Source organism: Muscardinus avellanarius (genome assembly GCF_963383645.1).
Source record: "Muscardinus avellanarius genome assembly, chromosome: 12".
NCBI lineage: Eukaryota > Metazoa > Chordata > Mammalia > Rodentia > Gliridae > Muscardinus > Muscardinus avellanarius.
In genome coordinates this window covers 12975311-13526589 of record NC_137798.1, presented here as the reverse complement: position 1 = coordinate 13526589, position 551279 = coordinate 12975311, and the positions used below count along the sequence as shown (strand labels likewise).

The 551279-nt window shown below is 45.6% G+C and overlaps 9 protein-coding genes across 20 annotated transcripts; 5 read left to right on the top strand and 4 right to left on the bottom strand.

Annotated features, from left to right (window-relative positions):
* Window positions 1-666: 666 nt before the first annotated feature.
* PDIA3 (protein disulfide isomerase family A member 3) lies at window positions 667-29960 on the top strand (the record flags this gene model as incomplete). Its single annotated transcript, XM_080707973.1, has 13 exons — window positions 667-833; window positions 6998-7076; window positions 11419-11536; window positions 17207-17314; window positions 20648-20777; window positions 25173-25289; window positions 25569-25694; window positions 26276-26458; window positions 27369-27477; window positions 28437-28565; window positions 29181-29260; window positions 29587-29644; window positions 29847-29960. The coding sequence occupies 13 exons, from the start codon at window positions 667-669 to the stop codon at window positions 29958-29960; spliced, it is 1518 nt and encodes a 505-aa protein (XP_080564099.1).
* A 2813-nt stretch (window positions 29961-32773) lies between these two features.
* ELL3 (elongation factor for RNA polymerase II 3) lies at window positions 32774-35855 on the bottom strand (the record flags this gene model as incomplete). Its single annotated transcript, XM_080707869.1, has 11 exons — window positions 32774-32884; window positions 32962-33006; window positions 33221-33392; window positions 33490-33532; window positions 33797-33977; window positions 34511-34586; window positions 34697-34776; window positions 34863-35061; window positions 35156-35268; window positions 35460-35495; window positions 35724-35855. The coding sequence occupies 11 exons, from the start codon at window positions 35853-35855 to the stop codon at window positions 32774-32776; spliced, it is 1188 nt and encodes a 395-aa protein (XP_080563995.1).
* Window positions 35856-44706: 8851 nt separating this feature from the next.
* Window positions 44707-46068, top strand: SERF2 (small EDRK-rich factor 2). The gene is made up of 3 exons (XM_080707475.1): window positions 44707-44755; window positions 45164-45272; window positions 45853-46068. Exons 1-3 carry the CDS (start codon window positions 44749-44751, stop codon window positions 45914-45916), a joined length of 180 nt encoding a protein of 59 aa, XP_080563601.1. The 5' UTR covers window positions 44707-44748; the 3' UTR covers window positions 45917-46068.
* Window positions 46069-47107: 1039 nt separating this feature from the next.
* SERINC4 (serine incorporator 4) lies at window positions 47108-51818 on the bottom strand (the record flags this gene model as incomplete). Its single annotated transcript, XM_080707033.1, has 13 exons — window positions 47108-47330; window positions 47497-47641; window positions 47777-47825; window positions 48253-48325; window positions 48680-48806; window positions 48893-48988; window positions 49175-49386; window positions 49659-49752; window positions 49857-49936; window positions 50813-50991; window positions 51146-51301; window positions 51524-51592; window positions 51732-51818. 13 exons carry the CDS (start codon window positions 51816-51818, stop codon window positions 47108-47110), a joined length of 1590 nt encoding a protein of 529 aa, XP_080563159.1.
* A 474-nt stretch (window positions 51819-52292) lies between these two features.
* On the top strand, window positions 52293-54200 carry HYPK (huntingtin interacting protein K; the record flags this gene model as incomplete). 2 transcript variants are annotated; one of them, XM_080707386.1, is made up of 4 exons in its annotated part: window positions 52293-52454; window positions 52575-52630; window positions 53499-53550; window positions 54105-54200. In XM_080707386.1, the coding sequence occupies 4 exons, from the start codon at window positions 52293-52295 to the stop codon at window positions 54198-54200; spliced, it is 366 nt and encodes a 121-aa protein (XP_080563512.1). The 2 variants fall into 2 exon arrangements, with proteins under 2 accessions (XP_080563512.1, XP_080563513.1); XM_080707387.1 differs by lacking the exons at window positions 52575-52630; window positions 54105-54200 and having other exon boundaries at window positions 53499-53689.
* A 1072-nt stretch (window positions 54201-55272) lies between these two features.
* On the bottom strand, window positions 55273-67277 carry MFAP1 (microfibril associated protein 1; the record flags this gene model as incomplete). Its single annotated transcript, XM_080706943.1, has 9 exons — window positions 55273-55455; window positions 55555-55644; window positions 58038-58197; window positions 58918-59078; window positions 59151-59259; window positions 60362-60549; window positions 61297-61426; window positions 63106-63325; window positions 67199-67277. 9 exons carry the CDS (start codon window positions 67275-67277, stop codon window positions 55273-55275), a joined length of 1320 nt encoding a protein of 439 aa, XP_080563069.1.
* WDR76 (WD repeat domain 76) lies at window positions 67276-109365 on the top strand (the record flags this gene model as incomplete). The annotated part of the gene is made up of 16 exons (XM_080707031.1): window positions 67276-67293; window positions 67367-67594; window positions 70975-71034; window positions 71167-71316; window positions 72047-72436; window positions 75715-75807; window positions 79246-79301; window positions 81459-81585; window positions 86982-87083; window positions 87174-87217; window positions 89633-89786; window positions 94223-94381; window positions 98682-98899; window positions 100149-100301; window positions 102943-102996; window positions 109104-109365. 16 exons carry the CDS (start codon window positions 67276-67278, stop codon window positions 109363-109365), a joined length of 2268 nt encoding a protein of 755 aa, XP_080563157.1.
* A 6149-nt stretch (window positions 109366-115514) lies between these two features.
* FRMD5 (FERM domain containing 5) lies at window positions 115515-427079 on the bottom strand (the record flags this gene model as incomplete). 6 transcript variants are annotated; one of them, XM_080708057.1, is made up of 15 exons in its annotated part: window positions 115515-115723; window positions 116599-116939; window positions 123703-123809; window positions 124352-124420; window positions 124985-125059; window positions 133159-133250; window positions 133741-133804; window positions 136595-136683; window positions 146821-146908; window positions 148576-148699; window positions 151997-152094; window positions 160972-161050; window positions 161259-161301; window positions 165316-165420; window positions 426978-427079. In XM_080708057.1, 15 exons carry the CDS (start codon window positions 427077-427079, stop codon window positions 115649-115651), a joined length of 1551 nt encoding a protein of 516 aa, XP_080564183.1. The 6 variants fall into 6 exon arrangements, with proteins under 6 accessions (XP_080564183.1, XP_080564185.1, XP_080564181.1 ...); XM_080708055.1 differs by lacking the exon at window positions 115515-115723 and adding an exon at window positions 134358-134441 and having other exon boundaries at window positions 116365-116939; XM_080708058.1 differs by lacking the exon at window positions 115515-115723 and adding an exon at window positions 116372-116419.
* A 57329-nt stretch (window positions 427080-484408) lies between these two features.
* On the top strand, window positions 484409-541974 carry GOLM2 (golgi membrane protein 2; the record flags this gene model as incomplete). Of its 6 annotated transcripts, none has more annotated exons than XM_080706814.1 (10): window positions 484409-484735; window positions 499851-499905; window positions 503191-503293; window positions 505613-505703; window positions 509435-509576; window positions 511115-511195; window positions 517119-517211; window positions 522730-522900; window positions 533262-533429; window positions 541904-541974. In XM_080706814.1, 10 exons carry the CDS (start codon window positions 484409-484411, stop codon window positions 541972-541974), a joined length of 1302 nt encoding a protein of 433 aa, XP_080562940.1. The 6 variants fall into 6 exon arrangements, with proteins under 6 accessions (XP_080562940.1, XP_080562939.1, XP_080562941.1 ...); XM_080706813.1 differs by having other exon boundaries at window positions 509432-509576; XM_080706815.1 differs by lacking the exon at window positions 517119-517211.
* Between the last annotated feature and the right edge of the window lie 9305 nt (window positions 541975-551279).

Below are 551279 nucleotides of genomic sequence, written 5' to 3'. Positions count from 1 at the left end.
AGATTGGGTATTTAACAACAACAAAAAAAGCAGCAGCCACCAGGGCAGGGGCCCTAAGGGTGGACAAAGTACCCAGGCCCCATCTGGGCCTGAGGGAGTCAGGCAATGAGGTCGGGCGTGGGTGGCGGTCCTCGAAAGACAACCCAACCGAAGGGGAATCGGGAGAAGGGGCAATGGCCTGACATTTTGAAAACGTGTTCAGTCCCAAGAGCGTCCGCTCCACGCTCCCGCGGGGGCCAGGGCTCCTCTGGGTCCCCGCGTCGGGGCCTCACCTCACCCCGCTGCCTTCCGCCCACTCAGCCCTGTCTCCGGCCCGGCCCCGCGCCCCACGCCGCGCAGGGTCCCCACGCAGGGCCAGCTCGGCCCGCCGGCTTTCCCGCCGACCCCCAGGCAGCCGGCTCGCCCCGCCCCCGGCTCGCCCCGCCCCGCAGCGCCCCGCCCCCGCAGCGCCCGGCCACTCGGCGGTTAGCAGCCTGCCCCGCCCACTGACGCAGGCGCCGCGCAGCCAATCGGCGGCTGCCACACTGCGGCCCGAGCCGGGAGGGGGTTGGGACCTCCGGTTGCGGGTCCGCCAGGGCCAGACGAGCGCAGCAGCGGGCGAGTGGCAGCCGGCCCGTCCTCCGCAGCCCGCCGAGCCCAGCCCCGAGCCCCCGCTCACTCGCCGCCATGCGCCCCCGCCGCCTAGCGTCGCTCCCGGGCGTGGCGCTGCTGCTCGCCGCGGCCCGCCTCGCCGCCGCCTCCGACGTGCTGGAGCTCACCGACGACAACTTCGAGAGTCGCGTCTCGGACACGGGCTCCGCGGGCCTCATGCTCGTCGAGTTCTTCGCTCCCTGGTGAGGCCGCGCTGCCGGGGCGGGCGGGCGGGCGGGCGGGAGCGGGGGCCTACGCGGCGCGCCGCCGCCTCCATCCCCGCGGGCCCGGGTGCCCCTCCACCCCCGCGGGCCCGGCTGCCCCTCCACCCCCGCGGGCCCGGCTGCCCCTCCATCCTCCGGGAGCTGGAGCCGAGGGGTCGGCGCTGACCGCCCGGGAGCGAGGGCGCAGAAGGAAAAGCGCAGGCTGCTCGCGCGGGCCACATCCATCGTCCGCGCTCTGGCGGCACTTCCTATTTGCAGAGGGCTCCGCACCCCTCCCCCCACCCCGGAGCTGTGTCTTCAGTGTCCAGGCGAGTCTGTTGGAAGGTTCTCCAGCCTGCAGACAGGCATCCCAAAGCCTGGTAGAGGCGGCGAACGTCGCAGCGAGTGCGGAGGCTCCGGACCCTCGGGGTGATTCCTTTCTTCCTGCGCCCCCCCCCCGCCCGCCCCACAGCCAGCCTTGGTTTCTAGCCAAGGTCACTCAGTGGCTGCACAGTGACCCTAGTTGCTTTCTTGAGGCAAGCATTTATTTTGTCTATTGTATGGCTACAGTTTCTACATTAAGCCTATCACTTCTCAGCACCAGCAGAGGCCTCTGTCCAAAAGAAAGGCTGGGTGAACATGAATGCTCTGCATCTGAGACTCTCCAAATTGTCAGTTTTAATTAGGGTATCTGGGAGGGGAGTAATAACAAAAGCAGGCTTCTAGTGAGAAATTAATTAATGTTGAGAAATTGATTAATGTTGGAGAAATACTCCAGGGCGATTCAACCTATCAAGAGTGTAAATTTCTTAGGGTAGAACCTAAAATTCTGTCTTGAGTGGAGGGAGAGGAGAACAAATAGAGGATTCTGGCCCTGTCAACCTTAGTAGGGATGGTGGTACTAACTTCAAATCATTACCAGAGAAATAATTATTTTAATGCTTGGGACAGCTCAGCAGATCCATCCTAATTACAGTACTTGATGTTTACCCACCTGGCACAATGATTACCCTTAGTTAAAAACTATCTGTATTCAAAAGTAAAGCAAAATTAGTGTATAACTCTTCTGACTTAGGACTTTATCCTTCCAGCTCAGCTGACTTGTTGAGTCACACACAAAGTCCTGTGGTAAAGACCACCTGAATCAGAAGAATGTGTGTGCTAGAGGTGGCCAAGTATATTTTCAGTTTATGACAGATCTTGTGTCCAGGGTATTCCCCAACTGCCAGTACTGATTACACAGTATAGTCTATACATCTGAAGAATTTGTTTTCACTTAGAAACAGCTCTTCTCAATTATATAACCATGCTGTTAACTTTGAGGAGGTGTTAGTGGGTGATGTTTCTTTGACTATAGGAGTCAGATACAGCTTAAAGTAGGAATTACGCCGGGCGTGGTGGCGCACGCTTGTAATCCCCGCACTTGGGAGGCAGAGGCAGGAGGATCGCACAGGTTCGAAGCCATCCGCGTGTGCTGGCTTAGGAGACCCTGTTTCCAAATAATTAAAAAAATGTAAAAATAGGTCTGGGAGTGTAGCCCGGAGGTAGAAGGACTTCCAGGAACCCCAGTACCATAAAAAAAAAAAAAAAGTAGGAATTACTGGGGAATTGTGGCCCATTAGACTATTGATTTAAAGCAGTTTTGGGTTTTTTTGCGGGTCTGGGGATGGAACCCAGGGGCATTCAACCTCTGAGCTACAGCCCCTGCCCTATTTTTTATTCTTTATTTTGAAACTGGGTCTCACTGAGTTGCAAAAGACCTCACTAAGTAGCTGAGGCTGTCCGTGAACCGTGATCCTCCAGTCTCAGCATCCCAAATGCTGGGATTACAAGCGTGTGTCACCATGCCCGGTTAAAGCAGAATTTTAAATTTTAGTTTTTCAGTACTAGTGATGGAACCTGGGGCATTCTATCTTTGAGCTACCCCTCAGCCCTATTTTTTATTTAGTTTGAAACAGGGTCTCACTGAGTTGCAAAGGACCTCATTAAGAAGTGGCTGAGGCTGGCCATGAACTAATATCCTCCTGTCTCAACCTCCCAAACACTGGGATTACAAGTGTGCGCCACCACTTCCAGCTCTTAAAATTTTTTTTTTTTTTTCTGGTATTGGGGATGGAACCAGGAGCGTTTTACCTCCGAGTTACACTCACAGCCCTAATTTTTAGTCTCTTTATTTTGAACCAGGGTCTCACTGAGTTGCAAAGGGCCCTACTAAGTAGCCGAGGCTGTGAACCGTGATCCTCCCATCTCTGCTACCCGAATGCTGGGATTGCAAGTGTGCACCACCACGCCTGGCCCTGGCTCTTAAATTTTTTACTTAAGGGTATTTTCATCTTGAAGTTGTGCATTTGTTTCCTTTAAAACTACATATCCCAGCCGGGCGTGGTGGCGCACACTTGTAATCCCTGCGCTTGGGAGGCGGAGACAGGAGAATCACGCAGGTTTGAAGCCAGCCTCTCTGGCTTTAGAGACCCTGTTTCCAAATAAAAAATATAAAAAAATAGGTCTGGAAGTGTAGCCCGGAGGTAGAAGGGTTTCCAGGAACCCCAGTACCAACAGAAAAAACTACATATCCTATCATGCACTGAACTATCCCAAGTATTGAGTGAATTTCTGCTGTAGTGTCTGCTTTTCATTGGTCCAGAAGATAAGGCATCCTCCACATGCCGGCAAGGAAAAACAGTTTTTTGAATGAGCAATTTGGAGTCAAGAAGTCTCTTGTAGATAATGTCCTTATTTCTTCACATTTATCCTCATTTGGGGGTGGTAATAGGGATTGAACCAAGGAGTGTTCTACCTCTGAGCTCTTCCTCCAGCCCTATTTTATTTTGAAATGGGGTTTTGCTAATTTGCAGGGGTTGGCCATGAACCTTAGATCCTCCTGTCTTGGTTTCCCAAGTACTAGGATTACAGGCATGTGGCACCACTCCCTGCATCGCTCATATTTATTAACATAGCTAGACGTGTTTTTGACTTTGGCTTTGCACAGGAGTACCATTTCCTGTTCGGGAACAATTAAAGAACCCTTACTAAGAGTAAAATGGAGCCAGGCGTGGTGGCGCATGCTTGGAATCCCAGCATTCTGGAGGCTGAGACCGGAGGATTGCATTTCGCGGACAGCCTCAGCTACTTAGTGAAGTCCTCTGCAACTCAGTGAGACCCTGTTTCAAAATAAAGAATAAAAAATAGGGCTAGGGGTGTAGCTCGCAGGTCGAATGCCCCTGGGTTCCGTCCCCAGACCCACAAAAAAGAGTAAAATGGGCCTATTTGAGCAAGTCCTTCTTATCCTTTTGGTTTTTTCCACTTTCATTTTACAAGTGAAAGTGAAAGATTATTTTGCAATTGACTTCATAGACTACTGTTTCCATAATGAAATCAATCATGTTTATAGTTGTAAGAATAGAAGTATCTTATTTCTTTGGGTGAAATAAAGAGCACTGCTTTAGTTTTATAATTTCTGAAAATCAAGCTGAGTATGGGGGCGCACATTTATAATCCCAGTACTTGGGAAGCTAAGACAGGAGGATTGCAGGTTCGCAGCCAGCCTCAGCTATTTAGTGAGGCCCTCTGCAACTCAGTAAGACCTGTTTCAAAATAAAGAATAAAAAGTAGGGCTGGGGTTGTGGCTCGGAAGATAGAATGCTCCTGGGTTCAATCCCTGACACTGCAAAAAAACAACAAAAAAAATAGTTTCTGAAAATCTATTGCTCAGTCTTAATTTTATGCCTCTACATTTACTTATGTCGTAGATTTCTGTGTTACCTTCTAGATTGCTTTTCTCCCCTTAGGGTGCTAGCGATGGAGCCTAGGGCCTTCTCATAGGAGGCAAGTACTCTACCTCTGAGCCACATCCCCAGCTAGCGTGGGCCTGGCAGCTCACACCTGTGGTCCCAGTACTTGGAGGAGCCTGATTTCAGGCCACCCTCAGCAATTTAGCAAGACCTTGTTTCAAAATTAAAAAAAGCTGGGGGTATAGCTCAGAGATAGAATGCCCCTGGGTTCAATGGCCAGTAACAAAACAAAACAGAACAATGATACTTGATATACAATGTTTCCCCAGTATAAGACTCTGTGGGACTGGGGACATGGTTCTGTGGTAAAGCATTGCCTGGAATGTGCAAGGCCCTGGTTGGATCCCCAGCAGAGCAGGAAAGAAAGATCATGTGAATAGTATAAAATGAAGTATTTAATTTTTTGTACTGGGATTGAACCCAGAGCCTCGTGTATGTTAAGTCCTCTACCATTGACTACATCTCCAGTCCTTTTTATTTTGAGATGAGGTCTCACTAAGTTGCCTGGACGGTCTTCCAGCTTACAATCCTCCTGTCTCAACTTCCTGGGTAGCTGGGATTCCAGGTGTGCACCACCATACCTGGCTCCAGACCCAATTATTACACCATTTATTTGTTTATTTATTTATTTTTGCGGGTCTGGGAATGGATCTTGGGGCATTTGACCTCCAAGCTATACCCCCTGCCCTATTTTTTATTCTTTATTTTGAAAGAGGGTCTCACTAAGTTGCAGAGGGCCTCACTAAGTAGTAGCTGAGGCTGTCCGCAAACCGTGATCCTCCAGTCTTAGCCTCCCGAATGCTGTGATCACAAGTGTGCGCCACCACGCCCGGCTTATTGCACCCTTTCAAATGCATTCTTGGTCAGGTGTGCTGGTGCACACTTGTAATCCCAGTACTTGAGAGGCTGAAGCAGGAGGGTCGCAGGTTCAAAGCCAGCCTCAGCTACTTAGTGAGGCCCTCCACAACTTAGTGAGACCCTCTTTCAAAATAAAGAATAAGCCGGGTGTGGTGGCACACACTTGTAATCCTAGTAGGCTGAGACAAGAGGGTCACACAGGTTTGAAGCCAGCCTCAGCTACTTAGTGAGGCTCTCAGCAACTTAGACCCTGTTTCCAAGTAAAATATAAAAATAGGTCTGAGAGTATAGCCCGGAGGTAGAAAGCCCCTGGGTTCCACCCCCAGTACCACCAGGGGGGGGGGCGCTAGAGGTGTAGCTTGAAGGTAAAATGACCCTGGGTTCCATCCCCAGCACCACAAATAAATAAATAAAATGCATTCTTTTTCTTTGTTGTACTGGGGATTAAAACCAGGAACATTCCACCTCTGAACTACCCTCCTCCCCACTGCCCTATTTTTTTTTTTTTTTTTTTTTTAATTTTGAAACAGGATCTCACTAAGTTACTGAGGCTATCCTCAAACCAGCAATTCTCCTTTTTCAGCCTCCCAAGTATTGAGATTACAGGTGTGTACCACCATGCCTGGCTGAAAACCACCCTTTTTAAAATCTTAGAATCTACCAAACATGGTTCTGATTTTGTGTGTGTGTGTGTGGGGGGGTATACTTAGCATGGAACCCAGGGACCTTGTACCTCCAGGCCCTATTTTATTTTTTTATTTAGAAACAGGTTTAAGTTGCTACGGCTGGCTTCAAACCTGCAATCCTACTGTGTCAGCCTCCCAAGTACTGACACGGGAATATAGGAGTGTGAACTACCACGCCCAGCCTGATAATTTTTTTGGAGGGGACACTGGGGATGGAACCCAGGGGCATTCTACCTCCAAGCTACATCCCCAGCCCTTTTTTTTTTTTCTCAGTACTGGGGATGGAACCCATGGATGGAACTCTGAGCTATACCCCCAGCCCTATTTTTTTTATTCTTTATCTTGAAACAGTCTCACTGAGTTGCAAAGGTGGCGCATGCTTATAATCCCCGCACTTGGGAGGCGGAGACACGAGGATTGCACAGGTTAAGAGACAGTTTCCAAATAAAAATATAAAAAAATAGGTCAGGGAGTGTAGCCCAGAGGTAGAAGGGCTTCCAGGAACCCCAGTAACACACACACACACACACACACACACACTAAAGAAATAGGGCAGGGGGTATAGCTCGGAGGTCAAAAGTAGTAGTATTTAAGCCGGCAGCACTGGCACAAGCCTATAATGCCCGTACTCGAGGCTGGGACGGGAGAATCACTTCGCAAATCCGGTTTCAAAGTAAAGAATTAAAAGGGCTGCAGGTGTTGCTTGGAGGTTGATGACCCTGGGTTCATTCCCAGTACCAAAAAAATATAGCTTGAGATTCTTCTATAGAGACAACATTAACAAATGTGTAGGATTAAACAGAAAATTGGCTTTTTTGTATTTTTGTAGGTGTGGACACTGCAAGAGGCTTGCCCCAGAGTATGAAGCTGCAGCTACCAGATTAAAAGGAATAGTCCCACTAGCAAAGGTGAGTACAGGTTGATCCCCCCCCATTTCGATACTGGGGATGGAACCCAGGTCATTCTACCTCTGAGCTACACTCCCAGCACTATTTTATTTTTTATTCTTTATTTTGAAATGGTCTCACTAAGTAGTAAAGGCTGGCTGAGAACCTGAGATCCTCCTGTCTCATCCTCCCAAATACTGGGATGAAAAAACACACCCAACAAGGTTGGTTTATTTTGTTTTTGTTTTTGTTTTTGTTTTTTTTGCCGCTTGGGATTGAATTTAGGGGGCATTCTACCTTCGAGCTACACCCCCAACCTGATTTTTAAATCTTCTTTCATTCTTTATTTATTTATTTTTTTTTTTTGTGTGTGTGTGTGGTACTGGGGGTGGAACCCAGGGGCTTTTCTACCTCTGGAGTATACTCCCAGACCTATTGGAGTCAGGGGTTTTCACTAAATTGCTGAGAGCCTCACTAAGTAGCTGAGGTTGGCTTCGAACCTGTGAGTTCCTCCTGTCTCAGCCTCCCAAGTGCTGGGATTACAGGTATGCACCACCACACCCAGCTTAATCTTTATTTTTGAAACAGGATCTCACTAAGTTGCAGAGGGCTTCACTATGTAGCTGAGGCTGGCCATGAACAGATCCTCCTATCTCAGTCTCCCAAGTACTGAAATTATAAGCATGCACCACCACACCCAGCTCTAGGTTGATTCTTCTTTAAAGGATATTAAGTATTTTAAGAGCCGAGCATGGTGGCACACGCTTGTAATCCCAATACTTGGGATGCTGAGACAGGAGGATTGCACAGGTTCAAAGCCAACCTCAGCTACTTCAGGAGGCTTGGCTCTCAGCAACTTAGACCCTGTTTCTTATATATATATATATATATATATATATATATATATATATAGAGAGAGAGAGAGAGAGAGAGAGAGAGAGAGGGAGCGTGCGAGAGCGAGAGAGCGCGAGCGAGAGAGAGTGTGTGTGTGTGTGTGTGTGTGTGTGTGTGTGTGTGTGTGTAAAATAAGTTTGGGAATATAGCCTGCAGATAGAAAGCCCCTGGGTTCCATCACCAGTATCACCAAAAAAAAAAATATTATTTTATATGCGCATATATATATATATATATATACACACACACACACACACACACACACACACACACACACACACAATTAGCATTCATTTTCACTACTCTTACGGTGATAAGAAAAATGAATCCTAGTTTTTGGGCAAATACACACCTGACTATTGGATTATAGTTTGAAATGAATAAAAGACTAAGGAAATTATTGGCATAAGAAATAAACTGTGGTAGCTGGGCACTGTAATTCCATCTATTCAGGAGGCTGAGGCAGGAGAATATCAAGGTGTGTGTGTGTGTGTGTGTGTGTGTGTGTGTGTGTGTCTGTCTGGGGATGGAACCCAGGGGCATTCGACCTCCGAGCTACACACCCTGCCCTATTTTTTATCCTTTATTTTGAAACCAAGTCTCACTGAGTTGCAGAGGGCCTCACTAAGTAGCTGAGGCTGTCCACGAACCGTGATCCTCCGGTCAGTCTCCCGAATGCTGGGATTACAAGCATACGCCACCACGCCCGGCCTGAGCCTGTGCAATTTAGGGAGAACCTGTCTCAAAAAATAAAAAGGGCTGCTGGTTGTGGTGACATATGTCTGTAATCCCAGTACTTGGGAGGCTTAGACAGGAGGAACATGAGTTTGAGGCCAGCCTCAGAAACTTAGCGAAAGCATTTTAAAATGAAAAGGGCTGGGAGTGTATCTTGGGAAGTAGAATGTCCCAGGGTTTTTTGTCTCAGTACCAAAGAAATTAATATGTAAAAACAAAATAAAAAGTGCTGGAACATAGAAAAGAGGAAAATTACTGAGTAAACTAGCTCCTTAAATTCCCACATGATATTGAAGTGACTGAGTAGAACCATGATGAGAGAAATTGATGAGTCTGTAACCAACTGGTCAGCTATAAGCTTAGTATTTGTAAAACGAAGCCGTGCTTGGTGTCATGCGGCTTGCCGTAGGTGAGAAAGTTTATTTTCTTGTACTGGGGATGGAACCCTGGGGCATTCTACCTCAGTGCTATAATACTCCCAGACCACTTTTCTATTTTATTTGGAAACGGTCTCGCTAAGTTGCTGAGAGCCTCACTCAGTAGCCGAGGCTGGCTTCAAACCTGTGCGATCCTCCTGTCTCAGCCTCCCCAGCGCGGGGATGACAAGCATGCCCACCACGCCCGGCTAGGTGAGAAAGTTTTAATCATTGCGATACTGGGGATTGAACCCATGGGTGCTCAATCTCCAGGCTACACCTCCAGCCTGTTTTACTTTGAAACATGGTCTCACTAGTTTGCTGAGAATCTCACTAATATTCTGAGACTGGTCTTGAAACTGTGATCTTCCTACTCCACCTCCCGAGTACTTGGATTACAGGCATGCAACACCATGCCCAGCTTTGAACCAGTTAATTTCTGTTTTGTGTCTAGAAAGATTAATTTGAAGTTTTAGTTTACCACCTTAGAGCATATGGACTACAGCTCAGAATTTCCTTAAACGTTAAATGATGATATACGCAGAGTGCCTGTCGCACAGCCTGGTTCAGAATAAGTAGCTACGTAGATGGAAATAGTTTGAAAATAGTTTTCCTCTGTGTGTGTGTGTGTGGGGGGTACTGGGGATTAGACTCAGGGCCTTTCTACCGTGGAGCTCTACCCTCAGCCCTGTCTTATCTCTTATTTCGAAGGCCAGCCACAAACCTGTCTCCTCCCAAGCGCTGGGATTACAAGCACGTGCCACCATTCCTGGCTTGTTTTTCCTTCATGATAGTTCATAAACTTACTGTGCTACATTTTATACTAGCCCAGATTTATACTAGCTCAGGTAGCATGAATAAGTATTTATACCTTTGCTAATAACTTTAGATGATTTGTAAAATCAAATTATTACTCAGTTCAGGGGTATGTGTATCCATTCATATATCCCTTTGATGATCTTAAGTCACTGCTCACCCTGTTTCCAGAGCACTTTTCCTAGCATTGCGAGACCCATTATGAGTTAGACTCACCCTAGGTTCAGTCTCTAGTACCAGAAAAAATGTAGTAAGCCAGTAAGTACTAAACATTTAAGTAAGCCAGGCGTGGTGGCACACGCTTGTAATCCCAGCATTTGAGAGGCTGAGACAGGAGGATCTTGGTTTGCAGAGAACTTCAGCTCCTACTTAGTGAGGCCCTTTGCAGCTCAGTGAGACCCTGTTTCAAAATAAAGAATAACAAATAGCGCTAGGAAGCCGGGCGTGGTGGCGCACGCTTACAATCCCAGTACTTGGGAGGCTGAGACTGGAGAATCATGCGGGTTCAAAGCCAACCTCAGCTACTTAGTTTCTCAGCAACTTAGTGAGACCCTGTTTCCAAATAAAATATAAAATAGGTCTGGGAGTGTAGCTTAGAGGTAGAAAGCCCCTGGGTTCTATCCCTAGTACCACAGATAAATAAAAAAACAAACAAACAAGGAAGGCTGGGGGTGTAGCTCAGAGTTAGAATGCCTCTGGGTTCCACTCCCAGTACTGCAAAAAATAAAAATAAAAAGAATGCAGTGAAATTTTTTTTCTGCCGGGAGTGGTGGAACACACTTGTAATCCCAGCAGTTGGGAGGCTGAGACAGGAGGATCGTGGTTTGCGGACAACCTCAGCTACCTAGGCCCTCTGCAACTTAGTGAGACCCTGTTTCAAACTAAAGAATAGAAAATTGGGCAGGGGGTGTGGCTTAGAGGTCAGATGCCCCTGCGTTGCATCCCCAGACCCACCAAAAAAAAAAAAAAAAAAAAAATTCCCCTCATAGGTTCTGAGACAGAAAAAAGAGACAATAAAGACTCCGAGGGCAGAATTTAAATAGTAATTTTAGCATTTTGTATTAAACCTAGTAAACTCTTTTTTTTTTTTTTTTGCAGTGCTGGGGATGGAACCCAGGGGCATTCTACCTCTGAGTGACACTTTCCACCCTCTTTTTTATTCTTTATTTTGAAACAGGGTCTCATTCAGTTGTAAAGGGCCTCATTAAATAGCTGAGGCTGTCCACAAACCGCGATCCTCTGGTCTCTGCCTCCCAAATGCTGGGATTACTAGGGTGCACCACCACGCCAGCCCATGCCTAGAAAACTTTAAGGAATCCTTTAGGCAGTTCTGATATAGTTAGACAAGCACCAGTCTGCATTAAAGATCAAATGTTTTGTGGTTTATAGCAACAATTACTGATTCTTCTTATGTTTTAACCAATCTTAACATATTTGGACTATAGGAAAAACTTATAGCAGGTATTTGAGGAAAAAAATAATTGATGTGTTTTAATCTTTAGGTTGATTGCACTGCTAACACAAATACATGTAATAAGTATGGAGTTAGTGGGTATCCAACCCTGAAGATATTCAGAGATGGTGAAGAAGCAGGTGCTTATGATGGACCTAGAACTGCTGGTAAGGATCCTGGGTTACATTCTGGAAACTGATTGCTTAAGTCCCTTATTTTTGTTAGTAGAAACGTGAAAATGTGTTTTCTACACAGCATACTTTCCTCATCTAGAGGTCACTTTTGTAGGTAACAAAAAGCCCCTAAATGAATAGAGTATGTAAATAATATAGAAAATGCTTGGCTTTGAGATAGAAGGCAGCTAGGCCTTTTTTCATTTGATAAATGTTTATTAAATACTCGCTTTGCCACACATTCTAGATATACTAGGTGCCAGGTATTTATTAGGAAAACAGACTTGTGTGCTGCTTACATTTTGGGTTAATTTATTAGGAAAACAGACTTGTGTGCTGCTTACATTTTGGGTTATTAAGGTTTGAAGGCAACAAACAAGTTATAAAAAATATATGAATAATCACATCACACCTATTAAAATGGCTCCTTATTTTACCTTATTTGGTACTGGGGACATTTTGTTGTTGTACTGGGGATGGAACCCAGGGGCTTTCTACCTCGGGCTACACTCCCAGACCAATTTTATATTTTATTTGGAAACAGGGTCTCACTAAGTAGCCGAGGCTGGCTTTGAGCCTGTGCGATCCTCCTGTCTCAGCCTCCCAGTGCTGGGATCACAAGCGTGCGCCACCACGCCCTGCCTGGTACTGGGGGTTTAATTCAGGGTCATTCTACTTTTGAACTATACCCCCAGTCCTTTTATTTTTAATTTTGAAACATGGTCTTGCTCAGTTGCTGAGACTGGGCCATGCGTGATGGAGTACATTTGTAATCCCAGTACTTGGAGACTGAAAAGCAGGAGGACCGTAGGTCTACACCAGCCTCAGCAACTTAGGCCCTCTGCAACTTAGACCCTATTTCAAAATTTAAAAAAAGAAAGAGCTAGGGGCATAGCTAAGAGGGAGAACGTGCTTCGGTTCAATCCCCAGTACCACACACACAAAAATGTGCATGCACCATTGCACCTGAATTAGATGGCTACTGTTTTTTTTTTTATTTTTTATTTTTTGTGGGTCTGGGGGTGGAACCCAGGGCCATTCGACCTCCAAGCTACACCTCCTGCCCTATTTTAATTTTTTTATTTTTGGTGGTACTGGGATTCCTGGAAACCCTTCTACTTCCGAGCTACACTCCCAGACCTATTTTATAGTTTTTTATTTGGAGACGGGGTCTCTTAAGCCAGGGAGGCTGACTTCGAACCTGCGCGATCCTCCCATCTCCGCCTCCCAAGCTTGGGGGTTACATTGCATGCATCACCACGCCCCGGCCTTATTTCTTATTTTGAAACAGGGTCTTTCTCTAAGTTGCAGAGGGCCTCACCTAGTAGCTGAGGCTCTCCATGAACCACAGTCCTCCAGTCTCAGCCTCCCGAATGCTGGGATTACAATCGTGTGCCACCACGCCCGTCTAGATGGGTATTATTTTTTTAAATGGGCAGGGGTCACTGGGCATGGTGACACATGCCTAAAATCCCAGTACTTGGGAGTCTGAGACAGGAGGATCGCAAGCTCAAAGTCAGGCTCAGAACTTAGGCTCTCAGCGATTTAACAAGATCCTGTTTCCAAATAAAAAATAGTAAGATAGGGCTACCCAGAGGTAGACGGTCCCTGGGTCCCACCCCTAGTACCACACACCCAAAAAAAGGCAGGAGTGTAGCTCAGTGGCAGAGCACCTGCTTAGCATAATGAGGCCCTGGATTTGATCCCTAGCAAACACATAAAGAAAAATTCACAAGAATTATTGGCAAGAGTGTAGAGAAGTTGTAACCTTTGTGCACAGTTGGTAAGAGTGTTTAATGATGCAGCTGTTGTGGAAAAAAGTATGGTGATTTCCAAAAACGTTAAAAATAGAATTCCTATATGATCCAGTCATTCTTCTGGGTGTATATCTGTAAGACTTGAAGGCTTTAATATGTGGAAGGAACAGACAGACCATGTGTTTAGCAGGAATGAGAGGTGAAGTTTGAGAGGCAAGTGGGAGCTAGATTCTGTAGGGCTCACAATTGATGAGAAAATATTTTTTTGTGTGTGGTCAAGGGAGGAAACATCCTAACGTTCTTACATAGTCACATACAGGTTTATCTTCCATTTATCACATAATCTGGTGTGGGTTTTTTTCCCCCCCCTTGGGGCTTAAACCTAGGGGTGTTCCACCTTTGAGCCATTCCTGCTTAGTGAAACTCTTTAGTCTAATTTTTTGTGGTGCAGGGGCTGGAACCCAGGGTACTCTACCTCTGAACTGTACCTCTGAGCTCCACTCCTGGCCTGATTTTTCTTTTTCTGTTTTTTTCTTTCTTTCTTTCTTTTCTTTTTTTTCAATGCTGGGGATTGAACCCAAGGTCATTCTACCTCTGAACTGCACCTTCAGCCCTATTTTTTATTCTTTGAAACCGGGTCTCACTGAGTTACAATAAGTAGCTGAGGCTGTTGGAGAACCGCAATCCTCCGGTCTCAGCCTTCCAAATGCTGGGATAACAAGTGTGGACCATCACACCTGGCTCTGGCCTGATTTTTTTATTCTTTACTTTGAAACAGGGTCTCACTAAGTTAAGGAGAGCTTCACAAGTTGCTATGGCTGGCCACGAACCTATGATCCTTCTGTCTCAGCCTCCAGAGTACTAGGATTACAGGTGTGTGGCCCCATGCCCGGCTCCCTTTTTATTTTTTGTCTTGAAACAGGGTCTCACTGTTGGTGAAAGTTTCGCTTTGTTGCTGCAACTGGGCTCCAATGTGCAATCCTCCTATCTCAGCCTAAGTATTGGGTTACAGGCATGAATCACTACACCACTGGTGGAGAATCTTATTCACATACAAACACTGCAAATGGGCTGTTCCCTAACTGATGCCCTCTCAGGACTGTTTTACCTGAGGCCCTTTGCCGTGGCTGTGTTCATAGCCAAAAATGGTGTTTCCTCATGCTTGTATAACTTGCTGCCTTGTGCTGTTCACATCATGGCTTAAATTCGACCTCAGAGGAGCCGTCCCAGGCACTAGGCCTAAAGTAGCCACCCAGTCATTTCTTACCTCATTATCCTCTTTATTCTCTGCATTGCACTGGTTATCATGTTTTAAGATAGCTTATTTATGTGGAGACTTAGTGTATTGGAGCAAAACCTCTATCCCCTCACCTAGACTCTCCACATACAGTCAGTATCTCTCTGCTGACTCTGAATAAATATTTTGGCAAAACTGCGGTTATTTATTCAATACTCAAAATTCAGTACTTCTTAGCTTAAAATGATGGATGAAGAGCATGTGTTAACAAAGTCTTGAGCCAGGAAGGGTTTTGTTAATGTGTACCTCTAAGAACTATGATCCTTGCCTTTCTGCTTAGACAGTATTCAGCACTCGCATTGAACGTTCCACAGAATTTTAAATAGACTTCTTTAGAATTTATGTTGTCATATAAGCTAAACAATATTTATCTAATTTCAACCGATCATTAATAAAACCTCTCCCTATTTTATCATTAATTTATCATTAATAAAATATTAATTTTATATAAAATTTTATATAAAATATTTATCATTAATAAAATCCTCCCTAAGTGGGAGGAGCTTTTTAAATTCATAAATGGAGAAAAGAAAGTAACTTAGAAGTATAGACCAGCCTCAATCATGTTGAGTTAAACTGTTTACTTAGTTAGCAAATCCTAAGGTACTTGGAAAAGAAAGGAATATTACCGATTTGAGGACAGCCTCAACAATTTAGTGAGGCTCTCAACAACCTTATTTCCAAATAAAAAATAAAATTGATCTGGGGGTGTAGCTCAGAGGTAGAATGCCTCTGGGTTCAACTCCCTGTAAAACACACACACACACACACACACACACACACACACACACACACACACAGATATAAGGCTAGTCAGGTATGATGGATTTTAGTGAAACCCTGTTCCAAAATAAAAAAATAGGGCTGTGGGTGTATCTCAGAGGTAGAATGCCCCTCCATTTAAACCCTAGAATCTTAAATAAGGGGGGTTGGGAGGGAAGGGACGAGAAAAATAGGTAAATTTTATTGGAGGGCAGTTTGATCATTATAACTGCATATACTCTTTGACCCAGTAAATCCATTCTAGGAATTTGCCCTACAGATACACTCTACTTACATTAATACAAGGTTGTTTATAACAGTCATTTCTAATAGCAAGAGATTAGGAACAAATGTCTTACAGTTGTGCTGGGTTAAAATCATGGTTCATCCGTACACTGAGACACTATGCAGCTGTCATAAAAGGCGGAGATAGCTTTTTATGTGTTGATAAAAATTGCCTCTAGCCGGGCGCGGTAGTGCTCACTTTATGATCCCAGCATTCTGGAGGCTGAGACAAGGGGGATCCCGGTTCCCGTACAGCCTCAGCTACTTAGTGAGGCCCTCTGCAACTCAGTGAGACCCTGTTTCAAAATAAAGAATAACAACTAGGGCTGCGGGTGTAGCTCAGAGGTAAAATGCTCCTGAGTTCCATCCCCAATACCGTAAAAAAAAATTACCTCTAAACTATGTTAAACAACAAAAACAAAAGCTGGGCATGGTGGTGCCCTCCTGTAATCCCGGTACTTGGGAGGGAGGCTCAGATTTACAGCACATTTATAGCCAGCCTCAGCAACTTAGTGAGGCCCTCTGCAACAAAACAAAAAATAAAATAGGGCTAGGGTATAGCTCAGAGGTGAATGCCCCTGAGTTCAATCCCCAGGACCTCAAAAAGAAAAACAGCAGCAGTAATAAGGGTAGTAACATAATAGGGCAGGGGGCATAGCTCAGAGGTAAAATGCCTCTGGATTCACCCTTAGTACCACACATACAAAATGAACACTATGTATAAGCCACCATTTTAGAAAGTAAACATAAATGCTTATTATTGTATTTTTTTGTTTTGTTTTTTGGGGGGTTTTTTGCTACTATTTTTTATTCTTTATTTTGAAACAGGGTCTCACTGAGTTGCAGAGGGCCTCACCAAGTAGCTGAGGCTGGCTGTGAACTGCGATCCTCCTGTCTCAGCCTCCTGAGTGCTGGGATTACAAGCGTGCACCACCATGCCTGGCTTGCATAAGGTGTTTGCAAAGATAAACAAGAATCAGTTTTTTTGTTTGTTGTTTGTGGTACTTGGAATTGAGCTAAGTTGTACCTTTGAGCTACACTCCCCGCTCTATTTTATTTTATTTTTATTTATTTATTTTTTGGTGGTACTGGCAGTGGAACCCAGGGGCTTTCTACCTCTGGGCTCTACTCCCAGACCTATTTTATACCTTATTTGGAAACAGGGTCTCACTAAGTTGCTGAGAGCTTTACTCAGTAGCTGAGGCTGGCTTGGAACCTGTGCGATCCTCCTGTCTCAGTCTCCCAAGCGCTAGGATTACAAACGTGCGCCACCATGCCCTGTTCCTATTTTATTTTTTATTTTGAAGCCATTTCTTACTAAGTTGCTGGGGCTGGCCCTGCATCTGCACTTCTCCTTTCTCAGCCTCCCAAGTACTGGGATTATAGGCATATACCACCATGCCAGGCTGAAACTAAAACCTCACCCTGTAGGGGAGAAGCAGGGTAACTGGGGACAAGGGTGGGAGAGAGCTACACCCTTCTAACCTTTTGAATTTTGAATCATGGGGAAAATGCCTTCTCAGAATTTTAAATTGTGCTGTTGTAATTTTCATGTCTTCTAAGATGGAATTGTCAGCCACCTGAAGAAGCAGGCAGGACCAGCTTCAGTTCCTCTCAGGACTGAGGAAGAGTTCAAGAAGTTCATTAGTGATAAAGACGCCTCAGTGGTGGGTAAGTAACGGGCATGTAATTATGCCACAGAATCGTCAGCTTGATTTAAAAAACCCTCTGTGTCTGGAAGAAGCACAAACTTAAAAGCAGTTTAGAAAACTTCGGGGCAGTATAAGCGAGAGCTGATGAGATTGGGTCAGCATTACATTACTCTAATAGTAGGTTTCTGTTCTTAGTGTTAAAATGGTTTAATTTCAGTTAAAGGAGTAGACAAGGAATATTTTCAGCCCCCTTTTTTCTTTGAGAGTTGGGGGCTTGCTGAATTGCCCAGGCTTGCCATGAACCCATGATCCTCCTGTCTTCACCTCCAGAGTAGGTATTCATCACCAGATCTCACTCTATCACTCATTAACCTCTGAGTCTTGGCTTTTAGGCAACAGGATACAAATAAGTAAATAATAAACTCATGTCCGTTATTTTTACAGTAATTTAAAATTTAAGTGCTGATTGCTTTGAAGCCGTGTGTGGTGGCACATGCTTGTAATCGCAGTGCTTGGGAGGCTAAGATTGGAGGATTGTAGGTTTGCCACCAGCCTCAGCTACTTAGTGATATCCTGTTTCAAAATAAAGAATAAAAAATCGGACTAGGGGTGTAGCTTAGAGGTAGAACGCCCCTGGGTTCAGTCCTCAGTTTCAGGGGGTGGGGGAAACATTGCTTTGGTGCCGGCCCCCTTGGCTGCGTCCAATACCCAGTGGCGGAAGTGCATGTAAGGGGAGCCTGAGCAACTTAACAAGACCCAGGCTCAAAGCCGAGGATGGTGCTCGGTGGAAGAGCCACCCCGGGTTCAGTCTCCAGCACTGCCTACAGGGGAAAACGTTCCTTTACAGAGTGGAGGAAGAATTCTCATCCTAAATATATTTGTTTTTGTGGTATTGGGGATTGAACCCAGGGGTGTTCTACCTCTGAGCTATACCCCCAGCCCTTTTTTACTTTTTTTTTTTTTTTTTACTTTTTTTTTTTTTTTTGGTGGTACTGGGGTTCCTGGAAGCCCTTCTACCTCCGGGCTACACTCCCAGACCTATTTTATACTTTTTTTTATTTGGAAACAGGGTCTCCTAAGCCAGCGCGCGGGGCTAGCTTCGAACCTGCGCGATCCTCCTGTCTCTGCCTCCCAAGCGCGGGGATGACAAGCGTGCGCCACCACGCCCGGCTTACTTTTTTTTTTTTAAACAGAATCTCACTATGCTGCTGAGAGTCTTGCTATGTTTCTGAGGCTGTCCTCAAACCTGTGATCCTCCTATCTAAACCTCCTAAATAGTGGGATTACAAGTGTGTACCATCATGCCCCAGCTCATCCAAAATACAGTATCAAGCCGGGCGTGATGGCACACGCTTGTCATCCCAGCATTCGGGAGGCTGAGACAGGAGGATCGTGGTTCACAGACAGCCTCAGCTACTTAGGGCCTCTGCAACTCAGTGAGAACCTGTTTCAAAATAAAGAATAAAAAACAAGGCAGGTGGTGTAGCTCGGAGGTCAAATGCCCCTGGGTTCCATCCCCAGACCCACCAAAAAAAAAAAAATACAGTATCAAATGTCCAAGGTGGTTGTGGCAAAGCAGACCTACTCCTCCCACTGTCTCACTTTGCTCATCCATAATAGGATGAAAAATAGAACAATTTAAAATTCTTGGCCTAGAGCCAGGTATGGTAGTGTACATTCATAATCCCAGTGCTTGGGAGGCCAAGACCAGAGGATCACAGGCTTGAAGCCAACCTCAGCAACTTATTCAGACCCTTTATCCAAATAAAAAATAAAATAGAGCTGGGTATAGTGGTGCACGCTTTTAATCCCAGCATTTGGGAGACTGGACAGGAGGATTGTGGTCCGTGGATAGCCTCAGCTACTTAATGAGGCCCTTTGCAACTCAGTGAGACCCTCTTTCAGGAAAAAAAAAATAGAGCTGAGGGTGTAGCTCTAAGGTAGAATGCCCCTAGGTTACATCCTCAATATTGCAATAAATAAATAAATAAAATAGATCTGAGGGTATAGCCTGGAGGTAGAAAATCCCTGGGTTACATCCCAAGTATCACCAAAAAAATTAAAAAATATAGCTGGAGCTGGACGTGGTAATCTCAGCACTTGGGAGGCTGAGACGGGAAGATTACACAGGTTTAAAGGCAGCCTCAGCTACTTAGGCTCTCAGCAACTTAGTGAGACTCTGTTTCCAAATAAAATAGAGCCGGGTGTGGTGGATGCACACTTGTAATCCCAGCATTTGGGAGGCTAAGACCAGAGGATCGCGGTTTGCAGACAGCCTCAGCTACTTAGTGAGGCCCTTTGCAACTCAGTGAGACCCGGTTTCAAAATAAAGAATAAAAAATAGCACAGGGGGTGTAGCTGGGAGGCTGAATGCCTCTGGGTTCCATCCCCAGACCTGCAAAAACACACACACACACACACACACACACACACACACACACCCGGTCTATTAGTATAGCCCGGACAAAACACACACACACACACACACACACACACACACACGTCTGTTAGTATAACCCAGAGGTAGAAAAGCCCAATACCACAAATAAATAAAACAAGCTGGGCTGGGGATGCGTAGCTCAGTGGTAGAGTGCTTGCCTATCAGTGTGCAAGGCTCTGGGTTCAGTTCCTAGCATCATTAATAAGTGTTGGCCATGCATGGTGGTACACACTTAAAATCCCAGTACTTGGGAGGCTGAGATAGGAGGATTGTAGGTTTGAAGCCAGTCTCAGCAACTTACCCTGTTTCAAAATAAAAAGTAGTTCTTGTGAGGCAGAGGCAGGAAAAATCATAGGTTCTAGAATTTGTAATCCTAGCCGGGCATGGTGGCACACACTTGTAATCCCAGCACTTGGGAGGCTGAGACAGGAGGATTGCACAGGTTCAATGCCAGCCTCAGTTACTTAGTGAGGCTCTCAGCAAGTTCGTGAGACCTTTTTTTCATATAAAATATAAAATTGGTCTGGAAGTGTGGCCTAGAGGTAGAAAATCCCTGGGTTCCACCCCCAGTACCACAAAAAAAGAAAAGAAAAGAAAAATCTGTAATCCTAGTACTTGAGAGGCTGACACAGGAAGATCGTAAGTTCGCAGACAGCCTTAGCAAGTAGTGAGACTCAGCAACTGGCAAGACCCTGTTTCAAGATAAAAGTAAAATAGGACTGGAGGTGTAACTCAGAGGTAGAGTACCCCTGGGTTCAATCCCCAGTGCCACACAAAAAAATGAAATAACATAGTGGGAGTGTGGCTTGGAGGTAGAATGCCCAGGGCTCAGTCCTCAGTACCAAAAATAAGCAAATGTCTTGAGTATCTCGCAGCACTTACTGCCTCTTGTGTTTGCCATTTTTCATGTAGGTTTTTTCAAGGATTTATTCAGTGATGCGCACTCTGAGTTCCTAAAAGCAGCCAACAACTTGAGGGATAACTTCCGGTTTGCGCACACCAACGTTGAATCTCTGGTGAAGGAGTACGACGACAATGGAGAGTAAGTGCCGGATCGGACGTCCTGGTGAATCAGTGACTGCGTGAGCTGCTGTTTCTATGTCTGTTGTTTTCAAAGTGTCTTGAGTGCTTGCTAGGCATTAAGCTAAGTGCTAGAGACCGCCGCTGCCTGTGAAGTGGGAGCCAGTAGGAAGAGCTACACTGCAGAAGTGAGTCTGTGTAATAATAAGTGCAGGGCTAGGAGGTAGCTCAGTGCTGCAGTGCTTGCCCAGCACACACAAGGCCCCGGATTCTATCCATAGCACCACAGAAATAGTGTTAAAAGTGAATGTGAGCCGGGCGTGGTGGCGCACGCTTGTAATCCCAGCATTTGGGAGGCTGAGACTGGAGGATCACGGTTGGAGGACAGCCTTACCTACTATTTAGTGAGGCCCTTTGCAACTCAGTGAGACCCTGTTTCAAAATAAAGAATAAAAAATAGGGCTGGAGGTGTAGCTCAAACGTAGAATTCCCCTGGGTTTCATCTCCTGTACTGCAAAAAAAAGAAAGAAAATAGGGCTGGGAGTGGTGTAGCTCGAAGGAAGATGCCTCTGGGTTGAGTCCTCAATAAAGGCGAAACATGTTAAAGGATTGTAGCCATGCGGTCACTCAGGGCGGGCGTGTAAAGCTGTCAAGGAATAGTGTGAACTCGTATTTAACAGAGTATGTGGGCTGCTTTGTGCCACTGAGTGCTGTCACTATTTGACCCTCTAGCAACCCAGGGAGTTGGTGATGCTATTTCTATGTTATAGAATACAAAAAAAAAAAAAAATAATAACAGTAATTTGCCTAGCTTCTCTTAACTAGTAGGGAGCGGCACTCAACTGGAATGCAGAACGTCTGGCAGCAGATTGATAGGCTGATCTCCAGGCTCCTCCACTTTGATTGCGAGCCACCAGGTTAGGAATTGTGGTGGGGCCACCTGTGGCTCATTAGCAAGCACATTGCGCGTCAGCCACTAACCCTTGCTTTGCTGTCGTGGCTGCCTCTTAGCCTGCCACCAGCTGCAGACTTCTGAGATCTTCTGTAAAGAATGTCTTGAGGTCTTCATGTGTGCACCAATATAGTATCATTGTTAAAAGATAGTTTGGAAGCTGGGTGTGGTGGCACACACTTGTAATCCCAGCGCTTGGGAAGCTGAGACAGGAAGATCGCACAGGTTCCAAGCCAGCCTCAGCTACTGAGTGAGGCTCTCAGAACTTAGTGAGACCCTGTTTCCAAATAAAGTATAAAATAGGTCTGGGAGTGTACCCCGGAGGTAGAAGGGCTTCCAGGAACTCCAGTACCACCAAAAATAATTAATAATAATAATAATTTGGAGCTGGGCATGGTAGTATAGGCTTTTTTTTTTTTTTTTTGGCATGTTTGCAGATGGAACCCAGAGGCATTGACCTCCAAGCTACACCCCCTGCCCTATTTTTTATTCTTTATTTTGAAACAGGGTGTCACTGAGTTGCAGAGGGCCTCACTAAGTAGCTGAGGCTGTCCGCGAACTGCAGTCCTCCAGTCTCAGCCTCCCAAATGCGGGAATTACAAGCGTGCGTCCCCATGCCGAGCTTGGTATAAGCTTCTAGTCCCAGTACTTTGGAGGCTGAAAGGCAAGGATCTCAGGTTCATGGCCAGCCTCAGATACTTAGTGAGGCCCTCCACAATTTAATGAGACCCTGTTTTGTGTTTGTTTGTTCTTGTTTTTGTTTGTGGTACTAGGGGTGGAACCCAGTGGCTTTTCTAACTCCCAGACCTATTTTATACTTTATTTGGAAACAAGGTCTCACCAAGATCTGAGAGCCTCGCTAAGTAGCTGGGGCTGGCTTTGAACCTGTGCGATCCTCCCGTCTCAGCCTCCCAAGCACGGGGATTACAAGTGTGTACCACCACGCCCGGCAAGACCCTGTTTTGTTTTGTTTTGGTGGTACTGGGGTTCCTGGAAACCCTTCTACCTCTGGGCTACTCTCCCAGACCTATTTTTTATACTTTTTTATTTGGAAACAGGGTCTCTTAAGCCAGCGCTCGCGGCTGGCTTTGAACCTGGGCGATCCTCCTGTGTCCGCCTCCCAAGCGCCGGGATTACAAGTGTGCGCCACCACACCCGACGAAGACCCTGTTTTAAATAAAGAATAAAAAATCGGGGTAGGGGTGTTATTTGGAGGTAGACTCCCCCTGGGTTCAATCCTCAGTATTAAAAAGAAAGAAGATAGTTTGGAACTGTCTGGTTTCTGTTTTGAGTATGATTGTTCTGAAATTAGTTATCTGCCTGCCTTCCTTTATCTCTCTCTTGAATTTTTATGTTTGCTATGGAGTTTCTCTGTGTTTTTTGAAATTCTATTGTTCTGATTGAAATAAATGTTAGGTTTGGCGCAGTTAGGTAATGGTTAATATTGGAAGAATTAAAAAAAGGGTATAAGGACTTAACCAGTACTAAAATATAGCCAAAAACAAGTGATGAGATTGTGGGTGGTTTGGGGAAGAAGGAAGGAAGGAAGGAGAGGCTGGAGACATGATATTGATAGAACAGTGGTGTTTCCATGAGACGCTAGTGCCAGAAATAACCCTGTGATTGATTGATTTTTTTGTGGTACTGGGGGTGGAACCCAGAGGCTCTTTACCTCCGGGCTACACTCCCAGACCTATTTTATACTTTATTTGGAAACAGGGTCTCACTAAGTTGCTGAGAGCCTCACTCAGTAGCTGAGGCTGGCTTCGAACCCGTGCGATCCTCCTGTCTCAGCCTCCCAAGCGCTGGGATGACAAGTGTGCGCCACCACGTCAGGCATTAAGTCTGTGCTTTAGACCCAAACCTAAAGCACAGTTTTAGCTCAACTAAGACTGGAAATTAATGGAAATCACTTTCTCATATGTCCCAGTGGGTTGAGGAAAGCTTGGCTGCTTGTGTAAGGCAAAGGAGTACCAGCAAATCTTGGTTTTTTGAAATGGAGAAATCTAGAACAAAGGAACTTTAAGTGAACTTAAGCCAAATATTGTCTTTAGCTATATACCTGCCTAGAACATTTTATACTGGAAGGACTCTTAGAGGTCTTAAGGTGTTTCCTCTAATGAAGTGCTTCTTTTTTGTTACTGGACACTGAACTCGCATTCTGCCTCTGAGCTATACCCCACCCATTCTCTGTGTGTGTGTGTGTGTGTGTGTGTGTGTGTGTGTGTGTGTGTGTGTGTGTGTTTGTTTATGCAGCACTCTGGATTGAATCCAGGGGCATTCTACCTCCAAGCTACACCCCCAGCCCTATTTTGTTTTTACTTGGAAACAAGGTCTCACTAAGTTGGTGAGCGTCTCAATATTTGTTGAGGCTGTCCTTGAACCTTCAATCCTCCTGTCTGACTCCTACATACAGAAATTATAGGCATGCTGTACCACACCTGGCTTTATTTTTTTATTTTGAAACAGTATCTCACTAAGTTGCAAAGGGGCTCACTAAGTTTCTGAGGCTGGCCATGATCCTGCAATCCTTCTGTCTCAGCTTAAAAGCCAATGTCTTTTTAACACTAGAATTCAAGGTTTATTAAGCCCTTATACCAAATTAATTACAATTGAGATGAAGGTTATTAGCCATCTTTGTGTGTGTGTGTGTGTGTGTGTGTGTGTGTGTGTGTGTGTCACTGGAGGTGGAGCCTGGGGGTTTTCTACCTTCAAGCTATACTCCCAGTCCTATTTTATAGTTTATTTGGAAACAGGGTCTCACTAAGTTGCTGAGAGCCTCACTAAGTAGCTGAGGCTGGCTTTGAACCCGTGTGATCCTCCTGTCTCAGCCTCCCAAGCACTGGGATTACAAGTGTGCGCCACCATGCCTGGCCTTTTTTTTTTTTTTTTGGTGGTACTGGGGGTAGAACCCAGAGGCTTTCTACCCCTGGGATATACTCCCAGACCTATTTTATATTTTATTTGGAAGCAGGGTCTCACTAAGTTGCTGAGAGCCTCACTAAGTAGCTGAGGCTGGCTTCAAACCCGTGCAATCCTCCTGTCTCAGCCTCCCAAGCGCGGGGATTAAAAGCGTGCGCCACCAAGTGCCCACCACGCCCGGCTTAGCCATCTTAATACTGATAAGAAGATCATGTTGCCAAGTCTGTGGTTCCAGAAAGAGTTGTTTTATGCTTAGTGACTCCAGAAATGTCCTTTTATGCTTAGTGACAGCAAAAGCAGCAAAATAAAGGATCAGAAAGCAGAGTGTGATGGGTGGTGACGCCTGTAATCCAAGTACTTGGGAGACTGAGAGAGTGAGGATCACAGGTTCAAGGACAGCCTCCGCAAGTAATGAGACTCTGCTTCAAAATAAAAAATTAAAAGGCTAAGGGTGTAGCTTGAAGATGGAACACCACAGGGTAAATAAAGGAATGAAGAGAGTTCCTCTGCTATCTATCCACCTTTTGTTTGTTATTTTTTAAGGGGTATCATCTTATTTCGTCCTTCACATCTTACTAACAAGTTTGAGGACAAAACTGTAGCATACACGGAACAGAAATTGACAAGTGGCAAGATTAAAAAGTTTATCCAGGAAAACATGTGAGTACCTCTTTACACCTCGTCCGGGAGTCCTGTGCTTCGCTTTAGTTTGTGTCCCTCAGTTATTCATGTCTTTCTTGGCTTACCTATTCAGAGGAGTCTAACGGAAATGATTGAAGCAGTATGTGTGTGGGCCCTAGGACTTCTTTTATGGTCCAGTGTGCGATGCCTCTCAATGTTGGAAATGTCTCTCCTTTATAAATGCTACTGGTTACTTGGCGATCATTCCATAATATAGCTGTAGATCGCCAAAGTGAATAATGGGTCATTTTCTTTCAGTTTTGGTATCTGCCCTCACATGACAGAAGACAATAAAGATCTGATACAGGGCAAGGACTTACTTCTGGCTTACTACGATGTGGATTATGAAAAGAATGCTAAAGGTTCCAACTACTGGAGAAACAGGTAATGAGAAGATGTTTCCCTTAGTAAACAGGTTTACCTAGTGTATTAGTGGCTCCTTCTACTGATCTCATTACCTGTGTGATGTAAGAGCAGATAAGAACAGGAATCTTCAGATTCAGAAGCTGCATGTAAAGCCATTAAGGACAAATAACAAACTTTTTTTAAAATGTTGGACATGTTTTCCGTTTTCTCTTTACTTCGTGACACTCTCTAAATCTTACAGATTTCGTGTAAAATGTATCTAAAACTTTATGCCCAGTTGCCCACTGCCTCTGGTGTAAGAGTGTAAGGCACTCTTGCCTTACAAATTTTCTTTTCAGCTCAGTCATTATGCCTGCAATAGACATTATTGTCAGTTGTATAATACAGCAAGATTCAGTGGGAAGGTGCTGTGTAAGGCCGCCAATTTGGTGGTGGGGTTCAGTAAGACACTGAAGTGTACCATAATCCTGTGTTAGTGCCCAGGAACACAATTTCAGACTGATTCCAGAGGGCTGCACGGACTGTAGAACTGCATCTTTATTTTCTAATGTCAAAAATGCTGGTATAGTCTTGGTACAAATATCTCTTATTTTTCACAGAGTGATGATGGTGGCAAAGAAATTTCTGGATGCTGGACACAAACTCAACTTTGCTGTAGCCAGCCGCAAAACCTTTAGCCACGAACTGTCTGATTTTGGCTTGGAAAGCACTACTGGAGAAGTTCCTGTTGTCGCCATCAGAACTGCTAAAGGAGAGAAGTTTGTCATGCAGGAGGAGTTCTCGTGAGTTGCTAGTTAGCATGGGTTCAGAATTTGATCCTGCAAGGAAATTACAAAACCTTCTTCACTTTTGAGAATTCATAAAGAACAACATTGGAATATGAAGATAGGTCTTAGCCTGGCATGGTGGTACATGCCTGTGTAATTCCAGTAACTGGGAGGATCACAGGTTCAAAGCCAGCTCAGCACTTAAGCAAGGCTCTCAGTGACCTGACAAGACTCTGTTTCCAAATAAGAAAAATTGGGAGCCGGGCGTGGTGGCTCACGCTTATAATCCCCACACTTGGGAGGCTGAGACAGGAGGATCGCATGTGTTCGAAGCCAGCCTCAGCTACTTAGTGAGGCTCTCAGCAACTTAGTGAGACCCTGTTTCCAAATAAAATATAAAATAGGTCTGGGAGTATAGCTCGGAGGTAGAAAGCCTCTGGGTTCCACCCACAGTACCACCAAAAGAAAAAGAAAAGAAAAATTGGGCTGAGCATGTAACTTAGAGGCAGAATGCCTCTGAATTTAATCCCCAGTACCAAAAATGGGGGTGGGGGGTATTATACTCAAAACTTATGATGGTCAGTTTTCTTACCTTAATTACTGGCTAGACCAGTATTTATAATCCTCAAAGAATATATTAGAGCTTGGGCCCAGTGGCCTACACCGGTAATCGCAGTACTTGGGAGGCGGAAACAGGATGATCTCAGGTTTGAAGCTAGCCTTGGCAACTTTGTGAGGCTCCTGGTACCCTTCCCTAGTACCACACACACACAAATGAATATATTTGAAATGGAAGGAGGTGAGGCTTTGCCCCTTTATTTAGCCATGAAATAGAAGCTAACATCGGTAGAAACTATTCAGAGATGTTGCTTTATTCCTGTGGTGGGAGTGAATTAGCACACCTGACCTTGTCTTCCAATTTTAGGCGTGATGGCAAGGCTCTCGAGAGGTTTCTGCAAGACTACTTTGATGGCAGTTTGAAGAGATACCTGAAATCCGAGCCCATCCCAGAGAGCAACGATGGGCCTGTGAAGGTGCGTGGCTCCCTCACCCCACGGCAGAGACGCTGCTGAGTCACATGCTTACAAGGGGCGGGAGTGGAAAGCCATGGGATTTTCTGATGGGATTTATATTTAGGCTAGGTTACTCTTTAGATAGAGCAAGCTGACCTCTAAGGATAGGTTTGTTGCTTTGAAATTATTTTAAGGAATGGTTAGTGCCTGTCTGAACTTAGTTTGACAGGTGATAGGAAAATGAGTTGGTTAGTGGGGAATGGCAGTATCTTTTTGTTGTGGTGGTGGTCCTGGGGGTGGAACCCAGGGGCTTTCTACCTCTGGGCTGTATTCCCAGACCTATTTTATACTTTATTTGGAAACAGGGTCTCACTAAGTTGCTGAAAGCCTCACTAAGTAGCTGAGACTGGCTTCGAACCTGTGCGATCCTCCTGTCTCGGCCTCCTAAATGCTAGGATTACAAGCATGTGCCACCACGCCAGGCTGATAGTATCTTTAATAGTCTGTAAATTGCTTAGACTGGCCTCTAACCTTCAATCCTTGTATTTCAGCTTCCCAAGTACTGGGATTACAGGCATACACACCATATCTAGCTATAATACAGTCTGTAAATTTGATTTTGGCTTTTATGACTTATTTTTAGTAATAATTTATCAAATTTGGCTGGGTGTGGTGGCACATGCGCATAATCCCAGTACTTGGGAGGCTGAGACAGTAGGATCACAAGTTCTCAGCCAGCCTCAGGTACTTAGGCCCTCTGCAACTTAGTGAGAAATAAAGAATTTTAAAATAGGGCTGGGAATGTAGCTCGGGGTAGAATGCCCCTGGGTTCCATCCCTAGTACTGCACAAAAAAATGTGTGTGTGTATATATATAAATATATATCATATTTGAAAAGGATTGGCTTTAGAAACAAATGTAACTTGTAAATTTATTCTTCTTCATTTCGCCTTATTACTAGAGAACCTTGTGTTTTCCAGGTAGTAGTAGCAGAGAATTTCGATGAAATAGTGAATAATGAAAATAAAGATGTGCTGATTGAATTTTATGCCCCTTGGTGTGGTCACTGTAAGAATCTGGAACCCAAGTATAAAGAACTAGGAGAGAAGGTAAGTTTGAACCTTATTTTAAAGGTAAAATTTGATCAGGAAGTTTGTGTGTATATTCATCATTGACTAATTAATTATCCTAATTTGGTTCTTGCATATTGAGTTTTTCCCATCTGTTAGGTATTTGTTTCTGTCTCAGATGCCCACTTGAACTCAGCCACTCTTCAGACTAGATCTAGATTATGATTTAAAATATCCAGGTGCTTCTGAATTTTGGTAATGGCTTGTATCAGTCTCTATTTCTTTATCTTAAAATATGTGGATTAGCCTCGTAATATCTTACACAGGCCAGGTAAATAGGAAGGTCTTATGTAGTTGGGATTGGAGGAGTGTGCCGCCATGCCTGGAACCATTAGAAAAGAGAGAAGCTAGCAGGTTGGGTAGTATTTGTAAGCATCCCCACTCTTCCCAGCTCAGCAGCAGTGTACTTGGGTGTTTGTTTTAACTCCTTAATTGACTAAGTGTGCCTCAGTCTCTGAAAACTTGAAATTTTTAAAGATCTAACCTTTGCTAGGTTGAGGGTGTGGCTCATTCGTAGAGCCTAGTGTGTATGGGGTCCTGGGTTCAATCCTTAGCACTGAGAAACTAAAAAAAGTCTAACCCTTTTATTAACAGCTCAGCAAAGACCCAAATATTGTCATAGCCAAGATGGATGCCACAGCCAATGATGTGCCTTCTCCATATGAAGTCAGAGGGTAAGTAGATTAAAAACTTTAAAATTAACAGAACTGTCTACAATTGGCAGGAAAAATAAGCCTGTACACCATTTCTTTATATGATTTGGGGGTATTCAAATTGAGGATAGAATTATTTGTTGGCTTAGTGTAGGGCCATAGCCAGAAATTTTGTGAGTTCATAACTCTGAGCTTTTTTAGAATGTAATTTAGCCACTGAAGGTGCATAGTATCTGATTAGATTGGAAACCCATAAAGGTAATTCCCAGAAGTTGGTACTGAAGGAATATATGAGAAAGCTACTCTGGGACCTGAACTTCATAAAGTCTTCTCTTTTTTGTCTCCAGTTTTCCTACCATCTACTTCTCTCCAGCCAACAAGAAGCTAAATCCAAAGAAATATGAGGTAAGTGCATCGTCCCGTCTCCCCACAGATAGACACGCGATGCACACATCAAGTGCTTTGAATGGGTTTATTTAACGTTCAGCATTCATGGTCAGTATACGTGCTCCCTAATGTGCTTTTACGCAGAAGTCGTCCTGTGGAGGGGAGGAGGATCCAGAGTTCCTTAAGCCTTGGATTTTCAAAATGACCTTTCTGTTTTTAGGGTGGCCGTGAATTAAATGACTTTATTAGCTATCTACAACGAGAAGCTACAAACCCCCCTATAATTCAAGAAGAAAAGCCTAAGAAAAAGAAGAAGGCCCAGGAGGATCTCTGAAGCAGCATCCAAGCAGACCACGTTTAAAAGGACTCTTCTGCCAGAGATGGGAGAGACACTGGGGAGACTGGGATCATTACCTCTAACCTGAAAGGACACAGTGGATATAATCTGAATCCTGTTAAATTTTCTCTAAACTGTTTCTTAGCTGCACTGTTTATGGAAATACCAGGACCAGTTTATGTTTGGTTTTGGGAAAAATTGTCTTGGGAAGAATGTCATGGGGGGGGGGGGTTGAGTTGGGGGTTATTTTCTAATTTTTTTTGTACATTTGGAACAGTGACAATAAATAAGCCCCCTTGAAACTCTTTTTTTCCATGTTATGAAGAATCAAAGGTTCTCTAGATTTATCACTGTCCATTCAGGTATCGCTGAACATTGTCCGGTGATGGAAAGTGCTGTAATCTTCACTGTCCAATACTTGAAGCTGTGGAACATCTGAAATGTGGCTAGGAAACTATCTTTTCTGTTTCATTAATTTAGGGAGCCATGTAGTTAGGACTGCTAACCTGGTGGCCGTGGCTGCAGACTGACCGACTGGCCCATAGTTTTCACCGCCACATCCTTTAGTCTTTCTATTCCTACTAGCTTTTTCTGCAGGGCTGCTGGCTGCCTGCCCTGAGGGTGTGTGGGTGGGTGGGTGGCCCTGTCCTTGCTAGGCCATGCAGCTGAGTATTCTGCATGTTTCTTCCTCCAAGGACTGTCCTCTGCCAGAAAGGCCCTGCTTGGGTGTGGCCACGTTGGGTTCCAGCCAACTTGTTTCAAGAATTGCTGACTGACACTGCTGGGTGCAGCACTCCCCCAAAGTAGGGTGTGTCTCATTAAGTTCCCTCCAGGAGTATTGGGGGAGAAAGTATCACTCCTAGTTGTGAGTAAAACCTCTGCAACAGTGAGAGACAAAATGGATCGTGGCTGGAGTGATCGGCCCCCCCCCCTTTTTTTTTTTTTTCCCTACCTCTGGCCTACACTCCCAGGCCTATTTTACTTGAAAACGGTCTCACTAAGTTGCTGAGAGCCTCACTAAGTAGCTCACTAAGTAGCTGAGGCTGGTTTCGAACCTGTGCGATCCTCCTGTCTCAGCCTCCCAACAACTAGGATTGCAAGTGTGTGCCGCCACCCCAGCCTTTTTTTTTATTTTTATACTGGAGATTGAGCCCAGAGACATTCTACCTGCAAACTCTATCTATAGCCCTATCTTGATTTGTTTGTTTGTTTTTGTGAGTCTGGGGGTGGAACCCAGGGGCATTCGACCTCCGAGCTACACCCCCTGCCCTATTTTTTTTTCTTTATTTTGAAACCGGGTCTCACTGAGTTGCAGAGGGCCTCACTAAGTAGCTGAGGCTGTCCACCAACTGTGATACTCTGGTCTCAGCCTCCCGAATGCTGGGATTACAAGCGTGTGCCACCACACCTGGCCCCTGCCCTATTTTTTTAATTCTTTATTTAAAGCTAAGTTGCAGAGGGCCTTACTAAGTAGCTGAAGCTGGCCATGAACCTGCAATCCTCTGGTCTCCCGAGTACTGGGATTACAAGAGTACTGGGATTATAAGCGTGCATCACCGGTTTATTTTATTGTTTTGACATAGGGTTTCATTGGTTGCTCAGAGTCACAAAGATAGCTGAAGCTATCTTTGAACCGCGATCCTTCTGTCTCACCCCCAAGTACTGGGATTAATTGCAGGCATGTGCCACTACCACTCTACTTGGAGTGAAATAAATTAAGCTCTTTTACTCTAACTAAATCAAATCCTAAAAGCGCAGTGCAGTGGCACATGCCTATAATTCCAGTACTTGGGAGGCTGAGACAGGAGCAACTAATGCTCTCCACAACTTAGATTCTGATTCAAAAAAAGTAAAATAAGGCTGGATGTTTAGCTCAGAGATAGAATGCCCTTGGGTCCAATCCCTAGTACCACACACATAAAACTTGTCCAGTTACTGTTTCAGCACAGAGTAATTTCAGACAGGAACTCCAATTTTAGGTGATTCTCAGTCCCTAGGTTCAGAAAAAGAACTTTTCTTCCTACTGTAATCTCTAGTTGTCTATTACTAAATAGATTTGGTAGCACCTGATAATGATCATACATACTATAAAGAGTAAGATACTGGGGTTTAGATCAGTAGGAAAGCACTTGCCTAACATGTGTTGTACGGCCCTGCATTCGATCCCCAGCACCGCAAAAAATAATCTCTCAACCATAATGTAATTCATAATAACATTTGAGTGGGGCCCTAGGGATCTAATTTTTCAGAGCCCAGAAGCAGTTCAGATGTGCAACCAACGGTAAGAGGCGCTCACAGCCTCGGAAGATTTAAGAAAAACAAAAATGTGCACAACAGACACAGAAGCGATCAGTCACGTTTTCAGGCTTGTTCATAAAGAATTCCCTGTTTGTACCTGGGTGTCCCCCAAGCTCATTTCCATTATATCCAAAGCGTGTTATATGTACCTTTAGCTCTGTTACCAAAAGCTTTGTTTTCCCTTTAGGAGGCTGCTATAATTCATTTCTTTAGTTTGTCTAATAACTTCAAGATATCTTGTCCTGGAAATGTCATTTCTCAGGACTTGAAAAAGACTTAGCTGAACTGAAGAAGCCGAGCCTCTGCTACCCCGGGCACAGTGGAGGCGTATTGGCAGTGTGTCCACACCCTAAAAAGTTAAAATACAGCAACAATGAAAAGCCTCAAGAACCTAGAGCCTCGATCCGGCCGCCATGGACTCAAGTGGTCAGCAGGAAAAGCGGAGAGTTGCACACTAATGTATAGCTGCTTTGTTCAGACCCCCGACAGAGTCAGCAGCCCTCTTGATAGCTTCAGCTGCCCCTGTTCTTCTCCTCAAACTCCAGGATGAGACCTTTAATGTGGGACAGTTTTTGGTGCAAGTACTCACAGCGACGCTTCTCTTCCCTGTAACCTGGGTATCGCTGCAGAGAAAAGAGCATCCGTCAGGAAGTAAAAACATTTTTTACCTTCTTGTTTCTGTTCTCAGAACTCGTCTTACCTTTCTGAATTTCTTATACTCCTGGACTATCTTCTCTTCTAGCACCTGGAACAGAATATACTAGCATTGAGTTCAACATCAAAGAAATGAGGAGGGCAGCGACTTCCTTTCTCATCCTGTCAAATGATGCAGACTCATTTTTCTGCCGGAACAGGTTTGCTTGTCGCTTTGCTCAGTCACTGAGCAAACAGGCCTATGGGTGGTGAGCAGGCGGATGAAGGGCGCTGGGGCTGGAAAGCCAGCCCCGGCCAGACCTCACCTTGTGTTCCGGAGTCCCTCGCTGAACTCTCTCCATCTCTGCTCCCAACTCCGTGAACCTCTGGCTCGCGGCCCCCACACGCGCATGGAGGATGCGGTACTCGGCGTAGTCCCTGTCAAAGTCCTGCTCATAGGCCTCTTGCTGCTCTGCACTGTCGATGGCCCTGTATCGCCTGCCACGAGAGTTCAGCACCTTCACTTTCATCGCCCTGGCTTCCAGGGAGCTCATATGTACAAGGCTTGATGCCATGGCAAATGCAGGGAACTCACAGGAGATAATCTGGCACCTCTTCCTGGCTCGGAGAGTCAGCGTCTGCAAAGGAAGCAAGAAAACAAGAGGGATTCTGGGTCTTTACACTGTAGCTCCCCCACCCCGCACTGGGGATGGAGCCCAGGGGCATTCTACCTCCGAGCTACAGCCCCAGCCCTATTTATTATAATTTATTTTGAAACAGGGTCTCACTGATTGCAAAGGGCCTCACTAAGTGGCCTCCTGTCTCAGCCTCCTGAATGCTGGGATTCTAAGCGTGCACCACCACGCCCGGCGCCGCGGTAGCATTTTCACCCTCTGACTCACCTGCTTGAGCTAAGGGACTGTGCTCCAGCCTAGAGTCTGTGTCGTCATCTTGATCTTGTTCCCAGTCTTCTCCCTCTTGTGAGGCTTGGCTAGACGGACCTTGGAGGGGGCTTGGAGCGAGCGCTGAACCTCTGAGCCTCTTTTCTTGTAATTCATTAGTAATTTCTGGTGCGGAACGTTTCTGTTGAGGAAAACATCTGTGGCATGGACAGCAAACCACGACCTTCCTATTCTGCCATTCTCTCAAAAATTCCTGCTATATAATGGGCTCCCAATATTTATTTATTTGCAGTACTTGGGCATTCTACCTCAGAGCTATACCCCCCATTTTTATATTTATTTTTGAGGTACTAGGGATGGAACCCAGGACATTTCTACCCCCGAGCTACACCCCCAGCCCTAGTTTTTATTCTTTACTTTGAAACAGGGTCTCACTGAGTTGCAGAGGGCCTCACTAAGTAGCTGAGGCTGTCCCCCAACACAATCCTGTCTCAGCCTCCTGAATACTGGGATTGCAAGCATGCACCACCACGCCCAGCTTAATCTTTATTTTGAAGCAGGGGGTCCTCACAAAGTTGCTGAGGCTGTCCACCAATCTGATCCTCCTCCTCAGCCTCCCAAGTATTGGGATTACAAGTGTGCACCACCAAGCCCGAGCAGTTTTTAAACCCTAGTCTTGCAGTGCTCTCTTACGCCCTCTCCATCACACCAGACCTTATCCAGACGCTTCTGGCTGGCAGAGGAAGGCAGTGCCTGGTCAGGCTCTCCGGCTGGTTGATGGATCTGCTTCCTGGGACATAGGAAGAAGAGATGGAGGGGTGAAGGCCAGAGTGGGGAGTGGGCCGAGATTGCCTAGGGCGCCAGTGGGTGTACATGGTCAGTTCCTCCCTGCGCCAGTACCTCACTTCCCACTGGGCCCCGCGCTCCCCCGAGGGTCCTGGGAGTGACTGCGGTGGGTTGCTTGCCAGCGGCTCTGACACCTGGCGGGGAGAGTGGCAGGAGGACTTGGCTCCCGGCTTCAGGCTTGGCCCCACCTTACCGCAAGGCCCGGAGCTTCTGGCCTCACCTCTGCTAGCGCCCGCTGCACTGCCGCCACATCTCCTTCAAAGTAGGCTCCTGTGCTCTGCCAACTCTCAGCATCTGTGGCCTCGTGGGTCAAGCCCTGTCCCTGTACTGACAACGGGGCTGGGATAGAATCCATGGCTGCCCAAATAGTGAGGCGCTCCCTGAGTGGGCCCAGGCAGTCCAGGCAGTCAGGTCCAGATCTGGAAAAACATGGAGCAAAACACAAGGAGGGGAGAGCGTGGAAGCCCCTCATGTCGCTTCCCAGCCCTGCTTCCGGGCTGACCGGTCCCTTACCTGCCCAGGTGTTGGCACACCAGGTCCAAGCCTCCGCCATCGCCCTCCTGTCCACACTGGGACACTATGAAGGAGAAGAGGCAGGACCAGCCGGGGCCGGGGAGCCTCAGGTACTGGGGGAAAGAGACAGCAGCCCCGTGGAGCCCGAGCCGGCACCGCAGCCAGGCTGGAGGCGGGTCCCTCGGGGCTCGTTAGGCGCCTGGCGCTGCCCACCGGGACCTGCCCGCTTGGGATCCTTTTCCGAGCGTCCTCCACCAGGCAGGGCCCCCTCCAGCCCACCCCGCCTTGCCGGAGCCCCACTTACCCCTCGGTGGCCTTGGAAGGCGATCACTGGCCGCACCTGTGGGGAGCGGGGACTGAGCGGTGGACGGCAGGTTGGGGAGGGCGGGCGGCCCCGGGGTGGGCAGCAGGGCGGGCAGCAGGGCGGGCGGCAGGACGGCCCCGGGGTGGGCAGCAGGGCGGGCAGCAGGACGGCCCCGGGGTGGGCGGCAGGGTGGGCGGCAGGGCGGGCAGCAGGGCGGGCAGGAGGGAGGGCAGCGCGGCCAGGGCGGTCCGTCCCGGGGCGCACCTGCAGGCGCCGGCTCTCTTGCAGCGCTCGCAGCGCCACGTCGCTGAGCCTGAGCAGCAGGCGGCTGGTCCGCGCGGCCGGGGGGAAGCGGAGCCGCAGCCGGCCGCACAGGCCGTCCGGGGGCCCCTCCATGGCGGCGGCCGCACGGCTGGCGCTCGCTCGCAGGGCACCTGCCGCGCTGCCGGCCCGGGAGCAGGTGGCGCCGCCCGCCCCGCCCGCCCCGCCCCGCCGGCTCCCAGGGCTCCCCGAGGGCTCCCCGGGGAGGTGGGGGAGAGGCGGCCATCGGCCTGCTCGTCGGACGCCCAGGCTGCCTCAGTTTCCCCAGCCGCCCTACACTCAGAGCTGCGGTCTCTTTTTTTCTTTTTCTTTTTGTGGTCCTGGGGGTGGAACCCAGGGGCTTTTCTACCTCTGGGCTACATGCCCAGACCCATTTTATACTCTGTTTGGAAACGGGGTCTCGCTAGGTTGCCGAGAGCCTCACTAATAGCTGAGGCTGGCCTCGACCCTGCGCCAGCCTCCTGTCTGGCCTCCCAGCGCAGGGATGACACGCGCGCGCCCCACGCCGCCCACAGTCGCGGTCCTGAGCGGAGCGAGCTCGCACGCTGCAGGCTGCGGCGCAGTGGCCCCGGGACCCCGGGCAGGGAATGGCGGGCCTGAGGGCCTGGGGCAGCTGCTGTCCCGCCGCGGAGCTCCCAAGAGCGAGTGCTGAGGCCGCGGGCGGCGGGCGGGGTGGGCGGGGGGGGGGGCTGCGGCCGAGGGGCCAGGACTCAGCCCAGGGCCACCGCGGGAAGCAGGACAGGGGGAGGCCGCCTGGCTCAAAAATGATTTTTAAATTTTGTGCAATAGAGCCGGGCGTGGTGGCACATGCTTGTAATCCCTGCATTAGGGAGGCTGAGACAGGAGGATCTCAGGTTTGCAGCCAGCCTCAGCTACTTAGAGAGGCCCTTTGCAACTCAGTGCGAACCTGTTTCAAAATAAAGAATAACAAATAGGGCTGGGAGTGCAGCTCGGAGGTAGAATGCCCCTGGGATCCATCCCAGGTACCACAAAATAAATAGATAAATAAACAAATAAATAAAATAAGTGCAACTCGAAGGTAGAATGCCCTGGGTTCCATCCCCAGTACCAGGAAATAAATAAATAATAAATAAAATAATAAAGTACTTGCAATAAAGTACCATCTCCAACCACACATACACACAAAACCTTCCCATCAGGCCTGTTTCTCTGGAGGACAATTTGCTAATTCGATGAACAGTGTGGCGATGGTAAACCTGGTCTCTGGGGCTTCCTTTACTTCTCAGATGACATCTGTGGCCTATTGTGTGTTTTTTCTAGACTTAAAGAAAAGATTAGAGGCCAGGCATGGTGGCGCGAGCTTGTAATCCCAGCATTCGGGAGGCTGAGACCAGAGAATTGTGTTCGCAGACAGCCTCAGCTACTTAGTGAGGTCCTCTGCAACTCAGTGAGACCCTGTTTCAAAATAAAATAAAAAAATTGGGCACGGGGGTGTAGCTCAGAGGTAGAATGCCCCAGGGGTCCATTCCCAGACCCACAAAAGAAAAAAAAAAAAGATTAGAATGGTGAAAATTTCAGGAGAAGCTGGGCACAGTTGTGCATGTGTGGAGTCCTAGCAATAGGGAGGCTGATGAACCAGATGAACCAGGATCACTTGAACCCAAGACTTCAGAGGCAACACAGTAAGACCATCTCAAAAGCCGGGTGTAGAGCTGGGTGTGGTGGCACACACTTGTAATCCCCGCGCTTGGGAGGCTAAGACAGGAGGATCGCACAGGTTCGAAGTCAGCCTCAGCTACTGAGTGAGGCTCTCAGCAACTTAGTGAGACCCTGTTTCCAAATAAAATATAAAATAGGTCTGGGAGCATAGCCCGGAGGTAGAAAGCCTCTGGGTTCCACCCCCAGTACCACCAAAAAAAAAAAAAAAAAAAAAAAAAAGCCGGGTGTGGTGGTGCACACCTCTAAGCCAGTACTTGGAAGGCTGAGACATGAGCATCACAGGTTCAAGGAATGAACCCAGGAACATTTTACCTCCAAGCTACACCCCCAGCCCTATTTTTTAGTCTTTATTTTGAAAGAGGGTCTCTGAGTTGCAAAGGGCCTCACTAAGTAGCTGAGGCTGGTGGGGAACTGCGATCCTCCTGTCTCAGCCTCCTGAATGCTGGGGTTACCCCTGGCTGAACATCTTTTATCTAATATCCTCCTTTTTGTGATGCTGGGGATTGAACCCAAGAGCATTCTACCTTCCCTTCAAGCTATACTCCAGGCCCCCACCTTTTGGTGGTTGTGGGAATTGAACCCAGGGACATCCTATTTCTGAGCTGTACCCCCAGCCCTATTTTACTTTTTGGGTCAATGAGAGTCTCACTTTACACTTCACTACTTGATAAGGCTGCCGCTGAACTTGTAATACTCCTGTCTCATCCTGAAAGTACTGGGATTCCAGGCAGATGCCACCAGCTCTGTGTGTGTGTGTGTGTGTGTGTGTGTGTGTGTGTGTGTGTGTGTGTGTTGGTACTGGGGATTTTTAAGACCAAGATGTTTGCTGGGCATGGTGGTACAGGCTTGTATTCCCAGCATTCGGGAGGCTGAGACAGGAGGATCATGGTTTGCAGACAGCCTCAGCTACTTAGTGAGGCTCTTTGCAACTCAGAGACACCCTGTTTCAAAATAAAGAATAAAAAGTAGGGCTGGGGGTGTAGCTCAGAGGTAGAATGACCCTGGGTTCCACCCCCAGTACTGCAAAAAAAAAAAAAAAAAAAAAAAAAAACTAAAAAAAGCAACAACAAAAAACAAGGTGTTTTACTTCAGTGTTAAATCCCCAAGTCCTTTTTATTGTATTTTATTGGTACTTGGGGATAAACTGAGGGGGGAGGGGGGTTCTTACCACTGAGCTACACCCCAGCCATTTTCATTTTAGTTTGAGATAGGATCTTGCTAAATTGCCCAGGCTGGCCTCAAACCTGCAATCCTCCTGTCTCAACCTCCCAAGTGCTGGGATTACAGGTGTGTGCCACCAAGACCAATAAGTCTTCATTCAAATTACAATGACATCTGTTTTTATGGGTCAGTAATTGTGCTGTACACGCTGTGAACTATTTTGAATATCATCCTTGTATAGAATGTTTTTTTCCTTTAAAGCAATTATCATAATCAGTTTGCATGCACACAGAAATACATATATATGCATATGAGCCCAAAAAGGGGAAGCGAGAAAGCCTGTGAGAGAGCTTTTCAAAATCTCTGTAACAAGCCGGGCGTGGTGGTGCACGCTTGTGATCCCCGGGCTTGGGAGGCTGAGACAGGAGGATCGCAGGTTCGAAGCCAGACTCAGCTACTTAATGAGGCTCTCAGCAACTTAGTGAGACCCCATTTCAAAATAAAATATAAAATAGGTCTGGGAGTATAGCCCAGAGGTAGAAAGGCTCTGGGTTCCACCCCCAATACCACCAAAAAAGAAAAAACAAAATAAAGAATAAAAAATAGGGCTGGGGGTGTAGCTCAGAGGTAGAATGCCCTTGGGTTCTACCCCCAGTACTGAAAAAAAAATCTTTATAACATATGGTGCATGTGCACAGATATATACCTTTTGTATGTGGGGGGGGGACTGGGGATGGAACCCAGGGGCATTCTACCTCTGAGCTGCACCCCCAGCCCTATTTTTCATTCTTTATTTTGAAACAGGGTCTCACTGAGTTGCAGAGGGCCTCACTAAGTAGCTGAGGCTGGCCACATACCATAATCCTCCTGTCTCAGCCTCCCAAATGCTGGGATTACAAGCATGTGCCACCATGTTGGGCTCCCTATTTTATTTTTTATTTTAAATAGGGTCTCACTAAGTTGCGGGGGACCTCACAAGATTGCTGACGCTGCCTGGAAACCTGGCATCCTCCTGTTTCAGTCTCCCAAGTACTGGGAATACAGGCGTAGTCGCCTTGTACTCATCATCGTATATTTAATATTTAATGCAAAATTAACACACAGTTGGTGCTCAATTAATATTTGTTGAAAGAAAGAATGAATTTCTAAAGGCACCTCCTGGAAAACTTACACTGATAAGAACAGATACTGCACTTGGCCTTAGCCAAAAGGCCGAGAAGCAATCCTGGAAAACTTAGATGAGGCTACCAGGCCGAGTTCCGGCAGGATGTAGAGAATCTTGGGCGCAAGTGGCTGACCCACTTCCACCCACCTGGGCAGCTGCAGGTGCTGAGGGGTAGCGGGTACCAAAAAAAACCCTTTCCTCAGCCCGCACAGTTTCACTCAGCCCTCTGGCTGGCTTGGTTTCCCCATGGAACAGGTTCTATGGTCTCTCAACTGTGAGGGCACATGCTGCTTGGCGTCACTTCCAACTATGTACTGGAAATTGAAGCCAATGGCAGTTTACTATTTTACCTCTGAGCCACACCCCCAGCCTGACCTTTTCTTTTACAATAGGGCCTCTCGCTAATTTACTTCTTTATTTTGGGAGGTCTGGGGATGGAACTCAGGGGCATTTAACCTCCAAGCTGCACCCCCAACCCTATTTTTTATTCTTTATCTTGAAACAGGGTCTCACTGAGTTGCAAAGGGCCTCACTAAATAACTAACGCTGTCTGCGAACCACAATCCTCCTGTCTCAGCCTCCTGAATGCTGGGATTACAAGCGTGCGCCACCACGCCCGGCTAATTGGGATCCTCTTATCTCAGCTTTCCAAGCACTAGGATTAAAAGCATGCACCAACAGGCCCAGCCCTAATTCTTCTTATTTATTATTTATTTATTATTTATATTTGGGGTACTAGCAATGGAACCCAGGGGCATTCTACCTCCTACACCCTCAGCCCTGTTTTTTATTCTTTATTTTGAAACAGGGTCAAACTGAGTTGCAAAGGGCCTAAGTAGCTGAGGCTGTCCGCGAACACAATCCTCTGGTCTCAGCCTCCCGAATGCTGGGATTACAAGCTCGCGCCACCATGCCTGGCCTCTAATCTTTTCTTTAAGTCTAGAAAAAACACACAATAGGCCACAGATGTCATCTGAGAAGTAAAGGAAGCCCCAGAGACCAGGTTTACCATCGCCACACTGTTCATCGAATTAGCAAATTGTCCTCCAGAGAAACAGGCCTAATGGGAAGGTTTTGTGTGTATGTGTGGTTGGAGATGGTACTTTATTGCAAGTACTTTATTATTTTATTTATTATTTATTTATTTCGTGGTAGCTGCTGGTATATACTCAGCAGGCTGGTATCCTCCTGTCTCAGCCTCCTAAATGCTGGGATTACAAGCGTGAGCCACCATGCCTGGCTCCCAGCCTAGTTTTTATTTTTTATTTTGAAACAGGGTCTCACTAAGTAGCAGAGGGCCTAAGTAAGTAGCTGAGGCTGGCCTGAAACCTGAATTCTCCTGTCTCAGCCTCTCAAGTACTGGGGTTATAAGCGTATGCCACCACGCCTGGCCTAAATACTGGGATTTTAGGCATGTACCGTATTAGCCAGCCTTTTTATATTTTTTTGTCACGTCAAGAGAAAGCTTCAAAGCCGGGCGTGGTGGCGCACGCTTGTAATCCCAGCATTCGGGAGGCTGAGACCTGGAGGATCGCGGTTCGCGGACAGCCTCAGCTACTTAGTGAGGCCCTCTGCAACTCAGTGAGACCCGGTTTCAAAATAAAGAATAAAAAATAGGGCAGGAGGTGTAGCCCGGAGGTCAAATGCCCCTGGGTTCCATCCCCAGACCCGCAAAAAAAAAAAAAAAAAAAAAAAAGAGAAAGCTTCAGTTCTGTTAGACTTACATCTTATTACTTCTCCAACACTTGTTAATTTCTCTCTTTTTTTCTGGTATTGAGGATTGAACTCAGGCATACAGGGGTGTTTTACCACTGTGCTATACCCCCAGCCCTCTTTAACTTTTTTTGTGTGTGTTTGTGTGGTACTGGGGGTGGAACTCAGGGGCTTTCTACCTCTGGGCTATACTCCCAGACATAATTTGGAAACAGGGTCTCACTAAGTTGCTGAGAGCCTAAGTAGCTGAGGCTGGCTTCAAACCTGTGTCATCCTCCTGTCTCAGCCTTCCAAATATGGGGACCACCATGCCCAGCTTTTAACTTCTTATTTTGAAACAGTCTTGCTAAATTGCTGAGGACCTTGCTAAATTCCTAAGGCTGGCTTTAAACCTGCAATCCTGTCTCAGTCTCCCAAATATGGGGGTTACAGGTGTGCACCACCATAGCTTTTTTTTTTTTTCTTCTTCTGGTGCTGGGGATGGAACCCAGGGGCATTCTACCTCTGAGCTACATCCCCAGTCATATATATATACATATATATATATATATGTATATATATATATATATATATATTTTTTTTTTTTTTTAAGTAGCTGAGGCTGGCTGTGAACCCGGATCCTCCTGCCTCAGCCTCCCAAGTACTGGTATTATAAAGCAGTCCATGAACTGCGATCATGCCACCATACCTGGCTTTATTCTTTATTTTGAGACAAAGTCTCACTAAGTTGCTGCAAGCCCTCACTAAGTAGCTGAGGCTGGCCACCAACCATGATCTTCCTGTCTCAGCCTCCAGTACTATAATTAGCATCACCACACCTGGCTTGGCTTTTTTTTTTTGGTGGTACTGGGGATTGAACCCAATGGTAGTTTTCCTCTGAGCCACACCCCCAGACCTATTTTTTCGTTGTATTTTGAACCAAGGTCTTACTTGGTAATTGCTAAAGCTTTTTTTATTTTATTTTTTGGTGGTACTGGGGGTGGAACCCAGAAGCTTTCTACCTCCGGGCTATACTCCCAGACCTTTTTTATATTTTATTTGGAAACAGGGTCTCAAGAAGTTGCTAAGAGCCTCACTAAGTAGCTGAGGCTGGCTTCGAACCCGTAAGATCCTCCTGTCTCAGCCTCCCAAGAGCAGGAATTACAAGCGTGCGCCACCATGCCCGGCTAAAGCCTTTTTTTTTTTTTCTTTTTTCACAGTACTGGGAGTTGAACTCAGGGGCATTCTACCTCCGAGCTACACCTCTGACACTATTTTTATTTTTTATTTATTTATTTTTATTTTATTTTTTTGCAGGTCTGGGGATGGAACCCAGGGGCATTTGACCTCCGAGCTATACCTCCTGCCCTATTTTTTCTTTTATTTTGAAACCGGGTCTCACTGAGTTGCAGAAGGCCTCACTAAGTATCTGAGGCTGTCCGCGAACCACGATCCTCCAGGTCTCAGCCTCCCGAAAGCTGGGATTACAAGCGTGCACCACCACGCCCGGCTATTTTTATTTTTTAATTTGAAACAGGATCTAAATTGCAGAAGGCCTCATGAAGTAGCTGAGGCTAGCAGCAAACCTGTGATCCTGTCTCAGCCTCTCAAGTACTAGAATTACAAGTGTTCACCACCCACTCCACCCAGGTGTTGAGATGGTGCATGCTTGTAATCCCAGCATTCGGGAGGCAGAGACTGGAGGATTGTGATTTTCTGACAGCCTCAGCTCCTTAGTGAGGCCCTCTGCAAACAGTGAGATCCTGTTTCAAAAATAAAAAGACTAAACCGGGCGTGGTGGCACAGGCTTGTAATCCCAGCGCTTGGGAGGCTGAGACAGGATAATCGCACAGGTTCAAAACCAGCCTCAGCTACTTAGTGAGGCTCTGAGCAACTTAGACCTGTTTCCAAATAAAGTATAAAATAGGTCTGGGAGTATAGCCTGGAGGTAGAAAGGCCTTGTCCACCCCCAGTACCAAAAAATAAAAAAATAAATAAAAAATAAAAAAATAAAAAGGGCTGTGGATGTTCCTTAGATGGAAATGCCCCTGGGTTCAATCTTCAGGACCAAAACAAATAAATACAACATGAGAAACTGAGGTTTAATGCCTCCCATCAGTTCTATATTGAGGGAGAAGCCAATTTGAAGTTCCAGTCTGAACTCAGGTCTGCTATGAGCACTAGTTGGAGAGAATCAAGTCAAAATTTACAACCACAATGGGCATGGTGGCACATGCCTGCAATCCCAGTATTTGGGAAGCTGAGATAAGAGGATCACAGATTCAAGGACAACCTCAGCAAGTAGTGAGATTCTCATTAATCTAGTGAGACCCTGTCTTCACATAAAAAATAAAAAATTGGGCTGGCAGTGTAGTGTGTGTGTGTGTGTGTGTGTGTGTGTGTGTGTGTGGTACTGGGGACGGAACCCAGGGGCCTTCTACCTCTGAGCTACACCTCCAGACCTATTTTTATATTTTATTTGGAAATAGGGTCTCACTAAGTTGCTGATAGCGGTGGCTTCAAATCTGCGATCCTCCAGTCTCAGCCTCCCAAATACTGGGATTACAAGCTGCACCACCACGCCCGGCTCTGGCAGTGTAGTTTGAAGGTAGATTGTCTCGGAGTTCAACCCCCAGTGCCACGCAAGCTGCTAGGCTGGCTGCAAGCCCGTGATCCTCGGGTCTCAGTCTCCCAACCGCTGGGATTACAAACGGCGCCACCCGCCGGCACGCGGCTGAGGCTCTGCCGGGGAAGGAGAAGGTTCCGGGCCGACGCTGGAAGCTGCGTTCAAGTACAACAGCGGTGACCCCAAGTGTCCCAGTAAGTGGCGGGCGGGGTCTTAAGTAACAGGACGGAGTTTAGTCCCAGAGCTCCGACGCCGCGGGGAGGAGGCACCGAGGACGGGCGAGGCCCGCCCCGGCCCCGCGCGAGCCGCGGCGCGCGTGTCTGGACCCGTGTCCCGCGTGAGGTCACTCCGCGCGGTCACGTGCTCGCCGGCGGGAGCGCCACATCGCCGGCCGCGCCCTCCACCCCGCCCACGTGACCGGCCTAGTTTCCCCAGGCCCCGCCCCGCCCCGCCCCCCGCCGCGCTCCTCGCGCGTGGCCCTGGCGTCCACGTGTTTCTCCTCGCCCAATGGGAGCCGGCGCCCGGGTGTGAAGGGGCGGGGCCTGGGGGACGACTTGCTTACGTTGCGAGGAGGGGGCGGGGCCTGCGACGTCGGCCGGAGCGAGGGGACGCAACGGAGGCAGGCCGGAGCCGCTGCCGTCGCCATGACCCGTGAGCGCTGAGCCCCTTCCCTTGCCCCTTTTTCTGCCGTTCGCTCCCTCCCCGGCCGCGGGATTGCGGTCTTTGACCTCCCCGCAGCGCCCCCAGCGCCCCCCGTCTCCGGGGGCGCGCTCAGCTGCCCCCTCGCCGGGAGCCCGGAAATCGAGCCCCCTGCCCATCCTTCCCGAGACCCCCAGCCGGCGTAGGCCGGGGCGGGCCCGGGCCCCTACTGCGGGCTGCAGCCCACCCCGCGGAGACCCCGACGGACCCCGCGCACCCCACCAGCTCCCCCGGCCGCAGCGTCCCCCGGGCAGCCTCGCCCCCAGCCCCGCGGCGAGGCCGGGGCGCCGATCCCGGCCTGCGAGTGCCGCTGGCGCGGAGGAGCGGCCCCGCAGCTCACTTTCTACCCTGTTTGCTTAGGCGGTAACCAGCGAGAACTCGCCCGCCAGAAGAATATGAAAAAGCAGAGCGACTCGGTTAAAGGAAAGCGCCGGGATGACGGGCTTTCAGCTGCCGCCCGCAAGCAGAGGTAGCCCCAGGGAGGGGAGGGGGCGAGGCACCCGGGCTAGACGAGGGTTTGACCGGCGAAGAGCTAGCGCAGGGCTTGGATCTGGACCAGGCGTGAGGGCAGAGTGCTGTTTCCTCTAGGTTGTATTTCCTCCCCACCCTTCACTTTGTCAGGTCACAGCCTTACGGGAAGGACGGGGCAGGCTCTTGCCCTCAGTGTGGTTTCTGAGCGCCCTGAAGGGTATGGCAGGGAGGTCACGTTTCACTACCGTTGTGACTGGCAGCCCGGTACTTTTGGCCCTCCTGGCCTCTCTCCTCCCTCTCCCAACTTTCTCACTGGTGTTGCTGGGTGTGGTACTCAACACAGAATAGAGCGCCTTGGGCCTGCTTGGCCAGACTTCTGACCCCTTGGGCAACAGCCACGTGGAGACTGCTGCCTTTGAGCCTCAGCTCTACTCCTCTAGTGCTCCTAGGGTGGGAATCAGCAGCCACAGCTGAACTTTGTCCCATCCACTTCCATCTTATCCTCTGTGCCCTTCATCCCCTGCATCGTCCTTTTTGCCCTCTGGTACCTCCCAGTGCCCCATCATCTCTACCCCCAGGGACTCGGAGATCATGCAGCAGAAGCAGAAAAAGGCAAACGAGAAGAAGGAGGAACCCAAGTAGCTTTGTGGCTTCGTGTCCAACCCTTGCCCTTCGCCTGTGTGCCTGGAGCCAGTCCCACCATGCTCGCGTTTCCTCCTGTAGTGCTCACAGGTCCCAGCACCGATGGCTTCCCCTTTGCCCCGAGTCTGCAGCGGGTCCCTTTTGTGCTTCCTCACCCTCAGGTAGCCCCTCTCCCCCTGGGCCGCCCCCAGGGGTGAGGGGCTTACCCCTTCCCAGTGTTTTTTATTCCTGTGGGGCACACCCCAAAGTATTAAAAGTAGCTTTGTAATTCCTTGAGCGCCTGGTTTGACTGGGGACCGGGGGGATGGGGATGGAAGAGTGACTGCCCTTTCCCACCAAAAGGGGAGAGCTCTTTAGACTTCTGAGTAGAATTATGGGTGTATAGACTTAACAAGTAAAGCATCACAGAAGAAGCCTTTATTTTTACCATGACAGCCAGACAAGCACTCTGATTATGTGGTAGAGAAATCTTCTAAAAACTATAGAGACGACTTTTCTGTGATGTGTCCCCCTCCTAAGGATGGAGTTGAGGGTCTGAGTGGGAAGGTTCTAAGACCTAAGTTTATGCCTCTCTTCCTCATTCTTCCTCAGTTCGTCTGCTTGAAAGTTGGCCCCCAAATCCTGCTGCTCACCGGCTTCCGTGGTCAGCTGCTGTCAAGTGCTCATTCTCTTCCGTTCTGTCATTCCTCATGGAATGAGGGTGGTTTTTGTCTTCCGCTTCCCCCCCGGCCTCCAGATTGGGATTGGAGTCAGGGTAGCCTGCGGGCCTTTTCATCCTGTGCCCTGGCTTGCTCTGTGGTTCTGGGCGTACATTCACGTGCCCAGGGCTGAAGTGCTTGTTTTCCTTTTTCTCTCCAAAGGCAGATCCAACTCTTGAGTCCCTGTTGGTCTTCCCCTGCCTCCACCTCCAGCTCAGGAGCCTGGACAGGGGCTCGTGCTGCGCTCTGCTGGGATCAGCAGTGGGTCCTGAGCTGCTGATTTGGGATTTGGCATCTTGAGCTGGGGTGGAGACCTAACGGTAGCTCCAATGAGTCAGAAACTGCCCAGAGTGTTGGGTGTGTATGACCACACCTGTTCCAATTCAGACGAATGGGGGAAGACTTCCCCATCGTATTCTTGAGGTACTGAGCTGGGCTGGACCATTCCCCTTAGATAAGACTAAGGGTACAACCTTAAGGGAACCCCAGGTTGTTAATAACCTGGAGCAGGGGCTATTTGTCTTCGGGCAATACTGATGTGGCATGGCAGCGCTGCCTCAGGAGGGGGCTGAGGGTCCTGGGTGGGAGAGCAGCAGAGTGGTGCCATCAGCAGCCCCAGAGAGAGCAGGACACAGGCCCAGCACGAGACAACCTTCACCCAGAAGGTGGCCCAGCTACCTTTGGCGAAAGTATTTTCCAGCTCGGCTCCCTCATAGCTGTGGAACCAAAAACTGGTTAGAGAATACATGCAGGCCCTATCCTTTGACTGTTCACCTCCCCTTAGTCATGGGAGACCCATTTGTGCTTCCTGAGAACTGGACTGGCCTTGAATTGTTCTTTCCCTAAACTAGCTAGGTTTTCAGGACAGGAACTCCATCCTACCTGAACCAGTTGGTCAGGGTCACCATTACGTAGAGCGAGGCAAGGAAGAAGACAAAGTGGAAGGCAGAATAGCTGTAGGGCAGCTGGCGCGCTCGCAGCGGGGCGGCTCCAGGGGCCTCCGGGTGGACTGGCCCGCTCCCTTGCCCTGGGCAGAGGGGAGGGCTGTGGGAAGCAGTACTGTTGGGGCACCCCCCCTCCCCCCAGCTGCCTCATGAGGCTCCTGAGGGCTCTTTGGCACTTTACAGAACTAGACCGTTTCTCAGGATTTTCACTGACTCACCATCCTCGGGCTCCACTGTTTGGGGGCAGCAGAAACAGAACGAAGGCTTCTGCAAAACAGAAGGCAGCTTGTTGTGGAATGACTTTAATATAAAAAGTGTACGAGGGTGTTGATCAGGGGACTCCCCTCTGAAAAGATTGGTCTAGTGTAAGAAGTGGAGGCATACCTGGGTTCAAAGTCTATCTAGCTCTAGCATATTAACTGGCTATGCAAACTTTGCTAAGATGTTTAATCTTTTGTGCCTCGATTTCTCCATTTGTAAAATGGAGCATATACCTACCTCACAGGGTTGTTGTGAGGATTAAATTAAATGAGATGATGTATGTAAAGTATCTAGCACAGTGCCTAGCATATTGTGGGTACTCAATAAAAGGCAATAGCAGATAGAATCTGAGCATTCTGGGTAGAGGTCGTTAGGATGTGTGTGTGTCTGTGTTTTGGGGAAAGGTTGGGGATATTGAGTTCCTGATTCTCACCTGGAACTCATAGCTGTAAACCTTGATGATCCACAAGGGTCCAAATACCTCAGCCAGGTAGGAAGCCTCATTGCTGAGAAAGAACAGAGTTCTCAGGCTGGTCCAGCCAAATAGAAGGGATTGTTCAGGGTATTACTGTCAACTAGCTGATGTTGGTTGCCTTTGAGGTACTCCGAGTCCCTTTTTAACAGGTTTAGGAAACTATGTGTGAGCCCTAAACCTGGCTTATACTTGTTATTCTCCCCTCCCCCCTTCGTCTCATACAGATGTCTGACAAAGTGCTATTCTTAGAGCTGTCCCCGCTCTTGGGGTGCATTTCTCATTCTAGTCTTGTTCTAATAAATAAACCACAGTCCTAGGTAATCGTCCTGATGATTCCTCCCTGTGCCGGGCACCCACCCTCCTTTGTACCTTGTCCCTTACGCACCAAGCGAAAAGCACACAAGCATACATGATGCCCGCACTCAGCACTGCTAGAGAGGTGTCTGGTGTTTGGGGGTCCACTTTACTCAGGCTAGGCAGGCACAGGGTGTGATTCTGTCCTTGAAGGATTACTGGGAGGGGCAACAAGAGAAAGGTGTTAGAGCTGGGGTTTGGCAGGAGCAGAGACCTGAGCCCTGGCAGTCCAGGCTGGCCTTACCCCGCTCTGGAGGACGGCTGGACAGTGCAGAGAAGGTGAGGTACATGATATAGCAGCTGATGATGGAGGCTTGCAGGAGGCCAGAGCGGGGCTGCTCTGTGGAAACAGGTGTCATTTCTTGTCTACTGGGTTATGGTTTTCTGGTCTCACACCCCCACCCACACTTCTGTCCACCCCATGGGAGAAGCAGATTCTGTTGTCAGGAATGGGCAGTAAGGCTAATGAAATTTGCTCTAATGGAAAAGGCCCCCAAATCCAGAGTGTTGTGGGGCCTATACCCACTGAGGCGGATGCAAGGCGCGATGGACAGGAGGGAGAGGAGGCCACAGAAGCAAAGGTGCACGCCGAGCAGTGTCTTGTTGAGCAGGCAGCCAGCCGGGTGTGTGTAGTGGTAGAACAGGAGCACGGCGCCCACGCCTCCCATGCCGTAGAATCCCAGGGTGGCCAGCAGCACCGCCAGGAACCACTTGCAGTCTTGGGCTGCACCTGTCTGCCTGATGAGGGGAGGAGGTGACAGAGCCTGGAGCGCCAACTCTGCTTTTACTCTTTACTGATCACGCCCCTCTCAGGCCTGGTGTGATGGGTCATCCCACCAGGCCACCGTCATCATGCTCTTGAGCTTTTGATACTGCACACAACATGGTTACTGTCCACTGTCTGATCCTGCCCCTCCCTCCTTCCCTAGAGGTCTGACCTTCCTTTCCGAATCCAATAATGCTAGACAGCCTTCCCAGGAAAAAAAAAAACAAGAGTTAGGAGCCCTTACCAGTTCTTGTTCCAGGAGTGAGCAAAGGCCGTGATAAGCACCAGCTGCAGGAGGATGAATGTGAAGCCTCCACAGATGCCAATGTAATGCCAGGCTGCAAGGTGGGCACCAGAGGGAAGGTTCTATGTCACTTATCCTCTTCCGACCTACTTGCATGTTAGAAAGCTTCTTAGTTTACCGATCAGGGTGTGAGAGTACCTGGAAAGAGATGCTCATCGGGGATGCAGAAGGCAACGGCACAGAGACCCAACAGGAACAGGAGTTTGAGGAGCCAGAAGCTGGTTAGGAGGGAGAGAGAGAAAACCAGACTTAGGAAAGGCAAAGGAGAGCAGGGCGTGGTGGTGCATGCTTGGAATGCCAGCATTTGGGAGGCTGAGACAGGAGGATTTGGGTTCACAGCCAGCCTCAGCTACTTAGGCCCCATGTAATTGAGACCCTGTTTCAAAATAAAGAATAAAAACTAGGGTTGGGCGTGTAGCTTGGAGATAAAATGCCCCTGGGTTTCACACACCCCCCCAAAAAAAAAAAAAAAAAAAAGCAAAGGAGGGTGGGAGTGCCCACTGGGGAGAACAGAGAAAGAAATGTGGGAATGAAGCAGGGCGTAGCTGTGTGTGCCTGTAACTCCTGTGACTGGGGACACGCAGGCAGGTGCACCACAAGTCTGAGGCCTGTCTGGGCAACTTAGTGAAATCCTGTCTCGAAAATCAAGCCTGGTGTGGTGGCATATTCCTGTAATCCCAGTAGTTAGGAGGCTAACACAGGAGGATTGCAGGTTCAAGGCCAGCCCCAGCAACTTAGCAAGATTTTGTTTCAGAATAAAAAAAAAAAGGGCAGGGGTAGAGCTCAGAGGTAGGACATTCAGTTTCTAGTAGCAGAAAGTAAAAAAAAAAAAAAAAAAAAAAAACAGGCCCAGTGGGAGGTTTTGGGAATGGGCCATTGTACACTCAGTCACCTAAATGTCACCTGGGCAAAGTTTTACACTTTGTAAAGGGTATGCATATAATGATCCCGTTGTTATTCCCATGGCAGAGACTAGAAGCTGAAAGGACAAGTGTCTGGCTCGTGGTCCCATGGCAAGAGCAGCGGAAGCAGGGACTTCCCCAACTCCCTACTTTCCTTCTCTGCCCCTCCCCACCCAGGGAGTATACACAAACCTGTGGTGCAGCTGTGCCCTGGGGCTGGCAGGGGAGTGGAGGTGGGCCAGGAGCACAGCGTGCAGCAGGTGGAAGGTGGCAGTTCCTGCACACACTCGGTACACAGCCCCAGAGCCACTGAGTACCGGGCAGTCAGAGTGGCCAAACAGGTGGGCACACAACCCCCAGGGCATCTGGATCTGGAGGGAGTTGTGCATGAGAAGTGGCAGGGCTGGTCAGAGTTTGTGGGTGAGTGCTGCTAACTGGGTGACCGCTGCTCTGTCCCCTTCCCCACTCTCGGTCTTGTCTCTCAGGGTTTCTCACTCCCCCGGGGACCCCACCCTTCCCACTTACCCCAGGCACCTTTCCCCAGACCCCCTCTACCACTGTCCTTGACATGAACAGGCAGCACACAGCCGAGGTGCCCGCGTGGAGGAGGATGTAGAGCAGGCGGCTGCGAGTGGGCTCCGGCACAGAGGGCCACCTACAGTGACAGCAGCCGGCACACACCTGGGGCGCAGATGCAGGGTGGCAAAAGGTAGACAATACGTCAGTGCTGAGACAAGACCGCAGGTTCAAGTAGTGAGACATCAGCCTAGCGATACCGTTTCCAAATAAATGAACTCGGGCTGGGGGTGTAGCTCGAAGGTAGAGTTGCTACGTTCAAGTAGCACCAAGCAAGATGTTTTCAGAATGCCTGGTTGTGAGCTGATTAAGACTGCCCACCCCTACCAGTAGGGCTTTGTCACAGCTTGAGCAGGCTTGAGCTGTCGACTTTTCTCTAGACCTGAACATCCGGGGCTGGGAACACGGGAGGCGAGGTTTACACACCACTGAGGGAAAAGGCCAAAGGACCAGACAGAAGACCAAAAGACCTGCCGGCTGGGCTTGCCTGCAGTCCTCCAGCCAGCCCTGGCCGGGAGCCCCAGCGCCCGCTCACCTCGCAGCAGGGGGCTCCCACTAAGCCCGCGCGGCCCCCACCGCGCCGCGGCCTGGCGGGGCCCCCGACGGCCTCGGCGCCCGCCATCTGCCCCGGGGATTGGATTGAGGCCTCGGCCGGCCCGCAGACAGAGGCAACGGCAGGTCCTTCAGCGGCAGCCCATTAGACTGCGGCTTCCCGGGCCCAGGCGGAGCTGCGGTGGGGCGGGAGGAAGAGCCGTGCAGGGTGGGCAGTGCAGACGCCCTGGATTAGGGCGGCCGCCCGGCCTCCCGGCTTAGCGCCGTGATTGGTTTAGGATTAGCGGGCATCCGTCGGGGGCCCGCCTGGCCCTGTGCGTGTCCTGGGGGACGGGGGCGCCCCCTGGGGCGGACTGCGGTCCTGGCCGCTGGGGCTAGGGGAAGGCCTTGCAGAAAAGACGCCGAGCCCGAAGCCGGCGTGAGCGGGCACTGCCGGCCCCGCCGAAGCTTCGAGAACCCCACGCCGAGGGGTGTGGCCGGCGCTGGCCCCGCCCCGCGGAAGTGCGGCCGGCGCCGGAAGTGCGGCTCGGCGGCGCGCACCGGCATGGCGACCGAGGGGGACGTGGAGCTGGAGCTGGAGACCGAGACCAGCGGCCCCGAGCGGCCTCCCGAGAAGCCGCGCAAGCATGACAGCGGCGCGGCGGACCTGGAGCGCGTCACCGACTACGCGGAGGAGAAGGAGATCCAGAGCTCCAACCTGGAGACGGTGGGTGTGGGCGCCCCGGGCTCGCCGCGGGCGGGGGAGCGCGGCGCCCACTGGGTACCGGCCCTAAGGCTCAGGGGCAGTGGCGGGCAGCGGAGCTAACTAGACCTGCCTGTCCTACAGGCCATGTCGGTCATTGGAGACAGACGGTCCCGGGAGCAGAAAGCCAAACAGGAGCGGTAAGTCTCCCGCCTACTCCGAGTTGCCAGTTCCTCCCCCGACAAAGAGACCCTTCATACCTCTTTCCACCCCTGCATCAGTGCCTGAAGATGGGAGAGTTTACAACTTTTATTTCCCCGGTACTGGGGTTGGAACCCAGGGGCATTCTACCCCCAAGCTACACTTCCCCGCCCAATATTTTATTCTTGATTTTGAAATAGGGGCTCGCTAAGTTGCGTAGGGCCTCACTAAATAGCTGAGGCTGTCCGCGAACGACGATCCTGGCTCAGCCTCCCGAATGCTGGGATTACAAGCGTCTCGAGTTTGCAACTTTTTTGTTACTGGAAGGAAAGGTGGCTGCTAACACCTGTTGACTGTTGTGAATCTCCAGGAGAAAGGGATGGGGATGTTGGTTGGAACCATTTTTGTATATTTTTTCCTTTGGTGATACCGGGGATTGAATCTAGGGGCATTCTACCTCCAAGCAACACCCCAGCACGGTTCCGCTAGGTTGGGAAGCATCTCTCTTGTGTTGCTGAGGCTGTCAAACCTCTGCTCTTCCTGCTTCAACCCACCATGCCAGGCTAACCTCTTTTTCTTTTTGGTAATGGGATTGAACCCATGAGCATTCTACCTCTGGGCTACATACTCCTAGGAGTTATTTTTCAGTTTGAAACAGGTTCTTCCTAAGTAGCTGGCTTCCAAGCAGCCTCCCAAGTACTGGGATTATAGGCCTGTGCTGTTGTGCTTGGGCACTCATTTTTCTCTCTACTCAGTGTTTATCAAGATTCATTTGGCTGCAAGGCAGGGATGGGAGTGATCCTTCTTGGGACGTGTATTATGGTGAGAGTAGAGAGTGAGGACTAATGTACATGAATATTTTTGCAGGGAGAAGGAACTGGCAAAGGTCACAATCAAGAAGGAAGATCTGGAGTTGATAGTGAGTAGTAAGGCCTACTAACTACTGCATGTAACAGGGGCTCAGTTTAATTTGGCTTTTTTTTTTTTCTTTCTGGGGATGGAACCCAGGGGCATTTTACCTCTGAGCGACATCCCCAGCCCAATTTCTTATTTTCTATTTTGAAATAGGGTCTCACTGAGTTGCAAAGAGCTACTGAGTAGCTGAGGCTGTCCTCAACCCATGATCCCCTGTCTCAGTCTCCCAAATGCTGGGATTACAAGTGTTTACCACCACACCTGGTGACTCATTTCTTGAAACAAGTAGAGTTAGAAGTTTGGTGGTTAGCCAGGTGTGGTGGCGCACGCTTGTCATCCCAGCATTCAGGAGGCTGAGACTGGAGGATCACGGTTTGCGGACAGCCTCAGCTACTTAGTGAGGCCCTCTGCAACTCAGTGAGACCCTGTTTCAAAATAAAAATAGGGCAGGGGGTGTAGCCCGGAGGTCGAACGCCCCTGGCTGGGTTTCATCCCCACACTCCCAAAAAAAAAAAAAAAGTTTGGTTGCCTCGGTAACGTGACTCATCCTTCCCACAGATGTCTGAGATGGAGATCTCTCGAGCAGCAGCAGAAAGGAGCTTGCGGGAACACATGGGCAACGTCGTCGAGGCTCTTATTGCCTTAACCAACTGATAATGTTTTCTCAACTGGATTAACTTATTGCAATAAAGGTTTCTTTTTGGTAGTTTTATCTTGGATCAAGGACATTATATATCCTGTTTTGTTGTAGGGAATTTATATACTGGGGTATAACAGACTTTAAGTGATCCCTTCTCCCATAACCTATGTGAATGATAGTATACAAAAATACCCTGTGTTCAGAGGCAAACTCAAGGTGGCAGGCTGGTCTGAATTCATAAGACTACCTTCTTTCCCCCCCCCCCCCCCAGTACTGGGGATGGAAGCCAGGGACATTCTACCTCTGAGCTACACCCCAGCCTGATTTTATTATTATTATAATTTTTTTTTTTTTTTTTTGGTGGTACTGGGGGGGTCCCAGACCTATTTTATATTTAGAAACAGGGTCTCACTGAGTTGCAGAGCCTAAGTAGCTGAGGCTGTCCTCGAACCGCAATCCTCCTGTCTCAGCCTCCCAAATTCTGGGATTACAAGCATGCGCCACACCTGGCTCCCTGCTATCTTTAATTTTAGTTAGTAGATAGTTAATACTTTATCAGCTTGCAAATATTACCCAGTATTATACTAAAAATTCTGCTATGTGATTCTTTTATTTCTTGACACGCACTTAAGTGGATTAAAAGGTGTGTTCACTTAGAAAAAGTTGGCTTCAACCAGAGATTCAAAACAGGTTTCAATGAGCTTAGATTTCCTGGCATATTACTACTCCCCAAGGTCGAAGTAATGCATTAGCCATTTACAAGTCCACATTTTTGATCCAAGCTAAAGAGCTGGATCAAGAAACTCAGAATAGTCCCAAGAAAACATGGGAAGCCATAGCAGAGAAACCCAAGGTTTCTCAAGAGTTGGAAGGAGGAGTCTCTAGCCTACTGGAGAGTGCTTTCCCGTGGGTTTCTCAGCATGAGTCCAGACCTCACAGAGCACCTCTGAAGACTGGCCTCCCCACCGACACAGGTAAACGCAAGTCCAGGAGGGCGGGTACGGGGCCGTGTAAATGACGACGATGGAATTCAAGGACCAGATGCTGAGACTCCCCTTGTGTCCACAGGTGGATGAGTAGTTGAGCCTAGGTAGTTTTCCGCTTTTTGGCAGATGGCCGCTCAAATACATCTCGTACTCCAGCTGCCTTTTGTTTGAAGAATTTTGTGTTTTGGGCGCTCTCTTGGCCCCATGCCGAGTCGAAGGAGGTGGTGTCCTGATCCACAAGGTGGGTGTATTTGGTGCGACCAGAACGTCCGAAGTTCTTGACCTGAGGGAAGGAGGGACGATGAGCTACAGCAAGGGAACCAACCCCGCCAACTCCTTGCTACGGGGCCTTTCCCTCTCTTGCTGTGAGGGGTTCTCATACCTGCATGACTTTAGGAAGAATGGTTTTGTTGAAGTGATCCTCCAGGGTAGGTGCGCTGAAGTCCCTCTTGTATACTTCTTCATCCTCATCCTGCAGCACAGAATCTTAATCAGTCTGGTGATTTTATTTCCCATATATTCAAGCCCCTACAACAGCACACTAAGGAGCAGCAGGTGCGGAGCGCTGGGTGGTGGCCTGCTCTGCCTGTGCCTGCTCACGTGGGCTCAGCTGCACGGGACTCACGTCTTCAATTCTAAATTATCTGCTCTTTATAATTTTTTTTGGCAATACTGGGGATCAAGCCCAGGGCTTTGTGCATGCTAGGCAAGCACTCTACCACTGAGTAACATCTCTAGCACTCTTTCAATTTTGAGATAGTTTCACTAGTTGCCCAAGTTGGCCTGGAACTTGTGATCTTCCTGCCTCAGCTTCCCAAGTAGCTGGTATTACAGCTGTGTGCCACAGACCTGACCTCATATATATGTGGGTGTGTGCACAAACACCAGGGTTTCCTATATAGTAGGCACAAGCATTTTTTCTTTTGGTGGTACTGAAGATTGAACCCTGGGACATTCTACCCCTGACTATGCTCCCAACCCTTTTTAGTTTTTAAAATTTGAAACAGAGGGTCTCACTACACTGCTGAGTCTGGTCTTGAACCTGCTAACCACCTGTCTGAGCCTGCAAAGTACTGTTGTTACAGGCATGCACTCTTTTATTTTTATTTTTATTTTTTTTTTGCGGGTCTGGAGATGGAACCCAGAGGCAGTCGACCTTTGAGCTACACCCGCTGCCCTACTTTTTATTCTTTATTTTGAAACCAGGTCTCACTGAGTTGCAGAGGGCCTCACTAAGTAGCTGAGGCTTTCCGTGAACCGCGATCCTCCGGTCTCAGCCACCCAAATGCTGGGATTACAAGCTTGTGCCACCACACCCGGCGACCCTTTTATTTTTTATTTTATTTTGTGGTACTGGGGATGGAACCCAGGGGCATTCTACCTCTGAGCTACACCACTGGTGCTATTTTTTAGTTTGTATTTTGAAACAGGGTCTAAGTTGCAGAGAGCCTCACTAAGTAGCTGAAGCTGGCTGAGAATCTACAATCCCGTCTCAGCTTCCAAAGTACTTAGATTACAAGCATGCACCACCACGTCTGGCTAAGCATGTGCCCTTTTAAAACTCTGTGTGTGTGTGTGTGTGTGTGTGTGTGTGTGTGTGTGTGTGTGTGTGTGTATGGTGCTGGGAATTGAACCCAGTGCCTCGTGTGTGCTAGGCAAGTGCTGCACCACTGAGCTATGCCTCCAGCCCTTTTTATTTTGTGATAAGGTGTCCATATATTGCCCAGGCTGGCCTGGGATTTGTGAGCCTCCTGTCTCAGCCTCCTGAGAAGCTGAGATTGTAAGTATGCACCAGCAGAGCCAGCTGAACAGTGACTTCTATAGTAAATTTACAAGGACTGCTCAATGAAATAACTATAGAGAATACTTTTTGTTTTTGTTTTTGTGGTAGTGGGAATGGAACCCAGGGGTATTCTACCTCCGAGCTACATCCCAGTCCTATTTTTTCTTTATTTTGAAACAGGGCCTCACTAAGTAGCTGAGGCTGTCCGTGAACCTTGATCCTCCTGTCTCAGCCTCCAGAATGCTGGGATTACAAGTATGTGCCACCATGCCCGGCTTATAGAGAATTTTTTTTTTTTTAATTTTTTACCCCCAGGCCTATTTTTCATTCTTTATTTTGAAACAGGGTCTCACTGAATTGCAAAGGGCCTATCTAGTAGCTGAGGCTGTCTTTGAACTGCGGTCCTCCTGTCTCAGTCTCCCAAATGCTGGGATTACAAGAGTGTGCCAGCACACCTGGCTTAAAGAGAATATTTTCAAACCAACATGCTAGTAAGACTACATTGTTGTGATACAGATTACAAACATACATCCTGAAGGAATACAAACTAGCATTGTCTGGTTAAGCCAGGCATAGTGATGCACGCCTGTAATCTCAGTACATGGGAGGCTGGAACAGAAGAAGCAGGTTTGAGGCCACCCTCAAACTTAGACTGTGTTTCAAAATAAAAAAATTATGGAGGAAAGGAACAGGGCAGTGGAATTTTTTTGTGTGTGTGGTACTGGGGGTGGAACCCAGGGGCTTTCTACCTCTGGGCTACACTCCCAGACCTAAAATTATACTGTATTTGGAAACAGGATCTCACTAAGTTGCTGAGAGCCTCACTAAGTAGCTGAGGCTGGCTTCAAACCTGTGTGATCCTCCTGTCTCAGCCTCCCAAGTGCAGGGATGACAAGCGTGCCCACCACGCCCGGCTATTTTAAATATTTTAATGGTTTATGTTCTGAGGCAGAACACCCATGAGAAGGCCGACTGCTGGCATGCAGAATGAGCCAGGGCGGTGTGATCTCACTCTAGGGGAAAAGGATGCGCAGCTTGCAAGTTGTTTCTGCTCTCAACTCTCTGGCTCCCTTTTGACTTACCATGAAGAAGGCGCCCCGGTGATAATACTTCTGCAGAAACTTGTATTTGCCCTTGACGGCTTTGTTGGTGATGACTTTGCCGTTTGCCCGAAGCTCAGCTCGCCTCTCTTCCTCAGTCAGGTTTCGCATGCGTTCGATTTCTGCTTTCTCCTTTTCAAGCCTGTCCAAGGAGCAACACTATTAGTATTTTCCCATCAGCAAGAAGGCCCTTACCGAACTAGGCTCCTCGAGCTTACACTTCCTAGACTCAAGAAATGAAAGGAATATCTTTCTTTCATTCATTTTTTAATTTTTTTTTTTAGTATCAAACCCAGGGATGGCATACTTTTGAGCTACACCCCCAGCCCTTTTTGTAATATTTTTGTATTTTTTTGGTGGTACTCAAATTGAGCCCAGGAGCATTCTATCTCTAAGCTACACCTCCAGCTCTATTTTTATTCTATTATTTTGAAATGGGGTCTCACTAAGTTGTAGAGGGCCTAAATAGCTGAGGCTGGCCACAAACCCGCAATCCTCCTGTCTTAGCCTCCCAAATGCTGGGATTACGAGCATGCGCTACCACACCTGGTCTGTGTTTTTTTTTTTTTAATTTTGAAACAGGGTCTCACTAAGTAGCTGAGGCTGGCTGTAAACCTGAATCCTCCTGTCTTAGCTTCCCAAGTACTGGGATTACAAGCATGCGCCACCATGCTTGGCCCTTCCTTAATTTCACTGTAAAAAGTGAAACAGCCCAATTATGGGACACTCAACCAGCTGCAGGAACGCTAAAGAGACCACGACAGGGGCTGAGGATGTGACTCAGTGGCAAAGCATGTGCCTAGCATGCTGCTCCACGAGAAACACGTCCCCGGCACGCCAGCGGCGGCCCGCCCCTACTCACGCTTCTCGGTCTTCTCTGTCCCTCTTAATTCTTTTCAGCTCTCGAACTTTCCAGGCCTCATATTCCTCCTCGTCATTCTCGTCGTCGGTATTGAGCGCGTCCAGTGCCGCCAGGGAGCGCTTGTTCTCCTCCAGCTCCTTCTTGGTCTCCTCCTCTACAATCTGGACAAGAGCAATTCAGCTGCGGCCAGGCGTCCTCGTGCCCGGCCCGCATGCTCCTCGCCACGCCCATACCTTGAGTGTGTACTTGCGCCTCTCCTCCGCCATGCGCTTCGCTTCCTGCTCCAGCTCTTTCTGCTTCAGAGCTTCAGCCTCACGTTCCTGAACTGTCACCCTGTCCTTCCTGCGGCACAGAGGGCCTGTTAATTGCCCGAAGTCCTGAGAGCGGATTCTTTCTAGATCTTGTCTGACCCACTCAGTCTGACAAAGCCAAATAATCTTGGCTCTTTTATTTTCTTTCAGTAGTTCCAGGGACTTTTCTACCTCTGGGCTATACTCCCCCCCAGACCTATTTTATATTTTATTTGCAAACAGGGTCTCACTGAGTTGCCGAGAGCCTCACTATGTAGCTGAGGCTGGGTTTGAACTCGTGCGATCCTCCTGTCTCAGCCTCCCAAGCGTGGGGATTACAAACGTGTGCCACCACGCCCGGCTCCAGGGACTTTTCTGCCTCTGGGCTATACTCCCCCCAGACCTATTTTATATGGAAACAGGGTCTCACTAAGTTGCCGAGAGCCTCACTCAGTAGCCGAGGCCGGGTCCCAACCTGCGGATCCTCCTGCCTCCACCTCCCCAGCACGGGGATGACAAGCGTGCCCACCACACCCAGCTTGGCTCTATTATTTTCAAACAGAAAAGCGGAAGTCATGTCTTTCAAGCACCAAAACTCCATTCTTTTCTGAGATTTGCCCAAATAGCAAGGAACCTGCTGGGATTCTAAGTAACAGGATTCCTAGCCATTAGGGAAGAGAAAGGAATTTGTTCCTCAGGTTTAACTTCATGTGTGGAATATACGACGGGTAGATGAGTACTCTTTATCGGGAAAGGGAGATGTGAAAACAGAGTTGAACTTTCTGCTACACCAGACTACTGCGCATCTGCAGCCGCGCTGGGCCCCGGCGAGGCTTCCACGCAGCGCTGAGATTCAGAAGAACGAGGCCAGCCGGGCGTGGGGGCGCACGCTCGGAATCCCAGCATTCAGGAGAGAGAGGAGGATCGCAGTTCAGGGCCAGCCTCAGCTGCTTAGTGAGGCCCTTTGCAACTCAGGGAGACCCTGTTTCAAAATAAAGAGTAAAAAATAGGGCAGGGGGTGCAGCTCAGAGGTAGAATGCCCCTGCGTTCCATCCTCAGACCCGCAAAAAAAGAAAAAAAAAAAAAAAAGAGGCTTTTATTGTAGGCGAGGTGAGCTGCAAACGCAGCGCTGACCTGGTCTGTGCAGTGCTTACTTGCGGATGAAGACGGGCTTGAGGCGAGGCTCCATCTCGTCTTCACTGTCCGTGTACTCCTCGTACTCAGACTCAGATTCCGACTCCTCCCCAGAGCGGCCCTCGTCTTCCAGCTCCATGACCTCCAGCTCCTCGTTTTTCCTCTCCTGCGCGCGCTGGCGCATCAGGCCGCGGCGCCGCTCTATTTCCTGTCAGGGCACACAGCTAGGCCCGTTACCCAAAGGCCTCTGCTCCAACATGACATCTTTTTTTGGTAGCGTTGCGGATGGAGCCTACAGGCATCCTGCCCAAAGCTACACCCCTCGCCCTTTGGAGCAGGGTCTGAAAGAGTCCAAGTTGCTGAGCCTGTTACCAAACCTTGGTCCTCCTGTACACTGATTACGGGTGTGTGCCACTGCACCTGGCTTAGGACGCTTTTTGATGCTGGGCATTGAGCCCAGGACCTCGTACATGCTAAGCACACCCTCCACTACTGAGCTGGATGCCCACCCCTAAGACGGCCTTTTATTTTTGCCTCATCAAACTCAACAATAACAAAAGAATATTCTTTTGCGGTCCTAGGGATGGAGCCCAGGGGCATTCGACCTCCGAGCTACACACCCCCAGCCCTATTTTTTATTCTTTACTTTGAAACAGGGTCTCACTGCGTTTCAGGGGGCCTCACTAAGTAGTTGAGGCTGTCCCTGAACCGCGATCCTCCTCTCTCAGCCTCCCAAGTACTGGGACTACAAGTGTGTGCCAAATTTTGATAGAAGAAAATTAAATTTAGCATTCCTTTACCTTAAATCCTGTCCCTAACAAACAGGAAACTCAATCAGACTTCTACCAAAAGCAGGGGTCTTGTGCCTTTATGGCTTCAAAGCCTCGGCCTTCAACCAGGGAGTGAGCGAGCACAACTCTCCCGAGCCCAGGGAACCCCTCTTCCTTGCCCACACCTCGTCATCGATTTCTTCTTCCTCCTCTTCACTGCTGTCTTCTCGCTCCATGCGCCAAGCATCTCCTTCTACTTCGGAATCACTCTCTCCTACCACTTCGGGCTCCACTATTTTCCGATGTCGAGCCAGTCTGAAAAACAGGATATCTTAAGTGGAGCACTAAATCACCAAAACGAAGGAACAGCAACCGGCTTTCCTAGTTGCAGAGTGCTCTGACATTTGTCTTCACTAAATTGATGTTTCTGAGACGGAGAGGCTGAGGTAGAGATGGAGGTTTTTTTTGCAGTACTGGGGATGGACCGAGGGGTATTGTACCTCCAAGCTATACCCCCAGCCCTATTTTTTATTCTGTATTTCATTTTTATTTTTTATTTTTTTAAACAAATGAATTCAAATTGCACTTTATTTATTTTTTTCTTTTTTTGCAGTACTAGGGATGGAACCCAGGGGCATTCTACCTCTGAGCTATACCCCCAGCCCCATTTTATTTGTTATTTTGAAACAGGGTCTTACTTTTATTTGGAAACAGGGTCTCTTAAGCCAGCAAGGCTGGCTTCGAACCTGCGTGATCCTCCTGTCTTAGCCTCCCAAGCGCGGGGATTACAAGGGTGCGCCACCACGCCTGGCATTATTCTTTATTTTGAAACAGGGTCTCACTGAGTTGCAAAGGGCCTCACTAAGTAGCTGAGGCTGTCTGTGAACCGCAGTCCTCCTGTCTCAGCCTCCCGAATGCTGGGATTAGTGTAAACCACCATGGCTGGCTTGAGACGATATAAATTTTTTTGGGTGACATGGTATCCTAGTGAAACAGGGCTTTTGGTGGCCCCTGTGATGAAAAGCAGGTATGCTGGGCGTGGTGACACACAGCTGTAATCCTAGTACTTTGGAGGCTGAGACAGGAGGACCGCAAGTTCAAGACCAGCCTCAGCAACCTATGGAGACCCTGTTTCAAAACATTAAAAAAGCTGGATGTGGTGGCGCACACTTGCAATCCCAGTATTTGGGAGGCTGAGACAGAGGATCGCAGGTTTGTGGCCAGCCTCAGGTACTTAGTGAGGCCCTCTCCAACTTAGTGAGACCCTGTTTCAAAATAAAGACTAAAAGCCTGGTGTGGTGGCACACACTTGTAATCCTCGCACTGATCACTGAGGCCGAGACAGGAGGATCACCCAGGTTCAAAGCCAGTCTCAGCAACCTGGTGACACCCTGTTTCCAAATAAAATATAAAATAGGTCTGGGAGTATAGCATGGAGGTAGAAAGCCTCTGGGTTTCACCCCAGTACCAAAAAAAAAAAAAAAAAAAAAAAAAAAAATTTCATGGGCATTTTATTTATTAAGAGGCTGGGCTGTTAGGACATAAATACTTACTTGGATTTAACTGTTTAATAAAACTAAATACAACTCTTTTTGCAAAGGAGGTCTGTGTAAAAACTCCTGAGAGAGCTGGGCGTGGTGGCGCACACCTGTAGTCCCAGGGAGGCTGACACAGGAGGATCACAGGTTCACAGCCAGTCCCAGCTACTTAGTGATGCCCTCTGCGACTCAGTGAGACCCTTATTTAAAATAAAAGAATAAAATAGGGTTGGGTTGCAGCTTGGAGGTAGAATGCCCCTGGATTCAATCCCCAGCAGCACATACAAACCAGAAAGGGGCAGTGCTGCATCTCCCAGAAGGCTACTGCGTGGACTATAGGAACGGGTCCCGGCACCCTACCTGGACCAGCGTCGCTGGCCTGGTTCGCGCTGTTCAAGCTCTAGCTACTGCTCCCACTGGCTAACCTGAGGGCCCGGTCCAGGGGACGAGCCTTACCTCTCTTCCACGTCTTCACTGATCCGGTTCTGCAAGCGCCGCAGCCTGGGGTCGCTGGCTGAATCCTCCTCCTGCTCCTCAGGCTCCGCTTCTTGCTCCTTGGCTTTTTTAATGAACTGAAATTCTTCGTCCTCCTCATCCGAGGACTCCATGGGGGCATAGTCTGGCCTCTTTCCGGACACATAACGTTTCACCTTCACTTTCTCCATTGAAATCTCCCCTGGGAAAAAGACAAGTTATGTTTCAGTGGCCTTTCTCAATATCCTTCGACCCTTGCTCTTTGCAGGTACAGTCCTTTATTTCTGGTAGACTAAGCAAGAAGTCTACCAGACTTCTTAGTCTGGTAGTCTAAGCAAGAAGAGCGCCATGACCAACCACTTACTCACTTATGAGCGCTTTCCAACAAAGGTCAAACCGTGGGAAGGCACACTTGCTTTTTTCTGTTGGTTTGTTTTCTTTTTGCGAGTCTGGGGATAGGGCCCAGGGGCATTCGACCTCCGAGCTACACCCCCAGTTCTATTTGGAAACAGGGTCTCACTAAGTTGCTGAGAGCCTCTCTTAGTAGCTGAAACTGGCTTCAAACCTGTGTGATCCTCCTGTCTCAGCCTCCCAAGCGCGGGGATTACAAGTGTGTGACACTATGCCCGGCTTCATTCTCTATTTTTATTTATTTATTTATTTATTTATTTATTTATTATTTTTTGTGGTACTGGGGATGGAACCCAGGGGCTTTCTACCTCCGGGCTACACTCTCAGACCTATTTTATATTTCATTTGGAAACGGTCTAAGTTGCCGAGAGCCTCTCTTACTAGTGGAGGCTGGCTTCGAACCTGTGCGATCCTCCTGTCTCAGGCTCCCAAGTGCGGGGATTACAAGCGTGCACCACCACGCCTGGCTTCATTCTTTATTTTAAAACAGGGCCTCACTGAGTTGCAAAGGGTCTCCCTAAGTAGCTGAGGCTGGCCATGAATCCTGATCCTCCTATCTTGGCCTCCCAGATGCTGGGATTAAAAGTGTACGCCACCACCCCCGGTTTAATATTGTCTATTTCTACTTTCTTTTCTTGGCTTTCGTGCTATCAAAACTTCATGAGTAGCTGGGCATGGTGGCGTATGCTTATAATCCTAGTACTTGGGAGGCTGAGACAGGAGGATCATACAGGTTCAAAGCCAGCCTCAGCTACTTAGTGAGGCTCTCAGCAACTTAGTGAGACACTGTTTCCAAATAAAAATATAAAAAAATAGGTCTGGGAGTATAGCCCAGAGGTAGAGGGCCCTTGGGTTCCACCCCCCAAAAAAGAAAAACAAAACAAAATAAAACTAAAAGCATGGTGGCCCATGCTTGTAATAAGTACTTGGGAGGCTGAGACAGGAGGGTCACAGGTTCAAGGCTAGTCTTTCTTAGCTACTTAGTGAGGGCCTCTGCAACTTAGTGAGACCCTGTTTCAAAATAAAGAATAAAGCCAGGCGTGGTGGCGCATACTTGTAATCGCAGCGTTTGGGAGGCTGAGACAGGAGGATCGCAGTTCGTGGACATCTTCAGCTACTTAGTGAGGCTCTTTGCAACTCAGTGAGACCCTGTTTCAAAATAATGAATGAAAAACAGGGCTGGGGGAGTAGCTCGGAGGTAGAATGCCCCTGGGTTCCATCCCCTGTACTGCCAACAAAAAGAAAGAAAGAAAGAAAAAAGCATAAAAAATTGGGCTGTAGTTGTAACTTGGAGATAGAATGTCCCGGAGTTAATTTAGTTAATTTCCCAGTTCCCCATGGGGAAAAAAAAGACACGTCAAAAAAAAAAAAAAAAAAAACAACAACAACAAAACAAAGGAGTGTGTGTGTGTGTGTGTGTGTGTGTGTGTGTGTGTGTGAGAGAGAGAGAGAGAGAGAGAGAGAGAGAGAGAGAGACACAGACAGACAGACAAACAGACAGACAGGGGATTTCTACCTTTAAGCTACACTTTTTTCCCTTTAAAAAGTTTTTTTTGTTTTGAAACAGGGTTTTGCTAGGTTGCTGGGGTTGCTAGGCTGCCATGTTGCTGAGGCTGGCCTCGAACCCAAGGATCTTCCTATCTCAGTCTCCCAAGTACTAGGATTATAGATGTGCGTCACATGCCCAGCAGAGGGAAAGATCTAATAGATTTGAAATATATTAAAATACAGCAAAGTAGGAAATTGGAATGGTCCCTTCATAAAAAAGAAAACTGAGGCTAGCTGGGCATAACAGTACACACAGGCCAAGAATACTGGCTACTTGGGAGGCTGAGGCTGGTAAATCGAAAGTTCCAGGCTATCCTGGGCAATTTAGCAAGGCCTTATCTCAAAATAGAAGGGGCTGGAGATGTAGCTCAGTGATAAAGAGGGCTTGCCTAGCATGTGCAAGGCCCTGGGTTCAATCCTTAATCATACACACACCACAGAGCCTGGGGAGCGGATGGACAACACATGAAGAAGATGCCCATTGTCACTAATAATATGGGAAAGGCAAATTCATGAGATACATCTCATACCTGTTAGATTGTATGAAAAATGAAAAGTCGGACACAACCAAGTACAGGGCAGGCTTGAGGACAGCTCAGCAAGTAGTGAGACTCTCACCAGCCTAGCGAGACCCTGACTCAAAATAAAAGTAAAACGAGGCTGTGTACCTGGGAGGTAGAATGCCCAGGGTTCCATCCCCAGCACCACAAAAAAAAAAAAAAAGACAAAAAGACAAAAAGACAAAAAACACAGCAACCGCTAATTCCCATCGGCAGGAAAAAACTGCGGTTTAATTATACAGTGGAATTTATAAGCGGTTAAAATGAATAAACTAAAGTCAGGTGTGGTGGTGCACGCGTGTAATCCCTGTAACTTGGGAGGCTGAGACTGGAGGATCATGGGTTCATGGCCAGTCTTAGCTACTTAGTGAGGCCCTCGGCAACTTAAGTGAGACCTTTTTCATTAGAAATAAAGAATAAAAATAGGGCTGGGGGTGGAGGTTGGAGGTAGAATGCCCCTGGTTCAATCTCCAGTCCCGCAAAAAACCCAAAAACAATCACAACAACAACAAAAACAACAACAACAACAACAACAAAAAAACCCAACTAGATCCATATATACTAATTCTCCAAAGTCATGTTGAGTTAAAAATGAAAAAAAAAAAAAAAGTAGAGTCTGCGGGATGGGGTGTAGCTCAGTGGCAGTGAGCTTGACTGGGTGTCAGAAGGCCCTTGGTTCAATTCTCAGCATCAGAAGGGGGAAAAAGGCGAGTTACAAGGGGCAGAAACAATATAAAGAACTAGAAGAAACTGATATTCTTTTCCAAGTCCTTTACGGAGGAAACTTTTTGGTTTGACCTCCTAAATAAGCACGATGTTTCTTCGTTCATTTGCACTCACTGAAGTCCTACCTGCCCTTCAGGGACCAAGATAAACGTCACTTTCCTTGAGGCGATTGGCGCTTCTTTGATTGAAATATTCCCTTTCTGCATGTCTTACATACACTAGCATAGGAATCCCTTAGAGTCAGGGGCACTGTCTTACACAACTCTGTATTCACGGCTGAAAAGGATAACAAGTTGGAAGACAATATCCCCTCCTCAAAGAAGTTATGAGCTTATGATGCAGAAAAAGACACATACTACAATATAAGACTTTTTTTCATTGTGGTACTGGGGGTGGAACCCAGGGGCTTTCCACCTCCGGGCTATACTCCCAGACCTATTTTATGCTTTATTTGGAAACAGGGTCTCACTAAGTTGCTGAGAGCCTCACTAAGTAGCTGAGGCTGGCTTCGAACCCGTGCGATCCTCCTGTCTCAGCCTCCCCAGCGCTGGGATTACAAGCGTGCACCAACACACCCGGCTACAACTTAAAACAGATTCTAAGAGCAGCACGACCGCTATTTCTAAGGAATCGTGGGGGCCAGGGGAGAGCCGGGAGGCGGTGTCTGAGAGCAGACAGGCCCAGATCAAGAAGAGATGCTAGCGGACCCCCTCCTCCGCGGGCAGGCAGGCGGGGTGCAAACGCCGAGGGAGGCGGAGGGGTCTCCAGGGCGTGGCGGAGGCCGAGGCCGGGCGAGCTGGGATGGACTGCGCGAGGGGCGAGCATAGTACCTTTCTCATTGCGGACCGGGACGGCCCCCGCCGTGGACTGAATGGGCGGCTGCTTCATCAGGGCGCTTGGGACCGACATGTTGACAGCAGCAGTGGTGACTCCCGAACCCTTGACTGATTCCAAACCGCGGACGCCGACGCCGAACAGGAAAACTGTTTTCCGCCTAGGTCTGCCGGACACCGCGGCACGACGTACAGAAACGACTTACGGCCGAGCTAGAGAAACCGGAAGTGGGCGGCGCGAGCATTGTGGGATACTGGAGGACCCCGAGCTCCGCCCCCAGGAGCGCGCGTCTGTTGCCGCGCATGCGCAGACAGCCCCGCCTCGCGGCGGCCCTCCGCGTCCCAGCGTTGGGGAGCCCGGTGTCTCGGGCTGTGCTAAGATCCTGCCGCGAGGTAGGCTCCACTGAGAGGTTTCACATGTTTTGATTTGAAGCCCAGAACGACGTAGTAATGGATACGAAACCGAGGGGATAGCAAGGGGCTGCTTGTCTAGACCGTTGGAAGCTCACAAGAATTAATTTAATGCACTAAAAGCTTCGCTAAAGGCCCCCGATTGGCTCAGTTGAGTGGGGCTGGGGTGGGCTTGGGTGCAGTATTTGGTGGTCTCATAAGAGCAGGTGGTGTGATTTAGGATAGGGATTAAAAAAAAAAATCCCCCAAGGGGCCTGGGAATTTTTTTTGAAATTCTAGTACCCCACTGTCAGCTTAATTTTTTCAGTTTCTGGAAACTGCCTATTAAAATCAATTCCTGGCCGAAAGCGTATTTAATTTCCTAAATAATTGTCGAGTACTTGTGTTTACTGGGCTGACAGATCTGAAAAGGGTAGAGAATATTGTTAAAGGACCATGTCCTCAAGAAGCATGAATTTTATTTAGGAACTCTTCAAGAATTAAAATAACAGAGGCTTTTCCAGTTGACAGCTGGGGTGTGTGTGTTGTTTTTTTTTTAAATGGGCTAATTGGGGCCGGGCGTGGTGGTGCACGCTTGTAATCCCAGCATTTGGGAGGCTGAGACTGGAGGATCTTAGTTCCCGGACAACTCAGCTACTTACGCCCTTTGCAACTCAGTGAGACCCTGTTTCAAAATAAAAAATAGGGCTGGGCGTGTAGCTTGGATGTTGAATGCCCCTGGGTTCCACCCCCAGTACTGCAAAAACAAACAAACAAAAACTGGCTTATCAGAAGTCAGAACACGTTTTATTTTAGGGTTTTGCTTTCGTCTTTTGGTGTTGGTACTGGGGATTGAACCCAGAGGCATCCCACTACCCAGCTTTACCTGCAACTCACCCCCCCCCTTTTATTTTTTTTGTAGTACAGGGGATGTAACCCAGGACATTTTACCTTCAAGTATTACAGGCATGCACCACCACGCCCAGCTCCAACCCTCCCCCCTTTTAAAAGTTTTTTATTTTGTTTTGAAACAGGATCTTGCTAGGTTGGTGAATCTTTGGCAAAATGCCAAGGCTGTTTTCTTTCTTTCTTTCTTTCTTTCTTTCTTTCTTTCTTTCTTTCTTTCTTTCTTTCTTTTTGCAGTACCGGGGATGGAACCCAGGGGCATTCTACCTCCAAGCTACACCCCCAACCCTATTTTTTATTCTTTATTTTGAAACAGGGTCTCGCTAAGATGCTGAGGCTGTCCTCGAACCGTGATCCTTCTGTGTCAGACTCCCAAATGCTGGGATTATAAGCATGTGCTACCACGCCTGGCTGAACCTGCTATCCTTCTGTTTTAGCCTCCCAAGTATTTGGGATTACAGGTGTGCGCCACCATGCCTATTAGAGACTTCAATTTAGAAGGATTTTATAACCACTATGGTGGGAAAGACAAGCGATAGAATGAGCACAGTCTTGAAGTTCAGAAATAGTATAGTTTACAAGGGACACGCTGAAAAGTTTGGCTTAGCAAACTTTGAGTGAAGGAACAGTGAAAATTCCCAGGGTACCAGGTCACTTCGGAACTTGAAGTTATGTGATTAACTATCAAATTAATCAAATAACTTCACCTCAGCTGGGCCTGTTGATGCATGCTTGTAGTTCCAGTACTTGGGAGGCTAAGACAGGAGTATGGCAGGTTTGAAACCAGCCTAAGCAACTTAGCCTTTCAGCATCCTAGCAAGACCTTGTTTAAAACAAAAAACAAAGCCGGGTGTGTGGTGGTGCACGCTTGTAATTCCTGTACGTGGGAGGCTGAGACAGGAGGGTCACAAGTTTGTGGCCAATCTCAGCAAGTTCGTGAGGCCTTCTGCAACTTAGACCCTGTTTCAAAATAATAGGGCTGGGGTGTAGCTCAGAAGTAGATTGCCCCTGGGTTCCATCCCCAGTACCATGCACACATACACTAAATATGCATTATATGTAAAAACATAGAGCTGGAGGTGTAGTTCAGAGGTAGGATGTCCCTGGGTTCAATCCTCAGTATTGGGGGGAAAAAAAAATCCAGCATAGGTGGCACATACCTATAATCCCAGAACTTGGGAGGCTAAGACAAAAAGCTCAGGTTGAAGGCTAGCCTCAGCAATTCAGGGGGACCCTCAGCGATTTAGCAAGACCCTTTTTTCAAAATAAAATAAAAGAGGCCAGGGGTTTATCTCAGAGGAGAAATGGCCCTGGGTTCAATCCCCAGTACCAAAAACAAAACAGGCTGGATTTGTAGTTCAGTGGTTGAGCGCCTCAGAGCTTGCTCCCCAGTATTTAACAGTTGACAACAGCAGAATGCTGAGACACCATCTCACTAGGTTGCCCGAGTAGTTTTCCAACTCCTGGGCCCCTAAGCCATCCTCCTGCCTCGGCCTTGCCCCAGCTTAGAATTTTGTCGAGAATTTATCAGCTCAAAAATGATGTTATTAGCCGGGCGTGGTGGCACACGCTTGTAATCCCCCGCACTTAAGAGGCGGAGACAGGAGGATCGCGCTGGTTCGAAGCTGGCTGCGCTGGCTTAAGAGACCCTGTTTCAAAAATATAAAATAGGTCTGGGAGTGTAGCCCGGAGGCAGAAGGGCTTCCAGGAACCCCAGTACCACCAAAAAAAAAAAAAAAAAAATGTTATTGAGCAGGGCACAGTGGCTCGTACCTGGAATCCTGTATTTGGAAGTCTGGATAGGAGGATTATAGGTTAGAGGCTAGCTAGCTTCAGCAATTTAGCAAGACCTTGTTTCAAGTTAAAAAAATAAAAAAACCCAGCGTGGCAGCGCAAACTTGTAATCCAAGCATTTGGGAGGGTGAGATGGGGGATGACACTTCCCTGACAGCCTCGGCTACTTAGGCCCTATAGGCAGCGCAGTGAGAACCTGCTTCAAAATAAAGAATACAAAATCCATCCGGCAGAGGTAGAATGCCCCTGGGTTCCATCCCCAGTAACACACACACACACACACACACACACACACACACACACACACACACACACACACACGAAGAGCTTGGAGTTTAGCTTGGAGGTAGGAAGCCCCTGGGTTCAATCTCTAGTTGAAAAAATTATGTTTTAGAATTGGGGTTGTAGCTCCGTGGTAGTTTGCCCAGCACGTGGAAGGTCCTGGGCTCCATCCCCAGAACTAAGAGGGAAAAAAGAGAAGAAGAAGAAGAAAAAAATTGTCCAGAGGGAGGAAATGGAATGGGAAGATAATCGTTTTGGCTAATGGCAACCTAGCATCCTAAAGAATAGAGAGAGAAAAGAAAGAATTTGGTGGTGACTGTGCGCAGAAGGGCACGGCGATCTTGCTCTGTGATACCCGCAGGACCCGCTCCTGGCCTCGGGGCGTGACCTTCACTCTACAGGTGGCCGTGGCCGGTGGCGAGGACCAGCTGGTTAGCGGCGGGCCTGGCGGGCGGGCCCAAGTGCGGAGGAGACCCTGGCAGCCCAGGGGCATCCTTCCCTGACCACAGTTCTGAGGGGGCCGCGGCCGCGGTGAAGGCTGAACTTTGGTTTTGGTTGCAGGCGCGCCGGGTCTCTCCTCCGCGCCATCGCAGGCCGCGGCTCCGCCGGCCCCACCCCCGCTCCGCCTCCCGGCCAGCCCGCGCCGCCTTGGCGGGAAGGAGCCGCCGCGCTGCAAGATGTCCTGGCCCGGCCCCGGCGCGGAGCCCGACGAGAGGGGCGCCCGGCAGCGCCCGCAGGTGAAGGTGAGACCCCGCCGCCCGCCAGGCCCAGCCGGGGCCTGGGCCGAGCCCTGGGCCCAGCACGGAGGGAGCTTGGCAGACCCAGCAGTGGGGGCAGAATCCGACCTGCCGCCGGCTGCTTTTGTGGGCTTTAAACAATCCGGTTAATCCGAAGGTGAAACTTGGGGTAGTCACTCCAGTTGCAAATGCTGGTTCATTATTGGTCCGGCTAGATGATATGGGCCAGAAGTCTGTCCAGTAGAATCGATGATTCTTTTCAGCTTAATCAGTTATGCAACAAGATTCTTTTTTGGGGGGGTGGTTCCTTACAGGTTAGCAATTTGAATTATGTTGTTATTATGAAATAGGAATTTTATTTGTTTGTGTAGATCTGTTGGGACCTTGTTTGAAAAGGCACTGGAGCCAGGCGTGGTGGTGCAAGCCTGTAATCCCAGCATTTCGGAGGCTGAGAGAGGAGGATCATGGTTCAAGGACAGCCTCAGCTACTACTTAGGACCACTGTAACTCAGTGAGACCCTATTTCAAAATAAAGAATAAAAAATAGGGCTGAGGTTGTAGTTCGGAGGTAGAACGCTTCTGGGTTCCATCCCCAGTATCGTAAAAAAAATATATATATATAGCGTTGGGAGTATAGCTTGGAGGTAGATAGAATGCCCCTGGGTTCTTCCACCAATACCAAAAAAGGCACTGGAACTGGATTCTAATACTTTTCTTCTTTTGCTGATCTGAATAGGTGAATGAATATAAAGAAAACCAGGACACTGAGTATGCTTCTCTGAGACCAGTACAGACTACAGTTTTTGGAAAAACAGCTAAGGTTTATCTGGCCCCCTTTTCACTCACTAATTACAAACTGGGCCAGTTTAAGTGCCCCAAGTCCCTATTAGAAAAGAATTCTAATACTGCAGTGGTGTGCAAGAAGTTTAAGACTGAAGCAAAGCAAGCCTGCAGGAAGATCTTGACTCCGAAGGTGAAGGCCAGGTCTTCCCAGGCAGAAGCCACGCCACAGAAACCGTCCTTGGACGTCCACACTGAAAGTCACACCCAAGCACCCCAGAGCGGTGCGGACGCCCCCCTCAGCATGGATGTGGAAAGCAGTGACGACGATTCCACACCTGGCCCGGTAAAAATAAGGGTTTAATTAAGCAGTCGGTTTTATGTTTTCTAATTGTTTTGAAATTTGAAGTTTATGGTCTCTAGCACAATCAAATTATTTTATCATCTAGTGTAAGATTTAATTGAAGCCTGGCCTGGTGGTGGCGGCTCCTGTAATCTCAGTAGGATCACAGGCTTATGGCCGCTTAGGCTCTCAACAACCTAGCGAGACCCTGTTTCCAAATAAGAAATAAAATGGCGGCGCACGCTTGTAATCCCAGTATTTGGTTTGCGGACAGCTCCAGCTACTTAGTGGGACCCTTTTTCAAAGTAAAGAATAAAAAATCGGGCTGGAGTGTAGCTCTTACGTAGACTATCTTTGTGTTAATTTGACTCTTGGGTTTCTTTTATTTGTTTGTCTTTTTATGGTACCCTCGACTGTTTCCAGGGGCATTCTGCCTCTGAGCTACACCCCCAGCCCTATTTTTCATTTGGAAACAGGGTCTCACTGAGTTGCAAAGGGCCTCACTTAGTAGCTGAGGCTGTCCTTGAACTATGATCCTCGATCAGCAGCGGGTGTGTGCCACCACACCCAGTGGCTCTTGGATTTGCTGTGTGGAGGACAGGGTTGGCTTATCTTCCCCTGTCTGCCTGTCCCCTCCCAGTCCAGTGCTTGTCTTTGGCTTCCTCCTACTTCTCAGTGCCTCGCTCACCTTTACATATTTATGCAGTTTACCAGTTTGTGGGACATACGGTATTTGACTTTGGTGTCAGGATAGGAAAACCATCCTAAGAAGCAATTATTGGTTCTTTTAAGTGGTTGGAATCAGTATAAGACACTAGACAGACAATTCTTTTGGCTTCTGCCGAGCAGGAGTGTTGTGTACCACTTAGCCTATATGCAGGATAAGATAAAACTACACAGCAGGAAGTTGCTATAACTGGGGGAATAGAAAATTAAGCCAGGGAAAGGGAGATCACTGAAAGTTTTTTTGTGTGAAATCAGCATTGAATTTATGCTTTATTGCCCCAAAGGGAAGAACCAGTACCCGCAGTAGGGCAACACAGGCTAAGTGTGTTAAACTAAGAGTTGGGAGCCTTGCTTATAGGCCTGGTGACTTCTAAGAGACCTTATTCCTCTGAGCAGATCACTTCCCTAGCCAGAGGATTGGGTAAATTCTGTGGTTCTCAGAATTTAGCCTATATCAGAATTACCTGGAGGGCTGGGTGTGGTGTAATTTGGGCTAACTCAGGGGGGTGTGGCAGGAAGGTTGCTAGTTGGAGGCCAGTGTGGGCAATTTAGGGAGACTATCTCAGAATTAAAAAAAGACCCAGGCATGCTGATGCCTGCCTGTAATCCCAGTATGTGGGAGGCTGAGACGGGAGGATTGGAGTTTCAAGGCCAGCTTCAACGGGGCTTAGCAAGACCCTGTCTCAGAACAAAAAAAATTAAAAGGACTAGTGGTGTGGCTTGGAGGTAGAATGCCCCTGGGTTGAATTCCTGGCGCACACACACACACACACACACACACACAAAGGCTGTGCATGGTGGTGCACACCTGTAATCCCAGTATTTAGGAGGCTGAGACAGAAGGATTGAAGGTTTGTGGCCAGCCTCAGCAACTTAGTGACTCCATGTGCAATTTACTGAGACCCTGTTTCAAAATAAATGAACTAGGGCTCAGAGGTAGAATGCCATTGGGTTCAATCCCTAGAGCCCACACAACAAAAAGTACAAAGAACCTGGTGTGGTGGTGCATGCGTGTAATCCCAGATATTTGGGAGGCTGAGATAGGAGGAGCTCAGGTTGTCAGCCAGTGAGGCTCTCTGCAACTTAGTGAGACCCTGTTTCCAAATAAAATGTTAAAAAGGTCTGGGAGTATAGGCCGGGGGTAGAAACCCTCTAGGTTCCACCCCCAGTACTACCAAAAAATAATAATAATAAATAAACAAAATAAAGAATACATAAGAGTTGGGGTGTAGCTCGGAGGTCGAATGCCCCTGGGTTCCATTCCCAGTACCGCCAAAAAAAAAAAAAAGTGAGTAGAATATGATATTTTCTTTTTTTTGTGGTACCAGGGATGGAACCCAGGGGTATTTTACCTCTGAGTTACACCCCCCGCCCTATTTTTTTAGTCTTTTTTTTTTTTTTTTAAATTTTGAAACAGGGTCTCACTGAATTGTGAAGTGTCTTGCTAAGTAGCTAGGATGATTTTTTTTTTTTTTTTTTTGCGGGTCTGGGGATGGAATCCAGAGGCATTTGACCTCCGAGCTACACCCCCTGCCCAATTTTTTATTCTTTATTTTTGAAACAGGGTCTCACTGAGTTGCAGAGGGCCTCACTAAGTAGCTGAGGCTGTCCGTGAACCACGATCCTCCGGTCTCAGCCTCCCGAATGCTGGGATTACAAGCGTGCGCCACCACGCCTGGCTAGTATGATATTTTTAAGAGAGATATTTTACCTAATTCATGTAAATCATTAGAGTATATTGTTGTAATTTATTTATTATTAGTTTTTGTTATAACCTTCTTACTGTGTTTTATTTATGTCTTACTTATGTATTTATTTATTGAGATGCTAAGGATTGAACCTAGGCCTCCCAAATACTGGGATTGTAGACATGCACCACCACGCCCCATTTAAAATGAACTCTCAGCCTGGCAGGTGGCGGCGCACGCTTGTAGTCCCAGCATACGGGAGGCTGAGACAGGAGGATCGCGGTTTGCGGACAGTGTTAGCTACTTAGGCCCTCTGCAACTCAGATCCAGTTTCAAAATAAAGAATAAAAAATTTGGGCAGGGGGTGTAGTTCGGAGGTAGAATGCCCCTGGGTTCCATCCCCAGACCCGCAAAAAAAAAAAAGAATAAAAAATCGGGCTGAGGGTGTAGCTCGGAGGTTGAATGCCCCTGAGTTTCATCCCCAGTACTGCAAAATAAAGTAAATAAAATGGGGGCTGGAGGTGTAGCTTGGAGACAGAATGGCCCTTAGTTCAGTCCCTAGTACCACAAACAACAACAAATCTAACGTTTGATCAGGGCTTTTGAACTTTAGTAATGACTAGGAAATAATTTGCTTTAAGGTTACACCACTTGACTCCGTACTCAGTTGGGAAGCCATACAAATATCTTGTGATTATCCCAAATTCTATTTTCACTCAACATCCAATACAGCAGAGATTATGTATTATTTGGTAAGAGTGTGGAATGAGTACAGGGGTGCAGGTTGCAGGAGGAAATCCCTGGTTTTATGAGATACTTTTGTTATTGATTATGTAAAGTAACAATCTTTTTGGTGTAATTTTATAGGATGACTTTTCAGGATTGTCAGCATATGAAAGGAAGAGACTGAAGAACATATCGGAAAATGCAAACTTCTTTGCTTCTCTTCAGTTGTCTGAGGTTTGTGTGAGTTCCTAATTAAAACCAAGATGTCAGCCCTCCTGCCAGTAGGGCAATACAATATTTACAGTATCACTTTTCATAGTACCAAATGAGAGAAGGCAAAATTCAGAGTTGGTTTTGCACGAGGCCTGTACGTGCCTTGCTGAACCTTTATACAGCACTGTGGTGACCACACTACCAGAAGGTTCCCAGCAGGTAGAACAGTGGTCCGCTCATGAAAGATCATGGAGAAGAATGAGTCTTTGAGAAATCATATTCATAGAAATATTTGAGGGTGCATGTCAGTAGAAAGAGATAGCCATATTTAATTGACTCAGGCATATTTTTCACATTTAATTTTTTGTGATTGGCATCTTAAAATTATAATTATCAGCTTTCTCTCCTTTTTAAGTGGCACCTAAAATAATGGTGGCTTATGATGGGTTGTCTTGAATTCAGAAGAACAAGGTATGTTAAAAATATATATATTTTTTGCAGGTCTGGGGGTGGAACCCAGGGGCATTTGACCTGTCCTATTTTTGATTTTTTATTTTGAAACCTGGTCTCACTGAGTTGCAGAGGGCCTCACTAAGTAGCTGAGGCTGTCCGCGAACTGCGATCCTCCAGTCTCAGCCTCCCAAATGCTGGGATTACAACCATGCGCCACCATGCCCGGCCAAAATGTTTAACTAAAGATAAAGGTATAAGAGAGAGGGGACAATTTTGATTGTTTTTATTTTATTTCTATTTTGGTGCAGTGTTGAGAATTGAGAGAGAGCTTTGCCCTGTGGTTCGGTGGGGCTGCATCCTCAGTCCTGTTTTTTTTTTTTGGTGGTACTGGGGTTCCTGGAAGCCTTTCTACCTCTGGGCTACACTCCCAGACCTATTTTATACTTTTTTTATTTTTTGGAAACAGGGTCTCTTAGGCCAGCACGGCTGGCTTCAAACCTGCGTGATCCTTCTGTATCCACCTTCCAAGCGTGGGAATTACAAGTGTGTGCCACCATGCCCGGCAGTCCTGTTTGTTTTTAAATCTTAAAAGAAAATAGATGGAACGCTGGTGTGGTGGTGCACGCTTATAATCCCAGCATTGGGAGGCTAAGACTGGAGGATTGCAGTTTGTGGACAGCCTCAGCTACTTAGTGAGGCCCTTTGCAAACTCAGTGAGACCCAATGCCCCTGGGTTCTATCCCCAGTACATGTGAAACAAAACAAAACAAAACAAAACAAGATAGATGGGAAGCTGGGTGTTGTTTGTGGTCCATGTTTATAATCCCAGTATTTGGGAGGCCGAGACAGGAGGATCACAGGTTTGTAGCCAGCCTCAGCTATTTAGTAAGGGCTTTGCAACTTAGTGAGATCCTGTTTCAAAGTAAAGAATAAAACATAGGGCTGGGGGTGTGGCTCAGAGGTAGAATGCCCCTGGGTTCTATCCCCAGTCCTGTAAAATAATAAATAACATAAATTAAATAAAAAATAAACTGGGGATATAGCTTGGAGGTAGAATGCCCCTTGGTTCAACCCCCAGTTCTGGGGTGGGGGGGGAGGAGATGGGGATATGGTTTATATAGAGAGCTTTAAGGATAAAAGGCCAGATGCATGCCAGTATTTTATAATTCTTTTTTTTAAGATTTAAAGAAATTTATTAAAAAGATAGAAATACAGAAAATAGAAATACAGAAAATAGTTACAGCCCCATGCCAAAATAGCATGAGGGAGGCGGGTGGCCCTGGCCAACTCACCACTCCCCAATATTTTATAATTCTTAGCTAAAGGTATAATTTATATTGGTGACTTCATACTGGGTGTAAAGCTTAAATTTTTTTTTCTTGTGGTACTAGAGGTTGAACCTAAGGGCATTCCACTTCTGAGCTATATCCCCAGCTCTATTTTATTTTTTACTTTGAAACGCAGAGGGGCTCACTAAATCGCTGAGGCTGGCTGTGAACCTGTGATCCTCTTGTCTTAGCCTCCCAAGTACTGGGATTGCCAGTGTGTGCCACTGTGCCTGTCTTGTGGTAAAAATTTATATGTGTGAGAGAATAATTGCTTTCTCTGAATAGCAGATTCCTATATATTCAGTGTGTGTTTGCATCCTGGGGGGAGGGAGGAAAAGTTAATTTAAATATTATATTGTTAGCCAGATGTGGCGGCACACACGTGTAATCCTAGCACTCGGGAGGCTGAGACAGGAGGATCGTGGTTCACAGCCAGCCTCAGCTACTCAGTGAGGCTCTCTGCAACTCATGGAGACCCTGTTTAAAAATGAAGAATAGCCGGGCGTGGTGGCGCACGCTTGTAATCCCCGCGCTTGGGAGGCAGAGACAGGAGGATCGTGCAGGTTCGAAGCCAGCTGCGCGCGCTGGCTTAGGAGACCCTGTTTCCAAATATAAAATGTAAAAATAGGTCTGGGAGTGTAGCCCGGAGGTAGAAGGGCTTCCAGGAACCCCAGTACCACCAAATAAAATAAAATAAAATAAAAATGAAGAATAAAAAATCAGGATAAGGGTGTAGCTCAGAGGTAGAATGCCCCTGGTTCCAGCCCCAGAACTAAACACACACACACACATACACACACACACACACACACACACACACACACACACACTACATTGTTAAATCACTAACAGTTGAAAATCCATCAGAAATATGCACATTCTCTAATTATGATTTTTAATTAACAGAAAATATGACTCGACTACAAAAATGCAACCTATCACTATTTTGGAAAACAGCAAAGTGGTTTTGCAAGTAGAAGGTTGGATCTTGTTATTTGTAATGATGTATTTGACTCATGTAAACTCATTAGCAACTTGATCCAAAGTTTCTGAATACTAGTATATTAGTAAAATAGACTTACCTTTATTAATGTTAGTACACTTGTTTCATGTCTGCTACCAAGAATAGGTATCCTAGAGTAAGGGTCTTTTTTTGTGTGTGATACTGGGGATGGAACCCAGGGGCATTTCTCTCTCCAGGCTGTACCCCCAGCCCTATTTTATACTTTATTTGGAAACAGGGTCTCACTAAGTTGCTGAGAGCCTCACTAAGTAGCTGAGGCTGGCTTCGAACCTGCACGATCCTCCTGTCTCAGCCTCCCAAGCGCGGGGATGACAAGCCTGTGCCACTATGCCTGGCATGAAGGGTCTTTTATTTCCTGAATGGACCTTAATATTTTATTTTTTTTTTATTTATTTTTTTTGGTGGTACTGGGGTTCCTGGAAGCCCTTCTACCTCCGGGCTACACTCCCAGACCTATTTTATATTTTTGAAACAGGGTCTCTTACGCCAGCGCGGCTGGCTTCGAACCTGCGCGATCCTCCTGTCTCTGCCTCCCAAGCGCGGGGATTACAAGCGTGCGCCACCACGCCCGGCATGGACCTTAATATTTTAAATGATAAGCTATAAAGTCACAAGGTAGCAGTTTTATGTGTGTGTGTTTTGTGTACTTTTCAGTCAGCTGCAAGGCTCCGTGAAATGATAAAGAAGAGTCAGCCTCCTGAGTCCAAGAGGTAAAGGTTTGGCTTATGATGACTAGCTGGGCTATGGCGTTTTGCTGCTGTTGTTCTTGTGGTACTATAGATTGCATCTGGTGACATTCTACCTCTGAGCTATGCACACAGCTGTTTTTATTTTATTTTATTTTTTAAATTTTTTGTAGTACTGGGGATAGAATCCAGGGGCATTCTACCTCCAAGTTACACCCCCAGCCCTATTTTTATTCTTTATTTTATTTATTTTTTGTGGTACTGGGGGGTGGAACCCAGGGGCCTATTTTATATTTTATTTGGATACAGGGTCTCACTAAGCTGCTGAGAGCCTCACTAAGTAGCCAAAGCTCGCTTTGAACCTGTGCGATCCTCGTGACTCAGCCTCCCAAGTCCTGGGATTACAAGTATGTGCCACCACACCTGGCTATTTTTTTGAAATAGGGTCGCACTGAGTTGCGAAGGGCCTCACTAAGTAGATGAGGCTGGCCACGAAACAAGATCCTCCTGTCTCAGCCTCCCAAATGCTGGGATTACACATGTAAGCCATTGCACCCGGCTTTTATTTATTTATTTTTTGTGGTGCTATAGATTGAACCCAGGAGTATTCCACCTCTGAGCTATACTTCAGCCCTGTTTTATTTTTATTTTGAAATAGTCTTGCTAGGTTGATGAGTCTTTTTTTTTTTTTTTGCAGGTCTGGGGATGGAACCCAGGGGCATTCGACCTCAGAGCTACACCGCTTGTCCTATTTTTTTATTCTTTATTTTCATTTATTTATTTATTTTTTTTTTTGCAAGTTTGGGGATGGAGCCCAGGGGCATTCGACCTCCAAGCTGCATCCCCTGCCCTAGGTTTTATTATTTATTTTGAAACAGGGTCTCACTGAGTTGCAGAGGGCCTCACTAAGTAGCTGAGGCTGTCCGTGAATCTGTGATTGTCCTGTCTCAGTTTCCCAAGCACCATATTTCATTCTTTTTTTCGTGACTACATATATCATTCATTTAGATATATGTGCCAAAATTTATTTAGTATATCTCATTTATTTATTTTATTTTTTATTTTAATCTTTTGCAGTACTGGGGATTGAACCCAGGGGCATTTGACCTCCGAGCTACACCCCCAGCCCTATTTTTTTATTCTTCATTTTGAAGCAGGGTCTCATTAAGTTGCTAAGAGCCTGAGTAGTTGAGGCTGGCCACGAACCTGCGATCCTCCTGTCTTAGCTTCCCAAGTACTGGGATTATAAGAGCGCGCCATCACACCCAGCTCTAATATCTCTCATTTAAGTTTATTTTTTTCCCCTAGACTTTGAATTAAAGTTATTGTGGCCTCTGGGCATAGTAGTGCATGCCTATAATCCCAGTATTTGGGAGACTGAGACAAGAGAATCATAGGTTAGAGGCTAGCCTCAGCAATTTAGAGTGCCCCCCCCCCCAGCAGCTTAGTGAGACCCTGTTTCCAAAAACAAAAAAGTGAAAAAAGGCTGTACATGTTGGCACATGCCTATAATATCAGTACTTGGGATGTTTGAGACTACAGGATCACAGGTTCAAGGACAGCCTCAGCTAGTAATGAGACTCTCATCACCCTAATGAGATCCTGTTTCAAAATAAAAATGAAGCCAGGCATGGTGGTGCAAGCTTGTAATCCTAAGGTTCAAGGACAGCCTCAGCTACTAGTGAGGCCCTTTGCAACTCAGTGAGACCCTGTTTCAGAATAAAGAATAAAAAATAGGGCTGGGGGTGTAGCTCAGAGGTAGAATGCCCCTGGGTTCCATCAGCAGTACCAAAATAAATAAATAAATAAAATAAAAATGAAAAGGGCTGGGTGTGTAGTTCCAGGATAGAATGCCCTTGGGTTCATTCCCTAGTAAAAACAGACACAATAAATATATACATACATATACATACATATACATACATACATATATATATATATATGTATATATATATATATATATATATATATATATATATATATATATATATATATATATATATGTAGGGCTAGGGGTGAGGCTCAGAGGTAGAATGCTTCTAGGTTCAACCCTCAGTACCAAAAATCAGTCAATCCCTGTGGCCATGTATAATGTGTCTGTGCAGTGTGTGACTGTAGCTATGGTGCCCATTCCTAGACATTATTTCAATATCACTATTCACATTTCTTTTGCTCCTTTAGAAAGAAGCCTAAGAAGAGAGAAAATGAGATTGGATGTCGAAGGTCGATGCGATTGCTAAAAGTAGATCCTTCAGGAATTTCATTGCCAGTGACTCCAACTCAGCCCCCCATAGTAGAAGATGAAAATGTAAGAAAAACTCAAATCAGTATCTTAATATAGTACTGAAAAGTTTAAAGTGTTTAAGAGTAAAGGTTAAATTATATTGTCTTTGTAGTTCATCAGTATCTGAATTTTTATGGCTTAATGTGTGAGATTTCAATATCATAGACTGGGTTGGATTCTGTATTTTTGCAAGACTTAACCTGTGGGGCAGTTGTGGGCAATTTATTTAACTTCTCTGAGCCGAAGTTTCTCCACTATTTTTTTTTTTTTTTTGTACTGGGGATGGAACCCAGGGGCATTCTACCTCCGAGCTACACCCCCAGCTCTATTTTTTATTTATTTTGAAACAGGGTCTCACTGAGTTGCAAAGGGCCTCACTAAGAGTCTGCCAACCATGATCCTCCTAAGCCTCTCAAATGCTGGGATTACAAATTTGTGTCACCACGCCCAGCTTAAATTTCTCCATTAAAAAAGTGGCAACAGCTGGGTGTGGTGGGCAAGTTTGTAATCCCCGCGCTTAGGAGGCGGAGACAGGAGGATCGCACAGGTTTGAAGCCACCCTCAGCTATTTAGTGAGGCTCTCAGCAACTTAATGAGACCCTGTTTCCAAATAAAATACAAAATATGTCTGGGAATATAGTCCAAAGGTAGAAAGCCTCTGGGTTCTATCCCTAACACCTAAATAAATAAATAAATAAATAAAACCCCAGCATTTGGGAGGCTGAGACCAGAGGATTACGGTTTGCGGATAGCCTCAGTTGCTATTTAGTGAGGCCCTCCACGACTCAGACCCTGTTTCAAAATAAAGAATTAAAAATAGGGCAGGGTGTGTAGCTTGGAAGTTGAATGCCCCTGGGTTCCATCCCCAGACCTGCAAAAAAAAAAAGTAGCAACAGTAGCAACAGTAATGGAAATGTTAAAGGTCTGTCCCAGATTTATTTATTCATTTTTTTTAATGGTACTGGGAATTGAACCCAGGGCATTGTACCTGTAGGCTACACCTCAGCCCTATTTCATTTTAATTTTGAAATAGTTCTTGCTAGGTTGATGTAATTCCAGTACCTGGGAGGCTGAGACAGGAGGATCACAGGCTCTTGGCCAGCCTCAGCTACTCAGTGAGGCCCTCCACAATTTAGTGAGACCATTTCAAAATAAAGAATAAAAAATTGGAGCTGGATGTGGTGGCCACGCTTGTAATCCCAGCATTCGGAGGCTGAGGCCGAGACCCGAGGCTCGCGGTTCACGGACAGCCTCAGCTACTTAGTGAGGCCCTCTGCAACTCAGTGAGACCTGGTTTCAAAATAAAGAATAAAAAAAATTGGGCGGGGGTGTAGCTCGGAGGTCGAATGCCCCTGGGTTCCATCCCCAGACCCCCCCCCACACACACACAAAATTGGGCTAGGGGTAGAGCTCAGTGGTAGATGCGTCTGGGTCAATCCCCAGCACCAAAAAAGCTAGTTATTACTACTCAGTAAGGGTAAGTGATGCCAGTGATGAGCGTTTGGCTCCAGCTCAGTTTTATATTCCAAGTGGGAGCAGCTTTACTTACCAGATATATTCTGTAAATAAGGTGATAATTATGCCTTTCAAGTGCACCCATCTTTTAATACGTTATATTTAAATGCTTAATTACAAATTCAAAAATAGTACTCATTAGATGGTGCTTTGGGAGCTAATTGCAAATTAAGGTTCTGGGAAGCGGAGTAGAAGAGTAGCTTCGTGTGTGTGTGTGTGTGTGTGTGTGTGTGTGTGTGTGTGTGTGTGGTGTGTGTGCGCCTGGGGCTTGGACTCCAGTGTACTGCCGCAGAGCCGTACCCCAGCCTTTGTTTTTTGTTTCAGACAGGCTCTTTCTGGATTGCTGAGAGTCTGTCCTTGAACCTAATCTTCCTGTTTCAGCCTCTCAAGTACTTGGATTTCAGGTGTGGGCCTGACTTCAAATTTTTTTGAAGCTTTAACCTAGAATAAATGATAATTTTACATTACAACTCATTGCACACATACATACTTCTAAAACAATGGCCTTATGAAATAGTATTTATTCTTAATACATGAGATGCACTTGGTATTTTTCTTTTTTCTTTTGGTATTACTGGAGATTGAACCCAGAGGCATTCTACCTCTGAGCTTTACCCAACCCTTTATTTATTTATTTGTTTTGGTGGTGGTACTGGGGTTCCTGGAAACCCTTCTACCTCCGGGCTACACTCCCAGACCTATTTTATATTTTTATTTGGAAACAGGGTCTCTTAAGCCAGCGAGGCTGGCTTTGAATTTGCGCGATCCTCCTGTCTCCCCACCTGTCTCCACCTCCCAAGCGGGGGAATTACAAGTGTGTACCACCACGCCTGGCTTATTTTTTGTCTTTGAAACAGGGTCTTGCTAGGTTGCTGAGGCTGCCCCTTAATCTGCAGTTCTCCTGACTCAGCCTCTCAAGTATTCGGATTACAGGTATGCACCACCACACAGGGCTGCTTTGGCATTTTCTGCTCTGTGTGTGTTACTCAGGATAGAACCTAGGCGTGTACTACCTCTGAGACACACCTCCAGCCCTTTTCATTTTTTTGTTTCGAAACAGGGACTCTCTAGGTTGTTGAGAGTCTTGCTAAGTTGGTGAGGTTGGTCTCAAACCTGTGATCCTCCTGTTTCAGCCTCCCAAGTACTGGGATTACGGTTGTACACCATCACGCCCAGCTCTATTTTATTTTCATTCACTAAAACAAAGTGCTAGTTGTGACATAATAAAGTGATTTCCTGGCCCACTGATGAGTTACAACATGTACTTTATAAAACATTGGCACAGAACAACAATACTGAGTGATGAAGTTGAGCTAATCAGTCAGTTGCCAGCTTCTGCCACTCGGGGCTAGTTAACTCTCTTAAGTCTCATGCCAGGGGCTTCAAAATGTGGTACCTCATTCAGAGGACTAAATAAGACAGTACAAGCTATAATAACATTACACGATGCCTTGCATTTATTCATTCTTTTTTTTTTTTTTTTTTTTTTTGCAGTACTGGGGATGGAACCCAGGGACATTCTACCTCCGAGCTGCACCCCCTGCCCTATTGTTTATTCTTTATTTTGAAACAGGGTCTCACTGAGTTGCAAAGGGCCCAAGTAGCTGAGGCTGGCCGAGAACCTTGATCCTCCTGTCTCAGCCTCCCAAATGCTGGATTTACAAGTGTGCGCCACCACGCCCAGCTAGTGTGCACGAGCACGCTCTCTCTCTCTCACACACACACACACACACACACACACACACACACACACATTTTTTTTAAATCGGCATAGTTAATATTACATATTTATGTGGTGTTTTGATACATATATACAATATGCAATGATTAGATTGATTAAGACAATATCTATCACCTCAGACACATATTATTTCTTTGTTTTGGGAAAATTAAAAAGCTGCTGAAGCTGGGTGTGATGTGCATTCCTGTAATCTCAGTACTTGGAAAGCTGAGACAGTAGGATTGCAGGTCTGAGGCCAGCCTCAGCATCTTAGAAAAGCCCTTAGTAACTTAGTGAGACCTCCGTGTTTTATTTATTTATTTATTTATTTATTTTTGTGGTACTGGGGGTGGAACCCAGAGGCTTTCTACCCCCGGGCTGTACTCCCAGACCTATTTTATATTTTATTTGGAAACAGGGTCTCACTAAGTTGCTGAGAGCCTCACTGAGTAGCTGAGGCTGGCTTCGAACCCGTGCGATCCTCCTGTCTCAGCCTCCCAAGCGCGGGGATTACAAGCGGTGCGCCACCACACCCGGCTGACTTCCTCCTTTTAAAATACAAAAATAGCCGGGCGTGGTGGCGCAAGGTTGTAATCCCCGCACTTGGGAGGCTGAGACAGGAGGATCGCACAGGTTCGAATCCAGCCTCAGCTACTCAGTGAGGCTTCCAGCAACTTAGTGAGACCCTGTTTCCAAATAAAATATAAAAAAGGTCTGGGAGTATAGGCCAGGGGTAGAAAGCTTCTGGGTTCCACCCCCAGTACCACCAAAAAAAAAAATACAAAAATAAAATACAAAAATAAAAAGGGCCGGGGTGTAGCTCAGAGACAGGATGCCCCTTGGTTTGATTTCTAGTATAAAAAATATCTTCTCTATTAAATATTTCAAATATTCAATTTATTATTGTTAAACAGTTGACTTACTGTGCTAGAGAACATTAGAAGTTACTGGTCTGATCCAGCTGTACCCTTATTTTCAGTAACAATCCTCTCTCCTTTCTTCTTCTACATCTTTCCCAGGTTTTGGCAACCACTAATCTACCCCCAATTTGAGTTCAAATTTATATTTCAAGCCAGGTGTGGTGGCACAGGCTTGTAATCTCAGTACTTAGGAGGCTGAGAGAGAAGGATCCAGGTTTGTGGCCAACCTCAGCTACTTATTGAGGCCCTCCGCAATTTATTGAGATCCTGTTTCAAAATAAAAAATAAAGCTGGGCATGGTGATGCACACTTGTAATCCCAGCATTTGGGAGGCTGAGACAGGAGGATTGCAGTTCGTGGACAGCCTCAGCTACTTAGTGAGGTCATTTGCAACTCAGTGAGACCTTGTTTCAAAAAAAGGATAAAAATAGGGCTGGAGGTATAGCTCAGAGGTAGAATGCCCCTGGGTTTCATTCCCAGTACTGCAAAAAAAAAAAAAAAAAAAAAAAAGAAGAAAAAGAAAAGAAAAAGAGAATAAAAAATAGGGTTGAGGGTATAGCTCGGAGGTAGAAAGCCCCTGGGTTGAAACCGTAGTACTGCAAAAAAAAAAAAGTCTGAATTTGGGGGTTGATTGTGATTTTGGGTATTTTGAATAAAGAGACAATAAGTATGGGCATGCAGGTATCTTTCCAACACACTGATTTCTTTTCCTTTTTTGGGGGGGACGGATACTTGGGATGGAACTGTGGGGCATTCTACCTCCAGGCTACACCCCCTGCCCTATTTTTATACTTTATTTTGGAACAGGGTCTCACTAAATTGTGGAGGGCCTCACTAAGTCGCTGAGGCTGGCCACAAACCTGCGAACCTCCTGTCTCAGCTCCCGAGTGCTGGATTCCAAGCGCGGGCCACCACGCCTGGCTACTGATTTCCTTTCCTTTGGATCTCTATCTAGTAGCAGGATCATTGTATCATATGGTAGTTCTGTTTCTAGTTTTTTGTGTGGCTTTTCATAATGGTGGTAATAATCCACATTCACACCAGCAGGGTATGAGAGTTTCCCTTTTTCTGTGTCTTCCCAGCATCTGTTATTTTTTGTCAGCATTCATTCATTGAACAATTACTTTTAAATGCCTGTGATGTGCTACCACTGTTGCAGGTATTGAAAGTAAAGTCGTGAAAAAGACCCAACAAATTCCTTTGCCTTGAGTTTATAGTCTAGCACAAGACAGGCAGTGACTTTTAATTTTTGTCTTTGATTACAGCTCCTGGTGCCTCCTGGGCCTTTAGAAATGATTCCCAAGACTCAAGACGACCACAATGAAGTACTGAAGGGATTTCTGCAGATCTGGGCAGAAACGAGCGAGGTATCCCCTGGAAGAGCTTATGGCCTTTAGAACCATCTACTAAGAACATTGTATGTAGATATTAACAATACTTTGATTTCCATGTTTCAGACAAGTGGTAAGAACACGGAGAAGGAGTTACCTAGCATTAAGAGGTAATTGAATTCCTTATCTTTGTTTTACATCTTTTGAGATGTTTGAGTTGTGGAAGCTGTATATTATTATAGGAAATCTTGGTTGCCCGGTGAATTTATACCCTATCAACTGTGAGAGTGTGTGTGTGTGTGTGTGTGTGTGTGTGTGTGTGTGTTTCCTTTTAGGTGTTGCCATATGCAATGCTACTATGATATGTTTCAATGATATAAGGGCAAGGATTTTGTCTCAGTAACTAGAACAGTATCTGGCACATAGTGTGTATGTATATGTCTATGTACTATATAGATATTTGTTTTTGTGGTACCCAGAGGCATCCTACCTCTAAGCTGCACCCTCAGTCCCATTTTTATTCTTTTTTTTTTTTTTTGGTGGTACTGGGGGTGGAACCCAGAGGCTTTCTACCTCCGGGCTATACTTCCAGACCTTCTTTATATTTTATTTGGAAACAGGGTCTCACTAAGTTGCTGAAAGCCTTAGTAAGTAGCTGAGAGCCTCACTAAGGAGCTGAGGCTGGCTTCGAGACTGTGCGATCCTCCTGTCTCGGCCTCCCAAGTGCGGGGATTACAAGCGTGTGCCACCACGCCCGGCTCCCATTTTTATTCTTTATTTGGAAACAGGGTCTCACTAAGTTGCAAAGAGCCTCACTGTGTTACTGAGGCTGGCCTTGAACCTGTAACCCTCCTGTCTCAGCCTCCCAAGTATTGGGATTACAAGTTTGCACCACCCAGCCTGGCTAGCACATAGTATATATTTATTCAATGTTGAAAAAAATGAATTCACATTTTTACTGTTATGTTTTATTGTATATACAATTTTTTTTCTGTTTTTCTTTTTCTTTTGGTACTGCAGATTGGATTTAGAGGCATTCTACCTTCAAGCTATGCCCCCAGCCCAATTTAATTTCTTTATTTGGAAACAGCGTCTCACTAGGTTTCTAAGAGCCTTGCTACGCTGCCGAGGCTGGTTTTGAACCCACAATCCTGTCTCAGCCTCCCAAATACTGGGATTACAAGTGTTTGCCACCACACCTGGCCAAAGTTTTTTTATTTTTATTTTTATTTTTTTAATACAGTACTGGGGATGGAACCCAGGGACATTCTACCTTTGAGCTACACCCCAGTCCTATTTTTACTTTTTATTTTATTTTATTTTTTATTTTTTATTTTTTGGTGGTACTGGGGTTCCTGGAAGCCCTTCTACCTCTGGGCTACACTCCCAGACCTATTTTATACTTTTTATTTGGAAACGGGGTCCCTTAAATCAGCGCAGCTGACTTCGAACCTGCGGGATCCTCCTGTCTCTGCCTCCCAAGCGCGGGGATTATAAGCGTGCGCCACCATGTCTGGCACTTTTATTCTTTATTTTGAAACAGGGTCTCACTGAGTTGCAGAGGCCCTTACTAAGTAGTGCTGAGACTGTCCTTGAAACACGATCCTTCTGTCTCAGCCTCCCAAATGCTGGGATTACGGGATTACAAGTATGTGCCACCATGCTAGGTTTGGATTTTATTTTGAAACAGGGTCTCACTAAGTTATGGCAGGTCTCACTAAATTTTTTTTTTTTTTTTTTTTTTTTTTTTTGTGGGTCTGGGGATCGAACCCAGAGGTGTTTGACCTCCAAGCTACAACCCCTGCCCAGTTTTTTATTCTTTATTTTGAAACTGGGTCTCACTGAGTTGTGGAGGCCCTCACTAAGTCCCTGAGGCTGTCCGTGAAGGAACTGTGATCCTCTGATCTCTGCCTCCGAATGCTGGGATTACAAGCATGTGCCATCCTGCCTGGTTTATTGTGAGCATTTTTATGGCCTTTAGTGCACACTATGAAATTGTTTTTCAAAAATCTTTTTGTTTTCCTTCTGAAAATCTTACATGAACTTGTTCTGATACTAGCAATATATGTGAGTTTTTATGTTTGTAGTTTTATAAATTTTAGAACCGGGCGTGGTGGCTCATGCTTGTAATCCCAGTACTTGGGAGGAGACAGGATTGCACAGGTTCAAAGCCAGCCTCAGTTACTTAGTGAGGCTCTCAGCAATTTAATGAGACCCTGTTTCCAAATAAAATATTAAATAGGTCTGGGAATATAGCCCAGAGGTAGAAAAGGCCCTGGGTTCCATCCCCAGGACCACACACACACAAAATTGCATTACTGGGAATCAAACCCAGGTATCATATGTCAGCCAAGTGCCCCCAATGAGCTACACCCTGGCCTGAGTACATAGTTAACTGTAGACTCCTAGTTTTTGAATTATCAAAGATAATTTTATAATTGAAAAACAGTACCTCACCGTTTAATTTTATTTTCTTGGTCATCCGGAGGTTGACTGTTTTAGTAAGTAAATGTTAGAATTGTGTTTTTTTTCCTTTTAAATCATCTAATAATTATCTTTTAAAATTTAACTTTTTAACTTTTTAGCTACAAAAGCAACTTGAACAGCATGGTCATTAGTGAAGACACTGTTCATAAAGTTACCAAAGGCTCAATATCCTCTGTGGCTTTCCACCCATCACACACTAGGACTTTGGTTGCGGCTGGGGCTAAATCTGGGCAAATTGGACTCTGGGATTTGGTAAGTTATTATTAACTTTTTTTGAAATTATTAAAGTTTGATTGAAGCGAATAGCCTTAGGGAGAATAGCCCCAAGTAATTTATTTATAAATGTAACTTGAGATTTGTGGTTTTGTGCTTTCTGATTCCAAATTTTAAAAATCTAGAGGAATTTAAATTTGCTCTGGAGAATTTTAAACATTTTTAGCTTGAATATCATTAGCCATCTGGGCATAAGTTAACTACCAGGAGACTTTAAATACATATAATGTGAAAAACATATATATTATATATATATATATACATATATATATATATATATATGTAGTCTTCAAATTATTTTAAAAAATATGGTCTGCTAGAATGTGCTAGGATCCAAACTCATGTTGAATTCCTTACCCAAAAGGTGATGGCCTCACCTGGTGTGGTACCTCGGGCGGGCTTTAGGTCATGAATTGGAGGAGTTCTTATCAAAGAGGCCCCAAGAGACCTCTTGCCCCTTTTAACATGTGAGGCGCCATCCATCACCCAGAAAGTGGATCAGACCTTGATTTTGGACTGCGCAGTCACAGAAACTGAGAAATAACTACCTCCTGTTTGTAATTCCCCAGTTTATGGTATTTTGTTTTAGCAACCAAGGACCATCACAGTTCAAAAGCTGAATTGAAATACCTTCCCAGGAATCTGCTTAGGAAGATCCAATCTTTTTTATGTTTTTAATGTTTTTTAGGTTTAAGACATTGAATCCAGGGCCTCCCACATGCTAAGCAAAGGCTCTGCCACTGAACTCTACCTCCAACCCCTTTTATTTTTTATTTCGAGATAATCTTGTTATTGACAGACCGGCCTTGAACTTTTGATACTCACGCCTCAGCCTCGTGAACAGCTGTTCCTCCAGTGGTGGTGCTCACCTAGCATGTGGGAGGCCCTGGTTTTGATCTTCTGTACTACAAAGATGAATTATCAATTTAGTAATGGGAAAGCGTTGCAGAGTCAGTGATGAGCAATGAGTGTGTGTGTGTGTGTGTGTGTGTGTGTGTGTGTGTGTGTGTGTGTTTTACTGGTGATTAAAACCCAGGGCATTAAGCCGGGCATGGTGGCGCATGCTTGTAATCCCAGCAATTGGGAGGCTGAGACCGGAGGATCGCGGTTCATGGACAGCCTCAGCTACTTAGTGAGGCCTTCTGCAACTCAGTGAGACCCTGTTTCAAAATAAAGAATGAAAAATAGGGCAGGGCATGAGGCAAGGCCAGTGCTGGGGCCTCCGGGGCCAGGATTGGAGCCTGCTGAGGGGTTAGACTGGTGCTGGGGATAGCGGGCCGGGGATCGGAGCCTGCCATGAGGCAAGGCTGTTGCTGGAGCCTTTGAGGCCGGGACTGGGGCCTGCTGAGGGGTTAGGCCGGTGACAGGGCCAGCGAGGCCGGGACTGGAGCCTGCCATGAGGCAAGGCCAGTGCTGGGGGCTCTGAGGCCGGGATCAGAGCCTGCCGAGGGGTGAGGCCAGAGCCGGGGTCAGCGAGGCCAGGATCGGGGCCTGCCGTGAGGCAAGGCCGGTGCTTGGGCCACCAAGGCCAGGATCAGAGTCTGCAGGGGTGCCATGCCAGCGGGGGCCTTCAGGAGTGGGATCAAAAATTTGCAATGTGGCATACACAGAGAAACATATGTAGGTAAAAGAATTCCCCTGGGCTCAATCCTCAGTACCTAAAAACAAAAAAAGAAAAGAAAATTGCTCTATTGCAGAGTAGACTGAGTGAGATTTGGAGGTGATAGTTGCTCTGGTTCACTTTATGTCTGGCATAGGAATCCAAATCTCAAAAGTGACTTCTTAGGGGTTGGTAATCTAACTGCCGTAAAGCTAACCCTTAGAAGTAGCAGTATTTGGAGCTGGGCATGGCAGCACACACTTGTAATCCAGTACTTGGAAGTCTGAGACAGGAGAATCACAGGTTCGAGGTCAGCTTCAACAACTTAGTGAGATCCAGTTTTCAAATTAAAATAAAATAGGGCTGGGGTGTAGCTCAGAGGTAGAATGTTCCTGGGTTCAATCCCCGGAACCATTACTTAAAAAAAAATTGATATGGAAATTTATTTATTTATTTATTTATTTATTTATTTATTTATTTATTTATTTATTTTTGGTACTGGGGTTCCTGGAAGCCCTTCTACCTCTGGGCTACACTCCCAGACCTATTTTTATATTTTTTTTAATTTGGAAACAGGGTCTCCTAAGCCAGCGTGCGCGGCTGGCTTTGAACCTGCGCGATCCTCCTGTCTCTGCCTCCCAAGCGCGGGGATTACAAGCGTGCGCCACCACGCCCGGCGATATGGAAATTTAAATACGTGACTTTTCATGGTATATTTAGAGGACAAAATATTCTTCTAAGAACTATGATTTTTTGAGCTGGGCATGATGGTTTACACTTGTAATCCCAGCACTTGGGGGAATTGTAGGTTCACAGCCAGTCTCAGCTACTTAGTGAGGCCCTTCACAACTCAGTGAGACCCTGTTTCAAAATAAGGAATAAAAACTAGGGCTGGTGGTGTGGTATAGCTTGGAATGTCCCTGGGTTCCATCCCGAGTACTGCCCCCCCAAAAAAAAGAAAAGGAAAAGTCTCCTTCTGAAGCAAAGTGATGATGACATCAGCACTTTGTTAGCAAGGAATTATGCCATATGTGAAATGAGATTTCTCATTTCTTGGCAAGTTGATCATGTAAAGTCAGTGATTAAAAAAAATTTGTGTGTGAGTTACTGAAGATTGAACCCAGGAGCATCCTACCTCTCAGCTACACCCCTAGCTCTATTTTATTATTTATTTATTTATTTATTATTTTTGCCAGGATTCGAGCCTAGGGGCATTCTACCTCTGAGCTACACCCTCAGCCAGATTTTTATTATTTATTTTGAAACAGGTTCTTACTAAGTTACAGAGGGCCTCGCTAAGTAGCTGAGGCTGGCTGCAAACCTGGATCCTCCTGTCTGAGACTCCCAAGTACTAGGATTACAAGCCTGCGCCACTGTGCCCATCTTATTCCTTATAACAGAGTCTCACTACGTTGTGGAGAGCCTCGCTAAGCTGCTGAGGCTGGCCATGAACCTGCAATTCTCTCTCAGCCTCCTAAGTACTGGGATTACATGGACGTACCACCACGCCTGGCAAAAGGAGTGATTTCTAAAACTTTTTTTTTTTTTTTTTTTTGGGTGGTACTGGGGGTGGAACTCAGGGGCTTTTCTATCTCTGGGCTATGCCCAGACTTACTTTATACTTTGTTTTTTTTTTTTTTTTTTTTTTTTTTTTGGTGGTACTGGGGTTCCTGGAAGCCTTTCTACCTCTGGGCTACACTTCCAGACCTATTTTATACTTTTTTATTTTTGGAAACAGTCTCTTAAGCCAGCATGGCCGGCTTCGAACCTGTGCGATCCTCCTGTCTCCGCCTCCCAAGCGTGGGGATTACAAGCGTGCGCCACCACGCCCGGCGTCTTTATACTTTATTTGGAAACAGGCTCTCACTAAGTTGCTGAGAGCCTCACTCAGTAGCCAAGGCTGCTTGGAACCTGTGCGATCCTCCTGTCTCAGCCTCCCAAGCACAGGGATTACAGGCGTGTGCCACCACACCTGGCTTAAAATTTATTTTTTGAGACAGGATCGTGCTGTGTTGGTCAGGCCGCTCTCCACCTCTTGGCTCCAGTGGTCCTCCTGCCTCACTGCCTGTGTGTAGGAGCTACTGTGTGTGCCTCCTCACCTGGCAAAAGCAATGATTTTCTTTCTTTCTTTATTTTTTGTTTTGTTACAAAGAAACTAGTATGCTAGTTGCAAAAAGCTGAACACATAAAATTGATGTGACTGGGTATTGTTGGACTTAAAATTAGAAAAAAATTAACATCAATCTAAAGTTCCTAGTTCTGACTCTCAAAGTAAGAGTGGTTATAGTTATAGTCTAAGAAAATACAGAGCCAGTTGTGGTGGTGCACACTTGTAATCCCAGCACTCGGGAGGCTGAGACAGGAGGATCGCAGTTCGTGGCCAGCCTCAGCTACTCAGCAAGGCCCTTCACAACTCAGTGAGACCCTTTTTCAAAATAAAGAATAAAAAATAGGGCTGGGGCTGGGCGTGGTGGTGAACACTTGTAATCCCTGCACTTGGAAAGTGGAGACAAGGAGGATCGCGCAGGTTCGAAGCCAGCCTCACTGGCTTAAGAGACCTTGTTTCCAAATAAAAAAAATATAAAATAGGTCTGGGATTGTAGCCCGAAGTAGAAGGGTTTCCAGGAACCCCAGTACCACCAAAAAAAAAAAAAAAATAGGGCTGGGGGTGGAGCTCGGAGGTTGAATGACCCTGGGTTCCATCCCTAGTATCAGAAAAAAAAAAAGAAAATACTGAATATAATCCAGGTACCAATTAAAATAAGTTTGATGACTTTTCCCTAATCGTTTTCTTCCTCCACCTTGACTCTTCCAGACCAAGCAACATAAAGAAGATGGGACGTTTGCCTTTCATCCGCACAGCCAGCCCATTAGCTGCCTGTACTTCTCCCCCACCAACCCAGCCCAGCTGCTGTCCCTGAGCTACGACGGCTCCCTGCGCTGTGGGGACTTTTCCAGGGCGGTTTTTGATGAGGTCAGTGTTAATGTGCTTACGTGCTGACATCGTGACGTTGTGGATTCTCAGTGAAATGTCACGAGTGATTATTCTACCAGTCAGATTGCCAGTGGTTGTACCTTTGAACTAGGACTGAGTTTCATCCTTGGACCATCTATTACTCGTTTGTAATCTCGACAAGGTATTTAACTTCTTTGTGTCTGAATTTCCTTAATTGTGAAATGGGGATAGTCATAGTATCTATTTTCTGAGGTTCTCATAAAGATTACATGAGTTAATACAGTATTAGGATAGTGCATGGCACTTTTTTTTTTTTTTTTTTACTTTTGCAGAAAGTTTTTTTTTTTTTTGGACTTGAAATGGAACCCAGGGGCATTCTACCTCTGACCTACCCCTCAGCCCAATTTATTATTCTTTACTTTGAAACAGAGTCTCACTGAGTTTGCAAAGAGCTTCACTAAGTAGTAACTGAGGCTTTCCACGAACCACAATCCTCCTGTCTCAGCCTCTCAAATGCTAGAATTATAAGCATGTGCCACTATGCACGGCAGCCGCGAAACGTTTTTTTTTTTTTTTTTTTTTTGCAGGTCTGGGGATGGAATCCAGGAGCATTCAACCCCCGAGCTACGCTCCCAGCCCTATTTTTTATTTTTTATTTTGAAACAGGGTCTCACTGAGTTACAAAGGGCCTCACTAAGTAGCTGAGGCTGTCCTCGAACCTTGATCCTCCTGTCTCAGTCTCCCAATGCTGGGATTACACGTGTGCGCCACCACGCCTGGCTTAACAAAAAGTTTTTAAATAAAATAATTTCTTCTAGCTTCTCCATTTGGGAAAAAATACTGGAATATCATTATATTTTATTCATCATTCCTGCCCTTTGCAAACATAAATTGTGGGGATGAGTGTTACATATGATAAAAAAGTTAACAGAGAAATTCATCTTATACTGTTACTATATTATGTGCACCCAAAACTTTTGGTCTGTAAGATAACATAAACACTATAAAATTTGGTTTTCCATTGTCTTCTAGTGAACCCAAGTCCTGGAGCCTGGTGGAATACCGATACACGTGTTCTACCATTAACCCCCAGCCCAGATTCAGCGTGCTTTAGATGTAATGTATGTGGTGGTGAAGAGATTAGCATAGCGTTTTGATCTGTGAAGGTAGAATTAAAAACTGACATCGGCTGTCATGCAGTTATACTCTGGTAAATAGCAGACACCAGGGCGTTTTATTCAAAACCTCTTGAGACAAATTTGTTTGTAGCCACTTCTTGAGGATAGGACCTTTTCACGGACTGTCTTAACCTGGGCTAGTCAGATGAAGTTGATTTAAGAGTAGTCGAGCCGGGTATGGTGGCACTCACCTGTAATCCTAATACTTGGGAGGCTGACACAGGAGGATGGCAGGTTTGAGGACAGCCTCGGCAACTTAGTGAGACCCTGTTTTGCAATTTAAAATAAAAAGTGCTGGGAGTGGAGCCCTGGATTCAATTCCCAGTACCAGGGAAAAAAAGGATGATGTAGTTGGAAGATCTTGGGATCTTGGGCATCCATTCCCATGATGACTCTTCTTCCCTGAGACCTGCCTAGTTCACCAGACACTGCTTGGGGATTTTCTAATGAACTTGATTCCTGGTGGGACAGGCAAGAGGCTCCCGAGAGTCCTCCTGGAGCTCGTTGCTTAAGTTTTAATCTCCTATTTAATGGTATTATTGAGGTGAGTTTTTAGATTGCCTTAATAACATCAGATTTCCTCAATAAGAGAATTCTTACAAATTGTACTTTAAAAAAATAATGGATTTTACTCTGAAACTTAGGACAGTTTATTTTATTTTTATTTTTATTTTTTTGGTGGTACTAGGGGTGGAACCCAGAGGCTTTCTACCTCCGGGCTATACTCCCAGACCCATTTTCTATTTTATTTGGAAACAGGGTCTCACTAAGTTGCTGAGAGCCTCACTAAGTAGCTGAGGCTGGCTTCGAACCTGCGCGATCCTCCTGTCTCAGCCTCCCAAGCGCGGGATTGCAAGCGTGCGCCACCACGCCCAGCTTAGGACAGTTTAGATGTAGGTTTCCATCCTTTATCTTATTTGGGGTGAGATTTTCAAAGGTGTAGAAGTCCTCAGTGTAGAGCGGTTTGTGTGGCGTACAATAATGAGAACAGTGCACTCATCACTGAAGCTGTGTTACAAACCCTAATTGATGCTATGGCTTGTGTGTGTGTGTGTGTGTGTGTGTGTGTGTGTGTGTGTGTGTGTTAGTAGGAATTGAACTCTGGGGCATTATACCTCTGAGCCACACCCCAGCTCTATTTGACTTTTATTTTGAAATAGGTCTCATTAGATTGATGAGAGTCTCACTACTTGCTGAGGCTGTCCTTGAACCTGTGACCCTCTGTCAGCCTCCCAAGGACTGGGATTACAAACCTGTGTCACCGTGCTTGTCTCACAGTCCATTTATTTAGAGTGTAAAATCATTGCTTTTTTCACAGAATTGTGCAGCCGTTACCTCAGTCTGTTGAAAAATTATAACAGTAATACATGCTCATGATAAAATGTTTATGGTAAACATAACATGCAAAGTAAGTCTGCCTTCATGCCGTGCCCATCCTTCAGAAGTAACCATTGTGTATCTTGAGTGTGCATGGAGTGTGCGTGCACACACAAAGCTTTTCTTCGCCTTTTGTATTTCCCACCTTGCCCAGCCGGCCGGCCTCAGGCCTCCTTGCCTCCCTCCGTTCCTTCTCTTTACTTATTGTTTTGTGGTACTGAGGATTGAACCAGGGCACTCTGCCTCTGAGCCATACCCCTAGCCCTGTTATTTTATTTTATTTTATTTTATTTTATTTTATTTTATTTTATTTTATTTTTTGTGGTACTAGCAATTGAACCTAGGCACATTCTACCGCCAAGATACACTCCCAGCTCTATTTTTTATTCTTATTATTTGTTGTTGTTGTTTTTGGTACTAAGGATTGAACCCAGAGACAGTCTACCTCGTGTGTGTGTGTGTGTGTGTGTGTGTGTGTGTGTGTGTGTGTGTGAGGGGGGGAGGGGTACTGGGGATGGAACCTTCTACCTCTGAGCTATACCTCCAGCCCCCTTTTCTTTTTGTATTGGGGATTGAAGCTAGGGGCATTCTCTCCGACCTGATTTCTTTCTTTCTTTGGAAACAGTGTCACTAGTTTTCTGAGAGCCTCACTACATTGTGGAGGCTGGTTTTGAACGTGTGTACCTCCTGTCTCCGCCTCCCAAGTACTGGGATTACAAGTGTGTGCACTACCATACTTTTTCCTTTCGTAAGTTGTAGATGGCCTCACTGAGTTGCTGAGGCCGGCTGTGATCCTCCTGTCTCAGCCTCCCTAGTACTAGGATTACAGCGGTGCGCCACCACACTTGGCTCTCTTCTTTCTTTATGAAACAGGGTCTCACTAAGCAGTGGCAGGTCTTACTTAGTGGCTGAAGCCGGCCACGAACCTGCAATCCTCCTGTCTCAGCCTCCTGAGTGCTGGAATTACAAGCATGCCCAGCTATTTTTTTTTATTGAAATGGTCTTACTGAGCTGTGGGGGCCTTGCTCTGGTGCTGAGCTGGCTGGGAAGCTGCTCTCCTGTCTCAGCCTCCCAAGTACTAGTGGTGTGCGGCCACGCACCCTGCTCTTTTCCCTTTTTTTTTTTTTTTTTTTTTTTTGCAATACTGGCGATGGAACCCAGGGGCATTCTACCTCCAAGCTATACCCTCAGCCCTATTTTTTATTCTTTTTTTTTTTTTTTTTTTTTGCGGGTCTGGGGATGGAACCCAGGGGCATTTGACCTCCGGGCTACACCCCCTGCCCTATTTTTTATTCTTTATTTTGAAACCGGGTCTCACTGAGTTGCAGAGGGCCTCGCTAAGTAGCTGAGGCTGTCCTTGAACCGTGATCCTCCAGGTCTCAGCCTCCCGAATCCTGGGATTACAAGTGTGCGCCACCACGCCCGGCTTATTCTTTATTTTGATACAGAGTCTCGCTGAGTTGCAAAGGGCCTAAGTAGTAGCTGAGGCTGTCTGTGAACCATGATCCTCCTGTTTCAGCCTATAATCCAAATTCTGGGATTAGAAACGTGCACTACCATGCCTGGCTTGTTTTTTATTTTGAAACAGGGTTTCACCAAGTTGCTGAGGGTGGCCTGCAATCCTCCTGCGTCAGCCCCCCAAGTACTGGGATTACAGGTGTGCACCAGCACCGCACCCAGCTTGTAACTCTCACCAAGAATTTATGCATTGGCTTCTTTAAAAGAAGAATGGTCTGTAAGCCCGTTGTTTTCTGTGTTCTCAGGTGTACAGAGATGAGAACAGTAGCTTTTCCTCCTTTGACTTCTTGACAGAAGATGCTTCTACTTTGCTGGTTGGACACTGGAATGGGAATATGGCACTGGTGGATAGACGGACACCTGGAACTTCTTCTGAGAAACTGATTAGTTCTTCTTTGAGGAAAATAAGAACGGTCCACGTCCACCCAGTACATAGACAGTATTTCATCACCGCAGGACTGAAGTATGTCCCTCTGGAAGTGCTGTGATTCGGTCCTTTTCATGACTGTGGTGCATGGTTTGGTTTGGTTTGGTTTGGTTGTCAAAGACTTTTGTGATACACAAAGCCCAAGTAATTTTCCATCTACACTGATGAGGAAAACTTCTTGAGCTTAGGCTTTTTTTTTTTTTTTTTTTTTTTTTGTGGTACTGGGGTTCCTGGAAGCCTTTCTACCTCTGGGCTACACTCCCAGACCTATTTTTTATATTTTTTAAATTTGGAAACAGGGTCTCTTAAGCCAGTGCAGCTGGCTTCGAACCTGCGCGATCCTCCTGTCTCTGCCTCCCAAGCGCGGGGATTACAAGCGTGCGCCACCACGCCCGGCTTTGGCTTTTTCTTTTTTAAATGAGAAAAATGCTTTAGATTTAACATAGAGTGAGTGTATTGGGAGAAATACACATTTTTGTTTTCCTTGGCATTATATGCATTTACCTCTCATCTTAACGAGAAGAAAATGAAAAATTGTAATAAAGAGAAAAACATTTTGTGTGACCTATATAACCTGGCCTGTGTTAACGTTTTTTCTTGCAGAGACTAGAAAACCAACTAGAAACCTGTCTCTTTCTACATTTTGGTTTCATATGTGTGCTATAGGTTTGGAAGTTTTCTTTTTTTTTTTTTTTTTTTTTTTGGTGGTACTGGGGTTCCTGGAAGCCCTTCTACCTCCGGGCTACACTCCCAGACCTATTTTTACATTTTTATTTGGAAACAGGGTCTCCTAAGCCAGCGCTGCTGGCTTCGAACCTGCGCGATCCTCCTGTTTCTGCCTCCCAAGCACGGGGATTACAAGCGTGCGCCACCACGCCCGGCTCTTTTTTTTTTTTTTTTTTTTTTTGCGGGTCTGGGGATGGAACACAGGGGCATTCGACCTCCGAGCTACACCCCCTGCCCTAGTTTTTAATTCTTTATTTTGAAACTGGGTCTCACTGAGTTGCAGAGGGCCTCACTGAGTAGCTGAGGCTGTCCGCGAACCGTGATCCTCCAGGTTTCAGCCTCCCGAATGCTGGGATTACAAGCGTGCGCCACCACGCCCGGCGGTTTGGAAGTTTTCTAACACTTAACCAGTATCCGTAAAATTAATACAGAAAAATAGAGGGTTCTGTCTCCTGTGTTCTTCGGGTAGCAAGTATTTGAGGGCCTGGTTTCCATTTCGCCCTCTTCTAGGCTGACTGCGAGTACCGCGGCAGCACTGATAGCGATTCTCCTCTTCCAGGGACGTGCACATTTATGATGCCAGGCACCTGAGGGCCAGGAGAAGCCCGCCTCTGGTCGCTCTGACTGAGCACACGAAGAGCATTGCTTCCGCCTACTTCTCACCTGTCACTGGGAACAGAGTGCTGACCACGTGCGGTGACTGTAAGCTGAGGTAGGCGAGGAAGTGTGAGTGTGTGTCTAGGGGCCTAAGTACCTGTCGCCACGTGGCACGGGCAGGCCGTCTGCTCACGGCGTCTCCACGGAGTCGCTGTCGCTGTCGCTCCATAGCCACGTCCAGGTTCCCAGGACCAGTGCACAGAATGGCTTCTCGGCAGGTTTGGGTGTTGGACACTTTGTCGAGGTTGGTCAGTTGATGGTCAGGCTTTCCCTTCAGCACACAGAAAACCCAGAAATCCCAAATAAACCAGGATGCATGATCTCTTGGGAAGGAGATCATTTCAGCAGAGGGAGATTTCTTACTCTGGGACAGTGGGTTCAACCCTTCGAGTCAAGTGCTGAATGACAGTTGTAGAACCCAGAGCACGGGCAGGCAGAAAGCATAAGGAAACGGGCTTCTCTGCAGGCTAGTGGGTGCGGTTCTAGGGCTTTTAGCTTCGATACTTTTCTATAGCCACTTTCTAAAAATCATTGAACAAAACCCAGAAAATAATGTCAGAAAAATTTTCTTTTGATACTGGGGATGGAACCCAGGGGCGCCTAATCACTGAGTTACATTCCCAAGCCCTCCTTTTAAAAATTGTATTTCAGCCGGGTGTGGTGGCACACGCTTGTAATCCCAGCATTCAGGAGGCTGAGACAGGAGGATCGGGGTTCGCGGACAGCCTCAGCTACTTAGTGAGGCTTTGCAACTCAGTAAGACCTGTTTTCAAAATAAAGAATAAAAGAATAGGGAAGAGGATGTAGCTCAGAGGTAGAATTCCCCTGGGTTCCATCCCCAGACTCGCAAAAAAAAAAAAAAATTGTATTTTTTTTTGAGACAGTGCCTTGTTAAGTTGCTGAGGTGGGTCTTGAACTTGGTATTCTCTTGCTTTGTCCCCTGAGTAGCTGGAGTTGCAGGCATGTGCCACCACACCTGGCAATAATGTTAATTTAAAAAGATGTACAAGCCAGGCTTGGTGGCACACTCTTGTAATCCTAGTACTTGGGAGGCTGAGACAGGATGATCGAGGTTCGCGGCCAGCCTCAGTTACTTAGTGAGGCCCTCCTCAACTTTGTGAGACCCTGTTTCAAAATAAATAAAATGGGGCTGGGGTTGTAGCTCAGAGGTAGAATGCCTCTGGGTTCAATTCCCAGTTCCACAAAATAAAATAAAATAAAATAAATATAAAATAGGGCTGAGGGTGTAACTTAGAGGTAGAATGCTGTTGGGTTCAATCTCCAATACCCTAAAAAGAAAAAGAAAGAAAAAAAAAAAAAGATGTGTGGAAGCCAGGCTTGGTGGTGCACACCTGTAGTCCCAGCATTCCGGAGGCTGACACAGGAGGATTGCCACAGGAGGATTGCAGGTCCAAGGCCAGCCTCAGCAACTTAGCCAGATCCTTGGCAACTTAGTGAGATTCTCTTTAAAAAGTAAAATGAGGCCAGGCGTGGCGGAGCAGGCATGCAATCCCAGCATTCAGGAGGTGGAACCGGAGGATTGTGAGTCGAGGACAGCCTCAGCTTCTCAGCGAGGCCCTTTGCAACTTAGTGAGACCCTGTTTCAAAAAATAAAAAGACTAAGCCGGGCGTGGTGGGCACGCTTGTAATCCCAGCATTCAAGAGGCTGAGACCAGAGGATCGGGGTTCCCACACAACCTCAACTACTTAGGCCCTTCACAGCTCAGTTGCGAATTAAAGAATAAATTAAAGAATAAAACTAGGGCAAATTAAAGAATAAAAATTAAAGAATAAAATTAAAGAATAAAAGCTAGGGCAGGGGGTGTAGCTCGGAGTTTGAATGCCCCTGGGTTCCATCCCCAGACCTGCCAAAAAAAAAAAAGACTAAAAAATAGGGCTGGGGGTGTAGCTCAGAGGTAGAATGCCCCTGGGCTCCATCCCCAGTACCGCAAAAGATAAAAGAAAATGAAATAAAATAAATAAGGGCTGGGGTATAGTGTAGAGATCGAATGCCTGCGGTTCAATTCCTAGTACTGAAAAACAAATTGCCTACTTGGGGCTTAGGCGAGGGGATCATGAGTTCAAGTCAGCCTGTCTCAAACAATAAAAAGGGCTGGGGAGAGCCGGGCATGGTGGGCATGCCCGTAATCCCCACGCTGGGGAGGCTGATACAGGAGGATCACACAGATTCGAAGCCAGCCTCAGCTACTTAGTGAAGCTCTCAGCAACTTAGTGAGACCCTGTTTCCAAATAAAATATGAAATAGGTCTGGGAATATAGCCCGGAGGTAGAAAAGCCCCTGGGTTTTACCCCCAGCACCACAAAAACAAAACAAAAAAACCAAAAAACAGGGGTGGGGAGGAGGAAAGGGGTGCTTGCCTATTTTTTATTTATCTTGAAACAGGGTCTCACTGAGTTGTAGAGGGCTCATTCAGTAGCTGAGGCTGTTCTCAAACTGCGATCCTCCTGTTTCAGCCTCCTGAATGCTGGGATTACAAGTGTGCCCACCACGCCCAGCTTCTTCATAGCTTTTACTGTATCAGCTGAGGTTAGAATTTGATCTTATATATTTTAAAGGAACAACTGTATTTCATATCATGAACCAATGGGTGTCTTGTTAAATACGCTGATGTTATTTCAGGAAAATTTCAAGAACTACCAAGAGTGTTACTCTATTCTTGTTCTTTATTTTGCAGACTCTTCGACAGTAGCTGTATATCTTCCCAGATTCCTCTCCTCACCACCATCAGGTAGGTTCCCATGTGCCAGGTAATGTAACCTTGGACTCCTATGAACTATTTGCTAGAAGGAATTTATTAAGGCATCTGGTGGTTGTCCAAAGAAATGGCAATAGGCTTGATTTTTTTTTTTTTTTTTTTCCGGTACTGGGGATGGAACCCAGGGGCATTCTACCTCCAAGCTACACTCCAGCCCTATTTTTTATTCTTTATTTTGAAACAGGGTCTCGCTGAGTTGCAAAGGGCCTCACTAAGTAAGCTGAAGCTGGCCAGAAACTGGGATCCTCCTCTCAGCCTCCCGAATGCTGGGATTACAAGTGTGTGCCGCCGCCTGGTTTAGGCTCCATATTTGTATTACGTTGTATAAGTGTTCTAGTTTTCTCAGGAGGGCGGGTCCAGAAGAGCTCTTACTCCCAGGTTGCTTGTGTCTATAAAGGGCTCAGCCACTTTGGTCAGGAGCTCTTCTCTGCAGGTAGAGGTTATTTCTGGGTAAGGTTAATGACTTTATTCTGCCCTGAACTGCTCCTGTTACCTTACTAAAGAAGACCGGAACTGCTCGCCTGCTGGTGAGGCCGTCGAAGCTCTGGCCACCTGTCTGTCGGTTCTGGCTTAGATGTTTCCTAGTTACTTCATTTCTTTGGTCACCCTCTTTCTGCATCTGCTACTTTGAATGTGTGTTTTAGTGTAACTAAAATTTACCCCATACCTTCTCTCTAGATCAATTTGTGTGTGTGGTACTGGGGATGGAACCCGAGGCATTCCATCCCTGAGCTACGTGCCCGGCCCTATTTGATTTTGAAAAAGGTTCTCACTAAATTGCTGAGTTGCTCAGGCGATCCTGTCTCAGCTTCCCAGTACTGGGCTTACAGGTGCGCGCCACCACACCTAGCTTAGAAATCCCTCTTTAGCAGCATCTATGACGTCGACAGGTGTTGTTGCTTCATGAGTTTTATTGTCATTACAGGTTATATTTCAGTGTATCCTTTTCTGAAGTTTTTTCTACTTAATATCTTTTTTAGTTATTATTATTAATTATTATTATTATTATTATTATTATTATTATTATTATTTATTTTTTGTAGTACTGGTGATTGAATCCAGGGGCATTCTGCCTCCAAGCTACAACCCCAGCCCTATTCTTTCTTCTTTCTTCTTTCTTTCCTTCTTTCCTTCCATCTTTCTTTTTATTTATTTATGGTACTGGGGGTGGAACCCAGGGGCTTTTCTACCTCCGGGCTATCCTCCCAGACCTCTTTTATACTTTATTTGGAAACAGGGTTTCACTAAGTTGCTGAGAGCCTCACTAAGTAGCTGAGGCTGGCTTCTAACTCCTGCAATCCTCCTGTCTCAGCCGCCCAAGTGCTGGGTTTACAAGTGTGTGCCACCACACCTGACTATTCTCTATTTTGAAACAGTGTCTCACTAAATTGCAAAGGGCCTCACAAGTAGCTGAGGCTGGCTGCAAACCATAATCCTCCTGTCTCAGCCTCCCAAGTACTGGGATTACAAGCATGCGCTGCCACATCCAGCCTTAATTTCCTTTTTAAATTATTTTCTATCTCAGCAGTTTTCTTTTTTTTATATTCACAATGTATTTACTTAATTGAGAAATATTGTCTATACTTATTGTATACAGCATGTTCTGAGATGCCTACATTGTGGAATGGCTAAATTGAGCTGATTACCATATGTATAACCTACATACAGTTGTTTTTTTTGATGTGAACACTCAAAATCTCTTAGTGTCTTTGAAGAATCCAGTACATCAGCATTAACTACAGCTGTCAAGTGTATGGTGGATTTTTTTTTTTGGTGGTACTGGGGCTCCTGGAAGCCCTTCTACCTCCGGTATACACTCCCACGGGCTACACTCCCAGACCTATTTTTTAACATTTTTATGTGGAAACAGAGTCTCTTAAGCCAGCGCGGCTGGCTCAGAACCAGCGCGATCCTCCTGTCTCCGCCTCCCACGCGCGGGGATTACAAGCGTGCGCCGCCACGCCCGGCAGGGTGGATCTTTTGAACTTACTCCTCTGTCTAACTAGAATTTGGCAGTCTGTGGTAGCCATCATTCCATGAGCTCGGGTTTTCTGCTGCTGCTGGTGGATTGAACCCAGGGGCATCCTACTCCAGTTGTACCCACACACCAATTCTCTTTCTTACTGGAAATAGGTCCGCTAAATTGCTGGTTGCTGAGGCTGGCACGAACCTGCCATCTTGTCTCAGCTTCCCAGCTACTGGGATCACAAGCGTGCACCACCATGCCCGGCTAAGTTTGAGTTCTGAATTTTTTTTTTAGATTCTTACATAAGTGAGATCATGTGGTATTTATCTTTCTGTGCCTGGCTTACTTTACTTAATGTCCTCCAGATTCATTCATGTTGTCGAAAATGACAGAATTTTCTTCTGGCTGAAATAGTATATCAGAGAGAGAGAGAGAGAGAGAGAGAGGGAGAGGGAGGGAGGGAGGGAGGGAGCGCGAGCACGCACACTCGTGTGCGCCACTTACTGTGTCGTCGTCCACTGATGGACACTTCAGTGAGGTGGCTGTTCTGAAGAATGCCGCAGGCAGCTCTCTGTCTGGCATGCTGACTTAATTTTCTTTGGATCTTCGGTAGTGAGATTTCTGAATCATATGGTAGTTCTATTTTTAATACTTTGAGGAACCTTCATACTATTTTCTACAGTGGCTACCCAGTGTACATTCCCATCAACAGTGTATAAAAGTTCCCTTTTTCCTACATTCTCTCTAACATTAATGTTCATTTATTATTTTCTTGCTGGGATCACACCCAGGGCCTGGAACATACAGGGCCAGTGCTTTACACTGAGCTACCCCAGCCCTATGTCCTATTTTTCGATAATAACCATTTTAACACGTATGAGGTGACAAGTCATTGAATTTTTTTCCAGTACTGGGGATGGAACCCAGGGGCATTCTACCTCTGAGTTACACCCACACACCTATTTTTTATTCATCATTTTGAAGCAGTATCTGGCTGATTTGCAAAGGGCCTCACTCAGCTGAGGCTGTCCACTAACCGCGATCCTCCTGTCTCAGCCTCCCAAATGCTGGGATTACAATCCTGAGCCACCACTCCCGGCTTTCATAGTTTTTACATTTTTCTGATAATTAGGCATATATAACATTTTAAAAATATATCTGTTGGCCATGTAGATGCCTTTATTTTGTGTGTGTGGGTGTGGGGATGGAACCCAGAGGCATTCGACCTCTGAGCTACACCCCCTGCCCTGTTTTTTTTTTTTTTTTTTTTTTTTGTGGTCTGGGGGTGGAACCCAGAGGCTTTCTACCTCCGGGCTATCCTCCCAGACCTATTTTATACTTTATTTGGAAACAGGTCTCACTAAGTTGCTGAGAGCCTCACTAAGAATCTGGGGCTGGCTTCAAACCTGTGCGATCCTCCTGTCTCAGCCATCCGAGCGCTGGGATTACAAGTGTGTGCCACCCACCCGGCTTATTCTTTATTTTTAAACAGGGTCTCACTGAGTTGCAGAGGGCCTCACTAAGTAGCTGAGGCTGTCCGCGAACCGCGATCCTCCGGTCTCAGCCTCCTGAGTGCTGGGATGACGAGCATGCCCACCGCGCCCGGCTAGATGCCTTCTTTTAACAAATCTATTCAGATCCTTTGCCCATTTTCTAATTGGGTCATTTATTTCCTTAATATTGAGTTGAGTCTCATGTGTGTGTGTGTGTGTGTTACTAAGGACTGAACCCTGGAGTATTCTACCTCCGAACTACAATCCCAGCCCTATTTAATTTTTATTTTGAAACAGGGTCTCACTAAGTTGTGGAGGGCTTCACAAGTCTCTGAGACTGTCCTTGAATCTGCGATCCTCCTGTCTCAATCTCCCAAGTACTGGGATTACAAGTGTGTGCCACCACACCTGCTGTGTTTTGGATATTAACTCCTTATTAGGTATATGATTTGCAAATATTTTCTTCCATTCCAGTTTGTCTCTTCACTCTTGATTTCTTTGGCTATAAAGTAACTTTTTAGTTTGATATAATACCATTTTTCTGTTTTTGCTTTTGTTAACGTGTGCTTTGGGGTTTATATCCAAAAATTAATTGCCCAGACTAATGTTATGGAACTTTCCCCTTGTTTTATTTTAGTAGCTCTCCAGGTCTTGCATGTAAGTCTCTACTTCGTTTTGAATTGATTTCTGTGTATGGTGTGAGGTAGAGGTCCAGCCTCGTTCTTCTGCATGTGACTATCCCGTCTTCCCAACACCATGTATTGAAGACTGTCCTTTTCCATTGTGTGTTCTTGGCACCTTGGTCGAAACCCAGTTGGGAGCCGGGCGTGGTGGCTCACGCTTGTAATCCCCGCGCTTGGGAGGCTGAGACAGGAGGATCGCACAGGTTCGAAGCCAGCCTCAGCTACTTAGTGAGGCTCTCAGCAACTTAGTGAGACCCTGTTTCCAAATAAAATATAAAAAGGGTCTGGGAGTATAGCCCGGAGGTAGAAAGCCTCTGGGTTCCACCCCCAGTACCACCAAAAAAAAAAAAAAACAAAACAAAACAAAACCCAGTTGGGGTTAGTGTGTGAGTTTGCTCCTGGGCTCTCTGGGCCATCGCGTGTCTCTCATGCTGTTGATCGCAGAACCTTGGCGGCATGTTTTGAAATCAGGCAGTGCACTGCCTTTCTGTTATTCTTTTTTGCACAAGATTGGTTTGGTTATTTAGGGTCTTTTGTGTTCACGTATGAATTTGAGTGGGTTTTTTTTTTTTTTTTTCATTAAAAAATGTCTTTGAGCCGGGCATGGTGGCGCACGCTTGTAATCCCAGCATTCGGGAGGCTGAGACCAGAGGATCGTGGTTTCCGGACACCCTCAGCTACTTAGGGAGGCCCTATGCAACTCAGTGAGACCCCGTTTCAAAATAAAGAATGAAAAATAGGGTAGGGGGTGTAGCTTGGAGGTGGAATGCCCTAGGTTCCATCCCCAGACCCCCCCCACCCCACAAATGTCTTTGGAGCTGGGCATGGTGGGACACACTTGTAATCCCAGTACCTGGGAGGCTGAGACAGGAGGATCACAGGTTCGCAGCCAGCCTCAGCTACTTATGAGGCCCTCTGCAACTCAGTGAGACCCTGTTTCAAAATACAGAATGAAAAGCAGAGCTGTGAGTGTAGCTCAGAAGTGGGATGCCCTGTACCGAGTCCTCAGTACTGACAAAAAATGTCTTTGGAATTTTGATAGAGATTACATTGAATCTCTAGATTGCTTTGGATAGTATGGACATTTTAACAGTATTAATTCTTCCAGTCTATGAACACTACTCGATATCTTTGGGTTTGTCTTGTTTGTGTCTTGTTCAAGTTCTTTCTTCAGTATTTTATAATTTTCATTGTCCCCTCTGTCTTAATCTATTTTCTTATTGCAATAATAGAATCCTGGAGACTGCAAAACTTATAAAGAAAAAAGGTTTATTTCAGATTATTTTTTCGTGGTCCTAGGGGCATTCGCCTCTGAGCTACAACCCCAGCCCTACTATATTTTTATTTTGACACAGGGTGTTTTTAAGTTGCCAAGGCTGACTTCAAACCCGTTAATCCTCCTGTCTCAGCCTCCCAAGTACTGGAATTACAGGCATGTGCCACCATGCTGGGCTAAAAGGGTACATTTTTTCTTTTTTTTTGGTGGGACTGGGGATTGAACCCAGAGGCGTTGTACCTCCGAGCTACATCCCCAGCCTTACTTTTTAGTCATTTTTATTTTTGAAACAGGGTCTCACTGAGTTGCAAAGAGTCTCTATTAATTGAGGCTGTGTGCGACCATGATCCTCCTGTCTCAGCCTCCCGAATGCTGGGAATACAAGGCTGCGCCACCAGGCCTGGCTTAAAAGGGTACCATTTTGATAGGTAACTTCACGACCATCCTCTGAGCATGAACCTCTGTGCTTAACACTGAAGGGCCAGCATTAGGGAGGACCTTGTCTCAGGATCCCGAGTGTTGGAGGAGGATGCGCTAAGTCGGTGGTAACCGCGTAAGTGATGCGGGACCAGCATTTGGAGCCATGCCGTCTTCACTCTACCCAGTGGTGCCGTGAGCACTCAACGTTACTTTTAAAAGAATACTATTTTTTTCCCCACTAGGCACAACACCATCACTGGACGATGGCTGACCAGGTTCCAGGCTGTGTGGGACCCTAAACAAGAGGATTGTATTCTGGTTGGCAGCATGGCCCACCCTCGGCGGGTAGAGGTCTTCCACGAGACGGGAAGGAGCGTGCATTCTTTTCTTGGCGAATGCCTTGCGTCTGTGTGTTCCATCAATGTCATGCACCCAACTCGGTACATCCTGGCTGGAGGCAATTCCAGCGGGAGGGTGCATGTTTTTATGAATGAGGGTTGCTGAGTTTCTGGGGTAGGTACACCTGTTTGTTCAGGTTCATTGCTGTCTGCTGTCTAAGGAGTCTCCTGGTACATGTGGCTTAGTATGTTTACTTGGTGATATATTTTGCAAATGTAAAGTTGCTTTATAGATAACTATGAACAGAATGTATTTGTGTGTGGTGGGGCACTGGGGATTGAACCAGGGACATTCTGCCTCTGAGCTACACCCAGCCCTATTTTAATTTGTGGAGGGCCTCTTAAAGTTGCCGAGGTTGTCTTTGAACCTGTGATCCTTCTGTCTCAGCCTCCAAGTACTAGAATTACAGGTGTGCACCTCCACGCCCAGCTCAGAGTGTATTTTAATACGGGAGGCGCCTTGGAGGTTGTTTCTAGTATGAGGAGGGAGTTTGAGCAGCAGCTAAGAGATGCTCTAGGCACTTTTAATCATACAGTATGTTGAGAAATTCTAACCAATTATAAAGCTTTGATCAGTGTTAACTTTTTGTTCTCTAATGATAGTCTTATTTTATAGTGATAGATTGATGGTTTATTTTTTAGTCTGTAGTTAATATTTATTTTTAGGTGTATACACTGGAAGGGGTTCTGAAAGGTCATCTAACTCCATGATTTTGAAACTTTGATTTTTAACGGAGAATCTTTTTTTGCACTCTGTTGAGCAGCTTCTGTCCCTGGGGCAGAGCCAGAGTCTGCCTGTGTGGACCTCCTCCCCGTCCTCTGATGGCTCCTGGTGCAGCCAGGGAATTCTGAGGAAGAGGGTTTGGATTTGCTGCTCCCTGTGTGCCAGGGTAAGACCTCTGGCCAGTGTTTTCCAGAGTAAGGGTTGTAGCTCTTTATGTAAAATCAGCTTCATGGCCAGAACTAGTGTTTTAAGAAAATGAAAAGAACTAGCAAAGAATAGAAAACATAATTGAAGTGAGTATTGTTTTGTAAAACTTAGTTTCATATGCATATATGTGTAGGCATATATTTATGTATATACTGATATAAAGTGTATATTTTTATTAGAAGTGAAAGCTACTGCCTTAGAGTGTCCCAGAAGCCCTTATCTGTCTTATCTGCCCCCTGTCTTTAAATTCTCCAGAGGAGATTTAGTAGCCTGTTAAGTGAATACTTTCAGTCCTACTCATATTTTGGGGAGATGTTATAAAATACTCACCACTTTTGATATTTCTTTATGAAATTGTTTTCTACAGTAACTTCAGTGTGTCTGTTGTTTTTAAAGGGAGCTGCTAAATCAGTGACTGATAATACTGTGTGACATTTATCCAGCTTTCTCATTGTTCTCCATTGCCAAAGTGCTACTGACAGGCTTGTAAGTCACCTGGGCAATATGTTTGGATTGTAAGAATATTATTATCTTCTTATAACTGTATATCAGAAATAAAGTGATGAGTATTTTCATTGAACAGTTTTTTCCTGAGTAATTTTTTTCTCTGCAGTTAAAATCTGAGTGTTTTGAGGCTGAGTTTATTAATCGTGAGGAGTGGGAGTCGTTTTCTAGGTTACGATAGCGGGATTGTTAAGTGCGGTGGGAACAGAAAGCCCAGCCGAGCGAGGTGGGGCTGTGCGTGGACTGTCCGGGGAGCGGCAGCGGGGGCTCCAGGCTCCCGTCTGCGGCAGTTGGCCCCCGGCGGGAGAGTGCTGCGATCTTGGGAATCGTTCTCCTCCGAGCAGTGCTCTCGGTCCACCTCGCACCATCACGCGAGCTCTGAGTCGCACAGCAGGTTCTGGTGTGTGGCGCTTTCGCGGGCTCGCTCTCCACTGGTGTCACAGGGCTCCGCTCGGCCAGCTCCACTTACAACGCCGTCTTGGGGCAATGCAGGAAGGACGGGGGAGGAGTTGGGCCAAACTTTATAACAGAATAACTATAAATCTAGACGGCGCACAGCGGAGAACTGCCTCCCTTAGGGCGTCGTTCAAGCTGTAACGCGTAATGAGTGGCAGTTCTAGAAACTTGCCCGCAGCCTGTGGCTTCTGTAATTATGCATGATTTGCTTCCCTCGGGGGTAAACCTGGCCTTTGTGGTACTTCTCAAGCACCTAATCCCTGAGTTCCACTGGGATATTTTTGTGTAGTGCTGGGTGTTAACCCAGCAGCATTCCACCTCCCAGCTACACCCCAGCTACCCCCATCTCACGTTTTGTTTTGAAACAGGGTCTCACTCGGTCGCTAAGAATCTTGCTATGTTGCTGGGTTGCTGAGGCTGTCCTCAAACCTCTAGTCCTCCTGTCTCAGCCTCCCAAGTACTAAGATTACAGGTGCTGCCACCACACCTGGTTGGAGTTATTTTTTTTAGATGCTTCAGCTTTGGTTATGTGACTTTAAGGAAGAGACAGTAATTACTGAGGGGCAGATAGAGACTTGGCCAGACGAGAGTGACCACGAGCCAGGTGCGGGAGCGCGCACTAGTCATCCCCGCGCTTGGGAGGCTGAGACAGGAAGATCACAGGTTCAAAGCCAGCCTCGGCAACTCAGTGAGGCTCTCAGCAACGAGTGAGACCCTGTTTCCAAATAAGGAATCAAATCAGGCTGAGGGTGTAGCTTGGAGGTAGAATGTCTCTGGATCCAGTCCCCAGCACCAAAAATAAGTGAGTGAATGAATGAATGAATGAATGAATGACTGTAGCTAGAAGTAGAATGCGCCTGGGTCCATTCCACAATTAAAAGAGTGACCACACGCCGGGCGTGGTGGTGCACGCTTGTAATCCCCGCGCTTGGGAGGCTGAGACAGGATTGCGCAGGTTCGAAGCCAGCCTCAGCTGTATAGGTCTGGGAGTGTAGCCCAGAGGTAGAAGGCCCCTGTGTTCCATCCCCAGTACCACCAAAAAAAAAAAAAAAGAGTGACCACACATGATCAGGAATAAACAGAACGAGGTGCTTCAGTCCTGGTGTAGTATCTCGGCCTCTGAATTTCCTTTTCACAGAGAAGATTTTGTGAAAGGAGCGCTCCAGGAAGGCGGGGAGCCTTGGGCCGTGGATGCTAAGACTTCGGTCCTGCAGCCAGCAGTTTACTAATCTTGGGGAATCCCTTATCCTTCTTGGTCTTCCTCATCAGAAAAATGAGATCTAATTCATCTCTAAAGCGATTCGGCATGTCTGGCTGCCCCGTGTCCAGTAGTAGTTCTTTTGGTGAGGGTCAGTGCTAAGAGATGGACATACGTCACCTTACAGGGTCCCAGTCTGAGCAGCAGCGAGCCCGGCGCGTCCCGCCGGCACCCTTGATCAAGTGAGACAGGCTGCAAGTTGAAAAGAAAGAGCCCGCTCTTTCATGGTATTTAAATATTTATTTAACTTTAAAAATAATCTTCATGGCACCAATGATTTTATGCTAACTACATACTGGATATGTAGAAAAAAGTACATTGCTTTAAAGGAAAATGTAACTCAGAGTTTTTGGCACACGAAAGGTTAACGAGTATATATTTTTAAACGAAACTAAGAAATTCACATTTGCAGGTAATTTACCCTCTACTGCTTAAAGATGCAGCCCACTATTCTTCAGGAAGAGTTATTTCCTCTGATAGATGACGCCGTGGAGACCGTGAGGGAGGGGAGAGACAGTACAGCACAAGGAACCCAGATTAAAAACGTCAACAGCGCTTAATGGTGGCGAGATATCAGAAAGACTAGTCACTGACAACGGAGGCTGGTTACCCACACGTCTGGAAAGGAAATGGAAGGAAACATTTCTACCCATGTTTTCTGGGATAAGCCCTGGGGGTGCGGTGGGGGAACCAAATACCCCGAGAAGTTAGTGCTGAGCTGCTGGGAGTGGTGTGGACTACGGCACTGTTAGACTAGACACAGGGACGTGCCAGGCGGGCGCCGCGTCCCCAGTGTGGGGTGAAAGGTCAGGCGAGGTGCCACTCATGCGCAGAGACGCGTATGCTACACGCTGAGGTAGGAGCGCTACGCTAGAAGGTGATCTATGTTGCATAAGACAGATGACCCAGGCCGACATCGCCCTCTCCTGGCCCCTGCCCCTCCTGGGTCTGCTTTTCTCTGTGGTGCTGTGTTAAGTAAGCCTTTGCTTGGCGATGGAGAGTGGCAGTGGCTAGTTGGTGTGAAGTGATCTCCAGTCTTTACCATGGTCTCCCTCGGTAAAACCATGCTGCGATTCTGCCCAGCTTGCTGCTGGTACGGAGGCGGCCAGAAAGGCCTGCCGCTCTGCTTATGTCTTTCTAAGGTTCCGTTCTTGACGTCGCTCCTCTGACTCCACACATCCCTGGGGACCGGCTGTCCGAGCACCCTGTAAGCAAGCACCCCAGTCTGCGCTGGGGAGTGGCCCTGGGTCTTAAACGCAGCCTGCTAAGCAGGGCGTGGTGGCGCACGCTTGTAATCCCAGCATTCGCGAGGCTGAGACTGGAGGATCGCAGTTCGCGGACAGCCTCAGCTACTTAGCGAGGCCCTCTGCAACTCAGTGAGACCCGCTTTCAAAATAAAGAATAAAAAATAGGGCTGGGGGTATAGCTCGGAGGTCAAGTGCCCCTGGGTTCCATCCCCAGACCCGCAAAAAAATAAATAAATAAACGCAGCCTGCTAACACAGCGGCCAGTTCTGTTGTCCAGTTCAGGGTCTGTCGGCCCAGTGCAGTGTGCTGTTTGGTTTGGTACCAGGGATTGAACCATCAGCCCTTTTGTTTTTTATTTTGAAACAGGGTCTCGCTAAGTTGCCGAAGCTGGCCTCACACCCATGATCCTCTTGTCTCGGCCCCCAAATCCTAGGGTTATAGGCATGTGTCACCATGCCGTTTTGCTGGTGTGTGTGTGTGTATGGCACTGAGGGTTGAACCCAGGGGCATTCTACCTCCGAGCTACACCCCCAGCCCCCCCTCCCTTTTTTGTGGTACTGGGGATGAAACCCAGGGGAATTTTACTTTGGGGATAGAACCCAGGGGCAACCTCTGACCTATACCCCCTGCCCTATTTTTGTATTTTTTTATTTGGAAACAGGGTCTCACTAAGTTGCAGAGGTCCTCTCTAAGTAGCTGAGGCTGTCAATGAATCACAATCCTCCAGTCTCAGCCTCCTGAATCCTGGGATTACAAGCATGCGCCACCATGCCCAGCTCCAACCCGACTTTTTATTCTTTGTTTTGAAACAGGGTCTCAGTGAGTTGCAGAGGGCCTCACCAAGTAGCTGAGGCTGGCCATGAACCTTGATCCTCCTGTCTCAGCCTCCTGAATGCTGGGATCACGAGCGTGCCCACCACGCCCGGCTACTGTCTGTTTTTATAGTTGTATTGGAACCCAACTGTGGATCTTCTGAGCTATGACAGCGGAATTGGAACAGAATAGAACTACTGCCGGGCACATTTCAGACGTTTGCTCACCTCTGGTCTAGATGAAAAGGGCATCTTTCTTTAAAATTATACAAATGCTCTGTCTCCCCATACCCATAAACCGTGATTTTTTTTCATGGCTGTTATATATGATCAGGGTTCTATCGTCTTAGGGGACTAAATAGGGGAGATCAAATCTCTAAGCGACTCATTCCGTTCTGTATTGCAGGGTGCCCGCAGCCTGCTGTGCGGGCCCAGGAGTACGTCCACTCGCTGCCCCTCCATGAGGCCTCAGGCCCCGGCTGACTTAGAAATCTCTCCCTGAGATGAAATCGCGATCTCGAGCGATGAGCGCAGGAGCCACAGGCTGTGGCGTGCGGGCCCCGGCTCCCCGGCAGGGATGGCAGGGCTCGCCTAGGACTGACTTGTGGGTGTGAGGACGGCCCTAGGGGCGTCATTTCTACATCTAAGTGTTGGTCTCTGCCAAGTTCACTTTCTGCGTGTTGTAGGCATCTCTTAGACATCTATTTAGAGAGTTTCTTTTCCTGGTCCCTTCCAAGGCTGGCTGTTGGTCTTGGAATTCTATTTTCTGATGCTTTTCATTCTCGAGATCAGTTTCTTGCACCGTTTAGTTCATCAGGTTCTCTTAATCCGTAAAGTAAGAACAAAAGATGAATAGATAAGAAAATAACATTTTGCTGTTAAAATATAAATTGCAGTAGTCTTTGGGGGACACGTTGTGTACAAAATAAGCTCTCTGAATCTCAGCAGTCTCTCAGGTAACTTAGCTCCGGTGTCTGGTGACTATACTCTCCAACATTTCTGACAGTACTCTCCCCTTCTCCCTCTCTCTCTCTCTCTCTTTCTCTCTCTCTCTCTGGCACCACTGAATTTATTAAATGCCCCCGGAGCACTAGAAAAGTCTTGAGGTTCTTCCGAAAAAAAAAAAAAATCAGAGAAGTCTTAGTTCATTATACAAAACTCGTGGTGATGCCTGCTACACTCTAGTCTAAGGGGACAGACTTACCCCACCCCTGCCGCTGCTGCCGCTGGAGCGGTGGTCCCTCCTCATGCCCACTCTGCTCAGATTTGAAAAAACAAAAGGAAAAAGAAAATCCAACTCAGACCATCATAAGAAGCAACTTTCTATTTAATCATTCTACATGGATGTTTGTTCATTTTTTTAAAAAAAGTTCTGTTTGGCAAGAAAACCTAAACCGTCCCATTGTCCAGACCCCTGAGGCTGCGGGCGAGTCTCCCGGGACCCAGTGGTACCAGTAGAAAAACTCCTGCAGAGGACAGAGGACAGCAGCTCTAGTCTCCAACTAGTGTCCTGCCTGCTTAGGCGACACTACTGCGAGAATCGGTAATAGTAAAATAAATTATTTTTATTCGATACTTTTCAAAATAACGCACATCTATGAAAAAATCAAAATCTGAAACAAAAAATTATCCTGCAAATCGAAGGATGAGAAAGAGTCGCTGCGGAGCCTTCCTTGCAAGACCCTCTGAAGAAAATGAGTTTTCCCCGTTTGTTTAGACAGGGCGTGAGCCCATCCCTCTCCTCTTTGGGGAAAACAACCCTCCCAGGCTGCAGTGGGCTTTGAGTCGTGAGAGGAGGACTTGGGATGTGTGCCGATGGTTCCGCGTGGGTCCCATTGCTGGGAAGGGTAGCCGGGCTCCTTGGTCCGCCTGGCTAGTTATGGAGGAGTCCTGCTTCTCAGGTGTCAATGAGCAGGCTCAGCACGGAGCGGACTTTGCAGGCAAACCATCGCCTGAGGGGACAAAAGTATTGATAGTGGAACTGTTCAAACTCGGGGGTCTGGCGGATATCGCGGAAAAAGGCAACGTCAAGGTCAGACTCGGTAAGGACGATCAGGAGGAGGAGCAACGCAAAGAGGAGGCCCATGGTCACCAGGAGCAAACGGAGGACACTGAAAACAAACTTATTCACCTGTTCCTCCTCCGGCCCGCCGCGCCCCGGGCACAGGGCCCGCAGCTCGCCCCCCGGCGCCTCGGCCTCCGCCGCGGGCGTGCTGGCCTCCGACTCCTTCTCTTCCTCGATGCTGCAGGTGGCTCCGTTGAGCTGCCGGGACAGCAGCAGCAGCTCCAGGCTGTGCTCGGCCACGGGCGTGGGCAGCACGCTGTCGGCAGGGCTGTAGGCCTCGTCCGCGATCACCGCCACCCGCTCGCTGCTGTCGGCCCGGCTGCTTCGCACGTGCGGCAGGAAGGTGTCCCCGTGGGAGGAGGTGCGCACCGGTGTGGAGTGGGCACTGTCGCGCAGGGACTCGAGGCCTGCGGAGCCGGGGGAGCGTGAGTGGGCTGCGGTCCCAGGGCCCGCTTTGCTGCCCAGCGGCACCCAGGTTTTGTCTCGTCAGCTGCCCCCTGCCCACCCCCATGGCCAGCAGCAGTGGCCACTGCACTCCATTTTGCTACATGGAGGAGAACAGGCAAGGAAGCCGGGTGCACACTGTCATCCCAGCACTTGGGAGGCTGAGACAGGAGGGTCACGGTTCAAGGCCAGCCTCAGCTACTTAGTGAGGCCCTTGGCAACTCAGTGAGACCCAGTTTCAAAATAAAGAATCAAAAATGGGGCTGGGGGTGTAGCTTGGAGATAGAATGCCCCTGGGTTCCAGCCCCAGTACTGCAAAATAAATAAATAAATAAATACCCTGGAAATCAGGGTGCCTGTTTAGGAAGTTTGTTCTCCTCATCATCTTTTCCCTCCTCCTCTCCCTCCTCCCCCTTTGTTTCTTCTATGGTTTTGGCCTAGTTTGTTAAAGGTTCTGCCTTCCCTGCCTTTGGTTGCTTGGGCCTGGTTTTAGCTTTGGTTTGAAAGGCAGGAAGGTGTCCCCATGGGGATCTGGATCACAGGTGGTCCTTGATGCGGAGCTGGGGCGGGGACTCAGGGATCTGAAGTCTGTCTCCTGGGCGGAGGGCCGAGGAAGGAGAACGTATTGTGCTAATCGGGCTTTATCAGACACTGAGTTGCCCTTGTACTGGCCCAGCATGCAAGGTCTTGAGGCCACGAGGTATTTTTTAGGAGGGCCGGTCTGTGCCCCTGGAACTCATTACCTGCTTCCTCCCTCTCCCCAGCCTTCTCTTTCCTGATACTGGGGGTAGAACCCAGGGGCAGCCTACCTCTGGACTACGTCCTCAGCCCTTTTTTAATTTTTTATTTATTTATATTTACTTATTTATTATTTATATATTTATTTGTTGCGGTACTGGGGATGGAACCCAGGGGCAGTCCATCTCCGAGCACACCTCCCAGCCGTATTTTTTTGTTCTTTATTTTGAAACAGGGTCTCACTGAGTTGCAAAGGGCTTACTAGGTAGCTGAGGCTGTCTGCGAACCGCAGTCCTCTTGTCTCAGCCTCCCAAATGCTGGGATTACAAGCGCATGCCACCACGCCCGGCTATTATTACTATTTTTTGTGGTACTGGGGATGGAACCCAGGGGATTTCTATCTCTGGGCTACACACCTAGACCTATTTTATATTTTATTTGGAAACAGGGCCTCACTAAGTAGCTGAGGCTGGCTTCGAACTTACACGATCCTCCTGTCTCAGCCTCCCAAGTACTGAGATTACCACCACGCCCGGCTTCCCTTTTTTATTTTGAAATAGGGCCTCGCTAAGTTGCTGAGGCTGGCCTCAAACCCACAACTGTCTTGTCTTTGCTTCTGAAGTATTAGGAGTTGCAGACACAAAGCCACTGTGTCTATGTCTGCCTTTTTTTGCAGATGGAACATTTCTTTTTCCAAGGCTCCCACACAGATCAAGCTCTAGCTGGGAAAAACCAAACCAAACCAAGCTGGTTATACTCTCAGCCAGACAGCAGCCACCCAGCCAGATCCTTTGGATCCAGCATCTGCCTTCCCCTCCTGGCCATCTCGGCTTCCCCCAGTGGCTCCTGGCCTTGGGGGTCATGACGAGAAAAGCCAGCCCTTTTGTGTTGCCGTGAGTAGACCCTCACGGTCCCAGGCTGCACCAGGTAGGCCCCGGCTCAGGGAGGCTTGACCCAACCTGGCTGATGAGGGGGCTGTCCTGAGGCCCAGAGGTCTCCAGAAAGGTGTCGCTGACCTTCCGGCTGGCCGCTCCCAGGCTGTGAATGAGCAGGGGAAAGCAGGGTGGGGCCTGCTCTCCGCCTTTCCTCCCAGCCCCTCACCCCTGGCACCTCGCCATCGCTACCTCTGTGAGGCTCTCCACTGCTTTCAGAAGCACCTCGTATTTCTAGCTGAGCTGTTTCTCCTGTATTCTTAATTTGTATAAAGTGTTTTAAACTTATTAGAGCACTTTGAATTTTATCTTTCAACAACTCCATAAAACAGAGAGGACGAGAAGTTGCAGAATTCCCGGGAAGTCCTGTGATTGGTGCTTAGCCGCAAAGCCAAGGGTACATTCGCCTTTTTTTATTTCCTGGCGACCGATCACGGGTTCTGGGGAATGAAGCACAGCCAGGACCTGCAACTGTACCTGCCTAAGCGTAGGGCTCCACTGCCCAAGAGACCTGTGACGTGAGGAGCCCCGCCCCCTCGTCCGGAACTCTCCAGGCACCTTTGGCCTCTCTCGAGTCGCCTCGTATTTTCCTCGATGCCTCCAGACAGGTGTGTGCCAGGGAGAGTGTTGTGGGTCACTGGCAAACACCAAGGCCCTGCAGCATGTTGCCAGCTTTGCTTCTTTCCCAAGCACTCCTCTGCCCCCTTTCTCTGGAACCTCAGCGCCGGGCAGCTGACACTCTCCCCTCACAAGGACAGCTCGAACTGCCAGGTCTTCCAAAGTATGGCTGGCGCTGCTGCCAGCAGGCACCTGGCCGCAAACTCAGCTTGGCCCGCAGTTCCGCCCTGGCCGCAAACTCAGCTTGGCCCGCAGTTCCGCCCTGAGCTGGCTGGGAAGGAGAGGCAGACGCTGAGACTTCAGAGGAGAACAGGGTACAGAGGTCGCCAGAAGCCATATCAGACTGCGCTGTGGGCGCTCTCAATAAAGAACTAACGGATAGGTGTGCGTTCCTAGTACCACGCTTGACCACTACGCTGAGGAGACGTTAGTCTTCCCGTGAAGGAAGACCTCACCGGGAAGGTCCTCATTCAGATTAGCCCCGGACAAGAGCTTCTGTTGCACCACTGTAGAAACGCCCCCGCCTGCCCTTCGTCACGCCGGTTAGTCTGGGTGCCGTGGGAAGGATCTGGTCTAAGTGGCATCAAGACAGAGTCTCTTTTACCTGGGAGGTGCTGCCGCTGCCTCCCCTGCCCAGCGGCGGCTCCCAGGGGGCAGGGAGTCACGGTCGTCAGGATCCTGCCCTGCAGCCGGGGCCCCATCTTCAGGATGCGCACACTTAGGGGCCGGAGGCAGTGATTAGTCAGCCGGAGCTGAACGCTGACTCGGGTGTGAATCCTGATCACAGTCTTCCCCATGGCGGCCCAGGAAGGCAGGTCCTCCTCGGGTGGAAACCAGCCCGGAGGGGAGAGGCCACGAGGAAATGGCTGGAAAGCCACGGAAGGACCAGGGGCTCCCACCAATCCCGCACAGGGCGGCCCCTTAGCGTGTTCCCAGCTGGAGGGAGAAGTCGCTCCCCAGCCTCACAGCAGGCCAGGCTTTGAGGAAGGGGCAGCTGCAGAGGCTGGCTCTAGCTATCGGGGCGCTGGAATTAGTCTGAAGTGCTTAGAGCCATAAAAAGTAATGCTTCTCCAGCCTGGAGCGTGTTCCCTGAGGCCCATATTAGGGCCCAGCCTCTCATGGGGTGAGGCAGAGGGAGGGCAGGACCAATGCCAGAGGCCAGGGCATCTTGGCCTGGGAAGCCTAGGATATAGTCAACAGTAGCTCTAGGCTGCGTGGCTTTTTTTTTTGTGTGTGTGTGTGGTACTGGGGGTGGAGCCCAGGGACTTTTCTACCTCCAGACTACACTCCCAAACCTATTGTATATTTTATTTGGAAACAGGGTCTCACTGAGTAGCTGAGGCTGGCTTCGAACCTGCGCGATCCTCCTGCCTCAGCCTCCCAACCGTGGGGATTACAGGCGTGTGCCACCATGCCCAGCTGGCTGCGTGACTTTGAAGCGTGAGGAGGGCATGGAACATGTCCCATCTTCTGCTGAGGCCCCCACTGCTACCACTGCCAGTGGTGCGGGCCACAGGGCACCTCTCAGGGCGGGCCTGTGCCAATTACATGTTATCTTGGTATTCCCAAGAGCAGAGAGTAGTAGGTAACCAATTAAGTCTTTTTTAAAAGTTTTATGTCCCTCCCCCCCTTTTTGTGGAACTAGGGATGGAACCCAGGGGCAGTCTATCTCTGAGCTACACCCCCAGCCCTATTTTTCATTCTTTATTTTGATTTTTTTAAATTTTATTTATTTATTTATTTATTTATTTATTTATTTATTTATTTATTGCAGGTCTGGGGATGGAACCCAGCATTCGACCTCCAAGCTACACCCCCTGCCCTATTTTTTATTCTTTATTTTGAAACCTGGTCTCACTGAGTTGCAGAGGGCCTAAGTAGCTGAGGCTGTCTGCGAATTGCAATCCTCCAGGTCTCAGTCTCCCAAATGCTGGGATTACAAGCGTGCGCCACCACGCCCGGCTTCATTCTTTATTTTGAAACACGTTCTTACTAAGTAGCTAAGGCTGGCCAGGAACCGCAATCCTCCTGCCTCAGCTTCCTGGATGCTGGGATTCCAAGTGTGTGCCACCACAGAGGCAAAGGTCTTCTGTTTTGCAGCAGGGCCTTACGAGGTTGCTGAGGCTGTCCTTGAGCCTGATACCCTCCCGTCTTAGCCCTGCTCTCTCTCGTCTCTGGAGATAGCATGTGAAGCTCCTCTGGAAAAGTCCAGTGAGTTCTGCAAAACTAATTTCTATGCTGTATGGACTCTAGGAAAGACAGTCTTTGATGGAGCGTGTACCAGATTCATGTGTCCAAAAGTGAGTTCCTTGCAGTTTGAGTGGTTTGGTCCTTCTGAGGGCTTCCTGGCATCCATTACAGCCTCTCCCTGCCTGAGAAGCGTGGACAGTTGGGGTTAGCTGTGTTGGGTAGGACTTTAAAGCAAAACCCCTCCTGAGAGATGGAGCATAGGAACTCTTGCCTGATGGAAATTATTTCCCATTTCCCCAGGCAAGCTTGGTAGCCCTGCATTGCCAAAGCCATTTTATTGCTAAAGCCTGCTTTCTTTCTTTCTTTCTTTCTTTCTTTCTTTCTTTCTTTCTTTCTTTCTTTCTTTCCTTCCTTCCTTCCTTCCTTCCTTCCTTCTTTCTTTTTCTTTCTTTTGTGATACTGGAGATTGAACTCAGAGGCACTATATCTCCAAGCTATCTCCCCAGCCCTATTTCATTTTTTATTTGGAAACAAGGTTTCAGTAGGTTGCTGAGAATCTCACTAAACTGCTGAGGCTGGCTTTCAACCTGTAATTCTCCTTGTGTCAGCCTGCCAAGTACTGGATACCGGCCTGCACCACCAAGTCCAGCTTACACTTTTTCATGTCCAAACAAAAAGCCTGTGTGCCTGTCCCGAGCCCGTGAGGCTCAGTCCTGCCCCAGCTCACTCTCCCTCACCCTCTGAGCCATGCTGCTGGGAACACAGCTGTGAGCGGCTGGCTTGGGGAGTGTGTGGAGGCCGCTGAACCTTTTCTGCAGACGCTGTCCCACCTCTGTTGAGGCCTCGGGAGCCACCTGCTGGCTTCAGCCCCAGGACAGAAGGGCCACAGAGGGGATTAGTTGGGTTTCCTCAAAAGAGAATAGATTCACTTCCCTGAGATGGATACTCCCAAGAAGGGAGACAGCTTGGCCCAAGATGGGAGGAGACCCAGGAGGCCGTGCCCGAAGCCGGTCAGACCTCCAAACTCTACCCCTGCACAGCGGTTGTCCCCAGAGGCCCATGGGGCACTGCCCCCACCCACTCTCTCCCAGACTGTGGGCAGCAGGCTGGGGGTGGCCACCGCCTCAGGGTGTGCACAGCAGAGCAGCTTGTGGCCGACTCCCTGCCCCGGGCCCTCAGCGCCCGCCTGCTGCTGGCCTCCTAAGTGCTTGGGAGTGCTTGTTAAAGTGTTTCACATAGATTAGCCTCTTGCTACCCATGGGATAGGCAAGGAAGAAAGCCCCGTTCTACAAATGAAGCGACTGAGGTACTGAAGTTGTTAACCGGGCAGGGGCGGTCTAGCTAGGTTCCCCAACCTCTGGCTGGTTTGGAGTTCCGTGTACACAGGCAGCCTTCACAGGGACACAGCCTATGAATAGGAAACAGATCACAGCCCCCCAGGGGAACAACAGAGAGGCCTCCTTTCTACCCTGAGCGGTTCTTCACTAACAAGCTGCATTCCCACAGAAAGGGCAAAGGGCCTCCCTGCCCAGCCTGCGCTCTGTCCACCCCAGGAGAGAGGTGTGACGCAGTCCTGCTGTTTCCTGCTATTTGAGATCTTTTGAGGTCTTAAAAAACATCGTCTTGGAGAAAGAAAATAGCCGGCTTTGCCTGGGGAGCCGGCCTGTGTGCCCTTGGGTGGATGACACAGCTCAGGGCGGTATTGTGAGGGCAGCTCCCCACAGTCCTGGCCACCCAGAGCACAGAGCTCGACCTCGGCCGCTGGGTCTAATTCAGTGAAGACAGAATCCCTCTTCCACCTCCGCCTCCTGCAAGTGCAGCGAAAGGTGGAGGGAGAAGGAGCACCTGGACTTCCTGGGAATGCCTAAGGAGTTCAGGTAGCAACGGTACATTTCTTCACCTGAGCGACAAGTGGAGCCGGATGCTGGAAAACAAGTTTTCACTTCCTGGCTAATGACCTTAGCCGTCCTGATCATACAAGCTGTGGACACTGGTCAGACCTAGAAAGCCTGGAAAGCCTCGCGGGAAAGCCACTTTCAGAACTGTAAGGGACCCAGCACACCCCGCACTCAAGGCTCCCCAAGCACGAAGAGCCTGGGCTGCACACAGCGGGCCGATGGCACGCCCTCGCCCACCTCGCCGCTGCCCCGTCCTCTGGGTACAGGCTTCTGCTTGCTGCCGTCTTTACTGCAAATGAGCTCCTCACGGTCCCGAGGAGGAACCTGGCTGCCCAGGAGCCCCGGCTCACCTTCCATGATGGATATGTGAACGGCTCTTCTGCGGGTCCGAGGGACACTGCTCAGCCGGGGGCCGTGGGTGATGGAGGGACAGCTCCGGCTGGGAACCATGCCCGCCCTGAGGTTAAAAGAAAAGAGAGCGCTGTTCGCGTCGGGCACAGATGTGGTAGGGGCCACTAGAATTGCCTGTCTGTATTAAGTTTGGGGATTTTGGGGTGGCGTTTTTTGTTATCTTTAGCATCTTCTCTTTGCTTTGGGCTCCTGGATTCCACTCTTCTTCCTACTCCAAACTCCACCACCTCCTTATATCCCAGACTCACCCAAACCTTTCTTTCTTTGTTTTTATTTTTTATTTTTCTTGGTCCCAGGGACTGAACCCAGGGTTATCCTACCTCCAAGTTACACCCCCAGTCTTTTCTATTTTTTTAAAAATTTTTTGAGTGTCTGGGAATGGAACCTAGGAACATTCGACCTCTGAGCTATACCCCCTGCCCTATTTTTTATTCTTTATTTTGAAACGGTCTCACTAAGTTGCTGAGAGCCTCACTATGTAGCTGAGGCTGGCTTTGAACCTGTGCGATCCTCCTGTCTCAGCCTCCCAAGTACTGCGATTCCAAGCGTGACCCCACGCCGGCCTCGGAGGCCGCCCCTGCAGCCTACCTGTGTATCTCTGGTGGCTCCCGCTTGATCTTGGCGCTTGACTCCATCACTTCCTTCGCAACTCGGCCGCTATACGCAGTATAATAAAGACAGGGAGAAAGAAATGAGACCGTGCCGGGGACTGGGCTCCTTTCCAAGGCCTCGGACACTCTGGCCGAGCCAGGAAATGGCCTCTTGGTCTAGCCCTGCCCAGCGCCTGCTCACTGGGAAAGCCCTCGTGGGGTAGAGAGTTCTAAAAGGCTGTGCTAAGCCTGGCTTGGCCCGCTCCATATCGGGATCTCTGGGACCGTCCGCTCTCACTTAGGAATGATGCCTATCCCAGTACATCGCCAGAAGCAGTAACAAAAATGGCTTCAGACAGTGAAACGGTTCAAGAATCGCTGTTATACTTATTTTGCTGCTGTTCTAAGGAAGGAGGGAAAGAAACCTTTAAAACCATGCAGAAAAGCAGCTTTATAGGGGAGGAAAGAAGTCCTAAGAGAGTTCATAGAAGGGAGGATTGGACAGAAACCTCAGGCTTTCCTGGTGCGCCCCACTTCTTTGTGTTCAAGGACAGAGGCCCTTGAGTGACTGACCGCTCTCCAGAGGAGGTGCTAACGATGAGCACGAGGGCTTCTTACTGTCACTGTTTACCTGTATCGGAACCGGCTCCCTTTAAAGAACAGGTTGCTGCTGGACACCGTTCGGACTTGGCTCGACTTCTCCAGCCTGCAGCAAGGCAAAGTCTGGTGTGACAGACGGCCCGAGCTGGCTCCCCGGGCCGCTTCCAAGGGTTACTCGAGGAAATTGTATTCAAGAAAAACTCTGACTTTTCCTTAGGATCTGAGGCCGCGCGCACGCCGACCGCCCTGCTACCCGGGATGGTCCTGGGAAACTAACTTTAATTTGAGGCTCCCCTGGGTGGTTCGTGGGATTGGACCGGGGGTGAGCATAAATGTTAGGGTGAGGTCTGGGGGTAAGAGAATCCCACCCACCCAGCCCCAGATCCCAGCCACGCTGTTCCCTCGCAGTGTGATCTCGCTCAGATTGTTTTTTTTTTTTTTTTGCACTAAGGATTAGACCCAGGATTTCATGCATGCTAGTCAAGTACTCTACCACTGAGTCACACCCCTGGCCCTTTAAAAACCTCCTCCTCCTCCTCCTCCTCCTCCTCCTCCTCCTCCTCCTCCTCCTCCTCTTCTACTGGGGATTGAACGCAGGGTATTCTATTTCTGAGCTCTACTCCAAGACCTTTTTATCTTTTTCTTTTATTTTGAAATGGGGTCTTGCCTAAGTTGCTCAGGCTGTCCTCAAACTTGGGCTCCCCTGCCCCAGTCTCCTGAGTAGCTGAGACTGCAGGTGTGCGCCCCGTGTCCAGCCTCCGTCTTTTACCTATGAGATGATGGCACAGGGCTGCTCGACCCTAGAGGACTTCCTAGTCCTGGTGTTTGATGCTTCCTGCCCATGTCCGGGGAACTGTGAGTGGAGAAGAGGGCAGGGGGTGTCCATCCATCCCATTCCTGCATGTGGGAGAGTCCTGACGGACACTCTGAGAGGCAGGTAAAACTCTGAGAAGTCCTTTAGTGAGGATGCCAGCTCCACTTCAGTTAAAGTCCCACCATTTATTTGAATTTGGAACTACCTTACCTTCCCCACTAAATGTGTGTGTGTGTGTGTGTGTGTGTGTGTGTGTGTGTGTGTGTATTCTATTTTTTGGTGGTAGTGGAGATTGAAACCAGCTATGACCTCCCAGCTCTTTTTTTTTTTTTTTTGTGGTACTAGGGGTGGAACCCAGGGGTTTTTCTACCTCCGGGCTATACTCCCAGACCTATTTTATATTCTATTTGGAAACAGGGTCTCACTGAGTTGCTGAGAGCCTCACTAAGTAGCTGAGGCTGGCTTCGAACCTGTGAGATCCTTCTGTCTCAGCCTCCTAAGCGAGGGGATTACAAGCGTGAGTCACCACGCCTGGCCTCCTAGGTCTTTGTATTTAATTATTTTCAATTCTAAACAGAGTCTTGCTGAGTTGCTGAGGGTCTCACTAAGTTACTGAGGCTGGCCTTTAACCTACGATCCTCCTGTCTCCGCCTCCCAAGTACTGAGATTATGGGTGTGTAATAATAAATTACAATAATATAAATTAATAATATAATATAAATTATAATATATTGTAATATAAATTATATAAAATTATAATTTATATAAATTATAATTTATAATATAAATTATAATAAGTTATAATATAAATTATAATAAATTATAAATACAATATAAATTATAATAATTTATGCAATATAAATTATAATAAATTATAGGTATAACTGACTGGAATAACTATATAACATCATTTTTGAGGCTCCGAAGAGCTGATGTGATTCTGAAGACGCTGGGCTCTGTGGCATCTCCTCCTGGGTGACTTTGCTGCTGCCCTGAGCGTTCTCACACTTAGAAATGGAAGCTTGGTGAGGGGTTAGGCCGGTGCTGGGGCCAGCGAGGCCGGCATCAGAGCCTGCCATGAGGCAAGGCCGGTACTGGGGCCTCCGAGGTCAGGATAAGAGCCTGCCGAGGAGTTAGGCCGGTGCTGGGGCCAGTGAGGCCAGCATCGGAGCCTGCCGTGAGGCAAGGCTGGTGCTGGGGCCTCCGAGGCCGGGATAAGAGACTGCCGAGGGGTTAGGCCGGTGCTGGGGCCAGCGTGGCCGGCATCGGAGCCTGCCATGAGGCAAGGCCGGTGCTGGGGCCTCCGAGGCCGGGATAAGAGCCTGCCGAGGGGTTAGGCCGGTGCTGGGGCCAGCGTGGCCGGCATCGGAGCCTGCCATGAGGCAAGGCCGGTGCTGGGGCCTCCGAGGCCGGGATAAGAGCCTGCCGAGGGGTTAGGCCGGTGCTGGGGCCAGCAAGGCCAGCATCGGAGCCTGCCGTGAGGCAAGGCCGGTGCTGGGGCCTCCGAGGCCGGGATAAGAGCCTGCCGAGGGGTTAGGCCGGTGCTGGGGCCAGCGAGGCCGGCATCAGAGCCTGCCGTGAGGCAAGGCCGGTACTGGGGCATCCGAGGCCGGGATAAGAGCCTGCCGAGGGGTTAGGCCGGTGCTGGGGCCAGCGAGGCCGGCATTGGAGCCTGCCGTGAGGCAAGGCCAGTGTTGGGGCCAGCGAGGCCGGCATTGGAGCCTGCCTTGAGGCAAGGCCGGTACTGGGGCCTCTGAGGCCAGGATAAGAGCCTGCTGAGGGGTTAGGCCGGTGCTGGGGCCAGCGAGGCCAGCATCGGAGCCTGCTGTGAGGCATGACCAGTGCTGGGGCCTCCGAGGCCGGGATCGGAGCCTGCCGAGGGGTTAGGCCAGTGCTGGGGCCAGCGAGGCTGGCATCGGAGCCTGCCTTGAGGCAAGGCCGGTACTGGGGCCTCCGAGGCCAGGATAAGAGCCTGCCGAGGGGTTAGGCCGGTGCTGGGGCCAGCGAGGCTGGCATCGGAGCCTGCCGTGAGGCATGACCAGTGCTGGGGCCTCCGAGGCCGGGATCGGAGCCTGCCGTGAGGCATGACCAGTGCTGGGGCCTCCGAGGCCGGGATCGGAGCCTGCCGAGGGGTTAGGCCGGTGCTGGGGCCAGCGAGGCCGGCATCGGAGCCTGCCTTGAGGCAAGGCCGGTACTGGGGCCTCAAGGCCAGGATAAGAGCCTGTCGAGGGGTTAGGCCGGTGCTGGGTCCAGCGAGGCCGGCATCGGAGCCTGCCGTGAGGCATGACCAGTGCTGGGGCCTCCGAGGCCGGGATCGGAGCCTGCCGAGGGGTTAGGCCGGTGCTGGGGCCAGCGAGGCCGGCATCGGAGCCTGCCTTGAGGCAAGGCCGGTACTGGGGCCTCAAGGCCAGGATAAGAGCCTGTCGAGGGGTTAGGCCGGTGCTGGGTCCAGCGAGGCCGGCATCGGAGCCTGCCGTGAGGCATGACCAGTGCTGGGGCCTCCGAGGCCGGGATCGGAGCCTGCCGAGGGGTTAGGCCGGTGCTGGGGCCAGCGAGGCCGGCATCGCAGCCTGCCGTGAGGCATGGCCGGTGCTGGGACCTACGAGGCCAGTATCGGAGCCAGCCAAGGGGTTAGGCTGGTGCTGGGGCCAGCGAGGCCGGCACCGGAGCCTGCCATGAGGCAAGGCCGGTACTGGGGCCTCCGAGGCCGGGATTGGAGCCTGCTGAGGGGTGAGGCCGATGCTGGGGCCAGCGAGGCCGGCATTGGAGCCTGCTGTGAGGCAAGGCCGATACTGGGGCCTCCGAGGCCGGGATTGGAGCCTGCCTTGAGGCAAGGCCGGTACTGGGGCATCTGAGGCCAGGATAAGAGCCTGCCGAGGGGTTAGGCTGGTGCTGGGGCCAGTGAGGCCGGCATCGGAGCCTGCCGTGAGGCAAGGCCGGTACTGGGACCTCCGAGGCCGGGATAAGAGCCTGTTGAGGGGTTAGGCCGGTGCTGGGGCCAGCGAGGCTGGCATCGGAGCCTGCCATGAGGCAAGGCCGGTACTGGGGCCTCCGAGGCCAGGATAACAACCTGCCGAAGGGCTAGACCAGTGCTGGGGCCAGCAAGGCTGGCATCGGAGCCTGCCATGAGGCGAGGCCAGCATCGGAGCCTGCCGTGAGATATGGCCAGTGCTGGGGCCTCCTAACCCGGAACGGAACCTGCCGAGGGGTTAGGCCGGTGCTGGGGCCAACGAGGCCGGCATTGGAGCCTGCCGTGAGTCTAGGCCGGTGCTGGGGCCTCCGAGGCTGGGATTGGAATCCTGCCAAGGGGTTAGGCCGGTGCAGGGGCCAATGGCCAGCATCGGAGCCTGGCGTGAGGCAAGTTCACTCCTGCGGCCTCCAAGGCCGGGACCAAAGCCAGCTTAGGGGTTAGACCGGTGCAGGGGCCAGCGAGACCAGAACTGGGGCCTCCCATGAGGCAAGACCGCTGCTTGAGCCAGCGAGGTCTGGATCAGTCCACTGAGTAGCCAGGCCACTACTGGGACCATCAAGAGTGGGATCGGTACTTGCAACGCAGCATGCACAGAGAAATATCGCAGAAAATATAAATCAGACGCTTCTCTTAATCAGCAATAACTAGGAGGAAAAGGGCAACAGGAAGAGGTTGAGCTATAGAAAGGGCCCTATAGTGAAGCAACTAATGTGACCAATCAGAGGGTATGTAATACTGGAGGACGGAGCCTCTTTAAAACGCAGGAGGTACATAAACAAATGTATCAAAGTAAATCACCAAAGAAGCGGGATGGAGGGAGGGGGAGGGAATGGGATGGGGGCTGGAGGAGGGCTAATTGGATGATGTGTGCTTGTATATCCTCTCAAGTCTTGTACTCCAATGTGATTGATATATGACTACAATGCACCAATTTAAAAAATAAATTAATAAAAAAATAAATAAATTAATTAATTTAAAAAAAAGAAATGGAAGCTTGGGCACAGCTTCCCAGAGAATCCTCCACAGCCGATTCCCTGCATATACCCAGAGTATCGGTGAGGCCAGGAGCCTGCCTGGGTCTGCAGCCTCCACTACGTGCACACAGGGAGCCCTTGGGGACCCATCCCCACAGTCGTGAACAGTCCCCTCCAGCTCAGGGCCCGCCTGCCCTCCTGCCTTGGCATGTTCTCGAGCCTGACCAGCTCCCTGGAAGGCTCTAGGTGATCGGCAAGGGCAGGATGGGGCCCGGTGTGAGGTGTGACAGCAAGATCCACCTGGCTGCTGCAGAGACTTGATGTGACTGGGGCTCCAACTCAGGCTAGAAGCTTTTGACACTTAATCAGAATATCAAGGAGGCAATGGAAAAAAAAAGGCCTGTTTCCAGCGGGGCGTGGGCAGGCCTGGGTACCAGTGGGAGGACTCGGGGCTGAGTCTGCTCACAGGTTTGGAAGCAAACTTCTGAGCCCGTGAGGCCGCGAAGGCGCAGGCTGCTTTTGTTCCTGGTAGACCACTTACTGAGCAGAGGAGGACACTCCAAATGGTCCATCCCAGGCCAGGGAAGCCCCGTGGAGGGCAGGCTCCCATCTGCCAGGGCCTGCGTGCTGTCGGGGGGACCCCGGGAGCCCGTCCTGCCTGGGCTGTGCCTCAGCTCCACAAGGAGGATTTGAATCTCAGGTTGCATCTCTCCCCATTCCTCTAACTGGCGAAACCCGTGCCCGTCCTCACAGGCAAGGGCAAGGGGGAGCAATCAAACAACAAAATAGTTTTTTCCCTTGGCTTTCTCTGGACAGCAGGGACTGGGCAGGAAGGAAATCTGACCATGCGAAAGTCTTCTGAGCATCCTCTTGAGGGGAAAGAATCCCGCTCGGGTTAGAATCCAGGCCGCCTGCTCAGCTCATCTCTGGTGCCAATATCAAATGCATAGGCACTGTTATTAAGCAGTTCAGAAAGCCTGTTCCAGAAAGGCCTCTGGGCTGTGGCCCTGCGCCTGGGAGGAAGCTGTTCAGCCAGCCAGCTGCAATCCCACAGCAGCCGGCAGGCGGCAGAGTCTGCTCACGGGGCAAGTCTGGTCTCCAGGACCCGTCTCGTCAGGGAGCGTTTGGTAATTGCCGGGCTATCTTGACATCTTGCCCCATCCTGACTAGGAGACATTAACACACAAACCATCGCCTGAGTTTGTGTGTTTCTGGGAATTGAGCAGGGTTAGGGGTGCTCTGCCACTGGGCCACGTCCCCAGTCCTTTTTATTTTTTTTATTTTTTGGTGGTACTTGGGTTCCTGGAAGCCCGAAGCCCTTCTACCTCCGGTATACACTCCCACGGGCTACACTCCCAGACCTATTTTTTAACATTTTTATGTGGAAACAGAGTCTCTTAAGCCAGAAAGGCTGGCTCCGAACCAGCGCGATCCTCCTGTCTCCGCCTCCCAAGCGCGGGAATTACAAGCGTGCGCCACCACACCCGGCTTTTTATTTCTTTTAAAATAAAGACAAAGCCTTACTAAGTTGCCTAGGCACCTGGAACCTGCCATCTTCCTGCCTCAGCCTCCAGGTAGCTGGGATTATAGGAGTGTGCTGTGTCTGGCTCCCTAGTGCTTTTATTTTATTATTTATTTGTTTATTTATTTTTGTGAACGGAAGCCAGAGCTTCACATGCCAAGCAAGTGCTCTGCCAATAAGCTACCATCCAGCCCACCAGTTTCTTTCTTTCTTTCTTTCTTTCTTTCTTTCTTTCTTTCTTTCTTTCTTTCTTTCTTCTTTCCTTCTCTCTTTTCTTTCTTTTTTCTCTTGAGGTGCTGGGGATGGAACTCAGGTGCCTTCTACCTTTGAGCTACATCCCCAGCCCCATTTTTTTTTTTTTTTTTTTTTGCGGGTCTGGGGATAGAACCCAGAGGCATTTGATCTCCAAGCTACACCCCCTGCCCAATTTTTTATTCTTTATTTTGAAACAGGGTCTCACTCAATTGCAGAGGGTGTCACTAAGCTATATTTTTTAATTCTTTATTTTGTAACAGGGTCTCACTAAGTTGCGGAGGGCCTCACTAAGTAGCTGAGGATGGCTGTGAACCTGGATCCTCCTGTCTCAGCCTCCCAAATGCTGGGATTACAAGTGTGCGACACTGCGCCCAGCTCCACCAGTTTCTTAATGAAAGAAAATTAACTAATGAAAACAGTACAAAAACCTCCTAAGCTGAGAGTGCTGGTACACACTTGTAATCTCAGTACTTGGGAGGCTAAGGACTGCAGGTTCACAGCCAGCCTCAGCTGCTTAGTGAGGCCCTCTACAACTTAGTGAGACCTGGCTGGGCGTGGTGGCTCACACTCGTAATCCCCGCACTTGGGAGGCTGAGACAGGAAGATTGTGCAGGTTCAAAGCCAGCCTCAGCTACTTAGTGAGGCTGTCAGCAACTTAGCGAGACCCTGTTTCCAAATAAAATATAAAATAGGGTTGGGAGTATAGCCCAAGGGTAGAAGGCCCCTGGGTTCCATCCCCAGTACCACCAAAATTTTTTAAAAATAAATAAATAAATAAATAAATAAATAAATAAATAAATAAGATCCGGGCGTGGTGGCGTACGCTTGTAATCCCAGCATGTGGGAGGCTGAGACAGGAGGATCATGGTTCGAGGACAGCCTCAAATTAAGAATAAAAAATGGATCTGGGGGTGTAGCTTGGAAGTAGGATGCCCCTGGGTTTTATCCCTAGTACTGCAAAAAAAAATTAAGAATAAAAAATAGGGCTGGGGGCATAGCTCAGGAGTAGAATGCCCCTGGGTTCAACCCCCAGAACCCCCAGTTTCACACACACACACACACACACACACCCCTTTTATACTTCACAAAATTCCTTGGTAAGCAAAGTTGGAGTCTGGCCCAAGCTTGGCTTCTCTATCAGCCAAGCCTTGCCGCCTCCAGTCAGCCCACCCTGGGCTCCTGGGCACTTGGCCTTTCATTGGCAATACCTGGGTGCATGGCACACAGGAGGGTTGGCATCAACCCTAGCTCAGCACTGGGCCACCCACCAGGTCACAGACCCCAGAGTCTAAAGCTTCAGGCCTGGGGCCAGGGAACTTCATTGGGCACCTGGTCCTTATAAACTGTATTCTCGACCTTCCGGCTCTGAATGGCTCCGCAGGGAACAGCTTGATTTAAATTAAACACCCGCTGGATTTTTTCTGGCCCTGACGGTATCCCCCAAAGCCCAGAATTACTCTGCTACTGGGAGCTGTCCAAGGACATTTGGAGCAGACCTTTGGGCAATGCAGCAGAAACACACCAGCCCTGGCTGGGCCTCCTGGGGGTGCGCAGACCCAGACTTCACTAGGAAGCCAGCCTGGTCCTCTCCGGGCACCTGCACACTTCCGCTAAGCAGCCTTTGTGACTGGCTCTGGGAAGGACAGTCCCCATCACACTGTCCACTCACTTGTAGAAGGCTTGGTTCTCGATTCCACACTTCCAGAGGTGCTTGCAGGCTTCTGGAGTTGGAGCAAAATACGTGAGAATAATTTTCTTTTCCTGCAAGAAATCCCACATAGCCACGGCTGAGTGTGGATGGAGGAGGGCGAAGTAGCCCAGGATGCTGAGCCCTGCGCTCCTGGGGGCCCAGCCTCAGCTAGCTGGAAAGAAACCTCCAAAGGACCTGCTGGGGCGGGACTCAGTTCAGTGCCTGGAGTAACACCTGGCAAGTCCAGTCTGAGCAAGCGTCAGCCAGCACAAAGGTTATCAGGACGGCCTTGGTGACAAGTGGCGGTTCCCACCTGCTGGTGCTAGAGGAGGAGGAGTCTCTGAGGCTACATTTGCTGGGTGGGGGTCTCGGTGGAATCTGCGGGTGGCCAGCATCCCGAGGCAGTCTAAGCTCCAGGCCTTCCCACCCCGCCTCACCTCCAGTCTTGGCTGAGCCTGCAGGTGGCTTAGGTCTACCTGGGCCCCCAGGTTGGGTCTAGACACAGGAACCATCGCGATGCCCCCCCACCCCAACCCCAGAGAGGAGGAAGCTGGCACTCACCTCTTTCTGACTTACGTATAAATAGAAAGTCTTTCCTTCGAATTTCAGCTTGGTCACCTCATTCCTAGAAGCACAAAGAGAACGCCCGTCACCTCACTGCGGGATGCTGGCTGACGGCTAAGTCTCCTAGATGCACAGCCCACCCCAGCTGGAAGGGGCTCCAGGCACAGACACAGTTTTAGCCCAAAATTAGAACCGAAACAAGACAGCAGCGCAGTGGCCTTAGAGAACAGTGTGGGAACAGTTCGGTCCACAGTTTGCTGGTGATGGGAGGATTTTGAGCTCATCAGCAGTGGCTGCAAAGGGAAACACTGGCACGGGGGAGTCTAGGTGGAGTCTGGGTCATTTCAGGATTTGGTTCATGACACGGGTGCATTATCTGGACGGGACTGTCCAGTGGACGATGCCACAGGTAGCTATGAGAGGCCTAAGATCAAGATACAGCAAATAATGGGTGCGATGCAGCCGGGTCGGAGGGACTTGTCTTTCAGGTGACTGTGCCACTGGATGGAAAACGCAGCTGAATGCAGACAGATGTCAAACAATCTCAGGGCAGGGGCGGGGCAACATACCAAGGAGAGGACAGAGTACACGGAGTAGTCATGCAGCGTACTGACCAGGAAAGGGGCTTAGGGGTTATTGTAGAAAAATCCTTGAAGCCACCAGCCCAGTGAATGTTGCGGTTAAAGAGGCAAACGATGCTGGGTACGGCGCCCGCGGGCAGACACAAATCAGAAGAAGTGACATGGTTACTGTGCACGGTACAGCCTGGACCGCATCTCCACAGGCCGCTGTCAGCCTCGGGTACATTTACAAAGTGGGCAGAGTACCGGGGCCTGAGATGGATGTCCCTGAGAGCCTCAGCTCGTCCGCCCATGGGCGCTCGCTTCTACCTGCCCGACACACTCCCTTCCCGAGCGGCAGCCGCACCCCCCGCACATAGTTTTCTGCCTGCCTGACACCCCCCAAGGAGGTCTGACCATGCACATCTGCCTCCACTTGGCTTCTTGGTAATCTCTAAGATTTCCTCCATATCCTGGTAAGTAGCAGAAAAGCAGGTAAGAACTGGGTACCCAATTCACAGCTGGATGGAATTCAGGGCACAGAGGAAAATCCACTTGTTCTCTGAGGTCCCAGAAACCCTGGCTGGCTCAGGATGACAGTGTACATCTGCTGACCACCAGCTCTGAGCTAGGACAATCCCTGCCGCATTTTTGGCCCCCTCTCAATCTCCCTCAGTAATGAGCCATCAGTCTCGTCCTCTCGAGGACCACCAGGCACACGCCCAGCGGTTTAATACAAAGGCGGGCACACAGATCGGTTGGGCTTCAGCAAGCAAGAGAGAAAAGCGAGGAGTTGCTTTTTTTTTTTTTTTTCAAGGTCTGGGGATGGAACCCAGGGGTGTTCTACCTCAGAGCTACACCCAGCCCATTTTTTATTCTTTATTTTAAAACAGGGTCTCACTGAGTTGCAAAGGGCCTTACTAAGTAGACGTTGAGGCTGTCTGCGAACCACGACCCTCCTGTCTCAGCCTCCCGAATGCTGGGATGACAAACGTGCGCCACCACGCCTGGCTGAGTTGTGTTTTGAAAGTGAGGTTGGGTTGACACCTATGATCATAAAGTTGAGAGATGGCCAAGGAGGAGATTTCCTGAAGAAGTGGTACGTAAAAAAGGGGGCCTTGGAGAACGAGGGGCGCCTGGGGCGTCTGGAGGGCTGGGCTGACTTAGTGACCACTCTCTGTAACAGGTGTGTCTTACTGGTTCCTAGCTAATCGTGCCCCGGGCTATCCTGGTCAGAACGTAACCCTCTAAGGAACATCGAATAGCCCAGGTGTATCCAGGCAACAAAACGATCCACCCTAGGAGAAACTGCAGCCTGATCCTGCTCTGTCTTTCTCTGGAAAATTTCTGTTGGACAGGAGATGTCCCAGGCCCACACCTTCACCCAGAGGGAGGAGGCTGCCTCGTGAACAGGCCTGGCTCTGCATGTCTGAGCGGCAGCTTCTCTACTGAGTGCTGCCGGACCAAGAGGAGCCCTTTATCCAAGCCATTTGGAGGAGCTGGCCAGCTTAGACATGCAGGCTAAGGCCCCAGGCAGCACAGAGACCTCGGGGCTTAGTGGAATACGCAAAACGTCCCTGTGAGGCTGACAGATGCTTGCTGGGGCCAGCCATGAAAAGGGTCTCCAGGATACCCAAACGTCAACCAAATGGCAGCGTGCGCCTGGCCACGCAGCAGAGCAGACCCCAGACGAAACAAAGATGGGGCTGCTCTGGCTGCCAGCGTGGAAGTAGAGAGGGGAGAGGTGGAGGGAGGAGTGCGGTGTGACACCTGGAGGCCAGGACGCCAGCCCTGGAGAGGAGCAGGAGGGGCGCAGCTCTCCCAGATCGGGTGCCCCAGTGGGCTCCGTCCCAGAAGGGTGTTTTGCAGAGTAGTGGGAACTTCTATCTGCCCAGGGACCACTGTCTGTGAGCCTTTCCTCGTCAGCAGGGGATGCTCTTATACGGCCTTCTTGATCGGGCTGGCAGTGGTCCTCTGCAGGTCCCGGTACTCAGTGCTCTTGGCAGCACTGCTTCCCTAATATAGGCTGCAGCCCTAGGCTTCCCCGGAAATAAAAACTCTATACTCCGGAAATAAAAACTCTGGAGAGGCTATTGGCTCTCAGGGACACCCCTTTGGAAGAAATGGATCCCGAGGAAGAGACCACTGCCTTCGCCAGTTGCCATTCTCAACACAAGGCTCTGGAAAGGGCTCCGGACCATCATCACCCAGTCACAGACAAGGACACGGGAACCACGGCCCCTCCCCGGGAGTGACTGTGAGCGGCCTGTTGGGGAAATGGAGGCACTCACCACTTGATGAAGTGGACTCTCTTGTTTCCTTGAAGAACAACAAACCCAAAAGGAGTGAAGGCCAGAAACGCAGCGTTTCCTGACACATCCTGCAACACAGAAAGACTGCTTGCGGGGAGGCAGGAGCACTAGTCTGCGGGCCAGTGACTGAGCCCTCATCGTCGATCACAAAGACACGAGCCTTACAAGGTCCTCACGAGCATCCCAAGAGAAACTCATGTGCTGCCAGTGGGACTGTACAATGATACAGTCACTCTGAAAAACAATTTGGAAGCCGGGCGTGGTGGGCACGCTTGTAATCCCAGTACTTGGGAAGCTGAGACACGAGGATTGCAGGTTCGAAGCCAGCCTCAGCAGCTTAGTGAGGTTCTCAGCAACTTAGTGAGACCCTGTTTCCAAATAAAATATAAAATAGGTCTGAGAGTGTAGCCTGGAGGTAGAAGGCCCCTGGGTTCCATCCCCATTACTACATAAATAAATAAATAAATAATAAGCAGGTGTTGAATTATTCTATTAATATGTTATGTCCAGAATAGACAAATCCATAGAGACAAAAAGATTAATAGTTGCCAGGGGCTGGGAAAAGGGAGATGGGGCATTGACTGCTATTAGGTATGGGGCTTCTTTTGGGGGGTGGACATGGAGATGTTCTAAAATTAGATAGTGCTGATGGTCGCCTAAGTCTGTGAATATACTAAAAATTGCTGGATTATAAACTTTGAAGGGTGGATTTTATGATACATGAACTATATTTCAAAGAGCTGTTATTAAGCTGGTGTGGTGGCACATGCCTGTGATTCCAGTACTTGCAAGGCTGAGACAGGAGGATTGCAGGTTTGAGACCAGACTCAGCCACTTAGTAAGGCTCTCAGCAACCTAGTTTCCAAATTAAGAAATAAAATTTTAAAAAGGGCTGGGAGGGTATAGTTTGGAGGAAGAATGCCCTGGGTTCAATCCCCAAGACCCCCATGCAAAAAAAAGCTGTTATTATTTTTTTATTTTTTACTTTTTTTTAAGTACAGGGCCACTGTACCTCTGAGCTACATCCCCGGCCCTATTTTTTTAGTCTTTTAAATTATGAAACAGGGTCTCACTGAGTTGCAAAGGGCCTCGCTAAGTAGCTGAGGCTGTCCATGAATGGCGATCCCTGTGTCTCAGCCTCCTGAATGCTGTGATTACAAGTGTGACCATCATGCCCAGCAGAAATGCCATTATTAAAGAGAGGCCGTCATCATTATCATAATGTCCCATAACACTGGGCTCCCTCAGGAAAGTGAGCAGAGGGAAGAGGAGCAGCAGCTGGGGGACTAGACTGTCGCCACCTGCCCCGAGGAGCCTGGGCCAGGGCCTCTGTCTGCGTCTGCAAACATACCTGGCTTGGGGCTCCGCTGAGCAAAGGGGGAGGTGTGTGGAAGGCGGGGACAAGGTCCCTAAAGTGGGAGCGGGCTGACCGGAGGATGTTATCAGGCTTCCTCTGCGATGGGGTGTCAGGTGGGACTCTGCTATCAGGCCGCAATGACAGAGGTGGCCAAACGGCTAAGCCGTGGCGTTGGCTGAAGGTGGCTGCTGGTGCGTCCTCTGGGCTACAGCCCAGGTGGTGCCTGCAGCCCAGCGAGGGCAGGAGGGTCCGAGCGGGCTGTGGCTGTGGGGCCGGGGAAGCCTGCAGTCGGCTCTCCTGGTCTCTCTCGCCTTCAGGGCTCGCCACCCTGGCACAGATTTTCAGCCTGACTAGCTTAAGAACAAGTGGGGCCTCCTCAGGGCCATGTGCGGTGCCTTCAGGCAAAGTGCAGGTCGGCCTCGGCGGCCTCTCAAGTCACGGTCGCAGGCGTGAGCTCCTGGGCCTGGGGAACAGGCTGCTTATATGTTTGGCCAATACTGTGCCGTTAGAATTGTCCTCTGTGTAGGGTCTGCGGAGACCCAGGCACCTGGCTGTAAGCACTGTGTCATTTACAGCAAAAAGCTTTTAAAAATAACCGGCATAGACACTGAGGCCAGGGCCGGGCTCCTCCCGCCTGTCACCAGCAATGAGGTGGTTGTTAACATCCACAGACACCTCACCAGGAGCCAGGGCTGGGCCCAGCTGGGGTCAGGGCGGGCGGTCTTGGTGGGAGAGTGCCCCAGTGGGGCAGGCATGGGAGGCAGCTTGCCTCGATGGAGGATGGAGGGTGGGCCCTCATTGTGCCGGTGGAAAGGAAGTCTCCAAACTGTGGACAGCTTAGAAAGACCGGGGATTCCAGGGTGGAGAGCTCGCTGTAGCCTCCTGGTGCAGTTTATCAGAGGCAGAGACGGCTGGGGGTATGGGGGGCAGACCTGCCAGGTCCAGGTCTGGCTCTGCCACTCACGGTGTGACCCAGGCCAGGCCCCTTCCGCCAAGTTTCAGAGTCCTGATGACAAGATCAGGGTTATTACCTAATTTATAAGTTATGCTTAGTAGGTACTCAATTATGCTAATAGCCGTGTTGTTCATGTCATATCTGCTGAGTTTACTGAACTTAATACAGATCCTTTTTTTTTTTTTTGGTACTGGAGATTGACCTTGTTTCCAAATAAAATATAAAAATAGGTCTGGGAGTATAGCCCGGAGGTAGAAAGCCTTTGGGTTCCGCCCCCAGTACCACAAAAATAAATAAATAAATAAATAAGAATATAAAAGAAGCCACTGGTGAGGGGCCTTGGAGGAGGAGCCGGGTGCTTGTGAACGTGAAGTTGGCGTAAGGAGAAGAAGGCAGAGACCGGGCACAGCTGGAGACCTATGGCTGGCATCTCTCTGGCCAGTCAAAGGGAACAGACGTTTGTCTCAAGAAGTAGAGGGTGCCCACCAAACCAGGCTGCACCCTTCAGCCCCCTCGGGGCGGCCTCGGGGGAGGCTGGGTTGGGGCAGTGGGGAACAGTCTTTCCCTATTGGACTGGCCGATCTGGAATCGGGGGCCAACTGGAAATAGAATCCACTGAGAAGCCACGTTGCTCCAGTAAATAAGCATGGTACCCTGAGCGATCCCAGCCCAGGCTCAGAGGAAGAAAGCCCTTCTCCAAAGGACGTGGTGTGCAAAGACGAAGGCCGCAGCTGACTCCCGCGCACCGCGGCGTCTGCGGAGGTGGAGCGCAGGTGGGGCTGGGAACGGGATCTCACCTCTGCACTGGCACAAAAACAGCAGCTGGGGCCACAGCGACACCTTTTTCTGGAACTCTCCCAGTCTCTTCTGTCTGACATCTTATCTCACTGTGAGCCTGCTCTTGGGGCTTGTGTGCAAAATAACAAGTTGTGTGCCATAGAGACAAGGGGAGAAGGGCAGAGAGAAGTGGCCCTGGTTTCCTTCCTCGAGCCTCAGCCCTTCCCAAGTAGGAGGCTCTCCCCTCCCTCCCTCCCATCCTTCCTTCCTTCCTTTTTCTTTCTTTTCTTTCACTAGAGATTGAACTCAGGGGCATTCTACCTCTGAGCTACACCCCCAGCCTGACTTTTTATTCTTTATTTTGAAACAGGGTCTCACTAAGTTGCAGAGAGCCTCACTAAGTAGCTGAGGCTGGCCTCAAACCTCAATCCTCCTGTCTCAGCCTCCCCAATGCTGGGATTACAAGTGTGCGCCACCACGCCCGGCTCCCCTTTTTAAAAAATTTTTAATCAGGGTATCGCTACGTTGCTGAGGGTTTCTTGCTAATTTTCGGAGGTGGGCCTCCAACTTGCAAAGCTCTTCTCAGACTACCAAGTCCTGGGATTCCAGGCGCCGCCATTGTGCCTGGCTCTCTATTACTTTTTGCAAACCACAGGGAAGACGAGTCCACGCACTTTTTCAGACATTTATGCTTATTTCAGAAAGAGCGTACGGTTGGGAACCTCGAGCCAGTCATGCAAATTCACCGTTTCAAAGTACTTAAACTTGACCACAAGAAACTAGAACGCAAGGGAAGGGGAGGAGGTGGCACCTGTAAGAGGCTGTGGCACCTACGACAGCTCAGAAATAGACAATTCTGGTGGAAACTTGCCATCCAAGTGGCTTCCGCCGAGCTCTTCGTTTCAGAAGGGAATCTATGGCCTCCCCGCAGACTGCCACGGGGCCGCCTGCGGGGACAGTCAGGCCTCCTCCCGCCCTGCTTCTGAAGTCAAGTGGAGGAAGGGCTCCTTATTTAGAGAGGAGCTGGGTGCTGGATGATTGAAGCTACGATCTCATTTTAAGGGCAGAGGAAGAAACAGTGCCATTTTGTTTTTGCAGTCTAGCCTAGGTCCCGCTGCAATCCATTTTCTCCTGGTCTCCACAGAGCAGGTGAACTGGCATTAAATCGTGGTAGAATGACTCTAGAGGGCTTACGGGTCTGCCGAGAATCGGCAGGAGCCACACCTGCTTCCTGAACTAATGCATCTCTACCCTGAGCGGTCGTGAGGCAACACAGCCTTGGGGCCGCGCACCTCTGGGGCTGAGTCTCAGGACTGGCCCGGCCAGTGGCTTCGGGCCGTTGGTCCCTCAGAGGGGACGTCGTATCCCCCTCTTATCCCTTATTATCGATACCTTCAAAGGCTCAACGTTCTTAATTTAAAAGGAGGACAAAAATATGTTGTTGCAGCTGGACATGGTGGTAATCTGTAACAATCCCGGTACTGGAGAAGCTGAGAGAGGAGATCACAGGTTCAAGACCAACCTCAGCAACGTAGCAAGACTCTTAGCAACCTATCGAGACCCTGTCTCAAAATAAAAAAATAAAAAGGGCCGAGGTACAATGCCCTGAGGGTCAGTCCCCAGTGCTGAGAAAAAAAGAATCTGTTCTTGGACATGATGTTGTGAAGTCTGAGATACTTACTGCCTGGCATTGCAGGCTCCCAGCAAGTGGCACCTCTGAGACTTGTAAGGAGAGGGCTGGGCGTAGGCTGGTGTCCACGATGGCCTAGCCACTCCGCAGACCTTAACAGAGCAGCCCCATCAATAAGCCACAGTCTGGGCTGCGGGAAAACAGTCAGGGCCAGCTGCGGTGGAGCAAGATGTTGGCTCCAGAGCCTGCAGAGGGCCCAGGGCAGGGAGCAGATGGCACAAGGACTCCACCTTCCTCTCCAGCAGTGTAGGCTTGGGCTGCTGGGGGCTCCCGCCAGGACTCAGGGAGCGAAGGTCAAGGCAGAGGGCTCAGAACAGCTTTTTGCCAGTGTGGGGTCTGGGCAGGCTGGCCAATGGAGTGGTCTGGCTGCCCTGGCTCTCCTCTTGGCCCCGGGGCCAGGCAAAGACACTGCGGGCAGAAGGAAACCATCCGTGTGCGCAGGACACACAGCGCCTTCTTAATCAGTCCAGGAGAACAGAGCCCAGCCGGAGCGTGGCTCTGCTCTCATTTAATTATCGAAACGATTCCTCTTCTTCTGTCCTCCCCAGGGCCGCGTGCCCCAGATTCCCTGGGCCCAGTAATTGCCTCTCTGTTAATAGAAATCATCAGTATTTATCACATTGAGAGCCCAGTTTATTTCAGCTCTCCTTGTAGCAACATTAAGGGCAGGGCTTGGAAGCTCGTCACCAAAGTGACTGCTTAGTGGTAAGAGTGAGGGCGCCCGCTCCGCTCTCTCTGGCGGTGGGAACCGTGGCCAGAGCCCATGCGAGGAGCCGAGGGGCCACGCTGGGGTCTGCAGCGGGGACTGCCGGGCCCGGGGAGGGGAGGCACAGGAAGCCCAGTGGGACGGCCACGTCTAGCCCTCGCCCCACAGCAAGTCTCCTGGGCTTCTGTCCTATGTAAGGGACATAAATGGGAAGAGACTTGAGGTCAGTTTAGTTGTTGTTGGTATTGGGAATTGAACCCAGGGTGTTTTACATCTGAGCTATATCCCAGTCCTTCATTTATTTATTTATTTATTTATTTATTTATTTATTTATTTATGGTACTGGGGGTGGAACCCAGGGGCTTTCTACCTCTGGGTTATACTCCCAGACCTATTTTATACTTTATTTGGAAACAGAGTCTCACTAAGTTGCTGAGAACCTCACTAAGTAGCTGAGGCTGGTTTCAAACCTGTGCGATCCTCCTGTCTCAGCCTCCCGAGCGCGGGGATTACAAGCCTGTGCCACCATGCCCGGCTATTTTATTTTTATTTTGAAATTATTTTGCTGTGTTACACCATGCTGGCCTCTAACCCGTGAGCCCCAAGTACTCAGACTCCCAAGTACTGGGGTCACAGGTGTGTGCCACCACACTTGGCAAGTTCAAATTTCTTGCTCCACCATTCAGGGCCTTGTGAGCTGTGGCTCCCAGAAGTTCCGCCTTCTCAGCTATAAAACAGGGAGAACTACTCCCAGAGCTGGCCGAGGACCCAGGGAGAGCCCACACAAAGGACTCCGTGGGCTGCTGGGAAGGCTGCCACCACGTCTCTCTTTCCCTCTTTCCCTCTTTCCCTCTTTCCCTCTTTCCCTCCTCCCTTCTTTTCAGGAATCGATGCTGTGGGGTTGAGACAGTATGATACACGGGACTGGGCCGCACACTGGGTCTGGGTGCTGGCTCCTTCCTGGAGCCTCTCTAGCCTGTCTGTGCCCCCAAAATGGACAACTCATCAAAGCCAAGGCTGAAAGCCTGGCACCGTGACATTCAACTGTAATCCTGGTACTGGGGAGGCTGAGACAAGTTCAAGGCCAGCCCTGGCAATTGAGCGACACCCTGCTTCAAAATAAAAAGGGTTGGGGTGTAGCTTAGAAGTAGAATGCCCCTGTGTTCAACTCTCAGTACCAAAAAAAAAAAAAAAAAAAAAAAAATCAAGGCTGATCCAGGACACCGTAGCTGTCGGGTGCACGTGGTTTGGGGCTGAACGCCATGTTGGCTGCTGCTCTGCGTGGCTTCCGGACCCCTACGGAACAGTGGAGAATCCAGCCACCTTAGAGGCCAGGCTTGGGGTCACTGCCTGTCACCTCTCTGTGCTGTCAGCACTGCTCAACCCCTGGCCCCTTTTAAATACGTGGCCTCCAAGGGACTGGGCAGGTTTTTGCTCAGATGCAGAGGTGGTGACCTAGCACCCTCTAATAAGCATACCTATCTTTTATTTATTTTCTTTCGCGGTACTGGAGATGGAACCCAGGGGCACTGTACCTCCGAGTTACACCCCCGGTCCTATTTTTAGTTTTTTTTTTTTTTTTTTTGGTGGTACTGGGGGTTCAACCCAGAGGCTTTCTACCTCTGGGCTATACTCCCAGACCTTTTTTATATTTTATTTGGAAACAGGGTCTCACTAAGTTGCTGAGAGCCTCACTAAGTAGCTGAGGCTGGCTTCGAACCCGTGTGATCCTCCTGTCTCAGCCTCCCAAGCGCAGGGATTACAAGCGTGCGCCACCACGCCCAGCTGTCTTTTGTTTTTTTGAAAGAGGGTCTCACTAAGTTGCCGAGGGCCTTGCTAAGTAGCTGAGGCTGTTTGCGAACTGTGATCTTCTGGTCCCCGCCTCCCAAATGCTGGGATTACAAGCGTGTGACACCATGCCCATCTTATAGCTATCTTTAGGCAGCTGTGTTTTTTAAGGTCCTGGAGTGACTCAGCAGTTCAGAGAGCAGTTATTAAACACCTACTGTACACTTAATCACAGATGAGGAAGGCGAGCGCAGAAGCCCCCAGTGGCCCAGTTAGCAGGAACCCAGGACGAGAGCCCAGAGCCAGCTACCCCCAAGTTCTCTCCACTCTGTGGGTCCTCTGGTTAGCATGTCTAGCACTGATGGGAGGGTTTGAAACACCTCTGCTACACAGGGGGCATTCTAGAGGAAGCGTTGCTAATCTGTAAACATTTACACGCCGATTCTTTGGTGTAAACAGGCATGGATTTCTTTTCTGATGCTGCTGGCCTCAAAAGCAGGGGGTTATCAGGCAGGAGGCTGTGCTGGTGGAGAGAGGTGTGTGGAGGATGATAAGCAGGGATTCCGAGTGCCAGAATGTTCTTGAGGTTTATATTTGTTCTTTCTGGGCAAGAACAAATCACTAGCACTCATCATGGGGCCAGGGAAACGCTGCTGCGTCCCCACGTCAGTGCCCTCCCCGTGTGTTCAAGTCCTCACCCCCAGTGTCTCCGAGGGTGACCTTATCTGGAGACAGGATCTGTGTAACCAGGTTACACCCACGTCCTGGGGTGGGCCCTGCATATAATTGGTGACACCCTAAGAGGGGAAAATTTGGGCAGAGATGTGGAGACTTGGGGAGAAGCTGGCCATCTGAAAGGCAAGGAGGAGGCCCAGGTCGGATCCTTCCCTCCAGACCCTCAGAGGAGCCGACTCCGAGCGTCTCCTCGCCTGGCAGGAAGAAAAGGTCGAGGTGCAGCTCCCAGCCGCTACTGCTGCCTTTGAGTCAGCTGGAAAGCTTGGGGCTCGGGCTCTGTCTGTCTGTCTGTCTGTCTCTCCTCCTTCATCTCTCTCCCTTGCAGCACTGAGGATTGAACCTAGGGGTGCAACATCCCGCTGAGCTATATACCACCTTCTTTTAATTTTTTTATTTTTGGTGGTACTGGGGGTGGAACCCAGAGGCTTTCTATCTCCAGGCTATACTCCCAGACCTTTTTTATATTTTATTTGGAAACAGGGTCTCACTAAGTTGCTGAGAGCCTCACTAAGTAGCTGAGGCTGGCTTCGAACCTGTGTGATCCTCCTGCCTCAGCCTCCCAAGCGCGGGGATTACAAGGGTGCGCCACCACGCCCGGCTCTTCTTTTAATTTTTATTGTGGTGCTGAGGATAGATCCCAGGAGCATTCTACTTTTGAGCTACACCCAGCCCCATTATTTATTTATTTATTTATTTATTTATTTATTTATTTATTTATTTATTTTTGAGGCACTGGGGATGGAGCCCAGGGGCATTCTATCTCTGAGCCACACTCCCAGCCCTATTTTTTTTTTATTCTTTTTTTTTTTTTTTGGTGGTACTGGGGTTCCTGGAAGCCCTTCTTCCTCCGGGCTACACTCCCAGACCTATTTTATATTTTTGAAACAGGGTCTCTTACGCCAGCACAGCTGGCTTTGAACCTGCGCGATCCTCCTGTCTCCGCCTCCCAAGCGCGGGGATTACAAGAGTGCGCCACCACGCCCGGCGGTATTTTTTATTCTTGAAATAGGGTCTCACTGATTTGCAAAGGGTCTTACAAAGTAGTAGCTGAGGCTGGCCGCGAACTGCGATCCTCCAGTCTCAGCCTCCTGAATGCTGGGATTACAAGCGTTCGCCACCATGCTCGACCATTCTGTTTTTTATTTGGAAAGAGGGTCTTGCTAAGTTGTTGAGAGCTTTGCTAAATTGCTGAGGCTGGCCTCTAATCTATGATCCTCCTGTCTCAGCTTCCCAAGTACTGAAATTACAGGCATGTATTACAATGCCTAAAATCCCAGCTGTATATAATTTTTTTTCTGCACTGGGGATGAACCCAGGGGCATTCTACTTCTGAGCTACACCCCCAGCCCGATATTTTATTCATCATTTTGAAACAGGGTCTCAGTGAGTTGCAAAGGGCCTCACTAAGTAGCTGAGGCTGTCTGTGGAACAGGATCCTCCTGTCTCAGCCTCCTGGATGCTGGGGTTACACCATGGATGCGTGGGCCACCATGCCTGGCTTAATAATTTTTATTTTGAGACAGGGTCTCACTAAATTGCCCAGTCTGCCCTCAAACGTGCCATCCTCCTGTCTTGGCCTCCCAAGTCACTGGGGTTACTATGGATAGGCAGAAATGTAAAGAAACAGAGACCAAGGCACCAGGGAGCTGCAGGGGAGGGATGTGGCCGCGGGGAAAGGGGGCAGGAAGGGGCTGTGCTCTGTCTCCGCTGTTCTCAGAAGTGATGGGCTCCGAGAGGCCAGGCTGGCAGTAATTCCCCTTCCAGGCGCATCATGGAATTAAAGGTGACTCCACTGCAGTTCTGAGTGGTGACTTACGCCACTGCAGTCAATAAAACCTGCTCTTGGAAAGAAACTAGATTATGGGTCAGCTTGCCAAGTGGCCGCTGACCATGGCTGCAGGGCACCGTCCTTATTCCTCGTCTTCATTTCTACCACATTGCCCGCGGTGCCCAAGCCGGGCTCCACTTTCTGATTTGTTATGGAGATTGACTTCGCCCTGACGTTGCCGTGGCACCAAAAAATCACACGGTGCGGAATGCAGAGGAGTTTTCAACATGAGGCATTTTCTCTGGGCTCTGTCCCTGGAGAAGCCTCTTCTGCACACACTAAGGGGCCTGTGGGCTCGAGCACGTGGTCCTTTGCTCCTGTGCTTGGGGAGGAGGCAGGGCGGTGCGGCCTCTCCCTGGGGAGGCTTACCTTACATGGGTGGGGATCTACCCCGTACGTCTCCAGCGTCTGCGCTTTTCTTAAGAAATTCAGCTCCGATGTTGCTGGTGTTTGGCCACTGGAATAAAGAAAATGAGATGAGTTCAGGGGTTCACAGGTTCCCCTGAGCTAAAGTCTCCATTAAGAAATGCTCCGGTGCCGGGCGTGGTGGCGCACGCTTGTAATCCCAGCACTGGGAGGCTGAGACAAGAGGATCTGGGTTCGCGGACAGCCTCAGCTACATAGTGAGGCCCTTTACAACTCAGTGAGACCCTCTTTCAAAATAAAGAATAAAAAATAGGGCTGGGGCCGGGCGTGGTGACACACGCTTGTAATCCCCGCGCTTGGGAGGCGGAGACAAGGAGGATTGCACAGGTTCGAAGCCAGCCTCACTGGCTTAAGAGACCTTGTTTCCAAATAAATATATAAAATAGGTCTGGGAGTGTAGCCCGGAGGTAGAAGGGTTTCCAGGAACCCCAGTACCACACACACACACACACACACACACACACACACACACACACACACGGCACAGGGTTGGGGATGCAGCTTGGAGGTAGAATGCCCCTGGGCTCCACCCCCAGTACCGTCACAGTTTTACACCTGGGTCAATAGGTATTGGTGTGAAGGTAGCCTTCTGTATCTACCAGCAAGCCCAAGACAGGAAAGGTGTTCGGGAAATACTTTAACGGTAGGCAAAGGGCGGAGTCTCTGAGGTGGCTTGCACGCTGCTATACCTCAGGGGCCGTCCTCATCCCTTGAGTGGAGGGTAGTAGCCACCCTGGGCTCCATTTCCCTGAGAAGTTGGCCCACATCTCTGGGGTCCTCAAAGCAGGCATCATTTCTTGGGGGACCCCCTGCCTTGGACTGCGTTTCCTGAGGACAGTCTTCATTACTCTGACTGACGTCTCATGCCCTCCAGGCAGACCCAGGGCCTCCCTGATCTTTCTTCTTTGAAGGGACCACAAGAGCACGCAGAGGGCCGTGTTTAATCTCATCTTTACCACAAGGGGTCACTGCTTCCCAAAGACAGCTGTAGACGGAGCCTCCGAGGAGCTGGGAGAGGGTGGAAACACTGGGATCACACTCTGATAGGTGTCTCCATTCCCCTGGAGAGGCAAGGCCCTGTCGTGTCGCCCACGATGGTCGGGGGCTCTGTTCACAATGGCTAAGGAGGCTTGGAACTATATTTGTTGGTAAAACTGAGTGAGGGCAAAGGGTTTTTGGGGGGCGGGGAAGGGTATGTATGGCCAGGGTAGGAACTAGTTTACATTTACTATGACCACTAGAAACAGCCCTTCCCCAGCACAGAGCTTCCTCAGAACAGTAAAAATGCAAGCATTTATAAAGATTTTTTTTTTTCAGTACCGAGGATGGAACCCAGGGGCATTCTACCTCCGAGTTACACCCCCAGGCCTATTTTTTATTCTTTATTTTGAAACAGGGTCTCACTAAGTTGCGGAGGGCTTCACTAAGTACCTGAGGCTGGCCACAAACCTGCGATCCTCCTGTCTCAGCCTCCCAAATACCGGGATTACAAGCGTGTGCCACCATGCTGGGCCCTAAAACACTCTTGGAGTGTGAGTCCACCGGGCTTGTGTGGTCGGAGAATCTCCCCGCGTGGTACCCCAGGGTCAGGAGGGCCAGGCCGTCACTCTGTGCCACCAACCGTCTTCGAGACCAGAGAACACAGCACACAGCTCCGCGCTCAGCATCCTGGGCCGGAAGTGAGTAGGTCCCACGTACCTGAGTTCTGTCTTGTGAATCTCAGCAATTTTCCTTTCCAGCTTCTCTGAATGCTTTGGGAAAAACTGGAACTTGGAGCTGTAGCCTTCAGGGTGCTTCCCAGGGTCATAATCCCCGATCTCCGCTTTCAAATGCAAGGGAGAGGGAGACAAGGGGCAGACAGGTAAGTCACCATCGCGGGGCAGCAAGAGGTCAAGCTCAGCATCAGCCAAATCGCCACTGGCAAAGCGCAGGGACGCGCCTCTGCGCCGGGCGGCAGCAGGCGCCTCGGAGCGCGCCCACCTGCGTCTCCAGGGGCGCGCGCTGGGCTAACGTGCAGGGTGAAGCCGAGAGACAGCGGGCCCTGTGTTCTGGGGTCACCCACAAGCGAACGCGCGATAAAAGAGCGGAGGCCCGGGCTGCGGTCCTCGATCGCTCAGCCTCCAGCCAGGCCCGAGAGCTTGAGCGGGAAGGCAGGACCCCCGCGCCCAACCGGATCGGAAGTGCAAATCTCATTTTGAGGACTTTCTGCAGGGACAAATCTAGTGGATAAATGAGCCACGATCCAAAGTCGAACGTGGGTCCTCTGTGCAAATCAAAATAAGAAATCCTGAAGATGAGAAGTCTAGGTTAACCTCAGAGTTCTCAGAGGAGAACCTGAGTTCTCCTCCTCTCCATCGCGGTCTCTCTCTTTGGTACTGGGGATTGAACCCGGGGGAATGCTGCCTCTGAGCCATGCCTCCAGCCCTTTAAAAGGTTTCTTTATTATGAAACAGGGTCTCGCTAAGTTATCATACTCTCGCCTCAAATCTGTACTCCTCCTGCCTTAACCTTCCAGGTACTGGGATTACAGGAGTATGCTGCCGTGCCCGATCTGGAAACACCGAGTTCTAAGGCTATCTTTCTTTTCTTTTCCTTTCCTTTCCTTTCCTTTCCTTTCCTTTCCTTTCCTTTCCTTTCCTTTCCTTTCCTTTCTTTCTTTCTTTCGTTCTTCCTTTCTTCCTTTCTTTTCTTTCTTTTCTTTCTTTCTTTTCTTTCTCATACTGGGGATTGAACCCAGAGGCATTCTACCTTTAAACTACACCCCCAGTGAAATTTTATTTCTTATTTAGATACAGCATCTCGATAGGTTGATGAGAGTCTCACTACTTGCTGGGGCTGGAACCTTCAATCCTCCTGTCTCAGCCTCCAAGTACTAGGATTACAGGCGTGTGCCACCACCTGTGCCACGCCTGGTTAAGGCTGATTTCTTCATGCCCTGACTGTTTTTTTTTTTTAATCCCCCCCTCTGGTCATGCAGAGAGTTTATCGCTAACACTGCTGAAATTGCAGGTCAGCAACTGTGGGAGGTGGTGGGTCCATGGTGCTCCCGACTCTGTGCTCCAGGATGCTCCCGACTCTGTGCTCCAGGGCAGAGCCTGCTTCCTCCAGCCGACTGCAGGCAGCATTCTGGGTTTGGAGGGAAGGAGGTTCCAGGGCTCTGTGGCTGCCCTTTCCTTCCTTGGGAGAGCCACACACTAGGTGAGGGAGAGGAAAGTATGCTCTCTTCTCTGGCTAAATACCATATTGTGGCGTGTGATTTCTCATTAGAAATCTGCTCACGGTGCCTTCCGAATTCCTTGAGAATTTCTATGGTTTAGCAAGAGACTAAAGGCTTCTCCTGAAGTCTGTGACGACCTTGAACGTTAATTTATTTTGATTGCATTCAGAAAGCACCAAGTAGAAACATCAAGTATTTCTTTAAATAATAAAAAAGGAGAATAATTCAATATGACTATTAGAGTAAAATTGTAGAAAAGAGTAGAGCTTAAGAGTGCATTTAGATTCATCCAGGCTTTCTCTTTGAAAAGAAAAGGGGACCAGGCATGATGGTGCACGCTTGTAATCCCAGCATTCGGGAGGCTGAGACAGGAGGATCTGGGTTTTCGGACACCCTCAGCTACTTAGGTCCTTTGCAACTCAGTGAGAGCCTGTTTCAAAATAAGGAATAAAAAATAGGGCTGAGGGTGTAGTTTGGAGGTAGAATGTCTTCAGGTTCCATCCCCAGTACTGGGAAAAAAAAAAAAAAGGAAAGGGGGCCAGGTGTGGGGGCATGCACCTGTAATCCTAGTACTTGGGAGACTGAGGCAGGAAGGTTGCAGTTTTGAGGCCTGAGTGGCAACTTACTGACACCCTGTTTCAAAAAATTTGAAAAGGGCTGAGATACAGTTCAGTGGTAGAGCACTCCTGGGTTCAGTCTCTCCAGTTACATGTACATACGACCTCCCCCGAAAAGGAAAGGGTGCCCTTCAGGGTGCCTTAAAATTAGAAGCACCTGCAGGCTTCCCACTGAGCTGCTTTCTAACAGTAGTTTCTAAAAGCAAAGTAGCAAGGGGTGGCTTTTACATTCTTTTTATTTATTTGTTTTTCTTTTTTTGTGGCACTGGGGATGGGATCTAGGGGCCTTCTACCTCTGGGCTACACTCCTAGACCTATTTTTATACTTTATTTGGAAACAAGGTCTCACTAAGTTGCCGAGAGCCTCACTCAGTAGCTAAGGCTGGCTTCGAACCTGCGTGATCCTCCTGTCTCCACCTCCCGAGCTTGGGGATTACAAGTGTGCGCCACCACGCCCGGCTTGGCTTTTACATTCTTAACACAGTTTTGCCGTTTCTCCTGGCACAAAGACTCTAATTTCCAATTGGTAAGCACGTTCCACTTGCTTTACACAAAGTCGCTCTGGGAGCTCACGGATTCCCAATTAAGAGTTTGGATTCCTTGGTGGAAACGTCATGAGTTAGTGCTGTGGTCCCCAAATGGTCCAGTGGTAACGAGAGCTTCACTGAGGACTAAGAAGTCTAGCATGAGCATCCTTAGCATGTCCCCGAGAGGACAGGGACATAGGTGAAGAGTATGTCTCTCCCACTGTTCTGAGAAAGAAAGAAAGAAAGAAAGAAAGAAAGAAAGAAAGAAAGAAAGAAGGAAGGAAGGAAGGAAGAAAGAAAGAAAAATCCAGGGCGGGCACAAGCCCTGCGAGGCTCAATTCTTACGTCTTAGCATCCTAGCAAACGTCCTGGCAAACGTGCATGTTACCTGGGCACGCTTTCACCGTTGAGCAGTCTGAAAGGTCTCTGAAATGGATACCAGAGTGCCCAGCTGCCTCAGAGATTCAAGGGGGAGGAGAGGAAGAAATTGATTTCGATTGTTCTCCAAAGTCTCAGTCACGTACATTATCAACCAAGGGCACAGAGCAAAGCCCATGGTGGAGTCAGAACGACTTTGGGGCCGCAGCGAGGCCCCGGGCGTGGTGAGGACCGCGCCCAGCACTTGCCAAAACCCTCTAGTGTGGATGCTGCCCCAAGTCAGGGCAGCCTAGATCCAAGAAGTAGTCATCTGTAGAAAGCAAACTCATGTGATCAGGACTTAGCACGAAAAGCAAATTTATCCTGTCAACAGTCATTACCTTGAAGGATATAAGCCGCTAACAAGGCGGCGTCAGAAGTCTTACAGAGGAGGCGGCCGTGGTAGAGATCCCTTTTGATCTGGAGGAAGACTAAATACCTGGAGAGAAAAACAGAGTGAAGGAGAAAGGATCACTTTGATTGCTTTAAAGACATAAATATGCAGTATAAGCCTATCAAAATCTTTGTCAGGATACTTTTACTACATTCAAAAAAAGTCTCAAACCGTAGAACAAATACATTTTGCATTTCCCGGAGACTTTCTTCTGTCGCTCACAACAGAAATGGCACTTCTGGGACCCCTTCACCGCACAGGGTGGGGATTTGGAAGGAGTCAGCCCCAGCCAACCCAGGGCTGCAAAAGACACTGGGCCTCCTTCCTCGGACTTCAGGGACCAGCAGGCGGAGGAGCTAGCCCAGGAAGAGCTGGGCCTCGCTTCTCAATGGAATCTGTCCATCCGTGGCCGGGCACACAAGCACATCTGGAATCCCAGGACTTGAGAGGCTGAGACAGGAGGATCGCAGGTTCAAGAAGAGCCTCTGGAAACTTAGGTCCTCAGCAACTATTGAGACCCTGTTTCAAAACCAAATTAAATGGGGGTAATCATTCTTGGAGACAGAATGCCCCAGGTCCAGTCCTCACTACCCTAAGCAAACAACAGAGAATCTGCCCGTGTGTGGCAGGAGCCTGCGGCAACCGGCAGAGGCCACCAGACCTCTCTAGATGGGAGGAGAGTCTAAGAGGCACCAGTGAAGGGAACACCAAAACCAAGCAGAAATCTGTGGCCAGCACCTCTTCCAATGCTGATGCCCGCTGCAGGGAGAGGTCGATGTCAAGGGCAAGAGCCAGTGGGCGCAGAGAAGCATGGAGGCCTTCCCATCTGCCGTCCAGGTGCTGTGTACTCGCGCTCACTGTTTCATTTAATTCTTTTATTTATTTATTTTGGTGGCACTGGGGGTGGAACCCGGGGCTTTCTACCTCTGGGCTATACTCCCAGGCCTATTTTATACTTTATTTTGAAACAGGGTCTCACTGAGTTGCTGAGAGCCTCACTAAGTAGCTGAGGCTGGCTTGGAACCTGTGTGATCCTCCTGTCTCAGCCTCCCAAGCGCGGGGATTACAAGCGTGTGTCACCTCACCCGGCTTAATTCTTTTTTTTTTTTTTTTTTGCAGTACTGATGGGGCATTCTACCTTTGAGCTATAGCCCTATTTTTTAATCTTCATTTTGAAATGGTCTTACTGAGTTGTGGAGGACCTCTCTAAGTAGGCTGAGAACCGGAACCCTCATGCCTCAGCCTCCCGAATGCTACTGGGATTACAGGCATAAGCCACCATGCCAGTCTTCATTTAATTCTTATATAATGTTTTCCCTCCTCCTCCTCCTCCTTCTCCTCTTCTTCTCTCTGTCTCTCTCTGTCTTTCTCTCTGTTTCTGCCTCTCTCTCTCTCTCTCTCTCTCTCTGTACTGGGGATTGAATTCAGGGATTGAATCCAGGGGCATTCTATCTCTGAGATACATCCCCAGACCTTTTTTCTTTTTTTTTTTTTTTAAATAGGGTCTTGATAAATTGCTGAGGCTGGCCTCAAGCCTGTGATTCTTCCTATTTCAGCCTCCCAAGTACTGGGATTACATAGCCCTTGAGCTAGGCATGACAAATACCCCTGTTTTTTGAGGCAAAGCTGAAGCTTTAGTGCTTTTTTTCTCATGGACACAAAGCTAAGTGGCAGAGGTGGACTCGGATTCAGGACTGTGTGACTCGTGAACACGGCTCTTGATTTCTGTGTTACACGCCGCCTCGTGCCATAACTGCTTTGTGATTTCACAGGTAGCTGGATGGATCCTGTCCCGGTGGAATGGAACTGAAGACTTTCCATGCTGAAATGTCTGCAGAAGGAATGTGATCTTTGACAACCATAACTGCACAGGTCTCCTGCGCAAACCTGCGAGACCAAGGTGCACAGCAAAGATGGCCAGGGAGCCTCTACAAGGGCTTCAAAATATGTCTACAAGCCGGGCGTGATGGCGCACGCTTGGAATCCCAGTATTTGGGAGGCTGAGACAGGAGGATCGTAGGTTCAAAATCAGTGTAGTAACTTATTGAGATCATTTTGTTGTTGTTGTTGTTGTTGTTGTTGTTGTTGTTGTTGTTGGTTTTTGTTTTTGCGGGTCTGGGGATGGAACCCAGGAGCATTCAACCTCCGAGCTACACCCCCTGACCTATTTTTTTAATCTTTATTTGGAAACCGGTCTCACTGAGTTGCAGAGGGCCTCATTAAGTAGCTGAGGCTGTCCGTGAACCGTGATCCTCCAGTCTCAGCCTCCCGAATGCTGGGATTACAAGCGTGTGCCACCACGCCCTGCCTGAGATCGTGTTTTGAAATATTTATTTATTTGTTTGTTTGTTTGTTTGTTTGTTTTGTGGTAGTGGGGATGGAACCCAGGGGCATTCTACCTCCAAGCTCCACCCCAGCCCTATTTTTTTTATTCTTTATTTTGAAACAGGGTCTCGCTGAGTTGCAAAGGGCCTCACTAAGTAGCCGAGGCTGGCTGTGAACTGAGATCCTCTTGTCTCAGCCTCCTCAGTTCTGGGATTACAAGCGTGCGCCACCACGCCTGGCATATTTTGAACAATTTTAAAAGGGGCTGGGGTACAGTTCAGTGGTAGAGGATCCTTGGGTTCAATACCCAGTTAAAAATGTGTGTGTGTGTGTGTGTGTGTGTGTGTGTGTGTGTTTGTGTGTGTGTGTGTGTGATGGAAGGCAATCCCCCTGTTGAGTGTGGGCTGCACTTGGTGACTTGCTTCTCACAACGGACTGAAAGGGAAGCGAGGGACCGGCCACAGAGCCGCTGCGGCTTCCTTTTTGCTCTTTTTCCTGGGTCTCTGCCTCTGCTTGATGATGGCGAGCTGCTCTGGAGAAAGGTCTCTGTGGTGAAGAGCCCAAGCCTTTGGCCAGCAGCCGGGAATCTTGGCAATCAGGGCCCTGGTCAGGCCTCAGATGGCCACGGTCCTGGCCAGCCTCGTTACTGACCCCACGCCGGAGGCACCGGCTCCGCCGCTCCGGAGTCCCCCGACCCATGGGAACTCTGAGACGTAAATGCTTGTTACTTTAAGCTATGTTTTGTGGCACTCTGTCAGACAGATAATAGATCACTACAGCGTCCCTGGGGCAGTGATGGAAATGGACTGAAATTCCTTTAAGTTCTACCAGTCTCAACCAAAAGAAAGTGGGCCCTCCTTACGCAGCGGGAAGCTTCATTGCTTCTGTTTTCAGACTGGAGAATTAAACAGAGGATGCCCTGTGTCCTCCCCTCCCTCCTCCCCCTCTTCCTCTTCCTTCCCCTCCTCCTCTCCCTCCACCCCCTCCTCTTTCTCCTTCTTCAGCTTTTTTTTTTTATTACTAGAGATTAAACATAGGGGCATGCTACACCCCCAGCCCTACTTTTTATTCTTTATTTTGAAACAGGATATCACTGAGTTGCGGAGGGCCTCACTAAGTAGTTGAGGCTGTCCGCGAACCGCGATCCTCTGGTCTCAGCCTCCCAAGTATTGGGAATACAAGTGTGCACCACACTCATCTCATGTCTTCTTTTAAAAATATATATACTCTTTGATACTGGGGATTGAACCCAGGGGCATTCTACCTCTGAGTTACACCCTCAGACCTTTTGATTTTTTGTTTTGTTTTGTTTTTTTTTTTGGTGGTACTGGGGTTCCTGGGAATCCTTCTACCTCCGGGCTACACTCCCAGACCTATTTTATATTTTTATTTGGAAACAGGGTCTCTTAAGCCAGCGCAGCTGGCTTCAAATCTGCACGATCCTCCTGTCTCTGCCTCCCAAGCGCGGGGATTACAAGCGTGCGCCACCACGCCCAGCTTGATTTTTTGTTTTAAAACAGGGTCTTGTCGGGTGGCTGGGCGTTTTATCATATTGCTAAGGCTGCCCTCAAACCTGTGATCCTCCTGTCTCATCCTCCCAAGTAGAAAGATTTCAGGTGTGTGCCACCATACCCGGCTTAAGCCCAATATATATATATTGGGTCCTAGTTCCTAAACAATTTTTGTGTGTGTGTGTGGTACTAGGGATGGGACCCAGGGACATTCAATCTCCGAGCTACACCCCTTGCCCTGTTTTTTATTCTTTTTATTTATTTTTAAAGGAGTTTATTAAAAAGATAGAAATATAGAAGATAGTTACAGCCCCATGCTGAAGCATGTGGGGGTGCTTCCAACGAAATCACCTTTATTCTTTATTTTGACACAGGGTCTCACTAAGTAGCCGAGGCTGTCTGTGAACCACGACCCTCTGGTTTCAGCCTCCCGAACCGCATCTGATCACTTGGCCAGTTTAAAATTTTTTTTTTTTTTTTTTTTTTTTGTGGTACTGGGGTTCCTGGAAGCCCTTGTACCTCCAGGCTACACTCCCAGACCTATTTTTTACATTTTCATTTTGGAAACAGGGTCTCCTAAGCCAGCGCGCGCGGCTGGCTTCGAACCTCCGCGATCCTCCTGTCTCTGCCTCCCAAGCGCGGGGATTACAAGCGTGCGCCACCACGCCCGGCTCAGTTTAAAAATTTTTAAAAATTGTTTTGGCACTGGGGATTGAACCCAGGGGCATTTTATCTCTGAACTACATCTCTCGCCCTTTTTATTTTGAAACGGGTCTTGCTAAGCTCCTGAGTTGCTTAGCCTGGCCTGAAAAGTGAAATCCTCCTGCCTCAGCCTCCCAAGCACTAGGATTTTAGGTGTGGGCCACCAGGCCGTCTCCACATCTTTATCCTGTAAAATGTCCAAAGAGAAATAGGACGGCTGAGAGGGCAACTTTAGGCAGGTGGAAAGGGCCTCTAGCAGCCGTCCACCAGAGCTCTGGGCTTATTCAAGAAATCATCACGCAGAACGGAAAGAGCAAGCCACCTCCTTCTGTCCTCAGGCTTGGTACTCAAAGCGTCGCCCGCACACCAGCATTACCTGGTGCTTACTGGAGCGGCAGAGCAGCATCAGGCCCCTTCCCTACCTGCACCTTTTAACTAGACCCTCAGTGATGGTATGTAGATTATAGTTTATGAGGATTGTTCTAAGAAAATCCCAAAGCATCTTCTAACCACATGGGGGTTGACTACCTTTTTTTTTTTTTTTTTTTTTTGCAGTACTAGGGATGGAACCCAGGGTCATTCTACCTCCAGGCTACACCCCCTGCCCTATTTTTATTCTTTATTTTGAAACAGGGTCTCACTGAGTTGCAAAGGGCCTCACTAAGCAGCCGAGGCTGTCTGCGATCCGTGATCCTCCTGTCTCAGCCTCCCGAATGCTCAGATTACAAGTGTGTGCCCCCACGCCTGGCTTCTGTTCGCTTTTAACACCTGCTCTGTGCCATGGGCTGGGCGTCCGCGTCGGGGGGCTCCACCCGCACCCCATTTCCTTCTGCCATTTGATCTTTCCAAAGAGTTCATACACCTGCAGTTCCTGATAAAAGCTAAATCTGGTGCCTAAACCCTCATTTTCTCAGCTTTGTCTCCAGCCTAGACAAGAAAACCTATTTATTACTTTTAAAAATGATGAGAGAAATTAACCAGTATTTGAAACTAAATTTATCCTCTGGGAAGAATCCAAGAGATAGACTGAAGCGCAGTTCTCTCCTGCCCGCTTGATCCCCTTTCTCAATCTGGCTTTATAGGGCAAGCTGAGATGGCAGTGGAATTTAGGACCCACAGTGCCAGGAAAACAAAAACCCACTGACAGCTAAACTAGTTTGGCAGCAAGGTGGGATGAAGGGCTGGAGGCCAGGGATGAGCTGTGAGTATCCAGTGAGGCTGCGGCAGGTGCCTGCTCCCTTGACATCAGCAGGGAGGGGGATGGGAGAGATGGAGCTGATTCCATGGCTTCCCAGAATGCCTCGGGGAGGGCAAGGCACAGGAACCACGGGGACCCCGTGGTTCACACCACAGGCAAGGCTGGCAGGCTGCGGGCTAGGGAGAGAAGGTTGGAAGGTGAGCGGGGGGCGGCATCTGTCCAAGGGGGTTGGCATGAAGGCAGCAGATGGGAGAGGAGCTGGTGGGCGTATCCGGGAGGTCTGATGGCTTGGTGAGAGGCCCGGCCAAGGTCCCGAGTGCGGCACTGGCACGGACCAGGCGGTCCATCTGGCAGGACACACGTGGAGCCCTGGCTAGCACGAGGCTCCTGGGGGTGCTGGGAAGCACGGAACCTCACAGAGCAGTTACTCCTCAACAGTAACTGGATATCATTTTACAAGTGAGGTGTCCAAAGGTCAAAGAGGTTGAATATATTATGTGCACGCCCAACAGTGAAGAAGTAGCATAGCCGCTTCCTGGGTAAGAGGGTCTCAACAGAAATAAAAGAATGACCTTTGATTTAGGAGACTGTATTAAGAAGCCGGGCACAAAAATGGGCGTGGTGGTGCACGCTTGTAATCCTTAGTGAGGCCTTTTGCAACTCAGTGAGACCCTGTTTCAAAGATAAAGAATAAAAAATTAGGGCTGGGGGTGTGGCTCAGAGGTAGGTAGAATGCCCCTGGGTTCCATTCCCAGTACCAAAAAAAAAAAAAAAAAAAAGCTGGGCACAGTGGTGCACACCTATAATCCTGGTACTCAGGAGGCCAAGACAGGAGGTTTGCAGATTTGAGGCCAGTCTCAGCAATTTAGCAAGAGTCTCCACAAGTTAGCAAGACCCCATTTCAATAAAAAAATAATTAAAACAAAGACTGAGGGTGTAGCTCAGAGGTAGAACACATGTGGGTTCAATCCCCATTACCAAAAATAAGAGAAAAGAAAATTGTATGAAGAGCTATTCCTAAAGCCAAGATGACCACAGACGTTCTCCATCTATGGAATCGGCAAGCGGCATGACCCCGGCGCGCTCTGCATTCACAGAGTTGTTCGCTGGATCCCTTTCAGACCCCGCTGGTCCAGGGAGGCGGGGAGCAGGGAGTTGCTGGTGGGTGACGGGAGTCAAGCTGCAAGGCTTTCCACAAGAGCCTGTCAAGTGGGCTCCGCTGCGTGGACAGGCACACAGGCTGTGGCTGGCCTGGCACCGGCACCTTCGGCGGGTGGGGGGCTCAGAGCCGAGACAGGCCCTGAGGTGGAGGAGGGCGGCTGTGCTCTGGAAGCTCTGCTGTGTAAGTTGTTAGCACAGGGGCTCTGCCCCGCGTTGGCCCCAGTGCGGAGCTGCAGGGCCGCGCGTTAGCCAGGATGCGCCGCTCTGCAGACCGCCCCACTTGCCGGCCGTGAGCAGAGCCCTCGACTCTGTGCCCTGCGGCGGGTTCGGTCCGGCTGCCTCGCCGCGCTCAGAGTTGGTGGGCGCTCCCTGCCCGGGCACATGTGGGATCTTCTGACGTCCTCAGGAGGCTGCTGCGGCCCTGCTGGGCCCTGCGGGGGCGCTTTCCCCTCTTAGAAACTTCTGCTCCTTCCTTTTTTTTTTTTTTTTTTTTTTAAATTTTCAGTACTGTATATGGGGGATTGAACCCAGGACACCGCACATGCTAGTCAAGTGCTCCTCCACTGAGCTACAGCCCAGCCCTTTTTATTTTATTTTGAGACAGGATCTCCCTAAGTTGCCCAGGCTGGCCTTGAACCCGGGATCCTCCTGCCTCGGCCTCCCGTGCACCTGGGGTCACAGGCATGGGCTGCTGCACCTGTCGCCTGATGGAAAGCATGCTCTTCGGAAGGAAAATAAAAAGCGCTCCATTCTCTTCCTTCCTGCTTTCTTTTTCCTTCCTTGCCGTGGGGTTTTCCTGAGCAGCAGTGTCCTGAAGCCGACCTCATCATTGTCGCCACACAGGACAAGCAGTCTAAGTGACAGACGCATTCCCAGATTGCCACCCCGCAGCTGCAGGAGGGGTGCGCTGCCGTCCTTCAGCCTGGGACTCCCTGGCCTCAGCTCCTCCCTACGGCCCCGCTTCGTACATCTGAACCAACGTCACCTCGTCACCTCGAAGATCAGGCGCTCTCTTTTTTTTTTTTTTTTTTGCGGGTCTGGGGATGGAACCCAGGGGCATTTGACCTCCGGGCTACACCCCCTGCCCTATTTTTTATTCTTTATTTTGAAACCGGGTCTCACTGAGTTGCAGAGGGCCTCACTAAGTAGCTGAGGCTGTCCGCGAACCGCGATCCTCCAGGTCTCAGCCTCCCGAATGCTGGGATTACAAGCGTGCGCCACCACGCCCGGCAGGCGCTCTCTTTAATTTGCTCTATAGACATAGCCAGGACGGCTCGGGCGGGCGCGGAGGGTCCTTCTCATCCTCGAGTGGCGCTGGATGAGATAGGATTCCTGCGGTGCAGCTGCTGCCTGCCACGGAGGATGAGCCTCCGATAAAGAGTTCATCACGGACCCGACCCAGCAGCACGCCAGAGTCTACCGTGTGGATTTAGACACCTCATTATTTCCTGGTTGTCTTACGACGTCAAGGCCTGGCATTTTCCAGGAGTCTGTCTTTAACCCCCAAATAAGCAAGGAACACGGTCCTCTCTCAAAGCGTCTGTGGCAGCCACATCATAGGGAGAGAAAAATTGCTTCGGATTAATTAGATACTCCAGAGTCCCTGCAGGGAGCGGTTAGAGGTGAAGTGTCGGCTCCCGGATGGAGGACGCGCCCGCCGTCTCGGCTCCACTGAGGGGGAGCAACGTGCAAACCAAGTAGAGGAGTAGCCGGGCCCGGTGGCGCGGCCCGCGATCCCAGTCCTTGGGAGGCCGAGACCGGAGGATCCGGGTTCGCAGCCAGCAAGACTCTGATTCAAAATACAGAGTGCTGGGGGTGTAGCTCGAAGGTAGAATGCCCCTGGGTACACACACACACACACACACACACACACACACACACACACACACGTACGTAGGTTCTATTTAGGAAGAGTTCCTTCCTAAAAGAGTTAGGAGCATCCACACGAGAGGATCTAGAGGTCCCAGTCCCCGCTCCTGCCTCTCCCACAGGTGTCAGTGGCGGGGGGCAGTGGGGTGGCCTCACCTGGTTATTTCTTCTTTCAGGGCGGCAGGGTCTGCAGGGTAAAATTTCACACGGAAGCACATGGTGAATGGAGGCTGGGCTGCAAAGAGAAAGCGATGCCCGTCAGGGGAGACCCCGGCCCAGAGAGACCTGGGGACCTCCCCCTGCATGCTCGCAGCCGCAGGCGGTCCTCACGCCGGGGGGCGGCTGGCGATCAGAAGCGTGGAGAGGGCATTTGTAGAATTACTACCCCGCGCCTCAGCCCGCCCTCCCAGGCTCTATTCTTTTTGTGGAGAAGGACTACTTACATCTCAGTTGCTTCACGACGGACTTTGTGAACTCCAACCAGTGCTGAAACAGAGAACAGGACGCGGAGACGCTAATGAGACGCAGAGTCGCGAATAAATTGTTTTACCCGACGGCAATAACCAGACAGGTTTTCGCCTAGGGTAAGAGCCGCCCAAAGCTTGTGAAATACAGATTTGTGAAAGGTTCGGAGAGAACAGAGTGCTATGGCTTTCTGAAATAAGCTCCCCGCGGAGCTAGCCGTGGAGGGGCAGTTCCAGTTTCAGATGCCATTTCTGGGCTTCCTGGAAGGGCTGCCTTCCAAAGCGGGTGCCAGAGTTCTGAGCCATGGCTCTGGCGTGCCGGCAGGCGAGCGCGGCTGTGTGCGTGTGCGTGCGCATGTGCGTGTGTATGTGGGTGTGCGTGTGCGCGTGCGGGGGCAAATGGCCACAGGCTTGAGTTGGCGTGCTGAGTTTAATGCACGGTGTATTGTATAATGCGCCAAGAATTTTTTTTTTTTTTTTTGGCAAAGAAGTAGAATGGAGACCATTGGTAGCCACTCTAGAAATTACTGACGAGAGAAAATTTCATCAGTGGAGAGAAGGCAGAGACGGCTGGCGTATATTTACTTCCACTTTTGTTGAAGTAACATGGGTTGCCAACCCCCGTGTTAGAGAACACAGACTCAGGATTCCTTGCCATACGAGAATGTTTAAAGTCTAAGTTTCCTAAGATAATTAACAGCCGGGCGTGGTGGCGCACGCTTGTAATCCCAGCAGGCGTCTCAGTCTCAGTCCTCCTGTCTCCGTCTCCCAAGTACTACGATTACACACATGTGCCGCTTCGCCCAACGTTCCCTGGGTTTTTACGGAGGGGGGACACACTGGCATGCTTTTCCCCATGGCACTTATATTTGGGGGAAGAAAACAATGAGACCATGCTATATCTGCTTCTCAATTCTATATGGCTCCTTTATAAAATCTGTTATTGATGCGTGTTGCTTGGATTGAACCCAGGGGCATTCTACCTCTGAGCTACACTCCCAGCCCTTTAAAAAAATTATTTATTTATTTATTTATTTATTTTGGTGGTACTGGGGTTCCTGGAAACCCTTCTACCTTCGGGCTACACTCCCAGACCTACTATATATATATATATATATATATATATATATATATACATATATATACACACACACATATATATACACACACACACACATATATATGTATATATGTATATATGTATATATGTGTGTGTGTATATATATTTTTTTTATTTTTTATTTTTGGTAAATTTGGAAACAGGGTCTCCTAAGCCAGCACGGATGGCTTTGAACCTGTGCAAAACTCCTGTCTCCGCCTCCCAAGCGCGGGGATGACAAGCGCGCGCCACCACGCCCGGCTTTTTTTTTTTTTAATTTGAAACGGTACTCACTAGGTTGTTGAGAGTCTTGCTAAGTTGCTGAGGTTGGTCTCAAACCTGCGATCCTCCTGTCTCAGCCTCCAGGTGAGCATCACCATACCCGGCTATTTGGACTACGCAGGCACCTTGCCAATTTGCAGAGGGCTAACACCGTCATAATTTGATCATTGCTTGGAAGCAGCGCAAGCCGCTGGATGTGAGCGCCGCGAGGGCGGGAGGTGGTCTCGTTTACCACGGCGTCCTGGGCCTGCAGTGTTCGACTGGGAGCTGCTGGGTGGACGAAGGGGCCAGGTCCACGCTTCCCGCCTTTCTGGCTACTCCCACTTAGTGTAATGCCTTGGCAGAGGCCTCCCTTTAGCAGGAAAGTATCCAAGGCCACGCAGAGGCCTCCTGGCCTCCCTCCATCCCCAGCTCGCACCTTCTGGGCTGGCCGCGGGCCGCGTGCTTAATGGACCACTAAGAGTCAGTTGGTCCGTCAGCCCCACGTGGGTAATCCGGGCTGACATTCCGCTCTCTCGATTCCTCTGATCTCGGTTCCCACGAGGCTGGCAACTCATTAGAGCCACTCAGTGTGGCCAAGAGGTCCGTCTCACATTACACAGCCCACCGCGGCTCGGCTTCGCGGGGAGCAAGGGCAGCGATGAAACTGCCCAGAAACCACTGGGTTCCAGGCTGGGCCTGCGGAGGGGAGCGGGCACACACACACCAGGCTGCGTCCAGGCGGGAGGCAGAGCACGTGGCAGGGATTCAGTAAACAGGGTGCCCCAGCCATCAGGTGGGGAGATGATTAAAGAAATGAGCAAAAAAGATAGAAATGAAAGGGCTTGGAGATGGCCTTAGCAGCAGAGGGCCGGGGAGCTGGCGAGGGCAATAGGTGGAGTGGGAGAGAGAGTTCAAGAAAGAACGAGGCTGGAGGAGACCAGGAAGGGGCTGGAAGGGAGTGGAGCACTGTGTGTGCGTGTGTGTGCGTGTGTGTGTGCGTGTGTGTGCGTGTGCGTGTGTGTGTGTGCGTGTGTGTGTGGTGCTGGGCACTGAGCCCAGGGGCATTCTACCACCAAGCTACACCTCCAGCCCCCCCCTTTTAAAGCTACACCTCCAGCCCCCCCTTTTTAAAGCTACACCTCCGGCCCTTTTTTTAAAAAATTTTTGAAATAGTGCATCACGCAATTGCTCAGGGTCTTGCTAAGTACCTGAGGCTGGCTTCAAACCTGCAATCCTCCCGTTTCAGCATCCCAAGTCCTGGGATTATAGACATGTGCCACCATGCCCGGCTTCCATAGTGTTTATTTCTTTTCTTCATTTCTCCTTTTTCCCATTTATTCTTTATTGTGAAACCGGGTCTCACTGAGTTGTAAAGAGCCTCACTCACTGAGTAGCTGAGGCTGTCCCAGAACCGCAATCCCCCTGTCTCAGCCTCCCGAATGCTGGGATCACAAGTGCGCGCCCCCGCGCCCGCCTCCCGAATGCTGGGATCACAAGTGCGCGCCCCCGCGCCCGCTCGATCTTCCCCCTTCTGATCTTTATCACCTCTGCATTCACTCTTATTTTTCTCAGACACATTCTGTCCTCACTAAAAATTAACCAACAGGACACCCTTTGTCCTTTTTCTTCAAACACTGGGAGACGAAGAGGCCTTGGGGTAACCGACCTGACTTTTTGGTATTTTTTTATTTTATTGGTGCACTATAGTCTCACGTCATACTGTGGGTCATATCAACAAAGGCGTACACATTCACACAGTCTTGGTGCCTCCCCCCAACAATGTGTGTCCAGATGACCGTGCTACAGTCACACTTATGCACATATTCGGATGTAGCTCCTCCATTAATCAACCTCAGCCTTCTTCCTCTCCATCCTTCCTTTCTAGCTGTGCTGAGGTTTCCCCTCCATTATCTGGAGTCCCTCTGGTATCCCAATGCTCCCTAGTTTGGGCGTATTAGAGGAGACACACGTCCCTTCTCTTTCTGTGGCTGGCTGACCTCACTAAGCATAATGTTCTCGGTTCTTTCCATCTTCTTGCGAATCTTCTGAAGGAGAGAAGCCTGGATCAGACAACAAACTGCATGTGTGAAAACACAATTTGCTAGTGAACTGGACAAGCAGCTTCCTGTCCTGGGTGCTGTCTGTGGCCGGGCACCAAGGCCCAGGGCTCAGGAGGACACTGGTGTCCGCAGAGTGGAGCCTTTACGGAGTGCAGGGCTGACCCCGCCACCGCTTCCCCAGCACGGGTGCTGCTCACGGCTCTGTGGGGTGAGGAGGAGGAGGACACCAGTGAAGATGGGAGAGGGCGGAGCAAAGGAAAGGGATGCGGTCCTTCGGATTCCTACGGAAGCTCCTGTGTTCAGGGCACAGCCCTAGATGTAACCTGGCCCCAGGTACCAAGAACTCTCATTTGGCTCTGCAGAGAGGGGCATGTCTCCAGGACCCAGGAAGAAGGACCTCCTGGGATTTGAGATGATAATGATCTTGGAAAGTGGCTCCTCAAAGGTGCAGGCAGCCGGCTCGTGGGGTGCACGCCTGCGAACCCAGTCTTGGGAGGCTGAGACAGGAGGGAGGCCAGCCTCAGCAGCTTAGCAAGACCCTGTTTCAAAAAATAGAAATTAAAAGGGCCACTGAATGACCCTGTGCTCTCTTTGGGCTTGGAGGTTGACTCACCCGCTGCTTATCTGGGTCCACAAAGCGTATCCCAAAGTAGTCTTTCTCAAGTAGGTTCAGGTGGTGGCAAAGGAGGTCGAACAGGTACTGGCCTTTGGCATCTCTCTGCAAAGGAAGCAGACTTCAGTGAGAAATGAGCGGCCCTCTGCTAACGCTAAAAATTGTAACCGCTGCAGATGGAGATCAAGGGGCCGTGTTCACAGCTGTGCGCTACGTGCTCTGAGAAACCAGACTCCTCTGGAATGCGGCGGCTTTGAGCACCTGGAAGCAGTCCAACAACCCTTCCCATCACAAAGGCGCCAGAGAATTCAGACAGGGTCAGGTAAGCCCAGTTGCAACCATTAATGCACAAAGCTAGCTTCCCTCCCTCTTCTCTTTTCTTTTTAAAATTTTTTCCCCTGTGGTACTATTGGGGATGGAATCCAGGAGCACTCTGCCTACAAGCTACACCCCCAGCCCTATTTTTTATTCTTTATTTTGAAACAGGGTCTCACTGAGTTGCAGAGGGCCTAAGTAGCTGATTCTGGCTGTGAACCATGATCCTCCTGTCTCAGCCTCCAGAATGCTGGAATTACAAGTGTGCGCCACCACGACCGGCTTTTATTTGCTTTCCTTTCCTTCCCTCTCCTTTCTCCTCTTCTCTTCTCTTCTTTCTTTCTCTTATTACCGAGGATTAGACCCTAGGCTTGTTCTCCCTCCAAACTACACCCTCAGCCTCCTTTTTATATTGTTATTATTTTTGTTTTGAAATAGAGCCTCGCTAGGTTGCTAAGGGTCTTCCTGCGTTTCTGAGGCTGTCCTTGAACCTGCGATCCTCCTGTCTCAGCCTCCCAAGCGCGGGGATGACAAGCGTGCGCCACCACGCCCGGCTAGTCTTTTACATTTTTGAAACAGGATCTCACTGAGTTGTGAAGGGTCTCACTAAGTAGTTGAGGCTGTCTACGAACTGCAATCTTCCTGTCTCAGCCTCTCAAATGCTGGGATTACAAGCGTGCGCCACCAACACCCAGCGCCATCACGCCCAGCTTTAAAAATACATTCTTAACACTTTATTTCTTTCCAGTGCCGGGAGCTGGACCCAGAGTTGCGCACATGCTAGGCAAGCACCCTGCCACGGATCTACCTACACCCCTAGTTCCTGTGCACCTCACATTTTTTACACTCTGTTCTGTTTCTTATCTTTTTCCTCCTCTTCCACTTAGGACATCTCACAGATCCTTCTATAGCAGGACATGCGGGTCAGCCTCAGAGCTTTTATGTTGCATACCTCTGTAGAGAGGCTGAAGTTGTTCACCCAAGGTCCGAATGGAATTTGTTTCTCATCTGTCACAACGCGGTACTGAACACACAGTGATCTTTAACCACCCCGCGCCTCTGATTAACACCGTCTTCTCACTGCCCTCAGAATGGTCCTAACTCTGGTCTTGTCCTGCATGGCCCGGCTCCGGCCTCTCAGCACATCCGAGGTCATTCTCCTCTCTGCTCCAGCAGCGACCTGCTCCTGGGCACACCAAGGTCCCTCGGCATGGAAGGTTCCTCCTGCAGCGCTCTCAGACACTCTTGACCTTGGGTGTCAGCTCCAGTGACCCCTCTGACAGAGAGGTCCTTCCCTACAGAACGGCCCTTTCTGTAACTTTCCAGCAACTATCCTGTTCATGCCCTTCATAACAACCTGCAGTTACTTCTTGTTTACTGATTTATTTATCACATGCTCCTTTTTATTTATTTATTTATTTTTGCGGTACTGGGAATAGAACCCAGGGGCATTCTACCTCTGAGCTATACCCCCAGCCCTATTTTATTTTTTTATTTTGAAACAGGGTCTCACTGAGTTGCAGAGGGCCTCATAAGTTGCTGAGGCTGGCCGCGAACCGCGATCCCCCGGTCTCAGCCTCCCGAGCTCTGGGGTTTCGAGCGTGCGCCACTGCGCCGGGCTCATCTGTTCCTTTTGAAACTGTAATTTCATGAGGAGGGGGTTCATCCCCCGGGACTGAGCACAGGGTCTGGTACAAGGCAGGCAGCTCCTCAACAGTTCCTTGTCGAACAAATTATTGAATGGTGAGAATATGGAGGTTTGGCTAAAAGGTTTTACCAAACGTCAAGACAGCAGGCTTTTTATAACCCATAGCCTCTACTCAGTGACCTAAGATGTGCTGGCAAGACCTGCAGAGAACTGTCGGAACTTCCAAGGCACCATCTCTGCCTGTCCCAGGGGCCTCTGCAGCTCCGCTCACGTGACCAGCTCTGGCCTATCTGTGCCTAACTTTGCGTCCAATTTGAAGCTGTCCTCTAAGATCCGAAGAACTCACCTGTGCCAAGACCCACGCACAGGGGAAATTGCCAAAGAACCTGCTCCAAGAACAGATATATTTTAAAGACCCACCTGTAACTATGTGCCTGTTCATGAAAGGTGTATACCTCACCTCGGCCGCTTCCGCTGGCCCCATCTACATTAATGGCAGAGATGGGGCAGGACACCAGTCTCTCAGAAAACATTTTATTTATTTATTTTTTGGCACTGGGGAATTGAACCCAGGGGCATTCTGCCTCCAAGCTATACCCTAAGCCCTATTTCTTTTGTATTTTGAGACAGGGTCTCACTCAGCCGTGGAGGGCCTAAGTTGCTGAGGCTGGCTGCGAACCTGTGAACCTCCTGTCTCAGCAGTTCACTGTTTTTAAGATATAAAGAAGAAAATTAGGCATGGTGGTTGCTACAACTCTGTGATCCTTCGGCCTTAGCCTCCCAAGTATTGGGATTACAGCAGCGCCACTTTGCCCATTTTTTTTCTTTCTTTCTTTTTAAATGGGGTCTTGCTAAATTCAAGGCTGGTCTGGAGCCTTCCGTCCTCCCGTGCTCCTTCTTACAGCATACTCCTGCGGCCCCACTCCCATACCCTTTGGTCCCCCACCTTAAAGAGCTACTTTCAGGACAGAGACAAGGAATCACACTGGAACTTCTGGGTGGCAGGCCACGATTTGGGTCTTCTAGAGGATTCCATGGGCTGTTGTCTCTTTGGGCCAGGCCTATCACCACTTCCTTACCCAGTTCTCAGAGTGTAAACAGTACTTAAGGTTCTCTAAGCGTGCACAAAATATGCCCCACTGTCCCACGCAGCTTGGCCTAAGCTCATCTCTCTTGGAGAAACCCACAGAACGGTATGAGACTGAAGCAGGTTAGGTCACTTCCCTCTATAAATTTTACTTTGCACAAAGCTGGCTACCACATTGCAATCAGCTGGCATGAGACGGAGTGGCTGAAGAAGCTTTTTTCAGTACCAACAGCAGCCATATTAGCAGGAGTCTGGGGTAGAGACAGACACTGGGAACATGCTTCTCTTATGGAAATCATAAGGACTTTTTTTTTTTTTTTTTTTTTGCGGTACTGAGGATGGAACCAGGGGCATACTACCTCCAAGCTACACCCCAGCCCTACTTTTCATTCTTTATTTGAAAACAGGGTCTCACTGAGTTGCAAAGGGCCTAAGTATCTGAGGCTGTCCTCGAACTGCGATCCTCCTGTCTCAGCCTCCCAAGTGCCGGGATGACAAGTGTGCGCCATCATGCTTGACATTCATAAGGACTTTTAATAGGAATTCTGCCCTACATAAAAACTACTCATTCTTGCCAGGTATTGGTGGCAAGACACATCCCGTTAGCATATTTCCGATAGCTATACAAAAGGAACTTCCTGCAGCGGTTTCTCGGTTTCTCGGCACCTGGGGAGTGCCCTGCTCCGCTGGGAAGGCATGGCTCCTCGGGTCTCACCAGACAAGCCTGTGAGCGGAGGCCCTTGAGTAGACTTGTGGAAGGAAACACCCTCCTTCGCTGTTTCTGCAAGTCTAGGGCTGGGGCGAGGGGAGCTCCCCGAGAGCAGAGTCCATGAGGCTTAAGGGGCTTTGCCAGAGGCTGCCACGCGTCCTCTCCGGGCTCCTCAGGGCTCTGCCCCCCGCAGGAGTCCCGCAGGACTGTCATCGGCGAGGCTAGCATCCAGGAATCCTACAGCTCCTGGCCTTGGCATCCCCATGCGGCTGTGTTCCAGAACACTCACCCCATGGTCTCCTATCCCCAACTCCAAAGTCTTCTGGATTATTCTGCTCAGCCAGGTGGCCACACCGTGTGCTGGGTTCGAATGTGGTGTCAGGGTTCCGAGCCTGAGGACCCGTTTGCTGAGAGAGCCCCGCTGCCGCGCTTCAGAGGCCACGCTCCTCCCAGGGCATTGTGGGGTCAGAGTAACGAATTAGGCACTCGTGTTCAAAATAAACGTGTATCGTATGAGCCACAAGAGTATCTACATGTATTTGAAAAGAACAGTGCATGTAAGTAAACCCATTTAGTCTCTCTATATGGTACACAGAATAATCCAGGAACCCCTTAGAATCATTCTGCAGCCGAGGCTGGGAGAATTCCTATTCTCCCCCCTCCCCCTTGGTACTGGGGATGGAAGTCAGGAGAATACTACCTCTGAGATATACCTCCAGGCCATTTTATTTTATTATTTTATTTTATTTTATTTTATAGGGTCTCGCTGAGTTGTCAAGGGTCTTACTAAGTTAGTTAAGACTGGCCTTGAACCTGCGATTGTCCCGTCTCAGCCTCTCAAATACCGGGCTCGCAGGGTGTGCAGCACCCTGGCCGAGGATTCCTATTCTTGCTCTTCCTTGGAATCTTCGGGTCTAGTTCTCTGTGTTCTGCCTGTTCTTTACCAAAGGGACGGAGGCAGCAGCAGGCAGCGAGCAAGCCTGGCCAGCGGCCTGAGCTCTTCGAGGTTAATGGCATTCTCTGCCTCAAAATGAACGCCCTTGGGTAGGGGAGGAGCTGGACTTTAACCCATCATGGATTCAGTCAGGATGTCACTGGCTGATGTGTCCTGAGGAGGAGAGCTGGGCTGCAGAAAGCCTCTCCCCTGAGGCTGTCCTCAAACCTGCGATCCTCCTGTCTCAGCCTCCCAAGTACTGGAGTTATAGGTGAGTGCCACCATGCAAACAAGTGAGGCTTCCTGAGGAAGGAAGCGCCTACTTCCTGCAGCCTGGGCCGCATGCTGGGATATGGGAGCTGTCCCTGGCTTCAGGGATGCTTAGAGAAGGCAGAGGTCAAAGGGAGGGCTTCCAGAAAGTAGGCCCTGTGGACCCAAAGTGCAAGAGTCCGGGGATGAAAGAAACCCACACCAAGACGAGGGTGCCTGGAGAAGGAATGGCCTCAGAGCTGGGGAAGGAGCAGGCGCTCAGCCTTCATTCCAGCGTAAATGCCTACCATCCACCATCTGTCCGTCATCTCTCTATAGGTATTGAGGATTGAATCCAGGGGCATGCCACTGATAAGCTATACCCACAGCCCTATTTTATATTTTATTTTGTAATGGCTGAGGCTGGCCATGAGCCAGTGATCCTCCTGTCTCAGCTTCCCAAGTACTGGGATTACAGGTGTGCACCACCGCGCCTGGTTTTATTTTATTTATTTATTTTTCTGTGTGGTACTGGCGGTGGAACCCAGGGGCCTTCTACTTCCGGGCTATACCCCCAGCCCTATTTTATATTTTATTTGGAAACAGGGTCTCACTAAGTTGCTGAGAGCCTAAGTAGCCGAGGCTGGCTTTGGACCTGCACGATCCTCCTGTCTCAGCCTCCCAGGTACTGGGATTACAAGCGAGCACCACCACGTCTGACCCGGCCCGCCAGATTTTAAATTTACATTTACATCTCTCCTAGGCTGAAGGCACCCTTGTTCTCCTCCTCGGTAGCCTCCGTGAGCGTGCACGGTGTCTGCCAGGCCAAACAACAGATGCTGTGTAAAAGCTCTTTAATGTCACAGAGGAGCAGACACATTAGCTCATCTTCCCAGGGCAGTGGCAAGAGTGAGTGGAGCAGAAAAGTGTGAATCAATTACTGGGGTGCTGCTCCTCCCCATGGCCCCACACTAGACCCAGCCCAGCTTCCTGAGGTGGCGGGTGCGAGAGGGGCACAGCTGTAATGGCAGGGCCCCACCTTCCACGCTGATTTCCATTTTCCTTAAGGGGAGGGACCCCGCTGAGCTCCTGGCCCAGGAGTTGCTTTTCTTGCTTAGTCTTAAGCCAGCAAAATCTGTCCAGGAGCTGCTGAGACTGCAGCTAGGACAGCCAGCTTGCTCTGCGGGAGATGAGACGCTCATCCCGGGGAGCACAGGGACGCCCACTGCAGGCCGTCCCGCCTTGTGTCACAGGCTGCCAGGGCTCTGCTGTCCCCTCCAGCAGCCAGGTGGGGGAGGATGGGGCTCCAGAGGCACTTGGTACCCAGGCCGCTGCACCAGGAGGGCTGCTGTGGGGACCGGTGACCATGGCTTCTGGGGGAAAATCAGAGCTGAGACGAAGAGATTATGGGCGTGCCTTAGTCTGTGCTCACTGAATCCTCAAAAAGCGCAGGGACTCCTTTGTCCCAACAACACACATACAGATCGGGAGGTCGGGTGGTTTTCATGATGCCACATTGATGTCTGCGGGTCCAGAGCCAGGTGCGGTGCTGCAGGAGCGCTGTTGGCCGTGCTCACTCGGGTCAGAGAACTGGCTGAGGTCACGGCCATGCGTGGCGTGCCGGGCAGGGGATGTGCTGTGGGGTGGGAGGCCGCATCCAACCTGGGAAGTCATCGTTTGAACATCAAAGGAAGAGGGCTGAGAATCCTGTCAGCGAAGACGGTCCCAAATAGACTCATGAGGGCCATCACCGCGCTCAAACGCGTCTGTGCCCAGCTGGCGAGCCAGGGCTAACGGGAGGGCCGGACTTGCTGAGAGACCAGTACTGGAGCTCTGGAGCAACGGCATCTCATTCCTCTGTGGATTTCTGGTACCCAGAGGAGTTTCTGGGGGAAAAAAAAAATCGAACAGAGCTGGGGCTGAAGAAGACCCGCTTGCCCGTCTTGCCCACGGTGAGGCCGCTTTCGTCACGAGTGAGGTGATCCTTGGGGGTCGCCTCATCTTGCTGTTGAGTAAGTCCCAGTCGTGCTTTGCAGACAGCGCGCACCTCGGCGGACTGCCGTATCATGGCGGCGGGACGACGGGAGGCGCGGCCAGGCTTGGTGGGAAAACCCACTGCTCTGTATGCGGCCTGTAAGTTTCCACACTGCTTCAGAAAACTTGTAGAGAAAGTCCAGGACTTAGGGCAAGTAAACGTCCCCTTGTCCTCATCCATAAGGGCAGTGTGACAACTAATCTTTATTGCCTTTTTTTTCTTTTTTGCAAAGGGCAAATGCACGCGCTATTAGGCAAAATCTGGGACTCTCTGGGGAGGTAGGGAGAGGTCTGAGTGGCCAGGGTCAAGAGAAATATAAGCCTCTGTAGCTTTTGCCTCAGTTTCTTTTTCCCTCACAAAAAAGTACTTTTTGACCCACACCAGCTGATGTGAAGAATCCTAGATCCTGAGGCAGACACGTCCCACAAGTGAAAGAGGTCGGGATTTGTGAATCCAGTGCCGGCGGCGTCTCTGCACAACTCGACTCCCAGGTCAGTCACATTTGTGAGGACCTGGGGAGTGCGGGGAGCTAAGGGGGGGCGCGCTCTGAGGGCGACGTAGAGTCAGGCCCTGGGCTCCTCCAGTGCGGTCCTGTCCCCTGCTCCGTCTTTGGTTTCCTTAGTTACAAAACAGGGCTCATGCCGCATCTGCCCAAGGATTCTACTCAGGCCGAAAGCAAGCGGCACCTATACACGGGGACTCTACGGCTCTTCCCTCTTCCTTTAGGAAGGATTTGAACGTTATGAGGCTCAGCAACGAGATGTGTGCACAGGGACAGGGCCGCTCTCCCTGGGAAGGCCGCTCCCTGGGCAGATCCTGGCCCTCAGTCACCTTGGAATACCCCTACCTTGTGGGACTCCAGCACCATTTTGGATATCTGCCCCAGCTGGCTCTCAAATGGCAGAGCTTTGCATCTTCTCCATATCCCAAGGCTATTTTCTCCCGGAGTTGGTCAGAAGAAGAGTAGAATATATCAAAATATACACAATCAACCCAAACCCTACAGACAGCTGGCAGCTGCCACTCCTGCTGTGGGCTCCAAGGCGGAGCTTGGAGGACGTGCTCCCGACGTGCTCTGGGAGGAGGGCCGGGCGATCCAGAGGAGACGCTGCACCTTATAATGGTTTGGCTTTGATTAGAACAAAAAGGAAAAAAAAAAAAGGTACCTGGCAAAGGTATATCAATAAATGAGCTCAGCGCCTCCATCTCTAATCTTAAGGAGGATACCAGATTCTCCTCTGGAGCTGTAGCTGCGGGAGCTCAAGGGAGCACGGGTAGATCCCCTGCAGGAGGGAGCATGGGTGGATCCCCTGCATCCCCAGGTGAAAGCACTTACAGTGGGATGGCGGCAGGGAGACGGGAGAGGAAGGGCGAGCTTAGGCCAGGGCTCCGACCAGGCTCCCGGCCCCGACGTGCCCAGGCACACGCTGCGGTGTCCTCCGGGGGCCAGGTGGGTCACTCTTCCTCTCCCGCCTCTCTAGAGGATGCCCAGGGCCACCCTCGGCAGCCCCGCATCTCAGCAGAGAGAACTCGGAAGTAGGACTCCAGGGCTGGTTTATGTGGCTCAAAACCAGGCTTATGAACGCCTCCCTTCCCAGTACTAAGTGGGAACAACCCTACTGGACTAACGGTATGGAGAAGCCCAGGAGAAAAGTGAGACAGCTGGGGTCCCAAGCCAAGCAGGTGGGTGGAGAGACGGTTCACTTTACAAATGCCAGAGCCTGGCAAAGTAGCGGGAGAGTCCAAATCTCCCAACGCTGTCTGTCCAGTGGCAGAGAACGGGAGGGGAGGCCAGACAGGCGGGCAGCTCGCTCAGAAGGCAGGGTTCCTAACTCTCCTGCGGAGCATCCATTTATCCGGGATGTCAGGGAGTATGTCTCGGAGGCCACAGTTAGCCCCATAGCTTTAACTCCAGAGACAATCGGATGTGTGTGTGTGTGCACGCGCGCGCGCGCGCATGCGTTACTGGGGATTGAACTCGGGCATTCTACCTCTGAGCTACACCCCCAGCCCTATTTTATTTTTTATTTTGAAACAGTCTAAGTTGTGGAGAGCAAACCCGCGGTTCTCCTGTCTCCGCCTCCCAAGTACTGGGATCACAGGCGAATGCCATCATGCCTGGCTTGTGATCTTTAAGAGAGACGAGGGGCTCTGAGTTAATGTACTGAATTAAATGTTTCCAGATACTTTTTCTTTTTATTCTACTCAAAGTCAAGCCGTAAAAGGTACAGCATTTACCGAGATGCGTCACAATGTCAAAGTGCGTCCACTCCCACTTCCTGGGTCTCTCTTTTCTTTTTTCAGTAGTAGGGATAGATCGCGGGGTCACTCTATCTCCAAGATACACCCTACCCCTATATTTATTTATTTATTTATTTATTTATTTATTTATTTATTTATTTATTTATTTTTGCAGTAGTGGGGATGGAACCCAGAGGCATTCTGCCTCTGAGTGACACCTCCAGCCCTAGTTTTTATTCTTTATTTTGAAACAGGGTCTCACTGAGTTGCAAAGGGCCTCACTGAGTAACTGAGACTGTCCGTGAACCGCGATCCTCCAGTCTCATCTTCCCAAATGCTGAGATTACAAGTGTGCGCCACCACGCCTGGCCCACTTTCATTTCTCTAGTAAACAGAACCATACCACACTCAAAACCAGTGGCTCACAGACATAAGCCCACATCAGAATGACCTGGAGGGTTTCTCTCTTTCCCTTTCTCTCTTTCTCTCTTTCTTTTTTCTTTCTCTTTCTTTCTTTCTTTTCTTCCTTCTTCCTTCCTTCCTTCCTTTCTTTCTCCTCCTCCTCCTCCTCCTCTTCCTCCTCCTCCTCCTCTTCTTCTTCCTCCTCCTCCTCCTCCTCCTCCTCCTTCTTTTTGGTGGTTCTGGAGGTAGAATCCAGATGCTTTTCTACTCCAGACTATACTCCCAGATCTATTTTATACTTTATTTGGAAACAGGGTCTCACTAAATTGCTGAGAGCCTCACTAAGTAGCTGAGGCTGGCTTTGAACCTGTGCGATCTCCTGTCTCAGTCTCCCAAGTGCTGGGATTACATGTGTGCACCACCACACCTGGCAACCTGGAGGGTTTCTTAAAGCACAGGCTGCTGCTGGACGTGGTGGCACATACCTGTGGTCCCAGCATTTGGGAGGCTGAGACAAGAGAATCACGGTTCATGGACAGCCTCAGCTACTATTTAGTGAGGCCCTTTGCAACTCAGTGAGACCCTGTTTCAAAATAGGGCTGGGGGCATAGCTCAGAGGTAGAATGCCCCTGGCTTCTATCCCCAGTGCCATAATAATAATAATAATAATAATAATAATAATAATAATAAAAAAATAGAGCTGGGGGGTGTAACTCAGAGGCAGAATGCCCCAGGTTCGTTCTCTCTCTTTCTCTCTCTCTCTCTCTCTCTCTCTCTCTCTCTCTCTCTCTCTCTCTCTCACACACACACACACACACACACACACACACACACACTCACTACTGCTGGGCCCCACTCCCAGGTTCAGCAGGTCCAGGGTGGAGCCTGAGAGCCTGCATTTCTAACCCTTGCACAGGGGATCCTGCTGTTACTGGGGACCAGAGGACTAGGTGCGGGGTGGAGAGGTGAGTGTGTGAATTCTCCGGCCAGCAGCCCCGTCAGCACGCCTTGCATTCGCTCAGCTGCACCCAGAGCACAGACTTCAGAGAACGAGGCTTGTGAGTTTGATACTACAGAGAAACCCTGTTCCTTCCTCCAGGGTTTCAAATGCCGCCTTCCCCAACAGCTGGCGGCTGCCCAATCCTGGATGCAAGGTTCAAGTCCCCAATTACCATTTACTCTGGACGGCTAACGAGCTCGGGACTCACCACGTACTGGCTAAGAACCGGCTCATCGGAGAGTAAAGGCAAACGGGTTCAGGAATGAGCGCCCCTTCTCACTCCATCAGTGGCAGAGCCTGTCCAGGACATCTCCTCTCCTGGCCTCTGGCGCCTTGGAGGTGACGCAGGGGCTGCCCCGGCCCTGCTCCTCCCACAGGCAGCTGTGCTTCTGACCATGGTGTCTGACCAGCCGTGCCCTCTCCTGAGGGTCCGGCCGCCCCCGCCCTGGAGGGATGGGGGCAGACATAGGTCACAGCTCTCAGAATGTAGGTCCAGGGAGACAGGAGACCGGTCTTCCATATTCAGCACTGAGCAGGGAGTTTGGGACAGGAGGGAAGGGTGGCGAGCAGGAAAGCCAATCTCTTGGGGGAGCCATATTCCCTCCCTGGCCTCAATTCCCCACCTCTGAAATAGTCTCATGTCCCCTTGTATACTCAAATACTCTGATTCTGTTATTATTGACAAAAGTAATGATATCCCAGGTCCATCTTCTCCTAAACAAGATTTAAACAGAAGTGTGTGTGTGTGTGTGTGTGTGTGTGTGTGTGTGTGTGTGTGTGTGTTTTCCAAAAAGATAATCAGGTAGTTTTTTGTTTTGGTCCTGGGGATGGAACCCAGGGGCCTCTCCCTCCGGGCTACACCCCCGACCTATTTTATATTTCATTTGGAAACAGGGTCTCACTAAGTTGCTGAGAGCCTCACTAAGTAGCTAAGGCTGGCTTCGAACCCGTGCGATCCTCCTGTCTCAGCCTCCCAAGCGCGGGGATTATTACAAGCGTGCCCACCACGCCCAGCTAATTGGATAGTTTTAACAAGATGGATGTTTAAGACATATATCACTAGTTTAATTAAAAGAAAGAAAGAAAGAAAGAAAGAAAGAAAGAAAGAAAAGAAAAGAAAGAGCCCAGGGTCATTGCTCGAAGTGGAGAGAGTAACTAGAGGGAATCCATCCAATTCCAGAGACGCCTCTGGTGGCCCAAGGCAGCGTATGCAAAGCTACTGCTGCTAAGGCGGGTCCCGTCTTTTCACCTTGCTCTGAGAGTGATGGGAAAATCCCATTAGGTCATCCAGCGCAGGCCTCCAGGCCAGCCAGGGTCAGTGCAGGGCCTCCTCGAGTGGGTCCTGAGGCTAGTACCACCCTCTGTACCCCACCACTGCTCCCGAGACTACGACCCAGCTGGCAGTGGGGCCATGAATTGCTAATACAGGAGGAAGTTAGGGGGAAATGTGGCTGGGGCGAGGCTAGGGAATAAAGTTTGATTTTTTTGGTCTTGTATAAAAGATTGGGAGCTAGCTGGGTGCGGTGACTTTCACTTAATCCAAGTGCTTAGGAGGCAGGGACAGGAATATCGCAGATTTAAGGCCAGTTTCTGCAACTTAGTGAGACCCCGTTTCAAAATAAAAAGTAAAAAATATGGTAGGAGCCAGGCGTGTGGCACATGCCTGTGATCCCAGTACGTGGGAGGCGGAGCCTGGGGACCAATCCCAACTCCACAACTTAGTGAGGCCCTCTGCCACTTAGTGAGACCTTGTTTCAAAATTAAAAATAGGGCTGTGGGTATAGCTCAGAGGTAGAGTGCCCCTGACCTCAATCTCTAGTTCCACTGAAAAATAAAATAAAATAAAATAAAAAAGGTCCGAGGGGGTAGTTCAGAGGTAAACTGTCCCTGGGGTTGATTTCTAAGTACTACAAAACAACAGCAACAAAACCTAAAATAAAACAAAACCCAAAAAAGATCAGTAACTCTTCCACTGTGCATCTGGAAACGAGAGCGCCCGACAGAGATGGGAAGGGCTGACACGGCGTCTCATCCTGGCACTGTCCCTGACTTCAGCCAGGCAGAGCTTGGCTCCTGGGCGGAGGCAGAGGCCGCGGGTGGCTCTGAGATGAGCACCCTGGGTCCTTCCACCTGCTCGTTTCCCGTGTCTGCTCCATGGTCCTCAGGAAGTATTTGCTGATTGATTACTAGAAGAACACCACCAGGCTTCAACTCCATGACCCAGCGAGACCAACGTAGGAGAGAACAGAGACTGGTCAAGCGGGGGAAGGCGGGTCCTGGAGTCCAGTTTCTGTCTAAATCAAGAGTCTAACTTCCCTCTGGAAATTAATTTCCAAGTTGGCGCTGTGGGTATAACCGTGGTTTAATTTTGCAGGTTCTAATGCTGTAGGCTGTGCTTGGATAAGGAAAGGGGCTGAGTGAGACACGGGGTTCAGCTGCAGCTCCACGAATTCCCCAAAGGGTCCTGCAGTGCAGCCCGGCTCCAGAATGACTGAGCCGCCAACGCAGAATCACGGGCAAGAAAAGCTCAGTGCCTCTTCCAGGAAGGTCTCTAACTGGGCCTTGCCATAGGGAAGGAATTAAAAGCTCAGTGCTGGAAAAGACCGAGTATTACATTGCTTCATTATATTGATGTGAACCTCATGGCCAAGATTTTTTTTTTTTTTAAAGAAAGTTAACGTTGAAAAGCACTTCTGTGCTCCTGGGCTCATATAGAATAGCATTTGGGATGTTTTTAATTTCTGGAAATAATCAGATGCCTTGCTATGGGCCAATTCCACATGTCTCTCTGGATCTCCTCTTTCCCTCACAGTTTTCCTGAGGTTTTTGTCTTTCTAAAATACATCCTGACACCTGACCATCGTGCCTCAGGGTCTTTGGGGTTGAGCACCGCAGATCAATGGGTAATTAACGAAACACGACATTGGACCCCTCCACTGTTACTGGTTAGGGTCAGGTGCCTTTGGAGCTGAATTCTGAGATAGAGTTTAGCATGCAGGACATTTAGAACTGGCTGGTGCATGCTTATAATTCCAGTACTTGGGAGGCTGAGACAGGAGGATCAGAGGTTTGAGGTGATTCTTAGAAACTTAGCGGGAGAGCCGGGTGGTGGCGCACGCTTGTAATCCCAGCATTTGGGAGGCTGAGACAGGAGGATCATGGTTTGAGGACAGCCTCATCTACTTAGTGAGGCCCTTTGCAACTCAGTGAGCAGTGAGACCCTGTTTCAAAATAAAGAATAAAAAATAGGGCTGGAGGTATAGCTCAGAAGTAGAATCCCCCTGGGTTCCATTCCCAGAACCAAAGAGAGAGAGAGAAAGAGAGAGAGAGAGAGAGAGAGAGAGAGAGAGAGAGAGAGAGAGAGAGAGAGAAGAGATACTCTTGGGAATGCAGGAAAATTTCCAGTTTTATTCAGGGAGGAGGCTGAGCACACTGGTTGAGAAGCTGTCTCTAAGTCAAGTGCTAGCTATCACGATGGCTTTGGTGACTGGGCCATTAATTCTTTTAAGGCTTTGACAACTGAATTAATTAAGGCAATAATTAAGATTTCCTCTATCAGTCATTACATTGATTTATTCTCAGAGCACACTGTTTTGGCAAATCCTATCTTTTTTTTTTCATATTTATTTTTAATTGGTGCACTGTATTCATACATCATAGTGGGATACAAACTTTTGTAGACATACATGCACACATTGCCCAGTCAGCCCCCACCCGATCCCCACCCCGTTCTCTTCCTATCCCCCCCTCCTATGCTTGGCTTAGTAGTTGACATCTAGTATTATAGCAATTTATCCAAAATTAAAAATGATAATCTCTCACAACAGTTTCATTTGTCTGATACCAAGCTTTTGATGACTTAAAGATAACATTTCAATATTTCTTTTTGCTTTCTTTCTTACCAGAGAATCTATTTTTTTCTATTTTTTAGGTGAAACTATCATATATTTATATATATATTTTTTTTCAGAAAAAAAAATCTATCCTAATATGGAATATGGACTCTAGGTACCCACATCGATCTTGAAAAAGAACAAAGCTAGAAGATATATATTTTCTGATTTCAAACCATATAAAGCTACAATAATTGAAACAGTGTAGTACTATTCTAAAGGCAGATATATAAACCATTGGAGTTAAATAAAAGCCTAGAGCTAAATTCTTCCCTATATTGTCAAGTTATTTTTGACAAGGTTTCCACGAACATTTGGTGGTAGAAATAATAATCTTTTAACTAAATATTGTTGAAACATAATAATTACATGGAAAAGAATAAAATTGGACCCTTACCTAATCCCATATACAAGTATTAACTCAAGATAGATAAAAGACCTAAATATAAATCTTAAGACTATAAACTTTTAGGAGAAAATCTGGGTCATAAAACCTCACAACACTGAAATTGGCAGTGATTTCTTGGTTATGATTTCAATGGCACAGGCAACAGAAGAGTATACAAACTCCCTAAAAAATAAAAAACATATTGTATATACAAAGACAATGTAAACAGAATTAAGAGTTACTAATAGAATGGGATAAAATATTTCCAAATGCTATATCTGAAGGTATATTAATATTCCAACTAGAAATCCTAAAAATTAACAACAATAAAGGCAAACAATACTCTTTAGAGATAGGTAACAGACTAACATAAATAATGAATCTCCACAGATAACCAATCTTAGTTGTCTGTTGGATGGAAAATCTTGTTTCTCTAGTTCTGATGTGTGTTACCTATTTCTTCTTTGTAGTTAATCTCTTTGAGTATTTTCTCTAGTGCTGGTTTTGAAGACATAAATTCCTTCAGTTTCTGTTTGTCATGGAAGCTTCTTATTTCTCCATCTAATTTGATAGAAAGTTTTGCTGGGTAGGAAATTTTTGGCTAGAAGTTGTTTTCTTTCAAAATTGGGAATATGTTACTCCAAGCCCTTCTGGCTCTCATAACTTGGTTTGGGAAGTCTGGAGTGATTCTAATTGGTTTGCCTCTGAATGTCACTTGGCCCTTTGCTTTTGTTGCCTTTAAGATTCTCTGCTTGGCTTCCACATTGGTCATTTTGACAATTATGTGGCGTGGGGATCCTCTTCTCCGATCCTGTCTAAAGGGAGTTCTATAAGTTTCCTGGACCTGCGTATCGACCTCTTGCTCTATGTCTGGCAAATTTTCTGCTATTACTTCCTTGAAGAGATTGTTGATCCCTTTAGTTTCACTTTCTTTTCCCTCCTCTATTCCAATTATTCTTAGGTTAGCTCTCTTAAAATGGGCCCATATTTCTTCAATATCAGATCCCTGCTGTCGGATATTTTTTCCTAGATTAGAAACTATGCGTTCATTTTTGGAATGATCATCTTCTAAGAGCGAGATTCTGTTCTCCATGTGTTCTAATCGGTTGTTTGTGCTTTGAATTGAGGCCTTTACTTCATTAATTGCATCCTTTATCTCTTTTTGGCTCTCTCTGAGTTCTTTTCGAAGCACCTCTATTATTTCTACAGTTATTTTCCTGATTTGATCTTCTAGAAATCTCTGATTTTCTGTTTTATCGGGTTCTGATGTTGTGGGGTTGTGAGCATTAATTGCTCCAGTATTATTCCTCTTTTCCATGATTTCGGAAGTTTGTGCCTTCTCTGAGTTCTTCCCTTGGGTCACTATGACTTCACTTAAGGTGCTCTGGATCTCGAGTCAGTAGTATCTCAGACCCCACTACTCCTTTACTGGGTTTTATCACAGAGTCTCCGACCCAGAGAGTCGATAGAGGCTGCTTTAGACCGTGGGGGGTGCCAGGTTGCACGTTCTCCTATGGTGTGATATCACTGCCACCGCCCCTCTCCCACTGGGTCAAGTCCCAGTGAGTACAGTACTGGGATTTCTCCTCTAGGGGCCGCAATTTGACTCACTGTTCTTGAGTACGCAGATGTAGCTGTAGTGAGTTCCGTGCTGCTGCCGCCGGTGGCAATATGGCGCTGCTGCTACGCCCTCGGCTGTTGGGCTGGCGTTTTTTTTTTTTTTTTCTTGGTTTTGATTTCCACTCTGAATCCCTGCAGCGTGTGCTGAGCTCAGACACTGGGAGCTTTAGATGTCCTCTGCGCCGAGAAATCCCGCCTGGCTGTTCCGCAGCGGCTCCCCTCGGCTTGCTGTGGCCGTCCCGTGAATTCGCCGTCAGTATGGCGCTGCTGCCGCGTCTGCCGCGTCCTTGGGCGTGAGGATATCCTCTGTGGCTCTGTTCTCAGTCCGCTTTCTCTCTGGAGCCTGGTGATTTTTTTTGTTTCTCTGGTGATGTTGTTTTCTGGCTTTGAAAGGCGCTGATTTTGTGGTAATGGATATTTGTTGTTAGCGGGGCTCTTAAGCCCCGCTTTTCTCGGTCGCCATCTTCCCGGAAGTCGGCAAATCCTATCTTTTAAAGAAATGTTTGCTAGAATACATTTCGTCCTTGTAGGTAGCAATATTGAAGTCAATTATCAAAGTATTGAAATAATGTTTGTGTAAATAGAGACTGTATATATTTTTCTTTTTTTTTTTTCTTTTTTTGTGGTGTGGGGGATTGAACCCAAGGGCATTCAGCTTCTGAACTATACCCCCAGCCCTATTTTACTTTTTATTTGGTCTCCCTAAGTGCTGAGAGCCTCAGTAAGTAGCTGAGGCTGACTTTGAACCCATGATCCTCCCTCCTGTCTCAGCTTCCCAAGTACTGGGATTACCAGTGTGTGCCACCACGCCCGGCCTTGACATTTCTTTATGGTGGAAATTTTAGATGCTCTCCTCTGAGCCTCCAGAGCATCCTGAGCATCCCTTCTCCAGATGTTGCATCTGCCTCTTACTATGTTACAACTATGTGCTAATTTGCCATCAAGGATAGGGTGAATGGCACAGGAAACTTGACTTACTCCTCTGGTATGCTTGAAACACCAAGGGCACGCAAGAAACGCACCTTGACTGAACAAAAGCTGTAAAAATAAAAGTCATAAGGCATGTCTAGCAAATACAATTCTAAGCCGGGCATGGCGGCACACACCTCTAATCCCAATACTTGGGAGACTGAGACAGGAGGATCACACGTTAGGGGTCAGCCTCAGCATTTTAGTGAGACCCTCCACAACTTAGTGAGACCCCTGCTTCAAAATAAAAAATAAAATAAGGCCGGGGGTGTAGGTCAGAGGTCGAATGTCTCAGAACTCAATCCCCAGTAAACACCACCCCCACTGCTGTTTTCCCAGAATGTGGGCCTTCTGAAACTAATTCCAGACTGAAAACCAAGAGGGCGCTCCCGTCCACCGAGCCCAGTCCCCAAACAGCTCTAAGCCTCGTGCGCCGCCGGTGGTCATTTTCCCACCCAAGAGCGTCAAAGCAAGGCATGGACTAGCCTGTGCTTGACGAGCTGGTCCATCAGCAGAGATTCTGAACGCCAATGTCTCAAACCTCTAAGATTCTTACTCAAGAAACCTATTAAGAGAATTACTGGGGCTCATATTTATGGTCAAATTAGCCATGACAGCTATAAAATGGTCTCACTCTAAGTGGAGTCCCTAAAGCTTCATTTGCAAAAGCCAGCGTGCAGGGAAAGGGTCGGAGGGAGAGGAGTTCGTCTTTGATTCCTCTGAGTTGAATTACATTTTCAGTGAAGCAACTCTGATCCGTCCTTCAGGGTCGTGTTCCTATGCTTCCTACAGATTATGGCTGCAAGGAATACATCATTTAAGTGTGTGAAGGTCAAGCATGTGGCATTATAACTAATATCGGAAATGAAAGCCTTAAAGACAAGAGTCCCTGAGAATCTGCCCCTCCATCCAGAACAGATGCTTCCAAATGCAGCCACCGACGCTGGCCCAAGTTTTGACAACTTGCCTTTCAGGGTCTAAGGTATCTAACAATTTTGACAATCTAAATTAAGGCTTGCTTAATGAAATGTCTCTGCTTTTTTTTTTTTGGTACTGGGGATGGAACCCAGGGTCATTCTACCTCCGAGCTACACCCCCAGCCCTACTTTTTATTATTTATTTTGAGACAGGGTCTCACTGAGTTGCAAAGGGCCTAAGTAGCTGAGGCTGGCCATGAACTGTGATCCTCCTGTCTCAGCCTCCCAAGTACTGGGATTACAAGCGTGCATCACCACGTCCGGATATGGCTTTGCTTTAAAAAAAAAACTTTTTTCGTTGAGGCTTTATGACCCTCTTTTTCTCCCACATGCATTTAACCCTACTCATTTGGAACAACAGGCGCAGAAGAGCTGGGGAGAGGAACATGATTACCTAGTGATGGCTCAATCTTAAATTTTTTTTTTTTTTTTTTTTTGGTGGTACTGGGGTTCCTGGAAGCCCTTCTACCTCCGGGATACACTCCCACGGGCTACACTCCCAGACCTATTTTTTGACATTTTTATGTGGAAACAGAGTCTCTTAAGCCAGAGAGGCTGGCTTCGAACCAGCGTGATCCTCCTGTCTCCGCCTCCCAACCGCGGGGATTACAAGTGTGCGCCACCACGCCTGGCTCAATCTTAAATTTTCACAACAAGAAATGCTTGTTCCTTTCAATGACAATATAAATAAAAGTCAAAATGCAAATGAGTCATGAGTAGTTAGGTGTTACTAATAACACAATCTATACTTTCATGAATAAGAGTGTTCTATAAAAGAGAGTACTTTGATATTAAGGATTAAGGAGACCCAGAACTTCACCAGACAGATACTCCATGACACCTTTAATTCACCTCTGTACTGGGTAGATTAGCATCCAGCCAAATTCATGACTACCCAGAACCTCAGAATATGACCTTGTTTGGAAATGAGGTCTGTGCAGAGGTGGTTAGTTAAGATGAGGTCATACAGGATCAGGATGGGTCCGAAATCCAATGATTAGTGTCTTATAAGAAGGCCAGATGTGTGTGTGTGTGTGTATGTGTGTGTGTGTGTGTGTGTGTGTGTGTGTGAGAGAGAGAGAGAGAGAGAGAGAGAGAGAGAGAGAGAGAGAGAGAAAGAGAGGGAGAGAGAACAGCTCTTGTTTCACACCATTTAGTTGTGACTATTTGTCACTCCTAGGAAATGAATACACCCCCTCCTCTTCTTTGCAAAACACATCTCACAGGGACTATTTCCTCGCCAAATCTGGTCAATTTGTCCTCTCTGTACTCACAGCAAAGTGCAGACTTCTTATCCTTTTTTTTTTTTTTTTTTTTTTGTACTAGAGGTTGAACCCAGAGTACCTCTGAGCTGCACCCCAGGCCTTTTTTTTTAATTAAAATTTTTTTATTTTTGTGGTACTGAGGATTGAGCCCAGGGGTATTCTACCTCTGAGCTACACCTCCAGTCCCTTTTGTTTTGAAAAATTTTGTTTTGAAACAGGATCTCACTAAATTGCTGAGGGTGGCCTCGAACCTGCAACCGTCCTGTTTTGGCCTCCCAAGTGCTGGGATTACAGGTGCGTGGCACTCACATCCCACGTGGGGCACTCGAGGGTTGGTTGTCTTCTTCTGTTTTCGCGCTGTGTACCATGGATCACGCCCCTTCTCACTCTGAAGTCGTCACACCCTCTACATTTTTGTCAAATCGGCTTCTTGACGTTCTCCATCCCCGTTTCCCCGACTCTGTACCTTTGCTGGTCCCTCTGCCTATGACATTCTCTTTTGTCTCTACCTGAAAACTTTTAAGCAGCCTTCAACACATAGACCCAAGAGTATCAATTCCATAAAAGAATTTTATTTCCCATCAGGATTTTTTTCCCTTTATATATTATTTTATAATTTGCAATATCCCATTCTGGTACTATATTACCACTTGAACTCCTAAGCTTCATAAATTCCTTAGCTGGGCACATTTGGCTGCCCTGTAATCCCAGTCCTTAGGAGGCTGAGACAGGAGGATCACAGGTTGAGGACAGCCTCAGAAAGTAGTGGGATTCTCATCAACCTAGTAAGACCCTGTTTCAAAAAAGTAATGAAAAAAAAAGCTGGGTGTGGTGGCGCACACTTGTAATCCCAGCATTCGGGAGGCTGAGACAGGAGGATCACGGCTCAAGGACAGCTTCAGCTACTTAGTGAGGCCCTCCGCAACTCAGTGAGACCCTGTTTCAAAATAAAGAATAAAAATAGGTCTGGGGGGTGTAGCTCAGAAGAAGAATGCCCCTGGGTTCCATCCCCAGTACCACACACACACACACACACACACAAATGTAATGATAAAATAGGGTTGGAGATGTAGCTTGGAAGTAGAATTCCCTTGGGTTCAATCCCTAGTACCACCCTCCCCCCAAAAAACACCAACTCCTTAAAGACAGGGGGCTATCTTATTATCTTATCTATTTATCTTGGTAATCTCCAAGCATTCTTGTTTTTTCTTCATTCCTGTAGCATCAAGAAAAATCCTACAGCAAATGTCCTCGGATGGCGAACATGGCCTTGCGTTGTCTTAGGGTTCCATGTGTGTATGTTAGGCCTCCCTGATATATAAATTCCTCAGCACATAGTTAACATCGATAAGTTACTCAATGAACTAGCTCTGAAGTGATCCTCAAAGACTGGAGCTTTCGAGGGTTCTTGGTTGACAGAAACAACATCCCCAGGTACATTTATTGATTGATTGATTGATTTAGTATGGTGCTGGGGATTGAACACGGAGAGCACACTGCCTCTGAGTTAGACCCCTGACCCTATTTTATTTTTTATTTCACTAAGTTGCCGAGGTCTTTGCTAAGTACCTGGGGCTGGCTGTGAGCCTGCCATCCTCCTGTCTCAGCCGCTCATGTGCTGGGATTACAAGTGTGCGCCGCTACACCAGATAGCTTTTATTTCGAAACAGGGTCTCTTTACGTGCTGAGGGTTTGGCTAAGTTGCTGAGGCTGCCCACAAGCCTTTGAGCCTCCTGCCTCAGCCTCCCAAATACTAGGATTACAGCCCCAGGTACCGAAGAAAATAATATTTTCTAAACTAAATGTTCAAAAAAACCAAGAGTTAATGTCCATCATTTTATAACGAGATGCTACCTGGAAAAATATCATCATTATTCACAAATCTTGGTTACTAAAGGCATAGAGCTGGAGTCTCCTGATTACGCTTTAGAGGGCCAGCAGAGATTTGGCAGAATCTGGGGCTCTTCCGACGGCCAGTTCTCTCTCTAGGATTTTCCTCTTCCCCTTTCAGCGACTGTCCTGTACCTCTGTGTCCCGGCCTCTGTGAGCCGCAGGGTGGAGCATGACTGCAAATACTTATAAATACTTAGCAGTTTTCTTCCATCAGAGAGAGGAGGTTGGGTTGAGCTGTGCTCAGGGAGGTCTGGGGCTGGGCCGGCTAGGGGACCCAGGCTCTTGGACTCCACCGTGCTCTCTCTACCCTCTTCCTCCCACAACGTGACCTCACGGCCTTCTCTCTGCTCCGCAAACACCCCGAGCTCATTTTAAAAGACAGGCACACTTCCGAATGATGGCTTGCTTAATCTATTTCCTCAAGTTAATTAAACCAGGTACTTTGGAAGTCTCATAGGCAATTTCAGTCTTTAAAACACGGAGTAACACCATTTCAAATAGTAAACTATTTCTCTCAGTTTACCCCTAAGCTAAAAAAAAAAAAAATTAAAAAGTATGGACTTTTTAAATTGCCAAACATCTTGTCAATTTGGGGTAAATTGGTCCAAAAGAAAAAGAAGCCTTTGTTTCCTACACCTGCAGAAGTAACTAATTTTAAAGTTATCACTTGAATAGAATTTAATGAATACTGAGACTCTAAGAAACTGTGTTTCATCGTATTATATAGCCTTTTACATCTAAATTTTCTAACACAAATGTCTTGAATAGTTCACTTTCCAGCTTGTATAAGGATGGCTGCTGAATATTTACTTTGGATCTGAAGGTATATGCGAGGAATATTAGGAAACATACATTTGGTAGCTTACAAAAAGCCAAAATACAAAAATTTCCATTTATACTGCGTTTCAAACTCTCTATATTTAGACGCTATCATTTCAATTTCATGCTGATAACTTTAAGTTAGGCCCAAACCGACAGTTCAAACTGTCTTTCTGTACAGTTTAGGTGTTGTTTTAGAGAAAGCAATTTACAAGAGAAAATCCATTCTAAACTTGATTTTTAAATGATAGTGCTTATGATCCCCAGTTTGAAGGAGGTCTCAAGGAATGGGAAAGCATGAAAAATAGAAGAATAAGCAGAGGAAGAAAAAAGATGGAGAAGGAGGCAGGGGGGATGAGTGGTTTCCATCACGCATCAAGATAGTGGTGCCGGGGCGTGGTCACACACGCTTGTAATCCCAGCATTCCGGAGGCAGAGATGGGAGGATTGCCGGTTGAGGACAGCCTCAGCTACTTAGTGAGGCCCTCCGCAACTTAGTGAGACTCTTGTTTCAAAAGATAAGAAGAGCCAGGTGTGGTGGCGGAGGCTGAGACCGGAGGATCGCGGTTCGCGGACAGCCTCAGCTACTTAGGCCTTCTGCAACTTAGTGAGAACCTGTTTTAAAATAAAGAATAAAAAATAGCTGGGCGTGGTGGCGCACGCTTGTAATCTCCGCACTTGGGAGGCGGAGACAGGAGGATCGCGCAGATTCGAAGCCAGCTGTGCTGGCTTAAGAGACCCTGTTTCCAAATAAAAATATAAAAAAATAGGTCTGGGAGTGTAGCCCAGAGGTAGAAGGGCTTCCAGGAACCCTAGTACCACCACCAAAAAAAAAAAAAAAATAGTAATAATAATAAAAAAGAATAAAAAATAGGGCTGGGGGGTGTAGCTCAGAGGTAGAATACCCCTGAGTTCCATCCCCAGATCTGCAAAATAAATAATAATAATAATAATAATAATAATAATGACTAAAAAATTGGGCTGGGGGATGTAGCTCAGAGGTAGAATGCCCCTGGGTTCAATGGTTCGATTCCCAGTATCACACACACACACACACATTTGGGCTTATTCTCCCATAGGTGGCGACGTTGAATAAGGAGGCGAGGAAGGAAAGGAAAAGTAAGCTACTGCTGGCTGAGTGCTGCCTGGGGGGCGCCTGTATCTTCAACCATCACAAAAAAGCTTAGGAGACGCTACCGTCACCCTGCCCTCTGAACAGCTGGGAAAGCAAAGCGCAGGAAGGTAGGTCGCTTTCTCAGTGACTGAGCTGGGCGCCGAGCCGCAGTGGTTTACCTATGGAGCCTGACTATACAGTCATCGGGCCATATGACACCTACCAGTACACCCCAAACCACCAACGTGGCAGCTAACAGGTGACGGCATGCTCTAGTCTCACCCCTGGAGGCTGCACAGAAACCCTTTAGGGAACAGCGGAAGCCGTGCTGAGTCCTCAGCAGCGTTGATATTGCCGCTCACTGTTAGTTATTTACTTATTTATTTATTGCAGGTCTGGGGATGGAGCCCAGGGGCATTCTACCTCCGAGTTATACTCTCAGCTCTATTTTTAAATCCTTTATCTTGAAACAGGGTCTCACTGGGTTGCAAATGGCCTCACTAAGTAGCTGAGGCTGTCTGTGAACCGAGATCCTCCCGTCTCAGCCTCCCGAATGCTGGGATGACAAGGGTGCGCCTTCTACTCACTGTTATTTTTATGCAACAAAACAACAACAACAACAAAACCCTTCCTGGAGCCAGGCTGTCTTCTAAATTCAAATAGAGGTAAGTGAAAGGATTAAAAATCTGTTTCGGTTTTCTTACATAGTCACTCCGTTATACTCAAATTTCTCCTAAATGTCAAATGCTCCTTGAGAGGAATGTTTCGGTAATTTGGAGGTTGAATCACATAGCAATCACGAGCCTGGCTTCTCAAGAAGTTTTCGTAAAGAGGGGCAACTTTTTCAAAGTATGCATAAGTACACACACGCCAATTCTCTCTCCATAAGGTATCTTTGAGCCAAGTTCCCATTTTTTTTCTCAGGCTCTATCTATATGCAGCCAGTTCTAAGAATTCTCAGAAAAGAAAAGGCCTGTACTGTTCTAACAAGTGTCTCTCAGAGAAAGAGTCCTCATCCATTTTTCAAGTATGCCTTATTTATTTATTTATTTATTTATTTATTTATTTATTTATTTATGGTACTGGGGGTGGAACCCAGGGGCATTCTACCTCTGAGCTACACCCCCAGGCCTATTATCTATTTTTTATTTTGAAACAGGGTCTCACTAGGTTGCGGAGGGCCTCACTAAGTAGCTGAGGCTGGCCGCAAAACTGCGATCCTCCTATCTCAGCCTCCCAAGTACTGGGGTTCCAAGCATGTGCCACCATCTGGCTCAGGGATGACCCAGGTAAAAAGGTTCAAATTCTGTGATGAAATCTCACGCCTATCTTCGTGTGTGTGTGTGTGTGTGTGTGTGTGTGTGTGCGTGTGTGTGTGTGGTGCTAGAGATTGAACCCTGGGGCATTCTATCTCTAAGCTACACCTCCAGCCCGATTTTTGATTCTTTATTTGGAAACAGGGTCTCACTGAGTTGCGGAGGGCCTCACTAAGTAGCTGAGGCTGGCCGCGAACAGCGATCCTCCCGTCTCAGCCTCCCAAGTGCTGGGATGACAAGGATGTCCACCATGCCTGGCTCCACACACAGGTCCTTCCAAGGACCCTGATGGGTTTCAAATGAGATGAAATGAAAATGGCCCAGCGTCCAGAGCCGGCTCCCAGTCTAGCTTTCCTGCCTGCTACGTGCCCAGCGCTCATGAGGTTCGAGTCACAGTTTTTTCATTATTAGTGCATCGCAATCGTGCCGTAGCGAGGGTCAGTGTGATGAAATCACAAACCGTACAGCCCTCGGCGGCCCCCCCCGCCACATCCCACCCGCCTCCTGCTCCCCCCTCCCCACGCCTTACTGAGATCGGAGGTAACGCCTTCACAACTGCCTAGAGTATTACTACAGCTGGTTCCTTCTTCAATCCACCCTCTTCCTAACCCCACCCCAACGCCCTTAGATACCCTGCACGTTTTTTCCTGCTTTATTTAGTCACTTAGGAATCAAAATCTAGAATTTGGGGCTCTTTTCTGGGGACCCCTCTCCAACGTTACAGCCATCCCGGCCAGCAGGGCCCAGGAGGACCGAGGCCCTGGTCTGTAGGCGAAGCCTGTGGGGAACTGACTCGGGTCAGAGGTTCAGGTTCTGTGATGAAACACACGTATATCTTTTAAGGATCCTGATGGATTGCAAATGAGGTGTGGTGAAACTCGGCACCACAGCCACCTGCGCGCTGGCCTGTGCGGATGACTGGGGCGGGCCCCCCAGCTCCAGCCCTAGCCCCAACCCTAACCCCTTAGCAACAGGAGGAACCCCTTTTCTTTTCTTTTTTTTTTTTTTGGTGCCAGAGATTGAACCTGGGGGGGTATTCTACCTCTAAGCTACACTCCCAGCCCTTTTTATTTTTTGTTTGGAAACACAGTCTCATTCAGTTGATGAGAGTCTCTGAAGTTGCTGAGGCTGTCCTCGAACCTGCGATCCTCCTGTCTCAGCCTCCCAAGTGCTAGGATGACAGGTGTGTGACACCATGCCCAGTTCCTTCCCTCCCCTAAATCAGTCTAGAGGCCTTCTTAGCTTTTTACACAGTGGTATAATAATAATTATTATTATATATATTTTTTGCGGGTCTTGGGATGAAACCCAGGGGCATTTGACCTCCGAGCTACACCCCCTGCCCTATTTTTTATTCTTTATTTTGAAACCAGGTCTTACTGAGTTGCAAGGGCCTCACTAAGTAGCCGAGGCTGTCCGCGAACCGCGATCCTCCGGTCTCAGCCTCTTGAATGCTGGGATGACAAGCCTGCGCCACCACGCCCGGCTGGTATGATTATTTTTACATCCATTCTATTTCCTACTAGACAGTAAGTTCCCACTTTCAGGGCTCCTTTTTGGAACTCACTGGGCTTTGCCTGGTTTGTGCTAAAAAATACTGACTTCAGCAAATGGTTCTGGACCCAGTCTCCAGAACCTGCAATCCTCCTGTCTCAGCTGGGGGAAAGTGCAGGACTGAATGGCGCCGGGCGATCCTTGGATGCTGGCTCCTGGCACAGCACAGAGGCGCTGGGTCACTGGGCACGCCGATGGTGTTCTTTGTAAGTCTGCCTTGTGTACTCACCAGCGTCCCCGAGGTGAGGCGGTCCGATTAGGCAATGACTGTTTAAACACACATTAATCATGCATTAGGAGGCCTAAATTGAGTAGCATGCTACTCGGGAAAATACCTTGGACACAAGGCGTCCATTACAGACAAAAGTGATCTCTCACGTCCTGCCGTGTACATATCTGGAGGGTAAGTGCCCTTCAGGGAGCTCTGCTTGCTTAAAAAACAAAGGATGAGCGAGGAGAAGAAGGCATTGGTGTGCGGCGCTGGGACTGGCGGCTGCAGCTCTGAAGCTGTGTTGGCCATCACGGCGGAGGAGCTGCTCAGCGTTGCATGGCCTGCCTCAGTTTCTCCAGTCGTCTCATTTCCCCCTCGGGGGTTGTCCTGGGCTATATCTGGGCAGACTCTGGTTACAAATGCAGGCCCCTGGCTCAGGGGGCCTCAGCCCCCCCCCCCCAGGGTTGGCACAGCCTTGGAAGAAACCCATTCGGCTCTCCGCCTAGAGATGTGCCGCGTGAACCGGAAGCGCCTGTGGAACGGGGAGCTTGAGGGCAGAGGGGGGTCAGCAGCACGAGCCTCCTTCAAAGGAGTCCTGAACCTACCGCCATTCTCCTCAAGGAAGAGGGGGGCAGATCCTAGCCTGGGAAGGAGATCGGCTCGCACTTTAACACATGCATTCACACGGGTGAACACGTGTGCACACCACAGGAGGGTGGAAGGGGCAGGTCCGTGGCGATGCGGTCCTGTCCCGCTCTCGGCTGCTTGCACAGGCCTCGCACGCAGGCAGCCGTTCCTCGGGGCAGGCTGGTGTTAAGAGAAACACCGACTAGGCCCCTCTGGGCCCCAGTTTCTGTGGCTCCCAAACGGCACAGACAAAGCTGAGGTACTCAGATCCATGAGGCTGATCCAAGCGCCCAGTGAGAGCTCGGCCTGGGGCCGGGCACCTGACGTCGGACGAGGACCACACAGGGCACCGCTGGGCAGCCTTGCCGGCATCTCCAGAGCCTCACACCTGAGCTGGACCCCGCGGCCTTGCCCAGCTGCTGAAGGAGCGACAGGAGCTGGGCGCTGGCAGGGGAGCGTTCAGCCTCACGTGGGGACTTGGATTGCAGGCAAAAGGATGCCCACTTTAGCAACAGGGGTGCACGGCCTTTAATGTCCTTCATGTAAGCCAGGCTAAGTAACCTCTTTGTTTCTTTTTTTGGGGGATGGAACCCAGGGGCATTCTACTTCGGAGCTACTCCCCCAGCCCTATTTTTTATTCTTTATTTTGAAACAGGGTCTCTCTGAGTTGTAAAGGGCCTCACTAGGTAGTAGCTGAGGCTGTCCTCGAACTGCGATCCTCCTGTCTCAGCCTCCCGAATGCTGGGATGACAAGGGTGTGCCACCATGCCCGGCTTTGGTTTCTTTCTTTAAAGCATGGTCTAACATCATCTGATATTCAGGTGGGTAGTCTGAAGAAAAAGAGAAAAAGCACTTTAAAAGCATCCAGCAGTTGGGTGTGGGGTGGGAGTGTGTGTGTGATCTCAGCTACTCGGGAGGCTGAGGCAGGAGGATCATTTGAGCTCAGGAATTTTTTTTTTTTTTTTTTTTTTGGTGGTACTGGGGGTGGAACCCAGAGGCTTTCTACCTCCAGGCTATACTCCCAGACCTATTTTATACTTTATTTGGAAACAGGGTCTCACTAAGTTGCTAAGAGCCTCACTAAGTAGCTGAGGCTGGCTTCGAACCTGTGCGATCCTCCTGTCTGAGCCTCCCAAGTGCGGGCATTACAAGTGTGCGTCACCACGCCTGGCTTGAGCTCAGAAATTTGAGACCAACCCAGGTAACATAGTGAGAACCCCCACCCCCATCTCCTAGAAAAAAAGGAAGGAGTGAGGGAGGGAAAAAGGAAGGAAGGAAGCCTGGCGGGCAGGGTGCACGCCTGTAATACCAGTGCTTGGTGGACTGAGACAGGAGGCTCATAGGTTTGAGGACAGCCTGTGGTAACTTAGACTGTTGCAAAATAACAAAAGGGCTGTGGGGTAGCTCCCGGCAGAATGCTGCTGCATTCAATCCCCAGCACCACCACCGCCACCACCGCCAAAGGTACATGTGCATTAAGATACATGTGCACCAAGCATAGGACACTCGGGAGGCAGAGATCTGAGGACCGCAGTTCACGGCCAGCCCCAGCTACTTAATGAGGCCCTCCGCAACTCAGTGAGGCCCTGTTTCAAAATAAAGACTAAAAAATAGGGCTGGGGGGGTAGCTTGGAGGTAGAATGCCCCTGGGTTCCATTCCCAGCCCCCCCCCCCAATGCACGGGACCAGTGGACTACCAGGAAGTAAGACCAGAGGATGTGTCATGTACCAAGGGCCTAAAGGTAGCCCAAGAGGGCTTCCCTCAGTTTCTAAATGTTCTAAGATGTAATATTCTTATAATAAAATATTATTCTAGAAATAAAATGATGTATGGTGTTCTTTCTCTCTCTCTCTCTCTGTGTGTGTGTGTGTGTGTGTGTGTGTGTGTGTGTGTGTGTGTGTATGGTACTGGAGTTGGAACCCAGGGGCTTTTCTACCTCCAGGCTATACTCCCAGACCTATTTTATACTTTATTTGGAAACAGGGTCTCACTAAGTTGCTGAGAGCCTCACTAAGTAGCTGAGGCTGGCTTCGAACCCGTGTGATCCTCCTGTCTCAGCCTCCCAAGCACGGGGATTACAATCGTGCGCCACCACGCTCGGCACATGTGTGGTGTTCAAAAATAGTTTGTGCTCTGGATAATTAAAACAAGGCCAGAGTCCTCTCCACACCAGAAGAGACCCTGCGCGGGGCAGCGGCTCACGCTGGGAGAAGCGGCGCACTCGTGCTGGGGAGGGCCGTGTACCAGCGACCATTCACAACGGCCCTGATCTGCTGCAGAGAGTTACCTTCAGGATGGCTGCGGGACGGTCCACAGGCCACCAACCAACGCAACTGCGGACTGAAGAAGGATGTGCCCGCTATCTCTTTGCAACCAAGAGAACAACACAAATTCTCCCTGGCCCGGCCTCTCCCCCAGGGAGGGCGGAGGACCACGCTACCCCGAGGCCCCGGGGCACGTTCTTCTGGGCTCGCGTGTGCACACGCATGTGTATGTTCTGAGTCGCCACGTGGTCACGCTGCCTGCCACACAGTGTCCCGTCCACGCTGGCCACGTGGCTCTCCCGGGAGAGAGAAAGAAAAAAATCCAACGACAATCTGCTCCCCACAGCGAGCCGGGAAGAGCTGGGGCTGCCCCACGCTGACTTTTTATCCTGCCCCACATAAGAAAATGCCGAGCTAAATATACATCCCAACTCCATTATTTCAGGCAGACGGAGGACATCAGGTTTATGCTGCGGCCAATGTCCTTTTATATAGATTAAAGTCAGCTGGAATAAAATGAATATTCTCCACCACAATGCGATTGTTCCTTCCGCAGTTTTAATGAGATCCAGCCAGTGTCACGGCAGTACTTATGTAATTACTCTCTATGACTCTGCCAGCAAGGAGGGAAGGAGCGCTCCTTACCCGAGCACTGCAAACCAATAACACCTGGCAGCCTGTCTCGGGGCACTGCTGCGCCCGGAGTCTGGGAGTTCTGCCATCGCCCAAGCCAAGCTTGGGTGAGCGTGGCTTCAGCCCTGCAGCTCTGCCTCAGGGGCGAGCGCTGCTCTTTTCTTGAGAAAATGTTACCTGAAAAGAAAAATGCTTGCTGGGTCCTCTTTAGCTAAGATGGCCATAGGGGGGAATGGGGATGGACCCAGGACCATTCTACCTCCAAGGGACACCCCCAGCACTATTTTTTATTCTTTATTTTGAAACAGGTCCTCACTGAGTTGCAAAGAGCCTCACTAAGTAGCTGAGGCTGGCCGTGAGCCACGATCCTCCTGTCTCAGCCTCCCGAATGCTGGGATTCCAAGCGTGCGCCACCACGTGCGGCTTCTTGTGGCCATTTGCACACAGCCCCCGTAAGCGGCTGCAGAGGGAGGCTTTGCCGGAAACCTGGGACAGTCCAACTGGGAAGAGAAGGGAGCAGGCGAGGAGGGGATGGAGACAAAAATAGTTTGGTTTCTTAAGGAAAACTGTAGGTCAGCACAAAGTAGACTAAAGAAAGAGGTTAAATCGGGCTTGGCCTCATCTAAATCAGGAAGCCGGCCTCTGCCCTCCGGCCGGGGCCAGCTCCACCCAGGCTTTGTCTGCCCTTCTCTTGAGAGTGGCTTTCTTCCCGCATGCAACTCTGCTTTGGACCATGAGAGAAAGAAGCCCAGGGGTACGCGGGATCCAAGACCGCAGCCCAGGGGCTCCCCGCCAGGCCCGTTCAGTGAAGGGGCTGAATCGGCAGGACCCAGCAGCAGAGTCGTGTAGTCTCTGCTGAGGACTCCTCAGACCTTTCCCAGGAAAACAGCCGGCGTGGAGGAGGGGATGGCCGCGTTAGCCCGCTCTCCGCTAGTGCTCTGGATCTGGGGAGTCTTTCCACAGGGGCCCACATTCCCTCCCACTCATTACACACGCAGCAGCCTGAGGCTGCACCAGAAACCCAGAGTGCCAGGGCTTCCGAACCAGGAGCGAAAAGAAACCTCATTTCCTTATAAATCTCCAGCCTCGGGTATTCTATCACAGCAACAGAAAACAGGCTAAGAAACCATCCCTCAAGCATGGCCCAGTTTCCGGTCGTGAGGTGGGCCAGGGGAGGGTTGGGGCTAGAGAGACAGCTTCACTCCTGCTCTTTAAATAAAAGGTCAACAGTGAGAAGAAGGTTTAGTCAGGCGGTGATAGGAGAACACAAGTGGAGAACGCATACACTTTTTTCTTGGGGTGGGTTACTAGGGACAGAACCCAGGGGCATTCTACCTTCAAGCTATATCCCAAGCCCTTTAAAAAAATTTTTTTTTCCGATGGTACTGGGGTTCCTGGAAGCCCGTCTACCTCCAGGCTACACTCACAGCCCTATTTTATACTTTTTATTTGGAAACAGGGTCTCTTACACCAGCGCGGCTAACTTTGAACCTGCGCGATCCTCCTGTCTCCGCCTCCCAAGCGCGGGGATTACAAGTGTGCGCCACCACGCCCGGCTTTTTTTTTTTTTTTTTTTTAATTTTGAAACATGGTCTCACTAAGTAGGTGAGAAACTCTCTAAGTTTCTGAGGCTGGCCTTGAACCTGCAATCCTCTTGTCTCAGCCGCCCAGGCACTGGCATCACAGGCGCGCACCACTGCGCCTGGCTGAGAACCCTGTTCTGTGATCTGTGAGGTGGACTTCCAGAGACTTCTCTGCTCACCACGCCTTGGAGAGCTTTCCTTGCGCCCGCCTCTCACAAACACTGTCCTCAGGACAACAGTAACCTCAGCCTCAGCGCTCACCCACACTCCTGTGTGAACACAACAGCGCTTAGCAAGCTGCCACACCCCGCTGCCATTTGTTATCTTCATGGGTGGGATTTGCACTTGGGTGTGTTAGTAAGATTCTAGTAGCACAATTCTTAGCACATTTTAAACCTTCATTGTGTTCTTGGTTCGTGTGTGTGTGTGTGTGTGTGTGTGTGTGTGTGTCGCTGGGGATTGAACCCAGTGCTGCCCTACCTCTGAGCTACAGCCCCAGCCCGATTTTATTTTGAAATGGTCTCACTGATTGCCAAGGCTGGCCTTACACCTGCAATCCTCCTGTCCCGGCCTCACGAGCATTGGGACCAGAGGCCTATTCTCAGCTTCCTTCACGGAGACAGAAGGAGGATCCTCTTCCTATTTTACAAATGAACAAGACACTCGCAGATGTTAACCGACGTTCCTAAACTTTATGGCAGAGTTGAAACAAGTTCCAGGGCTTTTGCTAGGAACCCAAGGACTTGCTCCACGAACAAGCCCTGTGCTCCCTGCGTGGAATGGCTGGGGGAGAGGAGGCAGAGCCGAGCTGCGCTGGGGACGACAGCGACTTGGCCGCGCCTGCCGTGCCCAGGCCCAGGAGCTCCGAGTGGAAGGCCCCGGGTGCATCCTGCTCTGGTGTTGCCCCGGGACCCACGCAAGCCCAGGGAGGAGGCCTGCTGAGGGCCAGGGCCCAAGCAGATGGGCCAGCTCATCGCCACGGACATCCTGGGCCCCCTGAGGAGCAGCGGACAGTGACTCAAAGGTTACAAGTACAGACTCCAAATTACCATTGCCTCCAGCGCCCCCCGGGCCCTGACACGGGAGTGAGTGGACAGCTCGGGGGCCAAAGTCCCTGAGTCATATTCCAGAGGGGGACAGGGTGACTCAGCAGAGGCCAGGGGGTGGCGCACACTCGCCCGAGCGCCAAGTGTAGGTGCGAGTGAGTGTGTGTGTGGGGGTGACTAATCCTGGCTGGCTGTATCCGAACAACTACTACGACATTTTTCTTAGCATTTCTGTAGCAACTCTTTGCACACAGCGTGGCACGTGCCACAACCGCCGCCTCTTGACTTCAGGAAAGACCCTTGTCTAGCGGGGTGTGAGGGGACGCTCCCTGCCCTCAAATGAGGCTGCTCGCACCATCCTGCAGGGCTAAGACAGAAACGACCTTTCCCCTCCCTCCCTCCTTCCCTTCCTCCCTCCCTCCCTCCCTTCCTTCCTTCCTCCCTCCCTCCCTCCCTTTTTTCTTTTTGTATCGGGGATTGAACTCAGTGGCCTTCTACCTCTGAGCTATATCCCTAGCCACATTTTATTTTTATTTTTTGGTGGTACTAGGGGTAGAACCCAGGGGCTTTTGTACCTCTGGGTTATACTCACAGACCTATTTTATACTTTATTTGGAAATAGGGTCTCACTAAGTTGCTGAGAGCCTCACTAAGTAGCTGAGGCTGGCTTCGAACCTGAGCGATCCTCCTGTCTAAGCCTCCCAAGCGCGGGGATTACAAGCGTGCGCCACCACGCCCGCTTTTATTTTTATTTTAAAATAGGGTCCCACTAAGTTCCTGAGGCTGGCCTCCAGCCTTGCTCTTCCTGTCTCTGCCCCTTACATGTTACAGGTATGCATCACCATACCCGGCTCAAACTGACCTTTCTTTATGAAGTCTTTTCTTTTTTCTGCCTCCTCCTCCTCCTCCTCCTCCTCCTCCTCCTCTTCCTCCTCCTTCCTCGTACTAGAGATTGAGCTCAGGTGCATTCTACCATTGAGGTATACTCCTAGTCCTTTGTATGTTTTATTTTGAAACAAGGTCTTGCTGAGTTGCGGACGCTGGCCTTGAACCTGTTACCGTCCCGCCCCGTCTCAGCCTTCCAAATACTGGGATCACAGCTGTGCACCAGCACGGCTGGCTGCTGACCTTGCTTTTGAGAGACTCTTGCTATGTTGCGCTGACTGCTCTATTTCTGATCTCTCCCAAGTAGCTATACTTTTTCTTTAAATGCTCAGAGCATTCATCTCCCTACTCACATCTTTAACGACAAACAAGCAAACAAACACCCCCAAAACAAAAAAACAAACCCAGATATTTGGGGCTGGGCATGACGAGCCCTGGGTTCAATCCCCAATGCCACAATCAAAACCAAACCAAACAGAAGGTAGTTGGCTCCTCCCCGTAGCCTCTGGGAGTGTCGCACTCGGTTTCTTCATGGGCTCATGGGCGCTGGCACGGGCCTGGCTGCGTGCGAGCTAATTCCCTGCTGTGCGCTGCCCCCTGGTGTTCGCTGCCCATCCTGATGGAGACACAGAACCACCTCTCAAGGGTGTGGCATAAGAAAGGTGGGCAAGCTGGCTGGGACGTCCGATCGCCGAGGGGCCACCTCGTCCTAAGACTCGAGAATTCTAAGGTGCAGACTTAATGAGAGGTTAGGCGACCTGGAGGCAGAATAACAAATACCGAAGGAACAAACGAATCGAAAGGAGGCTGGGCGTGTTGCAGCCTCAGGGAACGTACCAAATACTCAGAGACCATACTTTGGGAAATGCTGTAATAAGGATACAGGGAAGGACATTGCCTAATAGAGCGGCACATCCCTAGGGCAGTGGGGGAGGTTTAGGAGATGTCCAGACCAACTGTATTCGCTGTGCAGTAATATGGCAAGAAGAGTATGTATATAGTAAGAGCGATGACGGTCCTGAAACAAGCGGCATTCTGGGGATCAGAGCCCAAGGGCTCTGGTGCGTGTGTAGGCAGCGTATTCTCAACACACATTCAGGCTTCGGAATCAGCCTGACACGGAACCTTGGCTGCCAGGCTTACTAGCCATGCGATACTAGACCACATGGCTATTAAACTCTCCGCATTCCGGCTGCATCCTGTGTATCGTGAAGACACACACATTGCATCTTCAGATGAAATGAGATTATATAAATGACACAAGGTGCTTAGCCCAGCAGCTGGCACTTTTCATTCAACAGCTATTTATTGAGTATCTCCATGTGCCAGATAACAAGTTAAGTATTTCACACAGTAAATAATCAGAAAGTGGGAACTGAGCCGGGCGTGGTGGCGTACGCTTGTAATCCCAGCATTCGGGAGGCTGAGACAGGAGGATCGCGGTTCGAGGCCAGCCTCAGCTACTTAGCGAGGCCCTCTGCAACTCAGTGAGACCCTGTTTCAAAATAAAGAATAAAAAATAGGGCTGGGGGTGTAGTTCAGAGGTAGAATGCCCCTGGGTTCCATCCCCAGTACCACACACACACACACACACACACACACACACACGCGCGCGCGCACACAAACACACACAGTGGGAACTAGCCAGATGTGGTGGCACACATTTGTAATTCCGGTACATGGGAGGCTGAGAGAGGAGGATTGCAGGTTTGAGGTCAGCCTCAGTAACTTAGCGAGGCCCTCAGCAATTTGGTGAGACCTTGTTTCAAAATAAAAACTAAAATAGGGCTGGAGAGTTCAATCCCAAGTACCGGGGTGGGGGGAGAGGGGAAAGAAAAGAAAAAAAAAATAGAAGCTAGTATTATTGTTATTATCTAAAAGGACTCTACTTCCTATCCTCACACTGTCCATCAAGCCCCTTTGATTCTAGAACTTAGAAGAAGAAGTGGCCTTTTTGTGTATATATGAATTTATTTATTTGCCTTTGATGAATTTTGCTAAAATAAAACAAAACTTGTCCCCAGTTTTAGGTGCACTTTAAATGCAAATCAAGTAACAAGAGTTTTCTCAAAGCCTCAACTTTTTAACACCGCAAAGAGAAGTGTAATCAAAGTGTCAAGCACGGTCCCCTCCCTAGCCTCGGAAAGCCACTTCCTGACAGGGTACCCAAAGAGACAGCTCGGAAGAGACGCGTGCAGTCCCTGTCTCCTCTCCAGGGACGGCCTTCTCCCACGGATGTAAAACAGGCTTTGGCAGCTGCTCACTATCATTAGACCACAAGCAAGTCAACTGCTCTCTCAGGCTTAAAATCAAGTCATCATCTCGAACCCAAAATACTCGGCGTTTGACCAAATGAAGAAAGCCGGTGGAAACCCCTTTATCACGAGAGGTTTCCTGGTGAGCGTGTGAGCGCTCTGCAGTGAATACCTGAACTCTGAGTTGTCAGTGTATTCTAGCGTGGAGACTGATAAAAGGCACCTGTTTTGTAAAAAGAGAATTTTTTTTTTTTTTTGGCAGTCCTGGGGATGGAACCCAGGGGCATTCTACCTCCGAGCTACACCCCCAGCCTTATTATTATTATTATTATTATTATTATTATTATTATATTACTTTTTTGTGGTATTGGGGGTGGAACCCAGAGGCTTTCTACCTCCGGGCTATATTCCCAGACCTATTTTTGGAAACAGGGTCTCACTGAGTTGCTGAGAGCCTCACTAAGTAGCTGAGGCTGGCTTCGAACCTGCGTGATCCTCCTGTCTCAGCCTCCCAAGTGCAGGGATTACAAGCGTGCGCCACCACGCCCGGCTCCCCAGCCTTATTTTTTATTCTTTATTTGGAAACAGGGTCTCACTGAGTTGCAAAGGGCCTCACTAAGTAGCCGAGGCTGGCTTCCAACCGTGATCCTCCGGTCTCAGTCTCCCGAATGCTGGGATTACAAGCGTGCGCCACCACGCTCAGCTAAAAAGAGATCAATTTTTGTGAGTGTGTGCACGTGTGCCTCATCAAACCTGAAGGAAGTCTGTTTTTGTTAAGCACACGACTTCTTCATATGTTTCATGAGCAATTAATCTCTGTGGGGGGGATATATTATCCTTCAATAAAGGAATGATAATTATTTTATATGTTGTATATTTTCTAATGGGTTGTCTCTATTTATAATCAAGAATAAGTAGATGCTGCAAAGACCAATTTTCTGAGGATATGGTCCTTGGTCCAAGAGAACCAAAATGTTTTCAAATGTCAGATGGAAATGGAGCATCCATTGGGAGTTCAGTTTTGGCGGGAAGTCACCCACAGACGAGTCAAAGCTGTGAGGGTGGATGACCCGGACACGCAAATGAGGAGCACAGGAAATCGCTCAGAGCTGCACCCTCTCCTCACTGGGTCATTGGGATATGACTTCGTCACACCGAGAGTAGATCTGTTTCCAAACGAGTGTTTGGTTTTCTCTAATCCTGTTTATTCTTAATTGGCCCCCAAATCTCTAGACAGGATAAGGTGTTATATCTCATAAATTTATAAACCTTTACAAAGGAAATTACTTTGGGGAAATTACTTCAAATGTCAAGCCACTCGAGGAACTTAGTCTTGGAATTTTACGTCTCTATTTTTAATGTTTTAATCCAGACACAATTTTCCCCCTTAAGACCCTTCAAGTATCAGAGGCACTAAATCGGCTATCATACAAACAGCTCATCAGAAGGGAAATCAGACTTCTCCTTCTCATCTGCTTCCTTTAAATTGGGGCATTTTGTGGGCAGACATGAAAAATAAATAAATAAAATCAAACCAATTAAAGTGCCCATGGAGTGAGAAGACATTTTGCTGCTCCAAAGTTTTCAACATCTTAGTGGCTTGGAAACATCTGTTCAACTAAGAAAAAAGAACTGAATGGAGAAATCTCAAAAAACCAGTCAGTCTAATGACCCTGCTCCCGTGCCAAAAGAAACATCGCAAAAGTACAATTGCTTCAATCGGTGCCCCTTAAACCTTCACCTGCAGCACCCCAGGGCTCCAGACAAAGTGGATCTAAACCATTTGGGGTTGTTAAAGATGCTACATTGCCGGGCGTGGTGGCGCACGCTTGTAATCCCTGCGCTTGGGAGGCTGAGACAGGAGGATCGCACGGGTTCGAAGCCAGCCTCGGCTACTTAGTGAGGCTCTCAGCAACTTAGTGAGACTCTGTTTCCAAATAAAATATAAAATGGGTCTGGGAGTATAGCCCGAAGGTAGAAAGCCTCTGGGTTCCACCCCCAGTACCACCAAAAATAAAAAAAAATAAAAAAAAATAAAGATGCTACATTGCCGGATAAATATATGCCATTGTCAGTATGACCCACGTTATGAGACTATATGCACTAATAAAATATTTCTCTTTTTTTTGCAGGTCTGGGGATGGAACCCAGGGGTATTCGACTTCTGCGCTACACCCCCTGGCCTAGTTTTTATTCTTTATTTTGAAACAGAGTCTCACTGAGTTGCAGAGGGCCTCACTAAGTAGCTGAGGCTGCCCGCGAACATGATCCTCTGGTCTCAGCCTCCCGAGTGCTGGGATCACAAGCCTGCGCCGCCATTCTTTCTGACTTCCTCTCTTCCCTAGTCCCCTCAGGGACTCCCCTGGAGCCTGTTCACCTCCCTGATCCTGCCCTTGTTTCTGAATATCTCTCTAGTTTCAATACATAAGCCAGGATCATTAGAAATAGGGGGAAAAAAGGACAGAATTTTTCTTAAGATCAAGCATAAGACAAGGACACCTACTGTCACCATCCCGATTCAACATGGTACTCAAAGCCCTAGCCTCAGCAATAAGACAGGAGAAAGAAATTAAAGGAATACAAACAGAGAAAGAACTGAAGCTGTGTGTGTGTGTTGAACCCAGGGACATTCTACCTCTGAGCTATACACCCAGCCTGATTTTATTTTGTTTCTTATTTGGAAATAAGGTTTCACTAAGCCTCCTAAATTTCTAAGCCTGGCTTCAATCCTCCTGTCTCAGGCTCCCAAGTAATGGGATTACAAGTGTGCTCTGGAACTATCTTTATTTTTTATCTATAATATCATTTTTTGCAATATTGGGGATGGAACCCAATACTACCTCTGAGCCACACACACCCCAGGCCTATTTTTTCTTCTTTATTTGGAAACAGGGTCTCACTGAGTTGCAAAGGGCCTCACTAAGTAGCTGAGGCTGGCCACGAACCCGCATCCTCCTGTCTCAGCCTCTCAAGTATTGGGATTACAAGCATGTGAGACCACACCTGGCTAAGTCGGCCTTTTTAAGGGGAGCAAATATTTTCTCCCATCTTCTTAAAAAGCGGATTCATATAATGTTTTGTATGTTATATGCACAAAAATATATGTACTTTGCAAAGTGCACACTCACAATACCTCTCAGGAATCTAACAGTTATTCTTAACCGGTTTAAAGATACGAAAACTGAGCGGGGTTGTGTGGCAGCTCTTAAGGTCCCTGTGATAATTCCTAGTTAGGTGGCCAGAAAATGCAAAGTGGGTGCTCAAGTCCAGGTTCCCCAAATCCTTTATTCCAAATCCAACTCCCGATTCTCTCTCTCCACGGCCTCTCAGAAGCAAATCCAGTCGTTTGTATTATGTGATTTTGTTTTTCTCTCGGTACTTGAGAGTCGCACAGCCCCAAACTGAAGAAACACTCCAGAGATGTGCGGTGAAAGCATCACACTTTGATTGTGAATGTTGTGCTCTTGACAACAGCCTTTTAAAATAATCTCCCAGCCGGGCGTGGTGGCACACGCTTGTAATCCCATTCAGGAGGCATTCGGGAGGCTGAGACCCGAGGATCGCGGTTCACGGCCAGCCTCAGCTACTTAGTGAGGCCCTCTGCAACTCACTGAGACCCTGTTTCAAAATCAAGAAGAAAAAATGGGGCTGGGAATGTAGCTCAAAGATAGAATGCCCCTGGGTTCCATCCGCAGTACCCCCGCAAAAAAATTAAAAAAAAAAAAATGTCTCTCCCCAGCTGGTCTGTAGTTGAGTGGTAGAGCACATGTCTACCACGCATCCTGGGCTCAATCCTCAGCACAAAGACAACAAGAAACGGCCCCTTTCCATCGACTACTAACTCAACTTCTGGTCTGCTTTGACTCCTAATAACTTTCCACGTGTTTTCCTGTGCCACCAAGCCAGCCAGCGAGTCCTTGCCTACTGACTCAAGCTGTCTTCCCCCCTAAACCCAGCAACACAGGCTGCTTATTTTATCTCCTTCTCACATGAGAGCATCTCCACAAGGTATATATGATTATTTGCCTGCTTTACAGATGAAGATACTGAGGTTCTAAGGGGTTAAGCATGCGTCACTGCTTAAACCACTGATGATTATTTCTTTCCTTTCCTTTCGTTTGGCACTGGGGATTGAGTCCTGGGTATTCTACCTCTGAGCTATACCTCCAGCCCTGATTTTTCAGTCTTTCTAGTTTTGAAATAGAGTCTCACTAAGTTGTAGAGGGTCTCGCTAAATAGCTGAGGCTGTCCGTGAACCGCGATCCTCCGGTTTCTGCCTCCTGAATGTTGGGGTTACAAGTCATGCCCGGCTCTACACCCCAGCCCTTTAACTTATTTATTTTTATTTTGAAACAGGGTCACACTAAGTGGCTGAGGGTCTTGCTAAATTGCAGAGGCTCGCCTCAAACCTGCGATCATCGTGTCTCAGCCTCCCGAATTCTAGGATCACAGGCCTGTGCCACCACACCTGGCTGTGTGCCTTTTTTTTTTTTTAATTAAAGAAGCACGAAGGGTTGTCATACTATGACTCACTGTGCACACACCAGGACCCAGACTTTCAACAAAACTACTCACCTGGCTGGATTCACGACCAACACAGTAACGAGCAAGGGTGCTAAGTGATGCTTCCTGAGGCTGCTCAGACCTCTGAGCACCATGGGTTGGAATGCCACCCATGGACCCAAGTTTAAAGTGGAGGGACAACAGTCTAGGAACAGAGGAGAGAGAAAAGAAAGAAAAACTAAAAGAGAAAAGCTAAAAGAAAGGAGCAAGAAGGGAGAGAAGCGTGTTCTCAGGAAGGCCGCTGCTTCCTGTGGCACCTCACGCGCTCACTGGTACCATGGCCGCCTGGACCCTGTCGCCATAGTTACCAGGATGATGGACTCCATGGAAACGTGCTGGCATTCAACTTAGCGCCTTTGTGGCCATTTGTATCACTCCTGCTCACACCTGGCGAGCCAGCAGCACTGATGTCAACCGGATCCCTGCTCTGAACAGGGAGGAACAAAGACCCTCCCCCAGGCCTCCACACACAGCAGCCCGGCCACCTCCCCCGGCCCTTCTCACACACCAAGCCAACCTCTAGAGACTAACTATGGGGGCCTCTCTCCTTGGGCCTCGCAAACTGCCTCCACTCCTGCACAGGGCCATCTGCTAAGCAAGGAATCGACATCAAAACATTCTTTGATGAGTCACAATTAATTACAAGCACAATGTGAGGCTGCCAGCGGGATAAATTTAACACTACTCAAATATTCATCATGGGCTAAATAAGGAGCCTTTTAGGTTCTGAAAATGAAATATTTTAAGGCTTAAAAAAAAAAGGCTTGCCTTTAAAAAGAAACCAAATACGGTCCTGGTAGTTCCAAAGAGATCCAATGTGATTGAGGTAGTGTTAGCACAGCTAACATTATGCGCCCGGAAATAAAGCGCCACTGACTTTAGGAGCCGAGAGGAGAACTTTGCAAATATGGTAGCGAACCCAGTGAGCGGAGGACCAGCGGCGAGAGCGCCGGCGCCGGCTGGGGCCTCAACCGCTTGGTCTGTGCACCAGCGACTTCCTGGGCCCTTCTAGGCCGACGCCCATCATTCTGAGTGTATGATTTAGATCCCCAGGCATATGGCTGCCTACTGGATTCTGAGAGGACTCCAAAGATTTTTTTTTCCCCTGCACAATTTTACTTGTTAAACGACTGGAAAATCCAGTGAGTGGATTTTAGAAGTATTTAGTCACTATTTAAAAGAAATAGTCAATATTTCTTTTCCTGTTTAAGGGGTCTAGATGGCCAAGACCTACCGTGTGGTCCGACTGAAAGATGGAGGCTTCTGCTTTCACACTGACTGAACTTCCTCAGTAAAATGATTACACTTAGAAAATGAGACCCATATAGGCCAGGCATGGAAGCACATGCCTATAACCCCAGTACTTGGGAGGTTGAAACAGGAGGATCACAGGTTCAAGACCAGCCTCAGCAACTTAGTGAGGCCCTCAGTAACTTAATGAGGCCTTGTTTCAAAATAAAAAATAAAAAGGGCTGAGGACGTAGCTCAGTGGTAGAGCACTCCTGGATTCAATCTCCATTACTGGGAAAAAAAATTCCATATAATCAAAGCCAACAGCTTTCCTTAGGTCTGTTTGTAATCAATAAAAGGTAAATGAGGCTGGGCGTGGTGGCGCACGCTTGTAATCCCTGCGCTTGGGAGGCGGAGACAGGAGGATCGCGCAGGTTCGAAGCCAGCCGCGCTGGCTTAAGAGACCCTGTTTCCAAAAATAGGTCTGGGAGTGTAGCCTGGAAGTAGAAGGGCTTCCAGGAACCCCAGTACCACCAAAAACAAACAAACAAACAAACAAACAAACAAACGAACAAGATAAATGAGAAGCAGCTCAGCAATAAGAAGAAATGGGAAACAAATATAATTTAGACTTTTAGTTTCTTTTATAAACTAACACTGAATAACATGAGTAGACGAAGTGAATTCTAATCTCATGTTTGAAAAAACTTAACCTATGTCGAACTGTGGGCATTTGTGAATGTAACTTTTGTAATAACTAATGCCTCTGTGGGGCTTGCTCTCTCTTTCTTTCTTTCTTTCTTTCTTTCTTTCTTTCTTTCTTTTCCTCCCTCCCTTTCTTCCTTCCTTCCTTTCTTTTTTCTCTTTCTTTCTTTCTTTCTTTCTTTCTTTCTTTCTTTCTTTCTTTCTTTCTTTCTTTCTTTTTTGTGGTGCTGGGAATTGAACCCAGGGCCATTCTACCTCCGAGCTACATCCCCCACCCTATTTTTTATTCTTTATTTTGAAACAGGGTCTCACTGAGTTGCCTCACTAAGTAGCTGAGGCTGGCTGCAAACATGGATTCTCCTCTCTCAGCCTCCCAAGTGCTTGCGGCTCTTATTTCTGATTTTTTTCTTTCTCGAATGTGAAAACAGTGAAGCATTCCGTATTGTACTACTTGCCGATAGTGGTAAAATCCTGACGTAGCAAGGGGCCTTGGCTCTGATGTCAGGGCTTGGCCTCTATCATGTACAGATGCTTTTTCTTACTTGTAAGCAAGCACGCCTGCGGGAGCCCATCCTGGGAAGAGGGAAGGTGCGACCTGAGGCCAGGTCCAGAGGATGGCAATTCTTCTCTGACCTCGCGTTCTACCCAGCTTTGGGTCCTCAGGTATCGATGACCTTGTGTGTTAGGACGGAAGCCCGTTAGTCCTTCTGTGTGACTGCTTTGGGTCCTATCTAGAGAAAGCAACTCGGGGTCACTAAGTAAATAAAAACACGATGCTTTGATAGCCCAGGGTCCGAAAGACTCAGCACTGGCAAACTCACGGGGCTTTTTGCAGAAGACTGCAGGAGAACTAAGCACTATTCGGGTTTCTGTGAAGTAAGGCGCGAGTATAGACCGCGCTGTGGTGTGGATGAACGGGGCGCTCCGATGGAGGGTCAGGGACGCCCCGAGTAGGGGAGGGGTGACGAACGGCCTGGGGACCCGGGCCTTTTTAAATTGACAATTAGGAATTCCAACTCTGTTTAGCTTCAGAGCCCTGTGGGCTAAGGATACTCGAGGGCAAATGCGCAGCAGAGGCAGAACCCGGAGATGTGATGAGACCTTTTCTGACTCTGTTCTATATTTACTGCATTCTAAGCCCCAAGGCTAGCTAGAACGATGGTCACTCACTGTGATGAGCTGTCCAAAACCACATAGTGCGCCAAGATAATACCTGTCTTTTACTGATGACATTTCGGGTATTCGACACCTATTGTGCCTAATTGTGCAAAGCAAGCGTTATTACTGTATTTGCACTTTATTTATTTGTTTATTATTTATTTAAATGGTGCTGGGGAGTGAACCCAGGGCATTTTAACTCTTAAGCTACAACCCCAGCCCCTTCTTAATTCTTTGAAACAGGAGCTGGCTAGGTTTCTGAGAGTTTCGCTGAATTGCTGAGGCTGTGCTCGAACCTGTGCTCCTTCTGTCTCAGCCTCCCAAGTACTGGGATTACAGACACGTGCCACCGAGCCTGGCTGTGTATTTCCATTTCCTGAGGACTCTGAGGAGCAAAGAGGTGAAGTCAATTGCCAGGATTTCCCACAAGGTTGGGATTTGAATCCAGGTCCGTGCAGCACTTAAGAATGAACTTAATTTTCTACTATGCCACCTGTATGATACGATGTAAAATTAATTTTTAAAAATTATTTATTTATGTATTTATTGTGGTACTGGGGGTGGAGCCCAGAGGCTTTCTCCCTCCAGGCTACACTCCCAGACCCATTTTATATTTTATTTGGAAACAGGGTCTCACTAAGGGGCTGAGAGCCTAAGTAGCTGAGGCTGGCTTCGAACCTGTGTCTCAGCCTCGCGAGCGCGGGGATCACAAGTGTGGGCCACCACACCCGGCTCACTAAAATTAATTTTTTAATACTGGGGACTGGATCCAGGGGCATTCTACCTCTGACCTACATGCTAAGCTCTATTTTATATTTTATTTGGAAACAGGGTCTTTATAAATTGCTGAGGCTAGCCTTGAACCTGTAATCCTCCTGTCGAGCCTCTCAAGTAATGGGATTACAGGAATGCATCATAATGCTGGGCTAAAATTAATTTTCTTTTCAGTATTGGGGATGGAACCCAGGTTCATTCTACCTCCGAGCTACACCCCCAGCCCTATTTTTTATTCTTTATTTTGAAACAGGGTCTCACTGAGTTGCAAAGGGCCTCACTAAGTAGCAGCTGAGTCTGGCTGCGAACCTACGATCCTCCTGTCTCAGCCTCCCAACTGCCGGGATGACAAGCGTGCGCCACGGCGCCCGGCTCCTAGATAGTGTTAGCAAAGGGCTTGCACCTCCCTACCTATTCCACTGTGGATCGATGTGTATGGACCATGCAGGGTGATGTTGCTGGCTAGTAAATAACTGAAAGACACTGAAAAAAATATTTGTTTTCACCAAAATCCTATAAATTACCTTTTTTATTCTGAGTTTGTGCCTACTTCATGAAACATAATGCTTCATGGAGTAGGGCAGGACTGTGGGAAAATGAGGTCTGATTTGATCCAGTGGCCTAGGACATTTTTAGAGGGAAGGATATCATTTGATACAGACCTCCCAAAGAAGTCTAACTTGCCTTAGTTCTTTAATCACTGAGAATTTTATAACCATGAAGATTCATTCATTCCTTTGATCACTCATTCGGCAAATATTTACTCGACACTTTCTATGCCTGTTCTGTGTGTGGTTTTGAGGACACACGGGAACAAGGCAGGACTGCATTTTTACCATGTAAAGATTGCAATCTGTTTGTTTGTGTTTTTTGTGGTGCTAGGGATGGAACCCAGGGGCATTCTACCTCCGAGCTACCCCCCCCCCCCAGCCCTACTTTTTATTCTTTATTTTGAAACAGGGTCTCAGCAAGTTGTGGAGGGCCTCACTAAGTAGCTGAGGCTGGCCACGAACTGTAATCCTCCTGTCTCAGCCTCCCGAATCCTGGGATTACAGGTGTGAGTCATCACACCCGGCTGTGAAAATTGCAATCTTTTGACACTTGAAAATTATCATATACACTCAAAAGCATTGGAAGGTCTTCTTGAGAAGGACTCGTTCTAAGCCAGGCACAGTGACAGTGCTACCCGTCTGTAATCCCAGGACTTGGGAGGCTGAGACAGGAGGTTCACAGGTTCGAGGACGGCCTCAGTAACTTAGCGAGACCCTTCACAATTTAATGAGATCCTGTTTCAAAATAAAAAATATAAAATAGAGCTGAAGGTGTAGCTCAGAGGTAGAATGCCCCTGGGTTCAACCCCCAAATCCCCAGTACCACAATTTAAAAAAATGCATTTCAGACATCTTAACCAATAAATAATTGAGCTCTGAGAAGATTCTCTGTTGTCTATAACCAAATCCATAAGACTTCCTTATGGAAACACCAATTGAGGGCCTATACTATTTAACTGGATAGTTTCCTGGTTAAGAAGAGATCAATGATGCCATTCATCTATTTTAGGTGTTTTGAGAAGTTTAATGGTTACAAATGTACTTTTTGTCATTTGGTTCTTTTTTTGTGCGGTACTGGGGATGGAACCCAGGGGCCTTCTACCTCTGAGCTACACTCCCAGACCTATTTTATATTTTTAGTTGGAAACAGGGTCTCTTAAACCAGTTGAGGCTGGCTTCGAACCTGCGCGATCCTCCTGTCTCAGCCTCCCAAGCGCGGGGATTACAAGCGTGCGCCACCACGCCGGCTTATTCTTTATTTTGAAACAGGGTCTCACTAAGTTACAGAGGTCCTCACTAAGTAGCGGAGGCTGTTCTCAAACCAAGATCCTCCCGTCTCAGCCTCCTGAATGCTGGGATTACAAGCGTGCGCCCCCACGGCCGGCTCCTTTATTGTTCTATTCATTTATCTACTTTGAGATAGAGTTTGACGATGTTGCCAGGCTGGTCTCACACTTGAGGCTCAAGTGACCCTCCGCCTCAGCCTCCCAAGTAGCCGCGGCTACAGGCAGGAACCGCCGAGCCGGGCTACAAACATATTTTTGTTGGAACTGTAGAATTTTATTTTTTCTGCTTTCTAATATAAGCATCCTCTTTCTTCAGCCTGTGTTTTGTTATGAAACCTACCAACTGGCTTTAATTATTGCCAGTTTTCACCGCCCCTTTCCCGAGGGGTGTCTCCCCCAGTGGGAGTCTGCAGGAACTTGCGGCAAGGCGTCTTATCAATTCAACATGCCCCTCAGCTGGGCGAGGTTCCTGGACAACACACACGGGTGAAGTCAAGGCACACATGCAGAGACAGAAAGCCGCAAAAGCATCCTGGTGGGGCACAAATTGCCCTTGACAAAACGCAAGTCACATAAAGGGTTTAGAGGGGAAGGGAGGAACTGGGTCCTGCGCTTTAATTTTCTGCAATTATGGTACGATAGGGGATTGATAACTTAGATGGAGCTCTAAAATTAAAAGTCGAACCAGGTGGCGATTTCTCTTGAAGACTTCTTTCAAGATCAATCTATTCCCAGAAGCATCAGAAGACATCCCAGGTTGCTCCCGACACTGGTGGCCTATCTCTTGCCAGCGCTCCCGACAATTGACCGCTCGGTGCTTCTGGTCTTTGTCTTTGAAATGTTCCTCTCCCAGCATTCTCTGCGCTGGAGACAGAAAACAGCGCAGGAGCTGAAGGTACCGCATCAGCTGGCTGTTCTCAGCGCTGCCTTCTGCTTCCACAGGAAGGGTAGCTGCGGCAGCTGGCGCCCGTGTGTCTGACCTTCCCTTCCTTTCCTCCTTCCTTTCATACTGAGATTGAACTCAGAGGCATTCTACCTTTGAGCTATACCCCCAGCTCTCTCTTTTTATTTATTTATTTTGAAACAGAGTCTTGCTAAATTGCTGAGGCTGGCCTTGAACCTGCAACCCTCCTGTCTCAGCCCCTGAAGTGCTGGGATTACAGGCGTGCACCACTGACTCCAGTGGCGTGTTTTTTTTCATGATGAGAAGACATGTTGTACAGATGACTTCTAGAGGGTGACTTCTCCCCTCTGAGCCTAGCTCGGCCTCCGGGAGGGACTGAGAGTAGCTCCATGCAGGCTCCAAATCATGGCCCTTCAGGTACTCGGTCTATCCTATTCCAGGTTTCCTAAGTCTTCCTTCTCCAGGCAGAACACCTAAGTCTTAGGACTGCTTCCTCACGGAACTTATTTTTAGATTTTGGTTGATATCCCATGTTACTGTCTTATTTGCTAAGGTTTATTTCAGATGGTCATACTGAGCACGAAACTCTAAATAAATTATAATATCATAGCTTTCTAATAAAGTTATTAAATCTTCATCTAAACGCTTCATCTCCCTTAAGACAACTTAAGTCTGCATGCATTTGGTTTTTGAGAAACTTTCACTTTTGGCTATATTCAATTTGTGAATATCGAGAACCCCACTTCATACATTCCTCTTCTAAGCCAGGCTTCCCCAGTCCTTTCTTTTGCCTTGTTTATGGTGCTGGGGATGGAACCCAGGGGCATTCTATCTCTGAGCCACACCCCCGGCCCTATTTTACTTTTTATTTTGAAATAGGATCTCATTAGTTTGATGAGCGTTTCTCTACTTCTGAGGCTGTCCTTGAACTTGTGATCCTCCTGTCAGACTCCCAAATCCTGGGATTACGGGCGTGTACCACCATGCCCAGCCGTAGAACTTACCGTGCTGGTAAATTTTCAGTGTTGTTGATTTTACCCCAGTTTCAGTATGTTAGGGTGCTGATGAAATATACCAAATTAACTTTTTTTTAAAAAAATGTCACTCCACAGCGAAGCCAGGAGATGCTCATGGCTATGGTATATTTGGCTTTGAACAAGTTACTTCACCAACATGGAGAATCAATTCTTGGGTGAGTTTGGCTTCCAGCCATCTGAACAGCTATTTGCGAAGTGTTGCTCAGTAGATCCGTTCAGTCCACAGAGGAGAGCTCTGTCCTGACCCTGCTCTGCTCAGTCTTTCACTTAGATAACCACAGAAGACACCAGGCTGATGTTGACGTGCCTGTGGGCAGGGACCGTTGTTTCCAAGGCACCTAGAGCACGGCTAGGCACATAATCATTTTGATCATTCTTGTTAAGTCTCTTTTAACTTTCTGAACCAAAGAGGAAACAGGTCAACAGCAATCAGTAGCGCAGGAAGCAAGGTACTTCTCCAGTGACTGTCGTCTAGTAGGCATTTGTCCCCACGGCATCCTTTTTTAGATTTAGCCCTTATCTTTCTCTATCCCCATTTCTCCATTTGTTTTTTATTTACTCGTTTGCTCTTTTACCATTTATTTGTTTATTCATTAAGTATTTCTTGAGAGTCTTCATTGCTCACAGGAAGATGGGCAAAGTAGCCGGGCGTGGTGGCACAAGCTTGTAATCCCAGCAACTGGGAGGCTGAGGCACGAGGATCACGGTTCGAGGGCAGCCTCAGCTACTTAGTGAGGCCCTTTGCAACTCAGTGAGACCCTGTTTCAAAATAAAGAATAAAAAATAGGGCTGGGGGTGTCACCCAGATATAGAATGCCCTTAGGTTCCATCCCCAGTACCGTAAAAAAAAAAAAAAAGGTGGGCAAAGTAAGTCTGTGTTCTACTGGGAGGAGACAGATAAATAAAGGGGTACTTTCAGTGCGTTGTGCTATGTGAACTGCTTGCGGAAATGGCTGGGCGCTGGCAGGAGGCAGGAGCTGGCGTGTGCTGACAGTCCCAGCTACTCGGGAGGGTGAGGCAGGAGGTTCGCGTGGACCTCAGGGTTTGAAACTATACTATATATGAGAATATATCTAAGACTTTTCTATCAAAAGATTAGCTTAAGAAATCACCATTTTGTAACCTTGTATAAGCTCCGTCCTTGAGTAAAGTTAGCATTTCTTTAAGAATTGCAAATGTCAATCCTCCCCCAGCACTGCTTTGCAGAACCATCAGCCAGTTCGGGTTAAGACCCTTCTCCCACCAAACCTGTAGAAGTAGGGCGCAGAAATTGGCATTAGAAATATAAAAACCGAAGCCAGGCATGGGCTGAGGGTGTCACCCAGAGGTAGAATGCCCTGGGTTTCATCCCCAGTACTACAAAATAAAATTAAATTAAATTAAAAAATACAATAAAATAAAGAAATATAAAAACCGGGCAGGCTTCTGGCCCACAGTGTGTGCCTGTCTGGCTTCTCTGAAGGCAAGGCCCTTTTTGCAAAAAGTAAAATCACCTTTCCAAGCCAGTTTCAAATGTGTTTTTTCTTACAGGGAAATTTATTACTAACCCTAGAAAACACAGCAAGGCCTGGTTTCCTCCCTACCCCAAACAAAACAAACACAAAAACAGGCAAGAGGTAAGAAAGAAAGCTCTCCTGCTGGAAAGAAGAGCTAAGGTGAGTCCTTCAAGGTGAGTAGGGATTAGCCAAATCAAAAAGGGCATTCTCTCTCTCTCTCTTTCTCTCTCTCTCTTTTTTTTTTTTTCCTGGGCTGGGGATGCAGCCCTGAGACATTCTAACTCCAAGCAACACCCCCTGCCCTATTTTTTGTTCTTTATTTTGAAACAGGGTCTCACTGAGCTGCAAAGGGCCTCACTAAGTAGTTGAGGCTGTCCTCGAACCGCGATCCTCCCGTCTCAGCCTCCCGAATGCTGGGATTCCGATCGGGGAGAACAGGATGAAGGGCTGCAGCCAGCTCTAGGCTCCAGGATGCTTCTTCCTTCCTGCCTTCCATCGGTTGCCGAGACACCGCACACTGCAGGTCCTTGTCTAATTCTCTACCTCTGCTCTTGCCCGCCACGTTTCTGCAAGGAAAGGTGAGTTGATTTTTGTGCCTTAGGCTGGTCACAGCCCCGCTTTTATCTTCCCTTTTCTTTCTCTGAGAAAGCATTAGCGTTAGTTCAATCTCTGGCTTCTGGAGTTTTTTCTGGGGGAAAGAAAGCTTTACTTGCTCCGGTAATCCTGGTTCCTGGCACACTGCTTGGTATGCAGTAGGCATTCAACAAATGTTTAACATTTGGAATGCAAAGATGTAACTGTTCTCAAATCTAAACCCTACAAAAAACAGGTCGTAAGGTACAGCGAGATCCATCTTGCTCTGAGTTAGAAATGCAGAAAGCCTGCCTGGTGGCCAACAGGAATCAACGGCTTACTTTTTAATCAAAATCAGCCAATTGCTTTTTCTCTAGAGTTTGTTACGTCCAGATCTTTTTTTTCTTGCTCAAGGCAGGTTCACGGAGAATTGACTGTGCTCTCATGTCTTCTGATGACCATCCCCTGGAGCTGTGGGCCACTGCCAAGGTGTCTGCGGGTTCCAAGGCGGGGCTCCGCCTGAGCTCTGGCTAGGGACTCGGAATTGTCTCTCTCTTTTAATGTGCTCAGCAGGAACAGACCCGCACAATGTCCAGAGCAGCGAACCATCAGGAATGCGAGGAGATTCGATGAGCAGAGAGATAAACCAGGCATCGCCCAAGTGACACTGACAAGCGAGGTGACCTCATGCTCTGCTCTCAAATCAGCTTTCAAAATTCATCTAGAACATGTCAGGGCAACCGCAGGAAGATCAGACCTTCCCACTGGCGGAAATGAGGAGAGGACCAAATTAACAAAAAGGAGGACGGGAAGGGGAATCTGCCTCAATATTTAAATTAACATTTCAGAGTTTAAGAGCTGAAAAATCATAAAACCACTACCAATAAAAACAAACAGAAGAGAGGAAGACCAGGAGACCATATGATCGCCCCAACAGAGATAATTTTTGGTAAATAAAACGCAGGGCCAACCTGAAAGCAGTCCAGAGAAGAGGAACGTCAAAGGCCGGTCAACATTTGAAAGATGCTGCATCTCACTGGTGATCAGCGACCTGTACTGAAATAACAAAGAGCTACCACTTCACACGTGAGGAGCGAATGTTAAAATCTGACGATTAGGCTGATCACCGTGGCGCATCCCTGTAACTCTGGTACTCAGGAGGCTGAGACAGGAGGATCGCACAGGTTCGAAGCCAGCCTCAGCTACTTAGTGAGGCCCTCAGCAACTTAGTGAGACCCTGTTTCCAAATACAAAATAAAATAGGGCTGGGGGTGTAGCTCGGAGGTACACAGTCCCTGAGTTCCATCCCCAACATCACTTGTGTGCCTGTGTGCCTGTAATCCTAGTACTTGGGAGGCTAACTCCGGAGGATCGCAGGTTCAAGGATGGCCTCAGCAACTTAGAAAGACCCTGTTCCAAAATAAAAAAAATAAAATAGGGCTGCTGGGGGTATAGCTCAGAGGAAGAATGTCCCTCAGGCTCAAGCCCCAGTAAAACACACACACACACACACACACACACACACACACACACACACACACGACAGGAGAAAACCAGATCTGCTTTTCTCCTGATTCCTCTCCAGATCTGTCATCCATGTTTATCTTTGGCAATGTGTCTATTCAAATCATTTGTCTATTTTTATCTTTTGCTCTGGAATTTTGAGAGTTCTTTCTATTCTAGACACTTCAATAGATAAGTCTTAAAGTCCTTCAGTAGATAATGCTTAAAGGAAGATAAAATTGCATTGGCAGTAGACTATCCCCCCAAATCTCCAGTAAAGAAGCCTGTGCTTTTCAAGGACAACACGCTTTGTTTTGACAATGTAGAAACTGCTTATGTAAAGGGTTTAGTTTGCTTCCCAGGGCATTTTAACCACCTCCTACCCTTACAGTCTTATAGGTAAATACTGATCCATGCTTATTCAGGGGTAGGGAGAGGCCACTAGAGTCAATGGTTGAGGCCAGGGGCTAGGACTTGAACTCAGCCTTTTTAGACTTAAAAATGTCTTAATATGGTAATCAGTAATGGGGAGGCTGAGAAAGGAGGATCTCAGGTTTTAAGGCTAGCCTCAGCACCTTAGAGAGACCCTTTTTCAAAGCAAAAAATAAAATAGGGCTGAGGATATAGCTTAGAGGCAGAAAACTCCATGGTTCAATCCCCAGTAACACACACAACACACACACACACACACACACACACACACACACACACGGCCTCATGGTAATCTCTGAGATTTTTTTTTGTGTGTGTGGTCCTGGGGGTGGAACCCAGGGGATTTCTACCTCCGGGCTACACTCCCAGACCTATTTTATACTTTATTTGGAAACGGTCTCACTAAGTTGCTGAGAGCCTCACTCAGTAGGTGAGGCTGGCTTCGAACCTGTGCGATTCTCCTGTCTGAGCCTCCCAAGCACGGGGATTACAAGCGTGCGCCACCACGCCCGGCAATCTCTGAGATTCTAAATAGTGACTGTTACTCCCCATGGACTGATTAATGGGAATAAGACAAGGGAACCTGAAAATACTACCACCATTATTGACTGAAAAGAAACACGGGTAGTTAGGCGTGGTGGTGCACACTTGTAATCCCAGCTGAGACAAGAGGATCACAGGTTCAAAGACAGCCTCAGGAACTTGGTGAGACTGTTGGCTGCCGAGACCACTTGCTTCTTCTCGGCATCTGTGATGGTCTCCCATGCAGCTAATTGGCTGATTCTCAACGTGAGCAAAGCCCGGAGAGAGAGTGTTGTCTCTGGCCAAAGTACTCCCCCACTCTTAGATATTCTTTCATAACTATTATTCTTTTTGTAATGATTCTTTTAACTTTCCACACGAATTGCTCCAGTGATGTAAGATCAGGACTGTGAGAGAAACTGAGTCCATGGAAAATAAACTTTCTGGTAATTTGTCTAAGCCTCTAAACATCCTCGGCTTTGTTCAAATGGTAATAAAATCTAGTCAGAATTCAGATGCTGTGGAAAACATTCCAGTAACAGCAACTACAAAACGCAGACTTCCCCTCTATCTCTGACCTTCATTCTAATCATTAACTTATAACAAAAGCCCTAAAGGGGAGGCAACCTGGTGCCTCTGTTTACCCCTCTCTTTGTGATCCTGCCTAGATACAGAGAAGACAAACGTTGGGTGTGACATCAAAGCAACCTAGTTTATGAGCAGCTAATACTGCCCAATACAATAGAGCTGAAGGCTAGGAAGATTCTTGACCTTTACAACCAGTATGAGTGCTGCCTGAGACAGGGAGGCGCCACGTGGCTAAGAAAGAAAGGAAATATGGAGAGAATAAGACAGGATTTTTATATGAAGAAGAGCTTATTCTAAGATTGTCCCAAATGGGAAAGAGAGAATCAGGATATTGCAGAGGGTCTGTGATAGGAATATGGATTATTTATAAGATGAATAGGCTTCTAATAAGCCTATCGTTTGAGGAAAAGTGCTCTGTAGCTAAGGAAGTACATCTGACAACTAAATCTAAAAACTTCATGGTATTTTTTGGTGTTTACTTGCTAAACTGTGTTATGAGCTTGCTTAAGCATTCAGATTTTAGAAGGCAATGCGGACGACACCTGGGAGACTTCCATCACATCCCCCTGGATCACCATATCCCCCTATGCCTGCCATATGGACTAAGCCCTAGAGATGAAAAGCTCCAAAAAAGTTAAAGAAGATTCCATGAGAGGCCGTATTCTCCAAGCCCTGGGTGTGCCTGTGTCCTCTGGAATTTGCCCTTTGGAACTGCGTGTCTGCAAGGGCAGCTGGATCTGCCACGAGATCCGAGATCCGGAGAAGATTCTGAGCTAATATCTTGAATGCCGGACTAGTTTTTTTTACTTTGTTTACAAGTCATTCACTATTGTTTTGCAGTGATTGCACTCCTTTTTTTTTTTTTTTTTTTTACTATTAATCTCACTGGTGAAGGATATAAATTTTCGGGGTTCTTGTAATAAAGTGTCAATTGCTCAAGAAGCTTTTGTCCATGTCAGATTCTTTCCTGAAGCACCGTGAATAGGAATTTATTTCATAAAAGGGAAAGAATTGCTGCAGATAAGTGGCTGCAGAACGGCACCCGTATCCTTGCCCATCTTTTCTGAGATAAATTGATCTCGAGTGGACTCACGGCCACTCTGATTGAGCCAGTCTGCCACAGTTGGCAACCTAGTGAGACCTTGTTTCAAAATATATAAAAAAAAAATAGGGCTGGGGATACATTTCAGAGGTAGAATGTCCCTCAGTTTAATCCCCAGTAGTCCTAACTGCCCCCCACCCACACACACACAGGAAAGAAAAAGAAACAGGTGGTGATAGACAACAGTATTTGGGTGATTTATTTCTCTCTAATCTCAAAAGTCCAAGTGATTGTCCGGGCATTACTAAAGATACTCTCAATAGTTTTGCATGCTATCTGTTTCATTAAAAATTCCAGCCAGGTGTGATGGCGCACGCTTGGCATCCCAGCATATGGGAGGCTGAGACAGGAGGATCACAGTTCACGGACAGCCTCAGCTACTTAGTGAGGCCCTCTGCAACTCAGTGAGCCCCTGTTTCAAAGTTAAGAATAAAAAATAGGACAGGGGGTATAGCTCAGAAGTAGAATACCCCTAGGTTCCATTCCAGTACCGCAAAAAAAAAAAAAAAAAAAAAAAAATCCCCAAAGCAACTCCGGCTCACTTTGACCCGCTACTCTTGACAATAATAGATAAGCCGCAAAGTGTCCCAGGATGGTCGAGTAGAGAGACGCGGCAGAATGTTTCTTATCTAGGCATAGTGACGCAGAGCAGAGAAGTCGGGAAGGGTTGTGAAAGTCAGGACTTCAAGAGTAAGCCGATGTCCAACGGGAGAAGTTTTTGGGGTAACAGAACTAGGACCTGTTGGCTTGCAGCTGAATCCCAAACCCAAGGCGCTGCTCGGAATCCCAGATGTTCCGTTTAAATTCCTCTAGTTGCCACTTGGAAATACTAGTCTATAATTTAATTGGTTATAAGTGTAATTTCCCAAGATGCTTATTCACTCTTTTAATGTAGTATCATATTGCTTTTAATAAGGTATTCAGGTTCTACAAAGCATGCCTCCAAAACAAACCTAAAAAATAAAAGATAGAATTCACTATGCTTAACACTTAAGTCAGCCTTTGCCTCTGTCTCTGTCTCTGTCTCTCTCTCTTTTGATGCTGGAGAATTCAATCCAGGGGCATCCTACCTCCAAGCTATACCTCCAGCCCTATTAGCCCTATTTTATTATTTGTTCTGACACAGGGCCTCACTAAGTTGCTAAGGTTGGCTTTGACTGTGATCCTCCTATCTCAGCCTCCCATGTACTGGAATTATAGGTGTGCACCACCATGTCCAGCTCTGATCTTTTTTTTTTTAATTACTATTTTTCTTTGGATAAAATGAAAAAGAATTATGGAAGGACATTTAATGTATCTTAAAGTTTACTGAAAATATACCAATTACAGGAAAAACTAGTAAAATTAACAATAGTCCTACTAACAGTAGTGTTATGAAGAAAGTCTCTGATAGACACCATTTTGTAACTCTTGAATGCAAACCAGCTAAAAATACCAAATCGAGACTGCATCGGTCTCAGCCCAGGCCAGGTTGTGGGCTGGAAGATGATGGAAAACTGTAGACACCCAGCTACAGCGCGCCGACTTAAATATTCCCCTGTGTCGGGCATCACCCTAGGGGAGCTGGGGTGTTTCTAGAAGATAAACTCTGTCTACCTATCAGTTCTGGGAATGTTAGGGAAGTATTGAAAAGGGAGAAATGACCACCCGTGAAACACCACGGTGCTCAAAGCCACGATTCGCCTGTAAAACCCTTCCCAGAAACACTACACTTAAGGTGAATGGATACTCATGCTGGGAATCAGCTACAGTGAGACTGCCCCTCCCAACTGTCTGTTCTTAAGGTTTCTCTATATTACAACATTTCAAGCATGTTTATTTATTTATTGGTACTGAGGATGGAACCCAGGGGCATTCCACCTTTGAGCTACGCCCCTAGCCCTTTTTATTTATTTATTTCTAATTAATTAATTAGTTAACTAATTAGTTTATGGCACTGGAGATGGAGCCCAGGGGGCATTCTACCTCTGAGCTACACTCTCAGCCCTACTTTTTTTTTATTCTTTAGTTTGAAACAAGGTCTCACTAAGTTGCAGAGGGCCTCACTAGGTAGCTGAAGCTGGCCACTAACATGGGATCCTCATGTCTCAGCCTCCCAAGCGCTGGGATTACAAGCATGAGTTACCAAACCTGACATTATTTATTTATTTTTGAAACAGGATCTCCCTAAGTTGCTGAGGGTGGCCTTGAACCTGCGATCCTCCTGTCTTAGCCTCCCAAGTACTGGGTATACAGGTGTGTGCTACCACACCTGGCTAAGTATATTTATTTTGAAGTTCCTTTTTTGGGGTTCTAATATCTGTAGATTTTATGTTCTTCTGTCTGGATATTGGTTTTGGTTTTTTTTTGTTGTTGTTGTTGCTGTTGCTTTGTTTTTCTTTGCTTTTCTGTGAACTTATCTTCGGTGGGAGCTGCCTTCTATGAAACTTCCTGGTGCCCCAGTGTAGGGAAACTAGCATAATGGGTTATCCATGAGGATGCTTCTCTGATTAGCTCTTGGACTGGTATCTAGTTTCCTTGGCTTGGGGTGTCTAAGCATTTTATTTTTGCAGTATTGGGGATAGAACCCAGGGACATTCTACCTCCAAGCTATACCCTAAGCCCTATATTTTACTCTTTATTTTGAAACAGGGTCTCACTAAGTTGCAGGGGATCTCCCTAAGTAGCTGAGGCTGGCCGTGAACCTGCGATCCTCCTGTCTCAGTCTCCTAAGTACTGGTGTCTACATTTTGTAAGAGGTGTAATTTTTGGCCTCAACCTTAGGTGCGACTCAGGTTTGGACTGATTTTTCAAGGATGATGTTTTTCGCTCACTGTTCAAACAGGCTACCTAGTCAACTGTCTCACATTTCCTGGACAGGGACTGGACCCTTATCAAAGGCTGGACAACCTCTGTCTAGCCCACGGCTTTAGGCGCGAGCTCGGGCCATCTCCAAGTCAGTCATAGGAGCTGCCCTCTTAAGGCCAGCCTCCAAGGGCACATTCCAGTTCTCATCTCCTTTTTAGTAGAAAATTATTGATCTGGTTTCTCCAGTTGTAAAACGCAGTCCTCCCATCTTCTCCAAAGTCTGCCAAGCCAGCCAACTGTACAACTGCCAAGTCTGCAAATATTTTCACGTACAATATGATACAGTCAAAAGTGCAGTGGCCAGGGTTCAGGACAGATGATTAAGTCTCAGCCCCCAACAAACTGGGTGTCTGTAGCTAAGTCTGTTGACCACTTTAGGTCTCAACGGGGAAAACTAAAATTTTGGAATTAAAACAGAAGAGTACTAGCCGGGCGTGGTGGCGCATGCTTGTAATCCCAGCATTCGGGAGGCTGAGACCGGAGGATCGCTGTTCGTGGACAGCCTCAGCTACTTAGTGAGGCCCTCTGCAACTCAGTGAGACCCAGTTTCAAAATAAAGAATAAAAAATAAATAGGGCAGTGGGTGTAGCTCGGAGGTAGAATGCCCCTGGATTCCATCCCCAGACCCGCCAACAAAACAAAACAAAACAAAAACAAAAACAAAAACCGGAAGAGTACTAAGGCCTTTTCCAGCTCTGAAGTTCCCTGACTCTATGAAATAGTATCATTGATCTGGGACCTCGTGGAGGCCCAGGGCACTGCAGCCCGTGAGGAGAGAAGGGAAGGACACTCATGGGAAAGCGCCTTGGTTTCCCAGGAAGATGCGGTTCTTCCACCTTTAAAAGGGCCAGGAGACACATTAGCATTTCAAACACTGTCTGCCTGTGACAGGTGAGCGCAGAGAGATTAGGATACAGAGAAATTCTGTTTTTGTTTTATTTTTCAAGCCAGGCTCAGTATGTAAACATTAAGCGTTAGTACGACGACTCGACACGCCCCATTCATTTTTCATGAACGCACACGTCATATCAAAGGCATGGATGCGCGGCTCCTTACCGGTTCTCTCAGAATTACAGGCAGACTCATTTTACTCTGTCAGCAAACCCGAAGGCCAGAGTCTTTAGTTGTGAGAATATCTCACGGAAACAGAAAAAGCTTGACAGATAGTACATACCTCCTCCCCTCCCTTCTCCTTTTTGGTCAGGCAGTGTGTAGTCACACAAACAGCCCCTGGAAGTAAGACTGTGTGTCCAAGTCAAACTCGCATCTGAGCTCATAAAGGAGAGCACGTGGGGACGGGAGGGCGGGCAGAGCCCACGCGAGGCTCTCAGACCCGTCCAGGGCCCCAAGCCGCTATCACCCCAGACAGCCTGCTCTCTTGGGAGGCGGAGACAGGAGGATCGCAGACTCCAAGCCAGCCTGAACAGTTTAGTGAGGCCCTCGGTAACTTAGCGAGCCTACTTCAAAACAAAATCGAACATAGGGCTGGGGTGTAACTTGGAGGCAGAATGTCCCTGAGTTCCATCCCTAGCACCACAAATAAAAATATCCTGCTTTCCCACTTACAACAGAGGAACTTATCTGAGCATTTCTCTCCAGACGTTATTCTGTAGCTCTAGTTATACCCAGAAAAGAAGTCACCATAGAGAGCTTGAAGAAGATGAGGGCCGATGACTTCAGCTGTGCCCAGCAGGATAGGACTCAGGTAGAGGGCGCGCAGGGTGGGAGGTTTGGTACCTGGGTTCTGGCATCTCTAAGGCCTCAGTTTCCTTACTCAGAAAATGAGTAAGTCTGACAAAAGGGCCTCTAATGTATTTGTCAGTTCTAAAGTTCTATTCATTTTAATAGGCTGGTTAAAGCTAGAAAACAGAGTTATATCATAGACTAATCACTATAATATGGGGGGCATACAAAAATATACAGATTCTGATGCCCCACCCCAGGCCCCTTACAGAGCTTGGGACGCTGCAGAGCTCCTCAGAAGAGCTTGATGAACTCACTAGGCCGGCATGGCTGGCTGGACCGCGTGACCCAAAGCGGAAGGATGCGCTGGCTGACAGGTGACTGGGACCCGATGCTCCATGGCATGATTAGTATTCACAGTCACAGAGAGAACTGTCTATTTAACCTGCAAATGAACATGAACTAGGAAGCACCCGCATTCCAAATGACTGTGGGGACTGAGGAGTGCTCAGAAACCAGTGCCAGAAAGGTCAAAGAGGAACCACCCAACGCACTGTGCTCGGAGAAGACAAGACAGAAAACCTTCACTAAGACGAGGCCGGTAAGGCCGTGTGTCAGAAAAAGACCGTCAGAGGGGATAACAAACCGACTCGACGCCGAAAAATTAGCTCTAGCCCTAGAGGTCTAGATTTAGGAATTGATTTAGGAATTGGGTAAGGTCGAAGCCGCAAGTTTCGGTTGCTGTGGTGTGTTAACCACAACTACCAAAGTCCACACTTAACCACGGCTGTCAGCTCACGGATCACAACATATCAGGTGCGCGTCACGATCAGGTCACTCCTTCACGGTGTCGGAGATGGTCCTGTGCGTTTGTTATTTGCCTCCTTATCTCCCCGTGACAACTCCCCCCAAAACAGGAAATCGAAAGAGTTGACGAGGGTGGGAATGAAGAACGGAATCAGAGCGATACTGCTGAATGGAGACACTACAGGAGGGACGGCTAGTGTGGGGCTCCTGACGCTGCCGCTCCTCCCGGGACCCTGGAGGCCCAGCGTGGGCTCTGCCTGCGCTCCCCGCTGCTCCGGAGGCTGAGAACGCGGGTCGCTTTAGCTCAGGAGTCTGGGATCAGCCTGAACAACATGGAAAGACCCTGTCTCGACAAGGAAGGGAAGAAGGAAGAGAGGGAGGAGAGAGGGAGGAAATTCCAGATGTGCACCAGAACTCAGTGAAAGCCAAGTAATCAATGTAATGAGAAAACTGGTTATAATGAATGTGTTAAAAAAAAAAAAAAAAAGAAGCCGGATGTGGTGGGCACGCTTGTAACTGCAGCATCTGGGAGGCTGAGACAGGAGGATTGTGGTTCGCGGCCAGCCTCGGCTACTTAGCGAGGCCCTCTGCAACTCAGTGAGACCTTGTTTCAAAATAAAGAATAAAAAATAGGGCTGGGGGTGTAGCTTGGAGGTAGCATGCCTCTGAGTTCCATCCCCAGACCCGCAAACAACAACAACAACAACAACAACAACAACAACAACAAAAATGAATTTACAGTGAAAAGGGGATTACATATCAGAACAGGTTTTCAAGATCTTCGTGCAATTTTTTCCCCCTGGAAATCCTAAAATGTAGGACTGGTTCTTACCCAGCTGGAATGACTTAACTCTTGAAAACAGGCGAACTGCACGACCTGCCAAGGTCTTGGTCCGAGCCAAGATGCTGGTTCTCACCACTGTGAAACTTCCCCTTCCCCTAAGCAGCCAATCATTTCTGAGCACTACGCCGGAATTGCTCTTTGCTTTGGACCCGCAGCCCCCTCTCTCCCGCACCCTCTTCAGTTAAAGGGCATTAGACGCTGAGTGGGACTCTGGGGACGGCAGAGCTGCAGGGCAATCCTGGCTCCAGCGAGGCTCCGTGGTGCAGTGGTGTTGGTGTCGACGGCTTCCATGCGCAGTGTTCAAGCGATTGGACCTGCGCTGCTCCAGGGTACCTGCTGGGCCGAGACGCAGATAATCACAGAAAAACACATTGCCAAACCAGGCTCCTTCACACCCTCTCAGGACGAGGTATTAACAGGCAGGGCAGGGCTGGACCTTTTGAGCTTTCTTCAGTACTGACAATTCTTAAACCATAAGCCAAACAATTCTTGCCACAAAAAATCCACAATCTTGCCAGGGCTGATGGTGCATACCTGTAATCCCAGGACTTGTGAGGCTGAGATAGGAGGATTGCAGGTTCGAGGACAGCCTCAGCAATGTAGCGAGACTCTCAACAACCTAACAAGACTGTTTCTGAACAAAAATAAAAAGAGCTGTGGGTATAGTTCATAAGTAGAATGCCCCTGGGGTGCCTTACGACCACCACGGGGCGGAGGATACACAATCTCCTCCTCCTTAAGAAGCATCAGACCTACCAGGAGAGGGACTTCTTGATGCTAATTGGTATTTTTATATTTCTTTATTTCTTTATTTCTTGAAATACTTGGGATGGAACTCAGGGTCATTCTACCTCCAAGCTACACCCCCAGCCCTATTTTTTTTTTAATTGAAACAGGGCCTCACTGAGTTGCAAAGGGCCTCATTAAGTAGCTGAGCATCCTCTGGTCTCAGCCTCCTGAATGCTGGGATTACACGCGTGCGCCACCACGCCCGGCTACTACTTGATTTTTTTTTTTTTTTTTTTTTTTTTTTTGCGGGTCTGGGGATGGAACCCAGGGGCATATGACCTCCAAGCTACACACCCTGCCCTATTTTTTATTCTTTATTTTGAAACAGGGTCTCACTGAGTTGCGGAGGGCCTCACTAAGTAGCTGAGGCTGGCCATGAACCACGATCTTCCTGTCTCAGCCTCCCTAATGCTGGAATTACAAGTGTGTGCCTCCATGCCCGGCTACTACTTGATATTTTTAAACAGGACACTGACCTGTCCTGCACTCCCCTGTTCTCTCACCACCAGTTATGTCTTAGTTCTGCTGAACTTGAAACTCGCTCCAGTATTCTTCAGAGAAGAAATCTCTAATGCCGAGCGGCATATTAGACCTTCTGACCTTCCCAAACCATCACTGCCCGTGGGTTCCAACAGGACAAGGTATTCTCATACCTTCTTAAACTATGCTTTGGAGGAGAAAGGGTCTAATTTTAAAAGGACTACTGACACATGATATTTGCTTTCAGCTATACATTTAGACTTAAATAATAAACGCAGCTTTAGAAGGAGGGAGTACGGCTGGCCTCCATTAATAAGTCCCATTGGCCGAACTTCAATTTGCTCTTTCAGTAAACTTTCAGTTGGAGATTGGGCTGAGTTTTTATTTTGTTTTGTTTATTTATATGGTGTATCCAGAGATTGGTGATTCTCACCACACCCTCGCTGCTATGCTCTATAGTATTTTCCTCTAAGCAAAGCCAGCCTTCCTTTTTATCTTTTTCTTTACCGACCTCTCTCCCCAGCCCACACCCTAAGATTCTACCTTTAAGATTCCTCAAGAAAACATATTTCTGATTCTAGAGGATGGATGAAGCTCACTAGGAATTTCCTGGTCAACAGGGAAGTTGCGAGGGTATATACCTGCCAGCGTGATCTCTCCCAATGACCCAGGAAGCCAGAGTGGCTGAGCGAACCTCCCCTTTCCACACAAGACACAGCCCTCTTTCCCACTGTCTCCTCCCCCCTGCGCTTCCTCATGCAATTCTGCTGCCAAAGGGAGTCACTTTTCCCCTGGGCTTTATTTCTGTTAAGTCTTTGTACTGTTGAAGTCTAACAGTGACCATGTCCTTCCTATAAGTCCATACAACTTTTTTTTTTGTAGTACTGAAGATAGAGCCCGGGGGCATTCTACCTCTGAGTGACACCCCAGCCCTATTTTTTTATTCTTTATTTTGAAACCGGGTCTCACTGAGTTGCAGAGGACCTCACTAAGTAGCTGAGGCTGCCCGCGGACCGCCATCCTCCTGTCCCAGCCTCCCGAATGTTGGGGTTACAAGCGTGCGCCACCACACCTGGCTTCATACAACTTCTTTTGTTTCCAAACACCCACCACAATTGATCAGGAAGGAAAACATAAAAAAAGGTCATAGCTTCATAGCTGCTCACTGGTAGTATATGATCTTGGGCTATGTTTTCCTTCCCTACCCCCAAAAAAAATTAAAAAAGAAATTCGATTGTCAAGATTAAGTGAGATAATAGATTAAAAAAACACTTAAATTGCAAAGCACATATGCAGATATGCAAGAGACAGTGATATTTCCTGGAGGGTGCAGAAAGAAATAACTTCCAGAACACAGAGAAGGTATCACAGGACCGATGGGGTCCCCTGCTGGCAAAGCTCTGCGCAGGTGAACGATGGTTCTATTTCCAGTTTCTACTAAAGGTCAGAGCCAAAACTACACATTGCCTTTGACATTAGTTTCGAGCAAGCTGGCTGAAGGGAGGCCATGAATACATGATCCAACATTCCTTGGGAAAGACAACGTGTCGTTCTGTCCTGACAGAGTCTCTGGCTCAGTCACATCAAGTGCGAATGGCCCAGCCTCACCGCCATTGCGCTGGCGGACACTGAGGCCTGAGCACTGACGGGAAAACAAGAGGTGTCTTTTAGATCCAGTAACGGCTGGCCAGAGGTTTCCATCCCTGGCAGCCCAGCTGCTTTCTACAAGGAAACTGATGAGGTGCGCTCAGGGAATGAGGGCTGGTTTCACATCAGGAAGTCTGGCTGTGATCTGAATGAAAAGCCGTTTGATAGCGAGGTTCTGCCCCGCTGTGAGCTCTGCAGCCCTACTTTAATCCAGCTGATAGTCCCCATGGGAGACGACTTCGCTTTCTAGAACACCATCTCTGTGAACAGCCTGCTGGCAAACAGACACCCGAAACTTCTGAAGAAGAAAATGAGCTGGACTCATTCCTCAGCACTAAGTAATGTTCCTTCTTTCTTTACAGTTTGCTTCTAAATAAATCCCAGGTTGTTCACCTCAAATTCTTGGACAAATAGCCGGGCGTGGTGGCGCACGTTTGTAATCCCAGCGCTTGGGAGGCTGAGACAGGAGGATCGCACAGGTTCGAAGCCAGCCTCAGCTACTTAGGCTTTGAGCAATTTAGTGAGACCCTGTTTCCAAATAAATTATAAAATAGGGCTGTGGGTGTAGCCGGGAGGTAGAAGGCACCTGGGTTCCTTCCCCAGTACTGCCAAAAAAGAAAAAAAATTCTTGGACAATTGATGGAGAGTAAAATCAGACACATTACTGAGAAAGATACAGATGAAGTGTTTGACGCTGGAATGTTGGGTTGTTCCCAGTCTCCCCAGTCTTGTTTCTAATCTATCTAAATTCATGCCCTTGATGACCTGGCCCGTTCTTAGGGCATTAAACACTATTTTTTTGTGTAGATTCCCCCAAATTTGCTCTCTTTAGACTAACCTATTTATCCCAAATTCCAGGATGTAAACACAATTGCCCATTTGGTATCTCCATTTAGATATCCGGTAGATATTTTAAATAATGCATGTCTAAGGTTGAACTTTGTTGCAATTTTCTGTTTTGGAATAATTTCGGATTTAACAAAAAATTGCAAGAATGGTACAAAGACTCTTATATTCTCTTCACCTAGATTTCCTAATTGTTAATATTTTCCCATATTTACTTAATAATTCTCCACGTATGTATTGAATTGTTACTGCTTCTCGAGTCGTTTGTGGTGACTTATCAACATGATGACCCTTTATTTTCCAGACACTTGTCGCAAACTGTCTTTAGCTGCCAGGTCTCCTCAGTCTCCGTTACTCCTCCACAGTTCCATGGTCTGTCTTTGTCTTTCATGACTTCTCTCAGCTTGGAGAAAATTTCATGACTTTAAGAAGTTTTCCAAGCCAGCGGTGGTGGCGCACGCTTGTAATCCCAGCGTTTGGGAGGCTGAGCCCGGAGGATGGCGGTTTGAGGACAGCCTCAGCTACTTAGTGAGGCTCTTTGCAACTCAGTGAGACCCGGTTTCAAAATAAAGAATAAAAAATAGGGCTGGGGGTGTAGCTCTGAGATAGAATGCCCCTGGGTTCCATCCCCAGTACCGCAAAAAAAAAAAAAAAAAAAAAAAAGTAGAATCGTCCTTAGTATATATTTTTAGAGTTCAAAACAGTTGTGATAAATAAATGAAACGTAAGATTTACCGTCTCGCTCACCTTAAATGCACGGCTCAGTAGGTGGAGCTCACTCACGCTGTGCAACCAGTCTCTCTATGGCTCGCATATGGCAGCTCGATAGCCATTGAAAAGTTCCTTTCTTCTACTACACAGCTCACTCTTATTACCTATGGCCACTCTGCTGGTCATTAAGTCTCCAGAACCCACCCATAGTATGACTGCAAGCTTAGACCCCTTCACCAGCGTTTTCTCACTCCCACACCGTCCCCACCCCGCTGCCCTCTCTTCTACTCCATTTTCATTTTTTAGGAAAAATTTTTATTGGTGCATTATATTCGTACATCATATTGGGGTTACTCCCTGTTTTCATGAGTTTTACTTTTTCAGGACCCCAGACATAGAGCCGGGCATGGCGGCCACGCTTGGCATCCCAGTGCTTGGGAGGCTGAGCCAGGAGGATCGCGGTTCACCGCCAGCCTCAGCAACCTGTGAGCCCTCTGCAACTTAGTGATTCTCTGTTTCAAAATAAAGAAAAAAAAAGGGCTGTGGGTATAGCTCAGAGGCAGAATGCCCCTGGGTTCCATCCTCAGGACTGAAGAAGAAAAAAAAGATTGCACATATGCAAGACTAAGCAGTGTCTGCGTCTCTGTGTCTGGAGGACTTCACTTAAGAAGCTATGTTCCGCGTTCGTCTACGTAACAAGAGGCTCGATTGCCTTCTCCTATGGGCTATGGATAGCCTGCTACCTAACACGCCACGGTGTCTTCACGCATGTGCAAGTGGGCACGAGGGGGTTCGTGCCTTGGCTGTCGTGAGTACACTGTGATGAAATGAAGGTGTGAGTGCAGATCTCTTCCACATACTGACTCGATTTCCTCTGGACACACATGCAGAAGTGGGGTTTCTGGATCATAGGGTAGTTCTATTTTTATTTTTTCGAGAAACCTCCATACTAATTTTTATAATGTTTCTACTAATTTCCATTCCTATTAACAGTGCATAAGAGTTCCTTTTTCTTTGCATCATCATTAATAATAATAATAATAATAATAATAATAATAATAGGGCTGGGGGTGTAGCTCAGAGATAGAATGCCCCTGGGTTCCATCCCCAGTACTGCAAAAAATATTAATTAATTAATTTATTATTATTATTATTATTATTATTATTATTATTTATTTTGTGGTACTGGGGATGGACCAGGGGCATTCTACCTCTGAGCTACACCCCCAGCCCAACTTTTCATTCTTTATTTTGAAACAGGGTCTCACTGAATTGCAAAGGGCCTCACTATGTAGCCGAGGCTGTCCTCGAACCCCGATCCTCCTGTCTCTGCCTCCCAAGTACTGGGACTATAGGTGTGTCCACCACGCCTGGCTAATGCTGTGGATTGATGCTGTATCTTTGTGGAACCCGAGTATATTACACAGAGCACAGAGGCTGCTCTTCTCTAAAAGCATACCCAGAACTCCAAAGGGATTTAGAAATTTTTATGATCCAATGTCTGCCTCATGTTGTCCATAAGGCACCGTTTCTATTTATAAAAGAGAACTTTCCACTAAGCCTGACGGGCTACGCTGGAGGACAGATTCCATCCCCGACACTGGCTGCGTCTGTTCTGCTGAGTGAACAGTCTGCATGGATGGCTCAGCTGTGAATTACCAGAATTTCTCAAGAGGGCAGCGAGGGCCTTCTGTCTCCACTCAGCAAAAGACCCAAGTCCTCACAGGATACGGTGAGCTGCCAGAAACCATCAGTGCCCAGAAGACTTGCAAGGCCACAGTGATGATTATCCTCGGAGATGAACCGCCTCCCTAGATCAGAGCCCACAAACCATAGCTCAGCAACCCCACGAGACCCTGTGGTAAAATAAGAAGTCGAACAGGCTGGGGATGTAGCTCAGAGGTAGAGTGTTCTTAGGTTGAAAAGAAAAGAAAAAAGGCCCAGCTGTAGGCAGGAACCATCAAATTCATACTTTATTACTCAAGGTTAGGGAAAAGGCATCGGCGGGTACCCGTTATGTGTGAAAGCTCAGTGCTGGGCACGGCAGAGATACAAGGCAGACAAGACGAGACTGTATGATTTCTATTATTAGAGTTAAAACACGGAGGGTAATAGCTGTCACGCAGGTGAAAATAGAAGCAAGTGTGCTTGTGTTTAGAAGAGCCAGCATTTGGCTAGTGGCAGGCGGGTCCGTTGGCTGTCCTTGGTGGATCAAGGAAGGAATTAGGGCTGGAGCCTAGGATGCCCAGCTAAGAAGCATTCTTTTTCTTTTACTTTCCTCCCATTTTTTTTTTTTTTTTGGATACTGGGGATAAAATCCAGAGGCATTCTACCTCTGAGCTACACCCCTAGCCCTATTTTTAATTCTTTATTTTTGAAGCAGGGTCTCACTGAGTTGCAGAGGGCCTCACTAAGTAGCTGAGGCTGTCTGTGAACCGCGATCCTCCAGTCTCAGCCTCCCGAATGCTGGGATGACAAGCGTGCGCCACCACGCCCGGCAACACTTTACATTCTTAAAAGCCTTCAGTAGAAAACTGAAGATAAGAACTGTTCTCTGGGGAGCCTAATCGGTAGCGATGGAATTTGTGTCAGTGAGGAAGGAGAGACAAAGACAACAGCTATCTGGGACATAATTCATAACATAATTCATAACATAACAGGCCCAGGAAACTGCTGACTCTTCTGAGGATCAGCAACCAGGATGCGTCAAAGGTCAGTTGAAAAATATGGCTGCTGTTGAAGGACAGGGTCCCCAGGCCAGATTCGTGATGCGTCCTCCCAGGCTGCGCGGTGTCCGAGGACCCGCGAGAGGCCGACTGTTGGGCCACAGCTGTGAGAGTATTCTGCATGCCGATGAGAGCTGAGGCCACGGGAAGGAGGAGATCCCAAAGGAGAGACTGAAAAGGACGGAGCAGGGCAAGAGCAGAGCCTTAGGGAGGGCTCAGCGAGGACAGGAAAAGGCAGCAGACGGCATCATCAAAGGCAGCGAGCTGGAGGATTAATGTGAGGACCGGCAGACTGGGACAAAAGACGGGGCGGAAGAGGCCCACGAGGGAGCAGGTGGTCACAACAGGCACGCTACGCAGAGGTCAGAGAGCGTGGGCTCGAGGAAGCCCAGCTTGGAGGACGGCAGGGTCACTAGACTTCTGGTGGGAGCAGGAATCACAGGTTCCTCGGCGAGGGTCGAGGGGGGCGGATGGGCTATTCAGTCCCTCCCCGTGGGTGTCCGTCTGTCTTTACAGTTTGCCTCCTTTTTTTTTTCCCTTCCTGAACTCGCCATCTGTCCCCTTTAAGACTCTTCAGTTTAAGGAGTCAATAGGTACTGACAAATATTGACCAAACTAAGGAGCGGGTTCCGCTAAGAAACGCTGGGCTCCCCAAAGGGCTGGCGTTTGTCCTGATTTTGTTCCCCAGGTAAAGATACACGAGAAATGTAGTTGTTTGCTTCCCTAGACTATGAAGTCAGACAGGTCTCCTGCCCCTCCACCAACGAGCGGTGGTTCTTCAAAGTGTCAACTGCAGAAAGGGTCTAAGAGTCACCACCTCAGTCGGTAGCGAGGACGAGTGGGATAGTACATCGAGCTCAATAAACTGCTTCTCTACCAAAAAGACGCACTTGGGACGGCTTCTGGCCTCACAGGTTTCCCCTGTCATCGGGAGAGCCCAGGCCGGCAGGGGTGAGCCGCGGCCGAGCGCCCGGCAGGCTGCACGCGCAGCAACGTCTGCAAATGAAATGGAAAACTGGGAAGATGGCGCCGGAGACTCAGAGCGGAGGCGAACTTGAGATGGTCGGTCAGGACACAGATAAGGCGCGTGTAAGAAAAATTATTGTGGAGGCGGGTGCAGGTGTAGGTAAAGACGGGCCTGCGCAGGTTTGGGGTCACTTATGAAACCAGCATGCTGAAAGTGGGGGGCAAGCAGCTACGTGGTCTGGAGCCCTGTTAGGACTTCGGCAAGGCAGCAGCTCTCAGCCTGGGGGGCCTGGCTGGTTGTGGGAAAGTCTAGGCGAGATTCTAAGCTGGTGAGAGAAGCAGGGCTACTGGTAAGAGCTACGTGAGAAGGCTGGAGAAGCTCCAGTTTCCATGATAACCAGAGAGAGGGGCCCAAGGACCAGGGCGAAGAGACTAGAAGGAGAGACTGGCTTCACACGGCAAAGTCAGGTAGGTGACTGGAGACGGATGCTCGTGCAGGGACCCAAAGGCCAGATAACTTACTGCATGCAGCCGGGATTGAAACCGAAGACTCGACTGGACTTGCTCCTAAGGAGCCACCGGGCCTGGATGTTGAGGCCCTAGACAGCCAGGGCATCACGTGGGCTGGAGAGCAGCAGAGCAGCCCAGGGTGCAGACACCTGGAGAGGGTGTGGGTGCGCCACTGAGCAGTGGTACTTCTGAGCCGCCCGGGTATCCCAGGCGCACGGAGCTTCCTAAACACTGCAGATAGCACCGTTCTTCTGACACCTCCAGGCTCTGCAAAACTACACACTCTAATGACATTTAGTGAGAAACCTCCTTAGAATTCAAGCGTATTTAGCCATTCCAAGCCGACAGCAGAATATGGCATTAAATGATGAAGTTGCCTTACCTAATTAAAGAAGGCTAACCATTCTATTCATAGAGAAAAGAAAAATACATTTTGATACGATTCTTTCAAAACTGGTGACCAACTTCCCGAACATCTGCACTAATCAGATATGATATTGAGAAGTGCTGGGGAAGTCATAGGATAGGCCTGCTAATGTTATCTGCGGATCCCAATTAATAGGATGTACACTTGTAAAGTATAGAAGTATAATCCAGGTTTAACATAATCATCTCTTAGGTTTAACCTAAAATACTGTTGGTTACTGGCAAGTTATTATATTCTAAAATTCATTCTCACAATGAAAATCACACATCGATGTTTTAAACATCATATTTTTAACATCAATATTTCAAACATCAATATTTTGCAGTTTGTTCACCCAAGTTTTAAATTTTTCTCCAATGTCTGAAGTCAAGAATGTCATTACTAGGGGCTGGGGATGTAGCTCAGTGGTAGCACTGGCTGGCCTTAGCATGCACGAGGTCCTTGGTTCAGTCCCCAGCACAGGAAAACCAACCAACCAACCAACCAACCAACCAACCAACCAACCAACCAACCAAGAACATCATCATCATTAGTACCTAAGTTAAGGAAAAGGTATATTCCCAAAGTTTATCAATAACTTAGGTACTTGGAAATTTCTGAGTACTGTCTCACAGGTCTAATGCTAAGTTCTGAGGTTCAACTGTACACTTAATCCATAGTGGCGATTTTTTTTCCTAGGGTGTATATTATCCCCAGTGGTTTAATACCTCGCACATGGTTATCTTAGGAGTTTGTAGAGCACATGATTTATGGAATCGACAAATAAGCAAGGTAAAGGCCTATGCTATTTTGAAAGCAAATAATAAACACAAACTATCATATGAATTTATTTTACCATCTTCTTTGTTCTCACTTGGTTGCCAAGAAGAATATCTCCTATGGCTCCGCCTCTAACTTTGGAAGCTGAGTAAGAACTTCTCCCCCAGCTCTAAAAGAAATCTCAAAGCATCATCTGTCCTTGGCATTTTCCTACGTTCACTGGAGAGTTCCTCTAAAGGAAGTTAGAGGGTGAAGGGCGGGATACAGAGAAGGAGTCATGGTAGGGCTTGGGGCACTTGGAACAGAGACTGTCACTCGGGTTGGTCCAGCCAGTCCTGGCATTGCCTGTTCAGCCTCAGCCCGAAGCGCGGGGGAGGGAGACTGGAGGACAGGGCGCACACACCTGTGGTGGGCGAGGCAGGCTCAGCACTGCAGAAAAGTGTTCCTGTGTGAGCTTGTGTAACCCGCTGTCCACGAGAGCAGAGTGCCAGCCAGGGCCCTGTAGCCAGGCTTTCGGGGTTCAAGTCCCAGCTTCCTACTTATTAGCTATGCAGTGTCAGAGTAGGTACTTAACCTCGCTTTAGCTAAAAAAATGGGGATTAATAAGAATACCTTAATCCCGTTAGCAAGATTAAATAATTTAAGTAGCTGGGGTAGCCTAAGGGCCATTTAAGCGTTAACAAACGCATCAGGCACATGTATATTGCTGATTACACATTATGCATATGGTAATTAAAAACATGTTTAACTTTGAAAACTACAGGCTTTCCTGAGGACTAAGGCGCAAGAAGAAACAAAGATGGGTATTGTTTTATTAAATGCCAATAAGAAGCCTAGCACTATCTTCAGTCATGCTGTGGCCACTGTTTTACCTCCAAAAAAGGGGGAAAAAATGAGTGCCGGGAATGGTGGCTCACTCCTGTAATCCTAGTATTTGAGTGGCTGAGACAAGAGGATCTCAGGTCCGAGACTAGTTTCAGCAACTTAGTGGGACCCTCAGCAAGCTAGCAAGACCCTGTTTCAAAATGAAAATTAAAAAGGCCTGGGGCTGTAGCTTGGAGATAGAATGTCCCTGGGCACAATCCTCAGTACCAAAAATAGGAGAAAAAAACTAAAAAAAAAAAGTATGCTTAATCTTTGTGTCAAATCTCCACTTGGGAATAGGTGGGGGTACTTGATAAGAATTCTTAAATGCCCCTATGTAAAACAGACAAGCCTTATGGAAAATATTTTAAGACTATATTTTTCTTCTTATACTAAGAAAGAATATATAATGCATCTTTTTTTGACAACATTGCCCTAAGGAAAAAAAAAAAAAGAAACTATTCAAAACAGATTCCATTAAAGAGTACATCTCATTTGGCTAAGTGAAATAAGGTCATCCTTTTTAATTTCAGAAATGTCTTTGCCCAGACAAATGACAAATGTCATTTAGACCCCTGGTGCATAAACTGCAATAATTTTTTAGACACAAACTTCAGGGTTGAGCCGCCACATGCACACGCTTCCTTTGGTGGTTTGCCAGCGTAGCGTTACTAGGGGGAGTATCTGTTAGATGGGCAAGGTTACGTCATGTCATGTGAGGGCTGTGTGCTGAGGGATGGCTGCCTGTGCCCAGCAAAGATCTGAGTGGCTGCCATTTTCTCCCTTCCTGCAGGATTATTCTTTTAGGTAAATGAAAGATGGACTTGTATGTGCATTACCTTATTATCTTGCTGAACAAGGTTCAGAATACAATATTCACATCTAAGGAACATCTAGAGGTAGAGATGGTCCCTATTTACAGAGACTCTGATAAAAGACAGACATCTTGGTTTCCTATTAGATCACAGGACCCGAGGAAGCATTGCTGTCTTTTGCTTCAAAACCCAAGCTGCTTATGCTAGGCTAATGGGTCTCGGGGGTTTCTCATCCTCTGCAAAGCAATCTAAGTAAACAGCAACATCTGCAAACCCAGAGAGGTAACCAAATGTGTTAGATTGGATCAGGAAGTGGAAAACCACTAACAGCACTCAGAATGCTTAGGCCAATAGAAACTGAGTGATCTAGCAGGAACTCATCAGACTACTGAAGTGCTTTACCAAGGAACCATCGGAGTCCTTATAATGTATTTAATATTTATATATGCAGATGTGGCATTCTTCTCATTATCTCCTGAAGAGGGTTATAAAGACACAGCATTATTTTGTGGAAACTGTTCAGGCTCTGGAGTATGAAATCTTGGGTTCAAGTCTAGACTCACTACTTAATAAACAGGAAAGCAAGGGATTATTTTAGTGATACCTGCTGTACTTCATAGAATTTTTGAGAAAAATCAAATGAGTTGGTGTATTGCAAATATTTTGTTGTGGCCTTCTAGATATTATTCTTAAGAATTTATTATTTATTATTTTTATTTATTATTATGATTTTTTAACAGACAGGGTCTCACTATGTTGCCCAGGCTGGCCCCATGACCTCCTGTGGTCAAGCTACCCTCTTGCCTCAGTCTCTCCAGTAGATAGGGTGATGGGCTAACGATCACTCCCAGTTAGAGATTATATTTTATTCTCATGATTTACATTTGGCTGTTTATTTAGTATGCTAATCAGAACAGGGTATACTGATAAATCAATTGCATATGTATTGAGTACTAATTTCTTTTTTTTCGTACTTGGGATTGAACCCAGGGCCATTCTACACCTGCCATTATTTTATTTTTTAGTTTGAAACAGGGTCTCACTCAGTTTCTGAGGCTGGCCACGACCTGTCAGCCTCCTGTGCCTGGGATTACAGGTGTACACCACCACCCCTGGCACTCAGTGCCAGGCTTTGGCAAGTCATTGCTCTAACAGCAGGAATCCCTGGGAAAGTTCAACGTGACCTTCAAACCCTACCCCAACCTACAGAACAGAGTTCAGACTTTAGAAGAGGCTAAATGTTTACCCATTCGCATATAAGGGTAGAGTAGGAGGAGAGTGGAACCCTGCAACCTATATTAGCATTTAAATCAATATTTTATCTGACAATATGTTAGGCAGCAGATTTATTTAAGTTAATGTTATCTACTTAGAATATTTATTCAAAGTACAGGCTGGCATCAAAGTATTTAATATGGTTTAAATCAGAGGATTAGACTTTGTGGCTTAATAGAAATACACTTCAAAAGGCACTTTTGAGAAAAGTGAATATACATGGGATATCTAAATACAAAATATGAGTTTTGTCTCAAAAAAAAAAAAAAAACCATTTAACCAGCAAACACAAATGTGTTCTGTGTCCCAGCGGGAACTAGGTATCCAAAGGGGGAGGTAACTCAGTAACTCCTTTAATAGGGCATAGAGACACTCTTTTTTTCTTCCTCTCTTAATAGCACTTAGCATAAAGGAATACGGAACAATTTGATTAAATCTGGGCATGTGAGTAATTAACTCAAAGCAAGGAAATCTGATAGGATTTGATATGGAGCCTTGAAAAGAAAAATAAATATGCTACTTTGGGGCATCTTGAGCCTGGGGAAGGTCTATGGGCAGGACAGTGGCTCACCTAAGAACTCTTGTCTGACTCAAGGCGGGAGACAAAGGCAGTGTGAGAGGAGAACGCCCCGGTCCACGCCCAGTCCTCACCTCCCATTCTTCGTTCTCAGGCCGTTCAACAGAGCCTTTTGCCCTCAGATCCCGAGTCAGCACTGTCTCCTCCTCCACGTTTGGGTCTTACTGACATAGTTTATTTTCAGGACAATAATTTTTGGCATATTAAGGCAAACTGTTAGGAGGGAGAGGAATGGCTAATAGTTGATATCTTAGATCTATGATGCGTGTTCCGCTCTTTTGGGGGGAGGAACAGGTCATATTTCACCCAATTCTGTGAGTTCTAGAGTTACCTCATTAGCACAGTAACGACACCAGTGACCATCTACTCAGAGCTTACTGATAATGACCTAAGACCACCCAGAATGCCCTGGGAAAGAAAACCTTTTTTTTTTTTTTTTTTTTTTGATGGTACTGGGGATGGAACCCTTCGACCTCTGGGCTACACTCCCAGGCCTATTTTATATTTTATTTGGAAACATGGTCTCTTAAGCCAGCGTGGCTGGCTTCGAACCTGCGCGATCCTCCTGTCTCCGCCTCCCAAGCACAGGGATTACAAGCGTGCGCCACCACGCCTGGCAAACCTGTGGGATTTTATTTATTTATTTATTTATTTATTTATTTATTTATTTGGTGGTACTGGGGTTCCTGGAAGCCCTTCTACCTCTGGGCTACACTCTCAGACCTCTTTTTACATTTTTATTTGGAAACAGGGTCTCCTAAGCCAGAGCGCGAGGCTGGCTTCGAACCTGCGCGATCCTCCTGTCTCTGCCTCCCAAGCGCGGGGATTACAAGCGTGCGCCACCACGCCCGGCAAACCTGTGGGATTTTAAGACATTAGAAGAAGTATATATGTAAATAAGAAAGTATATATAAAAAAGGTCTGGGAGTATAGCCCGGAGGTAGAAAGCCTCTGGGTTCCACCCCCAGTACCACCACCAAAAAAAAAAGAAAGTATATATATAAAAATCACAATATCTTTGGCATTCCATTAAGAGAAAAAAAATTAAGCCAGGTGTGGTAGCGCATGCTTGTAATCTCAGCATCTGGGAGGCTGAGACGGGAGGATCACAGTTTGAGGACAGCCTCAGCTACTTAGCGAGGCCCTTTGCAACTCAGTGAGACCCTGTTTCAAAATAAAGAATAAAAAATAGGGCTGGGGGTGTAGCTCGGAGGTAGAATGCCCCTGGGTTCCCTCCCCAGTACCACACACACACACACACAAAAAAAAAAGTTGGCCCAGCGTCCGTACCGCACACCACGGATTTTCTGTTCTCAAATGTTTCATGTAAGCCGCCTTTATGAGAAGGTCATACTTTGATTGCAAGGAATCTAGTTTAGTAGCATTTTCCAGGGCACCTGGAAACGAACCAGGCAAACAAAGAAACTGCAAAACAGTTACAGAAATAAAAGGAAGCTATGTTTTCCTTGGATGAAACGAATGATCTAAATAGAAATCTGAATCTCATTAAAGAGCCCTTTAACCAACTAACACATGAGGAAAATGTCTGTAATATATGTGAGCGCGCCATACCATAATGTATCTTCCGCAGACCCTCTTTCCTTTGTTTAAGGCTGCTCGCTCCCAGGCTGCTGTGGTTTAACCACGGCGGGACAGGAACGTCCCTCGCCCAGGCGCAGGAGCTCTGAGGTCTCCTGTCTTCAACTTACAGATGAGAAATTGAGACAGAGCAGAGTTATGCATCTTCATTTGTTCAACAAGACAGGCACTTTTCGGGACGCAAGATCTACAGAGATGAGCGAGGTGCTGCCGCTCTTGGAGTGCGTGCTCAGCGTGCTTGTAAATACTCAACGACCAGCTCCAAGCACAGGCTCACCGTGAATGGCTGAATTAATATTCTCCTGAACAAATAAGAAATAAGATAAAAGTAAAACCACCAAGTCCTATGCTGGAACTCCACCCGTATGTCAGTAATGTGAGTGCCGCCTTTGCTAAATCATGAATAGTTTTCAAATACCAGAAGAATATTTTCTCATTTTTAGGTGTTATTCACAATGCAGTGGCTACAGACAAAAAAAAAAAAAAAAGAAGAAGAACATTTCTCTGCCACTTTCTAAGTCTAAATAATCAGAATAATAAGCTCAGCCAGGTGTGGTGGCGCACGCTTGTAATCCCAGCATTCGGGAGGCTGAGACAGGAGGATCGCAGTTTGTGGACAGCCTCAGCTACTCAGTGAGGCCCTCTGCAACTCAGTGAGACCCTGTTTCAAAATAAAGAATAAAAAATAGAGCTGGGGGTGTCGCTCAGAGGTAGAATACCCCTGGGTTCCATCCCCAGACCTGGAAAAAAAAAAAAAAAAGCTAAGCACTGATCTGCAGTGTTTGCTGATTTCAGAGGTGTAAACTGTGCTACAAGGACCAATTAAAAGCTAGCAGCATGAAATCAGTGAACTCAGTCGGGGAAATGCACAGCAGTACCCCATCATACAGTGAACCCACTCTTCAGATACAAGAGATGTAAATGGGGTCAAGGCATAGATAATCATGAGATGATTGGTTTTAAATATTTATCATTTTAAGTATACTTTTATACTTTTGTTTTTAATACAACTTAGTTTTAAGGTTATATACTTTAATTCTAATAACTTCTGAACTTTAATATTTGTTCATAAAGTGTAACTCAGAGAAGAGGAGGAAATAATTGCGAATCATCTATCTGATGAGATATTGATACCCAGAACATATATAAACTGAGTGTGGTGGTGCATCTTGTAATCTCAGTACTTGGGAAGCTGACACGGGAGGATCACAGGTTTGAGGTCAGCCTCAGCAATTTAGCAAAACCCTGTTTCAAAATAAAACATAGCTGGGCGTGGTGGGCACACTTGTAATCCCAGCTCTTGGGAGGCTGAGACAGGAGGATGGCGCAGGTTCGAAGCCAGCCTCAGCTACTTAGTGAGGCTCTCAGCAACTTAGTGAGACCCTGTTTCCAAATAAATATAAAATAGGTCTGGGAGTATAGCCCGGTGGTAGAAAGCCCCTGGGTTCCATCCCAGTACCACAAAAATAAATTAATAAATAAAGATGCCCGGGCGTGGTGACTCAAGCTTGTAATCCCAGAATTTGGGAGGCTGAGACAGGAGGATCATGGTTTGCAGACAGCCTCAGCTACTTAGTGAGGTCCTCTGCAGCTCAGTGAGACCTTGTTTCAAAATAAAAGAATAAAAAATAGGGCTAAGGATGTAGCTCGGACGTAGAATGTCCCTGGGTTCTATCCCCAATACCACACATACCAAGAAAAAAAAAAAAAAAAGAATACCTACAAAATAGCCCAATTTTTAAAAATGGGCAAAGGACTCAAACAAATGTTTCTCTAAAGATGATTATATAAATAACCAGCATGCACCCAAAAGGATGGTTAACATCAGCAATCATTAGGTAAGTGCAAATCAGAATCACATTGAGGATGTAGGCATGACAGCACACGCCTGTAATCCTGGTACCTGGGAGCCTGAGACAGGAGGATCACAGGTTCAAGGCCAGTCTCAGAAATTTAGTGAGATCCTTCTCCAAGTTAGTGAGACCCTGTGTCTAAATAAAAAATAGGGCTGGGAGTATAGCCCTAAGGTAGAATGTCTCTGGATTTGACTTCTAGTACCCCAAAATAAAAAGTACAAAAACCAAACAACAAATTACAATGAGGTACCATTTCATACCACTAGGATGGTTATTACTCAAATAATAATAATAATAATAATAATAATAATAATAATAATAAATAATAATAAATAAAAAGTCAGGTCCACAGGTTCAAAGTTAGCCTTGGCAACGTAGTGAGGCTCTCAGCAACCTAGTAAGATCCTGTTTCCAAATAAGAAATAAAATTGAAGCTGGGCGTGGTGGCGCACGCTTGTCATCCTAGCATTTGGGAGGCTGAGACAGGAGGATTGCGGTTTGCGGCCAGCCTCGGCTACTTAGTGAGGCCCTCTGCAACTCAGTGAGACCCTGTTTCAAAATATAGAATCAAAAATAGGGCAGGGGTGTAGCTCGGAGGTCGAATGCCCCTGGGTTCCACCCCCAGATCCAAACACACACAAAGAAAGGAATGACATTTTGATACAAACCACAAGATAGGTGAACACTGAAGACACTATGCTACGTGAATGACACCAGACACTATTATCTTATTATCTGACTCTCTTCCTATGGGATACCTAAAGTCGTCAAATTCATAGAGACAACGAGCAGAACTGTGGTTACCAGGGCCCACCACAAAGTTACAGTGATGAGAAGCCTGTTGCCTGTATATGAACAGTTTTAAAAAGAACGTGGATAATAATGGATATCCTGATGCTCAAATGATTTCAAAAGAAAAAGGGTTCATAATATTATGAAAAAAAATTTTTTTTTGGTGGTACTGGGGTTCCTGGAAGCCCTTCTACCTCCGGGCTACACTCCCAGACCTATTTTATATTTTTATTTGGAAACAGGGTCTCCTAAGCCAGCGCATGCAGCTGGCTTCGAACCTGCGCGATCCTCCTGTCTCTGCCTCCCAAGCGCGGGGATTACAAGCGTGCGCCACCACGCCCGGCTATATTATGAAAAATTTAGCAATTATATTTTGAGTCAGGACAGGCTGTCTCCAGGACATCAAGGAACTTACTTCCCTTCCACTGGAGAGGGAGGAAGAGAAAGCGGCTGCGGGGCACGTGTGAGGAGAGCCACCCTGACGCTAGGTACTCTGCGTGACTTGGCATAACTCCCACAGGCCACGCAGGCGAGGGACTCTCAGATGAGTGGTTCCACGTTCTGCGTTACATGTGTTCGTTACAGAATGGCTGCAGGGAGATCAGTTATGCTTCATGATGGGGTTTTATTCTGTTTTGGCTTTTTTTTTTTTTTTTTTTTGCAGTACTGGGGATGGAATGCAGGGGCTACCTTTGAGCAACACCTCCAAACCTATTTTTTAATTCTTTATTTTGAAACAGGGTCCCACTGAACTGCAAAGGGCCTCACTAAGTAGCAGAGGCTGGCTGTGAACCAGGATTCTCCTTCTGAATGCTGGGATTACAATCAGCGTGTGCCTCCATGCCCGGCTAAGATGGTGATTTTGGATAAAAGAGATGGGGCAAATTTTAAAGAGAGAAAAATGTGGGAGGATGGAATGAGAGACCCTGCAGCTTACCTGCTGGATCTGTAGAAAAGGGAAAGACATGAAAAGCCCCATCTTTGAGCTTTGCCAATTACGTACACCTAGGTTGAGATGTCCCTGCCTTCTCTCTAGACCACAGATGCCCAGGATGTCCTCATCTCCCAGAAGTTTCCCCAGGTCCTCTAGTACCTCCCACCTGGAGGTTGTCATAGGAACCTGCACAGGCGGTAGGAGCAAAACAGCCCCACAACGGAGTTCTAAGCTGTGATGCTGAGAAAACATTTTACTCAGAGGAAACCTCATGTGCAAAGGCTCAGGGGCAAGACAAGCAAGACAAGGGCTGTGGCCAGAAAGCAGGATTCGGCTGAGAGCCAGGAGCACACCCAGTGCACCTGGAGCAACGGAGCAGAAAACGGGTCCGTTAATTTCTTTGTCAGAAATAAGCCCCTCCCTCAATTGCCTTAACATCTAGACTTAAAAACTAAGGTGGTACTGGGGTTCCTGGAAGCCCTTCTACCTCCGGGCTACACTCCCAGGCCTATTTTTACATTTTTATTTGGAAACAGGGTCTCCTAAGCCAGCGCGCGCGGCTGGCTTCGAACCTGCGCGATCCTCCTGTCTCCGCCTCCCAAGCGTGGGGATTACAAGCGTGCGCCACCACGCCCGGCCCACACCCGGCTTTTAAAGCATCTTTTAAAGTAAGTGGGACTCGATTTATGGTCCACAATACCCCTCCTGCATCAGGGATACCACCCACAGTCTAAAACACAAAATTATGAGGAACATTGGCAAATAGGAAAGTCCTTAAGAGTAAAATTTATGGTATTTAAATCTCACTTTTCACTAATATTAAAATGGTCTCCTTTGAGAGCTCAAGTAATTACATGATAGGGAGCACCGATGCTCTGAGGTCACAAAGGTAAAATGGTACTTCGTGGATTTCTGAGAATCAGCATGATATCAAGAAAGATGTACATTTCCTTCCTGGATTTCAGTTCCTCATTTACTAGCCAAGCAAATAACATGAGCCAGGTGGCTGGGGGGCGAGGCACGGGGGTGTCTACACCACCTGGGGACAGTAAATCCTCAGCACTGCGACCCTATTACCACGTGTACCTAAGAGTTTGAGTTCAACAAACATTTATTGTTGTATTAGACAAAGCATGTTTGGAATCTAGGTTTTCTTTGTTTCATCCTTTGTCTTACACTATGAAATCTTTCAACCATAGAGAAAAGCACAGAAAATAAATAACAGGTGTCTGGAGGATCGCTTGTGTTAATTCTGTCTGATTGTCAACGGTATGAGGAGACCACAATCTGCCACCCCCACCCAACACTGGCACTGAACGTGCGTCCTGGGAGAACTCGTCTAGGACCCATACTGAGAAGCGGGCTGCTGGGGCAAGATCCTCTGTCACCAGCGTGCTCTCCAGACCTTTGGTACCCAGTGGTGGAGGGTGATTCTCATTTGCCAACACCGGATGTCAGGCACTTTAAATTTTGGCATACTTATAGGTACAAAATGGTGTCGTATCACTTTAACTTGCATGTCCTTAATTGCTAAAGAAGCCATCGTTTCATACATTTTTGTGTATGACAGTTTACCCTTTAATGAACTTCCTATTTATGTCTCACTTTTTTAAACTGGAGCATTGATTTCTTTCCTTATTGATTGATGGGATGGACGTTGAAAACATCTCTGGCTCTCAACTCTTCGTCAGTTATTTGTACTACCGCTCTCTTCTCAAAGGCCACTGCTTGTCTTTGTAACTTAGCCCACACCGAGCACCGGTTTCTCATCTGAACAGTGGAAAAACATCTGTCTCCCCTGATAAGTGAGACACCTGCTCAGGCAGGGGCGCGGACTCCATGTTCAGTGAGTGCGAGTTTCTTCCATCCGCCCTAAGTGAGTGCTGGGGAACGGTCGAGAGCCCGGGCTCCGGAGCGGACCGAATCCCAACTCCCCAGGTGTAGCTGCTTATGTCCTTGGAGCCTCAATTTCCTCATCTGTAGAAGTGGGGTGTTTATACTTAACTCACTTGACACTGTGATCAAACTGCCGCTGCGGCTGTCACTGTTATTAAGGCCGATGTATACACAAATAGCGGACCGAGAGCAAATCACCACATAACTCCTTAGGAGCAAATAATAATAATAATCCAATATTATTAGAATGCAGAGATGGGAGAGAACTTCCACTGGCGACCAGGAGAGAGTGGCTAAGGCTTCGCAGATGAAATGCCATTTGAATGGGCCTCAGAGGGGGCTAGAAATGGAGAAGAACATTCTAGCAAACAGGACAGAAGGGCAGAGGGATATAGACACATCCATGTATACATATATGCACACAAATATATATACACATATGTAATTATATACAATATAGGTTTTTTTTGGTGGTACTGGGGGTGGAACCCAGGGCCTTTTCTACCTCTGAGCTACACTCCCAGACTTATTTTATGCTTTATTTGGAAACAGGGTCTCACTAAGTTGCCGAGAGCCTCACTCAGTAGCTGAGGCTGGCTTCGAACCTGTGCGATCCTCCTGTCTCAGCCTCCCGAGCGCTGGGATGACAAGCGTGCACCACCACAGTCAGTTATATACAATATGGAGCATTTATATTGTCTACCTCTCCATTCGGCCAGCCAAAAAATAAGGATAGCAAATAAGTTAGGATCAGATGAGACCATCCCCGATCACAATGGCTATTATAAAAATAAGCATAAAATAACAAATGCTGTTTAGGATGAGGAGAAAAAATAATTCCTACACTGTTGGGAACTAAATCTATATAGCCTTTACAGATAACAGTGTAGAAGTCCTCTCCCCAAGACGAAGATTAGATCTACCCCGTGATCTGGCCATCGGGCTTCTGGGTAGACATTCAAACAAAATGAAATCATCTCCAAGGGAAACCCATATCCCATGGCGTTCACACTAGCCAAGAAATGGATAAAGAAGATGTGGTATATACGCACAGCCGAATATCATTCAGCCATAAAAAGAATTAAAGCCTGACATTTGTGGCAAAATGGACCGCTCTGAAGGACATTTCGTTAAATGAAATAAACCAGATGCAAAGACGAATACTCCAGGTCCTCATGGGAGGAAGCTGGAAGAACTGAACCCAGAGAAGAGAGCAGAGCTGGACTGTGGTGCCAGGCAGGGAACGAGGGCCGAGGAGACGGGATGAGGGGACCAGACCGTCCTTAGCAGGAGGCTCAGGGTCCAGTGCCCTAGAGCACAGGAGGGACTCTGGCTTCTAACAAGCCTTTGTGTGTTTTATGAAGAACTAACTAGAAGAGAGGCGTTTGAACGCTGCAGGCACAAGGAAACGACAAGGAGATGCAAATACTCATTACCCTGATTTGATAATTACATATTGTATACTTACACTGCATTATCACTCTGCACCCTATAAATATACAATTATTACGTTAATTAAGGTTGAAATGAAAAAAATCACCATACACAGGAAAAATTACCTCCCCGATCCAAAGTAAGCCTTCATTACTTAGGTTATCAGAATATGCTATGCACTGCAAGGTAACTCCTGGCTTAGTTAGTGTTCTAGGTGTAATTGTGGAACACTGTTGACTTTGGAACTAAGTCTGGTACAGAGGAATCCCTGTCCTCCTAATACACCTACCTCGGGCGTGTTAGGACCACAGGGAGTATTACATGTGACTGGTCCACAGAAAGCAAGCAGAGCCAGGTGCCCGAGGGTGACAGCTATGACCCGATGCTCTGGAGATCGGGCAGCTCACTTACTGCCTTTCTGGGAACAAGCAAAATATGACTTCTTTTGGATTAATTTAATTAAATTACATTAGTTCTTTGGGTCCTGGAGGCTGAAGCCAGGGACATTCTCCTCTTGAGCTCCAACCCCAGCTCTGTTTTATTTTATTTTATTTCAAAACAGGGTCTTGCTGAGTTGCTGAGGCTGACCTTGAACCTGTGATCCTTCTGTCTCAGTCTCCCAACTACTGGGATTATAGATGTGTGCCATGATGCCTGGATCATGACTTCTTTTTATTTATTTATTTATTTATTTATTTATTTATCTACTTATTTATTTTTTGTGGTACTGGGGATGATACCCAGGGGCTTTCTACCCCCAGGCTACACTCCCACTCCTATTTTATATTTTATTTTGAAACAGGGTGTCACCAAGTTGCTGAGAGCCTCACTAAGTAGCGGAGGCTGGCTTCAAACCTGCACGATCCTCCTGTCTCAGCCTCCCAAGTACTGGGATTCCAAGCGTGCGCCACCACACTCGGTTTATGACTTCATTTAAAAAATAGGATTGTTTCAGAAATCTGACCCAGAAAGGACATACCTTTTCTCCCTGGCAATTGCTAAAGCCTACGTAAGCAAAATTAAAAAAAATATTTGCCCAGCCTCATTTTCTTTTCTTTACCTTCCCTTTTGTTCCCCTCCCCTTTCCTCTCTTAATTCTTTTCTTTTCAAAAGAAACAGATTTCATTCAAACTGTCTTAAAGTATCTCATTAATTATCCATGTTTGCCCAGTCTATGTAAAATAGTATTTAACTATACTGGGGTAGGATATACTAATGAATTTCTCGTGTTCTATCTAGTTTTCACCCCCTTTCCATATTTATAACACACAATCAATTACTTTAAAAATGATCAGTATGGGAGACTGAGACTGGAGGATCGTGGCTTCGAGGCCAACCTTGGCAACTTAGTGACATCCTCAGGGGTATAACTCAGAGGTAGAATAACCCCAGGTTCAATCCCCAGTACATCACACACACACACGCTCACACACACACACACACACACACACACACACACACACACACACAGCTTGGCTTGTGAGCTACAATCTTCTGTATGTCGTAGGAGACCAAGGTAGGTGTAGCCCTTCTTTGGTGGTAGAACACCCCTGGGTTCAACCTCTATTTCCTCCCCACTCCAAAAACTGATCAAGACTTAACATTTTTGTTTTTCTTAATAGTTTATATTTTATTTTCTTATGATAGAACTGACTTACAAATCTGTGATCAGACCTAGCTTCAAACCCTACACATCACAACCACGTATTTGAAGTCAAAACTGTGATTTTTTTCCTTAGGAAACCCTAGGTTTGAGCACGGCAAAATACTTTTTCTCAAATAGAAAATGGTGGACATTCTGTATACAAAATCAGAAATGAGCTGCATCAGCCAGAAATTCCAACTACTCAAATTCAGGGGAATCCTAAGGACTACGAGAGGGGGAAAAAATCTACTATTTTCCCCCCAAAATTTCTTTGCTCATGGCGTTCACTACGCAGGTACGTGGGGAGCTAAAATGATCACTGTGGACACAGTTCTTTCCTTATAATCTACCAATCTTTTTGTTTGCCTCTGGCGTAAGTAAATAAACAGCAGGTGCATTCACCACTAAGTAAGTCTTACATGCTCGCAAATATCTAAAACAGTGGAATAAAAAATAGCAAGAATTCTTGGTGTTCATTGGAATCTGAGCTGTCATTTATATCCACACTAATAAAGATGGAAACGACCCTGGGGTTGGCCACAGTGGACTCTGACCTGGGGCCACAGTTCATCACTTACCTGCCGCCAAATGGGCTTAGTGCCTTCTCTCTTTTATGTTTCTATAACAATACCATCATCTTAAAAGAATACTTTCTATCCTTTCATAACCACTGTAGGGATACTAGAGATTGAACCCAGGGCCATTCTACCACTGACCGACATCCTCAGCCTTTTAAATTTTATTTGTTTTTTTCTTTTCCTTTTTTTTAAAATTTTTGAGACAGGGCTCACTAAGTTGTCGAGGCTGGCCTCTAACCTGCAATCCTTCTGTCTCAGCTTCCCAAGGACCAGGATTATGGGTGTGTGCCGCCATGCCTGGCTTAATGACCACTTTCTAATTTTCTCCTGAAAGTGCTGTACACACAGCACATAAAACCAATTATTCACATAATAATCATCACATCTTTCTTTTAGATAAAAATCAAACATACACATACAGAATACAATAAAACCCCAAAAATACCTAAAAAAAGCAAAAGCCAGAGGTTAAATTATTTTCTTACGAAGTTCTTTTCATTATATAATACGGCAACATTTTGAAAAGAATTAACTGCTGTATCCTTTTGACTTTCTGAATGCATAACCTATCTGGCCCAAGACATCCATTTGCTGCAGGGAATACTCCAATTCATTAGAGATGGAATGCAAAGGAAAAGAAGGAAATGACATTTGGCTTCCCATCCGCAAAACATCACGAGGTACACCAGCCAGCTGCTCCGGCGACAGCCTCAGCCCTCAGTGGTCTATGGCGACATCTTCCCGCTCGCTCAGGGTGCGTCTGGCTGCAGGTCAGAGGCAGCTTGGCCGCTGCCTCTCGGGGCTTCTCATTCTGTGACCTGAGCAGAAGAGTATTAGGTCATGCCGCTCTCAGAGCAAAAGGGATGGAGCGAGAGGAAGGGCTGGGGACCTGCACTGACTCTAAGAATGTCTGGTCCCCGACTCTAAGAACGTCTGGTCCCCTGGGGTCTAGAGCAGATCTGTTCGCACGTCACTGGCCAAAGAAAGTCACAAATCTAAGCTCAGAGCATAATGGGCCGGGGGTGTGCTCCTCCCACAGGTACTGAGCCAGGTGGCGACAGGGAGGATGGACAACTGCAGACAGTGTCATCATCTGTGATCTGCAGAAGATGGGAGCTTAGCCGGGCCTGGTGGCGCACGCTTGTAACCCCAGCATCTGGGAGGCTGAGACAGGAGGATCGCGGTGCGCAGACAGCCTCAGCTACGTAGCGAGGCCCTCCACAACTCAGTAGACCCTGTTTCAAAATCAAAAATAAAAAATAGGGCTGGGAGTGTAGCTCAGAGGTCGAATGCTGTGGGTTTCAACCCCAGACTCACAACAAACAAACAAACAAACAAATGAAAATGGTAGCTTACAAGCCACCATGTTGTCTTGTGTGTGTGTGGGTGTACTAGGGATTGAGATACACCCCAGCCGATTTATTTATTTATATATTTATTTATTTACTTACTTATTAATATTTGGAAGCAGGGTGTCACTAAGTTGCTGAGGCTGGCTTCAAACCTGTGACTCTCCTGTCTCAGCTTCCCAAGGACTGGGATAACAAGCATGCGCCACCACACCCAGTTTTCTTTTTTCTTTTTTAATACTGGGAATTGAACTCAGGGGTAATCTACCTCTGAGATCCATCCCCAGCCCTATTTTATTTTCAAACAGAATCTCACTAAGTTACAGAGGGTCTTGCTAAATTGCGGTGGCTGTGAACCTGAGATCCTCTTGTCTCAGCCTCCCATGATCTGGGATTACAGGTGTGGCCCACCACGCCGCAACACCACGCTGGCGTCACATGGAGATTCTGATTGAATAGGTCTGTAGAGGAGCTTGAGCAATGCTGTTGGAAAAAATCCACAGGTGCCAGGCGTGGTGGCGCACACTTGGAATCCCAGTACTTGGGAGGCTGAGACAGGAGGATCACAGGTTCGTGGCCAGCCTCAGCTGCTTAGTGAGGCCCTCGGCAATTTAGCAAGACCTTGCTTCAAAATAAAGAATAAGCCGGGCGTGGTGGCGCATGCTTGTAATCCCTGCTCTTGGGAGGCTGAGACAGGAGGATCGCACAGGTTCGAAGCCAGCCTCAGCTACTTAGTGAGGCTCTCAGCAACTTAGTGAGACCCTGTTTCCAAATAAAATAGAAAATAGGTTTGGGAGTATAGCCTGGAGGTAGGAAGCCTCTGGGTTCTACCTCCAGTACCACCAAAAAAAAAAAAAAAAAAAAAAAAGAATAAAAAATAGGGCTGGGGTAGAGCTCGGAGGTAGAAAGTCCCTGGGTTCAATCCCCAGTACTGAAAAAAAAATAAAATAAAAAGAAAGAAAAGAAAAGGATGCCAACCAGTATAGACTGCAAGTGAGAACACCTGAAGGTCATAATCAGTAAACACTGAGCTCTGATTGGAAAGGCTTCTCCATATTATAGGCCCTCCAGAGCACAGACTGTTTCGTTCATGGCTGTGTTCCAGCCTCCAGTGTTTCTGAGTATGGAGTGAGTAAGGGAATGAGCCAGTCGTGAGAACTCTGCGTCGCTAGCCTGGTGTTCTCCAGGAGAGCGCAACAGGCAACACAAACACAGTCAGCAGCTGATGTTTGTTGGCAATTGAAACATCCTTACTGGCAGAGTTTTAGGCAGACTGGATAAAAATGAACGTGTGCGATCATTACAAGACTGGATTTTGAAAAAATTAAGCGAAATGAGCTTGGTATGGCTGTAATCCCAGCTACTCGGAGGGCCGAGGCAGGAGTATCACAAATTTGAGGCCGGCTTCAACAATTTAACAAAACCCTGTCTAAATAAATAAATAATAATAAAAAAAAAAAGGCCGGGCGTGGTGGCGCACGCTTGTAATCCCAGAGCTTGGGAGGCTGAGACAGGAGGATCGCACAGGTTCGAAGCCAGCCTCAGCTACTTAGCGAGGCCCTTTGCAACTCAGTGAGACCCTGTTTCAAAATAAAGAATAAAAAATAGGGCTGGGGGAGTAGCTCCGAGGTAGAATGTCCCTAGGTTCCATCCCTAGTGCTGAAAGAAAAAAAAAAACAAAAAACAAAAAACAGGGTGACCAAAACAAGTTTCTCCTGATCGCAAGTTCTGGCTCAGACACCCACATGCCCCTGGGCTCCTGCACCTCCACTAGGAATATAAAGTTGTGTCCAGGGCCTTCTTCCACAGGGGAAAAACCTGGGTATCAAAGCTATTCCATCATTTCTCTATGAAAATATAACAAAACAAAAAGGTATGTACTAATCTTTTTCGGACTGCTATAACAAAAATACCATACACCGCGCAGTTTATAAACAACAGGAAGTTTATTTCTCAAGGTTCTGGAGACCAAGACACCAGCAGCTGTCCCTAGTGTCTGTCCCTAGTCCGTAGATGATACCTTCCCTCAAAGTCCTCAGAAGGCAGAGAAGAAATTTCTGGTCTAAGCCCCTTATGAGGTCATCAGTCCCAAGAATGCAAACTTCATTCTCAGGACCCAGTGACTTCCCAAAGGCCCCATCTCCATGCCGTCACATAGTGGGGAGGTCTCAGCATGTGAATTTAGGGAGACATTGATATCCAATCCATAGCAATGTTAACCCAGGAACTGCTGGCGATTTCCATGGTATCCCCAAATCAACTTCATCTGCTTTCCATTAGCCATTACCTGAACATAGATAGCTAGACATGGTGGCTCCCACCTATAACCCCAGCAACTCTGGGGCCCGGGGCAGGAGGACCAGGAGTTAGAGACCATCCTCAGCAATCAAGTGAGGCCCCGTCTCAAAGTAAAATACGAGGGCCTAGAAATGTAGCTCAATGGCGGAGTGCCACTGGGCTCAAACCCCAGTGATAAGTTGGGTCCTGCACTCCTGTGACTTTGTGTCACATGACCTCTGCAGGGCAAGGGAGGGGCTGAAACCCCCGCGAGAATTGGGCGTTCCCACGAGTAAACCCTCATCTCGCGAGATGCATACCTTGAAAAGGAGAGCCCGCGTCCTCAAGCTTCGGACAGGCGCACGGGCCCCACGGTGCCTTGCCCTGATCCCCGGGAGAGCCGTGCCATTAAAACTTTACATGCCACGTGTACCGGACCTCTCTCGTGTTTTTCACACTCCGTCGTACTCACATTACTTTTATTTTACTTGCATTAATTTTTTATTTTACTTATCACCCAGTACTAAAAATACACACACACACATACATACATACACACACACCTGAATATTACAAAGACATTGGAAAAATGACTTGAATATCTTGGATTTTCCCCCTCTCTAAATAATGATTACTTTATTCTAACTCTACAGCTCATATGGCCAGATGAAAATCTTTTTTTTTTTTTTTTCCTGCAGTACTGGAAATGGAACCAAGGGGCATTCTACTTCTGAGCTACAGCCCCAGCCCTATTTTTAATTCTTTTTTGTTTGTTTGTTTGTTTTGTTTTGCAGGTCTGGGGATGGAACTCAGGGGCATTCTACCTCCGAGCTACACCCGCTGCCCTATTTGTTATTCTTTATTTTAAAACAGGGTCTCACTGAGTTGCAGAGGGCCTCACTAAGTAGCTGCGGCTGTCTGCGAACCGCGATCCTCCTGTCTCGGCCTACCGAATGCTGGGATTACAAGCGTGCGCCACCACGCCTGGCTGCAGATGCAAATCCCAAGTGTGGGGATAACAAGTGTGCACCACCAAGCCCCGGGAGGTAAGTTTTTTGATTCTCAAATCCTAGCTTCTTTAAAAAAAAAAAAAATGGGTGGAACCAGGCGTGGTGGCGCAGGCTTCAGGAGGCTGAGACAGGAGGATCTCAGGGCTGGGGGTGTAGCTTGGAGGTCGAATGTCCCTGGGCTCCATCCCCAGTACCTCAAAAAAAAAAAAAAAGAGTAAAAAAATAGGGCTGGGGTGTAGCTTGGAGGTAGAATGCCCCTGTGTTCCATCCCCAGGTGGCCAAAAAAAAAAAAAAGTGAAGCGAGTTTGTCATTAAAGATTTATGAAAACTAAATAAGATTATTTGTTTGGAACTTTACACAGTGTTTGATTTTTTTTTTCTTTCTTTTCTAGTCTTTAAAAAAAATTTTTGGCCGGGTGTGGTGGCGCACGCTTGTAATCCCCGCGCTTGGGAGGCGGAGACAGGAATATTGCGCAGGTTTGAAGCCAGCCGCGCGCGCTGGCTTAGGAGACCCTGTTTCCAAATAAAAATGTAAAAATAGGTCTGGGAGTGTAGCCTGGAGGTAGAAGGGCTTCCAGGAACCCCAGTACCACCAAAAATAAAATTTTTTTTTGGAGAAGGTCTGGGGATGGAACCCAGGGGCATCTGACCTCCGAGCTATACCCCAACCCTATTTTTGATTCTTTATTTTGAAAGGGGGTCTCACTGAGTTGCAGAGGACCTCACTAAGTAGCCGAGGCTGTCCGTGAACTGGGATCCTCCGGTCTCAGCCTCCTGAATGCTGGGATTACAAGAGTGCGCCACCACACCCGGCTTCTTTTCATATATATATATACTAGGAATTAAAGCAGAGGCATTCTGTCTTCAGGCTACTCCACCCCTTGCCCTTCTTATGTTTCATTTTGAAACAGGATCTTGTGGGTTTTGAGGCAGGCCTCAAACCTTCAAGCTTCCCAAGTACTAGGGTTACAGGCATGGACCACTGAGCCCGCTAGTGTCTAGTAAGTGTCCCATAAAGGGCGATCATGATTCATTCTTACCTATTCGATCTAGAGGATACATTTCCCATGAAGCACTTATTCAGGGAAACAAATTAGGCCACAGACACAGCATATGTAATACTGGCAGTCAGAAGGCTTCTCGGTTTGCCTGGTCGCATGGCATTCTGGCGTTTAGCCAGGTTGTTTCCTTGGCTCACAGTCTGGGCGTGAAAAAGGTCTCAATTTTTGAAAATCAAAAGTCAATGAAAAATATGCCCTTCGGGCAGGTGTCTAACTGCCTCTTGTCTACTTAAAAAGCACAGCGATATAACTAAGCATAATAAGATCTTAAAAGGTCACGGATCACACAGGGATGGCTACTCTTCTTCATCCTCTGTTTCTACAAGGTCGTCTGTTTTCCAGACCTTCTAGTTAGAGTTATTGACTACTTACTTATGGGATGGGTTAGCCTAGCCACGCAATGCCTGTGTGCTCGCCTCGAAGGCCCACCCGGCCTGCTCTCCAGTGGACAGGCATCTCAAGCCTGGGAAACCGAGTCTCATTCTCATTGGCCCCTGCACTGGTGGCTACGTCTGCGTCTGTTAATTTTCACAGTCAGGAGAGGGAGAGCACCACAGCTTCTCAGCTCCTCTGGGGCCAGCGGACTAAGGTGCCCAGCTTGGGGAAACACTTGGCCCCTGCATTGCACGGAGTGCCGGCTCCTTTCAGGCTCGGCTCTTTCTCCAGGCTCTGAGGCCCAGTCAAGCGGTGATGCGTTCTCTACCAGGCTCCATCTAGCTCTAATTTAGCCACAGGGCGGGGCGCTTATAACCAGGAACCTGTTTTCCCTCCTCCTGGGTTGCACAATCTTATCTCCGCCTCCTCTTGTGTCTGCATTCCCCTTTTGGTGTTCTCCCGTGCCTGAAGCTGACTCCCTCCCTGAAACACCGAATGCCCCTTGTTCCTGGAGCCCCCGTGTCCTCTGGCCTCCCAAGGCGGCCTGTTAGAATCCCGCTCTGGTCCAATTCTCTATCCGCTGGAGACCCTGTCCTACTTCTAGAATTGCTGGCGTAGCAGATTCCAGTCCAAGGCCCGGAGGCTTGCAGCCACGCTGTCAGAGCTGACTCCGCTAGGCCCGGCTAAGTTGCGTGATACGGAACCCATAGCCAAAAGATACAGAACCTGTGGGTTTTAAAGTTTTGTTGTCTGGATGACAAAAGACCGCGGAGATTCCTGAGGAACTGCTAAGGAGCAGGAGTGAGTCCTAGAAACATCGTTTGCCTCCTACGCCTGCTTTGACTCAAATTTTCTTTTTTCTTTTTTTTTTTTTTTTTTTGCTGTACTGGGGATGGAACCCAGGGACATTGTACTTGCGAGTGACACCCCCAGTGCTAATTTTTAGTCTTTTTATTTTTGAAACAAGGTCTCACTGAGTTGCAAAGGGCCTCGCTAAGTAGCTGCGGCTGTCTGCGAACCTCGATCCTCCGGTCTCCGCCTCCCAAATGCCGGGATTACAAGCGTGCGCCACCATGCTCAGCCTCTGACTTAATTGTTGAACAACTTTCACATCTGGACCATTGTCCTAAGTGTTACTCTGGTGGGTACAGGATCAGCCCTGCCGATTCTGCGCATGCCCCGCTGGCTGGGAGCCAAGGAAACAGATCCTGGCTGCCTGCTACTTTGGTACGTGCCAGACTGCCATTAACCGAACTCTTGGTATTTGTTTGAAGGCAGCAAAAACCCATCTCTCATCCAAAGAAAGTCTGTGACTACAAGTGTCGTTAGGGTGCTACAGACGTAACGAAATTCGGACACACATGGATTTGTCACTGATGTGGGGTTATGTGGATGCTGGTCTTATCAGAGGTTGGTTCCTGACTATATCTATCTTTGCGCCACCTGCCGGCTAAACAGTATTGATCCTCTTTTTAAAAATCGATAATATTTTACATTTCCTGTTTATGTATCATCAAACTCGAGCGGCCCCGTGCTATTCTGAGGCATCCGAAGAAGGCGATGTCTGAGAGTTCTTCTGCATGGCTGAGAAGGCTCTATTTTGTCCTAAAGCCAAAACAGAACGACTCAAAAATGTTACGCGTGTGCTTCTGACAGCTCCCCCCACGGCACAGCTCCCGCGAAGCCACCGCCTGGATGCACTGAGTCAGAGATGTGTGCTGACCTGAGACAACCTGCGGCCAGAGCGCCTGCGTCACCTGTCACAGAAATTAAAAGAACAACTCCCGATGCAGCGCCGTGTCCAACGTGCCCAGAGCACTCGGCAACAGAATTAGAGCAGTGCCAGGAACGTCCACGCCAAACTCTGTGCTGCGCGTCAGACACAACAACCCTGGAGTCAGTGAAGAGCGAGCCCTCCCCCAGGTTGAGCTCCAGTCGGGTTTTGATTTCATTTCTTTTTCTTTTCTTTCCTTTTTTTTTTTTTTTGCAGTATTAGGGGTGAAATCCAGGGGCATTCTACCTCTGAGCTACAGCCCAGCCCTATTATTTATTTATTTATTTATTTATTTATTTATTTATTGTGGTACTGGGGGTAGAACCCAGGGGCTTTTCTACCTCCGGGCTATACTCCCGGCCCTATTTTATACTTTATTTGGAAACAGGGTCTCACTGAACTGCAAAGGGCCTCACTAAGTAGCTGAGGCTGGCTTCGAACCTGTGCGATCCTCCTGTCTCAGCCTCCCAAGCGTGGGGATTACAAGCGTGCCCACCACGCCCGGCTTGATTTCATTTCTTTTTGCCTCCTTCAAGAGCTAAATGCCATCAGCTAACCCTCTCTTCCCCACAACTCACACCTGCTCAATATCCTCCTGTCTTCATGTTAAAAACAACGATGACAATGAAAACCGTCCTGTATCCTAATGACTGCGCCTGCCCTGTCTGAAGACAGCCTCAGCAGCGCTGTGGTACCCTGCCTTACAGCTGAGCAATCTGGGCCGCAAATGCTTCTACTTCCACCCAGGTGCTACGTGACCAGGTGGCTGTGTGACCACGCTAGTTACTCTAACGCACAGAACTGCAATCTCCTCACCAAGAGAACTGGAACGATCATTGTCCTTCATCAGAGTTATTTAGAGCACTGCATTAGATCCTACGTGCCTAGCATTAAAACATAAAATTAAAACATAAATAAAACAAAAACGTAATTAAAACATAAATCATAGGTCGGGTGTGGTGGTGCACACTTGTAATCCCAGCATTTGGGAGGCTGAGACCTGGGGATCACGGTTCGTGGGCAGCCTCAGCTATTTGGCGAGACCCTTTGCAACTCAGTGAGACCCTGTTCCAAAAAATAAAAAGACTAAAATATAGGACTGGGGGTGTAGCTCAGGGGGGCAATGCCCCTGGGTTCTATCCACAGTACTGCAAAAAAAAAAAAAAGCATAAATCAAACTCTCCCTTTTTACGTAATCTTATAGTCAATAGTTCATAGATTCTTTTGGCTTTTTCTTTTAGGAAATAAAAAATATATCACCTGCAGGGTAATGACAGTTTGGTTTCTTCCTAGCCCTGATACATGTTTGTTTTCTCTTGTGTGCAGGCTTCTAGCACAACAGTTAACAGAAGCAGAAGCAGCGCTGGTGAATATCATACCTTCTTCCCAATTCTTCTTTATCTATCAGGACCCCTTGCTCCACTATGGCACTAAAAGGTTCTGGAACCCCCACTAATGACCTTCTTATTAAATCCAACAGATACCTGCCAGTCGTCATTTCACCTGGGCAGTGCTAGAGTGTGTATGTTAAATGTCTCCCAAAGGCCCACGCGTTTAAGGCCGAGTTTCATCTTGGCACTCTGGCGAGGTAGTGGAAACTTCAAAAGGTGGACCTTAAGCCAGGCGTGGCTGGTGGCACGCCTGTAATCCCAGTACTTGGGAGGCTGAGACAGGAGGGTCACAGGTTCAAGGCCTGCCTCAGCAACCTAGAGAGGCCCTCAACAACTTAGCAAGACCCTGTTTTATAATTAAAAATAGGGCTAGAGGTGTAGCTTGGAGGTAGAATGCCGCCGGGTTCAGTCCCCAGTACACACACACACACACACACACACACACACACACACACACACGGCTTAGTGGGGGGTTTAGGTCATTGGGGATCGTGGGCCCCACCTTCTACCCCTCACTCTTTTGCTTCCTGACTGCGAGGTGCACACTTACCCTCCCCACATGGTCCCCACCAGGATGCGCTGCCTCAACACAGGCCCAAAGCAACAGCCCAGTGGATCATGGACTGGAACCTCGGAAGCCATGAGCCAGAATAAACATTTTCTCATGTTAAGTTTAGTATCTCAGGCGTTTGTTACAGCAAGGGAAAGGCTGGCTAACACAGGCAGCCTTAGACATTAACTATTGTAGCTTTAAAAAAAGAAGCAATTGTGCCGGGCGTGGTGGCCCATGCTTGTAATCCCCGTGCTTGGGAGGCGGAGACAGGAGGATCGCGCAGGTTCGAAGCCAGCCGTGCACGCTGGCTTAGGAGACCCTGTTTCCAAATAAAAATGTAAAAACAGGTCTGGGAGTGTAGCCCGGAGGTAGAAGGGCTTCCAGGAACCCCAGTACCCTACCAAAAAAAAAAAAAGAAGCAATTTCCGATCCCTTTATTTTCTCAAGACCACACACACATAGTCTCCGCTCCTCTCCTTTCTCTCTGAACATTCTGTCTCATGCTCTTTGGAGACCTATACTTCCTCTCACTGCCCCCTAAGTATACCTGGCACGAATTCTGCTCAGATGTGGCGAGGAAAGTAATATTTATTCATTTTGGTTAAAACAAATGTGACTGTCCTCCCAAGCCTACACCTAAGTGAATGAGAAAAAAAATTGAGAAATGTCTGATCCAGTGTTAAGTGTAGTCTTAATAATTCCCAAAATCCTGTTAGGTAGCGCACGGTCTCTCTGGGATTACTTAGTCAGGTGTGTACAGGAAGCCATTTGTTTCCCTCCAAGGATTGCAAGAGGCATGACTGAATAATTAGTCAATTCCACCATTTGTCCTAGATATTTTTAATTTAACCTTGAGTCTTACGATCAGATGTTTATGACAAGAACTCGTCTTCCTGTCACTCTGTCTTTTCTAACAAAAGAGAAATGGCTAATAAGTTGTGACATTCACTTTTCCCTCCGGTTTATCTTGTGTTCCTGATTACGCTCAAATGATTCAGAGCAAATGGCTGATCAACCCACATCAACCCGAGTTAAGTCAATTAAAAATGGCTAAAAGAATTGGAGAGTGGTTTGAAAGGTTTACTGCGCCTCTGTGCATACCGCCACCTGCACAGGCAGATATCCTTTAAGCTCAACCTGGAAGACCAGATGATCTGTTAAAACATGGCAGTGACAGTAAAACTAGCAATATTGACTCTTCTTGACCAGAGAGTCATGTGGGAGGAGGAGAAATAAAACGAAGATGGAAATGGTGAGGAAGGGTCTTCAGAGTGTACGGAAAGGGTAGGAGGAGCGTAGACAGGAGAAACGTTCCTGCTTGTCACGCAGTCTCTTTGACCTGTGAGTGCGACGCTCAACGCTAGATCCTGAATATGAAAACAGCTGGTTTTAGCATCAGTTCAAAGTGCAGCCCGACTAAGGAAAGGCAATTAATTTTCAGCTCAAGATCCAGGCTTAAATAAGGCGTGTGGCCATTTGTCCTCGGTCACAGAGGGTCAGTGGAGTTTCTCCATTTCTTCTTACCCACGACAGGACGATCTCTGCTGCTGTCAACATTCAGAACACAGACACGTCATTAAACTGCACTTGGGACCTCACCTATCTGTCATCCCCTGGATTGTTTCAGAAACACCCACATCCAGTATAATGCCCGCCAGAGCAGGCAGCCCACAGAAACTCCTGAATGAATGAATGAATGAATGAATGAGTTCTCCTTTCATTGAAAAAGGAAAGCAGTCATATCCTTCTTTCTTAAATGCAAAGAAAGATTTTGGCAGCTTTTATTTAGCCCTGAATAGGAAACGAGTAGGAGAGAAGTCATAGGGAAATAAAAAAGGGAAGTAATAAATAACTGTAAATGTGCTAATCCATCACATTACAGACAAATCACACATCCTGCAAAAATAATTTTCAAGACATGATGGGAGGTACATTGTGAGCTTCGCTGCTACAAGGACATTTCCATCGAGTTTGGATTTCCATTTGTGCTTAAGGTTAACTCAACATCTAATTACCAAAGCCAGTTCAAGGCAAACAGAAAAGTACAATGGGCTATAGGAAACAACAACAACAACAACAACAACAACAACAACAACAACTAGCTTGAGAGGCTAATCCGAACTTGAATTTCCAATTTGCCTTCCGAGCAGCTGCTTCCTGGTGCCGGCTACTTGGACATTCTGCTGTCCCCAGAACTAAAATTCAATGCTGGTGTAGTTAATTTTTCCAAGAATAGCAATGGTCACTGCAATTTTTCTTAGCAGTTCACGTTTCCCTTTTCATGTTTTTAGTGTTTGCAAATTCTTGGAAATAACACACATACATTGGACACCATTGGAAGTTATATTAAGGTTATCCAAGTTAAATTTTTCTTAGTTCAAAAATACCAAATACTAGAGCATCCACATAGTCTGACAAAAGCCGATTCTATAATATTTCCACACCAAAACCAGCTGGAACAATTCCTGGAAGACATTTCGTCATATTTTGCTACGGCCTATCTGTACCATGTTTTGCTGTGATGACATTCTCTTTGGAAACAACCCAAATGCTAAACAATGAAAAACTGTTTAAGCTTCCTCTGGTCAATAAGTGGACCAACACAGCACCACACACACACACACACACACACACACACACACACACACACACGTTATTAGAGCAGATATAAGGACTTGTTAGTCTGATGTCTGATTTGCCCTTCAGTCTAATGTCTGCAAGGCAGCTTTTCCTTCCTGTAACAAAACCCCGAGACAATCAGCTTATAAAAGGAAGAGGCTTATTTTGGCTCCTGGTTTGGAGGTTCCCCTCTGCGATCAGTTGGCCCTCCTGCTTTTGGGTCTTTTTGTAACGTGGCACATCATGGCAGAATCACAAATCTGCACACCTCATTGGCTAAAAAGCAAAAAGGAGAAAGAGAAAGAGACCAGGGTCCCGTAATCCCCTTTGAGGAATGCTCCAATGACCTGAAGACCGCCTTCAAAGCCCGCCTCTTAAAGCTTCTACCATCTCCCAGTAGCACCACGCGGAGGGCCTAAACCTTTAACAAATGGGCTTTGGGGGGCATTGTGGATCCAAACTATAGCATTGTCCATAGGCTTGTGGAAAGTTCTAAGTGTTATGTGTCGAGGGGGTGACCTTTTGCCTACTTGAAAGATCAATATATTTCATCATACCAGTGTCTATGAAGCTAAACCAGTGGGGCTGCTCAGTCTCATACTTTGAACCTGCCAAACTGTAAACTAGATAAACCTCCCTCTCTTTATAAGTAGCTTGTGTCAGGCATTTTATTATAGGGATAGAAAGCTAATACACCTGTATATTTAAACACTTGGGTCATTGTAAGCTGGACATAATGGCGCATACACCTGTAGTCCCAGTGCTTGGAGGGCTGAGACAGGAGGATCACAGGTTAAAAAGCAGTCTGGGAAACTCAGCGAAACTCCATCTCAAAATAAAAAATAAAAAGAGCTAGGGATGTAGGTCAGTGGTAGAGTGCCCCTCTCTGGGTTCAATCCCCAGTACCACAAAACAATATTAACAACACTAAACAAGAGCTGGGTGTGATGACACACACTTGTAATCCCCACACTTGGGAGGCTGAGACAGGAGGATCGCACGGGTTCGAAGCCAGCCTCAGCTACTTAGTGAGGCTCCCAGCAACTTAGTGAGACCCTGTTTCCAAATAAAATATAAAATAGGTCTGGGAGTATAGCCCGGAAGTAGAAAGCCTCTGGGTTCCACCCTCAGTACCACCAAAAAAACAACAACAACAACAACAACAAAAAAAAAAACCAAAAAGACCCCCACTAAACAAATTAACAAACAAAACCCAAAAGACAACTTGGGCCATTTAAAAAATGAGTTATAATAGTGCAGCTGACAGGCTTTCCTAAAAACAGCCCAGATGTGCTACCAGCACATGTATGTGGATAATCTTATTTATTCAAAGGAATGAGGAAGAGAATCCATACAACTGAAATCCACAGATGCTATGTACTTTTAGTTAGTTGTTTATTTACAATTTAATTCAACATTTAGTAATTATCAACTAGATATTAGAGCTTATATGCTGTGCTCGGCACTTGATCAGATACTGAAAGATAACATACAGAGTTAACTAAAATACAAAGCAGTGGAAGATAAGAGCTTTGGACCCAGGTCCGAGCGCACCATTATTTAAACATAGCTTTACTCTCCCTAATGAAACTCCTGAGCAGAGGAGTTAAGAAGCAGCGCCTTGCCGGGCGTGGTGGCGCACGCTTGTCATCCCCGCGCTTGGGAGGCAGAGACAGGAGGGTCGCGCAGGTTCGAAGCCAGCCGCGCGCGCTGGCTTAGGAGACCCTGTTTCTAAATAAACAAAAAATGTAAAAATAGGTCTGGGAGTGTAGCCCGGAGGTAGAAGGGCTTCCAGGAACCCCAGTACCAAAAAAAAAAAAAAAAAAAAAAGCCCCTTCATCTCATTGAGTTTGTGTTTTTGTTTGTTTCTTCTGACATCTGTCCCATTCTTTGGTGATAATTCTTTCTACAGGTGTGAAAGTAGCACACAGAAGGGAAGTGTAGAAAAGGATGAGCAGCTCCAGTAAACCTCAGACTGGGCGGTGGGAGAGGACCCTCATGAATAAAGATCGGCCGTGACCGTCCATTCCGAGGTCCAGTCCCGGCAGTCACTGCAAATGCTTACTAAGTAATATGCTTATAAATAATGTATTTGTTGACATGTAGAAATGGAACATGACATGATCCAATCGACTAATTTACAACTGGGGAAGTCAACTAGGGAGAACAAGAGAGAACAGACATTAGCCTCATTTTGTTTATTTTGTGGCATTAGGGACTGGACCCTCTGAGCTATGCCCCAGCCCTATTTAATTTTTTGTTTTGAAACAGGGTTTTCTGAGAGTCCCACTACATCAGACAGTTTTATGCAGCATTGTTAGAAGCAATAGATAGGATTAGAAGGTTTTTCTTTGCTCTCATCTCTGCCTTTATGAATCTTTTAGTCATTTGGCAAATGCTATTTACTATCGAATATGTGCTACACTTACATAAACTAATAATACATACGTCCTGATTTAGAGAAGTCTGTAATTATTAAAAATCAGGTCAGTCAACTACAATTTGAGCATTCTCATACAGAAGTCCAAAATCCAAAATGCTCCAAATTCCACAGCTTTTCCCCCCCCTCTTTTTTTGAGGTACTGGGGATGGAACCCAGAGGCATTCTACCTCCTAGCTACACACCCAGTTCTATTTTTCATTTTATATATTCGAAACAGGGTCTCACTGAATTGCAGAGTGTCTCATTAAGTAGCTGAGGCTGTCCAAGCTCTCAATCAGTAAAGTCTGTGCAAATGTTCTGGAATCCAAAAACATCTGAAATCCGAAATTGTTTTGGTGCCAAACACTTCAGATACACTTTAGACACTGAAGCTGTATGTCTCGATTAACATTCTCCCTACCCTGCCAGGCGTGGTGGCGCACGCTTGTAATCCTCACCCTTGGGAGGCCGAGACAGGAGGATCGCGCAGGTTCAAAGCCAGCCCCGCTGGCTTACGAGACCCTGTTTCCAAATAAAAAAATATTAAAAAATAAATAAAGTAGGTCTGGGAGTGTAGCCCGAAGGTAGAGGGGTTTCCAGGAACCCCAGTACCACCAAAAAAAAAAAAAAAAAAGAAAGAAAGAAAGAAAGAAAGAAAGACCCAAAAAACAAAACAAACAAAAAAACATTCTCCCTACCCTAATCCAAAACAACTGACCGCACAGCTTAGAGGAAGAGAGATTTATTTGCTCACAGTTTTTGGAGATCTTGGGTTCGGTCCATGAGAGGCTGGGTGTGTGGAGCTCAGGATATGGCGGTGAAAAGCAGAGAAAGGGAGAGAGCTCTGCTCCTTAAATCATGGAGGCTGGGAGCGAGAAAGCCAGCAAGCAAGGGGCTTCAAGGCAAAGGCGTGGTCCCCAAGGCCACAGGCTCAGGGTCCCACCGTCTCCACTCATATCCCACCTGCCCAGGTTAGGAGATCACAACCTCGAGACTTAACTGCAGCAAGTCTGCGCACTAAGACACGAGCTCCTCAGGGGATCATCCGCATCTAACCGTAACACTGTACTTCCCCTAGGAAACCTTCCAGAGCCCTCCAATTGGGAGCAATCTCTTCCCCTACTCACTTAGATTGGCTAGTTGTTTATCAACAACTTTATTGGAAAGTTAAAACATTCTATGGTATAGGCTTATAAACACATCATATCTCCAGCACTAAACTCTATTCTTTTGGGGGCAGATCTATGTACAAGTCACCTTGTTGATCTCATATCATCCTCTGCTTGAACACACGATACATTTTAGTTCAATGAATGAAGTTTTTTTAAAAAAAATTCAAATTTAGGAACACCAGTAGAAGATTAATATAAACTATATCTTTTATAAAAAATTATGTCTCTGAATTGTTAACGCAGAGGCTCATTACCTTGGTCTGGAACATCAGCTCTTCTAGGCCCCATGGAAATGGGTTCTTCTTATCTTTAGCAGTGTGCAAAAAAAGGGCATGGTTAAAATTTTAGGCTATTTTAGTTCAAGTAAAAGAAATTTAAAAATCCTAGAAATTAAAAAGAAAGTTAGAGAAGTTATAGGGTATTTGATGACAAAAAGGTATTTTTCTTCTTTTTTTCTTGACTTAAAAAAAAAAAAAACTATCCCTAAATTTACCCCAATGGGCAACCGAAAAACTTACAAAGCAAGCAATTAAATCCTAAATTGACTATTTCTTATTGAAACTTCAGAGTCCTGTTTAATTCTTTCCATCCTTTACCTCCTAATTAGTTTACATATTCCATTACTTTTGCAAATACTTAAAAATATAAATTTCAAATTTAGGACAGTTTTAAAGAGACAGGAGAGTTATGAAGACAGTGTCGAGAGTTCTCGTATATCTCACACTCTTTCTTCTGCTACTAACATCTCTCATTATTATAGCACCTTTGTGACAATTAATAGCCAATATTGATGTAAACTTTTTTTTTTTTTTTTGGCAGTACTGGGGATGGAACCCAGGGGCATTCTACCTCCGAGCTACACCCCCAGCCCGATTTTTTATTTTTCATTTTGAAACAAGGTCTCACTGAGTTGCCAAGGGCCTCACCAAGTAGCTGCGGCTGGCCGTGAACCGCGATCCTCCTGTCTCAGCCTCTCAAATGCTGGGATCACAAGCGTGCGCCTCCACACCCGGCTATATTGATGTATCATTTTAAAGTAAATTCATGCTCTTCATATCTCCTCGGTTTTAACCTGATTTTCTGTTTCAAGATACCACACTGCATTTTGTGCTCATGTCTCCTCAGGCTCCTCTTAACGTGTCAGTCGTTTAGATTTTCCTTGCTTTTTATGCTCTTGGCAGTCTTGAGGAGTATTGGTCAGGTATTTTTTTTTTTTTTTTTAGAATGTCTCAGGTGGAATTCATCTCATATTTTCCTCCCGACTAGACGGGGTTATGAATTTGGGGGAGGAAGGCGACAGTCATAATCGGCACATCGCATCAGGGTGGCATGCTATGAATACCATTTGTCAGTAGTACTATTAATCTCCATCAGCTGGCCAAGGCGGCGTCTGTCAGGACTCTGCCTTTTACGCCCAGTAAAATTTGGACGTCAGTACGGGCAGCCCACACTGAAGGAGCAGGGAGCGCGGCTTTATCTCCCTGAGGGCAAAGTAGTTACATAAATTACCTGGGAATTATTCTGCATGACACATTTGTCTGTTCTCTGTGTCTAGAGCAGATTTTTCTCCTCTCTCCATTTATTAATTTGTACCGTACGGGCTCACGCATACCACCTTTCTTTGGGGAACATAATGTACCAGTCTGCGAGTGTGTTGCTCAATGGCTCTGGCTGTCACTTGGCTCCTGTATTCCCTTAACACAGTCGACCATAGTGTTTCTTTGGGGCATTTAGTTTTGGATTCTGTAAGTGGCATTAGACTCAGATTTTAATTTCTTTCTCCAAAGCCGGGCGTGGTGGCGCACGCTTGTAATCCCAGCATTTGGGAGGCTGAGACAGGAGGATTACGGTTTGTGGACAGCCTCAGCTACTCAGTGAGGCCCTTTGAGACTCAATGAGACCCTGTTTCAAAATAAAGAATAAAATAGGGCTGGGGTGTAGCTCGGAGGTGGAACGCCCCCGGCTTCCATCACTACCGCTTTTGTTCTGTGGCACTGGGATGGAACCCAGGGGCGTTCTACCTCCGAGCTACGCCCCAGCCCTATTTTATTTATTTGGAAACAGGGTCTCACTGAGTTGCAGAGGGTCTTTGTGAGTGCTGAGGCTGGCCACGAACCTGTGCTCCTCCGGTCTCAGGGTTCCAAGCACTGGAATTACAAGTGTCCGCCACCACGCCCGGCTTCTGCTGGGTCTTATCATTAAGATTACTCATTTTATAAAAACATTCTTATGGAATAGTCCATAGTTGTTTATCTTCTCAATCCAACCACTCGACATGCCATTTGTGCATACACAAAAACTCTGCACTCACAGTAAAGAACTAGCAGCTCTGCATAATATGAAAAATAATCTTCCATTAATGTTATCTTGTTTTCCAGATTGTTGGTCCACGGGTGGAAAATAAGGCACCCGGGGAAGAGGGCACAGGGCGTGGGAGCGACTCTGCCCCATCTCCCGTCTAATTCCCGGCCCTGCGGTGTCTTCAAAGCCATTGGGAAGATGCTTCACAACCATCAAAATCCAAAGCAGCGTCACGTCCGTAAAATTTTTACCAAGACTCTTCAAATACACGTTAACTAATTAAACGACAAAGTAATATCTTTCTAATAGAAACAGACTCATGAATGAGAAAATATCTAACATCAAATTGTTGTTTACGAGATAGTGGCCATCAATGAAAAGCTATTTTCATAGAGGCTTCTCTCCAATGAAAGGCAGCAGCAAATACCTGCATATGCACGGACTAATTAGCATATATGCATATGCGTCGCAACACAATTAGCATATATGTATATGCATGCACAGCTGAATTAGCATATACGTATCTGCAGACTTTTTAAGGTAGAATTGTGGCCCATCGGTTTTCACAGGGCAATGTCAGAATCACGGAGACAAAGCTGGGCACGGAGAGCTATGGCGGGGCGGTTTTTTTTGTTTGTTTGTACAGATTTGACGCCTTGGCCTCCCACAGGTCATAGCCCTGCAGAAGGGTCAATCATCAAAACAACTGTTTGCACTCCAGACCAACACTGGGGTCTTTGATGACTCAATTTGGGGTTTTTGTTTTGGTACCGAGGACTGAAGCCAGGGGCTTTCTATCTCTGAGCCACACCTCCAGCCACATTTCATTGTTTTAGTTTAAAGGAGGGATTCACTAAGTTGCCGAGAGGCTGGCCTTGAATCTGCAATCCTCCTATCGCAGCCTCCCAAGTATTGGGGTTATAGGAGTGCTCCACCACACCCATCTGATTTAGGTTTAGAGTGGTAGGTACTTTTATGACACAAGTAACCATTACAATGATTTTATTAAACTAGCAGCACTCTCCTCGCTGGCCCGATTTACTTTTGAAGCCCCGTCAATGTAGGTTATTATACACTCTAAGCTTCAGTGTGAAGCGTTGAAGATAAATACATCAAGTCCCTTTAACTTCATCAAACACTGCTGTGAACACCAAACAGTCAACACCGCTCTTCAGGGAAAGAAGTCTGGAGACGTGGTACTCCGCGGCAGCAAGAGGATGTGGCCTGGCCACCCGGCATCGGAAGAGCTTAGCTCTGATCCTGACTCCTCTAGCCTCGCTCAGCCTCAGTTTCTCTATTTATACACAAAGTGCATTGGACTAAATTCTTTCCTTTTTTCTCAGGGTGCTGGGAATTGAACCTAGGAGAGTTTTATCTCTGAACTATACTTACAATACTATTTTACTTTTTAAGTTTCAAAACAGGATTTCACTGAGTTGCTGAGGCTGGCCTTAAACCTGCAATCCTCCTGTCTCAGACTCCCAACTATTGAGATTACAGGCATGCTCAGCTGAGCTAAATTTCTCTCTCTGTCTCTCTGTCTCTGTCTCTCTCTCTCTCTGCACCCCCCCCCTCGTACTGGGGATTGAACCAGGGACCATCTACCTCTGAGCTACGCCCTCAGCTCTATTTTATATGTATATAGTGGTCCTGGGGGTGGAACCCAGGGGCTTTTCTACCTCTGGGCTATACTCCCAGACCTATTTTATACTTTATTTGGAAACAGGGTCTCACTAAGTTGCTGGGAGCCTCACTAAGTAGCTGAGGCTGCCTTTGAACCCGTGTGATCCTCCTGTCTCAGCCTCCCAAGCGCGGGGATTACAAGCGTGCGCTTATATTTTGTTTTTTTAAACAGCATCTTGCTAGGCTGCTGAGAGTATCATCTCTTGAGGCTGTCCTTGAACCCGAGATCCTCCTGTCTCAGCCTCCCTGTAACTAGGGTTACAGGTGTGCACCACCGTGCCTGGCAGAAGTAAATTATTTCTAAGGCTGCATTCTACAATTCTACAAATGTAGTTACCAACAGAATTCCTTTCCCCTGAGTGATTTTCTCTATATTCTATACCGCCTTTATTTAACCACCATTTTGTCTCCTGGAATTTCTTACCAAGTGTCCCCGTGATGAAATAACCCCTTCCCTTATTCATTAACCAACATATGAGACTTTCTCATCTTTAAACCTTTCTAGATATTTTTTTTTCATTAGCAGTTATTCACTGTAAAGCTTAGAATTTTAATTACCTCTTTGTCCGCTGTCCAGATTCTACTGGACAACTTAGCCCAGATCAAATACTCCAGCCTACGTTTACACGGGCTATGGCATGTATAGTTCAAGGCAATGAAGTGATTCACAGAGAGGTAAGGACATCCTGGAGAGAAATCAGCTCCCTCAAAGCCTGGAGAGGAAGATTCTGGAGTCATACATGAAAGGAAGGAGCGTACAGAGGGGGAAATCAGCCTAAGAAATCAGAGTAGGGCTGGGTGCGGTGGGCACGCTTGGAATCCCAGCACTCGGGAGGCTGAGACAGGAGGATCTTGGTTCGCAGCCAGCCTCGGCTACTTAGTGAGGCCCTCTGCAACTCAGTGAGACCCTGTTTCAAAATAAAGACTGAAAAATAGGGCAGGGGTGTAGCTTGGAGGTAGAATGTCCCTGGGTTCCATCCCCAGTACCGGGGGGAAAAAAAAAAAGAAGTCAGAGTAAGAGTCATCTCAATCTAGGCCGATTACTTCATCTTGAAAGAATAAGAATCTAATGGACAGGAAGTCTCTCCATGTGGGCCAACCCTCACAGAAACCCAGGCAGTGAGCAACTGCAATTCTGAAAAGCCTTTCCAGATCTTTGTTTTTTCTTCTTTGTCGCCTTTCTTTTCTAGAGAAGAAAGATGCCCAAGAAAACAAGTTCTCTGACTCGTTTTGGTTAAGTCTCTAAATAGCCAATATTCTGAAGAGTCTCGACCACACTAATGCGAAAAGATATTTTGTTGGGAAGAAAGAATGTGAGATCAGTCTCAGTAAATTCTTCAAATCCTCGAGTCACTTATGATACTGGTGAGTCTCAGAGCCTGGGCCGGGGACATGAGAGCGGCCCAGCTCAGGTCCCTCCCATCACACTGCTCATTGTCTCTGAGGCCAAGAAGGGATGTTGTAGGACAGTGGGAGAGCCTCCCTATTTTTATTTATTTATTTATTTATCTATTTATGTATTTTTTTGTGGCACTGGGGACTGAACTCAGAAATGTTCTACCTCTGAGCTACACCCCAGCCCTATTTTATTATTATTTTTTAAAATTTTGAAACAGGGTCTCACTAAGTTGCTGAGAGCCTCACTTGTTACAGAGGCTGGCTTTCCACCTGCAATCCTCCTGTCTCGGCCTCCCAAGTCCTTAGTACTCCCTGACTTAGACCCCCCCATATTGACTGCAAATATGCCCCGGCTTTCTGGATCCTCCTCCCACTTCCAAATTCAGATGAAACCTTTCATCAGTGCACGGTCTTTCTGAGCAGGGCAAGACAGCACAACTCCGGGCTGTGATTTAACTCTCCGCAGAAGACCGGCCTTTGATAATGCGAAACAGCAGGCAGAAGGTGTCAGCAAAGTAGATTTCCTCTTCCTCTTGCTTCAGGAACCGCTCTGCCGGCCCCAGCTGGGGACGTCGTGCATGGCCGGTCATGTGCTCCTGCTGAACGGCCGCTGCCCCTCTTGGGGCTCAGCAGCACACGGATGCCAGCGTGGTGAGCCGGCCGCCCTCCTTTGCTGCTCCAAGTGCCTGACCTCTCAGCTCTCTTCTCTCGCTCTCACTGGATTGAAACTCCAAATAAAGCTTCACTTAACGCCTGCCGCAGGCTCCGGGACTCCAGAGAAGCCAGGCTACTAGAGCCACAAGAGCTAAAGTGATGGGAAGGAAAGACCTTGGATCTTGGAGAAGCCAGGGTTCTAATCTTGCCCTGGTTGGCTCCGCTCTTCATTAGCTGTGTGACTCTGACCAAGTAACATTCAGAGATCTGTAAAGCGGAATAGGAGTGAGAGGGAGAGGAAGCAGCTTAAATACCTGCGGGATCTCTTCCAGCTCCAGAGCTTTAGAATCCTTAGGAACAAAGCGGCCCACGTGACCTATCCGAAGGCAGGTCAGTGTGAAAGCCCTGGGAGCCTATCACAGCCCCGCCCACTGCAGCGCGCCCTGGGATCCTTTGGGTCAGACAAGGAAATCTATCGCGGAGTCTTGGGCAAATTCTCTTGACCCTGAAACAAGATCCTTTTTGCTATCACCCGCAGCCAGTTAGGTGGTATGTGACAATATCTTTTGCAACTTAGCCAAATATCACAAATGTAATGAGACCTGGCCACAGACAGACTTAGCAGAATGGTAAGACCATGTTTGTTTTTAGGGAGAAGTTGTAAATACAAGACTATTTTTTTTTTTTAATTTGTGGTACTAGGGGTGGAACCCAGGGGCTTTTCTACCTCCGGGCTATACTCCCAGACCTATTTTATACTTTATTTGGAAACAGGGTCTCACTAAGTTGCTGAGAGCCTCACTCAGTAGCTGAGGCTGGCTTCGAACCTGTGCGATCCTCCTGTCTCAGCCTCCCAAGCACGGGGATTACAAGTGTGCGCCACCACGCCTGGCCAAGATATTTATAAAGTCTGTAATATTGCACATATCTGTAATGCCAATGACTTGGGAGGTTGAGGAAGGAGGAGGGAAAGTTGGAGGCCAGCCTCAGCACCTTTGTGAGACTGCCTGAAAAAAAAAAAATAAAAGGCCTGGGGATATAGCTCAGTGGTAGAGAGCCTCTGGGTTCAATCCCCAGCATCATATATATGGATGAGACTCTGGACCAGGAAGCACCTTGTACCTTTACCTGGTTACTGCTCGACACTAAATTTTCCCACTCAGCAGAGAGCTAGACCCTGGGGATAAGTGATGGAGGAAACTCAGGAACTTGTGCCACGTGTACGAGTTTTAATGTGAATAAGTGCAAAAAGGTACATTTGTTGGGCAGGGCCCTCAACTAGCAGCATTCACCAAGTACAGAGGGGACCCGGGAGGGAGCACGATCCTCCATTCAACGGGACACTCTGCAGGCCGCTATTGTAGACGTGATGCTATTTTTAAGAGCTGTAGTTAAGAAGGGGAGTAGAAAAATGGCAAAAATAGATTCCCGCTCCCTCTGCTACTTCAAAGAGCAGCCAGAGAGGGAGGGCAAGCATACTGCCAGGCCCGGCGAGGAGTGCCATGATGAAGTCTCAGCAGGCTCCGGACAGGTCCAGGAGCACCTCAGAGAAAAGCTGGAATTTCCACTGGTTCTCAAGCCATTGGGAATATCGATCAGATATACTGCGGTACCCTGGAGGCACAACCACGTGGTGGAAACCGTTTAAAGAAGACAATAAGACCTAAATTATCTACCTGAATTTAAAACCGGACATCGAGCTGGGCGTGGTGGCATATGCTTGTAATCCCCGCATTTGGGAGGATGAGACAGGAGGATCGCGGTTCGCGGCCAGCCTCAGCTACTTAAGCCCTTTGCAACTCAGTGAGTCCCTGTTTCAAAATAAAGAAAAAAAATAGGGCAGGGGGTATAGCTTGAAGGTAGAATTCCCCTGGGTTCCTTCCTCAGACCCACAAAAAAATTTTTTAAATAAAAAATAAAACAAGATACCATATTCTTAGAAGGATTTTTTTTACCTCCAAGGTATACCCCAGCCTTTTATTTATTTATTTATTTATTTATTTATTTATTTATTTTGTTTTGAAACAAGGCCTCACTAGCTTGCTGAGCGTCTTGCTAAACTGCCGAGTCCATTCTTGAACACGCAATCCTCCTATCTCAGCCTCCTGAGTACTGGGATTACAAGTGTGCGCTACCACGCCTGGCTAAGATGTACTCTTAGGATGGGTTACCGTTCTTCACGAGAGAGGACTAAAACTCCATAGAGTCAAGTCTCCCGACAAATAACTGGCTTCAAATTCAGAATCACCTTTCCTAAGTTACGAAGGCTCAGAGCTGCCCCTGAACAACTCGCTACAAACGCAGCCCAAGGTGCTACAGAGCTGCGGGCCGATCAGCCGCGGTTGGCAGGAAAAGCCTTCCACAGGTTCGCTGACAACATCTATAAGCACAAAGGAGAAGGGAAGGAGCAAGAGCCATGAAGGTGAAGGAGACAGGTGTCAGGCGGCGAGAGAGACCGCAAGCACAAGCAGAGATTGGGCGTGAAGACATGACATGGAAGAAAGCCGGGTACAAACGAGGAAGAAAAGACACTGGCGCACGGTGTGCCAACAAGGAGTCACCAGCTTATCACAGCCCTTGACGGCGGGAGAGAGGGCGAGAGCCGAGCGCCAAGGACACTCTCTCAGCACCAGCGAGGGGACCACCCAGGAGCCTGCCCGCCAAGCAAGTCAAGGACCCAGGGGAAACGGGGCCGTGGCAGCGCAGAGCCACAGAGTGCGCACCAAACCGCTCAGCTTCGTGCCCAGCAGCGCGTAAACCCACAGCGGAAAATGCTGACTGTCGTCCCTAAACATGACCTTGAGTCCAGAGATGATCAAGCTAAGGTACACATTTTCTGTTTTAAAAAGGTGTGCCTTGCTGGGCCGTGCTTTTAACCCCTGCACTTGGGAGGCTGAGACAGGAGGATGGCACAGGTTCGAAGCCAGCCTCAGCTACTTAGTGAGGCTCTCGGCAATTTAGTGAGACCCTGTTTCCATATAAAATATAAAATAGGTCTGGGAGTATAGCCCAAAGGTAGAAAGCCTCTGGGTTCCACCCCCAAGTACCACAAAAACAAAAACAAAAACAAAAAAAACCCGAAATGCTTTACTGTAAAATCCAAGTCAAAATATATGGGGGTATAAGTCATCAAATCCTTAACTGTACGCACACTTATCTTTTGCATCTCCAAATGATGACTTTGGCCAATAGAAATTCCATTCCAGAAGAAGGCAACTAAAAGACACAAATATAATTCTATGAGGACAATCTAAAAAGAGACAAGGTCAGAAGCCATTTAATTACATATATATATGTATGCATATATATATATATACATACATATATACATATATATATATTTTCAGACCTATTTTATAGTTTTTTGGAAACAGGGTCTCACTCAGTTGCTGAGAGCCTCACTCAGTAGCTGAGGCTGGCTTTGAACCCGTGTGATCCTCCTGTCTCAGCCTCCCAAGCGCGGGGATTACAAGCCTGCGCCACCACGCCCAGCTTCATATATATTTTTTTAAGATCCCTGGCATACTTCTTCTAATCCAGATCTAGAAATAAAGAGGCCTATATTCTGAGAGAGGAATTGAGACAGGTCCCTGTGAGCATGTATTTTACATCCCTTAAAAAACATAAGCTCAGTGACAGGAGGGACAGCTTCACGCTTCTCTCTGTTCTCAGCAGTCCTTGGAGGTGAGGTCTGGTCTATGATATAAACTTCCAAACTGCAGCTCTGCTTCCTGCCACATGACAACTAAATCTTTCACTGTCCGGGATGTTGCCCTCGATAAGCTCCGAGGAGCAGGCCAGAGCCTCCCAGGGTCCCGCTCTTGAGGGAGCCCAGTGCGCCCCGCCTCTGCTCCAGGTGAGTTGCAGAGGAGAGTGTATCATCAGGGTTGCTTCTTTCCCACAGCCCAGATGTGCCAGCCTCTCCGGTTGTCTTAGTTACCTGACTCTGGCTCCCTCCTGGTCAAGATCTAGGGACAGATTCCTGGGACAAGCTTCAAAGGATTTGGAGGAGATTGTGGTTTCAGGATAGGCTCAAAAGTAGACAAACTGTGATGTACATAGATGTTCCCAGAGCTGTCCTTTAAACAGCTGTGGGGCGGCTCCAGACTTCACCAAGTGAAAGGTATCAGGAGTGCACAATGAGTCCTCACTATTAATCTAACCCTTGACCAGATTATTATCAACTAAGCTTTGTAATTTTTTTTTTTTTTTTTTTTTTTTTGGTACTAGGGATGGAACGTAAGGATGTTCTACTCTGAGTGACATCCAGTCCTATTTTTTTTTTTTTTTTTTTGCGGTACTGGAGATGGAACCCAGGGGCATTCTACCTCCAAACTACACCCCAGCCCTTTTTTATTCTTTATTTTGAAACAGGGTCTCACTGAATTGTGAAGGGACTCACTGAGTAGTAGCTGCAGCTGGCCACGAACCAGGATCCTCCTGTCTCAGCCTCCCGAATGCTGGGATTACAAGCGTGCGCCACCACACCCGGTCCCAGCCCTATTTTTTTATCCTCTAGTTTGAAACAGGGTCTCACTGAGTCGCAAAGGGCCTCACTAAGTAGCTGAGGCTGGCTGGAAACTGCGATCCTCTGGTCTCAGCTTCCTGAATGCTGGGATTACAAGCTGCGCCATCAGGCCCGGCTCTAAGCTTCATACTTTTAACTGTTCAGGGCTTCTAGTTGGTCCTACATGTGTGACCATTCGTCTCAACCTGTCACCCGAGTACCATTTACACCTGCTCTCAGGGAATTCTATAAAGTCTTGAGTCAGATTATTTCCTTTTCAAAATGTATTTTCGATGTATTAAAATAAGCCAGGATGGAAGTAACAGGCTCTTTGCTTTGAACTTCCGGATTCTGCCAGGGGCTTGTCTTTGGTGAGATGCAATTAAATTTCCGTATGTTGGAGATCTGGGTAGCGACTTCCGGGAAGATGGCGACCGAGCGCCTTTCATAGCCAGAAAACACCATCACCAGAAAAACAAAAAAACCACCAGGCTCCAGAGAGAAAGCGGACTGAGAACAGAGCTCAGGGCCACAGAGGAGACACACGCGCCCGAGGACGCGGCAGCAGCGCCATATTGCCGGCGGCAGCGGCGAACTCAGCGGACGGCTACAGCAAGCCGAGGTGAGCCGATGCGGAACAGCCAGGCGGGATCTTTCGGCGCAGACAGCATTTAAAGCTCCCAGTGGCTGAGCTCAGCACACGCTGCAGGGATTCAGAGTGGAAATCAAAACCAGAGAAGAAAAAATACGCCAGCCTCATGGCCGAGGGCGTGGCAGAGGCGCCATATTGCCACCGGCGGCGGCAGCAGCAGTAGTGAATTCACCGAGTCCAGTACAGCTACATCTACGTACTCAAGAACAGTGAGTCAAATTGCAGGCCACAGAGGAGAAATCCCAGTATTGTGCCTCCTGGGACTTGACCCAGTGAGGGAGTGGTAGTGGCAGAGATATCACACCATAGGAGAGCGTGCAACCTGGCACCCCCTTTAGTTTAAAGCAGCCTCTATCGATTCCCTGGGTCGGAGACTCTGTGATACAACCCAGTAAAGGAGTAGTAGGGTCTGAGATAATACAGACTCGAGATCCAGAGCACCTTAAGTGAAGCCATAGTGACCCAAGGGAAGAACCCAGAAAGGCACAAACCTCCGAAATCATGGGAAAGAGGAATAACACTGGAGTAATGAATGTGCACAACCCCACAACATCAGAACCTGATAAAACAGAAAATCAGAGATTTCTAGAAGATCAAATCAGGAAAATAACTGTAGAAATAATAGAGGTGCTTCGAAAAGAACTCAGAGAGAGCCAAAAAGAGATAAAGGATGCAATTAATGAAGTAAAGTCCTCAATTCAAAGCACAAACAACCGATTAGACCACATGGAGAACAGAATCTCGCTCTTAGAAGATGAGCAATCCAAAAATGAATGCATAGTTTCTAATCTAGAAAAAGATATCCGACAGCAGGAATCTGACATTGAAGAAATATGGGCCCATTTTAAGAGAGCTAACCTAAGAATAATTGGAATAGAGGAGGGAAAAGAAAGTGATACCAAAGGGATCAACAATCTCTTCAAGGAAGTAATAGCAGAAAATTTTCCAAACATAGAGCAAGAGGTTGATACACAGATCCAGGAAACTTATAGAACTCCCTTTAGACAGGATCCGAGAAGAGGATCCCCACGCCATATAATTGTCAAAATGACCAATGTGGAAGCCAAGCAGAGAATCTTAAAGGCAACAAAAACAAAGGTCCAAGTGACATTCAGAGGCAAACCAATTAGAATCACTCCAGACTTCCCAAACCAAGTCATGAGAGCCAGAAGGGCTTGGAGTAACATATTCCAAACTCTGAAAGAAAACAACTTCCAGCCAAAAATTTCCTACCCAGCAAAACTTTCTATCAAATTAGATGGAGAAATAAGAAGCTTCCATGACAAACAGAAACTGAAGGAATTTATGTCTTCAAAACCAGCACTAGAGAAAATACTCAAAGAGATTAACTACAAAGAAGAAATAGGTAACACTCACCAGAACCAGAGAAACAAGAGTTTCCATCCAACAGACAACTAAGATTGGTTATCTGTGGAGATTCATTATTTATGTTAGTCTTTTACCTATCTCTAAATTGTATTGTTTGCCTTTATTGTTGTTAATTTTTAGGATTTCTAGTTGGAATATTAATATACCTTCAGATATAGCATTTGGAAATATTTTATCCAATTCTATTAGTAACTTTTAACTCTGTTTACATTGTCTTTGGATATACAATATTTTCTTTTATTTTTTAGGGAGTTTGTATATTCTTCTGTTGCCTGTGCCATTGAAATCATATCCAAGAAATCACTGCCAATTTCAATGTTGTGAGGTTTTATGACCCAGATTTTCTCCTAAAAGTTTATAGTCTTAAGATTTATATTTAGGTCTTTTATTTAGTTTGAGTTAATACTTGTATGTGGGATTAGGTAAGGGTCCAATTTTATTCTTTTCCATGTAATTATTATTTTTCAACAATATTTAGTTAAAAGATTATTATTTCCACCACCAAATCTTCGTGGAAACCTTGTCAAAAATAACTTGACAATATAGGGAAGAAGTTAGCTCTAGGCTTGTATTTAACTCCAATGGTCTATATATCTGCCTTTAGAACAGTACTACACTGTTTCAATTATTGTAGCTTTATATGGTTTGAAATCAGAAAATATACATCTTCTAGCTTTGTTTTTGCTTCGAGATTGTTTTGGGTATCTAGAGTCCATATTCCATATCAGGATAGATTTTTTTTCTGAAAAATAAATATATGATAGTTTCACCTAAAAAAAAGAAAAAAATATTCTCTGGTAAGAAAGAAAGCAAAAAGAAATATTGAAATGTTATCTTTAAGACATCAAAAGCTTGGTATCAGACAAATGAAACTGTTATGTGAGATTATCATTTTTAATTTTGGATAAATTGCTATAATACTAGATGTCAACCACTAAGCCAAGCATGGGAGGGAGGGATGGGGAGAGAATGGGGTGGGGATCGGGTGGGGGCTGACTGGGCGATGTGTGCATGTATGTCTACAAAAGTTTGTATCCCACTATGATGTATGAATACAGTGCACCAATAAAATAAAATTTAAAAAAAATAAATTTCCGTATGTTGTTAAACCTGCAAGATGACCAGCAAGCACTTTCTCCCATCACTTCTGGATACAAGTAATTAGCATCTCCCCCCGGAAGACAGCATGCAAATTACTTGCTGATAAGATGAGGTGTGCAGAATGCAAGCGTCTGGGGACGGGCTCTTCTTTCCTGAAAGTCCATGCCAAACCTTGCCATGCTTGTGACAGCTGCCGGGCTGCCAGGTAGTAAGGCCAGTGGGAACTATGGGAACTCACAGGTTAGGTATATATGCAGAGAATACAATTTGAGTAGTCTTCCTGGAAAACATTTACATACTAGTCTGTATGCTATTGCTATAGTGGTTTTGTCATTTATTTTATCGGTGCAAATAATTATTTCATTTTATTGTTTGGTGATGTTTTTTTATTTTGCAATAAACCGTTGAAATAGTAGTGAACTAAAAGATGTAAGCCTGGTGTGGTGGTGCATGCATATAATCCCAGCATTGGGGAGGCTGAGGAGGGAGGATTGCAGTTCGAGGAGAGGTCCTCTGCAACTCACTGAGACCCTGTTTCAAAATAAAAGAAAAAGCCGGGCATGGTGGCGAATGCTTGTAATCCCTGTACTTGGGAGGCTGAGACAGGAGGATCAAGGTTCGTGGACAGCCTCAGCTAATTAGAAGATCCTCTGCAACTTAGTGAGACCCTGTTTCAAAAAAAAAAATAAAGAATAAAAAATTGGGCTGAGGTTATAGCTCGGTGGTTAAATGTCTCTGGGTTCAATTCCCAGCACCACCACCAAAAAAAAAAAAAAAAAAAGGTAAGAATGCCCAGCGTGGTGGCGCACGCTTGTAATCCCCGCGCTTGGGAGGCGGAGACAGGAGGATCGCACGGGTTCGAAGCCAGCCATGTTGGCTTAAGAGACCCTGTTTCCAAATTTAACAAAGTATAAAAATAGGTACTGGGAGTGTATCCTGGAGGTAGAAGGGTTTCCAGGAACCCCAGTATCACCAAAAAAAAAAAAAAAAGTAAAAATAAAAATAGGGCTGGAGGTGTAGCTTGGAGGTAGAATGCCCCTGGGTTCAGTTCCCAGCACCACAATACATACATACATACATACATACATACATACATACATACATAGTGAAAATTACAAATTTTCTTTCTCAGATAATTATAAACATATATACTACACGAAATATGTCATGACATCTTCCATCCACTATAGGGATATAAGAGGTTTAGAGACTTCAGTGTCCGTTATCAAAACTGGAAGATACAATCTTTCTGAAGAAGAATCAGCATCTACTTCAAAGGTTAGTAGCTACATGCGTAGAAGGATCCAGCAAACAAGCAGGTGGATGGTGGCTCATGGGGACCCGGCCTCTCACGGTCAAGAGAGGAATCTCCAGGCATGGTGGTAGGCATTTGTACTCCCGGCACTTGGGAGGCTGAGGCGAGAGGATCATTCAAGACCAGGAGCACGAGCCTGGGAAACATAGGGAGACCCCATCCCAAAGAAAAGGAAAGGAAATGAAAAAGAAGACGCAAGGGAGGACGCCCAGAATGAACCATGTGGTACTGGATTCGACTCAAAGATAGCAGGTTATGTCAACCATATACAAAAATTAACTCAAAATAGGTAACAGACTCCTAAGATATGGAAACTTAAAAGTACTACAAAACATAGGGGAAAAGTGCCGTGACTTTCATCTGAGTAATGGTTTTTTAACTATGACTCCCAAATCACAGGCAACAAAAGCAAATATAGACAAATAGTATCCCATCAAACTAAAACCTGCAGAGCAAAGAAAGCAAAAGGAAGAGACAACCCTCTGGGTGGGACAGAGTATTTGCCAACCATATATCTGATAAAGGACTAATCCCGGAATATATGAGTAACTCAAACAACTCAATAGCAAGAAACAATTGATTTAAAGTGGGCAAAGAACCCAAACATTTCTGAAAAGTCATAACATGCTGACAAGCATATCAGCATCACTAACCATTAGAGAATTGCAAATTAAAACCAAGAGCTATTAGCTCACACTCGTCAGGATGGCTAAAGATAATTAAATTTCCTTAGAGGTATAGGACTGCTTCATTATCTTCTTTTTTTCCTGATCAAGTTGGTTATTTCTGTCTTTCAAGAAATGTCCTGGGCCGGGCATGGTGGCGCACGCTTGTAATCCCCGCGCTTGGGAGGCTGAGACAGGAGGATCGCGCAGGTTCGAAGCCAGCCTCAGCTACTTAGTGAGGCTCTCAGCAACTTAGTGAGACCCTGTTTCCAAACAAAATATAAAAAAGGTCTGGGAGTGTAGCCCGGAGGTAGAAAGCCTCTGGGTTCCACCCCCAGTACCACCAATAAATAAATAAATAAATAAATAAATAAATAAATAAAATCTTAAAAAAAGAAATGTCCTTTTTTTTTACTATGCTGTATAGTTACAATGCACCAACAAAAATATATAAAATACAAAAAATGTCATTTCATTCAAGTTGCCAAATTTATTGGCATACATTTATTCATGTACTCATACACTGTCTACTTTAAAGTCCGGCAGTGTATAAAAACCATTCTCCAGTCAAGAAATTTGAGAATTATCAAATGATAATTATTTTAAAAATCTGATTTCACATTCAAAAATGAAAGCGTGGGTTGGGGGTGTAGCTCAGTAGTCGAGCACCTGCCCAGCACGTGTGAGGTCCTGGGTTCAACCCCCAGCACCAAAGAAAAGAAGAAAGTGAAAGGGTGATGAATTTTATTCTAAACTTAAGTGTAACTCACTGCCTCGTATCAGTATCAGGATGACTTTCTAAAATTTTCTTATGACTATTGACCTCAAAAGTCATCTTAGAACCCAATAAAGAAATGGGGTCAAAGGGATATGGTCCTTGACATATAATTGAGGGAGGCTTTCAAATAAGCCAGGAAAAGCCTGAGTTATTCAGTAAGTGGGTGAGACAACGGGCTTTCCACAATGAGGTGTGATATAACTAGATCCCTACCTCACATCATACACCAAAATAAAAATCCAAATAAACGATGACCTAAACTTGAGGCATATTTTTAAAACTGACACAGCTGCTTATATCCAAATTACATATTTTATGCAATCAAATATATCATATGTAGAGTTAAAAAGATAAGCCACAGATGGAGAAAACATTTGCAAGATATACAACAAGGAATTAATATCCAGACTCTGTCACAAACGACCACAAATCAGCGAAAAAATTAAATTATACACAGAAGATCAAACTCGTGTGGCCAATAAACTTGAAAAGGTAGTGAATCTCATTAGTGATTAGAAAACTGCAAATTAAACCCACCAGACTGGCAAATATTTAAAAAGCTTGTGAGTTTTAAATGTAGGTAAAGAGGTGGAAGTAAAGGCCACTCCTAATATGTATTCTACTACCGATATTTTGAAGAGTAATTTGGCAATATCTAGTAAAGTTGGAAATAGATGCATCTTACAGCCCAGCAATTGCAAATCTGTGTATAGAAATATATAGGGTGGCCGGGTGTGGTGGCGCATGCTTGTAATCCCCGCGCTTGGGACGCGGAGACAGGAGGATCGTGCAGGTTCGAAGCCAGCGTTGGCAGTAAGAGACCCTGTTTCAAAAATATAAAATAGGTCTGGGAGTGTAGCCCGGAGGTAGAAGGGCTTCCAGGAACCCCAGTACCACCAAAAAAAAGAAAAAAAAAGAAAAAGAAATATATAGTGATATATAGAGTGGCACTTTTAAAACAGAAATGTAAAGCAAACCACATATTAATTTAAAAGGTTTCAGTACCTGAATTAAATAAAGCAAACACATAAATTTAATTTGGGGAAGGGGATGCTGGAGTCTGAAGCCATTCTACCTCCAAACTACACACCCCTGCCCTATTTTTGATTCTTTATTTTGAAACAGGGTCTCACTGAGTTGCAGAGGGCCTCACTAAGCAGCTGAGGCTGTCCGCAAACCGCGATCCTCCTGTCTCAGCCTCCCGAATGCTGGGATGACAAGTGTGTGCCACCACGCCTGGCTTATTTATAAATTTTAAACTTCATAATTTTTACAGAAAAGCACGGAGAGGCTTTAATCCAGGCTGACCACAGGTGTTGACTTCAAGAGGGAAAGAAGAATACAGAATTGAGAAGAGAACATAGGTGACTTCAGCTTTACAATTTTCATTAAAAAAAATTCTCTAGAGTTGGAGTGTTGCTCAGTGGCAGAGTGCTTGCCTCACTTGTGCGAGGCCCTGGGTTCAGCCCCCAACACTAAAATGATAATAATAATAATAATAATAATAATAATAATAATAATAATAATAATAATTTGTTTTTCTAAAGCAAAAATGAAAAAATGTTCACATCACTTATTTTGAGTGATTGGCACACAGTGAGTAAAACACAAGACTGTGTTTTACTGTCTTTCTATGTTTTTGTATTGAGGGTTATCTTTCAAGGAAAATAAACCAGCTGGGCGTGGTGGCGCACACTTGTAATCCAGCATTTGGGAGGCTGAGACAGGAGGATCGTAGTTCGTGGCCAGCCTCAGCTACTGGGCCCTTTGCAACCCAGAGAGACCCTGTTTCAAAATAAAGAATAAAAAATTGGGCTGGGGTGAACCTCAGAGGTAGAATGCCCCTGGGTTCCATCCCCAGTACTGAAAAGGAAAAGAAAAAGAAAAAGAAAAAGAAAAAGAAAAAGAAAAAGAAGCCACCTCAACAGAAACAGAAATAAATACATATAAAATTTCAAAAATATATATAGCGAGAATAAAAAGACGGACTTGATTCTGTCCCTCAATTCACCCTCTTACACAGAGCTAACTGTAGTTGAAACCTTAGTATTTTCTCATCTTCCAGTGCATTTGTATATGGCACCTATACGTTAACAGAACTTAAATAATACTCAACAGAGTTTTAAGACTTGCTTCTTTTTCTTGACAATATGCTGTGGACATCTTGTCAGAATGTATTTAACTAACTCTCTTTTTTTTTTTTTTTTTTTGCAGTTACTGGGGATGGAGCCCTGGAGCCCAGGAGCATTCTACCTCCGAGCTACACCCCCACCCCTATTTTTTTTCCCCATTTATTTATTTATTTATTTATTGCGGATCTGGGGATGAAACCCAGGGGGCATCAGACCTCCAAGCTACACCCCCCTGCCCTATTTTTTATTCTTTTTATTTTGAGACAGGGTCTCACTGAGTTGCAGAGGGCCTCACTAAGTAGCTGAGGCTGTCCGTGAACCCTGATCCCATGGTCTCCGCCTCCCAAATGCTGGGATTACAAGCGTGCGCCACCACGCTCAGCTTTATTCTTTGTGTTGAATCAGGGTCTCACTAAGTTGCAAAGGGCCTCACTAAGTAGCTGAGGCTGGCCGCAAACTGCGATACTCCTGTCTCAGCCTCCTGAATCATTGCTCCATTGTTATTCCTCTTTCCCATGATTTCAGAAGTTTGTGCCTTCTCTGTGTTCTTTCCTGGGTCACTACGACTTCACTTAAGGTGCTCTGGATCTCGAGTCTGTGGTATCTCAGTCCCCACTACTCCTTTACTGGGTTGTATCGCAGAGTCTCAGACCCAGGGAGTCAATCGAGGCTGCTTTAGACCATGGGGGGTGCCAGGTTGGGCGTTCTCCTATGGTGTGATATCTCTGCCACCACCACTCCCCCACTGGGTCAAGTCCCTGGGAGTACAGTACTGGGATTTCTCCTCTAGGGGCCGCAATTTGACTCACTATTGAGTGCGCAGATGGAGCTGTTGTGGACTCGGTGAGTTTGCTGCTGCTGCCGCCGGTAGCAATATGGTGCCACTGTCATGCCCTCGGCCGTGAGGCTGGCGTATTTCTTTTCTGTTTTTGAGTTCCACTCTGAGTCCCTGCAGGGTACGCTGAGCCCAGCCCCTGGGAGCTTTAGCTACTTTGTGCACCGCCGAGAAATCTGCCAAATCCCGCCCAGCTGTTCCGCAGCTGCTCACCTCGGCTCGCTGTCCACCGCTCCTCTCTGGAGCTTGGTGGGCTGTTGAGTGCGTTGGTCTGGTGCTGTCCGGTGAACTCGCTGCTGCCGCCAGCAGTAAGGCGCTGCTGCTGCGTTCTCGGGCGTGAGGCCGGCGTATCTCCTCTCTGGTTTCTGAGCTCCATTATGAGTTCCCTTCCTCTCTGGAGCCTGGTGCTGCAAGGCAAAATGGCGCCCGCCGCTTCACGCCATGGCTCCGGCTGCAGCACTGCGGTCTGGTTTCTGGTGTCTCGTTTTTCCAGCCCTCTTTTTCTCTGTCCCTTAAAATTACATTTTTTGTTTCTCTGCTGATGGTGTTTTCTGGCTATGAAAGGCGCTGATTTTGTGGTAATAGAGATTGGTTGTTAGCGGGGCTTGTAAGCCCCATTTTGCTCCGTCGCCATCTTCCTGGAAGTCCCTCATAATGTATTTTTAAAAGAAACCCTGAAAAACTGGAGATCATTCTTACTTGAGCATAAGCAAATTTTCCTTAGAAAATCTTTAAAATTATATTTATTTTTCTCATTCAAAACTATGATGTTATTGTGTAAGGAGAAGCTTAAAATAAGATAGTGCTCTACCTCTCCCTTTACAGGGGCAGGCAGAGAGCTTAGAAGAAATAAAAGTGAGCAATGTCTGCAATAGTAGCAGAACCTACACTCTAGTCTTCTATTAGTTCCACTTCAAATCAAACCTTTAGCAACTTTATTTGGAAACTTAGACCCTGTTTCCAAATAAATAATAAAAAATAGGGCAGGGGGTGTAGCTTAGAGGTTGAATGCCCCTGCGTTCTATCCGCAAAAAAAAAAAAAAAAAAAAAAAAAAAAAATCATCTAACCTTTAGAACAAGACAAAAAAGAAACTATTTTAGGTATTCAAATGACAAATCCCTTTTAAGTCCCAGAATTTAAAGATCATGGAAGAATGAAAATTATGTAATGCCTCGTAGCCCTGAATCCCCACAGCATTATCATTAAGACGCCAGCTGTGTGCTCCTACCGTCCTGGCCACATTACACAGTAAAAACACAGACAGGATGTCACTCACAGCGTGCGTCTCATTAGCATCGCTGAGACGCACGTTTGCTGAGGATAGTGTGTAGCGGCTAAGAGCACCGGCCCTGGAGTCGCAGCCTGGCTCCCATCTTGGCTCGGCCTCCTACGTAGCGTGAGACCTTAAGCGAACCCGTTAAGTCTCATTTTCTCCTTTGAAATCTCTCACAAAGTTGCCGTGAAAATTAAAATAATGGACAAACAGTACCTAGGACAGTTCCTATTCCTTCGTAAAAACTCAATCAATATTAGTGGTTATTGTTATTTGTATTATTGAATGATTATTCAACAACTAGAGGTTACCAAATTATCATTATCATTATTCAATAACTAGAGGTTACCAAAACAAATGGAACAAGTCGCCAACTTTCAAGAGCAAATCAATTCAAACAACCCCAAAGGAAAGATAAAGTTATGAAGAGTTATAATTTCCTTTCCAGACCTAAAAATTAATGAAACAAAGTCACTTCTCCATCACCCAACCCCAAGTGGTAAATACTTAATCAACTTATCTTATGTGAGTACCCAATAATTAATATCACTCTACAAATAATAGAGCTGTGAGCACAACCTAGTGCACAGGTTGACTTACAGGGTTTCTTGTTACTGTTTTGGGAGGTTTTTGGCACCGGGGATTAGACTCAGGGTCATTCTACCTCTGAGCTACACCCCCAGCCCTTTTTTTTTTTTTAATTTCTTTCATACTGGGGATTGAACTCAAGGTGTTCTACTTCTGAGCGAGACTACCAATCCTTTTTTTTCCTTCTTTAAACAGGGTCTCATTAGATTGCTGGGGGTCTCACTAAGTTGTTGAGGGTGACTTCAAACGTGAGATCCACCTGTCTCTGTCACCCAAGTGCTGGGATTACAGGATTTACCGTTTCTTAACATAAATATTCTGGATTGGGCTTATGCTTACATGATCTTCACTTTGGGTCATGATATTGATTTTCTCACCCACCCATCCATTAGGAGCAGCTTAAAAACCCAGCCAACAGAACTCCATTGCCCACCAGGCGGCTGCCAATAGTTCGTAAGCCATGAACTGATTGCACAAGGGAAGAGCCCTTAGGATGCAAATCACATCCTAAAAGCACCACCTTTTTTTTTTTTTTTTTTTTTTTGGTGGTACTGGGGTTCCTGGAAGCCCTTCTACCTCCAGGCTACACTCCCAGACCTATTTTATATTTTATTTGGAAACAGGGTCTCTTAAGCCAGCGAGGCTGACTTCAAGCCTGCGCGATCCTCCTGTCTCCGCCTCCCAAGCGCGGGGATTACAAGCGCGCGCCACCACGCCGGGCAAAGCACCACCTTTTAATATGTCACCATCGGGAATTAAGTTTCTAACATGAATTTGGGGGGACATCAACATTTACACCATGACAGATGCCACCAAGAAAGTAGAAATACAACCCACAGGGTGGGGGACCTTTGTAAATCACAAACACAATGAAGGTCTAGTGTCCACACTATGTAAAGAACTCTGATAACTCATAATGAAAAGATAAATTAGCTCACTTAAAGAGCAGGCAAGAGCCAGGCGTGGTGGCGCACCTTTGTAATCCCCGCGCTTGGGAGGCGGAGACAGGAGGATGGCGCAGGTTCGAAGCCAGCCACGCGCGCTGGTTTAGGAGACCCTGTTTCCAAATAAAAATGTAAAAATAGGTCTGGGAGTGTAGCCCGGAGGTAGAAGGGCTTCCAGGAACCCCAGTACCACCAAAAAAAAACAACACCAGGCAAGAGCCAGGCGTGGTGGCGCACGCTTGTAATCCCAGCATCTGGGAGGTTGTGGAGGATCGTGGTTTGAGGACAGCCTCAGCTACTTAGGCCCTCTGCAACTCAGTGAGACCCTGTTTCAAAATTAAGAATAAAAAATAGGGCTGGGGGTGTAGCTCGGAGGTAGAATGCCCCTGGGTTCCATCCCCAGACAGATCCCACCCCACACACACACACACAAAAAGCAGGCAAGGTGTTGTGTTTTGTTTTCTTTTGGTGGTATTGGGGATTCAACCCAGGGGAACTGCACCCCCAGCCCTTTTATTTATGTATTTCGTTTTGTTTTAAACAGGGTCTTGCTAAGTTGTTGAGGCTCTCACTAAGTCACTGAGGCTGGCCTTGAACCTGTGACCCTCCTGTCTCAGCCTCTGAAGTACCGGGGTTACAAGTGTGCAGTCAGAGGATATTGAATAGATATTCAAAGCCAACAATAAAGACACCAACGGTCCGGTTAGAAAACAAGCCAAAGACACGAGCCGACTTGTCACCAAAGAGGATACACGGGTGGTAAAACACATGCCAAGGATGCTCAGCTTCAGCCGATAGGGAAACGCGAAGTAAAGCCAGGGGGTTATTAAACACCCGCCGGGATGGCTAGCGTGAGAAAGAGCGGCAACACCAATGCCGGCCAGGGCGCGGGGAAACGGCTCTTCCTACTTTGCGGTGGGATGTCAAACGGTACAGCCGGCTCCCAGAAAGAGTTGGGCAATTTCTTATAAAAAGAAACATGAAACCACCCGCAGCTGCCCTCCCGGACATTTACCCCAGAGGGATGAAAACCTTTGTTCACAAAGAAATCTTTACACAGATGTTCCCAACAGCTTTACTATAGTAGCTAAAAACTGGGAGAAAAAAAAAAAAAACCCAGATAATCTTCAACTGGCAATGGTTAAGCAAAATGTGTCAACTACGGTGTGGTGCTTGGCAGTAGAAAGAAGCCACTGGCATGCTCAGTGGCCCCCATGAATCTCTGAGAATTTTGCTCAGTGAAAAAAAAATCCCAAAGGGTTATTTATATATGGTATGGTGTGATTCATGTGCATGACATTTTTTGTGTGTATGTGTGTATATATAGTACTGGGGATTGAACCCAGGGGCATTCTACCGCTGAGCGCATTCTACCGCTGAGCTACACCCTTAGCCCTATTTTATTTTTTTATTTGGAACCAGGGTCTCTCTAGGTTGCTGAGTGCCTGGCTGAGTTGCTGAGGCTGCCTTTGAACCTGTGATCCTATGTTTCAGCCTCCCAAGGACTAGGATTACAGACATGTGCCACGATGCCCAGCTACATGACATTCCTGAAATGACCAAATGAACAGACTAGAGGTGTCAGGTGTCAGGGATGGGAGGTGAGAGGGAGCCAGGCGTTTATAAAAGGGCGCTAGGCGGGGGTCCTGGTGATAGAGACGCTGGTCGTACGGATGTCATTATCTCCGCTGGGATGTTTCACTACAGCTATTATACTCTAGTTGCAAAACGTCACCATAAAGGAAAACTGGGTAAAAGGCACACAGGATTTCCCTATGACTTCTTACAACTGCATGTGAATCTGCAATTGTCTCAAAATAAAAAGTGTAATTTGTAACAAAAAATAGCTCAGGTTGAGTGGGAGGCAAGCCAAATCCAAATATGATGTGTGGTTTTCATATCCACAATTCAGGGATTATAATAACTACTAGTGTGAGCTTTTTTAAAAATACGTTTAGCGAGGAGTTTCTGGAACAGAAAAACCTCTTCGTGTTAAACAGCAATTCAACCCGATTTCTCTCACTCCTGCAGTAGCTCGGGATCTGTGAACGGCTGGCATTTTTCAGAGGATTTATTCCCAAGGACTGGGGCGGCACGCATGTTTTCAAGGGGACATGCACGAGACCTGAAAACCCTAAACACGCGGGCCCCCCGGTGCGAGCTGGACCCTCTACTGAAAGACTCCTTCTGCTTACGGATGCCATCATTCATGGAAAATGGATCGAGCTGATACCTACTCAAGACAACTGTGGCCACGGGCCAGCTACAGCAAAGAAGTGAGCAAAGCTGGCCCCAGAGCAGACTTCCCGAATCGGATTCCAGCTCACCAGCTCCTGATCGTGGGACTTCAACCACGGGACCGTCCTTGGGTATTGTCAGATCCCCAGAGGCCGCTCAGTGGCCTCAGCCGCACCTCAGAAGGACCTGCCACAAGTCAGCCGTCACGGCAGAGCATCCCTTAGGAGAAACGCCCGGAACCACAAGTTTCAGATTTCGGAGTTTTTCACATTTTGGAATATTTGCATTTACTTTACCAACCGAGGATCCTGAATTTGGAAATCTTAAGTCCAAACTGCGATCAAATTTGGATCTTTTTGGATGTGATGTCAGCACCCAAAAAGATCAGATTTCAGGTTTCAGGCTTTGAGGTTAAGGGCAACTCAAGCTGTATTAGTGGCCAAAGGAGCTATGATGATTACCTCAGGTAGCGCGGCAGTGTCTGCGTGGAAGTCCTCACCTCAACAATATCCCAACACCCAACCCATCCTCTGCTGGAACACACCTCAAGACAGGCAGCTCAGTACTTTTCAAGGAAGTCAGGTCCAATGTTGGAATAGCAGCTAGATTAGCTAGGACGTGGTTCCTTCCATTTCTGCACCAAGCCTTTTCTTTAATTTTCCAACATTCGCCTTGGTTCTGCCGTTTCGAGCTTTGAAAAATGTCTGTCTCCTCCTGTGCTCCCCACATCCCTCATCTGGCACAGCTGCCAACTCACAGTGGCCCTGGACAAATCTCTCAGAGCTTATTTCCCCACCTTGAAAGTTCGGGTACAGATCAAATCATCTCTAAGGATTTTGTTTCTTTTTTCTCCCTCGAAGGTAAGAACCATGATTTTTATTTATGTCTTTGCCTAGTTGTTCTCTTTTATTTTCATGCTTTTGTGGTACTAAGGATTGAACCCAGAGCCATTCCACCTCTGAGATTCAATCCCAGCCCCTTTTATTTTTTATTTTGAAAGAGTCTTGGTATGTTGTGGAGGCTGACCTTGAACCTGCGATCCTCCCGTCTTAGCCTCCCCAATACTGGGTTTACATGCCTGTGCCACCACGCCCGGCTCTGTTTCTCCATCTTGAAAGTTAGGGTCCAGATAAAATCACCTTTAAGGTTCCCGCCCCCCAGGGGTAAACTCTGATTTTCTTGTCTCAGTTCAGTGACTCTTATTAATCCTTTCACGGCAGTCCCTGCATGCTCTTCTACGCACTCTGACTGTGTGCTAGTTGGTCCACACCCTTCAAAAAATATGTTGTCCAGAATAGTACAGGGAACTAAAGTTTTTGCAACAGTAGTCGAATGCACTACAAAACCCTCTCATCCGGGGCTAACATTTTAACACCTTGCTTGATGGTGAGTTTACAGCTCACTGTAACTTCTGGGTCTTTTTTCCCCCGTAAAATGCTGCTGTCTCAAACCGGGCGTGGTGGCGCACGCTCGTCATCCCAGCATTCGGGAGGCTGAGACAGGAGGATCGCGGTTCGCGGCCAGCCTCAGCTACTTAGTGAGGCCCTCCGCAACCCAGTGAGACCCTGTTTCAAATTAAAGAATGAAAAAATTGGGCTGGGGGTGTAACTCAGAGGTAGAATGCCCCTGGGTTCCATCCCCAGTATCGCAAAATAATAAATAAATAGATAGATAGATAGATAGATAAATAAATAAATAAATAAATGCCGCTGTCTCCATTATGTATCTCCAACACTGAATTTTTGAAGCCAAGTTCAGGATTTTATGTTTATTAATGCTTAATGTCATCTTCTAGCTCTGTTCCTTCATTTCAGCTAATGAAGCCGCATTTGAATTTCATATCACTCACTCTATTAATCAAGGTACATTGATCACATTCTCAGTAATTAGGAAAACTTTTTTTAAAAAATCCTTTTAATATTACCCTAGATATACAAGGTTCTTACATGCAAAAATTGCTTCTATATGATGCAGGCTAGATTTATTTATTTATTTATTTATCTATCTATCTTTTGGTGGTACTGGGGTTCCTGGAAGCCCTTCTACCTCCGGGCTATACTCCCAGACCTATTTTTACATTTTTATTTGGAAACAGGGTCTCCTAAGCCAGCGCCCGCGGCTGGCTTCGAACCTGCGCGATCCTCCTGTCTCTGCCTCCCAAGCGCGGGGATTACAAGCGTGCGCCACCACGCCCGGCTGTTTTTAAATTTTAAGATTTTCTTTAGTGTTCTAATTGTACCCATAGACAGAAAAATATATTTTGGACCCGTGGAGGTCGCCAGTTCTCCTTTAAAGATTCTAAAACCTAACAGTCTAGGTGTGACACGTAGTGGTCCCAAAGGCCAGCAGGGTGAGCCTCTCGGTGCTGGGACCGCCCGGTGCACAGAGCCCACTCCACGGCACCCACCAATGCCTCGTCCACCTCTAACAGGGTGCGACGATTCAACGACGCTGAAATCCAGCTAGACTTAACTTTCCCTCTCACGTGAAAAAAGTGAAGATTCTTATGGAACTTTGCCACTCAAGACAAATGCTTACGGAAGCCCTGGGTGTTTTGCTGTCTCTCATGGCATACCTACTTCCACATGTGGACTGGTGGAAGAAATCCATCCCACTAATTAGATTATGATTGTAGATGACGGACACTGTCTCTTTCATAGATTAAAAAAAATGCCCCACATTTTTGCTAGGAAGAAAAATCTATTTTGCTAATTATATCTCAGTTATGCCTCAAAAAATGAAAATGTAAAAATAGAGTTCATCTTTCAGGTAAATCTTAGTATTCTTCTCCTCATTACATGGTTTCCTCATCTTTGCCTGTCCAAGAGTTGCAAATTCTATTTCTTCATCTTTCCAGCAGTTCTGCATGCAAAAACATTATTCTTTTAATTTTTTTTGTATTTATTTGGATAAAAATATACTATTCTACCAAAACATCTCAAAATTTATCAGTAATATTATTATAGGGATGGAGACGTCTGAATATAACTATTGTCTATAAATGATGTAGTAAAGGACTTTATATGCTGATCTGAAGACAGCCTGCTAAGTAGATAAGAACCTGTGATCCTTTTTTTAAAAAAAAATTAAGATTTTATTCTACCTACTTACCATTCTGATGTGTTGATAACATCAAAAATTCCCAGGTTCAATAACCGGTACCAAAAATAAAATCACTTTAGGGTAATACCTAGATACATGAGTCTACCTTGTTCACAGTCAGAGATACCTTTATAGTGCGCTGGATTTGGCCCAAATTTCAGCTCTTCTGAAGAGAAACGAATTTATTGCCCAAAAAACAAGTAAAAATGCAGAGTATGATAACTGTGTGTGTGTGTGTGTGTGTGTGTGTGTGAGAGAGAGAGAGAGAGAGAGAGAGAGAGAGAGAGAGAAGAGAAGAGGAGAGAGAGAAAGAAGAAGAAGAAGGAGGAGGAGGAGGAGGAGGAGGAGGAGGAGGAGGAGGAGACTGGGATATTCTACCACTGACCTACATCCTCAGCCATTTATTTATTTATTTATTTATTTATTTATTTATTTATTTATTTATTTATTTATTTATTTATTTCAGGTCTGGGGATGGAACCCAGGGGCATTTGAACTCCAAGCTATACCCCCTGCCCTATATTTTATTCTTTATTTTGAAACAGGGTCTCACTAGTTACAGAGGGCCTCACTAAGTAGCTGAGGCTGTCTGTGAACTGTGATCCTCCTGTCTCAGCTTCCCGAATGCTGGGATTACAAGCGTGCGCCACCATGCCCGGCTTAGCCCTTTTTATTTTGAAACAGGGTCTTGCTAAGTTACCCAGACTGGCCTTGAGATCCTCCTGCCTCAGCCTCAGATCATCTCCTCAGGAGATGGAGCTGGGATTCCAGGTGTGCACCACCACATCTGACGTATACCCATCTTCACTAGACTTGGAAACGTGAGTCAATTCATTTGGTTTTGCCTTTAAATAATTCCACCTTAATTCCTTACACAGTAGGAATTATGCTTCTTCGTAAAATAAGTGGTTCAGACAAGATCATAGATCATTCTTTTTTTTTTTTGGTGGTACTGGGGATGGAACCCAGGGGCCTTCTACCTCCGGGCTACACTCCCAGACCTATTTTATATTTTATTTGGAAACAAGGTCTCCTAAGCCAGCTGAGGCTGGCTTTGAACCTGTGCGATCCTCCTGTCTCAGCCTCCCAAGCGTGGGGATTACAAGCATGCACCACCATGCCCGGCAAGGCCATTCATTTTTAATCTGAGTACTCAGATTCAGATTTAGGAGCCCCTAAAAAAAAATGAGGTGGCCTGGAAGTGATTTTGATTTCAGAGAGCTTATCTGCTATACAACCTAAATAAAACGGCAGATTTTTTCCTGAATTTTGGTACTCACCAATCATGACTGTCCCTATTGTTTAGAAGTTCTGGTTGACTTCAGTTAGTAAAATTAGGAAACAAATAAATTACTACTAATGCAGAATAGTAAACCTTTCAAAACATGGAGGCCATATGGGAAATAAAGAATAATTAGAAAGATCTTTGGTAGAAGAAAAATGAAAATCACAGAGCTAGCCACTGGCCTTTTCTTTCAGCTAATGTTGACTATGTATTTATTGGTGCCAGGTTCTCTACAAGGCCTTGGGGTCATAAGGATGCCATTGAGAGGTCCATGCCAGCCCAAGACAAGGGATGCTCACTCTCCTGGACTGTTTTTTTCCTAGGAAGGTCTGTAAATCAAGGATGACAAGACATGGTCTATCCACGTCAATGGGTCACTGGATGGATTTTACCTTCCAATATGGAAGGTGTATTTATTTGTTCATGGGAAACTGATTCCTATAAGAAACTTTTAAAACGTCCTCACAAAGGGCACATGTCTCTGGCCTACTTTTCAGAATGATGTCAGCTCTTGCAACATCACCGGGCATTTCCTTCATCTACGTTTCAGAAGTGTAGCACTTCAGCCCTAAGCACTACGGAGATGGAGCACTCGGTCCCTCTGAGCTAAGGCTGAAGCCAGAGCTGGGGACTTAGGGTGATGGATAGCCATCACCGAGCTTGAATCTATCTAGGCCAGCTGCACAAGTAACTCCTGAGGGAAAATTGTTTGGCCCTGAATAGTACAAAAGAGATGATGTTTGCTTCTTCCTTCTCCATACTAGATCACTAAAAATATCCAGGCCCCTGGGTTTCTAGAAACTGCTGATTTGATACAAAGTCATCACAAATAGACCCATCATCTCCATGGCTTGGAGACCAACACTTTTAAAGTATTGGAATGGAAATGAGGTCTTAAACAAGTATACTTGAGTGCAAAGTCTAAAGTGGTGCCAATTTTAATGGAAAATAAACAATTTCTGCCGAGATGCTGTTCTACTCTTGAGTGGTTGCAGTTCACTACAGACATTAAAGATGGGTATATGTTTCTGAAGCTTCCATTTCTATTGAAAAAGATTAAGTGTTTCCTCTCTTAATTCAAGTGAGTCCTGTCTCAATCTTTTTTACACTTAAAAAAACACTACTGCAAATGCTCCGTTGAGGAATACCTACCCCTTACTTTAGATAGCACTTTTCTTTTATTCTGTGCTGTGGTCTGCATCCGGCATGTCCCCCAAAGGCTCATGTGTTGAGGGCTTGGTCTGCGGTGTAGCCGTGTTCACAAGAGGGGCCTTCAGGAAGCCGACTGGACCATGAGGCCTCTGAGGCCATTGGTGGATTAACCCATCGGTGTATTTGTAACTAGAAGACGAAGCCTAGCTGGGGGAGGCAGGTCACTGGAGGCATGCCAGGCAGGGCCTCACACCCTCCTTCCCGCTGCCATGAGCTGAGAGGCTTGCCTGCCACACACTTCTGCCATGATGTTCTGCTTCCCCACAAACCCAGAAACAAGGGCATGACGCCATGGACAGATACCTCTGAAACCATGAGCCGAGATGAAGCCTTCCTCCCTTAAGCTTATAATGGAGGAACCATTATAAAGTGATGGGAATTTCTTTAAAGTATTCTTAAATACACGGGAGAAATGTTGAGTTACATTACAGAAAGAAACTACAAGATGTGTGTGTGTGGGGGGGGTACTGGAGATTGAACTCAGGGGCATTCTACCTCTGAGCTACACCCTCAGCCTGATTTTTTATTCTTTATTTTGGAACAGGGACTCACTGAGTTACAGAGGGCGTCACTAAGTAGCTGAGGCTGTCCTCGAACTGTGATCCTCCTGTTTCAGTAAGTACTGGGATTACATGCCTGTGCCACCACCTACCACACTCGGATTCTATAAGTTTTTTTGTTTTGGGTTTTTGTTTTGTTTTGTTTTGTTTTTGTTTTTGTTTTTTTTCGGTACTGGGGATGGAACCCAGGGCATTCTACCTCCAAGTTATGCCCCCACCCCTATGTTTTATTTTTCATTTTGAAACAGGGTCTTACTGAGTTGCAAAGGGCCTCACTAAGTAGCTGAAGCTGTCCGCAAGCCTTGATCCTCTGGTCTCAGCCTCCCAAATGCTGGGATTACAAATGTGCGCCACTACGCCCGGCTCCTATGAGTTTTTTTTTTTGGGGGGGGAGGTACTGGGGTTCCTGGAAGCCCTTCTACCTCCAGGCTACACTCCCAGACCTATTTTATACTTTTTTTATTTGGAAACAGGGTCTCTTAAGCCAGCGCGGCTGGCTTCGAACCTGCGCGATCCTCCTGTCTCTGCCTCCCAAGCGCAGGGATGACAAGCGTGCACCACCACATCTGGCGTATGAGATCTTTTTGATGCATCAAACTGGCAATGTTTAGAAAGGCAATACTATACTTATGACTTTATATTGGGTATTTTGGCAATATGTGCAAAAACTTTACAATGCTAATAACCAGCCTCTGACTCAGTAATTCTACTTATGGTCTTTTTGTGTGTGCAGCACTAGGGATTGAACCCAGGGGCACTCTGCCTCCAAGCCATACCCCGGTTCTGTTTTATTTTTATTTGGAAGCAGGGTCTTACTAGTTTGAGGAGAGTATCACTACTTGCTGAGGCTGTCCTCAAACCTATGATCTTCCTGTTTCTGCCTCCCAAGTACTGGGATTAGAAGCGCATGCCACCATGCCTGGTTTATGGGTATTTGTGTTAAAAAATAAAAATAAAAATTTTTAAATACAAATGTTCACCTCAGTAGTATTCATAATAGAAAAATATTTGCATTTTATATAGAAAATAAAACCTAGTAACCAGGCATGGTGGCACTCATCTGTAATTCCAGTACTTGGGAGGTTAAGACAAGAAGATCTCAGGTTCAAGGCCCATCTCGGCAACTCCACAAAACCCTGTTTTAAAATAAAAAATAAAAAGGACCAGGGATATAGGTCGGAGACAAAATGCCCCTGGGTTCAATTCAAGTACCAAAATAAATAAATCTAATAATCAAACAACAGGTATTTGGTTAACTAAGTTGCGGTATGCCCATGAAAGATTGCTATGCAGCTAATTTTTAAAAATGATACAGTCTACCACATCTAGTATTATTCAACAGATCTTTACTAAGCAGATACTGTGTACAAGATGAATTTATGGGTACACAAAGGGAAAATACGGCTGGGTGTGGTGGCGCACACTTGCAATCCCAGTACTTGGGAGGCTGAGACAGGGGGATCACAGGTTCGAGGACAGCCTCAGCAAGTAGTGAGACTCTCATCAACCTAGTGAGACCCTGTTTCAAAATAAAAAATAGGACTGGGGGTGTAGCTCAGACATAGACTATCCCTGGGTTCACGCCCAGTACCTTAATAATTTTTTTATGAGAGTTCTAAAATTTTTTAAAATGGTATGTTTGCTTTTGTATGCAAAAGAAACTATCACTAATAGTGATAATTGCCATATTTAATGAGTACTCATTTTGTGTTGGATTGAACAAATAAGCACTATTCAAAAAAATTATCTCAAGCAACACTCACCATATTAGGCTAGGAACTCTTATTCCCAGCTCCCCTCATCCTTTTTTTTTTTTTTTTTTTTTGCTACAGGGGATTGAACCCAGGGGCTAGGCTGCAGGGGAACTCACTAAGTTACAGAGGCTAGCCTTGAGCCTGTGATCCTCCTGTTTCAGTCTCCCAAGCACTGGGATTACAGGTGTGCACCACCACATCTGGCTGATTCTCCCCATTATTTTTTTTTGGTGGTGTTACTGGGGTTCCTGGAAGCCCTTCTACCTCCGGGCTACACCCCCAGACCTATTTTTACATTTTTATTTGGAAACAGGGTCTTCTAAGCCAGGGCGCACAGCTGGCTTCGAACCTGCGCGATCCTCCCGTCTCTGCCTCCCAAGCGCGGGGATTACAAGCGTGCGCCACCACGCCCGGCTCCGATTCTCCCCATTTTTAAATGGCAGTAGAGGCAGAGTTGGGACTTGAATACAGGTCTAATTCCAAAGCTTGTGTCTTTGGCCACTCTTAACCACTAAGCTATGACATTTCTCTAAGTTATTTTCCTGGAACCAATTTCTCCAAGAACGGCTATCACAGCCAGGATCTTATCTAGGAAGGAGAAAGTAGCAAATAAAGAATTTGGAATTACTCTGCGCTAAGGGAATGAAGAATCTTTTATGACGGCTTGCAGCTGCAATGTTGGGAGCCTTATAACTTCTATAAGCCCATGACAAACGGCGGCTTACTGTCAAAATTCACCAAGTAACTCGGAGGAACAGACCTCTGCTAGTGCCACGTACTACTGGATGCTAAGTAAATGGTACCTGGTGGCAGTGAGGAAAAAGCCCGCTTCAGTGACACAAACCGCAGTCTACTTGGGTTTTGTTAAAATAGGAGGTTGGCTCGAGGCAGTAACAGCTCAGCGCTCAGTATGCCCCTCAGGACTCTGATTTTGAGCAAAAAACCTATGTTCACGAGGATGAACCATTCTGATTCATTTAAAGTATATATCTATTAAGGACTATCACACATATTTTCAACGTATTGAGCCAAAGGTGGAGGCGCACTTATAATCCCAGTACTTAGGAGGCTGAGACAGGAGGATCACAGGTTCAAGGCCAACCTCAGCAACCTAGCAAGAGCTACCCACAAAGGATGGGGGGGAGATTCCCTAATGTACGTGATGTACATTCACAAGCACATCAAAGTCCATCACTAAGCCAAACATGAGAAGGAGGTGGGGGGAGGGAATGGGGTGGGAACTGGGGAAGGGCTGAATGAGTGACATGTGCATGTGTGCCTCCGCCATCTTGTACCCCATTAAGATGTGCGACTACAATGCACCAATAAAAGAAATTTCTTAAAAAAACCCTGTTTCAAAACAAAACAAAAAATCAGCTGGGCATGGTGGTACACGCCTGTAATCCCAGTACTTGGGAAGCTGAGACAGGAGGATCACAGGTTTACAGCCAGCCTCCACAGTTTAGTGAGACTCAGCAATTTAGGAAGTTCTGTTTCAGAATTAAAAATAAATACATGAATAAAAAGGGCTGAAGGTGTAGTTCAGAGGTAGAATGCCTCTAGGTTCAATCCCCAGTAAGAAAAAGGAGAGCTGGGAATGTATCTTGGAGGCAGAATGCCCTGGATTCAATCCCAAGTGTTATTAATAATAATAATAATAATAATAATAATAATAATAATGAAATAAAGGTGTACGTATTGATTTTCACTGAGTGTTTAAAATCTTTTAGAATACACCCATGTGAAGCATTTAAATCTTTCATTAAAAGATAATTCTGTTTCTTGTGCTGAGTTTATAGCTTTATTAGCATGGTAAGTGAATCATTTCTCATTTCGGTTTTTTCCACTGCTATTGTGGCCACCCTGGATAAACCAGGTGAGGAGCCCATCAGCCATTTTGCAATGATTATGACTCTGAAAGAAAAAATTCGATTGATTAAATTGGGCTTTTTAGATGACCTGTCTTAAACATATCAATTAAATAGTAGTTATGAGACATCCACACACTTGGGAAACCGAACCAGGTAAAATGGCTTTGATTATTCCCTTTTATAAGCAACTAATATTCTACAGTGTATTTGTGGCTAACTTTAGGAGAAATCTGGCAAAACAGAAACTTCCATATCAAATGCTACGATGTAACTTGTCCAGTGGTGACAGAGAGGGTTGGTCAGGCTTAATCCAAAGGAGGACAGCAGGACCTGCTGAAAAGGGAGATGCTGGGTCCAATGGAAAGGGAAAAGATGCTCCAGGTGGACGTCAACCCTCTGGGATTTCTCCTGGACAGGCCTCATTTTACTCTACTGCAGAGGATGCAAGGTACTTCTTGCCTACGCTGCGAAGTTGGTGATCTGATAAAGGAACTGCAAGATTCAAAACAAAATAAAGAAGACCGCAATGCTTAAGTTCAAAACCAAAAGAAATCTGACAATTCCGATGACTGTAACTATCGACAGGAAAATACTATCATCTCACCTTTCTTTCTTTTTTTTTTTTGTACTGGGGTTCCTGGAAGCCTTTCTATCTCCAGGCTACACTCCCAGACCTATTTTTATACTTTTTTATTTGGAAACAGGGTCTCTTAAGCCAGCGCGGCTGGCTTTGAACCTGCGCGATCCTCCTGTCTCCGCCTCCCAAGTGCGGGGATTACAAGCGTGCGCCACCACGCCCGGCATCATCTCACCTTTTAACAAAAGCAATTAAATGAATTCCAGAAAACTCAAAATAAAATGTGACCATCACTAGCAACTTTTTTTGTGTGTGTGGTACTGGGGGTGGAACCCAGAGGCTTTCTACCTCCGGGCTATACTCCCAGCCCTATTTTATATTTTATTTGGAAACAGGGTCTCACTAAGTTGCTGAGAGCCTCACTAAGTAGCTGAGGCTGGCTTCCAACCTTTACGATCCTCCAGTCTCAGCCTCCCTCGCATGGGGATTACAAGCGTGCGCCACCACGCCCGGCTATAGCTGGCAAATTTAGGCGGCACCTTTCCCTTGATAGATAAGAGAAAAAGTCGAGTGGAAAGGGCATACCGAGTTATGAAGTCAGGAAAGTTAAACTGGAGAGGAAAATTATATAAAATTCATATCTTTATAATTTCATTAAAATAATTATTAAATCTTTTAGGGAAAGCAACTGTACTATAAATCATGCAAAGGAGAAGGACTTACCAAAAAGTTATCACAATTTGTGCACCCGTTTTTCATAGCTTACATATTATGAGTGATGGTGCAACGGAGTCCAATGCTCCCCTAAGCTTATCAATTTGTAAAGTAAAAATTAAGATTGTTGAGAGCAAAGGAGGGGGTGGTGGTCTAAATTGTTCTTTAAGGATAAATGCTGAATAATTGAGTAACTTCCAATAAAAAAGTTAACATGTCAAAACAGATGTTCACTTATTAAAACAGTTGTTTCTCTTCTTTTTCTTTAGAAAGGAAGTGTCTTTTCCAGATCCTACATTCTGTCACTTTTATTTCCTAAGGATTTAAAAAAGACATGTAGCCCTTTAGTGGCTCATATTATCAGACCCTGCCACCGACCCAGAACTCAGACAAGCTAGGAAGTGGCGCCTCAAAATGAATCTGTGTATAAAAATGTTACAAAGGATTTCCTGTAAGATTTTGTAAAGACCACAAGTAAAGTATGTCACTGCTGTGAAATTCACACCGCATCTTCAGGGACCCAAAAAACCAATACGGCCTTGAAAATAACAAAGTTGGGAGTGGTACAGTTCCTGATTTAAAAACCTTCTACAAAGCCACAGTATTCAAAATGATGCGATACGGGCATAAATATGTAAATCAACAGAATAGAAGCACGAGCTCAGCCTTTACTCAGATGATACGTGGTTTCAGCAAGAGCGCCAGGATCATCGCTGGGCAAAGGACGATCAGCAAATGAGGTTGGGACATCCATGTGCCAAAGAACGGACTGGGACCTTTACACTACCCCACAACACAGAAGAAAAGTGAGTCAGAATGGACCACAGACTAAGGGCTAAAAGACGAAGGACCAAAGACGTAAGGGCTAAAACTACAGAACTCTTGGAAGGAAACGTAGGGCAAAGCTTCATGACATTAAACTTGGCAATGATTTGCTGGACATAACCCAAAAAGCACAGGCAACAAAAACAAAAACTGATAAATTGGACTTGATCAAAATTGGGAAACCACCAGTGGAATGAAGGACAACCTACAGAATGGGGGAAGATGCTTGCGATTTTATATCTGATAAGCAGCTGATAACCAAAACATAAAGCACCGCTCCAACCTAACAACAACAAAAATAAACTTGTTTTTAAATTTTTATTTTATTTTATTTTATTTTTTGGTGGTACTGGGGTTCCTGGAAACCCTTTCTACCTCCGGGCTACACTCCCAGACCTATTCTATATTTTTATTTGGAAACAGGGTCTCCAGCCAGCGAGGCTGGCTTGGAAACTGCGCGATCTTCCTGTCTCCGCCTCCCAAGCGCGGGGATTACAAGTGTGTGCCACCACACCCGGCAATAAACTTTTAACACCTTTTTTTTTTTTTTTTTTAGAAAATTCTGTTTGAGTTTCTAAACCAAATTTATTTTATTTATTTATTTATTTATTTAGGTACTGGGAGTTGAGCCCAGGGACATTCTACCCCTGAGCTATATAGCCATATCCCGTTTTTATTTTTTTGTTTTCAAACAAGGTCTCACTGGGCTGCTGAAAGCCTTGCTGCGTGGTTGAGGCCATCCTCCAACCTTTGGTCCTCCCGTCTCAGCCTGCCGAGTGCTGGAATTACAGGTGTGTCACCACTCAGCTTGGACCTGGTTTTTAAAGAAGAATTTACGTATGTATTCTTTATCTTCCAAAATTTGTCAACACTGTATTTTAGAGACTTTGTCTTCTTCATAAAAGTCTTATGCATATATGGGATTGTGTGTATATGTAATAAATACCATTTCCCATGTATCCCTAAAGTACCTAAATTTTGCATTTGCCACTCCCCAAAATGATAGCTTTGAAGAAACAGTGGTGTGGGCACATGTGTGCGTGCGTGCGTGCGTGTGTGTCTGGGTTCCTAACTCTGCATTTGAAATCATCAGAAACTGAACGTTTACATCTCTTTCTCTGCTCAAAAGCTGACGGGCAGGCTGGGGGGGGGTTGCTCAATGGTTAAAGCGCTTGTCCAGTGTGTCCACACACACACACACACACACACACACACACACACACACACACGAATATGTTAAGGGGAAAGGTCCAGTAGGCAGTAAACTACTCAGCTCTGGGGAGTAAGAGAAAGAGGGATGGGTCTCGAGAAGACTCAGGAGTCACTGCCGTGAAGTGCTCCCTTGTACCACTGCCTGGTGGTACCCCGCGTACCCCCGCCGCCCATCACAGATGCTAGCTCCTACAGCGCAGAGGCGTGCTTCCGTCCCTATTTGCTCCATGCAGCATTTCCCTGCACATGGTCTTACTGTGTTGCCCAAGCTGGATCCGTCACCCCCAGCTTAGCACAGCACCTTTAATACAACAGGGTCCCAGACAGACTTTTTACACTGAACTGTGTCTGAGCCCTAGACGGAGAACCTTCAAGTCCTTCTCCATCCGGTCTACCTCAACCTAAGATGCACAGCTTTCCTTTAGATCCTAGCTCATCACTGTGGCTCATTTGTTGATGGAAGGCCAGAGGTTTGCAACTGGACCATAATGCCTATATTCCCGTCTCCATTTTACTACATAAACATCATCCGGTTAACAGTGCATTCCAGAACTTTCCTCTTTTGGTTCATTCAGCTCCAGGCTCTCCTTGAATACCTACCCCACCGCACCCGCAGAATCTTGGCACAGAGCTTCACAGCCAAAACTAAGGCACGAGGTCAAGCCGTGCTCCCTGTGCGGGGAGGATATTCCTGCCCTTTCTTTTGGGAACACTTCAACTAACCCTGTTTTAGCTTGGCTGCTTCACCTCGTTTCTAAAATATTTCATTACACTCCACAGCCCTTCCCTCGATGCCCTGGTTAATTAAGTTTACATAATTTCTTACTGATTAGTTTTGAACAGCCTGCTCTGGATTTTCTCTCCTTTAATTTTCTGCCTTTACCAACCGCTTGAAATCCTCAACTATGAACTTGGGAGAGTCTGCACATTGCCACGAAGCTCAATACCGTACATACAAAAAAGCAACTCAGGCCAGGTGTGGTGGTGCGTGCCTGTAATCCCAGTACTTAGGAGGCTGAGACAGGAGGATCATAGGTTGGAGGACAGCCTCAGCAATTTAGTGAGACTCCGTTGCAAAATAAAAATAAAATAGGGCTAGAAGTACAGCTCAGAAGTAGAATGCCGCTGGGTTCAATCCTCAGTACTGTGATTCTTAAAGCAAACTGGGACCATCTATTCTAGGAAACAGAGAGGCTATTAGTTGGAATCCAGCAACAAGCCAGCAATAAAATAAACACAAAGAAGGCCCTACTCATACTCTGTCACACAGAAAAACAAACTCTGATCCATTCCTTTACTTATATTTCCCAGTCACCGAGATCCTGTGAGATTCTTTCTTGGTGCTTAGGAACTCGGAGGATTAATAAAAAAGGGTGATTAGCATGTATTTGAAAATTCCTGCTGCAGCTGATTTATATCCCCCACAAATAAAACTCTGAGCTGACATTTTGTCTGTGTTTGGGGGCCATAAATAAACAGCTTATAATGCAATTTTAAAAACCATTAATTTTTGCCATCTTTGTGGCTGATGTGAATTGCCACAAAGTTTCTAATAATGGAACTAGTGATGATTAACAGGTCAGCCGTGCGGCGATGCAGCCCATCTGCCACATATAGCTGGCCTCGGAGGACAGGGAGGAGGGAGAGTGCGCCCAAAATGTCAGCACCAATATCCCAAGGCTCTCGTGATCCAAGAAGTGGCAATCGGCTTTGGAATTATTCTGAAACCTGTTTTTCTCATGAATCCTTTCATTCTCTTGGTACTTTGGGAACGGCACAACAATTTCTTTTCAAAAATGACCTTCTTTCCGGGTGTAGTGGAGCGCGGTTATAATCCCAGTACTTGGGAGCCTGAGACAGGAGGACTGCTGGTTCAAGGATAGCCTCAGCAAATAGCGAGGCCTTCATCAAGCTAATAAAAAGAAAATAGGGCTAAGGGTGTAGCTTGGCGGTAGAACGCCCCTGGGTTCAATTCCCAGTGCTCCTCTCAAACACACACACACACACACACACACACACACACACACACACACAAATGGCCATTCTTACAACTGTTCAAAGTTTCATGCAGATTTTTTTTTTTTTTTGCTCATGTCAATTCTGGAAAACAAAATTACCTCAATCACCACACAGAGAATAAAAGGAGGCTTCAAGGTTGCAACACACCTCTTCCCAACACACTCTAGCCACTAATCAAGAATAAGTTGGCAGCCAGGTGTGGTACCGCACGCTTGTAATCCCAGCATTCGGGAGGCTGAGACAGGAGGATCGCGGTTCGCGGGCAGCCTCAGCTACTTAGTGAGGCCCTCTGCAACTCAGTGAGACCCTGTCTCAAAAAACAGAATAAAAAAATAGGGCAGGGGGTATAGCTCTGAGGTAGAATGTCCCTGGATTTTATCTCCGGTACCAAAGAGAGAGAGAGAGAGAGAGAGAGAGAGAGAGAGAGAGAGAGAGAGAGAGAGAGAGAGAATATGAATCAGTCAGCAATGGCAAAGCCAAACAAATGTATTTTTAAAAAATACCCTCAGGTGACTTTTCTGGTGGGGAGCTACCCTCCCCAATACACCGAGCCACACTAGGTCAGCCAGGATTTTTGCTCTGTGACAATTAAGCACTCCTCTCTGGAGGGACCAAGTGTAGCATTGCCGGTGAGTGTGTCTATCATTGACAGCCCCAAATGTGCCGCTTTGTACGACTCTCATTCCATTCCTGTTGAAGACTACCTTGTTCCCTAAGCTGAGAAACACCAGGAGATAGGTTTTTCTAAAAAAAAAATAATAATTTTAAATCAGTTTCCACATATCATCTGGAGATTTCTTTTCAACTCCGACGTATAGAATCACTTCCCAAAAGTATAGCCGAAGGTCACGGCATGCAGTGACAAGATGTCAAGCAAAGGAATACATACATTTCAATTTCCAGGCTCACAAATAAGTGTCGGCACTTAAGGGGGAAAATTCGTAGGCTTGGGAATGAGAGATAAGATATGGAACCCTGGCTCATTGGCTAATTCACAAGGATAGCTTCTCCTTGGAACAAGCATAATTCCCATTTTGATAAGCACTTTGCAGGTGTACCGGAGGAAGGAGAGATAAAGCGGGCAATTAAGTTGGCGCTTTCCCAAGTGGATTCTGACTCTCACAGTGGCACCAAAAGAGTGCGATGCAATTATGGACTGGATTTCACAGGGCTGTGTGGCGGGAGCGTCTGTAAACGACTCCCTGAGAGCGCTCGCAATTCATGGCAGGCTTCTCCGACACTTCCCGACAATATGCTTTCAATCACAGGATAAGATGCTCTCCTTTTACCTCTGGGCCTCACCGGATAGAAATAAGTATCATGGATAGTTCATGTGATCACAAAACTGTAAAAAACAGTGCCGGAAATACGCAAAGTAGCCTGCTCTCCTGGAGAAGTGCTGAAGAAGAGGAAGGCGACGAGCTCACGGAGAAGAGCAGAGGCAGGTCCGCACGCTCCCCTCTGCCAAGTGCATCCGTTTTAAGGAAATGGAGTTCATAAAGTCATCCTGAAATATTCAAGCCCAGTGCTGAGGGTGTAGCTCAGAGGTAAAGTGTTTGTCTAGCATGCCTGAGACCTAGGTTCAATTCCCAGCACTGAGAAGAAAAAAAAAAAAGAAAAAGAAAAAAAAATATATATACGATCAAGATTAGATTTGGGTTTCTCACACCCACCTTACATGGATACTAATTCCTTGTGATAGTTTAATGCTATGTGTTTACAGCTGAAGGTCAGGATTGCCATCTGCCGCATCATAGCCAATCTGGTCACCTAAGTTGAGCGGTGCAGGACTTTGACTGAGATACTCCTAATCAAGCGTTAGTCAAGTCCAAGTATTCTTTTTCTCACTGGTGTGTGTGTGTGTGTGTGTGTGTGTGTGTGTGTGTGTGTGTGTGTCTGTGTGTCTGTGTGTGTGATGCTGGGGATTAGACCCAAGGGCATTCTACCCAGCCCTATTTTACTTAATTTTTTAAATATGGAAACAGGGTCTTGCTAAGTTGCCGAGAGCCTCGTTAAGCTGCTGAGGCGGGCTTTGAACTTGCAATCCTCCTGTCTCAGCCCCTCAAGTACTGGGCTTACAGGTGTGTACCCCTACAACCCAGCTTTTTCCACTGATCTCAAACGTTTTGTTGTTATTGATGTTAGACATTTTGAATGTTTTACTGTTTCATGCATTTGTTATTTGTGTTAAACATTCAAGACACTGAGATGAAAGTGGACCTGGAACAAAACAAAACAACAAAAAAAAGCGTGGGATCAAACTATGAAAATAATAGAACATTCAAAAACAATGATAAAGGCAGAGAGAGAGAAAAAAACATAGACACAGAACAGTCTCAAAAGCCATACTGTGTCAAATCAATGGCTCATTCAGCTCTCTATCTTCTCTCTGACAGCAGCAGCAGGGTGAGCTTTGTGTAAAACTTGTCATTCACTGTCTTTGATCTTGTCCTAAAAGGTTAGAGAGGCATCCTGAGCACACCTAACTTTCATTAATAATACATTAAGGAGCTAGTTATAACCTAGCCTTGGGTCTGTCATTATTTCCATCCAGTAAGTTATTTTTATTTTCTTTTGGTTAAGATGAGTAATTCCTTTATTGTCTTAAAACAATAGAGATTACAGTCCCAACTCGACCCTAACCCATTTGATCTTGGCAAATATGAACAAATGCTCTATTTTATTGTACCTATCTACATTGTGCAGGACACAATCGAGGAGGCCTCTCACTGCTCTAAAAGTTTATGATTTAATCCCCAGAGTTCAAGAAGATAACACACACATCTTTACATTTTGTTTTGTGGGCTGTCATTAATTTCCTCTACCTGTGTTTCCTCTGTGCTTAAGAGAGTCAGTTTCTCATAGTAGAAAGGGATCTCAGAAATTATCAGATAACCACCACCACACAGGATGGCTGAATCACCATTATAGAATCGCCACCAGTAGTTACCTTGCTTCTCTTTGATACTATTTTTTTTATTTTCAATATACTTTTTTGGTGCACTGTAGTTATACATCGTGAGGCTCAGAGTGATAGAAACATTATGTGCACACAGCACGCTGTGTTTCTCCCCAGAAACCACCCCGCTCCATCTCCCTCCTGGTACATATTATTGAGATTGGTACTGATAAGCTCATATGTGTATGTAGCATTATTTGAGCGGTTTCCATCAAGTTTCTCTTTTCTCCTCCTCATCTCCCTCCTCAGGTCCCTTTCTACTGTTGTACTGGTATTTCTCCTCGTTAATCTAAAGTCTCTTTTGTTTTTTTAATTTCTCTCTAGGATACTATCATTGATGGAGAGTTTTTGTTTGCTTGTTTGTTTTGTTTGCAGTACTGGGATGGAACCCAGGATCATTCTATCTCTGAGCTACACCCCCAGCCCTATTTTTCATTCCTTATTTTTCAAACAGGATCTCACTAAGTTCCTGAGAGCCTCACTAAGTAGCTGGAGCTGGCTGCGAACCTACATCCTCCTGTGTCAGCCGCCCAAGTACTGGGAGTCCAAGCGTGCACCACTACGCCCTGCTACGGAGAGTTTATGAACTCCCAAGGCAGGCCACGTCATTTTCAAGCCATACCAATTGTTGCTTGAGATGATACGGATCATATAAATGTTGACGTAGGTATCTCCTTGCAACGTCATGATTCTCCCCGCTAAGGCAACACAGGACAAACTTGGACCTTTTTCTCCATGGGCCACATGATAGGTCTTCTAATACGAGAAGATCAATCACATTTCTGTTAAGTCTTCTCACTCCTCAAGTTAATTATCCTTAAGAGTGTTCCCGTGAATTGTATAATTTTTTTTTTTGTGTGTGTGGTACTGGGGATGGAATCCAGGGGCCTTCTATCTCTGGGCTACACGCCCATTCCTGTTGTATATTTTATTTGGAAACAGGGTCTTGCTAAGTTGCTGAGGCTGGCAGTCAACCTGCAGTCCTCCAGTCTCTACCTCTTAAGTACCGGGATGACAGGTATGTGCCGCCAATGAGTGCTACCACACCCGGCTTGAATGGTATACTTTAAATGGGTGAGCTGTATGATTTGTAGCTCAAATTTGTTTTTCAAAAGAACTAGAGAAACAGAAGATTTCATTGTTACGCTTCTAGTGAAAGATTGATAGCAGCTCTAAGCACACTTCCCTGAAGTATAAAACTAAAGTTAGAAAACTCAGAGGCATCATTCCCAGGAGGAATCATATTTAATACTGTGCTAGGGAATTATGTCTCCGGTCCGTGGTGTGAGGAAGCAGCACATCTAGATGACACGCGGGGTCAGGTCCCAAAGGTGCCGATGGTCTGGGCACAAAGCACTTACCCGCGGGAATCTAACACGGCCACCGGGAAACGTTCCCGTCTGTACCAGCTTCACTCGGCAGCTGGCGTTTATGTCGATTCTTATTTAATAATTGCAACAATTAGTTTGTTGTGAATTTTAAAAGGTGAACAAGTATTCTAAACAAATATCATGGCTTAAAGAATATTCACCAAACATATATATTAACTGCCATGTCCCAGAGCCTAAAGCCATAACGATGAGTTATGCCTCAGACGTACAATATGACTCAATAAATAGAAGTTATCATTACCATCATCATCCCAGGCATCGAGGAAAGAGGAATCAGACTCAGTTGTATAGGCCAACAATTTTCAAACTTTAGGGGGGTATGCATATAAAATCAAAACCGAAAGCCCTGAGTTACAGTTTACACTCAGTTGAGGCACAATGGCCCTTAGGGAAGTGCTCCGGCGTGATGAGCCACAGCCTTTGAGAGTTCTGTCCTGGACATTACCTTGCACCCCGTCAAGGAGTCATTTGCTGAATGACCGCCTGCTACACGCTGGTGTTTATGGTAGGCTTGGAGTTTGGAGAGGAAAGACCTAGTCATATTGTTTAAGAAAATAACATTCTAACTACCCAAGGCAACACCTTTTTCTTTTTTCTTGCGATATAGTTCACCTGCTATACAGTTCGTTCACTTAGCACATACAAATTGTTGAGTATCCTTTATCTGAAAAGCTTAGGACCAGAAGTATTTCCAGTTTTGGAGCTTCTCAGCTTTGGGGATATTTGCATAGGCTCTATCAGTTGAGCATCCCTGGGAAGAAAATCCAAAATGCTTCAAAATCTGACATCTTTAAGCATTAAAAATAATTCCATGCCGGGCGTGGTGGCGCACGCTTGTAATCCCCGCGCTTGGGAGGCGGAGACAGGAGGATCGCACAGGTTCAAAGCCAGCTGCACGCGCTGGCTTAAGAGACCCTGTTTCCAAACAAAAAGTATAAAAAATAGGTCTGGGAGTGTAGCCCGGAGGTAGAAGGGCTTCCAGGAACCCCAGTACCACCAAAAAAAAAAAAAAACAACAACAACAAAAAAAAAACCCAAAAAAATTCCATTCCAGAGTCTTCCAGGTTGTGAGTTTTCAGACGGGGCACGCTCAGTCTGGGCACTTCAGTACCTTTCAGTGTATTCAAAGAGTTACACAACTATCACCACACTCAACTTTAGAGCATCTTGTCACCCCCAAAAGAAACCCTGCGCACACTTCCATTTAACCTTTTGTTTCACAAAAAGGAAATCATAAATGTGTAGTAAGAATCTGACGATTTTAGGAGCACCACAGGATAATTATAATATTCCCTCGCTTCAGTATTTTGGGGTTCAATATCAGGTCTTGAGAGAGGAAAACGGTACCTTGGTTCTCTCCCATAAATTGATTCCACCTGTACACTCGAGTGCCAGCGTGAGCCCTCTCCACTTTTCTCTTCTTTCGTCCCTTGTTCAACCCTAGGTGTCCAGAGGGGGCAGACAGGAGTGAGCACCCCAGCGGCTCTCAATCCTTCAGTCCACACCCAGGCCAGGTGCTGTGTTGAGTACTTTACAGGCGCCATCTCTTTAAATGTCACAATAACCGAGAGACAGATGCTACTATTATCTTCAGTTTACCCAGGGAGAAACCAGAGGTTTGGAAAGGTGAATTAGCTTGGCTGAATCGGGAAGTAAGGAATAGAAAGAGTTTTGCCGCCGGATGCTCACTCACAGTGATGAAGTTGGGGGGGGGCAGCAGGATTTTAGAAGAGCATCTCTAAGGCTCCCACGATGACAGAGCGCTGACCAGGCCGGGCTCTGTCAAAGCTTTGCCTTTCACCCCTCTCTTCCTTTATGTGAAAGAAAGAACACAGCAAAGACCTCGGGCGTTGTCCCTCCGCGGCGCCCTGCATGCGCACGGGCTTCCACACATGCTCATCCCCGCCCCTCACATCCCACGAACCAAACCTGTCACATGCAACGCCTGCTCCGGGCTCCATTTTAAACTTGGCTCTGCTGGAGCTGAGGCCAGAGGCAGATATGGTGATGCCAATGATCTGGAAATCTGTGGAATCGGTGAACAGGACACACACGCGGCTACACGTTTAGATCTCACCTACAAGGAGCCATGCCATGAGCACCTTATTGAATCCTTGGATTCTGAGTGCTCACTGGGAAGGTTATGTAGGTGATGTAAATAGAATGACTAGTTAATTCTGCTCTTTCGATGCCTCATGCTGCCAACTCCGTTACATATATAATAGCCAGATTTTGCATTCTGATTTGTAACTATATTTCAGCATATACAATATTTAGCCACGACAGCCAACTCAAGGTACCTTAAAAAATCAAAGATAAAATGTTGTGGAAGCCTCTGGAGTAACAAAGGAATTAATAACTACAATTTTCTTCTGAGCATGTTCATATTTGAATTAAAACCTTATTGCATTCATTTCCAAAGACAGTGTTACATTTTAATCACTCTACCTACTAGGTTTTGAATTTTTTGAAAGAGCAGTAGAAATCCTTATCATAAGGACTAATTTTTTTTTTCATTGCTAAAGACTGCAAATACGCAATCTGAGAAAATGGTCAATTTGAGGCTACCTCGCACAACCAGCATGGGGACCCTGAACAAAGAGCCCTGTCACTATGGAAACAGCTTGGCGATGGAGTTACAGTGCAAATCAAACAACCCGCTCCATCATTCAAGTACCGGGCATTCAAGATCAATCTAGAGCAACTCTAATCTATTAATAATTGTATCTTATTTAATTTGTCAAACATGATTTCCTCTCTCGGGGAGATCTTTAGGAACTCCTTAAGTGTTTTCCCTCCAGAGAAGGAAATTATAAATTCAATCCGCTTACATAGGATGGTGTACCAGGCTGGAGATTTGCTAATCCATTCATGAAACAAGCACTCTGAAGTCAGACTCACTGAACATACAGCATGTGTTCACAGTATACATGTATGTGCATACAGGCACACTCCCACACATATACATGTGCATAGACACGTATGGCCTATTCTTTCAATCAGGATTATAAATTCCTCAAGGGCAAGAAATAGAAATAACTTGTAAGTTTCATTATCATCAGAGTCTAACAGACACCTGTGATGGAGTCCTTCATGACAGCTTTTCTAACTAATTTGGCGCCTCTTTTCTAAGCATAGAGACTTTGAAAGGAGGGAAATCATGACACATTCATGTGAACAAGATTTTGTGATGGGAAAAATGGGACTCGGTGATTGAAAGAGTCTTACTGTGGTAGTGGTAGGTTCCAGAAGGCAGTACCAATGCCTTTGTGAGCATGGTAGTTACTTCACGAAATATTAATTTTTCCTTTTTTTTTCTGACAAAGGAACCACTGCTCTTAATTTCCTTTGGCCTCCTCCTCGTCCTCCTCGTCCTCCTCGTCCTCCTCCTCCTCCTCCTCCTTCTTCTCCTCCCCCCCTTCTTCTCCTTCTTCACTGATGGCTTTTACTTTGTTTTGCTTTGAGCCAACACCCTCCTCTTTGCCTTCTCCTCTTCCATTTGCCAAAAAAAGAAAGAATACAGAGTGCCCATGTCTGATTTTTAGAGTGAGCTGCGTGGCATTCTACCTAGAACACGAACAGAGCCTCACAGTGTGGCACCAGGATGGAAGAGAAGCAGAACTTGAAGAAGATATTTTTTAAAATAACGTTCAATTGCACATGGTGGCACATGCTTGCAATCCTAGCAATGTGAGACAGGAGGTTGCAAGTTTGAGGCCAGGCTGGACAACTTAGTGAGGCTCTGTCTCAATATAAAAAGGGCTGGGGGTATAGCTCAGCAATGAGGCACCCCTAGATTCAGTTCCCAGTAACACAAATATAAAACAAAAATAAATAACTTCCTATTGACTGGGTTTAATGTTCCCAACTTTTAATTTATAAACCAAAGGGAAGCCGGGTGTGGTGCTGCACACTGGTAAACTTAGCACTTGGGAGGCTAACACAAGAGGATCCCAAGTTCGTGGACAGCCTCAGCTACTTAGTGAGGCCCTCTGCAATTAAGTGAGGCCCTGTTTCAAAATAAAGAATAAAAATAGGGCTGGGGGTGTAGCTCAGAGGTAGAACACCCCTAAACTCAATCTCCAGTACCATAAAAAATTAAATAAAAATTTTACAATAAAAATAAAAACTAAGGGGGAGCCAGGCAAGGTGGTACCTACCTAAAATCCTAGTATTTGGGAGTCTGAGACAGGATTATAGTAGGTTCGAGGACAGCCTCAGCAAATAGTAAGACTCTCATCAGCCTAGTGAGATTTCATTTCAAAATAAAAGTAAAATAGGGATGGGGACACATCTGAGAGGTAGAATGCTGCTGGGTTCAATGCTTGATGCCACAAATAAACAAGTTTACTTTTAAAAGCAAGGGAACAAACTATTTTATACTTCCGTCTTCTTATAAAGCAGTGGTTTGTAGGGTTTGTCTGGCCCTCGATCTCTTTGGGGGATCTAGTTCCTCGACTGGAATGGACTTCCACGCCTGCGTGTTCTTCTGGTCCTCCAGATTCTAACGCCATGGTGTCTCACAAGCCGGTCTTCTCCGAGGGCTCATTCTACACGGTGCTGCTGCCTGAACACCGCGAAGCCGTGGTTCAGACCCTCCACAGTCGTGAGAGTTTGTTAAGCACAAACTCCCTACGCCAGACACTGCGCTGGACTCTAGAGAGTCCCCCCCAAAAAACAAAGACACGCAGGTTGTTCATCTGGTGGGGTTCATCTGGCAATGGCGTACCCTTTCCAAAGCCTGCCGGTGGCCAGTGCTATGAAGCGAATTTCCTCACACTGCCCGCCAGAGTATCTGGGCTGAGTGACTGTCTAGATTCATCTCCTACCGTGGCCTTGCTGTCTGTTCTAGGGAGATGGCTTTTAATCAACTTGAATTCTGCTACATCCATGCCCCTATTTATTCTGACTTCTGTCCCCAGAATCCTCTCTCCCTCCCACCCTGACCTCCACAGACTCAATTTATATCTGAAAGCTGATTTCAAGTGAAATGTTCATGCAGTCTTAAGCTGACCTCAGAACCTGAATATTATCTGTTCCTATACCGACCTTCTGGAAGTTTTATGTTACTTTACATTATAGTAAGTGTAGATTTGTTGGATTCCTCTCTTACCCCCTTTTTATTGTGTTCAGGATTCAGCATAGACACGTGAATAAAACACATAAGGGATATGTGATTGAGGGCTCATTTTGAGGTTTATACCCACTTTTTTTTTTGGTTCTGGGGTTGGAACCCATGGGCATTCTACCTCTGGGCTGCGCCCCCAGCCCTGTTTTTTATTTTTATTTATTTTTTTGCAGTACTGGGGGTGAACCCAGGGGCATTCTACCTCTGAGATATACCCCCAACCATATTCTTTAGTCTTTCCTTTTGTGTGTGTGTGTGGTACTAGGGGTAGAACCCAGAGGCTTTCTACCTCCAGGCTATACTCCCAGACCTATTTTTTTATAGAGCCTAAGTAGCTGAGGCAGGCTTCGAACCTGTACGATCCCCTGTCTCGGCCTCCCAAGCGCGGGGATTACAAGTGTGCACCACCACGCCCGGCTGTAGTCTTTCCATTTTTGTAACAGGGTCTCACTGAGTTGCAAACGGCCTCACTAAGTATATGAGGCTGTCCGCAAACCGCAATCCTCCTGTCTCAGCCTCCCAAATGCTGGGATTACCAGCGTGTGCCACCTCACCCGGCTCCATACCCACTCTTTTTTTTTTTTTTTTGGTGGTACTGGGGTTCCTGGAAGCCCTTCTACCTCCGGGCTACACTCCCAGACCTATTTTTACATTTTTATTTGGAAACAGGGTCTCCTAAGCCAGCGCGCGCGGCTGGCTTCAAACCTGCGCGATCCTCCTGTCTCAGCCTCCCAAGCGCGGGGATTACCAGCGTGCGCCACCACACCCGGCCTCCATACCCACTCTTTAAACTCTCCTTTCCTCCTTCACATCAGAAAAACCTTGATGTTATTAGAGGCAGAAGTCAAGGATATGTAGAACAAGGAAAACTGATGGGCTCTTCCTCTAAAAAGTCTTTTTGTATATATGCGTGGTACTGAGGATTGAATCCCTCATTCCACCTCCATACTACCCCCTCAGCCCTATTTTTTATTCTTTGTTTTGTTTTATTTTATTTTATTTTATTTGCGGGTCTGGGGATGGGACCCAGGGGCATTCAACCTCTGAGTGACACCCCCTGCCCTATTTTTTTTTATTCTTTATTATGAAACCAGGTCCCACTGAGTTGCAGAGGGCCTCACTAAGTAGCTGAGGCTATCCGCGAACCGCGATCCTCAGGTCTCAGCTTCCTGAATGCTGGGATTACAAGCATGTGCAATCACGCCCGGCTTTATTCTTTGTTTTAAAACAGGATCTCACTAAGTGGCAGAGGGCTTCACAAAATTGCTGAGACTGGCCGTGAACCTGTGGTCCTCCTGCCTCAGCCTCCCAAGTACTGGGATTACAAGTGTGCACCATGCCGGGCTCCAAGAGTCATTTAATGTGAAAATCAAACACACGTAGGGCTTGGTCAAATGCCAAGAGGGTAGTTCTAGCTAAATCCATTAGCTGATACAAAAGCACAGAAGCGAGGCAGGACTTCGATGACTGGACACTGGAGCCAGGTAAATATCTTAATAGAACAATGCAACCCAGTCCCACTGAAAAATCACAACAGTCTTCAGCAATAATTATTATAGTTGTTGGGTGCTGGAGTGAGTGGTTAGGCCACAAGGATCCTCCCTCGTCAACAGCTGCACCTCCACATCCTGTTCCATTTCTCCAGACACATGTGCGTCCTGGCAGCCTGGTTTTCACGGCTGAGCAACTCAAGCCAGGTCATCAGATTTCCTCTCCGGAGAGTCTGGAGTTGGAACGGCGAGCAGTCCAACCAGCATCTTTAGGGGCTACTTAGGGACGGCGTATTCTACCAAGTGGATGGTGGAATAGAGATCTCGTCTGTTTACACATGAGAAAGAAGCAGATGGGCAAACAAAAGCCAGGGTTGGGGTGAGTGTGAGCACCCCTCGGCTTGCTCTTCCAGTCTCTCTGAGGTCCAGCTGCTCCAGGTGCTTGGGTCTGACACCTCATAATAAATCCTCCTTTCTACAACGGCTGGCTCAAATTCCTTGCAGACACCAACAGCCCACTAGTCCTAATTAAGACAAAAATGTTTTAGTGAGCCACAAACCTCCCACTTCCAGGTGTGTTGGTCTTCCCCTGGTGTTTCTCAAGTTCCTACTATGCACAAGTTATTTACCTTTGGTGCAGAGAAATCCAAGTTCCATTTTCCATTCTATTTTAACATCTTTTGGTCAGAGAACAAATTATTTTAGGCCACACCTATTTAAAAGCTTTGTGTCCAGGTTGGGTGTGGTGGTGCACGCTTGTAATCCAGCATTCGGGAGGCTGAGACAGGAGGATTCAGGTTCACGGACAGCCTCAGCTACTTAGTGAGGCCCTTTGCAACTCAGTGAGACCCTGTTTCAAAATAAAGAATAAAAAATAGGGCTGGGGTGTAGCTCAAAGGTAGAATGCCCCTGCGTTCCATCCCCAGTACCACACACAAAAAAGCTTTATGTCTACCATGTAAATCTGAAGCCTGTGCTACCTGTTGCATTTGAGAGAGAATATTTACTCTGTGAGTCGCTGACCAATGTGCATCAATATTCTAAAAGGCGGCTTTGGGAGAGAAAGGAGCAATGAATTCAGAAAACTTATCCATCTCTTTAATCAGACCAAATTCAGTCAACACATTTCAGCTGGGCTGATAAACAGTTCTAGGAAAATTCACCGATGATGCACTGAAATGGCCTCCTTAGAAAGCACTAGTGGAATTATTCTATCCATAGAAGTAACACTAGCATGACCCAGTGATTCACTGTGCAGTGCTCACTACACCCACAGGGAGCCGGCCAACGCAGCATCCCGCCCGACAAAACAAATAGAGTCTAGCGGCAAAGTGTTTCCCCAAATTACCCAAGCATAGGATTCACCTGGAGCACTTATAAACACTCAGATTCCAGGAGCCCACCCAGACCTGTGGATCAGAATCTCCAAGAAACAGGCCTCGCTAGGACTCTGTGTATAATAAGCATGCCTCTGAGAGTCACAATTCCTGCTTAGCATGAGTGTAAGAAAGATCTCCACAATATCAGCACTTGCCAGGCCAAGACAGGAGGATCACAGTTTCGAAGCCAGTGTGTGGTGACTTAGAGTATGATCCTGTTTCAAAATAAAAAGTAGAGGTAGAATGTCCCTGGGTTCAATCCCCAACATCAAACATACACACAAAATAAGATGGCCTTGAGTTCTCTACCCCAAGGTAGATGCTGGTGAGTGAGGTTTTGAATGAATGACCTTCGTTCAATCTGACTCCCTTTCCAGTGTATCCTCTGTAGCAAGACTCAGTAGCTTTTCCAGAGTTCGGCTACCTTGTTCCCTCCTGACCCGGCCCACTGGCAACTGCCCTGTAGCTTCTCACCATTCTGCCCAGCCCTCCCGACTGCAGGCTGCACTTACAGGCATCCCTGCCCGGGTGTCACCTGGGCAGCCCGCCTCAGTCCACAGCAGGCTGCAGGAAGGTGACCCACGTGTCCCCCAGAAGGGTGAGAGCAAATCAGGTCCATCCCGCCAACACGGGGTGATGGATTTGACCACACACGTCGCACTTCTGCTGTGTCAACGCTTCAAAACAACTGGCGTGGTATAAGCTCATCCATTTGACAATATAAAGCAAACGCCGCAGAGTATTACCGAAGGCTGGATCTGGTCTCAAGACCTTTGAATTGCATTTTTTAGAAAGGACTTTGCAATGAGGAGAGCCCTTGGCTGGCCCAGTTCCCACACACATGTGTTCTCAAGGTCAGTGTGCAGAGAGGCCCTGCTGCGCATCCAGCTGCTCACTACTCCCCCAGAAATGCCAGGAGTGAGCACAGAGGCGTGACAAGAAGGGACCACGATGACTGACCCTCGCTGGCCGCGATCGTGCTCCGAGCAACAGAGTGCGGGGTCGGCTTTGGAAAGTACAAAAGGTCTGCCAGTGAGCCAACAGGCAGAAACAGAGAAGGACGGCAAGAAGGCTTATTCACCGACTTCCTGGTAACGGTTAATCAGATGATGTCATGACACAGAATTTTAATTTTAATCATCTTTATCAGACGTGCAGTTCATGTACGCTTCTCTCCAGAAAAGCTAATGAGAGAACATGTCTAATCAAACCACCTTGTTCTCTGAAACAAACAAACTGATATTTCTGACCATTAAATCTGCTTTCCCCAGAGTTGATGAATGGGACTCTGAGAAAGCCAGAGGAAGAAAAGAAGAGCCGCCTTCACCGGTAGAAGCTGCGATCTTAGTTAAAGATGGAAAAGAAAAGACAAAAGAAAATCTGAAGTGTCTTTAGTAAGGCCTCACTTTCTCTCCATAATTGTGTTCTTGGGAGACTTTGGGCAAAGAGGCTGGGCTATAAAACTCACCTGGGCGAGACTCAAACTCCCCCAGAATGACAAGGCTACAAAATGTTCAGATCAGATGGATAGACAGACAGCCAGGAAGAGGGAGAACCATCAACAGACACCTGTACCATCCTTGGGAGAAGCAGAAAGTGCTACCAAAACAGACGACAGGGAGGCCCTGCCTTCAGCACTATGTGCAGAGATAATATGTAATAATGTGCGTGTACACATGCACACATACGTGCACGCACACACACAAACACACACAGGAGCCACCTATCCATGTCTAGAGAGTCAGACTAGTAACTTATCAAATGTGTGCAAACTCCCTCTGTGGGCAGAAGGACTGCTACTGTGTGCCCAGATGGGTACATGGACAAATTATGTTTACCCAACTTCAGAGAAACTATGCCAAAATATTCCTCCCAAACAAATTATTTCACTTCTTGTTTTCCTCCAACACCAGCCTGACAAACTGTTCTAGACATGCAGTTGACTTTTCAAAAATCTGTACGCAATCACGGCAAAAAAGTGAGTCCTTGTGCTCCGGGAGGTGGTGCAGAAAGGCCTTGGAATGGCATGCAGGCTGCCTCCTGATACAAATGTCATCTTCCTGAAGTCCAGGAGGAAGGCTCCGCAGCAGCGGGGACCTGGCCCACCCTGCGGTCTGTGCAGCAGCAGGAGCCAGACGCCCAAAGCAGCCCAGAAGAAATGCCACGCTCCCAAGGTTACTGGTGACAACAAAAATATATGAAGTCCAAGCTTCAGTGCTTGGGAGACTCTGGTCACTTGACTGTCCAGTCACAAAACATAACCCATACAGAAGCAGACACAAGCAGAAAAGCAATTAAAGTGGCTTGTGGCAGAGCCTGGGTCTCCATTCCCCCAGGGCGTCGGTCAACTGTGAACCCCACTGCAAATGCACGGCTCCCTGGCCAGCGGTCATTCGACACTCCCAATGCCTTCTACAGAAAGCCCGTCACAGCCGTGACTTACAGGAGACGCTACGTCTCACGTCAGACAATTATCACATCATCTGATTTCTTTAAACATCGTGTATAAGAATAATTAGACAGGCGTACGGGGCATAATTAGTTAGCTGCCTTTGGCAACAGCTACAAACTTCCTGCAAAACAAATCTTTTTAGGGGGTGTTAAGCGCAGTTTATTAAGTTTCTCTTATGGCTTTTACAAACTTTTCTCCATTTGTGACCCCTCGTAAAATTGATTTTTAATGTGTGCAAAGCCTCATCCTTAAGTCATGTTTATGTTTATTGGCACTATAGGAGTCCATTTTCCTAGTATAGAGATGGAAGAATTCGAGATGTTAAGATTCTCTTTTAAATTGATAACAAGATTCTGGTTCATTTAAGAATTTTGTGCTGCTAATTGTCATTTTTCTTAAATATGAGGAGAATATGTTTTCTCAAGTTGCATTAAAAACCTCACCACCTCTTAATAACTCTTTGACTTGATTCCATCTACAACCTTCCCCTCTCTCATTTCAAAGGGAAAATAAATTTAGCTTTTGCTCCTGTAGTCATTATCCACTAACGTGCTACAACACACATCTCACTGGATGCCACGGCCCCTCCCCCTCTGCATATACGAGCGTGAAAACGCCGTATTAATCGGCACGGTCCAAGGAGGCCAGGCCCCGAGGAAGGAGGCATCATCTCTGGCAGAAATACTCCCTGCTCTTAGATTTCTACACTATAAAGCTCCGATGATGTAAAACAGGATTCCAAGAATCAGGACTGTGAGAGAAACTGAGTCCGTGGAAAATAAACTTTCTGGTAATTTGTCTAAGCCTCTAAACGTCCTCAGCTTTGTTCAAATGGTAATAAAATCTAGTTAGAATTCAGATGCAGTGGCAGCATTCCAGGCAGTAATTACAAACGCAGATTTCCTCTCTATCTCTGACCTTCATCCTAATCACTAACCTACAACAAAAGCCCTAGAGGGGAGGCAACCCGGTGCCTCTATTTACCCCTCTCTTTGTGATCCTGCCTAGATACAGGAAGACAAACGTTGGGCGTTACATCAAAGCAACCTAGTTTATGAGCAGCTAACACTGCCCAATACAATGGAGCTGAAAGCTAGGAAGATTCTTGACCTTTACACCCAGTATGAGCCCTGCTCAAGACAAGGGAGGTGCCATGTGGCTAAGAAAAGGATATTGCAAAGGGTCTGTGATAGGAATATGGATTATTTATAAGATGAATAGGCTTCTAATAAGCCTATTGTTTGAGGAAAAGTGCCCTGCAGCTAAGGAAGTACATCTGACAACTAAATCTAAAAACTTCATGGTATTTTTTGATGTTTATCTGCCAAACTGTGTTGTGAGTTTGCTTAAGCTTTCAGATTTTAGAAGGCAAGGCGGGCGACACCTGGGAGAACTCCATCACATCCACCTGGATCACCCCATGCCTGCCATATGGACTAAGCCCTAAAGATGGAAAGTTCCAAAAAAGTTAAAGAAGATTCCATGAGAGGCCTCCAAGCCCTGGGCGTGCCGTGCCTTCTGGAATTTGCCCTTTGGAACCACTGTCTGCAAGATCCGGGAAAAGATCCGGAGCTAATCCCTTGAATGCCGGACTAGTTTTTTTTTTTACCTTTGTTTACATGTTATTCACTATTGTTTTGCAGTGATTGCACTCCCCTCTTTTTTTCTTACTATTAACCTCACTGGTGAAGGGTATAAATTTTCTGGGTTCTTGTAATAAAGTGTCAATAGCTCAAGAAGCTTTTGTCCATGTCAGATTCTTTCCAGAAGCGCCATAAATAGGAACTTAAAGAAATTTATTTCCTAGAAGGAAAGAATCGCTGCAGATAAGCGGCTGCAGAACGGCACCCGAATCCTCGCCCATCTTTTCTGAGATAATTCGATCCTGAGTGGACTCACAGCCATTCCGATTGAGAAGTTTGCGGCAACTGGATATAACTGTTTCTGCATGTCTTCCCTATGGGCTACAAGAACTGGAGCTGTACTGTCTCCGTTGCTTCATTAATTCATTTATTTAATAAAACTCGTTGTGCTGTTTGTTCTAAGCCCCGTATACTAGCTCTATTACAAGAGACATTAAATGCCTTTTTTTTCCTAAACAAAGGGGAACGGTTAAGCACTAAGTAATTTCCCAGCTCCCTCTCCAAGAAGAAATCTTTCATTCTTGAGCATCTTCTTCCACGACATCTCTCCTGCTTCTCACCTCTCCACATCGCTCTCAGTGAGGGCGACTTGGAGCATCTCCATAGTTACGGGACAGCCTGCGCTGGCCGTGCCGTGGCTCCCCAGGTGCACACTCCCTAGGGGCTCTTCCCAGCGGCCTGACCATGTCAGGGATTCCTCTCTCCTCCTTTTGATGGAAGCCCCAGCTGGGCCTAAACCCTTCCCTCAATTCTCCATTTTGCATATAGTAAAAACATAACTCAAAGTGAGAAAAAATAAACTCAAAAGAAATCTACACCCAGATCCTGGAAATGAGAATTCTTAAAGCTCAGGTTCCAACTTAACCCCCACAGATTACCTCAACCTAGGTCTACCCAAACACCAGGGACACCCTGAGGCAAGGGACAAGGAGCACCCCAGACGGTCCTGTCCTGACCCACGCCCAGGCCAAGTAACCATCCCAGGACAGAAATGGGCTCTATCCCCAGCTTCAGACCTCTGTCCTGCTCAGCTCCACCTGGATGAAATTTTCTCCCCTTTGGCCTTGAGAACCTCTCCTTTCTGCTCCAAAACAAACATGTAAAAACCATCTTTTCTAAAATAAACTGTTTTCTACTTACAGTAAACAAGCTTGTTCTGCAATCGGTGAGCAGTGGGCCGCTCCCCACCCCTGGGACATGTTTTTCAGGACAGCAGTCAAACAGCAAAAGCATGACATTCTCCTTCGAGTTGCCAGTTTAAGGGCAGCAGCGCAGAAATGGTTTTTGCTGGGTGGTATGTGTTTTCTGCATGGAAGCCAATCACCCCCGCACGCAAACACCTCCCTCACACCAACATGTTGTAGTTCTGGTTAAGTTCACAGCCATTTGAATGATCAGAAGAAGTTGGGAAATTTGTGTCCTTTATACATAGCTACAGTTCCCTCTGCCAGAGATGCTCAAAATTTCACCTGGATACAAATCACCTTGGGGTCTCCTTAAAATACAGACTTTGATTCTGCAGTTCAGGGGTGCGGCCTGAGATTATGGGCTCCTAATAAGCCCCGAGGTGGCGTTGATGCTGCCGCCCCATCAACCCTATTCTCAGTAGCAGGACCATCTACGATGATTCTTCGAAGTGCAAAAGAATGTCTTTGACACACCAGAATTCCCCGAACGACAAAGAAAAGGGAGAAATTGTTAAAAAGAAAATGCATAAAAAGTATGAAGAAACAGTAGTCCTCACCTCTGGAGAATGGGAAGGAAGCAAATTTGAGATTCTCGGTCCTCTGGTGACTCACACCACCATTCCATTCTGATTTTCAAAACTGACATGGCACCAGGGGTGTAGCTCAGAGGTAGAATACCCCTGGGTTCTATCCTCAATACTGAAAAAACAAGACCAAAACCAAAACCTGACACACAGCATCCTGCCTCCCTCAGGGAGACTGAGAGTATCTGTGGCCAAGATTCACCAGTATCCAGGATACAAAGACATTATCTTTTATCATCTCATTGAGATGTCAGCCCCGAGGTGGTTTCAAGCTTCCTAGAGTCGTGGCCATACACGATCTCTGGCCACATCTACAGATATCTTGTCTGAGTTTAACCAAACTATTCCGATCAAGTAATTTTTTTTTTTGCTCACTTTTCCTCTTCCTAATTTAATTTAGAGCATTTAATTAACTCTCTGGACACCCCCTTAACTGTGAGTCTAGCCACAGCAGGAGCACAATGTGGGAGCCTATTCAAAGTCTTTGATTTTAAAAGATAGAGCACAAAAGGAAAAAGTTTAAATTGCATTCACAAGAACTGAAATCTGTCCGATAGCTCCTCAAGCACAATTTTACATCTCAAACACCCACGTTATCACCCGACGGGATGGAATCCATAGTACTAGAAATAATTAGGGTACATCAAGTCACTCATTGACACATTAAGGTCCCCAATAAAGAAACACAGGCTCTATGAATATAAATTCTTCAGCCTACTTCAACATTTAAAAACGCAAGCCAGGTGTGGTGGTGCACCCCTATAATCCCAAAGATTGGGAGGCTGAGATAGAAGGATTGCAGGCTTGAGGCCAGCCTCAGCAATTTAGCAAGACCTTCAGCAACTTAACACCTGTTTATAAATAAATAAATAAATAAATAAATAAATAAATAAGGCTGGGGTGTAGCTAAGAGGCAGAATGCAACCAGGTTCAATCCTTAGTAACCACCACAGAGAGAGAGAGAGAGAGAGAGAGAGAGAGAGAGAGAGAGAGAGAGAGAAGAGAAGAGAAGAGAAGAGAAGAGAAGAGAAGAGAGGAGAGGAGAGGAGAGGAGAGGAGAGGAGAGGAGAGGAGAGGAAGAGAGAGAGAGAGAGAGAGAGAGAGAGAGAGAGAGAGAGAGAGGTGTGCTGAACTAATTAATCTTAGTGATTGCGCACTGTATACAAGCTCACTTTTTCTTTTCTTTTTTAATTTTTGGTGCCGGGGATGAACCCAGGGCCCATGCACTCTACCAGCCTACCGGCAAGGTCACCAAGTTCCCCAGTTCTCTCAAAACAACAGAAAGCAGCACCCAGAGCTAAGATGCCGTGTGAAGAGACGTTACCTCCCAAGGCAGATGTGAGCCGCTGGCAGCTGGGCTTCAGAGCAGGGGATTCTTTTTCTTTACCTATTGGAGCAGTGGCTATACAAGAAAAATCCCAGTTTTCTGGATTCTTTTGACTAATTAGACAAAAGGGCCTAGACAAGAGAACTGCCTCCTACCGCTAGGAATACAACAGTCCGTCCTCCCAGCCTTTGGAAGCCCCGCTGGAGAAGCGGGCCTTGGGCCTGGCAGCTGGTTGCAGGGTTCTGAGGGGCTGCTCCTAGAGAGGGGAGCACAAAGAAAGCATGTGGGGAACAGGCAGTGTATGATATCACCCAGGATACGTGCCCCCCAAAATATAGGCACAATGAAGTATCTTCAGCAATGTAAAACAACACCAATACCATAACCTCATTAACTAACCTACTTAGCGTGCATTCCTGTTGCTAATCCCCAGCGGCACTCTGGGCCTCCACAGACGATCTGGAACGTGTGATGCGAGGGCAGGCCAGGTAGTGAGCGCTGGCGGGCCTGCTTCTTTTAGGACATCATTATAAACAACAACAACAACAACAAAAGATTTTATGCGTTCCCAGAGTGCCTATGAGCAAACATGAAGTAATGAGTACTGCTATTATTTTAGAGATAGATTCCAGCCGGGCGTGGTGGCGCACACTTGTAATCCTTGCACTTGGGAGGCGGAGACAGGAGGATCGCGCAGATTTGAAGCCAGCCATGCTGGCTTAAGAGACCCTGTTTTCAAATAAAAATAATATAAAATAGGTCTGGGAGTGTAGCCCGGAGGTACAAGGGCTTCCAGAAACCCCAGTACCACCAAAAAAAAAAAAAAAAAAATATATATATATATATATATATATATATACACACACATATATACGTATATATACATATATATGTGTATATATACATATATTTAGAGGCAATAATTAATATCTAATAAAATAAGTATTAAAATACAATTTATCTTAAACAATAAAATATTATTTCAGCCATTAGTAGTTAAGAACTTATTTTAATAATTTATTTTAAATAAATTATTTGTATATAGGGAGAACCAAGAAAACAGCACATCCTGTTAAAGATGGAGTCCAAAACTCCCCAAAGGCCAAAATGATCTCTGAGGTGTGGCGCCACCATGGAGCGCCTCATCCACTCCTGTCCAACCCGCACACCTGCGTTGACTGAGCCCCGCCTGCACTCGCTGGCACACGCTCGTCCCCTCCCACCGTCCCTCTTGCTGCCCCCGGCTAACTCCTGAGTCTTCCAGTCCTTGGCTCACCGTCATCTCCCGTGGGAGATGTGGCTCGGGGCTCCCCCAAATCGCCAGGATCACAGTGGGCTAGTATGCTTCCCTCTGGACACCCCGACAGGTACTGTCTCGTCCATCTGCCTCCTACAGTTCTCAAGCTTTGAAGAGTGGATCTCCACCTCTAAATTGGGAGGGAAGGTTTCATCCCTGATTCTAAGTGGCTAGTACCATGTCTGCAAATACAAAAGGGCTTAAAAACTCTTTCTTGTTTGCTAATGGAACACACAGGCCATTCTTGTGTGTGTGTGTGCTTGGTGCTTGAGACTGAACCCAGAGGCATTTTACCTCTGCGCTACACTCCCAGCCCTTTTTAGTTTTTATTGTGAAACAGCGTCTAAGTTGATGGGGCTGGCCTGAGGACTCAAATGCTCCTGTCTCAGCCTCCCAAGCACTGGGATGATAGGCCTGTGACAGGAGGCCCAGATACAAGGGCCACCGTTAAACATTGTGGTCTTAGGATCCCTTACACACTCTAAAATGATTGTGGATTTCAAAGAGTTTTTGTTTATGTGGGTTATAAGTATGATATATTAATGTTTATCATATTAGAAAGTTAAACTGAGAAATATATCAATTCTAGAAAAACAATAAAGGTAAATAAATCTTAGAATTATTATGAAAATGGCCACAAAGTCAGAGACTCTCTGGATGTCAGAGACTCCCAAGGCCCCCAAATCGTCATATAGCGGGAGTTTTTGGTTTGCCCCTTAAGTTATAAAATTTCACACATATGCAAAATTAAAGTGTCTGGGAACGTTGATGGGCAAATGAAAAAAATATAAGAACGGGATGAAGATACAACCACAGCTGGAGAAAATTGCTGGGGCCAGGGAGGCAGAGGAAAGAAGGAATGGTAGTAACGTACAAAGAGCGCCAGTCTTGAGAAAAAGAATAAATAAGGCAGAAGTAATTCCACACAACCAAACCCAAACCAAGAATGCACAGAGGCCAAGGGTCTGGGTCTGCACTTAGGACTCAGGCAGTCACGGCGTTCATCACAACTTTTAAGCTACTTTCGAAATACTGCAATTCATCTTTAAGAAATAATATATGTGATATGCATCCATATGCAAATCATGTTTGTAAATAAAAATTCTCTGCTGTTAACAAAATTGATCTTTTGGGTATGACATGCACTGTTTTGACAATTCTCTCCTTCCCCCACATCTCTGTCTATCCCCACTCGGCTGTGTTTTTTTGCACACACCTCTCCTCCCTCCTTGGGAACGAATGCTGTTCTCTCTTGCTTTGCAGCCAGGGGCTGAAAAATGGTGCTCCAATGTTATATGATTTAAAAAGAAAAAAGTGACAGCTCTGATGAAGCTTCACGATTTGAATTCAACGGATACATTTTTTAACACTCTATTAGATCATAAAAAATGTTAATGAGATTTTAAAAATAGGAACGCTGAAGTTATTTTTACGTGCTGAAAATACATTAAAAATTAGTGTCCTTAATATCGCTGCATGAAGGCCAGGACTGGAAAGTAAGATGGATTTGGTGACTGTGGTAAGGGGTAGGATTATGGACAATTCAAATTATGTCTTTGATTTTTTTTCCCCCGTCATTTCTTTCTACTGGAACGAATGCCAGGGAAATATGGCAAGGGATCTAGTAATTCTTACTTTCCATGTGCCCTTGATCATTTCTACAAACTTGTCAGGGATACCCAATTTGTTTGGATTTTGTGAAGCAATCGATGTTGTTAAAAAAAAAAAATCTCAAGGTCTAGAGGTAATCACAGCTGCAGGGGCAAATTCAGCTGGTAAACTTTTTACACAGCTCTCAAGCTCAGAATGACTTCGAAACAAAATAAATAGTAGGGAAAAGAAGTTATGTCTGGCTTGTAAAGCCAAAAATATTTACTAACCTGCCTTTTATTTTCATCAGTTTTGCTGATGCCAAATATAAAGTACTCAGCTTTGCGCCTGGTCTGTATTATGCACCAGATAAATGGCAATAATGTTGTTATTAGTACTACTAATAAAAGAGTGCTACAAAACTGTTCCTGGTCCTAGAGGTGCTATTGTTGTTCATTCTGATATTAGTGTTCCTGTATTTTATTATCCTTAACAATTATGCTCCTTGAATAGTTTGCATTTAATTTCTTCAATTTGCCTCATCATACTAGGAAGTATCTGACACCCTTTGGTCTTGGATTTTCTTCATTCCGTATATTCTTGAAATTTTCTTTCTTTCTTTCTTTCTTTCTTTCTTTCTTTCTTTCTTTCTTTCTTTCTTTCTTTCTTTCTTTCTTTCTTTCTTTTTTCGTGGTACTGGGGTTCCTGGAAGCCCTTCTACCTCCAGGCTACACTCCCAGACCTATTTTATATTTTTATTTGGAAACAGGGTCTCTTAAGCCAGTACGGCTTGCCCGATCCTCCTGTCCCCGCCTCCCAAGCGCGGGGATGACAAGCGTGCGCCACCACGCCTGGCTGTAACTTCTTTCTTTTGCTCTGATAAAATACACATAACAGCCGGGCGTGGTGGCGCACGCTTGTCATCCCCGCGCTTGGGAGGCGGGGACAGGAGGATCGCGCAGGTTCGAAGCCAGCCGCGTGCGCTGGCTTAGGAGACCCTGTTTCCAAATAAAAATGTAAAAATAGGTCTGGGAGTGTAGCCCGGAGATAGAAGGGCTTCCAGGAACCCCAGTACCACAAAAAAAAAAAAGAAAAGAAAAGAAAAAAGAAATCTCTAGGTAGGGGTGTGTACAAGGGCTGTACGTTTGGCATTTATCTTTCTTTAGGACATTCTGCACTGAACTTCTTGAATCTATGATTTGGGTTTTTTTTTTTTTTTGAAAGGTATCTTTTCTAGGAGACTGAACCCAGAGTCATTCTGCCTCTGAGTTACATCCACAGCCCTCTCTATTTCATTTATTATTATTATTATTATTATTATTATCATCATCATCATCATCATCATCATTATTAATACAGGATCTTGCTAAATTGCTAAAGGTCTTGCTATATTGCTGAGGTTGGCCTCAAACCTGCAATCCTCCTGTCCTAGCCTCCCAGCACCAACATACCTGGATCTTTTACTATTTTTTTAAACTCTCAGCCATTATCTCTTTCAATATTTCTTCTGCCACATTCTCCATTTTTTTCCTGGGATTCCAATTATATGTGCATGAATACACTGGAACATTTGATATGGTCCCAGAACTCTTAGATGCTTGTTTCTGTCACACACACACACACACACACACACACACACACACACTCCTCTTTGGCCTCCGTGTTTTAATTTGGGTAACTTCTACTGATTGTCCTCATGTTGTCTGTCCCTTTCCTCAGCTAAGGCAAGTCTGCTCAGGAGCCTGTTAAAGGCATTCTTCGTCACTGTGACTGTGCTTTACATGTTTACAGTTTCCACGCGCTTCTTTCTTAGCTTCCTTCTCTTTGCTAAAAATCCCTATCTGTTCATGCACATTCTCCATCTTTTCACTAAAGCTTCCAACACGCTGATCACAGTTATTTTTAAATTCCCCGACTGTTTCAACATCTTGTTCTGTTGACAACTTTGTCTCTTGGCAGTGGGCTGGTTTTTCGTGTGTGTGTGTGTGTGTGTGTGTGTGTGTGTGTGTGTGATAATTTGTATGTGGGGTGTATTGGGGACTGAACTAATGGGGGGGGGGTTCTCTGAGCTACCCCCAGGCCTATTTTATTTATTTTTTAAACTTTTAAACACGGTCTCACTAAGTTAGGGCACGCTGACCTTGAACCTGCCATCCTCTTGTCTCAGCCCCCCAGTGTCTCATAATTTTTTTTAATTTAATACTGAACATCACATAAGAGACCTCCAAGGAGTTTCCATCGATGGTATCAACAGGGTTTGCTGCCCTTCCCCAAGAGTCTGTGTGTTTCCATAGCAGCAGCTCCTCCCTCTCCAGGAGCAGGCCTCGGGATAATGTGTCTGGTCTCCCACCCTATCCCGGATCTATCGCCTGTAGAGATCCTTGGATAGGAACCTACTGGTGGTGCGAACTCGGCTCCTGTCTGACTCTCCCAGGTATCGGATGAGCTTAGCCCACAGTCAGCCTTTCACACTTGGTTATAGTTTTTGCCAATCCTTCTTTGTATGTTGTGTCCATCTTCCTGTGAGCTGGTGACACCTGTGAGCTGGTGCTGGCACCCTCTCTCTCCTCAGAAGCACCTGATTTTTCCTAGACTTCAGTCTAGTTCATGGCCCTAACCCTCAGCTCTCCAACAGGCTTAAGAAAAGCTAGAATTTTGTATGCATCTTACTTTTTCTGGCTTGTGGTATGAAGCAACACTCCTTCCAGGTTTCTGTGATGGAGGCACAAGTTTGTCTGGACTTTACTGTCTTGTAGTACTCTGGCTCTGAGTAGCTCTTAAATCATAATTTCCCATACTCTTCTAATCTGTTTTAGAGATTTCATGCCCATGTCGTCATGCATGAAGAACACATCCTGATAAGCAGGTATTTCGCCTTTCCCATGGCCCAACTTGTTTTTCGGTTGCGAGCACCATTACTCAGGCAAGGCAAATTCTTTAATGGTACCTTTGTGCAGGACAGATGCAGGACAGCCGGCCCTTGACTTAGCACCATTCAACAAAGTAAAGGGCTCCAGTAATCCTCTGGCCGCTACTCCCCAGGACAGTGGAAGTGCCTCTTCTTCTCTATTTTAATCCATCTCTAGCCTCAATATTTTTTATTTGCTCCTCATATTTCTAACCTCAAAACCCACCAGGGTCAGCATTCTCTAATCCTTTTAATGAATCACACCCTAGCACCTTCCGGCCTTCTGACCTTCCTCAGATCACTCACTCTCTCTCAACATCAGCTTCTGCATGTGCAAAGTGAAGATAATAGTCTGAGAAATTAAACAAGAAAGCATATTATCTCTGAAAAGTGCTTGGCTATTACCATCCTTTCCTTTCATTAAGAGCTGATTAATTATCATATTCCTAGCCAATTGTAAAAAGGTTTAGGTCTCTCCTAGTCAAGCAAGCGCATAACCTCCATTATAATGTTACTTCTATAGGAAAATCCAAATTAAACTTAAAAAATCATTTTCACTTAAAATACTTTTTTCCAGGAATGCAACTGGCTGTAAATGTGAGGTCCTCCCATGCACTACTAAAATCTTTTATTTCCTATTTTAACCATCTTAAATATATGTATGTATGTATGTATGTATGCAACTGTGTGTGTTTCTATATATACGAGCCTGATGATTGGTGACTGGCCTGCACATCTGGCCTTCCATCTGCAACAGGGACAGTGCCAGGCACAAGGCTTAGCTCATTTTTTTCTTGGACAGATTCCATTACCCACTCATATATTTCACTGACTCTAAAAGAACCAAGCAAATGATCTGATGGTTTTGGTAATTAAAAAACTTCCTGCCAGCATGCATTTTCAGCAATTGCCACAGATATTCCAAAGTGGTAAACTGCTCCTGCAAAAGGCTTAATCAATGTATTTCTCTTGCTCTTCAGGTTTCGTCCTGTCTATAAACCAAGCCACTAAGAATATTTTGGTGCAGCTGGTAGCAGTATCCTTGGGATGATGACTGGATGTGTGTCCTTTATAACAGTAATTGATTCTCAGGTGTAAAAAGGTTAATAAAGAGAAGATTTCTAGACAGAAGGACAAAAAATGTTTTAACGTCCATAGGAACACTTCTTACAAATGAGGACATTTGTGTTGTCTTAGTAGCATTTGAAAATGTATTTGCTAGTATTTGTAGATCATATGGAGGGTGTTTTTTCACCCTTAAGATACTTTTTTTTTCTTTCTTTTTTTTTTTTTTTGCAGTACTGGGGATGGAACCCAGGGACATTCTGCCTCCAAGCTACAGCCTCTGCCCTCTTTTTTAGTCTTTATTTTTGAAATAGGGTCTCACTAAGTTGTGGAGGGCTTCACTTAAGTAGCTGAGGCTGTCTGCAAACCGCAATCCTACAGTCCCAGCCTCCCGAATGCTAGGATTACAAGTGTGTGCCACCACGCCCGGCTGCCTTAAGATACTTTATACGTGGAAAAATTCCACAGGCGAGACGGCAAATGGCTTGGTTTTAGAATGGTCCCTACCCCTCGCAGAAATAAGGTAGCCATTTTGGAAGTTGGGCCTGGTTGCTAAGGAGGGCTTCCTGGGGGTGTGGCCTTATATAAAGTCTCTCCTCCCCCTGCTCACTCTCGCTGACTTCCAGCCTCCAGGCTGTGAGAGCAGAGCTTTGCTCTCTCCCTCTCTGTGCTTCCCGTCACCATGTCCTGAGCTCCGCAGACCTGGCCTGACATGGACTAAACTTCTGAAATCTCCAAGACCTGTAAGCAAATAAGCCTTCCTTCCTGTAAGTTGTGTGGTCAGGCTTTTGGGTCACAGCCGTAAGAATGTTGGCCAGTCCAGTGTTTTTATGAAGCTAAGCAAAGTTGTAGATTAGCAGTATGCATATCAGCACCAACTATAGCATGAACTACATAAATCTAGTGTTCATTTCAGACATCATGGAAAACAGCTTTCCATACCTACACTGGTTTCAACCACCAATATGAGAATGATGGTTTTGCTGAATCAAGATTAGTGGAGTTCTAATTGTGATCTATATTTTACTCTGAATACGTATTTACCAATTCAGGTAAAATGTACCAATCACATCTGAAAGATTCTAGACACACACCATACATAAAGGTTTGTAGTTTCCTTCAGCTTCTTTGATCTCAAGGTCACTAGGCATGGAGGAGCTAGGCTTCAATTTTTCTTTCAACTCCAAAACACTTAATGTTGCTCTTAATCATCCATTTTTGGAGCCCTTTGAAGAAGTGGAGCATTAAGCACATTGTTTCTAGTCTCTGAAAAAGCGATAGATGTTACTTATGGTACTCTCTTCATTCTCCATCATTTGAGGGAAAGAAGGAGCCAGGGAATCTATTTCCCAAATGATATTTCAAAAATCAACAAGAAGAAACCTATATGCTATAAAAATTATTTGTGGAATATTTCATTCTTTTCATATGAAAATATCAGAAGTTCTTGGAGGCTGAAGCACATCAGATTTTTAAATTTCAAAGTTGTGCTGGAATGCTGAAGTGTACCGAAATTATAATGAAGTTAGAAAAAAAGGAGTTTCATACAGAAATCTTACTGCTATATAATTTTAGAAATCATTTTAAAAGAATAAAGTTCTGAAGAAAATATAGGAACTCGTGTTAAATGTTTTGTTCACTATTTTAAAATTCATAAATCAATCTTTCCAGTGTTTTGGAAAGAATACTAAGAACAAAATTTAGTCAGAAGGAAATTCCCTTCCTACCATCCCACTTTCACTGATTTTTTTCCCCTTAATACGAAAATGCTTCCTTGATAAACTATCTTTGTTAAGATGAGAATCCCAATGAGAAGAGGGTCTTACAGGAATGGCTTTTTAACTTTTGCCCCCCTTTCTGCAGCTGCCCCAGATGGGATCAGAGAGATTTGCAGGACTCTAATTCACAAGCAAACAACAACTACATTCTAGAGAACTGCTTTTAAAAGGTTCTGGGCCACTAACACCTAATTAGGCAGTCCTGCTTTCCCAGCAGGAGCACAAGGGGACCTTCAAAAGGAACCTCCATGCCTCAAGGTCACGTTCCCTTCTGGTCCCTGACCACTGAGGGCACCCTCTGCTTCTCCCTGATTTCCTGGACTCCAAGCTACTGCTTATCTGGAAAATGTGGACTTTGAATTTAGAAACTCTCAGTCTAATTTCTGGCCCTGTTACTTACTAGATTTTGACCTTGAACAGGTCACTTACATTACTTTTTAAAATCATTTTTTTAAAAATGAGATCTGGGCATGGTGGCACACTCCTGTAATCCAGTACTTGGGAGACCAACCAAGACAGAAGGATTGCAGGTTTGAGGTCAGCCTCAGCAACTTGCGAGATCTCAGCAACTTTCAAAATAAAAGAATAAAATTGGGCTGGTGGTGGAGCTCAGAGAGAACATTCCTAGGTTCAATGCTACTACCCCCCACACAAAAAGGAGGTTATGATACCCCCTCAGATAACTGATGTTACAGGGCCTGAAAGGGATAAAATAACGTCATATATGTGAACTACATTTGAGAAACTAGGAAGTATTAAATGTCAACACACAGGAATACAGGAGAGCCAGAATTTGGAAGAAGAAAACCCTAAATCCTAGAAAGGGTGACCATATAACAGATGAGATGACTATCTGTTAAAGCCATCTACCAGAAAGAGCACATTTGGGTTCCTCTACACCATATCCAATAAAGTGATTGGGTATCTCGGCAAAAATGGGGATTTGCTTAAAATAAAGCTGTAACCTAATGATAGTGAAATCTGCATGAAGAATGTGTTAACAGAAGATGGCAGTGCACATGGATTTTTTTTAAAAAAGGGAGGAGTTTGCAAAGAAGAAGAATTTGGCAACATTTAGCCAACAGTGTCCAAGGGACATGGGTACCGACTCGGTGGGCATCGTGATTTCCAGAGACAGATGCTCTATATTATAAAGCTTGTTTAATACATCAGTTCTCATCCAGGTACAACGAAATCTCCTTCAGATCGGCTTGGCTTCCTTGATTCCGAGTCTCTGTTCACCAAGTAATTAGTTTTGATTACTAATAAGAGATGAAAAAGATAAAAACCAGGCCTAATTGATGTGATCCTCACAGGGACACTGAAGAGACCGGGTGGGTAAAAGCTAGCAGCACTTTTTTTTAAACTTTTCTACTGACTCCAGCTTCTAAAGAATCTCAACCTTGGCTATTTTTGAGCAAGTATTCTGCATATTTATCCAGAGCCATATAACTGTTCTCATTGATTGCTGTACTCCTAGGTTATAATATTTATAAAATTGAAAAAATATTTATAAGTTGAAAATCATGGGATTACACGTATGCTTTTTATTAAACTTTTTTTCTTTTCTGTACTGGGATGGAACCCAGGGGCATTCTACCTACGAGCTACACCCACGGCCCTATTTTTTATTCTTTATTTTGAAACAGGGACTCACTGAGTTGCAAAGGGCCTCACTAAGTAGCTGAGGCTGGCTGCGATCCCAGATCCTCCTGTCTCAGCCTCCCAAATGCTGGGATTACAAGTGTGCACCACCACGCCCGGCCTTGCATGTATGGTTTTTAGAAAAAAAGAAAACTGATCGGTCTTGTATTTTTATTGCATGAATATTTTATACTAATTTCAAATAATGATTACAAAGACTCGTAGGAGTCATAAACTCAAATGCCTATAGGATTGGAAAAAAATAAAGAATAAAGCAGAGTGGCTCAAGAGATAATAGGGAGCCAGGTGTGGTGGAACAAGCCTATAATCCCAGTGTTTGGGAGGCCAAGACAGGAGGATTACAGGTTCAAGCCCAGCCTCAGCAACTCAGAGAGACCTTGTTTTACAATAAAAAAAAATTAAAATGCCTGGGGGGTGTCGTTAAGAGATTAGTTCAGAGATTGCATCTCCCTGGGTTCAATCCCCAGTACCAAAGATGGGAAGAGAGAGGGTAGGAAACAAGGCTGACTCTAGTGAGCTTGGGGCTCCCAAGGGCAGCCCTGCTGAGCTCTGCTTATCAGTGCAATAGAGGAGGAACCTGGACCCAACACAGTTGAGCCTTCAGAATTTTCAAGAGAAAATGGAAGCCAGGATCTCTTTGTGAAACAGCCTGACATTCAAAACATCGGTAATCAAATTCCATTTAAAAAGCAGAGTGAACTAATATAATGAAAACGTGCCTAGAGCCTGATTTTGGAGTTCACCAGTTTGAACTCTGCAATTTTGAAAAGTGCCTGCAACATTAAAAAGAACACAAAATATTGGAATATAAGTCAAATTATACAAGTGTAATATACTCTCCTCATAAACAGAGATAGTTCAGAACTATCCAGTTATGTCACATGTAATATAAACAGTAATAAATTGTGTTATCACGATCAACTTTCATCTGCATGAACAGTAACCATCTGCCCTTCTCAGACATTACTGTCGCTTTACATTTTATTCTCTGACATGTGGAAATGACTTGCAAAATCGACTTAACATATTCTACTTTTTAATATACTTGTGCTGGGAATGTGTTTCTTCCTAGTGGAGAAAATTATAAATAATGTTCTTTAATAACACTTTGCATCACTCATACACAGAAGAACGATATTATACAAAACTACAGATACAGACCACCTAGGTGAAATAAAAGCTAAGGCTGGATTGAGAAGACAGATTATGCCCCTATCTAAGGCCCCTCCCATCCCAAATCCAATGTCATGGGGGGAAAATACATTAAGAGAACACGTTTAAATTTTCAGTGAAAACAAGGAGAAATGCCAAGCACGTCACAAATTGGAATGTTTTCTCAAGGAAAAGCAAGCAGGTGGAATTAGATCCGAGGGGGTGGGAAAACAGGAAACCTGAGTTCTAAACACTGGAAAAACTGGTGTGAAGGTGGGTGCGGCTTCCCCCTGCCCCCTCATTACCTCCGTGGCCCAGGACGTGGCCCAGGACGTGTGCTCATGAGAAGGGGTGGGGCGAGGAGAGGAGAGATGGCTCACGAGGGGAGGTGGGAGAAGAGTTCAGGTTTTATTTCTTTGGCCTAATGGTCGGCAAAGCCTGCACCCGACTATAGGACTACGACAGCTGGAAGGAGAGGCCGTGTGAAAACTGTCACAAAGGCATACAGGTATACCAGTTGGACGCACTGCTGCCAGCCCAGTACGCTTTCATTAACCGGCCAAAGTGCTGAAGAAGGTGCCAGCTGCTTGCAAGCGATTAGGGACGGAAGACAGGGAGAGGGGCGAGCACGGCGTCCTTCCTGCCTCTCCCTCCTAGTGCTCCTTACTGATCACTTCCTTTTATCTCCATCCTTCTTCCCTTGGGCTCAGAAAATAGAAATTCTCGGATCCTCAAAGCAACCTGCGCACGCGGGACACAATTTATTAAACTGCGGATGCATCATCCCGGGGAAAGGAGGAGACAGCTAAATGTATTTTGTCTCTACCCACTCGATTTGCATCCCCTTCGCTGCTCGCTGGGCAGAGTTCTCCTTTGGGCTGTCCAGTTTCCCAGAACCTCCTGTGGTTCTGAGTCAAGAGAAGAAGTAGAGAAAGGAAAGGCCGGAGCTCTGGGATGGAAGAAGGGAGGGTTCCCGCTGGCTCTGTCTGCCTCGGGACTCAGCTGTGTTGTAGAGAATCTGCGTAATGGCCACAGAATAGAGAAAGATGGCAAAAGAAGCTGGAAAGACTCCTACCCATCTAATAAATAATTAGGGGACGGGAGGGGAGGGGAAGGGCAGGAAGGGGAGGGGAGGGGGAAAACAAATCAAGTTAGGATACCAGAAGGAGTTCAGGCTGGAAGGAGGGAGAGGTTTCTGCGCAAAGCTAAGGAAAAGGAATCGGAGAAAAGAAGAAAGAAAGGGGCCAGGAGTAGCCCTGCTATGGCTTCCAACTTAGACTTTACGGAACACTTTTTGAGAGAAGGAGGTCAAGACTGAAATTTCCTTTAAATTCCCTCCGGATGCTGGACTGTGCTTTGCCGTCTGCAGCTCTGCAGATGGTCATTGGACCAGGCGCCTTGGTATTCATGAAGGGCAGGGACGTAGAAGGGCCAAGAGGTGGAAAGGGAAACGACCGAGGCTTCATCGAGGGCCCAGCAGCTGTGTGTACTATGTCTTTTGTTCAAGATATTTATGACCCAAATTAAACTTCAAAGGAATTCCTAAATATAACATCAGGTTTCAATCACTAATTACTTTCTCCCTCCCTCCCCTCTCTCTCTCCCTCCCTCCTCTCTTTTTCTCTCTCTCTCCCTCCCTCCCTACCTGCTCTCCCTCCCTCTGAGGAATTACAGGAAGAAATAAAAGCCAGTCAGTTTATCTGAATTCCATTTCTTTCTTCTCCTCCTTCCTCCTCCTCTTCCTCCTCCTCCTCCTCCTCCTCCTCCTCCTCCTCCTCCTCCTCCTTCTTCTTCTTCTTCTTCTTCTTCTTCTTCTTCTTCTTCTTCTTCTTCCTCTCTCTCTCTCTCTCTCTCTCTCTGTCTCTCTCTCTGTCTCTCTCTCTCTCTCATCAGTACTGTTCTTGAGAGGGAAAAACATCTCAAAGATCTAGGAGGATCCATAGATTCCAGAAATTATCCACTTCCAATTCAGGATGAAAATATGCAGAAATCAAGGAAGTGATTATGAAAACTTCTGTAGTTAAGCTCCGTTATCAGCCCTCAGGTAATTCCACATTACCACACAGCAAGGCCTATCCTGAGCACAATTTCCGAGTAGACCAAATTAGTGTGCAGAGAGAAGAAGGGCTGCCCTTCTGGACCTATGGGCATTGTATGAGGCCAAGGGCATGTCTAAAGAATGATCAGCCTTCAGTAGTAAATAGGCAGGGAAAAGAGACTTTCTGGTGTTCCTAAAAATCCAAAACACGTTCCTGCTTTCCTCCCTAGACCACAAGGCCAGCTTGGCTTAATTCTTTGGGTTATTTTATGGCAGGGTCCCCATTCACAATTTTTGTAATAGTGTTGTCTCTATAGTAGCCATATTTCTTGCCCCATACTAAGTTTTCCATGGTCATACCTTTTCTTCATTTCCTATCTGCCTTTTTCATGCTACTAAATAGTCTTATCTCAGTTTAACCGAGCATTTATTTGTTTCATTTAAATTCTAATTCAAGCTGGGCATGGTGTCGCACGCTTGTAATCCCTGCGCTTGGGAGGCTGAGACAGGAGGATCGCATGGGTTCGAAGCCAGCCTCAGCTACTGAGTGAGGCTCTCAGCAACTTAGTGAGACCCTGTTTCCAAATAAAATAGAACACAGGTCTGAGAGTATAGCCCAAGGTAGAAAGCCCCTGGGTTCCATCCCCATTACCAAAATAAATAAATAAATAAATAAATTCCAATTAAAACACTATCCCCATGTAGAAAATCTTCACAGACAAGCCACTCACAGACTCAGATTCAACCAGCTCCCACAACAAGATTCGCAGGTATAAGAAAAAGCTTTATTTCGAGTCTGTCCTCTAAGAATGTATTTTTTAAAACTTCTAGTCATCACTTTATTAGATAATGGCACTTGTTCTCCAAAATGGCCTGCTGATCTTGTCAAGAACCAAGAAAAGGAAGGTAATCAGCCTTTTTCTTCCTGGATGACAACTGGGAATAATTACGAAGTATCGAGGTGTTCCTGGTGCCTGATGGAATCAGTTGCTATGTTGAAAAACAGAAGGCCCATGACCTTCAACAGTTAAGAGCGACGCTGCCCCAAGCCTCCCTAATTATAGACACCTTTCTCCTTTCTTTTCTCTCTCCTTTCCTCTAAGTTTTAATAGTGTTGAAGAATGCAGATCGCTCTAGTCAGGCATGGTAGTGCATGCTTGTAATCCCAACATTTGGGAGGCTGAGACCAGAGGATCACAGTTCACAGACAGCCTCAGCTACTTAGCGAGGCCCTTTGCAACTCAGTGAGTCCCAGTTTCAAAATAAAGAATAAAATATAGGGCTGGGGATGTAGCTTGGAGGTAGAAACCCCAAGGGTTCCATCTAAAAAAGAAAGAAAGACGCAGATGGCTAAAAAAAAAAAAATATATATATATATATATATATATATATATATATATATATATATATATATAGTACTGGGGATTGAACCCTAGAAGCATTCCATCTCCGAGCCACACTTCCAGTCTTTCTTTTCTTCTTCTTTTTTTTTAATTTTGAAACAAGGTCTCACTAAATTCCTAAAGCTGGCCTCAATCCTGTGGTCCGCCTGTCTCAGTCTTACTAGGCTTACAGGTGTGTGCCAACACACCAAGAAGATTGCTCCAAAGTTCACACTTGATTTTCGGCAATTTGATGCCCCAAATTCCCCAAGCTCAAGGTTTCTCTGACCTTTTGGAATAGAATATACCCGAAATGGATAATACTTTAAAATGCCCCAAATTCCCCAAGCTCAAGGTTTCTCTGACCTTTTGGGATAGAATATACCCGAAATGGATAATACTTTAAATTCCCGTTTTTGTGTTTCGTGAGTAAGGTTCAGCTCTTTCATGACAACAAGTCTTGATGGATAAGAAGAGACTGCAGGAATCATCACTGATGCTGTCTCCTGTGAAGGCCTTGGGGACAGGGGCTCATGACGTTGGGGACAGGGGCTCATGACGTTGGGGACAGGGGCTCACAACCGAAAAGCTAGGCTCATGGAGACTCACTTAGCCTGCTTCACAATGTATTTTTTTTAAAGGGCTAGGGCCAAGTATGATGGTGCATGCCTATAATCCCAGTACTTGGGAGGTTGAAACAGGAGGATCATGGGTTTGAGGATAGCCTCAGCAACTTAGCAAGACCCCGTTTCAAAATAAAAACTAAAAAGGCTGAGACAGGAGGATCGCACGGGTTTGAAGCCAGCCTCAGCTACTCAGTGAGGCTTCCAGCAACTTAGTGAGACCCTGTTTCCAAATAAAAATTTTTAAAAAAAGGTCTGGGAGTATAGCCCAGAGGTAGAAAGCCTCTGGGTTCCACCCCCAGAACCACCAAAAAAATAAAAAATAAAAATAAAAACTAAAAAAGGGGTACATGTCTGGGGGTGTAGCTCGGCGGTAGAATGTCCCTGGGTTCCATCCCCAGTACTGCAGAAAAAAAAAAAAAAAAAAGGGTACATGTGTAGCTCAGAGGTAGAATGCCTCTGGGTTTAATCCCCAGTACCAGAAAAAGGGGGTGGAAGCCGGGCGTGGTGGCGCACGCTTGTAATCCCCGCACTTGGGAGGCAGAGACAGGAGGATCACGCAGGTTCGAAGCCAGCCGCGCGCGCTGGCTTAGGAGACCCTGTTTCCAAATAAAAAAATGTAAAAATAGGTCTGGTAGTGTAGCCCAGAGGTAGAAGGGCTTCCAGGAACCCCAGTACCACCAAAAAAAAAAAAAAAAGGGGGTGGAGCTAGGAAGAGCACACGCTTAGCATGCATGAGCCCCTGGTCCCACCAGCGTGTACAGCTCCATGAAGATGAGATTCATTGCTACCTCTGGCATCTCAAACATAGCCAAACACGCAGAAGTAGCAAAACATATTTACTGACTGAATGAGAGAGCTTCTCGCAGGAAGTTACCAAGCAAAGAAGACAGAATAGATTTCAAGAAGAGAGAATGTATTTGAAGGCGATGTCGGGACAGACAGGAGGCTCCGGAGATGTGCAGGTCGTTTAGAATACCCACTGGAGGAGGTCAGGACACAGCAGTGCACAGGGAGAGAGCAGCCAGCTCACAAAAGGCCCTAGAGGCCGTCGCAAGGGGTTGAGGCTTTATCTTTGTAGTCATGGAACCTTTTAAGGGTTCCAACAAGAAAAATGGCATGAGCATAATTGGGTTTTAGGAAGATCACTGTGGGATCCTGAAATTGCTCTGTCAGAGAAGAGAAAAGGGCTGTCTAGAAGCAAGGAGACGAGGTAAGAGGCCACTTGTAGTTCGGGTAAAAATAATGAGGGCCTGAAGTGAGAAACTGGCAGCCAGGCTGGAGAAGAAGGGCCAGGTTTAAGAAAAATCATGAAGACAGAGCTGCCGGGACATGGAAACAGAGTAGCGAGAGACAGGATAGAAGGACAGGAGGCTAAGTACTGTTTGCCTCACCACGATGCCCCCCAAAAAAACACAGAGCCTGGACCCGAGATGATGGATTCTATCTGAACAGCCTGTGGTCGAGGAGCCCTGGCTGAACACAGAGACACGGGCAGGGAGCTGAGCGCGCGCGTCCTGTGCCTGGGGACGCAGCCCCAACTCAGGCGGCTCCAACAGTCAATGGTCATCTAGTCATCGGTGTCCAAATGGTAGTGGAATCTGAAGCCACAGATAAGATAATTCAGAAAGAAAGAGAGAGGGAGGGAGGGATGGAGGGGGGGGGAGAGAGAGAGAGAGAGAGAGAGAGAGAGAGAGAGAGAGAGAGAGAGAGAGAGAGAGAGAGAGAGAGAAGCGCCTGTGGATCCCCAACATGAAGGAAGGGGGGAAAAACCACCAAGAACTCAGAGGAACAGGAAGAAAGAAAGAAAAGAGAGCTCCCTAGACTGATGCAGATAAAATTACTAGCAAGGAAGTAGTTAACGGTGTCAAGTGTGGCAAAAAGATCAATTAGAATAAGGGCCCATAAAGTATCACTTATGGACGCTCCTGGGCATTTCAGGGTGCGGCTGATTTCAGTGATATGAACACAATTAACACCAAGGAAGTGAAAATTGCAAGCGAGAGTAGTTACATCTGTTTTTCTTTTTCCTATTTCTTTTTTTTTATTTTCGGCAGTACTAGGGATTGAACCCAGGGACATTCTACCTCCCAGCTACACCCCCAGCCCTATTTTTTTTTTGTTGTTTATTTTTGTTTTGTTTTGTATTGGGGATGAACCCAGGGGCATTCTACCTCTAAGCTACACCCACTGCCTTAGTTTTGATTGATTATTTTGAAACAGGGTCTCACTGAGTTGCAGAGGTCCTCACTAAGTAGCTGAGGCTGTCAGTGAACCGTGATCTTCCTGTCTCAGCCTCCGAATGTTGGAATTACAAGCGTGCGCCACCACACCTGGCTCTTCTTTCTTCTTTCCTCTCCTCCTTCTCTTTCTTCTTCTTATTTTTGTAATGGGGACTGAAAAGAGAGGGTTCCAATCTATAAGCTGTAGACCTAGCCCATTTTATTTATTTATTTTTCAAAAACAGGGTCTCACTAAATTGCTGAGGCTGGATTCCAACCTGCAATCCTTCTATCTCATCCTCCCAAGTACTGGGATTATAGGCGTGTGCCATTGTGCCCCACTGGTGAAAACTAATCTTTTGAGATGATTAAGAAACGATTAAACTTTTGCCGGGCCTGGTGGCGCACACTTGTAATCCCCACTTGGGAGGGCGGAGACAGGAGGATCGCACAGGTTCAAATCCAGCCACGCTGGCTTATGAGACCCTGTTTCCAAATTTTAAAAAAAGTATAAAATAGGTCTGAGAGTGTAGCCCTGATGTATAAGGGCTTACAGGAACCCCAGTACCACCAAAAAAAAAAAAAAGTAATAATAATAATAGATTCTTTAAGGCGGGCGTGGTGACACAGGCTTGTAATGCCAGCATTTGGGAGGCTGAGACCAGAGGATCATGGTTTGAGGGCAGCCTCAGCTACTTAGTGAGGCCCTCTGAAACTCAATGAAACCCTGTTTCAAAATAAAGAATAAAAAATAGGGCTGGGGGTGCAGCTCAGAGGTAGAATGCCCCTGGGTTCCATCCCCAGTACCATACACACACACAAAAAAAAAGGAATAAGAAAGAGGGAAAGTGACACTAAGGGGAAAGGTAGCCTATATAAAGATGTTCTTACATGTGCTACTTAAAATAGTGAAAAACTAGAAATGATCCAAATATCCCTCAGAAGGAGAAGGATCCTGGAAGCCAAGGCCCCAGCGAGGCCGACTGCGGGCTGGGCCGCAGCGCGAGCAGAGCACTCGCCTCGCACTCGCAAGGTTCTGGGTTCAACTCTAGCACCACGAAAAAGAAGGAAAAAAAGAGCTACTTTGGCACAATGAAGGCAAATCCAGTGATAAGGAAGAACAACTAATCTGAATGACTTGAATGAATTTCTGGTTTAATTATGCTTTTTCCCTGTGAAGCGGCTTCAGTTGATGTAGAGGGTGTTTTCCTAGTTTGCCTCGTGAATAAAAATAAAATCTTACTTAAGTCAAGAGAGAATAAAAAGGTAGAATACTATCCCACCTTTGTCTATGAGCCCTTCTTTGTATCACAGAAGAGCCATACAGGACACTGACATCACTGATTTTTTTTTCCCCAGTACTGGGGATGAACCCAGGGAATGAACTCCGAGCTACGCTCCCAGCCCTATTTTTTGTTCTTTATTTTGAAACAGGGTCTCACTGAATTGCAAAGGGCCTCACTAAGTAGCTGAGGTTACCCTCAAATCCGATCCTCTTGTCTCAGTCTCCCAAATGCTGGGATTACAGGCGTGTGCCACCGCGCCCGGCTGATTTTCAGAGTAATTTTGATTATTGCCCCAGTGTCTGGTGCTCTTCTAAGTAATACCAAGCTACGTGTGAGATGAGCTGTTCCCGTTTCTTCCTAAATGCTGAAGCTCCTCTGGTGTTTAGATTCCTTGACTTTACCTCAGGGCCTCTAGAACTGAGGCTAAAGCTTCAACGGTAACTTCTGAGATCTTGAAATTCTTAGACACTTAGAAGGGACGAGGGTGGTCTGATGAATACTAACTCCTTTTGACCTGATGTTCAGATATGAATAGGAGCTCTTTTCTGACTTCTAAAGGGGGAAAAGAGAGGACTATGAAGACGATAGAGTCACGATCTTTCTCATCAATCTTAAATTTTCTGCCACCGTTTTTTTCTGACCTGTTTCGCGGCACTTTTTCTGGGTCAGTGATCGCTGGGCACAGTCTTGCCCGGCCGCTCCCTGTCCCTACCATTTGGAATTCTCTCTGAGACACTGCCACCGCTGGCTCCGGGGAAGTGCAGCGTAACAGGCAAGCCCAGGACATCTTGACCTTTCCTGAGTATATCGAAAAGCAATAGAACGCTTTTTAAAATGTAAGTAGTCTTATCGCTGAGTTCCATAAATTACCTTTCACTTGGAGAAATTCCCACAGAGTTGTAATCAGATGGTATTAAAAAAAAAAAAACTAATATGAGTCAGGCCGGCTACTTCACTGATTTGCCTGGACAAATGTGTCCTAAGTACACACAAGTCTCATTAAAAGTTTGCCTCTCTGAACCTCTTCCCAAGTGATAATAACTACCCAGAGCATTTCTTCCTTTTTTCTGATACATGTTCCACTTGAAAATGACAGAAGCCGGGCGTGGTGGCGCACGCCTGTAATCCCCACGCTTGGGAGACTGAGACAGGAGGATCGTACAGGTTTGAAGCCAAGCCTCAGCTACTGAGTGAGAATCTGTTTCCAAATAAAAAATATAAAATAGGTCTGGGAGTATAGCCCGGGGGTAGAAAGCCCCTGGGTTCCACCCCCAGTACCACCAAAAAATAAAATAAAATAACAGATGTCAAGCCAGCCATGGTGGCGCGCACTTGTAATCCCCACGCTTGGGAGGCTGAGACAGGAGGATCGCACAGGTTCGAAGCCAGCCTCAGCTACTTAGTGAGGCTCTCAGCAACTTAGTGAGACCCTGTTTCCAAATAAAATATAAAATAGGTCTGGGAGTATAGGCCAGAGGTAGAAAGCCTCTGGGTTCCACCCCCAGTACCACCAAAAAAAAAAGACAGAAGCCAAGCCAGGCGTGGTGGCGCTGGCTTGTAATCCCAGTACTGGCAGGCTGAGACAGGAGAATGGCAGTTCGTGGACAGCCTCAGCTACTTAGTGAGGCCCTTTGTAACTCAAGGAGACCCTGTTTCAAAATAAAGACTAAAAAACAGGGCTTGGGATGTAGCTTGGAGGTAGAATGGCCCTGGGTTCCATCCCCAGTACTGCAAAAATAATTAAATAAATAAAGTAAAATAAAATGACACAAGGCGGCTTGGTGTGTTAAATTTTTTTAATTTTTCAAAAGATTCAAGAGGACTTCAGGGAAGATGGCGACGGAGGAAAGCGGCACTTACAAGTCCTGCTAACAATCGAACTCTATTACCGCAAAACCAGCGCCTTTCAGAGCCAGAAAACACCACCAGCAAAGAAATAAAAACTGTAAATACAAGGGACAGAGAAAAAGGGCTGGAAAAACAAGACACCAGAAAAAAACCAGCCCGAAGTTCCACGCCCGCCGCGGTGCGGAACAGCCGGAGCGGCTGGAGCCGCAGCGTGGAGCAGTCAGAGCCGTGACAAGGTGTGGCCGGAGCCGTGGTACGGAGCGGGCCAGAGCAGCCGAGCGGAGCCGCCAGAGCAGCGGGAGCAGCCAGAGCCGCGTCGCGGAACGGCCGGAGCGGCCAGACCCGCAATGCGGAGAAGCCGGAGCCACAGCGCAGAGCGGCCGGAGAGGCGCGGCCTACATCTCCCCTAGCAGCACTAGGCTCCAGAGAGGAGGGAGACACAAAACAGAGCTCAAATCCAGAGAGGAGATACTCTGGCCTCGCGGCCTAGGAAGCAGAAGCAGCATCTTACTGCTGGTGGCAGCGGCGAGTTCACCGGACAGCCCTAGACCAACACACACAACCAGCCACCAGGCGCCTGAGAGCAGGGGTGGACAGCAAGCCGAGGGAACATCTAAAGCTCCCAAGGCCGGGCACAGCACACCTGGCAGGGACTCAGAGCAGAGCTCAAAACCAGAGAAGAAATACGCCGCATCACGGCCGAGGGTGTGGCAGTGGTGTCATATTGCCAGTGGCGGCAGCAGCGAATCCACTGAGTCCACTACAGCTCCATCAGCGCACTCAACAACCATGAGTCAAATTGCGGCCCCTAGGGGAGAAATCCCGATACTGCACTCCCAGGGACTTGCGCAGATAGTCTCCCTGGGTCAGAGAGTTTAGCAGTGCAGCCCAGTGGGGGAGTGGCAGTAGCAGAGATATCATAACATAGTCACAACTCCCTGCTGGAGAACGCCCAACTTGGCACCCCCCCACGGTCTAAGCAGCCTCGATTGACTCCCTGGGTCTGAGACTTTGTGATACAACCCAGTAAAGGAGTAGTGGTGACTGAGATACCACAGACTCGAGATCCAGAGCATCTTAAGTGAACTCGTAGTGACTCAGGGAAGAACCCAGAGAAGGCACATACTTCCAAAATCATGGGAAAGAGAAATAACAACGGAGCAGTGAATGCCCACAACCCCACAACATCAGAATCTGATAACACAGAAATCCAAAGATCTCTAGAAGATCAAATTAGGAAAATAACTCTAGAAATAATAGAGGACTTTCAAAAAGAATTTAGAGAGAGTCAAAAAGAGATAAAGGATGCAAATAATGAAGTAAAGGCCTCAATTCAAAGTATAAACAACAGATTAGACCACATGGAGAATAGAATCTTGCTTCTTGAAGATGATCATTCCAAAAATGAACGCATAGTTTCTAACTTAGAAAAAAAAACCCGACAGCAGGAATCTGACATTGAAGAAATATGGGCCCATTTCAAGAGAGCTAACCTAAGAATCATTGGAATAGAGGAGGGTAAAGAAGGTGAAACCAAAGGGATCAACAATCTCTTCAAGGAAGTAATAGCAGAAAATTTTCCAAACATAGAGCAAGAGGTCGATACACAGGTCCAGGAAACTTATAGAACTCCCTTTAGACAGGATCGGAGAAGAGGATCCCCACGCCACATAATTGTCAAAATGAACACTGTGGAAGCCAAGCAGAGAATCTTAAAGGCAACAAAAACAAAAGGCCACATGACATACAGAGGCAAACCAATTAGAATCACTCCAGACTTCCCAAACCAAGTTATGAAAGCCAGAAGGGCATGAAGTAACATATTCCAAACTCTGAAAGAAAACAACTTCCAGCCAAAAATTTCCTACCCAGCAAAACTATCCATAAAATTAGATGGGGAAATAAGAAGCTTCCATGACAAACAGCAACTGAAGGAATTTATGTCTTCAAAACCAGCGCTAGAGAAAATACTCAAGGAGATTAACTGCAAAGAGGAAATGGGTAATACACGCCAGAACCAAAGAAACAAGAATTCCCATCCAGCAGACAACTAAGCAAAGAAGAATAAACAGTATCTCAAACAGAAATAAGATCTTAACATTTTGGGAATTAAAAATTATCTCTCTATAATCACATTGAATGTAAACGGCCTCAACTCCCCAATAAAAAGACATAAAGTGGCAAAATGGATTAAAATCCAGAATCCATCCATCTGCTGCTTACAAGAAACACACCTTACAAGTAAAGATAGGAACAAACTCAAGGTAAAGGGCTGGAGCAAGGTAATCCATGCTAATGGTACTCGAAGACAAGCAGGAGTAGCAACTATGATATCAGACAAGTTAGACTTCAAACCCAAACTTATTAGAAGAGACAAAGAAGGTCACATTTTACTGGTAAAAGGAATAGTCCAGCAAGAGGAAATAACAATAATCAACATCTATGCCCCAAACATAGGGGCAGCTACTTTCATAAATCAAACTCTTTGTGACATGAAGTCACACATAAATCCCAACACAATAATACTGGGAGACTTCAACACACCTCTCACAATACTAGACTGATCTTCCAGACAAAGGGTCAGTAAAGATGTCTCAGAACTAAAGAACACCATTAACCAAATGGACCTGTTGGACACATATAGAATATTTCACCCAACTACAGCAGAGTTTACATTTTTCTCAGCTGCTCACGGAACCTTCTCCAAAATAGATCACATCCTGGGACACAAAATGAGCACTAGCAAATTTAAAAAATGTTACATACTACGCCGGGCGTGGTGGCGCACGCTTGTAATCCCCGCGCTTGGGAGGCGGAGACAGGAGGATCGCGCAGGTTCGAAGCCAGCCGTGCTGGCGTAAGAGACCCTGTTTCAAAAATATAAAATAGGTCTGGGAGTGTAGCCCGGAGGAAGGAGGGCTTCCAGGAACCCCAGTACCACCAAAAAAAAAAAAAAAAGTTACATACTTCTCTGTGTCATTTCAGACCATAATGGAATGAAACTAGAAATCAACTATAAGAAGACTCAGAGAAACAACATAAACATGTGGAGACTGAACACCACACTTCTGAATGAAGAATGGGTCATAGAAGATGTAAGAGGTGAAATCAAGAAATTTCTAGAAACAAATGAAAATAAAGAAACAACATATCAAAACCTCTGGGACACTTTGAAGGCAGTATTAAAAGGAAAATTTATAGCACTGAGTGCTCACATAAGAAAAACAGAAAATCTTCAAATAAATAGCCTTACGACACACCTCAAAGCCCTTGAAAAGCAGGAACAATTGAACCCCAAAACCAGCAGAAGACAGGAAATTATTAAAATTAGAGCAGAAATTAACGAAATAGAAAATAAAAAAACAATACAGAAAATCAACAAAACCAAAAGCTTGTTTCTTGAAAAAATTAACAAGATTGATAAACCACTAGCCAACCTAACTAAAAAAAAGAGAGAATCAACCCAAATTATGAAGATAAGGGATGAAAAAGGAGACATTACTACTGACAGCATAGAAATACAGAGGATTATCAGAAATTACTTTGAAAAACTATACTCCAACAAAATGGAAAATCTGGAGGAAATCGACAACTTCCTAGATAAATACAACCTTCCTAAACTGAGTCAAGAAGATATAGAACACTTAAACCAACCAGTAACAATCAAAGAGATTGAAACAGCAATAAAGAGTTTACCATCAAAGAAAAGCCCAGGACCAGATGGTTTCCCAAGTGAATTCTATAAAACCTTTAGAGAAGAGCTTATCCCAATACTACTCAAACTATTTCGGGAAATAGAAAAAACCGGGACTCTCCCAAATACATTCTATGAAGCCAACATCACACTAATACCCAAACCGAATAAAGACAGTTCAAGGAAGGAAAACTACAGGCCTATATCTCTGATGAACTTGGATGCAAAACTATTAAACAAAATACTAGCAGCACGCATTCAAAACCACATCAAGAAAATCATTCACCATGACCAGGTAGGGTTCATCCCAGGGATGCAAGGCTGGTTCAATATACGAAAATCAATCCATGTAATTCATCATATAAACAGAATCAAGGACAAAAACCACATGATCATCTCAATAGACGCTGAAAAAGCATTTGATAAAATTCAATATCCATTTATGATAAAAAACACTGCAGAGAATGGGAATAGAAGGAACATATCTCAACATTATTATTATTTTTTTTATTATTATTATTTTTTTTTGGTGGTACTGGGGTTCCTGGAAGCCCTTCTACCTCCGGGCTACACTCCCAGACCTATTTTTACATTTTCATTTTTGGAAACAGGGTCTCCTAAGCCAGCGCGCGCGGCTGGCTTCGAACCTGCGCGATCCTCCTGTCTCCGCCTCCCAAGCGCGTGGATTACAAGCATGCGCCACCACGCCCGGCATATCTCAACATTATTAAGGCAATCTACAATAAACCCACTGCCAACATCATATTAAATGGGGAAAAACTTCAAGAATTCCCCCTAAAAACTGGAATGAGACAAGGATGTCCACTATCACCACTTCTCTTCAATATAGTACTAGAGACTCTAGCCAGAGCAATAAGGCAAGAAAAGGAAATCAAAGGAGTACAATAGAAAAAGAAGAACTTAAGCTTTCACTATTTGCAGATGACATGATACTATATTTAGAAAACCCAACAAACTCAACCAAAAAGGCTTATAGAACTGATCAACAAATTCAGCAAAGTATCTGGATACAAAATCAATCTTAAAAAATCAGAAGCTTTCCTGTACACCAACCATAATCCACTGAAAAAGAAATTCAGAAAACACTTCCACTCAGGATCTCCCACAAAAAAATAAAATACCTAGGAATAAACTTGACCAAGGAGATAAAAGATCTCTACAAAGAAAATTATAAAACACTGAAAAAAGAAATCGAAGAAGATCTTAGAAGATGGAAAGATCTTCCATGTTCATGGATTGGCAGAATAAATATCATTAAAATGGCCATCCTCCCAAAAGTGATCTACAGATTTAATGCAATGCCCATTAAACTACCAAGATCATTCCTCACAGACATAGAAAAATCAGTCCTTAAATTTATCTGGAATAACAAAAAGCCCAGAATAGCCAAGGTAGTTCTCAGCAACAAAAACCACGCAGGAGGAATCACAATACCTGACTTTAAACTATACTACAAAGCCATTGTAATAAAAACAGCATGGTACTGGCAAAAGAACAGATAATATAGACCAATGGAGCAGAATAGAAGACCCAGAAACAAGTCCACACACTTTCAGCCAATTGATTTTTGACAAAGGGGCCAAAAACATACACTGGAAAAAGGATAGCCTCTTCAACAAATGGTGTTGGCAAAACTGGTTAACCATATGCAGAAAATTGGATGTTAATCCCACTTTTTCACCCTGTAAAAAAGTCAACTCACGATGGATCAAAGACTTGGAAATTAAACCAGAGACCTTGAAGCTCCTTGAAGAGGGCATAGGTCCAACACTAGAACACATAGGCACAGACAAACATTTCCTCAACAAGACCCCAAAGGCACAACAAATTAAAAGGAGAATCAATACATGGGATTGCATGAAACTGAAGAGCTTCTGTTCAGCAAAGGAAACTATCAAGAACCTCAATCGAGAGCCAACAGAATGGGAGAAGATTTTTGCCACCTACACCACCGACAGAGGACTAATATCTAGAATATACAGAGAACTCAAGAAACTCAACACTAAGAAAACAAAGCATCCAATAACAAAATGGGCAAATGAACTAAATAGACACTTCACAAAAGAAGAAATTCAAATGGCCAATAAATGCATGAAAAAATGCTCAACATCACTGGCAATCAGAGAGATGCAAATCAAAACTACCCTGAGATTTCACCTAACTCCAACTAGAATGGCCATCATTCAAAACACAAACAACAACAGATGCTGGCGAGGATGTGGAGAAGTGGGAACTCTAAGACATTGTTGGTGGGATTGCAAATTAGTGCAACCACTTTGGAAAACAGTATGAAGAATCCTCAGAAGAATGGGAACAAATCTTCCATTTGATCCAGCAATACCACTGTTGGGTATCTACCCAAAAGAAAAGAAACCAAACTACCAAACTAATGCATGTGTATCTATGTTCATAGCTGCACAATTCACCATAGCCAAACTATGGAACCAGCCAAGATGTCCATCAACAGATGAATGGATTACAAAACTGTGGAATATGTACACAATGGAATTTTACTCAGCCATCAAAAAAAACTCAATTACATCATTTTCAGGGAAATGGATGGAACTGGAGGATATTATGCTAAGTGAAATTAGTCAGTCACAAAAAATAAAAAATCAGATGCTTTCCCTAATATGTGAGAGTTAGGGAGAAATGGGTCATAGGAGGAACTCTTGGAAGAGGATCAGTAACTTTTAACTATGTTTACATTGTCTTTGGATATACAATATTTTTTTATTTTTTAGGGAGTTAATTTACCCTTTTGTTGCCTGTGCCATTGAAATCATATCCAAGAAATCACTGCCAATTTCAATGTTGTGATGTTTTATGACCCAGATTTTCTTCTAAAAGTTTATAGTATTAAGATTTATATTTAGGTCTTTTATCTATTTTGAGTTAATATTTGTATATGTGTTAGGTAAGGGTCCAACTTTATTCTTTTTCATGTATTATTATTTTTCAACAATATTTAGTTAAAAGACTAGTATTTCCTCCACCAAAAGTTCATGGAAACCTTGTCAAAAATGACAATGTATGGAATAATTTATCTCTAGGCTTTTTCTTAACTCCAATGGTTTATATATCTGCCTTGAGAACAGTACTACAACTGTTTCAATTATTGTAGCTTTATATGGTTTGAAATCAGAAAATATACATTTTCTAGCTTTGTTCTTCTTCGAGATTGTTTTGGGTATCTAGAGTTCATATTTCATATCAGGATAGATTTTTTCTGAAAAATAAATAAATAAATGTATGATAGTTTCACCTAAAAAAAAAAATTCTCTGGTAAGAAAGAAAGCAAAAAGTAATATTGAAATGTTATCTTTAGGTCATCAAAAGTTTGGTACCAGACAAATGAAACTGTTATGTGAGATTATCAATGCTAATATTGGATAAATTGCTATAATACTAGATATCAACCACTAAGCCAAGCATGGGAAGGAGGGATGGGGAGGGAACGGGGTGGGGATCGGGTAGGGGCTAACTGGGCGATATGTGCATGTATGTCTACAAAAGTATTTTCTGTATACCACTGTGATGTATGAATACATTGCACCAATAAAAAATAAATTAAAAAAAAAGATTCAAGGAATATGGCTCCAACTACCAGGTCTCCCTTTCAATGCATACTACTTTCTAACCAATTTTGGCTTAGCCTCCTTTCTCTCAAAATAATTAATTTAGGTCAACTTCATTTAAAAAAACTAAATTTCATAAATCAAAACAATAAATCTTTAAAATAAGCTAAGCTTCTGTGTGATCTGTGTTGGAGTACACTGAGACTAAAAGGCCCAGTTCTAGAGGTTACGGTGTGCTTAAAAGAGCACTGTTACGAGTCCTAATAAAATGAGAGCATGTATAAGTTTCAACACTTGGCTTCACTTACCTCCACACTGACGGGATCTGGCCATCAATCTCTACAGAAACATCACACCATCCTATCGACCAAAACATCTCCTGTTCAACCGCAATCTGAGTTTCACCCTCCTACTACTACTATCAGAGACTCTAAGCTCTTCTGACTCTCCTGGACTCTTTGCTCATTAGAATATATCACCAGACGCCGGGCGTGGTGGCGCACGCTTGTAATCCCCGCGCTTGGGAGGCAGAGACAGGAGGATCGCGCAGGTTCGAAGCCAGCCGCGCGCGCTGGCTTATGAGACCCTGTTTCCAAATAAAAAAGTATAAAAAATAGGTCTGGGAGTGTAGCCCGGAGGTAGAAAGGCTTCCAGGAACCCCAGTACCACCAAAAAAAAAAAAAAAAAAAGAATATATCACCAGAGCCGCGCATGGTGGGCATGCTTGTAATACCATCGTTTGGGAGGCAGAGACTGGAGGATCGTGGTTTGCGGACAGCCTCAGCTACTTAGTGAGGCCCTCTGCAACTCAGTGAGACCCGGTTTCAAAATAAAGAATAAAAAATAGGGCTGGGGGTGTAGCTCAGAGTAGAATGCCCCTGGGGTTTCATCCCCAGTACCACAAAAATAAATTAATTAATACATTAATTAATCAAAATAAAATAGGGCTGGGGATGTCGCTTGGAGGTAGAATGCCCCTGTTTTCCACCCCAGTACTGAAAAAAAAAAAAAAAATATATATATATATATATATATATATATATATATCACCATGCCATCAGTGTCTCTGTCGCCTGCCTCTCTCCTACAACGTGTATCCTTCCCACTCTCAGCTAACCAGTCTTCCAACCTCTCATCACCTGAATCTCCTTGAGGAAGCCATTCTTCTTCACAAATCATCTCCAAGAGGAGCAACCAGCTCCCAGAGGGTTAACCAGTTAGCACACGTTCCCAGACCACCCTCGGGTACTCCGGCATTCACGCTGCACGAACACGTTTTTAACATGTACCTGTTTGATCCTGGTGGGTGTTCATTCTATGACTGCACTCTTTTTCTTTTATTTTTTGTGGTACTGAGGATTGAACCCAGGGGTGTTCTATCTCTGTGTTCTCTTTAAAGAACAAACCCCCAGAGAGAAGCAATCTCTCTATATAGCATCCAACAGGACCTGTTTCACATTTGCCATGAAGGTCGGGAGAGAGAGACACTCGCTCTCCATCTAACACCTTTGGTGATCGTTTCGGAAACTTAAAAGCACCGACCATCCAGTACCACCCCATCTCCATGGCCACCAGACAACCGCAACTCCACTGTGGTTGGCTTTCTTTGCCCTCAGTGATCCTCCTCCCAGACTTCAATGTCATTCCCCCCGCCCCCGGCACTGGGGATGGAACCCAGGAGCATTCTACCTCCAGGCCACAACGCAGCCTTATTTTTTTATTCTTTATTTTGAAACAGGCTTTCACTAAGTTGCGGAGGGCCTCACTAAGTAGCTAAGGCTGGCCTCAAACCTGTGATCCTCCTGTCTCAGCCTCCCAAGTACTGGGATTGCAAACGCCCAGCTTCAATGTCATTCTAAGCAAACAAGCTTTTGATTATTTGAGGGAGGCAGCTGGGAGAGTCTGGCTCTTCCACTCTCCCCTTCACCTTCCATGACCATGTTTAATTATTTATCTAGCAGCTAGAAGAAGAGAAAATCTTATCCCTACTGTAAGATGGAATCATGGAAGTCATATATTTCAATGATTCTCTAGGAAAGAAAAAAAAAAGGCAATCTTCAAAAACTTCCCACAATGGATCACTGTTTTTATATAATTGTCCAGAGGGGTGGAGCTCAGTGGTAGAACACTTGTCTAGCATACATGTGACCTTGAGTTTGGTCCTTAGCACAGAAAAAGAAAAGAGTTGGAAAATTAAGTCTTACAAAGAGTTTCATAAAAAAAGAAACAAGGATGGGTGTGGTAGCACACACCTGTAATCCTGTTACTTGGGAGTCTAAGACAGGAGGATGGCAGGTTCAAAGCCTGCCTCAGCAACTTTGTGAGGCCCTCAGCAGCTTATTTTTTGTTATTTTCATAACAAAAAATAAATAAATGAATGAGTGAATTAATTAATTAAAGGTCTGGAGGTGTAGCTTGGTGGTAGAATGGCTCTGAGTTCAATTCCTAGTACCACCTCCCAAAAAAGATATATACCAGAATTTTAACACTGGCACTCACCACTGAATAGGGTAGACTATTCCAATATATATACTCACTTAAGCAAAATAGTATTAACAACAGGAATTAAAAGAAATTAGTAATACAATAAATAATATCACTGACTTCAGGACCTCTTCTACCAGCCCTAACCTCATTCTTTTTCACCAAGAATGACAGAAATCAAATGGAACTAACTTTAAAACTGAATTTGTAGCCAGGCATGGTGTCACACGTTGTAATCCCAGAATTCAGAATGCTGAGACCAGAGGATCGCGGTTCATAGACAGCCTCAGCTACTTAGTGAGGCCCTCTGCAACTCAGTGAGACTCTGTTTCAAAGTAAAGAATAAAAAAATAGGGCAGGGGATGTAGCTTGGAAGTCAAATGTCCCTGGGTTCCATCCCCAGACCCACAAAAAAACCTGAATTTTTAAAATAGGGACCAGGCATGGCACCCCATATTTGTAATCCCAGTACCTGGGAGGCTGAGACAGGAGGATTGCAATTCATGGGCAGCCTCAGCTACTTAGTGAGTTCCTCTGCAACTTAATGAGATCCTGTTTCAAAATAAAGAATAAAAAATAGGGCTGAGGACTTCCGGGAAGATGGCGACTGAGAAAAGCGGGGCTTAAGAGCCCCGCTAACAACCAATCTCCATTACCACAAAATCAGCGCCTTTCATAGCCAGAAAACACCATCACCAGAGAGACAAAAAAATCACCAGGCTCCAGAGAAAAAGCGGACTGAGAACAGAGCTCAGAGCCACAGAGGAGATACACCGGCCTCACGCCCGAGGACGCGGCAGCAGCAGCGCCATACTGCCGGTGGCAGCGGCAACTTCACCGGACAGCTACAGCAAGCCGAGGTGAGCCATTGTGGAACAGCCAGGCGGGATTTTTCAGCGCAGGGAGCATCTAAAACTCCCAGTGGCTGAGCTCAGCACACGCTGCAGGGACTCAGAGTGGAACTCAAAACCAAGAAGAAATAAGCCAGCCTCACGGCCAAGGGCGTAGCAGCGGCGCCATATTGCCACTGGCGGCAGCAGCAGCGAATTCACCGAGTCCAGTACAGCTACATCTGCGAACTCAAGAACAGTGAGTCAAATTGCGGGCCACAGAGGAGAAATCCCAGTACTGTACTCCCTGGGACTTGACCCAGTGGGGGAGTGGCAGTGGCAGAGATATCACACCATAGGAGAACATGCAACCTGGTACCCCCCATAGTCTAAAGCAGCCTCTATCGACTCCCTGGGTCGGAGACTCTGTGATACAACCCAGTAAAGGAGTAGTGGGGTCAGAGATACTACAGACTCGAGATCCAGAGCACCTTAAGCGAAGTCATAGTGACCCAAGGGAAGAACCCAGAGAAGGCACATACTTCCAAAATCATGGGAAAGAGGAATAATACTGGAGCAATGAATGCCCACAACCCCACAACATCAGAACCCGATAAAACAGAAAATCAGAGATTTCTAGAAGATCAAATCAGGAAAATAACTGTAGAAATAATAGAGGTGCTTCGAAAAGAACTCAGAGAGAGCCAAAAAGAGATAAAGGATGCAATTAATGAAGTAAAGGCCTCAATTCAAAGCACAAACAACCGATTAGACCACATGGAGAACAGAATCTCGCTCTTAGAAGATGATCATTCCAAAAATGAATGCATAGTTTCTAATCTAGAAAAAAATATCCAACAGCAGGAATCTGATATTGAAGAATAATGGGCCCATTTCAAGAGAGCTAACCTAAGAATAATTGGAATAGAGGAGGGAAAAGAAAGTGAAACCAAAGGGATCAACAATCTCTTCAAGGAAATAATAGCAGAAAATTTTCCAAACATAGAGCAAGAGGTTGATACACAGATCCAGGAAACTTATAGAACTCCCTTTAGACAGGATTGGAGAAGAGGATCCCCACGCCACATAATTGTCAAAATGAGCAATGTGGAAGCCAAGCAGAGAATCTTAAAGGCAACAAAAACAAAGGGCCAAGTGACATTCAGAGGCAAACCAATTAGAATCACTCCAGACTTCCCAAACCAAGTCATGAGTGCCAGAAGGGCTTGGAGTAACATATTCCAAACTCTGAAAGAAAACAACTTCCAGCCAAAAATTTTCTACTCAGCAAAACTTTCTATCAAATTAGATGGAAAAACAAGAAGCTTCCATGACAAACAGAAACTGAAGGAATTTATGTCTTCAAAACCAGTGCTAGACCTGCCGAGGGGTTAGGCCGGTGCTGGGACCAGCGAGGCCGGCATCGGAGCCTGCCTTGAGGCAAGGCCAGTACGGGTCCTCCGAGGCCAGGATAAGAGCCTGCTGAGGGGTTAGGCTGGTGCTGGGGCCAGTGAGGCTGGCATCGCAGCCTGCCATGAGGCATGGCCAGTGCTGGGGCCTCCGAGGCCAGGATTGGAGTCTGCCGAGGGGTTAGACCGGTGCTGGGGCCAGCGAGGCCGGCATAGGAGCCTGCCGTAAGGCAAGGCCGGTGCTGGGGCCTCCGAGGCCGGGATCGGAGCCTGCCTTGAGGCAAGGCCGGTACTGGGGCCTCCGAGGCCGGGATAAGAGCCTGCCGAGGGGTTAGGCCGGTGCTGGGGCCAGCGAGGCCGGCATTGGAGCCTGCTGTGAGGCATGACCAGTGCTGGGGCCTCCAAGACTGGGATCGGAGCCTGCCGAGGGGTTAGGCCGGTGCTGGGGCCAGCGAGGCTGGCATCGGAGCCTGCCTTGAGGCAAGGCTGGTACTGGGTCCTCCGAGGCCAGGATAAGAGCCTGCTGAGGGGTTAGGCCGGTGCTGGGGCCATTGAGGCCGGCATCGCAGCCTGCCGTGAGGCATGGCCGGTGCTGGGTCCTCCGAGGCCAGGATCGAAGCCTACCTTGAGGGAAGGCCGGTACTGGGACCTCCGAGGCCGGGATAAGAGCCTGCCAAGGGGTTAGGCTGGTGCTGGGGCCAGCGAGGCCGGCATCGGAGCCTGCTGTGAGGCAAGGTCGGTACTGGGGCCTCCGAGGCCAGGATAACAGCCTGCCGAAGGGTTAGACCGGTTCCGGGGCCAGCGAGGCCGGCATCGGAGCTTGCCATGAGGCGAGGCCAGCATCGGAGCCTGCCGTGAGGCATGGCCAGTGCTGGGGCCTCCTAGGCCGGGAACGGAACCTGCCAAAGGGTTAGGCTGGTGCTGGGGCCAACGAGGCCGGCATTGGAGCCTGCCGTGAGGCTAGGCTGGTGCTGGGGCCTCCGAGGCCGGGATTGGAATCCTGCCAAGGGGTTAGGCCGGTGCAGGGGCCAATGACCAGCATCGGAGCCTGCCGTGAGGCAAGGCCACTCCTGCGGCCTCCAAGGCCGGGACCAAAGCCAGCTTAGGGGTTAGACCGGTGCAGGGGCCAGCGAGACCAGAACTGGGGCCTCCCATGAGGCAAGGCCGCTGCTTGAGCCAGCGAGGTCTGGATCAGTCCACTGAGTAGCCAGGCCACTACTGGGGCCATCAAGAGTGAGATCGGTACTTGCAACGCAGCATGCACAGAGAAATATCACAGAAAATATAAATCAGACGCTTTTCTTAATCAGCAATAACTAGGAGGAAAAGGGCAACAGGAAGAAGTTGAGCTATAGAAAGGGCCCTATAGTGAAGCAACTAATGTGACCAATCAGAGGGTATGTAATACTGGAGGACTGAGCCTCTTTAAAACCCAGGAGGTACATAAACAAATATATCAAAGTAAATCACCAAAGAAGTGTGGGATGGAGGGAGGGGGAGGGAATGGGATGGGGGCTGGAGGAGGGCTAATTGGATGATGTGTGCTTGTATATCCTCTCAAGTCTTGTACTCCAATGTGATTGATATATGACTACAATGCACCAATTTAAAAAATAAATTAATTTTTAAAAAAAACAAAAAAAAAACCAGTGCTAGAGAAAATACTCAAAGAGATTAACTACAAAGAAGAAATAGGTAACACACACCAGAACCAGAGAAACAAGATTTTCCATCCAACAGACAACTAAGATTAGTTATCTGTGGAGATTTATTATGTTAGTCTTTTACCTATCTCTAAATTGTATTGTTTGCTTTTATTGTTGTTAATTTTTAGGATGTCTAGTTGGAATATTAATATACCTTCAGATATAGCATTTTGAAATATTTTACCCCATTCTATTAGTAACTTTTAACTCTGTTTACATTGTCTTTGGATATACAATATTTTTTTTTTTAGGGAGTTTGTATACCCTTCTGTTGCCTGTGCCATTGAAATCATATCCAAGAAATCACTGTCAATTTCAATGTTGTGAGGTTTTATGACCCAGATTTTCTTCTAAAAGTTAATAGTCTTAAGATTTATATTTAGGTCTTTTATCTATTTTGAGATAATACTTGTATATGGGATTAGGTAAGGGTCCAATTTTATTCTTTTCCATGTAATTATTATTTTTCAACAATATTTAGTTAAAAGAATCCATATTCCATATTAGGATAGATTTTTTTCTGAAAAATAAATATATAAATATATGATAGTTTCACCTAAAAAATAGAAAAAAATATTCTCTGGTAAGAAAACAAAAAGAAATATTGAAATGTTATCTTTAAGTCATCAAAAGCTTGGTATCAGACAAATGAAACTGTTATGTGAGATTATCATTTTTAATTTTGGATAAATTGCTATAATACCTGATGTCAACCACTAAGCCAAGCATGGGAAGGAGGGATGGGGAGAGAATGGGGTGGGGATCGGGTGGGGGCTGACTGGGTGATGTGTGCATGTATGTCTACAAAACTTTGTATCCCACTATGATGTATGAATACAGTGCACCAATTAAAAAAAAAAATATATATATATATATATGAATGAGAGTATAGCTCCAAGGTAGAAAGCCCCTGGGTTCCATCCCCAGCACCACAAAAATAAAGAAATAAATAAAAGAGTATAGCTCAGTGATAGAGCACATACTTAGCATGCATGGGGGCCCTAGATCAATCCCCAGTACCAAATGGAAGGAAGGAAGGAAGGAAGGAAGGAAGAAGTCAAATATAGTAAAAAAAAAAAAAATTTGCCTCTACAGTCAAAACCCAATTTTTATACACTTTGCAAACATTTCATAAACTTCTGAAGCCATTTTGTGATTTACTGTAAGTCAGATTCTACAAGTACAAGAAGCCGAGTCCCCAAAATATAATAAGCACAGGAATCGCAGATCTTATCCCCAGGGCCATGGAACTATAGCAACAACTCTGTTCTGTTTCTGAAGAATGCACTGAGGAGTGACAGAGCGTCCTCTGATCGTCTTTACCCTGTCATCCATACCTCCAAGGCATTTTTAAAACAAACAAAAAGTGAAAGTAATCCTTAGAGATTCCCCGAAGTCCCCAGATGGTATTATCACTCAGTTTCCGCTTCAATATCCCATTAAGTCCCAACAAGGAGAGACAGCTCAAAGTCATCTCCAAGGACGTGGAGAGAGTGCAGGATAAACTCTTAGTGAAGTTAGAAGCGACGCCCCTCATGGCTTTCCACACCAGGAAAACAGACCTAACGAGAGCCCAGAACAGAAGCCTTTTGGTCTCAACGTTCCACGGGGAGCAAGGCCAGCCTAGAAGCTCGGCCTTGCAACAGCTTCCCAGGTTAATGAGCAGGACTCTTCCTGTGGCTAGCTTCTGGCAAGAAATGAAGGAGCCAGGGGCAAAACAAATGATCAGTATACTTTTTATTCTTTATTTTGAAACAGGGTCTCACTGAGTTGCAAAGAGCCTCACTAAGTAGCTGAGGCTGTCCACCAACCGCGATCCTCCTGTCTGAGCCTCCCTAATGCTGGGATTACAAGCGTGCGCCCTCACGCCCGGCTGACTCGGTACACTTTTGTGTGTGTGTGGTACTGGGGGTGGAACCTAGAGGCTTTCTACCTCCGGGCTATACTCCCAGACCTATTTTTGGAAACAGGGTCTCACTAAGTTACTGAGAGCCTCACTAAGCTGAGGCTGGCTTCGAACCTATGTGATTCTCCTGTCTCAGCCTCCCAAGTGTGGGGATTACACGCCTGGCACAGACTCGGTACACTTTTATAACATGATTCCAGAGGACAACAGCTTGGAGAAAGTCAACCGAGAATCCCTGATGGCCACATCCACAGCCAATACCTCCTCATGCGGTGCCCTCTGCCCAAGCCTTCCCTTCTGAAAGAAGTGGGGGTGGCCTGCACCTTGCCTGGTGAGAAGTCAGTAAGATTCCTCCTTCCAGAAGCCAGTGGCAGCACCTCCAGGTGGGCTGCACTGATACCAGAACCACCGCTCCCACAAGCCCGACGTGCTCAGGAGGTGGCCACGGGGACACTGGCCTCCCTGTCCAACCTGGAGACAACAGGACTTCCTGCTCACCTCCCTACCTTCCTCGGATTAGCTCCCTCCCCCAGGCCCTGACCACAATGCCCGCCGCCTCTTCCCAAAGCACCCTTCAGTCCCTGGACTCCACGGCTGTGACTGGTAAGGCACCTGGCTCAGTTACCACAACAAGAACCCTGTTCTTGGGGGACTCTTGGCTAACTAAGAAGAAAAAGAAAGAGCCCACTGTAGTCCAGGCAATGTGAAACTTGTTCAATGTTCTAAAAAATCATTATCCATTAGAATTGTGAGTCTATTTAGGAATGTGTAAGAGTCGTACTTTAGAAGGTACCTATCTCTTCCAAACTTGAGGAGACATGAGTTGCAGGGTAGCATCTGATGACATGTTATGAACCCACTGGGGCTATGGGACAGGGAGAAGGCATGGCACCTCCTGTGTAACTTTCAGTAGTTAGAACTTCAATGCACAGGGTGCTCTATAGATTGACTTACAACTCTGACTTGGGGCCAGCAGCAACACAGTTTGCGGTAACGATGAAAAGGATGCTGTCATGTCTTTTTTAAAATTTTCATTGGTCATTGTAATTGCACACGATGGTGAGAGGCGTAGTGATCCTTCATCACACTGTTCGGTCTGTGTCCTTCTCCAAAGCTCCCCTTCCCTCCTCCAATGCCCTCCCGCTACCGCACGGGTCCCCTAATTGCCATGAAGTTTTTTTTTCTTAATTTTCTTTTTTTCTCTTTGACTTTCACATATGAAAGAAAGCATGTGGCCCTTGATTTTCTGAGCTGGGCTTATCTCACACCAAATTCGTATTTCTATGCTGGTTATTTCATAGGAATATCACTACCAGAAAATAAGTAAATAGTTTCTTTGACATCCGTGACCTCTACAGACCAAGCCAAGATTTAGCCTTGTAGTTATCCAAGTTCCTTTCTTAGAGGCCTAACCAAAGAGCTCTCTAGTCCAATGCCGTCAAGCCCTCCCTCAATCGCCATCCATTGTCTCTAAACCTTACTGTGTTACTAAGATGGACCTATCCACTTCCTTCAAGTAGGTATCAAAAGTAATTCTTTCGACATTTCCTCCAAGAAGATATACAAATGGCCAATGAGAGCATGAAAAGACCCTCTCCATCACTCATCATTAGGAAATGCTCATCAAAACTCCAAATGAAAGCCGGGCGTGGTGGCGCACGAGACAGGAGGATCGCGCAGGTTCGAAGCCAGCCGCGTGTGCGCTGGCTTAAGAGACCCTGTTTCCAAATTTAAAAAGTATAAAAAATAGGTCTGGGAGTGTAGCCCGGAGGTAGAAGGGTTTCCAGGAACCCCAGTACCACCAAAACAAACAAACAAACAAAAAAACCCTCCAAATGAGATGCCATCTCATACCCATTAAAATAGCTAGTACTGAACACCCAGAAAATAACAAGTGTTGGCAAAGATGGGGAAAACGTGGAGCCCTTGAGCCTCGACAGAAATGTAAAAACGATAGGCTACAACCACTATGGAAAACAATGCGTCGGTTTCTCAAAAAAATTAAAACTAGAATTACCATATCATCCATCAACTCTACTTCTGGGTATATACTCAAAACAACTGAACACAGGTTCTCAAAGAGATATTTGTACACAGATGTTCACTGATGCATTGTTCACAATAGCTAAAACAGGGGAGGGATCCGAGCACCCATCAAGAGATAAAATGCTAATTAAAATGTGGCATATATATATATATATATATATATATATATATATACTCAATGGAATATTATTCAGCCTTTAAAAAGGGAGACAATTCTGACGTATGCCACAGCATGGATGAACCTTGATAATATTATAGCATTATGCTCAGTGAAATAAGTCACTCACAAAAAAAGATAAACACGGTACTACCACATGGGGTTCTCAGGGTAGTTAAATTTGTAGAGCCAGAGAGCAGAGCGGTGGTTGTCAGGGACTGGGGAGAGGATGAAACATGGAATTCTTATTTAATCAGTATAGAGTTTCAGCTTTACAAGGTGAAGGGAGTTCGTGGAGAATGGTGTCGGTGCTGGAGGCACAGCACTGCCAATGCATTTAACACCACTGAACTGTGTAATTAGAAATGGTTAAGATGGTAAGCTCTATGTTGTGCGCATTTTAACACAATAAAAAATGGAGAAAATTCTTAACACTCTCGGTGAGGAATTTTTAGAACTACTTAATAAGAAAGGATACCTTTAGAGAAGTCAACAGTCATGTAATTTTGACCATCAAGAAATAATAGGTCGGTGATGTGAAAATGATGAAAATGTTAAAAGAAGAAGGTTATGTAAATTCAAGCATTTCATCTTAACAACAGCCCTAGTTATACCAGACATACATATTAAAGTTTTAACAAAAATCGTTCAGAAGCTGAGCCTGGCGGCACACACTTATAATCCCAGTATCTGGGAGGCTGAGACAGGAGGATCGCAGTTTAGAGAACAGCCTCAGCAACTTAGTAAGATCCTGTTTATAATAATAAATAATAATAATAATAATAATAATAATAATAATAATAATAATAATGGTGAACCACTAAACCAAGCATGAGAGGGAGGGATGGGGAGGGAGTGGGGCAGGGACTGGGTGGGGGCTGGCTGGGTGATGTGCACATTTATGTCTACACAAGTTTTTTTTCTTCATCATGATGTATAAATACAGTGCACCAATAAAAAATTTTAAAAAATAAAATTGATGTGCGGATATAGATCAGAGGTAGAATGCCCCTGGGTTCAATCCTCAGTACCACAAAAAAGAGGAAGGAATAAAGAAGAAAGAAAGAAAGAAAGAAAGAAAGAAAGAAAGAAAGAAAGGAGCCCAAATCCAGAAATTGTATATATTTTTTAAAAACCCTAAAAGATTGAAAAAAATCAAAATGTATATACATGACTGCTAAATGAAGAGGAAGAAAAGGAAGGTTCTCTAAATAAGTCAGTGTGTTTAGTCAAGAAAATCTCCTAAGCACTCAGACTCTAAAAGATAGAAGGGAAAAAATCACATGGCCAAACTGAATTATGCAAAATACTGGCAAATACTTAGGAAGGGTATCTATAAGGTGAAGGTTCAAAAGGAACTAGACTCGCCAGGCGTGGGTGCACGCTTGTCATCCCAGCGCTTGGGAGGCTGAGACAGGAGGATCGCGCAGGCTCGAGGCCAGCCTCAGCTACTTAGGCTCTCAGCAACTTAGTGAGGCCCTGCTTCCAAACAAAATATAAAATAGGTCTGGGAGTGAAGCCCGGAGGTAGAAGGCCACTGGGTTCCATCACCAGTACCACACACACACACAAAAGGAACTAGACTCATGAAAAATAGGGAGGGCAACTATAAGAGCTCTCCTTAAATGCATATAAAGTGAAAGGGAGTGATAAGATTTTTAAATGAAGCTGGGTAGGACAGAGAGGACAGTTTGCGGGGAGGGAAGGGGAGGCGCTGGAGAATGACCCCTGGGCCATTCTACCTCTGAGCTATACCCTATCTCTTGTTATTTTTTATTTTGGATAGGTCTTGCTAAGTTGCTGAAGCTGGTCTCAAAGCTGTGGTCCTCCTGTCTCAGCCTCCCTAGCACTAGGATCACAGGTGTGCGTCAGCATGCCCGGTGAAAGGTGTGCTTCAGATGGAATCAGCAGTGACAGCCCCGTGAGGAGGGCACTGGAGCGGAGCCCGGTTGGAAGGCGGGTGCAAACCATGGGGAGCGGCCCTGTGAGCAGGGGCGGCAGCAGTGCAAAGCCCTGAGCTGTCAGGGACACTGTGTGAGGAACGGCAAGAAGGTCATCACGGTGAGAATGAAGGGAACAAGAAAAAGAGCAGGAAGAGATCCAGGCGAGGTGGTGCATGTGGGTAACCCCTGTACTTGGAAGGCAGAGACAGGAGGATCGCAGGTTCAAGGCCAGCCTCAGCGACTTAGCAAGACCGTTTCAAAATCAAAACGGCTCAGGATGTAGCTCAGAAGTAGAATGCCTCTGGGTTCAATCCTCAGTACCAAAGAGAGAGAGAGCGATAAGAAATAAGAAATAAGGTGGGAAAGATAACCCAAAGACAAAAACCCGGGGGACACTGCAGGCTTTCATACTGCACGAGAGGGAGCGCTTTGGAGTGTTGGAGCAGAGCAGACGTGTGCTATGAGCCACATTTTGAAATGACTGCTCTGGCGACTGCAGAAGAGTCGGTGGAGGGATGAGCCGGAGAGCCCACACCCCAGGTGAGACGACCGCTGTTCAGGACAGGGGTCCTGGGGGACAAGGGAGCCCAAGTCCCCAGCCCCACTGACTGAAAAAAGACATGATGTGATATTCACAAACCCCTCAATAATGCTTTGCAGCTTACGAAAAACAGAAGCAGTTCCAGAAGCCTAGAGATACATGTTTTCCCAAATGGAAGAAAAGGAAGGCAGAATCCAGAAACAAGGAGTCAAAACAAGCCCACGAGGAACAAAAAGGAGCCTGATTAGTTTTATTTCTTCTAAGAAAGTATCGACTGTTTCCAATTTTTCAGATTTCCTTCCAATCCTTACTTCTATGCATACCTGAGTTTTTAGTTATAATTATAACATAGACACATTTCTACTGCCTAATTATTTTAGAATTGGCTATATCCTAAGCATTTCTTTTGTCATGACTCTACCATAATTTTAAAATAAATGCAAATAAAAGGGAACAAAGAGACAAGTTCGTAGATGTGGCATGCAATTTTCAGGATATTTCTACTTATCACCTGAAGTATATTCACAATAAGTATATTCACAATGTATTCAAAACCGAAATCTGATACAGGCTGCGTTTGGGGTGGCAACGAATCATGCCAATAAAAGCATGGACATTTCTTATCAGGTGCAAATAACATTTTAATAAAAAAAAAGGAATGTCAGAAATTCCAGAGCCCTTTCACAAAGATTGCAAGCGTGAATATTTATTTTCATTCTATAAATTAATTCTATGGTAGAGCTTTGTTCTCTAGGTACAGAACTAGCAAGCCAGCTAATGATAAAATGTAAAAAAGAACAAGAGGAAGACTTATTTGCAGCTAGTTGATATTTTCTACTTTTGGTCATATTAATTCATCTTAGTCTTCAAACAGCACAACCCTTTATTACCTTGCAGTAGTAGAAAAATGTGTTACATCTTTTACATTTCCTTAGGCAAATCAGTTTGCACTGGAATCTGAAATATATACTGTCTTCTTTCTCCTTCTAGGGTAATAAATGCCATTATATTTCAGTTTTATAATGTTATGGTCCAGACAGCTATGCAAATCAATCATGGTTTACATGTCAAGGACCAAAAAGAAGTCATTTGAAACTGAAAACCAACAGAAGCGACAGAGAATTCTGGGTAAGATGTCTGTAAAGGTTCACGCTTTGAGGCCATACTTTATATATATGCATTCCTGCACCAACACTCACGAAACACTGACGGATTAAAAAAGAAAAAAGTATTTTTTTCTGAAAAATAAATATATAAATATATGATAGTTTCACCTAAAAAATAGAAAAAAAATATTCTCTGGTAAGAAAGAAAGCAAAAAGAAATATTGAAATGTTATCTTTAAGTCATCAAAAGCTTGGTATCAGACAAATGAAACTGTTATGTGAGATTATCATTTTTAATTTTAGATAAATTGCCATAATACTAGATGTCAACTACTAAGCCAAGCATGGGAGGGAGGGATAGGGAGAGAATGGGGTGGGGATTGGGTGGGGGCTGACTGGGAAAAGTGTTCATGTATGTCTACAAAAGTATGTATCCTACTATGATGTATGAATACAGTGCACCAATAAAAAAAAATGGAGAAAAATAAATAAATAAAAAAAAGAAAAAAGAAAAAAGTAAAACTTTACAAAGTAAAATACTAAGTTGGGAGCCAGGCATGATGGTGCACGCTTGTAACCCCAGTACTTGGGAGGCCGAGACAGGAGGATCTAGGTTTGCGGCCAGCCTCAGTTACTCAGTGAGACCTCCGCATCTTAGTGAGATCCTGTTTCAAAATAAAAATAAAAAATCAGGCTGGGGTGTAGCTTGGAGTTAGAATGCCCCTGAGTTCAATCCCTAGCACCAAAAAATAAATAAATGCCACAAAAAAAAAAAAATTGGAGGAGTCGAAGGGGCTGGTTTTAGGCTAGACCGGAAGGCATGAGTCTCAGAATCCACACAGAGCTGGCTGGCCAAAGGACTGTCCCCAGTACCATGACCAGAAAGCAGGACACTTGTATGTGGCAGTTCCTGGCTATGGTACCACACCTCCCTAGCTGCAGCCCAGGAAAAAGATCACCACACCGTGGCTGTGGGCTCTCTGAAGGCACGGCCTGAGCCTCAGCAAGGGATCAGGAAGCGGCTGGCAAACCATTAGCTCTGGGGAACACAGCCCAGGATGGCAACTTGGGGACCAGGCACAGCAGAAAAACCCCAAGCTGCTGGAGCTGTCCCCACAGAACGGCTGCTACCTCTGTGTCCCCCCAACTCGGTTCTGAATTCAGGTCTCGCCGAAACCAATATGGCTAGCGGAATCAGAATCGCAGCAGAAACTCTAGAAGGAAGGAAGCCTGTGTGGTCGTTTTTACTTTCTGTTCCATATGGAGGGAGGCTGGAAGAGATGCTGGCTGAGCTTAGGCCGTCTACTGCGCCTGTGTTCCACAGTCATAACCAAGGGGATGGTTTACAAGCTATATGAACTCTATGAAAACATTTTATTTAAAAAAGATTTCCAAGGACAAAAAATGGAACAAAAATAGAAAACTGTGAGTGAGGCCCAATGGGCTCCATGTCTGGAAGGAAGCAGGGCCAGGAGTTCAGCCTCTGGAGTTGGGGGAGAATTGAAACTGACTCACTTAAGGCAGAGGACTGAGGCCAGCTCGTTTCTTAAAGCTAAAGAGTGGGCAGAACTCCAGAAATGAGCCTGAAAAAAAGCATTATATAAAACTGCACACTAAAAGAGGCAAGAGGAACCAGAATCCAAGCCGGCCACTTGCTAACGGCATGGGCGCCGTCATCACCATGATCAGGAATCCCGAGTCAGCTACTTGTACAGACAGAGGCAACCACGAAATTGCTAGGCAGATGAAACCGATAACCACTCTCATTCAAGTTCAAATTCCCGGCCCCAAATTTCAAAATACAGGAAGAAAATTAACACCATGGTTACCCATGAATCAATGACTGGGAGGTGAATTCACTCGAGACAAAAAGAAAACAGCAAAAGACTCCAAAAACGGCCTTCAAAATACCTCAGCTCCTCAAAGAGACAGAAAAATAGCCCGAAAACAGAAATTCAAAGTACATCTCAATACCAATCAAGACAAATTCACACCTGGACCTCTTATAGTGAAATTGAAGAACATCGAGGTGCCATAAAGAAATGTTTAAAAAAACAACAAAGAGGATTGGGGACATCGCTCGGCGGTAGAGCATTCGTCTAGCTTGCGCAAGGCCCTGGGTTCCATTCCCTGCACCACAGAAAGAGAAAAAGAAGGGAAGGAGGGAGGAAAGAAGGAAAGAAGAACATTATGCTAAGTGAAGGAAATAGACGCCCCGTATTGTATAATCCTATTTATATGAAAAGTTTATAATAGGCCATTTTAAAAAGATGGAAAGTAAGTTAGGGGCTTCCCAGGACCAAGGGGACAGAGGGGGCACAGGGCGGGCAGGCACTGCTGACGGGTAAAGAATTTCCTTAAAGAAGAATGAAAGTGTTATGAAACTAGACTGTGGTGGTGACTGTACAACTCTGTGAATATACTTGTACCACATAGACTTGTATTTGTGTGTGTGTGTGTGTGTGTGTGTGTGTGTGTGTGTGTGTCGTACTGAGGATTGAACTCGAAGGCAGAATGCCTTCGAGATATACCCCTAGCCCAATTTTATTGCTTATTTGGAAACAATAAGAAGATCTTAGCCGGGCATGGTGGTGCACCCTTGTAATCCCAGCATTCGGGAGAGGCTGAGACAGGAGGATGGCGGACAGGCTCAGTTACTTAGTAAGGCGCTTCGCAACTCAGTGGGTCCCTGTTTCAAAAATAAAAGAATAAAAGAAAAATAGGACTTGAGGTGTAGTTCAGAGGTAGAATGCCCCTGGGTTCCATCCCCAACACCACAAAAAGAAAGAAAAGAAAGAGAAAGAGAGAAAGAGAGGAAGGAAGAAAGAGGGAGGGAGGGAGGGAGGAAAAAAAATAGGGCTGGACGTGTAGCTCAGAGGTAGAATGCCCCTGGGTTCCATCCCCAATACCAAAAAAAAAAAAAAAAAGATCTTTCTTGCTAGGTTGACAAGATTCTCACTACTTGCTGAGCGTGGCCTTAAACCTGTCTGTGATTCTCCCGTCTCAGCCTCTCAAGCACTGGAATTACAGGAGTGCATCACCACATCAGGCTCAGACTTGTACTTTGAAATAGGTGAAATGAGAATAAAGCTACAACTCAATGAAGTTATTTTTAAAAGTAGAACTAAAAAAGGAATAGGAAGATGTTAAAGTACACTAAGGTCTTCTTAAGCTTTCACAGGAAATAGTTCAGTTGTTTATGAATTTAAAAATTAGGGATAACTATTAGCAGAAGAGAAATGCCATCTATAGCTTCCAGAATCAGTAGAAGAATAATTCTGTCAATCCAAATGACAAAGAAAGCAAAAAGAAAGTAAACAGAAAACCTACAAAAAAACAAACACAAAAATAAGTTTAAATCTCCTTCAATACAGCCAGGGTACACTTTAGAAGCTCTTTTTTCTTTTTTCTAATGTTTAAAATGTGTTTACTTTTTTGTAATAACACCTAGTTTAAAACACAAACACATTATATAGCAGTACACAATATTTGCTTTCTTTATATCCTTAATCTATGTGCTTTTTCCCCCTCTTTTTAAATATTTTTTAAGCCGAGTAAGGGGACACATGCTTGTAATCCCAGTTCTTGGAAGGCTGAGACAGGAAGATCACAGGTTCACAGCCAGCCTGAACTATTTAGTGAGGCCCTCTGCAACTTAGGGAGACTGTTTCAAAAATCAAGAATAAAAAATAGGGCTGGGGGTGTAGGTCTCATGCTTCTGGGTTCAATCCCCAGTACGGGGCGAGGGGGGGGGCGAATCCCTTTGTTTTTACAGTGCTAGGATTGAGCCCAGGGCATCCTATCTCTGGGCTACACTCCCAGCCCTATTTTATTTTTTCGTTTGAAAACTTCCTGAGGGTCTCACTAACTTACTGGCCTCAAACCTGTGATCTTCCTGTCTCAACCTCCCAAGTACTAGGATTGCAGGCATGCATTACCATACCCAGCTAAACTATCGTTATTATAATTATTATTATTTTGATACTAGAACCCAGGGCCATTCTACCTCTTAGATAGACCACTAGTTTTATTTTTTTTTTTAATTAGAAACAAGGTCTCACTAAGTTGCCAAAGCTGGCCTCAAGCCTATAATCCTCCTATCTCAGTCTCCCAAATACCTGTGTGCACCACCACCTCCGACAAAACTACTTTTTTTTTTAACTTTTAAACTATTTTTCCTTGATGGGGTGTCCCCCTTTTCAGAAATATGACCAGGGTGGTTGACTGGGTCCATTTCTTCTTTAACCATAGACGACCGTGCCATGAGCATTCCTCTCTGCTAATGAAAAGCTTTCGGTGTTGACATCCGCATTTTCCGACTTTTCGAGGTGCTCGCCAAGGTTCGCAGAGGCTTCTGCCAAACCCTTTGCCGTGACTGTCCTGGAGCTTTTTTCTCCCTCTTCTTCTCCTGCGCTTTCCTCTCCTCCAGCTCTGCTTCCCTGTTCCGCTTCTCCGTGGCTCAGCTCCTGGGACACAACTCCAGGGGCGCCTCAGCCTCGCTGCCATCTCAGCCACAGCCTTGTTGACTTGTTCCTCTTCGCTGGCCAATCTCTGAAGTTATGGGTGAACACCTTGCATGCCTTTATATGGATGGTCCTTGGTGACATCGCTCCAGGCCCAGACAAGGTTCCTGAGGCAGTCACGGATGCTGTGGTCCTCCCAACATTGCATCAATGTCTTCTCAGCGCCTTCCTCGGGGCCAGCAACAGCCTGGGCAAAGACCCTCCCTCAGGTAGTGGGCCTGAAAAGCTGCTATGATGCCGGGCATGGTGGTGTACACCTGTAATCCTGGTGCTTGGGAGGCTGAGACAGGAGGATCGCAGGTTCAAGGCCAGACTCAGCAACTTAGTGAAACCCTCAGCAACCTAGTGAGACCCTGTTTCAAAAGCAAAATAAAATAGGTCTGGGTATGGCTCAGAAGTAGAATGCCCCTGGTTTCAATCCCCAGTTCCCCCGCCACATAAAAGCTGCTATGACTCTTGATCCGTGGGTCATATCAAAGAGGTGGTGATGGAGGGAGAAACATCACTTTGGTATTTGGATAAAGATCTCCACAAAAGGAAGCTGTGCAGGAGCATTATCAACAAAGCAAAACTCCAGAGCCGGGCGTGGTGACGCACGCTTGTAATCCCAGTACTTGGGAGGCTGAGACCAGAGGATTGCCGGTTTGAGGTCAGCCTCAGCTACTTAGTGAGATTCTGCTCCAAAATAAAGAATAAAAAAAGTGGGTTGGACTGGGCATGGTGGCCCACGCTTGGAAGGGGGAAACAGGAAGATTGTGCTGGTTTGAAGCCAGCCTCGCTGTCTTAAAAGACCCTGTTTCCAAATAAAAATATAAAATAGGTCTGGGAGTGTAGCCTGGAGGTGGAAGGGTTTCCAGGAACCCCGGTACCACCAAAAAAAAAAAAAAAAAAAGTGGGTTGGGGTATAGCTTAGAGGTAGACTACCCCTGGGTTCAATCCCCAGTACTGCAAAAAAAAAAAAAACTCTCTAGAAGAGTTTATTGGCCTTCAAACAGTACTTCTCTACTTTGTTGACACAGCAATTCAGAAGGGTGTCTTGGAAGAGGAGCTGTGTCACGTGCGACTTCCACGTCGGCAGCGTGGATTTATGGGCATGCTGAAAGGCCCCGAAGTTCTCACTACACCAGGTCCCAAATGATCTTAACTTGTAACTGGAAACAAGCTACACTTTGTAGACCCAAGCAAGATAATGCGTTATGTCGTCTTTAAAAGCCTTGAACCCCGACATGGCGCCCTGTGGGTTTTAGTATTTTCAAGCATCCATGTTCATAGGGAGGTCTCATCGTAGCAAAGATTTGCCCTGGTGAGTGATTTTCCTCCACAGTCAGCGGAATTGCTTCCAAAAAGCCTTCAGCTGCCTCACGGCAGCACCTGCAGGCCCACCCCTGACCTCTCAGGGCACACACTGGATGGTAATTCTTTTTATATAATGAAAAGCAGCCTTTTTGTGGTGCTGTGTGTTGAATCCAGAGGCGTTCTAAATCTGTATATATCCCCCAGCCCCATTTTTTTCTTTATTTTGAAAAAGTCTCACTGAGTTACCATGGAGGGCCTGGAGCCTTCGATCCTCCCGTCTCGGCCTCCCAAGTGCTGGCTTTACAGGACTGCACCATCGTGCCTGTAACACGAGCAATTCTTGGGTCATTTAAACCACCCAGAACTATCAGTAAAGTCAACACTATGGTCGGGTCCAGCCTTTTCTTTCAGCATCACCGAGAAACGTTTTGCTCTGGCCATGGTCCTGAGAGGGGCACGCTGCAGAGTCTGGTCTTCAATCCAGGCCCTTAGAAGTTTCCACGCAGCTGCTGGGGGCCCTTCTTGAGCCGTGTCACCTCACTGACCTCGGTGAAGCGGAGCCTTTACCCGCTTCCAGCACTTCATTCCCGTTCCTCGAGATCTCAGCTATGGTAGACGGGGGCGCCCCCGACGAGCGAGCAGCCCACCACTCGTTTCCCACATCGTAACCCTTCTTATGTGCTGTATGTAATCGTACGGGCTCTACTTTTATACGACTGATAGTGCAGTAGGTTTGTTTACACCAGTGTCACCAGAGCCATGTGAGTAATGTATTGTGCTACGATATTCATGATGTCTACAACGTCACCAGCACGGGGAATTTTTCAGCTCCATTACAATCTCCTGAGAGCACCGTTGCACATGTAGTCCATCACTGACCGAAGCGTTACGATGTGCCACAACTCTGTAGATAAATACATGATAGATAGATAGATAGATAGATAGATATGCTTTTATTTTACTTATTGATATATAGGCTTTTATTTATTTAATATAGCCTTATATTCATCTAGAATAGAACAGAATAGAGAAAGAATATGCTCTTGTTTTATAAAATCCTATACTAAGCCAAAAAGGTATATGCATTGGTTTTAAGAGCTATCACAAGCCAGGTGAGGTGGCGCACGCTTGTAATCCCCGCTCTTGGGAGGCTGAGACAGGAGGATCGCACAGGTTTGATGCCAGCCTCAGCTACTTAGTGAGGCTCTCAGCAACTTAGTGAGACCCTGTTTCCAAATAAAATATATTATAATATATAATGTGTATATATATATATGTCTCGAGGTGTAGCTTAGAGGGAGAAGGCCCCTGGGCTCCATCCCCATTACCACAAAAAAAGAATTCATAGAGAGCCGGACGTGGTGGCGCACGCTTGTAATCCCCGCGCTTGGGAGGCTGTGACAGGATGATCGCGCAGGTTTGAAGCAGGTTTGAAGCTACTTAGTGAGGCCCTCTACAACTTAGTGAGACCTTGTTTCCAAATAAATTTGCGTGCGTGCGTGTATGTGTGTGTGTGTGTGTGTGTGTGTGTGTGTGTATGTGTGTTTATTACTGGGGATTGAACCCAGATGCATTCTATCTCTGAGCTACACTCCCAGCCTGATTTCTTATTCTTTTTTCTTTTTGAAACAGGATAAAAAATAAAGTAGCTGAAACTGGCCGTGAACCTGTGATCCTTCTGTCTCAGCCCCTCAAGTACTGGGATTACAAAAGTGCACCACCACACCTGGCTTCCAAATATAAAATTTTCTAAAAATAGGGTTGGGAGTATAACTCAGAAGTAGACGACCCCTAGATTCCCCCCCCCCCAAGTACCATTAAAAAAAGAGTAAGAAGACATAAGATCAACTAACAAAAATTGATTATGTTCTTATATCCTAGTAAAAAAATTATTTAGAAAATGTAACCTTAAAAAGAAACTAATTACAATAGCAATAAATACTATAGGTAATTGGGGGCAGGGATCAAACTAAATCTGTGTAAATTTCTGCCAGATAAAAGTGTAAGATTTTATCTAAAATGTTTTTAAAACTAAATAAAAGTTCATAAGTAGAAAATCTGATAAAAATAACCAAATCAATTCTCCTTGGATTACTCCATAAAAAACAAACAAACACCATTCCAGTAAAAGTTCAATAAATTTTTGAGGAACCATAAATTCTTGTGGAACTTGACAAGCTCATTCTAAAGTTCAAATGGGAAAATAAAGAGCTATAGTCAAGAGAGTTTTGAATAATATGATAAAATAATTAAAATCGGATTATAGTAACACAGGTCTAGACCGATGAACTGAACATTATAGAGAACTCAGAGACTGTTGAGTGCGTCGACAGAACATGGGTACTGAACAGCAGAATTACACGTTGAGGGAGGAAAACTATTCAACCAAAGGAGCAAGGATGATTGGCCGTACACAAGCGCAGTGGGATCCCTGCCACAGAACAAAATAAAATTGATAGAAGAAAGAAAAAAACCTGTATATGAAGAACAAAACCATAGAACTTTCCAGAAGAATGGTAACATTCCGTAGAACTTTCCAGAAGAATGATAACATTGGAGTTGCTCTTTCTTGACACAATTTCTGGTCTCTAAACAATGCGACTTGTTCTCCGCAAGGAAGGGCACCCTGTGCTCTGAGGAGAACGCTTGTCATGTAGAAGCTGCAGGTGGGAGCCTCGCTGGCCACTTCGTGTCATCAGACGTCTGGTAACACAGCCTACCTGAGCCCGTACTCATTTGACTGGTTCACTACAAAACAGGACAGACGGACAAGTCATCCGTGAGGCGGCTAAGTCATTTCCACACCTGCCACACTTAAGCCAAGCGTCTCACATTAAGTTGGGCCTGTTGTCCTTGTCTGGAGTGACCTTCTCCATGTCTCCTCAGGTCATCAGATGTACCCATTACCCCTCCCACACTATGCTGTTCACAAAATTAATAAGCAGGCCTTCTGTAGAAACCTTCATCTGCAGAACTGCTTAGAAATGCGGGCCACAGAGCTCTAAACAGAGAAGCCTAGAGACCCAACAGAAGGCCATCTCCATTGACGCGTTAATACTAATTGCTTAACCGTGGTGGCTTAAAGAGTGTGTGCTTCTTAGATGCTCACAAACGACGGATTAATAATTGTATAAGTATTCTTGGGGAAAACTGACACAAATTACAGAGGAAACCAAATGATGAGGGCTGTACACATTTATGACCCAATTGCTATGGTCTCTATGGGGAACACAGAATTGTGAGAAACGTTTCTCCATAGTGTGTAGGCCAGAAAATGTCCTTAAGATCTCGCATGCACAGAAAACAACTGGAAACTAAGCAACAGAGCCCTTTGGGATGAGGAGAAAGTTTGGGAAGAGTGATAAATATAAAACGATAGCTAAGTTTATAAAAATCACTTCAGTGGTTTAAGAGAAGGTAAGAGTGGGGACAACTGGGCAAATTCTGTACTTCTTCGTAAATGGAGATAAACACTGTGTGCAAATTCCAGATGAAGTTCTAACTCAGTTCCCCGTGTAACATGGGGTGCCCTCTCTGACCATGAAGGATGGCCCACAGTACACAGTACGACACTGAAACCACAGAGTAGAAAATGTCCCACCACCCTCGTGCGGCTGGCTCTAAGACACCTCCTCATTGGAGCTTCCTACTGGATTCACACAGGATTCACCTAAGAGATTCGCTTCTGTCCAGTGTTATCAATGTTCCATAACTACAAATTATTCACTCTGGGACTAAGAAATCATCCGTCTATAAAGTAATACAGAGCCAGGCGTGGTGGGCACGCTTGTCATCCCCGCGCTTGGGAGGCTGAGACAGGAGGATCGCACGGGTTCGAAGCTAGCCTCAGCTACTTAGTGAGGCTCTCAGCAACTTAGTGACACCCTGTTTCCAAATAAAGTATAAAATAGGTCTGGGAGTGTAGCCCAGAGGTAGAAGGCCCCTGGGTTCCATTCCCTGTACCACCCAAATTTAATTAATTAAATTAAATTAAAAATAAAGTAATACAGAGATGGGCATACAGGCAAATTATATTCACGAACCACAAAGACCCATGAATAGAATAAATATTTTGCTGCTTAAAGCACATTTTCAAGGATTCTATTAATAAGCAAAATAATATGAGCATTTAGCTACAAAAGCCAACTCCAACGATAAAGAAACGTTTCATTTCCCAACAAACTACACTAGAGGGATCAGAATGCAATTTTTTAGTGTGTGTTTGCACGCATGCGTGTGTGTATTGGGGGGTATGTATTGCTCGGAATCAAACCCAGGGCTAGACAAGTGCTCTTTCACTGACCTGATCCTCCAGCTCAAGCCCTTTTGTCTTGACTGTAAATAAGAAGTAAAAATATGGAATATCTAGCTGGGCGTGGTGTCACACACTTGTAATCCCGCATTTGGGAGCCTGAGACCGGAGGACTGGGGTTCGAGGCCAGCCTCAATACTTAGTGTGGCCCTCTGCAACTCAGTGAGACACTGTTTCAAAATAAAGAATGAAAAATAGGGCTGAGGGTATAGCTTGGAGGTAGAATGCCCCTGGGTTCCATCCCCAGTACCGCAAAAAGAAAAAGAAAAGAAAAGAAAGAAAGAAGGAAGGAAGGAAAAGGACAGAAAAGAAAAGAAAAGAAATATGAGAAATACGGAACACCTAAAAGTTTAAAACTTTAGCCAGCTACTTGCTATGCAGGAGTATGAAAGCCCCCACCAGCCTTTTCAATGTCTATCACACCAAGCATTCAATAATATACGTATATATAGTATATATATATACATATATACATACATATATATACGTATATATACGTATATATACATATATATACGTTTTAAATTTTTTAAATTTTAAATTAATTAATTATTTATTTATTTTGGTGGTACTGGGGTTCCTGGAAGCCCTTCTACCTCCAGGCTACACTCTAAGACCTATTTTATATTTTTATTTGGAAACAGGGTCTCTTAAGTCAGCGAGGCTGGCTTCAAACCTGCACGATCCTCCTGTCTCTGCCTCCCAAGCGCGGGGATTGCAAGCATGCGCCACCACGCCCGGCTATATACTTTTTTTTAAACAGCATCTCCCTAAGTTGCCAAGGCTCTCCTTGAACCTGAGATCCTGCATTTTAGTCTCCCAAGTACTAGGATTATAGGCATGCACCATTGCATCCAGCATTTAAAAAACAATTTTTGTCTGTTCTTTAGCCACTTCCTTTCCACCAGGAGTTAAGCAAAGAAGAGTCAATCATATCCATGTTCTAATTATTTGAGCCGGGTGTGGTGACACATACTTGTAATACCAGTACTTGGGAGGCTGAGTCAAGGGAATCGCAGCTTCACAGCCAGCCTCAGCCACTTAGTGAGGCCTTCTGCAACTTAGTGAGACCCTGTTTCAAAATAAAGAATGAAAAGTAGGGCTGGGGGTGCAGCTTGAAGGTAGAATGCCCCTGGGTTCAATCCTCAGTACCGCCAAAAAAGTTATCATTTGATACCATTTTCTAAGAGAGATGAGTATAATCTGTGAATGTCTGAGGCCCAGAGGAATACTTTGTGGTTTGGGGACCCCAAAAAATCCTAGACTATAACAACTGGTCTTTGCAAAAGTACCCGGAGCTAAATGGCTTCCACTGGACTAAACTAAAACCTCATCGCTTAGAGCGTTATATCTATTTCAAATACATCTTACCATAATCAACTGGCATTTGAAACTTGTATAACTCATAAATATTCCATCATTACACTTAAGATTTTCCATTCATTTTCCCCAAAAAGAATCCTTCTAGAAGAAATCCATAGATGAACCAAAACCTGCCAAACTCTAAGAAGACTGAACAAGCCTGAGCTGCTCCCTTTTGGTGCCAAGCCGTAAGGACAGCTGAGCTGGTGTAACGGGCGGGAGGGGGAAGGACTTCATTGAAACCTGGCCAGAGACCTACTATTGCAGTTATTATTGACTTTGGCCTGATGAAGTGTTCTGGAAACAGAAAGACCCTTACTCTTTTTCGTTTACTAAGATTTAATAAAAGAAAAATCTGGAGTAGAATCCCAGGGGGGTATAGAAATAAATCACAGCAGTCTATTTGTCTGTTTTGCTTTCACTACCGACTCTGCTTTTCAGATCTACCTCTAAAGGTCTCCCTGCAAACATCTGCCCCGAGGTCGTAATGCTCTGGGACGTCGGGCGTTGGCCGACAGCGAAGAGCTCAGACCTGAATCACCACCAAAACGAGAACAGGAAATGGTCAAGTGCTAAGATGCCATCCACTGAGCGCGCCCCGCAATGCTCAACTCTGTAACGTGCGGCCGCTCTTCCAAAATCACTACTTCATATCATGGCTTCCTTTTCACTGTCAAACTTGCTTGCACTGTGTTTTACCAGGGTTATCAGACCAATACAACTGTTGAGGATTAGTTACTGGGGTCAATAAAAGATTTGGGGGGAAGAAGAGTTTTGGCTCTTAGAATAAGGTCTGTCAAGAAAAAAAAATGGAAACTTGGAAGAAACATATATTTCAAGTTAGAAACATTGAGAGGAAACCCATTTCAGGGCTTTTTTTTTTTTTTTTCGGTACTGGGGATGGGACCCAGGTGTATTATGCCTCCAAGCTACACCCCCAGCCTTAATTTTTAGTCTTTTTATTGTTTGAAACAGGGTCTCACTAAGTTGGGAAGGGCTTCATTAAGTAGCTGAGGCTGTCCGCAAACCGCGATCCTCCAATCTCCGCCTCCCGAATGCTGGCATTACAAGCCTGCGCCACCACGCCTGGCCTTTCAGGGCTCGTTTTGAACAGGCCACCAACTCTGAAAAACTCAACTGTAAAGGTCCCTGCTCCTTCCAGAGCGTGGAATGTGTGAGCATCTTACCCAGTTACGATTCTGATCGCACACCAGCAGTCCAATTATGTCTAATAAGCAGCAGGGACACACGGTCACCAAGGAGAATTCTGCCAGGCTGAAGGAGGAAGTTCAAGATTGAAAACATGTAATTTAGGGAGCACATTTGCCAACTGATAAAATATAATTGGCCCCTTGTCTTTCATTTTAATCATCTTTATTAGAAGAAAAACACACCATGCTAAAGGAGTTCTCCATATAGAATAGCAACTTAAAATTGAACGCTCTTTCTATGCAGAAAATTATTACCTTACGGCTTTGCAGTGGTGAGAACGGAACTCAGCTTTCGCTTTGAAGTAAACTGAAGTCGAAAGCATTCTTTCCACATGGCTTAGAACATCTACAGGAAGGGATTCTGGGAAGATGGTCACTGTCGCCTCGCCTAAACAATGGGTGCATCAGCAAAATCTGTCTGGTGTGACTTCATGGGAACTCTGGAATCCATTGAGGGCTTGCAATTTCCAGGGGCGGGCTTGCATGATAGAGTGTGGGCTGCTTTGTCATTTCCACCTGGAAGCACCTAGCGCGACCCGGCTCCTAGAGCAGCTTAAACATAGTTTGCAGGCGCCAAGGTGGGCAGCCATTAGCTGGGCCTCCTCCCACTGTCACACACGCCTCTCCTCCAGCCGAAGCCACTTCCAGGGGGCTTGAGGGACCAGCACACTTTTTAGTTCCCTTTCTTTATTCTTCTCTTCCCCCACCCTCTTTTCAAAGCCAGACACTAAAGACCGGAACATTCAAAAAGAACTGATTATACAGGAAAAAAAATCAGACAGTGACCACAGGGGCCAGTAGAAAGCGGTAGAAGAAACCAGAGAAGACTGAGCAGTTCGCAAGCCAGGCTGATCCCTGGCAAAGAAACTGGCTCCAAAAACTCAAAAACAGCGACAAATAGCAAACCTTGGGAAGGGGAGAGATTTCAGAGTTAATCTGTTATTATATTCAAATGTCCAGTTTTCAGCAAACACGGAGCATACCAAGAAACAGCAAAGTGTGGCACATTCAAAGAAAACAAAGCAAAACAAAACAGGAGTGGTCCCTGAGAAGAGGTCTGACCAAGATCGCTAAGACAAAGACTTTAAAACAACTGCCTTAAAGATGCTCAGAGGACTAAAGAAGAAGACATGAAGGAAAATGATATAGTACAAAGTAAACATCAGCCGAGTGGTGTTGCACACTTGTAATCCCAGCATTTGGGAGGCTGAGACAGGAGGATCACGGTTCAAGGCCAGCCTCAGCCTCAGCTACTTAGAGAGGCCCTCTGCAACTCAGTGAGACTCTGGTTCGAAATAAAGAATAAAAAACAGGGCTGGGTGTGTAGCTCAGAGGTAGAATGCCCCTGGGTTCCATCCTCAGTACTGCAAAAAAAAAAAAAAAAAAGTGGATATATCAATAAAAAAGATAGAAAAGATAAAAAAAAGGAAATTCTAGAGCTGAAAAGTATACTTATTAAATTTTGAAAAGTGCTAGCTAGAGAAGGGGCTATGGCCACAGCGGTAGAGCGCTTGCCTAGCACGTGGGAGTCCCTGGGTCCGATCCCCACCACTACAAAAAATAAATATAAATAAATAAGTAAAAAATGTTTAAACGTCATGGAGAGAGCCAAAGGCAGATTGAAGCAGATTGAAAAAAGAATAAACATGAGAATAAAGAATAAAAAATATTATCGTCAGGACGGAAAGAAAAAAAGGTTAAATTAAAGTGGACAGAGACAATAAACACGTAAGACACTACCAAGCAGATGAACTCACCCGGTGTGGGAGTCCTAAAAGGAGCAGGAGGGGGCAGGGAGAATATTAGAAAGAACAGTGACTAAACCGTTTCAAATTTGATAAAGTCATGAATAGAAACATCCAAGCAGCTCAATAAGCTCCAAGTAAGATGAGCTCAGAGACACACATCAAGACACACTGTGATCAAATTTTTGAGAGCCAGAGATAGAGAAAAACCTTAAATGCAGCAAGAGAGAACTGCCTTGTCACATACAAGGGGTCCTCAGTGAGATTATTACCGCAGGTACCTCACCACAACCTTTGCAGGCCACAAAGCAAATGGCTGACATATATTCAGAGTGCCAAAAGAAAAAAAAACTGTCAGTCAAGAACTCTATATCTGGCAAATACCATTTTCAAAAGTGAGGGGGAAAGCCGGGCGTGGTGGGCACGCTTGCAATCCCCGCGCTTGGGAGGCGGAGACAGGAGGATCGCGCAGGTTCAGAGCCAGCCTCGCTGACTTAGGAGACCCTGTTTCCAAATAAAAATATAAAATAGGTCTGGGAGTGTAGCCCGGAGGTAGAAGGGCTTCCAGGAACCCCAGTACCACCAAAAAAAAAAAAAAAAAAGTGAGGGAGAAATTAAAACTTTCCCAGATCAACAAAAGCTGAGGCTGTTCATTACTGTTAGTTAGGCCTTCCCTGCAGGAAATGAGTTCTATCCCCAGTACCACAAAAATAAAATGAAATAAAGTAAAATAAAATAAAATAGAGCCGGGCGTGGTGGCGCACGTTTGTAATCCCCGCGCTTGGGAGGCAGAGACAGGAGGATCGCGCAAGTTCGAAGCCAGCCGCGCGCTGGTTTAGGAGACCCTGTTTCCAAATAAAAATGTAAAAATAGGTCTGGGAGTGTAGCCCGGAGGTAGAAGGGCTTCCAGGAACCCCAGTACCACCAAAATAAATAAATAAATAAATAAATAAATAAATAAATAAATAAATATGTTTTAAGAAATAAAAAGGACACTATATATTTTAAATATTTCAATATAGAAAAAAGATATAACAATTATAATTATAAACATTCACACACTTAACAATAGACCATCAAAATTTTTTTTGCAGTACTAGGGATGGAACCCCAGGAACATGTTACCTCTGAGCTACCCAGCTCTATTTTTTATTCTTTTTTTTTTTTTTTTTTTTTTTGTGGTGCTGGGTTTAGAACCCAGAGGCTTTGTACCTCCAGGCTATACTCCTAGACCTATTTATACTTTATTTGGAAACAGGGTCTCATGGAATTGCTGAGAACCTCACTAAGTAGCTGAGGCTGGCTTGGAACCTGTGCCATCCTCCTGTCTCAGGCTGCCAGTGCTGGGATCACAAGCGTGCGCCACCGCGCCCGGCTCTCATCAGTATTTTTAAATTAGTTTTTTTCTCTTGAAATAATCATGATCATTCTTAAAGTCCTAAGCAGGTAAATTGCATTACCAAGCTAATATTTGCTTAATGTGTTGACACAGAAGTTTCTAAACGTGCTGTATGATAAATATTGCTAAGTCACTAATTATATATTGTAAATCCAAAAACAATATGCAAATGTATGATCTGATTTCAGTTTAAATGATTTTCACTTCTTCACTAGACTCTAAATAGAAAAAGAAAATGAGCCGGGTGTGTTGACACACACTTATAATCTTAGCACTTGGGAGGCCGAGACCGGAGGATCGCAGTTTGCAAACAGCTCGGCTACTTAGTGAGGCCCTCTGCGACTCAGTGAGACCCTGTTTCAAAATAAAGAATCAAAAATAGGGTTGGGGTGTAGCTCAGTGGTAGAATGCCCCTGGGTTCCATCTCCAGTGCCATAACAAAAGATAAAGAAAAAGAAAAAGAAAGAGCACAATTCAGAGGTTGAAAGAAAAAGAAAATTCAGGGCCTCCGTCAGATCTGTGTGACTCATGTCAGTTGCAGATTTCTGATTTCAAACCTTTAGAAAAAGAAACCAACGAGGACCCTTCAAATAACGTCCAAGCCATATCCTGATTCGATGGTTGAACCATTTTACTGGACTACATTTTCCCCCTTGAGTCTAATTTCTTCCCTGGCTGCCACGAATATGTTTGTTGGGCGTAAGGAGTGATGAAGATTGGCCTTTGCAGCAGAGCCGCTGGCTGCACCGGATTTTAGAGAGTGTGCTTAGGATTTTACTTCCCTTGATCTGCGGCAAAGGGAAGCAAAATCAAAGTTCATGGATGGTGGGTCCACATCGCTAACTTTTTATTTTAGGAATTTTAGGGCCTCTGACCCATCCTTCTGACACGTTCAGCACCTCGCGCCAGGATGCGGAATAATCATCCAGCAGAGAGGCCCTGAACTACTACTGCCAAACGCGAAAGGCTCTTTCTCTATTGGTACTGGGGAATGAATAGAGGGCATTCTACCTCGGAGCTGTACCCCCAATTACAGCGTGCCCACTAAGCCCGGCCCATTCTGTCTTTTAAGAATTGTTCCCAGCCGGGCGTGGTGGCGCACGCTTGTGATCCCAGCATCCGGGAGGCTGAGACAGGAAGATCGCGGTTCACAGCCAGCCGCAGCTACTTAGTGAGGCCCTTTGCAACTCAGTGAGACCCTGTTTCAAAAATAAAGAATAAAAAATAGGGCTGGGGGTGTAGCTCGGAGGTAGAATGCCTCTGGGTTCCATCCTCAGTACTCAAAAAAAAAAAAAAAGAATAATTGTTCCCATACCAGGCATGGTGGCACACACTAGTACTAAGGAGGCTGAGATCTGAGATGGGAGGATAGCAGATTTGAGGACAGCTTCAGCAATTCCACAAAGCTCTCAGCAACTTAGCAAAACCTTGTTTCAAAATAGAAAATAAAGTAGGGTTGGGAGTGTAGCTCAGAGGAAGAATGCCCCTGGACTCAGCCCCTAGAACCACACACTAATAATAATTAATAGTAATAGTAATAATAATAATAATTTAAAAATAGACCTGGGTGTTGTGGCACACACCTGTAATCCCAGTACACACACACACACACACACACACACACACGTTCCAATCTATTTTCCTGAGAAAAGGAGGGGAAGAAAAAGAGAAGGAAAAAGAAAGATGAGAGAAAAAAGCATTTGCCACGCTCAAGCCCTGTCTATACCCTGACTCACTCCAACGTCTTTTTTTTCCAGTGCCACAAAAATAATGAGACTTCCATTTCCGTCTTTCTTTTGTACCCCGTGCCCTGACAGAGCGGTCTTGAAAACTGTCCTGGATATCGAGGCCACATATACTTTCAGCATCTCATAACCTTTTTATTCTCCCCAAACTCTGTCCCCATCACCCAGTTACCGCAACACTCCTGACCCAGCCTACCGCTCACTGTGAATTTAGGAGATTACAGGTAACTGCCTGAGAAATCACGTGCTCAGAGCAGCCTGCGAAAAGACAAAGTCCCATGAATATCTCATGGGAAGAGGAAAGAGCCGATATGTATAAAAGTTCCTTAGACCTGCTACCTGACTTTCATTCAATGACAGCACGTGAGCAAGCGCTCACTGGCGTGGCTGACGGGACGCTGAGTCCAACGTTTATTCCCAGCAGGCCCGGGGCGGGAAGCTAAGGATTCAGACAGGAACAATGCAGTTAGAGTCTTCATTCAAAGACCTGACAGCCTAAAGGAAGAGAGAGACATATAAACCTGCAGTCACAATACTTTAAGTAAGCACCGTGATAGTGATATGCTCAGAGGACCATGGGAAGTAAAATAATAATAATAATAATAATAATAATAATAATACACTTTTTTTTTAAAAAAAGCACCTATCTCAAGTCTGAAAAGATCAGGAAAAACTTCTCAGACTAGGTGGCACACACCTGTACGCCCAGTAGTTAGGAGGCTGAAACAGGAAGATCGCAGGTTCACAGCCAGCCGCAGTAACTTAGTGAGGCCGTGAGCAAACTAAATGAGACCTTGTTTCTGAACAATAAAATAAAATGGGGCTGGGGGTACGGATGAGAGGTAGAAGCCCCTGAGTTCAATCCCCAGTACAAGGAAGAAAGGGAGAAGCTACGTCAGGAGAGTGCCTCAGGAGGCACAGGGGTGGGAGTGGAGGAACAGCCCTCCTCGTCAGAGGAGGCAGCATGTAAAAACATGCAGATATTCTGTGAGATGAAGAGAATGTTCTAGAAATAGACTGGTGATGGTTATACAACATGGTGAGTGTATTTAATGCCATTAAATTGTACATTTAAAAATGGTAAACTTTATGGTATGCATATTTTAAAACACACACAGGGAGAGAGAGAGAGAGAGCGATTCTGTGAGGTAGAAACATCACATGGGTATCTGCGGAGACTAAGTGCCAGGAGGAAGGATTGAAAGGCACCAGGAATGGATGCTAAAGTGCTAACCGAGCAGGGCTAAGCCGGGTGGGCGGGGCTAAACCGGTGGAGGCGGGGCCAAGACCATAGGGTGTGGCTAAGGGCGGTGGGCGGGGCTGCGGCCAGTGGGCGGGGCTAAGCCCCATGGCGGGCAGACTGGAAGACACAAGAGCGACTAGGAGGTCTCACACATCCTCCAGGTAAGAGGTGCGGGTCTGGAGTCTGAGAGGCAGCGGAGACAAGAAAAAGGACTACATTCCCCAAAAATGAGGAAGAGCGACGGGGACTAAGGAGCCCGACGTGCCTCTCACGCGCTGCGCTCAAGCGGCCAGGCAGGCGAGCCGCCACTAGCCCTCGTCCAGCGGATGGAATGGAGACGCAGCAGGACGGCTGGCAGCAGGTGGCTTCTACCTCCACCTGCCAATCTGTGCCCTCTGGATAAACGATGAGAACCAGCGGCTAGAAGAGGGGGGGAGCGTGCGTGTGTGTTACTAGAGATTGAACCCAGGGGTGTTCCACCCTGCGGCCACACCCCAGCCTTATTTTATTTCTTTTTTTTTAATTTTTGAAACAGGGTCTTGCTAAGTTCCTGCGGCTGGCCTACAATCCTCCTCTCTCCACCTTCTAAGTACTGGGATTGCAGGTGCGTGCCACCACGCCCAGCGAGTTGTCTAATTTCTTGGACTTTTTTTCTGCTTCGAGGCCCAGGCGACAAAGAGCTGTCCAGATCTAAGATGGAAGACACCTCTGAACAGAACTAAGCACCTGCCCATCACTCTAAAAGTTAAGGGCTTTGACAGGCTCTGGCTGCAGCTCCTCTGGCAAGCACCCGGGGTTCTCAGTACCACCTCCAGGGAAGCTCACGGAGGGCAGCATCGCCAACCAGGGTGACCCGGCGGGGTACACACGGCGGCACTTCACGGTGGCCACTGCTGACACTGAGGTCTCAGGAGTTTGACAGGATGGAACAGAACCCGGGAGGCGACGGTGAGCATGAATCCTGTCTCTTACAGAATGTAAAAGAGATCTGTTTTATTCTTCCAGACTACAAAAGCCCACAGCTTACCAGCTAATAAACATTTTAGCAAAATATGGCGCCATGCTATTCATACTGTATGCAGACTGCTCTTTTACATTTAATAGTATGGTGGCACTTTTCTCTGTCATAACATTCTCCTATAACTTCAAGGTTAAGATTAACAGAGTATGATTATAGCCACGTGTGGTGACACACATCTGTTATCCCAGCTACTCAGGAGGCTGAGGCAGGAGGATCACAAGCTTGAGGCTGGCCTCGGCAATGTAGGGAGACTGTGTCTCAAAGTAAAAAATTAAAAGGACTGGGAATGTAGCTCAGTGGTGAAGTGCCACTAGGTTTAATCCCCAGTACTGGGAAGGAGGGAGAATCAGAGTAATTGACTAGCCTGTTTTTATAAGAAGAAAGTAACTCACTCACTTGTTAGGAGTACATTAATTGTATCAAGCCCAACATAACATATAGAAGAGATGCGGGTAATTAGCCGGGCGTGGTGGCGCAGGCTTGTAATCCCAGCATTCGGGAGGCTGAGACAGGAGGATCGTGGTCGAGGACAGCCTCAGCTACTCCATAGTGAGCCCTTTGCAATTCAGTGAGACCCTGTTTCAAAATAAAGAATAAAAACAATAGGGCTGGGGAGGGGGGTGGCTCAGAGGTAGGATGACCTAGGTTTCATTCCCAGTAGTTAAAAAAAAAAAAAAAGAAAAAAGAAGAAAGAGAGAGGAAGGAAGGAAGGAAGGAAGGAAGGAAGGAAGGAAGGAAGAAAGAGGCAGGTAATTCACTAAATGGCACTTTGGTGCACAAAAGATTGAACCCATCTTCAATAAGCAAGCCATGTGCCCTGTGACGTCAAGACCAAGTGTATTATTTCACGCCCCATGGATGCTCACTGGTCTCTCCTTGAGTAAGCAATCAGTGTGGTCAGAGAAGCCTCTACCTGTGCCCGTGTCATTCCCTCCGCCCGCAGTGTCCTCGGCCCCTGTGTCTATGCCCGACCAGCTCCTCCTCCTCATTCAAGGACCTCCAGCCATGGCTTCCTCCTTGTTGTCCCCACTGTGCCCTGCCTGTATCTCTGAGACTCCTGCAGTTTACTGAAATGGTTGTTTGGTGGATACACACCAAATCCTAAGCCACTCTGGCTGGGGGCCTGGCTTTCACTGTAGCCCCCCAGCGCCCAGCGCCCCGTCCCATCACCTCCACCACTAACATTCTCTACAGAGGGCGACTCAATGGTGCACCAACTATGAAGGTTCTGTCCAGGGTCCTAATAAAATCAAGTACGATATCTGGGGATTCAACCCAAGGGCATTCTACCTCTGAGCTACGTCTCCAGCCCTATTACAAAAACAAAAACAGGATCTCCCTAAGTTGCGGAGACAGGCCTCACACCCGTGACCCTCCTGTCTCAGCCTCCCACATACCAGGAGTGCATGGGTGCACCAGCACACCCCGCTGTACACACATTCAGCATGTAAGTATTGCTGTGACGTATGATAATTAGACAAGCAATTGATTTGTATAAATTGCTACTACTGGTAATTCCCAGGAATACAATGGGAAGGCAGAGGGCGCTTGACTTCTCCTTCCATTGGAAATGAGGCCAACTTCATCTACATTTAAATGTTCCAAGTTAGGCCGGGCGTGGTGGCGCACGCTTGTAATCCCTGCGCTTGGGAGGCGGAGACAGGAGGATCGCGCAGGTTTGAAGCCAGCCTCGAGCACTGGCTTAGGAGACCCTGTTTCCAAATAAAAATGTAAAAATAAGTCTGGGAGTGTAGCCCGGAGGTAGAAGGGCTTCCAGGAACCCCAGTACCACACACACACACACACACACACACACACACACACACAAATGTTCAATTCCAAGCCAGCCCCTTACTACATACATATCTTACTCTATCTTCCCCTATTCCTACAAACATTTTTTTTTCCCGCTACTGGAACCCAGGGATATTTGACCTTCGAGCTACACCCCCAGCCCTATTTTTTATTCTTTATTTTGAAACAGGGTCTCACTGAGTTGCAAAGGGCCTCACTAAGTAGCTGAGGCTGTCCGCGAACCGCGATCCTCCGGTCTCAGCCTCCCAATTGCTGGGATCACAAGCCTGCGCCGCCATGCCCGGCTTTCCACAAACTCTTCACGAAGGTTATTTTCACAGGAAGTAGGGTTCAGCTGAGAGATTTCTTTCTCTGCTTTTGTACTGAACTGTCTGTCACCTTTATGAACCTTATGTTCTGCTGTTCCTTCCTGAGATTTTTAGGTAGAAACATAGCCTTAAAGAATTTAAGAACCTCAGATTTCTTTCTTTTCCTTCCTTCTCCTAGTGTTTATAAAAATAAAGAGGAGGTGCATAGACAGAGTGGCATGAATTAAGAAAAACCTGTCTTGGGCTGGGTGTGCTGGCACATGCGTGTAATCCCAGCATTCAGGAGGCTGAGAAGGGAGGATAGAGATTCAAGGCCAGCCTCAGCTACTTAGTGAGGCCCCCAGCAACTCAGGCAGACCCTGTTTCAAAATAAAGAATAAAAATAGGGCTGAAGGTGTAGCTTGGAGGTAGAATGCCTCTGGGTTTAATCTACAATACTGCAAAAAAAAATTTAAAAAGAAAAATCTTTCTTGCCTCAAAATCATACGGGGATAGTTTTTTGGGGGGTGAGGGTGAGTTTCATTGAGCTCCTGGACTGGCTCTAACGGGATAGCAAGGGGGCTCTGGCTCAGAGGGGATCCCCGGGGGCCAAACACAGCCAGGCATGGTGCGCACGCCTGCAATCCCAGTACTCGGGAGGCTGAGACCGGAGATCGCAGGTTCGAGGGTAGCCTCAGCTACTTAGCTGAGAACCTGTTTCAAAATAAAAAATAGAAAGGTCTAGGGGTGCAATTCAGAGGGAGAACTGCCTGTGGGTTCAATCCCAAGTACAGAAGGAGGGAGGGGGAGGCAGCAGTGGCGTGGGCAAGAAAACGGAATCAAGATAGTTTGACCCAGCTCTGGTATCTCCCTTTCTCGCCTCCCCCCACCACCGAAAGCCAACACAGCCCAGGAAGAGATCTTTCCCCTCTTGTTGGCCCTCGCCGTGACACACTCGTCTACTTCTCAAACAGCGCTCTGAACTCCACGTGGACGTCTCATCTTGGGACAGGGGAAAAGTGGGTGATTACCCAGGAATGCAGTAACACGACTTCATTCCTCTAAGAGATGCGTTTAAAATATAATCCCAAACCGGGCGTGGTGGCGCACGCTTGTAATCCCTGCGCTTGGGAGGCGGAGACAGGAGGATCACGCAAAAAAAAAAAAAAAAAAAAAAGTAAAAATGAGTCTGGGAGTGTAGCCCAGAGGTAGAAGGGCTTCCAGGAACCCCAGTACCACCAAAATAAATATAATATAATATAATATAATATAATATAATATAATCCCAGCATTTGGGAGGCTGAGACAGGAGGATTGCGGCTCGTGGACAGCCTCAGGTACTACTTAGGCCCTTTGCAACTCAGTGAGACCCTGTTTCAAAACTAAAGACTAAAAAAAAACAGGGCTTGGGGTATAGCTTGGAGGTAGAATGCCCCTGGGTTCCATCCCCAGTACCACCAAAAAAAAAGTGGTACTAGTGGTATAATTCTGAATGTTCTAAGAAAAAACATTCTACATTCCATGTGGGGGGGGGGGGTGATCACCAGGGCTTGAAGCCAGGTGCATTCTACTTCCGAGCTATACTCACAACCCTTCTTATTTTTTATTTTGAAATAGGGTTTCACTAAGTTACTGAGGCTGGCCTTTAACTTGCAATTCTCCCATGTCAGCCTCCCAAGGAGTGGGATTACAGGTGTGTACCACTTTACCTGGTTTCAGAGAATTTCCTTGTTTGTTTGTGGTGTGTGTGTGGCACTGGGGATTGAACTCAGGGGCGTTCTACCTCCCAGCTACACCCCCAGACCTATTTTATTTTTTATTTCAAAACAGGGTCTCATTGAGTTGCTGAGGCTGGCCGCGAACCTACGACCTTCCTACTCAGCCTGAGCTTCTTGATTCTGCCCCGTGTGTTTCGTAGTAGATCTGTCTGCCTTCTTTGCTGTAGACTGTCGGTGACTGGTGCCTGGACCAGAGTGGTCAAGCGCTCAATAAATACTTTTTAAATGACCGAGCGAATAAATAACCATTGTGGTCAGGATGCGCTTTTGAGCTTTGACTGATTCATTACATTGTTTCCTCGGACCACTTCCTATCAAAAATATCCCTGACATTTATATCAACTTGACAACTGTACCCAAGCCTTATTAGTTATTCATCGTCCTCACGTGGCTCCCAAAAGCCGAGCTGCTGAGCGCACACGGATATTGTACCATCTGATAGTCAGACTGCTAACAAAACCTGCACAAAGCAGACCCATTTTTACTTTTTTTTTTTTTTTTTTCCGTGATCCTCCTGTTTCCACCTCCCAAGCACAGGGATTACAAGCATCCGTTCTTGTCTAGATCTGCAAGAAAAGTGAAGGTCTCCGGCGAGGGGGAAAAGCGCTCCCTGTCTCCCTCCTGCTCTCTGCGGTGCTAGGGTTTTTAATGCGGCCGCTTCTCCGCTACCTGGGCAGACTGCGCTGCTGATGAGAGCCCCTGGACGCCGTCCCGTCGAGTGCCTCGGCTTCATTCCACACAAGTCAAATCAAATGCGGACGACATCACAAGCGGCTCTGAACCCCCATGCTCCGCCCGGCCTTTCTTCTAGCGAGAGAAGCCTGTCAAACCTCGACTCCATCTTCTCTGTGGGGATGGGACTGCGGACTGAACTCAGGGGGATTCCACCTCCAAGCTACACCCCCAGGCCTTTTGACTTTTTGCTTCTAAAACGAGCTCTCGCACGGGGCTTCTGCCCACCAATCCTGGCCTCTTCTTTCTGGTTTTGCACTTTCTGGTTTTTCTTTCTCCTGACTTCTGTAGCATCAATCCCAGTGTCTGCCCCACCACAGGTTCCTTGGCCTCCCTGACCGTCCTGCTTCCTACTGCGCATGTTTGCTCAGCTCAGCAGGTACCACAAGGCGAGCCTGAGAATTTTCCCATCTGACCTTTTGCTATGATAAGTCTCCTGGTGCATTTCCTCATGGTAACCTGGCCTGAAATACCCTACACACACACACACACACACACACACACACACACACACACACACACACAATATCATGGCACATTCTTCTACTGTATTGATTCATTTATTATTTTTAGGCATTGAGGATTGAACCCTACCTCCAAACTATACCCTCAGCCCTATTTTATTTGTTTTGAAAGATGGCCTTGAGCCGGGTGTGGTGGCACACACTTGTCATCCCAGTACTTGGGAGACACAGACAGGAGGATCACGGCTCACGGCCAGCCTCAGCTACTTAGTGAGGCCCTCCACAACTAATGAGGCCTGTTTCAAAATAAAGAATAAAAAGTAGGGATGGGGGTATCACTCGGAGGTAGAATGCCCCTGGGTTCAATCCCCAGTATCACAAAAAAAAAAGAAAAAAAAAAGAAAAAGAAAAAAGCATTCTATTCTATCTCTTACGGATTCATTTAACAGCACTTGCTATTTGACATGTTCAAAGCGACATTACTGGTCATCTTTGCAGACTCAGAACTATCCTTCCAATGAAAACCTGAGCGATCTCATACAAAACTGCACTGACATCTCAGGAATAGCTCAGTACAATCACAGAGATTCACAGAATGCTATTCATCAGCGGGATAAAGGCTACAGGGAGTAAATATTAAATCTTTGTTCATGTTTTCATGGATACATTGATATAATGAACTTTTTTTCTGCCCAAAGACTTTGTGAGTCTTAGTGAGAGATACTATAGAAATTGAAAAGTAGCACCTCAGCTCGGTGGTGCAGGCCTGTGATTCCAGTACTTTGGAAACTGAGACAGGAGGATTGCAGGTTCGTGGGCAGCCTCATCAGGAAGCACAGAATTCTAACCCAACTCCACCGGCACGGTTCAAGCCTACGGGCAGATCTCTATACCTTCATTTACCTCTGAAAATAAGCATTCATGCCGACTCTAAAGACTTCTCTCTTGTAACATTTTCTGAAATTTTCAAAACCGTACATTTGTTTAGCTCACTATTCTGTAGCCACTTTCAAATGCACTCCTAAGTATGTGGGTTCCAGAGGCCCTGGTCTGAATCAGCCACGATGAAAAACAGTACAGCCGGGTGTGGGGCGCTTGCCACCAGTAATCCCAGGACTTTCGAGACTGAGACCGGAGGCTCAGATTCAAGGACAGCCTCAACAGTGTAGTGAGACATTAGTGATCTAGAGAGACCCTGTTTTTGTTTTGTGGTACTGGAGCTAGAACCCAGGGGCATTCTACCTCCAAATTATATCCCCAGCCCTATTTTGTATTTTATTTTGAAACAGGGTCTCACTAAGTTGTGGAGTGCCTCACTAAGTAGCTGAGGTTGGCTGCAACCTGTGGTCCTCCTGCAACCGACTCTCAAGTACTGGGATTACAAGCTTGCGCCACCGCGCCCGGCTAAGACCCTATTTTAAAATAAAAAATACAATAGGGCTGGGGCTGTAGCTCAGAGACAGAACACTCCTTGGTTCAATCCCCAGTACGACCAAATATACATACATACATACATACATACATACATACATACATACATACATATCCATGCCCGGACAGATGTTTTCAATATTCTAAATAATGTTTCATAACATATTAACATAAAAAATCCTTATATTTTTAATCATTCCCTTGAGGCAAAATCTTAGGACTTAATTTGCCAATCTCCAGAAAGGCTGCACCGATTTAAACTTGCACTCAGTATGTTCTTACTATAATCAAGAATTCTTTTTCAGTTCTTGCTAGTTTAAGCAATAAAAATTGGCATCTCTTTGTTTTAACTTACAGGCTTTTGCTGACTAAAACCAAAGCAAATATTTTTCACACCATTATTAGCTAATTGTAATTCCTAATTACATTAATCGCCCATTTGGAGACATTTCCCCACTAAGCTACTAGTTTCCCCCTCTAGGGCTTACATAGGGATTATTATTATTGTTAGAATACCAACTCTTTGTCATATTGGCTATAAATTTTTTGCCTATATTTTTACTTAGTTACCAGCTTTTTGTTTTATTTAGGTTGTTTTGTTGTGTGGTACTGAGGGTTAAACCCAGGAGCACTCTACCATTGAGCTACAGTCCCAGCCCTTTGTAAAAAATATTTAAACTTAGGGCCTCACTGAGTTGCAGAGGGTCTCACTAAATTTGCCCAGGCTGGCCTCAAACTTGCAATCCTCCTGTCTCCGCCTCCCAAGTAGCTGGGACTATACGCACAACGTCACTGCTCCTGACTTCTAGCTTTTGTTTGGGTATTTTTTACATAAGAGGGTTTTTTAATTTTTCATTTTTATGTAGTATAGCTTGTGATCTTTTTCTTTTTTATTTCTTTCATAATCTTTACATTTAGAAAGATCTCCCTGTAGAAAGATTAAGCTAACACGTTCTTTCAGTGGCTCCTGTCCCTGCTTCTTTAAAAACTAAGATTTATCCAAACCGAGGACTCAAGTCTACTGAATTTGTTTTTTACCTAATCTCAGTTAATAGTGCCAAAAGTCAGTGAATCTTTCCATCTCGAGCAGACAAGAGATTTACTATCTCTCAGCCAGCTCCTTAGTCTACCTCCTAAGAAACCCCTCTGGACCAACCCGATTCAATCCAGAAGCAATGCTAGATAGAAGAGCTTTTTTTTTTTTTAATCTTCAGGCACCTGGTATTGGCTGCATAGAGCACAAACCAAGAAACAGACTCAGCAGAAAAGAGAGCCCGGCTCCCTGGCCACGGTCCTGGGGAGCCGTACGGGCAGTGGCCCCGCACACACGCGCCCTGGAGGAGCTCCGTCTTCATCTGTGGCACCCAGATGGCGTCTTCTGAGTGGCACCCAGTCCTCAGCCCTCTCCCCAGGCACTCTGAGCACTTTAATACAGTGTTTCATTATTCCAGTTCAACTTCAAATTAATCAGAGAGCGACCGGGACAATATCCATCTCCGGCAAAGCAGAACACCGCTCCTATTTGCCGTCCGTTAACATACACTGATGCTAACAGCAATTAACAGTCCGGTCTTCAAGTCGGATAAAGTGACTAGAAACTATTATCAGTCAAATAGATAAGAAATCCTTCATTGAAAGGGGGAATAATATATTGAACTGTTAGAAGAACTCAAATTGCTTGCATGGAGAAAACATAACTTTTGTAGCAAGAAAATGCATACGCTAAACAGAAGGGACCACGGTATGGTTTCTAGGGCTGTTTAGATACAACTGACAGGCTCTCGGAACCATCTCCCAGTTAAGAGAGAATCGATTTTATAATGCAGTTAATATTTACATTTTTAATCTAATATTTTAAGGTCAGACTAGACTTGAATAAGGGTCCTTCTGAGTTTGAAATTCTCTCACATCTGGATAATCACCTATTTGATTAAGTGCTCAAAGGATTAGCGGGGAACCAGGGCCTGCATTTGCTCCCTAGCAAGTTGAGATGAATGTTTAAGATCCTTATCTTTAACTCTTGCGTGTTTTATGTTTCGTGGCAAACACAACTGAAACTATGCTAGTAATGACAAAAACAATGATCCTTTTTATTAGCAGCTTTACTTTCAGAAAGTGAATATAAACTCTCTGTTGCGCAATCAGAGTCCGAGAATCAGGGTAAATGTGCGTTGGAATATCTTTCCAAAAGAACTAAAGTTAAGCCGGGCGTGGTGGCGCACGCTTGTAATCCCAGCATTCGGGAGGCTGAGACAGGAGGATCGTGGTTCGCGGACAGCCTCAGCTACTTACTGAGGCCCTCCGCAACTCAGTGAGACCCTGTTTCAAAAGAAAGAATAAAAAATAGGGCTGGGGGTGTAGCTCAGAGGTAGGATGCCCCTGAGTTCCATCCCCAGTACCGCAAAAAAATTAATTAATTAATAATAATAATAATAATACTATAGTGATACATGCATACACATATTCATAGCAGCACAATTCACAACAGCCAAATTATAGAAACAACCTAGGTGTCTATCAACAGCCTAACAGATAATGAAAATGTGGGATGTACACACCATGAAATTTTACAGAGCCATAAAAAAGAACAAAATTATGTCATTCGCAGCAAAATGGACGGAACTAGAGGATGTAATGCTAAATGAGAGCAGCCAGGCTCAGAAAGCCGAGGGTCATGTTTTTCCTCTCCTATGTGGAAGCTAGTGATAACTCGGGAAGCAAAGGGACTCTGTCAGATGAGGGGGGAGACCGGAGGAAAGGGATGACTGGGGGAGGCAGTGGGAGGAAGGAGGACGAGGACGGGGGAGAGGAACAGGTCCAACGGAATTTCACCTCCAACCTCACTAACGTGTCCGGGGGGAGGAGGGGGAGGGAAGACACACCGAGCGCCGTGTGCACGCGTGTGTGTTACTTTGAATCTATGATGCACGATCACACTGCACCAATAAAAGTATAAATATTTTTAAAAGAAAAAATCCTGCCGGGCGTGGTGGTGCACCCTCGTAATCCCTGTGCTTGGGAGGTGGAGACAGGAGGAAGCCAGCCGCGCCGGCTTAAGAGACCCTGCTTCCAAATAAAAATATAAAATAGGTCTGGGAGTGAAGCCCGGAGGTAGAAGGGTTTCCAGGAACCCCAGTACCACCAAAAAAAGAAAAAGAAAGAAAAAATCCTGGTCACCCGAGATGAGAAAGAAGAGGGTTGATGAGAAGGAGAAGGAAGGAGAAAGAAAGAAAAGAGAGAAAGAAAGAAAGAAAGAAAGAAAGAAAGAAAGAAAGAAAGAAAGAAAGAAAGAAAGAAAATAGCAGATGCAAGTCAGGTGTGGTGCTGCACGCTTCTAATCCCAGCATTCAGGAGGCTGAGACCAGAGTATCGTGGTTTGCAGACAGCCTCAGCTACTTAGTGAGGCCCTCTGCAACTTAGTAGGACCCTGTTTCAAAATAAAGAATAAAAAATAGGGCAGGGGGTGTAGCTTGAAGGTTGAGTGCCCTGGGTTCCATCCCCAGACCCACAAAATAAATAAATAAATAAACAAATAAATAAAATAGTAGATGCAATTACATTGGGGGGGGGGGCTAGAAGAATCCAAAGCATTAAAGCAAACCAATTTCTCCAGGATAATTTTATTTTTCAATACTGGGGATGGAGCCCAGGGGCATTTGACCTCCAAGCTACACCCCCAGCCTTATTTTTTTATACTTTATTTTGAAACCGGGTCTCACTGAGTTGCAGAGGGCCTCACTAAGTAGCTGAGGCTGTCTGCGAGCTGCGATCCTCCTGTCTCAGCCTCCCGAATGCTGGAATTACAAGCGTGTGCCACCACACTCAGAAATAACTAATTTTTGATGGTTCAAATTGCACATTTACACCTTCTTCACTCACTTTTCCCTCTCAGTTCCCTGCAGGTATGGATCTTACCGCGCTGGGTTCCTCTTCTGCAGGCTGACTGACTGTTCCACCCTGACACCCCCAGCTGCGGGCCCCCCTTACCTCTCTCCTTCTCTCTCTCCGTTGTTCCTTCAGGACCACGGGCTACTCCTCCCCACCGCTCACTGCTTCAAACTGCGCCATTTGTCCTCTCCCGAGCTTGGGAGACAACACAGGCCACAGAGAACGCGCGTGAAGAAGGCACAGGCCCGGGTTTGTAAGAACCCTTTAGTCTTATTCCGCAGAAGCTGGCAGACACAGAACTTCTGCACTTAATGAAACCCTTATTTCTGGCTTCTGTATTATGCTTGGATTTGCCCTCCTCGCCTCCTCCTTTAATACTGGCTTCCTGAAACGCTCTGATTCATTTTCATTTCTGTCTTGCAGGTAATCCTACAGGGCGCTCCACGCCCTTCGTCTCCATCAGGAAAATATAAAATAGTCCCCAAGATTCCTCCGGACCTGACACGAAGCTTATCTTTAACTAAATGATTCCTTTGGAGTTGGGATGATGGGGAGGGAGTGAGGGAGGGAGAGAGGGAGAGAGAGAGAGAGAAAGGAGAAGAAGAAGAAGAAGAAGAAGAAGAAGAAGAAGAAGAGGAGGAGGAGGAGGAGGAGGAGGAGGAGGAGGAGGAGGAGGAGGAGGAGGAGGAGGGAGAGGTTTTGTTTGTTTTAATCTCAGCGACGCAGATCTCCAATCAGAAAATGGAGAGAAGTAGTTCCTTAAAAATGGAGTTGAAAGGAGACAGAAGAGCTGGCAGGGAGCTACTGAGAACAGCTATTCTGGACATATTCAAGCGCTCATCCCTTCCCATAAATGTCAGCGGACCGAGAAGCCACTTGGTCCTCCCTGGGCCAGGTTTTATGGGTTCACCTCAGGGCAGCTTTCTGGGGACCCTGCGTCCATCGCCACTCATCGCAAAATGTGAGCTTCGGTCTGACAAGAGGGCAAAACGGGAACGTTTTTAGCCACAGAGAGGCTGGCTGTCTGTGTGCGAGTTCGGAGGAACTCGAATCCAGCTAAGTCTATCTGAATTTACTTTAAAAAATATATATACAGTAAACTATAGCTACCCCCCAATTTAGATACAGCACTACCATTAAAACTTATTTTCATTTAAAAAATCCTAATTCACTCATTCAGATGTCGACAATTATTATTTATCATTTACAAGTAAATTATTTTTAAATGTTAAGCATTCAGAGGTGGAATATAATGTTCAACGTTTGCATTTGTCCCGTGTACAGAGCTGCACGCTTTGGTTCCTGGGGCAGAGATGGTATCAATATGCAAATTGCTCCTTCTGACTTTTAACTATTCTTAAGGTTTTTCCCTCAAATATATACTTTGCAAAAGCTACTTTTACTATTTTTAAACTTTATTTAAAAATACTTTGAATATGTTTTCAGATACTTCCTTGTATATGGAAAGAAACTCCTTTTCCTAAGACGTTTTTCCATTCTGTAGAACACTGCACTCACTATCTCTTTGGCCCAACAGTACTCCTACACACAGGGCCTCTTGCAAATAAAGCAGCTTGCGCCTCTGAGCCCCGCTGGCCACTCTGTTTTTTAATATTATCACACACAATCATTATACATTTTTTTTTTTTGGTGGTACTGGGGTTCCTGGAAGCCCTTCTACCTCCGGGCTACACTCCCAGACCTATTTTTACATTTTTATTTGGAAACAGGGTCTCCTAAGTCAGCGCGGCTGGCTTCGAACCTGTGCGATCCTCCTGTCTCCGCCTCCCAAGCGCAGGGATTACAAGCGTGCGCCCCCATGCCTGGCTATCATTATACATATTTATGGAGCACACTGTGATCCGTCGACGCACGCAGACGTGGTGTAATGAGCCAATGAGGGGATCACATCGAATGAGGGATCAGCCTCACCTGAAACACTTCTCATTCCTTTGGAGTGAAAAACATTCAAACTCTTCTAGCTATTTTGAAATACACATTGTTGAAATATACACTGAAATGTGCACGAATGTACGTACTGTATCGATGGAGCTTTTACCCTTAAATAAAACACTGCCTTTTGTCAGCTATTTCACAAATATTTGATTGGTTATACTACAACACCTATAACACGAAAGCTCTAGAATAAGTTATATGTTACTTTAATTTCCATATATATATATATATATATATATATATATATATAATTTAACAAAGGGATGCAGAATTTTATGAGTACTTTTTAAATACTTTCATTTATAATAAATTTTTTAGAAAACCAAATATTTTGCGACAAATATACTTGTATTACTCTATCTCATAGTCCTTTAGCTGATGCAGCCTATTCATGTGGCTGTGTTTTAAAAAACATACCCAAGGCATTAAATCTGGACTAGTCATAGCTTGGTAACAAGATCTACGCCTACAAGCAGACATTTTAGGAGCCCACAAAGATATCCTGGGGTACTGAGCATAGGAACCTGCTCTTCTCAAAGTATATGTTAGTGCCCATTTTTTTTTTTTGTATAATGACATCTAAATGCAAAATAGACTGTTATCACAGAATGAAAGAAACTAAAAAAATGGTTTGATGTATATATCTCCTTTTTTCTTTTTTTTTTTTTTTTTTTTTTGCAGTACTGGGGATAGAACTTAGGGATGTTCTACCACTGAGCTACACCCCCAGCCCTATTTTTTACTCTTTATTTTGAAACAGGGTCTCGCTGAGTTGCAAAGGGCCTCACTAAGTAGCTGAAGCTGTCTGTGAACCGCAATCCTCCTGTCTCAGCCTCCCAGATGCTGGGATTAGAAGTGTGCACCATCACACCCAGCTGGAATTTTATTTTTTTACCTGAGGACTCTTAAAGTTATTTTGAGGGATTACCATCTATTATATCAACTTCATTTTTATTTACAATATAAAAAATCAAATTGTAGCTGGACATGGTGGCACATGCCAGTATTGGGAGGCTGAGATAGGAGGATTAAAGGTTTGAGGCCAGCCTCAGCAATTTAGCAAGACCTTCAGCCGTGTAGAGAGACCTTGTCTTAAAAAATAAAAAGAGCCAGAAGTTTAGCTTGGAGCTAGAATGCCCCTGGGTCAGTCCCCAAAACTAAATAAACAAATAAGTAAATTTAGTGAAATAGTACTTTTTAAGTACTGAGATGAAAAGAGGTTTTGGGAAATAATCCATAGCATTACTTACCATTTCATTCTTAGGAGATTTATTTATGATTCTTTGTTAGATCTGCTTTCATCATTTGGGGCAATATGTTAAAAATAACAGCATGCCCCATTTTTTTTGAAGTTAGAGGCGAGTTTTCAAAAAGTCACTGAATTTATTTCTCAAAGCAAAAGACAGAAATACAGACGCATTTGTAATTTATTTAGTATTACTACTGGGTTATGTTGTTCCTTTTATTTTAGAAGACAGATTGTTCATGCATTTAAATAAAAAGGCATACATGGTACTGTGTTAAAAGCCAGCACATAATTATGTAAGAACGTCTCTCTCTCCAGGGTCCCTGGGCTCACAGAAGTCTTTTATGGCAAGGTGGGAAAACAGAACCTGGGGCAGGTAAACGAGGGTGCCTGCGACAGTTGTGTTTCTCATGGGGAATTCAAAGTTTGGCATATACTTTAATCACCCCTTTCGAGGGGAAAGACATATCTTGACTTATAAAGAAAATCTGTTTTCTAAGGGCAACCTTCTCGGTGTGCATTCCTATAAGCTTCATAGTCTCCGGAAACAGAAACTAAAATTATGGGTCCCTAAACCTTAAAATAAGAATCCGAATCTTGTGTTGAATACTGAGTGGACCAGAGAGATTCATGAGCAGCAGCATGGGCAGTTGGAACAGTTTGATCAATGACTTGGCTAGAAATGGAATGGCTTCTCTGAAATGTCACCTACAGTTAATGATGGCAGCAATTATAGTTTGGCTTCCATACTTTTAGAAATATATGCATCAAGCCGGGCGTGGTGGCGCACGCTTGTCATCCCAGCATTCGGGAGGCTGAGACAGGAGGATCGCGGTTCACAGACAGCCTCAGCTACTTAGTGAGGCCCTCTGCAACGCAGTGAGACCCCGTTTCAACATAAAGAATTAAAAATAGGGTTAGGGGCCGGGTGTGGTGGTGCACGCTTATAATCCCCGACCTTGGAGGTGGAGACAGGAGGATCGCGCAGGTTCGGAGCCAGCCTCGCTGGCTTAAGAGACCCTGTTTCCAAATAAAAAAATATAAAATAGGTCTGTGAGTGTAGCCCAGAGGTAGGAGGGTTTCCAAGAACCCCAGTACCACCAAAAAAAAAAAAACAAAAAAAAAAAAACAAAATAGGGTTAGGGGTGCAGCTCAGAGGTAGAATGTCCCTGGGTTCCATCCCCAGTACCGTAAAAAATAAAATAAAATTCCTTCTCTTAATCAGGAAGAAAAGAAAATAACAGTAAGAAGAAAAACAAAGAAGAAGAAGAAGCTGACAACCTTATCAGCTGTAGATACCAGAAAAGAAATACACTTCCACTTCACCCACAGAGAAAGTTGTTTCCCAAGTTTGCCGTTGGAGGACTGCAAAGAATAGTAATTCCACCTAGGCCAGAGTCCAATTACAAACACAACCACTGCTTGTCTGTACTGAGAGATTTGAAACATTTGACCCAGCCATTCGTGTCTACAAGGACCTAGTGATAAAATATCGCAAACTCTATTACACACCAACAAACATGTTTGGCCCGGACAAAAGCGTATTGGGTTTCAAACACTTCTGAAGGAAGCAGAAAGCCCAGAGAAAGGGCAGTAGGAAATGTAACTTGACCATGGGAAAGGGAAATCCAGAGCCAAGGAAGAAAGCCCACATGCCAGCTAGAGGGTTAGCCCTTCAGCCAGGTTGGCTGAGCTAACATCTCTACAAAATAAAGCCCCATTCATCTTTTCCATGGGGGGAAATAAAGTCCATTCATCTCTCCTATTAGACATAACCGAGAGTCATTTATCTGAAAGAAGAAGAAGAGGACTGAAGACAGGACTAAGTTTTCACAAATGACTCGATGCGTGGAACAAGCCAAAAGAAGACAAGTTGTGTTTCCCAAAGAGAAACCAGGAGAATATCAGCCGGGGATTTGGGGAGGGAGTAGGCGGGGAAGGGCAAGATTTGATGAAGGACGTTCCAGCAATCCTATCTACCTTCATGAAGCTGTCGATACCAATTTCATTATGAATGGGGAGTTCAGAAGGCCTGGGGGGCGGGGTCCCGAGGGCAACGCGGGCGTGTGTGCAGGTGTGTCTCTGCCACACTGAGCCTCAATATCATGCATGGTTACAATGCACCAATAAAAGTGTATTTAAAGCTTACCAACTGAGTGTGGTGGTGCACGCCTCTAATTCCAGGAATTGGAGGTAGAGACAGGAGGATCACAGGTTCAAGGACAGCCTCAGCAATGTAGAGACTCTTGGCAACCTAGTGAGATCATTTCAAAACAAAAGACAGACAGGGCTGGGGGTGTAGCTTGGAGGTAGAATGCCTCTCGGTTCCATCCCTAGTACCACCAAAAAAAAAAAAAATTGAAAAACAATTCCATATACATTTCCTCATATCTCTGGGAGGTAGGCTGGGAATATATCAGTACAATTTCTTCTAACCTTTTGGAAGGAAAGACAGCCATCAAAGCTAAGTGACTAGCCAGCCGTGGTGCTGAATGTTAAGACAGGGGGATCGCAGGTTAGAGCCCAGCCTCGGCCACTTACTGAGGCCCTCTGCAACTTAGTGAGATCCTGTTTCAAAATAAAAAAAAAAAATCAGGCTGGGGGTGTAGCTTGGAGGTAGACTGTCCCTGGGTTCAATACCCAGCACCACACACACACAAAAAAAAAGCTAAGTGACTTATTCAAGGTCACATAGGGTGTATGAAGCAGAAGTAAGACTTGACTTCAAGTTTTCTGAGCACAAACATGATGTTCCTTTCCCTCACCATGATTAAATAAAATCTGCCTAAAATCCACCAAAAGCATATTAATAAAATTCCAGTCAATCTAGCCATTGCACTGTTTATTTATCCATCCTGCAGCCAATCTCAGAATTGTCAACAGAGCTGCCTTCACACTCTGGTAATCCTTAGAAAAACCTCAATAAAGGAAGGACTTCAGGACTGAGTCCTTCCTATAAAAACTAACTCGTTCTCACCATTCTGATTGCATCTAGTGAATTCGGTTTTACCCTTTCAGCACTGATGAGCGACTGCCAGTGTTGTCAAAACTGGTAGCAGAATATACTGTGTGTTTCCCCCCAGCCAATGCCTCCTGTCCCCCTCACCTACTTCTATGACACTATCATTTAGAACCCCTGGCAGCTGTGCCACATCGCCTGCACTTAGAAACCAAGCACAGTCGTTTTAGAAGACTCTCCTAGAAACTGGTTTCCTAAAGAAAAGATCAGCCTCACTCATGAAAGATGACTTACTTTTCATGGACTACTTTTCAGTAGGAAAGAACAGGTTTAAAGGCTTTTGTTTCAGACATTTATTTATTTATTTATTTATCTGTGGTACTGGGGATGAAACCCAGGGGCTTTCTACCCCCGGGCTATACTCCCAGACCTATTTTATATTTTATTTGGAAACAGGGTCTCACTAAGTCGCTGAGAGCCTCACTAAGTGGCCGAGGCTGGCTCCGAACCTGTGCGATCCTCCTGTCTCAGCCTCCCGAGTGCTGGGATTACAAGGAGGCACCACCACGCCCGGCTTTTGAGACGTTCAAAAGCAGACTTTTTATCAAAATTCTCCCTTGAGTTAATAAATAAGAGAACTTGAGAGTTAGGAACATAGAGTACACTGCTGAATGAGGAACACTGTTGTACCGTGGTACAGATTGAGGAGCCCGATTTCAGAGTAACCACAAGCTCTTAGGTAGGTTAATTTGCTCTTCCGGGTGTCAATTTCATCCTCTAGAAAATCTCAGTACTTAGGAGTCTGAGACAGGAGGATGGAAGGTTTGAGGACAGCTTTGGAAACTTGGTTAGACCCTCAGCAACCTATGGAGACCCTGTTTCAAAACCAAAAATAAAAAAGACTGGGGAAGGTAGAATGCCCTTGGGTGCAATCCCCCGTACCAAAAAAAAAAAAAAAAAAAAGAGTGAGTTCGGTACCTTTCAAACTTTTTTTTTTCAAGCAAAGGTACCTTGGTACCTTGGTACTGGGGTTCCTGGAAACCCTTCTATCTCCGGGATTCACTCCCAGACCTATTTTATATTTTATTTGGAAACAGGGTCTCTTACGCCAGTGCGGCTGGCTTCGAACCAGCACGATCCTCCTGTCTCCGCCTCCCAAGCGCGGGGATTACAAGCGTGCGCCACCCCGCTCAGTTTAAAGGTACTTTTTTTTTTTTCCTCTAAGAATTTGTCACATGGAAACTCAATTTCTTATAGAAAACTGACAAAGTAGAACCCTTCAGGCCCAGGTGCTCAGGTCCTACTCACTAAGCATGGTCCTCATTTCCCTACCTCTCCACTTCAGAGAGCCCATTAAAAAATGTCTGATGAATAAAATATAAAAACTAGTAACAAACTCTTTCTTGTCTCTTTCAACTTCAAAAGTCTAGACTTTCATGAATTTTATACTCAATATCATTAGTCATTCAAAAAAATGCAAACTAGCCAGACAAGGTGGCCCACACCTGTAATCCCAGTACTCAGGAGGCTGAGACAGGAGGATGGTAGGTTCAAGGCCAGCCTTGGCAATTTAGTGAGACCATTTCAAAATAACAAACAGAAAAGGACTGGGGGTATAGCTCAGAGGTAGGTTGCTCCTGGTTTCAATCCCCAGTACCAAAAAGAAAAGACAGACAGTAGTGAGGCTGGCCAGAAGATACCGGAATCCTCATGTTGGTGCTATGAAAAACTATTTCACAGCTCCTCAAAATGTTAAATATAGAATAACCATATGACCTGGCACATAACCTAAAAAAATAAAAACATAATTCCACACATAAACTCATACATAAATGCTCACATCACTATCTTAATAGCCAAAAAGTATAAACAACCCAAATGTCTATCAACTGATATGAATGGATAAGCAAAATTTGGTATATCTATACAATGGAAAGTTAATTGGCAATAAAAAGGGAAAAAGTATTAATACATACTATAATCTGCTTGAGCTAGGGGCACATTGCAGTGGTAAAGTACTTGCCTATCATGCATGAGGTCCTGGGTTCAATTCCCAGTACTCCCGACCTCATTCCCCAAAATATACACACACATACACAGTAGGTGAATAAAGTTACCAAAGGTTTATTAGCAGAGAAACAATAATCTGCATAAAGTGGGGGAGGAAATGGGGGCGAGGGCTAAAGAGAAGACTATCAACGCTTAGCAAACACTGTTCAAGGAAGTTAGGTACATAATTACTAGAACTCTCCTATGGAACACAGATTATTCCACAGACTTTTACACAACCTGGAAGAATCTCCCTCAAACACATTTGATTCTTTTGCTTTGCAAAACAATTTTCTAATTAGTTAGTTAGTAGTGGGTTGGTACTGGGCCTTGAACCCAGAGGCATTCTACCTCCAGCTACAGCCCCAACCATTTTTATCTTTTATTTTTGTAACAGGGCCTCACTAAGTTGCTGAGGCTGGCCTTGAACCTGCGATCCTCCTGTCTCGGTCTCCCAAGTACTGGGATTACAAGCATGTACCACCATGCCTGGCTCCAAAATAACTTTCTAATTTGGTTTTCCAAAGTCTGATCCTAAAAGCATTGCCTACAATGATAGAAACTAGTATTTACTACAGGTTCTTGATTATCTCTTCAAGAACTCATAATTTGGGTTAACATGGATGAATCACCCAGAACCTAATCTGTGAATGAGCAGACAAAACTATATTTTGTGTTGCGCAGAACTAAGAACCAGATTGCAAACCGAAGCAGTTACCAAGCTTTCTTTGACATTTCTTTCTATAAAAGAAATAACTGCATTTATAAAGAATAGCTTTCACCAAGGGAGCGCAAGAGAAAAACACTTTCTGAGCCATGGACAAATTTCTTGTGAACTATAGAATGTCTGTGCTAAAAGGGACTGGAGGGACCTTCTCTTTCAGCCTCCTCATTTTGCAGATGAAAAGTTACACTGCATCTTAGAGGTATGCCACCTGCCCAGGGTCTCAATGTTAGTTGTAGTCAGGCATTTAACACAGATCTACTGACTCTCCCAAGTCAGTGGTTTTCCCATTAAACTACGCTGCCTACTTCATCATTCAGCAGTAAGAACTCTGAAGTTACACATACCTGAATTCGAGTCCCAGCTCCCCCACTCACTCCTGAGGTATGAAGTGATTTAACTTTGTTGTACTCACTTCTAATTAGAAACCATAATAATTTCTAATACACAGGGGGTTTTTTTGGTTTGTTGTTGTTGTTGTTGTTGTTTTTTGGTGGTATTGAGGGTGGAACCCAGAGGCTAGACCCATTTTATATTTTATTTGGAAACAGGGTCTCACTAAGTTGCTGAAAGCCTCACTAAGTAGCTGAGGCTGGCTTCGAAACCTGTGTGATCCTCCCGTCTCAGCCTCCCAAGCGCAGAGATTACAAGCGTGCGCCACCACGCCCGGCTAATACACAGAATTAAATGGAAGGTCATGAAGTACTTATCACAGTGCAAAGAAAAAAGTAAGAGCTCAATAAAGGTTTCAGATCAAGTGGCGCTGTTACAATATAAACAAATGCAATATGGACGTTAGATCAAATAACTCTCAAAGACACAATAATGATGCCTTGTTATGATCCACATACTTTATAAGTATTCATTTTCATTATAATTATGTCAGAGAAATAAGAAGCAATCAAAGAGACAATGAGGATACAAGTAAGAACACCATTAGGATATCATTTCTAAATTCTTAATTTTATCTTTTTATTAACATATAAGTGATTTTATTTTCAAGTATCATATGTCAAAGCCTACCTATTTATAAGTAACCCTACATAATTTTCAAAAGTAACTAGATCCTAATTCAGTGATAAAACAGTCTACAATCAATATAAATAATACATCTCAACAACAATAAATTCATTGGGCCAGAAAAACTAATGTAATCACCTTTTAAAACTGGCATAATAATTAGAGACACTAGACGTTGCATATATAGTCTAGAAGTGCCCCATGTACTCCTCACCCAGGTTCCCCACAGCACATCATCAAAATCAGGAAACTGGCATTGGCACTAATTAAAATAACTCACATAATGTAAAACTCACCATTTTAAGTCTACAATGAAATGATTTTCCTATTCCCAGAGTTGTGCCACCCCTCACCACTAATCACCTTTTAAAGTCACCACTGCACGCTAGGCGTGATGGTGCTCACTTGTATTAATCCCAGCACTCGGGAGGCTGAGACCGGAGGATCGGGGTTCATGGATGGCCTCAGCTACTTACTGAGGCCCTCCACAACTTAGTGAGACCCTGTTTCAAATTAAAGAATAAAAAATAGGGTAGGGCTGGGGGTATAGATTAGAGGTCGAATGCCTCTGGGTTCCATTCCCAGACCTGCAAAAAAAAAAAAAAAAAAAAAAAAAAAATCACCATTTCATAACTCTCAGGACCAGAATGTCACATCTTCATTTTTTAAAATCTATTCAGCTCAAGCTAGAGGTAACTTTACATTTGCATCCTTACCCATCATCTTTTTTCAGAGCCAATACTTTTATTTATGCATTCTACAATCAACATAGATTAAGCCTCTAGGTAACACCTTAGATACTAACTCTAAAAAGATGTAATTTCTGCCCTTTGAAAAGCTCACAGTGTAGTGAGAGGCATAATGTGGGTAAATATTTACATTTCAGAGTAGTAAGAGGTATGGTAAGGCCTTCCAAGGCACTGCCCGGCAGCACTGGGGAGTCTACAGTGGAATAAGGAGAGTCTGATGTTCTCTGCCTTAAGAGAGAAGATGCATTGCAAGCTGAAACAAGACAGCACAGAAAGGGAGACAGCAACTGGGCCTGAGGACGCACACCTGTGATCCCAGCTGCTCCCGAGGCTGAGGGAGAAAGATGGTAAATTCCAGCACCTTAGCAAGACCTTGGCTCAAAATAAAAATTTTTTAAAGGGCAGGGGATATGGCTCAGTGGCAGAGTACTTGCTTAGCATGTGGGAGAGCCTGCGTCCAATCCCTACTGCCATAATACAGGGATGGAGGGAAGGAATGAAAGAAAGAAGGGAGGGGAGGGAGATCATGAAGCCCTCCTATGTAGTGCTAAAAGGCTACCATCATCCAGTAGGCAGTGGTAAAATCATGATGGATTTTCAAAAAAGAAAATGATCAGAATTGTATTTGGGAAACATGTGAAAGATGGGAATGGGCAGAGTGCGCCACAGGAAGATAAAACCTAGACCATTTAAACCTAAATCTAGCAAGCACGAACAGGGAGTCTGCAAATGCAATGTATTCCAAGCTAAATATTTAGTGCCTGGCCCAGCAGAGAGCCCTATACCAGCTCTAGTGTATTCTGGCAGAGTCTTACTCAGTAAGAAATTCACCACAATTCACTGTTTGTTGAATATTTTAAAAATCCTGACTTCTGGGAAGATGGCGACCAAGAAAAACAGTGTTTACAAGTCCTGCTAACACTCAATCTCTATTGCCACAAAATCAGCGCTTTTCATAGCCAGAAAACACTATCAGCAGGGGAAATAAAAAAATGTAAACACAAGGGACAGAGAAAAAGAAGACCAGAGGAACAACCAGAGACCAGAAAAGAAATCAGCCCGTACTGCAGAGCCGCGCCGGCACCATCATGTCTCACAGCACCAGGCTCCAGAGAGGAAAGGTAAACAAGGAGCTGAAGTGAGCAGCTGTGGATCATTCGGGTGTAATTCAGCAGTTTTTTCAGCACAAAGAACGTCTAAAACTCCCAGTGACCAAGCTCATCACACCTTCCAGGGACTCAGAATGGAGCTCAAAACCAGAAAAGAAATATGCCTGCCTCATGGCCGAGGGCATGACAGTGGCGTCATATTGCCAGCAGTGGCAGCGAGTTCACCACGCCCATGACAGCTCCAGATCAGCACGCACAATAACTGTAAGTGAAATTGTGGCCCCTCCAGGAGAAATCCCTGTACTGCACCCCCAGGGACTTGCGCAGCTTTGATAATCTCCCTGGATCTGAGATTTTACAGTCCAACCCAGTGAAGGAGTAGTGGTGGCAAAGATACCACACCCTAGCTGCAGCTCCCCATGGGAAAACACCCAGCCCAGCACCCCCACGGTCTCACAGATCCTGAGTTAACTCCCTGAGTCCGAGACTTTATGATACAACCCAGTAAGGGAGAAGTGGCGGCTGAGATTACAACAAACTTGAGATCCAGAGCAGCTTAAGTGGAGTCGTGGTGACCTGGGGAAGAACCCAGAGAAGGCACAAACTTCTGAAATCATGGAAAAGAGGAACAACAATAGAGCAATGAATGCCCACAACCCCATATTATCAGAACCTGATAACACAGAAATTCAGAGATCTCCAGAATATCATCACATCAGGAATATAATTGTGGAAATAATACAGGACTTTAGAAAAGAATTTAGAGAGAGTCTAAAAGAAAAAACAATGCAATCATTGAAGTAAAGGCATCAGTTCAAACTATAAACAATCGATTAGACCACATGGAGAATAGAATCTCGCTCCTAGAAGATGATCACTCCAAAAAACGAACGCATAATTTATAACTTAGAAAAAAATCAGACAGCAGGAATCTGACATTGAAGAAATATGGGCCCATTTTAAGAGAGCTAACCTAAGAATAATTGGAATAGAGGAGAGAAAAGAAGGTGAAACCAAAGGGATCAATAATCTCTTCAAAGAAATAATAGCAGAAAATTTTCCAAACATAGAGCAAGAGGTCGATACACAGGTCCAGGAAACTTATAGAACTCCCTTTAGACAGGATCAGAGAAAGGTTCCCCACGCCACATAATTGTCAAAATGACCAATGTAGAAGCCAAGCAGAGAATCTTAAAGGCAACAAAAACAAAAGGCCAAGTGACATTCAGAGGCAAACCTACTAGAATCACTCCAGACTTCCCAAACCAAGTCATGAAAGCCAAGTCATGATACCAAATCATGGAGTAACATATGAAAGAAACACTTCCAGCCAAAAATTTCCTACCCAGCAAAACTATCTATCAAATTAGATGGGGAAATAAGAAGCTTCCATGACAAACAGAAACTGAAGGAATTTATGTCTTCAAAATCAGAGCTAGAGAAAATACTCAAAGAGATTAACTACAAACAAGAAATAGGTAATACACACCAGAACCAGAGAAACAAGATTTTCCATCCAGCAGACAACTAAGCAAAGAAGAATACACAGTATATCAAACAGGAATTAAAAGTTATCTCTCAATAATCACACTGAATGTAAATGGACTAAATTCCTCAATATAAAGACATAAAGTGGCAAAATGGATTAAAAACCAGAATCCATCCATCTGCTGCTTACAAGAAACACACTTTACAAGTAAAGAGAGTAACAAACTCAAGGTAAAGGACTGAAGCAAGATAATTCATGTTAAGTAGCCATCCTAACAAATGTGAAGTAGTATTTCACTATAGTTTTTATTGGATTACCTTAATGATTAGTTATATTATGATAATGAGTGATATTCATGTGTTTATTGGTCATATAAAAATCTTTGGAGATTCATTATCTAGTTTAGTCTTTTACCTATTTCTAAATTGTATTGTTTGCTTTTATTGTTGCTAATTTTTAGGATTCATATTTGGAATATTAATATACCTTCAGATATAGCATTTGGAAATATTTTAACCCATTCTATCAGTAACTTTTCATTCTGTTTACATTGTCTTTGTATGTACAATATTTTTCTATTTCTTATGAAGTTTGTTTGTTTATTCTTTTGTTGCCTGTGCCTTTGGAATCATATCCAAGGAATCACTGCCAATTTCAGTGTTGTAAAGTTTTATGACCCTGGTTTTCTTCTAAAAGCTTATAGTCTTAAAATTTACATTTACGTATTTTATCTATTTTGTGTTCATATTTGTATATGGTGTTAGGTAAGGGCCCAATGTTATTATTTTTCATGTAGTTATTATTTTTCAACAATATTTAGTGAAAAGATTATTTCCTTCACCAAATGTTCTTGGAAACCTGGTCAAAAATAACTTGACTGGCCAGGCATGGTGGCACATGCTTATAATCCCCGCACTTGGGAGGTGGAGACAGGAAGATTGCACTGGTTCGAAGCCAGCTGTGCTCGCTTAAGAGACCCTGTTTCCAAATAAAAAACTATAAAATAGGTATGGGAGTGTAGCCCAGAGGTAGAAAGGCTTCCAGGAACCCCAGTACCACCCAAAAATAAATAAATAAATAAATAAATAAATAAATAAATAAATAAATAAATAGCTTGACCATATATGGAAGGAAAAAAAAACATATCAAAGTTAATCAGGAAACCAAGTATGGAAAGAAGGGAGGGGGAGGGAAGGGTTAGGGATTGGGTAGGGGCTGATTGGGTGATGTGTGTGTATACCTCCACAAGTTTTTTATCCCATTAAGATGTATGACTACAATGCACCAATAAAAATTTATTTAACAAAACAAAACAAAACAAAAAAAGACCTGTACTGCTCCGGATGCAGCCCACCTAGACTCCAGAAATGATTTTATTTTAGGAAGCTAGAGATGGGAGATATTTGCATCTTACACATCAGACAGCTGCCCTGAGGCAGAGTCCAGGAGAAGAAAGACACCCTGGTTCAGATTTTCTAGCTCTCGCACGCTTTCAACGGGCGCGCGTGCGTGTGTGTGCGTGTGTGTGCGTGTGTGTGCGTGTGCGTGTGTGCGCGCGTGTGTGTGCATGTGTGTGTGCGTGTGCGTGTGTGTGCGTGCGTGTGCGTGTGTGCGTGTGTGTGCGTGTGTGCGCGTGTTATGCATGTGCGTGTGTGTGTGCGTGTGTGCGCGTGTGCGTGCGTGCGTGTGCGCGTGCGTGTGTGTGCGTGTGTGCGCACGTGTGTGTGTGTGCGTGTGTGTGCGTGTGTGTGCGTGTGTGTGCGTGCGCGTGCGTGTGTGTGCGTGCGTGTGCGTGTGTGCGTGCGCGTGTGTGTGTGCGTGTGTGTGTGTGCGTGTGTGTGTGCGTGTGTGTGTTGAAGGATTCTCTATTTCTGTTCATGAGACTTTATTCTTTTCAATAAAGGAGACTTATTCAATGAGAAAACAGAAAAATAAATAATTAATTAATTAAATTTTTTTAAATCCCCACATGGAGGCTAGTCCAGAGGGTTCCTTTCAACCATTGAGCCTCTATCATAGGACACAGCCGCAACAACAAAATATAGATCTCCAGCCAAGTGTGATGGTGCACACCTGTAATCCCAGGAGGCTGAGACAGGAGGGTGACGGGTTAAAAACCAGCCTCAGCAACTTAGGGAGACTGTGATGGTTTGGGTTTAGAATGTTCCCCGAGACCACAGGGAGACAAGCAGCCATGTTGGACGTGGGCTTCGCTGCTGAGGGGGTGCTGGGGATGTGGCCTTGGGGCTATATTTGGTCCATTTCCTTGCTTGCTCTCTCGCTCCCGGCCTCCAGTGCTGAAAGCAGAGCCCTTGTACTCTTCTCTCTCTGCATCCCATGCTCTGAGCTCAACAAGTGCAACCTGGCCTAACATGGACTGGACCCCTGAATTCTTCAGAACTGTGAGGAAATAAATCTTTCTGAGTTGTCCTCATTGGGTCTTATTGTTTTGGTTTGGTTTGTTGTTTTTTTTTGTGTGTGTGTGGGGGGGGTTGTTGTTGTTGTTAGTCACAGTGGTGAAAATGCTAACTGAAACAAACCATCAGCAAACTTCATGAGGCCCCATTTCAAAATTAAAAATTAAAAAGGGCTGGTAGCTCAGAGGTAGAATACCCCTGGATTCAATCTCCAGTACCAAAAATAAAAATTAAAAAAGGGCCAGGGGTATCACTTGGAGGTAGACTGCCTCTGGGTTCGATCCACAGAACAAAACAAACAAACAAACAAAAAAATGTCTAATCCAGGCACAGTTGTGCATGCCTGTAATCCCAGAATTTGGGAACCTGAGAAAGGAGAAACATAGGTTTGAGGCCAGCCTCAGCAACTCAGTGAGACCTTCAGCAACTTTTTGAGACCCTGTTTCCAAATAAAATATAAAATAGGGCTGAGAGTATAGCTCAGAGGTAGAATCCCCCTGGGTTCAATCCCCAGTGCTCCTCCAAGATAGATGGTCTAGTGTGCTCAATATTAAAAATTTGAATGTGAGTAATATCTCCTTTATCAAAAAATATTAGACAACAATTCTTAGGTGGGCTTTCTACATTTAAATATGCTTGTTTAAATTACTCAAGATAGCCGGGCGTGGTGGCGCACGCTTGTAATCCGCGCTTGGGAGGCAGAGACAGGAGGATCGCGCAGGTTCGAAGCCAGCCGCGGGTGCTGGCTTAGGAGACCCTGTTTCCAAATAAAAATGTAAAAATAGGTCTGGGAGTGTAGCCCGGAGGTAGAAGGGCTTCCAGGAACCCCAGTACCACCAAAAAAAAAAAAAAAAAAAAAAATTACTCAAGATAGCCAGGCGTGGTGGCGCACGCTTGTAATCCCCACGCTTGGGAGGCAGAGACAGGAGGATCGCGCAGGTTCGAAGCCAGCCGTGCGCTGGCTTAGGAGACCCTGTTTCCAAATATAAAAAAAATGTAAAAAGAGGTCTGGGAGTGTAGCCCGGAGGTAGAAGGGCTTCCAGGAACCCCAGTACCACCAAAAAATAAATAAATAAATAAATAAATAAATAAATTACTCAAGATATATTAAAAAGTAAGCAAAGAATGTTTCTTTTTGAGATCAGCTACGCTGCTTATAAAAACCAACATTACAATAGTCGCTTCAGTATCTTATGTCCTACAGCAACACTAAGCAAACTCCTAGGCTTTTTTTTTTTTTTAACCTATCTCAAATGTACTAGAATCTGAAGCTCAACATAATTTGAAGTTACACTCTAGTACTGGGATAATCTTTTTTATCAGATTCTATTTCTCAACAGCCAAATTTCTTCGATAGAATAACGTGTGAGTGGCATCCCAGGGGCTGATGGGATATTCTGTTGCAGAGATAAGTGCGTACTGTGAAACCACAGGCTCAATATGCCATAATATATCCTGAGCGCCTGCCAGTCCACGGAGTCCTTCTGACCTACAGACCTCCGGCTCCATAACTTTGGAAGTTTGCATTTTCCTAGAGGCAAAAATCTGAACGAGGACAGCCTGGGTGCTTTCTCTAGACAAAATCGTCCCTAGATGTTCATAAGATCCTCAGTCAATTGATTAATTCTGCTTCTTTTTATTCTGATCAATGTTCTCGCCTGCCTGGCTCGTGTAGAACAAGGTAAGAATCCTAGTGGCACCTGCCTAGAGCATTTGAAATCCTCTGGGAATCCTGAAGTCAACTCTTTTTTAGGTATCCTCAAAATTAAGCAGGGGCCCCAACACACACCTTTGAGTAAAATCAGGATATCAAGGTATGGAAGGGGGGAAAAAAAAGGCTATACACCAGCCTGGAGGCGAAGGATAATCTGTCTGACGATGGAGTGCCAGACTCTGAGGGTTCCTAAGGTTTTGATTTATTTCTACAAGTTTAATGAAAGTAGCCAGGCATTTGAGTGTGCCCTGGGGTGTGTTGTTTTGATGTATCACAATTTTTTTTCCAGGTCTTGAGTTTGTGGGCCTTTGCTAATTTTTTTCTTCTCTCTCCCTCTCTCTCTCTCTCCCTCCCCCCCCATAATTAAGACCATTTCACAGCAAGCCCCCTTGATCTCTCCAACAAAGGAATGTGCCTATTGTCAGGTATCCGCTATTCAAAAGCCTCTAGATGGCCCCTTTTCTTTTTTCTTTTTTCCAGAACAAAATAACCTATTAGCATTGGCATTCTGCCGAACCTTGATTGCCCAAATGCCCAACACTGGGAGGTTCCCAGTCCCAAAGCTGTGGCCTGGCATTGTGCTGGGTGCTAAAAGTGCACGTTGTATAGGGCTGGGAACTTGGGAGCTGGCAGGCAGAGTTCCTGAGGATCTAGGAAGTAGTCCTCAGTCTTCCAGAGATGTTATTTCTGGTGGACACTTAGATTAGGAACAGAAATGTTGAAATGTGTCTTTTGGGGTTTCATGGGCCACATTTCTTAACTGCGAGTGCACAACTGAGGTAGCATTATATTCATCAAAATATTTTTTACCCCAGCATGGTGGCACATGCCTGTAATCCCAGTACTTGTGAAGCTGAGTCAGAAGGATTGATCACAGGTTCGAGGCCAGCCTCAGCTACTCAATAAGGCCCTCGGCAACTTAGTGAGACCCTGTTTCAAAATTAAGAATAAAAAATAGGGCTGGTGGGTGTAAAACTTGAAGGTAGAATGCCCCTGAATTCCATCCCCAGTGACAATAAATAAATAAATAAATAAATAAATAAATAAATATAAAAAATAAATAAATAAATAAATAAGGCTGGGAGTAGGAAAAAAGATTTCAAATATTACCTAGAAGTTTGAATTTGATAAACCTTTTTTTTTTCTTTTTTTCTTCTATTGGAGATTGAACCCAGGGGCTTTCTACCTATGACTTAAATCTCCAGCCCTTTTTTTAATTTTGTATTTTGGAAAGGGGACTCACTAAGTTGCTGAGGCTGATCTCAAACCTGCAATCATTGTCTCAGCATTACAAGCACTGGGAATATAGGCAGATGTCCTTTTTTTTTTTTTTTTTTTTTTTTTGGCAGTACTGCGGATTGAACCCAGGTGCATTCTACCTCCAAGCTACACCTCCAGCCTATTTTTTATTCTTTACTTTGAAACAGGGTCTCACTAAGTTGTAGAAGTTCTCACAAATTAGTTGAGACTGGCTTTGAACATGCGATCCTCCTGTCTCAGCCTCCCAAGTACTGGGGTTACAAGCGTGCGCCACCATGCCCGGTAGATGTCCCTCTTTTTTGTTAGATCATTCAACTGATGCCAGAGAGAAGAGGTGTCTTGGAAATACGATTCGTGTGTAGTTGCTGCAGCTATTAAATTAAGATTGAAATCTGAATGCGACTTTTTTTATATGATGCCACTGCTATGTGAAGGATCTGAATTTGTGTTGCATGGGTTTAGAATTTGATTTAATTCAACGGCAGCTTTATGCATTCATTTTGGTTTGAACTGATTCCGCAGCATGCCGAGTATGATTGAAATTTGCTGACAGTCATTTTCCCTAAGCAAGTACATTTCTGTTGTTTGACTCGACTATATCAAAGTAAGAAAGATAATCATACTAAAGGAAAAACTAAAGCCCTTGCATCATTAGCTTTTCCATCTAGAAGCCATCTGCTGTTAACTCAGCCCAGAGTGCCCTCTACTAGCCTTCTTTAGTAATTTAGCATTCTTTAGTAACCTTGTTCAAATCTCACCTCCATTAAAAATTAAGCAATCTATTTTGCAGTCCCTCCCTCTTCCCGAGATCCTGCCCACATCCAAACTGCCACAACATACCACCTTGTCTTGCCCCCAATTCCACGTTTATACGTTTTCTATTTATGTGTTTGCAATTCCTTTCTAAATTGTAAGTTCTTGCTTGACAGGGGCACTTACTCTTCCTTTTCCCCAATCCTGTAAATTGTACAGAAAATTCCTTTGAAAAGCAACATACAGTAATCATTTTGTTTTTAGGCCTGGGCGACAAAAACAAAACAAAACACCTGATAAATATAACACCATCAAATTGGTACAGTGACCCACTGTAGGATCTTTAGAGTCTTGCCCATGGCACGGCGGAGAACACCTGTAATTCTAGTACTTGGGCCTCTGAAACAAGAGGAACAGAGACTTGAGGACAGCCTCAACTACTTGTGAAACTCTCAGCAATCTGCAAGGTTGTGTTTCAAAACAAAACAAAAAATAAAACAAGGGTTGGGGTAAAATGACCCTGAATTCAATCCCCAGTACCCCCCCCCAAAAAAAGAAGAAAAGAAAAATCTTAACCATTTTTCTATGCTCACAGAATCTTATGACTATAATTGTTCCAAAAGACATTTGCTTAGAACTAAAATCCTTTTTTTTTTTTTTTTTTTTTTTTTTTTTGCAGTACTGGGGATGGAACCCAGGGGCACGGTAGCTCCAAGTTACATCCTCAGCTCTATATTTTTATTCTTTATCTTGAAACAGGGTCTCACTAAGTTGCAGAGGGCCTCACTAAGTAGCTGAGTTTGGCTACAAACCTGAAATCCTCCTGTCTCAGCCTCCCAAGTACTGGGATTACAAGCCTGTGCCACCAGGCGCAGCTAGGAAGTTACATTCCTAATAAGTACCCAGGCGATGCTGATACTGCTGTCCAGGACCACACCCTGACAATCACTGTACACCCAGTTCTTAGTCAATCTTCCATGCTTTCTACAAAAAGTGAAGAGCCCTTGGGCTGTAACAAAGGAAGATGATCTGATAAGCACGTGAAAACTGCATCAAACTGGTACCAAGATCCACTATAGTTCTTGAATGGTTCCTGATCCTTTGGGTTTCTCTGTTGGTTTGCTTGTTTGTTTACTGTGATACTGAGGCTTGAACACAGGGCGCTGTAGAATGCTACACACCCTCAGCCCTATTTGTTTGTTTCTTTTTGAAACAGGGTTTTGCTAGGTTCCTAAGAGTCTCAATACACTGGCAAGGCTGTCCTCAAACCTACACTCCTCTGGTCTCAGCCTCCCAAGTACTGGGATTACAGGCATGTGCCACTGACACCTGGTCTGGTCCCTGATTCTTTTTTTTTTTTTTTCTTTTTTTTTTTTTTATGGTACTAGGGGTGGAACCCAGAGGCTTTCTATCTCTGGGCTATACTGCCCGACCTATTTTATATTTTTTATTTGGAAACAGGGTCTCACTAAGTTGCTGAAAGCCTCACTAAGTAGCTGAAGCTGGCTTCAAACCTGCGCGATCCTCCTGTCTCAGCCTCCCAAGCGCGGGGATTACAAGCGTGTGCCACCACTCCAGGCTTGGTTCCTGATCTTGAGTGGTTTTCCCGGGTGGGCAGAGGTTTTCTGAGGCTTTGAAATTGTCCTTTCCACTTGGGAATGAGTCCTAGAACATTTCTGAGTGGTCCAGAGTGCTTCAAAACACGCACCAGCAGATGAGGTCATAGTCATACAAAAAGTCAGAAGTAGAGGAGGGGAGAGGAGAAGCTATGCTCACTGTCAAAGGCGTGTTTTCTGTAGACAAGTGAATGGGGCTATTGTATACAAACTCGAGGGCTGCCAAGCATGCGGCCCAATTATTTTGTCTGTATGAGCATGGCACGGAAGGATCGCTAGGGAACTTGACTCACACGAGTTTGTGCTTAATCTGATAGCAGCAGGAAAAAGCCTCGAGGATTTGAACCCAAGAGTCTTTACAAGTTTGTTGTCTAAGTCTAGAAAATAATACTTAGAAAGATCACAAGTACTCTTGCTTACAACATCCTTAGAAATAATAAGCAATTGCAAGTGATAAAAACGGTGCTCTATTTTGGTCAAAATATTGACAACCATAATGAGAATTACATGATAACCTTGGGCGTGGTGGCGCACGCTTGTAATCCCCAGCGCTTGGGAGGCTGAGACAGGAGGATCACACAGATTCGAAGCCAGCCTCAGCTACTTAGTGAGGCTCTCAGCAACTTAGTGAGACCCTGTTTCCAAATAAAGTATATTTAAAAAAAAAAAAATAGGTTTGGAAGTATAGCCCAAAGGTAGTAAAGCCCCTGGGTTCCACCCCCAGTACCACAAAAATAAATAAATAAATCTAGGGTTTAGCCTGGCATGGTGGTGCATGCCTATAATCCCAGTACTTGGGACACTGAGACGGGGTTTTGCAGGTTCAAGGCCAGCCTCAGCAACTTAGCAAGGCCCTCAGCACCTTAGTGAGACCCTATTCCAAATTTTTTTTTAAAAAAGGGACTAAGATAGAGCTAAGGGTTAGAATGCCCATGAGTTGAACCCTCAATACAAAACAAGCCCCCCCCCAAAAGAAAATAAATCTAGGGTTTAGTCTCTCAAAAAACTGGAGTTCAAGCCGGGCATGGTGGCGCAAGCTTGTAATCCCCACACTTGGGAGGCGGAGACAGGAGAATCGTGCAGGTTCGAAGCCAGTCGCGCTGACTTGAGACCCCGTTTCTAAATAAAAAGTATAAAACAGGTCTGGGAGTGTAGCCCAGAGGTAGAAGGGTTTCCAGGAACCCCAGTACCACAAAAAAAAAAGAAAGAACTGGAGTTCAGAGATGTATATTTAGACTCTACTCTCTCTAGGCATTAAGGTTTGGATTCAGAATGTCCCCCCTAGAGCTGGGCATGATGGAGAATGTATGTATTCCCAGTACTTGGGAGGCTAAGACAGGAGGATTGCAGGGTCCAGGATACCATCAGCAACATAGTGAGGTTCTCAGCAACCTAGTAAGATCCTGTGAAACACACACACACACACACACACACAATGTCCCCCTAAACCTCATGGAGAGGAGGCTGTCATGTTGGAGGTGGGGCTTGAATGCTAAGAAGGAATCCCTGGGGTTTGGCCTTGGGTATTATATATGTTCCCTCCTGCTCTTGCTTCCAGCCTCTGTGGTTTGAGAGCACAGTCCTTATATGCTTTCTCTGTGCTCCCTTGAGCTCCTCAGACTTCACCTAACCTAACATGGACTGAACTCCTGAAATCTCCAGAACTGTGAGCAAATCTTCCTTCTGCTAAATTGTGGTGGTCAGGTATTTAGGATTACAGCAGTGAGAATACTGACTGAAACATTGGCTATTCTTGTCTTGACCTATCTTTAAAGTGTCTGTAAAAGTACAAAGAGTTGTGTTGTCTAGAGTCTAGAGTCTTAAAGGAATAGAGATCTGCTTCAATGTTGGAATAGACACATCACTGGGCATCTTTGAGAAAACATCATTCAATCTGCAACATGGCAATGGAGATGATTTAGGACCCTTAAAATTTATCAGCTGCATTAGAATACCATTCAGGTGGCTGACCAGAGACCAAAGAGTAAAGGCCAGAAAACAAGAGGAATAATGACTGCCACCTGGCCTCCGGGAGCACAACACTACCCTTCCCTGAACACCATACAGGTGAAAGAGGGGCTGGAAGTTTGCTGCAAATCCCCCATGATATGCACATTTGCTGTTCAAGTCATGACTAGGCACACCTGAGGAAATAGTGACCCACAGAAAGCTGCCCATTGAAACAGGCTCCACAGGTAAGACAGAATGTTATACGTGAGGCTGTCAAAGATGAATTCTGCTTAAAACAGATGTAACTAGAAGCAGTTTGGGTAGGATGGTTCATTCCTTGTTGGGACAGGAGAATAGAAAATGAGGCTGTGGGTCAGGCTGTAATCCTAGTATTTGGAAGGCTGAGATGGGAGGATCACCAGTTAGAGGATAGCCTCAGAAACTTAGCAAGATCCTGCTTCAAAAATACAAAGGGCTGGGAGTATAGCTTAGAGGTAGACTGCCCCTGGGTTCACTCTCCAGTGTAAGAAAGAAGAGGAAGGAAAGGAGGAAGGGAAGAACAGATAGAGGAAGGAATGAAAGAAGAGAGAGGGGAAAAAAGAACTGTGAGAAGAACTACATCGCACTGTAAGCAGTACTGGCTTAGGGAGAAGGAGTGAAGGAGGTAACAGTGGCAAGATGATCCCTACATTCCAAATCCTAATTCTGGCAGTTGGCTAACACTCCAGGCTGCACTGCCCTGCACAGGATTCATTTGATCTAAGCCCTCTCCACCTGCAGAGACGGGGGTGGAATGCAGAGGCTGGGTGGGGGGAACTGAAAGGTTTGAAATCCTAAAAACTCACAGGAGCTCGCAGACTGGAACTCTAATCATTCAACAAAGAGTAACTGCAGAAAGTTATCAAAGACCTTAAAGCCTCCATAAACACTGTATTTACTTCTCACTGGGGAGAGGGGCTGCAGAGAAAAATGGTTTGGACTGGGATGGATTGAAATTACAAAAAGTCATACGGTTCTTAGAAAACGTTTATTGTTTCCAGGCATAAGAAATCTTAAAGTGTTGACACTAACACAACAATGATGTAACACAAACCAGAACAAATATTTATTGAACTATAGCTATGTGAGGCCCGAATTAGTTGCTATAATTCTTCATGATTTATAGCTTTCTTTTACTCTCTCCTTTATAAATTCTAAAGTGTAATCTAAACAAAAATTTGGGGTCGTTTTAAGCATTTTAATAAAGTCATTATTTCATCATGGGTAAATCTCTTCTACAATTAATGCCTTGCTTCTTACTGTGGTGTGTCAGCACATTTTCATACCTATACATAAAACCATACAAATGTATAACAAAAATGTCTTTCTTGAAAGTCTGATATTAATGAAAGCCCAACGATGATAAATGAGTCTCTGGGCAATTGTAACAAACAGAAGCTTCAAAAATCGCATGCTCTTTTCTAAGCTGCTGTGTTGAACTGCCTCATCGAGTGTATTCATTCCAGGCATTTAACTGAATGCAAATTCATACAAAGACCCATGAGGACAATCCACTGTGGTGAACGCTTCTGCAACTCCCCTGGATGCTACTGACACTTCCTTAAACGGGAAAAAGAATGAGCACGCAGCTGCGTATCTAGAATTTACCTCCTGTACCGAAAAGATAGATTTGCATTAGTTCTAGCCAATATAGATTTAATATAGAAATTAAGAAACAATGTGTGCTTTTAGGATTCTAGAAGGAAAATTTGGGAGTTATCTCAATTTCAAGAGTTAGAGTCTAACTGACTTGCTATTGTGAGAGATACTGAGACAGCATAATTATCTGTTAAAATTAAAAAAAAATTAAATCAGTATTCATGCGAATACAACAGCTTTGTGTTTTTCTCAGTGAATAAAATTATCCTAATTTCCTAACAACATCCCTTTCGCATTAATGAAACCAAGGCTTCTACTTACCAAATATAAAGTAGAAATTCTTAGAAAAGACAAATGAGAGTCCAGGAATAAATGGCCCCCTACAGCCAAAGACTTGGTAGGACAGAAGGGAGGTAAATGTGAACTCTTGAATTTTAGAGAATGACTTTAATAAAGAATTAAGTTATCCCAGCCTGGGACTTTACAATGTCATTGAGACTAATCAGAAATCATTCTGAGAAGACTGCAGGCATAAACATTTATTTCTCTAAAAAAGAGTAAAACATTTCCCAATTTTATTTTTGACTTGAAGAGAATAAACCACAATGTATAGTCTATTAGGCTGCTTTAAGTGTTACTTAGTATTTCCAAATCATTTTATTTTTACGATGAAATAGTGAGGAAATTAAGATAGAAAGAGATGAAATGGCCTGGGGAGTCAGAATGGAAGAGAGAGAAACAAAACCAGAGACAAGAAGAGCAGAGTGGAAACATAGTAGGGCCACCTATAAGCACTGAGCAAGTTCCTTTGACCTCTGGACCCTGCTTTTTCATCTGTAAAATAGTAATAATACCACCTACCGCTCAACAATACCACCACCTCCTCTGACCTAGGAAGAGAGAGGCCAAGTACCCAGCAGCCTGCATCGTACATAATCAGCCATCCAAGAAACACTCTCCCACCAGTCCACCATCCACAATCCCATTTTCCTCACCCAGCACAATGCATATACAGTTGACCCAAAGCCCATTCTGAGAGGAATATGGTAACCGTGCACGCAGAGAACTTGTCAAGCACAGGGCTCCATTCGTTCTTCCTACCCTCCCTCACCCTGGATCCCAAATTTACTAAGTGGTTGAGACACGATCAAATCAAACATGGGCTCCGCTACAGAACTGCCTCTGCACCTGCATCTTATCTATGGCAGTGATTGACTGAAAAGTTACTTTAACATTGCTGCTAAATCCGTTATTTTAATGTGTCACCAGGAAAATCAAATTCATTTCTAGGAGCTGGGCGTGGTGGCCCACGCTAGTAATTCCAGTATTTGGGAGGCTGAGATAGGAGGATCCGGTTCCCAGCAAGCCAGCCAGCCAGCCAGCCTCAGCTACTTAGGCCCTCTACAATTTAGTGAAAGCTTGTTTCAAAATGAAGAATAAAAAAATTGGGCTGGAGGTATAGCTTGGAGGTAGAATGTCCCTGGGTTCAATCCCTAACACCAGCAAAAAAAAAAAAAAAAAATCATTTCTAGCGTAGCTTTACCTTTTGGTAATCACATAAAAAAAAAAAAACTATTAAAACTTCTCATTTTAAGATATATATTTTCCAATATATATTTCTAATAGAAATTCTATGTATTCTCAATAATTTGTAACTATTATAAACTGAAGGATAGTTAAAAAACATTTTTCTCAGGATATTGCCTGCCTGGGCATTTAAATGACTCCATTTAGTCTTGAGTTCAAAGATATAACATAACCTTTTATTTTTCTTTTCCTTTTCTCTCCCAAATAAAATAGCAAATTAAGAGAGCAATTGTGGAAAATATAGATTGCATGAATAAAACAGATGAGTGAAAAGAATATGGACCAAATCTGTATTTATGAAGCAATGACCTTCAAAACTGGCAGGGAGGTGTTAACACTGTTCCTCACAGGGGAGCAATTATACTACAAACCCCATGTAGACTTTCATTTCTCGTGGTCTGTAAATAGATTTTCGTATCAGAAAGAATGAAAGAATAGATATGGAACGGTGGCAACCTTCACTAGAAGGCATAAGGCATTCTGATTACCTTAATAATTACATCCTAAGTGCTAGATCAGTGAAGCTGCTGCAATATGAAAGGCTAGACCAATACTTTGACAGAATTGCCTCCGACTGAAATTTACCAAAATGTGGCTGTTCTAACTCCAACCTACAGATTCCTGTCTAATTCCACAGTACCTGAAATGGTATCTGATTATCTCAAAAGTCATGAAAAGCCTTCTAGAGTAGACACCTTAGTGAAATGCAAACATGATACAACTTTTAAAGAGTTAAACTATATCTATATATATAGTACTGCAGCTCCTAAAATGTTGGAAATATGGCTTACCCCAATAAGCTCACCTATTCTTTCCATGCTAATTTAAGACTCAGCCGGGCGCCGTGGCGCACGCTTGTAATCCCAGCGCTTGGGAGGCGGAGACAGGAGGATCGCGCAGGTTCGAAACCAGCCGCGCTGGCTTAAGAGACCCTGTTTCCAAATAAAAATGTAAAAATAGGTCTGGGAGTGTAGCCTGGAGGTAGAAGGGCTTCCAGGAACCCCAATACCACCAAAATAAATAAAAAATAAAAGACTCTCTACCAGTTTGACAAATATGTTCTCTCCCCCCCCCTCTACAAATGTACAGGAGGGCAAATTACCTAAAGCTCAATCTTTAAATAATAAAAAACTAAACGTAAAAATATTAATTGCACACAAGATACTGTCTTTACTTAATCTTTATGGGTAAAAACAAAAGCAGTTCAAATAGTGGTGCTAAATAATGGCATTACATATGTTTTAGAATCCCTCTATTTCTTGGATCCCGTGCAAGAAACAAATGCACAATCACTAACACACCTACACCATGGATACTTTCTATACTGTGGCCATACTACACCACGCTTAATTTTTTATAACATAAAATAAGAGCAGCAGGAAAAAAAAAAAAACACAACCCTAGTAGGATACAACACACATAAGCCCAATAAGTCCTGCGTAACTTAAAAATATTCTTCTCAGTGACGATTTAAAAAAAAAAACTACCAGCAATTATAATACCATTCAACCAACCTCATAGAGCCCACTGGCTGAGAAAAATAACTAGTGGCCTCACTGTGACACCTTAAACCACAAAGTCACCAGTCATTTCTGGTGGAGTGCTGATGTGAGTGATTTCACTTACACTCTGTACCTGGGCAAAGTTAATGACTTGCTCCAGAAAGTTTATCTCACCTCAATATGAGAAAAGTGTTCTTAAGACCCATGAATTCCAAATCTCACACTGCCCTTGATAGGCTATTGTGTAAAGGCTTTAAATTTAAAAACAAAACGATACTTTCAAAGCTCTTGACAATGTCATCAAATAGCAAAGATGTCAATCCCGTGTTTTCTCCTCCACCAAAACAAACAAACAAAAACTGTACACAACAAATGATACAATAGAAATAAAAAGTAACAAGCCACTCATTGAATAAGGGAATACAAAACATCTCTCATACCCTACACAAACCCCTTCTCTCGCGGCCAGCATGTTTAGTGTGTATTTAAGCAGCCTTAAAAAGACATCTGGAGCTCTTTCTCTGCCCTATGGCTCTTTGGCAGCGGTCATCACTGAAGCCCGGAGCTGGTCGTGGTGGACATGCAAAGTGGAAAGCCTCTGCTCAGTTCAGCTCAGAGCACGGAGTCAGCAGAGAGCAGCTGCTCTCCTATTCGACCCAACGTCTTTCTCATCCACCGCTATTTTCCGCTTTTGAGCATTGTCAGCAAAATAAATATATAAATAAATTGGGGGGGGGGGAGCGGCCACGAGGGTAGGACCCGGGCCGGGAGTTTTTGTCATCCGCCTCTGAGCCGTGAAGCCTCCTCTGGTTTCTTGCTGCAAAACCAAGGGACCCGGTGAGAGACCCCTCGGGGCCAACTCAATTTGCTTCTCCACAAAGAGCAGTTTCCGCGGTGAGCGCAGGAACCCGGCCGAGGACCTGAACCCCGGAGCATTTTCAACGTTTCCCATCTCTGACTTTATGAAGCTGAAGAGAGGGCTGTAACTGCATTCATTCCTGGGAAAGACTACTACTGTGGACCGCGGCGCACAGCGCTAGTGCGGGAGCTTATGCAAACGGGCTGGGGAAAAGAAAAACCTTAAAAAAAAAAAAAAAAAAAAAAAAAAGGCCAGGTTCTGAAAGAAATGGTGTGCAGCAGCAGCAGCATCGTATTGTTGGCGTGGTTTTTGGTTGTTTTTTTTTTTTTTTCTATTTCTTTTTTTTTTTTTTCTTTTTGTAAGTCACCGATTCTTTCTGGCCACTAACAACCTCCCCCCACCCCCGATCGCTGGGACTTGTTGCTAAACCTTTCCCCCACGCCCCCCAGACATGACCAGCACCCTAAGACTGGGGGGTCCACAGGCGGGAGGGGGCCTGGATCGTTAAAGCCCACAGGGCTGGGCTCCCTGCAATAGGCCACTCTGCCTGGGCTGCGCGTTCAGTTCCACCTTGGGAGAGCTCTGACTCACAAATGCTAGGGGGGGGATTATGACATAAACCTCGATCCATCCAACCCGGGAGGTAAGGAAGCCGGCCGCCGAGCCCCGACGGGGCGGCCGCCGGGGAGCGGGGACCCGGCAGCCCGCGCCCGGCCGGCTCCGCGGGCCGCCGCCGCCGCGCTGACCTGGATGGTGCAGGTGTACTCGCTGTCGTCCAGCAGCCGCACGGTGCAGCTGTACTCGCGCTCCAGGCTCCTGCTGCTGCCGCTCATCAACCTGCTCAGCATCTTCCCGCCCGCTCGCCCGTGCCCGGGAGCGACGCGGCGGCGCTGCGGACCCCGGACCGGCGCCCCTCAGCCCGCCCAGGGCACCTGCAGCATCACCCCGCCGCCGCCCGCGGCCCCGCTCCTCCTCCGGCTCCGGCTCCGGCTCCTCCTCCTCCTCCGCGGGAGCCGCCACCGCCTCCCCCAGCCCAGAGCCAGCGCCGAGCGGCTCGCTCTCCCCGGCGCCCCAGCGAGCGAGCCAGCTCGGGGGCGGAGCCTCGCCGGAGCGGGCCAATGGGGGTCGGCGCGGCAGAGCGGAGTGGCAGGCCGGACAGCCAATAGGAGTAGGAGGATGGGATGATGGGCGGGTGAGGGAGCAATCACCGGAGAACAGTGGAGCCGAGCCAGGCCGGCCCGCCCCCTAGCGTCCCAAAGCCGGGCTCCTCTCTTACCAGGGCTTCCTATGGCTGCTGCTTCCCCTCCCCCGGGCCAGGTGTGGGCAGCCCGCCCGGCTCGAGGTCGGCTGCTGGGGTGCGTCTGAGCTCTGGCTGTGTTCGGGGGACCGGGTCCCGAACCCGCCGCGCGGCGGTTCCCGCCCTCCTAGGAGCCCCGGCGAGGCGGCGGCGGGGTACGGGATCGCGGTCCCTGCACCTGCAGAATCCAGGCGCCCGTCCGCCCGCGGGCCTCTGCGCCCCTCTCCCTTTATTTTGGGGAACACCTGCTTTGTAGGGGCTACTTAAGTAAACAGCTGCTGAGACCGCAGAGGTTCGTAAGCGTCCGGGTTTAACCCCGAGGGGACCCTACACTTTAACACGCTTTGCCTCCTTCCTTTCATTTCCAGAACAAAAGGGAGGTCTGGGGTGTGCTTGTTCTGCTGATAAGGACGGAGGAAGTATGGATCCTTTCCTTGTGCCTTCAGAACCCTGATTCTCACATCCTCGGACTTCCTCAACAAAACGCCGCTGTAAAAGACAGCAGCTGCACAGCACAAAGAAAAAAAATTGCCTCCTTTGTGACTCCCACATCTAAAGACTTCTTTACCAAAACTTCGCTAAGAGACAAAGAAAAGAATGCGTTTATTCTCCCTCAAAGATTTTGGGGGAAGGAAATGTTATGAAAGAATCATGCCAGCCGGGCTTGGAGGCGCACACCGGTAATCCCAGTATTTGAGAGGCTGACACAGGGGGTCACAGATTCAAGGACAGCCTCAAGCAAGTAGTGAGATTCTCCTCAACCCAGCGAGGCCCTGTTTCAAAAATAAAAATAAAGCTGAGCGTGATGGCGCACGCTTGTAATCCCAGTAATCCGGGAAGCTGAGACAGGAGGATCGCAGGTTTGAAGACAGCCTCAGCTGTTTAGTGAGATCCTCTGCAACTTAGTGAGACCCTGTTTCAAAATAAAGAATAAAATAGGGTTGGGGTGTAGCTCAGAGGTAGAATGCCCCTGGATTCAATTCCCAGTACTGCAAATAAATAAATAAAATAGTAAAAAATAAAATATGAATAATTTCATATTACTTGATGTGTATATGTGTAGTGCTGGGGGTTGAACCCAAGGGCACCACTACCTCATCTATTATTATTATTATTATTATTATTATTATTATTATTAATTTCTTTGTGTTACCAGGGATGGTACCCAGGGGCATTCTACCTCCAAGCTACACCCCCAGCCCTATTTTTTATTCTTTATTTTGAAACAGGGTCTCACTGAGTTGCAAAGGGCCTAAGTAGCTGAGGCTGTCCACGAACCACGATCCTCCTGTCTCAGCCTCTCGAATGCCAGGATGACAGGTGTGCGCCACCACGCCCGGCTTATTATTCATTTTGATAATTTGTCCAGACTGGCCTCCAATTTGCAATCCTTGTGTGTCAGTATCCCAAGTACCGGCATTACATGTGTAAGCTTCTATACTGGGCTCCTAGTACTTTTTTGTACTGTTCTTGTTATATAGGTTTAATACATAAGAAAATTAAGAGACTACATTAGGCTAGAAAAAAAATGCCCCTCTTTTCCCCCCATACTGAAGATCAAACCCAGGGCCTAGTGTGAAGCAAATGCTTCACATGTAGTCACAGCCCCAGCCCCTGCCCTTTAAGGAATATTGCCTTTCAGTTTTAATCTTTCTTCTTTTTTTCTGGCATGGAAGAAACTCATTATTCTCGATCCCCTTCCCCCCATTTAGCACTTCAGTAACCTGGATTTTTTTTTTTTTTTTCAGAACTGGGGATGGAACCCAGGCACATTCTACCTCCAAGCCAAGCCCCCAGCCCTATTTTTATTTTGAAACAAAGTCTTGCTAGGTAAATGAAAGTCTCACTACTTGCTGAGATTGTCCTTGAACCTGCGATCCTTCCTGTCTCAGTTTTCCAAGCACTGGGATTACAGGTGTGTGTCACCATGCCCAGCTGTTTTTATTGGTTGTTTTTTCCTTTGTGGCATTTACTAGCCATAGGAGGAGGTCCCTCTTTTCGGTGCAATCCTGGCAGAGTTAATTATGAGACCAGAACCCGAGAGTCTGATGTTGTAGGCGTAAAACTGGGCATGAGCTCTCCTCTGTAGCCCTAGAAGGTTGCTTTTGTCTGCAGCATACAGGTAGTCTATTCAACTGAAGGAAATAGAATTGATAGATATTTTACAGCATCTACATCCCGAGAAGATCTGTGAAGAAACAAGGAATTTCAGGAAAGTCGTGGAGACAAGTAAAATCATTAATAGGCCAAAGTAGTATTCCACAAAGTTCAGCTTTGTTCTGTAGGCGGGAGGGGATAATGAACATTTTCAAATAGAAAGAACTTTCGTTAAAGGCAAAAGGTGCAATTTACTTATTTATCTGGGTACTGGGGATTGAACCCAGGTACATTCTACCTCTGAGCTACACCCACAGCCCTTTTCATTTTTTATTTTGAAACGGGGTCTCACTAAATTGCTGAAGCTGGCCTGGAATCTGTGATCCTCCTGACTCAGCCTCCCAAGTCGTGGGCTTACAGGCACACACCACCGTGCCAGGCTAAGACGCTATTTCTTTAAAAATCTATAAGAGCAAGAAAAATGTCCAAGAAGCTGGAGGAAGCCCATTAGTGTGATGATAGGGAAATGTCCTTAACAGGTTATGCAAATAAGCAGCTGTTAGAATAAAAAGGCAAAACACCGTGAATCCAGAAGCGCTCGGAGGAGCTGAATGCCGTCTTTCTTCAAAGTGTGGCCAGAAATGCAATCACCAGGGATTAGACTGGCTTCCGTGCCAGTGTGTTGAGGAGTATCCCCGCTCGGTCTAAGAAAATCATGACGGCTTAGAAACTCATCAAAACCAGGTAGATATACATCCATGTTTGTGCATAAAATCCAGCTGCAAAGTCGCTCCTCCTCTCGGATACAGAATATTTAGTGAAGGAAGTAGAGGGTAAAAAATAAATAAATAAAAGAAATGTAACAACCTAAATGTATGCCTCTAAAACAGGTAAGTGAGCGGAACCTAAAGGGGGGGAGAGAGAAAGAGAATGAATTGTGAGAATATTCAGGCAATAAGAGTGAGAGGTTGACTCTGGGGATTGAACCTAGGGGCATCCTACCTCCAAGCTACACCCTCAGCCCTATTTTATTATTTATTTTGAAACAGGGTCTAAGTTGCGAAGGGCGTTACTAAGGTGCTGCGGCTGGGGGCTAACCTGCAATCCTCCTGTCTCTGCCTCCCGAATTCTGGGATTATAAGCATGCACCACTATGCCTGCCCCCCCCCAGAGCTTTTTGTTGTTGTTGTTGTTGTTGTTTTTACAAAACAGACTCTCAACAGGTTGCTGAGGGTCTTACTACATTGTTGAGACTGTCCTCCAACCTGAAATCCTCCTGTCTCAGCCTCCCAAGGACTGGGATTCCAGGTGTGTACCACCACACCCAGCTCTGCCTTTCTTCTTTCTCACATTTTGAGCAGGATGCCAAGACGGAAGGAATGTGTATATTCTTGCTGTAATGTGAGTAGCTAAACAATCCATACAGTTTTGCCCCTGACGAATTTGTCCAAGCCTTCTTTTTTTTTTTATCAGGGCCAAAAGTCACATACAGGTTAAGAGACAGCTTTCACACTTGCTCCCAACCCTTACAATTTTTAAGTCCAATCAGCCCTTACACTCAGAAGAAATATTTTTAATTATGAACTATAAGAAGCACATGTGCTTTTGCTATTCCAAACCTAAAACATGTGCTGAGCATTTAATGTCAGGTACTGTGATGACTCTTTAGAATACATAAGACAGAGCCCAAACATGAAGCCGGGCGTGGTGGCGCACGCTTGTCATCCCCGCGCTTGGGAGGCAGAGACAGGAGGATCGCGCAGGTTCGAAGCCAGCCGCGCGCGCTGGCTTAGGAGACCCTGTTTCCAAATAAGAATGTAAAAATAGGTCTGGGAGTATAGCCCGGAGGTAGAAGGGCTTCCAGGAACCCCAGTACCACCAAAAAAAAAAAAAAAAAAAAAAAAAAAAATATATATATATATATATATATATATATATATATATAAAATACATAAGACAGAGCCCAAACATGAGGAAAGAGACTGCACAGACTGAGAATTTCAGAGTCTAGGAAAGAATGTTAGACGTCTGTGTCGGGAGCTATAACACAATACACGAATCTAGAACCAAGTTCTAGAGGTGCCAACAACTGGTACATTTATTTCAGCAGGAGAGAATGAAGCCTCACAGAAAGGGCATTTGCATAGGTCCTCCCTGTGTCACAAAGGGAGTATCTCAAAGCGCCAAGGAGGCAAGAGAAGAAAGGGATTTGGGAGAAGTAACTTTATTTAGGTATGCATTTGTGTATTTACATATTTATTTATTTTACATTTTTATTTTTTTACTAGGGATCGAATCTAGTCCTCTTTAAAATTTTTTTTTTTTTAATTTTCACACATGGTCTCACTAGGTTGTTGATCTCACTAAATTGCTGAGGGTGGCCTTTAACCTGCAATCCTCCTGTCTCAGCCTCTCTAGTACTGGGATTACCATACCCCGCTTATTTTTTATTATATATATATGTATATATATATATACATATATATATATATATATGTTATTTTTTTTTTTTAGGGTTTGGGGATGGAACTCAGGGGCATTTGACCTCCGAGCTACATCCTGCCCCATTTTTTATTCTTTTATTTTGAAACAGGGTCTCACTAAGTTGCAGAGGCTTCACTAAGTAGCTGAGGCTGTCCGCAAACCGCGATCCTCCGGTCTCAGCCTCCCGAATGCTGGGATTACATGCGTGTGCCACCACGCCTGGCTTTTTATTTATTTATTTATTTATTTATTTATTTATTTATTTATTTTGATCTTAGACTTAAGGCAAACATTTTATTTTATTTTTATTGGTGCATTGTAATCATATATCACATTGGAATACAAGACTTGAGAGGATATACAAGCACACATCATCCAATTAGCCCTCATCCAGTCCCCATCCCATTTCCTCCCCCTCCCTCCATCCCATGCTTGTTTGGTGATTAATTTTGATACATATGTTTATGTACCTCCTGCATTTTAAAGAGGCTCCATATTCCCCTATTCCATACCCTCTGATTGGTCACCTTAATTTTGAGAGGAGCTCTGCTTGTGTTGCCCAGGCTGGCCACAATCTCATCTCTGCCTCCAAGTAGCTGGGGCAACAGATGTGTGCCACTGGGCCCAGCAAGAGTGGCTTTTTTTTTTTTTTTCCTATACTGAGGATGGAGCCCAGGGGCATTCTACCTCTGAGCTACACCCTCAGCCCTATTTTTTATTCTTAACTTTGAAACAGGGTGTCACTAAGTTGCAGAGGGCCTCACTAAGTAGCTGAGGCTGGCCGTGAACCCATGATCCTCCTGTCTCAACCTCCCAAATGCTGGGATTCAAGCGTGTGCCACCACGCTCAGACAAGAGTAACATCTGAAGTAGAAAACACAACATGAGCAAAGACGTAGAAGCACAAATGTGTATATCATGTTCCAGAAACTGTAAGCACTGCTGGCGGATAGTGTGTGGGGTGCACTGGCCCGGAAGAGACACTGAGGCAAGATCCCATGGGACCTTAGTGACGTGTTTAAGAACCTGGACACTGCTCACAGTGAGGAAGCAGAGAAGTGGCAGGATCAGACCTGCGCTTGGAAATGATGCCAGTGTAAAGGACTAAGTTAAGGTGCAGAAATTATTTACTGGGAGAAAAATGGATTCTGGAAACAATAGAATGTCTCAGACTTGGGTGTCAGTCTTTTTTACATTCTCCAATTATGGTTCACTTTCCTTATATTTCCAGTTTGTTTTCTAGCTACAAAATATATATGAAGCCGGGCATGGTGGCGCACGCTTGTAATCCCAGCATTTGGGAGGCTGAGACAGGAGGATCGCGGTTCGCGGACAGCCTCAGCTACTTAGTGAGGTCCTTTGCAACTCAGTGAGACTGGTTTCAAAATAAAGAATAAAAATATAGGGTAGGGGGTGTAGCTCAGAGGTCGAATGCCCCTGGGTTCCATCCCCAGACCTGAAAAAAAAATGTATATGAAACAAAGAAAATTAATGCATTTATTCACAAAAATGTATTGATGGTCTGCCATGTTCACACCCCTGTGCCAGGTGCTGAGAGAATTCAAAGGGAAAAAATCCTCACAGTTTACCATTCCATACAACCTGCAAAAACTTCAACACTGTGTATTAAGTATTCAGTTTATGTAGATTAATATTCAATGCACGTTGACTTTTTAAATGTTATAATGAGCCACACGTGGTGGTACATGCCTGTAATCCCAGTATTTGGGAGGCTGAGACAGAAGGATCACAGACCAACCTTGTCAATTTAGTGAGACCATGTTTCAGAATTAAAAATAAAATCAGTCTGGGAGTGTCTCTCAGAGGTTGAATGCCCTTTGAGTTCGATCCCCAGTGCCACACACACACACAAAAAAAAAAACTAACAAAAAAAGTTATGAAGGACTGGTTATGGTGGTACATAAGAGGCTGAGACAGGATCATAGGTTCAAGGCCAGCCTCAGCAACTTAGCAAGACCTTGTTTCAAAATAAAAAAATAAAAATGGCTGAGGATGTAGCTCAGTGGTAAAATGCTCCCCCTGGGTTTAATTCCAAGTAACACACACACACGCACACGCACACGCACACACACGCACTCATGCATAACAAAGGAGAAAAGCAGCAAATATATAAACAATAGCAAAAAATATACACATAGGTATCGATACATATATATATACAGGCACTACACACACACATATGTGAAAAAGAGCAAGCCAGAACAGCCATATTTCTTGATTTATAGTTTTAATTGACTTCCTGATCTGCAAAATGAGCTGTTTAACATTTTGACATTTCTTCCCACCCTCCATATTTCCCCATCCAGTTTTAGTTTTCTTTTCTTTTTTTCTTTTTTTTTTTTGCGGTGCGGGGGATGGAACCCAGGGGCATTTGAACCCCAAGCTACACCCCCAGCCCTATTGTTTATTCTTTATTTTGAAACCGGGTCTCACTGAGTTGCAGAGGGCCTCACTAAGTGGCTGAGGCTGGCCGTGAACCGGGGGGATCCTCCGGTCTCAGCCTCCAAGTGCTGGGATGAAGAGCTGCCCACCATGCCCGGCCACACCCAGGTTTTGAGGCTCATATTATTTCTCTTTGGTCAGGGTTTACAATATTTTTAGCTTTTGGCAACAATATTTCTGTTAGTTGTTGAATCTTACTTCTATATGGAAATGAATCAAGAGCTTACCACTAGTCTTTTATCATTGTCTCTGGGATTTTTTATTCATGTCCCAATGGGGAGATTTCTTTGCTAAGTTTTCTCAAGAATGGCTAATACCACTTATAAAAACAACTCAAGATGAATTAAAGACTTAACTGTAAAAAGTGAAAGTGCTAGAGGATAACAAAGTAAATGCTTCAGGACATTGAAATGGGTACCAGTTTTTTGGATGGGACCCCAAATGCATAGGAATTAAAAAACAAACATAGGATTGCAGTAAATTGAAAAGCTTCTGCATAGTAAAGAAACAACAGAGTGAAAAGACAACCTACAAAATGGGAGAAAATATCTGCAAACTATTTGTCAAAGGGTTGATATCGAGATTATCTAAGGAATTCAAAGAACTATTAAGCCAGGCGTGGTGGCGCACCCTTGTAATCCCAGCATTCGGGAGGCTGGACAGCCTCAGCTACTTAGGTCCTCTGCAACTTAGTGAGACCCTGTTTCAAAATAAATAATAAAAAATAGGGCAGGGGTGTGGCTCGGAGGTCAAATGCCCCTGGGTTCCATCCCCAGACCCACCAAAAAAAAAAAAAAAAAGAATAAAAAATAGAGCTGGGGGTGTAGCTCAGAGGTAGAATGCCCCTGAGTTCCATCCCCAGTACTGCAAAATATATATATATATATGGCTGGGGGTGTAGCTCAGATGTAGAATGCCCCTGGGTTTAATAAATAAACAAAAAATAAATAAAAATAAAAAATTTAGAGCCAGGTATGGTGGTGCAGGCCTGCAATCCCGGTACTTGGGAGGCTGAGACAGGAGGATCGCAGTTCACAGCCAGCCTCAGCTACTTGTGAGGCCCTCTGCAACTTAGTGAGACCCTGTTTCAAAATTAAAAAAAAAATAAAGCCGGGCGTGGTGGCGCACGCTTGTAATCCCTGAGTTTAGGAAGCGGAGACAGGAGGATCGCAGGTTTGAAGCCAGCCGCGCTGGCTTAAGAGACCCTGTTTCCAAATAAAATAGGTCTGGGAGTGTAGCCCAGAGGTAGAAGGAAGGGTTTTCAGGAACCGCAGTACCACCAAATAAATAAATAAATAATAAAAATTTTTAAAAATAGGGTTAGGGTGTAGCTCAGAGGTAGAATGCCCCTGGACTCCATCCCCAGTACCACAAATAAAATAAAATAAAGACGTTGGTCTAGAACAGAAAGGAAGAATAAACAGTCCACAGTGTACATACTAATTATTCAGTAAATGTCTAGAAAATTAATTTGAAAGTTTTCCTGGACGTAGTTCAGTTAATTAAAATCGCAAATCATTATTACATGTTATTTCCATGTTTCCATTCTGGTAATAAGGGCGCCCTTGCTCCATGCGAGACCATGTGAGTGCTTTGCGTAGGCTGCCTAGTTGCATTCTCAGGCTAGGGTGGCGAGGTGGTGCCGCTGTGGTCTCCTCCGTCCTCCCCTGACTCTTTTCTCTTGTGCTGCTGGGGGGGGGGCCCTGGGCCTCGCGCTTGCTGGGCCAGTGCTCTGCCAGGAGCCAGCCCCATGTCACCTCCACTTCGCAGCTGAGGGACTCTGCGGGACTCTGCAGCGCAGGGAGCCCAAGCTGCTGAAAGCAGAGCCATCACGCGGGCAAACCTGGAAAGCTGGACTCACACCCCGTCTCTCTCTCTCTCTCTCTCTTTTTGTCTTTCTTTCTTTCTTGCCTCTGAATTTTGACGGCCAAGTGTTCCCTTTATTCTTGGATATCTCTCTCTCTCTCTCTCTCTCTCTCTCTCTCTCTCTCTCTCTCTCCCTCTCTCTCTCTCTCCCTCCCTCCATCCCTGTCTCTCTCTCTCTCTCCCTCCCTCCCTCCCACCCTCCCTCTCTGTCTGTCTGTCTGTCTGTCTGTCCTCTCTCTCTCTCTGTCTCTCTCTCTCTCTCTCTTCAGAACCAGGGGCATTCCTACCTCCAAGCCACACCCCCAGCCCGATTTTTTATTCTTTATTTTGAAATAGGGTCTCACTGAGTTGCAGAGGGCCTCACTCAGTAGCTGAGGCTGGCTGCGCCCCCAGATCCTCCTGTCTCAGCCTCACAATGCTGAGATTAAAAGCGTTCACCACCACGCCCAGCAAAAGGCTATATTTTTAACTGCATTAGGCAGCCTTATTTGTTTATTATGTGGTGCTGGGGAATTATACCCAGGGGCACTCTACCTCTGAGCTATACCCCAACGCTATTTCATTTTATTTTTTAAATTTTGAAACAGAATCTTGCTAAGTTATTATGCACTGGCCTTAAACTGGTAATTCTCCTGTCTCAGCCTCCCTAATACTGGGATTACAGGCCCACCACCATGCCTGGCTATAGAGCCTTCTTTTTTCAGGAAGTTAGTGGAAAACAAACATTGAACTTAGAAGACCTGAATACAAACCTTGGCTCCAACATTACATACTATGCCACCTTGGGAAGTCATTTAAACTGTGTATGTAGGTAGGTATGTATTTTTGTAAGACAGAGATAATGTTGTTTTCTGTGATTGGTCTAAGAGTCATAGACTTTTGCTTGAAAATGACAGTTTGGAGCCAGGCATGGTGGCGCACACTTGTAACCCCAGTACTTGGGAGGCTGACACAGGAGGATCGCAGGTGCAAGGACAGCCTCAGCTACTTAGTGAGGCCCTCCGCAACTTGGTGAGTCACTGTCTCAAAATAAAGAATAAAAAATAGGGCTGGGGTGTAACTCAGAGGTAGAATGCCCCTGGGTTCCATCCCCAGTACTGCAAAAAAAAAAAGAAGAAGAAGAAGGAGGAGGAGGAGGAGGAGGAGGAGGAGAGAGGGAGGGAGGGAGGGAGGAAGAAAGAAAGAAAGAAAGAAAGAAAGAAAGAAAGAAAGAAAGAAAGAAAGAAAGAAAGAGGAAAAAGCAAATAGAAGTTTGGGCTGGCCAGGTGGTACTTAAGAAGCTGAGACAAGAGCATCATGGGGGTTGGGAGCATATCTCAGAGGTAGAACTCTCTTGGTTCAATTCCCAGTACAATCCATCCATCAATCAATCAATCGAGCTGGGGTGTAGTTCAGAGTTAGAGTGCTCCTGGGTTCAATCCCCTGTACCGAAAAAACTGTATATTTGTGTGTGTGTGTGTGGCAGGGTGGAGGTTAGAGGTGTAGCCTAGTGGTAGGCACTTGCCTAGCGTGCACAGGCCCTGGGTTCAATCCCTAGCACCTTTGAAAAACAAAAGTAGATTAAACACAAGTACTTTGTTCTTACAAGAAATTCACTAAAGCAAAGTAAAGTGGTGTGTGTGTGTGTGTGTGTGTGTGTGTGTGTGTGTGTGTTGGGCCCGGGTTCAAACCCAGAGCCTGGTGCATACTAGGTAAGTGCTCTACCACTGAGCCACACTCCCAAGTCCCTACCACATCCTTGCAAATAGAGACAGAACTGAAAATAGGGGCACTATTTGAAAGTTCATTTGAAAAGCAGTTCCCTTCCCCAACTGCAGCCAACACTTCTCCACCACATTAGCATTCTGAAAGGTAATTCTCTTAAGTTTATTTTTTATTTTTTTTTTAATCAAAACTAAAGATACACCTAGCATGGTGTAATCCCAGCACTCAGGAGGCTGAGACAGGAGGATTGCAGGTCTGAAGCCAGCCTCAGCAACACAGCAAGACTCTCGCCAACCTAGTAAGACTCTGTTTCCAAAGAAAAAAGTAAACCCGAATTTCTGAACTCATGAGAAGGTCACCGAAAGTTTAAGAAAACTCTCTAAAGGTGGTGAATGTTCTCTGCACCAGTCATGATAAATATGAGGTGTGCCAATTATCCTGACCATCTGACCATTACACATTTTGTCGCATGAACTGAAATAGCACACTATACCCCATAAATATTCACAGTAAGTATGTGTCAATTAAAAGAATGTTTTTTAAAAAGAGAAAAAAATCTCTAACATAAAATTGAGGGACCAAAACAGAAGGAAATAGGCAAGTTGGAGGACATAAAAAACTTAGAGGAAAAAGAAATTTTTCAAAGAGCAAATTTTGTGGCTAGGGGTGTAGCTCAGTAGAAGAGCGCTCACCCAGTATGCACACAGCCCTGGATTTGATCACCAGCGCCACACAGAAAACACAGAATGAGAGGAGAGAGAGAGAGAGAGAGAGAGAGAGAGAGAGAGAGAGAGAGAGAGAGAGAGAGAGAGAGGAGATTTATTAATAAATAGAAATAGGAGATCGCTGAATAGAAATGGGGGGGCTGAGAGGGGCCGAAATTATCAAAAACATAATTCAAGAAATTTTTCCATAATAAAGACCATGCATTTCCAAATTTAGAAAGCCTACCAAGTGTCCAGCACAGTGAGCAGGAACCATACCGTGACACCGCTGCAACGTTTCAGAACTCTGCGAACAAAAAGGAAGCTTATTTTCCAGAAAGAAAGAAAAAATTACAAATAAGCATTAGAATTACTCTGGATTTCTTAACATTAGCACTAGATCAAGACAACAGTAGAGCCGGGCGTGGTGGCGCATGCTTGTAATCCCCGCGCTGGGGAGGCTGAGACAGGAGGATGGCACAGGTTCGAGGCCAGCCTCAGCTACTTAGTGAGGCTCTCAGTAACTTAGTGAGACCCTGTTTCCAAATAATATATAAAAAATGTCTGGGAGTATAGCCCAGAGGTAAAATCCTCTGGGTTCTACCCCCAGTACCACCAAAAAATAAATAAATAAAATATAAAATAGGTCTGGGAGTATAGCCCAGAGGTAGAAAAGCCCCTGGGTTCCACCCCCAGTAACACACACACAACACACACACACACACACCAAAAAAAAAAAAAATAGTAGAGCATTATCTACAAATTTCTAAAGAAAATGATTTCTAATCTAGAATTCAATGCCCAAACCTACACAATTGAGCAAAATGGCATTGTTAGACATCTAAGATCTCCATCCATTTTACTCTTAGACATCCTTCCTCGGGATGTGGAGGAGCGAGCTCCCCGTGGCTAAGTCCGATGTCAGTAGGACAGGAAGTAAAATTCTAGTGCCAGTAGAGAAGGGCAGTAAGTATTGGAAGGCATAATTCAATCTACCCATGAGCTACATCTCCAGCCCTTTTTGAAAATTTAATTTTGAGACAGTGTGCCACTAAATTGCCCTGGCTGATCTCAGACTTACTTGTGATCCTACTGTCTCGGCCTCCAGAGTAGATGGGATTACAAGTGTGTGATCCGCTCACTGTAATCTCGTGGGACCTCTGTTGTAATACGGTCCGTATGAAATGGCCTTATGAGATTTGTGACTCTATTTGACACCTACACTATGGGAATTTTAATTGTTTTTTTCTTTTTTGTGGTACTGGGGATGGAACCCTGGAGTATTCTACCTCTAAGATACACTCTCAGCCCTTTTTATTTTTTCTTTGGAAACAGTCTTACTAGGTTGCAGAGAGTCTTGCTATATTGCTGAGGCTAGCTTCAAACCTGCAATCCTCCTGTCTCAGCCTCCCGAGTGCTGGGATTACAGCATGCCAGATGCATCTTTAATTTTGATTAAAAAAAATAAGAAATAAACTTAAGCATTGCAGCACAGAAACAGAAATATATAAAAAGAACAATATAATAAACCAATGCAAGCCAGGCATGGCAACATATACTTGTAATTCCAATACCTGGGAGGCTGAGACAGGAGGATGGCAGGTGTGTGGCTAGCCTCAGCTACCTAGTGAGGCTCTCTGCAGCTTAGTGAGACCCTGTTTCAAAATAAAGAATAAAATAGAGGAGACTGGGAGTGTAGCTCAGGGTTAGAATGGCCCTGGGCTCAATTTCCAGTACTGTCAAAAAATAGGGAGCTGGGGTTTAGTTCAGAGATAAAAATGTCCCTTGGCTGAATTCCTAATACCCCCCAGCAAAAAAAAAAAAAAAAAGCCCGGGCTCCAGGTTAAGATAGCACGTTGTACTCTGCTTCCGTGATGTGCTAGCTGTGTGGCCTTGGATACAGAAGTTGCTAAGTTTCAGTGTTCTGTTTATAAAGCAGAGATAGTAATATTCCCTCTCTTAGAGTTGCCGTGAGAAGCCACCGGCATAAGCTTTTACATTAAAAAAAAAAAAAAATTGAGCTGGGCGTGGTGGCACATTTGGGAGGCTGAGACAGGAGAATCAGGATTCGCGGACAGCCTCAGCTACTTAGTGAAGCCCTTTGCAACTCAGTGAGACCCTGTTTCAAAAAATAAAAAGACTAGAAAATAGGGCTGGGAGTATAGCTCAGAGGAACAATGCCCCTGGGATCCATTCCCAGTTAGAAGAAGCAGCAAAGTTTTATCTAATTTTATTTCATTCCCTTCTCTGTAGATAAACAGATGACGACAAGGCAGTTCAGTAGAAAGGAAAACCTAAAGCAAAAATCCGAGATGACACTCAATCTGGAGGACCAGTATGGGAGGGACTTGTCTTTGTGGTGCTGGGGACAGAACCCGGGGCCTGGGACGAGCGCTCTGCCACTGAGCTTCTCCCCGGCCCCATGCTTCTGCAGGAAGCCATCGCCTTACTGTGTTGTCCGCCTTTGAGAACTTCTCTAACTCCAAACCACTCCTCACGCTGGCCAGCAGGTCCCCAGGCGACCCTTCCTTCCGAGTCTGCATGTCCTTCTCAAGTGCAGCCTAGGACCTGCGGTCGGCCGGCCTGGGCCTATCCTGACCTGCTGGATCTTGTCCATCTATAGTTAACCAGGACGGGCTGGCCCTGACCTAAGGTAAGACAGTCACCCGAGCTGTGGGGAAGAGCATCCTTCTCATAAGGAAGCAGACAGCTTGGACGCTGAGGTCACAACACCATGACACATGATCCGCACACACACACACCCCACCTCCTTACCCACCGCCGTGCGCCTATGAAAAGGCCGGCGTGTGACTGTTTCCCTACTTTTGAGTGACCGACTGAGTTTGAAAGGACATTGCACTGATGGAAAAATGAGTTCCGTTGGCTGAAATGAGTTCCATTTTGCACCTGAGAGTAAAAGAATGACGACCATCACTTACCGTAGCCAGGCGCTGTTTTAAAAGCTTCTTACGAACTCCCCGGATTCTCGCGACTACCAATGAAGTAGGACGATTATTATCCGCATCTTAAAATAAGAAAATTAGCTGGACGTGGTGGCGCCCGCTTGTAATCCCCGCGCTTGGGAGGCGGAGACAGGAGGATCGCGCAGGTTCGAAGCCAGCCGCGCTGGCTTAAGAGACCCTGTTTCCAAATAAAAATATAAAATAGGTCAGGCCGGGCGTGGTGGCGCACGCTTGTAATCCCCGCGCTTGGGAGGCTGAGACAGGAGAATCGCACAGGTTCGAAGCCAGCCTCAGCTACTTAGTGAGGCTCTCAGCAACCTAGTGAGACCCTGTTTCCAAATAAAGGATAAAATAGGTCTGGGAGTATAGCCCGGAGGTAGAAAGCCTGTTGGTTCCACCCCCAGTACCACCAAAATAAATAAATAAATAAAATAAAATAAAATAGGTCTGCGAGTGTAGCCAGGAGATAGAAGGGCTTCCAGGAACCCCAGTACCACCAAAAAAAAAAAAAAAAAAGGTGGAGACAAGATGATAGCGCAGGTTCGAAGCCAGCCGTGCTGGCTTAAGAGACCCTGCTTCCAAATAATTATATATATATATATATATATATATATATATATATATATATATATAGTTCTGGGAGTGTAGCCCGGAGGTAGAAGGGTTTCCAGGAACCCCAGTACCACAGAGAGAGAGAGAGAGAGAGAGAGAGAGAGAGAGAGAGAGAGAGAGAAGAGGGAAAGTAATCCCAGCAAGATTAAGTAATGTACCAAAGGTCACATAGCTAAATGAACAAGGCATTAAACCTAAGCCAACCTAGAGGACTGCTACACTGTATGGCTTTAATCTTTACCTCCTTCTTCAAACTGCATTCTGTAGACCTTAAAGAAAGTGGTCACTGTCAGTAAGTCAAGGAACTCCTACTGTATTTGTCCCCATCTTCATGATACATTGACTAACGTAAACAGGAAAACAGCCAATTACCAGTAAAGCATGTTTTGGATTTATTAAACAGTTCTATAAAATTCTGATGAAGACCCTTATTGTAATTCAGACTTGGGTGTTGTTTTTTTCCTTTTCTTTTCTTTTCTTCTGTTGTTGATGTTCAGAAACTGGTCCAGCTGTTTCTCCAGCTGCCTGGTAATTTCACAGGAACCAAATCAGTGAATCAGTTCAGATTCTAAATTCTGAAAAGGACAATACATTTCCTTGTGTTTTCATAAGTCACCTACATTTAAATTACAATGTAAAAGCGACCATGTGCTGGGTGAGCAGATTTACATAATTGGTGTCAGGGGTCTAAAGCAGAAGCTAAAGGGGCTACGGATTGATGGATCCGATAGAGCTGATTACTCTACCACCTTAGCTCTTCTCAGGCACCTTTACGATGGGACCTTAAATTGCTGTGCATATCCCCTTTGAGTCTGTCTATACTAATAGGGCTTAATCAGGTTATAGACAGAAATTTCAACCATATGATTTTACATGTTTGGAGTTATGTTTCTTTGTTTAGAACAAGGACGGAAAAACATGTGCCCATTGCTGCAAAGATTTCACGCCATTCAGCATTTCTTTGTGACCCATTTGCTCACAAAGCCTGCTGCATCTGTTGTACCAAACAGCCAGTTCTTCTACCGGAAGGCTGATCTAGATAATTCAAGCAACATTTTCAAAAGCCAGACACCTGCAGTAAAAGCGGCCTATGTCCTTTATATATTTTAGCCATTCTATGTGGGAAAGAAAATAATGTGTGTGTGTGTGTGTGTGTGTGTGTGTGTGTGTGTGTGTGTGTGTTAGTTCTAGGGATTGAATCAAGAATGCTCTACCTCTGATCTACACTCCCAGCCCCTTTTGTGTCTGTGTGTGGTGCTGGGGATGGAACCCAAGGGGCCTTCTACCTCTGGCCTACACTCCCAGACCTATTTTATATTTTGTTTGGAAACAGGTCTTACTAAGTTGCTGAGAGCCTCGTGAAGTAGCTGAGGCTGGCTTCGAACCTGCACGATCACTCCCAGCCCTTTTATAATCTTTTTTACTCTAGAAACAGGGTCAGCCTCAGCTACTTAATGAGGCCCTCCGGAACTTAGTGAGACCCTGGTTTAAAATAAAGAATAAAAAATAGGGCTGGGTGTGTAGCTTGGAGGTAGAATGCCCCTGGGTTCAATCCCCAGTACTGCGAAAGGAAGGAAGGAAGGAAGGAAGAAAGGAAAAGAAGAAAGAAAAAAGGGCCTCACTAAGTTACCACAGTCTGTCCTCAGACTTGCCATCCTCCTATCTCATCCTCCTATCTCAGCCTCCTAAATCCTAGGATTGCCGGCTGCAGTACCACACCCCACTGAGAAGAACACTGTCTTAATCAGAGATAATTGCTTGCAAGGGACAGAATCCAAGCACAAGGGTATAGTGTTCATTGGAAAAAATGCAGGTGTGCCCTGAAACCCAAGCTGGCGGGGCTTGTCATCAAACATAAGTTAGGCACCAAAGACATTATCTTAATCTCTTCTAGGCTCCCTAAGTCTTCTTTTCCCTCTGGAGACTGACTTTCTGAGCTCCACCTTCTCCTTGGTGTAAAGGGCAGTCCTGCTCTGGCTCATCACTCAGTCTCTGGTCCCGAGTACCGTAAACTAACAAAAGCCTCTGCAGCCCAATCCAAGTCCTCAGGGGAGACGATGTAATTAGGTCGGCTTGGGTCAGGCGTCCACTTTGTAGCCAGTCAGCTGTGCCCAGGGAAACAGCATCAGATGGACCCTACGTTGTTTGCCCACGTTAGCAACTGGGGTGCACAGACAATCTGTAGAGAATTCACAGCACGGAGCGGCCGTGCTTTGACGTTACAGATGATAATGCATATGGTAATGAGTTCAGTTGAGCCACTCCACAATGTATGCATATTTCAAAAATAGCATGTTGCACATCATATATATATATAATTTTCAGCCGGGCACAGTGGCACATGTCTGTAATCCCCAGTACTTGGGAAACTGAGGAAGAGAATTGCAGGTTCAAGGCCAACCTCAGTAATTTAAGGAGACTGTTTCAAAATTTGAAAACGAAGCCAGCAGGCCGGGCGTGGCGGCGCACACTCCTAATTCCAGCATTTGGGAGGCTGAGACAGGAGGACCGCAGTTCTCAGACAGCCTCAATCAGCTACTTAGTGAGGCCCTTTGCAAGTCAGTGAAACCCCGTTTCAAAATAAAGAGAATAAAAAATAGGGCCGGGGATGTAGCTCAGAGGTAGAATGCCCCTCAGTTCCATCCCCAGTACCACAAAAAAGGAAAAAAAAATTAGAGATAATTAACTACAGATGAGTTAGCATTTGAGCCCCCCTGGCCCCACGTTTTGTCCATCTCTGCATCTTAAATCTACCCACCCTCATCTCTACTGATAACCTCTACCCCCCCCCCCCCGCATCTGCCAAAATCGTCAACAAGATGTTGATAAGTAGTTTCCAGCATTGGTCAACTTAGGCAACTGATACCAACTCTCCTCATGGAGAAATTTTATTTTCATGCTTTAAGAACTGTAATAAATAACGCCTGCAAATGTTTCCAGGCTGCTCCTCCAGCTAAGTGCTCAGTGACCAAAACTAGCATCAGGAAGGCCGAGCTCCACCTACTAGTTATAACTTCCAAGTAAATGAGACTAATGTAAATGCCATCTCACTGTGAAAATGTATAGGGGAAATTTCAAAGTGATATCCTTATTAATTAACACATTATGATTTTGACTTACTAGCTGAAAATGAAGTTTCTTCATTAAAATGCAACCGTATCACCATCTATTCCAAGCAGCCTTTCTGGAAAGAATAAATAGTGATCCGTCTAAAGACCAGCTTCAGGCATGATAAGCCCTTGTCACTGCAATTTAGCTCAGACCAAGGCCCCTTTCTGTGCTAAGGAAAAAGTGCCTTCACCATGGTTCCTCATTTAATTTTGATTTACTTGTGCGTGTGAGCGTGTGTGTTTGTGTGTGCGTGTGAGCGTGTGTGTTTGTGTGTGCGTGTGAGCATGTGTGTTTGTGTGTGTGTGTTTGTGTGCGCGCACGCGTGGTACTGGGATTGAACCCGGGGTGTTCTGCCCTGCGCTATACTCCCAGCCTGATTTTATTTTGGAATAGTGTCTCACTAAATTGCTGAGGCTGAACTCAAACCTGCAATCCCCCTGTCTCAGCCTCCCAAGTACTGGAATTGCAGGTATGTGCCTCCTACCTAGCTCTTAGTTTAATTTTTAACTCTCACAATCTATGTGAAAGTCTCCCTCTGCATCTAGAGTTTCTTTAGATATAGAAGATAAAGAAGGAGCTTTGATAAATAGCTTTTTTTGTGTGTCTGTGGTGCTAGTAGTTGAACTCAAGGGCATTCAACCTCCGAGCTACACCCTCAGCCGTGTGTGTGTGTGTGTGTGTGTGTGTGTGTGTGTGTGTGTGAGAGAGAGAGAGAGAGAGAGAGAGAGAGAGAGAGAGAGAGAAAGAGGGAGAGAGAGAGAGAGAGAGAGACAGACAGACAGACAGACAGACAGACAGACCGACCCAGGATTGAACCCAGGGTGTTCTACATCTGAGTGGCAACCCCAGCCCTACTTATTCATTTGTTTATTGGTTGGTTGGTTGGTTTAGGTCCTGGGATTGGAATCCAGAGGAATTCTACCTCTGAACTATACTCCAAGCCCTTTTTACTATTTCTTTTTTAGAAACAGGATCTTGCTAAATTGACAAGGCTGTGCTCAAACCTGAACAAACCTACAATCCTCCTGTCTCAGCCTCTCAAGTACTAGTATTACAAGTGTGTGCCACCACACCTGGCTATTTTTTATTTTTGAGACTGGGTCTCACTAAGTTGCTGAGGACCTCACAAATCTTGGAATTATAGGTGTGTGCCACCATGCCTGGCTAAACAGCCTTTTCATACTGGGGATTTAATCCAGGGGCAGTCTACCTCTGAGACATAGCCCCAGCTCTATTTTTTATTCTTTATTTTGAAACAGGGTCTCACTAAGTTGCAGAGGGCCTCTCTAAGTAACTGAGGCTGCCCGCGAACCCGTGATCCTCCTGTCTCAGATTCCTGAATACCGGGATTACAAGCGTGCGCCACCACACCCAGCTTTTCTGAACAGCCTTTTAAATTCACTCAATAAGAATTTGGAGTTTTAGGAGCTGAGCAGAGAGATGATATCCAGGTTGCATGGGCGCAGAAAATGCTGACTGTGGGCCCTGGTTCAGAAATAACCACAGCCATTTTCCCCTTCTTATGTTTTCCAGATGAGTCATAAAGTCCCCTCTGCATTCAAATAGTACAAGAAATGAAACGATAAAATACAGAACATGGAGCCGGGTGTGGCGGCGCACGCTTGTAATCCCCGCGCTTGGGAGGCAGAGACAGGAGGATCGCGCAGGTTCGAAGCCAGCCACGCGCACTGGCTTAGGAGACCCTGTTTCCAAATAAAAATGTAAAAATAGGTCTGGGAGTGTAGCCCGGAGGTAGAAGGGCTTCCAGGAACCCCAGTACCACAAAAAGAAGGAGGAGGAGGAGGAAGAGGAGGAGGAGGAGGAGGAGAAGGAGGAGGAGAAGAAGAAGAAGAGGAGGAGGAGGAGGAGGAGGAGGAGGAGGAGGAGGAGGAGGAGGAGGAGGAGGAGGAAAATACAGAACATGGACCTTGCTATCTCTTCTTGATGAATCCAGCTGTTTGTTACCAGGCGTGAGGCCAGCATAGCCCAGCTAATACAGGATGAGCTCTACTCCACACGCCACCCAGGCTCCCATGAGCCTCTGCTGTCCTTGGGGCATCTCCCACGAGGCGGTGCCGCCCTGCCTTCCAGGTCTGCTCCATGACTCTTATATCCCCATGAACAAGCTAGAATTACCGGGGGGCTTTTTTATTATTTATTTATTTATTTATTTATTTATTTATTTATTTATGGTACTGGGGATCGACCTCAGGACATTCTACCCCCAAGCTACAACCCCAGCCCTGTTTTTTATTCTTTATTTTGAAACTGAATTGCAAAGGACCTCAATACGGAGCTGAGGCTATCCGTGAACCGTGATCCTCCTGTCTCAGCCTCCCGAATGCTGGGATTACAAGCGTGCGCCACCACACCCGGCTACCTGGGGGCTTTTTAAAATAAAATAACTGCCGGGCGTGGTGGCGCACGCTTGTAACCCCCACGCTTGAGAGGCTGAGACAGGAGGATCGCACAGGTTCGAAGCCAGCCTCAGCTACTGAGTGAGGCTCTCGGGAACATAGTGAGACCCTGTTTCCAAATAAAGTATAAAAAATAGGGCTGGGAGTATAGCCCGGAGGTAGAAAAAGCCCCTGGGTTCCACCCCCAGTACCACCAAAAGAAATAATAATAAATAAAATATAATAAAATAAAAATGATAGTTGGATGTGGTGGCACACACACCTGTAACCCCGCATTTGGGAGGCTAAGACAGGAAAGGTGTAGGTTCATAGCTAACCCCAGCAGCTTAGTGAGACTCTCTACAACTTAGTGAGGCCCTGTTTCAAAATAAAAAATAAAATAGGGCTGGGTGGTGCCCCCGGGTTCAATCCTCAGTACCATAAAAATAACAAATAAATAAACAAAATTTAAAATATGTTAAAAAAAAACACAAGGTATGATTCCATTGGGACCTCTGGGTGGGTGAGGTGGTACATGTCTGTAATCCCAGCTGCTCCAAAGGCTGAGGCAGCAGGATCCCAAGGTAGAGACCTGTTTATGCAATATAGCAAGACCCTGTCTCAAAATAAAACTTTTTAAAAAGGGCTAGGAGCTGGCCATGGTGGTACACATCTTTAATCCCAGTACTTGGAAGGCTAAGGCAGGAAGATCCCAGATTTGAGGCCAGCCTCAGCAAATTCAGGAGGTATTCAGCAACTTAGTGACACCCTGTTTCAAAACAAAAACAAAATAGGACCGGGAACATAGCTCAGAGGTAGAACGCCCCTGGGTTCAATCCCCCGTACCACACACACACAAATGTCTGAGGATGTTAGCTCAGTGGAAGAGTGCCTGCCTAGCACATATAAGTTCTTGGGTTCAACTCTTGGTGCACAAAAAATTAAATAAAAAATAAACAAATAAATAAATAATGTAAGAGCCGGGCGTGGTGGCGCACGCTTGTAATCCCCACGCTTGGGAGGCTGAGACAGGAGGATCACGCAGGTTCGAAGCCAGCCAGGCTGGCTTAAGAGACCCTGTTTCAAAAAAAAAAAAAAATAGGTCTGGGAGTGTAGCCCGGAGGTAGAAGGGCTTCCAGGAACCCCAGTACCACCAAAAAAAAAAAAAAAAAAATTAAAATAATAATGTAGGAACTCTAAGTACTAAATGTGGACATAAGTGTGTTTATAAAAACTCTCCAGAAATCAGGAGTGGTGGTGGACACCTTTAATCCCAGTACCTGGAGGGCTGAGACAGGAGGATCACATATTTAAGACCAGCTTCAGCAATTTAATGAGACCCTGTTTTAAAATAAAAATAATGGTGTGTGCTTGTAATCCTAGTACTTGGGCATCTGGGACAGGAGGATCGTAGGTTTGAGGCCAGCTTCAACAACTTAGTGAGGCCCTTCATAATTTAGTAAGACCCTGTTTCAAAATAAAAAATAAAATAGGGTTGGGGATATAACTCAGAGGTAGGATGTCACTGGGTTCAATCCCCAGTATTACAAAAAATAAAATAAATTAAATTAGATAAATAAATGTAGGGCTATAGGTATAACTCATAGGTAGAAACCCCCTGGGCTCAATCTCCAGTGCCCCCCCACAAGCTTTATAGGAGACTAAATTAGCCACCAGACTTGAGGTCCCTTCCCCAAATTAGATTTTATAAAAATAACTTGATGAAGCCGGGCATGGTGGCGCACGCTTGTAATCCCAGCATCTGGGAGGCTGAGACCGGAGGATCGCCATTTGCGGACAGCCTCAGCTACTTAGAGAGGCCCTCTGCAACTCAGTGAGACCCTGTTTTAAAATAAAGAATTAAAAAACAGGGCAGGGGGTGTAGCTCAGAGGTCGAATGCCCCTGGGTTTCATCCCCAGGCCCCCCCCCCCAAAAAAAAAATAGGGCTGGGGTGTCACTCGGAGGTAGAATGCTCCTGGGTTCCATCTGCAGTATCGAAAAATATCATCATCATCACCATCATCATCTGATCGATATTGATGAGTATTCCTAAATCTTCACCTCATTATTATCATTCTTTTGCACTGTCTCTGTCTCTTTCTCTTCCTCCTTCCCCCTCTCTCTCCTTCTTGCCAAGTTGCCCAGGCTTGCCTTGGAACTCCTAACCCTCCAGCCTCAGCCTCCAGAGTAGCTGGGACATGGGCAGACACCACCACAGGCCTCTCCTCCCTGCCTTTCAGTCAGGTTTCTTATTTGAGTTTGAGGTGCAGGCACACTCACTGACTGTATTGCAGACCTCGTACAAAACCGATTTTAGCTTGATATCCCCCAAATGCAGGGGAACATCCTGTTTCTTTTGTTTATCAATAAAGTTTCATCCAGGAATGTATAAAGTTTCTAAGCCTTATGGAGGAAATGGTCTGTAATCTAGAATGAAGTTTTAGTACAGTGTACAAAAAAGGTGTAACTTTGTATTGAAACCAAATACATCATTAAAAAAAAAGCCGATGGGGCATTAAAAGAAATAATGCTTGTGGAAAGTAAGGATTTTAGTTTCAATTGACAAAACAAGTCAAAGTATTTAAATGCTGCCTCTTAATTTGTGCAACTGGGTATGGCAATTCTTATTATTTACCAAAAGACTATTCAAACTATGAAGTTGGCTTACGTGCTTAGAAGATTTAGAAGCCCTTCCATGGGAGAAGAGGGGCTTGGAATTTTGGTCCTGTGCTCTAGACTCAGAGTGGAAGAAGAAACCCTTTCCTCTGAAGGGTTCCAAACATACCTCACATCCCAAAGGACCATAGTGATTAGCACTCTGTCTTGGGAATTTCATAATGCACTTCCCACATATTCTTAAGCTATAGTTTGTCTGAGTTCACTTCGGGGACAAGAGTTTACCACGTCTTTCTTCCTTTCTTTCTTTCTTTCTTTCTTTCTTTCTTTCTTTCTTTCTTTCTTTCTTTGTGGTGCTGGAAATTCTACTTCTGAGCTATATCCTCGGCCCTCTTTATTTTTGTTTTGAAACAGAGTCTTGGTGTTGCAGAGGGTTTCACTGAAGCTGGTCTCAAAACAGAGATGGTCCCACCTCAGTCTCCCAAGTACTGAGATGAGTGGGGCCACCAGGCCTGGCTAAAGCTGCACTCTTTTTTTTTTTTTTTGCGAGTTTGGGGATGGAACCCAGGAGCATTTGACCTCTGAGATACACCCTCTGCCCTGTTTTTTTATTCTTTATTTTGAAACAGGGTCTCACTGAGTGGCAGAGGGCCTCACTAAGTAGCTGAGGCTGTTCGTGAACCGCGATCCTCCGGCCTCAGCCTCCCGAATGCTGGGATGACAAGCGTGTGCCACCACGCCTGGCTAAAGCTGCACTCTTAGTAAGTCTCCCTCCCACAGTCCTTTCTCTCACAGTCTTCTCAGCGCCCTGCCAAGAGTTGGAGGAGATTAAAACATTTTTTCCCCTAGAACACCATCACTTAGTACTGCAGCTCTGTCCCCTCCAAGGTCATGGGGAAGCCTATTCCTGGATGCCATGCAGAAGGATCCTAAAGATACCACCAGTGACGAGCTTTTTATTCTAGCAGATATGGAATCGCACAAAGTCTACACTTGATTCTCCGCCCACCATATGTCTCCAAAAGTTAATGGCAAAACCAAAACATCTGTTCCTTGTGGGAATCCACGAGGTCTGGGAAACCTAAACGCGATCTCCCCAACCCTCTTTGGTGAAAGGCATTTTGATCTCCAGCTCTGGCGGAAAAGGACAAAAAAAGAAAAAGGAAAAGAAAAAAAAGCTCTAGGCCTTTGTCATTTACTAGCAGCACGGAGGAACTCATAGGAATATTCTGGGAAACTTCCACTGGTTTTTTTGTGAAAGGATGATTTACTCTGTGACCGAATTCAGAACTGAATGTACATTTCCACAAAATTCGCTTTCCCAGGAGCCCGAGAGAGACAGGAGAGTGACAGGTTCCGGGCAGCCCTGGCGTCTCTGGTTCCCCGGCCTCTGTCCTACTGTTCTCACTATAGTTACAGCTCCGTCCGATATGGTTCTTTCTCAGTTTTTCCCCCTCATGAATTAGGAATCTGGCCTTGACCTGGCATTTCAGCACTGAGCCTCTGGGATGACAAGCTGAATATTCTCAGCCACCTCCCCCCACCCCAGCAGGAAAGCGCTCGGCCTCGGGAGATGGTTGAAGAGTGAGCAATACTGCCGCCTTGAGGAAGTCGGTAGGTACGGTCTTGGTGGACAAAATGATAAAGTCTGAAAATGAGGATTACAATGGGACCAGAAATTCGCTTTTTATTTTGTAACTTTTAGTACTGTTTGATTTTTTTTATTTCGGATGAGTGAATCTTGGTTTAAAATAACATTAGTCCGTTAATAAATTAATTAAATCTCAAAAAATAAAAAGTCCACCTAGGATATTTTTAGACATCCTATTGTTTATTAATTTATTTTGTTGCAGTACTGGGGATGGGACTCAGGGGCATTCTACCTCTGCGCTACACCACCAGCCCTATCTTATTTATTTATTTATTTTTTATTTTGAGACAGGGGCTGGCTAAGTTGCAGAGGCTGGCTGTGAACCTGTCTCAGCATCCTAAATACTGGGATTACAGGCGTGCATCATCGTGGCCCCAGCAAGGGAGAGATTTTATTTTCCAGTACTGGGGATGAAAACAAGGGGGGCACTCTACCTCTGCGCTACACCCCCAGCTCTATTTTTTATTCTTTACTTTGAAACAGGCTCTCACCAAATTGCAAAGGGCCTCACAAAGTAGCTGAGGCTGGCCGCAAACCACGATAGAACTCCCCTGGGTGCGATCCCTAGTACCAAACAAACAAACAAAACAAAAACAAAAACAAAAAGCGTAGTGTCCTTTGTCCTGGGCCATGCAGGATGGGAAGGGTCCTAACAGGAAGAGCGAGTGGGAAGCTGTGCCACAATTGGTGTAAGCCACTGTATGCAGTCAAGAGTATGGGCAGGTGGACAGGTCTGCTGGCATTCACTCCAAACCGAACTGAGTTCATGTTATTCTGCAGCCAATGAGATCAGATCTGCCTTTAGAATGGACTTTCTGGAATGTATAGGATTAAATAAGAGGGAAGAAGAGAATCAGAGAGGCCATTTAGGGACTGTTTAGAGGAACAGATTTACAGATAACAGTTTCTTTATTCTTTAAATATGTCTATAAATATTTAAAACACATGAGCGGGCCGGGGGTGTACCTCAGTGCCAGTGTGCTTGCCTAGCAGATGTATGAGGCCCTGAATCTGAGATTCAGCACCTCAAAAACAAAACAAAACAAAAACACACAAACGCCCTAGATCCTGTCTAAAGTGTTTGCAAGAAGCCGGGCATGGTGGTGCATGCCGATAGTCCCAAGGACTCTGGAACATATCCTGCGCACCAACCACTTCCAGAGGAATGCAAGTTATCCCGTGACTACCACCCATTCTGATTCCAGAGGAAGAAAGTGTTCATCCAGCTAAATTTTTTGTTTCTGTGTTTGTTTTTGGTACTGGGGATTGAACCCAGGGGCATTCTACCTCCAAGCTACACCTCCAGCCCTTTTTACTTTTTTTTATTTTGAAACAGGGTGTCACGAAGTTGCTGAGACTGGCCTTGAACCTGAGATCTTCCTGTCTCAGCCTCCCAAGTACTGGGATTACAAGAGTGCACCCCGATGCCTGGCTCATCCAGATAAATTTATGTCAAGAGGTACACATTCCAGAATTAGAGTGGTTTTCTTTTTGAAACGGCCTTTTAAAATTCAGGACTAAGAAAATATCTCCAGCTGGACATAGTGGCACACGCTTGTAATCCCCGCGCTTGGGAGGCTGAGACAGGAGGATCGCACAGGTTCGAAGCCAGCCTCAACTACTGAGTGAGGCTCTTGGCAACTTAGTGAGACCCTGTTTCCAAATAAAGTATAAAATAGGTCTGGGAGTATAGCCCGGAGGTAGAAAGTCCCTGGGTTCCATCCCAAGCACCATAAAAAAAGAAAATATATCCAATAAAAGTACTGGTCATTTTATTTAAAGAACAAAACAAGCCGGGCATGGTGTTGCACACTTGTAATCCCAGCATTCGGGAGGCTGAGACTGGAGGATCACGGTTCACGGACAGCCTCAGCTACTTAGTGAGGCCCTCTGCAACTCAGTGAGACCCAGCTTCAAAATAAAGAATAAAGAAAAAAATAGGGCAGGGGATGTAGCTTTAAGGTTGAATGCCCCTGGGTTCCATCTTTAGACCCGCAAAAAAAAAAAAAGAAGTTGACCTGACCTTTCGAGGCAAAAAATGATAGTATTTGAGGCAAATTGATAGCAGAGAAACAAATTACTAAAGATTCTTCTTCCCATATTTCAAGAAAATTAATTCTCAAACACAGCTGGTATGATGATAATCTACTTAAAAGACCAATTTGGCAATTTGTTTCCTACAAGCAAAAGACAGTAACGCTTCCATTTTCTGTGGCACGGGGTTTTACGGCATTCCTGTGTGATGCGTGAATCCATAACCCAACCTCTGGTGACAGCAGCTCCTTGCGTCTATTCTGTCTTCTGCAGGATCTGGCTTCCCTTGCTTTCAGGGGCACTGTCTGTGCATGCATCCTGGAACACAGTTTCACGTATTCTTCCTTTCCTAAGACAGGTATAAAGTTTTTGCAAGAAGCAGGTGTAGTGCTGTGCCAAGAGTTCCAGCAACTCAGGACTGTGAGGCAGGAGGATCACTGGAGTCCAGGAGCTTGAGGCTAGTGTAGACAACACAGTGAGACCTTTACAAAAAAAATTGTAAAAGTTATGAACCTGCATTCTTTCTCCATGAATTATGCTCCATTTATATAAAAGACATGCTTCACTACTGTTTCTGTGCTTTTCTGAAGACACCATAAGCTTGTACTTTAATGCTGAGTCATGATATAATTTTGATTCATTTTAAATGACAATTAAACTTAATACCTGCACTCAGAACTGTAACATCATCAGTGCAACAACATGAACGATACGATGGATGTCACACACACACGCGCGTGTTCACAAGGAGGCTACAGCTGCTCTTGGCTGAGGATAGATAGCTCTAGACCCTGTGTTCCAAGCTGTTAGGATATGGAGAAGTGAGAGGCTACCATGGGATCAAAGAAATGATTTTGGCCCTGCCTCCCAACTAGATAGTGAGTGCTTGCAGGTTGGAACCTGCATCCAGGTAGGATGTTCTCTGCAAAGATTACTGTCAAGAAAGTACCGGGGAGCCGGAAGTCATGGCACACACCGGTAATCCCGGTACTTGGGAGGCTGAGACAAGAAAATTGTAAGTTCAAGACCAGCCTCGGTAACTCAGTAAGACTTTCAGCAACCTAGGAAGACCCTGTTTCAAAAAAGCAAAAAATAGCCAGGCGTGGTGGCGCACGGTTGTAATCCCAGCATTCAGGAAGCTGAGACAGGAGGATCGCAGTTCACGGACAGCCTCAGCTACTTAGTGAGGCCCTTTGCAACTTGGTGAGACCCTGTTTCAAAATAAAGAATAAAAAAATCGGGCTGGGGATGTAGCTTGGAGATAGAAAGCCCCTGGGTTCCATCACCAGTATTGCAGAAATAAAAAATTGTGTGTATGTGTGTGTGTGTGTGTGTGTGTGTGTGTGTGTACGCACATTACTGGGGATGGAACCCAGAGGCCTTCTACCTTAGCATTACATTCCCAGCCCGATTTTATTTCTTCTTTGGAAACAAGGTCTCATTAGGTTGAAGAGAGTCTCACACTTGCTGAGACTGTCCTTGAACCTGCGATCCTCCTGTCTCAGCCTCCCAAGTACTTGGGATCACAGACATAAACCATCACACCTGGCTCTAATTTTGTATTTGTGGAAGTGATATAAAGACTACGTGTGTGTGTGTGTGTGTGTGTGTGTGTGTGTGTGTGTGTGTGTGACTGAGGATTGAGCCCAGAAGCATCCTACCTCTGAGCTATGACAGAACACCCCTAGGTTCAACCTCAGTACCGCAATAAATAAATAAAGCATTTAATTAATTGTGTTTGTGTATGGTACTGGGGATTGAACCCAGAGGTATTCTACCTTTGAGCTATACCCTCAGCCCAATTTTATTTCTTATTTGGAGACAGGGTCTTGTTAGGCTGATGAGTCTCACTACTTACTGAGGCTGTCCTTGAACCTGTGATTCTCCTGTCTCAACCTCCCAAGTACTGGGATTAGAGGAGTATGCCACCTTGCCTGGCCTAAAGTATTTAATAATTTTTTTTATATTTAAAAAATGTCTACTGGTGCATTGTAGTCTTACATCTTAATGGGGTACAAGATGGTGGAGGCACACACATACACGTCACTCATTCAGCCCTTCCCCGATTCCTGCCCCATTCCCTCCCTTCCCTCCTTCTCAAGTTTGGCTTAGTGATTGGCTTTGATGTGTGTGTGAATGTACATCATGGACATTAGGGAATTTCCCTCCTCCCCCTCCCACCCCCCTCAGTTCACCTTATTTGCTCATCTATAGTATCTCCTTCTTTGTCTAGAGTTCCTCCTATGACCCATTTTCTCCCTAGCTTCCACATGTATTTTGAATAAAAAACTCCAGCCTTTAGCCGGGCGTGGTGGTGCACGCTTGTAATCCCCGTGCTTGGGAGGCAGAGACAGGAGGATCGCGCAGGTTCGAAGCCAGTCGCACTGGCTTAAGAGACCCTGTTTCCAAATAAAAATATAAAATAGGTCCGGGAGCGTAGCCTGGAGGTAGAAAGCCCCTGGGTTCCATCTCCAGTACTACAAGGAAAGAAGAAAGAAAGAAAAAGAAAGAAAGAAAGAAAGAAAGAAAGAAAGAAAGAAAGAAAGAAAGAAAGAAAAGAAAGGGAGAGAAAGACCATTGTCAAAGCACTCAACCTTAGATTTCTAACTGAATTTAAAAGGAAAACAGAGTCTCTGTCCTTTACTCATGACATGCCGCCCTGCTTAGCACTCAACAACCCCCGCCGGCTATCCCTGCACTTGGACAGAATGGCTTTCTCTAAGCTCCAACGTCAGGCAGGTCTAGAATTTGGGCTCCAAAGGTTGGAGGACAAGGGTGAGCGTCCGTGGTGTTCTTGTTGGGAGGACCGAAATGAACGCACTTGAGTCTTCCTTGTAGAGCACTTACTACCAAATAGGAACTTTAGATGGTGTTTAATTTTTCATTCTATTGTATGAAACTGTTTTTAGGCACCAAATTCAGATTAAAGAAAGATTTAATTTCTAGGAGAGAAATTTCACCAATAGCAACCTTTTTGTTTTTATTAAAACAAATGGTAGGGTAACATTTTACCTTCTAGCCAATAGAAGACAGACAGCAGAGTGTGGTATTCAATCAAATTATTTGGAAATATCATAGATCTTGGATCGAAACTTGAGAAAACTCTGTTTCCCAAAGCATCAACTTCATCAGATTAGCTTCCACGATATCACTCAATCATTCTTGACCTTCTACTGTGTAACTCAGCTCGCTTAGCTACTGAACAACATTCAAAGAATTATAACTCACAAACTGTTCTCGTAATTGATTTGTGATGGAAGAAGAAGAAGAAAGAGAGAAGAAGAGAGAGAGGATACTAACGAACCCACATGAAATAGCGAGACATAGCCGGGCGTGGTGGCGCACGCTTGTAATCCCAGCATTCAGGAGGCTGAGACCAGAGGATCACGGTTCGTGGACAGCCCCAGCTACTTAGTGAGGCCCTTTGCAACTCAGTGAGACCTGGTTTCAAAATAAAGAATAAATATAGGGCAGGGGGTGGAGCTCGGAGGTAGAATGCCCCTGGGTTCCATCCCCAGACCCGCAAAAAAAGAAAAAAAAGAAAAAAGAAAAAAGAAATAGTGAGACATAATAACTGGAGTAAATACTTAATGCTAAATAGAATGATAAAGATTTTTATGCAAAGAGAGTTATGTATAGTTATAAAAGAATAGGTGAAGATTACAACAGTTTTCATAGCAGGATTCTATTCTTCTTCTTTTGCGGTACTGGGGCTAGACCCCAGGGGCATTCTACCTCTGAGCTACACTCTCAGCCCTAGTTTTTATTCTTTACTTTGAAACAGGGTCTCACTGAGTTGCAAAGAGCCTCACTAAGTAGCTGAGGCTGGCCACGAACCGCGATTCTCCTGTTTCAGCCTCTGAAATGCTGGGGTTACACGCGTCCGGCTGATTCCATTCTTCTTGATATATGGATAAACTTGGAAGTGAAATAAAGGTAAGCATGTCCCCTGACTGAGGCCACGATTAAAGGTCAGGTCAGGAGCAGTTGGAAAGTGTGTGGGACACCTGAGTGGAGCTCGGCGACCGCGAGGAGCACCAGTGAGAGGAAATGCTGCATGGGCAGAGACCATGCCATGGAGGACTGAGCAGTAGCACCAGGGCCAGGTGTGGTGCCTCACAGCTATAATCCCAGTACTTGGGAGGCTGAGTCAGGAGGATCGAAGATTCAAGGACAGTCTCAGCTACTTAGCAAGGCCCTCAGAAATTTAGTGAGACCCTGTTCCAAAATAAAAAAATAAAATAGGGCTGGGGGTCTAGCTGGGAGGTAGAGTATCCTTGGGTTCAGTCCCCAGTACCTCAAAAATAGGAAGGTGGGGTGTAGCTTGGAGGTAGAATGCCCCTGAGTTCAATCCCTAGTATGGAAGGAAGGGAGGGAGGGAGGGAGGGAGGAAGGGAAGAGAAAAGGAAGGAAGGAAGGAAGGAAGGGAGGAAGGAAGGAAGATAGGGAGGGAAGGAGGGAGGAAGGAAGGAAGGAAGATAGAGAGGGAGGGAGGGAGGGAAGAGAGAAAGAAGGAAGGAAGAAAAAGGCAGGCAGGCAGGCAGGCAGGCTCTGAGTCCACAAGCAGTAGACATCATTTTCATAAAGTTATTGTAAGGTTTAAACAAGGTATTATGTGTGAATGGAAGTGGTGTTTTTAGAATACTTTTCTAGTAGTGATAGGCAAGATAGATTAAACTGAAAAGAGAATCAGGGAGCCAGACTGAAAGCTAGACGAGTGCTTCGCCAGGGAGGGCAGCAGTAACAGGCTGGACAGATGCGCCCCATTCCCCGAGGTTCCTCTGGCGTTTTACTAGAGAGCAGTACTTTCCTGTCCCTCCACACTTTGCCCAGGGGTGGCCTCCTGGGCGAGCTCTTCCCTATTTACGGTAATCCACATCAGCTACCACAGGGAAAGGTTTTGTAAATTGGGTACAGATACAGTACATTATTATTATTTTTTGTACTGGGGCTGAAACCCAAGGGCATTCTGCTCCCAAGCTACACCTCCAGCCCTATTTTATTATCCTTTATTTTGAAACAGGGTCTCACTCAGTTGCGGAGGATATCTAGGTAGCTGAGGCTGGCCGTGAACCCGAGATCCTGCTGTCTCAGCCTCCTGAGTACTGGGATCACAAGCATGCGCCATCATGCCTGGCTAGCAGTACATCATTATTCACTTGGCTTCCTTTGTTCTTTTTTTTTTTTTTTTTTTTTTTTCGGTACTAGGGATGAAAGCCAGGGGCATTCTACCTCCGAGCTATACCCTAGCTCGATTTTTTATTTTTTATTTTGAAAGAAGTCTCACTGAGTTGCAAAGGGTCTCACTAAGTAGCTGAGGCTGTCCCCAAACTGCGATCCTCCTGTCTCAATCTTCCCAATGCTGGGATTACAAGTGTGCGCCACCACACCTGGCTTTGCTTTGTTCTTGAAAGGGGTATTTCAGGGACATGATATTCTCCTCCTCCTCCTCCTCCTCCTCCTCCTCCTCCTCCTCCTCCTCCTCCTCCTTCTCCATACTGGGGATTGAACCCAAAGCCAATCGATCTCCAAACTACACTCTAGCCCTTTTTATTTTTGTTTTGTTTAAACAGATATTGCTAGGTTGCTGAACTTGCAATCTCGAACTTGTTACTCTTAAACTTGTGGTCCTCTTGTCTCAGCCTCCCAAACACTGGGATTACAGATGTGTGCCACCATACCTGGCTTTTTCTTCTATTTTATTATGTATATTTGGTACTGAGGATTGAACCCAGAAGCATTCTACCTCTGAGCTACCTCTCACTCTGGACCCTATTTTAAAACAGGGTCTCATGAATTTGACAAGAATCTCACTACTTGCTGACAGCCTCAGCTACTTAGTGACTTCCTCTGCGACTTAGTGACCCTGTTTCAAAATAAAGAATAAAAAATAGGGCTGAGGGTATAGGTCAGAGGTAGAATGCCCTTGGGTTCCATCCCCAGTACTTAAAAAAAAAAAAACAATTTTAAATAGTGCCAAGGGTATAGAATACGCCTGGGTTCAATCTCTAGTACCACAAAAATAAATCTAAAAAATTTAAAAGTAGTGTATTCCACCAAGTTCCTTGCCCACAAGAAAGCCTTTTTAGTCTCCAGAAACACAAAACAGTATTTCTTTTTTTTTGTATTGCGGTACTAGGGATGAAACCCATTGGCATTCTACCTCCGAGCTATACCCTAGTCCTATTTTTATTCTTTATTTTGAAGCAGGGTCTCACTGAGTTGTGGAGGTCTCACTAAATAGCTGAGGCTGGCCGAGAAGCTGAGATCCTCCGGTCTCAGCCTCCCAAGTCCTGGATTAAGAGTGTGCGCCACCACGACTGGCTCAAAAGAGAAATTTTTAAGCCTTGTAACCCCCTTTTAGCACAGCCCTCTGGAACAGAATGGAAGTGGAGACAAGCAGTGAAATGACCTGAAAACACTCTCCGGCATCTGTTGCCTCGGTCCCCAGCGTTCAGATATATACGATGCACCCGATGATTCCAGCTCCGTCCGTCTGCAAACCCAGACCGCAAAGTCCGGCTTTCCAGGTGAGTCAGCTGTTGACTTGTGTCAGGATGCTGGGCGTCTGGATCCTCTTAGTGAAAAGGTCATAGTGCGGCCTGGTTGCTATTCTACAGTCACAAAAATTAAGGGGTGGCCGGGCGTGGTGGCGCATGCTTGTAATCCCCGCGCTTGGGAGGCAGAGACAGGAGGATCGCGCAGGTTCGAAGCCAGCCGCGCGTGCTGGCTTAGGAGACCCTGTTTCCAAATAAAAATGTAAAAATAGGTCTGGGAGTGTAGCCTGGAGGTAGAAGGGCTTCCAGGAACCCCAGTACCACAAAAATAAATAAATAAATAAATAAGGGGTGAACAACAGGCTGCTTTCCTGATTAACATGGATGTGGGGGGCACTGGGGTGCACGCCTGCCATCCTAGTATTTAGGAGGCCGAGACAGGAGGATTGCAGGTTTGAAGATAGCAACTTAGGGAGAATTTGTTTCCAAATTAAAAAATAGGTAGAAGGCCCCTGGGTTCAATCCCCAGTACTATCAGTGTGGGTTCCTAGTCTATGTTCTTTGCTTTCCAGATACTGTTGCCGAGTGTGTGTGTGTGTGTGTGTGTGTGTGTGTGTGTGTGTGTGTGTAGCTCAGAAATAGAATGCCCCAAGTTCGATCCCCAGTACGAGAGAGAGACAGACAGACAGACAGACAGACAGACAGAGAGACAGAGAGACAGAGAGAGAGACAGAGACTTCGAGAGTACTGTTGTCTGTTGTACTTTTTCTGGTTCCTACATACATACCTCTCTAAATAACATTATATGTTTTCACTTAAACTTTAAGATTTCAGTTTGATCTGGGAAAGTCATTTCAAAACTATTTTCACCTTTAGTTCTAGGCTGCTGAAATGATAGGGCAGATACCACTGTCCTCTAGGGCCGGTAGTAGGTATTGGGCCTGTCACTTCCTACGTAGCACCGAAGCATGCATTTCTGGTCTGTAACAGGTGCGGTATTCATCTCACTAACAAAAGGGAAATTAACCCTCCAGCAAACAGGCCACTCTGCAATTTGAATTGCGACCTCTGATAGTTTATGTTGGAAATACACTGCATGGCTTTGAAGAAAAAAACTAATGTTTTTATTTTAATACAAAGCTTTTCTTTTATGTCAGAAAGACAGAAAGGTCGCTTTTGTGTGTGTGTGTGTGTGGGGATCTGGGGATAGAACCCAGGGGCATTTGAGCTTCAAGCTACACCCCAGCCGTGTGTGTGTGTGTGTGTGTGTGTGTGTGTGTGTGTGTGTGGGGTACTGGGGGTAGAACCCAGGAGCTTTCTACCTATGGGCTATACTCCCAGACCTATTTTATATTTTATTTGGAAACAGGGTCTCCCTAAATTGCTGAGAGCCTCACTAAATAGCTGAGGCTGGCTTTGAACCTGTGCGATCATCCTGCCTCAGCCTCCCAAGCGCAGGGATTACAAGCATGCGCCACCACACCTGGGTCCCTGCCCTATTTTTTTATTCTTTATTTTGAAAACGGGTCTCACTGAGTTGCGGAGGACCTAAGTAACTGAAGCTGTCCGTGAACCACGATCCTCCAGTCTCAGTCTCCCAAATGCTGGGATTACAAGTATGCGCCACCACACCCAGCTGAGAGGTTACTCTTATGACCAATATAATCCTTGGGTTTTCTGCATGACTAGAGTTCTAGAAATGGCATTACATCTGAGTAAATACATTAATCTAGTTCCAGGCTCAGACTTTGGCTAGTCCAGTTTCAATTGTTCATTGTTCTTCCGTGAATAGGCCTTTCTGTGTATCTGTGTAGTCACAAAAACATTTTCTTAGCGGGCGTGGTGGCACACGCTTGTAATCCTAGTACGTGGAAGGCTGAGACAGGGGGATCGTGGGTCACAGCTAGCTTCAGCTACTTAGTGAGGCCCTCCACAACTCAGTGAGACTGTTTCCAAATAAAGACTAAAAATCAGGCTGGGGGTATAGCTCAGAGATAGAATGCCCCTGGGTTCAATCCCCAGCACCAAAAAAAAAATTTTCTTTTCTTAATAGCCATTCCCAAATAAAAGTCTAGGATACACTTTTGTGTAGTGAGTTTACATAAATTTCTGTAGTCTATTTGTACAAATTTTTATGATTTACAAGTCCTTTTTTCATCTTCTGATGTTGAATTCACCTAATTTTTATGACTCTGAATTAATATTAGTGTTGTTGCTATTTCACAGATGAGTAAACTGAGGTTGAGAGAGGCTGGATGGCGTGCCCGAGACCTTACATAAATAAAAGGAGCGGGAGAACGAGCCCGTCTGCCTGACTCGCTCCGCTTCCCCTTCTCCAAGTGCTTGCCATGCCTTGGCATTTTGGTGTAATTTGGGACAATTATAATGTTTGGATAATATTTTTTTAAAAAAAAGAAGAAAGTTAAAATGTCAATTAAAGAAAAAAATAAGCATTTAATTGACAGCCTACTGGATATTAGCGTCTGGGTCATATAAAAGTTACATGTGCAGTGTCAGAAAGTAAAGAAGTGTTAAAAGGAGGAAAGAAAAGAAAAGAACTGGGATGGGGCCAGGCGTGGTGGTAATCCCAGTTCTTGGGAGGCTGAGACAGGAGGATCGCACAGGTTCGAAGCCAGCCTCAGCTACTTAGTGAGACCCTGCTTCCAAATAAAATATAAAATAGGTCTAGCAGTGTAGCCCAGAGGCAGAAGGTCCCTGGGTTCCACCCCCAGTACCACAAAAAAAGAAAAAGAAAAAGAAGGAAGAAAGGGAGGGAAGAAGGATGGATGGACGGAAGGAAAAAAGAAAAGAAAAGAGGGACCATGTCAAAAGACCAGCTGTGCAGCAGCTGTAGTGGCTACTCTTGTAATCTAGTACTTGGGAGGCTGAGACAGGAGGATCGCAGGTTCATGGCCATCCCCAGCCGCTTAGTGAGGCCCTTGGCGAGTTAGTGAGATCCTGTTTCAAAATAAAAATTAAATAGAGCTGGGGGTAGAGCTCAGAGACAAAATGCCCCCTTAGGTTCAATCCCCAGCATGAAAAAAGTTGTGTTCCTAAAAATAAAGAGCCCGATACAAAACAAGACGTGATGTTGTACTGCAGCTGAGCAAGCGCATGGCCTTTGCCACCTGGTGACAAGATTGCAGCAAAGCACTAGCTGAGCCTCCGCTCTCCCCGTCCCCCCCCTTCCACAGTGCTCAGTCACGGTGCCCCCCTACTCACAAAAGAGCATCCCCGCCATGGCTGTGCGAGCTGACAGCCGCCGCCGAGTCGCTGGAGAGGGAGACCATGCACAGGAAGTCACACACTGCCTTTTTACACACCCACCGTGTCTCCAGCCCAGCATGAACAAGGGAAGAGAAGAGAAATGAGCCCAAGAGAGAGCGTTTTGCCCAAATTTGCAGAGTGATGGACAGGAAGGTACAAATGGGAGATGAGTCAGATGGGAGCTGTTTTTATCTTTTCTTTTTCTGGCCCCTTTTCTCTATGTGTGTGTCTGAATATGTATGTATGTGAGAGAGAAGGAGAAAGAAAGAGATACAGAGAGAGAGAGAGACTGGAGTTCATTTTTGAACGTGTATAAGAGGCCATATGCAGTCACAGTTACACACAGACACTTAGAGGTGCAGAGAGAATTGGAGACAAAACTGCCTGCTTGCCAATCTTTCTAAGTAAATATGTTCACAGATTTCATAGCATTAATGAGCTGCAAAATAACCACATATTGGAGCTGGATGCGGCTGTCTATACTAAGTTTAAGGATATTTTAAGTGAATATTAAATAAATAACATAAACTAGAGAAGCCAAGATCTCAAAGATATTTTAATAAGAAGCCAGTTAAAAGATAAAAAAAAAAGAAGAAGAAGAAGAAGAAGAAGAAGAAGAAGAAGAAGAAGAAGAAGAAGAAGCCAGTTAGTATGAAAAGAGGAGGGGCCCATGGTTTGGAGGTCTGATGTTAGATTCATGAGTATTTATTATACCTTTATAGTTTACATAGATGATGATGAGTTTAAAAATATGTGTTCCAAGCCAGGCACAGTGGCACACGCCTGTAATCACCGTACTTGCTCGTGCAAGGTGATTGCTCAGCCACTCAGCTACACTCTCCGCCCAAATCCTGTGCCTTCAAAGTGTTAATGCCATTAAAGTTCTAACTAAACACAGTGCTATAGAAACTTAGCTTCTGGCCAGGCGTGGAGGCGCACGCTTGTAATCCCTGCGCTTGGGAGGCTGAGACAGGAGGATCGCGCAGGTTCGAAGCCAGCCACACGCGCTGGCTCAGGAGAACCTGTTTCCAAAATAAAAATGAAAAATAGGTCTGGGAGTGTAGCCCGGAGGTAAAAGGGCTTCCGGGAACCCCAGTACCACCAAAAAATTAAAAAAAAAAAAAAAAACGGGCGGGGGGTGTAGCTCAAAGTCAGAAGGTCCCTGGGTTCAATCCCCAGTATCAAAAAAAAAAAAAAAAAAAAAGTGATGGCTACAATAGGAAGAATTGAAGTATAACAAGGAAAATGTAAAAATATTTTTCAATAATTTCAGCAATAGAGTTGTGTGTGTGTGTGTGTGTGTGTGTGTGTGTGGTACTGGGGGTGGAACCCAGAGGCTTTCTACCTCCGGGCTATACTCCCAGACCTTTTTGTTTCTGTTTTTCATTTTTATTTTATTTGGAAACAGGGTCTCACTAGGTTGCTGAAAGCCTCACTAAGTAGCTGAAGCTGGCTTCGAACCCGTGTGATGCTCCTGTCTCAGCCTCCCAAGCGCGGGGATCACAAGCGTGCGCCACCACACCCGACAGCAATAGAGTTTTTTAATTGTGGCCTAAATATAACAGACTGGTTGATCAAAACAGACCAAAAAAAAAAAAAAAAGCCCTGCCACAGCTCTCTAACTTCCTCCTCTGGCGCCTTTCCATTACTGTCATCATCTTTGGCCTTGAAGTTTTCCATTTCCTTTTGTTCCAGAAAGATAATTTTTACAGTCTCATTCCCATTGACTCTAATGATAGGAAATGCAGCTCTAATGATGTTACACATCTTATGTATGTATGTATGTATGTATGTATGTATGTATGTATGTATTTATTTTGGTCCCGGGGATTGAACTCAGTGGCATTCTACCTCTGAGATACATCTCCAGCCCTATTTTTTTATTTTATTTTGAAACAGCGTCTCCCTAGGTTGATGAGTCTCACTACGTGCTGAGGCTGTCCTTGAACCGGCCATCCTCCTGTCTCAGCCTCCCTAGTACTGGGATTACGAGTGTTACCACCACTCCCGTGGAAATTGCACATATTTTTAGAATTTATTACTCTTGTCTTTTGTATAAGTCCTGGCCTTTATTTTTCTATCTCTACCCAGGGCTTTCATTAAACCAGCAAGTCTTAACATGTGCTATTATAACTTTTTTTTAATCCTTTTTTTGTGTGTGTGTGAGGATTGAACCCAAGGGCAATACCTCCAAGCTACACCCCAGCCCTGCTTTTTATTCTTTATTTTTGAAACAGGGTCTCAGTAAGTGGCAGAGGGCCTCACTAAGTAGCGGAGGCTGGCCGCAGTCCTCCTGCGTTGGCCTGCCAAGTGCTGAGGTTACAAGTGTGCACCACCACGCCCGGCTATTACCCAGGTAGATATCACAGACATGAAGTAGGATGCAAACAAACCCCGCCCACTTTGTAAATGCCAGGTATGGCCGAGAGGCTGGCTGGGCTCCCGCCGTTCCTTCAGGTTTGTTTTTAACCCAACAGGCAGCAGCTCCGTATCATAATCAGTTAGAGAACTGTGACCATTCCAGGCCCCGCCGCTCATGTTACCTACTTTCGTTCTTTTCCTTTTTATTTTATTTTATTGTACTGATGGCTGAAGCCAGAGAGATATTGTGCCTCCGAGCTAGACCCCCAGCCCTATTTAATTTTACTTTATTGTGATAATAGAGATGGAACCCAGGGGTCTTCTACCTCTGGGCTACATCCCCAGTCCTATTTATTTATTTATTTATTTATTTATTTATTTATTTATTTTGCAGTACTGGGGATGGAACTCAGGGGCATTCTACCTCCCAGCTACACCCCCAGCTCTATTTTTTATTCTTTATTTGGAAACAGGGTCTCACTGAGTTGCAAAGGGCCTCACTAAGTAGCTGAGGCTGTTCACAAACCCCGATCCTCCTGCCTCAGCCTCCGGAATGCTGAGATTACAAGCATACACCATCATACCAGGCTTATTTTTTATTTCATTATTATAATTATTATAATTATTATAATTATTATTATTATTATTATGGTATTGAGGATTGACTCCTCTGATATTTATTATTTTGAAACAGGATCTCACTAACTTGCAGAGGGCCTCACTAAGTAACTGAGGCTGGCCAAGAACCTGCAATCCTCATGTCTTAAAGCATGTGCCACCACACCCGGCCCCCCATTTTATTTTAGGTTTCTGAGGCTGGCTTCAAACTTGTGATCCCCCCCATCTCCCAAGTACTGGGAGTACAGGTATGCACCACCACGCCTGGTTTTCTACATATTTGACTGTATTTAGCATGCAATATGAAAACCTACTGTAGGCAGAATGCCTATATGTGGAAATTGCTATGGAAGCATAGAGGAAGACAAGTTGAATTCCTTCTTGGAGGTGCTAGGGGGATTGAAGTGCAGGGAAGGTTTCCTTCACATTTAATGTGAGTTTTGAGCAAGGAGAAGAATTTCCTCAGGTATAAAAGACAGAGAAAGAACCTCCAGGCAAGGACACCGCATGAGCAAAGACAGACATTGCTCTGGAAGTCCAGACGGCAGACATTAAACTGCCATGGCTGAAACAGGTTTTGGAAAGCCAATTAAAAAATCAGTTGAGCAGGGTATGGTGATGCACGCTGGTACTTCTAGTACTCGGGAGGCTGAGAGGAGGATCGCAGGTTCTCAGCCATCCTCAGTTACTTAGTGAGGCCCTCCGCAACTTTATTCCAAATAAAGAATAAAAAATAGGGCTGGGGGTATAACTTGGAGGTAGAATGCCCCTGGGTTTAGTCCCCAGGACCGAAAAATAAATAAATAAGTAAATAAATAAAAAATAGAAAATTTGTTTGGGATAATGTAATTGTATATCCACTTTATTGTGTAGGACTAGTGGAACTTATTCCCTGGAGTAGGTACTGCTCCTCCTCAGTCACCTCCCAGTGACATATTTATTTAAATGACTTTGTTCCCCTTAAACAGCACTTATATCTTTTCCATTCATCATTTTCTCCCATATGATAATGACCGTAATTCATCAGACATATTAGCAGTCACTGCTAAAGATGTATATTCATGTACAGGAGTTGGTCTGGGTTGGCAACAAGAACACCAAGCTCTTGAGAGGGATGTCTAGATGCAGATCCTGACATGTCCTTCAAGAGACTGCAAAAACCCGAGCAAGTTACTCAACCTTTTTGATTTCAACTTTTCTTTCTTCCTTCCTCCCTTTCTTCTTTCTTTCTTTCTTTCTTTATTTCTTTCTTTCTTTCTTTCTTTCTTTCTTTCTTTCTTTTTGTGGTATTAGGGGTTGAACTTAGGGGTGTTCTACCTCTGAACTACACTCTCAGCCCTATTTTATATTTTAATTTCAAACAGGGTCAATAGTAGTTTATTTTGTTTGTTTGTTTGTTTGTTTTTGTCGGTATTGGGGATGAAACCCAAGGACATTCTACCTCCAAGCTACACCTCCAGCCCTATTTTTATTCTTTATTTTGAAACAGGGTCTTACTAAGTTGCAGAGGTCCTCACTAAGTGGCAAAGGCTGGCCGCGAACCTGTGATCCTCCTGTCTCAGCCTCCCAAGTACAGGGATTACAAGTGTGCGCCACCGCGCCCGGCTTCACAGTAAGTTTTAAAGGGGCTCACTAAGTTGCTAAGGCTGTCCTAGAACCTGTGATCCTCTGTCTCAGCTTCCCAAGTACTGGGATTCCATGCATGTGGCACCATGCCCCACCTGAGAAAACATTATTTTAAATAGATTTCCTCCTCTCTAAATTGAATGAAAAGGCAAAGGACTTCATGCCTCCATTCCAGTTGTTCTGAGCGGGCACATTTCCTCCTCAAGGATACTTGGCATTGCCTGGAGACTGCTGACGGCTGGTGGACATGTGGTCAGAATGCTGCTCCATGTCCTGCAGTGCACAGGGCAGGCTCCTCCCTCCCACGAAGAACTAGCTATTCCCAGAGATCAAGAGTGTGGCTTTTGAGAATTCCTGCCCTTTCAGAATCCTCTGGGGCTCAGTGCTTCTCACTCCAAGCAGTGAAGAAGTGTAGTAGCTGGAAGACGAGAATAGTTCTGAAACCCAAGAAAATACAGCAAGGCTTGACAGATGAAGAGGAGAAACCAAGTAAGGATGAGCTAAGAACATTATCCCCTCTCCTGGTGAACCCACCACTGCCCCACTGTGCTGATCTCTAAGTTCATAAGACTTTCTTTCTTTCTTTCTTTCTTTCTTTCTTTCTTTCTTTCTCTCTCTTTCTTTTTCTTTCTTTCTTTCTTTGTACTGGGGATTGGACACAAGGATGCTCCACTGTTGATCTATATCAAAGCCCTTTTTATTTTTTATTTTTTGGTGGTACTGGGGGTGGAACCCAGGGCCTTTCTACCTCCGGGATATACCCCCAGACCTTTTTTATATTTTATTTGGAAACAGGGTCTCACTAAGTTGCTGAAAGCCTCACTAAGTAGCTGAGGCTGGCTTCGAACCCATGCGATCCTCCTGTCTCAGTCTCCCAAGCAAGGGGATTACAAGTGTGCACCACCACGCCCGGCTAGCCCTTTTTATTTTTTATTTCGAGACAGGGTCTCGCTAAATTCCCCAGGCTGGCTTTGAACTGCAATTTTCCTGCATCAGCCTCCCAGGTAGCTGGGATTCCAGGTGTGCACCACCACCACCACAGGCTGGTGGTGATCATTTTACAACCCTCCCTACAGTACACGGTTTATCAGTGGTACAAGCCTAGCAGTAAAAAGGCAGGTCCAAGACGCAAAAAGCCCAAACTGAGAAAGGCAGATCTTTTTGTTTTGTTTTCTTTCTTCTTCCTTTGAGATGAGTCCTTTCTAAAAGACAATCTTTTCTCAAAATTTGGCTTCTAAGCCAGGCAGAGTGGAAACATACCTACAATCTCAGTACGTGAAAAGCTAAGACAGGAGGATTGCAGGTTTAAGGACAGCCTCAGCAACCAAGCAAGACCCTGTTTCAAAACAAAAATGAAAAGGGCTACGATGTAGCTTAGAGGTAGAATCCCCCCGGGATTCAATCTCCAGTAACACACACACACACACACACACACACACACACACACACACACACGCACACACACGCACTGGGTTCTATTATACCTCAGTTGTCCCCTCTTGCCACGTTTGTTGGGCAGGCTAGAAATGTGTCCAGCCTAGATTGTGGGTCTGTCCTTCCTTCCTTCCTTCCTTCCTCCCTCTTTTGAAGAAAGAATATATATCTTCTTATGGTTTCATGTTCAGTCCACGTGAGGCTGGGGACTGTGGGTCTTAGGGCGTGGTGGTGGGAGGCAGACAGAGGGAGACCACATGGGCTGCGCTCCTCACATCGTGGATCCTAGGAGCAAGAGAGAGCGGGGGGGGGGGGGGAGCCATATATAGCCCCCAAGGCTGCGTTCCCTGGGATTGACCCCCTCCAGCCACACCTAGATAAATCTGTTACAGTGAATTTATCCACTGCTAGGATTACAACCCTCATGACTCATTAACATCAGCTCCAAAAATTAATAAATGAGCTCTTTAGGCAACATTTTCTTTTTCTTTATTTTTATTTATTATTATTATTATTTTTTTTTTTTTTGGTGGTACTGGGGGTGGAACCCAGAGGCTTTCTACCCCCGGGCTATACCCCCGGACCTTTTTTATATTTTATTTGGAAACAGGGTCTCACTAAGTTGCTGAGAGCCTCACTAAGTAGCTGAGGCTGGCTTCAAACCTGTGCGACCTCCTGTCTCAGCCTCCCGAGTGCTGGGATTACAAGCATGCGCCACCACGCCCGGCTATTTTTTATTTTTTTATTTTTTTGGTGGTAGTGGGGATAGAACCTGGGCATTCTACCTCTGAGCTATACCCCCAGTCCTATTTTTTATTTTGTATTTTGAAACAGGGTCTCACCGGGTTGCAAAGGGCCTCACTAAGTAGCTGAGGCTGTCTCCGAACTGCGATCCTCCTGTCTCAGCCTCCCGAGTGCTGGGATTACAAGCGTGCGCCACCACGCCCAACTTTAGGTGACATTTTATATCTAACTAAAACATTCTGTCCCTGGTCACTGAAGAGCTCATGCTCAGCTCAGAATGCAAAATGCCTTTAGTCTGCTCCAAGAGTTCCTATGGCCTTAATAGTTTCAGCATCACTGAAAAGTCCCAAGGTTCAAAGTCTCCTCTGAGACTCAAGGTGAACTCTTGTAGCTCCTGTAAAAGACAGTGAAGAACAAAATAAAGATCAAGTTACATGCATCCAATCTACAATGGCAAAGAATAAACATTTGCATTTCCAAAGGGAGGAACAGGGCCATACAAAGAAGAGATGGGCAGGGCAGGCATCTGATCTTGCCTCTCCACTTCTGGCATCCAGGGCAGGTGGTGGTGAGATGTGATCTCCAAGGGGCCCTGGCAGCCCTGCCGCTGCCCCCTGGCTGATTGCAATAGGTGGTTTACTGTCTCTTCCAGCCTGGCTCCATGGCATCCTTTCTTCACAGTCATTCCAATATTCTGGCTTTTCCAAATCTTAAGAGTTTTTTTCTTGTAACCTTGGCTTCACCCTTACCACTGTACAAAGTACTCTGTTTGGGCCTGCTTGCAGGAATTCTGACCCAGACACATTGTGCCTGGATTCCTTTAAGATCTGGGGGGAAGCTTCCATGGCCCCCTTTTTCTAGCAAAGCCAGCATTACATGGGCTCCAAAGTGGGCTGCCAACAGAAAAGGTAATCCTGTCTTCTTGAACCATTACTCCTGAGGTCTTTTTAATCACAGCCCTGGGCCTGCTCCATCAAGGCTGCCATTGGCCCAAAAGTACATCTGGGCTACCCTTGGCCCCTAGCTCCATCTGCTGCCTCGATCATGGCCACCATTCTCTCCTTCCTTTCAGCCATTTTATTTCCTTCCCAGAAATCATCTCTCAGAGCCCTAGTTTTACATATGCCCTTCTAGCCAAACTTCAAATCCATAAAGTTTCTCTGCTTTATTTTCCACTCCCAAAATTCACTGAACATGAACATCAATATCCATAATGCAGTTTGGATATTTTGCTGTTTTGAGATTTCCTCCACCAGTTTAATCAGCCTATCATTTTAAAATTCTGCCTTACACAGTTTCAAGATACAGGCAAAATGTAGATAAGTTCTTTGCCAAAGTGTAACACACATGGCCTCTACTCCATTTTCCTATGGAGTCATCTTTGCCCTCCACGATCTCCTAAACACAGTCTCTACTGCCTGCCTTTCTAGCTACATTCTGGCCTTTCCAATTTCCTCTAGCAAACCAGTTCCAAAGACTCACAATCCATGTGGTCAGACTTAGATATAGGAGCCAGCCACTCATTTTGCTAGTATGAAATTCTGTTCCAGTCAGCATTCTTACATATATAATTTAAAAGACTGACCACATAACTTAGATGAAAGAAGATTTCCTTTCTTAACAGTCCCAGGTTCACTCTATCTGAGGCTGGGGACCAGGGTCTCAGGGGATGGGGCAGGAACGAGAGGTGGAGTGCATGGGCTATGCTCTTCACATCATGGAGGCCAGAACAAGAGAGTGTAGAGATAGTTTTTCTTTTTTCTTTTTGTTTTTCAGTACTGTGGATGGAACCTAGGGGCATTCTACCTCTGAACTACACCTCCAGGCCTACTTTTTATTTATTTTGGAGCACGGTCTCACTAAGTTGCAAAGGGCCTCACTAAGTAGCTGAGGCTGTCCGTGAGCCAGGATCCTCCTGTCTCAGCCTCCCAATGCTGGGATACGAGTGTGCCCCACGCCCAGCAAGCAGCCAATCCTTTCTTAACTTCATTCTCCCCTCTCTGAGTTCTGAGTCAGTGGGAGCTGAGTAGTAGAGTGCTTGTGCAAGGTGCTGGGTTTAATCTCCAGAACTGGGGTGGAAAAAAAATCACCTATTTGCATTTCAATAATTTCTTGAATGAAAAAGAAAAGGGAACAACTGCACTTTATGCTAAGAATTTCAAGCAACTCTACAAGAGTACCTGCCGATGATCATCATCTTTTCAATGTGTCATAGAACAAGAGACTGAGAACTGCTGGTTTATTAGAAGGTTTTAGCAATATCTTAAATAAACATAATTTAAAAGGTAAATCTAGCTGGGTCTGGTAGTGCATGCTTGTAATCCCAATACTTGGGAGGCAGAGACAGGAGGTTTGAAGGTTCGAAGTCAGCTTCAGCTACTTAGGCCCTCAACAACGTAGGGAGGCCCTGTTTCCAAATCAGAAATAAAATTGGGCTGGGGGTTTAGCTCAGAGGTAGAATTCCTCTGGGTTCAATCCCAAGTGCCACACATAAAAAAAATAAATAAATAAAATAAACTTTCCTAAGACCCAAACATGGAGGGATGACCAAGTCACTAGGCTTTCCACTTGATATTTTATGAAATTTTAAATGATTGCTAGCAGGAGAAGATAACAACTTTTAACCCAAAGAAGATAATATGCTTATGAAATGTAGTTAAGAACAGAAGTAAATAGAACAGCCTTTCCCGGGGTTATGATCTGTGCGATATTTATGCTGGAAGTCAGTAAGCAAGTATTAAGGAAAGAAAATATTTTCAAAGGAAAGAAATTTTAAAAACCAGGATCCCAGTTAATTAATAGTTTCACAAAGTAAAAAGCTCAGTGCCTCACGAAGCAGACATCAATTAGAATTTTTTTCCCCCAATACAGGTCCCCTATTTTTTACTCAAGATAACATTAGGTAATTACTGGATATTACCTGGACTGGTTCATTAGCCATCTGCTCCTAAGAATCGTGCAAATAGAATTTTGTCAACTTTCCAAACTGAACCGGAGAATAACCCTCCCTTTCTCCATGAGACATGATCTGGTTACTCCTTGCTGCTCCCCTGAGAGCCTGTCGTCTTCTCTTTTAATGATGAAGATTGATAGTGAAGATATACAACTACGGCCCTCTTGTTTGGAGCATCAAAAAGGCAAACATCTCCTCTCTGCTAGAAATATTATAAAGTGGTAAGCAAAGAAATCTTTTATAATATTGGAGAACACATAATGTGCTATTTCATTTTCTTTGATATAATTTATGTGCGTTATTTGTGGGAAAATAATGACCCAAGCCTTAGATCATACAAAATTTTCTTCGTGAGGGTTGTGATCAGCAGGTAACAGTTATGATGCTCATGTATTCACAGGCAGGCCTATGGCTGGAGTCACAGTCTACTTTCAACATACCCAAGGTTAATAGGTTTCTTCATATCTAAATTCTCAATGTAGCGTTATTTATAATAGTAAAAAAAAAAAAGTGGATGCAAATTGATGATATAAACAAAATGTGGCCTGTCCTTGCACTGAGATGTTACTTAGCAACAAAAGTAATGATGTAGCCAGGCGTGATGGCACATAACTATGATTCCAATACTTGGGAGGCTGAGACAAGAGGATCACAGGTTCGAGGACAGCTTCAATAATTGTTATCAAAATTATTTTATTTTGTTGGGCGTGGTGGCGCACGCTTGTAATCCCCGTGCTTGGGAGGCGGAGACAGAAGGATCGCGCAGGTTCGAAGCCGACAGCTTCAATAATTGTTATCAAAATTATTTTATTTTGTTGGGCGTGGTGGCGCACGTTTGTAATCCCCGTGCTTGGGAGGCGGAGACAGAAGGATCGCGCAGGTTCGAAGCCAGCCTCGCTGGCTTAAGAGACCCTGTTTCCAAATAAAATATAAAATAGGTCTGGGAGTGTAGCCCGGAGGTAGAAGGGTTTCCAGGAACCCCAGTACCACCAAAAAAAAAAATCTTATTTTGAGACCATGTTTCAAAATAAAATAATAATAATAAAATTAAAAGCGCTGGTGGGTAGCTCGAAGGTACAATGCCCCTGGGTTCAATCCTCAGTACCAAAAGAAAGGAAAAAAAGAAGGTACTGATACATGCTACAAACATTGATAAAATTCATATATAAGCTGGGTGTGGTGGCTCACGCTTGTAATCCCCGCGCTTGGGAGGCTGAGACAGGAGGATCGCACAGGTTTGAAGCCAGCCTCAGCTACTTAGTGAGGCTCTCAGCAACTTAGTGAGACCCTGTTCCCAAATAAAGTATAAAAAAAAAAAAGGTCTGGGAGTATAGCCCAGAGGTAGAAAGCCTCTGGGTTCCATCTCAGTACCACCAAAACAAAACAAAAACAAAACCCCTCAAATATATTATACTGTATGGAAAAAGTCAGTCAAAAAAGATCATGTATTATATGTAGCTATTTATATGAAATGTCTAGAATAAGTAAATCCATAGACTAAAAGGAGGCCTAGACTGAGGGGAGGAAAAGTGGTGAGTGACTGCTTCTATGAAAATGATTTACAGAAAGACAATGGTAATAGCTGTATAACTTTGAAAATACAGAAAAAGTTATTAAATTATGCACCTTTAAATGTTACCTTGATGGTATATAAATTATATCTCAAGAAAGCTATTAAAAAAAGTTAAGATTTCAGGCTGAGACAGAAGAATCACAGGTTTGAGGCCAGCCTTAATAACTTAGTGAGACCCTGTTTCAAAATAAAATGTAAAATAGGGCTGGAGGTATTTAGCTCAGAGGTAGAACACTCCTGGGTTCAGTCCCCAGTACCACACACGAAGAGTTAAGGTTCCTTTATCACAGAATGTTTCCGAGCCTTTGGTATCGTAATGTAATCTGTACACCTTTAAAAGAGACGTAGAGGAGGAAGTGCTTTCCAAGACGATGTGCCTGTGGACTCCACCTCCCCACACCATCATTTTTGGGGGTGGGGGCAATACTGGAGAATCAACCCCAGGGACTTGCCCATTTGAGGCAAGTGCTCTGCCATTGATATACACTCTCAGCCTCATCAATGTTTTTACGAGCATCCCATTACAATGGGTTTGTGTGTGCACAACTGGGTATTGAATCCAGGGGCATTTTATGCTGAGATATACCCCCATTCCTATTTTTAAAAATTTTTTATTTTGAAAACATTAAGGTGTGTGTGTGTGTGTGTGTGTGTGTGTGTGTGTGTGTAGGAAAAATGTCTGAAGCCGGGTGTGGTGGCGCACGCTTGTAATCCCAGCATTTGGGAAGCTGAGACAGGAAAATCATAGGTCTGTGGACAGCCTCAGCTACTTAATGAGGCCCTCTGAAACTTAATAAGGCCCTGTTTCAAAATAAAGAATAAAAAATAGACCAGGTATGGCATAATGCCCTTGAGTTCCATCCCCACTACTGCAATAAATAAATAATTAAATAGGGGAGGGCTGGGGGTGTAGCTCAGAGGTAGAATGCCTCTGGGTTCCATCCACAGTAATGAAAAAAATAAAAAAGAAAGAATGAAAGAAATCACTATGGGATTATTTCCCTCTCTTTCCTTCCTTCCTTCCTTTCTTTTCTTGGCGGTACTGGGGATGGAACCCAGGGCCATTCTACCTCCGAGCTATACCCCAGCCCTATTTTTTATTCTTCACTTTGAAACGGGGTCTCGCTGAGTTGCAAAGGACCTCACTAGGTAGCTGAGGCTGTCTGCGAACTGCGATCCTCCTGTCTCAGCCTCTCGAATGCTGGGATTACAAGCGTGTACCACCATACCTGGCCTCGATCTCTTTAAAAAAATTAGAAAAATATTATACTTTTAGTATCTTCCTGTGTGGTAGAAAGATCAAGGATGGATTTACTACCATCCACAGGAAATAAATCATTTTCATTTATCAAACATTTTATCTGTCAGCCAGAGAACTAACTGATGGAAAGATAAATAAGACCAGGTCCTTGTTTTAAGAATCTCACATTCAAGCCGGGCGTGGTGGCGCACGTCGGAATTCCCCGCGCTGGGGAGGCTGAGACAGGAGGATCGCGCAGGTTCAAAGCCAGACTCAGCTACTGAGTGAGGCTCTCAGCAACTTAGTGAGACCCTGTTTCCAAAATAAAATATAAATGGGTCTGGGAGTATAGCCGGGGGTAGAAAGCCTCTGGGTTCCACCCCTAGTACCACAAAGAAAAAAAAAAGAATCTCACATTCTAGAACAAAGTGAGACATTCATGAACTAAGAGCTATAATGTAGATATAAAAGGTGCAATATCAGACATGTCAATTAGGTGTAGTCGAGCCACAAAGATGGAACTATTCTGGAAGAGACATTTAAATAGGATCTTGTGTGTGTGTGATACTGGGGATGGACCCCAGGGGCTTTCTACCTCAAGCCACACCCTAGCCTATTTTATTTTTTGTTTTGAAACAGGGTCTCACTAAGTTGCAGAGGGCCTCCCTAAGTTGCTGAGGCTGGCGTCAAACCTACGATCCTCCTATCTCAGCCTCCCAAGTAGAGGTTGTAAAGGCCTGTACCACCACACTGGCTAAAATACCAATAATTTTAAATATAGATTTTTATTAATGCCAGTGTGGCCAAGAGAAAACATTGTGCACACTAAAATAATGTTAAGAAGGATCAATATATGATCCGGGCGTGGTGGCACACGCTTGTAATCCCAGCACTCAGGAGGCTGAGACAGGAGAATTACTGTTCGCGGCCAGCCTCAGCTACTTAGTGAGGCCCTCTGCAACTTAGTGAGACCCTGTTTCAAAATAAAGAACAAAAAATAGGGCAGAGGGTGTAGCTCGGAGGTCAAATGCCCCTGGGTTTTGTCCCCAGACACACAAAAAATAAAATAACATAAATAAAAAAGACTAAAAAATAGGGCTGGGGGTATAGCTCAGAGGTACAATGCCCCTGGGTTCTATCCCCAGTACCACCAAAAAAAAAAAAAAAAAAAAGGATAAATATTTCAGAGTTACTATATCACCATTTAAAAATGTAATCTTTTAGCTGGGTATAGTGGTGCACACCTGTAATCTCAGTGTTTGGGAGGCTGAGACAGGAGAGATCTCAGGTTTGAGGCCAGCCTCAGCAATTCAGTGAGATCCTGTTTCAAAATTAAAATAAAGAGCCGGGCGTGGTGATACATGCTTGTGATCCCAGCATTCAGGAGGCTGTGACAGGAGGATCACAGTTCATAGCCAGCCTCAGCTACTTAGTGAGGCCCTTTGCAACTCAGTGGGGCCCTGTTTTAAAATAAAGAATAAAAAGTAGGGCTGGTGGTGTCACTCAGAGGTAGAATGCCCCTGGGTTCCATCCCCAGTACCGCAAAATAAATAAATAAATAAATAAAAGTTAAAAATAAAAAGGGCTGGAGGTGTAGCTCAGAGGTATAATACCTCTGGGTTCAATCGTTCAGTCTCCAATATCTCTCTCTCTCTCTCTCTCTCTCTCTCACACACACACACACACACACACACACACACACACGCGCGCGCGCGCCATGATTCTTTGCAATCTCTGCCTTCTGTTCTGTCTTGGGATGCAATATGCTACTTCTCTACACTACTGACAAAATCAAAATAGAGCCCCTGAACAGGAGCAGGGAGGTTGGCGCCGTCCATCAATGTGTTTGTTATCAAGGACTTGCACCGCAAAAACCACCCACACGACATGCAGAAAAACGAGGTAGGTTAAAAAATATAAAAGCTTTTAGCTTCTACCTAAAGCTGAGACAATGGATAGACGGGGATCTGCTGAAAGGCACGCTTGGCTCTGCTCACAGCTGTGGCTTCTGCCTGCAGGTCAGTGCGGAGGACTGACCGTGACGCCCTGCTACGGCATCTGCAGTCGGCATGAAGGAAAGAAGGGAATAAACGAGGCTTGGAAAATCACAGGATAATCATTTGAAACCGGCGCCACATAAATTGCCACTGCATCAAATAGGGCCATATTTAATTGGGTCACTCTAGAGAACAGTGCCAGGCAGAGAAAGCCACCGTGAGATGAGATGGACTGCACTGCAAGGAACAAAAAAATAGGGCAGAAACCTTGGGTTTCCTGCCAAGTCCAGAAAAAAATACATTGCAGCAGACTGTACAGAGGCATGACTGTCTTTTCATTGGTTGCCAAGAATCTAAGTCTGGTTTGAAAAAACAATTGCAAAGGGAATAGAATCATAATGTTAAGGAACACGAACTACTATGTTTAAAAGATAGACAAGAAGTAGTGACTCAACGGCCAAAAATACATGTTGAATCCCTACTATGTGTCCCATAGTTCAATGTATATCAACCCATATCACTGGCTACGATCGGACCCGCTAGAAGATAAAATCAAAGTGATGAGATCTGTGCTTCCTGGAGCCCACAGCTAGCCAGCGTCAAGGCACACCAATGTCTCGAGGTGAGTGCTAACATGAGGAGGCCCTGCTGTCTGGCTCTCGCCAAAACAATGCTGCTAGAAGAAAAGATGTGAGCTAAGCTGGAGCCTGAGAGAGGTCTCAGGAAGGAGGAGGATCATGCTGGTTCCTGAAGAAAGCATGAATCCTGATGCTATGTCTGCTTTTGATTGGTAGAAAAGACTGGTTTTGAGCAAGTCATTTCATCTCTAAAATAAAGCTTGAAAATAGTTTTCTCTAAGTTTCCTTCCTGAAAATTTCATAATTCAAGGATACAAGAAACAACTAGGACAAAATGGTTAAAAGAGTATTTTAAAAACATTTCTTATAACCTGATGTGGTGGGCACACTTATAATCCCAGTACCTGGGATGCTGAGGCAGGAGGATCACGGGTTTAAGGCCAGCTTCAGCTACTTAGTGAGGCCCTCCACAACTTAGTGAGACTCTGTTTCAAAATAAAGAATAAGGCCGGGCGTGGTGGCGCATGCTTGTAATCCCCACACTGGGGAGGCAGAGACAGGAGGATCACACAGGTTCGAAGCCAGCCTCAGCTACTGAGTGAGGCTCCCAGCAACTTAGTGAGATCCTGTTTCCAAATAAAATATAAAATAGGTCTGGGAGTATAGCCCGGAGGTAGAAAGCCTCTGGGTTCCACCCCCAATACCACCAAAACAACAACAACAACAACAACAACAACAACAAAAAGAATAAAAAATAGGGCTGGGAATGTAGCTTGGAGCTAGAATGCCCCTGGGTCCCATCCCCAGAACCACACACACACACACACACAAAAAAAAAATCATACTAGCTGAAAAATTATATAAGGCATGGTGGTGCATGCCTGTCTTGGGAGACTGAGACAGTAGAATCTCAGGTTTGAGGCAAGCCTCAGCAACTTAGTGAGACCTTCAGCAACTCATATCCTGTTTCAAAATAAAAAATAAAAGGGCTGAAGGTGTAGCTCAGAAATAGAATGCCCCTTAGTTCAATTCCCAGTATCAGAATAACTCTTTCAAGCTGTATTTGTTGGCACATTTCTGTCTTCTCAAACGTAGGCAGCTGAGATAGAAGGATCACGTGTTGGAGGACAGACTCAGCACTTAACAAGGCCCTCCACAGCTTAGTGGGACCCTGTTTCAAAATCGCAAGTAAAATGGGGTTTGGGATATAGTTCAGAAGTAGAATGTTCCTGAGTTTAATCTCCAGTACCACAAAATAAATAAATAAATTAATTAACTAATTAATTTAAGATAAATCTAAAGAACCTGAAAAGAAGCGACTAGTCCTTGGAGAAGGGAAAGAAGACCTAACAGTATAAAGTCAAAACAAAGCTAGGTGTGGTGTAATCCCCGTACTTGGGAGGCAGAGACAGTAGGATCACAGGTTCATGGCCAGCCTCAGCTACTTAGGCCCTCTGCAACTTAGTGAGACCCTGTTTCAAAATAAAAAATAAAAATAGGGCTGGGGGTATAGCTCAGAGGTAGAATGCCCCTGGGTTCAATGCTCAGCACCACAAAAAAAAAAAAAAAAAAAAAAAAGAAAAAGAAAGAAAGAAAGAAAGAAAGAAAGAAAGAAAGAAAGAAAGAATAGTAAGTCTAGCTGGATGTGATGGTGCACACTTGGGATCCCAGTACTTGGGGAGGGTGAGACAGTATGATCACAGGTTCAAGGTCAGCCTCACCAACATAGTGAGAAGCTCTGAAACTTAGCAAGACTCTGTTTCAAAATAAAAAGGGGGGGGTGGAGCTTATAGGTAGAATGCCCTGGATTCATCCCCAGTACCAAAAAGTGAGAGAGAGAGAGAGAGAAAAAGACTGCGAATAAATGGTACTGAAAGAGGGAAGTTGGGAGGCACTCCAATAGAAAGGAGTAACCAAACAAAGCGCCAGAGACAATACAGAGACATAAAACAGGATATCCTTAGAACCACAGCATACAGGATATTAAAAAATAGAGCTGTGAAGTTTAGTAGAGGCTAGGTTATAATCCTTTGAAAAATACAGTCTCATAAAAGTCAGGTGTGGCAGTGCACGCGAGTAATCCCAGCATTCGGGAGGCTGAGACCGGAGGATCAAGGTTCGCGGCCAGCCTCAGCTACTTAGTGAGGCCCTTTGCAACTCAGTGAGAGCCTTTTTCGAAATAAATAATAAAAAATGTGTCTGGGGATGTAGTTTAGAGGTAGAATGCCCCTGGGGTTCCATCTCCAGTGCTGCAAAAAAAAAAAAAAAAAAAAAAAAAAAAAGGGTCTCATAGGCCAGAGATTTCTATAAAATCTTGTTTTGTGAGCCAGGCATGGTGGCCCACGCTTGTAATCCCTGCTCTTGGGAGTCGGAGACAGGAGGATCGCACAGGTTCAAAGCTGGCTTAAGAGACCCTGTTTCCAAATAAAAAAATATAAAAAATAGGTCTGGAAGTGTAGCCCGGAGGTTAGAAGGGCTTCCAGGAACCCCAGTACCACCAAAAAAAAAAAAAAGTGTGTCCTGAAGTGTGTCCTGTTGACCAATATTGCATTCAGACTGCCTTCGGGGAGGTGGTCCTCTTTAGCTGAGGTAATTCTGAAGGTTATCTGAGAGCAGCAACCCTACCAGCTTGGAGGAGAAATTCTTCATTCTTGAAGGAGATCTGGGTTGCACACCACAGCACCCACTCTCCATGCATGGCATTATATCCCTTCCTGTGCCTGTGGCCAAATGACTAATTGATCACAGCCTTCTCATTTGGCCCTGATGTACTCTCTTAATTGTTTTTAGTCCAGCAATGCAGGCATGTTACTGATTCGGAATTAGCCCACAACCTGCTTGCCCTTATCTCATAGTTATTCATAATCAGGTTGATGTGAGGTCTAGAGACCTGGGCTCCTCCCAAGCAGGACAACTCTGAAACATTGTCCGGCTTCAGAGCTCTGTAGAGAGTTAAATGACTGAAGCTTTCACTGAAACTGCATAGCAGCTCGACTTCTCTCTGCCCATCCTATTATCTTTCCTTTCCTTCTCCAGGTGATTATCTCAAATATACTCCTTAAAAGACTTTTTACTACTAATCTCCATCCCAGAGCCTGTTTCCTAGGGAACCCAAACTATGACACCATGGTTTTATCCAATCATTAACTATTTCTAGTTGGAAAAGAGGTAATTAATACGTCTCAACAAAACAAAACAAAAGACAAGCCAGTTGTGGTAGGGCATGCCTGCAATCGCGGTACTTGGGAGTCTGAGACTGGAGGATTGCTGGTTTGAGGCCAATGTCAGCAACTGAGCAAGATTCAGCAACCTGGGGAGACCCTGTTTCAAAACAAAAATTAGCCAGTCATGGTGATGCCCACTTGAGACAGAAGGATTGAAGTTTCAGGACCAGCCTCAGTGACTTGTGAGATCCTCAGAAACTCAGTGAGACCCTGTTTCAAAATAAAATATAAGCCGGGCGTGGTGGCTTAAGAGATCCTGTTTCCAAATAAAAAATATATAAAAAAATAGGTCTGGGAGTCTAGCCCTGAGTTAGAAAGGCTTCCAGGAACCCCAGTACCACCAAAAAATAAAATAAAAAATTATATAATAGCGCCAAGCATTGGGCGTGGTGACGCACACTTGTAATCCTAGCCCTTGGGAGGCTGAGATAGGAGGATCCCACCCGTTCAAAGCCAGTCTCAGCTACTTAGTGAGGCTCTCAGCAACTTAGTGAGACCCTGTTTCCAAATAAAGTATAAAATAAGGTCTGGGAGTATAGCCCGGAGGGAGGTAAAAAGCCCCTGGGTTCCACCCTCAGTAACACACACACACACACACAAGTGCTGGAGGTGTAGCTCAGAGGTAGAATGCCCCTGGGTTCAATTCCCAGAACAACAACAACAAAAAAGGACATGTACAAAGAAATATACAGAACAAACCGAAGAGGCCGGCCTCTGCGTCCTTGGAATGAACACGGCGCAAGCAAAGAGTAATAGTGTTAAGAGTACAGTGATGGGGATTCAGACCTACTTATTTCTCAAAGAAGATGCAGAACTTGAGATAGTTTTTGAACATCTTCTTGTCTTGGATTTCTGACCTGTAAAACTGTTGTTGAGAGTAGAGTATGAGAGAGAGCATGCAAGAAACACTCGCAAGCGCTGAACCCGGGACGTGTCCGCTGTCAGCACTGGTTACCAGTCACTGGGGCAGCTTTTGGACTTTGCATTAGGAAACCCAGCTGAGGCAAAAGCAGCAGCGTTTCAGCACAGGAGCCCTCGCCAGAGTGAAATTCCTTCGGCTCAGGAAGGCTGTATAAGCCGGGTGTGGTGGCGCACGCTTGTCATCCCCGCGCTTGGGAGGCTGAGACAGGAGGATCGCACAGGTTCGAAGCCAGCCTCGGCTACTGAGTGAGGCTCTCAGCAACTTAATGAGACCCTGTTTCCAAATAAAATATAAAAAAGGTCTGGGAGTATAGCCGGGAGGTAGAAAGCCCCTGGATTCCACCCCCAGTACCACAAAAAAAAAAAAAAAAAAAAGGAAGGCTGTACCACCTGTCCATCCTAATTAGGTACTTTTTTTTTTTTGGTAGTGGAGATTGAACCCTACTCCTTTTTTTTGTAAGGTGCGGGCACCGCTATTTTATGGTCTTTTTATGGCTGTTTCCTTTCCGCATCGCTCGCACAAACAGAAAAAAACTAGTGAAGCGAGCGCGCCGACCCTTTTCTGCACGGCCGCAGTTCACCTACGGTCTCCTCACTTCGCAGCCGCATCCCTAGATGTGTCCCCAGAGAAACAAACCCCCTCGAGGCCAAAGGGAGTCGAACAGGTGACCACAGCGGCGCCCCACTCTCCCCGCAAGAACAGGGTTCCTTGTCCCTCTCGCGAGACAGGGCCGCCGGGGGCGAGAGGAAGCCCGAAGTCTCGCGAGAAGCCACAGCGTCGGCGGAAGCCAGCGGAGGGCCCCGAGGCGACGCGCCGTGGGGGCGTGGCCCGAGGCCCCGCCCCTTCCGGCGCCTTCCCCGCCCCCGAGCGCTGAGGTGCGGGGCCGGGCGCGGGTTCTGGGCTCCGCCGGCCGCCCGCGGCGGGTCGGGGCGGGCTTCCCGGCCTCCGAGCGCGCGGGCCCGGCCGGAGGGGGGGCGGGGAGGGCTGCGGCCCCGCCCCCTTCTCCGCTCGCGCGCGCGCCGAGCCGCCCGCCCCCGGCTGCGGCCGGCGCTGGGGCCGCGTCCCGGTGCAGCTGGGCGGCGAGGCCCGAGCTCTGCCCGCAGGTGCCGGCGGCGAGCCGCGGGGTGCAGCCCGCGTCGGCCCCATGGTGGGGTTCGGGGCCAACCGGCGGGCCGGCCGCCTGCCCTCGCTCGTGCTGGTGGTGCTGCTCGTGGTGATCGTCGTGCTCGCCTTCAACTACTGGAGCATCTCCTCCCGCCACGTCCTGCTCCAGGAGGAGGTGGCCGAGCTGCAGGGCCAGGTCCAGCGCACCGAGGTGGCCCGCGGGCGCCTGGAGAAGCGCAACTCGGACCTCTTGCTCTTGGTGGACACGCACAAGAAGCAGATCGACCAGAAGGAGGCCGACTACGGCCGCCTCAGTAGCCGGCTGCAGGCCAGGGAGGGCCTGGGCAAGAGATGCGAGGGCGACAAGGTGAGCGCGAGCCCTCTCCCCGCGACCTCCATGGTCTTCCTTAGAGCATCAGGGTGGGGCTGCCGGCCCACCGCGGGCACCTTCCCACTCCCGGGATTTGCAGCCCTGGGAGCTCCCCGGACGCCCCTGCAACCCCGATTCTGCCAGCCGATTCCCGGTGTATCAGCCAGTGTGTAGTCCCTGCGGGAGGCTGGCTGTGAGTTCTGGTGCTCGAGGGTGGCCTGTGTGGATGCCGCCTTTTCTCCGAGCTCAGCTGCTGAGCTGGCAGTGCTGATCGTCTGGCTGTGTGGCCGCCTGACGTTCCCAGACACACACATCTGGACGCTGCCAGGGTTGGTGTGGGTATCGCCTCCTCCTTAGTCCGTGCACACAGATCAATATTAATTTATCTCAAAAATGTCTCCCTCTAACTCCGTTTGGTTGTCATTCTGCTTTTCAAGCAACACGATTTCATCAGTCATTATAAAGTGATGTATTAGCCAAAGAATCAATCATACCGCTGCCTTTTGTGATCAAAATGTTATGATAAACGGGTCCTAGAGACATATGGCGAGCCACACCGTGATTTGGTTGTAGTTAAACTAATCCATAATTATCTACTCAACTTGAATTGATAATGAAATTAGCCCAAATGGCAGATTTGAAAAATAAGTTCTAAGCAACAGAATCTCATGTCTGTCTGTGTTCTCATTGGTCTTGAAGGAAAACAAAATGAAATCGTGTGTGCTCAAGGGTAGCTAGTGATGTTTATGTAGGCAAGAAAATACGAAGTTTTAAGTTTCAAACTGGACGGTAACCATATGTGCCACTAGTCTTTGTTTTTTTTTTTTTTTTTTTTTTTTTTTTTGCTGTACTGAGGATTGAATCCAGAGGCATTCTACCTCTGAATTACACCACCAGCCCTATTTTATTCTTTATTATGAAACAGGGTCTCACTAAATAGCTGAGGCTGGTGGCCTCAAACCTACAATTCTCCTGTCTCAGCCTTCCAAGTACTGGGATTACAAGCGTGAGCTACCACGCCTGGTTTGTATAGTCTTTTGTTTTCTCCAGTATACTGGTAAGTCTATTGAGAGTTTATGACTTGCCAGTATAAACTTGTATGACTTACCATGATTTCTGTTGGTAATAGTGTAGTTGTGAAAATTTCTGGTTAGGATAGTAGATATTTTTCATTTTGAACTCTTCTTTAGTAACCTTCACATTTTTGGGTGTAAGTTTTTATTATAAGTTTTTACTCTGCAGATCAAAATCATTGTAGTAAATTTATACAAATTAAAAAGTCAGCCAGGTACAATGGCGCACCTGTAATCCCATTGCTTGGGAGGCTAAGACAGGAGGATCAAAGGTTCAAGACCAGCCTCAGCAACTTGGTGAGGCCCTTAGCAACTTAGCAAGACCCTGTTTCAAAATTAAAAAATAAAATTGGGCTTAGGGTGTAGCTCAGAGGTAGAATGCTTCTGGGTTCAATCTCCAACACCACAGAATAATAATGATAACTTTACTTTTTTCATGAGGATTGAGGCCCTCAGGTAAGTGCTTTTCTGTAACCCTTCTTTACCATAACATCTTCTGAGAGGAGCAGGGATCAACACATTTATGCACTTACTACACATTGAATTCTAATGACTGAGAAAACCCTCTTGGGTAGAGTAGGCAAAAATCCATGCAATTTAGAAATATTAAAATGAGGTCTTCACACTTAGAATGGTTAAGCATTACTATTCAAAATTTTCTTACTAAGTAGACGAGGCTGGCCACAAGCCTGCATTCCTCCTGACTCAGCCTCCCAAGTACTGAGATTACAAGCATGTGCCACCACGCCTGGCTCCATCCTAATTTTTTAAAATTGCCCATCTTCTCCCTCCACTCCCTGTTCTGAAGCTATTCTCTGTAAGATCACAAGCAGCAGTCATTCTTATCAAACCCAAAGAACATTCTTATTCTTGATTATTTAGCATCTAGTTTGGCTCTGTTAATTATCTCTTTGGAAACTATCTCCTTTCTTCCTGGGACTCTCCAGATTCTCATCTTTTCTTCTTCACTATATTTTCCCCCCTCAGATCACTCTATTCTCGGACCTTTGCTGAACAGTATCCCTCAAAGAGATGTTAAGCAGAATACTGTTCTTGAAATTGTTGGGTGGTCAAGAGAATAAAGGCAAACATTTTTTTGCGGGAAATCTTAAATAGCATATCTACCTTAGAGAGTTCACCATGGTTCTATAAAGGCTGGTCACAGATGACTATTTTCATAGCCTACCATTAACACAGAAGAATGCACTGAAGCACCCTAAAGTTTGGGAAATGTTGTCCTAAGTATCTTAATTACTTTTAAATGTTTGGTTAATATTCTTTTTGTTTTTTGTACCATAGATTGGAGCTGCCTTTAGCCCTTTTTATTTTTTATTTTGAAACAAAGTCTCACTAAATTGCAGGGGTTGGCCTTGTACCTGTGAGCTTCCTGTCTTGCTTAGCCTCCCAGTGTTTGGTTAATATTCAATGCAGTTGGATCATGAGTCTGTACCTCCTTCTTAAATGCCAACTACATATTTTTTGCTAGCTATAACATCTTTGTTGGAGTGCGTGTGAATGTTCTTGGAGTTAATGAGAAGGCTCTGAGCTTAATAGAAAGGGTAGTCTTGATCTGTATATTTTTTATTTTTTATTTTTTTGGTCATACTGGGGATTAAACTGAGGGGCATTCTACCTCCAGGCTACATCTCCAGTCCTATTTTTTATTTTTATTTTGAAACAGGTTTTACGAGGCTGATGAGAATCTCAGTATTAGCTGAGATTGTGCTTAAACCTGTGATCATCCTTTTTCAGCCTCCAAAGTACTGGAATTAAGCATGCGCCACCACACCAAGCTCTTTTTTTTTAAAAAAAATAAACTTTAATTTTAGAGAAGTTTCATGTCTAGAAAGTTACTGTGAAGTCGCACAGGGAGTTTCCATATATTGCATTTTTAGCCAGGCACACACCTGAAACACTAGCATTGGAATACTGAGACAGGAAAATCAAAGGTTCAAGGCCAGCACATGATAACTTAGTGAGACCCTGTTTCAAAATAAAAATTTTTGAAAAGGCTAAGAGGTGGGAAAAAAAGGTGCATTTGTCACAATTATTGAGACTGTCTTGATATATTATTATTATTAGGACCATAGTTTATTGAGATTTCTTTCTTTTCCTTTTTTTGCAGTACTGGGAATGGAACCCAGGGGCATTCTACCTCTGAGTGACACCCCCAGCCCTAATTTTTTATTCTTTACTTTTGAAACAGGGTCTCACTGAGTTGCAAGGGGCCTCACTGAGTAGCTGAGGCTGTCTGCGAACCGTTATCCTCCAGTCTCCACTTCCTGAATGCTGGGATTACAAGCGTGCGCCACCACACACGGCCCTTCATTGACATTTCTTTATGTCCTTTTTCTATTGTAAGATCGCATCCAGGGTCTGTATTACATTTAGTTTCCTTAAGCTACTTTTGGTTGGGACACTTTTTAGATTTCCCTTGTTTTTGATGACCTTGACTGTTTAAGGATTACTAATCAGGTATTTTGTAGAATTTCCTATCACTGATGCTTTTCTCAGGATTAAACTGGAGTTTAATGTTTGTAAGAAATACCACAGAAATAAAGGCTCAGTCTTACTGCATTATATATATGGAACCTTGTGTGTGTGTGTGTGTGTGTGTGTGTGTGTGTGTGTGTGTGTGTGTGTGTTATTGGAGATTGAACCCAGGAGCATTCTACCTCTGAGCTATACCCCCTAGCCCTATTTAATTTTTTATTGTAAAACAGGGCTTTGCTAAGTTGCTGAGGTTATCGTTTAACTTGCAGCCCCTTCTGTCTCAGCCTCCCAAGTTCCAGGATTACAGGTGTGCTCCATGAAGCCTGCAGAGGTACAGCTTTCAAAATGACGCATCCCAGTTATCACCTGGCGTGAGGAAATACTTGTCAGGTTTCTGCACTGTGAAGTTACTCTTTTTCTCTTCCCTTCCCTTGCATACTTTGAGGAAAGTCATTCTAATGAGCAAGAAATAGTAAGTAATCCTATTCTTCTTTAGGGCAGCGTGTCTGCATATTTAGAATTATTTCCAGAGCCGGGCGTGGTGGCGCACGCTTGTAATCCCAGCATTTGGGAGGCTGAGACCAGAGGATCGCGGTTCGCGGACAGCCTCAGCTACCTAGTGAGGCCCTCTGCAACTCAGTGAGACCCGGTTTCAAAATTAAGACTAAAACCTAGGGCAGGGGGTGTAGCTCGGAGGTAGAATGCCCCTGGGCTCCGTCCCCAGTACTGCAAAATAAATAAATAAAATAAAAATAGAATAATTTTCCATAGAAGATTTATGTCTGCCCCCTTGCTTATTAATTTACCCGGTCATCTCTTTATGTGAGCGTGGATTTGTGGCTATTTATACTTTGAACTAGGCTCGGTGCACCTTTCTTGGGTTGCTCAGATTCCTCCAGCTCCGGCTGTAGAGCTCCTTCAGTTGCCTTCCTTTATGTGCCACAAGTCCAGAGTCTTCACATTCCGTGTACCCGGTTTCTTTGTGATGTACCTTTTTTTTTTTTTTTTTTTTTAACTTTTTGGCACTGTAAGATGCTACAGGCTCATTTCATGTATTTCCTGCTTCAGTCCTAAGATCAGCCATTTCCCAAGAAACTGTACTTCCTTTTACTGGAGAATGGTACTAGAAATCAAGGCCTGGTTGGTAGGTGTGCCCATTGCCACCGTCAGGCTGCCTTTGGAAATCCAGGAATCCCCGTTCCCCAGGAGCCAGAGAAATGCTATTAGCTTCTTCCAGTTTATTTGCCACACTGCCATTTTCAGTCTGTTACTTAGGCTCTTAAACACAGAATAAGGGAGCTTAAAATTGTTCTCATCAGTGTTGAGGAAAATAAGAATTCCCATTTTTCTAGATTCCCCCCCAAATTTATCTCACTTGCTTTTTCTGTAAAGAGTTTCCGCCAGTAGGTGTGTAGTTACAAGCGCTGCCATAACAACATAGCACAGGCTGGATGGTTTAAACAACAGAACTTTATCCTCTCACAGTCCCGGAAGCTGGGCTCTAAGCTTAAGGAGCTAGCGGAGTTGGTTCCCTCCAAGCTCTCTCCCTAGGTTGCAGAAGCTGCCTTCTTGTGCTTAATCCTCCGGATGACCCTGCTGTGATTTGCATCTCTGTGTGTCTTCCACCTCTAGACGCCAGTCATGTCAGAGGGCCCCACATTAATGGCCTCATTTCAACTTAATTACCTCTTTAAAGATCAGATCTCTAAAGATGGTTACATTCTGAGATCCTGGGAGCTGGAACACAACATATGAATTTGGGGCAACCAATTTAGAATAAAAGAAAAAAATTGTTTTCCTATTATAAACACACACACACACACACACACACACACACACACACACACAAAGTCCAGTTTTGAGGTTTGAAGCTGAACAGTAAATAAACGCTCTCTTTTCCTCTTAGCTACCATAATCCTTCCTGAGTTAGGATATACCTTTAGTCATGAGCCAGGAAGTAAAATAAGAAGCGTTATTACATTTTTCCAAAATATGCCTTCATTGTATGTGTATGTGTATGTGTGTGCATGTTTATAACACGCATACACATACCAAATATGTATGTGTGAAAATCCTGGCACAGAACACATGTTCACTGTGGGTTCAGATCCTGATTCTGTTCTTTACTCTATGTCTGACTTTGGCAAATATCTTCCCCGTGTTTTGGTTTTCTCATCTGTAAAATGAGAATACTAATAACCTTTCTCATTCTTGTGAAGTTTAAATGAATTCATTGGGTTTTTAAAATAGTGCCTACTGCATAGTAAAAATTAATGGATAGAGTTAGCCATCGCTGCCCTGCGGCCACGTCCTCCTTTCTGTCTGCCGTCTCCAGGACAGCTCTCTCCCCGTGCTCTTGTCCGGGACCTGGTTCCGGGCCGGCTCTCATGCCTGCGGCGCTGTTTGCTCTTGGGTGTCTGGCCCCCCTTAACGTTTCTGGGGCCCTTTTCAGCTGGGCTTAGCTGTCCTCCCGTGTTTGTTCTGGCTGACTTCCTGGAACCTACCTCGACCTCTGTAACTTCAACACCAGCCTGCTATAGTTCTTCAGTACCTGCACCTGATGACACTACCTTGGCCTCTGCCTCACCAGCCAGGATCTGGACAATCTCAGCTGAAATGTGTTACTTTCAAATCATTCACAAGTCATACAAAATTGATACCCTGTCTCCAACTACCGGTCCTAGTTCTTGGACCCTATGAATGATATTCTTTGTGTTGTTAACCTTTGATTCCTTAGCATGTCATATTGAGAGATTGCCTTGGTTTGTATTTCTTGGCAGTCATTTCACATGCAGTTGCCCAGGCTGGCCTCCAATTTGTAATCCTCCTGCCTTGGCCTCCTGAGTTGATTACAGTTCTGCATCATCACACCTGGTTGATTTTCTTTTCTTATTTTATTTATTTATTTATTTATTGCACTTTGGATTGAACCCAGGGGCATTCTACCTCTGAGCTACACCCCCAGCCCTATTTTTTATTCTTTATTTTGAAAAAGGGTCTCACTGAGTTGCAGAGGGCCTCACTAAGTAGCTGAGGCTGTCCAAGAACCATGGTCCTCCTGTCTCAGCCTCCTGAATGCTGGGATTACAAGCGTGTGTCACCACGCCCGGCTCAGTTTTACCTTTTATATGTAGGTCTTTGGTTCATTTTAGTTATCCCTCATGTTATGTAAGGTCTAATTTCATTCTAATTTCATGTAGATATCCAGTTGCTCCAAAATCATTTGTTGAAGAGACTCTTCTTCCCCCCTTGAATGGTTACATCTTCATAGAAAAGCAGTTACTGTTCATGTGATGAGTTACTTCTGGGCTTTCTAGGGCCAGCCTCTTAACAGTCTTGACTGTCATGCTAGGAGTTTTATTTCACTCTCAAGTTGAAGAAGACTGATATAATAAAATTTGTTTTGAAAATATAGTTAAGTAGGGCTTGCTGGTACATGCTTGTAATCCCAGTACTTGGGAGGCTGATACAGGGTAATTGCAGGTTCAAAGCCAGCCTTAGCTACTTAGTGAGACCCTGTTTCCAAATACAAAATAAAATAGGTATGAGGGTATAGCCTGGAGGTAGAAAGCCCCTGGATTCTGTGTCCAGTACTGCCACACACAGTACACACACACACACACACACACACACACACACACACACACACACGGGGGAGAGGCAGAGGCAATTGGAAGTTGAGCCGGCGTGCCGACACATTGTTGTAATCCCAGTACTTGGGAAGCTGAGACAGGAGGATCGCGGTTCGAGGCCAGCCTCGGCTACTTAGGCCCTCTGCAACTCAGTGAGACCCTGTTTCAAAATAAAGAATAAGGCCGGGCATGGTGGCGCACGCTTGTAATCCCCGCGCTTGGGAGGCAGAGACAGGAGGATCGCGCAGGTTCGAAGCCAGCCATGCGTGCTGGCTTAGGAGACCCTGTTTCCAAATAAAAATGTAAAAATAGGTCTGAGAGTGTAGCCCAGAGGTAGAAGGGCTTCCAGGAACCCCAGTACCACCAAAAAATAAATAAATAAATAAATAAATAAAGAATAAAATATAGGGCTGGGGTCGTAGCTTGGAGGTAGAATGCCCCTAGGTTCCATCCCCAGTTACTGCAATAAATAAATAAAAAATCATTAAAGATTTTTAATCTTTAAGATTTAAAATCTCTAAGCTGGGTGCAGTGGCTCAGAGCCGTAATTCCAGTGCTTGGGAGGCTGAGTCAGGAGACTGAGTTCAGGTTCATAGCCAGGCTCACAACTTAGCAAGACTCAGCAACCCAGTGAGATCCTGTGTCAAAACAAACAAAACTGTTTTGTTTTTTTGCTAGTGGGGATTGAATTTAGGAGTATTGTACCTCTGAGCTACATCCTCAGTCCTATTTTATTTTAAAATAGGATCTCAGTAGGGTGAGAGAATCTCAATGCTTACTGAGGCTGTCCTCAAACCTGCAATCTTCCTGTCTCGGCCTCTAAGTACAGAAATTACAATGTGTACCATCATATCCCGCTCAAAAAATTCTTTTTTTGTACTGAGGATTGAACCCAGGGCTTTTCTGCCTCCAAACTACAACCCCCAGTCCTATTTTTTATTCTTTATTCTTTATTTTGAAACAGGGTCTCACTAAGCTGCAGAGGGCCTCACTAAGTAGCTGAGGCTGGCTGCGAACCCGGATCCTCCTGTCTCAGCCTCTCAAGTACTGGGATTACAAGCGTGCACCACCACACCCGGCTCACTTAACGAATTTTTAAGACCTTAGCTTGACGAGCAAGGATACTTGGTCCCTAGATGAAGGATACTTGGTCCCTAGATGGACTCCAAAACCCAGTGGAAATGAAGATTACAGATAGGGAAAGGAGAAATAAAGCCTAAGGCACTGAAGGTGTCAACAAGGGAAATAAATGCAGGATTTCAAAAGAAGTTCTAAGGAGCGATTAAAGCTATGTAAAGTATTACTTAATGGGGAGAGAATGTAGTACAGAGAGCATGGGATGGAAAATCCAAGGAGTCACTCAGCAAACATTTACTCAGCCTCAGTGGGTGTGAGGCAGTACTAGATATCAGACCCACAGGGATGAAGGAGACGCGGTTACTGTTCTCATGGAATTCTCACTCGGAAAATGTGGGGATGAGCTGAGTGTGGTGGCGCACGCTTGTCATCCCTGCGCTTAAGAGGCTGAGACAGGAGGATCACGCAGGTTCAGAGCCAGCTCAGCTAATAGTGAGGCTCTTAGCAACTTAGTGAGACCCTGTTTCCAAATAAAGTATAAAATAGTATAGCCTGGTAGTATAGCCCGGAGGTAGAAAAGCCCCTGGGTTCTACCCCCAGTACCACCAAAAAAAAAAAAAAAAAAAAAGAAAGAAAAAAAGAAAAGTAGGGGATAGTCGAGGGTGGTGGCACTTGCTGTGATCCTAGTACTCAACAGGAGGATTGCAGGTTCAAGGACAGTCTCAACCTAACAAGACCCTAAATTTCTAAATAAAATTAAGTTTCTAAAAAAAATTTCTAAATAAAATTAAAATAGGGCTGGGATATAGGTTGCAGGTAGAATGCCCCTGGGTTCAATCCCCAGTACCACCAAAAAAAAAAAGTTTGAGATAAAGAAGAATAAGGTAACTGGGCATTGTGACTTACACCTTAATCCTAGTACTTGGGAGGCTGAGACAGAGGATTGCAGTTTCACCGCCAGCCTCGGCAAGTAGGGAAACTCTCATCAACCTAGCAAAACCATGTTTCAAAAAATAGAGTGAGGAGTGCAGCTTGGAGGTAGAATGCCCCTGTGTTTGAACCCGCTAGCCCTTCAAAAAAGAAAAGAAATAAGATGGCTTTTTAATTGGAAATAAGATGATGTATGTGATTTTAAGGGAAAAAAATGTTTGCAGGCTGGCATTGTAGTGCATGCCTGTAATCCCAGTACTTGGAAGGCTGAAATGGGGATCACAGGTTCAAAGCCAGCCTCAGCAATTTAGCAACATCCTCAGCAACTTAGTGAGACCCTGCTTCAGAAAGAGCAGGGGAGCCGGGCGTGGTGGCTCACACTTGTAATCCCAGCATTCTGGAGGCTGAGACAGAAGGATCCTGGTTCATGGCCAGCCTCAGCTACTTAGTGAGGCCCTCTGCAACTCAGTGAGACCCTGTTTCAAAATAAATAATAAAAAACAGGGCTGGAGTTGTAGCTTGGAGGTAGAATGCCCCTGGGATGCATCCCTAGTACCACAAAAAAGGGAGTGGGGAGGGATTAGCTGGGAGGTAGAGTGCACCCAGGTTCTATCCCCAGTACCAAAAAAAATAAATGGGGTCTCACTGTGTTTCCCAGTGTGGCCTTGAAATCCTGGGCTTAAGTGATCCTCTTGTCTCAGCCTTCCAAGTAGAATAGCTGGGCTGTGGGGCAAACCACCATGCCTGGCCTAGCACTGTGGATTTTTGAAGAATTTATTAAAATCTGGATTGCATTTTCCCTGACCATAGGGGTAAATAAGGGAAGGTATGGGCTGGGTTTATGAGTGTTTGTCTGTCTAACACATCTATCCATGGCTAACTCTCATCTGCAAAAAAATTTGAAAGAGAAAATAATTATCTGGTATTTTTCTGTGTATTGTAAGGATATCTTTTTTTGTTTTTTGTAGTACTGCGGATGGAACCCAGGGGCATTCTACCTTGAGATGTACCCCCATGGCCTCACTAAGTAGTAGCTGAGGCTGTTCTCAAACCACGATTCTCCTGTCTCAGCCTCCCAAATGCTGGGATTACAAGTGTGCTCCACCACGCCCGGCTGTGTATTGCAAGCATATCTTGCATAGTGATTGGAAATAAGTAAAAAACCTAAAGTAATAATAAAAAAAATGACAGATAATGAGAATCCTTCTATTTTATTTTATTTTTTTGCTATATTGGGGGTTGAACCCAGGGGCATTCTACCTCTGAGCTATACCCCCAGCCCTATTTTTATTCTTTATTTTGACACAAGTTCTCACTAAGTACCTGAGGCTGACTGTGAACCCGCAATCCTCCTGTCGCAGCCTCCCAAGTACTGGGATTACAAGTGTTCAGTGTTACTATGCCCAGCTATAAGAATCTTTTTATAAAATAAAAGATTAAATAATACTTTTTAGGGTCTGTTTGCTGTTACCTGTCTGAACATACTGAGAAAAGGTGAAAGTATTCCTTTATCATTACCAATTGAACAGTGAGTGTGTGTGCTGATGTGAAGAAAACTTCTTTTTCAGTCAGTAATAGTGTCTCAGCAGCTGGGAAGTTTTGGCACACTCATTTAGCAGATAAGCAAATTACTGTTAAGACACAAGGAACTTAAAAACCCATAGGAGGAATAATTAGAAGGGAAGATAAGCTTCATTTTGAAGGTGATTGGATGATGGGGGTATCAGAAGAAGTGAAGTGTCTCAGAGGAAAAGTTAAAGCCCAAGGAGGTAAAGAGCTGAATGGCCTGGCTGTGGGGCGCAATCTCCAATACCAGCACTTGGGAAGCTGAGACAGGAGGATGGTAGGCTCAAGGCCAGTCTCAACAATTTAGCAAGACCCTGTTTCAAACCAAAAAAAAGAAAGTAGCCCAGGCTTGTAATCCTAGTACTTGGGAGGCTGAGACTGGAGGATTGTCGGTTTGAAGACAGCCTTAGCAAGTAGTGAGACTCTCTTCAATCTAGTGAGATTCTGTTTCCAAATAAGAAATAAAATAGGTCTGAGGGTGTAGCTTGGAGGAAGAATGACTCTGGATTCAATTCCCAATACTACAGAATAAATAAAAATAAGTAAATAAGTAAAATCAGGTATGGTGATACACACCTATAATCCCAGTACTAGGGAGGTTGAGATAGGCGGATTGTAGGCTTGAGGTGAGCCTCAGGAATTTAGAAAGACCCTGTTTCAAAAACAACAGATTTTTTTTTTTTTTTTTTTGTGGTACTGGGGTTCCTGGAAGCCCTTCTACCTCCGGGCTACACTCCCAGACCTATTTTTTATACTTTTTTATTTGGAAACAGGGTCTCCTAAGCCAGTGCGCGGGGCTGGCTTGGAACCTGCGCGATCCTCCTGTCTCTGCCTCCCAAGCGCGGGGATTACAAGCGTGCGCCACCACGCCCAGCGAAAAACAACAGAATTTTAAAGGGCTATGGATGTATCTTGTAGGTAGAGAGTACCATTAGGTTCAGTCCCCAGTGCCACACACAAAATTCCCCCCCCCCCCGGGACTGGGGGTGGAACCCAGGGGCTTTTCTACCTCTGGGCTATACTCCCAGACCTATTTTATATTTTATTTGGAAACAGGGTCTCACTAACTTGCTGAGAACCTCACTAAGTAGCTGAGCTGGCTTCGAACCTGTGCCATCCTTCTGTCTCAGCCTCCCAAGCGCGGGGATTACAAACGTGTGCCACCACTCCTGGCTTTTTATTCTTTATTACAAGCATGTGTCAGCATGCCCGGCTAAGAAATATTTTTTAAAAGGTCTGGGGGAAGCTGGTGTGGTGGTGCATGCTTGTAATCCCAGCATTTAGGAGGCTGAGACGGGAGGATCAATGGTTTGAGGACACCCTCAGCTACTTAGTGAGGCCCTCTGCAACTTAGTGAGACCCTGTTTCAAAATAAAGATTAAAAAATAGGGCTGGGGGTGTAGTTCGGAGTTAAAATGTCCCTGGGGCCGGGTGTGGTGGCACATGCTTGTAATGCCAGTACTTGGGAGGATGAGATAGAAGGATTGCAGATTCAAGGCTAGCCTCAGCTACTTAGGCCTTATGCAACTTACTGAGACCATATTTCAAAATAAAGAATAAATAAGGCTGGGGAGCTGGGCGTGGTGGCACATGCTTGTCATCCCAGCATTCGGGAGGCTGAGACCAGAGGATCGCGGTTCGTGGACAGCCTCAGCTACTTAGTGAGGCCCTCTGCAACTCAGTGAGACCCGGTTTCAAAATAAAGAATAAAAATTAGGGCAGGGGGTGTAGCTTGGAGGTCGAATGCCCCTGGGTTCCATCCCCAAACCCGCAAAAAAAAAAAAAAAAGCTGTGGGTATAGCTCAGAGGTAGAATACCTCTGGGTTCTATCCCCAGTAGCGCGTGCACACACACACACACACACACACACACACACACACACGTCTGTGGGTATAGCTTGGAAGTAGAATATCCCTCGATTCTACCTCGAGTAAACCCTCCCACACAAAATGAGCAAACAATTTAACAGTGAACACCTAGGTTCTATAAATGAGCAAAATAATAAAATTACTGGGCTCTGTATGATCATGGTGTAGATCTCAGCACCTCTGCTGAGGCATATGGAAGATACAGTGACTAGCAAAATGGAACTGGTTTAATAGGAAGCGGAGGAATTGGGAATGGGTCCCCGTTGCTGACTGAAGACTACGCGAGCTTTTTGTACAAATCCCGCTGGGAAGATCGACAGGAATAGTAGAGAACATGAAATGCCAGGGGGATAATATGACACACGGAAACATGGGAAGCTAATGGAAAAGCCGCTGTACAAAGGCAGCGAGAAATGAGGCGGGAAATAAAGTTATTGGGCTTGGGTTTTAGAAAGGCTTTTAGGTCGGGCACACACCTGTAATCCTAGGACCTGAGAGGCTGAGACAGGAGGATCACAGGTTCAAGAACAGCCTCAGCAAGTAGTGAGACTCATCAACCTAGTGAGACCCTATTTCAAAAACAAAAAATAAAATTAGGGCTGGTAATATAGCTTGGAGGTAGAATGCCCCTGGGTTCAATCCCCAGTAACACACACACACACACACAAACACACACACAGAAAAGGCTTTTATTTTTAATCCCAGTACTGGTAAGGTTGAGATAGGAGGATTGCAGCTTCAAAACCAAACTCAGCAACTTGGACCCTATTTCAAAATTAAAAAAAAAAAAAATTTAAACCGTCTAGGGGTGTAGCTTAGAGATAGAATAGCCCTCAGTTCAATACCCAGTACCCTAAAAAAGGAGAAAGGAACTCCTTTCATCAAGACAAGCTGTGATTTCTCTCTCTCTCTCTGTCTTTTATTTGTGTGTGGGATTGGGGATTGAACTCACCCCAAATCTGATTTTTATTTTTTGCTTTTAAACAGTCTCACCAGGTTGGCTGAGAGACAGGAGGACCACAGGTTCGAGGACAGCCATAGCAAGTAGTGAGACTCTTGTCACCTTAGTGGGACCCTGGTCTGGGGGTGTAGCTCGAAGTTAGAATGCCTGAGTTCATTTCTCAGTACCACACACACACAAATTGAGTACTTATTATAATTATTTTGACACTAATTTTGCTGTTTTTGATCAGTATGAATATGTTTTTTTTTTTTTTTTTTTGCTGGTCTGGGGATGGAACCCAGGGGCATTTGACCTCCGAGCTACACCCCCTGCCCTATTTTGAAACCAGGTCTCACTGAGTTGCAGAGGGCCTCACTAAGTAGCTGAGGCTGTCCTCGAACCGTGATCCTCCAGGTCTCAGCCTCCCGAATGCTGGGATTACAAGCCATGCACCAACCCGGCTCCATGAATATGTTTTTTAACACAAAGTTACCTTAAAGTAGACGCGAGAATGCATTTGTCCTGATATTTTAGTTACATCTTACAATTAGCTACATCTAAAACAGGAACTGAAACAGAGAGGCTTTTTGTGTACAGGGTCTCAGCTTGTCCAAAGCCTTATTTTGAGTTTTAGATTGGGTGGTAAGCCTTAATTTTCAGTGAGGTTTAGGTCCAAGTTCTTAGTGTTCTTGTCTACTCATTCCTAGAGACAACGGACCACAGCTTTAAATCCTGAATAGGACATTGATGCTACTTCCTCATCCTGTGTGTGTTACTGGGGATGGAACCCAGGGGCATTCTACCTCCGAGCTACACCCCTAGCCTGATTTTTATTTTTATTGTTTTCGCTATTGGGGATGGAACCCAGGGGCATTCTACCACCAAGCTACACCCCCAGCCCTATATTTTATTCTTTATTTTGAAGCAGGGTCTCACTGAGTTGCAAAGGGCCTCACTAAGTAGCTGAGGCTGGCCATGAACCAGGATCATTCTGTCTCAGCCTCCGGAATGCTGGGATTACAAGTGTGGGCCACCACGCCCAGCCTCGATTTTTATTCTTTTATTTTGAAACAGGGTCTCTCTAAGTTGCAGAGGGCCTAAGTATCACTAAGCTGAGGCTGCTATGAACCTTTGATCCTCCTGTCTCAGCCTCCCAACTACTGAGATTATAAGCATGCATCACCACGCCTGGTTTGCATTAATTACTTTTAATTTGACATTGAACATTTCAAATACTTCTTTGCTTGATATGGAATTAATGAGAAGTCTTCTGGTAAGATTTTGAAAGCATCATTAAGTGTTAAAACTTTTGGAAGTTATTATACTGTGTAACAAGTAAAATGAATGTTCTGATACTAATTTAAAATAAGCATTACAAAAATCAATATTCTAATCCTTTTGAAATGAGATGGGATATAATAAACCAGAGTTTTTCTTTGCATGTATGATCAAGTTCACAGTGAATATGAGCAAAAGTAAATATGAGCAACTATATTCTTTAGTAAAATGAAAACTTTTTTTTTTTTTCAGGTTAAACTACAGAACAACATATCATATCAGATGGCAGACATACATCATCTAAAGGGTAAGAAACTTAATAATGGATTAAAAATAAAGGTCACTAGAGCCAGGCATGGGGATGCATGCTTGTAATCCCAGTACTTGAGAGGCTGAGCCAGTAGGATTGCAGGTTTAAGGCCAGCCTCAGCAACTTGGTGAGGCTCTCAGCAACCTAGTGTGACCCTGTTTCCAAAAACAATAAAATAGGGCTGGAGGTGTAGCTCGGAGGTAGAATTCCCCCGGGTTCAATCCCCAAGACTGCAAAAGAATAAAATAATATTAAAGTCACTAAATGCCCCAAATCTTTAAGAATTAAGAAACAGTAGGTAGCTAAATAAAACGGAATTTTCTGAACGAAGCTTCTCTGATGGCAAAACACTGATCCGTTTGTTTCATGATACAATAACAAATTCATGTTGCTTTATAAGTGATAAGTGCAAGTTAAACTTTGAGGTCTGTTTTGTGTTCATAAACAGTTCATGCAATGAAATATTATTTAAAGAATCTTAAAAATAGAACAGGAACTTCAGGGGTCATCAGATTTCTACAGAAAAAGTAAAGCGTGTTCCCTCAGCATTGCGTCTACAGTGCCAAAATAATCCATTCAGACAGGTGTGCGTGCGTGTCTGTAATCCTAGTACTGGGGAGGCTGAGATGGGGGATTACAGATTCGAGGCCAGTCTCAGCAACATAGGTCCTTCACAACTTAGTGAAACCCCGTTTCCCAATTAAAAAAATAAAATGTGGCTGAGGGTGTATCTCAGAGGTTGAATGCTCCTGGGTTCAATCTCTAGTACCACAAAAGAAAAAGTAAATAAAATAAAATAAAATACAGTAGGCCTGGGGGTGTAGAATGCCCCTGGGTTTAATCTCCAGTACCCAAAATTAAGAAAAAAGACAAGTTTTTTATCCCAATATGATGTATGAATATAATGTACCAATAAAAAATTAAAAAAAAGTAAAATGATCCATATAGGTCTAGGGGTGCTTTGTTCAGGTGCTCCAAGCTTAATGTTTTGGGTACTCTTAAGACCAGAAGAAAACCTGGAAAATTGATGAGTCTATAATAAATGAAGGAATCCAAATTTTGAAGCACATACACACATTTTCTCTTAGATGAGGTGATAGAATATGAGTAAGTCTTTTATGGGGAAAAAATCAAGTAAGGAGACAGCCATTAACTCTGCTTAAGTGACTTCACACCTTCTGCTGGCCTTTTGGAGTCCAGGTCTGAGGACCAGCTCTCCTCTCCTTACACCTTTTGGTTCAGAGCTGTGCTTGTTGAAACCTTCTTAGTTTGTCTGTAGGTAATGCATAATCCAGAACTTCCTAAACTTCACTTTATTCTGTTGCCATTTGGAGCCTCTTTAGGTAGAACTAGATGATCTCTTTTTATCATCCTCAGATAGTCAGACTGAGCTGGCTTTGTATTGTAGTCAAGTTTTTCATTTCATTCCACGCGCCCGAATGATAAGGGAATGAAGTGTAAACATGCATAACCAGCCATTATGAATTGGATGCTCATGAGAGAGCATCTGCTCAGGTTTTAATTTACTACCCAGCTTGGAATTTCATGGTATTTCTTATAGCTAGAAACTTTAAACCCCTAGACAGGAATGATGAGCTTTAAAATGGAATTTTGACTCGCCAGGCGTGGTGGCGCACGTCTGTAATCCCAGCATTCGGGAGGCCGAGACAGGAGGATCGCGGTTCACGGACAGCCTCAGCTGCTTAGTGAGGCCCTCTGCAACTCAGTGAGACCCAGTTTCAAGATAAAGAATAAAAAATAGGGCTGGGGGCGTAGCTCAGAGGTCAAATGCCCCTGGGTTCCATCCCCAGACCTACCCCCCACCAAAAAAAAATTGAATTTTGAGTCCGATGTGGTGGCACATGTACATCTGCATTCCTAGTACTTGGGAGGCAGAAACAAGAGGATCACAGGTTCATGGCCAGCCTCAACAATTTAGCAAGGCCCTCCACAACTAAGATCCTGTTTTAAAATAAAAACTGACTGGGGATAATAGCTCAGAGGTATAAAGCCTCTAGGTTCAATCCCTATTACTACCACCCCCCACCAAAAAAAAAAAAAAAGAAAGAAAGAAGTAAAAGAAATAAAGAGAAAATGAAAATTTGGGTAATGTGGAGGTAGCATCAATAAAAGAACTAGAAATGAGATCTTCAGTGTTTGACAAATTAGTAGACAAAAGGACTTAAAATGAGAAAGAAACCATGAATGCTATAACCATGGCGAGTGGTGAGCAGATCCAGAAAGTATGATTTTTGTGCTACTTTTTAAAAGCAGATATGTTTAGCTGGGCTTGATGACTCGCACCTATAATCCAGCACTTGGGAGGCTGAGACAGGAGGATTTAGGTTCAAGAATAGTCTCAGCAATTTACTAAAACTCTCAGCAACCTATTAAGGCCCTATTTCAAACCAAAAATAAAAAAGGACTGAGGGCAGAGCTTGGAGGTAGAACACCCCTAAGATCATAACCAGTACCAGAGGAAAAAGCCGATACATTTAGAGAGAGTGGTTGTTTTAGTTATAGTCTCTACAATTTAGTTTTTTTCTTCCTAATAAGAAAACTTGTAATTCTTTGTTATTTTACTGGTGCTGTGTAATTATAAAACAGAGAGAGAATCTAAGTGATAGAAGCTTGCATGCACCATGACCTGGCACATTTCTCTCTATATCCTACCCAACTCAGACATAATCTTGTCACACTATATTGCTTTTAAAATAAAATGTAGTTGGGCATGGAGCACTCCTATAATCCCAGTACTTGGGAGGCTGAGACAGGAAGATCAAAGGTTCCAGGACAGCTTCATCAAGTAGCAAGACTCATCAACCTAGCGAGACCACTCCAAATAAAATAAAATAGGAGTTGGGCGTGGTGGCACACGCTTGTAATCCCAGCATTTGGGAGTCTGAGACAGGAGGATCGCGGTTCGGGGACAGCCTCAGCTACTTAGTGAGGCCCTCTGCAGCTCAGTGAGACCTTGTTTCAAAATAGAGAATAAGAAATAGGAGCCGGGCGTGGTAGTGCACCCTTGTAATCCCCGCACTTGGGAGGCTGAGGCAGGAGGATCGCAAGCCAGCCTCAGCTACTTAGTGAGGCTCTTTGTAATTCAGTGAGACCGTTTTAAAATAAAGAATAAAAAATAGGGCTGAGGGTGCAGCTTGGAGGTAGGATACCCCTGGGCTCCATCCCTAGTACTGCAAAAAAAGAAAAAGCCCCATAGTTTTAACAGGAAGGAAGGACTACAGCAAGTACACTCGGTCCTTTGGTTCTCATCTCTGTGGCTAGAGCAACTTGCTGAACTTCGTCAGGAGTTTCTCCGACAAGAAGACCAGCTTCAGGACTACAGGAAGAACAACACTTACCTTGTGAAGAGGCTGGAATATGAAAGGTAAGGTCACACATGCAGCGGCTATTTATAAATAGGAAATGCTGTCCAATTTTTGTACTTAATTTCTTCTTCTTTTTTTTTTTGCGGCACTGGGGATGGAACCCAGAGGTGTTCTGCTTCCAAGCGACACTCTCAGCCCAATTATTTTAGTATTTGTTTTATTTATTTATTTTTGTGGTGCTAGGGATGGAACCCAGGGGCCTTCTACCTCCAGGCTACACCCCCAAACTATTTTATACTTTATTTGGAAACAGGGTCTCACTAAGTTGCTGAGAGCCTCACTAAGTAGCTGAGGCTGGCTTCGAACCCGCGCGATCCTCCTGTCTCAGCCTCCCAAGCGCGGGGATTACAAGCGTGCACTTCCAAGCCTGGCTTTTATTATTTATTTTTGAAACAGGGTCTCACTGAGTTATAAAGGGCCTCACTAAGTAGCTGAGGCTGTCCTCCAACCACAATCCTCCTGTCTCAGCCTCCCCAATTCTGGGATCACAAGTGTGTGCCACCATGGCCGGCTTAATTTCTTCCTTTCTGGCTTGTGTTTTTCATTTTTTATCTTATTTTTTAAAACTAATTTAGTCTTTCAATGGCTCTTTGAAATCCATATATATTTATTTATTTATTTATTTATTTATTTATTTATTTATTTGTGTGGCACTGGGGATTGAACCCAGGGGCATTTAACTTTTGAGTTACACATCCAATTCTATCTTATTTTTATTTATTATTTTTTGTGGGCCTGGGGAGGGAACCCTTCTGCCTCCGGGCTGCACTCCCAGACCTATTTTATATTTTATTTGGAAATGGGGTCTCTTAAGCCAGCAAGGCTGGCTTTGAACCTGCGCGATCCTCCTGTCTCCGCCTCCCAAGCATAGGGATTACAAGTGTGCACCTCCACGCCCAGCTTATTTTTATTTTTATTTTAAAACAGGGTCTCAGAGCCGGGCGAGGTGGCACATGCTTGTAATCGCAGTGCTTGGGAGGCTGAGACAGGAGGATCGTACAGTTTCGAAGCCACCCTCAGCTATTTAGTGCGGTTCTCAGCAACTTAGTGAGACCCTGTTTCCAAATAAGGAATAAAAAAACAGGGTTGGGGGTGTAGCTTGGAGGTAGAATGCTCCTAGATTCCACCCTTAGTACCACAAAAAATAAATTAAAATATAATTAATAAACAAATAAATGAATAAATAAAACAGGGTCTCAGCTGGTCGTGGTGGTGCACACTTGTAATCCCAGTATTGGAAGGTAGAGACTGGAGGCTGCAGGTTTGCAGCCAGTCTCTGCTACTTAGTGAGGCCCTCTGCAACTCAGTGAGACCTTGTTTCAAAATAAAGAATAAAAAATAGGGCTGGGGGTGTAGCTCGGAGGTGGAATGCCCCTGGGTTCCATCCCTAGTACTACAAAAATTGGTTTTTCTATGTCAATGAGAGTCTCACTACTTGCTGAAGCTGGCTGTGAACCTGTGATCCTTCTTTCTCAGCCTCCTCAATACTGGGATTATAGACCTGCACCACCATACCTAATGTAATAAGCATTTTAGAATGGTGAAAGCTAACAGTATTTTTATGTATTATTAAATAAATGTTTGCTTTTGCATGAATGATCTCTTTGTACCCTTCAACTGCTTTTGCAATGGAAAGCCACCGTCTTTATTTGGCTTTCTCATTTTCTGTTGATGATCTACTCTGTCTTCTTTGTTTCTTCCATTCCCCTTATTCTATGATTTAGACTTTTAGTATCGTGTTTAAAGTACTATTTGACAAAAGAATAGCTGCCATTCCTTATCCACTTTCATATTCTAACCTTTCCTATCTATTACTATGAATTAGTTTAATAGTTTTCTGTCATACTTTGCTCTTGTGCTTGCAGTTATTTTTGATAATTGTTCTTTTATAGGTCCAAAATAAAATAATACAATAAGAATTGATTTCCTCTTTCTAACCTTTCTTCCTTCTTTCCCTTTATTTTCTTTCTTTTGAATTTTTATTTTTTGTTGGAAAACAGAGTCTCAGTAAGTTGCTGAGTTTGGCTTTGAACCTGTAATCCTCCTGTCTCAGCCTCCCAAATACTGAGACTGCAGGCATGCACCACTACACCCGGACCTATCTTTTTTTTTCCAGTTAACTTTACTGATATTCTTTATGTCCAATTTAAAGATTCATATATAGCGCATTTTTTTCTGTAAGTTTTCTATCTGTACATTGTCATTTTTCACCCATTCTCCCTGCTGACTGACTGTTTTATCTTTCTAAATATAAGTCAACTTCTAGATGACTGAGAATTCAACATAATTTAATCTAAAAGAATGACTTTGTAATTTAGTTTTCAGTGCGGACAGCAGATCAAAGAATTAAGAGCACAGCATGAAGAAAATATTAAAAAGTTAGCAGACCAGTTTTTGCAGGAACAAAAGGTAAATTTTTAAAAATATGCCTAAATCAAAATGTTTTGTTATAAGTCATATAATTTAGAAATTAAAAATTTACTTTTATCACAAGTGTTATATTTTTAAATGTTCCAGCCTGCTTAATTAAAAAAACGATTTGCATTCAGTTTTTTGCTGTGTAAATTGGCCGTCTGAAGAAAACTGTAATCTTCACTCTCTCCCTTTCCTTGTCCCTGTCCCTGTCCCTTTCTCCTTCCCCTTCCTCCCCACTCTTCCTCTCCCCCTTCCCCCCATGCCAGGGCCTAAACCAGGTCTTGTGCCTACTAGGCAAGGCCACCTCTACTGAGCTGCAGCCCCAGAACAATCTTACCTCCTAAAATTAATTTTGAGCTTAAATATCTTTTTTGTTTGTTAGTTTTGGGTAATGTTAGTTCTGGGATGTTCTACCTCTGAGCTAATTTTTAGCCCTTTATATTTTTAAGTTTTTTGAAACAAGGTCTCACTAAGATGCCGAGGGTCTTTGCTAAATTGCTGAAGCTGGCCTTGAGTCTGTGATCCTCCTCTCTCAGTCGCCCAAGTACTGAGATTACAAGTTTACGGCTAGTGTATAGTAACTTAGCAACACCCTGTTTCATCCCAGCATTAGGAAGTCTGAGATCAGAGGATGACTGTTCACGGACAGCCTCAGCTACTTAGTGAGGCCCTCTGCAACTTGGTGAGACCTTGTTTCAAAATAGAGAATAAAAAATAGGGCTGGGGGGTGTGACTCAGAGCTCGAATACCCCTGGGTTCCATCCTCAAACTCACCAAAAAAAAAAAAAAAAAAAAACAATTAGGAGACCCCTTTGCCATATCAAAAACATTTTATTTAGAAAGCTAAATTATTTTATTAAGAATATTTAACAGTTGGTAACATGGTAGTGCATGCTTGTAATCTCAGCATTTGGGAGGCTGAGCTAGGAGGATCGAGGTTCTTGAACAGCCTCAGTTCCTTAGTGAGGGCCTTTGCAATTCATTGAGACCCTGTTTCAAAATAAAGAATAAAAAATAGGGCTGGGGATGTAGCTCGGAGGTAGAATGCCTCTGAGTTCCATTCCCAGTACTGAAAAAAAAAAAAAAAAGGAATATTTAAGCTGGGTGTGGTGGCACACACTTGCCATCACAGAATTTGGGAGGCTGAAATAGGAGGATTGGGAAGGTTTGAAGCCAGCCTCAGCTACTTAATGAGGCTCTCAGAAACTTAGTGAGACCCTGTTTCCAAATAAAATACAAAATAGTTCTGGGTGTGTAACTCGGGGGTAGAAGTCCCCTGGATTCCATCCCTAGTATCACCAAAAAAAAAAAAAAAAAAGAATATTTAAAATTATTCATTGCCAGCTGGATGTGGTGGTGCACACTTGTAATTCCAGTCCTTGAGAGGCTGAGATAGAGGGATCACAGGTTCTCCACCAGCCTCCGTAACTTAGCAAGGCCCTCCGCAACTTTGCCAGACCCTGTTTCAAAAAAAAAAAATCCCTGTCGGGCGTGGTGGCGCACGCTTGTCATCCCCGCGCTTGGGAGGCTGAGACAGGAGGATGGCGCGGGTTCGAAGCCAGCCTCAGCTACTGAGTGAGGCTCTCAGCAACTTAGTGAGACCCTGTTTCCAAGTAAAATATAAAATAGGTCTGGGAGTATAGCCCGGAGGTAGAAAGCCTCTGGGTTCCACCCCCAGTACCACCAAAAATAAAAAATAAAAAAAAATCCCAGTATTGGGAGGCTGAGCCAGGAGAATCACAGGTTCGAGGACAGCCTCAGCAAGTAGTGAGGTGCTGTGTAACCTAGCGAGATCCTGTTTCAAAACAAAAAACAAAAAGGGGTAGGAGTATAGCTCAAGGAAGAGTACCCTTGGGTTTAATGCCCAGTACTAAAAAAAAAAAAAAAAAAAAAAAAAAGACTAGGGAACTAGGGGTGTAGCTCAGAGGTAAAAATGCCCCCGGGTTTATTTCCTAGTACCAAAGAGAAAAAAGAAAAGAGAGAAAAAAAAAAAGAATAAAAAAAATAAAAGAAAAAATCTATTTTTGAACAGTAGCTTGTTGAGTTTTATTTTTAATTAATTAACTTATGTATTTATGTATTTATTTATTTATTTATTGTGGTACTAGGGATTAAATCCAGAGGCATTCTACCTCTGAGCTACATACTGCAGCCCCATTTTATTCTTTTTTTTTTGAAACAGAGTCTCCTAAGTTGCAGATGGCCTCACAACTTGCTGAGGCTGACTATGAAGCTGTGATCTTCCTGTGATTATACCATCCCTGGCTCCTCTATATTTTTTGTTTTGAAACAGGGTCTTGCTAGGTTGCTGAGAGTCTAACTAGATGGAATGCCCCTGGATTCAATCCTCAGCGCCTCAAAAACAAAAAACAAACAAAAAACCAGGGTCTCACTAAGTTGTGGAGGACCTCGCTAAATTGCCGAGGCTGATTCTCCTTTCTCAGCCTCTCAAGTAATGGGATTCCAAGCATGTGCCACCATGCCCAGCTAGCTACCTTTTGTCTTCATTATGACATTTTCTTAAGGTTTGGCTCTTTTTTTCCCCCTAGGTTTTATATAAATATTCAAGTGCTCTTTATTTTATTTTATTTCGTTTTATTTTATGACACTGGGGATGGGACCCAGGGCCTTACATTCTTGCCAGGCAAGATTTCTAGCACTGCGCCCTATCTCCAGCCCAGTATTTCTTCGTGTGTGTTACTGGGTGGGGTGCTGGGATGAACACAGTGCCTTGGCATACGGGGCAAGTGAACTGCCACTTGGCATGCTGAGCTGCAGCCCAGCCCTTACTGCGGTCTTCCGTGGTATCATTCCTGATGACACTAGGTAATGCTTTAGAGTTTGCAAACCACTGACATACGCACTCAGTATCAGCCAGAGGGACTTAGCTCTCTGGCGCCCAAGCGTGCGCACTTTACTCCTTTCCCTTCTCAATTGCCCACGGAGCCGACTCAGATTTGGCCCAGGACCGGAGACTTAGCTCAGTGGTAGATCACTTACCTATCATGTCCAAGGCCCTGGGCTCAGTCTCCCAGCCCCCAGAAAACAGACAGAAGAACCCTGGCTCATCAGTAGACTCGCGTTAAGCCTGCCACGTACCTGAAGACTTGATAACGTGCCGAGATGACGTGACGAGATAGCTCACATGATGACGAGCAGGTTGGAGGGAGCAGTGACTTGTGTTGCGTCCTCCTCACTGTGCTGGGGGCTGTGCCCTGGGGAAGGAGATTCTGTTTTCACCCTTACTGCTTCCACTGGGGACAAGCCTGACACTCCCAGCAGCAACCTGTCACACTGGAAGTGGCGTCCATGCGCCAGCCTCCTCCTGTTTGCCACCCTGCCTGCCTCCTACATTTGCCTACAGAGGACCTGCTGTGCCCACAGCACCAGGGCAGTGCCCAACTGTACGCCATCACAGAAACCCACTCTGCTCAGCAAGCTGCCTCGTGGAGTCACCCCTCAGCATAGCCAAGAGAATTCCCTCCGCTAAACATTTTGGGCCATTTATGAGAGACAGTTTGGAAAGTGTTAATTAATTATTTTTAAATTTCATATCAGCTATAAAAACTGAACAGAAAATAATAGTATATCGTGTATCTCCAGATTTGAACCTTTGATACATGTTGTAAAAGATGAACTATTTCAAAATGTTTAATAGTTGTGTTAATAATTTAACCATTTGAACTGAAAATATTTATTTTGACTAAATCTTTATCTAACAGCAAGAGGGCCACGAGGTTCAGTCAAATGATGGAAAAGAATTGGATACAAATGGTCCTGCAGTACCTAAAAATATTCCAAATGTAGCTGAGAATGTTGCAGATAAGAATGAAGAACCCTCCAGCCATCATGTCCCACAGGGGAAAGGTATTCTTACCATTTTGTTCTAATAGGATATTGACTTTTTCTTTTCATTTTGAAGTGAACATTTTCAGTCATAAGGAAAATTGTTTGGTTTTAGTTTATGTATGATTAGATGTCTGCGGCATTTAAAGTTTGGACCCTGCTGGGTATCGTGGAGCACACTTGTGATCCCAGTACTCGGGAGGCTGAAAGAGGAGGATCACAGGTTCCCAGCCAGCCTCAGCTTGATGAGGCCCTCCGCAACTTGACCCTTTTCCAAAAAGACAAAACAAAAAACAGGGCTGGGGGTATAGCTGGGAATTAGAATGCCCCTGTATTCAATTCCCAGTAAAACACACACACACACACACACACACACACACACACACACACACATACACACACACACACATGGTAACACACACATATGGTAACACACACACACACACACACCACACCTGGTAACACACATACACCTGGTAACCCACTAACACACACACACACACCACACCTGGTAACACACACACACCTGGTAACACACTAACACACACACACAGAATCTTTTGCTATGTCCAAGGCAGAATATAAAGATGTCCAGTCACTGTAACCTATTGCTTTAGAAATGGATTATTACTTTTGTGTGTGTGTGTGTGTGGGTCCTGGGGATGGAACCCAGGGGCATTCGACCTCCAAGCTACTATTTTTAATTCTTTATTTAGAAACAGGGTCTCCCTGAGTTGCAAAGGGCCTCACTAAGTAGCTGAGGCTACCTACAAACCCGGATCCTCCTGCCTCAGCCTCCCGAATGCTGGGATTACAAGCAGGCACCACCACCCCCGGCTTGGATTATTACTGTCTTTCAAAACATTTTTAATTTATATAAGAAAAAAATAGTCATGTGCAGTGATGCACACCTGTAATCCCGGGACTTGAAAGGCCCTAACAAGAGAATCACAGATTCCCCGCCAGCATGTGGTACCATATTAAGACCCTGTTTCGGGGTTGGGGATTTGGCTCAGTGGCAGAGCGCTTGCCTAGCACGCTCAAAGCTCTGGGTTCGATCCTTGGCCCCATAAAAAAACAATCGAAAAAAGTATAAAAAAAATACAAAATCAAAGTAGAAAATCCAAAAAAATCCAAGGAAGACCCTTTTCAAAACAAGAAGTTAAAAAAAAAGCCTGGGGGTGTAGCTTAGTGGCAGAGCGCCCCTGGGTTTAATCCCCAGTACCAAACAGGCATGGTGGCACATGCCTCTGTAATCCCAGTACTTGGAAGGCTGAGGCGAGGATTTCAGGTGTAAGGACAGTCTCAGCAACTTAGTAGACTGTCGAGACCCTGTTTCAAAATAAAAAGGGCTGGGGTGTAGGTCAGAGGTAGAGTGTCCCCTGGGTTCAGTCCCCAGTAAAACACACACACACACACACACACACACACACACACACACACACACACACACCAAAAGAAAAGAGAAAGAGGGAGAGAGGGAGGAAGGGAAAAAGGGAGGAAGAGAAAAAAAGAAAACTAAAAATACACAAATCATATATTTTCTCTTACTTGGGCAGAACAAATCAAAGCAGGTGGTGACGCAGGGATGCCTGGAATAGAAGAGAATGAGCTATCAAAAGTTGATGATATTCCCACTGGTAAGTAAAAACTCGTAGTGAATTCAGCTCTAGTGATTATATTATTTTTCATGTGTCTCCATTCTCTTTTGGGGTGAAACTTGGAAAAACCATAGATATCTGTGTGATTGACATTTCTAGCTAATTACCCATTTCCAGGACTTTTTGGATATAATTTTTATTAATTTTTTTGCTAAATATGTTTTATTAATATATTTTGCTTTGATAAGAGTTGACAAGCAACTTTTGAACCTTTTCATGATTACTCATTACTTATGACAGTTGAGCTATTTTAGAGTCATTTATGTTTGTTAAAAGTATACCAATGCTCTTTTTTCTTCTTTTACTTTTTTTTTTTTTTTTAATGCGGGTCTGGGGATGGAACCCAGGGGCATTCGACCTCGAGCTACATCCCCAGCCCTATTTTTTATTCTTTATTTTGAAACAGGGTCTCACTAAGTTGCAGAGGGCCTCACTAAGTAGCCAAGGCTGTCCGCGAACTGCGATCCTCCAGTCTCAGCCCCCCAAATGCTGGGTTTACAAGCGTGCGCCACCACGCCTGGCTCTTTCTTTCACATTAAAATTTTTTTTAAAATTTGTGATATTGGTAGCTAAACCCAGGAGTGTTCTAGCTTTGAGCTACACCCCTAGCTCTATTTTATTTTTTTATTTTGAAAAGGGTCTCACTGAGTTGTGGAGGGCCTCCTGAAGTTGCTGAGGCTGGCCCTGAACCTGCGATCCTCCTGTCTCGGCCTCCCAGGTCCTGGGATTATAAATTGCGCTACTGCGCCTGGCTTACCATGCTCTTTTCTTTTGTACTCAGTGTTGTTGGTGTGCTGATTTGGAATACTAATACAGTTACGGGAGTTATTTAGGTTTAGGGCTTGTCTTTTCAGTGAGTTAACCCATGCTTTTGGAGAGTTTACCCATTCTTTTTCTTTCTTAATGGCTGCTTCTGCCCAGTGTATATCTCTTTCTTCGTTGCTGTGGCAGCTCTTACCCATTTTCATTTGATGTCCCAGTCCCACTACTGTGATCTTATCCTATTTGGGTTTTCCTTCGTGTCTCTTTGTTTTCTGTGCATCTCTGTATTTCTTAACTATTCTATAATATTACAAAAGTAGCTGAGGATGCTGCAACTCCCTGCCAGTGTCAGTTATTATGGTGGAAATTCAGAAGTAACAGTACATTTTCCCTCTTCTTGCCTTTTTCTCCCCTTCTCATTTTAGTGATTATTTCTGTGATTATAGTAAGTTGTATGAATCTGAAATTGTTTAAGTGGCTGAGGTGCAAATGAATGAACTGTTGGTTCTGTACTTGGATAGTTCTGTCATCTTCTTAAATTCTTTTATGTCTATACTCTTACGGGTTTCTATTTTGTAGTTTATTTCCCTAAAATAAAAGTGAGGATCAGCTGGGCATGGTAGTGCACGCTTATAATCGACATTCCGGAGGCTGAGACAGGAGGTTTGCGGTTTGCGCCCAGCCTCAGCTACTCAGTGAGGGCTTTTGCAACTCAGTGAGACCCTGTTTCAGAATAAATACTAAAAAACAGGCCTGGGGTGTAGCTCAGAGGTAGAATGCCCCTGGGTTCCACCCCCCGTACAGCAAAAATAAAACAACAACAACAACAAAAATAAATAAATAGAAAAGAAAAGAGTGAGGACAAAAGCAATAACATGCAGGCCTCTGCTCAGTACTTGGGAGACTGAGATGGGAAGATCGCAGGTTCATGGCCAGCTTCAGTAATCTCATGAGGCCCTCTGAAACTTAGTGAGACTCTGCTGTAAAATGAAAAATAGGGCTGGGGGGCCGGGTGTGGTGGCGCACTCTTATAATCCCCGCGCTTGGGAGGTGGAGACAGGAGGATCGTGCAGGTTCCAAGCCAGCTGTGCTGGCTTAAGAGATATCCTGTTTGTAAAGAAAAATATAAAATAAGTCTGGAAGTGTAGCCCGGAGAGAGAAGGGTTTTCAGGAACCCCAGTATCACCAAATAAATAAATAAGTAAATAAATAAATAAATAATAAAATAGGGCTGGGGTATAGCTCAGAAGTGAAATGCCTCTGGGTGCTGTCCCTCAGTTGTTTTTTTTTTGTTTTTTTGTTTTTTTTTGGTGGTACTGGGGTTCCTGGAAACCCGTCTATCTCCGGGCTACACTCCCAGACCTATTTTATATTTTTATTTGGAAACAGGGTCTCTTAAGCCAGCACGATCCTCCTCTTTCCACCTCCCAAGCACGGGGATTACAAGCGTGCGCCACCATGCCCGGCCCCCAGTTTTTTTAAAAAAAAGCAGAACATGAATTTGAAAATACTGAATTAGTGTGCAAGGCCAGAGTTCTTCCCCCAGTATCACAAAAGGAAGGAAGGAAGGAAGGAAGGAAGGTAGGCAAAGGAAGGGAGAGAGATGAGCGGGACGGACGGAGGGAGAGAAGAGAAGAGAGCAGGACGGGTGGCATATACTTGGAATCTCAGCACTTGCGAGGATGAGACAGAATTGCAGGTTCTCAGCTAACCTCAGCAACTCAGTGAGGCCCTCCTTAACTTAGTGAGACCCTGTTTCTAAATAAAAAATAAAATAGGGCTGGGAGTGTGGCTCAGAGGTAGAATTTCCCTGGATTCCATTCCCAGTACTGCAAAAAAATAAATTTAAAAAATGGAGGGCTAAGGATGTAGCTTAGTCATAGAGTACGTGCCTAGATTGTATGAAGCCTTGGTTTCAGTTGTCAGTACAAAAAAAAAGGGGGGAGAGTGGAAGGGAAGAGAAGGGAAGACCAAACTGAATGAGCAAACTTTTCGCCGTTGGCAGTGAAGCAGTCCCGAGCTCAGGTGCGTCTCTGCCTCAGCACCTCACCATACCTAGGACCGTGCTAGAGACGCACCTTCTGAGATCTCATTCCAACTCCTCGAGTTAGAAATTTGGGGGAAGGACCATAGCAGTCTGTTTTAACAAGCTCCCCGAGTGATTCGATCTGTGTTTAAGGTTGAAAAACACTGACAAAATAAAAAAGAATAAAAAGAAACCCACTGATTTACACATTAATTTAAAGAATATTGAAAGGAGCCATACATTTTCATTCTAAAATGTTAGCACCGTCCTAGTCCTATACTCACTCAGTTTTAGGTTGATTACTTTTTTTCTTTTTTGCAGTACTGGGGATGGAACCCAGGGGCATTCTACCTCAGAGCTATATCCCCAGCCCTATTTTTTATTCTTTATTCTTTATTTTGAAACAGGCTCTCACTGAGTTGCAAAGGGCCTCACTAAGCAGCTAAGGCCATCCTCGAACTGCAATCCTCCTGTCTCACCTCCCAAATGCTGGGATTACAAGTGTGTGCTGCCATTAGTTTTTATCTTGCCCTTATTTATTTTTTAAGCCATACTCAGTTTTAAAAGATAAACTGTTTTTTAAAGTTAAACTGGTATATAAAACACTGTATTCAGATATATGAGCAAGATAGTTACTTGCTTTCATGCATTTTCCCCAATATTATATGTCTATAAAAAATATATTGCTTTAGCTGGGCACAATGATATATGCCTATAATACCAGGAGGCTAAGGCAGAAGGAACTCAGATTAATTAATTAACTAACTAATTACTTTTTGTGGTGTCAGGGATTGAACTCAGGGGCATTTTCCCTTTGAGATATTACCCTCAACCCCATTTCATTTTTATTTAATTAAGTAATTATTTATTTATGTGTGTGTGTGTGTGTGTGTGTGTGTGTGTGTGTGTGTGTACTAGAAGTGGTTTTTGGTTTTGTTTTTTATTTTAATTTTTTGGTGCTGGGAATTGAACCCAGGAACATTCTACTTCTGGGCTACATCCCCAGCCCTATTTTATTTTTTATTTTGAAACAAGGTCTCACTAAGCTGCAGAGAGTCTGGCTGTGAACCTGTGAACCTCCCTTCTCAGCCTGCCGAGTACTGGGATTATAGGCATGCACCACGGTGGTGGGCTAGGATCTCCAATATGAGTCCAGTCTGTGCAACTTAGTGAGACCCTGTCTCAGAATAGAAGTAAACCCTGGGGGCGGGTAGGGGTGGAGACGTGGCTCAGTGGAAGGGTGCCTGTGCAGCATGTGAGCCCTGGCCTCAGTAGCAGTGAGTAATACTTCTGATGAAATGCCAATGAATGCACAATGGCCTTTATAATATAGTCTTGTCATGTTAACTCACAGCCACTTGAAACTCGGAAAACACAAAAATGTATGTACATTATTTATGAATTAGCATTAATGCCAAAAATGTCTATACATACAAACATTGTGTACATTGTCATGGCATATTAGATGGCTTCCTCTGAATTAATTTTTGTGTATGTGAGTTTCCAGATTCTTCTTTTTTTTGGTGGTACTGGGGGTGGAACCCAGAGGCTTTCTACCTCCGGGCTATACTCCCAGACCCTTTTTTTTATATTTTATTTGGATACAGGGTCTCACTAAGTTGCTGAGAGCCTCACTAAGTAGCTGAGGCTGGCTTCGAACCCGTGCGATCCTCCTGTCTCAGCCTCCCAAGCGCAGGGATTACAAGCGTGCGCCACCACGCCCGGCAGAGTTTCCAGATTCTTCTGAGACTTTATTGGTATGTTGATTTTCTTTCTTTCTTTTTTTTTTTTTGTGGCATTGGGAATTGAACCCTATGTATTCTACCTTGGAGCTATATCTTTAGCCTTATTTTATTTTTATTTTGAAACAATGTCTTGCTAGGCTGATGACAGTTTCACTATTTGCCGAGGCTGTCCTTGAACCTGGAATACTCCTGTCTCAGCCTCCCAAGTACTGGAATAGCAAGCTAAATGCCACCATGCCCAGCTTGGTGTGTTGAAATTGAGGGTACTGTTGGCTAGAGGACAGGTGTCAGGATCTAGGTATGTCAGGCCCTACTCAGTTGCTGACAGCTGTACACCAGCATACATTTTCTAGTATAATGGTTGTGAAGCTCTGCACAAGGATGTAAATTAGAAGCAGAATCCTATACCACAGAGTATCTTCGGTGTAAGTATATTGGTATTAGTTTATTCTTCTGCCAGTAATAGATGAAAGTTTCTGTTTATCCACATCCAGCCACCTCAGCCACCCCAACTCTGGTGATTTCTACCTTCTCCACTCACTAAACCTTCCATTCATGTATCCCCCTTCTTTCAAAAACCGTAATCTGTGCTGCTAGCTGTCCAGTGCTTATAAACAGTTAACAGCTGGGTGTGTTGGCGCACGCTTGTAATCCCAGCGCTTGGGAGGCTGAGACAGGGGGACTGCACAGGTTCGAGGCCAGCCTCAGGTACTTAGTGAGGCTCTCAGCAACTTAGGGAGACCCTGTTTCCAAATAAAGTATAAAATAGGTCTGGGGGTGTAGCCCGGAGGTAGAAAGCCCCTGGGTTCCATCCCCAGTACCAATAAGTAAATAAATAAGTAGATAAATATAGATAAATAAATAAACAGTTGCCTCATGTAATTTGTCCATATTTATAATTTTAGGTATCTGAAGAGATTCACTTATTTATTTATTCAAATCTTTGTTGACTTCTTATTTTGAGCTAGACACTCTTCTAGGTGTTGAGGATATAGTAGTCAACAAGACAGAGTTCATACTATCATGGAGTTTACATTTTGGTCAGATTTGTTTATCACCAAAATCTATAAGGAATACTACAGTGTATCACTTAGTATGGTTAGAGGTATGGCTCAGTCCTGGAGTACTTGCTTGGCATGCACAAGGCCCTGGGTTTAGTCCCTAGGACCACAAAAACAATGAATCAATTAGTAACCATACAGATCAGTAACCATACAGATTACAAAATTGGAATAAACATCATAGGATTAATACAGCGTGACTAGATCATGGGATGTGGTTTTTTTTTAGAAAGGATAGTATCAGTGGGGATAAGGTGAGTATATGTGTGTTTGTGTGTGTATATATTTGTCTCTCTTTTATTTTGTAGCTTTAAAGAAGCCTCCTGTTTCTCAACACGAAAGTCATCAAGCAATTTCCCATTTTGCAACTGGACAACCTCTTTTCCCAAATTCTGCTCCAGGTATGAAGGCTTATTCTTAGCAATTCATTTAAAAGAGAATTCACTGGTCATGCACTGTTAGATAGTGAACAAAACATGTGATTTAACAGTAAAGTAGCATTCTTCTAATTAATGCTATACCCCCAGCCCTTTTTTATTTTATTTATTTATTTATTTATTTATTTATTTATTTATTTATTTTATTTTGCAGTACTAGGAATGGAACCCAGGGACATTCTACCTCCGAGCGACACTCCCAGTCCTAATTTTTATTCTTGTTTGTTTGGGGTGTGTGTGTGTGTGTGTGTGTGTGTGTGTGTGTGTGTTACTGGGGGTGGAACCCAGGGGCTTTCTACCCCTGGGCTATACTTCCAGACCTATTTTATATATTTTTTTTGAAAACAGGGTCTCACTACATTGCTGAGAGCCTAAGTAGCTGAGGCTGGCTTCGAACCTGTGCCATCCTCCGGTCGGTCTCAGCCTCCCAAGTGCTAGGATTACAATTGTGCACCACCACGCCCGTTTTATCCTTTATTTTGAAATAGCGTCTCACCAGCCTCAGCTACTTAGGCCCTCTGCAACTTAGTGAGACCCTGTTTCAAAATAAAGAATAAAAAATAGGGCAGGGGGTGTAGCTCGGAGGTAGGATGGCCCTGGGTTCCATCCCCTGACCCACACAACAAAAAAGAATTAACTTATTCCAGAAAAAAAAGAAGAAGAAATAGGGTTTCACTGAGTTCCAAAGAGCCTCACTTGTCCTTAAATCTCAGTCCTCCTGTCTCTGTCTCCCAAATGGTAGGATTACAAGCATGCGCTATCACATATAGGAGCCCAATTCCTATTTTATTTTTTGATTTTGAAGAAAGGCCTCAGAAAGTTGCTCAGGGTCTCACTGAATTTCTGAAACTGACCTCTAATATACGATCCTCCTTTCTCAGCCTTCTAAGGATGGGGTGATAGGCATGTACCACCACGCCCATCTTTATTTTTATTTTGAATCAGGACTTGCTAAATTACCAGTGTGCTGGCCTGTACTCTGCGATGCTCTTTTTTCTCAGCCTCCAAAGTATTTGGGATTACAGGCTAATTTTACATATTTTTAAATAACTGTAAAAGCCCAGGGATTAATAATGCTCTAAAACTATACTTTTTTTTTTTTTTTTTTAGTACTGGGGATGGAACCCAGGGGCATTCTACCTCTGAACTACACCCTAGACCTATTTCTTACTCTTTATTTTGAAACAGGATCTGAGTTGCAGAGGGCCTCACTAAGTAGGTGAGGCTGTCTGGGAACTGCGATCCTCCTGTCTCAGCCTCCCAAATGCTGGTATTACAAGCATGCACCACTAAGCCCAGCCATAAAAACTACACTTTTATTTTTTTATTTTATTTTATTATTATTATTATTTTTTTTGGTGGTACTGGGGTTCCTGGAAGCCCTGCTACCTCTGGGCTACACTCCCAGACCTATTTTTGCATTTTTATTTGGAAACAGGGTCTCTTAGCGCGCAGCTGGCTTCGAACCTGCGCAATCCTCCTGTCTCTGCCTCCCAAGTGCGGGGATTACAAGCCTGCGCCACCACGCCCGGCTAAACTACACTTTTATTAAATGGGTTGATGGCTGGGCGTGGTGGCACAAACTCATAATCCCAGCATTTGGGAGGCTGAGACAGGAGGATTATGGTTCACAGACAGCCTCACCTACTTAGTGAGGCCCTTTGCAACTCAGTGAGACCTATTTATTATATAAAGAATAAATTTAAAAATAGGGTTGGGGAGTATAACTTGGAGGTAGAATGTTTCTGGGTTCCATCCCCAGTACTGCAAATAAATAAATAAATAAATAAATTAAATAAATAAATAAATAAATAAATAAGATTGTTAAGAGTCTTTTTTATTTCACGGATAGAGATGTTTATTTAAAATGGGATAAAATGCACACAGATGGGTTAAATGAGAAGCCAGTTTCCATTTCAGCTAAACCCAATAACAGTACCCATGCTGAGTTTTTCCCTCTCAAAATTTATGTGGAAACTCAATCTTCAAAAGAGGTAGGGCCTAGCCGGGCGTGGTGGCGCAAGCTTGTCATCCCAGCATTCATGAGTCTGAGACCTGAGGATCGTGGTTCATGGACAGCCTCAGCTACTTAGTGAGGCCCTCTGCAACTCAGTGAGACCTGGTTTCAAAATAAAGAATAAAAAATAGGGCAGTTGGTGTTGCTCGGAGGTCGAATGCCCCTGGGTTCCATTCCCAGACCCGCAAACAAAAAGAGGTAGGGCCTTAAGAGGAGCCTAGGAAGAGGACCTGGCCCTACCTTAGTGAATACTAGCATCCTTTAGAAATGAGCTGGAGCAGCTCGCCTATTCCTACCTAGTTGCCTCCCCATCCTCTTTGGGCAGATGGGGAGGATACAGCAACACATCTCTTAGTGGTGGGAACCAGGCCCCAGGCACCAAACATGCTAGCATCTTGACCTTGGGCTTCCCAGCCTCCAAAGATACGGCAGGTAAGCTATTATGTACAAATTACTGAGTTCTATAGTAGCATGTTAGAGGACAAAGACGAATGTTTTTACACATGTATTTTCTGAGCCCTGCTCCATTAATGGTTAAAGTAATGCAGAACTAGTAACTAACTTGTTAAAAAGCAGGATGCTATTAAGTAGTAGGCTTCACAGGCAAATTCTGGATCTCTACAGTCTAGCTATTTATAATGTAGTTGAGAAACTGACTTTTCCTGAACTTATATAACAGATTGCACTTATTTTTGTACATGTTTTCCCCATGGTGATTGAGACCATCTTCAGACCAGTATAAATATTTCACAAATACTATTTGGCCATTTTCTAATCTGTTGAGTACACTTGATGCACAATAAGTTGATCAGCAATAACAATACGAAGACATGGCACACTTACAGAATCCTGCTTTAACTACTTCTTTGGGGAGAAGACACCACACGCCTACTCATTAACACCGTCTTTACAGCCCAGGGGCTTCGTCTATTGTTTTTATACCTATGATGCCACGAATTCCCAGGGAACGGGTTCCAGCAGCTCAGGCTCCTTTCCATTGGTTCTCACAAGTGTGCTGCTCTGGGTGGAGCGGGCTGGCGCTTCCGCTGAGCCCAGGCGCCTTTCTCTTTGGCTTCCTCCTCCTCCTGGTCAGGAAGCCGTCTCCACTCTTAGAGTATTTACTGTGCTCAATACGCACATTCATTCTCTTAGCAAGAGTCTTGCCCTTGACTTGCTTGTTTGCCACCGTGCCAGCAGCATGCTCGGTAGCATAGACTCTCCCGGTGTTGCCATGGTGACATTGGTGAGGCGTTCCTTTTGAACAGTACCCGTTCCTTTAATGTCTATAGTATCTCCTTCTGGTAGGTTTGCATGGATGTGGCACAGGAGCAACTCCATGTTTTCTAAAAGGCCTGGAGAGTATGTCACGGGCTCCTCTCCTCTTCCTTTTTGTGTTCGTCATTTTGGCGAGTTACTGGAAGATGGTGGCTAAGGCAGGAGTCTTTTTTCTTAAAAACAGCAGAATTAGGCCCAGCGTGGTAGTGCATACTGTAATCCCAGCATTCATTAGGCTGAAACAGGAGGGCCTCAGCTACTGAGTGAGGCCCTTTGAAACTCAGTGAGACCCTGTTTCCAAAAAAAGAATTAAAAAGAAAATAGGGCTGCTGTGTAGCTTGGAGGTGGACTGCCCCTGGGTTCCATCCCCAGTGCCGCAAAAATAAAAAACCAGAAAAGCCAAAAAACAGAATTATTATTTGTTGGTCCACTCTGAACTACATTCCCTTTTATCTTTTTTTAAGACATTTTATAAAATGTTGTCTGTGTTGCCCCAGCTGGCCTTAAATTCTCAATTCCCCTGCCTCAATTTCCTGACCTTCAAAATGTGTTTGTTGAGCCACGTAGAGTGGTGCACACCTGTAATCCCAGCACTTGGGAGGATCACAGATTCAAAGCCAGCCTCAGCAACTTAGCAAGACTTTGTTTCAAATTAAAAAATGAAGGGGTATAATTCAGAAGTTGAATGCCCATAGGTTCAGTCCCCAGTACCAAAAAAGAAAAGAAAGAAATGTGTTCACAGAGCTGGAGTGTAGCTCAGTGGTAGAGTGCTTGCCTCGTATATAGATGGCCCTGGGTTCAATCCCCAGAACTATAAAATTAATAAAGTGCGCATAGTTATTTCACTGAGGCCCACTTATATTAAAGCCGTTTTTTAAGTACTTAGGAATGTGTTTGTTTTCTAGTGACCATCTCCTCATTGTTACAGAAATATTCTCCTAGAATGAGAAACAAATTGACTGAAAGGAGGGGCTTCAGGGGATGATGGAAAGGAAGGGATTAGAAGTCAGGGCTATAGGAGATGTCTGGCGCACATTAATAATAGTAAGGATCTTTTTTTTTTTTTTTCTTTTTTTTTTGCGGGTCTGGGGATGGAACCCAGGGGCATTCAACCTCCGAGCTACACCCCCTGTCCTATTTTTTATTCTTTATTTTGAAACCGAGTCTCACTGAGTTGCAGAGGGCCTCGCTAAGTAGCTGAGGCTGTCCACGAACTGCGATCCTCAGGTCTCAGCCTCCCGAATCCTGGGATGACAAGCGTGCGCCACCACGCCTGGCTAGTAAGGATCTTATCAGATTTCTATGAGGGGAAAATGAGGGATAACAGAGAGGTTATAGCAAAGAAATAATCTTCAGAAAGAATCAACAGCTAATCATTGTGAATGACTGTATAAATGAAAGTGATAAGGATATTAGGAATTTTAAAACCCTTACTGGATTGTAGAGATTATGCCAGCAACATGGAGTTTGGAGGGATGAAAGAAATGGGTATCATTGGTCTATTAATCTTTAGGTTTCTTTTCTTTATTTTTTTTGGGGGGTGGTACTGTGTGTGGAACCCAGAGGCTTTCTACCTCTGGGCTACACTCCCAGACCTTTTTTTATATATTTTTTTTGGAAACAGGGTCTCACTAAGTTGCTGAGAGCCTCAGTAAGTAGCTGAGGCTGGCTTCGAACCTGTGCGATCCTCCTGTCTCAACCTCCCAAGCGCGGGGATTACAAGCGTGCGCCACCACGCCCGGCATAATCTTTAGGATCACTTGAGAATGATTAGTGAATTTCCCACAGCTAAAATCATATTGGTTATAAGATTTGATAAAAAGAAATTAGAGTAAAGCTTAAAACAACAAACTAGGCCGGGCGTGGTGGTGCACAATTGTAATCCCAGCATTCGGGAGGCTGAGACCGGAGGATTGTAGTTCACGGACAGCCTCAGCTACTTAGTGAGGCTCTTTGCAACTCAGTGAGACCTTGTTTCAAAATAAAGAATAAAAAAGAGGGCTGGAGTTGTAACTCGGAGGTAGAATGCCCCTGGATTCCATCCCTAGTACCACAAAAAAAACAAAAAACAAAAAACGAGGTGACTACCCAATGTCAGAGAAGAGTATGTCTTAGCTTTTCTAAAACAGATCTTATGAAATTCTCGTAAAATAATTAATATTCCTTTAATTTGATGTTTTTGTGCTATAGATTCCCATGTACACCACAATGGAAACCCTGGTACTTCAAAACAGAACCCTTCCAATCCTCTTCAGCGTTTAATTCCAGGCTCAGACTTGGAGAATGAACCCAGAATTCAAACAGAGATATTGAAGCAGGCCACCAAGGAGAGAGTTGGTGATTTCCACAAATTGAAGCAAAGTAAGAATTAATTCATTCAAATATGCGTAAAAGTATGAATGTAGCATGGTTAACCTGGACATTCATTGTTGGGAGGGGAAGCGAGGGGTGGGACAGGCCACCAAGCACAGTCTGAATGTATGCCATTTCAATATGGTTCACATAAAAATAAAAAGATGAATTAAAAAATTAATTGATGAATATTATGCTAAAAAGATTCACTTAAATATGATGCATTTGTTTACAAGGCTGAATTAAAATCTTCATTATTATACTTTCTAATGATTGTATGGTGAAGTTACATGTATGTAAAGAGAAAGTATGATAGTGTTAAAATTAAAAAGAAAAGTAGATTTTAAATGGTTAAGCTTTAAAAACTTCTTGTGTTCTCTACTATTTTAATAAGTTTCAGGTGAGTACTGCTAATTCTTAGGAATTTAAACTTCTTATGAGAATTGAGGAATGATATACATTGTTAGGTTAATGAATGGAAACTTTGGCTAAGAGGGAAGGAAGTTAAATGTTTTGGAAAATGGAGCTTTCTAGGGGAAACACACCCCGTAGGGAGAATGCCAGAGAGGGAAGATCAACACCGCTTCTTCCGGCAGGGCTTCCAGTTGCAGTTTGCTTTAAGTGTTAGGAGAGAAGCAACACAGATTGGAAAAATTCACAGTACTGTTCAGTGCAGTGTTGAACAGTGAAGGTCTTGATTTTGATACATAGACAATCCTGTTAATTTACATAACTATTGGATGAATTCTCAGGAAGCAGGAGAAAACCTTCTGGTGTCCTACAGAATTTGGAGATTGAGAGCATCCTTCATGGCAGCTTCCTTAAACTCTTGTGTATCTTCTGTCTTCAACTCTAAAGAGACACGGTGTCTAAAAGCTCCTTTCTCTTCCCTTAGCTCTTCTGATGGCTTCTATAGCCATTTATGTGTGCACAAGTTGCTTATAGACTGAGAACTGGACAGTTTGAACCTTTTTTGTGTGTGATACTGGGGGTGGAAACTAGGGCATTCTACAGGAGGACTGTAGGTTTGAGGTCAGCCTCAGCAACTTGTGAGGCCCTCTGCAACTTAGTGACACCTTATTTATCTTATTCCAAGGTCTTTAATCCATTTTGAGTTGACCTTCCAAGGGCTTTGATCCTTTTTGATAGACTTTTTCTATTTTCACCTTTTTACCTATGAATAGCCTATTTTGCCTGCACCATTTATTAGAGAGGCTTTTTTTTTTTTCCCTTCAAGTTAAAGATTTGAGCCAAGCGTGGTGGCACATGCTTGTAATCCCAGCATTCAGGAGGCTGAGACTGTAGGATTGCAGTTCACAGACAGCCTCAGCTACTTAGTGAGGCCCTTTGCAAATCAATGAGACCCTGTTTCAAAATAAAGAATAAAAAAATAGGGCTAGGGATGTAGCCTATGTAAATGCCCCTGGGGTTCCATTTCCAGTACCGTGAAAAATAAATAAATAAATAAATAAATAAATGAATACAGTTTTGGCGTTTTTGTCAAGAATATGATGACTTTATCTGTGTGGATTTGTCTCTGTGTCTTTTATCTGTTCCATTGATCTGTGATTCTTTTTAGGGGGAGATACTGAACTCAGAGACATTCTACCTCCAAGTTATACCCCAGTTGTTTTTTTTTTTTTTTTTTTTTTTTTTTGGCACTGGGGATGGAACCCAGGAACATTCTACCTCTGAGTTATACTCCCAACCCTATTTTTATTCTTTATTTTGAAACAGAGTCTCACTAAGTTGCCGAGAGCCTTACTAAGTAGCTGAGGCCAGCAGTGAACTGCAGTCCTCCTGTCTCAGCCTCCCAAGTACTGGGATTACAACAAGCATGTGCCACCACGCCTGGCTTGTATGTTGATTTTATATCTTGTTACTTTGCTAAATTTGTTTACCAGCTCTATAAGTCTTCACTTTTAGGATCTTGTAAGTATACAATCTTATCTGCAAACAGGGGCGTTCTATCCCTTTTATTTTCTTCTCTTGGCTAATTGCTCAGGCTAAAGTTTCCAGTAGTATATTGAATAGGAATGGTGAGCGTGGGCATCTTTGTCTTCCACTTAATTTTAGTTATTCCTCACTCAGTATGATGTGTTTGTCATTTGTAGTTTATTTTGGGGGGTGGGTAACTGGGGATTGACCCCAAGGGCATTCTACCTTTGAGCTCCTTCCTCAGCCCTTTTGTTTTTTGTTTTGTATCAAGGTCTCTCTAGATGGCTGAGAGTCTCTGAATCGCTGAGGCTGGTCTGGAACCTCTAATCCTCCTGTCTTAACCTCCCAAGTACTGGGATTGTAGGTGGGCACCACCACACCTGACCTATATATAACCTTTTGGTAAAATAAATTTAGGTAGATTTATTCTGTTCCTAGTTTGTTTTTGTTTAATCATGAATAGGTATTGAATTTTGTTGTAGGCCTTTTCTGCCGCTATAGAGAATATCCTGTGACTTTTGTCTTTCATTCTACTTAAATGGTGTATTCGAGCCAGGCATGATGGCACACGCTTGTAATCCCAGCGCTTGGGAGGCTGAGACAGAAGGGGACAGCCTCAGCTACTACTTAGTGAGGCCCTCTGCAACTCAGTGAGACCCTGTTTCAAAATAAAGAATAAGAAATAGGGCTGGAGGTGTAGTTAGGAGGTAGAATGCCCCTGGGTTCCATCCCCAGTACCACAAAAAAAGAAAAAAGAAAATTTGAGGCCAACCGGACAACTCCACAAGACCCTATCTCAAAAGAAAGGGGAGTGGGGATGTAGCTCAGTGGTGGAGCATCCCTGGGTCGTTCCCCAGTGCCACATGCAAAAGAAGTTTATGTTGCTCCATTTCTATGTGTTTCCGTAGCTTCTGTAGTTTTTCTTGCTGTTGATTTCTAATTTCATTCTATTGTGATCTATTAAGATTTAAGGAATTGTTTCAGTTTTGTTGTATTTGCTAAGACTTTCTTTGTGGCCAAAAATATTTATTTTAGGGAAAGTTCTATGAGCAGCTGAAAAGAAAATGTCTTCATCTGTTATTGGATGAAATATGCTATAGACGTCTGTTAAGTCCATTTGATTTATAGTATGAATTAACTCTGTAGTATCTTTATTGATTTTATGTCTTTATGATCTATTTAGTGAGAGAGGTATGTTGAAATAACTCAGTATTATTGTATTGGAACCTGTCTGAGCTTTTATGTCAAGTAATTTTTGTTTTATGTAATTAAGTGCACTGACATTTGAGGCAAAAAATCTTGTAGGATTTGCTCCCTTTTCCAGTGTGTTACAATCATCTTTGTCTTTTCTAATTAATATTGGCTTGAAGTCTGCTTTGCTACATATGTCAGTGGCTATTCCTGCTTGCTTTCAGGTTTTATTTGCAGGGAATATCATTTTCCATCCTTTCTTTTTCAGCCTATAGATGTCTTTGCCTATAAGGCATCTTTCTTGCAGGCAGATAAGTCTTGCTTTTAAATCAGTCTGGGCTTGATGGTATACTCTTGTAATCCCAGCATTTGAGAGGCCGAGAGAGGATCATGGTTCACAAACAGCCTCAGCTACTTAGTGAGGCCCTTTGCAACTCAGTGAGACCCTGTTTTGAAATAAAGAAGTAAAAAAAGGGGGCTGAGGGTGTAGCTCAGAGGTAGAATGCCCTTGGGTTCCATCTCTAGTACCGCAAAATAACAATAATAATTATAATTATAATTATAATAATAATAATAAATAAATAATAGTAGCTGGGCATGGTGATGCATACTTGTAATCCCAGCATTTGGGAGGCTGAGACAGGAGGATTGTGGTTCACGGCCAGCCTCAGCTACTTAGTGAGGCTCTCAGCAACTTAGTGAGACCCTGTTTCCAAATAAAATATAAAATAGATCTGGGAGTATAGCCTGGAGGTAGAAAGCCCCTAGGTTCCACTCCCAGTACCACCAAAAATAAATAAATAAAAATTTTTTAAAATTTAAAAAATAAAAAAGCCGGGCGTGGTGGCGCACGCTTGTAATCCCAGCATTCGGGAGGCTGAGACCTGGAGGATCGCGGTTCGCGGACAGCCTCAGCTACTCAGTAAGGCCCTCTGCAACTTCTTGAGACCCGGTTTCAAAATAAAGAATAAAAATTAGGGCAGGGGGTGTAGCTCGGAGATCAAACGCCCCTGGGTTCCATCACCAGACCCGCAAAAAATAAAAAAAATAAAATAAATAAAATAAAAATAAAATAAAAAATAAAAAATAAAAAATAGGGCTGAGAGTGTGACTCAGAGGTGAAATGCCCCTGGGTTCAATTCCTAGTACCACAAATAAATAAATAAATGAATGAATACATAAATCTAGTCATCCAGTATCCTTTCATTGGAGCTGAGTCCATTTACATTTGTCTTATTATGGAGAAGTATATATTACTTCCTGTCATTTTTATTTATTTTTATATTTGTGTTAATCCTAATTTTTACTCATTTATCTAATAAGATTTATTCTTTCCTGAGTGCTCTCTTGGTTGTTTTTATCTTCTGTCTGTAGGATTTCTTTGGGTGTCTTCTTCAGTGCTGGCTTAGCAGGCATGGATTCCTTTAGTTTGTTCTTATCTTGGAAACTTTACCTCTGTGTTCTGAATGATAACTTTGCTGGCTGTATCAATCTTGATTGGCTTTCAGGCCTTGAAATATATCATTCCAAGGCTTCCCAGGCTTGAGAGTTTCTGTTGTGAAATCTGATGTTATTCTGATTGGTTTTTCTCTATGACCAGGTCTCTCATATACACATATATGTATATATATTTTTATCTATTTATTCATTCATTCATTTATTTCTACATATTCGGGATGGGCCCAGAGGCATTCTACCTCTGAGCTACACCTTCAGCCTATTTTATTTTTTTAAATTTTGAAACAGGGTCTTACCAAGTTGCTGAGGCTGGCCTTGAACCTGTAATTCTCCTGTCTCAGCCACCCAAGTACTGGAATTACAGGCATGTACCACCAAGTCTGACTTCATATATCTTTAAAAATTCTTTCTTTGATCTTCATTTTTGGCATTTCAGTTCTACTGTATTATGGAAAGATTTTGCTTTTGTTTTTCTGATCTTATCTACTCGTGTTTCTGAATACCTCCAGTATCTAGATGTCCATCTTGTTCCCAGATTTGGATTTTTTGGGACTATTATTTTACTAAATAGGTCTTCAAGGCCATTAGTCTTCAGTGGCTACTCTAGCAATGTCTCTGAGCCTTAAGTTTGGTCTCTTAATGTTGTCTCAGAGTTTTTGTATATTCTGATAGTAGTATGTTTCCTTTTCTTGTATATTGTCTGAAGGCTCAAGCCCAGCTACCTTGTCTTTAAGATCTGTGATTTGTCTTCTGCTTGATCTAATATATTAGAAAGACTTCCGGCTGACTTTTTTTCCCCTCTTTTTTGTGCTGGAGATTGAACCCAGTAATATTTTACCTCTGAGCCATAGCCCAGCACTTTTTATTTTGAGTCAGGGAGGGTCTCCTGAGTTTCTGAGACTGGCCTTGAACCTGTGATCTTCTTGTCTAGCTTCTGAGGTACTGGCATTAAAGGTGGACATTACCATGTCCAGTTCAGACTGAACTCTTTATTTTATTTATATCCAAATTTTCTGTTTGGTTCTTTTTTAGAATCTCTATCTGTTGAAATTCTCTTTCATGTCTTATATTTTCAGTTCATTTATTAGATCTTTTTTTGTGTGTGTGGTACTAGGGATCGAATCCAGGGGCATTCTAACTTTGAGCTACAACCCTGCCCTGTTTTTTATTCTTTATTTCTTGAAACATGATCTCACTAAGTTGCAGAGGGCCTCACTGAGTAGCGGAAGCTGGCTGCGAACCTGTGATCCTCCTGTCTCAGCCTCCTAAATACTGGGATTACACCATGCCCAGTTTAGATCTTCTTTTTATTTTTTTTTAATTTTTTAAATTTTTTTGTGGTACTGGGGTTCCTGGAAGCCCTTCTACCTCCGGGCTACACTCCCAGACCTATTTTTTACATTTTTATTTGGAAACAGGGTCTCCTAAGCCAGTGCACGCGGCTGGCTTCGAACTTGCGCGATCCTCCTGTCTCTGCCTCCCAAGCGCGGGGATTACAAGCGTGCGCCACCACGCCCGGCTTGATTTTTTTTATTTTATTTTTATTTTTTGGTGGTACTGGGGGTGGAACCCAGGGGCTTTCTACCTCTGGGCTATATTCCCAGCCTTATTTTATATTTGGAAACCGGGTCTCACTAAGTTGCTAAGAGCCTCACTAAGTAGCTGAGGCTGGCTTCGAACCTGTGCGATCCTCCTGTCTCAGCCTCCCAAGCACAGGGATTACAAGCGTGCGCCACCACGCCTTGCTTCTTTTGATTATTTTAACAATCAACTTTTAAAATTCTTTGGGATTGCCTCTACTTCAATATCTGTGTACTCTTGTTACTGCAGATTATAAACTTTTGGAAGCATCTTGTTGGCAAGGTTCTGATTTTAACCACCAGTACCACTCAGAGGAGAAGGAACCTGCCAGTAACAGTGATAACTGAATACCAACTATATGAAAACCTGGATTGAAAAAATATTACGTGTGTGTGTGTGTGTGTGTGTGTGTGTGTGTGTGTGTGTGTGTGTGTTGTCTTCTGGAAATTGAACCCAGGACCATTCCACCTCTGAGCTACACCCTCAGTCCTACTTTACTTTATTTATGTGAGATATGGTCTCACTATGTTGCTGAGAGTCTTAGTGTTTCTAATGCTGTTCTCAAACTTGTGATTCTCCTGTTGCAGCCGCCCAACAACTGGAATCACAGGCATGCACCACCATGCCCAGCACTAATCATCTTGACAGAAACGTGAGTGAGAAATTATAGTCGAGGTAAAAACAAGTCAATCACTAGCGATAGTATACTTAATACTAAATTGTATTGGAGGAAGGAGAAAAAAGTAAGTAAAAGAGAAGAAAAGAGTGGAAGAAGGAAGGGAGAGGGGAGAAAGTGCATAGAGTAAGAAGAATGGAAGGAAATGGAGATGAGAAAGAAGAGATGAGGTATGAAGAAAAACTCAATTAGATGAAAAGGTAGTCAATTAGATAGAACTCTGAACAAACCAATGCGGAAGACACTACAAAACCCTTTTCAAAAAACCAGTGCAGCCAGGCCTGGCGGCCCATGCCTGTAATACCAGTGTTATTATACCAAAGTTATTATTGGGAGGCTCAGACAGGAGGATAGCTAGTTTGATGCTAGCCTTAGCCACCTAATGAGATCCTTGGCAACTTAGCAAGACCCTGCTTTAAAATAAAATACTTAGCCGGGCGTGGTAGCACACACTTGTAGTCCTAGTACTGGAGGCTGAGACAGGAGGATCGAAGCTTTGCTACCACCCTCAGCTACTTAGTGAGGCCCTCCGGGACTAGGTGAGACCCTGTCTCAAAGTAAAGAATTAAAAAAAATAGTGCGGGGTGTAGTTTGGAGATAGAATGCCCCTGGGCTCAACCCCAGTACCTCCAAAAACAATACAAAAGGGCTGAGGATGTAGTTTGGAGGTCGAATGCCCTGGGTTCAATCTCTATTACTAAAGCAGAGAAAGTGCAGTCTCTAAACTGGTGCTGCGTCCCCACCTCCACTAATCCCTCAGGAAGTGAGGTGCCAAGGCTCACCCACAGAATCTCAGTGGTTTTCCTCCTCACACTGCAAATTTGTTTTGCAGCAGAGCCTTTTTGCTTTCCTTTTTAAAATTTTTTTTAAGTGTGTGTGTGTGTGCGTGTGTGTGTGTGTGTGTGTGGTTAGGGATTAGACTCAGCTATTGAGTTACACCTCCAGCCTTCTTATTTTTTTTATTTTGAAACAGGGCTTTGCTAAGTTGCTGAGGCTGGCCTCAAACCTGTGATCCTCCTATCTCAGCCAAAATCCAAGTACTTGGATTTTAGGCCTATGGCACAGTGTCCTCCTTAGAGCCTGCTTCTCTCAACTCACTGGGAAGCCTTCAGTCTTTGAGACGGGAGCTTTCCCTCCCTCCAAGCCACTGTACCTGGCACGGTCAGTCTATTCTTGTTAATTCTCTTTCTATTTCAAAAACCAGTATTTCTGGTTTTCACTTGGGTGCCCCTCTCTGAGCTGCCTCTGGCACTTTCTTACAACTTTACTACCTGAGTACACCACCACAGAACTGGGTTTAATTCATTCCCAGAGAGCAGCTTCTGTATGGTGGGTTCCTCTAGTCAGCCCTTTTCAGCTTTTGCCTTTTTTTAATTTATTATATATTCAAGTTGTTGTATATCAGTACAATATAGATTATAACTCACTTTTGGTATTCTTCATTTCTTGTAACTTGGTACTGGTTGTTTCATGTGTTCAGTAAATTTTTTTTACAATGATTTGTAAAGACCTATCTTATCAATTGTAGAAGCAACTTGATACAGTTCTTTTCATAATATTTAATTCAAATTACTCTCACTGTCATGATTTACTATTTAAGTTTTTTTTTCTTTTTCTTTTTTCTTTTTTTGGTGTGTGTGGTATTGGGGATGGAACCCAGGTCCGTTCTACCTCCCGTGCCCTATTTTTTATTCTTTATTTTGAAACGGTCTCACTGAGTTGCAGAGGGCCTCACTAAGTAGCTGAGGCTGGCCGCAAACTGCGATCCTCCTGTCTCAGCCTCCTGAATGCTGGGATCACAAGCGTGCGCCACCACACCTGGCTTTAAGATTTTAAATCCTAGTGATTTGCCATCAAGCATAAAATTGGATCTTTTGATTAAGTCTATGCTCCCTTTTTTAAAAAAAAGCCATTCTTCCTGGCATGGTGGCGCACACCTGTACCCCAGCTATTGGGGCACGGATAGAGGGCGGCAAGCTCAAGGCTTAGGCAACTTGGGGCAACTGTGCCTCAATATAAACTTTTAAAAAGGGCTGGGAGCCTGGCGTGGGGGGACCCACTTGTCATTCCAACACTTGAGAGGCTGAGACAGGAAGAGAACTGCAGGTTTATGGCCAGCCTCAGCTACTTAGTAAGGTCCCCCCAACTTAGTGAGACCCTGTTTCAAAATAAAGAATAAAAATAAAAGGGCTGGGGGTGTAGCCCAGAGATAGAATGCCCCTGGGTTCAATCTCCAGTACTGCAAAAGGGCAGTGGGGGGGGATATAGCACAGTGGTAAAATACTTTCCTAGCCTGTAAAAGCCCTGAAGTTATAAATAAGAAAAACTTCATTTTCTTAAATGCTTTCTTAGAATCTGTAGGTCTCTTTCTACTTTCATTCCTATTTATAAACAGAAATACATCTTTAGTATTCTATATTTATTCAGCCTTGCTTTCCAGAGGGTAAACACTAGCCAGTCATAATGAAAATGTACATTTAAGAGTTGATTTGCAAGCTGGGCGTGGTAGCGCATGCTTGTAATCCCAACATTCAGGAGGCTCAGACAGGAGGATCAGGATTTGAGGACAGCCTCAGCTAAGTACTTAGTGAGGCCCTCTGCATCTTAGTGAGACCCTGTTTCAAAATAAAGAATAAAAAATAGGGTAGGGAATGTAGCTCGGAGGTCTAATGCCCTGGGTTTTATCCTCAGACCCGGGGCGGGGGTCGGGGAATAAAAAATAGGGCTGTGGTGTAGCTTGGAGGTCACATGCCCTTGGGTTCCATCCCCAGACCTGCAAAAAAAAAAAAAAAAAAAAAAAGATTTGCATTATAATCTCTCCATTTTTGCCTTATAAATTTTTTTGTTTTATTATTTTTTTTATTTCAAATAATTAAGTGACATAAAATTTTAAGATAAAAGGAACCCTGTCTGGATGTGGTGGCTCATATCTGTAATCCCAGTATTTGGGAGGCTAAGGCAGGAAAATCACAGGTTCAGTGCCAGTCTCAGCAACTTAATGAGGCCCTCTTTCAAAATAAAAAACAAAATAGGGCTGGGGGTATAGCTCAGGGGTAGAATGCCCTGGGTTCAATCCCTAGTGCCAAAACACAAAAACAAGGTTAAAGTATTAACTCCACAAGATAAAATGCCCTGCTACTTTTCAGGGAATAAATCAGGGACCAGTAGCATCTTTATCACCTACGACTATTAAGAAGATTTTATTTCCTGCCTTGGGCCTTACTTAGAGATTTCATTTTCTAGCTGGACAGTGATGCACACTTGTAATACCAGTACTTGGGGGGCTGAGACCAGAGAACCATAGTTTCTTGACCAGCCTCAGCTGCTTCAGTGAGGCCCTCTCCAACTTAGCGAGCCTTCACTCTTACCTTTTATCTTGAATAACCTCCATGCAGTGTACTCTTTTTGTAATCACTACCCTGAAAATTGCCAGGTTTCTCTTGTCTACTTTCTTGTCTGCCTTCCGTGTAGGTCCCTGTTTTTCTTCTCTCTTTACTCTTGAATTAATCCTCTACCTACTTCACAGGCCGATTCTTTGATGAGAATGAGTCCCCTGTTGATCCGCAGCATGGCTCTAAACTGGCGGATTATAATGGGGATGATGGTAACGTAGGTGAGTACGAGGCAGACAAGCAGGCAGAGCTGGCTTACAATGAGGAAGAAGATGGTGATGGTGGAGAGGAAGACGTCCAAGGTGAGCGCGGGCCTGGCCGCCATGCTGTGACCGTGAAATCCACCTCTAAGCTGCTTGGTTGAATTTGTGTAGAATTTCCCCTGTGTATTCGGAGTATGTAATCATTAGTTCAGAGAGGTTCTATGCGGTTTTCGTTTGAAAACTATTTTACGATAGTAGAAGTTGTAGATCTATCAATATTTTTAATTTTTTAAAATACTGATATTTAATTTTCTTTATTATATATATTATCGATGTAGTTACATTTGAAATTCAGAACCCTCAGAAATTTTAGAATTAAACTGTTTTAAATGACTAGATTTTACCGAAGGCAAATGCTTTTAGAAAATTATTCTTTCCATTTTCTCATCTGAAAACCTTGCATTACTCTTGGCCAATATTGCCCAGGCAGCCTTTTTGTTACAAGGAAAGCCACAAAGGGAAAGGTCTCTTCCAAAGGAAAATGAAAAATTGTTTTACCACGGATCCAGCATAGGATGACTGATTTTGGAACATTTTCTGAGAAGCTTAAAATGTATATTTAATAATCACTTTGCAAATATTTACCTTTTTATGTTTCATACACAGATTCAACGTATTTTTCTTGTTAACTGTGTTGCTTCTGAGCTTTTAACTTAGTGAAAGTTCAGAATCTTAACTATATGCATGCATCCCCATCCATGCATGCAGTATCAGAGTATATTGCTCTGTTGCAAGTTTTTAGGCTTGTTTTCTGCTTGAATAGATTGTTTAGAGTATTTATGGAGTTCTTAAATCTTATCCATAAAGTTGATTATGACCTTTGGGTGTGATGTATAAGATTTTTATAACATGATGCATGGAATTTTTTTTCACTATAACCTGTTGTATTTTCTTCTTTAGCTCTTTTTATAGTAATTAAATTTTTGTTTGGGTCCATGGCAAGAATTGCTTTTAAAAACAGAAGAAGAGCCGGGCGTGGTGGCTCACGCTTGTAATCCCAGCATTTGGGAGGCTGAGACAGGAGGATCCGGGTTCATGAATAGCCTCAGCTATTTAGTGAGGCCCTCTGCAACTCAGTGAGACCCTGTTTCAAAATAAAGAATAAAAAATAGGGCTAGGGGTATAGCTCAAAGGTAGAATGCCCCTGGGTTCCATCCCCAGAATACTATGTAGCTAGTATAAAAGGGAAACTAGGGACTCTGATTTCTACCTAGGCATCCATAGCACATTCTAGTTTTGAAAAAACATGGTCACTGGAGATAGCAGAAAGATTGGAGCTAAGAGCACATAAGAGCCAGCCATGGTGGCGCACACTTGTCATCCCAGCACTTGGGAGGCGGAGACCGGAGGATCACAAGTTCGTGGCTAGCCTCAGCTACTTATTGAAGCCCCCTGGAACTTAGTGAGACCCTGTTTCAAAATAAAGAATAAAACAGGGCTGGTGGGTAGCTCAGAGGTAGAATGCCATTGGGTTCCATCCCCAGTACCCCCCAAAAGAGTGACATAATGATATATTAGTCGTGAGAATTTCTCAGTTTTTGGTTATATCTAATTTTATTTAGCTTTCCTAGAATTTCATCCCTTTTTCATTTTTTTTCTCTTTCATAAACTCCCCCTTTTTCTCATCACTGTTGTGATTTGTTTCTATTACATGTATTTGCGGTGGTAACACTTCAAGGCTTTTCATGCATGGATATCATATTATCGTCCAGATTGGAAGCTTTGGGGAGTGAATTTTCGTTTATTTTGCCTTCTACTTTGTGCCTTCTTCTGCCTTCATAGCACACTCCCATAGCACTTTGCACACAAGGCCCTCGCATAATGTCATTACTTGCTATTTTAAGCTTTTCTCGTTGTGCCCTTTTACTCTTATAACTGGCTAGGAAGTGATAACCCTCTAACTTCTGCCTCACAAGCTCGCTTAGTTTGCACTTCGAGTGTTCTATAACCTTTTTTTCCATCATCTCATCGGATAATCTTGAGGTTGTTATTAGTAGTTAATTTCAACCATTACTAAAGATCATTGCTTTTTTGGCTATCTTAAAGTTGTTGAATTTTATCACAAAATTTCAGTTTTAACATTTTTATGGATTAGCTACACTAGGTAAATTTATTTTCAGTGCCCTCTCACCCCATTCCTCACGCCCCTTCCACTCTAGGCCTCCAGGACCCTCATGTTGTCTTGCTTTCCTTTCACAAGGAAATAAATCCATTGCATTCTTAGGAATATAAAGAAATGGCCTAAGCTGGGCGTGGTGGGCACGCTTGTGATCCCCGTGCTGGGGAGGTCGAAGCAGGAGGATTGCGCAGGTTCAAAGCCAGCCTCAGCTACTGAGTGAGGCTCTCAGCAACTTAGTGAGACCCTACTTCCAGATAATGTATAAAATAGGTCTGGGAGTATAGCTGGGAGATAGAAAGTCCCTGGATTCCACCCCCAGTACCACAAAAAAAAAGAAAGAAATAGCCTAATATGATATCCTAAGGGAAGTGGGGAGGGGCTGTTAAGTTTTTTTATTTCCTTATTTGCAGATACATCTTATTTGAGCTGAAGTTTTCCTTTAAAATTTCTTACCTTATTTTGAGCTAGGCGTGGTGGCGCAGGCTTGTAATCCCAGCATTCGGGAGGCTGAGACCGGAGGATTGCGGTTCACGGACAGCCTCAGCTACTTAGTGAGGCCCTCTGCAACTCAGTGAGACTCGGTTTCAAAATAAAGAATAAAAAATAGGGCAGGGGGTGTAGCTCAGAGGTCAAATGCCCCTGGGTTCCACCCCCAGACCCGCAAAAAAAAAAAAAAAAAAAAAAATTTTTTTTCTTATCTTATTCTGGAATTTACTAGATAATAGTGGCCGGATGGTGAGGCAGCTCAAGGGGACTTCCTTCTTGCAGAGAGCAGAAAGATGGAAAAACATCAGCCCAGCAAATAAAGAGGGATAAATTTGGGTAAACTGCCTAAGCAGGAAACATGACACCAAAAATAATTTTAAACATATTTTCAAAGATTCAGTTCTTTAGGTATTTATTAACTGTCCAAAAAGTGGGGAGGAGGAATTCTGGCTCTTATATAATTTATCAATAAGTTAGATTCCAAATGTTTATTATTAAGTCAATATATGAAATTTAAAAGATTTTTTTTTTTTCGGTACTGGGGATGGAACCCGGGGGCATTCGACCTCCAAGCTGCACCCCCTGCCCTACTATCCAGACTCAGAGAAGAAAGTAGAAGGTTTATTCCCATCATTGAAATTTTGCAGCCACTGACAGTGAAGCATGTATTTGGAGAGCACTATTAAAGTTCTCTCAGTAGGGCTCTTCTCTGCTCTCTCCAGCAGCTGAGAGGTTTTTCTCAAGGTGTGAGCACTGTAGGATTAGACATCCCAGCTGCTGGCTGAGGTTCTTGTTATAGCTAAGTGTACTGTGGCTTTGTTTTAGTGGTACTGGGGATGGAAGGGATGGAACCTAGGGCATTGGACCTCTGAGCTCCCCCCCTCCCCAGCCCCCCGTCCTATTTTATTTTATTTTATTTTTTTATTTTTATTTTTTGCAGGTCTGGGGATGGAACCCAGGGGCATTTTACCTCCGAGCTATAGCCCCTGCCCTGTTTTTTATTCTTTATTTTGAAACCGGATCTCACTGAGTGGCAGAGGGCCTCACTAAGTAGCTGAGGCTGTCCGCGAACCGCGATCCTCCGTAGTCAGCCTCCCGAATGCTGGGATTACAAGCATGCACCAGCATGCCCGGCTGTTATTTTTTATTTTGAAACAGGGTCTCACTAAGTTCCAGAGGGCCTCACTGAGTTGCTGAGGCTGGCAGCAAATATGTGATCCTCCTGTCTCAGCCTCCCAAGTCCTGGGATTACAGGCATGCACCACCACACCTGGCACTATGGCTTTGATCTCCAAAAATTCTGGATTGTGAAATGGAGGCTTTGGCAGCATCTCTGCCCATAGGAACTAAAAGATTCACTTCGTCCTTACCTTTGATGCCAGTTCATACATACTGATGGTTGGGGTAAATGCTACCCACAGAGGAGTGTTTTTATTATTTTTTTTTATTTTTTATTTTTTTTATTTTTTGGTGGTACTGGGGTTCCTGGAAGCCCTTCTACCTCCGGGCTACACTCCCAGACCTATTTTTACATTTTTTCATTTGGAAACAGGGTCTCCTAAGCCAGCGCGCTCGGCTGGCTTCGAACCTGCGCGATCCTCCTGTCTCTGCCTCCCAAGCGCGGGGATTACAAGCGTGCGCCACCACGCCCGGCTACAGAGGAGTGTTTTTAAATGAAGCCCATTTTTTTTGGTGTTTATATCATGGCTGTGAGGTGTGTGTGTGTACTGAATCCAGAAGCATTCTGCTTCCAAGCTGTACCACCAGCCCAATTTTATTTCTTATTTGGAAACAAGGTCTTGCTAGGTTGCTGAAAGCCTTGGTAAATTGCTAAGACTGGCTTCAAACTTGCAATCCTCTTGTCTCAGCCTCTCTAGTACTGGGATCACAGGCATACACCACCACACTCAGCTCATGGTTTATTTTTATTTCTAATCCCTAAGACATCCTAAAGGAAGTTACTTATTTGTTAGGATAAAAATTGTGAATAGAATAGATTTGAAAATGCTAAACATCTAATGGATAATATATCTCTTAGTTTTTCTTTATTGTAAGAAGATGGAAATTTACAAGTTCCTTTTATTCTTTAATGCCATAGATGTTTTCTATTCATTTAACAGAATATTACCAGTCTGGGGATGTGGCTCAGTGGTAGAGTGCTTGCACAGCATGTAGAAAGCCCTTGGTGATAAGACTGACCCTGTTTCAAAATAAAGGAAAAAAAAAAAAGGTTTGGGGATGTAGAGTGTCCCTGGGTTCAATCCTCAGTACTGCAAAAAAAAAAAAAAAAAAAGGTAAATCAAAGGACTGGGGATGCACCTCAGTGATAGAGCGCCACCGGGTTCATTTCATGTTACTGCACATAATACATAATAACATTTTATGTATGAATACATTTAATCAGGAGGGCCTGGAGATATAGCTAACGGTAGAGCACTTGGTAGCATTCACAAAATCCCAGTTCCAGTCTCTAATACCACAAAACACAGACAACAAAAGTTTATTAAATCTAATAGAAACGTCATAAAAAATCATGTGCTGAGCCTGGTGTGGTGGCTCGGGTTTGTAATCCCAGTACTTGGGAGGCTGAGACAGGAGGATACCGTTCATAGCCAAACTCAGCTACTCAGCCAAGGCCCTTTGCAACTCAGTGAAACGCTGTTTCCAAATTTAAAAAAAAAGAGAGATTAAAAAACTAGGTGTTGGGGAAGCTGAGCATGGTGGCGCACGCTTGTAATCCCTCTGCTTGGGAGGCGGAGACAGGAGGATCGCGCAGGTTCGAAGCCAGCAGCTTGCGCTGATTTAAGAGACCTTGTTTCCAAATAAAAATATAAAAATAGGTCTGGGAGTGTAGCCCGGAGGTAGAAGGGCTTCCAGGAACCCCAGTACCATCAAAAAATAAAAAAGACAAAAAAAAAGACAAAAAAATAAAAATAAAAAAATAGGGCTGGAGAAGCCGGGCATGGTGGCGCACGCTTGTAATCCCCGCGCTTGGGAGGCAGAGACAGGAGGATCGCACAGGTTCGAAGCCAGCCTCTTAGTGAGGCTCTCAGCAACTTAGTGAGACCCTGTTTCCAAATAAAATATAAAATAGGTCTGGGAGTAGCCCGGAGGTAGGAAGCCCCTGGGTTCCACCCCTAGTACCACAAAAAAAAAAAAAAAAGGGTTGGGGGTGTAGTTCGGAGGTACAGTGCCTCTGGAGTTAAACCCCAGTACCACACACATACCAAAAAAAAAAAAAAAAAAAGAATAAAAAATAGGGTTGGGTATGGCTTAGAGGTAGAATGCCTCTGAGTTCAATCCCCAGTACCACAAAACAAACAAACAAAAAAACGCCGGACGTGCTGGCACACGCTTGTAATCCCTGCTCTTGGGAGGCAGAGACAGGAGAATCGTGCTGGTTCGAAGCCAGCCGCGCTGGCTTAAGAGACCCTGTTTCCAAAAATAAAAAAGTATAAAATAGGACTGGGAGTGTAGCCTGGAGGTAGAAGGGCTTCCAGGAACCCCAGTACCACAAAAAAAAAAAAAAAAAAAAAAAATTATGTGCTAACTGGGTGTGGTGGTGCATGTCTCCGAAACAGAATTGCAGGTTCATGGCCTGCCCAGGCAACCTCAAGAGATTCTGTTTCAAAATAAAAAATAGAATAGGCCTGGGGGTCTGGAGGTATAGCTAAGAGGTAGAATGCCCCTGGGTTTAATCTCCAGTATCACAAAAGAAAGAGACCAAAAGTTCTGTGCTCAACAGGGAGCCTTTCAGGCTATTAAAATACTTTTCATTCTTGTGGGGCATGATGGCGCGCACTTATAATCCCAATACTTGGGAGGCTGAGAAAGGAGGATCACAAGTTCGCAGCCTGCCTCAGCAATTTAGTGAGGCCCCCTGAAACTTAGTGAGACTCTTGTTTCAAAATAATTTTTAAAAAAACAGGGCTGGGGATATAGCTCAGAGGTAAAATACCCTGGGTTTAATCCCCAATACTGCAAAAATAAAATTCTTTTTTTGAGCAGCCTTATTCAGAACCTGTAGTCTGCAACAAAAGTCAGAAAAGGATTGCTGCTTTTGGCAGATAAACTGACAACAATGTGGAGGAAAGGAAGCTGAAAAGCCTGTCAATATACAAGTCAAACTCCAAAGTGCTCTCTGGAGTCATTTAATAGCTGTTCAAGCTGGCATGTGGTGCATACCTACAATCCCAGTGCTTTGGGGATGGAGACAGGAGGGTCACAGGTTCAAGACCCGCCTCAGCAACTTAGTGAGACCTTGTTTCACAAATAAAAAGGGCTGGGGTTGAAGCTTGGAGATAAAGCGCCCTGGGTTCAATCCCTAGCACCTGAGAGATCAATAATACAACTCTTCAAAGAGGCTTTGAGGAGCGTACTAACTTTTTTTTTCTTTTTGGTAAAGAAAAGGTTAAAATTTGGTTACTATATTCCATACAGGAGGTCAAGAGTAAGCTACTCGCAGAGACAGTCACTAGAATGTTAAATGTTGGGATTTTAAGTGTCTTTTATTTTCTAACTTTTACATTACCAGAATAGATTACTTTTATTATTATAATAAAGACAATAATATATACACAGAAATATTTCTACAAAAGCTTTAAAGGACTAAGTCTTCATCTGTATAGAAATAATAGGTGTATATAAAAGGATTGACTTCTCAAGGTGGGTTCCTAAAATTTTGCTAGCTATATCTGCCTAACTCTCTCTCTCCATCTTCAAAATACTTGTTAAAACTTAATGTTCCAGCCAGGTGTGGTGGCACTCACTTGTAATACCAGTACTTGGGAGGCTGAGACAAGAGGATCGCAGGTTTGGGGCCAGCCTCAGCTACTTATTGAGGCCCTCCACAACTTAGTGAGACCCTGTTTTCAAATAAAAAAGGATAACTGGGTGTGGTGGTGCACGCTTGTAATCCCAGTACTCGGGAGGCAGGAGGATCACAGCTTTGAGGTCAGCCTCAACTACTTAGTGAGGCCCTCTGCAACTCATTGAGATCCTGTTTCAAAATAAAGAATAAAAAATAGGGCTGAGGGTATAGCTTGGTGTTAGAATGCCACTGGGTTCCATATCCAATACTACAGAAAAGAAAGAGAAAGAAAGAAAGAAAGAAAGAAAGAAAGAAAGAAAGAAAGAAAGAAAGAAAGAAAGAAAGGATAAAATAGGTCTGAGGGTATAGCTCAGAGGTAGGATGCCACTGGATTCCATCCCTAGTCTCTCTCTCTCTCACACACACACACACACACACACACACACACACACGATAATATTCTAAAACTGTTAAAAACGTTTCACTCTTTTTTTTATTTTTTTGCAGTACTGGAGGTGGAACCCAAGGGCATTCTACCAACAAGCTACACCCTAGCCCTATTTTTTTTTTTTTTTTCTTGCGGGTTTGGAGATGGAACCCGGGGCATTTGACCTCCAAGCTACACCCTCAACCCTATATTTTATTCTTTTATTTTAAAACAGGGTCTCACTAAGTTGCAGAGGGCCTCACTAAGTAGCTGAGGCTGTCCGCGAACCGTGATCCTCCAGTCTCAGCCTCCTTCCTGAATGCTGGGATTACAAATGTGTGCCACCACGCCCGGCCCTATTTTTTATTCTTTATTTTAAAACAGGGTCTCACTGAGTTGCAAAGGGCCTCACTAGAGTATCTGAGGCTGTCCTCGAACCGCGATCCTCCTGTCTCAGCCTCCCAGATGCTGGGATTACAAGCATGTGCCACCACGCCCAGCAATGTTTCACTCTTTGGCCAAGCAACTGAGAGCACTGTTTACAAGTAGCTGAGAAATAACAAGGAAAAATAACCTTGAGGCTGAAAAAAAAACGTGAAACATTTTAACATTTGGGTTTCTAGTATAATTTAAAAAATATTTTTCTTGATACATAATCATTTTGCTTACAGATGATGAAGAACGAGAGCTTCAAATGGATCCCGCCAACTATGGAAAGCAACGTTTCAATGATGTCCTTTAAGTTCCAAAGGACAACTTCAGAAAACCTAAAGTGCTGTGAAACGGAATCATTACTACTTTGTCATTTTTTACTTCTGTTGTAAAGATCAGTTGTATCGTTGTGAAGATACATTGAGATAGATTTAAGGAAAACTTTAATGAAGGAATGTACCCATGTACATATGTGAACTTTTCATATTGTATTATCAACGCAGACTTTTTTGGTTATGATACAGGTGAGCCAAAAACAGTTAATCTTTGCATTTAAAGCAAACTAATGTGTATTTCACATTTTATTGATCCTAGTTTTTTCCACAGATAGACAAGCTGGAGAAAATGGTCATACAAACAGTTCTGTGTTCATTGCACACAACATAACCAGTGAGAACAGTTATTCAGTTGAATTTTTTTTATACACGAATATATTCTTGTTAGCCCAACAGGTGTTCTCTTCTCTGCCCCTCATTTCCTACTCTTCAAGGAGGTCCATCCACAGTAAATAAAAGAGGGGAAACTGGATGCCAAACACTGGGCAACATGTACAAAATCACCTCCCTGCCCCTTTATTTTACTCAAGTGCTGATGTGTTTTGACATACTTGCTTTCAGCTGAGGCCTGATGGAATTTGAGATAGCCTTCAAAGACATAACAATATTTATGAGTTATTTTTTACTTAGTTCTTGAAATTGTGGAATGCATGATGGACAATTATTTTCCATTTTTATTTTTTCAGGTAACACCAGTACTGTTTATCTATAGTCAGCACTGGCGAAAAGAGTTTTGTTTTGTTTTGTTTTCCAGAAAGAGTTCAGGTTGGTAAAGACGATTTAAATGTCACATCCTGAAAGGAACTAAATCTATGTTGAGAGGAATCTGCAATCAAAGCTTTTTCTGATAGTTTTAGTGATCTTATTTGACTAGACTTTTTCAGAACTACTAAATAGGGAATTTTAACAGGTTTTTATTAATGCACAGATAAATAGAAGTACAGTGAGGTCTACAGCTGTTTTATTAAAATAGCTTAAAAGTTTGTAATAAAAATGAATCTTTGTAATTACTTAATATGTTAGTTAAGAACCCATCAACCTCATATTTGCTAGACTTACAAAATTGTTTTAAATGCATTTTGTCTTTCTTGACACTGTTTAGTATAGAATGTGTAAGCTAGCTAATCCTTATTTTCTGATTTAAAGCACTTTTAAATTTTATTCCACTCCCCCACACCAAAAGATTTTGATCATAAATGGAAATTTAAGGTTGTTAACCCTGTTTCTTAAAAGGGCTACTGTTACGTGCACATAAACATAAACTACTGGGCTGGGCTCTAGCTCAGTGGTAGAATGCTTCGCTAATAAGTGCAAGGCTCTGGTTTGATCACCTGCACCACACAAGAAAGAGAAAACAACAACAAATCTAAAATGCCCTCCCCCACTAAGGTCCAGTCAAAATTCAAACTTACACAAGTAAAGAAACAGGTTTTTCACTTGTTAAGCTACAAAAATTCCTAGACTTCAATTTGAAATTATTTAATGTCCAGGAAAGATGCAATATTCATTGAAATTGTTTTTTCGACTATATCACCGTAAACAACTCGTGTCTTTGTTATCAGTAGAGTCAGGCCTAAGGCGAACAGGTATGGAGTGTTAAAAGGGAGTTAAGGGGAAGAGTAGACATTCACTGGGCATTAATGAGGGGAAGTAAATCTAAAAATATTCCTAGTAATACTTAACATTTAATATTGTAATCTGTACAAGTGAAAACCATGAAAGTTACTTTGTCATAAGAAAGATGCCTTGGTTACATGGTAGCTATTACTTACACAGCAAAATCTCTTCAATTGGCAGCCTAGACACTATAAACTAAGAAACCTTGAACTGATGGATAATATTTCTGACTGTATTAACATTTAAGTGCTATAAAATACTATGTGAACGTCTTAAAGTTCTGGCATTCTGCAGTCTGTATTAGACATGCCGTTTCTATAAATGTTTTACTTCTGCCTTAAGATTTAGTTTTTTAAATGTATTTTTGCCCTGAATTATTAATTTAATGGAAGTTCTGCCCTTAAATCATCACTTACTGGGTTCTAATAAATTAAAAATTAAACTGTTTCACTGTTTTGCTGATTCTGATGCATTACGAATTTCTCAGTCATGTGATATAAAGTTAGCACTCCTTAAGCTAAACTAAAAACAGCAGAAATTTCTATATTAGGTTTGTTTATTATAAGCCTGGTTTATTCACAAATACTGAGTGTCTTTTGTATGCCTACATTGTTTTATCTTGAAACAGGGTCTCAGTAAATTGCTGAGGCTGACCTTGAACCTGTAATCCTCCTGTCTCAGCCTCCCAAGTACTGAGATTACACACCTGCAGCACTGTGCCCAGGGTGTGTGTGTGTGTGTGTGTGTGTGTGTGTGTGTGTGTGTGTGTGTTTTGTTGGGAATTTAACCCAGGGGGATTCTACCTCAGGGCTATGTACCCAGCCCCATTTAATTTTTTGTTTTGAAACAGGGTCTTGCTAAGTTGCTGGAAGCCTCACTAAGTTGCTGAGGCTGGCTTCAAACTCACCATTCTCCTGTCTTGGCTCCCAAGAACTGGGATTCCAGGCATACATATCACCACACCCAGCTCAAATTATCAATATTGAAAATTATCTGAGAGTTAGGCATGGTGTTACACACCTGTACAACCCCAGTACGTGGGAGGCTGAGACTAGGCCAGCCTCAGCAATGTAGTAAGGCCCTCAGCAACTTAGCAAGACCCTGTTTCAAAATAAAAACTACAACTAAAGGTAGAGTGCCCGAGGCTCACTCTGCAGTCCACACACACAGAAAGGGCGGACGCCTTTGCCCATTTGCATTCTCAGGCAACAATGAAATTGGCTAAAATACTATGACAGAGAATCTGGTGGTTTTGTTTTGTTTTTTTTTTTTTTTGGTACCAGAGATTGAACCCAAGGGCATTCTACCTCTCAGATACACCTTCAGCCCCTTTTATTCTTTATTTTGCAACAAATTCTCACTATGTTGCTGAAGCTGGCCTTAAGCCTGCAATCCTCCTGTCTCAGCCTCCCAAGTACTAGGATTACAGATGTATGCTACCATACCCAGCTTCAGAGAATCTGTTTTAAAGGAAAAAAAAAAAAATCTTGTGAAGGAGAAGTAACTTCCTACCATGTTTTTGTTTTGTTTTGTTTTTGGTGGTACTGGAAGTGGAACCCAGGGGCTTTCCACCTCCGGGCTATACTCCCAGACCCATTTTATATTTTATTTGGAAACAGGGTCTCACTAAGTTCTCACTAAGTAGCTAAGGCTGGCTTCGAACCTGTGCGATCCTCCTGTCTCAGCCTCCCAAGCGCAGGGATTACAAGCATGTGCCACCATGTCTGGCTCCCTACCATGGTTAACCCTGGAAACTTCTGTTTCCTCCTGTGTAGACCTGTGGCTCTTATAAGACAAGCAATGTGAAGCTGGGCGTGGTGGCACACTCTTGTAATCCCAGCATTCCTGAGGCTGAGATAGGAGGACCGTGTTTTGCAGACAGCCTCACCTACTTAGGCTCTCTGCAATTTAATGAGATCCTATTTTAAAATAAAGAATAAAAAAATAGGGCAGGGGTGTAGCTTGGAGGTCGAATGCCCCTGGGTTCCATTCCCAGGCCCACCCCTAAAAAAAATCTGTGGAGGCTGGGGGTAGGGTGCACATTTATAAGCCCAGTACGTGGGAGGCTGAGACAAGAGGATCACAGTTCAGTTCAGACAGCCTCAGCTACTTAAGTGAGGCCCTTCATAACTTAGTGAGAATTTGTTTAAAAATAATAAAAAATAGGGCTGGGGCTGGGGATATAACTTAGAGGTAGAATGCTACTGGGTTCCATCTCCAGTACTACCAAAGAGAAAAATCTGTGGGAGCCAGGCATGGTGGTGTGTGCTTATAATCCCAGTTCTTGGGATTACAGGAGGATTGCAGGTTCAAGGACAGCCTCAGCAACTTAGGCCCTCAGCAATTTAGTGAGACTGTGTTCCAAAATAAAAAATAAAATATAGATTTAGAGGTAAATTTACTTCTTTTTTTTTTTTTTTTTTTTTTTGGTGGTATTGGGGGTGGGACCAAGGGGCTTTTCTACCTCTGGGTTATACTCCCAGACCTATTTTATACTTTATTTGGAAACAGGGTCTCACTAAGTTGTCGAGAGCCTCACTAAGTAGCTGAGGCTGGCTTTGAACCTGTGTGATCCTCCTGTCTCAGCCTCCCAAGTGCTGAGATTACAGTTGTATGCCACCACACCTGGCTGATAGCTCATATCTTTTAAGCTAAAACATATTCCATTATAAGCATGTACCGTAGTTCATTTGCCGGTTTGTCTACTGAAGGCCATCTTGGTTGTTCTAAATTCTCATAATTAGGAACAAAGCTGCTATAAATGTATTCATGTGCAGGTTTTTGTGTGAACATAAATGTTCAACTTCTAGCTGGGCGTGGTGGCATACACTTGCAATCCCAACATTCAGGAGGCTGAGACCAGAGGATCATGGTTCATGGCCAGCCTCAGCTACTTAGTAAAGCCCTTGCAACTTAGTGAGACCCTGTTTCAAAATAAGGAATAAAAAATAGGACCGAGGGTGTAGCTCAGGGGTAGGATGCCCCTGAGTTCTATCCCCAGTACCACACACACACACACACACACACACACACACACACACACACACACTTCAACTTCTTTGGGTAAATAACAGCAACTTTTTTTGTCTCACTGGGGATTGAACCCACAGTAATTCTACCTCAGAGCTACATGTACCCCAGCACTATTTTATCTTTTTATTTATTTTGTGGGTCTGGGGATGGAACCCAAGGGCCTTAGACCTCCGAGCTACACCCCCTGCCCTATTTTTTATTCTTTATTTTGAAACCGGGTCTCACTGAGTTGCAAGGGACCTAAGTAGCTGAAGTTGTCCGCGAACCGCAATCCTTAGGTCTCAGCCTCCCGAATGCTGGGATTACAAGCATGTGCCACCACGCCTGGCTCATCTTTTTATTTTGAAGCAGGGTCTCACTAAGTTGCATAGGGTCTTGCTGTAAGTTGCTGAGGCTGTCCTCACACCTGCCATCCTCTGTTTCAGCCTCCCAAGTATTGGGATTATAAGCACAATGTGCCACCATGCCTGGCTCAAGGAACATTTTTTTATAGTAAAATAGACATAACATTTGCCACATTTACTAACAAAGTATGCATATATGTAAAGTATACAATTTAGTGGTATTAAATACACTTTGTGTGTATGTTCCGTACTAGGGACTGAACCCAGGGGTGTTCTACCTCTGGGCTACATCCCCAGCCCTATTTTATGTTTTATTTTGAAACAGGGTCTCATCTCATTGAGTTGTTGAGACTGGCCTTGAACCTGTGATCCTCTGTCTCAGCCTCCCATGTTCTGGGATTACAGGCCTGCACCACCATGCCCAGCTTAAGGACGTCATAATTTTGTACAACAATCATCACTCTCTAGTCTCAGAACATTTTCAGCATCTCGAATGGGAACCCTGTACTAATTAGGTAGTTTCTTACATATTAATTTTAAAATTTAAGGTAATGATAATTGAAAAATTACTTCCTTAAAGCCGGGCGTGGTGGCACACGCTTGTAATACTAGCGTTCGGGAGGCTGATACCGGAGGATCACGGTTCTGGGACAGCCTCAGCTACTTAGTGAGGCCCTCCACAACTTAGTGAGACTCTGTTTCAAAATAACGAAAAAATATAGGGCAAGAGGTGTAGCTTGGAGCTCGAATGCCGCTGGGTTCCATCCCCAGACCCGCAAAAATATATAAAAATTAGTTCCTTAGTCACATGAACCACATCCAAAGCGCCCCAGTAGCCAGGTAAGTCTAGTGGTTGGTGAATATTGAATAGTACGGGGCTAGAGAGAATCAGAGGCTGAAGAAACAACAGTTACAAAGCCTTGACAAGGAAAGGCCTTTTCAAAGACCTGCTAGTTCCTCAGTAGGACTGGAATACAAAGAGAAAGGAAATGTGGTTGGTGATGCAGCCAAGAGCAGCTAATGTCCTAGGGAGGATTTAGATCGTGTGTGTGTGTGTGTTTCTGGGGATTGAATCTATACTGCATGCTAGGCAAGTGTTCTACCTGTAAATTATACCTCTAACCCCTAGATTTTAAGGGTACTGAAGTGTGTGTGTGTGTATATATAATTTATGCAGTCCTGGGGATGGAACCCAGGGCCATTCTACCTCTGAGCTACAACCCCCAGCCCTATTTTTTAATCTTTGTTTTGAAACAGGATCTCACCGAGTTGCAAAGGGCCTCACTAAGTAGCTGAGGCTGTCAGCAAACCCCGATTCACCTGTCTCAGCCTCCCAAATGCTGGGATCACAACTGAATGTCACCACGCCCGGCCATTTTTCGTTTGTTTTGAAACAGGGTCTTGCTAGTTTGCCAAGAGTCCACAAACCTGTGATCCTCTTTCTCAGCTTCACAAGTGCTGGAATTACAGCCATGCACCACCATGCTTGGCTTTTTAATTAATTTATATATGAGGTACTGCGTCTTCAACACAGGGGCATTCTACCTTGGATCCACTCTCCAGCCCTATTTTATTTTGAAACAAGGCCTCACTAAGTTGTTGAGGGATTACAAGCATGTGGTACCATGGCCAGCTCAGATACATATTTGTAAGTAGTTGGTTGAGTCTGTTGGGTGTGGAGTGTGGATATGGAGGACCAGCTGTATTTTCTTTCTCTTTTTTCTTGTTTTGCGGTACTGGTGTGGAACCCAGGGGCATTCTACCTCTGAGGTACACCCCTTTGCCTCATTTTTTATTCTTTATTTTGAAACAGGGTCTCACTAAGTTGCAGAGGGCCTCACTAAGTAGCTGAGGCTGTCTGCAAACTATGATCCTCCGGTCTCAGCCTCCCAAATGTTAGGATTACAAGCATGTGCCACCAAATCAGGATCCAACTGTATTTTCAAAGTTTAGTTTGTTATAACTTCCAGTGGTTTGGAAAGAAAAAAATACCTTCATCAAGGTTGAGAACACTAGGAGAAAAGCAAGTTTGAGAGAAAATTGGGAATTTAGTTTTGCCTCTAAGACGTTTCAGAAGCCAGGTGTGATGGTGCATGCCTGTAATCCCAGTACTTGGGAGGCTGAGACCGAAGGATCACACAGGTTTGAAGCCAGGCTTAGCTACTTAGTGAGGCTCTCAACAGCTTAGTGAGACCCTGTTTCCAAATAAAATATAAAAGCCGGGCGTGGTGGCGCACACTTGTCATCCCAGTGCTTGGGAGGCTGAGACAGGAGGATTGCACAGGTTCGAAGCCAGCCTCAGCTTCTGAGTGAGGCTCTCAGAACTTAGTGAGACCCTGTTTCCAAATAAAATATAAAATAGGTCTGGGAGTATAGCCCGGAGGTAGAAAAGCCCCTGGATTCCACCCCCAGTACCACAAAATAAATAATAAACAAATAAAAATAAAATAGGGCTAGGGATATAGTCCAGAGGTAGAAAGCTTTTGGCTTCTACTTCCAGTAGAGACTAAATTGTTTAGTTTACATGTTGTTTACTTTCCATGATATACACTGGGTAATTGATTTCTAATTAGGCTTTCAGGAATCTATTACTTTGTGGATTTTTTGGGGGGGAGTAATGGTGGTTCTGGAGATTGAACCCAGGGACATTCTATCTCTGGGCTACACTCCCAGCCCTATTTTATTTTGAGACAGGGTCTTATTAGGTTGATGAGTGTCTCACTATTTGCTGAGGTTCACCTTGGACCTGGGATCCTTCTGTCTCAGCTTCCCACTTAGGGGGATTACAAGCATGCACCACAACGCCCTGATTACTTTGTGGACTAATTGTATGCACTGTATATCACTGGCTGTCAATCTGTTGTATTCAAAGATTTTTGTTGTGGGAAGATTTAGGGTGCAAATTGACTCTGAACTTGACAAGGTCTATAGTATAAAAGACAATCCACCTACTGTGTGTGTGTGTGTGTGTGTGTGTGTGTGTGTGTGTGTGTGTATGTGTGTGTGTGTTACTGGGGATGGAACCCAGGGGATTTCTACCTCCCGGGTATAGTCCCAGACCTATTTTGTATTTTACTTTATTTACCAGGGTACGTTATCTAACCTCACTTCTCAGCCTACTTTGCTTCTGTTTTCTCCCTACCCCAAATCCTTTTTCCCTGCTGCACGGATACTTCTCCAACTGCTCAAAACAGTGTGATCTTGGGACTTTTCAATCCGTGGGTTCATCTTGGACACTGTTGCAACACCCACTTTTCCTTTCTGTTGATGGTATCACTTGCGGGCACCTTCCTATCTCCTACAAGCCTATCATTCCATTCCTTGTAGTCACTTTATATTATCTTTAAATTGTTTACTCCTCGATAGGATGTTAACCGAAAAGGCAGTGTCGGTTTCTGTTCTTGTTCAGTCTTATCCTTCGTACCTAGTATTTTTTCGATAAATATTTACTTGACCGAGCAGCCTAAAGTAGACTTGGTTTTCTGATATTCCACTATGGCTGGTCGCTGCAGATGGATACATTTGCACTTCGTGGAAGCCGACCGTCCTTTGACTCAGGTTTGCTGCCGAGAGCCTATTTGCTGGAAAGATCTGAATTTTCGACCTGCAGAACTACCGCCAACGCTAGGACTCGAAGGCCTCGAATATGACTGATCCAGGAGCCTGCCAGGCTCTCTAGACAGTGAGCCGGAAAGAGGCCCCTAGGAACCCAGAAAAGGCGCTGGATTTGCCTTCTCCCGGCCTCTGGGAGAGCTCTGCACGAGCTCCCTCCTCCAGCGCGCCAAGCCCGGAGCCCCGCCGGGTCCCACTCGGCTCCACCCACCTGGCGCGCCGAAGGCCAAGCCCCGCCCCCAGCCGCGGGCGCGCTTCCAGCCCCGCCCCGGCCGAAGTCCAAGCCCCGCCCCCAGCCGCGGCCCGCTCCGAGCCCCGCCCCGGCCGAAGTCCAAGCCCCGCCCCCAGCCGCGGCCCGCTCCGAGCCCCGCCCCGGCCGAAGTCCAAGCCCCGCCCCCAGCCGCGGGCGCGCTCCGAGCCCCGCCCGGCGCTCGCAGTTCCGTTAGCAGCGGGAGGAAAACCGTCCTCCGCGTCCCCGCCTCCCCGCTCCTAACGCCTCACTCCCACTCCCTCTGCGCCCCGCCGCGGCCGGCTACGGCGGCCCCTGCAGCTCAAACATCCCAGGCCCCGCTGGCTCCGAGGCGTCGGCCCCGCGCCCTGCAGGCGGCCGTCCGGCGCCGCGCTCGCCCTCCGGCCGGGCGGCCGGCTCGCCAGGCTCCGGCGCCGCGAGCCCC

Excerpts from the sequence above, each read along its gene's own strand:
- SERF2 (XM_080707475.1), top strand. Across the intron at positions 45,273-45,852 it reads GCTGCCGCCCGCAAGCAGAG|GGACTCGGAGATCATGCAGC; the intron begins GTAGCCCCAGGG and ends CTCTACCCCCAG.